Source organism: Hippichthys cyanospilos, chromosome 3, assembly GCF_059441005.1.
Source record: "Hippichthys cyanospilos isolate Australia breed blue-spotted pipefish chromosome 3, RoL_Hcya_1.0, whole genome shotgun sequence".
Lineage (NCBI taxonomy): Eukaryota > Metazoa > Chordata > Actinopteri > Syngnathiformes > Syngnathidae > Hippichthys > Hippichthys cyanospilos.
In genome coordinates, this window is record NC_142371.1 from 24,395,184 (window position 1) to 24,881,863 (window position 486,680).

At 39.3% G+C, this 486,680-nt stretch overlaps 29 protein-coding genes and 1 long non-coding RNA gene across 47 annotated transcripts; 14 read left to right on the forward strand and 16 right to left on the reverse strand.

Moving 5' to 3' along the window:
• Positions 1-6,338: 6,338 nt before the first annotated feature.
• etv1 (ETS variant transcription factor 1) lies at positions 6,339-28,975 on the reverse strand. 4 transcript variants are annotated; one of them, XM_088412007.1, is made up of 12 exons: positions 28,854-28,975; positions 28,553-28,614; positions 28,309-28,399; positions 22,205-22,258; positions 13,963-14,092; positions 13,710-13,880; positions 12,218-12,468; positions 10,412-10,483; positions 10,277-10,345; positions 10,040-10,209; positions 9,076-9,177; positions 6,339-7,808 (listed from the first exon to the last, which is right to left on the reverse strand). In XM_088412007.1, the coding sequence occupies exons 2-12, from the start codon at positions 28,598-28,600 to the stop codon at positions 7,587-7,589; spliced, it is 1,380 nt and encodes a 459-aa protein (XP_088268133.1). In that variant the 5' UTR covers positions 28,601-28,614; positions 28,854-28,975; the 3' UTR covers positions 6,339-7,586. The 4 variants fall into 4 exon arrangements, with proteins under 4 accessions (XP_088268133.1, XP_088268132.1, XP_088268131.1 ...); XM_088412006.1 differs by lacking the exons at positions 28,309-28,399; positions 28,553-28,614; positions 28,854-28,975 and adding an exon at positions 26,178-26,547 and having other exon boundaries at positions 10,412-10,480; XM_088412005.1 differs by lacking the exons at positions 28,309-28,399; positions 28,553-28,614; positions 28,854-28,975 and adding an exon at positions 26,178-26,547.
• A 4,032-nt stretch (positions 28,976-33,007) lies between these two features.
• On the reverse strand, positions 33,008-87,809 carry dgkb (diacylglycerol kinase, beta). Of its 2 annotated transcripts, XM_088411119.1 has the most exons (25): positions 87,644-87,809; positions 85,556-85,698; positions 83,898-83,974; positions 82,438-82,458; positions 82,200-82,347; positions 80,676-80,813; positions 78,839-78,888; positions 77,698-77,772; positions 77,506-77,625; positions 76,176-76,293; positions 75,411-75,499; positions 74,967-75,083; positions 72,908-73,006; positions 71,868-71,969; positions 69,191-69,264; positions 66,838-66,912; positions 64,344-64,429; positions 62,979-63,068; positions 61,494-61,654; positions 56,183-56,247; positions 43,811-43,901; positions 42,680-42,875; positions 38,923-39,043; positions 38,554-38,614; positions 33,008-35,308 (listed from the first exon to the last, which is right to left on the reverse strand). In XM_088411119.1, the coding sequence occupies exons 2-25, from the start codon at positions 85,626-85,628 to the stop codon at positions 35,201-35,203; spliced, it is 2,355 nt and encodes a 784-aa protein (XP_088267245.1). In that variant the 5' UTR covers positions 85,629-85,698; positions 87,644-87,809; the 3' UTR covers positions 33,008-35,200. The 2 variants fall into 2 exon arrangements, with proteins under 2 accessions (XP_088267245.1, XP_088267246.1); XM_088411120.1 differs by lacking the exon at positions 82,438-82,458.
• A 5,664-nt stretch (positions 87,810-93,473) lies between these two features.
• On the reverse strand, positions 93,474-133,753 carry agmo (alkylglycerol monooxygenase). Its single transcript, XM_088411974.1, has 13 exons — positions 133,451-133,753; positions 125,438-125,568; positions 124,772-124,923; positions 115,061-115,164; positions 114,887-114,982; positions 113,978-114,044; positions 113,830-113,895; positions 113,393-113,472; positions 112,507-112,641; positions 111,084-111,200; positions 108,014-108,096; positions 107,633-107,738; positions 93,474-95,153 (listed from the first exon to the last, which is right to left on the reverse strand). The coding sequence occupies exons 1-13, from the start codon at positions 133,568-133,570 to the stop codon at positions 95,073-95,075; spliced, it is 1,338 nt and encodes a 445-aa protein (XP_088268100.1). The 5' UTR covers positions 133,571-133,753; the 3' UTR covers positions 93,474-95,072.
• Positions 133,754-135,317: 1,564 nt separating this feature from the next.
• Positions 135,318-160,256, reverse strand: meox2a (mesenchyme homeobox 2a). The gene is made up of 6 exons (XM_088411968.1): positions 160,230-160,256; positions 150,365-150,528; positions 146,775-146,889; positions 144,239-145,015; positions 139,695-139,867; positions 135,318-138,238 (listed from the first exon to the last, which is right to left on the reverse strand). The coding sequence occupies exons 4-6, from the start codon at positions 144,798-144,800 to the stop codon at positions 138,020-138,022; spliced, it is 954 nt and encodes a 317-aa protein (XP_088268094.1). The 5' UTR covers positions 144,801-145,015; positions 146,775-146,889; positions 150,365-150,528; positions 160,230-160,256; the 3' UTR covers positions 135,318-138,019.
• Positions 160,257-161,049: 793 nt separating this feature from the next.
• On the forward strand, positions 161,050-164,529 carry sostdc1a (sclerostin domain containing 1a). Its single transcript, XM_088411969.1, has 2 exons — positions 161,050-161,253; positions 162,617-164,529. The coding sequence occupies exons 1-2, from the start codon at positions 161,052-161,054 to the stop codon at positions 163,069-163,071; spliced, it is 657 nt and encodes a 218-aa protein (XP_088268095.1). The 5' UTR covers positions 161,050-161,051; the 3' UTR covers positions 163,072-164,529.
• Positions 164,530-165,366: 837 nt separating this feature from the next.
• crppa (CDP-L-ribitol pyrophosphorylase A) lies at positions 165,367-185,389 on the forward strand. Its single transcript, XM_088409370.1, has 10 exons — positions 165,367-165,733; positions 166,730-166,994; positions 167,155-167,304; positions 168,519-168,623; positions 168,688-168,733; positions 169,511-169,608; positions 171,877-171,954; positions 172,088-172,180; positions 173,300-173,416; positions 185,135-185,389. The coding sequence occupies exons 1-10, from the start codon at positions 165,489-165,491 to the stop codon at positions 185,237-185,239; spliced, it is 1,302 nt and encodes a 433-aa protein (XP_088265496.1). The 5' UTR covers positions 165,367-165,488; the 3' UTR covers positions 185,240-185,389.
• Positions 185,390-185,704: 315 nt separating this feature from the next.
• Positions 185,705-190,752, reverse strand: ankmy2a (ankyrin repeat and MYND domain containing 2a). The gene is made up of 10 exons (XM_088409371.1): positions 190,554-190,752; positions 189,864-189,928; positions 189,286-189,424; positions 189,105-189,203; positions 188,057-188,217; positions 187,688-187,902; positions 187,472-187,607; positions 187,236-187,364; positions 186,531-186,645; positions 185,705-186,441 (listed from the first exon to the last, which is right to left on the reverse strand). Exons 1-10 carry the CDS (start codon positions 190,618-190,620, stop codon positions 186,353-186,355), a joined length of 1,215 nt encoding a protein of 404 aa, XP_088265497.1. The 5' UTR covers positions 190,621-190,752; the 3' UTR covers positions 185,705-186,352.
• A 656-nt stretch (positions 190,753-191,408) lies between these two features.
• On the reverse strand, positions 191,409-201,724 carry LOC148426438 (bromodomain-containing protein 2-like). Of its 3 annotated transcripts, none has more exons than XM_088409369.1 (12): positions 201,561-201,724; positions 199,159-199,447; positions 198,530-198,667; positions 198,300-198,444; positions 198,061-198,224; positions 196,874-197,377; positions 195,554-195,682; positions 194,988-195,233; positions 194,241-194,488; positions 193,841-194,157; positions 192,921-193,049; positions 191,409-192,329 (listed from the first exon to the last, which is right to left on the reverse strand). In XM_088409369.1, the coding sequence occupies exons 1-12, from the start codon at positions 201,590-201,592 to the stop codon at positions 192,193-192,195; spliced, it is 2,478 nt and encodes an 825-aa protein (XP_088265495.1). In that variant the 5' UTR covers positions 201,593-201,724; the 3' UTR covers positions 191,409-192,192. The 3 variants fall into 3 exon arrangements, with proteins under 3 accessions (XP_088265495.1, XP_088265492.1, XP_088265493.1); XM_088409366.1 differs by having other exon boundaries at positions 192,921-193,046; positions 201,561-201,700; XM_088409367.1 differs by lacking the exon at positions 199,159-199,447 and having other exon boundaries at positions 201,561-201,703.
• A 966-nt stretch (positions 201,725-202,690) lies between these two features.
• Positions 202,691-216,570, reverse strand: tap1 (transporter 1, ATP-binding cassette, sub-family B (MDR/TAP)). Its single transcript, XM_088410323.1, has 13 exons — positions 216,378-216,570; positions 208,884-209,218; positions 207,722-207,953; positions 207,528-207,642; positions 207,319-207,449; positions 206,174-206,379; positions 205,747-205,944; positions 205,126-205,254; positions 204,853-205,047; positions 204,173-204,346; positions 203,803-203,962; positions 203,359-203,495; positions 202,691-203,091 (listed from the first exon to the last, which is right to left on the reverse strand). The coding sequence occupies exons 2-13, from the start codon at positions 209,214-209,216 to the stop codon at positions 202,882-202,884; spliced, it is 2,220 nt and encodes a 739-aa protein (XP_088266449.1). The 5' UTR covers positions 209,217-209,218; positions 216,378-216,570; the 3' UTR covers positions 202,691-202,881.
• A 39-nt stretch (positions 216,571-216,609) lies between these two features.
• notchl (notch receptor, like) lies at positions 216,610-225,668 on the forward strand. 2 transcript variants are annotated; one of them, XM_088410318.1, is made up of 12 exons: positions 216,610-216,632; positions 217,175-217,431; positions 218,452-218,596; positions 218,689-219,027; positions 219,244-219,476; positions 219,848-220,181; positions 221,283-221,422; positions 221,594-221,658; positions 221,757-221,880; positions 222,863-222,960; positions 223,813-224,135; positions 224,358-225,667. In XM_088410318.1, exons 2-12 carry the CDS (start codon positions 217,377-217,379, stop codon positions 224,875-224,877), a joined length of 2,376 nt encoding a protein of 791 aa, XP_088266444.1. In that variant the 5' UTR covers positions 216,610-216,632; positions 217,175-217,376; the 3' UTR covers positions 224,878-225,667. The 2 variants fall into 2 exon arrangements, with proteins under 2 accessions (XP_088266444.1, XP_088266445.1); XM_088410319.1 differs by lacking the exon at positions 216,610-216,632 and having other exon boundaries at positions 217,377-217,431; positions 224,358-225,668.
• LOC148426441 (uncharacterized) lies at positions 225,369-227,435 on the reverse strand. Its single transcript, XM_088410330.1, has 3 exons — positions 226,989-227,435; positions 226,076-226,195; positions 225,369-225,680 (listed from the first exon to the last, which is right to left on the reverse strand). Exons 1-3 carry the CDS (start codon positions 227,038-227,040, stop codon positions 225,460-225,462), a joined length of 393 nt encoding a protein of 130 aa, XP_088266456.1. The 5' UTR covers positions 227,041-227,435; the 3' UTR covers positions 225,369-225,459.
• A 401-nt stretch (positions 227,436-227,836) lies between these two features.
• Positions 227,837-238,498, reverse strand: LOC148426442 (uncharacterized). 3 transcript variants are annotated; one of them, XM_088410322.1, is made up of 12 exons: positions 238,322-238,498; positions 237,285-237,464; positions 236,198-236,638; positions 235,478-236,016; positions 234,693-234,830; positions 233,375-233,452; positions 232,687-232,803; positions 231,279-231,428; positions 231,026-231,193; positions 229,850-230,041; positions 229,586-229,777; positions 227,837-228,323 (listed from the first exon to the last, which is right to left on the reverse strand). In XM_088410322.1, the coding sequence occupies exons 2-12, from the start codon at positions 237,454-237,456 to the stop codon at positions 228,216-228,218; spliced, it is 2,295 nt and encodes a 764-aa protein (XP_088266448.1). In that variant the 5' UTR covers positions 237,457-237,464; positions 238,322-238,498; the 3' UTR covers positions 227,837-228,215. The 3 variants fall into 3 exon arrangements, with proteins under 3 accessions (XP_088266448.1, XP_088266446.1, XP_088266447.1); XM_088410320.1 differs by having other exon boundaries at positions 237,285-237,469; XM_088410321.1 differs by lacking the exon at positions 238,322-238,498 and adding an exon at positions 237,958-238,041 and having other exon boundaries at positions 237,285-237,469.
• A 205-nt stretch (positions 238,499-238,703) lies between these two features.
• On the reverse strand, positions 238,704-243,470 carry LOC148426443 (lysosomal thioesterase PPT2-A-like). Of its 2 annotated transcripts, XM_088410324.1 has the most exons (9): positions 243,449-243,470; positions 242,157-242,331; positions 241,105-241,258; positions 240,919-241,014; positions 240,737-240,844; positions 240,418-240,501; positions 240,149-240,233; positions 239,770-239,824; positions 238,704-239,293 (listed from the first exon to the last, which is right to left on the reverse strand). In XM_088410324.1, the coding sequence occupies exons 1-9, from the start codon at positions 243,463-243,465 to the stop codon at positions 239,150-239,152; spliced, it is 918 nt and encodes a 305-aa protein (XP_088266450.1). In that variant the 5' UTR covers positions 243,466-243,470; the 3' UTR covers positions 238,704-239,149. The 2 variants fall into 2 exon arrangements, with proteins under 2 accessions (XP_088266450.1, XP_088266453.1); XM_088410327.1 differs by lacking the exon at positions 243,449-243,470 and having other exon boundaries at positions 242,157-242,357.
• dhx16 (DEAH (Asp-Glu-Ala-His) box polypeptide 16) lies at positions 242,388-254,214 on the forward strand. Its single transcript, XM_088410317.1, has 21 exons — positions 242,388-243,002; positions 243,472-243,674; positions 243,732-243,976; positions 245,002-245,182; positions 245,271-245,327; positions 245,452-245,706; positions 246,161-246,397; positions 246,467-246,655; positions 247,032-247,142; positions 247,225-247,340; positions 248,225-248,435; positions 248,569-248,667; positions 248,837-248,989; positions 249,724-249,864; positions 249,954-250,116; positions 250,211-250,329; positions 251,146-251,213; positions 251,303-251,465; positions 251,589-251,750; positions 252,507-252,680; positions 253,792-254,214. Exons 2-21 carry the CDS (start codon positions 243,477-243,479, stop codon positions 253,918-253,920), a joined length of 3,171 nt encoding a protein of 1,056 aa, XP_088266443.1. The 5' UTR covers positions 242,388-243,002; positions 243,472-243,476; the 3' UTR covers positions 253,921-254,214.
• A 1,249-nt stretch (positions 254,215-255,463) lies between these two features.
• rnf183 (ring finger protein 183) lies at positions 255,464-261,668 on the forward strand. Its single transcript, XM_088410328.1, has 2 exons — positions 255,464-255,877; positions 258,420-261,668. Exon 2 carries the CDS (start codon positions 258,452-258,454, stop codon positions 259,364-259,366), a length of 915 nt encoding a protein of 304 aa, XP_088266454.1. The 5' UTR covers positions 255,464-255,877; positions 258,420-258,451; the 3' UTR covers positions 259,367-261,668.
• A 1,817-nt stretch (positions 261,669-263,485) lies between these two features.
• On the forward strand, positions 263,486-265,452 carry LOC148426446 (uncharacterized). The gene is made up of 2 exons (XM_088410329.1): positions 263,486-264,141; positions 264,984-265,452. The coding sequence occupies exons 1-2, from the start codon at positions 263,569-263,571 to the stop codon at positions 265,032-265,034; spliced, it is 624 nt and encodes a 207-aa protein (XP_088266455.1). The 5' UTR covers positions 263,486-263,568; the 3' UTR covers positions 265,035-265,452.
• Positions 265,453-265,538: 86 nt separating this feature from the next.
• mgat1a (alpha-1,3-mannosyl-glycoprotein 2-beta-N-acetylglucosaminyltransferase a) lies at positions 265,539-270,702 on the forward strand. The gene is made up of 3 exons (XM_088410706.1): positions 265,539-267,144; positions 268,468-269,106; positions 269,536-270,702. Exons 2-3 carry the CDS (start codon positions 268,504-268,506, stop codon positions 270,232-270,234), a joined length of 1,302 nt encoding a protein of 433 aa, XP_088266832.1. The 5' UTR covers positions 265,539-267,144; positions 268,468-268,503; the 3' UTR covers positions 270,235-270,702.
• A 1,220-nt stretch (positions 270,703-271,922) lies between these two features.
• Positions 271,923-278,654, forward strand: sh3bp5la (SH3-binding domain protein 5-like, a). Its single transcript, XM_088410707.1, has 6 exons — positions 271,923-272,600; positions 273,393-273,455; positions 273,729-273,857; positions 274,966-275,130; positions 275,206-275,379; positions 276,437-278,654. The coding sequence occupies exons 1-6, from the start codon at positions 272,361-272,363 to the stop codon at positions 276,920-276,922; spliced, it is 1,257 nt and encodes a 418-aa protein (XP_088266833.1). The 5' UTR covers positions 271,923-272,360; the 3' UTR covers positions 276,923-278,654.
• Positions 278,655-279,037: 383 nt separating this feature from the next.
• Positions 279,038-335,934, forward strand: gabbr1a (gamma-aminobutyric acid (GABA) B receptor, 1a). Of its 2 annotated transcripts, none has more exons than XM_088410569.1 (24): positions 279,038-279,312; positions 284,384-284,470; positions 284,665-284,729; positions 285,954-286,092; positions 287,513-287,698; positions 288,867-288,884; positions 294,440-294,600; positions 304,602-304,736; positions 308,894-309,064; positions 310,729-310,830; positions 312,171-312,236; positions 312,403-312,594; positions 316,745-316,990; positions 317,571-317,634; positions 319,154-319,231; positions 324,126-324,276; positions 326,313-326,445; positions 328,144-328,260; positions 329,194-329,304; positions 329,708-329,801; positions 330,518-330,645; positions 330,727-330,855; positions 331,536-331,679; positions 333,221-335,934. In XM_088410569.1, exons 2-24 carry the CDS (start codon positions 284,392-284,394, stop codon positions 333,500-333,502), a joined length of 2,991 nt encoding a protein of 996 aa, XP_088266695.1. In that variant the 5' UTR covers positions 279,038-279,312; positions 284,384-284,391; the 3' UTR covers positions 333,503-335,934. The 2 variants fall into 2 exon arrangements, with proteins under 2 accessions (XP_088266695.1, XP_088266696.1); XM_088410570.1 differs by lacking the exon at positions 279,038-279,312 and adding an exon at positions 279,669-279,738.
• A 933-nt stretch (positions 335,935-336,867) lies between these two features.
• Positions 336,868-364,547, forward strand: LOC148426450 (uncharacterized). Of its 2 annotated transcripts, none has more exons than XR_015865068.1 (3): positions 336,868-337,035; positions 353,708-353,864; positions 363,345-364,547. It is a non-coding gene; the product is annotated as an uncharacterized LOC148426450 (long non-coding RNA). The 2 variants fall into 2 exon arrangements; XR_015865069.1 differs by having other exon boundaries at positions 353,708-353,814.
• Positions 340,839-344,220, reverse strand: tnfb (tumor necrosis factor b (TNF superfamily, member 2)). The gene is made up of 3 exons (XM_088410558.1): positions 343,959-344,220; positions 343,762-343,873; positions 340,839-342,290 (listed from the first exon to the last, which is right to left on the reverse strand). The coding sequence occupies exons 1-3, from the start codon at positions 344,154-344,156 to the stop codon at positions 341,806-341,808; spliced, it is 795 nt and encodes a 264-aa protein (XP_088266684.1). The 5' UTR covers positions 344,157-344,220; the 3' UTR covers positions 340,839-341,805.
• On the reverse strand, positions 358,264-360,620 carry lta (lymphotoxin alpha (TNF superfamily, member 1)). Its single transcript, XM_088411441.1, has 4 exons — positions 360,599-360,620; positions 359,379-359,567; positions 359,153-359,218; positions 358,264-358,619 (listed from the first exon to the last, which is right to left on the reverse strand). The coding sequence occupies exons 2-4, from the start codon at positions 359,560-359,562 to the stop codon at positions 358,264-358,266; spliced, it is 606 nt and encodes a 201-aa protein (XP_088267567.1). The 5' UTR covers positions 359,563-359,567; positions 360,599-360,620.
• Positions 364,548-367,420: 2,873 nt separating the features above from the next.
• Positions 367,421-369,106, reverse strand: glrx3 (glutaredoxin 3). Its single transcript, XM_088409335.1, has one exon. The coding sequence runs from the start codon at positions 368,684-368,686 to the stop codon at positions 367,661-367,663; it is 1,026 nt and encodes a 341-aa protein (XP_088265461.1). The 5' UTR covers positions 368,687-369,106; the 3' UTR covers positions 367,421-367,660.
• A 97-nt stretch (positions 369,107-369,203) lies between these two features.
• Positions 369,204-380,958, forward strand: bag6 (BAG cochaperone 6). 4 transcript variants are annotated; one of them, XM_088411617.1, is made up of 25 exons: positions 369,204-369,270; positions 370,301-370,388; positions 370,469-370,586; positions 370,934-371,151; positions 371,245-371,316; positions 371,461-371,583; positions 371,773-371,975; positions 372,080-372,212; positions 372,726-372,926; positions 373,474-373,696; positions 373,853-373,900; positions 374,275-374,624; positions 374,712-374,784; positions 375,061-375,368; positions 375,497-375,755; positions 376,006-376,175; positions 376,346-376,399; positions 377,126-377,234; positions 377,517-377,641; positions 377,726-377,860; positions 378,064-378,120; positions 378,257-378,466; positions 378,974-379,081; positions 379,155-379,301; positions 380,374-380,958. In XM_088411617.1, exons 2-25 carry the CDS (start codon positions 370,308-370,310, stop codon positions 380,467-380,469), a joined length of 3,621 nt encoding a protein of 1,206 aa, XP_088267743.1. In that variant the 5' UTR covers positions 369,204-369,270; positions 370,301-370,307; the 3' UTR covers positions 380,470-380,958. The 4 variants fall into 4 exon arrangements, with proteins under 4 accessions (XP_088267743.1, XP_088267742.1, XP_088267745.1 ...); XM_088411616.1 differs by lacking the exon at positions 369,204-369,270 and adding an exon at positions 369,472-369,578; XM_088411619.1 differs by lacking the exon at positions 369,204-369,270 and adding an exon at positions 369,472-369,578 and having other exon boundaries at positions 373,474-373,564.
• A 645-nt stretch (positions 380,959-381,603) lies between these two features.
• On the reverse strand, positions 381,604-385,536 carry LOC148426455 (tetraspanin-13-like). Its single transcript, XM_088410600.1, has 6 exons — positions 385,387-385,536; positions 383,359-383,526; positions 383,184-383,264; positions 383,007-383,120; positions 382,787-382,906; positions 381,604-382,657 (listed from the first exon to the last, which is right to left on the reverse strand). Exons 1-6 carry the CDS (start codon positions 385,447-385,449, stop codon positions 382,583-382,585), a joined length of 621 nt encoding a protein of 206 aa, XP_088266726.1. The 5' UTR covers positions 385,450-385,536; the 3' UTR covers positions 381,604-382,582.
• Positions 385,537-386,242: 706 nt separating this feature from the next.
• Positions 386,243-391,418, forward strand: LOC148426456 (C-type lectin domain family 4 member E-like). The gene is made up of 8 exons (XM_088411206.1): positions 386,243-386,406; positions 387,085-387,162; positions 387,274-387,354; positions 387,513-387,620; positions 388,999-389,193; positions 389,436-389,605; positions 390,089-390,210; positions 391,182-391,418. The coding sequence occupies exons 1-8, from the start codon at positions 386,358-386,360 to the stop codon at positions 391,351-391,353; spliced, it is 975 nt and encodes a 324-aa protein (XP_088267332.1). The 5' UTR covers positions 386,243-386,357; the 3' UTR covers positions 391,354-391,418.
• Positions 391,419-393,644: 2,226 nt separating this feature from the next.
• Positions 393,645-396,459, reverse strand: LOC148426457 (G patch domain-containing protein 4-like). The gene is given in 9 exon segments (XM_088410692.1): positions 393,645-394,016; positions 394,018-394,474; positions 394,567-394,617; positions 394,782-394,891; positions 394,952-395,068; positions 395,841-395,933; positions 396,005-396,078; positions 396,147-396,225; positions 396,408-396,459. Coding segments are annotated over 8 exon segments (1,035 nt in total). The 5' UTR covers positions 396,408-396,459; the 3' UTR covers positions 393,645-393,962.
• Positions 396,460-398,128: 1,669 nt separating this feature from the next.
• On the forward strand, positions 398,129-442,675 carry pear1 (platelet endothelial aggregation receptor 1). Its single transcript, XM_088409985.1, has 23 exons — positions 398,129-398,375; positions 422,516-422,623; positions 424,102-424,203; positions 424,357-424,457; positions 426,209-426,301; positions 430,944-431,190; positions 431,996-432,098; positions 432,325-432,461; positions 433,386-433,598; positions 434,493-434,667; positions 434,780-434,900; positions 434,980-435,143; positions 436,151-436,253; positions 436,537-436,689; positions 436,756-436,887; positions 436,987-437,118; positions 437,201-437,317; positions 438,045-438,260; positions 438,943-439,052; positions 439,132-439,261; positions 439,859-439,921; positions 440,071-440,283; positions 440,711-442,675. Exons 2-23 carry the CDS (start codon positions 422,520-422,522, stop codon positions 440,848-440,850), a joined length of 3,069 nt encoding a protein of 1,022 aa, XP_088266111.1. The 5' UTR covers positions 398,129-398,375; positions 422,516-422,519; the 3' UTR covers positions 440,851-442,675.
• LOC148426459 (lamin-A-like) lies at positions 441,690-466,813 on the reverse strand. Of its 3 annotated transcripts, none has more exons than XM_088409988.1 (13): positions 466,617-466,813; positions 459,860-460,230; positions 449,275-449,431; positions 448,681-448,806; positions 448,425-448,595; positions 446,962-447,087; positions 446,474-446,694; positions 445,197-445,503; positions 444,816-444,923; positions 444,212-444,331; positions 444,055-444,111; positions 443,807-443,974; positions 441,690-443,080 (listed from the first exon to the last, which is right to left on the reverse strand). In XM_088409988.1, exons 2-13 carry the CDS (start codon positions 460,192-460,194, stop codon positions 443,045-443,047), a joined length of 1,932 nt encoding a protein of 643 aa, XP_088266114.1. In that variant the 5' UTR covers positions 460,195-460,230; positions 466,617-466,813; the 3' UTR covers positions 441,690-443,044. The 3 variants fall into 3 exon arrangements, with proteins under 3 accessions (XP_088266114.1, XP_088266115.1, XP_088266112.1); XM_088409989.1 differs by lacking the exon at positions 466,617-466,813 and adding an exon at positions 463,401-463,520; XM_088409986.1 differs by lacking the exon at positions 466,617-466,813 and adding an exon at positions 462,308-462,476.
• Positions 466,814-474,815: 8,002 nt separating this feature from the next.
• On the forward strand, positions 474,816-482,532 carry mex3a (mex-3 RNA binding family member A). Its single transcript, XM_088409374.1, has 2 exons — positions 474,816-475,447; positions 479,857-482,532. Exons 1-2 carry the CDS (start codon positions 474,943-474,945, stop codon positions 480,990-480,992), a joined length of 1,641 nt encoding a protein of 546 aa, XP_088265500.1. The 5' UTR covers positions 474,816-474,942; the 3' UTR covers positions 480,993-482,532.
• Positions 482,533-486,680: the final 4,148 nt, after the last annotated feature.

Here is a 486,680-nt window from a genome sequence, read left to right on the forward strand (position 1 = left end):
TGTCTTCTTCTGCACCCAGTCTATTCGCTATTAAATGACTTTTTTCTTCCCTTGTAGGCTTCATTTAATTTCTGCCAGCCGCCAAATGCCTAACGCTGCCTTGGACTTGTTTAAAAGGAAAATTTAAAGTACAGTATTTATTAAAGAGAAGACATTTTCCAGTTGAAGGGATAGTACACAATTTTTGTGTTGTCGATAGTTGATTTGGTGACAAAAAATATTTTTGTTGTATTATGTAGAGATAATGACTTGGTGGTTCAGCTTGTGAACGTCACATGACCAACCACCAAAAACTGGCGAGCTGCGATTGGTTTTTACCCAAGCCTTGAGCACGTTCTATATTTTTGGTCAACAAGTGGAAAAATTGGTTTGAAAGATCTTCATTGCAACTGAAAAAATAAAAAAAAACATTTTACTGTTAAAAATGGCTAAACAAGTGTACTATCCCTTTAAGGCGGGTCAGTCGGGCCCGGTTTTATTAGTGAGGGCTAATGGGCGGGGTCCCGGGTCCGAGGTCCCCGGACCCGGCGACAGATGGTCGGCTACATTGAGGTCTGTCGCCAGGCCGGTCAGCGGCATGCCGATCGAACGACATTGCGGAAGGTGAATAGACGGGTAGCGTGCCAGGACACAGAGGGACTGGCTGTGGGTTCAAAAAAAAATGGAGCTTTGTCGTAGTTTCATTTACACTCACAAGAAAAACAAACAAACAAATAAGCTATACATTAAAAATCTCGAGACCATGCTGAATACGTGGGCTTAAAACACAGCCCTGTGGCACACCATTTATTCATCTGGCTGAAGGTGACGAGATAGCTTGTAAATGACTGATATTTTTGTAAACACGTTGAAAAAAGAAATCAAATCACAGCATTCCAAACAAAAATAGTCTATGGATGGGTTGACGAGTTAGGATACAGGAGGTATGAAAAAAATTGGAAACTAATATTTATATTGAAATGACTTGCTTCATTTTGCTGAAAAGTGTTGAAGTTGTTTTCAGAATAAATCAAACGTGGAAGCAATATCTTCCTCTGTGTCAGACGTATATTTGTGATTCTCTCATACATGTATGTTCACCGCACTTTCATATTTAATAAATTGAATCAAACGAGAAAAATGTTTGTAAAATACATGACGAGTAAATATGCCATCATTACCAGAGTGGTGGTAGGGAGTCATCTCACGCTGTGATCTCATTCCAGAGACACTTTATTAGCATATGAGCTTTGATGAAGCGTCTGATGAAACGTCAATGCAAGCAACATATGACAATCAATTTTCTTGCTTTACACAAATAAACCAACTCAAAACAGGTGACACTAACATGATGCATTCCGGGAAACTTGGAATTTGCAAAATTCAGCCCTGTCTGCGGCCTACAAATAGATGTGCATGATACATAATGTAATTTCAAAATGAGGGGATGAGGGGTTATTTATTATACTAAATTAATCAAAACTACAAATGGGAGGTCTTATATTTGAATGCGTTTTGTCAACTATGTGAACTGCTACTCATCAAAAGTAACTTTACAACAAGCACATTTTCCCCTTGTCGGATCAACAAAGATCAATTTACTGTATGTTCTCGAAGAAAACATATTTTGACGCTGAATGTGGTGGTACATATGAGGTCCCCATAAATGTGAAATGTAAAAAAAAAAAAAAAAAATGAAGAAAATAAAGCACTTCTCACTACTCTCAAAAGCTGTTAGCGTGTCCACTGAACATGTTGAACATTGCTATAGTAGGCCTACACATGACTAGATTTTAGCCTTGAAAACTTGATTTTAGCCGCGAAAAGAGGCGCTAATTAGCTGCTAGCTAACAGGGAGCTAACAGTTCCGTGGAGCGAGCGACTCTCGACATGCTTTAGGCTTGTCATCTTTTTACTTGGGAATTTTAATAGCAACAAATGGCTGCTTTATAATGTAGGTCCATGCAGGATAGATGTACAGTCATTTTGGGGTCGAGACATAGCTAGCGCTAGCTGCGCATAGTATTATTATGGTAGCAGTGTAGCCCCCTCCCAATCCCCAAATAGTGGAAAAAGAAAAGCTTATCACTAAATCTCCATAGTTCTCAGTTTTAGCACATTTTCGGTCATGGGAAATCATGTAAAATGGAGTTATAAACAAATCTCTGAATTCAACTGAAAGGGTCCTGAAGCACAGCATGTATCACTTAGCGACGAGTCCCCCGCCATGAGTTTTTAACCTGTTTTACATTCCCGCTGATGGGATTAAACCATTCCCGCAGTCTAGACGGAAATATGATCCCCAACTGCAGCTTCGGCGAGCATTTACACACGCACAGTACACTAATACACAAATTGGGAAGAATAATCATAAATAACAACAATAAATGACATTTATAGAAATGTTTCAGGGAAGACACAGTGATATAAACAACAGGACAAAGGAAGGCAAAATGAAAAAAGGCCAAATTTAAAATCAGTTTTTTAAAAAAGATATTATGGTTAAAACACATATGTATTATTCATGTTAGGTTTACCTGTAATTTTAATATTTTTAGATAACTATTTTTTGTAAATAGAGTATTTTCTTATTTATTTTATATCAACATCACAGCTACTTTGAAATATATTTTCTTTGACTATATTAGTTTGCCCCTGCTACATTGTATATACAGTACACACAACATACACACACACACACACATTTATATATATATATATATATATATATATATATATATATATATATATATATATATATATATATATATATATATATATATATATATGAATACTGTGGCTTCGACTCTATTGTGAATTTTCATTTATAATGATAACTGACCAGTTAGTAGCAGGAAAACAAGAAAACAAAATCAGACCAGACTAAAAAAAAATACCCACCCAACATAAATGAGGGAACACTGTTCTTTACATTTTTCTCATGTTTTTATTTTGTATTACTGTTTGTATTTCATTTGCATCAATAATTAAAATATACATTTTTTTATTTTATTACATTATTTTTTCCATTATTTTCCTTTGTAATTTTTTTATTTTTAATAATAGTAGTTTGTTTGGTTTAAAATGAACTATTGCATCTGATTACTTTTCCTTGTAACTTTAATTGAATTATACGTGTGTTTGTTTTTTATTTATTTGCATTTATCTTAGCTTTACTGCAACTTGGCCAAACAAACAACTAAAATCACACCTAAAATACACCTCATCAACCATTACATAAAAGAAAAACAAGTCAGGGGGGGAAATTGTGCCGTTTCAATTTTCAATTTCACTCAAAATGAGTGTTCTTTATAAAAGAAAATCCAAACCTTTATACCTGCCCCCCCACACACACACACACACACACACACACACACCTCCCCCACTGTCAATTTGTCGCACTTTGCTCATTTCTTCCCGTGTTGTTGCGCTGAATTAGTGTTGAATGATTGATGCCGTGCGATGGGCCCCGGCAACACATTTAGCATTAGACACACACATACTGGGCGAAGCTTTATGCTGTGTCAACAAACACTATCACTGTCACTATCAGCAGCCAACTTGTCGCCTCCGCACGCGCTTCTGCGGGCCAATCAATCGACCGCCAATCGGAGGCCTCGGCGGAGTCATTTCAATCGAGCAAACAGAGCGCGGCCCCGACCCGCGTCAAGAGCGCGAGCAAACACGGCCGGGCGACGGACGTCGGGCGTCAATGGGGACCGAGGGCCAACGTCTGGGCTAATGGCTTTGTGATGACTCAAGACCCCAAAGCCATCTGTTTACCCCCCCCGAGCTGGGGGCGGGGCGGTGTCCACCAAATATTAGCGGCGCAGGATGTCCGCCATATGTCGGCGTAAATGGCAAATACGCCGCTCGCCAGATAACCGGATTTGTCACATGCTCGGTAACGCCACAATATACTGGGGATGCATATTTAACGTGTGCGTCTGTAACATCATTTTTTTTTAGAGAACCATAATCATTTTAAAACATTTTAAGGATGGCGTACCATAAATTTCTTCTAACAAGAGTTCGGAAACATTGGTTCAAATTTGGGTGCAATTTGACAAAAATCTGTAGAAAAAAAAACACTTGGTGGCTGTTTCAAAGAAAAACGGCAGACGTTCTGATTCTTTTCCGCTATGTCCCGGTGCCTGTTAAATTTTACGTAGCTAAGTAAGTTGCAATAGCGGCATTTTTTTCAGGGTGCGACAAGACCAATTTGGCTCTAAAATGGCCACTACAAAGCAAAATGGCAGACTTCTTGTGTGTTTTCCCACAATGGCTTCATGGAACATTTTTGTATAGACATGCCGACCGTGCTGCTGAGTGAAGGGACTCCATTTTTAAAATGTTTCTGAACGGTGCTACAAAGCCAATTTGAACAAACACACAAATGGTCACTTCAAAGCAAAATGAAATTGAACAAGCATATATCAAAATCAGGACAAAAATAGCAAACTCCCTGTGTCTTTTGGGCATGGATTTCATTTTGCTTGAGACGAAAGTTCCAGATAAATTCCAGGATACGAACGAGCCAATAGCCATTTATTTAACCGAAGAGTAACCGCAAGAAAGCGAGAAAACAATTTGAAGAAGGCTGTCGGGGGCCCTAATGAGGAGTCGCATGTATTCATGTGACACGCCGTTGGTCAGGGAGCCAATCGGCTGTTTCAAGTGAAGGCCGCTTCCGGTGCACTGCACACAATCAATAAATAAAACAACAACGGCTCTGACAAATTAAGGCAAACGTTGCTTTTTCATTACTTACACATCCGCTTTCATTTTTCCATTGGCGGAAAGCAATTAAACGGTGCTTCCTTCAATTAGTCATTGATTTTTAGCCATAGTGACACTTTACACAAGGCAGGAATAACTTTAAAAGAGTGTGCGTGTGTGTTTTCTATTACTGCAAGCGTTGTAAAAAACACTATCTTCCAACACGTGATTTGGAGGGGGGGAGGGGGGGGTGCAGTCTTAAATTAGCCATTGATTTTTCCTCAGGTGTCACTTTAGTTAAACACTTCGTGTGCCACAGCGGGAAATTGACAAGACTAGAATCTATTTTTCCACACACACACACACACACACACACACACACACACACACACACACACACACACACACACACACACACACACACACACAGACACACAAACATGCACTCAAACAAGTAGTATGCACCAGGATGTAAATGTCTAGACTATTACTTAAAATGGCAACAAAAGAAAGCTAAATTGGTGCATACATATGAAGCAGTGGTTAGCACGTCCGCCTCACGGTTAAAGGGACGGTTTGCATGTTCTCCCCAAGCCCGCATGGGTTCTCTCCGGGAACTCCGGCTTCCTACCAGACCCCAAAAACATGCATGGCAGGTGTATTGTATATGCTGAATTGTCCTTAAGTGTGATTGGGTGTGATTAGTTGATCGCATCTGTGTGCCCTGATATTTGCTGGCAATCAGTTCAGGGTTGTCGCCCGCCTACTGCCCAAAGTCAGCTGGGATGGGCAGCAGTCACCCTAGTGAGGATAAGCGGCTCTATAAGCGAAGTAGCGTAAAATATACCTCTGCTCTTGAAGCACTGGAGAGAGTGTTTGTTTGGACTGTAAATGTATGGCTAATTCATTCATTGTCACTTGTTTGATTTCATGGACTTGCCATGTGTCTAAAAAGATTTATATATATATATATATATATATATATATATATATATATATATATATATATATATATATATATATATATATATATACACACACACACACAAACAATGCATATACATCATGTATATACACACACACATACACACACATATATACATACATGTATGTACATATATTTATATGAATAGTTACCAAAATGATAAAAGGGATTTTCTTTTAATATAGTCCCCATAAAAGGCCGAACACTTTTTCCAACAGTGCTAAAGTGCATTTATCCCACTGTAGAAGTGTTTGGGGCACATAGACGCGCCGAATACACATGCTTAAAATTTTAAATTACAAATAACAAGCTTCAAAATGGGTCATAAAGCCAGAAACATTGTTTGGATAGGTAATGAGGTTATTCATTTATTCATTTACATTATAAATGTAAATGAGGGGGGGGGGGGGGGGGGGGTCCAAATATCCTTTAGTTTAAAAAAAAATACCTATTTGAGTTGACAAGAAAATAAATATGTAAGTAAGTCTATAAACGTGGAAAAAACATGCCTTTCATCTGCCATGGCATTCCATTTTTTTTTCTTCTACATGCATTTGTTTCAATTCCAGGTGGAAGACATGAGTCACTTCATTAGGTACACTCACACCCACCGAACGGCATCTGGTCGTTTCATAAGACAACACACAGAGGAGAATTCATTGAACATTATGTTTATTATTGTGGTTGACACATATTTATAATAAGCTACACGAGAGGGTCAAAACATTAGAAACAGCAGGATGCATCTTTTGGAGGGGAGGAAAGGGGGTACCTAATCAAGTGTCCGGTCAATTTGTTGACGTTCATGGGCTCACCGGTCCACAGTTTTTTTTCTTTTCTCTTTTGTCCCAACATCCTTTGATCCTTTTGACGTCCCCGAAAAGTCACGCTGGCGCACAAGCAAAAAGTCGTCTCGCTCAAATTGCCCCCCCAAAATTAAAATTCCAGGAGTCCAGTCTCACTGAGGTATCGCATGCTGGAAAGTAGTCATCTTAATATTTTATTTTTCAAAAAACAAAACACTTAATTTACAAACATAAAAAGAGCCATCAGGGTCCATAAAGTGCACGTCAAAAAAAATAATGTTGGTAATAGCAATAATTATAAATGGGCTCCTGTACCACATTTTTATGGTGAATCCTCAAAATAATCATTCAACTTTGACCTCATGCTTAGCTTGTAGAGCATTGCCCCCCCAAAAAATAATAAGCAATATGGCTGACTCGCTGTTCAGTTTTGCAGGTGGTCTTTTCAGACGTTTTATTTTTGTCTTTTTCTGATTGGCACGTCCACCAATATACACCTGGAAAAACTAGTGCCGATTTCAACTTGTTTATCGTGGAAAACTCCCCCCAAAATGGCTGCTCTGAACTAAAGTGTTCGGGTTCTTCTTGAGACATTTTTTTTGTCCTGTCCACTCAAATCTGTCATTTGTGTAAAATGGCCGCTTCGAACCAAAACGGTGGACTTCCTGTGTGTTTTGGCGCGTGGCTTCTCGATACTTTTGTTGGGGTCTTGGCTTTGGGGGGGCTGAAAAAAAATACAGGGGACAGGAATTTACTGCCATCTATCTGTGTGAAATAGGTAGTAGCAATGAGACAAGTTTGTCTTTTGAAGGAGCCCTGATGTAAGCCGAAGATGGCCGCTTCACACCAAAAAGGTCGATTTCTTGTGTCTTTTTGGACGACTTCTTCAGACTTTTTTTGTGGGTCAACTCATGATTGACATGCCTTGCAACTTACTAAATGAAACTAGCTTTGAAAGCTGAATTCATTTAAAAAATAAACAATTTTTTTCCCCTCGTAGTTTTGCATCTTCCTTCAGTCAAATTTTGGAGCAACTGGACAAATGTTTGAGGGCAAGTTTGTCTTTGAAGGACGTTTTTCTCGGAGTCTTTGTGCCCCTAATAGACATAGGCCTCGCTGTAGGGGTGCGGCTGGCAGTAGGACGCCTCCTGGGCGTAGGGGGCGCTCTCGTCAAAGTGCGACAGGGGCACCGTGTCTTCCTCGTTGACGTGACGCTCCACGTCGCTCTTCAGGACCGGACGCTGGTTGTCGGGAAACGCCATGGAGAACAAGGCCTCCGGGTCGCACACAAACTTGTACACGTATCTCTCGCCTGCCACCTGCCGTGGATGGATGATGGATGGATGGAGGGATGATGGATGGACGGATGGATGGATGGGTTGGGACGGAGGGTGGATGGTGGGGATGAGTGTGGTGATATTAAAAACACAATTAGCGCCATTTGGGCCATTTTCTCATTGTGTTGTAAAATATTCTTACTAGGGCTGTGACAAGCTCTTGTAGGATTGTTTTTTTTTGTGGCTTGTTGGACCACAAATGCAATGGCATACACAGCAGAACGTGCTGCATGACAGTAAAACGTGCGGCCAAACGTGGTGAGAAAGCCAGCCAACACTTCAACATAAAATTTACAATATCAAGTAATGTATGGACATAACTGGAAGGAGGCTTTACTAAATGTAACTTTTTTTTGCCTGAAGTATCCTTGGATGGTATCGTGAGCCCCCATGAGTACTTGATAACTTAGAATAAAGCTCTTATTGGTACTTGTCCCTCTTAGTTTTTTGCCCGAAAAGCATCAATTTCAAGCATTCTCTCTCACTTTCTTTAATTTTGCCAGTCTAATGATTGAACCAGAGCTACTCAAACCTTTATGTTCCACCTACTCGCATAAAAAAAAAAAAAAAAAACATCAATTGGCGTCGATGGCGCTCCTCAGCAGGAGACCAGTGACCTCTTTTTACATGAACAGCACTCAGTGTTAACATTTCTGTATTAATGTTTGACACTAATATCGTGTGAACACTGAATGAGACACAGAAGAATTTGCCTGAATATTTGGAGAGGTATAAGAAGGAAAAAATGTGCTACAATGTGCAAATGGCTAAAAAAAACTTTCAACATGGGGAAAAGCAAACAGGGCAAAATATTTTTTTAAATTGCATTAATGAAAAAAAAGATAAAAAATATACTGTTAAAATAAATTTGCATAAACATAATAAATAGAACATTTCAAAAGAGATGGAAAATATACCATTATTATAAAAAGAGAAAACTATTCAGGGAAAAAATGACACTAAAACTCACAAATTTAGAAAACAAACTGACAAAAAAAAAAGCAAAATATTATTTGAAAATTGCTCAAATATTGTGAAAACACATACACTAAATGGAATGTTAATAAAATGTATTAAATGGCAATAATTAGCTGCTCCTTCTGCTGTGTACGCTTTGGCCACATGGAGGCGATAAAGAATTGCCGGGAGTATTGTATTATTGTCTGTCTACATGTGTTGCTGCGCCACTCGTATTTGAGTTTGGGTCATACCTTAATGCACCACTGTATAAACAGCGTACTCGACTCACCTTTTGCATGATTCCCTTCTCGTAGTAGTAGCGCAGCGATCGACTCAGCTTGTCGTAGTTCATGGCCGGTCGGTTCTTCTGGATGCCCCATCGGCGAGCCACCTGTGTCACCCGTACCCCCACAGGCGTACTTAGCAACGACAACAATGGCTGACACGCAGCAGCTGCGACAAAGCAAAGAGTCCACTAATGACGCTGATTAGAGCGCACTGTAGCGCAGTGACTGGCGTGGTTGGCGTTCATTACCGCGCTCCGAGGAGGAAGCAGATGTTGCGGCACCTGTCTGGCGCGGCGCCCACCTGCCCGCTCGCCAAACTCCCAAACACACAGCTAAGGTATACCGACCATTTTAGGGGCTTGTTTTTCCAGATTACGTTAAAAAATAAACACCGGGAAACACCCAAACGGTCTTTCTGGTGCATTCCTCTCAGGGAAGAGGAAAGGTTTCCTTGTGCAATGAGCCACATGCTGCTTTATCAGAGGTGTGATCACATGATCATGCAGGCTGCACTGCAAAAAGTCCATTTTCAGGAAGTGAAAAAGGTGGATGATAAAAATATGTTGAAAAGGAAAAAATGTCTTGTGTAGCAAAAACTGTATAAGAATATTTTTTTCACGATCATCTTAAGACTATGGCCATTTTTCTTCATTTAGGAAATGATAGCAAAAATAACAGAGGAAGAATACAGTTTCTTCTTCTCCAGCTACCCAATAATATGCACAGAATGCAAGTCTATTCATTTATTAGTGGTTCATTATTACTGCCCTTAGTGCTCTATTACTGTTTTTTGTTTTATTGCCTACTTTATTATTTGCTCAATTATGGATGTAGTCTGCTCCGGGAAGTGAACAGAATAAGAATTTCTTAGTGTGGTATTACGATGCATACGACAATAAAACGCTTGAATCTTGAATACCAAATCAACGGTGGTAATCTTCCACGGTTCCTAGTAGCTCTTCTTACCTCCTCAGGTTCGATGAGCTTGAACTCCATGCCGCGGCCCGTCCAGGCGATGAAGTGCGAGTTGGCCGGGTCGTCCAGCAGCGCCACCAGGAACTGCCACAGCTGAAGAGATCCTCGCCGCTGGTATGATGGACCCTCGCGGTAAATTCCAGTCTCCTGCTTGATGTCGCCTGAAAGCGGGGAACACGTTCATGGTGCTCGTCTGTCATCAGGCGGTCTCATGACTACAGTACCTACCTTCCAGTTTTTCGGGCACCACGCAGGTGTCGTCGTAAAAGTGCCTGGCCATTTTGTCAAACATGCAACCTGGACGATGAGAAGGAGGGTCAGAAATAATCTTGCTGTGAAGGCTCCGAACGTCAACGCTGGTACCTTCAGTCCGGTTGGCGTGAGCCAGGTAGCCATCTTGACGCAGGTAGACTGAATGGCAACTGGGCACCTCTGCTGAAAGCCAGGCAAGCAAGTGTTACAATAAACATTCTACAAATAAACATTAGCCGAGAAACTTGTAGCTTAAGGCTAGCTGGTAACATCACACACCTAAGATACAGTCGCGGCTAACGGTAAACTATGACACAATCTACGAGGATACAAAAACATTTTGCCACTGTAAAGTTTTAGCATGGCTACGATAAAATGACATTTTATAGTATAACATGTTAGCATTCTCTGGTATGACAAGCTAATAGTGTCATTGTGTGATAGCATGACAGAGCAAGACAAATTGACTTTTCAATCTTCATCAGGCTAATGGGCGTGTGGCGGAAATGTCGCTAATCACATTAGCTGTTAGCCGCACCCTTCCATAGCATCCTGTCCTCCTGTCAACACTTCAAATCTGTCACCACAATGTTCAATAAAAATCCCTTGTATGGTAAACCCGGAATGATTGTCTCATTCTCTCATTGAGTTTGTGGAAAATATTTACTTTTATACTTATTTATAGAGTACTGGGTTCTCTTTTGAGTAATTTAGCAATATATATATATATATATATATATATATATATATATATATATATATATATATATATATATATATATATATATATATATATATATATACACACCGGATTGTAACACCAGATATTTACTCAGAAAGATGGTATATGGAAGTTTTCATTTTCTATTTTCATTTAAAACTTTTTTTTTTAACTGCCTGCTTATGGAAACATCTTATCTTCAACAGACTGAACATGTCTGGGTGTGTAGCACCAACATATTTTCAACATAACGCCGAAAGAGTAAGTTACAAGTCAAAATCAACACTTTGATAGTGTCTTATGCTGACTCTCTTTAATTGATTATTTTATTAAACACAAACACAGTGCACATTATTCGTATACACAATCACATTTATGTTTACGTATATATAAAATACACATGTGGCAAATTTATAACAGATTATATTTGATTTATACAATTTTTTTATATTTCTAATACTGTACTATATTTTTAAAACTTTTGAGCCATTGATTAACATATTTTCACGTCTATTTCATAGTTGTTGCTTGAATTAACACCTTGAAATAATATGCACATTTGCTGGATGGTTTGCCCCCTGGTGGCTAGTGGGAAAAAAATCAGCAGATAAGCCGCAGTAAAAAATAAGCCACAGGGCTCAAATCATGAGAAAAAAGTTGCTGTTTATAGTCCAAACTTAATGGTAAGTATAATCAGTAAGTATAATCAGTTTGCTAGCTCTTGTCAGCTTTATGGCATCCTCTCAATTTTAACATCAAATTTACATGTGCCACAAAACTCTTTTGGAATCAATTTACCTCTAACATGTGCATTGCTGATATAAAATTGTAAAGATGTCAAAAACTAGCTATTAGTATGGGTGAATGGAAGTGAATGAATAGAGTTAATATCTAATTCGAAGCACCAGAATGTGAGCGTGGGATTGAGATAGTTGAGCGGTTGTAACCCCCGCCCACGCCCTTATTAGCCCGCCACAGGAAATGGCACCCACCACAGACCCCCAATCCGCCAGGCCCCTTTAGCCAAATAATGGGCAAACTCAATCATTTCCATGACATTTCTCTCCCTCCCCATTTAGGCTACAATTAAATTCCGCACTGTTTATCTTTTACTTAAGTTGAATCAATCATTCTTTTTTGGTTGTTTTTACTCAAGTATTTAATTATAGAGTGTTTTGCCACCTCGCCCTCCTCACCCGAGTCGTAGTTGAAGTCTCGAGGCTCCTGCTTGATCATCATGGCGGCGGGGTACATGTGGGGCAGCGGGGCGCCCATCATGGCGGGATGGGGTTCGAACAGCGGGTCGGCGTATTCTTGCTTGAAGCCTTGAGGGGGGAAGGGAATGCTGGGCTCGGACATCTGACGCTGGTACAGGGGCCGGGCGTCCCGGGACATGCTGGGCGGGGATGGGAACGAGTGGCACGGCTCCGAAAGTTGACGGCGGAATCTGATCCACAAAACACAAAAGAAGAAACTAAGTAAATGACAGCAATAACCGTAATCTGCAAAGTAGAGATTTTTGCTTTATCTTTTTTGTGCTGCAGGAAAAACAAAGAAAAGTAGCAAGGTAAACCTGCAATGAAGTTAGGGTCCACAAAAAAAAAAGAATCTGTTTTTGTTTTCCTTTTGTTCTAATTTTAGCTTTGTTTCTTTTGTTAAAAAAAAATAAAGAATACATAAATACAATATTTTGAGGGGAAAAAAAGAAAAAAAAAGGTGAAGTAAACCTGCAATAAAAAAGTTGCAAAATATGTAATCGAGCGAAGCCCCAATAACTGAACCATGATGTAGCAAAGGACGCTGTAAATAAAGATTTATTTGAAGTAAATTAAAATAAACACCATTTTTGCTACTGTTAAGCCATTAATCTCACCTTGGTGTGGATGTAAACATTGCCGCCATTTTGAATGCGGCACACTGGGTAAAGATATCTTTTAATTTCTGTTTGCCGATACATCAGCCATTTTATACTCCAAGTCTAACTTCCTGAAATTAAAAATAAAATGACAATGATAGTATTTAGCCATTATATCGTTGCTTTGCTAATAGAATTTGCTGGGAATGTATTATAATGTGAAAACATGGTACATATTTAGCGACCGATGTTTGCAGGTTTATGTCTGTATTTTACTCACAACTTTTCGTTATATTAAGTCAGACCAATCAATACACAACATTTTTATTCATTAAAAAAAAAAAAAAATCAACCTGTACTAAATGAATTTTTATTTATGACCATATCTATTGTAGGTTTACTATGCTATTTTTTCTTGATATTTTACGTCGGAGCAGAAAATTATTTATTTGTATTTTTTAATTTGTTGTTTTTTGTTTTTTTTTTAAAGGGAACAATCTCTGTTTTGTGGATTTAGGCTTCTGCAAGTATTGTGGGTAACACACCCCCCGCGACAAACGTGGGAACACTCTTTACAATTGTGCTCATAAGTACACATACTCCTAAGGTAATTAAAGCTCAGAGTCCAACTGTACACTTTTTTTGTTTAGGAAATTCAGTCCAAAAACCTGCGTGAAATGATGCGTCAGCGCTAACGCATTCAAGATGGTGGATGAGGCCAAATGTGGGGTTTTTTTGTACTACCTATGTGTGCTATTTGCTATTAGCCACAAAAAGCTAGCACACCATAGTTTGTATTTCCAACGAGGGGCTAGCTAGATTCCTTAGTGTACCTGTGGTCCATGGTGTAGGCGGCGTCGGGAAGGGAGGGCGGGGCGTGGGCGTAGGTCCGCTCGGGTTTGGGCGTCGGGGCGGCATGATGAAGGGGGGACACGGGGGTGCTACAGGGGGGCGTCACTGGGCTGGAGGGCTTCATGCCTGCGTGCTGTTTCTGCTCATAGGCACTGCGGCCGGCGCGCGCATATTCTTTAAAAGCATCTCCAATTGTTGCGTTGAGTTTGTGCAAGAAGATGAGGACGCACATACCTGATGTTGTACAGGCACTTCTCTCCATACTGGAGTTTGAAGGGCCGCTCTTGGCTGCAGGTGGAGCTCAGCTCGGAACACGGACTGTGCAGTTCCCTCTTGATCTTCAGCTGCAGTCCGTGGAATGCCACTACAACCAGATGTGGCGGGGAATCAGTTAAATAGAAGCGTCTTCAACGCCACGCGACACAATCAAACACAAGTACTAGAGTATTCGAACAGAAGTATGCTAAGTCTTTGAAAAATTCCTGGGAAAATGACTAATATGTCTTCTTCAAACTCAAAAATGGGAGATGTTCTGTTTTTTGGGGGTCTGGTTTCCTTTTTCTACATTACTACTTTCATGTTGCGCTTTTGCACCCAAATCCGAGTCAGAACCACCTGTTTTTGAGGTTCTGGCAATATCATAGTCCTGATTCGATAACTTGTCATTGTATGCCAAACTGTCTTTTTAATGTACTTTTCTTTTTTTTTTTTTTTAAGAAATAAACAACACCCTTTATGTGGCTAGTAGCCTAAAGGATTAAACCTTCTCCTATACTATCAATATTTACTTTGATGTGTTTTTGTTTGTTTGTTTGTTTTTTGCCTTTTGGCAATACTGTATCTGTATACCTGTCTAGCCCTTTATAATAAATGAATAAATAAATAAAATGAATTTTTTCTCTGTTGGATCCCCCACCTACGCCAATTCCAACCAACTAAAATATTTGGCCTTTCCTGATTCCTGATTACAGGATTGAGATACGGACATCCCTATTGCCAAGCTGGCTTTAGTGGCTAAATTTTCCAAAACTCCTTGTTGCGTTTCAAGTGTTGCATTTTTATGGAAATATCACTAATATTGTCCGCAATGGCAAAAAACAATCCGAAAATAATTTATTCAGAATTTAGTATTGGCCTTTTGTCGAGTATACAAGGTATAAATTTGGTAGTAATAGGACAAAATTTCTACCGATACTTTCTTTCCATGGAATTCAAACGGACAGTCTTCCTGTATTTTCAGCCATGGCTTCTTGATACTTTTTTGTGATAGACATACCAAACTAAACACAGTATCACTCTACAACGTGTACTGGTTTTGATGTGCGGATTAAAAAAAAAAAAAACTGTGGAGCGAATCTTCCAATTTAAATGTCTGCTTCAAACCAGAATGACAGACCTCGCACTGCACGTCTTTTTTGGTGCATGGATTCTTTGGATTTTTTTTGTGGGCTAACTCAGAACAGACACGCCTACCAAATTTCATGTTACCAAGTGATCCTGGATCTTTATTGTGCTGCCCTCCACGCTAACGAAAAGCAAAAATTGTAAGAGTGCACACATGACCGCCAATTTCAATGGACCCGCATTGATTCTACAAGGCAGCACGAAGGTTCTGGTAAGTCAGAAAGTGTGGGATGATATTTTGGGAGGAGCGTATTCTCACGTCTTGATTGACAGCTGCTGTAGGAGTACGAGTGCATATGCCAACACGTCATGTGATGCATGATGGTGTGTGTGTGTGGGGGGGCAGGCAGTTGGGCGTGGGGGCTGGGATGTCGAGGGATGGGGAGAGGGTGACAAAGCACGCTGGGGGAATGCCCTTTCTAGGTCATCGATCAGAGGTCAAAATGGCACTTCCTGTGGGGTGACCTTTGACGATGCGCGCACAGGGAAAAAAAAATAAAACTTAGCAACACTCATGAAAGTATTCATTTTACTAATAATACATTTTTATGTTTCAATATTCATTTTGTATGATTCGTAAGTGTTAAAGTAGCAGCTGTTTAAAGGTTTATCATTATTCTTACATCTATGCTAACTGCTGTTAGCTTCTTTATGGCGCCTGAATTATAGGCTAGCATAAAGCGAGCAGACTTTCGCTTGACAAAATTATTTGGTTAAACATTTTAGTGTTTACATACACAAAGTTGAATTCTTGTGTGTCAATTTTTACAGTAAAGTTCAACCGGATGTGATTTTTCTGACTATAAGCAATCACTTTTTTCTCATGATTTGAACCCTGTGGCTTTTAGTCTATAGCCACCAGAAGGCAGTCCAACAGAAAAACAAATATGTGTATCTGTCAATTCGTGGAACAACTATGAAATAGAGCTGAAAATATGTGAATTTATGGCTGTAAACAAAACAGTTTAAAAATATATTAAGATAAAAATTAAGTATAAAATAAATTAATAGGATCCTGTGTGTCATTACTATTCAAGAGAAACAAACATAACACACAAGTATAAATGAAGTACTGCCTTTCTTATTTTGTTTTTGAGTTTTTGACACTTTTTGACAAATATTCACACCTCCGCGTCAAATTGCCCCAGTATAAATATTGCTGTTCCTAAAACATAACATGAATCACTAGTTAAAACAAAACATTGCATTTGGACGTCACATATTTCTGACATATTTGTTGCGACTGTGCCCCTGGTCAAAATGACCCAGGGACATTATTACTTTTCTTTGGAATCAAACAACAAAAGGGTTAAAACGTTGAATCCATGTCTGTGGAGTAGAACTATATTTAGCCAAAATATGTTGACGGACTCACGAAACATTTTCACTAATTTCAAGACGTATCGATTCACTTTTGGATGTCATGGGAATGTGTACCTAATGAAGTGGCCGGTTTCGCTGGAAGACGTCACATCTTCCATACAACATCCTCGTCATTGATCACTTCATCAATAGCAGGCTTATTGTGGCCCATTCAATGTTTAAGTAGCGTCAATAAAGATATTTAATAGTGATAGCGTCACAACGGCATCCAAGTCACACATGGAAATGTCAAAATGGATTTTTAACGGCGGGGTGCCAAGGTACGCTAATCGATAGCGAGCACGACGCCAGACGCTTCCTTTTCTGGCGTAAAATGTCACGGCCATCATGGCGTGATTGCTCTCATTATCTGCACATTGATTAACAAGTAAGACGTCGGCGTCTTTTAAAAGAAGCACAGCGACCCTGGAAATAGACAGAACCATTCCAAAATGGCCACCGCAAAACGAAAAAATATCGTACCGTATCTTTTCGTGGCTCTACCCGTGATGAATGCTAAAATTGCCGCCGAAATACCCTAAGGCACATCGACTTTCATTCATAAATGAATTAAAAAAATGGAACCTGGCTAATTAACGAGTCCTTGGCTGTGACATGCTGGGCATTCTCAGGTACAAATGGTGTGTTTTTGCCGCCATATTTGGCAGAGCATTTCCCAGTTCGTTCATTTACCTAAAAATTAAAGCGAAAAAAAGGTTTTGGCAAAGGGAAAAAAAAAACCCTATTCCATTTTCACCTACTGTAGGTGCTGGCCTTCGTTGTTAAATGGCGGTGAGGCGGCGGAGACGGAACGTGTGGCCCCATTTTACACCTCCGCCATTCCCCGCTAAGTTATGCTAATGGTAAGCATCTGTGGAGACGAGACAAAGAAGAAGCTTCTTCCTTTCTCTACTCTTCCACCATGCTGCTTCTACGCCGCCGTGACATTGAAGACGACCGCCAAGTCAAAGTGCAAAATTTTAAATACAACGGTAAAAACAACTCAAAAGTCGCCGAGAGCTAGGTTTACTTCTTATGCTGTTGACTATACTTTGAAACCCCGATATCTCACTCGGTATAATGGAATTGTTTTTTTTTTGGGTGGGTTTTTTTTTTTTTTTGGTTGTTTTGTTTTTACACAATTTTATACTCGAATTGATTTCCTATAGTGTTTACAACTTTTCAATAGGCTAGCATTACGCTAATATACTTTTTATTAGATTAAATACATGGTTAGTTTGAACACTTTGATGCCTAAGTATCCGACGTTCGATTCTCCTTTGTTTTATGTGTCAGTTTTACAATGTCCGACTTAGAAGAAAAAAAGAATGAAAAACGGCAAGGTAAACCTGCAGGAGATATAACCATCATTGAAAATCCATGAAGTAGAGGTTGATTTTTTTTTTTTTTCTTTTTCATGAATAGAATTGCTCGTTTTTGACTTGTCTGACTTGAAAGGAAGAAAATTTGCAGAAAAATTGTGATGTAAACCAGCAATAGAAAATGTTCCGGTCATAATAATCAATCCAACAGAGTTGAAGCTGCAATAACTGAGGCACTATGTTGTGAGGAACACTGTATAGTTCCTTACAAGTGACTAACAAACTGAGAATTTGCCTATTTGGGGAACAGTACAAAAGAGCCTTAACTGACTGTTTCAAATATTTTGACAGACAAAAAAATGAACAGGCTTAAAAAGTCCTGTATGTGTGCAAGGGTTCTTTTGTTTGGTTTTTGCAACATGTGCGGCTCATTCTGGGCATTCACGGTCTTGCGAGGACCTCTTCTCCAGGTTGGGCCATTTTGGTGGTCCCAACTCTTCTTGAGGGTCAAGATTTAGTTTTAGAGTTTAGGTTTGAATTGGATCTTGGTTGAGGTTAGGGCAAGTGCTAGAGTTAGGTAAACTCTTTAGGCACAGATTAGGCCTAAAGACTAACAGATTAGGCACAGAAAATGCATTATGTTAATGGGGTGGCCCCACTAAGATAGTAAAACAAACCTGTGTGTGTTTTGCGAGTCTTATAAAAGCGGGTTTACTGTGCTTTCAATTCTGAAGCTCCAAACAAGATTTTCTTTCATAAAGATGTCAGTCAATGTGGTTTATTTTAAAAGAGACAGTGTTTCCACTTGTGCACTTGTATATTTTCAAGCTGTGGTTTGGGGAAATATTTACAGTAGCGGAGTGGGTTTCTGTGGTACGGTGGGGGTGGGGGGTGGGGGGTGGGGGGGGGGGGGTGGGGGGGACCACACTGAAATAATAGAATTTGGACGCTTATTTTTGGAGTGTTTTTGTGTATGTTGACATCCTATCAAGTACCATTCATCATTTTTGTCGACTCGGTCCTGCGCGGTGGTGCTAGTGGTATAGGAACCCATATGGGAGAGGTGGCGTCTGGGATGCCCAACCACGGCGCCATCTGTCTGCAGCCTGCCAGTGTGCCAACTCTGCCGCTCAGATGACCATCTGAGCACTCCTGAAGGACAACCGGACCGTCACCCTGACCTCTTGGGCGGGATATACTGTACGTTCAACGAGCAAAGTATTATGTGCCCAGGAGGATACGACCGCATAATATTCCATATTGGTCCATACTTTGTCAAGTACCGTGAATATTATGCGTTTCGGAAACATCAATATAGAAGGAACATAAATGTGAAACAATGTAGTTTTACCCACCAAAACACCATTTAAAGCTATTAAAATAAACATATTTATCACCACCTGTTCTCACACGATTGCGGTCAAGAGACGGGAGACCGTTGTATAACAATTTTGAGGAAATGAAAATGTGGTGAGCGTCACCCCCAGGTGAAGTTTGCTATAAAACTGACATATACAAGAAAACAAAGTAGATTTGAACAGCAAAATATTCAAATCATGACAAATAGTTTAATGCCCATGGAGACATGCTAACAAAACCTAGCATTGGTGTAGCTAATTAATTCAGCTTCAAACAAGAGTTAATCTTGTGAACACAATACAAAATTAAAAAATGGAGAAGCACACTGTATATTGAAATATTCAATCAAACAATATCATTTGTCTGCGAAAAGTTCACTCGCATAATGTTGATGTGAACCTCAGAATTTAGCGTTGCATAACTGTATAAATCTACAAATCTTCAAACATCTGCTCTGGACACTAACACATGAAGTAGCCATGCATACAATTTGTATAATACAATATTTTTCGTAACTAAGGTGGACCTAAGATCAAATTGCTTATTTAAGATTAAATGACAAGTTGGATCAAACCTAAAACATAATTAGTGAATTGTAAATTCTATGAAATACAATAAGATCAGTATTACTTGATAAAGGTTTTTAATCAGAAAGGCAGAACATGATTTATTTCTTGTGTTTTACAATCTACAAATGAATGTGAACGTTATGAGAATAAGTGATACATTTTTGTCGCGACTTGGGTCTCAAGCTGACAATGCGGCAAGAGCCCGATTGAAATGAAGCCTGATGGCTTTAATACGCATTTATTTAAGCTTTCTTTGGCAATCAATCAATCAAACCCAAGTAAAGAAGTCAAGATCAGAGTGTAGCCTTTCAAAAAGAGGTCAGAAATGCTAAAAGTAGTTTCAAAACACCTTGTCTGAAGTGTTTTAAAAAAACAAAAAACAAAGTATAATCAGCGTGAACCTCTTGATGTGTCATTTCAACTAAGAGGGAAAAATACTGTTTTTTTTTTTTTAAAAAAAAAAGGAAGACCACCCATTGTTTTCTGGTCCCAACGCCAACAGGAACCTGCTTCGATTTTAATTGAGTTAAACGCTCACACTTCCAGGCTAAAGTCCAATTTAAGACTTTTTTTTGAAAGTGTTTTAAGGCCACTTTGATCTAATTTAAGAATATACAACCAAATCATTTTTCATTCATATCCTTATTCTAATAAATTAACATTTTCAAACACGACCACGGCTGAGGTCGTCTCTCTTGACTACACTACTGCACTTGTAAAGTCAGAATTATAATAAAACCTTATGATATGAAAAAAAAAAAGACATCTTTGTCTGGGTGTGACAAAGTACAATCTCGGCCAAAATTACTGTTTCAAATCAAAATGGCCGACCTTTTGTTTCTTTTCAAGTATGGATTCTTTTGTCTTGTTTTGATCGACATTTTGGCAATGCCCTGTTAAACTGGTGCTGTGGATACATTTACAGTTTTTCAAATGCATGCCTTGGAAGTTCTAAAAAATAAAATGGCTACTTTGATTCAAAATGGCTGTCTTCCTGTTCAACTTTCGAAAGGGTCATTAAGAAATGTGTGTCCTGTTTTGATGGATTTTTGATCTGCAAAATTCTTATTTTCGAAAATGCTTTTTATAAGGTATTACTTAGTGTTTATCAAATTACAGAATAAAAAAAAAAAAGCTTTCCTGTACTGATATTGGAGTCAGTTTAATTTAATAAAGTTGTAGTTTGAGTTTTTGAACTTCTAAAAGCATTAGAGCTGTCAGATTAAAATATTTTTAGAATTGACTATCCTATCGATTATTCCATTTATTAAGATTTTTATTTAGCATTAAAGTTATTATACTTTTTCACAAATTACTCTCGCTTGTTCATCACTAAATAATATTAAACAAGTGAGAATAATTTGTGAATGAACTCGAAATGAGAATTTTTTATATAATTTTACTGCTGAAACTGATAAAAAAGAACAACCATTAAGAAATGTTCTAGAAGTGGAATTGATGTTGTAGCCACTAACCTTTTTGTAACTGAATAATTCACTGGTTTGCATTGTTTTGGCTTCTTTTTTTTAAGCAAAATGTCATATTTTGATTAAACACAACTAACCGCCCCTGAAAAAAAAAACTTTCATGGACAACAACAATCTGAATTACTTGAGAAGCTGAAACTGGAGCAATTGGATCATTTCAAGTTAAACAATGGCTCAACACGATTACTCGGTTATCCGATTAACTTGACAATCGATTCATTTAGTCAGCTCTAATAAGTATTTCTTCCTTTAAAATTATTTTAGTTATTTCAATACTATTGATCCACTCTTGTAAGTTTGTTGATTTTGTCCATCAAATTTAGAACCCCGTATATGCACCAAATTGCTGTTCCAAACCAAAATGGCCGACTTCCTGTCTTCCTGTTCGCCGTCTCAGACTTCATTTGGAGTCTTATTTCAACACACCCGTTTACTCCACTTCGTGTCGCCTGATCAGACTGTTGCCGATTGGCTATTTTTTTTTGCCTGACTTTTTTGACTTAAACGACATCAGGAAAAAACGGGAGTGTTCGGTGTCGTTCCGAGACACGAGCTGCCCGCCGAGCCAATCGGGTGACACAACCGCACCGACTTCAATTTCCATCCCGAGTATTCTTAGAAACACCGCGAGCAAACGCGCTTTCATTGCGCCGTAAAACGACGATACCGAGGGGCCAAAAAGAAAAAGACAAATCCTGCTTTAGAGGAAGGTGTGAACAAAAAGCACTTTGAGGGGAAAAAAAAAAAAAAAAAAAAAGGTCGAGGGGCGTCTGACGAGATGAGAACATTTCTATTCTGGATTAAAAAAACAACAACCAAACACCCTCCTCCCTTTTACTACCTCCCCCTTAAAATCAGGTGACACTCAGCCTGGCCCTCCCAATGTTAAAAATATCCTCTAAAAACAATATTCATCCCTATGCAAATAAGCGCACACACACACACACACACACAAATCAGTGGTCGCACTCACAGTTTTCAGTCTGGAAGTCTGGGACAAACTGCTCATCATTGTCGGGAACTTGAGCTGCGAGCACAAAGAAGAGACAAGACAAGACACCTTGAGATGTTTGTGATGTTGATGGCAAGTCCAAACCCCCCCCCAAGGACCCCCGAGTCAACATCAAGATGGAGCTGCTGCTTCGTTCTCTTTCTTCTTGTAAGCCACCAAGCCGCTCCACGCGCTTCAACCGGGAAGCTGGTGGGCGCCTAAAATGGCTTCTTCACAAAGAATAACCGTCAGGAGAATGTTCATTAAGATGGTAATCAATAAAAACAAGAAAAAAGGAGACTTTGTTGGTTTCTGGAATTCAATAAAAAGAAAGGAATGGAACAAACTAAGATATTTCAATTGGGTCCCTGCAGTCCTGCAGTTTGGGCCTAATAATAACCATTTTAATAGCTAAAAAATGCTTTTACATTTTTTTTTTCCAGCTAACATTTATTCAACCAGTAAACATCCAGTTTGCTAGTAAAAAAAAAAATTAACTTTTTCAAGGGAGTCCTGGCCAATAAACATCAAATATAAATATTTTAAGTACATTTAAGATTTCCTTAATTTTTTTTTAATATTAAATCTACGAATAACACAGAGCAAAAAAAATTTCTAACTTTAGAAAGCTGATTTTTTTAAGCACTGATCTGAGTCATAAGCATAATTAATTGAACAAAAATTACAGTTCACTAAATAAGGCAAAAAATAATTGTGAATTTATTTTGTTAAAAAAACATTGAAAATGTGTATCTTATTTATTCATTATACAAATATTGTAAAATTTGGATCATTTAAATTAAGAGGTATAAATAAAAAAATCCTTTAATTTTATTTGAAATTTTTTTTTAGGCGATATGTCAAAGAAGGGAGGCAAACATTTGTCCTAAAATATCACGGGAAGGCTGATACCAAATCCGCTTTTGAATGCGTAGGTGACTCTTCTGGCCGGTCCCACCGTTACCTGGAATGCCATCATGCAGCCTCCCATTGTTAGCATCTTCTAATTAGCTCTCCCCCAATTCCACCCGCTGAATGTTACCTGCTTCCTGTACACCTGCCTGCTTAGCCCCCCCCCCCCCCCCCCCCCCCAAAAAAAAAAAAAAACTGACAGAAAAATTCCCATTCCCCAACTTGAACGCTGCCTTCATCAAGCTTCAACATTGCCATTATCACATCTATTTATACACATTAGCTCCAGTTAGCATAGCACGTCTCGACATGCCAGCTTTCTTTTTTTTCTCCTTTCTTATTCTCGCTCTGGATGAGATGATGACACAATTGTTTGTCATGATTTTTTTTTTTTTTTTGAAAGCAGGGGGGTGTGCAAAGTGCAGCGTGTCGGCCTTTTCACAAGACGACAGGGAGGAGATTTCTTCTGCTTCTGCTTTACTGTAACCGTAGAAGAAGCAAAAAAAAAAAAAAAGCATAAAAGCCCCAAGACATTGAAGTAATAAACATTCCATTCGAGCATATCATATTTATGTTCTTCTTTATGGAACTAAGGGAAAGATTCTAGCCCCCTGATTTACTCTTTTAAAAGGGACAACGATAACACCACTATTATAAAAATTAATATTTCATCAAAACACCCCAAAAAAACAAAAAAACATAATTGGTGTAAGAGAAAAAATTACCCAACCTCTCGTATTTTTTTTACTTCGACTATAAGCAAATAATTGCTTAATTTTGCACATGAATGTTGATTGTAATTTTTATTTCTATACTCCGTTTACTTAGCACGTTTTAATGTGTAATCATAATCCACCCCCCACCCCCTCATATGTGTGTTTTTACAATGCGGTGAATAAAGACGATTTTAAAAAGCAATTTAAATCACTCTGACTTAATTGGTGACCATTTCTAGCTTTTTAATGCTTCTGGTTGCACAATTTTATACACTTGAATTGTTCAAGTGGGTTTTTAATGTTAAACTAAAAACATGTGCTAGCAATATAAGAGTAAAAAGTGGAGGTTTTAGCAAACTGCTTATGTTAATATAAGATCAAATAAACATTACAAGTATTTCAAAATGATCATTTTTCCAATAATTTAAGCACATTACACTTAAATAAAAAATCTACTTAAACTAAATGAAAAATAACAGAGCTTAAAAAAAAAAAAGTGTTTTGTATTTGCAAAGGAAGAAAAAAAAAATTGAGCTTGCTGTGTTGCTGGAGATGCACACGGTAACAAAATGAAACAATTTACGGTTAAAAAGAAAGATTTTTTTTTTTTTTAGAATTTGAAGCACCTGCGCAGTTGTCTGGACGCTCCCCATGCAGCACGCATGTTTTGAGGGGTGAGAAATGGACACAGGAAGGAAGGAAGTCCAGCACAAATGAGTCACCAACAACAGACTGCTGCCCCCCCAAAATGGAAAAAAAAAAAAAAGAAAAAAATGGAATGCTTCCGCCATTCATAAAAATGATATTCATTATTTCACTTAGTGAGGATGAAAGCATGATTTTGTCCTAACATTTGCATGACAGCTGACAAAGTTCCCTCAACTGGGAAATTGGCTCTGGTTCCTTCCTACCAATTACCTCTGCTAATAAATCTCCGTTTTGAACGGACAGGAAGTTAAGAGCCGCCGCCACCGCCGTCGTCGTAAGTGTCATCTTGAGCCGGGATGAAATATTCATTCCATATTCAACATTTTTTTTCTGCTGTCAAATCTCATTTTTTAACAAAAATAGAAGTACTTTGAAGAGGAGATTTTTCTTTTAAACTACAGACACTCTCAAAATAAATATATAAATCATCTTATTGTCAGTGCAATATGAAATATTGTGCTTAACATATAAAATTTTGATACATGGCCATTTGGTGAAAAATGTTGGAAAATAAAGCTGATTCATCCTTTTTTTTGGTTGTTTTTAAGACTTTAAATACATTTATAAAAAATATAAATTCTTCAACATTCATGTTTGTCGTGGACTTTTATAGTTATAAGTCAATATTCCAAAAAAATGTGGCATGTTTCAGTGACAGGAAAGAACGAGTTGAACATTTTAAATTCACTTTCAAGTTCTCAACTCATTTGTTTTTAATTTGATGTAAATTTTAAAACATAAATGTGGAATTCAGTCAATATTCACTTTATGCAGCCAATTATTGTAACAGTGGAAAAAAAAACACACCTTTTATTTATTTTAAATGACTTGAATGTTCAGTACATTAAAAAATACTTTACATGAATTTAATTTTAAAGAGTTAAAACAAAATCAACTTTGATGCAAGTAAATTTGTGGTAAAAAAAAAAAAAATTGAGCATCATCTTGAGTTTTTTTCCTTAGATTTATGCATGTGAATTAAAAAAAATAGATGTTAAAATGTACAAAAGCTACTTTAGTCCCTTATTTAAAAAAATGTGAAATATTTTTTCATGTATAATAAATCACATTTGTTTTGAGTTTAAATTCAAAATGAGTTTTTTTTTCAGATTTAGAACACAGATTTTTATATAGAATGTGTAAAATTGTGTTGTTTTTTTTTTTTTTAAAGAAATGATTTGAAAGTGTTTAAATCAATATTCCTAAAACTATTTGTGGAGGAAATGAGAATGTGATTAAATGTCCACAGGCTTTGATGTACATGCAAATACTTGCATAAAATTTCCATACATTTTGATTCCATAAATCTTTGAATTTACTTTTTACTTGTTGTAATCCAAACACATCCTTTTATAATGTAACAGATAAAAACATTTGAGGTAACACATGAAAAATGTGTTATTATATTTGACTTGCACATTCAAACTCCCACCACTCCTCATTTACTTTCACATTTCTGAACAACCACCTCAAAGCTTCGACACGTTTTAGCATCAAAATAAGACAAAGAAAAAGCAATCCAAACACGCGGAAATCGTTTTTCAACAGACCTAAACAAAAAGCGCCACTTGATCGGTAAGAGCAAACTTTGTACGAATTTTGACGAGAGTTGCACTAACCAAAAGTTGTGTGCTGCAGACACGGCGGAAAGAGGACGCTGGCGCTTAAATCCTGAAGCATCCCGTCTCACTTAGAGCGCAGTGAGCCAGTCTTGCCATGGGAAGAAAAACATTGCAAAAAAAAAAAGAAAAGAAAAAAAAAGTCTGCGAAAGAAAACTTTAAGAAGCAACAAAAGAAAAAAAAAGTCTTTTTCTGTTGAACGTGTCAGGAAAAAGCGGATAGATCCATTCTTGTCTTTTTGTGCGGGCGAGCGGGAGCAGTAGGAGGAATTGAAGCAGACAAGGTGATGATGCAGCTGGAGATGATGGAGAAGAGAGAGAGCGAGCGGGCGAGCGAGGGAGGGAGGGAGGCGGCGCAGAAGCTCCCGCCAAAAAAGCCCAGCAGACAGTGAGCGTCGCACGGCTAATTTGCGATGACACTCCCACAGCTCCGAGTGCCTCGCTCTACCACGAGACACCCCGCCCCCCCTCTTCGCCCCGCTCCCACCTCCTAATGTATGCAGGTGCCACTTCGTAATTGGACCGCCATGACAACCGTGGAAGCGCAAAAATCAGCCAAGTCCCAACCCGCCGTACAAGTTTAATGTACATGCAAATCAATCCATTTGAAAAAAGTCACAGGATATTAAGCGGTTGAGAATGTTCTAACTTTTGATTTTTCTTTTCAAAGTCAAACGAGTAAACTTTGGCGGGATTTCGTACTGCACCCCAAAACTCACCTTCGGCCAGCCACGTCTCCTGCAGTCGACTCAGGTCCTGGAAAAGTTCTGCAGAAGGGTACCAAAACGCGGACACGTAATTATGAGACACATCCAAACGAGGTTATGATCACTACGTGGGTGCTCAAACAAAAAAGCGTGTCAAGAAATAAAATTAAAAACAAAGAATACATATTAAATATTAAATAATATTTTTAAAAAAAATTGAGATTCATTAGAAACAATAACCGTGTTTTTCAGACTATAAGGCGCACTGGATTATTAGGCGCAGTCTCAATGAACAGGGATATTTTTGGATACTTTGCATATAGGGCCCACTGGGTTATAAGGCACGCCGTTATAAGGATTATATGGTACGGAAACAAGAAAAGAAAAAAAAAAACACAGAAAATCCAATAATTGTATTTTTCGTACTATAAAGCACACCGGATTATTAGGCGCAGTCTCAACTAACAGGTATAATTTTGGAAATTTTCACATATGGCGCACAGGGTTATAAGGTACATACTGTAATAGTACAGCCAATCCAAAAGCTGTATTTTTCAGACTATAAGGTCTAATGGATATTAGACGCAGCCTCAATGAACAGGTATATTTTGGGAAATTTTCATATCAGGCGTAATGGATTATAAATCACACCATTATAAGAGTTATAAGATATAAGGAGGTAAAACGCATTTCAACCCCTCAGTTTTGATGGTCATAAGTCTCTAATGTACATTTTAATATCAAATAAATCCCATTTTCAAGCATTTAGGAATGAACTCATGGGGCCGTTTTGAACCTCAAAATGTTTTGACAATCTGTCATAATTTAAAGACTCCTGTGGGGGGTTTTTTTCTGAAATGCTTTTCATTAGCTTTATCTTGCTCAATGGACAAAACCGGGTCAAAATTGACACAGAGAGGTTAAAAGTACCTTATAGTCCAAAAAAACGTGGTCATCTTTTTTTTTCTCTCAACCATTCTGAGAAAATTGCTCAGCCGTTTTTTTATTTGGATGCATTGTGTTTATAGCGTTTATCACTATGTTTGTTTGTTGTTTTTGTCAATGGCCAAATAAGTAGAAAATAACATTAGAATAAAACGTCGTCCATCCTGTCCGTTGCAGGCTTGCTCGAGTTTAGTTCAGCAAGAAAGTTTCGCTATGGCTAGCTACGTTAGCTGTGGAGGCAGTTTCAGCTGGGTGCTTTGCATTTATGTGGAAGGCTAAACTTGGCCTGCTTCTGTGGAAAGCAAACTCCCCTATACAAAGAATGTATAGCAATGATATCAATGTATATTATTCCATCGAATAATCATTTTTTTTTCTATGTCCACTAGAAAGACCAGTGAAATAGAGACGCACACACATAGACACACAGAAACTATTGGATTGTGCATGGCTAAAATGTTTAGCGGCCGTGAAATTACCTCGGGTGTCCACGGCCAGGTTGGACTTAATCAACTTTCTCCTTCTGTCGTTTGATGACCTCTCACAAATTCTCCTCTTTTCCACAGTCTTCTGCACACAAACAAATCAATTGTGGTTGCGAATAAATGAGACAGTGAGCCTCAACCAACTCCAACGTAAACTGTCTGCTGCTATTACGACTTTATTAGTACTGTAGTTACAGTAATTATTCATTAGGGGCTATTCAGATGTTTTGGGACTCACCTTTGAGCGGCTGTGAGGCACTTGCTGGTCTTGGGATTCTTCCATCATACATCTGCCGGGATCTAAGGTAGAAATAATAAGTGGTAACGGTGAGAAATAATCAAGTACAAATACTTGGATAGCTTTATGTCATTCAATCCTATTTTTCCCAGGCTTTTATTTTACTCAAGTACTTGTCACCTGTGCAAAATAACTAAGAATACGTGTTGTCATCTTACAGTGACACGTGACGCAATCTAATCAACAAAAACATATTACACTTGAAAATGAGAGTGAAAAGGGGATAAAAGTAAGTACTTACGGTTCTCCCCAGGGCACGACGTGTCGGAAAAAGGCTTGAGGGTGCGCGCACGGCGGCTTTGCTCAGAGCGCACTGCTGCTGCTGCTGCTCTCTTGGCCGCCTGGCGTCGCCTCCGCGCGGCCTCCCGACAGAGTAAAACCCCCCGCCATCGCTAGCCACAGCTCCTCCTCCTTCCCAACTGTCAAGGTCCACCATTTGAATTTAGACTGCTTTTTTTTCATAATGTGGTTTTGTCGTCTCTATTTCGTTTTGTTTCAGATTGTCATGTTTTTTTTTGTTTTTTTTTTGCTTCACGTCCTGCCTTGCTTCTTTGATTAGTGGGCGTCCACCTGTTCACGTTAGCCCGGTCCCTTGGGTAAACCAATCAGCTTCTTTCAACTACTCATCCAGGTGTTTCTCGTTGTTTCATCAAGTTGACAGTGTTTATGCTGCATTCGAGGAAGGTGGGAAGTTGGGGTACATAAACAAGAAACAGATCTGATCAAGACAAATTGTTTGGCTTTTTTTTTTTTTACAACAAATTTTGATCTCTGAGATTTTTTTTTTTTAATAAATAAAGGCGTAGCTTACCTTCAAAGAATTTCATACATTTCACAGAATAAATGCAGGGAGATAACAGCATATCTTGACGCAGTCATTTTGTACACATTTTACTTGACGTTTGCGTAGAATAGGCTGCTTTTATTGTCATTGTGCAGGTGTATGCTGCCATCCCATAGCTACATTTAACAACATTTAATTGCCCAATTAAAGAAAAAATACAAAAACAACTTCCCTTACAATAAATAATTTTATGTATAATTAGAATCTTGATTTAGTCCATCCTAATCCGATTTTCTAATTGAAATTTCTACAAAAAAACAAAAAACAAATTAAACAGGAAACTTTTTTTTTTTTTTTTTAATTGGTACCATCCAAAATAGCAGTAGCGGTGTGGTTGTTGACAAAGAAATGAGTCGGACACAACACCCCCCAATGAAAACCTTCATTGTACTATCATCTACTATCACTACCACCTAAATTAATGTTATAATGAATATATTGATATATATTTCGCGCTGTATGCCTTCAAGGGGTTTAAAATGGTCGAGCGACATCAACTTGAAACCGGTTGTCGGAGGTCAGAAAATTCCGACTTCCCACCGTCCTTGAATGCAGCATTAGCTTCCTACTTGCTTTCAGTCTTTGTTGGGTCTTTGGTGTTTTTATACCTGTCTCTTGTCATGTATTTGACGTGTGTGATTATGCAAACCAACATGAACTACTCGTTTCAAAATGAAATATTTTTTCTTGGTCACAGAACCAATGTTTGTATTGCTAATTAAACATTAGCTTAAACGTTAGCTTGGTAGTCTGTGACTTTTTTAATGACAAAAGTTAGAAACTGTTGTTGTCCACATTCTGTTGAGTTGTAAACTATCGGTATACATTTTGCAATTTTTTTATCAACGCCATCAACAAGGTAATTCACTGAATAAAACCAAAGCTGCTCGGAGGTGCTACCGTCACTGTTGGTGTTTTGGTAGCCACTTCACACTAGCAAGTGACACTGACTGGCTTTACAGGTTGGCATGAATGAAACCTTGAAAAAAATGATATTAAAGTGTTTCCTCACAATGTATTTCATAAGGTGCTTATACCTTTTTTCACTATTTTCACTATTCACAAGGCAACCGGCTACTTTGTGCAATTGACAGGAATGAACAGAAAGCATTTTCGGTTCCATTTACAGAATGCATTGCATGGTGCATTTAAGTCATAAGAATATGATTTTATGTTATTTGTAGTTGAATGTGCATCATACTTAACACATTTTTGCTGTTATGTTGCACTATGTGTATGTATTTTATGCTTTTATTTCTTTTCTTATAATACATTGGTGACTTTAGGTTGTGTGTAAAATCCAGACATCCCGTTCAATTCTTTGCACAACTTTCTTTGTTCACCTAAACATTGCGTGTAAAAATGAAGGTTTGTTTTGTATCGAATGACTGGTCCGCAGAATGCCACGATCAACAAATTTCATGAAATAAATGTAAGGATACAAGCTTTTAGCCTGCATTCATGTGTAATAAATAATGACACCTGTGTTACTTGTATACAATTGCTGTAAATGGTTAGAGTACAGAAAGGTAAAAAGTTAAAATAATGGGAAAATTAAAAATAAAAGTCACTATTTCGGCCAAAAAAATGTACTTTTCTTCTTTCCTGATGTCCCCGTTACATTCCAAGGTGACAATGCCAGATTTACTGCGATTTTAACGTAAAAATGTGGGGCTTTCTAAAAATGGCCGCTGACTTCACTGAACTGAAGTTGCAAGTGCGTATAATTGAAACGACGGAAGTCCGGAGCTTTATCTTTACATCTATCACTCCAGCTGAAAGCGCAGACATCGGAAGTGGTCAGATGCTGCCATCTTGGATTCAGGTGGGTTTGCGTTAGCGGAGGCGGGTGACGCGGATGCGACATGAAGGTTCGCCGCGCTCGCCGAAACGCCACCTGACACCGACACGGTCAATGGCTGGAGTGGCACACGATGGACCGCATAAAGGGGAAAATATTCAAATTTTGCACATGACTCTGAAATGTTTGTAAAATTTTGATTGGCGCAAAAACTATTCATACCAGAGCAGCAGGATAGTACCGTAACTGTAAATTATGATACGTTGGATAATTTGGATTATATCTCATCTCTGACCCGAATGATGACTGGATAGACATTACCAGTGGTGTCAAAATTAATTGATTGATCGACAATTAATTTATTATCAATGTAAATGACAACTATTTAAAAAAAGTCATCATTTAGAGCAGTGGTTCTCAACCTTTTTTCAGTGATGTACCCCCTGGAAAATAACCAGTGCAATGCATTTTTGGTAAAAAACAAAAGACCTAAAACATGTCATCAGCGTCTGATTTATTAACCATTAAACCCTTTCGAACTTTTTTTATTGGTCCACAAAAAAATATGATCGACCTAAAGTGTCTTCTTTTGGATCGTAGAAGAAATCTGTTGTCAAAAAGAAATAACTTATTTAATAATACATTTTTTTCCACAAAAAAGAATCAATATAATGTGTCAGACCTGTTCTAAAATAATAATCATAAATAAAAATTTGTCCACAGAAAAATATTAAACAAAGCGTCCTGTTGTGGGTTTACAGTAGAGATTTGTTTACAAAAATAAATCACGAACTGAATTAATAATACAGTAAATATTTGTCCACAATAAATAATCGACAGTGTCAGATATGTTCTAAAAAAGAAAAAAATTACAAATAAATGTTTGTCCACAGAAAATATTCAACATAATGCGTCCTGTTTTGGGATCCTGGTAGAGATCCGTTCGCACAAATAAATCATGAACATGACAGGTAACGAGAGACGACACGCATCAAGTTGGGTCGAACCATTCCAGTATCGGGGAGAATCTAGCTTTAGAACCACTGATTTAGAGCATGCGTTTCAAAGTCAAGGCTCGGGGGCCACATGATTGTGCAACGGTTGTGCACATCAAAATGCAAATTTGGATTTCAAGTTTCTGGCTAATATACCAAATTTGCAAGTAGTCTTCAATTTTTACAATTTTGGAGGAACAACAAGTATTTTGACCAAATCCCTCTCTTGAACAGATTTTCCTGCTCTTAGTTTTGATTTCAAAACTAAGTAAATGTGTGACAATAGTACTTAAAATTTATTAACGGCCCTCCAAAAAAAACAAAAACAATAAAAACAATGTGGTCCATCATAGGAATTAGTTCCTTACTCCAATTTAGAGCTATTGCTCAAGTTCATATTGATTTCACACCCTCAAAATGAATTGTTCTGATTTCTGGTCCTTCATGTAAGTAGACAATTTTGTTCAATCAAATTAATACATTTGCATACATCTGATTTTAATTCATAAATGTAAACAATGAGCAAACCAGTAACTGAATCAGTTTTAACAAGATTATGCCTATTTTTTTTCCGCGTGATACAACTTCCTTTTTTCTTGTTAGTTTCCAAATAATAATTGTTAATAAAGATTTTTTACACACTTTAATGAAAAAAATAATTTTACCCAATTATTTGATTGATCAATGGAGCAATCTATTCCAAAAATATTTGATAGTGACAGCTCTCGACATTACTGAATAACGACTACCAAAAATCATGTCAAACATTTTTCATTTTATTTTGACAATTTAATTACAGTATTACCTTCATCTCGGTTGACGTCAACAGGCATTTATTCCCCTCTTGGGCGAAATAACACGTGGCAGTATTTTCCAGAGTGAAGAAAAAAATCAAGTGTTCCAAAATACAAACAAAAGACTTGTTTTTCACATTTAAAGAGCGTAAAAACCATGCAGGAGTGCCGACATTTATCAGGCGCAGGCCATGCTGCTCAAACTGTGGCCACCGTTCCCAAATGTACATTAGATGTGGACGCACTGGACAACATAATAACAGATCATTTCCGCAATCAAGTCACATTTCATTTACTAAACTGGGAGGCCTTAAGTTGAGCGCATTTTATTTTTTTTTACCCAAAACAATATTGAAACTCATTCACTACCATTAACGGCTACAGACGTCAAAGATTTTTTTTTTTTTAACGGGCTTGGCATTGAGAGCTATGTAATTCAGAAATGTATTCTAAGTGGGCTAGCAGTGTATGAATAAAATAATGGGAGTGGATAATTACAATTTATAGTGCATACGCTTCACAGACAGCAGTTAAAGTCTAATGACTCTATAAACTGTAACAAATTATTTTTAACAGTCTACTTGAGCTGATACGTACTTTAATTTGTCCGACTCCATGTTTACATGCCTCACTAGGTGCTGCCGTTTTGGTTAGCAACAGAATATGATGGGACTTAGGTGGTCGATGCTGCAAGATAATTACGCTGGTAGTGGTTACTTTTTTTTTGATAGGGAAAAGGAGTGCATCTATTTAAGAGTGACATTCATTTTTATAAAGTGGATGACGTACCTGTCTATTAAAAGGATGTGCATTGTTTGGCGAAATGCAGAAGACTCTTAAATTAAAAGTGCTTGTGGTGCATAAAATTGAAGAAGTATTCAATTAAACAATTAAAATTGTCTGTATTGTTTGCTTTCTTAAAAAAAAGTATACGTGGAACTTTTTTAAAAACAATAGTTCAACTGGTAGTAAAATAAATATTTTTGTTATAATGTATGTATAAATATTTTATTATTTTTTTTATTCACTGGTAAACCTTAAAATGTAAAAACATTACCTCAAATTTTCTTCTTAAAGAATAGAACATCTCCACAAATAAAATACTATGTTGTATTCAATTGATTGTATTTCTTACTCTAAAATCTAGGAAGACGTAATATTAATGTGGAACCTTCCCATAAAAAAAATAAATAAATAAATAACTGCTCTAAAACAAATAAATACTAATTAAAAAAAAGTAATGTATACATTCTACTCCTTGTTATCCCAAAAAGACACCTTGTGGATATGTCTTTCCTATATATATATATATATATATATATATATATATATATATATATATATATATATATATATATATATATATATATATATATATACGCAAAAAACTAAACTGTATTTTATAGCATTTAGTCTGACACTCTTTTATTTATTTCAGTATTTACCATTAGCAGTTTCAATTTCATGGCATAAAATGTATTCCCATTTATAGAAAGAAAGCACTTTTACAATTGGCAAGTATCCAACTGTCCTATTTGGCTTACTGTTACTTACAACCCTATTCAATAGTCATTTTGTGTGAATGTGTTTTTTTTCGCGTGAGTGAACTGAAAATCACTAAGGAAAAATCAATTAAGGCATGTTACCTTCATTATGGAACGTCCACAGGGGAAAGTCATTTGGGCTGCTTTATCCACTCAAATAAAACACGAGTAACTGGTTAAAAGTCAGCCGCCCATTCCTGTAAAAGAAGTGGCATGCATGCATTTTTTTTTTTGCCCTTCTGGACAATCGGTGGCAACTGACAGGAGGAAGCCATGAACAATGAAAGGCAACACGTGCAAAGTGAACACCAAATGCCGAGAAAAATCACATCAGCGCTGTGTAAAAAATAAATAATGACAAATGATAACTATATAAGATAATACAGTGTTACCTTGACTTAGAATTTAGAACAAACAGTCTCTTGCTGATCTAAGGAGTGCTCCCAGACCCACCTTGCAGACCCTACACTTTGCTACAGCACGCTGGGCTTTCAAACAGGCGAGCCCCACGCATCTCCTAACGTGACCATGAGAGTCGGGGATCGGCCCGTGCCATAAGTTTGCTGGCATCTGACCAGGACTTTGAGGACCTGTGAAACATTTGAAGGGATCAGTCTTTGCTCTCGGCGCGCCGCCTTCTCACCAGCGAGGAGAAGAAGCTTCGACTCTGCTGGGGACCCATCAGCATGGGGGCCTGGTTCTTGTGGATGATCTCGATCTGAAAAGAAGAAGAGGTACGATGGGAGGTACTTTATTCGATCATTTCAGTATTGTTCATGGGCAATCATTACTTTTGAAATGCTATTTTTCGCAGCTAACAATTTACCTGGACTTGGTCATGTGACGTTTGAAAGCTGAGACATGATTGTTTTTCACTGAGCCCCAAGTACAGAAGGCCCGCCGACAGAAACAGAACTACAATGTGGCCCAAGATAAGAAATGGGTATCAAAAAAGAAGCCCTTGGCATTAATCATTGCCCAAAAAGTACGATAGTTGGAGTACTAGCAAAAGGGCGGTTAATAAGTCTCACGATGAAATGTACCGTATTTTTCGGATAGTGAACTCTTTCGGTGCCAAGAGTTATCAAAAAAGGATCCATCAAGGGCAACAGAATATTGTGTGCTATGTCTATGTCAATATGGGTGCTGCCATTAAAAGATTGACTTCCTTTCTTCAGTTACACTTGCATGTAGGTAACACTTGTGTTATAAGTGTGGAAACACAGCCATTTAATTGTCACAGTTACCACTACACTGCTCAATTGGCGCGAAAAAGTTGAAAGTTGATTTATATTTTTCTTTCCTTAATGATAAAAAGGATACAGGTTTAAGTATACTTCTACTATTTTTATAGCTAATAATCTTTTTTACAGTCAGCGCGTCGAGTGGGGGCACGAAAACTTTTCTCTTTCCTAGGGGGGCTTGGCCAAATATAATTGAGAAGCAATGACTTAGGTATACATTAGTCAATGGTGTCAGCTAGCCATTAAAAAACAAATCTTTAGATGACAATTTTATTATTATCGTTATTACTATTTTAAAATACGAGAATTCTCGTCCATGGCACTGAAAGAGTTAACTGCACCGGATTATAAACCACACCAACAAACGTTTGGCAGAATTTTTTTTTTTTTTTGCCACATATAGACCACACTGGACTGTAAACCACAGGTTGTAACATCAGATATTTAGATATTTGTTACAATATTGCAACAACACAACAGTAACATGCCTGATTGTGTTTACATATGGAGATAGCTTTTCAAACTCCAAATCAGTACTTTGATAGCATCGTATTCTGCCTACCTTTGTTTAATGGAAGATAACTAGCCAACTGGCGGCTAGTATTAAAAAAAAAAAAAAAAAACAGATAAGCCGCACTGCAATACAAACTGCAGGGTTCAAGGCGTGGAACAAAAAGTAGCCACATAAGGTCTGAGATTTACGGTAATTTGTTCACATCTGTCTGCATGCAACACAAGTGTTTTCTCTCTCAAAAGCCCGTTACACTTTTCCGCAATGAAGCCTTGCCTTCTTTGAGTTTGTTTTGTCTTTAATTACGACGGCCCTCTCACGCTGAAGCGCGGCGCGCATTTCCATACGCGGCGCCCGTCCGCAGCCTGACGAGGCGCAGCGTGACCAAATGAGGGCTCTTCAGCTCGCCGTAACGATTTCCACACCGGCTTCTCCTCCTTCTTTTCGTGGCGTGTGTTGTTTTAACACTCGCAGAAAACATCACAGTCCAAATGGCATGTTAACCCGCTAATTATTAACAACAAGTATGCAAATGCTGCCGCATGAATAAACATACTGACGAGTGTCTGTCAGGACATTTGCATTTCTGAGCGACGCCTGACATGTTTCTTTTTCGCTTTGATGAACAGGTTGCGAGATGTTACGCTCTTTTCACGTGAGATTGCATTAATGGAGGCTAATTATTCTTTCACTTTTCCTTCATGTGTAGCACAAATTACTCATCATCCAAATATGATGAATTTATTTCTCAAAAGTTCGACTAAAGTTTAAAGATGATGCAAAAGTTTTTTTGGTTTGTTTTTACAGTCATGTACTCAACTACATGAGCTCAACTCTTCCAAAAAACAGCACACAACTTTCATTCTTTTAAGCGCTGACCTGACCCAACATGCGATTTAATTTATTTGAGATACAAGCTGTAATTTAGGTTTGTTGTTTGTGATTGAGTTGGGAATGAAAATTTAGGCCTTGTCTATACGTATTCAGTTTTATTCATTTGTAAGCATGCCAAGCCAATAGGCAGTAGTTGTGTCTTCCATTTTTTTTCCAATCAGAAAGAACTTCCGTCTCTTAACTTCACCGTTGACACCTTTGGCGGGAAATAAAGTAGAATGATGATGAGAATCTCCAGTTTCTGATTGCTTCATGCAAACGCAGATCGGGAGGATTTGGCAAAACTTGGCTGAAGTTTTTGAGACCTTCGGTTTTGAAAAAAGTCCAGACATGTCTGCTAGCTTAATGCTATACATGTGAATTGAACTAGCATTGATGTTGTCGTAGTAATAAAGCTAAAACGTATATTTGAAAACAAGCAGTAGCAACACATGCGCACTGACCACACAATCTATATACCGTTCCGTCCTGCAGTAAGGTCACGGTGCCTTCTTTCTTCTTGAAGCTGTATGTGTCATGTACCATCACATGAGTGCTACTTTTACAGACAACTTTCATTTTCTTGGTTCAAACACGCTGCTTGAGGGCCGGTGTTCTGCATGTGTTCCAGATTTCTTTCCCCAGCACACCTGATTCAAATGATCAGCTTTTATATGGCTGACTGTGTTAAGCATGATGGCGCCCACCGTGGCTGCCGTCTTCTGTTCGCTGAGGTGAACAGAGTTAAGAATTTCACTGTGTGGTTTTGTGCTACACATGTGAAAATACCTCTCTACAATAATATTGACAGCAAGATATTCTTCAATCTCGGTAAAAAAAAAAAAAAAAAGAATATTATTGCAGATTCTATATGTATAGTATCCCTGGGTGCAGAGGGTGTCAAACACATAAATCGTGGCCCAATATGTAATTCTAGTTTCTATCAGAGGGCCGCTGCGGAGTAAAATTAATTTTAAGTGTGATTGTCACACGTTTACCTTATTTTGAAATCTGAGGCCAGTAAAAACATAAAATGATGCAGCGGGTCGGATTTGGCCCCCGGGCCTTGAGTTTGACACCTCTTAGCCACTTAGCCTCACTAAATGAGTTAAAATTGTGTGGCATTTGAGCCAAGGAAAACATTTTAATTTTTCATATGAAATATGAAACTTTATTTTCATCATTTGCTTCATGATGTGAATTGTACGCTCCACTTCAGAATCCAACATTCCATTTGTATTGTCTTAGACTAGCTTCCACGAACCAGGAAGTCATCTGCTTACTAGGGGTGGTGCATGCCAAATGCATTGACAAAAGATAAGGGCAAAAACTTACAGTGCATGGAGTCTGCATCCAAGGTTCACCATCAATCTGCATGGGAAGTGATTTACTGGTTCTGTAAGAGAGGATTCCCAAGGTATCAATTCAAGACTGAAACGCTGCAAATGTAGAAACCGAGTTCCATCATATTTCCCACAAAATCTGTTTAAGCGGTACCATAAAATATAGAAACCAGCTAGGTATTGCAATTCAAAAAAAATTGCCTAAATAGGCTACCATAGAAATTCTTTCTAAAGATTTGAACATTGAAGTTTGACATGGAACCCTCAGAAAGTAAATCGGCAGCAATAACCATGTAGATTCACGGCGAACTAGCCAGTGCCTAAACGATGAAATCAGAATCCCTTCATAACTAGCACCGACCTTATGGTGACAGAGGAGCACTGCGCCAGGCGTCTTCCGGCGCTCTTCAGGCCTGTGTAGATCTGACCCATCTCCATGGCTCCCTCCAGCCCGACCACCTCCAACAGCTGATCGGACAGGTCTGAAACAAACAAACAAACGCAGTTAAGCAGATGGATCCAGAAACGACTACTTTGTTGCCTCAGAAGGGCTGAATAAAATATGAAAAGAGGATGCGGAAGTTTGTCGTGGGAACATCGCTTCATTCAGATCTGACTAGCTTCCTCCCTAAGCGGGCTGTCATCCAGACCCGAGTTCCACACAAACGAGTAAAGGACACGTTGAAGAAAGTCAGGTGTAAAAGAACAAAAGCTGCCGCGTTCTTCACTTGCAGACTTCTGCATCAGAGACACGTAAACGGCGAGTTAAGAACAGCAGCGAGTCAATTAATTAGATTGCACCGGCAATGCCAGGCAATCTTGTGATCATATCATTATTAATTTGCACTGATGTGTATTGATTTTGGCCCTGTAGGAGGCTGGCGCTCACGCCGGGCTCCATCTGCTTCAGCCTCCGACGCTTCCCTCCTCGAATTAAGGAGCCGCTGCCTTCTCGGTCGGGAGCGCGTTCACATTAATTGAAAAGCAGCCTTGCGATTTTTTTGAAGCTCGGCTGGATGCGTGCGAGCGTGCGGACCGGCTGCTTCGAACCTGTCGCGTCCGCTTTCCCGTGGCCGCTGTTGTCGTCGCGGCCGTCACCATGGTGATGGACAGGCGTCGCTCTCTATCTGGGGCTGTGAGTGAGCTGCTTTTCAGGGTCACGCCGTGTGTACATACACGAATGACATTGGACCTCTCTCCCTCCCCCATTTTCTCACCCGAGCGCAAACGCTTTCGCGCAGGTGACGCGCACCGTGTCACCGCAGGCTGGGATCCTTTTTTCTTGCCCCGGGCAACCGAGATTCAGGATAGCGGTGTGGAAGAAGAACAAGAGATGAAGTAACAGAGTGCTGCCTAAACGGACTACCAGAGAGATGCAAAAATGATTGACAAGTGAACCTGATGTTTGACGTTTGACATTATGGGGAAAAATGTGCAGAAACCAACAGGTTGATAGTCAGGAATGATTTTGCTGCCTAAACGGGCTGCCATGGAAATGCAACAAAATATTTTGAGGGGAACCTGGTGTGGGACCATTATAAACACAAACTGGACAGAAACCAGCAGTTAAAAATATTCTGCCGTTGTTAGAATAATTATATATGTTATCCCATATCTGTTTTATGCAGTTAGTACGTTTGTTATGCTATCAGTATATTGTTAAATTAGGATAATTGTTTTCTGTTACTGTTGGTTGTGAAGAAGAGGAATTGAGGCATCTCAAGCAGCTGCAAGAAAGAGACAGGCCCGTGACTCGACCAACAGGGTCGCACTTTCGTGACCCAACCAGTCGCACTTAATGTTCCTAAAGAAGCAGATACCAGCATGGACTCTAAACTGCATTCCTCACGATCATAAACTGATTGTTTACATTGTTGCCAAATGTCTTCCCCAACCCCTCAGGGCAGCAATGACTTTTGTACCTAGGGCCAACCCCAAAGAATAAATGAGGAACTGGAAAGAGCTCTCAGAAGGAGAAGGTTCCTGTCTTAGGTTCTCCTCGTGAGTAATAGGTCCTTGTCTTTCTTCTGTTTGTTGTTTATTGAATGTTCTAGGTTGCTTGAACCTAACAGCTGCCTAAAAGCAAAATATTTGTAACGGCAAAAACTGGGATGAAACAAACAGGTTGATAGACCAAAATTATTTTGCTGCCTAAGAGGGCAGTCATGAAAATACTATGACAGAAGTAGCTGACATTTAATACAAGACCACTGTGAATTAGAAGCAGTATCAAGTAGGTTATTTTAGACCTAACTTAATGCCGCCTAAACGGGCTGTCATACAAATACTATAACCGAGGTAACTGACCTTTGGTACAGGACTTCCGTGAATTAGAACTTGGCAGCAACCAATAAGTAAATTCAAACTAGACTGACTAAATGTGACACCATTTTGAATTCAAGCTGTACAAAACAGTGAGCTTCATATCCATACCTATTTGTTGACCAAACGGGCCGCCATAGAAATACTATAACCGAATCAGCTCCGTTTTCATTCGCCGCCTATATAGGATGCTGTAAAAATACCAAATATAAAATGTTTAGTGTGGAACCACTGAGAACCAAAACCCTGAAGGAATCAGACTTTTCTTATCTGCCTAAACATGTTGCCACGAAAAGGAATCACGTAAAAGTAAATTTACAAAAAATATAATAATCAAACAAACAATGCGTGTCCTTCACTTAATATCAGCCAAAAGAAGCTCCATAAACTTCCTCCTGCTGTCCTGGCACCAGCAGGCCAGTCAAGACCCACTACAGCAAAATGTCGGGGGGTGGATTTCTAGGCGACCTGTCCTCCAATGAGTGCTTCACAAGGGGCTTGTCATGGGGCATCAGTCCCCAAACAACACACCCCACCCACAGTAGAAAAAAAAACCTCACTCCCATTGTAAATAATTCACTCCACAGCCATTCCCTTCCACCTGAGGGGCTTGTCTCCTGGCGTCACCAGCAGGATGATTTAACAGCTCCAGAAAGGTCAGCTACACACACACACAAACACACACACGCACACACTAAAACCTGCCAACAATTTGATCCATGCGTCGTGCTCGACTACGCCCCCTCTGGCTAATGCACTTGTGTGTGTTTACCGCTAAATGCACCTTTTTGAGCTGGGGGCAGGGAGGCTTGTAAGGTTCTGAATCTTATCGCTGGTGTCTTCCAAAAGGAAGTCTACGATGGTGGAAAACTTCAGATTTTTCTGATGTTTTAATTTGTAATTCTTTGTTTTGGCAGAAAAACTGAATGAACCTTTTGTTTTCTGCTTACGGACCAGCGGCAAACTTCACAGTCTGAATTTGACCTGCATGTTTCAGCTTGTCACATGATCAAACTTGAAAAATAGAAGAGCCGTGATTGGCTGAGCCCTGAGCTATTGTGATGCCGTTCTGAGTACACGGCAAGTGGAGCACAGGGGTGCTCAAAGTGTCAACTGCAGTTGACCGCCTAGGTAGCGTTGGTCGGAACTTCAAAATAAAAGTGCAAAAAGGCCATTCGTGTCATACATTACTTGTTATGGAGCAGTTTATTTTGAAGCATTAAGTGGCATTCTCGCAACGTTTGGCTGTTTTACTATAATGGAGTAGAACGTAGATTGAGAGGCAGCGCGTTTATTTCATTGCACTTCTAGTCCTAAAGGCTTAAAAAAATAAAAGAAAAAGATTTAGTCCCATTCCTAATAGTTACTCTTCGGAAAATGTTTCTATCTTGTCTAGGTCATTAATTCATTTGCTACATTGTTTTTTTCTGATTTCCCCTTTGAATGTTTTATTTTCAACTTTTAGAAAGAATTGTTTGGGAAAGTCGCAAACATTTGAGGTCTTTTTTCATTTTGAGCAGGCAACCTTTTTTGGTCATTCACACATTCCCGGCGACGCCCGCCCTTTGACGTAAATGGAGCCGGGAGAGTCCGCTCCTATTAACTGAGCCTGTCCTCCGCTGTCTTCGCAAGCCATTAATACGCAAGTGACAATTCCAAATAGTGACACTGTTTTACCTCCGTGTCGCAAACAAAAGCCGCCCGCTGTGATTCACCTTGTCACCCGTGAAATATTCATGCGCTTGAAAAAAGTTTGGGGTTCCAAGTTTGCTGTTGAACGTTTCCCCTACTCTCACCTTGAACTGCAAACATGAGCTCTTTGGGATCGGTCAAAGGCGTCCTCCTGTCCAGGCCCTTCTTGGCCGCTTTACGGTGACCCCTCCTTTTCTTGCTCTCACCCCACAGGTTGGAGCCGCCGTGCATGCTGGGAATGTTGAGGATGGCGATGCCCTCCAGGGAGACGGAGCTCAGGTCCAGGGTTACGCCGTCGCACTTTCAACAAGAAGGAAAAAAAAAAGGCAATTGAGGCTACAATTATATGAAAATGATTTTTTAGATGGAGACGAGGTTGTGACGCAGCATGGCATGTAGTATAGTATTAGCGTTGTATAGTATAGAAAATCATTGAATAGGTTCAGTAAAGTAAAGCATAGTATAGCATTAGCATACCAAAATACATTATAATACGACATGTCTTTAGTATAGTATAACATTTGCATGGCATCCCTACTCATGCACGTTACCTTGTTTGAACAGTAAAAATCATCTATTATCTTTTCTACTTTTACTCTAGTCTAGCATAGCATTGCATGGAATTGTTTTAGTATAATAAAGTATAATATAGCATTAGCATAGCAAGGTACAGTATAGTATAGCATAACTATATATAGTATAGCAGTTTAGCAATTGCGTGGCATAGTATAGCTTTAGTGCAGAGTAACATTATCCATATAGCTAAAACAAAGTAAAGTAACTAAGTAGTAGCCGAATATGGTCTTCTACACTGTGTATCATGGAAAATAAATGTGTTTTTCTCATAGATGTGTGAAAATAAAGTCCACCTGTATGAAGCGTCCATACTTTTCTAGTCCTAATTAATGGAAGGAGGTGGAAAAAGATGAACTGTATCTTCATTATCATTTGGAATCACACTCTGTGGGGTTGCGGAGGGCTAATTACCTTTGTGCGTCAAGCAAATCCAATGGGGAGCATGTGCCAAGGCTCTTCACTTACACATTTCAGAGGAGCGAAATTAGCACAATTCGGATCTATTTTTAGAAAATGAGCTGGTCAGCCGCTGGCATAAACACAGTGTTCCCCTGCTCTATTGTTCTTTTAAAGCATTTCTTTTAAATGTGCGTTGACATGATACTGAAAAAAATTATTTACTGTCCTCATCCGAACAACGAGCGACAGGCCGCACTCACCTCAACCTCCAGGAAGTCATGCAACTTCTTGCACGTGGCTGAGAATGTTTCTGACGTGCCAAACTCAAAGTACCATAGCTTGTTCTTTGTTCTAAGAGGGAAAAGAGGGGCCGAGGAGAACGCAAGACATCAATCTTATGACAAACCAAAGCATCTGTAAAGGCGTTTCTGTTATGAAAGGGGATTTCCTAAATATTAGAAAGGAAATACACCCCTGTGATCTAAGAATTATTAATCTGTAATACGTGACATCCTTCAATGCGTCACATGCTGAGGGATGATGATGAATGTGGTTAAAAAGACATTGAGAGGGATAGATGGACCATTGAGGATCTGTTAGTGGGCGAAGGAGGGTCAGCTGTGAGCGCTTCGCAATTAACGGCGGACTGGAGGGGGGGCTGCACTACCTGGCTTTTATTGCTAAGACTGATGATCAATGACCTAACCATCTGTTGATACGCTTTTCATATGTCATATCATAAGAGTGGAAAACTTGTGTGGCAGGGCCTTTTTTGCATATATGCATATGTAATGTCTAATGGCAATATGTCAATTAATTCATGTTAACATGACATCACAAAATCAAGCTATTTTTATTGTCTGAAATCTAAATGTACATCATGCACACGTGATAATGTACATTATCTTTATGGTGCGCCAAATACATAGTACAGCTTATTTGGTGTTCGAAACTGGCTTTGCAAAGCGCTTCAACTATTTTTATTTTACAATGATGCGTCAAGCAACCTTTTCAAGTAAGACTACGCAAACGTCCGCCCCTTTTCTTTGTGCTGGTGAATCATCACGGTTTGGTTACAACGGTAACAGAGTTCAGCCACAGGTAGTAAATAGAACTGCGTTGACTGAGTTCATTATATTTTTAACACATTAAAAAATGTTAAATGGATCTTCAAAGTTAAAGCATTAACTAATTGTGTTTATATATATATATATATATATATATATATATATATATATATATATATATATATATATACATATATATATATATATATATATATATATATATATATATATATATATATACATGTATGTATAAACTAGAGTACAGTAGTTTTTAAAATATTTTTAGACATAAATACTCAAAGATAGAACAGATGTGCAGCCATTTTGTTTGTTATAAAGAAAGTTTAGAAACGATTCGGCCCCTAACAAAAACAAGTTTGACACCACAAAATTGGATGTTGAAACAGCAAAGTTCCCAACAGTGGCCCTCCACTTTCCGGCATTCCGAGCTTGCAATCGATACGGGATAGTTGTGGTTGTGCTCGGAAACATGAATTCTAATTTCAAAGAATAGTTTTCCTCTTTTACGCAGAGGAATTCTAATTTCACAGAAGAGTTTTCATCTTGCCCAAAGATGACAAAGAATTAAATGCCATTTATCTTCCATTGTGAAGGACAAAACAAAAGAGAAAAAAAATTATCAACAACATTGCTGACACGCAGAAGTGAATACAGTAAAGAATGGCTGCGATGAGGAGGATGTATTAGTATAAGCAGAGGGACAATCACTGAATTATTGATTCCCTCATTAGGACTTTTGTCAGGACCATTTAGCCGCTTTATTGATGGGCTTTCATTAGGTCTACTCGCAAGGTAGAGCGACTCACGGCTGATTTATTGCGCGGTCAATGAGAAGAGAGCAAAGAATGTATACAACTGGACTGAGGGTGTTTGGACGTAAACAAATCAGGACAGTGTATTCAAAAGCGATGCTAGGTGATTTGTGGGGCAAATGAGCCACATGGCTGGCAGGTGCGAGTGAAAAATGAGCTGCTGTCAACTCCAACCTGTAGATAAAGTGGATATTAAAAAAAAGTCTGCACACCTTTGTTCAAACGCCATGTTATCGTGACATATGGTGAAATATTGCGGCCCTTGAGACACTGTTGTTTCACTTGTTTTGTTCCTTCCCAAATCCGTACCTCCTCAACCCAATTTGGTCGGCACGGTGGAAGAGTGGCCTCACCGTTCAGAGTCCCGAGTTCAATTCCCCGTGCCCATATGGGTTATCTCCGGGTGCTCTGGCTTCCTCTCACATTCCAAAAACATGCACGGCAGGTGTATTTGACACTCTAAAATTCCCATAGGTGTGATTGGGTGCGTGAATTGTTGTTAGTCCCTGTGTGCCCTGCAATTGGCTGGCAACCAGTTCAGGGTTTCTCCCGCCTACTGCCCGTAACAGCTGGAATGGGCGCCAGCAAGTCAGCGATCCGAGTGAGGATACGCGGCTATAGGAAGTGGATGGATGGATCCACAAGCAAGCGGCAAAAGACAGAGTATGACAAGAGGGCCACTCCTGGCAATCTGCACCACTTAACCTAACAAGCTAACACCATGGCAACAAATCACCTGGCGCCAGTGTTCATTAGATAATTAGCAACCGGATCAGATTGTCATTTGTTCCTTGACGACTGACGCCAAATACGGGATCCATCACAAAGACTGGCAGCGGTGGGCTTGTTCATACACTAATGACCAGGAGACTAATTATCGGAGGTAACGATGCGGCACTCTTTCGAGGGTCACAAAAGTGCAGGTCTATATTTCGAAGAGACACGTTTCAGGTAGCCACATCGGCCAATATGATGATACTTAAAAATACAAAATAAAAATGAACACAAAAAAGTCAGAATGAAAATGTCAAATTCTAGTTTCCTGAAAAAAGTACATTTTATTTTAGTTTTTTAATAGGGAAACTAGCACTCCAAATTATTGTATTTTAGAAAAACACATGACATAATTGTCATAAAGAACTAAACAATTTTTGCTGCATTTTTTGCTTCATTGCAATGAAGATTGTGCTGCTCCTTCTGATATGCCTGCGCTGGCCAGCTGGGGGCAGTGTAGTATATTAGTGGTGTCACTACTGAATATTTTCATCAATGTTTCTGTTAGTTAATTAAATAATCAGATACATTTCTATTTTGTATATAGGTGTATTAAAAATGTTCCTCAATTTTTCTCAAATGTTTACCAATTATTGGTGTTTATTCTGTTTTTGTTTAGTGATTCAGCATCAACTTGACAATTAAACAATATCAAATGAGGGGGATTGATTTTGTACTCACCAACCTTTTTGAAACTGTTTTGATTACTGGTTCGGTCACAGGGAAAGCAGATGTTTCCAAATGCCTTATTTTGATAAAACATAAAATATAATCGGTCTCATGAAGTACTCAAAAAACAAACAACAAAATCAATGTATAATTATTGTTGCGAGGCTGACAAGATATAAACTATTTTAAGGTAAACAATAGCTCTAGAATATTACTTTTTTATTAAAATAGTTGATTAATTTAATAATCAATTAGTTGTGGATTAATTGCTTAATTTTGAAAGCTATATAGTATATATAAATAAACACAGGGAGATACACAGAGCTTCACAGCAAACAACAACAAGATTGTTGGAGAATAAAGAATATACGCCTGTGACCTGCGCTATTTGGGCAAATATGTCAGTAAATGCTGTATGCAAATTTAACTATGCAAGGGTCCAATACAATTATTCCTACGTGTATTACCTGACAATTTATATTCAAACAATTCTCGAAAGCTGACGATAAAAATGAAAAGTGCCTGTGATCTCCTTATTGTTAAATATCACAACCAAACACCAAATATGATTTTGTAAAGCCGCTCCTCTTCCAAAGCTATATAACTATAAGAAACACAACATATGACAAATAAACGGCAAATAGTCTCTTAAGCGTCCATTTTGACTTTGAGATAGACAAAGACGAGGCGAAACGCGGCTTCCCTCAAAGCGGCTGCTTCTCCGCAGGACGTCATGCAAACTTAATGATGCTTCCCGTGGGAGCGATGAGGAGGCAAAAAAAACAATGCCGCTCAAATAATAACGCAGGGGCAGACCTTAAAACCGAGGACGTGTGACTGGACCTGCAGTGTATCAATGCAAAGCATATGTTGATGGCTGCTTGGGTTGCTCTCATGACATCAGCTTTTGAAGTTAAGCTGAGTTTTGCTTTTATATCAAATTTTTGATTTTACCTAACTGGAATATCAACTAATTTAATCCCAGACATTCACTACCAGTTACTACTTTATATATATATATATATATATATATATATATATATATATATATATATATATATATATATATATTTTTTTTTTTAGTCAAGAATATGGCTCAAGGCGTGCCTAAACTGGAACTAAAAGAAAAAAGTACTAGAGTAAGCAATTACTTTCGTTAATTATTCACTTAATACATTAAAGTAATTGATTATTGTAGGTACTTAAGTGATCAATTAAACCAATTGTTTTAGTGTTGAAATACCTAAAATAATTGATTAGTAGAACCTTAGTACCTTTAGTACTTTTAGTATCTAAAGGAATCAATTACTTCAAGACATTTAGTACCTAAAATAATAGATTACTTTAGTACCTAATTCTTTAAGTACTTAATTCAACCAGCTGTTTTTAGTCTCTTGTTTGGCTAAACATTTTAAAATTAAAAAAAAAAAAAAACAAACATGTATAACTTCATGAGATTGAATGACTCAATTAAAAAAAAATAATAATAATTTGGGATTGAATGAGTTGAAATCTGATAAAGACAAAAAAATAGAGAAATATCAAAGTAGATCAATAGAAAATTATAAGTGGTAAACGTGAGATCTCAAAACCGTTGATGTGACCTGAGTGTTCATTTGCATCAACCACACCTATTTGATTCCAAAAAAGGGAATCTGTTTGAGGGAGCTCCAATCCATCTAGGCGAGGTTTAAAAAAAATCGTTTCACACTTTATCCAATTTTCAAAAGTGCTGTGTAATCAAAATCTTGCTAAAAACAGAACCTGACAACCAATCACAGCTCAGCTTACAAACATCACATGACATCCTAGAAAACAAAAGTACTTAGCTACTGTGATGTCATTTTCAATCAACAGCAAGTGGCAAAATGGTCGCCCCTGAAATGGATTATGCATCTTAATTCATTTACCATAAATACAATATTAAACTGCCATGTTTAGAAAATTGGGCATCCAAAGAACGCAATGTTTAGAAAACGTTTAACTTAATAGCACGATCATCACACCTATTCGCTAGCCTGTCTGGTTAGCATTAACTTAGCAGAAAGCAAAGTTCTGTAGAGATATAGAGCAAAGTGATCAAGATTTTTTTAAATTTTTTTTTTAGTCCAGGCCTAAAACCCCAATCCCCCAATCTTCCCCTCACTACCTGGTCATCAAAAGCGCTCAAGTTGAGCGTGGCGTGGCTGCCCCGAGGCCAAAGCACCTTTCCGTGCACTTTACACAGGTCGCACTTAACACAACACAGGCTCCATTGATTTTCTCCAGCACTGACACTTAATCTAACCCGCAGTGATCTACGACCTTATTCGAGCACTAATTTCTTCTTGATCAGAGGTGATAAATATCGCATTGACATAACCAACTCTTTGCGCGCCGCTTCAACGCGCCGCCGTGGTGTTTGAGTGCGGCGCCGCCTGTAGCGCTCGCAGCTCCGCTTGGCACTTTGAGGAACGAGCAGAGTCGCATCGGGGAACAAGAAACGTGTACTTTTGCTTTAAAAGCAGGAAGACTTTTTAAAGAGCGTTCAGAAAATGTGAGCAACAGAGAATATGGGCTTGATATGATCTTGCAATATTGCATTTCAAAGCAGACAAATTGTGCTTTTGTTTACCATTTTGTCAACCACAGAATAATTGCCTAAGTTTTGTTTCAATGGTTTTGGAAAAGAAAAAAAAAGCATTTTTAGGACCTAAATTCATATTTTTTATCCGTTTTTTTCCCCCTTACTCGTTAAAACATCTAGTTTCGGATTTGGTTGCAATATCAATTAAAAATATGAATGTGCATTCTAAAAAAAGGGTTTTTTCTTGTTATCTAAAAACATTGAAATATGACTTTCCACAAACATACAAAATACAACTTATTCTAGGTGGCTCACGATTAATAACAGCTTCCGGATGTCTTAATAAAATGTCTGTATACGCTTTCATTTTTTGATCATTACTTTAAATTCAAAGTATTTGTATTAAAAATCCATCTATCCATTTTCTTAACCACTTGTCCTCCTAAAGGCTTACTGGTGCCTATCACAGCTGTATTTGGGAAGTGGGCGGAGTACACTCTCAACTGGTTGCCAGCCAATCACAGGGCACACAGAGACGAACAACCACTCAAACTCATAAACACGCCGAAGAGCAATTTGAATTGTCCGGTATCCCTACTATGCATGTCTTTAAGAATGTGGGACACCAGAATATCAAAACCCAGTTGGGCACGGGGAGAACATGCAAACTCCAAACACGAAGGCCAGAGCCGGAATCAAACCCACGATATCCACATGTGAGGCAGACATGCAAACCAAAATATTACAATATTACGGCACAGTGTATTTCCTTCAATAAGTTCGATTAGTATTTTTAAATCTAAAAAAGCATGCAGACATTTAACAAAATGTCACGTAGTAAACAATTTAACTTTTTTTTTTGCTTCAACTGAATGCAGGTTGTGCTGTATAGATAACAATTGCTCAGTAAGCCACAAAAATGATTGGATCTCCGCAGTTAAAGATTTTGAATCAGAGTGTTGATATATTGCCTGTTTACATGTGTTGCTTCACTCTTTGTGTTAACATCATTTCAGGGTTACAACAAAAACACTGATGCGACTCATTTGTCGCTCAAAAGCAACTGCATTCTTTCGTTAGCAATAAGCTAAGCACATGGTTGTTTGAAATGCATATGCAATGCTTTATGTTTTAGTTTAGATTGAAGCTAAACTTCAACTGCCTCTCAATATTGGAATTGGTACCCAACCGGGATTTGAGATTTATTTAGTTGAGGACAAGTTAAGTGGCCTCAAAAGAAGAGGTTAAATGTATTTGTGTGTGTATGTGTGTGTGTGTGTATGCGCTCCTACTGAGCTGTGGGACAGGGGCCACAGGTGAGATACCTCTAAATTACACACGAGTGGTCATTAATTATAGATGACACTTTGGTCGCATAAACGATCTCACTCTCAAATGAGGTCCGAGGGCGGCACAAGAGTGTGCGTGTGTGTGTGTAATTTAGAACACTGGTTGGTTCTCAACATGTGCGCGCACACACACACACACACACACACACACACACACACACACAATGTGGTGTAGCCCCATCCAGCACATGGCGGCGCTTTGATGAACACGGCTCATTATGCTAAAGAGCGCCGCATGCCCAGGCTTCCCTGCGCCTTCGGGAAAGGTTAACTCGGGATGGTTACACAGCACAGTCGGGGCCTGGGGGCCCGTGGGGGCCCCCGAGAGGGCAGGGCATCCCGGGAGGGGCGCGCCGGGGCCGTTAGATGTCTCAGGACCTTAAATAGAAGCCCAAATATCAAGGGAACATCAAGGCACTGGTAAAGATCCACACTTAAGCAACACAACCGAAAGAAACGAGCTGGTTTTATTAACTCAGGTTCGGTTCGGTTTTTAACAGCAAACGTGGTGAACGAGTGGTCTCGTTGGAGTACGGAATGTGAGAAGAATTGCTATTTTTGTATAGGGATAGTAAGCAAACAATAAACAAGAAGGTTCAACATCTCTTGATGTGAACTAAATATAAACAGAAATATCGGTTGCTTTTTAAACCAGAATTTCTCCTGCTGCCATAGTTGCAGCCATATGACACCTCGGAAATTCTGTCAACACCTGACATGTTGCTAAAGTGGCCAGACTGGTGCTAACCCCAAAAAAAGATTAACGATATGAGCCACAGTCACATAACAAGGGGCTGCCGGGGAGGAACCTGAAAATTGGCTGCTTCCAGTAAAGTGCTTATTGGACCAGGTTGAAGGGAAAACGCTCAATTCCAAAGCCCAACACAAAGCAGGATAAAGGATAAAGCTAAGTGTTAGTTGAAAGAGGCTCTAAATATTCACAAGGAACACCTTTGTCAGCACTTATTCAAAATCGAATACTACACCAGTAATCTTACTATAAAGTCAGACAGCTAAACTATAGATTATTTATCAAATATTTTGCCTTTTGGGGGGGGGTCATTGTACGTCTGAAAATTTTTAGGCTCTGTAAACAGTTGGAAAAATGTGCCCAAGCTATAAGCTTCCCAAATCGGGATATGAAATTCAACATCACTGTTATGATAACAGGAGGCGTACATTTTTTTTTTTTAAATCTGAGGAACCCATTCCTAGATTTGAACAGGAAGTGAGCCATTTAGGTTCCGAAGCTAACTGTAGATTTTGAGGAGAAGACAAGAGAGAAGAAAAAACAGAAAGATGATAAGAAAAGGAGAATTAAGTGGAAGACCAAGGAAAACAAAGAAAATGAAGAAGAGGAAGAAGAAAATAAAAGGATGAGGATTAGACAAGAGTAAGGAAAAAATGAAGAAAAGATGGAGAAGCAAAAGAATAAGAAGAAATAGGGGTGGATTATATAAAAGAAAAAGAAAATGAGAGGGAAGAAGAGGAAGAAATGGAAGAAGAAGAAGAAGAACAGGAGGAAAAAGAAGAAGAAAAAGTAAAAGGAGAAAAACCACAATGACCTATGCACTGAAAGTCAAAGAAGACTTTTTTTTTTTCAAGGCACTACCGCAGTCAGAAACGAAATCCATTGGACGGACGGCGGTAATAAAGTTAAACAGCGCTGCAAAAACAAAGCATTAATTAATCCATAGTGACACTAAACCGCCCCGAGGTTCAAACTTTCCAATCCTGCCTTATGTCTTTATTTTCCCGCCATCCTTCCTTTTCCCCTCCGAGTCACAGATTAAGGCCTAATTATATTAAGAATCAGCAAAAAATGTGGCACGGTGGTAGGAGGAAGCTTCCATTTTAAGGAATGCGGTCGAGGAAGAGTAGGAGGAGGAGGGGGCCCGGCCTTCGTCACGGGTCGGCTGATTGCCTGCTTTTAATCCTCGACCTCATTATCACCTCCAGGTCCGGCAGTGGCAGTAAATGAATCTATCTGCCGAGTGTCAAATCTTCACACCTTGGCCCTGGTAATCACCCCAAGGTGCAAATACACAAGATGGATAGGACGCGAGGTGCCGAGGGAAGGGGGGAGGGGCGGGGCGTCGGGGAGCAGCGCCAGAACCCCACATTCCATCAAGAAAATCTCCCCCGTTCGTAATTAAGGCAATCGTCCCATTGTTGTTTGGCGGTTAAAGATGATTAAATATTCAGTTGCTTTAAGGTCAAACCACTGACGAAATATACACGTGACACTTATGTGACAAGCATACGGATTACCGTCGTCACATTAAAATGTAAAATTGTTTTTAAATACCAATGTATGGAAATATGCTAGTCTGTCTTTTCCTGTCACTTTTGTTTGCATGATGTCTCTAAAATGTTAGTTATGACTATATTTGTATTTTATTTATGAGCTGCCCAAGAAAAAAAACATTCAAGCTGTTTTTTTTTTGTTTTTTTTTTGCTATATGATGCACCCAAGTAAAAAAATATTTACTGAAACGCTACTGATCCCTCCATTTGTATTTTTTTGCAGAATATTTTATTTCATGGTAATTCTAACTAAACTATTCACAAATTTACGCAATTTGTGGTCCAGGAGTCCACTTTATCTGAATCCTAAAACTTTTCCTCCAAAAAACAAATGCTGAGTTTGACTAACCACATAAAGTTCCGTATGCGGTATGTAAACAAATGGGAACAGGACACTTTTTTTTTTTTTTACAGCTGAATTCAAACTTTTTAATCACATGTTTGTTCAGCTTGGGTTTTTTTCTTTCCAAAGCGAATGTTTGAAAAGAAATCTGAAATATTGTAATTTTGGCAAGACGGTGGAGACAAAAAAATCAATACATTTTGAGGAGCCATAATTTTAGTGAGATTATTGATAAACTTTCCCTATGATTAAAATTATTTTTTTTAAGTCAAAAACTTTTTTTCATGTTATTGTATAATAGAATGTCTATTTGAAAGCACAGGTTTTATTTTCATAAAAAAAAGAAGTGTTTTGTCCCTCCACAAGCATAATCTATCATCTCCCAAATATGATGTTAAAAGAACAAAAAAAAACACATGGAGAGCTACACCATATGCACATTTTTGTTTTATCTTAAACACATTTCCTTTAATCTCATTTTAAAAAACACGAAAGCTTAGAATATTTTTAAAATACAGTAAAAATCGTCCTGCATGGTATTTTTCCTTCTTCCATTTAATTACTGCATATGAAACTTCAAACAAGCGCATCCCAGTTGTTTCTACACCAATTTACTAGGCTCAGTGAAAAATGATTGAGGTATTTTAAGAAAATGATTCTGTCTGTTATTTGAATCCCGTTAATAATTCACACGGGCGAATGGGTTTAGGATCTCTCTATTACACACTATCTTTGCCGTTTCAATAATGCATGCGCATAGTTTCGCAAGGTAGCAGAGATTTTTGTTAGATTTGTCCACGGAGGTCATGACCATTGGGAGTATCGCAACTTATCATGGCGGCGTGTCAAAAGTCATTGGGGTAAAAGCTACCAGAGATATACCAGAGATTGACATCAGTTCAAAATCAGTCTCATTTTAAGGTATCAAGAGCCCTTTAAGGATGCAACCAATCAGATATTGACTTGATATTGAATCTGTTGCACTATGGATGGGTCAGTATGTATACCGGAGCTTGATACCAAGTTGATAAAAGCCTCGTTTTGGATGTTGATACCAATCGCCGATACTACGGATGGGTGAGTGGCACAGATACCAGGGATTGGTATCAAGCTAATAACAGGCTCATTTTAAGATATCAAGAATCCGTTAAGGATATTGATACCGATCACCGATACTGACATTGTAGTACTAATACAAAGTACTAATACCAGGGATTAGAATCAGGCCGCTATATTAAGGTGTTGAGCCTTTGTTAAGAATGCTGTTCCCAATCACTGATACTGATATTGAATCAGTATGCACTATGGATGGGCGAGTACTGATAACGGGGATCGATATCAGGATGATACCAGCCTTGGCATTGAGTAACTCTGGTAGTTAGTGCTACACAGAGGCCATCTGACATATCGGCGAATTATTTTCTGTCAGAACGATACTTATTCAGAGTACATATTTTCTCATTGTATGCATCTTAAGTTACGGTATCAGTCACTTGGTATCGTGAGCACTCCAGAGAGAATACTTGCACTGGTATTAGTCTGGAAAAAAAAAGTGGTCTCAAACATTCCTAGCGCGCATCTCCGAAAATGAGTTTTTCTCCAAAAATCAAAATAAAACAGCGGATTACACGTGTTCCATAACCAGCTTTCACATCCGTGCAGGATGAGAGTCAGGAGGACGTCGCTTGCCTGAATGGCGCACCAGGAGCAGGCTAACATATGCTAACGAGCACAAATGGGATTATTAGGAGGCGGCGTGTCATCGCTCTGACTGATCCAGCATGTCAAAGTAGCCAAGCCAATTCAATTAGGGCCTGGATGACTCCCCGCCGCTAGTGGAGACGTATGGGCACACGTTAAATATTGATGGAAACATACTGGAGATGCCACATTTGTCCGCGTGCGAAAGGTGAACACGTCTCCTGCAGCTCAACGCAAAGGCTAAATATGAGGAGCGTCCATTCGTCATCGGTGGAGACGCTAAACGGCGGCAGGGAGGAACCACACCTGATGAGCCGCTGCCTTAATTACTAAGTACATAAAGTAACCCATTACCTTACTATTTTAATCGCTAAATTGTTTACTTTAGTCCCTGGTTACCTAAACTACTTACTTAGTACTTCATTGATTACTTCAGTACTCAATGTATTTTTAGACCATTGTTTAGTCAAACCACTTGAATAGAAAGTAAAAAGTACCTGCAATTGAATGTCTGGAGTGTCTAAAAGTGAATGGTGCTAAAATAAATTAAGTATTACCGTGATTCATTATTTAATTACCTACTTAATTACTTTTGTGTATAGGAACTGATTACCTTAGTACCTAAAGTAACTGATCATTTTAGTACCTAAAATAGCTGATTACTTTCGTGACTCAAGTATTGATTACTTCCGTAGCTAAAGTATTTGATAACCTTAATCTTTAATCCTTAACCTTTAAGTACCTAAAGTACTTAGTTATTTTAGTACTTAATTATCTAAAGTAATTGATAACTTCAATGTTGAATAAATTCTTTGACCCTGATTTAGCGAAATACTTAAAAAAAAAATTCCAAAGTACTCTTAAAAATGCCTTTGGGATAGAAAAATTAAATATGCAAATATAAATTGACAATTTACCATTAGTATTATACACCTACTTTTGCACCTTCTATTTATAAAGTAAAACGCATGTGCAAAATGATTTATTTATTCATTTGTTTGTCAAAAGAAGCATGTCGCTTACCTGCTGTTGAATTTCTCTGGGTGTTTCTCTCTCATCACATGAAAACGATGTGCGATGGAGGCGTCCTGAAAAACCACAAACACATTTCTTAAAATGCAATTTTTGAAATCAACATTTAGGTCAGGTGAAAGTGAAGTAATAGTATTCCTTTTAGGATTATTTTGTGGAACCAAAAATATAAATATATTTAGAAAAGTGGTTGAAAAAAAAAAGATAGTAAAAAATGACAGATTACAGAATGATTTGGCTTGAAAAAAAAAGATGGTTTACTACAGATCAAATAATATCAAGCTTTTGGAGAAAGTAAGCGAATGATCAACTTATTGTTGCAAATCGCGAGACTGTGCGAGGCAAGCACTTGCTCATTACCAGAACGCCGCGTGGCATGCGCTTACACCTCGGCGTGAGGAGAGGTGGAGCGCTATGGACAGGAAAGGCCCGATGACGGAGGCTGCGTCGTCTTAGCAGCTAATTAAGCAAACGCACGTCGTCGATAATCACAGCTCCAGGAGGCTCCAGAAACCGTGCAAACTGACCTGCCTTCCCTTCCTCCAACTCTACTCCTCTGTTACTCTTGACCGGCCTCTCACCCTCTTTCGCGGCTTCCCGGGCGGAAGCCGGAAACTAGCGGCCCAAAAAGTGTGAGCTTTACCAAAACTGGCTTTTTTTTTTTTCTTTTTTTTTTTTTTAGCGTACCATATGTTAGAGAATAGTTGCTGGCATAGACGCTTCAATGGTATATTAACACAGCCATGTCTGCTAGAATCATTTAAGAAATCAAACTTTTGGGGGAAAGGGGTTTCACTTTCAAGTTTCCTTGCCATAGAATTTGATCAAAAACTTTGAATCTTCTGCTTGGATGTCACGAAATCTAGTAAACAAAGTAATCGCCAGTTTAAGGAAGTCAAATCCAAGACATTGTCTGCAATTTTTACAGCTTAGTAATTGATTTACTTTACTTTTGTATAACTTTCTTTGAAAATCCATTCATTGTTTTGAGAATCGTTCAACTTGGAAAAAATTACGTTTTTTTTTAGGACAAATATTAATTTATGGTTATTTCTTTTTGAAAACATGTCTGACACTTTATGTTGATTATTTTTTGTGGGCAAATATTTATTAATAATAAGTCAATGATTTATTTTCCGAAAACATGATGATTCATGTATATATATATATATATATATATATATATATATATATATATATATATATATATATATATATATATATATATATATATATATATATATATATATATATATATACACACACACACAGTATGTAGTTGTTGTTTTTTTTATAGAACAAGTCTGACACTTTATTGATTATTTTTTGTGGACTAATATTTATTACTAATGAAATTATTTCATTTTGATAACAAATTACTTCCGTGACCCAAAAGAGGACACGTAAGGTTGATTTTTTTTTGTGGACCAATACAAATGAAGTTTGAACTGGTCAAAAGTTGACTCAATCAGACACTTATGGCATGTTTTTATATTAGCATGATGGCGCTCACCGTGGCTGTCATCTTCTGTTCGGTGAGGTGAACAGAGTAAGAATTTCTCCATGTGGTTTTGTGCTATACATATGACAATAATTCTCTACATATACAGATCGTCTCCTATTTAAACCATGTTTATCGTATAAGGCGCCTAATGCGAATAATAGAAGATGGAGTGGAGCTGGTGCGGCGAAGCTTAAAGTAATCAAGTGAGGGCGTTGACATTTCCTTTAATTCTCACTTCTAAGTGTCGTCCGCAAAATGCTGGCAAGGCCTTTGAAAAAAATGGGCTGAACTCAGCAAAGTTGTCTGGCTTGATAACAATTTGGAAGAATACGGAAAGCGAGTTACCGCAAACTTTTTTTGTTCGGGGGGGGGGGGGCTTGTTCCTCTCAACCCTCCCGTTCCTTTGCCTCCTCCCGTCCAACAATGTGTTTTGATCCACTCCCTTTTTGAGTGGCACTATTGAAACACAAGGAGGACCCCCTGCTAGTGCGCAAACTTAGCAGAAGCCAAAAGAGGAACACACCAAAAAAAAAAAAAATCAATGCTTCCTCTTTTTCTTCTTGATGTCTCCTCAAAAAGACCAAAAGAAGTGTTTTGGCTGATTCCCCGCAGACGCACCAGACGGAGAGGTGAGATGATGGATGTATCTGAGGGAACTTGATTCTCTAACAAACAGGACAAGAGCAGCGAGCCGGGAGGGAGTTAGTTATCTCGCCAGTTGTCTCCCCTTTGGCTTGAGGCGTTGACAAGCAACACCTCAAGCTTCAGTGCGGCGACTTAAGGGGGTCAAGCTGCTCGGACAAACCCGCCAAGAAAACGCCGGCCGTTACCAACGCGGGAACTTGGCAGCACGACTAGGAATCTTAAGAGTAACGTTTTCTTTGGACCACTTTCACTTATGTCACTTCGTATTTGAAGCTTGCTTCTGATTCCAATTTTGGTGTATGACTAGGACTGGGCAATAAGTCGAATTCATTTGATTAAGTCGCCATTTTAAAAGATAGAAGATTTGAAAAGGAAATAAATCGTGAAACCGAGATTTTGCAAAAGTGCCAGGATGCTGCTTTACAATAGCTACAGTCGACTTCATTGTGGCATTTTAAAGCATTGTGGTTCGTTTATTTCGGCAGTAAAAAGCTCAAATTTGGTCTATAATGAACTCTTTTAAAAGCAGCCATTTTCAAATACTCCTTTGGAAAGAAAGAAAGAAAGAAAGAAAGAAAGAAAGAAAGAAAGAAAGAAAGAAAGAAAGAAAGAAAGAAAGAAAGAAAGAAAGAAAGAAAGAAAGAAAGAAAGAAAGAAAGAAAGAAAGAAAGAAAGAAAGAAAGAAAGAAAGAAAGAAACCTGGACCAGAATGTCTGGACTCTAAAAAAACAAATTGGCATGAAATTAGTGGCAAAAAAATAAGAAAAAAGTGGCATGAAATTACATCATCATATTTGGAACTAAAGGAGTTAATTTGTGAACTTAATTTTCTTGTACAATTAGTAAAAAATACTAAATAAATAAATAATAAGTACTAAATAAAATAATAATAAAAAATACATAAAAAGTAAAAAAAAAAAAAAATAATAAAAACTAATAGTTAGGTAGAAAACAACCAATCAATCTCTGTTTAGCTTATGACTGTCACATGTTTAACAGGTGAGCACTGATTGGTTGTTACCTGAGCCTTGAACACAGGCGATTTCATTTTGGGTCAACAGCAAGTACAAAAATGTATTTTTAAAGGTTTTAGTTGCACATGAAAAATAATTTAGCTATCAAATAAGACAAAATCCTAACTTTCGAGCAAAACAAACTGACTATTTCTTTAAGCAAGTTATGCACAAACTACAAATAGCTCTGAATGTTACGTTTGTTAAAACTGATTTTTAATCGCTATTCAATATTTTTGTCTGAATATGTTCCACAGGATTTTTTTTTAAACGATCATAAGTTAAAGAACGCCATTCTACCAAAGAAGTAAAAGATCCTAACATGTTACAGTCACCTGCTACACAACCGTCAAATCATTACCAATATAAAAACGTGGCAGGCAAATTAACTCGGGACATGTGTAATGTCGTCTCATAGCTCAAAATTTAGCGCAATTAGGAGCGAGGCCCCGGCGCTTTCATGTGCCTTTCATGTGGGGAGAGTAATGTCCGCCAACAGGAACGCGGCACGGTCATTAGGTCGACTGACTGCATTATGCTAGCGAAGAGCTCCCTCTGATTAGTTCTGTCTCTCAGCTCTGATTGAAATCATTGCATGTCATGCTGAATCTGGGAAGGAAAAATGGTTCATTCTTATCATCTATATATTAAAAAAAGTCATTTTATTAGTCTCATTTGAGTTTTTGCATATATATATATATATATATATATATATATATATATATATATATATATATATATATATATATATATATATATATATATATATATATATATATATAATGCATATTGATATGCCTGATTATATGTATATTTTTACATATGTGTACATATACATGCATATGTACGTAAAAAATGCCCTTCAAATTCTCGTGATGCAACTTTTCCGCAAAGTGATGAAGCTACACAGTTAGCACCGTCGACTGCTGATCTTTTGATTTGGGCCGTGTCATTACAGAAACAATCTAGTTTCCATCAGCATAATCTCTGAGGTAATTATTAGCTTGACTTGTCGCGTAATCTTTACTGTAGCATGCCTCACACACAGCCCCCCCCCCCCCCCCCCCCCGCAAAAAATTATGAAAAATGTGTCAGAAAGTATATGACAATGAAATCTATAGAGAGCTCAAAGTCTTCTTAATCCCCACAAACAAGTTCATTTGTTATCGTCACGACCCACTGCCTGATCCTGCTTTATTTATAATGACAATAGGAGTCAAAGCTTGTACAGGCGCAGATAATTAAAATTATTCTTAGCATTATACACATTGCGTAGATACAGTAGATGCTCATTGATTTGAATCAGGGGACTATCTAATTTAGTCGCATTTGGACGAAATCTCCGTGTGTGTTTTTCAAGGAGCCCTTGCAATGGTCAAAATGGCTGCTTCAAAGTAAATTGACTGAATTCTGGTATTTTCAGGCATGTTTGAAACTTGTTTATCTGGCTCTATATTGTAAGCAAATTCTGGGATGAGAACCAAAATGTGCTTTGATCTTTTCATGCCACGTCATCAGACCAAGTCGGGTAAGTCAACTTTAATAATAGGTCAACTAAAAATATATTCCTCGAAGCTCCACGGACTTTGTTGGAGTCAATAGCAGAGTATAAAAAAAAAGAGTTTTTCATTTATTTAAAATTGAGATTTATTTAAATTTATTCAAAAAAAGAGATTTACTGATTTATTTATTGGGTCCATAATTTGATTATTTCACTGAAAAAAGGGGAGGAGTTCGGAACCCTAAAGGACCCTAAAGTTACTAACTTCCTCAGCCTTTTTGGGCATTGCGTCTTAATTGATTTTTTTTTTTTTTTTTTTTATGTGTGTGTGTGGCTACTGCTCACGTCCATCTGCACTACAATGCCACATCTAAATGTCAATGAGTTTACAATGTTTCCTTCCTGACATTAATTTGTAATGACTGACTTCATTACGTACATAGAGTATTTATGTTTTGAAGAGGTTAATCACCAGAAGCGTAATATTTTACTTTGCAAGGCAGTGGCCAAAGGTGGTGAGGATTTGCTAGTAATTTTGCTAATTGCCCTTAACAGATATAGGCCACAATTTTTTTCTGTCAGGATTTCCTTTCCCAAATTTGACATAATAAAGAAGTTGGAGTTGGGCATGCGACTCACCACGCCGATAGAGAAGTAGTTGTTAACGATGCTGTACGGCACAGGGTCGCCTCGCTCGTCCTTGTCGGTGGCCGTAACGTCAATCTTCCAGCGGTCCAGCATCACTTCACTGCTGTTCTCAATGTCTCGTAGAATCTTCAGCAGGCATTCGCCCTCGTAGCCTAGGAACGTGAAAAGGTCACGGTGTTTAACCTTAAGCCCAAGTTTGGTAAAACTCATTCACTAGTTTCTTAGTCCTGAAAAACTAAGATACTTTTCAAATAGTAGTCTTTATTGTTGTCTAAAAATTACACAAAAAATGACTAGTTATTTACCATTTCCTACTACCTTATTTATGTCCAGAATATGAAATTGAAAGAAGGTATGGAGTGGCCATTTTTCTATAAGTACTTTAGTTAATAAGGTGCTAAAGTAATCGTTTACTTTGGGTAACTAAGTACTATAGCTGTAATGTTTGATCAAGTAATTGGACTACTTCAGGTATCTAAGTACTAAAGTGATCAATTATCTTAAGTAATTACTTTATGTAAGACTTACGTACCTAATTACCTAGTAGCAGCCATTTTTAGACCCTGCTTTAATAACCGCAATGATTAATAACATTATCGATTACTTCAAGCTATCTACGTACTAAATTAATTGATTATTATAGGGCAGAGCTTCTCAAATAGTGGGGCGGGTTTTGCCACGTGAAGTATAATTGCAATAAAATAAGGATTGGCACTTAGATGCACTTGGTTATTTTTTTCCACTTTAGACTAAGCTGTAACTTATAAATGCTGCAAAAAAGTATTTAACAGTTGTTGAAAGTTGGTTTCTATTGCTTTTTCCTTCTGTCAATGTTAAAAATTATACATTTAGATATACTTATTCAATTTTTATAAATGTTTTTTTCTTTCCTGTGAGGGCTTTGCAAAATATAATTGAGAAGCACTGCTGTAGAGAATTACTTTAGGTAAGACTTAAGCACTTCATTACCTATTTCAGTACCAGATATTTTCAGGCCCTACTTTGGCTTAACAACTGAAAAAGAAAAACGGAAAAAATATAATGAAGTGCCCTGGATTTGCATGCCTGGACTCTTAAACAACATCAAAATGTGGCTTTGATATTGAAAGAGTTAATGAGTTAAAGTAGAAAAAAAAATGAACATTTTCTGTATGTGACACCGCTGAACTATAGAGCTGATTTATCAGTCAAATAAAAATAGTTTCGCAACACTACTTGGGCACTGTTAATACCTTCATTGTTTTTCATATTTACAATGGGCCAAATATTGAACCAAATGTAACTGTAATTCAACAGTTCAATGCCAAGACGAACATACATGTTAGATATAATTTTCGGTCAGTAGGCATTGAAAAGAGTCCTGCTTGAAAGCTTGCAGATTGGGAAAAAAATGACAACAGAGAGGCGACTAGATGAATATAAGGTATCAGCTGTCTAAATTTTGGATGGTTCTGTTGTTTGTATCTTTTCCAGTACCTCCTCCCCAGCGCAGACATCTAGCCAGGTCATTTCCTGTGCCGAGCGGAAGTACGCAGACGGGCGGGTTCCGGTCCAAGTTGGCTTTGTCTGGTAAACAAGAAATAAAGTTACAATACTGGCAACCAATCAAAGCAAAGTGAGAGAAAATTGAAGAAAAAAAAATCAATTTTGAGTACGGCTCTGGTGCTAGTTAACGTAAACAAGATGGTGGTCTATTTCCAGAGGCACGTTTTGTCCAACAGCCGTTCCCTCTTATTACCTCGCTCTTGTTTTGATTGATAAAAAATTGAGGCAATTTTTATTTTCGCTGGCCGTACAACTCCAGACGTAGTTGTGGCCAAATAAAGATAAGCGGGCGATTTTTATTTTTGCTTCTTTCTATATTTTCATTCCAAATGATGACTAATATGTTGTTTCATCATCCTATTTGACCACCCTTGAACACACACGCTCGGGTGTAATGAAAGTGTTTACATACACACCATCAAGTGTGTTTGTCCTAGTCAATAACAATAATGTGAGGTTGGAACACAGATAAAAAAAAAAAAAAATCTCCATGTAAAAAAATATATTGGCTTGTATACGTTGCCAAAATGGCTTGGATATACTGTTGCTGTAAGACATTAAATATTAAGTGATTAGTTTTAAACTGTTATCAACTAATTTAATTATTATCATTTTAATTGCACCTAAATACCAGAGAAAAACCATAGTTTTTTTAAAAATATATTTAGATACACTGTGTTTGTCTGCATAATGACTACAAAATTAGAAATTACATCAACAAAAAACATTGTCCATTCTATCCTCCAAAGTCTCGCTCAAACGCAGGACTGTTCTCGAGTTTAGTTTGGCATAGAGCTTGGTTAAGGCTATCTTAGAGTTTTTGTAAAAATCATCGGCAGTAGTTGCAGTCCCAGCTGGGCGCTTTACATTTATGTGGTAAACTAAACATAAGCTGCTTCTGTGGTAAGCAAACTCCTTTTTAAAAATAATTCATATCACTACACTTTACCTTCATCAAGGAGGCTCTCATAGTGTTTTATCATTTCTCGGATCGACAACGCTCATATGCTCTTCCATTTTCCTGTCTTCCTTTGCTCCTGAACTTGCCCTCCCACCCACAACAGGAGCTTATCAAGTTATGCCAAACACAATGACAGCAGATCAGTGCCCACTTCAGGGAATTATCGACCTTTGTTTTCCAACTCACAACAACAAGCACAAGAAGTCCAATGCATAAAAATAAGTGTAAAGTTAGAGATTAAAAAAAAAAAACACACTAGCAGACTATAATTAATGGAACACATTTACTTTGTTAATCTGACACCTCAATTGAATACATCATAAAAAGTGTTGTACCAATGAAGTCCAGGATCCAGCCAACTGTGCCATCACCTCCACAAGCCAGCACCCGGAAATCAGGGACGTCTCGGAAGAAATTCAACCTATAATGAATATGCAGAGCTTATAGTGTTATGCTATATCCATAGTACTGTATATAGTATGACCTCTATCAAGGCCATACAGTGAACCGCCTCTACATCACAATTTACTGTTTGCATTCCTGCTAAATTGCGGACTTTTAAGCAATCCTTTTTTTTTATAGGTTTACAGTATATAAGCAAGGGGAAATTTAGTGTAAATGAAGTACTAGTTTGTGCCACAACATGTCTGGCAGCACTGAGCTCTACTGGCTGAGATGCAGTGTAATTAATAGAATGAAGAAGTAGTAGTTTAGGTACCCAACTGCGTGCTGTGTTAAAATGACTGCTTCACAAGTATATTTTTGCATGAAGTTAAGGCACTTTATGACTAATAAAGTAAACTCATTTTTATTTAGGGACTTATATGGGCATTTTAAAGCTGATTCATAGTCAGTGATACAGATTATTTGGCCATATATCAGACCCCTTGTCGAGTCCTCACCACGCCACTGTGCCCCTTCTAATAATAATAATAATAAAATTGGCGATCACTCATCTGCTGCCTGGTGCGGACCTAATCGGATCACGACGGCCAATGTTCAGTCGGACGTCTTCCGTTCCTTCACAATAACAAAGGCCTAACTGAATGAAGGCCCGCATGGCGGCTAAATGACTCGCTCAATTACACCCCGGCCGGGACGGGCAAACCGCATTAACGAGGCAAACAGACGGCCGCGCACATGAAAGGCAACTTTGGGCCCATTTAAAGAGCAAGAAGCAAACACTTCATTTGCGCTTATTGCGTTAGCCGAAGAGCTAATTGACAGCCGCGGGGTGTGCGCGCGGCCAGCAGTGTCCACTCTGCTAATGCGGCGGAGAAAATATTAACCAGGAGGCAAAAGTGACTGGGAAATTTCTGGGTTTTGAGAGGGAACGGAAAACGGAAAATTTTGCGCGTGGCATGCGCCGTTCTTTTTTTTATATTCCGAATAAAGGCGCCGAGGCTCGGCTAATCGGAGCCAAACAAGGCGACGGCACGACAGTGACGGCGAAGCCAGATGCCCAAGGCCAAGAGGGGGAACCCGACGCATGGAAATCAAACATTCATTCATGGCCTTAATCACAGACAGCCGCCGTCTGGAAACGTCATCCCGGCCACCCGTCTAGCTGCTCATCTCAATGCAGGATCACGTGTCGTCTCATAGACACGCAAAAGCGCTGAAGGTCTCTCACGCATCCTATGCTTGTTATTATGCATCTACCATGCAAAATATCACTGCATTTGTAAACAAAAAATAATAAGCAGATGAGATTTGAACCGTGTCCTCCCTGAAACGCTTTACTGTCGCGCCTTTGAGAAGAAAAACATCCCCGTGCTTGGCTTTGAGAAAAGGAATGCGCAAAGAGAAATGTTCTTTGATCGTTCAAATTAAATTCGGGAATTCTTAACTTGGGGCGATGCCATCCTCACTTTGTGAGTGTGCTTAGGTTAACACTCAACAAATGCTAACTTTTAGCTAGTTTGTGTGTTGCGTGTCAGTTGTGCCTGTGCGGGTGAATATTTTGTTTATTTTGTTACTTTTTTTCAATTAAATATTTTAAAGGCAGCAATGCCTGTTTTCCTATACTAAGGTTACAATTAAAAATTGTGAAATATCTCGTGTTGGCACAGACATGTGCTGTTGTGTTATATTAGGTAGTTCTGATTTGCTGCACATTATTTCCATTTTTATGAATAAAATGATTTTAAACTTTGGACATTCTCTATTATACATGCAATCTTTTCTCTTGGTTTGGTACACCATAACCCTAACATATATATACAAAAGTCTCCAACAGTCTGTGAGAAAAAAATAAAGTCTAAAATTCAAGGATAATCAAAGCAGGAGATTTGGGTGTTACGGCTAGCCGAATTTTGATATTTTTCTTTTTGAATCCTTATATATCAGGAACTAGGGGTCAATATTCACAAAGCAGTTATCGTTGGAAACGGAATGCAAAAAAGATTCCAGACTATCAATCGTTTAGAACATTGCAGCATACCTTAGAAAACTGACGTTTGGGTCAATTTTAATTTGACCTAAAAATTGACCTTGCGGATCACGTGATCTTGACAAAATCAAAATTTAAGATTGCCAGATTTATTGGGTGATTTGGGATGACATTACCTTTCGAGGAGTTTCCAATTAACCCTTTAGCGGCTGCTAAAGTCTAAGCAGGCTAGCGTCTAAGAAAGAAAAACGACAGAAAGCATCCGTAACAGCTATTGCTTAAATTCTAACGTAACCTTAAATTTCTGAAAAATCCTCAAAATTATTGCCTGTTTAAAAGTAGAAAAAAAAGTGTCAATAAGGCCGTAAAACCGATAGACAGTCAGACTGTATTTAGGTTGACCTATACTGTAGTGGCTGCAGGGTTGCAGTACTTACCCAGGCATGGGCCCGTTCTTAGCCAGGTTGTACACCTGTCTTGGGTTCAGGAGGTACTGGAACTTCCTGTAGATCCTGCAGAAGTATCACATGACCATCTTTCTTTAGGTAATGTAGAAATGTTACATAACCAAATCAGGCAGCAACATCACACTGAACTTCCCACATAAATTTGATCAAAGAAGGCCACTGTGTCACAATGAACGCCCAGCAGATCCTATACAAGTGTCACATGACCAAATATGACATCAACGTCACACCGCAGCTATGATTTGTATTTGTCACGACGGGCCCTGAGGCAAGTCTCTCCTCCAAGTGTGACGTGACGAGACGGACTGGCCGGCGGCGGGGCGGGACATACCCTGAGACCCCTTTGAGGAGAAGCCATTAGAAAGACTAATTCATTTTAATTCCAATTTCATTATGTCAACTGGCTGAAGTCATATTTTGATCTCATAATTTAAACAAATGTGGGGCGGCGTAATAAGGAGCGAGTGATGATGTTTCAGTAATAACCCAATTAGCCTGGAGTTACAGAGAGGTGGTGGTGGTGGTGGGGGGAAGGGGTTGCTAGCATTGGAGCCAATAGATGACACTCTTTGATTCAGATACTTGTTACTAGAGACCATGGATGAAGTTGTCTTTAAACTGCACTGAATGGCTTTCCCACATTCAAGAAGTCACAATATTTGTAGCTGTAAAAAAATCAACTCCACGAAGCCATTTAAACTGAGACTATGAAAATACCAAAAAACATCTCAAGACGCTTGCCTCATCAGAAACAGGAAGTGTGTCATTTTGGTTTGGGGCGCCTCCTAAAGATTTTTATTCCACTACCAAATTTGAACCTCAGCAACGAGATAGATGGTCATCATTAAATTTTAAAATATTTATGTAGGCATCACTCCAAGTAAATGGGTAAAACAATGTTTGATGACTCAGCACAAAAGAAAAAACTATCATTAATTCAAGTGAGTTTAACTTAACATGAAATTTGGTGGGCAAATTGATCAGCAGACACAAAAAAAATAGAAAAAAAATCTCAAGTGGTCAAGCCCTAAAGGCACGAAAAGTCATTCACGTTGGTTAATGAACTACCATTTTAGGTTCATTTTGAACATTTTCCCGCTTCCCCAAAGGACAGGCTCAGAATTTTTGTCAGATGTGTAAAAAATTCAAATGAGGCAATTGAGTGAATTGTGAAAGCCTTGTGTGGGTGGAGCATGTATGTCACAGTAGCTAAAAAACATTTAACATCACAATCCATCTTTGCGCAATCCGAGTGGGGTCCAACCTGGGGTCCGAGGGCCTTTTGCGGCCAACCAGTCATTTTTCAGTAGCCGGTGGCATAACCTAGAGATGACATTTGGGGGCCTACAAAGCTATTTAAATAATAATAATACAATATTTTCCATACTATAAGGCGCATCTAAAAGCCTTAATTTTTTTTCAAAAGCTGATAATGCGCCTTATAAAATCAAAAATAAAATGACAATGGCCATGTAAATTCTTCCATTTTTATCAATGCATTTCAGTTCTAAATGAATTTTTTATGATTGAAATTTTTATAACACTCTATTTGAAATTTTGAAATGCTACATATGCTCTAATTTTGAACAATATTATATGGGGACAAGGTGCAAAAAAAAAAAAAAAGTGTGCTTTTGTCACAGAAGCTCAATTTTGTCCATTTTTTAAATCGACAAAACAATATGTTTGAAGGTTTTCTAATGCAATTTGATATAAATAAAAAGTTTAATATTTAATTGAATCATAATTATATTCTTTCAAACTATTGATTCATTTTGGCATTGATCTAAACTGTCTTCTAATATAATCAGGTATTTTTTCCCTATTCTTCAGATAGTACTCTCCACAAATTATTTTTATTTTTAATTTTCGAAAGAAAAGTTTAACTTATTTAATTGTTTTGTTGACATTCCTTTTAATGCAGCTCCATCTAGTGGATGCATAACACAAACCCAACTACTACTGTAGCTTCTATTCTATGTGCCTTATAATGCGGTGCGCCTTATATTTTTTTCTTTTACATGGTCATTTATTGAAGGCACGCCTTATAATCTAGTGTGCCTCAAAGTGCGGAAAATACAATAATAATAATAAACACTTGGTTATATGCTGTAACGAACTTCTAAATATGTAAAAATACAAGAAATTATAATTTTTAATCAGACTTTTAGACCAAGTTTTGCATTGTTTAGAGCAAATGAATTCAGACTGACCTATAAAATCTTTAATCTCTACAGCATCTACAGCATCACACACACACAAGTGAGGTCATCCTAGGCAGAGGAGTTTTTGCTGTTTTTTTAGAAACAAACTGTGCACTCACCTCTCTCCCTGTTTTCCGCCGCTCTTCGGATTGACAAACACCAGCAGCGGATGAGTGCCCTCTATTGTCGTGATCTGAACGGGAGATGTCAAAACAAAGCGTCAGTGTTTGGAGACCGCAGGATGCTTCGCGGGAATTCGCTTTCAAGATGCATCCCCCTCAAACCATTTGAGCACGCACATGCAGCGCCGCAACATCGCACCCACTGAAAACTGAAGAGCTCACAAGGCCAAACATATGAAAATTTGCAATTATTGAATGGGGGAAAAAAAATTGCATATCATAGAAATTTCCGATCTTATTGGTTTTGGTTTACAAAGTTTGCAAAGAGTCCTGCAAATGATGTAATAAAAATGGAATGTGTGGTTTGGCATTAACTCAAACATATGGTATATAAGACAAATTGAATATTGTAATTCGTGGATCATAACTTCCTAATTATAATTACAAAGTACTTTCTAACATCATTACATCATTCAGGCCAGGGGGATGAAACTCATTTTTGTTGCAGGCCACATAAATGGCGTACCTAAAACGAAGCCGCTATATACTGACAGGTTACAGTATATTCACGGACAACACTTTTTGTGCATTTCTTTCCTAATGTGCAAATGTTGTCTTTAATGAAAGATTGATAACGACTAAATCAAGTATTTTTAAGCATATAAACAGCATTAGCAATTCAGTGAGTGGTGGTGCATCAAGGCAAGCAATAGAGCCCTATATCAAGACGATCTTTGCATATGTGTGGATTTTTTTTTGACTGTTTTTTTTCCTGAAGTACTCTTGTGGTATGCATGCAGTGACAATACTGCATACATCTGCAGAGAAGGTCCATCTAAAAAAAAGGGTGGCATAAACAGGGCTTCAAAGGAATATTTTTAGTCAATCTATCTTTAAAGTACCCGACTTGGTCGAATTTTGTTTAGTTTTGCAGGCAGCATAAGATGATGCGGTGGGCCAGATCTAACCTCCAAGCCTCAAGTTTGACATATGTTTTGTTCTTTGGACAAAACTGTTGAGTAAAATGTCAGCTGAATTTCAATCCTTCTGCGATGGCCATTTGTGAAAAATAATGAGCAGATTTTTTTTTTTTTTGATTATGGTTTGTGAAACTTTTATTTCTGGAAGATTTCAGACATGTGCCAGTGAATCACCAGGATAAAATGGATTAAAAACCTAGTCATGGAACAAATTAAATTAATAATCAGTGTATCACCATATTGTTTTTCTTTAAATCTGATTACTGTAGATTTAAAATCAAATATTGGGGTCAAGGTTTGAATTTCAACAATTAATAGTTGCATTTTTATATTAAAAAAACAATAAATTACACATTTATGCACATTTATCGCATTATGTCTAGATCCCTAATGCCCACAACTAGCAAGATCCAACCGTACTCTGAATATTCGTTAGTCAGCACATGTTAATTGGCAGCCGCTTGGTCTTCTGTGACGCGGGGGAATCGCTTCCCAATCTCGGAGAACGCCGCGGGCCCAAGCTCACAAAGCGCCAACCCAAACAAGCTCTAATCCGCCGGCCCCTGTTTGAACGGGCCCGTGCTGCCGTTCGTGCCCCCCCCCCCCCCCCCCCTCCTTCCCTTCTTGACACAGATGAAGCGCTTAACTCTCCCTTGTCTGCTATCCCAGCAGGCCGAGAGGGGAATTAACGAGCTCCCCGTCCAGCCCTGGAGTGATCCATTACTTCCTGTAATTATAAATAATAATCTTGATTATTACGCTGGTTAGCCGGCGAGGGGCAGAGACGGATGTGGCGCGGGATGCGATTCATCATCGCCGTTGCTAGACGAGCAGTCGCCACGGACGCCGTAATGGCTGACAGATATCGCAAGAGAGGAGCGAGGACAGGACGAGGCGGGATAAGGAAGACGCTGGCGGCTGCTCACGTGCGCCTCAAAAGTCAACCGGTGACGCACATTTCATGTTTGTTGATATTTGGGGTCAGAGCAATTGCAGATTTGTCGTGTTTTGTTGTGTTTTACTTTGCACAGTGTCAAATTAATAATAGTTAGGGCTGAAAATTAAGGCATTTGAGGCAACGGAGGTTTTGCAAATTGGCAGAATGTTGGACGGGTGGTTTAAAAGACATCTTTGCAATAGGCCCTGACTACTTATTTAGCCATTTTTAACAAATTAAATCAAGTGTGCTGGAGGCTCAGTCAGGGTTCTGTTTCTAAATGTCATATGACTCACAGGTGAGCCATGATTGGCTGTTACCTGAGCCTTGAACACAGGTACATAATTACAATAATGTAGTAAGGTAGTTTAGGTATAAAATAAATTTTTACTGATAAAAATGCAAAATAAATGGAATATCTTTGTTTGCAAGTTTTGAACAAGATATGAATGTAAAGGTTACTTTAAAATATTTTAAGTATTCTGTATGTTTGTCTGAATATTTCACAGGATTTTATTTTTTCGAACTCAAGCATTTTAATATATGTTTGTGAGTATGTCTTCTATTAAAATCGATTGAAATCATAATTGTCCGGAATGACCGAAGAAAATCAAGATTTTTATTTTCTGTATATATATATATATATATATATATATATATATATATATATATATATATATATATATATATATATATATATATATATATATATATATATATATATATATATATATCAGAGAGGCTTAATGTGCATCACCTGCAGGCCTTGACCATCCACGGTGACCGAGTTGGCTCTCTGCACCTTTCCGCGGCTTGACTGGCTACATCGCGAGTCCTTCCTTAGCGTAGATTGCCTTTCCTGCAAACAAACAATGCCACGCATCCAGAAATCTGTTGCACAAACCGGAATTTGAAATGAGGATGACTCAGGTATTGTATACTAATTTTTGTATTATATTTAGGATGCCACGTTCTGAAGTGGTACTCTGAGTGTTTCTCAATTGAAAGTACGTACATGAAGGCACTTCAGGGTACATGATGTTTGATCGGGGTTTCTGCAGATTTCAGCAAATCAAAATCAATGCAGTGACAAGAGAAGTACCATTTTGTTTTCAAATTGAGAGCAAATGAACTGCAAAATGAAGCAACTTATTGCTTAATTGCGTTATAGTGACTCTTTTGTAAAACATTGCCTTTATTTTGTTTAGTTTTATACGGCTGTACATTGCCATTATTACCACAATTTTACAGCACATTATCCACACCCAAAAAAAAAAGTGATGCTATATTGTGTTACTGACATGACAACTGTAGTGAGTTTACTTAACACAGGATGACATTGAACTGAAAGTTGGCTGTAAAAAGATTTCACAGTACATCGATTAAAAAAAAAAAAATCCCAAACCACCCCGCTAATTTACAGTAAAAGTTTAATGTGTGCTCATAACTCAAAACACTTGTATCACAAACCATCTTCCCCCTTTGAAATGAATGCAACTTCCCATTCTGTTTTAGTGTCCCGAGCCATTTTAAATTTGATTTTTCATTTAAAACTAGCACTTTATGTGAAGAATGAAGAGAGTGCCGTGTCTTTTTCAAGTCTTTGTGCTTCGCAGCAGTTTATTGCCAAAATCATTATGCAAAACGGCGTCAGACATTGTGACAACTGATCGCTGATGGGCTGTCAGCGAGCAAATCAGTAAGAGGTTGCTATCGTAGGCAAACAAATATAAATTAAAGGAACAGGATCTTTCATTTTTTTGAGAGCATAGGTGTAACTAATAGGGGGGGGCTCACCAGCACAACAGGACAGATGGAACTGGGCGGGAGGATGTGATCCCTCAGAGGTCCACAGTCGCACTCGGGCTTCACGTGGGAGGCACACTTGTTGTGGAGCTACAAAAAGTCATACCATTATTGTTTTTCCTATAGAAAAAAAAAGTTTAAAAGATTGTCATATTAATTCATTGCATTTGACGTCAACGTAAAATTACAAGACAAATGCTGCTGTTCCACCCTACCATACTATTAGGGCCCGACCCGATATGGATTTTTAGAGGCCAATGCTGGTATTTAGCAGAAAAAAATACAGGTTACTGATTAGTCAGCTGATTAAAGATTTATATTAAATAAAATAGCATTTGTTTTTTCTTAACGTTTTTTCTTAACGAATTTCAATAGGCACATTTTCACTATTCATGGGCCAGCCTGGTGCCTATTCCTGATTCCAGGAAATAGTTTCAATAAATATTGACATATAAAACACACATTTATGCTGACATTTACGTTACACTATGTATTTTATGATTTTATTTTTAAGTGTTACTTTAGGTTGTGCATAGTCAATTATTTGCATAACTTCTTTGCATTGCTCACCTAATCACTACTTGTAAATATGAAGATTTGCTTTGTTTTGAATGACAGGTCAGTGGAATGGCCTCATCAACAAATTTTCTAAACTATATTTAAGGGTACAAATTATGGTATGGATTCATGTGTAATACATAATGACACCAGTGTTACTAGTACACAACTGCTGTAAAAGGTCTGAATGCCTAATAGTAAAATGTTAAAATAATCGTCAAATATCAGCCATTTAAGCTGATCATTTTTGACCAATGTTTAAAGGGCCATAATCAGCTAGCTGCTTTATCGGTCAGGCCCTAAAAACCACATAATCAAGTTGAAATGGATACCATTATTTCAATTTAAGACAGTTGAACCCTGTGATTTTTTTTCCCAATAAACTCAATCAATGCCAAAGACATATTAATACGTCTTTACAGACACCAAAAATTCAATCCCAGTCTGAAAGGCACCGTAATTCCCCAAATATAAGACACACTTTTTTTTCCCAAATATGAAGGGCAAATGTATGGGTGCGTACTATAAACGGTAACTTAAAATTACATTTTTTTCGACACCATTCGAGGAAAACTTATTACCCACATGAGCCAGAAGCAAGCAGACTGAACCAACGTCCAAGCCCATCCTTGCTGACGCACAGGAATATTACTAAAATGGAAATGATCATGTAAAAGTTATGATGTCTACATCTGATTCAATCAGGTGTGAACGAGAACACGGAAAGGTTTTTTATTTGACTTGTTTAATAATTATGGTCTTTTGGCATATACACGCAGTCATAAACTTGGTGGAACACGAATGGTGCGCAACTTCAGGTATTTTATGGCAAAATAAAATTGAGCCGCGCCGTGAGGAAAAGGAACATCAACAACTGCTGATGCGCATTCAACATTACACTGGTGAGGCATTCACTGACCACTCATAATGTGGGAAATGTGAAACACACTTAACTTATCCCGCAATAAATATATAACTTACGTATATGAGCACAAGAAAGTATGAAAAATTTACAAAGATGAGATTTATTCTGTTTTGCTATAGTTTTGACACTGTCGCCAAACTGTTTGTGTGTACTATAGACAGTAACATAGAAAGTATCACAATTTGTCCCTATAATTAAGGGTGGGTCCTAGTCACAGGTGTGTCTTATATTTGTGGAATTACGGTAAATGTATATATTGTCATGATAAATCATTTTAAGGGATTAGGGAAAAAAATCAGTTGGTGCTTTATTTTGTTGTGCTAGTCCTAAATTGTTCGTTTACATCACATTTCGATGTGGCTTGAATTTGCAGTCCTGTATTTAAACGAACACATTAAAACCCCAGTCCTAATATTACCACGCTGTAACTGTATTGTATTTTTTTTTTCACTCGTTTGCATATTGTCACCCAGCCACTGAACATGTCACATTTTATGTGTGTAAATTGGCATAGAAAGGATGAAATAATAAATACAAATACAATCGCTTTGGTGCTGTTGTCCTCACCGTGATTTGACACCACACACAATGGAGCCCAGTTAGGCCCTGGTAACACTTAATGGTTTTGTGGCACTTGTCACACTTGGTGGGGCAGTTCCCTTCCACCCAGAAGTGATGCATGACCTGGGGAGGGAGGGAAATAGTGAGTTTGGGGAAAAAAAAAAAAAGAGGTAACGAAAGTATAGTATCCTCTCAATGAAATAAAAGAACAGAAGCTCATATTAAAGGCTTAAAAAGCTCGTGAAATAGAAGTAATCTATTAGTATTCATGCTTTGTTACTTTCCACCACAAAAACAAGTGTAGAAACAATTCAAAGAAAAGCAAACAAGGCTTTGAATGAGTCGCATGCTGCCGCTAATTAGCAATGCTAAGCAGGTAAGAAGAGAGCACCCGGGTCCTCGAAGGACGCGAGCGCGCCGACGAGTGTGCCGCACTCCGATTGGACGCACCTCGGTGTTTTTCTTGGACTTGACGTAGGTTTTGATGCAGGAGAGAGGCGCGCGGGCCACGCAGCGCTCGTGGACCGTGTACTTGCAGACTGGAGGGACCACAAAGCAACGCCATACAAATAATTCAACATATTTTGCTTTGATTCATATTTTAAAAAAATTACCAAATTTTCTTAGTATTAACTCACAATTGAAGATTTTTTTTGGAGTCATGAAAATAAAATACTGCAAACTTTTGACTGCTAGTGTATAATAAATATATTCATATCCATGCTAAAGAAAAAAAGAAAGTGACTCTATTTCTTTGCTCTACTGTGGCGGTGCCCCATTGCAGGTGTGTATCCAAAAATGCTGTTTTACATATCTTATGCTCATTATGCATGTATGGAAATGTGGTGGCCGTTGCGATCCAGCTCACGCCAACACCACTAAGTGAAATGTAGACCATTCGAAAAGATGGACTGAAATTGTGGCTGGATCACATTAAAAGGGGGTTCATTTGGGTACATTTCAGCAAAACATTGATGGCCGATTATTGGGAATGCAGCAGGTAGTGCATGTGTGTGTGTGTGCATGCTCTTGGTTTTTCTTGAAAGGTGGGGACCGAATTCCAGGTTTTACTGTCTTTCTGGGGACCTCTTGTACACATGAGGACCATTTTGCTTGACCCTATAAGTTCAGGGATGTTCTCATAGGATACCTCACTGCGATAGAAAACACTCTATGTGTGCATGTGTGTGCAAGTGTGTGTGCGGTTCCACTCACACGAACAGCAAAGCCCCTGCTTGCCAAGACCGATGAGCATGTTGAGACAGAGGTTGCAGTAGGCTGGCTTGTTGAAGTGTTTCAGACGCCACACGTGCTGGCCGTCATCTTTCACATTCTGCACAGATGCATTAACAAAAGTAAAAGTGGCAGCAGATGTAGTGAGTTTATTTTTGTCTCTTTGCTATTACGATGTGATTCGGTTCACCGTTGCAGGAAATACATAGAATAAATAAACATTTCATTTTTACTTTTTCTTCATTTTGTTTCACTTGATTCAGTAGGGATTTAAAATGAAACGTATTCGTTTGGTTTTATAGAATTTTATGTTATTTTAGCCAAAGTGCACAGTTTGAACAGATATATTATTTTTAACACTATTTTTTTCCATCATTGTTTTTAGAGGATGGTTGTTTGAATGATGTTTTTACCCACTTGCCAGTTTTTGATCCATAACACAGAAACAAGGGCCAAATCGGGCAAAAATAATCAGCCAAATGGCTGTTATTTTAACTTTGTATCTTTATGCACTCAAATCATTTAAAGCAGTAGTAATCAAGTAACACTGCTGCCATAATTTACATCTTATAAATCCAAATCATAAACATGTATCCTGATAAGGAAATGTTATGAAATTGGATGAGATGGTTCTGTGGCCGTGTTATTCAAAAGAAAGCAAGTCTTAATTTTTACAAGCAATGATTGGGCAATGCAAATAGGTTATGATGTGAAATGTAAAACAGAAAAATCAAAAAATTAATCGTGCAACAGGAATTAACCATTCATGAGACCCATTTAACTACTAGTAACAAACAAGAGAACAATATGTTGACAAAAGTTATTTCCTTATTTTCCTTACTAACTTCATGATTTATTTCATTCACTCATTCATTATGAAAGTTTTTAATTATGATAATAATAATTAAATTATCGGTCATTTTTACTTTTTTCCTTCCAAAAATCGACAGTATTAACACTACGATAGGTGCTGTTGTAATGTTCCATTCATCAATCATGAAATGTCAATTGACAAGTCATCTTGAATATGGTTTCAGTTGAACTTTTGTTCGGTTTATGGAATATTTTTGCCTATTACGGAAATGGATGAATAAATGTGTATTAAAATTAATTGGAACATCCTTTGAATTATATCAGCGTATGAAACAAAAAAAATAATTATGACGAAACAGTAGAAAAAAAAAAAACTACATAATTTTGTCAAATGCCACCATCTAGTGTCAAATACTGGTACTGCACACAAGTTCTCAAAATAGTTCTCGCTTCTTTTTTTTAATGGCAAATAGTAATGTTGACGCCTTTGTGTACTCACCGTTTCCAGACCCAATAGAACTAGAAGTGGAATAGTGGTCATCCCTCCCTGGATCCACTCCTCAAGAGACACAGTTCCATCGCGGTCGTAGTCGATTTCCTGCATCATTTCCTGGAGTATCTACCCATGCAACAACTGAATTACATTTTAGCTCAAAAAAAAACCCAAAACATTACGAATTTGGCCTCTTACAGGTTTGAGCTCGGTCACGTCCCATTCTAGATACTCGGCCACATGCATCATCTGCGAGATGATGTGCTCCAGTTCCTGCACACACACATATTTAAAGACAGTATTTAGCTGGCCTTGTAAGCTGCTGTTGTAAATTGGCCGATGGGAGATGCATAATAACGGGTTGGAAATGTCAGTGGAGGTGGTGTGAAGACCTCACTGGCTTAATTACAGTGTTTGTTGTTCTCTTTTTCCAGGAGAAGCAGGGCAGCTGACATTATTACAAAGTTCAACATTGGGTCACTTGTGATAATGCTGAGGTACATCAGAACATGAAGAGAGAGATAAATGCATAGTTTAAAAGCAATATTAACACAGCGAATTTCATTGTGTGCGTTTTATTTGGTGTTATTTTGCTCTCCCAACTCGCGATAATAATGGAAGCCACAGCTAATGATGGGATACTAATAATGGGATACTAATGATGGGATAGATAAAGTCAGCTCTCCAAGCCTGCAATTTCATCCCCACAAGAGTGTGATCACACAAAATTGCCATCCTAGTTTTCAATTACTCATTCACAAATGTGCACCTCTGAATTTTTGAGTTTGAGTAATTTCAAAAGAAATTTTCAGACCCTCCTTTACCATGTGAAAACAAAATTAGAAAAATATAGATGTAACTGGGTTTGAATTTCTGTATAAAACTGGCATTTACAGTAATAGTTCATAATCTAATTATGATCCTTCCAGGCACATATACGTACATAAATAAAGCTAACATCTTAGATGACAACAAGCTAGCTTGATGGCAGTTTTCATATTTGCTCCTTGCTAGCATCATTCAAATACATAAACAGTTTTGTTTCATTATATTTTTATCATTTGAGTAATTTTAACACGTTTAGTGTCAGCCCTTTTCAGACCCTCATTTATCATGTGAATTTTTTTTACCTTATTTTTTTTACCTCTAAGTTCTAGTTTCTTAAAATGTAAAAATAAGTCATTTGCATTTGAATAAGTTAATATTCTAATCAATACGATCCAGACAAATATACAAAAAGAGAGCTGACATTTTCTACGTAAGCTTGATAGCAGTATACATATTTATTCGCTTTATTATACCAATAAATAGATGTACAAAAATGAAAGCAAATATTTACCGAGCTGTCCAAAGAGCCGTTTCCATCTGTGTCGTAGAGGCGAAACATAACTGTGTGGAGAGGAGAGAAAAAAAAAAGATGTTAAGAAGATTGTATGCTTTCATAACCTTTTAAAGTTACACAAGACTTTCACGATTATCATTGCGGTTGATGACAGAAATATCAACATGAGCAGCACATAGATGGCTTTTGTTTTATAAGGGAATTGCATAAGTTAAAACTGCTGACAGGAGGAGATAATGGCCTCTTTCTTGGCGGCGCCACGGACACACTCCTACAAGGAAGTTATTGTAGGAAGGAAAATCAAGATTTTGGGTGAGACATATTCTGTACAATCCAACTTTCGAAAATTATTTAACCCTTCCCTTATTTAAAAAGCTACATCTACAGCTACAATTATTTTACATTTTTGATTAATTTAAGTAACTTCACAAAACAATATTTAAATGCAGCACAGCAGAAATATGAAATTCAAAAGTACAATTAAATTCTAATTATCAATAATATTACAAAAACCTTCTCGTAACAAAGTTACAATAATGATAATGCAAATATAATGATTAAAAAGAGAATAAGGTTGATTAAATCCATGATGTCAGTTAAAACAGATGAACTTTCACCTCAATGAACACTCAATTTGGACTAAAAGCTGTAGAGATGTTTGTAAACCTGCAATGAGGTTAGGTAAGGCAAGAGGTGTACGCAAACAAAAAAACATACATACATAAATACCTTAACTCGACGACTCATTTCATTTGAAGCGCAAAATATTTTTTTAAAAAAGTGCAAAAGAACAAAATAACTGCAGTTCTCAATCTGACCGGCAGAGGGCAATACCCGCATGACTAAAGTACAACGCTGACTCCAGCCAGAATTGTTTGTATTATTAGTTTTCTAACTAAATTAAATTATCTGAACGCTTTACTTGCAAAATTTGAATGAACAAAATAAAATATCATATATATTCAAAAACTAGATCTGCTGTTTACTTCTATCCTTGAACGCTGAACCGTAAACAATACATGAACATTGTGCATTACACAAATTCACAGTAAATACCTTGGGGTGCAAAGGATATAAATACCAAATCAAACAAAATATGACGAAATACAACGTAAGTATAAAATAGAGTTTGTAGTAAGAATGAGAGAGACGGAGAGAGAGAGAGACAGCGAGAAAGAGAGAGAGAGAGGGAGTGAATGAAAGTTGGCTTCTTATGCATGAATTTGAATTTATGGATCAAATACATTCATGACACATTAGCATTTTGTTAAAATGATAATGAGGTTAATTCAAAAAATATATGTAGGTACTACGCATTCTCATAATATTCAAATACACCAAACATTTTCCCTATGTAAGAAGCTGCAGTAAATCTGATTTATATTAAATCCTGTCAATTTGCTCCAGGAACTATTTTGTATATAGACAAGCCCAAAATAAATGGACTAATATTTGTCTTGTTTCAACTCAAAACCTGCAAATAAAAAAAAAATAAAAAAATGACATCACTAGAATGGCATTGCACTTTCCTTCTGGGTGGCAAAGGCTCAAGATGCCCAATGGCTCACCTGTAAACAAACCCTTAACATATTATTCAATCAAGCCAGAGCCATTGAGAAAATAGTAGAACAATAGAGGACTGATTATTTTGTTTCTTTTTTTCCTTGGTATGACTTGATTTTGTGAAGCGTCAATGGCAAACAAAATTATAGCGAGATGAAGTGAAATATGTGGAATACCTGCCTGCACAAGTCCGAATACAACAACATTTTGTCAGAGCAATGTTGGTCACTCAACCGATGATGTGTCATGCATGTCAAACGTCAGCACTCACACTCCAGCTTGTCCTCGGGCCGTCCTCCTTCCAGCAACGACAGGTAGCACACGATGTCTTTGAGCTGCACCGTGCTCGGTGGCCCGGCTGGGCCGCTCATCCTCAGTGGGGTGGAGTTGCTTTTGATCAGCTTCAGCCCTGCGGCGAGGAGCGGAGGGAATTAAAGTTAAACCTGCGACTGGGAAGTCTCTGATGTTGGCGGGGAGGCCCGACATCAATAGAGCAACGGTGGCGTTCGTCGATAGCGTAGCTATGGATTTACTAAAGGCCATTTCGAAATGTATATGACTCACCAAAGTTATAATCCATCCACATTTGTTGTGGTGGCTACATTGGTGAAAATCTGCGATGTGGAAAAAACATTTGGAACTCATTTCCTGCCAGGCCAGTAAAACTGAATGTTTAAGGTCTATTTTTGCCAATGGCAGTGAATGAGTTAAATGTCAAATCAAATCACTTTTGCTTAAAACTAAAACCCTGCTCGTCAATCTACGTTAACAGAGTCATGGCACTATATAAGGACGATTTGACAGCGACTCTTTCTGAAGCAGTGCGCATGTGGCTGCGAGTGACAGAGCTGTGCAGGGACATACATGTGGGGAAGGGGGTGGGGTGAGAGCCGATGCATGAGATAATGACCGTGGCTGAGCCTGGCCCTTTAAGAAAACAAGCATTGCATTGTGGGTAGTGGGAATGGCAAGGAATTCATCACAAAGTAATAGCTTACTTTAGGTAATTAAGTATTAATCAATTGCTTTAGCTACTTTAGCACCATACTTTAGTACCATATTTTGTGCACTATAAGGCGCACCTCAAAGCCTTGATTTTTTTTAAAAGCTGATGGTGCGCCTTATAATCGGGTGCGCCTTATATATGGATCAATATTGAGATTGGGATTCGTAAGCTTTACCTGTTTCTTTTGTGTGTTTACAGTTGAACGAGGTTGGTCATATTGACATTGAGTTATGCTATTGAGAGTTTAGAGTTATTATTTGAGTTATTATTGTTATTACTTTTAGTATTACTATATTGTGATTGGATAAATTTTAAAATATGTCATTAATTGAGGATGCACCTTATAATCCGATGCGCCTTATATATGGAAAACGTTTTTAAATGTGTCATTAATTGAGGGTGCGCCTTATAATCTGGTGCGCCTTATAGTGCAGAAAATACATTACTTTTAGAACCCATAGTGACTGATTAGTACTTTTAGTACCAAAAATAATTTACTTTAGCACTTTTAGCATCAAATTACTTTCGTAATTAACTACCTACAATAACTGATTACTCTAGTACTGAATTTAGTAAAGACGTGATTTCAATCACCGTTTTTTCCAAAACAGTTAAAAAAAATGTACTCTCTGGGATTGAAGGAGTTAAAAATCTTGGTTCAACTTCACGTTTCCAGCAGGCAAACTAATGAAATCGTTTTTAATTGAACCCCATGTGGAAAATCACTTGAAGTATTTAGAATAGCTATAAAGTGAACGCAAACTATGGTATGTTAGTGTAAACTTTTACCGGGGGCTTTGGGCTTTTCGGAGGATGAGGACTGGTTGGCTTGGTCCTTGTTGCTAAAGGACATAAAAAGATGCTGGCAGAATTCTTGTGGCAGCTCGCTCTCCAGGAAGGTCTGCATGAAGACTTTGAAGCCCTCAAAGTCAATCTCCTAGGTTGACACACACAAAGTATGGCAAATAGCTTCATATACTCTTTGAAAAGAGATCTATGTCAAAAAAAAAAAGGAAGTAACACTCACCTGGCTGAGGATTTCTTGTTTCTGTCAAAAAGAGAACATACGGATTCAAACTCGTCATAACACGTACTTGCGTTGACGCATGATGAGCCACAGTAAATGTGTCGAATCAATGTTACAAAATCTAGTGAATCTTTATTTCAGCAAGCAAATTAAAAAAATAAATCAATAATTAAATGAAAAGTTTTTTTTTTAATCTTGTTTTTCATTCAGTTATATTTATTCTTAAAGCGAAAGTTACATCTGTTAAACCCTACTAAACATGGTAGTCTTATTAAAATTGTGTAATATGTTAAGTGCAATATGAATATAGCAGTAAAATCCTCTGATTTTTCTCCATCTCAATGGGTGGTAATTCTTCCCCTTGCTGTTGGTGTAAAAATGACATCATTGTTGCTTTTTGCTCAGACACTAACCAAGATCACAGCTCATTTTTGTCACCTGACCAAACTCAAACAGGTGAGCCGTGGTTGTTTGTTATCTGGGCAACAGTGAAGTTACTTCCTGCCAACAGCAAGTGGCAAAATGGCCGCCCCTTGAGATGGATAAAAATGGATTGCTTTTGATACTTCATTCATATTCCGCAAAAGCAACATTATTCTGAATGTTGTGTTTCGACAAGTGAGAGCGCATAGATGATGTTAAGCATTTTAGGGATGATTTTTCCTTTAAATAATCATTTGTAATTTTTTTAATTATTAACTCATTTAAAGGACATATTTTTCTGTGTGTGTTTATTTGTGTTTTTTTATATTTTATATAAGTACCAAAGTTATTAAACATTAAGTACTAAAAGTAATTAAAAAAAATACAATACAGGTACTTATCATACAGTAGGTGTCAAATTCCTGTCCTCAAGGGCCGGTATCATACTTGTTTTCCAGGTTTGTCTCCCCGATCAGCAAGCTCTGCAGAAGCTTGAAAATGATCCGATTCATTTGAATCAGGCATGTTTGAGGGAGAAGAGACAAAAACATGCAGAATACCGACCCTCGAGGACTGGAGTTTGACACAGATGCAAGTTTAGATACTAAAAGTACTAAAGTAATTGATTATATCAGCGGTTAAAGTAATCAATAATTTCAGGTAATGAAGTAGTCGTTGTCAATTACTTTAGGTAACAAGTACTAATCCATTGTTTTAAAAACTCAAGTATTTGATATGTCTAATGTATGAAGTAATTGGTTCTTTTACTACTTAATTATCCAAAGTAATTAATTATTTAAGTATTTTTATTCATTTAGCACCTGCCTTTTTCAGACACTCCTTAAGCAAAACATACACACACACACATTAAATTGAAAAACTTATAAAAAAGTACCTGGGATATGATGTTTAGATTCTAAATTAAAAAAAAAAACATGTCCTTGGGATTGAATGAGTTATTAATACCCTGCATGGCATATGTGACACAGTATGCATATCAATGCGTGTTGGATTGATTGGCGATGAATTGCACAAACCTCCTCTGGATTGTATTTGGCCAGCACGCCATCGCCGTGGAACTCCTGTAGCACGTCTTTCAGCTTCTTGGTCGAGTCTGAGGGCAGATCAAAGATGCACAAAAAAGCTTCAATGTGTGAGTGTGTGTGTGTGTGCTTGAATTCAATATCTCGTGTAATACGCTGGAGCATTTGTCATCATTCCTGAATGCCATGGCAACACAATCCATAATGGAGGAGTGCGTGTGTGTGTGTGTCACATTTAGCAGATCTTATTAAAACAATTGTGTAGCAGTGAAGCAGCACTTTGGCCACATGCAGTGATTGTTATGAGGCATTATTGTGTGTTATGAATGTGCACACTTGACAAGCATATAATAAGCTTGGGACCTACTCTGATGCAAATTTGCACTGCGTTATCGCTCACATTTGTGTTCATCCATCCATCAATCCTTCCATTTTCTAGAGCCACGGGCATGCTGGTGCCTATCCCAGCACCCTGAACTGGTTGCCAGCCAATTACAGAGCAGACGGAGACAAACGAGCATTCACGCACCCAATCACACCTAAGGACAATTTAGTATGTCCAATACACCTGCCATGCATGTTTTCGAAGTGTGGGAGGAAGACGATCCACGCAGGCTTGGGGAGAACATGCAAACTCCACACAAGAAGCCCGGAGCCAGGAGGATTCGAATTCGGGTCCTTTAACTGTGTGGCAGATATGCTATTCACTATTCACCTCCGAGACCATTTGTGTTCAATCTTGAGCAAAATCTACTTTTTGGATCATTTTAATACTTCATGACGTGTTCTCAAAAAGAAATAATTATAAGTAAACATTTGTCCACAGAAAAAATATTCAACTTAAAAAGTGTCCTCTTTTGGTATCATAGTAGAGATGTATTAACAACAACAAATCATTCACCTTACAGGTAACGAACGAGCGGTGGCACGTGAGTTGGGTCAAACCATTCTAGTATGGGGGACAATCTGGCTTTTAAAAATAATGAAACTGCGTAACCTACTGAACATAAAATTTGTTGTATGAACTTATATTTTCTTGAGACATTTAAATAACTCAATAATTATTTTTCAATGATTTTTGCATGTTTGTTTCATTTCAAATCTCAAGTACTCCCATTTGAGAACTACTGTTCTAGTGAAAGACTTCTATTGTGTAACACTTTGCCCCCTCACAGGCTTTTTTAGTAGTTTGTTTGGAAGGACAGTGGGCAGCGCGAGGCGCCCTGCCAGGCGCTCCCTCATATTTTCCACACTAAGTCTTACTGCACGGCAACATTTTTGGAAGGGAACGTAAACCGCGGGCACGACGTGGTGAAAGCGGCATGATGGATCACTGGCGGCGTTCGTATTAAACGCTTCAGCGTCTCCATCTCGCTGCCAAAATCATCAGCATCCTGGTGCACGTCATTAAAGGCGGAAATTGGAAAAGGGAATACATGACACAAGCGGCGTTCAGTTGAATTGTGACGCACTTGTTGCGGTTTACAGAAATGGCAAACAAACGTTTACTGGGGGGGAAAAAAAAACATCAAATAGCTTTAAACTGTCATTATGTGTAACATCAGCAAATGCTTGGGAAACATAGTGCTGGGCGATATGTCCAAAACTAAAAGGTCTAAGAATGATGGAAAGTTGGATGGCTGGATACTCACATTGGGTGTATTCTTGCAAGAGGGCGAATTCCGCGGGGGTCAGTGTGACCCAAGCGTCCTGGCCGCTCATCATCGTACTCAAGCCTCAGCGTGTAGCATCTTCGCCACACTTAATCCAAAGGAATGAGCAGTCTCAACATGGGCTGTTTAGATGGAAAAAAGAAGGTAAAAGGAGTAGACAAATATTGACATGAAAATGTGCTCCATCCACATTGCGGGACTTAGCCAAAAAAGCTAGTGGTTTCCAAATGGGGGTATGTGAAACCATTTCAGGGGGTACGTGAGTTCAACCACATTTCTGCAGATGTTAGCAAATCTAATTGAATGCTTTCTAATACTGTGCTAGAAGCTGTGCATTTCTCTTTTCAAATTAAGAGCAAATTATTTGGAACATGAAGCAACTTATTGCTGAATTGTGTTTAAGAAATCTTCTCAAATAGTGGTGCATGCGATGGGAGGGTGTGCGCAGGGAAATTGGATTTGCTTTGCGCTCTTGTGATGTGATTGCACATCTATGGCAGCAGGTGGTGCTGTGGTGCTCTCATTGACAAACTGTGTAGGGGTTAGTAAATGTTTATATTGCTGTCATTTTTTATAGTCAGCACATGCTTGTATTTCAGACACTTTGATGCAGCTATTTTTTCAGATTCAGAATAAGGTGTAACCTGGGAATTTGCCTGAGCGTCCAGATTACTCACTCTGGCATGCTTGTGTATGTGTGTTAGTGGTGTGTATCTCACATAAAAGATGTTTCAATAAACGTATCGTGGTATATTTCAAAGTGGAAGCATACATTTGGGTTTGATTCAATGCAGTCAGCTTAAAACCACAACAAAAAGCATGTTTAATTTCAATATCATGTTGGGTTTTTTTTTAGATGTTTTTCATGTGACCTGGAACTTGTGACAGACACGCCCACTAAATTTTATGCCGATTTGTCGAAGAATTTTTTGAGGGAGACAAAAAAAAAGTGAGGTTGAAACTAAAATACTGTAGTTGACTTCTGTGCAACAAAAACGAATTTGAAACTGTAAGTTGTTTTTCTTTGAATAAATGTGATTGCATTGACTCAAACCCAATTGGATGTTTCCACTTTGAAATATATGACACGTTTAGTGAAACATCTTTTATAGGTGAGATACACACCCCTAAAACACATACACAAGCATGCCAGAGTGAGTAATCTGGACGCTCTGGCAAATTCCCGCTGGGCTGCATTACGCTGTATTCCCCACCCTTTTCTTTTTCCCTGCATTTTTGAAATCAGGTAATATCTGCAACATTTGAATTAGAATAAGACAAATTCTTGATTGCAAGACTCGCAATATTTTCATCGTAATCTTCAGTTCTCAGCAGGATAAAGGTGACTGTTTCGGCATGTTTTGTACCCCCCGTAACGCGCTTTGAGACAAACTTGTAATTTGGGCACTATATAAATAAAACCGAATGGAATTAGGGCGCCGGCAAGCATATGGGGATATTACGGATAGCTGTGTGTTGGTGCAGCATCCCGGCCTGACGCAACAAGTGCAGAGTCAGTTTTGTTTTGGTTATTTTTGTGCATTCTAGGCTGCGTCCGCTGGCATCATCAGACAGAGCTGTTGCTATGATGACGGCGCCAGCAGCCCCCCGGACTCCTAATGAGACCGCCATTCACACTGGCCGCATTAATCGCTTGTTGCAGCTGTTGTGAGGCCAAATGATGCTCAATCCATCAGGGGCAGGCAACTAACCCAGTGAGTCTGCACATTGTTATGTCAGTGTCTCGGCTGTGTGTGTGCAGCCGAGCCTAAATGACTGCAAGTCGTCGCCGCGCACGCATGCAAACCGCATCAATTATTGAAATACCAACACACACAAACACGCAAAGCTTGCCGTGTGTTCACCAAATCCTAACTGGCTTATCTTGTTTTTCCGAAGCATCCTGACATGAGTGCTGCATCCCTCAGGAGATGAAGAGTGCCTTCACACACACGCACGCACTTTCACAAAAACAAATAAACACACACACACACACAGGACACACGCACACTGCGACACGCGTGCATCAATAAGACGACAAGAAGAGGTCAACATGCCGCAGCTCACCTGCTGCAGAGTCCGGCGAGAGGATGAGCTCACCTCCAGAAGATCCGCTGGCCGCTCCAGTTAGCGGACGAGGATGAGGAGGAGTGAATACGCTTGTCATTTAGAGAGTGTGGAGAAGGGGAGGCGGCGGTGATCCGCTGGGGGATCCAGTGGGTGCTGAGGCAAGAGTATTTCTATTGTAATTAGATGTTGAGTATGGAGAAGAAGAGGCGGTGCTGATCCAGCCAAGAATTCAGTGGATGCTGAGGAGTGTGTATTTTTTTAATTAGAAGAGGTGCTAATAATCCAGTGCGTGCTGGGGATTTTTTTTTGTTATTAGATTTAGGGAAGGTGGGAGTGATTCAGTAGATGATCCAGTGGTAGATCCAATGGAGAAAGGATCCAGTGGATACTATTGTTTTTGATGGTTGATCGAGTGGAAAGTAAGGGAGTGAGCCAGTGGATTGTAATGTCTATTTTCACTTGCAAGACCAGGTAGTGATTGACTGAAGAATTAAGAGTGTTTTTATTTTTTTTTCCAAAGAAGTGATTGACTCTTTGATTTAGTAGATGATTAAGTGGTTGATCCAGTGGCATCCAGAACATTCTGTTGTGTATTTTCAATGAATCATCAAATGTGGATGAGACTAGGCACTGATTCCGTGGTGTTCTGTGGTGGGTCCATGAGGTTCTGGGAGGTTTTTTGTTTTTTTTCCCAAAGTGATCAAATGAGTGATCTAGTAAAGAATCCAGGAATTGATCCAGTGGTGAAAACAGGAAGGGATCCAATATATTCTGTTGTGTATTTTGAATTCATCATTAAGTGTTGGTACGACTAGGTAATGATCCTAGGAAGTGTTTTGTGGCGGGTCTACTAGGATCTAAGGTTTTTTTCTCCAAAGTGATCTAGTAGAGGATCTAGTGGCAAAACGAGGAAGGGATCCATTGTGATCCAGTGTAATATCCATTGGTGGATCCTCAAGGTGCTGATTATTTTCTTTTTTTTAAACAAGTGATTCAATCACTGATCTTGTCGGGGATCCAGATACAATGGTGAATACAGGAAGGTATTGTATCGGATTCTGTATTCATCATCAAGTGTGTATAAGCCTATGTGAAGTCTCCAGTGGTGGATCCATTTCATGCAGACTGTTTGTTGTTGTTGTTGTTGTTGTTGAGTGATTTTGGTGATGCCGTCAACGATCCTTAAGTGATTTAATCCGTGATCCAGTGGAGTATCCAAAGAAAAGGCAGCTCTGATTCAGTGTCTCACTTAATGACCCAATGAATGCTGATGCAAGACTGTTTATGCTGTAATTAGATGACGAGTGTGCAGAAGGCGTGGCTGAGATTCAGAAGAGGAGCCAGTGGATTCTGAGGTTGAAGGGTGTATATTTTGTTTGAAGTCAGGTGTGAAGTGGAAAGGATCTAGTGGGGAATCCTGTGGAACATCCAAAGGGTGATCCAGTTGGACCTAGTCTCTAGTGGTGAATTAGGCTAATGTGTGAAGAGAGCGAGGATCAAGCTAGTGGGTGATCTTGCAGAAGATTGAGGAGTGTGTCCATTGTTTAATGTCACGTATGGAGAAGAGACAATGGTGGACCAATGAGAGATAGAGTGGGTCTTTGTTCTTGATTCATGGGATGCTCCAGTGGTTGATGTGGCGGATGGTTCTTGGAGTGATCCAGTCAAGGTTCCACGAGATTGTACAATGGATGTTGAGGCTGAGGATGGTATTTTATAATCAGGTGTCAAATATGTTCACAGGAGGCGGTGATTTAGTCAGAGCTGATCCATTAGGTGTGGAATCAGGACCTAGTCGGATCTTGACAGTATGGATTCAGCAAAATGTTTATTTCTGAATTAGATGACATGTGTGAAGACGAGAGGGTGGTGGTGGATAAGGTGAAGGATTCAACAAATGATCCAATAGTCGATCCTGTGAGTGATCCAGGGGGTGTCTGAGCAAGACTGTGCGTTTCTCGTTTAAATGTCACATGTAGAGAAGGGGTGGAGGAAATCCAGTGGAATATCCGGCGTACGCTGAAAGCAAGAGTGAGTCTTTCCGAATGTCGAGTGTGATGAAGACAGGGTGTCATTCCATTGAGTGCTCCATCGGACGCTGAGGCAAGAGTAGAGTGTATTTCTGAATTAGATGTCGAGTAAGATGCCGCGATGCTGCTGCAGCCCACTTGTCATGTCTGGGGGGGGGGGGGTGCTGTTTGTTTTCCTCCAGTGCGAGAGAGAGCGAGAAACAGAGGGTGGGGGAAGAACGACGGCACAATCATCACTTTTCCCGCCCCTCTCTCCTTTTTTTTCCCACTTTCTCTCCTGTCAGCATGAACGTAGCATCAGTTAGCATGCGGGGCGACAGCTGCTAAGTGCGCCAAGCTGTGGGGAAACCTCCCCCAGGGTGCTGAGCAGAAGGACAGGTGGAGGCGAGGGAAAGGATTTATGGATGGACGCATGCAGAATTCCAGATTCATGTATTCCAACACACTAATTTAATGGAACCTACCTGGGCCTTCTGTGGGGATTAATAACTACCTCATTGAAATTTTAGGAAGTATCTATATTGTAAAAATACATTACAGATGCTCCTCTACAAGCAAACATTCAGTGATACGAACAGAGTTGCCTGTAAATCAGATTTTGTATTTAGCGCAGTCATCGAAATAAAAAAAACCTTTCGCCCTGTAAGTCTTTCCCCCAATGATAGTGTAGTGCAGGGATGCCCAATAAAGCTCAGCTCCTTTGCAGTGATATCGCTAAACAAAGAGTGAGATGAGTCAGACAGGCACATTTACCAGGCAGTAACTAATAGCGATATGCCAGAGGTACAATAAAATACAGTACTGCACACAGGCGGAATGTACTGCTTGTCAATTCTCTCCATTTTAGTTAAGCAGGAAATGTTCTGAGTCCAGCAGGAAATGTTCTGAGAGGCTAGTCATTGCTTCAAAATAAACTGTGCCATAGTAACAAGTGTATGCTGTGACCATATTGGTGCGTTTTTATTTTGACGTTCCTCCCAGAAGCAGAGTACAGTGACATCCGTCAACTTGATCATATTTTCCTGCCAGTGTTGATATAGTAAACAACACAGGTTTTTTTCCCCCCCAATTCTTTTTTCTGCTGAATTCTATCACTAATAACACTAATGAAGAAATTCGGATAACAAAAGGACACCTGGAACATAACTCATCCGTATGTAGAGGAGCATCTGTATATGCAAAATATGCCGGATTTGTTATTGTTATTTTTTTTTTGTGCAGTTAATCTCTGATTGTGTTCTAAAACTCATCTATTCTGGGTGCAATTCTGTTCTTGACCACTTGATTGCAGGGCTAAAAAAAGCCAGGCAAAGAAACTCAGAGACTGTTTTTTCCCCAGAGCTGTGAAGGTTCTAAATAACAACAAAATAGAATACAGTGAAAAAAGCAATAAAATCACTATGTGATTCCTATTCTATAATATAATTCGATTTAGTGTTAATAGGTCAATACTGAACAGATTTATGGTGCTATAATATTAGTCATTTTTGTACGCTAAAGAATGTGTCTGTGAGTAGAGTTATATTATTTTTTTTAATGTGTTGCACCATCATTTGTGTTCCAATCAATCCACAACTATTGATGCTAACAATTAGCATGTCAATGGCTTTTTGCATTGTTTGTTAGCTTAAAGTACATATTATGGCATCCCCTTAGTGAGTCGTAATGTCACCCTGGCCACCCTGGTGAGAAATTTGTGGCTCCGCCATTGGCTTGAGACCATTTGGCTACACAATCAAATGGGAAGGGATCATTAAGTGCACCCTCATCTCATTCGCTGGAAAGCAGGCGGTCGCCATGGCAACCTTTAAGTGCACATCAACCATCTGCAGTTGATTCACATCGCTGCTTCCAGGTTTCCTCTCCAAGTAGACTCGCGTCAAAGGCTAAAAAGTGAACAGTGTTTATCTTGTGTGACCTGAAGAGTAATTGGATCTCCATTCAACCTCTGGATACATAATTCTATCACTTCACTCGTACTCCACTTGCGGGGCTAAAAATAGCAGAAAGAGGCTGCCTGAATGGGACTCGTTATGTAAGAGCCTATAAGTCTTCGGGGATGACCTGAGGCGAGGTTTTCCTACTGCTCCGTTGTCACAATGACTGTTACATAGCACCGCAACATAACATGCCGTGGTTCAAACCTGAAAAATTTGTGGGGGGGGCGCTACAAAGTATAAATAATGTTTGTTTTACCTGATTAGATTCAGAGAAGAGCTTCTACTGAGGACATTTGTGGAAAGATTGTTTCTGATGACATTACTGGAGCTGAGCTGATTCGGTCCACATTCTCGAAGCTACAAAAGGTAATTGTCAGTAAAGTGTTGGCACATTGGAAATGACTAACAATGAATGAATTGCTGTTAAGTGACACGTAGTGACTTTGTAGATATGCACTATAATCACAAATTTTGTCAGGTTGATAATTTACTCTGAATTAGTGTGCATTCAAGCAAGTCATATAAATGCTGTATATTTATAACACAAACACGCTACATTGTTTTAAAAAAGCAGCCCTTTCTTCATGTATTTTATACCTAAGAATGATTAACTTTAATACTTTTGCTTTCTCCATGTCACTTACGGGGTATGTAAGTCCAATGAAACAATAAATAAAAAAGCAATACCTCACTGTAAGTTATATAAAAAGACGAACAGGCTAATTACAATTCGCCTTCATTTTAATTAATACTACCATCTAGCATTATGAAACCAGCGGGTCTCTATGACAAAACCTATGTAAAAGATCGATCAATTAAAATTAAGATCTGCAATCCTCACTACTTTGTCCTTGACGTTTATGAACAGTTTAAATTAAACAATGAAAACGGAGAAACCAACTTACCATCAGCAGGTATGGGGACTTAACAGAAAGAGTTGCGAGTGTGTCATCTCAACGATGAGCTTGTGCCCAATTGTAAAAAAGAATATATATTTTTCAAATACTAATCACGGAATTAAAATTCAAAATAAATGTATAATTACATATTTCATACACAAAGACATAAACATCAGCAATATTGTTTGTCTTTATCTTATTTGGGAAATTTCACATTCACAAAGCCATTTTTTTTTTTATTTCACGCCATATTTTAAAATATTCAAAACTTGTTTTGATGTTTGAGTCTCTTTTTCTTGCATAAAAATAAAGAGGGGTGGGGGGCATTTTTAGCATCAGTACCAAAATATTAAAATTTCTAACAGCACACTATACAGCATTTCATAAGTTAAAAAAAATACAAATGTTTTAAAATAATAAAAAAACGAATTGATTAACATTAATAAACAACTTCAGAAGTGAAGTGTGTAACAGTAAAATACAAACTGCAATACTAACAATATGAATTGTATTGTGATGGTGAATTTCATTTTCGCGACCATTTTAGAAAAGAACAATGTTGGCATCAGTGCCAACATTATTTTTTTTAACAATATGCAGGATGTGAAATGTAAAAAAACCTAAAAGAAATGTTTTAAAATGAAAACAGATGAACTAATACACAACTAAATTATAAATGGCCTCAAATGTGAAATAAGTGAAAATGAAATACAATCAGTAATACTGCATACATAATATACAAATATTATGTTGGTAAATTTTGTTTTAGAAAAGTAAGAAAATAGTGCCCATGCACAAAAAAAGGAACACTTTTGGCATCAGTGCCAAAATATAAAATATTTCTAGCAATGTAGAGTATGTCAAAAGTAAAAAAAAATAAAATAAAATAAAAAGGTTTTGAAACAATAAAATCCTACATGAGAAGTGACGTAAGTGACAAGAAAATAGAGACAACAAGTGCAACGATAATGAGTTTTATTTCTACTGCACATAACATTTCACAGAATTCTAAAAGTGGTGCAAAGTGTTACAAAACAACAATAAAATGTTAAGGGTTATCGACGACAAAAGGTTAGGATCAAAACACACCTACTAGCTGTCCATGTAATGCAAAAAAAATAATAATAATGAGGCACATTAAGCTTTGAACTAAGTTTAAATTAAAATCAAATCAAGTAGTGTTTACATGACAAAAAATGGAGCCAACATTCACGAAAAATTGTCAACTCCAACTTTGTTTTCTTTCCCATCCTAATGTAATGAGCACCGACGGACGTTATTGATCGTGGCGACATTTCATGGAAGCTTAAGCGGGAGGCCTCGGGCGTCCATTTTATGGCTCTCTGCCGACCCAAGGGTCATCAATACGTCTGCTCTGCTCTCATTTTATTACTTGTGATCATTAAACAGAAAATAGCGTTAGAATCGATTGATGGAAGCATCTCTCGATTGCCGCCGAGGATTTGGGGTCAGGTGCATAAGGAAACTGGAAAAGCTTTACAGCGTTTCATGTTTATAGGTATGTAAATATCAATTATTTTAGAATATGAAGAGATCACATTTTATCCAAAAGTGAAGCGCTGTTAATAACTCCCAAATAAACCTTTCTTGTTGAAACCCTAATTTAAAAGCGTTTTGCTATCTTGAAACCCTACTTTCAACCCCTGTTTTGAAACCCTTACGCTGGCTTGATGCCCACATTAACACCCAAATATTTATTTAAAATCCTTAGCCTGGCGTGAAATTTTGACTTTTGAACACTAACCCAGTTTTCTAACTGTATTTTAAAACACTAGCTACGACTTCAATTTCTAAACCTATCTTAAAACTAGCTCGCTAACCCAAATGGTGTCCAAACTAAAGCCCGGGGCCCACTTGTGGCCCGCAGTCTATGTTGATGTGACCCAGGATCTTGGTTACAGTGTCTCTGACCACCAGTAAATCTTATAAAATCCTAAAATATTTTTCATATAGAATGCTTTTCAGCTTAAAAAAATAATAACATTGTAACATCAACATGCAGTTGTTTGAGTGAGTGATGTTAGAGTGTTTGATCTTGATCATTTAAGTAAAAAGGTGTGAAGGGTGATTTAATGTGTAAAGTTTAGTGTTTGGTCTTGATCATTTAAGTAAAAAGGGGTGAAGGGTGATTTTATGTGTAAAGCTAAAAAAAAAACAAGAAACAAGGCAAGAAAAAGCCCTATATGATTTTGTTAGTTGTGTACATTCGTTTTGCTAATAGGCATATACTATTTAGCAGGGAAAGAAACAGTACCATCTGCTGTGCAACATTTTACCCGCCCACCAAACTCGTCTTTTTACATGTCCCAAAATGCACCGCTCCGATCCTTCAACTCCATTTGTTCACAAATCCATTCATCCATCTAGCTATGAGAATGAGAAATAAATGAAATGGAGAAATAATAGCATTAACACTGTTTGTCTTTTTCTAATTCACAGTCCAAAAGTGGGATTTCGGGTGTGGAGTGCTAAAAGGCTAAAAAGCTAAACAATAAAAGGTCCATCAGTGTGTGGAGTCCCCAGGTGTTCCGAGACTTCAGTGTGACTTCTTTTTGATGGAGACCAGCTGCGAGAAACTCTGCAGTGCCCAGTATAGCACACTGAGGGTCACCAAGGCCTGTTCAAAACAACACGAGTGTTGGTGTATTACACAATACAGCAGACAGAGGGAGACAAAGGCCTGCACAATCCAGCGTTTAAAAAACGGGTTTGGAATTCATATTTGATACCCTGACCTTAGCTGATTTTTAAATGTATGTGTTCCTACCATCACAGACGTGTTTTACAAGTCAAAATTAGTTGTATGAAGATCTGCTCTTCACAACCAATCAGAGGACAGTAAAATGCTGATTGTGGACTGAAACACAAAACAGTCCCATCACTAATATAGTTGAAGTTGCAAGGGCCAGCACCACTTTATCTGAAGGCTTGGGCAGATTGCGTCGACATGGCAACACACAGTGACAGGAAATTAAAGCCTTACATCAACAGGTGTGCCAAACTTTATTAAATATACACGTGCATTGATGAGACAACGTGAACATCCTGCTCTTCATCCTCAACTGTTCATTTATCATCACTAACATCACGTCACGTCAAAGTCTGACACAACACACATGGACGACACATGTGAGGCACCACAACGCAACATGTCATCACGACAACGAGAACACATGCTCACAATTGTAAACTGTGAAGAACCAGACCACATTGCTACATTATGCTACACAGCCCATTCCGGGCTTTCAGTTATAAGAAATATACAGTAGACCATATGCAGTTGTGCTCATAAGCTTACATACTCAAAGGGCATGTAAACTTATAAGCTTATTCATGATCACCATTCACCACGAGCCGGCTGTAAAAAACACCATTTACCACTTATAAGCAGACATGCAGTTGTGCTCATAAGTTTACTTGCACACAATATTTCACGGGAGGGGTGTTTCAAATAGATGCTCAAGTCATTTCTTTGCTGGCGAACAAACAGTTGGGCTCAAAATATAAACTTATGAGCACAACTGTATATATCATGATTCACCTCTATTTGGCAGACATTGCATTTGTGCTCATTGTGTTACATACAGTATATGTATGCAAAATGAGCACAACTGTGTAATTCCAATTTATCTCTTTTTCGCAGTCATACAGTTGTGCTCAACATGTAAAACTATGAACACATCTGTATATTTCACAATTCACCTCTATTTGGCAGACACTGCATTTGTGCTCATAGTTTTACATGCAGTATATGTATGCAAAATAATGAGCACAATTGTATAATCCCAATTTACCTTTTTTTCGCAGTCATACAGTTGTACAATTTTGAATCAGATGTGTTAATTAAAGGGAAACGTAGAACGCAGACTGGATTATGGCTCTGGAGCACCAGATTTGGCCATCCCCGCCCTAATGCATGTAAGCGTGTAAACACAGACATTCAGTTGTACTCATACATGTACACACACTAGGGGCTTTTAAACCTATGAGCACAACATTTTACAGTATATCACCATTTACCTCTTAACTGGCAGACATTACAACTGTGCTCATAAGTTTACATACCCTACTCCCAAACAAAGTTCGGAGCACAACTGTATTAATCACAATTTAGCGCTCTTTGGCAGCCATACAGATGTGTTCTACATGAAAACTCTTGAGCACAACAGTATATATTACCCCTGATCCTATATATATACCTCTAGAGAATGTAACCTGTACAACTATCACCATTCACCACTGGATGGGACATTCACTTGTGCTCATAAATGTACTCACCTGAGGTGGATGTCAGCCAGTGAGCACACTATTAAATATGACCATTAGTTAGCAGAAATAAAACTGCTCATAAGTTTGCATACCAAGGTGTTACTGGTATGTATCACCATTTACCACCAGTCGGCAGACATTTTGCTCTCAGTATATCTCACCATTCATCATTAGTTGGCAGACCTTCAGTTGTGCTCATAGGTTTACATACACCTAGGCCTTTAGAATGTAAACTGAGCATAACTATTACCATTCACCACTAGGTGGCAGACATTCACTTGTGCTCATAAAGTTACATACCTGAAGGCGATGTCAGCTTATGAACACAACATTAAATATCACCATTCACTATCAGTTGGCAGGGATAAAATTGTGCTCATAAGTTTGCAATACCCAATGGGTATATATCATCATTTACCACCAGTCGGCAGACATTTTTTTTTTATCTCAATTTATATACCCGAGGGGTAGATAAACCTATGAGCACACTGCATTTTTTTATCATGGTTTTATCCCTCCCACATGCTTAAAGCACATTTAAACATATTAAAACAAAGACAAAACGAAACAAACCAAGGTTTCGCTGTGCATCTAGTGGTCCAAAAACACAGCGGCGCTCCAAAGGTTTCCTGCCTTGTGTTTAGTTGCACTTTCACCATACGGCAACTGCTGTTTCACATGTGTTCCGTCGGGTGTGTATGTGTGTGTATGACTGCAATATTTCTCATGGCTGCGCTCTAGTCTCTAGTGGCACGTAAAGCTGCCCAATGTATCCTTCCTGAACGCTGAGCTCTCGCAAGAGTAGACAGGAAGTCGTAGTAATGTGTGTGTGTGTGCTCGTTTTAACTACGTTTTGCTGACTCCACATTAAATACAGTGGAACTTCATTTTAAAAACAACTCCGTATTACAGTGGCATCTCAGTTTATAAATAACCCTGTTTATGCACTATTCAGTTCATGATTCAGTTCATGAAAAAAATGAGACGATTTCAAATAGATTCATGAATGACTACCCTATTTTTTTGTTTCTCTAAAATGGCCATCACATCCCAGATAGGTGGCTACAATAAATGCAAACCCAAAATGTACGGATAAAAATACAGTATTTAAAAAAAAAAGTTGGCACCTAATATTCTCACTTTTATCTTGAAATTCTCACTTTTATTTTGAAATTCTGACTTCTCACTTCTAAATTGTAATTCTCACCTCAAACTGAGAATTACAATGTTAAAGTATAAAGTCAGAATTCTCAGAGAATTCTTGCTTCATTCTCAGATTTTTTGTTGTCAGAGGTCTATATTATACTTTGACTTTTTACTTTATACTTTTGACTATTATTCTCGTAATTCTCACTTTAAAGTAGGAATTTTATTTTCAGAAATCTGAATTTATTCTCCGAATTCTCTATTTAAAGTCAGCATTGAGACTCAAGAGAATTCTGACTTTAGAAGAATTATCTTTACCACATTTACCACTTTAGTTTTTGGTGAGACAAAACCCGAACTGAATCCCATGACACGCATAGCGCTTCCTCACACAAATTCACCTTGATTGATAAGTGGCCATTCTTCACATTGATCAAAGGCCGTCAGCACACTTTCTGGATGTTTAAAGCTGTGACGTAAGGACACAGCAGCACCATTGTCTTCTGCCAAAAAGTTACGAATTTTTTTTCCAATGCGTTGTAAAGTTCCCATGGCGGTTCATATATCAGCACGCCGGAATGTTGATGTTCAGATGATTTTTCATTTGAAGACAGCCATGCAGCTGCATGGGCTTCACATTTTCACCCCACTTCCGCTTGATACAAAACAATAAAACCACAAGTTTTCGTAAAAGAAACCCAGAAACTCTTATAAATCATCAAAACAATATATTTTAAGGTTTTTGGTGGCAATTTGATGAAAAAAAAATAAATTTGATATTTTATTGAATCATAATTATATTTCTTTTAAAATCTTTTTTTTTTCCCCATTCCTCAGACAGTACTTTCCACAAATCATCTTAATTCTTAATTTCTGATTGAAAGGTTTGAATGACTTATTTGTTTTGTTTTGTTGAAATTCCCTTTAACACAGCTCCCTCTAGCGGATGCATAACGCAACCCTTGCCACTACTATAGCTTCTATTCTATGCCCCTTATAATGTGGTGCGCCCTATATATGAAAACAGTTTTAAAATAGGCCATTTCAGGTGTGCCCTATAATCCGATGCACTTTGTGCTGCGGGAAATACAGTAAAACTAAGTAGGTAAATATTTGATTGAATCAAACATGGGAAAATTTAGAAACGTCAAATATTAAAAAATGTATATATGTACAAGGAAAGTTTGTGGGGTTTAAGATTCTGACTTCCAATGTTCAATCCGAAATTTATGAACATAACTCCAAAGCTAATTTTTGTGAGCCAATCAATTAAGCGTTAGAATGGTGCGAGTAAACGGTTAAATGATTTTTTGAGGGGTTATATTCTATGTTCCAATGTTCATTCCACAATTTATTACAATAACTCCAACGCTAACTTCTGTTAGCTAGTCAATGCTGTTTTGCATTATATGTTAGTATATGGTTTGGTTAAAAAGATTTTAAGCAATAAATTAACAAAGTTAACATGTAGAATTAACACCGATATTAATTAATTATATGTGATAAGAAAATGAAGCAAAGGAAAGACGCAGTTTATTTTTAAAAGGTTTTTTAAAACACCCTTTAAATATTTTGGTCTTTCAATATACATTGATTAATCAGCTTTTGTTTTATACGTTAGATTTTCAGAAAACTTCAACAGGAAGTGAAGTAAACTAGTGCTTTTTAACAAGCTGAATACACTTTTGTCCCACTAAAACAGGTCCTTGTGTCCCAATGGTTACGAGTGCTGAAGGCGACCACAGTCGCCAGAAATCTGCAAGGCGGGACGGCAGGAACGAGTCCAGCGAGGGAGGGATGAAAGTAGAGTGGAAAAAAAAAAAAGCAATGAGGGGGTACAAATTCTGTGTTTTAGGGTTTCTCCCCTGAGGAGAATTATCATTTCAAACATTTTTTTTTACAGCTTCTTGACTTCTAAAATGTGGCGGTCGTCAATGAAACACGTTTTTACAATGTACCCCTTGAGAAAAATTTGCATTTAAAACATTTTCTTTTACACGTCGACTTCAAAGACGCAGTGGACATCAGAGCCCATTTTTTCCCGGCTTGCTGTGTCGTGTGAAAGGTGTCAAAGCGGAGGAGGGGGTCATTCGTGTCAGATATGTTTCAAGTTACATTATCGCTCTCCGAGATGCTGTTATTGATGTTACGTTTAAATATCTCAAATCCCACTTTGCAATTGACTTAGTAGTCACACAAAAATTGAAATTATGTACTGTATTATTAAACAACAAAATCAATTAAAAAATATGCACAAAAGATGCAGGTATTTTTGTCACTGGTTGCGGTAGCACCTTTGACTTTGAATGTGTGTGGATTTAGTGTGCATGCACTAGCAATCAGTGGGAAAATGATTCCTACAAAGCTTTTAAGACCGAGAATTTGTCTTTTTGGTTTCTTGGATCATCGTTGCGGCCCTGCTATCTCATTGTTTGAAGCTGCAACAACTATGCAAAGACATTTTCATGTCCAAATTTGGTGTGTATTTTCTGAAAGGAATAAGCAAATAAATGCAGAATTTATCCGTCTCTGTCTTTTGCCACAACCGTGTTTCGTCCCAGTTGGTTAAATTTGAATTGGTTATTATTTTCAGTCATAAATTGGTGAAAATGAAGGCTTTGTTTGTATTTTCACAGCTTTAAGAGAGTAAACGCGGTTGCCCTTTGCGACTCAAGTTCAAGGGGATTCCTCAGCAAAGACAAATGAGTCTCCCGGGGGTGGCAAAGAGGTTAACGGCCCCCTTGACTCCTTCCATCCGCCCACTGATATTTATAAGAGTTATGACGCCCCAGATTGTACGCTCCCGCTGCGGACTTTGCTGGAAAATACGAGGCTGAGAAAGAAGACAGCAGTAAAGGAATTATGGGTTAAAAAAAAAAAAACTTACAACAGTAGTGAACTTTGAATCCTTGGATGTGAAGAAATGGCATTAAAAGGACTGTTTCATAACAAACGCCAGACTTTTGTGATTTAATAAACACAAAAATCGAGCAACTAAGAAAAAACACTGCTACAGTAATATGATGAGTCATCCAACGTTTATATTTCTCAAAAACTACAACACGACAATGTAGCATCTACTATTGATTTAGTGTACTTTGGTTGATCTATGAAAACCCCCTATAACTTGCAAAAATGATCGCCATTCTTTATTTTTGTGATTCTATTTAAAATTAAACAAAAGACATTTGAACACAAATGGTGGAGCAACACATGCAGTCTATAAATAATATTACTAACAGGCATATCGTCTTTATATATAAGCCCATAACCATTAACTTTTTCTTTTTGTGTCTTCATGACTGCATCACACTGCCCTAAGTAGCCAAGTCATCGATTTTTATTGTATTTCTTGTCCATAAATGTTTTTTAAGTTCTCTTTGTTTAACTTTGCCATTTTTTTTCTTAATATTTTTATGTATTTGTTGCTTAGCATTTTTGTATTACTTTGTAATGTTTTTGATTGTCTGATTTTGTATTTTTTTTTTAAATTTTAATTAACATAACAAAAACAACGCTTGCTCCGGCTCTCAATGAAAGAACATCTCCTTTTTGACTGTCACTCCGATCAGCAGATCCCTGCCATTTCCTTTAGGCAAAAATAGCGGCACTTAATACATGAAACATTGACACTATAAGGAAGCATTTGTGCTTCGTTATGACCATCATGAATCTAGTCCATAGTTAAGGAACAGTACAGCGATGTAGGGAGCACACCAAAGCACCCAAACGACAAGTTTGATCAAATATGAAGGTTTTAAATCCACTCCTAAATGTTAAGAGGGTGTCTGCTCCCAAAGGAAAATATTGTCGAATCTACTCTCAAATCATTCAGAAATAATGATGGAGGGCGTTCATAGTGTTCCGCTGTAAAAATATGTCTTTTTTTTTCCATAATCGAATGGTCCAGAGTGGCGTATTATTTCCATCCCTCTCCATTTGGTTTATTAAAATCCAAAAGCCTTGCTCGTGCCTTGGCTAACAATCACACGTGGTGTTGTAAAAATCTAATTCTTCAAGTGTCCGGGCTGGAAAAGTTTCCCCGCTGCCAGTTTGGTTGAGTTTGTCCACTTTACGGCGGCGTCTAGCGTCCCCTCAGCCCGAACTGTCCTTGAGTCGTACGGGCACCAAAAAGGTTCCCGGAGATCTTTCCAAGTTGGATGCCACCGAAGCGTGAGATTGCGGAAAAACAAGGTCGGTATGAGGAAGGCTGGAAGAAGCGTCGGAAAAGCGGTCGCGTGCAAATACTTCCCGTTTTATAGAAGAGGAGAAGCATATTTTTTTTATTGGCCTACTGACATTTGAACCACAGTAATCACAGTAAGCAACCGCTCTGTTATTGATCACTTTGTTGCGGTCAAAAACACCTGGGAAGAAGGAGTCTGGACAATTTTGAAAATTCAGCCCCTGGAGCTAGTTTCACCTAACAACATAAAATTTGGTACAGCTGTCTATCATGAGTAGACTTATTAATAAAAAAAAATCAGCAAAGGGGGTCATTTTAGCAGAGGCTCTTAAAATCAAAGTTTTTCATTAGACTTTTGCAAAGTTGTATTAAATTGAAACCATGTAGAACAGAAACAGGTGAACTGATAAAGTAGCAAGATTTTGTCATTCGTATACATGGCACATGATGGTAAAATTTGACAATGAGCTATAATTTGCAGCAATTTAATTTAGACAAAGTCAATTTGGGAAATGTTTATTATTTACTGTGTTTTTTTTTAAACTCCAAGCCTCGCCAATGCCAAATTTAAATAGAAAAATAAATATATTTATATATGTCACGATTTTGAAAGTCACGGTTATTTAAAACTGTTCAAATCTGACAAAACCGGATTTTTTTTCCTCCTGCCAACGGGCAATTTGCAGCCTGCAGAGGGAGCCTCCTCTTGATTTGACACATAGTCTTTGGCTGCCGCAGCCAATCACTTCCACCTCTTGGTTTGTCATCTTCAGCACCACTGTGAGTTAGCTACTGCAGCTAACTACCTTAGCTAACGTGGCTAACATGCTTATGCTTCTTATACGGATATTGCTCGAGGTAGGACATGATCAGTCTATCGGGCGAAAGTGTGGGTCAAGAAAGTGAACCCTCGTTGACATGAAATGCCAGAATACATATTGTACTATTAATTAATACACATGGTAGTTGAATAACTGATTTGAAATAAACTATTATCACTCGACGGTAGTTGACGTCATTTAAAAAACGATATTGTGCATTTATATTTTTAATATTATCGTCCATGGTAAATATTTTTTTAATTGTAGCAAATGTATTATATATTTTGTTTAAAAATAAAATTGTTCATATAATATAGAAAAATGTGTATTTACCCCCCCAAAAATACTTTAAAATTATATGTTTCAGAGCTGTAATTTTAATAATGTGATATCATGATATTTTTGCTCAAGGTTATCATATCGTCAGATTCTGATATCGGCCCATGCCTGTGTTTGACATTAAATTGAAACTGGGAGTGGTATGAAGCAGCTTGAAGCCACCATTCTTCACATTTTTAAATTGGGATGAACCCCAAAGTAGGGGAAAACTTTAAAGAACTTTGAAGAAAAAAAAAGTAAACACGTATCTCTAAATACAAAGTTCTGACACAGAAATTATCTGAACTTATCTGTGCTGTAGTGCGGTTGGCCAGTCCTCATTTTAGGGGTGTGGATTAGTGTCATAAGGGCTAGCATGCTAAATCATTCGAAACAATCATTCCAGAGATGCTAATTCGTCATGTGTTGCAGCCACAGTTCCAATTTGTGTTTTGGCTTTCAAACATGACCTGGCAAGCACTTTGACAACGTAAACTGACTGCTTAGTGTTTGACGGATGCGCTTCCCCCTGCACGCTACGTGCTAATATTTCACACGGCGTACGCCCCAGCAGCGACCACCCTGATGTTTACACCCTCTTCCTTTTTCAAATCCCTCCATTCTCTCCCTTCCTTTTCATTCCTGGGAGCGCTGGCATGATGTCACGGTGCAGACTTTCCACAGCTTCTAACAAATCCCATTCAGAGTTTTACCGCCTCGACCTTTCGCATGCGAGGTTTTCTTTGGCGGCGAAATAATGGCGACCTCTTGCCATGGGTTGTCTTATCAGGAAAAGGAGCGGCGGCATAGACTGTTTTTGCTGATTTGTGTCGGACTTGAACTTGATAATATTGATGTGACCTGGACATTTATCTTTCCACAGACGAGCAGACAAGCACAAATGAGCTCTCAATCAACTCTGACATGCTTTGACTTATTACTTTCCTGTTTTATGGTCACTCATCAAACGTCAATGACACGCTAAGACCAAAACTAAACATCAGAGTGGGCCAAAGCTTCCACGGGAACCTAAGCAAAATGTTAGCCTACAAGTATAATTGTCCGAGTCATTTTTAGATTGCGGGTTTTTTCTGTATATCGGTGTAGATTCTTATTCCATACTAGCAGTAATCAGCACAGGTTGAATTGAGGCAATGGCAATTGGGCAATTCCCAGTTTAAGTTTGCTATATAAATAAACAAAATAAACAGCACAAATGAAATGCTTTGTAATAAAAACAACCGCCTCGCATTGATCCCATTTGTATAGTTGCAAATAAATGGTTATTTTTGCCAACAAACATTCTTCTGTCTTTTTTTGTTGCTTAATAATTTGAGGTGTCATTTCCTCTTATACAATATTAACTCGCTCCACTTTTTTGTGAAATCAACCCATTATTTTACTGCTGACTACCGAGAAAAGCAAAACTCTAGAAATATTTTTTTCTAATGAAGGAAGAAGGTGTACTCTTTTTTGGTAGGTGCATAATTTTTATCATTACAGAATACAATATTCTGAAGGTATTGAATGGAAAATGCTGTACAAGGGCAGCTAATATGGATTAACTGTTGTTTGAAAATGGCTGTTGCTAAATTAGTTAAAGATATGTCAAATTACAACATATAGCTACTAAAAATTGTTCTCGTTGATTAAAAGAAATTTGTATTATATTTTTGTTTTTTTTTGTAGTTCTAGCCTTACCCTTCAGATTTTCGTTTTCTTCTGGAAAACAGTAGTATGTTGTGTGTTTCTGTTGCATTGTTTGGAGGAAAATGTTAAAAAGCGAAACGAAATAACCTCGATCCATGTATTTAACTCAAATAAATATTGACAGTTTGGCTTTGAAAATGTTAAAAAGCGAAACAAAATAACCTCGATCCATGTATTTAACTCAAATAAATATTGACAGTTTGGCTTTGCTTCTTTCTTTTTATTTATTTCTATTTATTTCTTTGGCCACTACAGAGAGGAGCAGTTGAATGTAAGAGGATAATAATTTGCTCGTAAAAGTAGCTTTACTCCAGTGCAATTTGCCCCCCAACCTCCGCACACACTTTCGAAATGATAGTTACGACTGAGTGTGACCGAACACTTTTTAAGAGCCATTAGGCTCGTTGGTGCTGGCAGGTGCTTGAAAGCCTCAAAATGGTGGCTGACACATGGGTGCCCTTTACGTAAAAGCCGCCGTCACGCTTTTAATGACACGCCACGCCGCTCTGACGCGTTTTGAAGCGGCGGCCAATCGATGGAGTAAAAAGTGGGCGTTGGGGTGGATTGACATTTAATTGTGCTGGGGCCCCTGCTGACTGTACACTTGCACGCAAAAAAGTTGACTTGTGATATATGGCATCCTTAAAGCTCCCAGTGCTTTTAACGGCTGGCAGGCTTTGACCACAGAATCACACCGAGGCCCTGCGAGCCAGACGGGAGGCTGGAAGGCGTCTGTATGAATGAATTGGATGTGGACGGGGGGGGGGGGGGGGGCAATGGGGAATATTGATTTCAATGTACTATTGCAAGTTAAAAGAAAAGAGGGAAAAACAACATAATTGACAATTATTTGTCAGTATATACAGTAAGTATGAATACACAGAACATTTAATGTTTTGAAAGTTTCTTCTGCTGACTTGTACATTTCAACAATGAGCTAGCGGAGTTAATCAGAGACGCTTTAATTGGTGTCAAGTATGTTGACTCTGATTTGACTTGTTTTACAGTGATCGGTTCATCCTGAACGCAGGCTCTTACAAGAGGGCGTGCACACTTGTACAACCACATTGTCTAAGTTTATTTTTAATTTTCTAATTGAGTTGTCCAGACTATATGATGTTAACTTGATTGAGGTCACGCTTTTAGATCACAAAAGCCCGGTATTTCAAAAGGAGTGTGTAGACTCTTATATCAAGCGTAATTATTGTACCAAAAATAAATAAATAAATACATTAAAAAATATTGCTGCTTGTCAAGTTTCAATCTCTTACTCTCTGTCCTCTTTCTTTGTTGAAAAGACACGTATGACACTGAGATGTGAAAAAACAGTAGTCAAGGTAATTCACGTTTGAAACGGTGATACTAAATGTCCAAAAAAAACGTGTCAAGAAGGAAAAGTTTTTTTTTTTTTTTTTGCGCACACCTGAGCCCCACATATGTTGTGGTCGAGACAATAAAAGCGGCGACTCGGCGCTCACGTGCAAATCCCATCAGCCAGTTCTAGTTAGCGGCAGACGCCGCTAATTATTTCCAGAAGCGTCACTGTGCGCTAGCGAGCAGGGTGAAGACAAAGCCAAAAGGGGGCGAGGGAAGGGGGGCACCAATAATGAGAGGTCAGCAGCCATGTACAGTCTACAGCCAGAAAGGCACTCCAATTTTAGGGCCAATTGGCGCACGCATCTGGACCGAAAGATCATAGCGCCGCCGGCTGGACTTTGCACACTAAGCAGACCACACAAACACACGGGACCGTGTCGGGACAATCACACACATTCCCCCTAAATGTGACTTCATCGTTCAAGATCATTGTCACAGTTGTCTTCGGCGTTTATCCTCGCATAGCGCAGCACAGAATGTAGTATGCTAGATCATGTGATGAGCATGGTGGCGGCTGTCACGCTAATACATATAAACAAAGGGGCACAGATCAAAATGTAAGACGAAACTGTTAAATGCAAAAGTACATTAAGTAAGTTAAGTGTGCTTCAGATTTCCCACATTGTGAACGGTCAGTGAACGCACCAGTGTAATGTTGAATGTGCTCGAAGCAATTGTTTTTCCTTTTCCTTGTGATGCAGCTCGAGTTCATTTAGCCAAATACCCAAAGTTGTGCACAATCTGTGTGTTTCACCAAGTTTATGATTGTATGTACAATAATGTGTGCCAATAAATAAACAAGTCAAATCGAAAACATTTCCGTGTTCTCTAACTGGAGCACTCGGCTGCATATCTTGCAATTCTTAATTGAATCATTCATATTTTTTAGGTTTTTGTTTTCTTATAACTGCCTTGAGAAAAAGAATATCTGGAGGAAACTTGAATAGACAAAACTGCCAAATATGTATGATTTTGTTATATTCCAGTTTTGAACATAAATGTTAGATTTTTAAAGTTTAAAGTTTTTTTGCTATTTGTCTAATGTGGTATACTATTTTTTTTCATTATATTTTGTATTGCGACAGTTTTGTCTTTTTGCCTATTTGTTCTTGGCAAACGTCCCACATTTAGCTAGCTCACTCAATATGTCAGAAAAATGTCAGGTTATTTACATTTACACTTGTTTGTATATATTCAAAGAACATGTTAGATAATTTCCTAAACATATTGATATGACTGTTTAGTAAGTAAAAAGGAAGTCGGTCTTACCTGGGTGGGCACAGTAAGAGCTGAGTATGGGGGCCTCAGGTGGCTGTACTGCAGCAACAACATCATGCAAAAGCAGCGGAGCATCTCCAAAATGGACGCAGATGGCCTGAACATATACATGTATTTTAGAGTGTGTTTTGCATATGAAATTACAAGTCTTATGAGAATACTTTATAAAATAAACAATATAAATTAAATTTATAACAAATGGAGTTACAGTACTTTAATCATAAAATAAGGTTGAAGAAAATGAACACATTAAATAGCAATACATCACAATGTAAAATTTGAGAATGCGTACAAATTATCAGTTTGGTAGCACTGCCCAAATCTGGGCCAGAAAAAACACTAAATGTGACATAAAAATAGTGTGTAGGATACCTGCAGTCGACGATGAAGCCCAGTGAGGTGAGTGTGAGTAAGATATAGCCAGTCATCCCCAGGACAGTCAACTGGGTCAGCGTCTAGGGTCCAAATACAGCACATGGCGTGACTTCCAATGTAAAAGCTGTAATCAGCATCATGGCTGCTTGGCTTACAGTCTCTCACAAAGCACTGGGCTCGACCACTGTTTACTGGGCAGTGCCAAGGCAAATAGGCCTGAGTAAGCGAGCACATTAACAGCATTTCCTCTTTGGACTCTCTTACTGTACACTTGCAATGCTGTGTACAGACAAGCTAATGGACTTTGATGTGTCTTTGCATCGGATGCTCATTCCATTCACTCAGTCAGCCATTTACTATTCTGTCAATTACACACACAATTGCATAGTCACTCACTTGGTCAATCGCTCACTCAACTCAGCCATTCACTTCCTCGGTCAGTCACTTCACTCTGTCAATAAATCACTCATTCACTACATTGTTCAGTTGGTTCATCACTAACCTACGCTCACCTAAATATGTCTAAAGAAGGAAGGACTATAACAGACCAAAATATAGCAGTATGTGAACAAACACAAGTCTTTACAACTAGCAAAGCATATTGCTTTTATATTTATGGTTTCATATTTTTTCTAGTGCAGTAAAGAGATTAAAAATGGAACAAAATCGTTAAGATCTGTATATACTTGATCTAATTAATCTCTTCACCTAAAAACTTCTGAGAAAAATATTTGACTAGATTTTTTTTTTTAATTTCGATATACCGTACTGTGGTGGCAGATCAAATCAGATTAATACTCAACAACAAAAAAGTGACTTCTGATATGTATTTTCTTTGACAGACTTTAACAGATGGAGTTGAAACTTTTAACATTTTGCTTCAGCTGAGATCAGTCCCAAGAGTTGGCTACAACAATCAGAAGGAATGGTGCTGATTTCTTTCGTCAATGGCCAAATAATTAGAAAATAACATTCTAATAAAACATTGTCCATCATGTCTTTCTCTGGCGCACTCAAATATTAGGTGTTCTCCAGTTTATTTTGGAATAGAGCTTTGCTATGGCTCGCTACAATAATGTCTTTGTTGCTATCATTAAGTGTGGCTGCAGTCGCAGTTGGGTGCTTTCCATTTATGTGATAGGCCAAACTTGAGCTGTTTCTGTGGTGAGCAAACTCCTTGCAGAGAATGCATAACATATACCTGTTCCAAAGGTGCCTTTGGCTGTTTTTAATTGTTAAATTTACCATTCATTGAACAGACAACTCTCTCATGCTCTTTCATTTTAATGAAATTGCCCTCCCACCCACAACAGGAGGGCAGACATTGGCATATGCCAAAAAAAAAAATGATAATCAGAATCCACTTCAGGATTTATTTGACTTTTGTTTTGTGCACAAGAAGCCTGACAAAAAGAACCTGATCTAAACATCATACTGGAAGCATACCGTTAGAGATTAAAAATTAAATTGACACGACTAAAATAACACTTTAACTATGACTATAATGAATTGATCTATACTAATCTCTTATGTTGGCACCTGTAATAATGACCGGGTAGTTTTTTCCAGTTTGTTTTTTGTCTGTGTTTACTATGAATGTATTGTAGCAAATAAAATTCTCACACAACTAGATTTACTCATTCAACAGACGCAATTGTGATAGCAATGCTAACGTTAGCTGAAGCGCCCGATAATCAAGCTAGCTTGCTAGCTGCTGCACATGCGTACAGTATATAAACACGAAAGGGTGACATGATTTATTGCGGGAGCCGTCGGAGCTCACGTTGTTATTTTCCTTCGCAAAAATCCTGATTGCTGCATCCTGAAGGCTATTTTGCTTGGGAAAGGCTCCAGTCCACAATTAAGGCGTTTGTGTTCACTGCCGGACCACCAGCTGGTGTTTCATTTGCAGGAGAGTATGGGGAGCCCTCTCGGCCCTGGAGGTGTGTGCGTGTATGTGTGTGTGGAACCACAACTGAGGAGCAAAAAAAAAAAAAGAGGGGCAATTTTATTTGGGAGTTTTGAAGGAGTTTGGGTGTGACGGCACTTCTCGGCTAACCAAAACTATGCCTGAGGGGGGAAAAAAAACTCTTCCAAAGATAACTGCCGAGGAGACCCGATGCTTTATTTTTCTGACGGAGGAGGAAGGGAAAGGGGGTCTTTTGGCTTGGGCAAGTGGAAAATAATAGACAAAGGTTCCTCCAAAGGGGAAGGCCGATCAGTCATCCTGTCACGATGTAAGACGCAGCTCGTTTTTCTTTTTGTTTTTTAAGTAAGTTACTGGGCTCCAGCGGCCGCAACAAACTGTGTCATTAGTTCAATCATGTTGGCAGACTAGTAGTCTTCAATTAGAGAGCTCCAGACTTTCTCCCTCAGACGCTCGCATGAACCAAACATCTCGGGCCATGTCAACAGTGTCAGCTGTTTAAAAAGATTACCTTTGAATTTCATTTTAGCTGAATCACAAAGACTGACTATCAGAGTCAAAAAAGGAAAAGGTGTTTTATCTTTTGGATGACATCACAATCACAGAGGCAATCAACCATTAACACACAAACACACTCAAGGGCAATTTGGAGTCTCCAATATACCTACCACGTGTTTTTTTGGAACGTGGGAGGGAAGCGGACTAAAATACTAGTTGCATTTATTTTTTATTCATGTTGATAATTTCATCGTGTTTGTTGAGTGAAGCAGAAGAAAATGATATCTCCTGAGACCCAGTCTATTCATTTTGTCCACTGTTGGGGACATTTGTTTTGTTCTATATCTAATGACTCATTCGAACAACACTACTATTGATAGTATGTGTGCTCAATAGAGAACATCCTGGTGTTTCCAATGATGTATCGTGTGTTTGGAATGCAATGAACTTTGCCCGTCTTGATGAGACAAAACGGACACAACAGTGGACACAAATGAATAGGATGGGTCATATCAAATTTGGCGCCGGTAAGCAAAGACATTTAATCAATGTGATGTGAGAAAAAGGAGGTTGGAGGTTTGGTATTGTACTAAGTAAGTCTTTCCTGTAATTCCCATAGGTTTTCATGAGACAAACACATACCACCTGGTTTTCGAAGAGCTCGTGGTACGTGTACATCACCATCAGGAAATGTGTCACCACATAAACCTGTATGGGCAGCGAGCAGTTGGGATCGTGAGGCTTCTCCTCACCAGTCACCTGCCAGGAAAAAAAGAAAATACGTTACACGAAGAATGTCATTCAAATTTCGTCAAAATTGAAAAATGTCTCTAAGTGAGTCTTTGATGGCAACGATGAACCTAACATTGCCAAAACAAAGTAAAGTTATGGCGTTTTAGAGCAAGTCTTCCAAAGAGTTTTTTTTGTTTGTTTTCATGCAAAAATACATGACTACCAAATTTTGTGCTGAGTCAAACTGCCTCTTGGGAAATTTGGAGGAGTGGGGCTTCCGAATGACTTGAGAAAAAAAAAAGAAACAGTCAATTTGAAGTCTGAGGATAAGATAAATAAGTCTTTCTTTCAAAGTCAGGCGGCTCTCATTTGATCGACATCAAGGGTGTCAAAACCTCAGCAAAGCACATTTTCCATCTTCTAATGGAGCAAAAGCCATCACTTAGCTGGCTATATGAAAAATATACAATATGTCAACATCACTTCTGTCTTCCCCACTTAAGGGGACCTCAGTTGAGGCAATGCTGTTCTAGAGTGCTGTAATAAACATTGTGAAATGCCATAAGAGTTGTCATTCACTAAATTTGATCTATTTATCTATCGATCTATCTATCTATAGATTTTTTAGTATAAATATTTAGGGGAGGTGAGTGCAGCGTTCATGGTAAATACTTTTTTTTCTTACTAAATAGTGTTTTGTTTTTTTTTAAAAGATTCCACTGGGATGAAAATGAACTCATTAGGTCATCTGGTCTTTTTTTTTTTTTTTTTTTACTGGAAAGACGTGAGTCCATCTTTTGGAATTTGCTGAGTCATCCGACCCCTTTCTGTCATTTGGAAACGAAAAGTGCATTAAAATTGACCAATCATGGAAAACGGGGGTTTCCCTGAGAAGCGGGGCAGCTCGCTGCCACTCCTTGACACACAAGTACGTCAGGTTGTGGTAGACCTGGTGCGCCATCGCCAACCGCGGGATAACTTTAATGCCATTTGGCTTTAAAAGTTGCCTTTAAGGGGCCAACTTTTTTACTTCAAGTGTCACGCATGAGGGAGCTAAATATGCACCACCATCAACGTTATTTCAAAGTTAACCGCCTGCTCATTCTACTGGAGCCTTTCTGTAGACACACACACACACATACACACATTTGTAGAGGGGCTCCATGCGGTTTTAATCTCAGAGACGGTGAAAATGAACTTATTGTGCTCCATCTACAAAGGCTTTTCAGTTTTTATTTGATGTGGCCATTTCTTGTAAAAGTCACTTAAGACTCCCGCTGTGAGGAATTCTCCTTTTGAATGATGTCAGGTCACAACGTGGTCCCGTACCCACCTTTGGAACGTGGTTGTAGTTGCCCAACCGAGGGTTTCCAGGTGTCCAACTGGGACCCTTGACAAAAGTTGACACTTTGTCAGTGAGACTTTCGTAGGTGGTTGACCTTCTCCACAAGGACAAATAGTAGTGAAACTGAAAAAAATAGAGGACAAAACACCAAAGGTGAGCCAGAATACTAGTAAACAAGCAACGATGACAAATTGTAACAACTTAGCGACGGCTAAAACCAGCCCTAGGAATGGCCAAAACGACCCCAAATTGTCCACCTCAGACCAAAAGCCTGTTTTTGAGCAGGACATCTTGTTTTTTTCGTGGATCCACTTATGATAATAAAATGGCCGCTTTAGAAGAAAAATGTAGCCCTGTCTTTCTCGCTAGGCTTCTTAGAATTTTAGTGGGTCTACTTATGATAGACATCCATCCATCTATTCATCCATCCATTTTCGAGGGTCGCTTCTCCTCACAAGGGTTGCTGGCTTGCTTGCTGGTGCCAGCTGACTATAAGCAGTACGCACGCAGGGGACATCCTGAACTGGTGGGATAAACAACCATTCATGCACCCAATCACACCTAAGGACAATTTTGTATGTCCAAGTCACCTGCCATGCATGTCTTAGGAGTGTGTGAGGCAGCTTGAGAGCCCAGAGAGAAACCGCGCTGGCTCAGGGAGAACATGCAAACTCCACACAGGAAAGCCAGAGTGAGGTGGATTTGAACTCGGGTCCCTAAACTGTGAGGCGAACGTGCTAACCACTGTTTCACCAAGTCCCCTCATCACAGATATACATCCTAAACTTCATTTCGCTAAGTAAGACAAACAAGTTTTGTGGACTTTTTTTTTTTTAGGAGTTTTTTTGTTGTTTTTTTTTTTTGCGGTTCTCACCTGACTTGTGATGATTTCAAATGAGTTACTGGGGAAGACCAAGCCGTACACCACCTTGTCCGTCTCTGGTGCGAAAGTACCTTAAAATAAAACGAAAAAATTGGTCATGTTAGCCACACGAGCATTGTGCCTTCCTTCAAATTCTTACAAAAACAAAAACACAACTCACCTTACTTTCACACAATAAACATCGAAAAATACCATTAGCAATGTTAGCCATCAAAACAACAGTTTTCTGTGTTAGCGGCTACTGTATTAGCATGGGCCTTGTTCCTCTTTTTACAAATAATTGATGCTAAAACTATAGCTAATAGTGTAAGTACAAGCCTTCTTTAATGTTTGAACTCTGTGGTCGACGCTAACACAACACCAAAAGACTACACTGAGCAGTGTTAGCCACTATGATGTTAGCACAGGCCTTCAATGTGTTTGCATACCAAACAATCGGTCCCAGATGATCAGAATTCCTCCATAGTTCTTGTCAATGCAGTAAAGGTTTCTTCCTGTTGGAAAGATTAACAATAAGAACATATTTGGGCTAATACTAAACAAAATTACATATCCAAATAAAAAAAAGGGTTTCACCATGGTGAACTCTGTGATGCTTGGGAGTGTTGAAGATCCACTCCAGAGGTCCCATGTCTCGAATTACCTGGAAGAAAAGTCAAGGCCTTGGAGTAAGATTCTGAATTTTAGGGGGCCCTAACTCATACTCTGTTTCAAAGAGTTAAAAAAAAAAGAAAGAAAGAAAAAAGTCTCAGTTTGAAAAATCATTGGGGAATTGGGTAGATGCGTCTATTCTACATGATCTATGAAAAGTCTCAGGTCAGGTCAACCATTTTAAGAGAAGCATTGCGTCACACTTTAAGGATAATTTCAGAGATTCAAAATAAAGACTCGACATCAGTTACACTGATAGACATGAAATTAGCTTGACGTCTATCATGAATATGATCCTTGAAAAATTCTCAAAGACCCGCACCTGGAACTGAACAGACAGGCGACAAATCCAGGCCTCAAATTTTGTCACACTCTTATTAGCTCCCCAGCGCGTGCCCCTGAAGTACTTAGCTGAACAAAATTCATATTTTTCCAGTAATTGTTCATTTCTTTCCATGTAATAGCACCTCTGGCAGTTTCGTCCTCGATTAAAAAACGTTCTCCTTCACATATTCATTTTGGCTGAGCAGCAGAATGTGTGCAGCAATGACATAAAAATACGACCATAAAGGAGGCATGAATTACACGCCTAGAGAAAATAGCGCCTGTTACGAGCACTTTGGCTAATAGCGCACTAAAAAGGCTGGAAAGGGGGTGTTACAAATCCATTCATTCCCGTGAAGGATTGTAAAGGAAAAAAAGTGATAGTCGCCATTGCTTTGCTTCTGTTTGGAATATTTAACAACACTCATTCATTTTTTATTGAGTGTCTAGACAGGGACAGACAAACAAGATAAGAAAATCTATTTTTTGAAATGGTGAGGAGATGCTTACCTCTGTGTGCAACCAGAACTGGAAGAGCAGATTGAGTTGGATGTGGACAGCGAAGGCTGACGGTGGCACGGCCAAGGCCATAGGCACATAGAAAATCTGAATGTGAAGGGAAATATCATTTCAAATGTCTTTTTTTGTGAGTGTTGGAGAAGGTACTTGGGAGTAGTAACGTACCCATGACGTCAGCTGTTGGGTGAGCGGCTGTCGCAGGGCCGTGCTGAAGTTGTAGTACTCGGAGCTGTGGTGCACCTGGTGGGCCGCCCACAGAATGGCCACCTCTATGCAGAAATGACAAATGGAAACACAGGTTATGGAAGCGAATTGGGTAACTCGATTGAACAAACCTGCAAATACATGTAAATAGACTTTCAAATACATTCAAACAAATTTGAAAATATGTGTAAATGTACTTGAAAGTTAAATGTTAAAAACTAGTATTTATTCCCATAATGCTACAAGGATTTTGATGAGCATACACCATATTCTTATGGGGAAAATGCTGTTTTAAGCTTACAAGTATATTCAAATGTATTTTCAAGTACGTTCAAAAATATTTGACAAATACATTCAAATGTATTTGAAAATGTTTGAATGTACTTGTAAATATATTTGAACGTACTAGCAGGTACATTCAAACGAGTATGCCAGTCAAAATGGTGATAATGCCATGTGGCATTGACAAACAATGCTCAAAGACGTATGGGGAAAAATGTCCAAACGTATTTGAAAATACATTCAAATGTATCTAACATTATTTTTCTCCTTACGTTTGAGTACTTGTCAATACCTTCAAATGAGTTTAGCAGAAAAAATGTTACTCCTTTGAAGTATCCTTTTTTTATTTGGTAAATTGAGTAAAAAAAAAGGCCAAAACTGATATTGCTTTTATTCTGAATATTAGAAAAAACATATTCAATGAATGATATTAAGTGATGAAAGATTCTCAGAAAGTATGGTCCGGCAATGTTCTATCGCTAATCCAATTTGAAGACTCACTTTTCTTCACTTAACAATTAAAAGATTTCAAAGCTTTTAATATGGCAAATACTGCAGGGAAAATAAAAAATAAACACAAACAACCGTACTGAGATTTGTGCTTTGAGTGGTGAAAAAACATATGGACCGGTATTTGCCTCATTCACTGTCATCTTAGTAATATTCAATCTATAGCCATCAATAGCAGTGAATGAGTTAAAATTGAAAAGCTAACAGGCCCAAATGAGGCAATATTAATATCAGCTCATGCTAAGGATGACGTATGTGGTCTATTAAAACTAGTTATTACTTTTTAACTAATCCCCTGTCAGCTTAGTAAAAATGTATCTTTTGACGTATAATGGCAGTGAATGTGCTATTATAACATTATTATATATTATTATATAATAATATTATATATTATATATATATATATTATAATATTATATATATATTATATTATAACAGTTTTTAAAATGAAACTTAAAATTGAACTGGCTGTAATTCATTGCAACACAAAACCGTCTAATCAAGTCCCATATAATGTGACAACACGTCAGTATGTCATTCAAAACATCCTACAAAGTTGAAAGATATGAAGATTGTTTAATTTTGTTGTTCTGTGTCCTCTCACGCTATTTTTGGTGCTGTTTTGTGGCACATATCAGCGTCACATGCAAAGAGAACAAGCTAGTTAAGTTTCAATGAGTAAGGTAGATGACCACCGGGTAGGGTAGACTCAGAAGCGCTTTGCCACCTAAACCCTTCGAATATCATCAGGCAAAATTAAGTTACGGTCTTGCACAGAAGCGGGGATTTCTGGTTTAATTGCACTACTGAGCCCAATTTTAAAAGGTTTTACGAGGTAATTTTTAGTTCATCTCAAAATTCGACTCTGGTACGATAATGTGATTTATGGCGTTTATGATTTCATGTGCTCAATCAGGTCCAACTGACACTTGTGAACTGTAGTGAAGCCGACAGTCGTAAAGGCAATGGGTCGGGGGTCTCTCGCACCTGAACAAACACGTTGTTGAGAAGTGCGAGTGCGTTCCAAGGTCCAATCAGAGAAACTACTTCAGCGGAGGGGGGAAACCCAGGATTCCCGGGGAAAAGTAGGATATTGGCGTTATTGCTGGAGCTCGGCAGGTGTGAGAGAATGGGGGTCCCAGGGAGTGTTGGGCGTAGAACTGACACGCTCCAAATATAAATGATGGCTTTGGGATTAGGACGAAACAAGAAGGTGCAGAGCTGAGACGCGAAAAGATTTGGAGGATTCCCAAGTGCCTAACGGCTGAAAGTGTTGCTCTCTGGAATAGACAGCTGTGGACAAGGTGGACTCCAGAAACTGTTCGGACCACCAAACTAAGTTTTTTTTCTTTTTATATTCCACATGTGTGCAGTGCACTGTGATCAACAGTCACATTTGGGCCATTAAGAGAATGGAAGAACAATGTTAAAGATGTCAATGGAATGTTTTTATGACGCAAGAAAATTCACAAGAATGGTGATAGCTTTTTCTGTTGCACTCTGCATTGTGTTGACCAAAAGCCTACACTGACCTAATTGACTCCATTTTATTTTACAAGTTTACAATATACATTTGATATATGTTCAAATATAATACTTTTTCCTGCAGATATATTTTTATCACAAACATACAGCAAACCCAGCTGTTTAGGTTTGCGCTAATGTCCACAAAATAAAACCAACAGAAAGCAAACCTGCGAGGTGCTAATTTTAACAAGTCCTGAATGTGGTGTTGATCTATCGTTGCGTATTGTTTTTGAGTAAAAAGTAAAAGTGTTTATGTTCATGCTTTGTTCCAACACCGCAGTCTTTTTCCCCTTTTTCTTTTTCATGCAACAGTAATGTAGCTTGGCAAAGTCCAGCAGCGCGACCGCGTTAAGATTGATGCTCCTTGTCACCGCTAGGAAGTGGGAAGCGCTAGGCTTCGCTGAAAAAGCCCATGTCCTCATCTCTGAACTCCACGGGACGCCACATAGTTTGGCAGATGCTGTTCAGGAGGGAAGAGCTCTTAAACTGAAAAAAAAAAACAAAAAACTCAAAGCCCACCTCAACTTCAACCGCCTCCAGAAACATCCTTGGAACATTTGGTCCGTTTTATATGAGGACATTAACGGCCCGCCGCCTATTGTTGGGAGCTGGGCTCGCCCAGTATAGTTATTCTAACTTTGAATCAAAGCAAAAAGGAAATGCTAACAGAGTGCTAACAACTAGCCCACATGTCTCGATGGGCAAGTGCCACAGTGATTGAATAAAAGAGATACAGCTAATGCTAATAACATTATCAGCTAGTGAGCTAAAAGCACAGTAACAGTTTGGAGGTAAACAGAAATTCTGCCCTCTTGCTAGATACTATTTCAAATGAGAATCAAGCAAATGCGAATAGATCTTATTCTCTTGTGTGATCTGTCCGGGAATACAATTTCAAATGAGAATTGATCAAAGGCTAACATGCCAACAGATACAATGAATAAATAAAATGTGCTACGATCCCGCCAAGCCAGTGACATTCCAGTAGCATGACATCAGGCTAAGGCCCTCCTGGCACTAATAGCCAGGGCGCTTGATTTAAAGTCCTGTGAATGGAAGTTTGGCGTGTCAATCACGGTGCTAATGGGCTGTGAAGTAGATGGCCGTGTTTGGATTGGACGCCTCTCGACTAGCGAGCCAACCCAAACACGGAGCAAAGACTGGACGGGACTGGACCGCTACACCACTGTTCAGCTCTGTCACGCACACCAATGCAAACACACTCTTCTTGGTCAGGCCCACTTTGGCTCGCTCCAAACAACTCCTCTCTTATATACAATTATGAAGTGGTATGTTCCAAGTTCAAACACAATCCATTGGTCCAATGCTGACTTTCAAATTGACAAATTATTTTGGGAGCAATTAATTTTGAAATATAAATAGTTACAAATAACTATTGTATAATCACTGATGAACTCATTCACTGCCAGCTCAGTCACATGGATTTCTGACTTGCATTTCTGTCCAATTAAAATAGATCAATTGTATTGAATGAGATAATTGGCAGTTGAAACCTAGTTAGCTAGATGGATGACAGCTATCGCTAGAAGCTAGCATAGCAAAACTATGGATGATTACGTAAAAAAGTTGTAATCTTAAGAAAGTTTAAGACATGACAAAATATTCTATGTGAATGCAATCTTGTTATTTTAGCACAATACACAATCCAATACAATCATCGGAGCTGAACTTGGATTCAAAGATATAGAATAAATGGTCAAATGGCTCTCTCGGTAGCATGGTGTGACTCTGGGCTCATGAAGTCTAAAAATAGCTTAGTGACATTATGTGGCTCAAAGTAGCCATGACACCGCTGTAAAACGTACAGACCTGGTCAACATTGCTACACTGGTCAATGTCTGTACATTTTCCTCAATTAGCAGCAGGGGCCCCAAAGAAAATATCCCATCACCATTACGGCACCAGCGACAATGAATCTAGACACCACGCAGATCGGAGGACAGGTTTTGTGGTTTTCTTGACATCGGAAAAGATAATCCGCAGTGAACTTTCACGCCCATGCTGTGTAGCAGATTTGTGGCCATCATTTTGACGGGACTTTTACAGTATACAGACAAGTCCGAAATTAGCGTTGCTTACCCTCAAAGTGTACACTTTGCCACATCATGAAATGGAAAATGTGCAGAATACCGTAAACCTTTCTGAGAACTGTTGCATATGATCCGTTTGTATGTGTTGCAGCTCTGTGTATGTTAGAGACCATAGACAGGGTAATGGAAATAAGCTTTGATTTTAGGGTAATTATAAACCTTCAAATAACTGCTACTTTAACATACACAGCAGAAAGAAGGCCACTAAGCACAATAGTAAAGAAGGACTAGAAACCCTGAAAATTACACCGCATCTGCTCGCAACTTGCAGATGTGAAATGATAAAACAGAACATGTAGAAATATGTTGTTAATTGTTGTCATGACATACTCATGCATTCCAACACTCAATGTTTAACAAGCATATCTTCCCTTTTCATGGCTGTTTGCAATGATAACATTTTTCTACTTGCATAACTTGTTTTGTTTATCTCTTTGGGCATCTTCATCGAGCAAAACAGTGCCGATGGTGGTTTGAATGAACAAGCAAAAAGCTACATATATTTTAGCCGAAAAGAAAAACAAACACAGTGACAATATTAACAGTGACTTGAGTTAGTGCATTGTTTTTTTTTTTAAGTTTTGGATCGTTTCGAGTCTTTATTTCTTTTGCACTTAGGGGGCAATTAACGTGAATGACTAGAGTAATTGTACAAGGTATCGTGTGTTGGACCGAATCTGGCCCCTGGGCCTCGGGTTTAACACCCGTGCTCAAGACGGTCATAACGCACTGGTCTCGGTTCAAAGCCCCGCTGATGTTGTTGATGTTATCTGTGCCTCCCGTGAGGCCTTTCGCTCTCTTTCTGCCGCATCGCAACTCCCACATCCTGGCCTTCGAGTCGAGGGCGTGTGGGGTGGGGGCTCACTGGTCAAAGCTGCGCCGAGGCCAGGAACTCGCCGTCACCGCCAAGATTTATGAAGTGGCCCCCGGGGGCCAGGTTGAAGCTTCCCTGGCAGTTCTCTTGAAACAATAACATCCACACGGGAGGAGCGCTGAGCACACGTGTTTGTCTGCTGCTGTCTGCACAGCTGACGGGGCACACGGGAAAAGCCATGCACACGGGAAGTTCAAAAGCATCCAACAAAAAAAGTCCTGATGGTTGCTGAAAGATGCTGACTGCATCGGCGAGCTTGATTAATTCTCTGCGCTCAGTGCATTGACACACCCACCTTTTTCAATCAACACAATAGTTAAGACGGCGATTGGAGTATTGGCGTCACAGGCGAAGTGTCACATGCAAATTTGCAAACTTTTTTTCTCAAAAAACTTTAAAAAGTAGGATTTCATTTTGAAATTTGGACTTGCAGTAACATTCTCAACTTATATATTTAAGTATTATTATTATTATTTTTGGAAAATATTCTCCATTATTTGCAACGTTCTCATTTCTTGTTTTGTGGTAGGGTCTTACTTTGGTAGCATCTTGCCACAGAACTATGTTGAAATATAATGAGGCGCTTTATTCAGGCTAAAGAACGCTTAGCTGCAAGAAGGTGGCATTTTGTGCCCAAAATATGCGTTTGAGTGAGATGGTAGCTGAATTTAGACAAAAAAAAAAAGTGCTTTGATACCATCTTGTAAAATCTTGTTGCCATGGCTCTATGATGAAATGAGGAGTTTAATTTCGACAAAAGTAGGGATGTTCAATACCACTTATATCAGACTGATACCTGCACTAGTATTCTGATACCTAGTATCGGTACCACTAAAATTTTGAGACAAAAATACACAAAATGTCCAAAACAAGGACATAGCTATTCTAATCTAGCATTTGTAGTAAAAAAAAAATTAAAATTGTCGTAAAGTTTACTAGCACTGTCTGCCAACACAAGTACAATACCTTAAAATAAAGCCAGGTATCGACCTAATACCGATACCATAATGCCCAGCCCAAGACAACAGCAGTGCTTTGTCACCATCTTGTGTTATTTGAAGTGATGTTTTAGTTAGACAAAAGTAATGTATCTATAGTTAATCACAAAGCTTGTTGGGGCATCAACTAATCACAATTTCCGCTTATATGGTAACTGTTGCTGTAATGTTTTTCTGACTGATTGAAATTATCAGTTGCTCCAAAAATTAAACTAAGAACATATTTTGAGGATAAACGTAATTGCCCGTTTCCCTTAATAATACTGTAGAAGTACAGTATTTGTGTAAAATATTAGTTTTTTTTTCTAATTTCAGTATTTTGAAATGAAACATTATGTTTTCATTATTATTTAAAGAGGAAAAAAAAAATTATTGTGGCTTAAAAACTTAAAAGGTGTCAAATGGCAGTTACAAAATTGCTGTTCATGCAACAAATTGCACAAAATTACAGTGAGAGAGGCCAGCAGTGGACTCCTTGTGACTGGTCCCAAGTGAGACCTTAGGAAAAAAAATTGTTAATTTTTTGGGAGCTCTTCAATCATCTTTTTTATTTCACACATGCAAATCTTTAGTAGACCTAAATCAGTCCCTTGGGTGTTTCCCCAGTGTTTCCTCGGGTCACAACGAAAACAAAAAAAATCCGCAAGAGGCAGAGGATCTTTGCGCTGGTCGCGCCGGGTCGAGATGACAAGCCATTAAAGACGCGAGCGTGACCATTGAGCCAGACCGCTAGGCCTTTTGGGCCACTAAAAGCGGCACGGCCTGGCGAGACGACTTTATTATCTCATGTATAATCAAAGGCGGGACAGCTGAGGGTCTGATTAATGGCCTCCGCTTTGGCTGACGGAGCCACATTTAGACGCAGAGCTGCCATTAGTGGCGCTGCAGATAGACGCATAGTGTAAACAGAATCAACATGCCTGTCAACAACACGGCCGCGTCCGACCCCGGGCCGCCTTGCGCGCAACCAAAACCATCTGCTTTCACGTTCCTTTTGCTATTCTGGTGCGCTTCTCAGGTTAATTGATGGATGCGGTCGCAGCTTAACTAAAGGTCACGTCTTGCCCAGAGGTTAGATTGTTTGAGGCGGGGAGCAGCCACTGGCTTTTACGTGAGCTAAACAGCAGACAAACAATACTGGAACACAACTGCTGATATACAGTGAAGCTTCACGATGCCTACGGGACGTTCACAAGAAGCGACTTAGTGACGGTTTCAAACGATTCAGTTTCAAGTATGCTAAAAAAAAAACATGTCAGTTTCCTCAAGTTACATTTTTGAAGCCATGGACCTTTAGTAGACCTTATTTAAGCAAGCATTAATGAAGTAAAGTACCCAAACACTATAGTACCTTTGAAGAATGAAACTGAGTCCTGCTGCAAATAGCTAAAATTCAGAAATTCAAATTTATGATTGCCTAAAACTCACTGCTGGATGATTAAAATTTATCTTTGACATCTAATACTATCAACAGCAGTGAATGAAATAAATGTCACAAGAAGCACTACTTTTATCTAATTGATGCTCCTCAATTCGTTTGAGGAATTTTTGGGGGGCACCAAATTGCCACAAGAAAGCGGCAAACTGCTACTTTTGTATAAATTAAACTCCTCAACCAACTGCAACACAGTTCCTTGACATTAATATGTCACAAGATGTTTTCAAAGCATTACTTTTCATGAACGATTGTGCAGGCTGGAAAATTAACCTCCTCAACTTACTTCAACTTTGTGCCACAATGATATAAAATGACAGCAAAGCACCATTAAATGAAAATTCTCACTATGCTTCAACATGGTTCCTCAGAATCTCGATGCCACATTATGGTGAAAAAACTTGAACGGAACACAACTGAAGCTCCTCAGATTATGTCAACATAGTTCTGTATCCCCAAGTTGTGCCAACCTTACATAAAAAGGTTATCTCATAATAACATTTAAAATATTAAAAGAATAACCTTTTTTTAATCACAGTATTGAGTCTTTTTCTGGTACAATAACTCCAACTTTTCCCATCATAATATTGCAACATTAGTCTCATGAAATGAAATGATCCCTATAGTAAGGTTGATTCTGTAATCGGACCGCATGGAAGTGGAAACGGCGTCACGGAACAGCTCGCGGTGGCAAAAAGTCTGCTCCGATTTGGACTCCGGAGTTTTCCGTCTAGGCAGAATCCAAAATTTGCATGTGCGGCGAACGTGAAGCCGAGCAGAAATGTCTCTTCAGTAATGAAGACATCAGCGTGGATGTCTGACTGCCTCTCAAAACTGTTTCCGCTTAATTATGCTGCCGTCCCTCTTTCATGTGGCGACGGCCGAGGGGAAAAAGGCCATAAAAGACGAGAAGCTGAAACTTCTGTTTTACATGGAGCTAATAACAGCCTCGCATCCCCGTGCACCACGTTAATCTTTTTGCAATTTTGCAATTGGACGCTCTCCATTTCACCAAATGGGAAGATTTATGGCCCTCATGCTTCCACACAAACTGAATTTTGGGGTGTTTCAAAGTACCCTGTAGACAGCAGACTTATGCCAGAAGAACAATGTTCATTTGGATCCGCATCAAATGCTGTCTAGGCCTCCTTTTTGTGCATTATCATTGCCTTGCTCAGGATTTTTTTTAATAGGATATAGAATGTAAAAAATACCAAATACCAAATAAATTATTGTATACTGAAATCATAACTTTTAAAATTTATTGAAATCATAACTTTTAATGTACACGAATCTGCTCAAACTATTCATTAAAAATGATTGCATATATGTCATTAAAGATCTGTTGAAACATAAATCAGAAGGCCTGCGACCCCAGGAGTAGCAGCTCCAGAAAACCGATGGATGGAAATACTATAAAACTTAAGAATCAGTACATCACTAAATTACTATTTATATATAATTGAATATTTCATAAGAAAGTGACAGCACAGACATCTAGTCAGGCCTAATAATTAAAAGTTGTTTGTTTATATCATTCTTTCTTTTTTTGCATATCATTGTGCAGTATTCAGTAAAGGTTACACTTGCCAAATGTAAAGTGTATGTATTATTCAATCCCAAACACATATTTTTATGTAGCTTTAATGAGTTATTTATTTTCGAATGTTACGGTAAAAGAGAATCAAAAGTTGATGGCACTGAATGAGTTAAGTAGTTGGTAACCATTGTAAATATGTAAAGAACTTTTATAAAATATCAAAGTCACCATTTAGCTAATTTTCAATTCTTCAAAATTTAAACTGACAAATTTATCGAAATAATTGGATTCATTGCACACCCGTATCATTGGTTTTCTCAAATTATCTGGACTTCCAGTTGTGTCTCCGAAACCCCTAAAAGTGCAACAACCGATTTTGAAAGTGTGCTAAGTACCGTGTGCGAAGCGGTGGAACCAGTAGTAGCAAAAGTCCACTGCCAAGAAGCTGAGCCACCAGGTCCAGGCCGAATCCCAAGGAAGCTCCACGATGCGGAAGTGCTCCCACACATACACGTAGGCCGATAACTCAAGGCCTCGCACAAGCAGCCTGGGAGGGAGACCTCAATCAATGTGAATGAATAAAACTATGTTGTTGTTTCTTTTTGTTTGCATGCCTTTTTGTCATTTGTCTTTTTTACCGTGCAAGCCAAGTGAATTTCATTTTAATTCAATGAATGTATGACTGAATAAATCCTTTTAAGAAGTGGCAGAGCCAGACATTTTTGCAATGCAATGTCCAGTTAACCTTTACATGTTTCTATGGGGTGTTTCTATTGCCGGGGTGTCACAACACCTCAGTGGGGGGTGGCACGCACAGTCAGGGTTCCATTATATAAAAGAATTGTATTTTATTACCTCAATCGAAATATGCAGTTCATATAAATTGTAAATACAATACCAAACCAGTAAAAACAAAGGCAGAAATTTATCAAAAATCGGTGGCCACAGAATGACAATGCATGGCTATTGTCACCCCTGGCCATCTTTTAGCACTGCCCCAGATTTTAAGAAATTAATTCACATTTGTAGGACGTTTCCTGAATTTAAACTTGACCACTCACAACGGGAGTCGCGACATCATCCCTAAAGACAAGGAGATGACCCCATCGGCAACGTTATAAAGTTTGCCTCCCGAAATCAGCGATCCCAGCAGCATCTCCAGAATCACCAGGCCCAGAAAAAAAGGGTTGGCCTGCACACATACACACAGACACAATCAATCATGACTCAGCACCATTTTAGCTCGTAAAAACAGCAAGCCATGCAGTTTTGCTTTTTGCTGGACTATTTGCTTTGGAAAAAAAGGCAACTTTCAAGTGTGGTCATCCGTGATGTTTGGATCCCAGCAGCAACAGCCTGGAAGAAGCTGCCAAAGAACACACTACATGGATATGTACATTACAAAAAAATAAAAAAGCACAATAAAAATAAGTACTAAGTACGTACCATACAGTATTATATAAAGTGTATATAATGCTCTATAAATGTATATTGTATGTTATATTATCATCATATTTAATGCTAATATACATTTACATCATACTAACTCACTGATGTTGACGTTGATATTTGCCAACTAGTTTTCAACTGTTTGACTGCCACCAAAGGTAATATTAACGTAATACGTTTTTCAAGCAATGTTGCATCACTTTGAATTACAGATCAGCACAGCTTTTGAGTAGAAGATAAATATAAGGCAGTGAATGAAAAGAAATCACAACATGCTGAAAGTCAAACAACACTGGAAAGTGGCACAGAGTATCTATATGTATTAGGGGTGTGAATTTCTCCAATAAAAGATGATTTCATACATATCTCGAGCAATACATGGGGTGTGTTTATTTTGAAGCGGAGCGATTTGATTCTGTTTAACTGAATGAGATTCCAAAGTTACCTCCATTTTTATTCCATGTACAGTGCTTTGTATACACAAATGGTTGTTTTAATGGGCTCGACAAATAACGTTTAGTTTAGTTGGTTATGTTCACCAAGAATTGAATGTAGGATTATATAATGTATCCACCTCTTAAATATGAGCTGTACATCCTTATATTTTATTCATGTTTATGCACCCTTAAAGTGACACTGTGTAAGATTCAGACCGTTTTTCATTGAAAAGGAATATTACAAATGATTATAAATGTCAAAAACTTGCAAATAATTGTGTTCTTAACGACCAACAGTATGTTTAAAATATAATCATAGGTCTAATTATCATTAAATGATATTATATGTGGGGTGGCATTTCTCCGGAGGCTGCCATGTTTGTTATAGCAACGGACAATGGTAAAGGCTGCTGGTAAAAGCTATATTTCATCTACACACTTCACATGTGCCATATTTATATTACATATCTACATCTACAGCGCTATCTGTCCAATTCTGCTACACTCATATTCATTCAAATTGAGTGCTGTTTCACAATATTTTTTTTTTAAATGTATACTCTAAATTTTATACACTAAATTTGAAATATTTAAATATAATTCTGGGACCAATATCCTAAATGTTCCACTTGGAAGCAAAAGATGAAAAATTGTGTCATTTTATGCATGGTGAGTTCACCGTTTTGTTGTGTAGCTGAATAAATGCTGAGACACAACCACTTTTCTGCAAAACATGTCATAACATCTTAATGGCACTGTCAAACATGGAACTAATTACTGTTGCTCAACTTTATCTGCCCGACACTTAGCCACAGAAGCAGCACGTATGTGTGTGTGTGTGTGCCTGTGTGTGCATGTGTGAGTGCATCTGTGTAAAGCAACGCCAGGGAGTCGTCAGCAGGCGCAAAAATTCCAACATCTGGTCGCAGACTGCTACGAACACGTCCAAGTCAAAAGTCCCGTTTCCCCTTCGAGCAGTAAAGTTTAGTTAAAGAAATGTTTGGTGATTCCATTGTGGAACAAAAAAACATAGCAAAGGGTATCAAACAACAGATTTCTGCTCCGACAACTCTGCTATCTCTATTTATTTATTTATTTATCTATTTATTTATTTATGTCTGTAATTCATTATAATCGGATTGAAAAAAAAAAAAAACATACCACAAAAATTATTGAATAAGCCATTAGTTAGCCTCGTAAAAAATAAATACATTTGGATTTAATCTATTTGTTTACCAACCCTAATATTGGGAAATAGACCAATTTAAATGGATTATTCATACTTTTAAAAATCGAAGATTTGAAAATGAGCTAAATCGTGAATTGGATGTTTTGGAAAAAATGACAGAATGAGTGTTTTACAAGACATGTTTACCATAGTTTAACTCATTCAGTGCCAGTCATTTTCCTGACATCCTTTACCCTAACCATAGAAAATAAATAAATACACAAATAAATAAATTAGATTTAACATACATAAATATACATATTTGGGATTGAATGGGGTAAGTGTAAAATTTAAGCACAACCTATGAATGTTGAGTTCACTTTGAGTGTACATTATTGTTGTCTATTTTCGATAGATTCATGCTTTGATAAATCAGACTTTTAATATTAAAGTTTGTTGTGTTTATTACTTCATTTAAAATCCATTAAAATTGTAATCCGCAGAACGCCTGATGCATTTTTGGTCATTTTTTTTTTATTTTCATTTGCCAATAGATAAATCCGCAAACGCCAAACCAGGAGCATGTGCAGGTCAGCTGTACATTAAATAATTATATCAGCAATGTTATTTGTATTTGTTTACAAGTTTTAAGCATATTAGTAGGACAGCTTCATCTGTTCATTACTTGAAAGGCAAAACTGTGCACTAGTTGACAAGTGTGTGCTATTAGTTAGCTTTGTATCTAATATTCTACAAAGCTAACATCCGCTCATAATGCCAGTAGCATGCAGATAACGCTAGTGCACAGGTTTGGATTACTAGTATGCTAACGTTAATTCATATCAGTCTACTAGTAGACCAACAGTGTTACTAGTACTGAAAGAGACATGAAAAAAGTTTCTAGTGAGACACTGTCATTCTAAAAGTGCACTGAAGACAAGCATATTGACATTTAGAGAGTTAATGCTATGAAATGAATGCTCAAAGGCTATAGCTATTAGCTAGTTATTTTTGCCAACTAGCTTAAGGTCATATTAGCAAGCCAAAAATGATGCGAGCAAGTCGCTCCAGCAGTTTGCTGAATTGTCTATCTATATCAAGGGTATGGAATAAATCCATAGCCAAATCTATTCGACGGCGTCTGCACTTTTGTAGCCGCTTTTTGTTGGGGATAATTTGGTTCCTTGCATGAAACATTTGCCGACCAGATGTGGGCGCCTTCCCCTTCATTCATACGTCTCGCCGAGGTCACGCTTGACATAAAACATGGCGGCTGACAAGACACTTTTATCCCTGCTTTCACTACCACAAAAAGACTGTAAATCTAAAGACGTGCACTATTAAAAGACCTGATTTCTTTTTTGTTTTTTCCTTAAGAAATATAAAACAAGAAGACATTGTTGAGTCACTAATTGTTCTACGCCCGACAAAAGAGTTTAACAGTAGTCAAATTATAAACAGCATAATTATGAAGTTCCTTTTGGGTTTTGCCAAATGACACACAGTCACAGAGATATACGGAGGCTTTTAAGGACAGGTTGCTTACAGATATTCTGATTTTAGTTCATTTTGACTTATGTCCATCAAACTTTTATCTCAAATTATCCATCCCCATTGAAATAGTTGAAAATATTATTAGCCCACAATAGCCTCTCCCAAAAAATTTGATATTTGTTTTTTAATACAAATAAATAGCACTGTTTGACGTTGCAAATTTAATCATCATTTTATTGTATTATAATAATCATTTTATTGTATTGCATAAGAGCTGCACTTGAGATTTTAGTATTGATTGATACCAAGTAAAGAATGGCGCCTGATCGGCGATACCAGAACTATGTGCTTTTAGGTTAATAAAATATATTTTAAATAGTTTGTCATATTAATAAAACATTTTAATGTCCTGTTCAGTTCTTAGCCATTAAATACTAATATTAATATTAATATTAAATATTATTATTGAAGTTGTATAACTAGCATGAATAGGGAAAACAAATATAGGAATATAATATAATAATATATAGAATAGAATAGAATAGAATAGAATATAGATAGATAGATAGATAGATAGATAGATAGATAGATAGATAGATAGATAGATAGATAGATAGATAGATAGATAGATAGATAGATAGATAGATAGATAGATAGATAGATAGATAGATAGATAGATAGATAGATAGATAGATAGATAGATAGGTTTAATGTTTGATCCTGTTAAATAATGTTCACTGTTCACTTATTTTTGTTTTGGTTGACTTGTGTTAAATTAGAAGCTCTTGTGCTACCCTCGTGGTGCATTTTGCCTCAGGTTTTGTGATTTTTTTTCATTATTGTTATCTTCAGCACAAAGCTTGTACTGTTTCAGCACTACAGCATGTGAATTATAAGTCATTTGACGTGGTGCATAACAGCACTTTCAATCATTTTTCATGCTGAGAGAACCTTCCTATCTGTGGCGGATCACTGTAAAGGAGGACGGCATGTGGAGGGCGCGATCGATCAGGAAGATGAACTGAAAGGACCTGAGGAATGTAGGTTGGGGAAAACAAAGAAAAAGTAGAAAAAAGGAACCTTTTTGACTGCAAATGATATCACAGTTAACGAACAACTTTGGCTCAGCTTTTCGAATGACAGCTTTTGAATGTCACATGACCAAACTCAAAAAAACAGGTGAGCCATGTTGATCGATTACATCACAGGCTAACACCTAACCAGCAGCTAATTTGCTGTACCACCAAAAATAATTGGAGGGTGGATTTTTGAGGGGAAGCCAGCACAACATTTTAATAAAAAATGTTTGTTGCCAGTTTTAATTGTTTTATTAAAAAAAGAAATAAAAAATGCATTCCAATGATCGTTGTAATATCACCTTTCAGCACTAGATGGCATAGGTGCTTGTGCTGGGTCTTATAAATAGAGCTGTGAAAACTAATTGATTAATCAACAAGGAATTGATGATCAAATTATTCAAAAACTATTTTAACAATCGAGTGTTTAGAGTTAAAGTGTTTCCATTTAAAATTGCCAAAATCTTGTGGTTACAGCCTGTCAACAGTAATTATTCTCTGATTTCTATAGTTCCCTTCATGAAAGCACGCTAATGATATTTTGTCTTTAATCAGAATAAAACATTTGCAAAAATATGCTTTTACTTTGGTAAACGATTACCAAACAAGTAACAGAATCAGTTTCAAAAGCTTTGGTGAGTACAACAGCAATCCGTCACGTATCATATTTCAATTGTTGTTTTATTTGACATGAATGCAGAATTATTTTTTTAATTTGATTATTCGATTAATTGTCAAAATAATGGCTAGTATATTCGTGAAAGCCCGACCTTATAATACAACAGGAGTAGTCCTTATACCGTTTGTGGATTTGCAATGGCATACACGATGAGCATAAATTTTGTTCATATTTTGTCCATATTTAAAAGGGCATTTTTGTAATACATCTGGGTAGGAAGTTCTTTGTGGCCCCTCAGTAGTGCTGATGATAAATTGTGTCCCCCTCCACAATTTCAGTTACCCATCTCTGTCATACATCAAGTGGCCGCCGCTGAAAATCTCTAGCCAGTCGCATCAAAATGGGATGTGGCTTCGGGAAGAAAGCCGGAGCTTTTTTGGCGTCCAACGCTTGTAATTGCAGCCATTGTGTCGGCCATGTGATGCACTGCCGACTTTGAGTCCCCGTGGGCCATAATGTCTTAGTTTGCAATTGCTGTTGAGCGCCAGAGGGAAAGTCAAAGGAAACCACCAATTTCATTCTCTGCTTCCCGTTTGATGTAACTAAGATGGTATTTTGTATTGGGGCGAACTAACAGCGGCAAATCATTTGTGACCACTTTAACATAAATGTTGGAACAGTCTGATTTTACACTCTGAACTGAAATCTTGTTTTGAATCTTCACAGAGGAACACGCAAGGAGTGTGCCATTTGGATTTGAAGGTGACTTTTTTGAGTATGAGTGTTGGATTTGAAGTGTTAAAAAAACACTATTTATACTATAAAGAACACTAAATCTCGCACACTTTGATCATGGCACGATGCATGAAAAGCAATAAAGAAACTATGATTTCACATGATAAAATAGTCAACTATTTTGGTTTTAGAAGTACTTTTTTTTAAGTATTAGCATCCAATCATAAGCGGAATTTTTAGAGGATTTAGCCTGAAATCCTCACAGAGAACGCACTTATTTTAGGGCTGGTCAACATCCCAGGATCATGTATAATTATCCAAAAACTTCACAAACTATTTTTATGTAATCCTGCTAACAAACAAATCTTGTGATTGCTTTTTTCCCCCCTCAAAAACAGTAATGGTATTCTTGGGTAACTTTGCCCCGAGCTTTGCTTGTTTATTTAAAAATCTAAAAGCACCAAAACAAAACATGCATTCAAATGCTATTTTTGTGGCTATGTTGAATAGACAAAGGCAAAGCTGAGATACTAAAAAAAACTATTGAGGACCGAAATTCAATAAATAAATGCACCATTGAATAATTTTTAAAAATTGTCATTAATTAATTAAATGTTTCATTGATTAATTGAACGTGCCATTAATTAAATAAATGTTTCATTAAATAATTAAATGTTTTATTTAATTAATGAAACATTTATTTAACTAATGACACTTGTAATTAATGAATGAAACATTTATTTAATTAACAACACTAATTAATTAAACATTTTTTGAATTAATCACACTTTTAACGAATGACACACTGTGTTGCGGCGTTTCGTGAACTGATTTTATCTGTCAACTTCTCCCGTCAACGTTTTATGGGCGAGCCCTAACATCTGATTGGTTATCCTGCTCTTCAAACCAAGACAGATTAGCCAATGTGGAGACTTCTTTGGTCACTGCCGAGATCGGAAAATGTGGAAAATAACTCAACTTCAATACATTCTTCCATTTTATGTTATATAAAATGTTTTTCTGCAGGCCCTCTTTGCATTTACTCAGCAAGGTCTAAAATATCTCTACCTAACAAGCTCACGAAGGTTCTCCGTTATCGTAGCCGCCATGCTCTGTCTTGGCTTGAAGAGCATGGTAACCAATCAGGTGTTAGGACACACCTTGGTTTGAAGAGCAGGGTAACCAATCAAGAGTTGGGACTCGCTTATCAAACTTTGATGAGCAAGGTTGACAGGTAAAATAAATTCATGAAACTTTGTCGTCTTTGTTGGTGCAGCGTTTCATGAATTAATTTGATCTTTCAATATCACTCGTCAAAGTTGGGAGGTGGTTCAGAAGCCCGTTTGGCTAAAATCTTGTCCAATCCAATGCTTAGGCGTGAAGTAGTTGGAAACTACGATGACGGAGAATCTTCGTGACCTTTCAAGCAAGATAGGTAGTGGTATTTTAGACCTTGCAGAATATGTGAAAGCAGGGCCTGAAGAAAACCATTTTAAACAATGTCAAGTGGAATAATGTATTGAAGTTACTTCTATCTTTATTTAATGAATTAATCAACGACACTTTTACTTAATTACTGAATGCTACATTTATTTAATGAATTTTGGCACTTTCTCGTTTTTTTTAAAAAAATACAACATTTAATTTAATTTTCAGAAGTGCCAATTTGACGCACAACAGAACCGGAAGGTTAGATAAATTTGGCATCTCTTGGTTGATAATAATTCAAAATATTTTCAAACGGGTCCAATGAACACATTTTAAGATGCTCCAAAATAAATGTAGAAAAGTAGGCACATTAAATCAACTAAATGATAAAAATCCATGAAGCACAACTAGTAACTTCAATTTAAAAACAAACATGAAAACATTAACAAATAAATACATTCACTTAGATCATTTACACCCAATGTCAATATTGTTTTTGGAAATGAGTGTACTTAATGAAGTGTCTACAGTCAAATGTTTAGTTTCTGTTGACAACTCTGGCAAAGTGTTTATTTAGTGATGTACTACTTGTCGGTCTTGTTTCTAGACTGTAAAACATTTGAATAGTTTCTTAGGGGTGATGTTGGTTGTTCGTTCTCGGGACTCACCTGATGGACATACGGCGGGACGTCCTCCAGCCTCTCGAAGGACGACTCGTTGGGCGTGAGCAAATAAAACATGGCCCGGAACCTCGGAGCTAGCGGTCCCAGAAGACCACCGTCCGCCATTTTGTCCACCTGCTCAGGTATAAAAACTACAAGGGAGAAAGGAAGAGGCTTTCACTCCTCCGCGTCGACGCGTTGCTCTGCTCTGTTTACTTTTTTTTTTTTTTTGTGCGCCTCTCAGGAGGCAAACTAGGTCAGCTGTGAAGGAGTCACAGGCTCCTTCATAAATATCGCTATGTTAATGAATGTCGGAGTCAGCGCCAACATTATGCAAAGAGGCGGGAATCACATTGTGTTGAGGGGCGGGGGAGCGTTGCAGAAAAGAAAGTTATGTAAAAAAAACAAACAAACAAATATTTTTTTTTGCTTGGATTCGTGTTCGTGACTTTTTTTTATCTAAGTTTTCCTTTGTAGTGGCCTCCGGTTTTAAAATAATATTTTTGATTGTCTTTTGATTACGTCACACTAGACCGGGGGCGGGCAAAGCATGTCCAACGAATTTTACGTTAAACTTTTTTTTTCTTTCTTTCGTCTTTTAAAAAGACGAGATATATATATATATATATATATATATATATATATATATATATATATATATATATATATATATATATATATATATATATATATATATATATATATATATTTTTTTTTTTTTTTTTTTTTTTCCGAATTTTTTTCAGATTTCGAATGGTGTAATTTTTTTTTTGCTAGCGTCACAATTGTAACGATTGAAACTTAAAGGAGTCACTTCAGTTCCCAGAGGTATTAGAATGTATAGTCACTCAATAAATAAATAAATCCTCACATTCACTCAAAATAAGATAAAATAAAATAAAATAATCCTCACCCAAGTACTCCAACTCCACTCGGGCTTTTCATTTTGAACCAATTTTCAAAGCTAACCATCCTGAGATGTCCCTTTGTTTGCCATGAACAAAACCATTAAAGATCAACAATTTTTTTTTTTAATATGCGCTACAAAGCATGCCGGAAAGAGTGATACCTTTCTCCCTACACTATGAAAGATGATTCCAACTTTCCTCGTTGTAATTGGACACCAATGCGTGCAAACAGCATCCTTGTTATTCACGTGGTCACATTTTTCTATTGAATTAGGGTTCTATCTGCAGAAGGCATTCAGCATCTCACATGGTCGCTTGTATCGCAGAAAATAACAAAACAGAAGCAGGAAGACATTAAATAAAAATGTTAAACTGTAAGAACACATTGACACTTACACTATTTTTATATTCCTCATAGAGGGGATCCATTATTTCTTTTTAAGAAGGTGATTCTATACAAACTGAGATTTCTTCTACTTGACACAATTAATTTTCAATATTGGGGGTTCATTTCAGGAAGGTTTATTCTAAACTACTTAGCTTGATGGAACTATGTGAGAATTAAGTCTATGAAATAAGATGACAAAACTTTGTACTCATTTTTTTCCTATGTGGGTGTGGGAGTGGGAGTATCTTATGTGGTCACTTGCAGTCAAGGAAATACAGAAACAAAATCAGAAAAGAAAATCAGAAATTTCCTTTTGAGGAGATTAATTAGAGGGAGGCATTAATGGCCCTCAAAGGGAACGTCAACCCCCGAATTTTCTTTTTAATATGTACGACAGCGAGTCTAAAAATGCCATTATGATTCATATTATGTTTGTGTGATTACGAAAAAAGCATCTGTAGGGCGGCCATTTTGCCCAATTTGCTTATTGGAGCCGAACTATTTGAAGGAAGCGTTTTCTTGCGTTGAAGCGACCGTTTGAGGAAATCCCATTGTGCACAACAAAACAAATGACATGTGTAGTCGCTCAGTGTTTATTACGGCACAAGCTGACGACTGCGGGTACAAACCGATAAGAATGCAGCTCATTTATTTACACATCACTGATCATGGCGATCCGTCGTTGACTTGGTAATTGAACGTCTTTCCAAAAAAGTACAAACAGGTAAAAAATGACGCAGGCGGACACGTTAGCGTTTTGAGGTTTCACGCTAAAAACACTTAATAGGAAAACAACAACACATCCGACCGTATGTCCTTTTGGTGAGAAGAATAACTTTTGCATAATGCACACGTTCGTACAGTAGTTGACGAGTGTGACAATGCATGAATCACGCGCTGCAGTCAGCAGACGCCTCAAGATGGCTCATTTAGCAGTCCCTCCGCGATTTCACACACATTCTCCCCCGTTTTAATCGATTTCAGCAAATGTTTGTCAAACTACGTCATCCTCATCATAATCTTTTGTCTGAGTAGTTGACTCATCATACCGTATATTCAACCGATCAATTTACTTACAGAAGTAGGTAGTAGAAGTAAGTTTTATTTTTTGGGACAAAAAAGCTTCATAAAAATAGCCCCTTCGGCAAGGTAAAAAGTAAAATAAAGTTGTGTTTTTCCTTTTTTTTTTAACAACAGTTGTAACAGATAATAAAGATGTTATGGTTTGGATGAAAAAAAAAACATATGATTGTGTTGAATAATAGAAAGTTGTGATTACATAACCAAAACGTAGTCATATTTTTTTTAAAGAAAAAAAAAATATCACATTAAATTTGGTAAATGTTCCCAAAAAAGATGTCAGGTATTTTTAAATCTACAGTAGATGGTTGACTATTTTGAAGCGGAAAAAAATGGCATTAAAATGATGTTTGTTAAAAAAAAAAAATCTTCTTTGAATAATATTTTCTTTAAATTGAAAACATTTCAATTACATTTTTTTTCAGATTTGTATTGGTTTTTTTTTGACAAGTTAAAATTTCAAACAAAACATTTGTTGTTTTTATTTATTTATTTAAAATCCTGTATCTCATGAAACATAGGTCCTATTTTTTTCCCCAAAAACGTTTCGCTGATGCAATATTGACATGTTTATGTTCAGAAATGTTTCATTTTTCTTTTTTTTTACCAGTATACCATACAGTATTTTGAATACGAGAAAATACATTTTTTAAATGAATCTGAGAAGCCAGCTGTATTTCAAGCGGGCAAATGATGAGTTCGTTGTCCATAATTAATATTAACATTTTATACTGTTGATGTGTTATAATTTAACGAGAATAGTTGGTAATATCTTTATATTTTAGTAGCATTATTATAAAATTATGGCAGCAAATTAAAGCTTTTCATCCAGATTACAGTTGTACTGTAATCATTTTTTAAGAAAATCATTGTGCATGGAAATAAGTAAATTCTAGAATTTGGATACAAAAAAACTTGCCGAATGGAGAAATGGATGAAATCGCGGAGGGAATGATTTACACAGAATGGAATGACCAAATGACCAGACTATTTTAAGAAATACAAAGATGCATTTTTCATTTTGAAAAACGTATGAAAGGCAGCATCAAGTCGTATGTTTTTTTTTTTTTTTTTTTTTAACAGTAACTGCAAACCTGGGCATTATTCACTTGGAATCTCATCACTGCCCCTTGTGGTTTTCAGGTGGTACTGCAACATATCAGTCAGCCTGGAAGTCTTTCAAAACTAACTTGGAGCATAATAGTATGGGCCTTAAGAGGGGCTTTTTCCAGGACGACATGTCAATTTTTCACAAATCTGACGGCGACCAAGTCCAACAGTGCAAATCAAACATGGAATGTTTACATCAGTGTAGCCAAACGGTCACATTTCAATGTTCTCCATACAGTGAACCCCCGCTATGTTACCTTTTATCGATACTGAGAAGCACCGAGATTGACTGAAAGACGTAGTAGTTTATAAATGTCGCTGCTCAAGGTGTAGAATTCCCGTAACATTGAAGATTGTTTCTAATACATGTAAAACATTGAATTATTGTTTTTTTTTCTTTTGTCTGTTTCTTCAGCATGTAGTGCTGTGCTGAGTGTGTTCGAGTACCCGTTGTTTCAAAATTAATAATTACTGTAAAAGCCATGCTAATTCATGCTAACCCGTCAATGGAAATTCACATTAAGTTTACGCATGAAGCTGGTGGACATTCTTTATACAAAATTACGTGATCTGTTTCACATTTCGAAATGTTTTATTCCATTCTCTGTAGCTGTGGTTGCTCTGTGTTGAATTAGCAGTTGTTTGAAGGGTTATATCTAGAGCGACAGCTATGCTCATTTCTGGTTGATTGTTGAACATGTTGGTGTTCAAATATACATTGTTTGATTGTCTTGTGTTTGACTTTCAGTTTTACTTCATCTGGGAGTGATGAATACACCGCTTGAAGCAAGCCTTTTTTTTTTTACTTATTTGAAGAACTGTGCAAGCAAGAGTCTTCCAAAAAATGCTGTTATTCGTTCGTGAGAACAGGCCCCAAGGAAACTAGGAAGAAACCTATTTTTTAAATGTTGATTTTATCTGGTCTCATTATAGTATATGGTACATTTTTACCTTTTATTTTACCTGGTCTCCATACGGTATATGGTGATTTTTTTACCTATCGCAGCTGGGTGTGGAGCAAATTCCACCGTGGATAAACGGGGGTTCACTGTACTTGTTGCTTGTCATCATTTCATGATGTGGCCTTAATCATAACAGAGCGTGTTCGTCGCTCTGGTCGCTGTCGGGACTATCGTCGTTGGCCAACGAGTCCGTGGAGTGGCGTAACGCCGCCATGCCAGAGAATTCGGAAGGTAGCAACGTTCCCTTTTTTACGTTGACCAGTTCTTTCTCTCGCGCCGCCGCCCCCTGCTGGCCGCCTTTCACGCGCTTCCATTTCATTCGACGATTTTGGAACCACACTTTCACCTATGTTACACATAGACAAAAACAAAACATCAGTAAAGTCAAATTACATTTATTACAAATTAAAAAATACATACTTTTTTCCCCTAAAGATAATTTTAGAAATGCAGGAATTTGTTCTATTTTTGGCAGTTTTCAGTTGACATTTTTGAGGAATGGAGTAAAATTATTACAAGAATAAAGTTTTGCTCTTCCAAGAAAAAAAACGTCTTTACATATTTTAAAGTTTGAAAAATATTTGAGGGGGGAAAAATATTATGTTGATGTTGCTTAAATTATTCATGTACATATATATATATATGTATATATATATATATATGTATATATATATATATATATATATATATATATATATATATATATACGTATATATATATATATATATATATTTTTTTTTTTTAAATGACATCTTAATAAATTTGTATCCTTTATAGAAAGAAAGGAAAGTCATAATTAAATTATAAATGTTTGTTCCAGATTAAAAAAAAAAAAGTAAGACCACCCATTTATTTGTGTCCACTGTATGTCCATTTTGTCTCAGCTATATAAATTGTTTTCCACCCAAACACATAAAACATCATTAGAAAAGCCGAGCTCTCCTCTTTCGATCACACGAGGACCAAGTAAGGTAGGTCCAATAACTCAAAAGATATTGACCAAAAACAAATGTCCACTACAGTGGACACAAATGAATAGATTCAAAGACTCAAAGAGATTTTATCGTCACATGTATAGTAGTATACCATGCACTGAAATTCTTATCCTGTTCACATCCCAAGCAGACGAGTCACAGGAGTATATTTTCTTCCGTATTTACAGAGATAAAAAGTCATTTGTAAGTTGTTAGAGAAATAAATAAATAAACAAATAACGAATAGGGCATCAGGGATTTATTTTCTCAGTTGTCTTGGTCACACGCCTGAGTGTGTCAAGATTTGTCTTGGGTGGATAAGAATCACTGCAGATTCCTTCTGAGTCACGGGGCCTTTTCCACATGAAGCCCCAGGTGCCCTGGATACTTTCCAGACCCCTGACACCCCCGCCCCCCTCGGGATCTAGCGTCACCTAACCTGACCTCTACACAGCACTACATCCACTCAATAATCATCTCAGCTCAACACTTTTTTTTTCTAATTGTGTGATTTCACTGGAGAGGATGCAATAGTTCAAATGTGTGCTAAACAGTCCATCATTGTCTGCAATCATCTGGCGAGAAAAACCCCTTGAAAGTGCACATTTCTGGGCGGTCATTCAAAGTTATTGTGGGAGAAAAACGAAATGAATGTTAGCGAGGACACCTGACAACGATTTTCTCGATTAGTTCTACTCGTCAGTCACATTAGAGCAGGTCGAACGCCGTTTTGTCAGCAGACACGTGCGAGGATACTTTTGCATCATACCCAAAACGCCCTGTGAACTCATTCACTTTTTTTTGTATTTGGGGGTGCGGGGTACGTACTTGTCTCTCGGTGAGGTCGAGGTTGACGGCGATCTCATATCGGCGTAGCCGGGTCAGGTAGTTGTGGTGGGCGAACTCGGCCTCAAGCTCTCGGATTTGCTCCTTGGTGAAGGCCGTCCTCTCCTTGCGCGGTTTGCCGCTCAGTTCGCACTTCAGACTGCCGTCCTGAGACTCTGCCGGATTATTACATGTATTTTTAGCCTTTCTATAAGCACCACAACAGAACTGCAATCGGGACATTCTCAGAAAATTCAAGTCACGCTCCGTAAACAATACTGCAGTGTATGTGGTAATCGTCAAAAGAAGCTTGATGTGGCTTGCGTTTATTTTCATCACGACGTATGTTTTTACGTGCAGTTTAGGTCTTTGATCTGCGCACAAAAGTCATTTTCAAACGCTTGAGTCATCTTAAAGGATTTAATTTCAGATCGTTTTATTTGTTAGCCTTCTGAGTGAAAATACATGTGTCGCCTTTTCCTGGATAGGGTTTGTTTTTGTGTCTTTTTTATGGAAGTACTTGGAAGTTTTTGCTGTGCTAAAGTGCGTTAACTAGCTTGTGGATTAGCAACACAGGCTATCCGCCTGCTGGTTAGAGCACTTGGCTCCCAATTCCGGGGACAATTACCCCTGGATAGAACCAAGATTAAATAATCCCTCAATTTTTGTTTGGCATTTTTTGGGACAAATTGCGTGAACAATAAATGAAGGTTAAACTAATGGCAACAAGGCTACTACTACTACGCGTTTACAGTGCTGCTTGGATGGAAAAACCATAGAAACGCTCTCTAATTAAGTGCTCACTTTTTAGATATTTAAGTCAGAGTTATTATAAAGTAAAATAGATGGAAGTGTTTGGTGAATATCTCACTGAGCTTTATGATGATGTGGGATATATATATAAAGGTACTCGTGAATGTACAGAAATTCTTTATTTCTGCTGTGCTGGTGGGAAAAGTAATGCTTTAATGAGGGCAATGCAGTTTCTCAAGTAACACATGCTAATGCGGTGGGCCAAAGTGTAAATGGGCCCAGAGAGCTGGAAGCCAAATTCCCCCCACTGGTGCTAAGCCGGACGTCTTCACCTCGGGGACCCCCGGGAAGAGGATCTCCCTCTCTAACGACCGCGTTATGTTTTCTAAATCGAGCTTTTCTCTTTTTCTCTCTGGTGGTAAACGCTGCGTGAAAGCGCAATAAAATCATAAAAGAGCGAGTGCCTTTTTAACACAGCAATTACAGCAACTTGCAAGCCCCCACAACAAACCAGGAACAATATGAGTAAAAACACCCAGAGTCGGAAAAAAAAAGTTTTTCGTTTTCTAAGGGAAATGTTTGCCTTGTAATATCTTTTTTAGACACGCACGGAACGGTGGGATCTTTCGAAATGTTTTTCTAAAGCTTCTTCAAGATGGAAAAAAATAGCAACTACAATTGCAAGATTGCAAATAGAAATGAGCAAGTTATTTTTCCACAACTGGAATTTTTCCCTGTCACCATTGTAAAGAATCTTTGCTAACCCAACCATTCATGATTCCTTTCGCAACACAGATATGACTTTTGTGTTGTTGGTGGCATTCATACACACTCAAAAGAACACACTCAAAAAAAAACCAAGGAAGAAGGCGGAAAAAAAAATATTGAATTCTACCAAATTGTACTTTACCCTTAGTTCATCACAATCATACACAATTTATTAGTGCTAATATATCATAATTTAAAGTAATTTTACAGTTATAGTTACATAAAAATATTTAACCATATATATATATATATATATATATATATATATATATATATATATATATATATATATATATATATATATATATATATATATATGTATGTGTGTGTGTGTGTGTGTGTGTGTGTGTGTGTGTGTGTGTGTGTGTGTGTGTGTGTGTGTGTTGCATCTCTCACTTTTTTGCTGCTTTTTCAAATAGTTTTTTCCCCAGTGCCTTTTTATTGTTGGCTTTTGGGGTTTCCAGATGGTGAAACCAGAGCGGGTCTCCATCTGATATTTAGACAGCTGATTGAGTCAGCAGGTTACGTGCTAATCAGTGTGCTAACTGGAGTTATGGGGGAGCGGATTTTAGCAGGTTGGGGAGGGGGCTGGAGTCAAAGATCAACTTGCAAATCATTTAGGGAAATAGTAGGTGTATGTGTGTGCATGTGTGTGTGTGTGAATGTGTGACAGTGTGTGTTGAATGTCTAATGTTTGGAAAATGTGGGTGTGAGGTTGTGTTACTGTAAAAACCTAAACTATATACTATATACATTAGATACATCATTTACCATAAAAGAAAAAAAAACATACATCAGTTGAAAATGACATCACAGTCGCTCAGAGCTAAATTAATAGCCAATCATGGCTCAGCTTGCAAATGTCACATGACCAAACTCAGCACAGCATAGCCTGAAACCCTTTTCCTTGAAAAGCCATTGTTGTTATTAAGTCTTTGTGTTTGAATAACTTTCAGTAGGTGAGATTTTTTTTGCCCTCACACAATAAAGCATGAGCTTATCCCCCCTTTCCGAATTAACTAACTTTTTCTTTTATTGTGAGGATGAAGGAGGCATTTGTTTTTTTTGTTTGTTTTTTTATCAGCCTTACATTTGAGTCACAATGTAGTCTTTTTTTTTCTTTCATAAACCATCCTCATGCAGCGTCTATCATACTGTTTCTGGAAAAATATCATCTTTAACAACAATATAAAAAAATGACACCAATAATTATTTACTTCATGCTCAATGGAGCAAATACACTAATTGCCTGTGGTTTAGGTGAGTAAAAAAACACACACACACGCACACACTCAGGAGGAGGCTAGCGTGGCGGAACGCAGCACGGCAAGATCACGTTGCCGGCAAGGACGCCAATGAGACGACGGCGTTGGTGATGGATGGCGGCGATGAGGGCAGGTGGGAAAAGATCCCGCAGGTCAGCGGGGACGCCAGCGAGACCGCTGCGTGTGCGTACGTATATCATGCGCAGTCATGTGTTTTATATGGAATATCACGCTCAGCTCATTTGAAGGGTCACAAGTGTCCCGATACGTCCTCGCTGAAATGGTAAGATAAATACAGCCGACTGCAGGCTGGAATGGATGACACGTTTTTATAAGGCCTACGAATTCAAATGTGGAGAGTTGAACATTTCTCTGCAGTTCTCTCACGTCAAATAAAAGCATCCAAATTGGTTACCAGCTAGCAGATGGAAGATTTTAGTGATTTATATGGATAAATAATGTCATGTACTGTTTTCTCATGAATTGAAATCATCAGTGTCTTATTTTAATTGAAAAGGCTACCCACATTTTTCAGAAAAACTTCAATAATGACAGTCTATCTATACTATGTATAATTAAACTTGTAAAAACATGTTATAAAAAACACTTTTTTTCTTATCAAATATCTTATTTTGCTGGCAATTGTAATACATCAAAAAAATATCAACAATATCACATATGTAGTAGTTAAAATTAGGCCACTCCTCATGGAGACTCAAAGTTTTGATAAGGATAATTAGGTATTTATTTATTTGTTATTATATTTATTTATGTTTAATTGATTAGTCATTCTTGTTACTGTTGAAAAACAAAAAATATGATACACTCTATTTGCATTCTGTATGTATATTTACATTTATGTTTCCCAGATCTCTCATTCTTCTTTTTGTCTGACAGAGAGGGAAAAAAACTACGGTAAATTATGATTATTTTTTGTCGTGAAAGATTCCTCGGAATTTAAGATGAAACCTCTTCAATGAACAAGAATTCGCTTAATTAGCCTTCTCGTTAGTCTTTTCCAGAAAAAGTCTAAAAAGCATTTTTTTGGTTTTGTTTTTACAAAAGGAAATACTTACATATTCACAAATACACAATACATATTTTGTCATTTCTAAATTAAAGAAGGACCTTTCCTTGATAAGCCATCCCTATTGTCCTGGTGTGAACCATTTTTACTCAAAGTAAAAAATATATATATAAGTTACTTCTTTTCTATAAGCCAGGGCTAGGTCCTCCTTGATTTGTTATGACCTTTTTTGTTTTACATTTTTAAAACGTAAGACCTGCCAATTTTATGTTCAAACATCAGTGCCATTCTATGTGATTCACTAAAGCAAATAAATTGTGTCAACTTGATGTTTCTTGCTTAACTGATTTTCTCATTTTATTAGCAGAAAATCTCTTAACTATTGACATTTCTATTAACCATATCAATTTTTAGCATAAAGTAAGTAATGGCAAGGCTACATACCTAAAGAGATTGCAAAATTAAACTTAAAATTATTATACAACAAACAAATGCGGGGCTGAGCCTGATTGTGTGTGTGTTTTTTTTAATAATATATTGAGGCAATCATACATACGATAATTTATATGATTCCCACAGTCATTATTGATTTTCTGAGGGAAATCGTAACCACGTTATGGCCTTGTGCGGAAAAAAATGTTGGACGACCCTGTGTGCGAGTGTACCCACTAGATACTTTTACATTAATTTATATAAATAAAAAAATATATTATTTTCAATGTTCGGACTTGTACCTGAGCTGTCACTTTTCCTCTTCCCGTTCCTCTTTTCCGCCTCTGCAGGTGACAGCGTGGGCCTGCCAAACTCCGAGGCGACCCCAGTGGGGGTACTGCTGCCGCCCAGGCCAGGTGTAGTGGCGCCCATCGCGGGCCCGCCGGGGTGAGCCAAGTCCTGGGGGCCTGGCCCCCCATCGTGCGACAGGTGGGAGTGCGGGTGACAGAGGCTGGCTCTCGCGCTCCCGCCCCCGGGTGACATCTGCGGGATGTGCCAGGCGGCGGCCGTGTGGTGCTGACTCTGCGGGGCCGGGTGGTGCCCGCGGTGGTGGTGCGGGTGGTGCGGGTGTTGCTGCTGGTGGTGGTGGGGGTGGTACAGACCGTCTTCGGGCGCATAGCTGGAGATGATGCAAGTGGACGGCGAAGACGTGGAGGACGAGGACGAGGAGGACGCCAGGTCGGGGTAGGAGACGTGGTCCGAGCGTCCGTGCAGGGTGAGCGGGGACGGGGCGAAGGCGGCCGGGTGCAGACCCTGAGCCGGGGCGTGGGGGCTCCGCAGGCAGCCGAAAAGAGTGTGATCCATGCCAAAATCTCCTAAAGCAACCGGCAGCGCATATCCAAGAGCTCCCAAAAGTTCCAAAAGAGGAGAGGGGCGGCGTCCTTTCCTGGGGTAATCCGCTTGGTCTCCGGGCCGGAGCGGGATAAACCGAGCCAAGTCCAGCCGAGCCTCTCGGGTGTCGGGGGTAAGCGTGGAGGCTGGGAGGAGGTCCCGGGGAAGTCAGGGAGCCTGGCGAGGGGCTGTTATAAATAGGGTGTAACGTGAGAGGGAGGCTGGCTCACCGAGGGACGGCGTGCATGCGAAAGGAACGCTGCCATAAATTTGCTGGGAGCCTCAAGGAAACGACGGACGTTTTTAGGGAGCAAGGGCCCTCTTCAAACTGCTTGCTTTGGTTCACGGTTATTACTCTAAAGGCCGAATAAATCACAATGTCAACACGTTTTGCAGGTGTGTTCTGCCAAGTGAAAATCGCCGCCTATAAAAATTGGCATCTGAATTCCTTTTAAATTCAGTCCCCCAGTATGGCTTCACAACAAGAAATTTGGCGAGCTTTCAGTCAGAAAATGCACATGAATTCAGACATTTTTTGAGGCAGCCAATTTAGGATCATTTTGGTCAAATTATTTTAGAAATGTTTGCCTGCGTAGCCCAATTTACTTTACAACATGAAATTTGGTAGGCTTGCCTGTCATGAGTAACCTCACAAAAAATATCACGAAAGTCCATGCCTGATGATGAACGGGAAGTCAGCCTTTTTGGTTTGAAACAGCCATTTTAGGGTCATTTTGGTCAACCTCTAGGGACTCTGAAAATTTTTTTAAATTCAGCCTCCAAAGCTGCTTTCATTTACCAGAATGAACCTCAGAAGTCCTGTTTGTAATTCTCATTAATCCAGTTCAGACTAGATGTCAGACATTTTGTTTTGAAGAAAGCCTTTGAAGGATCAATTTGATCAATTTCCAGGGTGGCGTAAAATATTTTGAAAATATAGCCTGTTAGTAGTCTGTTTTACCTGGCAACACAAAACTAGGTAGACCTGTCTATCATGACTAGACCCACACAGATGTCTCAAGAATACATCCCAGAAAATATCCCAGAAATTTTGTGAAAATTTCTCCACTGTAGCTTGTTTTACTTAGCAACATGAAACTTGGAAGGCTTGTCAATCATGACTAGAACAAACTTAGTAGTCACAAGAATTCAGGCTGAAGAGAGGCTGAATTCAGCTATTTTGGTGTAAGAGGATGTCATTTTAGAGCCTTTTGTTTTTGAAATCAATTTCCAAGAATCCTTCAAATGTTTTCAAAGTTTCACCGCTGTCATTTTTTTTTTCTTAGCAACATGAAACTTGGTAGACTTGTCAATCATGACTGGACCGATAAAAAAGTCTCAACAATCTAGTCTGAAAAAGGAGAGGAAGTCAGACATTTTGATATGAGGCAGCCATTTTGGGATTATTTTTTTTAACAACTTCCAAGGATCCTTCAAATATTGAAGAATGTAACTCCCGTAGTCTGTTTAAATTAGCAACAATAAAGTTGGTAGACTTGTTTATATTGATTAGACCCTCAGAAAAGGCTTCAATAAGTGGTATCCAATAACATACAGGTCAGTCATTTTCGATCGAAGCAGTAGACATGTTACAAGTCTTGGTCAATTTCCAGAGATCCTTCAAATTGTTTTGAAAAATTCAGCCCATGAAGCCAGTTTAGACTTCGGAATGAAATTTGGTAGGCTTAGCTATCATAAATCGACCAACAAAAAAATGGCAAAAGAGTCATACCTGGATATGCACAGGTGTTAAATAATTTTGGTTTGACCATTGCCTAGCATCCTTCAAAGGCAAACTTGTGCTCAAGATTTTGTCCGGCTGCTATCCAAATTTGACATCACAGACTGTAAACTGGACAGATGAGTGACGTTATATAACAAAAATATTGACTTTGGCTATTTACAAGTGGGCTAGTGTGGTATGCGTGACAGGGGGCGAGGCGTCACCTGTGACCTCCACAAGGGAAGACAGTTGTTGTCGTCATCCTGGTTGCTTCCTCTGGAGCATCCCTAACACAAGTGGGCGCCACTTCCTGTTGGGCAAACGCCAACCTACGGATAACTGTTGACAAACACAGGACATCTTTGATGTTAATATTTATGATAATATTTATGATCATGTAGTAGTACTGTATATGTTAACTTGTGCAGTTATTATGCATTTGATATGATTAGTTAGTTAAAAGTGTGGATGAAAATATTAGAAAGTGCTGAATTACACAAACCACAATAATAAACAAACAATTGTGAAATTAATAGCTCAGGTTGTCATCATTATTTTTGTGAATGACAAACTAATGTGAAGTTTTGAGTTCTTTTGGTCGTCACGGTGACTGCAAATGGCTGTATGCTCAGGGCTGGACAGAAGTGGAGGGTGGGGGGGGGGGGGCAAGCGGGCGGGCCACGCAGAGAGGAAATTAATTCCTCTTTGAGAGAGAAAATTACTTTAGCAGAAGGCCATGGCTGGAACGCCGCCATGGTCCTACACCAAAGAAGAAGTAAAAGAAGGCCTCTCAGGTGGTGCCTTTTTATTGTATTTTTTGAATTATTGAAGTTATTATATTTTTTTATTTTAAGTTTTGTTTTTGCTTTATATATATATATATATATATATATATATATATATATATATATATATATATATATATATATATATATATATATATATATATATATATATATATATATATATATATATATATTCCCTTTTTTTTTTCTCTCTTTCCACTAAGATGTCAACTTATTTACTGGGAAATTATGTCATTCACTAACTTGTATCTGTGAAAGAATAAATAAATTAAAAAAAAGTAAAGTTCCACTCAAATGTTTTTTTTAAAGCGACAACTTATTTTCCAATAACATATGTACTTTTGGGATTAAATGTCAAACTCCTGCAATGTTTATCTTACAAATGGAGGCTATTAGCAGGTTAGCGGGTGCTCGACACTTGAGCAGGTTTAACATACGCACGCACACCTACACACACACACACCTACACACACACACACACACACGCACACACACACACACACGCACACACACGTGTTTTTAATGGAAGCACTACTGGCCTGTGGTGAAGACAATTCAGTTTAAACCTCTTTTTGTTCTTCTTCTTTTGTGTGTTTTTATCATGTTTGTCAGCTTTTGTAGGAGAATGAAGTTATTTTTAATGGTCACTCTATCTTGTCAATTTTAACCCTTAGTGTGTAAGGGATGTATCCTCCACGAAGTCACAGCATGCAAGCGGTAGATCTGAGTATAGACACAGTGTTTGTTCATAATTTTTAGTCTTTGAACACTTGCACCTATTTAGTGATGTCATGCTCTATAAAGGGACTAAGGCCGCATTCTGCCATGATTTTTTTTTCTTCATCCACCCAACTGCATACCCGCCTCATGGCTCAAGGCGTCGTGCAGACGTTTGGCGTGATGCTGTGCAGATGCCCTCACCGCACCTCGAGCAACCTCGGGGTCACCGCACTAAAACCTCCATTTAAATCCGGACTGGCCCGCGACCACCAAAACCACAAGGCAGCGAGTGCCCGGGACGCCATGGGTACCAGGGGCACCGGTTTAGCGCCAGGCGTGTTGCCGAGCCAGTTTCCGGCCAGACTAAATTTGTCCACGCCTTTCCGAGCTCGGGCCAGGTGGGGAAACACTTCACACGTCCCAGTATGACTGAAGTGAACCAGGACAGCTTTCATGTGGCCAAGTGGACCCACCCGACAGCGCCACACATCCTTTTGGGGCCACTTTAGTCGCCTTAATCCATCAGTACAGTGTGCTGTGTCCCTCCGGAGGTTCACTAAGCTAAACCATTTGGGGGAGTGAAGTCACCGTTTTAGGATTTAACGGCTTCATTTGCTTTTCAAGCTTCCTCTGCTTTGTGAAAGGTTCCAAAAAGCTTTGTATTCAGCCCATGCTGCGTCTGCTCGAAAAGCCTAAAAAATATAAAGTATAGCACCATTTTTTCCACTATGACATCCAGCCAGTAAGTTTAACTAGTAACCACCGAATAACAATCTAACAAAGCAAAAAATGAACTAACTAACATTAGCCTGGCAAATAAAAAAAAACAAGCACTGGCAACTAACTAAACCAACAGAACAATTAACATATTAAGGTACTAACTGAACAACAAACAACCTGACTAACTTAGTAACAAATTAACCATTTGAACCAGCAAAGTGTTAAACTAACTCAACAAGTAATGGAATAAGAAACTTATACGGTAGATGAGCTCGATGACAAATTGGCCAAATAGGAATTGATCAAACTAACTCATTATTTTGGTTAATGACTGACCAACTACGAGTTTATTCAACACACTAACTCACTAACTAACTGGCAGAGAAAGGAAGAATGGAACCACTCAAATGAATGAACTAACCAAATTCATAGCAAACTGTGATTAATTAACGCTGATAAAATTACTGACCAACTAACCAACCAACAGAACAGAAGACCAATTGATTGACTAAGCAACCAATCTAGCAAATAGCCAACTAAGAAATGTTTTAGCCATCTAACCACCCCAATAACAAAACTTATTGCTCGAACAGCCCATAAACTCATTGTCCACTGACTAACCAACCAACCAACCGGTGAACTTTCGTAACCAAGCACAGATGTCGCACAGGTGTCACGTTGACGCCCGCAGGTGGTTACACTTAGGGTCAGAGCCACTACTTCCTCCCTTCTTGTGGTAGCTGGTCTGCCTCTGATAAAGCTGGATATACATTGCATGCTTATCACTCTTATTAGCAGATTAACTGTGATGACATCATTGTCGCACACGCCGTCTGGAAAAATACAGTAACCACAAACACCTGGAATGAGGAATTTGACGCTCATTTGACCTCAAGCATTCTTCAGTAAAAATTATACAGCAAGCTGTGTCATTTCGATTAAATAAATAAAAAAAAAAAATGGATGCAACTGATCAATAAAGTGGATTACCAATAAGTAAACATTATACCTAAAGCCTATTTTAGAAGCAAGGTATTTTTTTTCCTGGCCAAGCATCATTATTTTTTCAAGGTCTACCGCTCATTCCAGTTTGCGAAGCACAAATGTTTGCTTGACATTTATCCGGCTGCAAATAAACAGTACCACACCCCAGCGGGCCGGGGGTTCAAGGGTTATTGTTGCTCGTTGTCAGTCATATTTAGCTCTCGGACGCACCCCACCCCCACTGCATATTTTTCACAGCCCCCGAGCCCCTCAAGGGACAGCTTCTTGCTCCGCAGTCTCCTGTCGTTCCCAAGCATTTCCTCCTCCCTCGTCGGGCAACGGTCCAGAACAATTCCACATCGTTGCCCAATTAGGAGAGTCTTTTAAAAAAGATGGGTTTGGAGCTGTGTGGACATGACGCATGGCCAGGACAATGGGAGGATATAGATGCATAAAAACCTGCAGTCGTCATGACAACAGGGGTTAATTAGGGCAACTAACTACAGTACACTTTGAAGTTTGAGTGACTCTCGCAGTGGCGACCATGCAAAGACGCGGGTATGTAGGATGCGTGCGTTTGTTACCGTGAAGAGGAGGCGGTTTGGACGGGAAGGGCCACGATCAGTTCCAGGGGTTTCCAGCACCTCCCGGGGGCTCCATTAAAACAAAGAAGGAGGGGCAGAGGGGCGGGTGGGTGTTGGGACTTCCTGTTGGAAACGATGCTCACCGACAGTGACCCTGAAGGAACCTGTGTAGGCAGAAAATTGCAGTCAAGCTTGGGAAAAAAAAGCATCTATGCGCTTATTATTACTGTTATTCTTATATCAGAGGTAGTCTAACGTTTCACATCAAAACGTACACTATTCCGCTCTCCAAATACCACCATCATGACCAAAATGTAAAATACAGTATAAAACAGTACTATTAGGTTATTGAAATCAAATGAAGTATATTCTATAACTATTGTAAATCACTGTCACTTCATGCACAGTTTGAAGATTAACGCTGCGTTTAAGTAAAGGGGGGGGCAGCTTTGAACAACAATACAATCAACATCAGGGGCGGAGCTAGATCGTGGCCAGCAGTGGCCAACAATCAATGCTTGTCACTCTCTGGTCACCTTTTCGGCCACCTCCACACCGCAGGAAAAGTGTTCGTACCTGTGATTTTTCTGGCATTTTTACATGCATGCAGTATTCTTAGACCTTTTAATACCTGCCACAAGTTAACTACAAATTTACATTTGAATTAAGAGAATAAATTATTGTATTTCATGAAACTTTGATTATACAAGGCCCTGGCCACCCCACAGAAAATTTTCTATTTTTTGAAATATACGACAAATAAAAGGCCAAATAAAAATTGTACCAAAATAATGTTTAAAAACAAATCTCTTAAAGATTGAATGCAAATGCATTAAAACTTGAATACAACTTAATTGTACTTAGGCACTTTCCAGATACACCGCATTACGTTGTTTTTGTCTGTTTGTTTAAAACCACCGAAAATTTAAATCAAAACATATTATTTAGAAAATCATACTGTGTAATGCTAATTGTAATATATGAGCTAACAAAAATGATCTTAGCTCCTACAGCAATTATGAATTTATAAAAAAAGCGCATCTTTAACTCTTTACTGGGCACAGCGGTTGCTTTTGGCCTTTATTAGGCATTTTTCTATTAAGTCCTAAACAGGTATGAATTTTTAGAATTTAAGCAATGGCTATTACGGACGCTTTCAGACGTTTTGCATGTTTAGACTATCGGCCGAAAGCGGCCGCTGTGCCCAGTAAAGGATTAACAAGCAGAGCAGCAATACATACTAACAAATGATAGAATAAAACATTAAACATTGAAAAGTTCAACACCAAAATATTTGAACAAACCATATTCTATATGTCTGCTATCTTGAGACTAACATATTACTGGAAATGTTCATCGATCCATCCATTATCTGCACCAATTATCCGCACTGGGGTCTGTGGCTTGCTGGTGTCTATCTCAGCATTTTTTGGCCAGTAGGTGAGAAACACCCTGGACTGGTTGTCAGCCAATCACAGGGCACACAGTGACGGACAACCATTCACCCTGGAAATGTTAAATTGCAGCTTAAGAGCTTGTTTGGTATTAAGAGAAACAAAAACAAAAAAAAACACTTCAAGAAAAAACAAAAAGCACAATTTACCACCTCACATTTCTTCTTTTTCCAGAAAAAAGTGCTCTTAGTTTGTTTGATGTGACACAAAGTCATCATAAACATTCTGTTTGTTATTACACGCGACCGCTTGGATTCAAAAGCCGCAGCGTTGTAAACAAGGTTTGGCTTTGGACAATAATACCTCTTCATTCCCACTTCTTTATTTCATTTACTTCATTCCCACTCCTTCCCGTCTCCCACAAGGTTTTACAGTCTGAGCTGCGGTCCAACTGTCATAAAAAGTGCAGCATAACAAGAACACCAGCGTGTCCTTTGTCTTTGCTTCCGAGCTGTAAATTGTCTCAGTACAAGCAACGACTTGACTTTTCCTCCATGGACAGTATTTTCCCCAATTTATTTGCTACTCAAAATGGAGAAGGAAAAGAGTACGGAAGAGGCACCTGGAGTCTGACAGGCGCATTAGAGATGTCCATCATACGGCAGGAAACAATAGAGATTCCTGAACCCCGAGTGGGAAGATCCCACACTCTTTTCCATACAAACAGCAACTGGATGTCTCAATTTGTCTCAGTCTAACATGTACTCCTGACAGAAATGACAAAGAAGCAGACAGAAAATGACACAAATGGGAGTAGGAGAATTTGAGTTATCAGGCTTTTTTGGGAGACGACTGTTAAAATCCCCCAATGTTGCTCAACTACATGACTTGGAAAATACAGTAATGAACAATTCTTTCCTCCAAAAAAATGACTTAATTCCACTCCTAGTTGAAAGTCAAACTAAACATTAAACCAAAAGAATTATGCAAATTCCTAAAAGAAAACCCCAACAAGCTTAAGACTAATACAACAATGGAAAACACCTTTGTATTAGTATCTATATTGTAGTTTTCTAACCTTTCAAAAATGTTTGAAAACAAATGGTGGTGCAGCATATGCAGACAGACAATATCACAATATTCACATTGATTTTATGTTAGTTTCATTCCAATCCCTCACAGTGAGAGTGAGGCACTTATTTATATTCTAAAAATGTGCCTTTTAATACAGAGCAATGTGTTTCATGTGTGTGAGGTTTAAAATTATATTTCCTCCTGAGACCAAGTATATTAATTTGTGTCTATTCTAGTGAACATATGTTTTGGGTCTTTATTGTTTAATTCATTTTAGCTACACAACTAAGTCCTCGTGTGCTCAGTAGAGGACGTCCTGGTCTTTCCAATGATGTCTATATGTTAGTGTATGATAAAAATTAATTTGCTCTCTTTGCGACACAAAAACGAGACGAGATAGAACAGGTCGTGTCTCAGGATGTTACATAAAGGTTTTGTGGTCTAAATTGCATATTTTCACCGAACGCAAAGAAAGAATCATTTGGAAAAAGACAAGAGGGAGTGGGATAATAATGGAATTCTCTGGCAATCATGTGCATTTTTGGTGCAGTGTAAAATCCCCCATTGTTGCTCAAACACCCTACAGGGAAATGGAAGTACAAAAAAAATCATAGTGGGAGATTTTGGCTTCATTAGCTGCAATCATCTTTTGGGCTGAATAAATAAATAACACACTTTGCGACTTAAATATCGTGTTGCTAATTTGCTTCACATTTGCACGGTTTGCACAGGTTAGAAGTTACACATACTTTCTCACACAAAAGCATGCACAGCTGCTGTTTATTTTGTATTGTCCTTCAACCAAATGCCTTTTTGGGAAAGTGGCCCAAAAAGTCTTTCATAGCTGAAGATAGTTTGTGTGAATAATATGGCCTTGTAAAGCAAATAATATTGGATTATAAAATGTAATAAGTGATATATTTTACAACTGTTTATATATATATCAAACTATAATACAGTGTTCCCTTGCTACTTGACGCTTCATCTTTGGAGCCCTCTGTGCTTCATGCCTCCCCCCCCATTCATGAGTTTTTATAAGTATAAATACTTTTCACAATTTAAATATTGTGGTACCCACAAACACATGTATAAAAATGTGGGTGGGGGGCGTCCTATTTCGCGGATTTCGTGTATTATAATTATTTGGTAAATATATTGTGTTTATTCATTTATTTCAAGCAATTACTGATCCATGGATCAATCATTGTACACAACGGCAATAAACTCCTGCAAGCCAGTCTATTCAATTTGTCTCCACGGGAGAGGGCATTTGTTTTTGGTTGCTATCATTTGAGCTGCCCTACTATGTGAGGTGCTAATGTGTTCAATAGAGGACATTCTTTCCAGTTATGTCTCTCTCATGTTTGGGTGGGATACAATTAATTTTGTTGTCTTATTGAGATCAAATGGGCACAAATGAATTGACCAGGTCTCAAGAGGATCTACAAACTTTCCTCAACTTGACAGAAACACAAACTGTATTAGCATGAGTTCCAATGGGGTCACCTCAGGAGAGATTTTGGAAAGTAAGCCCAGTCTAGAGTTCCATGAAATTCCAAATATGAGGAAAAAAGTCTAATTTAAATAAAAATATGCTTCATGTTGTGCTAAAATGTTTTCTGGGGTAATTTCCAAAAAAAAAGAATCAATGCTCCTTCACCATCTATCAGTGATAATTTCTCCATTTTCTCTGCTAATGAAGTGTTACATAAGCAGGATGTGTTTATCCTCTGAATCCTGATTACAATCACCTAATAATCACACACATCTGCACACAAAATGCACTAGAATTAACACACAAAAATGATATGCACACTGACAGACCCACACCAGCAACAAACCCACAAGTCACACATGCACACGTACAGTATACATAACATACTGGGGGATTATTGGCGGTCTGGAGCGAAGTGATCAGAGCAACAAAAGGTTGCAAGCGTAAATAAGTCGTAAATCTTTCCCACATCAGCAAAACGTTTCCCTGTAAACACAGCCGCTGATGGAAAAATGGACCGCATTCCTGTTGCTTTCCACAAGAAAGAAAGAAAGAAGCAGTCGAAGGAGGAAAAACCCCTCTCGGGATTTAAAAAAAAAGAAAAAAAAAGAACAGAAAGTAACCCGCCTTTTTTTGGCTGCTTTCCGCACCGCATCTGCTGCCTTTTTCGTGACAACAAAACGCCTTCCTTGCAAAAGGAGGAAAATGAAGATGGGGAACAATAGATTGACAGTAATTTAAATATATAATTTATTTTTTATGTCCTGGAAGAATACCTATTTGCTTTCAATGAAAGCCATAACAAGCAGCAGATAGAGAAAAGGGTAGGACTGATCACAGAGCCCTGGGGGACTCCACAGATAACAGAGTGAGGTCAGAATTTAGCGTACACCAGGCTCTGAAGTCAGTCCTAAGGATTGTGTGCCTTTATAGACACAGACTGTGGAGACAGGCCTGGCAGGGGGAGCCTTATTCAATTCCAGTCTACCAAGAAAACTCATGAAAGTGAAGAACCGAGTGCTGGCATGAGTGATAAACCACGAGATGAACTTATTACGCCTTTGAGCCTGTGAGACTCAGCAGCCCCTTCCTCACACAGATACCATGATCGGCCATGAGAAAACTTAAGACTTGAATACAGAGGGGAACATTGGCTAGCATCTTAAAGTGCCCGATACTGTAATTCGGAACTTTCTGGAACAGCATTTAAATGTAGCCTAGGAGATTCAGTTGCATTTTTCAGTATACTACAGAGCCACTGATATGTATTTTTTTGTTTGTGCGAGAGTTCACGCGGTCACGCTATAAACCTGGCGGCCAAGTTGCTGGTCAGCATCAAGCCTGTTCAGTACGAACTGGGATATGTGCGGATGTGCAAAGGGTCTGAAAAGTGATCTGCCGCCTTGTAAATGTTCCAGCACGAACGCAAGGAGGCCAAACTGAACTTTAGGCACCTATCGGGTGTGTGTGTTGCATATTTGTGTGTCTCCATGTGTGCATTTCAACGTGAATGTATTTGTATATGTGGAGGTGTGGATATGTGAGTAAGTGTGTCGTGTAAGTGTGCGTGTGTGTACATCCTTTCACGTTAGTTTATTTTATGCATGTATAAATTTATGTGTCTCTGTATGTAAGTGTATTTCACTATTATGAGTGTTAGTATATGAGCATTTGTGTATATCTATGTGTGTATGCGCGTACGTGTGCATATGTGTGAGCGTGCATTCTTTTGTGAGCGTGTGTACATATATGTGTATGTCTGTATTTGCATAGGTGTGTGTTTGTATACATCCACCCATCCATTTTCTGCATGTGTGACATCCAAGGCAGGGTCAAGTGAGGAGCAATAACCTGGCTCCCTTCTATGGCTCAAATTAGCAGAGCTTTTTTAACAGGTCGGGTGGTGGTTGGGAGGGTTAAAAGGGTGGATGGGAGGGGGGTGCCTCCCACACCACCGTCTCACCAAGAAAGAACCTCATTATCAGGTTTGCTCCGTGGCGCATACGACCACACCTCCATCTGTAGAATGGGAATCGTAAAACTACTCCATGACATGAAACAAAGCAAAGACTTTGACATTTGAGGTTAGGGTTAGTTTGTTTTTTTTTCCTTCCCTAAAAGGGAACCAGCTCGGAGTATATGCTGCTTGTTGTGCATCAGCTCGTCAGATTAGCTGAATTCCTCCAGGACTTTTACTTGTACCTAAGGACTGGAATTGATCGGTACTTCTAATTATTATCATAGCCATCCAAGTATCTCTACTTGTACATAAATTCACAGTAGTTTTACCACCTCTATTTGTAAGGTTTGTGGCCGTCTGCAGTGCAGAGCGCCGCTGGCTCCCGCTTCGGAAGAATTAGCCACTCAGACATTACCACACTGGATTTTTTGCAAGCGCCACAAACCCCATTGGGCCTCTTTCCTCCACTCTCTAATTAGATTAACTGGGTCCCCAATCTGGCAAAACGGGACTTTCAATCTGGCGGCCCGTGCCACTGACAGCTCGTCCAAGCGGGAGGAAATGACCTAAATGTGGGTCTACACCCATTGCCCAGCTGGGTAATGAAGACACGACGGATGTGGATGGAAGAGAGGGAAGAAAAAAAAAAAGAAGATCTGTGGGCCAACCGAGGGCTTGTGGTCGAGGCGGACATTTTGTGAGGGAAGCTGGACGCACAGGCCACCATCATGGCTACTAAACATCCGATGGGTAGGACAGGGGGGAGGATACCAATGGTGAGCAGTCACGGCATTACAAGCACCAACCTACAGGAAAAACTAGAAAAAACAGTCTCATATTTTTATTTGTCTATCAGATTTGAGCCATATAAATGGTACAGAATCTGTACAGGGCTTTCTCAATTAGTAGTGTTGGCTTGCGGAATTCAAACGTGGGCTGGCCTTTCAGCTGTAGTGTTGCTTCAAGGTTGTCAGTTGTATGTAGTGTAAAGAAGTTGGAGTGTGGTTATTGTTCAGAGGACCCCCCACATACTCCCGATTTGGGATTTGCGGATTTACATATGTGCAATTTATTATTAAGATTAAAACAAAATTAATCAATGTGGGGCGGTTGGCTTTTGTCCACCATTTTTCATGGAAAACACAGAATGAATGTTTGTCAGAAATTTGAAAAAATAATAATATTCACAAATTCACTTCTTTATATTTGAATTTTGGGGGGTTTAGAGGAACCTTTCATTCTTCATAATTCATGTAAAACTCAGTGATTATTTTTTTAGGATTGCATTGACATGTTTTTATTACTTCAAAAACGATTTAATATATGTTTTATATATACTGTAATAAGTTGTTTGTCAATGTTTTTGGATGATTTTTTTTTTTTTTTTCAGAGAATAGGTGTCGGACTTCAGTCCTCGTGGGCCGGTATACTGCATGTTTTCTGGTTTGCTCGGCCCGACCCATTTGATTTGAATAATTAGCACATCAGCAAGCTCTACAGGAGCTTGAAAATGATCCCCATCATTTGAATCAGGTGTGTTTGAAAGAGAAGGTTCGAAAGCATGCATGATATCGGCCCTTGACGACTGGAGTTCGACACCTGTGTTTTAGGGTTAACAATACATATTCACATTTTTTTTCTAACATTTTTATTTAATTTTTAAACATACATTTTTGGTGGTTACCTCGTCGCCAATCTTTCTTTTTTCTCCATGTCTTGAATGGAAAACACATAGCGAATGTTTGTCTTGGGGAAAAAAAAAATTGGTCTTAAAGAAAATCTGTATATTTTTTTCTTTTTCCCGCCACCCCACTGCACTGCAATGGGCATCAATTCTATGAGGATTCTCGCTATTTGGAGATTGGCCCAGTCCCAAGTTCCTAGTGAATAGTGGGGGGCCACTGTACACTCCACTACAACTTACCACACTTCACTGAGCAAGGCCTGCAGAAAGGCTGGTAAAAGTGGGATAGAAAGGGAGCAACGTTCATGGGAAAGATCATTCAGGATAGGTCTCTACGGTGTCGTTATAATGCGGATTTGGGAGAGACGCTTTGGCCTTGACTCGGTGCTCAAAAACTCCATTTGAAAATCAAACATGGGCTACAGTAACATTAACAAAATTACAGTAAGTTCATGTTTAGAAGAAATTGAATTAGGTGAGGCTAGCACTGGCCAGCAGCGAAAACTTGAAAATCTAATTTAAAATCCGCAGGGTAATAAAAGAATAAAAATCAAGTACAGAAACTGGAACATACCACAGATTAGAACAGTAGTTATCAAGACTGCAATGACTCCTGTCTACCACAGTAAAAATCTGCACACATTATAAAAGGCACCTAAAAAACAGGAAAAATAAGATACATGAAAAATGTATAAGTATCATACAGTAGGGAGTTGAATCCCATTTGGGTAACCAAATTACACACAGAACTCGGAATTAAACCTGGGTCAACTATGCCAACCACTACACCACGCGACTCGAGCCATACCGGATTTGGACCCTCTGCGGTGAAACACAACCCGACACCGCTGGCCGCCATGCACTTTGTGGACCACAACAGAACCACGCAGGACCCCAGAGGACAAGCCACATGGAGGGCAAGGCCAGGACACAAACAGGCACCAGGTACAAGTGCAACTGAAGATACCCCAGTATGTAAGAAACACAGTATGTAAGAATAGTACAATAGAAAGACTTCTAGATAAAGAAAATGGTATCTTAGAGGTAAACTGAATATTGCATATATCATAAAATTATAATTATATATATATATATATATATATATATATATATATATATATATATATATATATATATATATATATATATATATATATATATATATATAATTATTCAGTGTGTGTATATATTAGATGATACGATGCCCATACTGGGGCATATACTGTAGAACAATAAATATGAAAACTATACAGACATAAACAAAGGTGTACAGACATTAAATGTATTAAAGAATTACAGGCATAGGCAACATTAAATGTACGCATGTTAATAGGTTATGTAACAAACATGAAATATGATGTAAAAAAAAATAACTGGTACATTTAAAGCGTTTAGTACATTAAATGAAGTGCGGATGGAGCAGTGACAGCACTGGGAGTATTGGGAGTAGAGAAATGTGGAATTCGTTAGGCCATTCGAAACTCTTGGGGATGGAAGAAATATTTGAGTGGGAACAGTGAAGCCAGATTGGGCAGCAAAAATAAGAAAATATAAACAAATATATATAGTAATTCAAGTTGTTGTTGTTGTTGTTTGGGTTGAGGAAACTTACTTTATTTTTATGTGTTTCTGTGCTGCGTTCAATGCAGGTATTTATCATTTGCAATCACAAAAACACTTTATTACTCAACAACAAGTCGATCGATTTTTATATGATAGAAATTAATAAAATAAGCACATCATTTATCTGTACTGTAAGCCTTAGACTTAGGTACTGTAAGCCTTAGACTTTAATTTTGTAGTTCACCCTCTGTGATGCCAACTTAATCAAATTTGAATAGATGGGCTTTACAATGAATAAAGTTTACTTTGGTCACAACTCAAGAGTTTCTATCAGACTAAAAAAGAGAAATGGAACAAAAAAAAATTATGTATTAGTCTAATAAAATGTATGTTGAACTGATGGTTTTCCTATGATTAATGGGCCAAAGAGCTATACTGTACTTCATAAGTACAATATGGCCACCTAGTGGAGAAAAACTGCCGCAGCCGCTACAAGAAAAAAAATATGGAATTCATCAACAGGTGTCGCCCAAGTTCCAATAAAGTACAACATACTTGCCTTTGAAGAAAGGAAGGAAGGAGAATAAGAAGTAACAAGTACAATATGGCTGCCTAGTGGAGAAAAAGTTCAAGGAAAAGTAATGGAATTGATTAACAGGTGTCACAGTAGTCCAAAATAAAAATAAAAAACATACCTGCAATGAAGGAAGAGACGGAAGTACAATATTGCCACCTAGTGGAGGAAAAATGTAGCTACAAGAAAAAAATAATGGAATTGATTAACAGGTGTCACTGTAGTCCAATAAATAAATAAAACATACTTGTCATTGAAGGAGCAAAGCAAGAAAGGAAGAGAAGGAGGAAGTACAATGTGGCCACCTAGTGGAGGAAAAATGTAGCTACAGGAAAAAAGTAATGGAAATGATCAACAGGTGTCGCTGTAGTAACAAAAAAATACAACAAAGCTGCCGTTGAAGGAAGGTATGAAGGAAGAAGGAAGGAAAAAAGTAAAAAAAAAAAAAAAAAAAAAAGACTGATGGAACGCATGATGTCAGTGGTTGTGCTGCAGGAAATAATCCCAAAGAAAGGTTTACAAATACTGCAATATGAATGCTAATTGATATTAGCCTTAAGATAAATTTCCTTTGTCAGTATTTGGTTATGTTGAAGGTTTTGGGGTTTAAAGCCACAGAATTGTCTTTTTGTTTTATAAGTTAGTTTTGCAACTGTGAATGATGACTTTTCTTTTTACAGTTTGCAGGCTATTGGCTCTGCTGCGAACAAAAATAAGAATGTCAAGCGACAAATAAGCAGGAATTCATCAATGTTAAAAAAATTTTTTAAAGCATCTTTTCAAGCCTGTTCTTTTGCTTTGAAAATCAGACATAAGCAGAAGTGGGAGTACTCCCAAGTTGGTGACCCACCCAAACACAAGCACCTTGAAACCCCTCCTCTGTATAAAACCAGCTGCAGCATCCTTCTCTTCATCACTAACTCCCTACTTTTCCTCTTGCACCATGCACCCAGAGTCCTTCTCACACTCATTGCTTTTACTTTGCATCCTCCTGAGGAGCAGTCAGGCCCTCAACAACGACGCCACAGAGCATGTGGGAAGCCTCTTCCCGCACGTCGGTTCGTCGCAGGAGGACGCCAAGCCGGGAAACATGTCCCTGAACCGGGCTCGGGCCGGTGGGAGAGCAACGGGGCGGGACAGAAGCGGTAAGACGACACGAGTGAGAACCTGGAGCAGTTTGACTTTGACTTTATTGGGACTTTTTATTTAAACAGAAGTGTTATGTTTGCATTTTAATTTGGATACAATGGAAAAGTTAAAAAATGAGCTTAACTTAAAAATATTGAAAAAGTATCACTCAAGTCGATCAATTTACAAATATTTAAGTGTACAGAACGGTATGTGAGTACTTTTGCCAAATACAGTAAACTAACCAGTAAATAGTATGCAAGACATCAAATAAATCTCTAAAAGAAAACTATGGATGGGCAATATGTTGCTTCTCCTGTCATCGGGTGGCAAAAAAAAAAAAAAAAAAATACTCAGGCGATACTACAACTGAAATGAAGTTATTAAAATAGCTAAATTAATCTAACATGATACCATCAAACCATTTTTTGCTTTCTCGAAACGTAATGAATTTGGAGGTAAATGGATGTACGGTATCCATCTCATATTATTTTGACATTCTCTTGAGGCAACATTTCTGAAGTTGTAGCTTAAGTTTTGTCTGATGATAGTTTAAAGCAGGGATATGTGGAAATTAGGTCGATTTTTTTTTTTCCATATTAGAGGAATTTATAAATCCATCCATCGCATTAGACAACTAAGAACCTGCTTAAGGCCAAAAAACACTAGAGGCCGCCAAAAGCATTCAATAGTCCAAGCACAGAGTGGTACGGTATTTTATATTTTTATTTTTTTACCTGTAGCAATGTAATATATGAAATAACAAACATTATCATTAGTAGCAGTAGTGCATCAACTAACTAGTAAGTACTAGTAAATTTTGGATTAGCAGCAAATACCAGGAAAACAGACCACAAAGCATATTGCTTGACATAATGTTCATTGACAATAGAATAAAGAGTGGAAAAAATAAGAAGAAATTTGTAAAAAATTAACTCACCTGATAGGCTCGGTGATGACATCTCCTGGGGTGAAGTCATTCTCTCTATTCATCAAACGGTGTCAGGGAAAGGCAGCCATTGTCAGAGAGGTGTGTGATGTTATGAATGGATGCCGGTTTGTGTTACAGCAGGCAAAAATGTGAGCCTGCAGCAACATTTTGGAGAAAAGAGTGTAAGAATGTTTATTGTTAATAGTTTTTCATTGTGCAATTTGGTGGATGTTAATTATACAAGAATGTTGGCTATTTGTGGGCCCATTGTTTGTGATATCAATTAGTTCAAATAGATAAATTCATATATCTTCTGATCGGATTGGCAGTTGTTCATCCTTATTTTTAAATCCTATCAGAATGAGCCACCTGGAGAAATGTGTGACTTCATAATAAGTTGTCAGTTTGTGTGCAGTTTATTGACCTGAGTTTCGGTTATGTTCCCTCAGAACGAAGCCAAATGGGCTGCAGGGAGTTAAGGTCCACCAAGTACATCTCTGATGGCCACTGCACCAGCATTCACCCGATTAAGGAGCTGGTGTGCGCCGGCGAGTGTCTCCCAGCTCAGATGCTTCACAACTGGATCGGTGGGACCCACCAGTTAAAAAAGTTCTGGACTCGCCATAGTACAGCCGCAAGCGGCAGCCCAGACTGGCGCTGCGTCAACGACAAAACCCGTACTCAGCGCATCCGGCTGCAGTGCCAGGACAGCAGCACCAGAACATACAAAATCACCGTGGTCACATCCTGTAAGTGCAAGAGGTTCTCCAGGCACCACAACGAGTCAGGGCACAAGTTTGGGGGTCTGACGCCCCAGCAGACGCAGGTCCCGCACAAGTCCAAGAGCAGGAAATCACTGGGAAAGAAGCACATGAGCCAAAACTGGCACCAGACTGCACCGTGAGGACTGCAGGTTTTGAGGCCTTGCCAATAAATTATTACATCATGTTTGTTAAAAAAAAAAATAAAATAAAATAAAACAGGACTACTTCCAGGTGGCAGAATGCAAATGATCCTAACTAAAAGAAACATGACAACACATTTTTGTGTATAGCGTTACACTGCCAGAAATTCTCCCAGTTTTTTTTTTTTTTTTTACCGTTTCCTTAATTAAAAAAAAAGGTTTAGCCACGCCCCAAAATTTGAAGAACTGAAATGGTAAAAAAAGTTGAACCCAATATTGCCACCACTAAGTACTGCATAGTTTTCATACATTACAAATTTCAACGACAACCTTATTGACAAACGTGATTTTATTTTTTTATTGTCTAATTTCCTTGCCTTCATTCAAAAATGCCAACATTTCAAATCGACATGAATATATAACAACTCAGTTTGGTTCGTAACATGCCAGAAAAAAGCCCCAAAAAATGATCAGCATTTTCCAACGTGAAAGCTAAGATTTTATGTCGGTTCAAATGACTTCAAGACTGCTTTCATAAAGGGATACAGTAACTGGATAACATTAATTGGTGAGATGCTGAAATGAAGGGTATCCAAAAGATTTCTCAATTATTCTAAATAATTAGTAATTTTTAGGAACTTTATTAATACGATCGATTAATCATTGCTCCTCTGTTTAATATTAAAAAAGAAATCTTGAATTCACTTTTAAGGAGGCTTAACCGTTTAAGAATTTCTTGTATTTCATCAATTTACATTTTGAAAAGTAGTTTATGGCTGGGTTTACACCTCAAATTACCTTACATAATATCCTAATTTTGACTAGCGAGTTAAAACAACAGTGGGAGTAAGGTAAATCAGACATTCAGCCTCCCTCTGACTTTGTCAACCGATTTGAAAAGTTTGGCTTATGAGCAGTGCTGCAACAGTACGGTATGATATTGCTAAAACCTTTGCCACCTGGAAGTATACGTGACGACATGGTGAAAAGGTCCATGAGAATTATGGTGTCCCTCAGTAGGTTGGACTTGATTTGTGTCAAACTGTAGGAGCTCGATGGACTTTATTGATATTAAGATAATGTGAACAAAAATGTTGAGAAACCTATGCATTGTTCTGTGTTGCTATGTATTTTTGCTTTTTTTCTGAAACGACATCCAACACCAGTATGTGCCACCGAAGAGCTCAAAATATGGTTGCAAAATTCCAGGAATTTTCATTCCATTATAATAGTGTTACACTCTTTCATGTAACCAAGGAATGGTTAATATGATCCTCATTTCCAAGTTAACTTCCATTGCTACCCATGGCAGGTTTCCAATTTGGAATAATTCCAAAAGTATTAATTTGCATGGATATCCCCAGTTAATTTTCCAGCCTTTGGAACACCACGCTTGTGTAAATATTTGTACATGTACATAAATATCCCAGGTTTTTGCCATTTTTAAATGATGCATTTATTTCCCTCCTACAAACATGTGTACAAAAAAATGCACGATGTAATTATGTAATATATTCTCTATGTGGCTCTTTTGTGTACAAAAGCTTTGTCAATAAAGTTTTAAATTCAGAACCTACTGTAACAAATCAATCATACGAACATTCCAGCAAAAACGTAATCCATATTAAATAGTAAAGAACGAAGTTAAATGATTTATTTGTGGACCTCATAATAATGTGAAAATCTGTGTTAAATATACCAAAATTTACTTTTCACCAAATCCTGAGACTTGAGTTGCGCACAGTAATGTCAATCGTGCATAAGATTCCAAAATATAAGGAGTAAATATTATAAATAAATAAATATTTTTAAAAAAAAAAAAACCTTATGTAATTTAGCTCACGCTTTTTAGAAGCAAGCAAGACCACACAATTTTTCAAGCAGGAACGTTGAGAGCCTCTGATCTCGCGAGGTGTCTACAATGCAAAACAAAAAAACGGAATCTCGCGAGAACATTCCCAGTCCACTTGTGTACATAAAGTTGTCTGAATTCAGTCCATTTTCAGCGGAAATGAAATATTTATATTTACTAAAGCAAGTTGATAGTTCAATCAACCACAAGTCCTGCTTTAAATTACTTCTTAACCACTGACAATATTTTTGGTCGCCGTTGGTGGTTGATTTAGGTTATTCAATGTTTATTTCATGGCAAATAGTCGATTCATCTTATTGTCTTAATACATATTCCACAAAACAACTAAATATGAGATTGAAATACATTTATATAAGATAGCGAGTAGAAGGATATCAAATATTCTACTTGCATTATTTGACACAAACGCGTATTATTTTGAATGCGAATGGCGGAAGTGAGACGTAAACTGAAATACAGGCTTCAAAATTATCAAGTTAGTATTGCATACCTCTTCCAACACTAGATCGGGAATGGAATGTCGTGACATTCCAATCGGAAGGTGATGGACGTTCATCGTGTTGACGCGTTGCGGAAGGAGCCGAACAGGCCCGCACATCCTGCGACTTTCCTTTCCAGCCAAAGCGGGGAAAGCGGCCTCGCGCCCGTCAGCGTTTCCGTGGACTTCCCGGTATGTGTGGTTCTTCCTGCCGGGGGCAGCGGAGAAAGGACCGGACTGCAGACTGCCAAACAGTTCTGCTTGCTATTAGGCCGACCGCTTATAAGCTACACCATTCAGGCTTTTGAGAGGTATGGTAACACTTTTGAGTTGGGAAACTTTGTTCGTATGTCAGTGTTCTAACCAGTGTAAGTCGAGTCATTGTTTCAGTACCTGACAGTACTAGAGCTGAACTCAACAATAGAAACATTGCGAGATATTATGCATTTTAACTCTTTAGAACCGTTTCATTCGTAATAGTAGCATTGCCGTGGCATTCTTGAGTTGAAATATTCCAAAAATCAAGTACGACAGTTCAGGATTGTCTAGGGGTAATCTTATTTTGACCGAAATTTGTCTTCTTCTTTTGTTTCATACGGTTGGCAAAGTGAATTTTCGCCACCTAGTGGTTGAAAGCCAAAAGCAAATAAGATGACAAAGCACTGTCTAAATTAAAAAAAATAAAATATCTGAAATCTAAAAAAAAATCACTCTCAGCAGACGGCAAGAGAATAACAAAATTACTCCCTCTCCCCTCCTGATAGGATGGTATAAAACAGGTGGATTAATTCAACTTTTTAATTGTTATTCCACCAACACAATATTAGTCATGGCGTTTAGACTTACATACAATTTAGGCTAGGTTCACACTAGAATATTTTCAAACTTTTACATCTAAGGAATACATAAAATTGGAAAGGGCCGTGGCATTTTGTGCAGTACCAGCAACCTCTTCCTTGCTTGCTTTGAGCTAGACAATTTAAGTGAACTTTTATGCACTTTAACTTTACTTTTAATGACATGATTGGGATAGTACAGGGAAAAAATTAATGGGAGCAGTTGGGGACAAGATTATGCAGTTTTGTTTTATGTGGCTGACCTGTAAAATAGGAGCAGTATGAGAGTGGTATTCACTCTGAACAGGAGCAGGACAAATTAGGAGTCATTTTTACCATGACTATGATTTTCTGCGGGAGTGGGATGGGATTGTCGTGGAAAATCTACTCTTGTGTCACACTCAAGTGGCCATCAAGTAACATATGTTTTAGCCTTCAAAACACGCCAGTGACTAAGCCATGTCCTCGCAGGGTGTCATGGGTCCGCATCGTTGTGGTTGTCGTGGCCAAAGAAAACACGGACCTGATGGAAGAGATCATCAAGCGCTTTCAGCACACCAAGGTCCGGGTCGTGACAGGTGGTTCCACGCGTCATAGGTCCATTTGTAATGGAGTCATGTCTTTGGGTGACGAAGAAGAGAGGGAGAACATGGTTGCCATCATCCATGACGCCGTGCGGCCTTTTGTGGAGGAGGACTTCCTGTTTCAAATAACCATGGCTGCCCGAAAACACGGGGTGGGTATAGTACAGTTTTGTGATGCCAGTAATGTGTCACCACAATTTGACGATTTTTTTGTTTAGTTTTTGAGACAGCAAATTGGGGAGAGAAAAAAAAACTGTTGCGAACTTGCGTCGTGTTGCCAATTGATCTCCTCCTTATTTTTCCCTCCCCTAGGCATCAGGGGCCATCCGACCGCTCGTCTCCACGGTGATCGCCACCACATCTGAGGGCTTCCTGGACCACTCGTTAGAGCGAGCCAAGTACAGAGCCAGCGAGATGCCTCAGGCCTTCATGTACAAGATTATCCATAGAGCCTATCAGAGGGTACGTAGACTAGAAACAGGATAGGTGAGAAAACAACATTGGTAAATGGATGTTATTGATTTCTTTAAAGGGGGCGACTCGGTGGCGCAGTGGTTGATTTCATTTTTGCTCTGTATTGAGGAGGAGAGATTTTGTACTGAGTCGACCAAGTAAACAGCAACGTTTAGTTATATTTTACTGTAAAAAATGGGTAAATGTCGAAAATGTGTGTTTGGGACCACACTGCTCAATAGTCAGTCAATCACGGGGGGAACTGTTGTTATGAATATTGGGTTCCTACGGGGACCGATTTGATAGGAGGAATGGATGTTTCGTGGCCAGCAACAATGAACAATATCACAAAAATGAGCATGGCAGCTACATGATGAGACGCAAGGCCCAGTAAAGAGATGTTTTATTTCCTTATTAGAAATGTCAGTACCATAAAACTCCTAAGAAATTAAATTGGCAATGTGCCAAATGTAATTTATATGCATATGTTCAACTGTGGAAAGAGAAAAAAAATCATGAAGTCCTTTAATGAACCCATACTATAGGAAAGAATGGCTAAGTTCATGCAAAAAGTACAGCAAACAATGTGCAGCATTAAAGAATGTAGTATGCTGCATGTGGCCCTCCACAAAAGAGGCTTATGCATTTTTAGAAACATGGGAAAATATCTCAGCTGGCCAAGAGAAGTGAAGGATGCGGTGCAACCAATGATGATGTTTTCATTGTTCCTCTGATGACGACAGTGAGATGAAAGGCGCCAGATTAAGCTTTGGTGAAATATCAGCAGACGCGCAGTGTCAAAGTGTTTTCACGAGACAACAGGATGATGCATGAGCAGACATTATTTCTTTGCTTGTAAGCTGCTCCTTTGATGTGCTTTAGTCATAATTTCTTTTAATGTGACACACTGTTTTGCTTTGGAGTGGTGTGTAATTTAATGTGCATTAAGAATTTGGCCAGCTTTTTTTTTTTTTGGTCTGGGTCACTTTGTAAAACAGCAAACCCGGCGGTTTCAAACTCCAGATGAAAATGTTTGTGAGACATGCAGTTGCACGGCTGTTTGTTTTGCTTTCACTTGCAGTCAAACAAAGCAATTCGGCCTATATTGAACAATTCCTGAAAAAACAAAATACCAATCTCAAGTTTACGCTCAAAGTAAATATAAAACAAAGAGAATTACCCGCGATTGTTGTGGTTGAGATGTCATCACCTTCCCTCCTCAGTGCACCGAGGCCGACTTTGACTTTGGTACCGAATGTCTCCATCTGGTGCTCCAGTGCTGCGCCACGAATGCCAAGCTCGTCGAGGGCCCGCCCACTTTGTGGAAGGTGATTTGCTCAATTTGATTCCCATGTGATTGAGTTGATATGTAAGAAGTTTGATGTACTTCAGGTCACCTACAAACGAGATTTGGCTGCTGCGGAGTCCATCGTCAAAGGTGAGCTACGTAACCTTGATTTTAAAAAAATCCTGGATGTTTTTATTGAATTTTAGGAATCAACTTGTGAAAACTTGACATTTACTCATGTCAAAGTGATTTTCCCCACTGAAATTAAAATAATGGTTGAGTGATACTGAAAATATTCTAATTGCTTTTTCCCCCTTCTCAATTTTGCGATATAATATGGATTATTTTTTTCATTGTCTTCCATGCTTTATCCTAAACAATGTTGGATTTACTATACATAAATGATTCGATCTCTAGGGTGAGCTTACACTAAAAAAACAGCACATTAACCATTTTAATTCAAATTAATTAATCAATTACATTCTAAACACTTAAGCATTTACCATAACAACTTCACAAAATGCTATCAAACTGATTTTTTTTTTTCCCATTTTTGTCTAGCACCATAAACTGGGGAAAAAGTATAAATATATACACACACACTTATAAATATATACTGTATCTATATGACGCCAATATATTGGGAAAACTTGTGAATTGAGGCACTCCTAAGGTTAGGTGTTTTTTTTAATTCACTTAATTCCCTCGTTAATCTACAGTATGACTTCAGGATGTTATTTCTCAGCATTGTAAAAATTAACATCTATAGCCATCAGAACATTAAAACAAAGAAAAAAATGTGGCATCTATATTAGTCATTAAGCCATTAAGATTTTCTCTCCTACGGATCCCAGGACCCTAAAATTGGTGAACATATGATTTACTGTTCTCTTGTCGTCCATCTTGTTTTGCATCCTTTCCTTCCAGACACGCTATCTCGGTCAGCCTGCGTGATCACTGGCGGATGTTCGCATGCAAGGATGCTGGCCGAAACTCTCCACAAGGCCTTTCGTAGCCAAGAAATGGTAACGCAAATCGGAGCCATCACCATGTCTGTGTCACACGCACCCGTCTATTTTCCTATGTACTAAGAGCATCAATGAGCGCGTGTTCATATGAGCATCATCTGGGTGGTCCGTTGGTGAAACAACCGGCCTGTCTGTGGTCAAACAAGTAATGAAGTGTGACTGTATGCACGCAGGAGAGCAGATGGCCGTCACATTTGCTGAACCGCAGCACTTTTGTTTGATTAATTGTGGTGTGCGGCGGCCTTCGTCGCTTTGTTGCTTGCTAGCTCATGTTACGACCGAGCGGACAGAAGTGGGGGACCCCAGTCACATGACTTGACTTGAACTAAAGTCGCCCATTTTATTATTTGAGACTGAAAGACTAGACTAGGACTGCAACGATTATTTGAATAACTCGTGTAATCTAATTACAAAAGCAGTCGAAGCAATGTAATGTTGCTGCAGACTCAAGTAAGGAATAAATGTGACCTAGGAAAATATAGTAAAATATCAGTAAAAGACACTGTCCAAAATTTGGTAAGGGCTGAAACAAGCCCTCAAGTGTTTTGAGTATCGCATTTTCCACACTATAAGGCGTACCGGATTATAATGACATATTTTAAAACTTTTTCCATATATAAGGCGCACCGGATTATAAGGCGCACCCTCAATTAATGACATATTTTCAAACTTTTTCAATCACGATATAGTAATACTCAAAGTAATAACAATAATAACTCAAATAATAACTCCAAAGTCTCAAAAGCATGATAACTCAATATCAATATGACCAACCTTGTTCAACTGTAAACACACAAAAGAAACAGGTAAAGCTTATTTTATCGGTTCATTCCCCAGCTACGGATCCCAATCTCAATATTCATCCATATATAAGGTGCACCTGATTTTAAGGCGGACTATCAGCTTTTTAAAAAAAATTAAGGCTTTTCGGTGTGCCTTATAGTGCGGAAAATAAGGTACCTTGGTTTAAAAAAAACATTTAAAGGAAATATTTCTTGCCCGAGGTACCTGTTTATTAGTGTAAACAAAACAAAAAATATGTCAAGCCAGTTGCAGTAAAAGTTGTTGTTACGCTACATATCAATAAAATATGCCAAACCTTCAAAATAAACCTTAGTTTATCAAATAAAGGACATTTTGAAGTTGGAACTGTCGCGGTGCAGTAACTTGACTAAAAACAACACAACATTGTTCGAAACATTTAATCTGGATTTGTTCCGAATTTTAAAAATGAACAAATAAAAACATAGCACATTTAATGAGTGCAACGTAGCTAATGACTCGACTTGGTTGAAACTTAATAGGGATTTGACCAGCATTTCGTCTTGTCAAAGTAACTTGGAACTTCTTTGAAACTTGAGTGCCTAAGACTTGAGACTCACTTATGACTCGCACATGCGTGACTTAATTCCCACCACCGCTAGCAGATGATAGCAAGGCGCATCTGCGGATCATCCGCAGACCTTAGATGTTGATTCTGTCCCATCACCTGCTCGTGTTGAGATCTACAAATTACACGCGCGGGTTCGGATTTCCCGGACCAACTGACCACCACCGCAATTACGAGATCCAAGTCCTCCATCATCTTTTGCCAGGTGGCCTGGATGGAGTCCTCGAGGTGATTTGGGTTCAGTGGTGCCTGATTGGAGACGCTCAGGAAACGGTGTCTTCCAATGTCAATCCCTTTCGTTGTTAAAAGCAAACATTTCCGTCTGGGATTTTGTGACAAACCTGCTATAGATCTCATCCATTCGTAACCCTCCAAATCCATCATCTTAGGGCAAAATAGATTTCCTGTTCACCTTTCCGAACTAATTAGGCTTTCGACATGTGTTTTTCATTCTAGTCTAGCGCTTCTAACCGCTTGGTGTTTTTCTAAAAGTGAGAATGACAGGCCAGATGCTAAGTACTTTTGTCTGTGTTTATTTGCTGCTGGGCGTGATGTTGAAGGACCACATTTGACTGGCATATCCTCTCCTCTTTTCACGTTCCCTCCGCCAAGGCCAGACGGAACAGAAAGATGTAAACTAAAGTGGAGGGGAAGGGGGTGCCTAGGGGTTAGGATTAGAGCTAGAACTTTGGGGAAGGGGATGGCGTTAAGGTTTGCCTTGGGGTAGGGGTTAGGCATTCGATGGAGAGTTCGGATCAGGTGGTAATTGAGGTGGTGACATAAACACGAACTGGAAGGCTTTTAAGTCCTTGAAATGTTACAATTCGTAAATACCGTTAGAAGTCCTAATTGAAGGGAATGTCTCTGTCTTCCAGGAGGTTAACATTATCCCAGATGTGACTGGAGACAACGGCAGGTATCTGCTCAAGGCCTGGAACTTCATCCAATTTTTTGTATGTTTACAATTTTCACAGGAAGAAAAACATCGCTTCATTCAAACAAATTTACTATCTGGCTGCTTAACAGAAAAATATCACATCTGCTGTTGAAGAGCTTATCTTGATTTGGATTTTCTTGGTGTTTTAGACGGATGTCTCTGACTTGGCTAAGGTGAAGACCATATTTGCAGCAGTGGAGGCTAACAGTCAAACGCTTCTCAACCCGGTTGTTGTCGTTGTGGTGAGTAGTTCTACATGTTTCCTACATGGGGACAACAATCTGCTCTTATATTAATATGCTGGGGAACAAAATTAGTCAGAGGGACTGCAAAAATGACTTACGGCAACTACTGGCTGCATCCTAAATCTGACAACAATCTGCGACATTCTTCATGTGCCACGGAAGAAAACTGCGGTCTCAAAAGGGTCAATGGGATTTACTTTACGGTCTGTATTCTACTGGCTGAGTCCTACATGTGACAACAATCTGCTGTTGACTTGAAATTTCTGGGAATATAATTGGTTAGAGAGACTGCTAAGAAGGTCCCGCAGCAAGTAATGGTTGTTTCATATATTGTTGTTTTAATCAGCAGTGTCCTATAAGTGACAATCTCCCATAATCTTCATTTAAAAAAAAAAAGGAGGTTATGGGGGAAGGTGGCAAGACTGAATTCAAAGGTTTTGAAGGAAATGGCATTAAAACCACACAAAATGACCCAGCCTGACCCTTTTGAAGCATGAAGTAAGTTCAGATAGTTGTGGCTTCGAGAAATGTTCAAATGGCCTCCAAATTTCATGCTTGTAAGCGAAGCAGCCAAAACGTTTGTCTTATGTTCTGTATAGCAACACTCAGCCTGTTACTTATCACAGCTTTGGTCACATGGTAGCAATAAGAAAAAAAATGTTGGCGGTCCGTGGCCTCCGGCGCGGAAAAGCGAGCTGCTGGTAGAGATTCTAATGTTTTGTCTGAGAAAATTGGATTGAAACGAAAACGGTGACGCCGCCTCAAGCCACGGAGTCGGGGTCGCAGAGGTATGTTGCTAATGTGGCGTCATACGTCATTCTTAAGTCAGAATCTGCGACCTTCAAACCAATCAAGGAAATGTGGTGGAAACATTGATTTTTAATTTTCTTTGGTTTTAAGAAAGTCGTATGTCAAATCATACCAACTTGCTTAGTTACGACATTAAACGCTTTCCACATTTGTGACAGCACTCAATATCTGTATTTAAAGTCATGCTGGGTTATCCCTAGATTTTAACCAAGGCAAGTCATGTGACTAAGTCCCCCAACTGTAAGATAACCTTGCGGGCGCAGGTACTTGGACGACATAGCCGAGCTATCTCTTTCATTTCCATAGGTCCATTTAAGCACTCGGGACCGATGGGCCGTTGAGCCGACAGCCTTTGCTGATTTGGCTTCGGCAGCCAAGCTCCGGAATATTCTCATGTACGGCGTCCACGTGCGGCAGTCAGAGGTAAAATTCTTTGTCTTTCATGTCTGACTTTTTCCCAGCCAATGGATCGTTCCTGAGCGATGCATCTTTTTAAGAGCAGCCAAACTAAACAGGCGGCTCTTTTGTACATGATTTCTTGCTGTGTCTTTTCTTGATTGAATGCCCGTTTCTGTTTCTTATCAACCGGTGTGAAGGCCTTTCTGGAAATTGATTCGTTTCGTTGCCGTTATTTTCTCTTTTGGGAGTTTTTTTCTATCCTTATGTTTTGGTTTGAAGCAGCCATTTAAGGTTCAACGTCAATTTCCCTGGTCCTATCAAAATGAATAGATGCAATGAGTCTTCTACAAATGCTCCGATTTTCCTTTAAACTCTGTACTTGCGTCAAATCCAGCGGGATCTAACCTCTCTCTAGTACATGTTGAACCCAATGCCAAAACATTCGAGGAAGACGTCAGCCCTCTTTGCAGTTTAAAGTACTTTGACCTCCACACGTGTTGTGAGGATCATTGGAAAGCATGTGGTCCACCTCAAATCTCTAACTCATCGCTTGCTAATTATAGTGGACTTATCCGACGGAGCTAGTAAAAAAAAAATGCAAGCGTCACATCAAGTCAAATCAGGACCGTTTTTTTTGGATGGGGGATATCTTCAAGAGTGGCTTTGACAGTGGGACAAATGAGGCTGATCTGTCTTCATAAATCAAATCTGCTGCGTGTCTAGGAAGGACGTATTCTGCTCTAAAAAATGAGGAAGGACAAGATGAAGAAGTTGTCTTGCTCACATCTGCAGTTGATTTAAAAATCACATGTTGGACATTACGGTTCTCTTCTCATTTATGGAGACGAATGCTTTGGGGAATCCATGGAAATACATGTTGAAAAACACAGATTGGGATAAATCTTTATCTTTTATTATCTAAAGTAGATAAGGCTTTCCAAAAATACTGTGTCCTCCATGGGACAACAATCTCACAAATTTTCCAAAATAGGAAAGAAAACTAGTCAAGATAACTGAAAAGTTTATTGCAATGTCTAACTATGGGAACAATGTTCTTTACCTGGGAGGAAAACCGTTAAGAGACAATAAGACAAAATCTACAGCAAGGACAACGCATAGGACAACAATAGTTGTTTTTTTTTTCTTCATAAGAACACTGAGGTTAAAAAAAAACTGTTCAGAAAGGCAGTGAAGACCTTGACAAGAAGTGTGAGTTCTGTCATTTATGTGACAACAATATCCCATTTTCTTCATATACTTTGGAAGAACGTGTCAAAGGCTGTGTGCTACATGGGACAACAATCTACTTTTGTTTTTCATACGGCTGGGAGGAAGACTGAAAAAGAGACCTACAGCAAGGAGTAACAATTTTTATGCTTGATATACCTTGCAAGGACACTGTTTTGGGTGTATGTATAGAAACCTAGCATACCGGATTTCTCAGGGAAAAAATTGAGTTTTTTTTTTCCTTGTTTTCAACCCTCATATTAGGGGGGTCAACATATTACTGAATCATTCGTCAAGCGCTGCCTAATTGCCTCTTTGTTGACAACAGTAAGGCTGCGCGAATAATTTTGGCGGACTTTAACGCATTACAAAAAGACGACTTGTCTTTTTCAGCATTGTAACTTCAAATCATTTGATTGTTGCAACATTAGTTTCAGCATTTGCGCATGCACGCGTACATTGCCTCATACTTGTCTTGTTTCTGCACCATAATTTTGTCATTTTAATACCACACACCATGCGTTATAATTGGACATCCATGATCTATGTAACCACGAATGTCAGAAGTAGACTTATACTCGCGTTTTGTGAAATTCAGCCAAATTGAAGTAAAAAAAATGTGACTTATGAGTTAGATCGACTTGTACTCTGAGAAATATGTGAATTAGGGCCTATCCTACACGTGACAACAATCTCCTGCATTCATATGCCTGAGGTCTTAGAGCAAGAACTGGCTGTGTCCTACATTTGACAACAATCACCTGAACTCTTCACATGCCTGGGAAGAAAACTGCTTATAGTGACTCGTAGCAAATATAGGCTGTGTGTGACAGAAATCTCCCATATTTCAACAATTGGATGGATGCGAGGTCATTCTTTCCAGATGATGTTTCAAATGACCTTGAAGGTCCTTTATGAATCACTAGTTGCCATTTAATGCCTTTGCCATGGTGTTTTGGCCAGTGTTGTGGTTTGCAGGTCAATTTGCAGCACACTTGCGCCTCCATCCAAAAAAATTAAGACATCATTTGGCCTTGGTGGAGGTCTTCCTTTCACTCTGGCCACATATTAATAATAGGGTGACGTATGTGTTAATTTCCTGTTGAGTCTGGTTTAGTCTGAAGAAGACATTTTGAAAGAGAACACAGGCTATTTCAGCTATGCCAAGTTGATTTCAGATTTTTGGATGGATTTAAACACTTGAATGGCATTATCTAACCTCTGAAGGATTTCTGTGTAATGTTGCGCCCTCTCAAAACACCGCTAATACTTGGATGCGGGCCAAGCCGCGAAAACCTAAAACCTCATACTTTGACACCGGATCCCCGTTAAAAAGGTGACACCGTGTTGTGAAAGTGAGGGCGGTATGCGGCGCATGGTCGTGGATAGGAAGTGTCACAGGATCCCTCCCCTGCGCTCGGTCCCTCTCACTTGTGTCACCCTCTGAAAAGACACTTGTCAGTCTGATGTCAGACTGATGTATGGCTGTTGTAATCAGCGCACTGAGAGCCCTGATGTTTACCCAGGCCCGTATTTCCTCCCCGGCCCCGGAATCCTAAACCTGAAAGGAGATTAGCCTGCGCGGGGAAAGAAAAGAGCAGCCGTGAATGGAGACGAGGTCGGGTGAAAAGGACTCCGCGGGGTCTATTCTTCCGGACCTGTTCACAGCAAGGTCTGAAAGGCAGACGGGTGAAAGCCGATCCCGCCCAAAGAATCCTTGCTATGAACACCTTCTGAGTTGCACCCTGCTCTAGGTCAAGGGAGATTAGGGACAAGTGGTATCACTGTGGTTTAAGCACACTCCCCACCTTTTTCAGGCTAAATCCCAGCGGTTGTCCCCCATGTTCAACCAGTCTCTGGTGTTAAATGGTAGGAAGCGCATAGCTTGAAGGTTTATTTCCTCTGGGAAGCTGCAAAAGGGTTCTTTAAAGATCTTTTTCCCCAATGGGAAAAATGGCTTTGTAAATCACTTTAATGCCAAATAAATGGTATCAGATTATTCAATTAATCAATGGGATACAGTGTTCCCTTGTGCATAATGTTTGCCCAAATACCTGAAATGTACAAGGTAGAGATTGACCCCCCCCCCCCTTCCACGCCTCATTGTGTTTTTGTTTTTTTTAAGTTTCTTCTGTCAATAAAATAATACATAAAATCAATACTTTTTGGTCTGGCCTGAATTAAGAGGAAAAATATCTTTTTTTTAATATCTTCAAGGAAGGTAAACGTGCATTAAATATGGTGGTAAATGGAAAGCTATGTACTAGAGGTTGAATTTTTTTTTTTTTTTTTACAAATAAAATTGTTTGTTTTATGACTGACTTAAACGGAAGAAAAAATGGGTGAAAAATACCCTACACACTGAATTTCTTTGGGGCCATCAGTGAATTTTACCTGCGCTAAATAGTAGCATGACAAAGCTAGAGGCTAATGTGAGCGCTAATGTAGTGTCCCGCTTTCTGTCACCGAAGCGATAAGAATTTCTGTATATTTTTATTAGATATCGGACTAATGGGTTCGGTCCTAATCACTGATCACAAAACCATCTTGCGGGCCCGATTAAACCTCCTTGCAGGCCGGATCCGGCCTACGGACCGTACGTTTGACACACCTGATGTATACCATCTGCTACGTCTTCTTGCAGAAGAAATTTTAGCGCAAAATGAGTATAACATTTTGTATAACAGAAGAACATTTTGTGTAAAGCTGGATAAACACAACAAGGAAGCAGGACTGAGGCGCAGTACGCAAGCCCGATAACATGAAGGCGCTTTTTCACGAGATCACATCCTCCCATAAAGTTGGTGAATGCTCTATTTGATAAAGGTGATAAATGCATGACCGCAACAGTTGCATACCGGCTGATATCCCAACTAAAAAAGAATAGACAGTGAATACAATTTCATGGAATGAGAATTTCGGTTAAGAATGTCGGAAAGCGCTTTTATGCAAGAATAAAAATCGTCGATGGCCATCTGCCACTTCTGGGTGTTGTTGTTTCAAAACGGAAGCTACTAATTTGTAATTAGTAGTACAGCATTTGGTGATCAACTGAGTACAACTGCAGTACATGTGAATGGTATCAAGCTGGATCTTCTGGGCTATTCCGTGAAAGAGAGCGCTCCAGATGTGTGGAACCCGAGCGCCTGAAGTTGGCTTCGGGAATTATTCATTCCAGAGTGTGTTTGCTTAGCTTTGATTTGTCCCGATTAAAAAGATGGAACTGTCTTAGACAAGTGGGAAACTGCGTTCCAAAATTAAAAGAAGTGTAAAGTATGGGGCATGACATTTGTGTATGTAGCCACTCGTTGGGAGAAGTTTCTGACCACCCAGCTTCTTCTTCTTACTGCACCCCAGAGATCATGCACAGGCCTCATTAGCGATTGTTTTATCCAAGCTCACCTTCCGCTTCTATTTGCATTTACATCAGCCGAGAAGGGAAATAACATTTGTTCGGACAAAAGAAAGTGCAACCAGATGCCCCAAATGCCAACTTGTTGAAAAGATTTGATTGGATCTGTAGCTACATCAACGCAAAAATGCTAACACAACATCACGGTCCAGTGGGAATCCTGATGAACACTTGCCACGCAGCATGACTTTCAGGCAATCTTAAAAAAATAAAAGAAAGAAAGAAAAAAAACACTTTTTCTAATTACAATCATGTTTAAGAAGTTCTTGTTGTGAAACCCTCAGAGTTCAAATATAGCAGCAGCACATTGGCTTCATGTCTCTGATTAACTGTCACAAGATTTGGAATTGAATCTGAATGGAGTTTGCATGCTAACGCTCTTACTAGCTTTGCCCTACCACATACCCAGCACAATTCATATTAGTACAGGAACTAAATCCAGATCAAAAGGCCTAAAGCACCCTTCTGAAGCGTGTATGCATGCTTGCATTATGAATGCCGTCACTTCATCCATCACACTCACGGCCTGCATGCTTCTGAATGGCCTCCACTAAAACATCCAGCGTTCTGCTACTTGTTAAGAGGTATGTACTGTACGTCTTGTTATTGACTTCCCCTGGAAAGTATCCATTCAATTTACACCTCCCCACAGTCATGTCTAGGCTTCCCTCGAGAGACGCCGTGCGTTAGATGTGATAAACGAACTGCTACATTTTTCCATGTATTTTGGAAACAAGCGTTGAAAGGGCTTTAGTGAAAGGCTACGACGCGCGCAATTGTTCTCGGCATGAGGTCCCAAAAGCTAAGGGTTTGCTTTCTTTATGCTGGAAAACGTATTTAGTTTCCTAGATTGCAATCTCTTTCCGGCAGACGCTAATAAAATCCCATTAAAAAAAAGGGTCGCATTAAAAATATTTCTGCAGGAATCTCGTGCAACAAAATGTACAAAAATACATAAATAAAAACAGTGAAACTGTGATATACATATTAGGCATGCAACAGCTTTTTTCCTTGTAAAGATATACAAGTGAATTGAATCAAATCTAATCATTCCACCAATGTCAACATAAGTATTCTTGCTGCGATAAATCTTAGAAAGAAATGGCATGTTTGCAGTACTGACAAATAAATAAAAATAACATTCTTTGTAATCTTTTAAATAAAACAGAGAGCGTTAAAACACCAGAAGTAATTGCTCCCTTTTTGCAAAAGATTGTTTTGACTCTAGTTCTTTACCTTTTCTCTTGTTATTGATAACTTAAAGCTGGGCGTTCCGTCAGCAATGTGTCAATTTGACCACAGAAAAAAAAGAACGCAAAAGAAACCAATTAAAAAAAAAAAAAAAACAAGTGTCATACTTTCTCAACTGAGCCATATTTTACAATTAAAATAATCATCCCCTAGTGTTGAACCAAATCCAAACCACTTCCCAATTAAACTGTCCAATCGTTTTGCACCCCAAAGTAATGTATGGAAAACCGCAACAAATCGTCTTTTTGGACGGATGCGCGACTCTAATATAATCTTATAGAACAATGGTAGATTTCCTATATTAGCATTTTTTTTAAGGTATGGAAAACCGCAACAAATCGTCTTTTTGGACAGATGCACAACTATAATCTTATATATGGTCGATTTCCTATATTAGTCTTTTTTTTCTAGACGAAAACTGCAATTACAGTAAGTCGCTAAAATCCAGACTCAACTTCTTCCATCGACAGCCGAGCGTGAACAAGCCCTCGCAAACCGACATCCTGCCCGTCAATTCTCGTGCAAAACCAACATTTTATTTGCCAGTGGAAATTTCCAAGCCTCGTAAATGATGCGTTAAAGACCAATCGAACGCCTCCATCCATCACAGATTCTGCGGGTCACAGAAAATGGAAGCGGTCACCAGTCGGGGCACCAAAAGGGGGGTTACGCGTGCCTTTGACTGTTTCAATAACGCCGATAGGGATCAAACGCAGTATATATGGAAGCGTCAGAGCCAGTGGAAAGTGCTTTTCCAGACGTAAATCAACCTCGGCATTAATGCGACTGCAACTCGGGGTTTTGAATTCCTTATCTTTGTAAATCATCTCATCAAGGAATTGGCAACACGCATGAACTTGAAACCCTACTTTTCTATCTAAGCCTTCAACTGTCCGCGGCTGCTCGGGCACAAGTGGCATTGACGGCAAATGACATCCAGTGCGGATTTGACTGTACTGAATCAGCCCAAAACTGCATGACGTCTTACTCATGAGTAGAAGGTCTCCTTTAAAAGCGGTTTCTTATGCTGCCCTCAAGCGTCTGCTACTGAACTGCCCCGACTGTCCAACCAAAAGATGACATGTAAATAGGCCAAATATGAGTATAAACAGGCTGTAAATGTTTGTAAATATCATTCTTGGGCCCCTGTCTCTCCTTGGTTTACGGTTTGGGCATGTCGCCAGTGGTCATGGTGAGCTGTTATTTAATTAGGACTCTTGGCTCATCATGAAGGGGGGCTCAGGATCTTGGGAGAGTGTCACTGGTCGTCTTCCTAATTACCCAAAGGGACCTTTTGGACTTGAAAGAGTCCATTGCGTTGGTGGCATTTGAAGATAGGGGCGAACGCTCGCTGTGTGGTCGCAAAGTCCCCCCCCCCGTTCAAAGACCTGTCGCTTTGTGGCTCGCCAGAGTCCTCCATGATTGAAGTCTGGTTAAAAAGTTGCAGTGGCGGCATCAATGCTTGTGTTTATGTATACGCCACACATGGAAATGATTTTGCTTTCAGCTCGTGCCCAATCTTCCATCTACAGAATATTAAAACAATGCTGTCACCTCTCGTCAAAAATAGACCCGACTTTGTTTCGTTAACTTATGATTACTTCTATGCTATGCAAATTTATGTTAGCCGGCCTGTCCGTGTTGAAAAGGCCCCATGTCAAGAGAATGAACATAATATAAAATGTGCCAAGAAAAGATCGGATTAGTTCATAATGGACATGGCAGAGGATGAACGGAAAACGTCCTGCCGTTAAGCGTTTATCCAAACACACATCTGGTTCATGCCAATCAATGATGACACTTCTGGCTCGGGACTGCATGAAGTGAGGCTTTGCAGCGGCGGGGAGTGCAGCGGGCGCTAAGGCTCGTAAAAACAAAACCCAAACCTCGCAAAGAAAGAAAAGTGAATCTGATATGCTCTATTTTTTTTTTATTGCGAATGACCCCAGGGTAAAGGCTTTGTTTTTGTCATGTGAAGCGCAATTGTGGGAAAATAAGATTTTTTTTTTTTTCAGGCACTTTGATTCACTCTGTTATTTTTTTTTCTGTTTTGGACTAAGCTGTAACCCGTATTAATGCTTTACAAATCATTAACAGTTGTGAAAAGTTTATTTATATTGTTTTTTTTTTCTTTTGTTAATGTAGGATACAGGTTTTGGTATATTTACAGACTTTTTGTAGATGATATTATAATGCTTGTGCAGTTGGGGGGGGTTCTCTTTCCTAGGGAGGGCTTGGTAAAATATAATCAAGAAGGACTGCCTTATATTAAGGTGCGCCTAATGTATGGATGTCAAATTGAAGTTTTATCAAATGACTTATTTGCTGTATTAAATTTCTAATAATGGCCTCTTCATTGAGACTAGGTCCGAATCAATTAAGTTATGGCCCTTCAGACATCAGCCAAATGGCTGATATTTACTTGATTATTTTAACTTTTATGTACCTTTTTCTGTGAGGCGGCTGTGCTATTTACTGTGCCACCAAGATGCCCTATGTACATTATATCATGAAATTTGTTGACGAGCTCATTCTGTGGACCTGTCATTTAAAACAAAACAAATCTTTATTTTTACAAGAAATTATTAACTGAGCAATGCAGGGAAGTTGAACAAAGAATTCACCTAAGCCTTTTTTTTTGGAGGGGAGGGCTATTCGTGGGGGATACTGAAGATCCGCATATAATCGACACCAAATGAAATGCATTGGGAGGAAACCAATACTATTATATCAATTATAGTTAAAAAAAAAATAGGGTGAATAATCTGTATATTTTAAATCAGCATTGGCCAAAAAAAAAAAAAAAATCCTAATCGGTCAGTCCATTATAAAGACTGCCCTTATAGTCTAAAAAAATACGACGTAAAAAATGGTAAAACGTTGTTCCAGACTGGGGTGTTTTGCCTGGAGCGGTTTCATCACACGGATTTACACAAAACTGTTTGCCCTGTGATGAAGATGCACTAATCCCACCAAGGATCACGTACCCCCCACCTCCCACATTCTACATCAGGAATAGTCTCCACCAAGCGCTTCCAGTCCCTTTGATGCCTCATTCTCTGTTGTTGTTTAGTAATTCTACCCCGCAGATCACATTTTCTCAACGGACTGCTTAGTAATCGTGTGCCACCATGCAAACAACGACTTGATTTAATAACGCCCCACTTTGAAGCTCGATTCAAACACTGCGTGCATATCTGGAGTAAAAGGAATTGAATGCGGACAGGAGACTTTTTCCTCTGATCTTCTTTGGTGATCGCGAAATGCGTTTTTGTCTTGTTATGTGCAAATGACTGTTTAGTTCAGAGGTACCCGACCGCATTTATACCTTCATGCGTTGAAAAACTGAACCAGGAAAATTTGATTCATCATCGGTTTGAAAGAAGTTTTACTTTTCAAATCATGCGTTTCACCTGCGCATCTGGACACAAAGAACTTGCTTTGATCACGCCGCGCGGTTGGGGGAAAAAAAATGATCAAAAACATTTTAAAGAGCTTTTTTTGAGAATTGGAAGCAGCCAAAAGATTAGACGGACTAAACACCGGGAATTAAATAGATAAAATCAAAGATGGATCTTTTAAGCTTGCAGGGCTAACTGCTACTTTCAATCAAAACAAAGGAGACCAAGATTCTTTATTTATACAAATACCGTATTTTCCGCACTATAAGGCGCAACCTAAAGTACTTTCATTTTCTCAAAAACTGACCGCGTGCCTCATAATCCGGTGCACATAAACTGAAAGTTTTCCTTTTTGAGTTTTGGGGAAATTTTAACAACACCAAATTTTGATATGATATATATGCTCCAATTTTTAAGTGCCGTATTTTCCAGCAGTGAGAGTGGAATTATAAGGCACACCCTCAATCATTGACATATTTTTAAACTTTTTTCCATATATAAGGCGCACCGGATTATAAGGCGCACCCTCAATTAATGACATATTTTTAAACTTTTTCAATCATAATGCAGTAATACTCAACGTAATAACATTAACTCAAATATTAACTCTAAACTCTCAATACTATCATAAAATGTCAATATGAGCAACCTTGTTCAACTGTAAACACACAAAAGAAACATTCATTCATTCCCCATCTACGAATCCCAATCTCAATATTCATCCATATATAAACTGCACCTGATTATAAGGCGCGCCGTCAGCTTTTTAAAAAAATTAAGGTTTTTAGTGGGCCTTATAGTGCGAAAATACGGTAATGTATAAGCTGATAAGGTGCAAAAAACATTTTTTTTTAAAGAAAGCACAGTTTTATAAAATATATCCAGAAACTGTTTTTTAAATCAACAAAATTATGTTTGAAGATTTGTGTTTGCAATTTTGATTAAAAAAAAGTTAAATTGAATCATAGTTATATCCCTTAAACTCCGGATTTGTTATGGCATTGATCTAAACAGTGTTTTAATATAATCAAGAGGTATTTTCCCCCCATTCTTCAGATAGTACTTTCCACAAGTCATCTTTATTCTTAATTTCTGATTTGAATAATTTGACTGATTTATCCAATTGCCATTCCTTTTAGTGCAGCTCCATCGAGTGGATGCATTACGCAACCCCAGCCGCTACCTGTAGCTTCTATTCTATGCGCCTTATAATCTGGTGCGCCCTATATATGAAAACAATTGGCAATGCATTCAAGGTGCACCTTATAGTACGGAAAATACGGTAACCATTTTATACTTTTAGGGGATGTTCGCTAAAAAACAAACAAAAAAAAAAATGCATTTCACTTGTTTATCTGTCACAGCGTACAGTTGGAAAATCTTACAAAAATTAAAAAAACAATAGCATTTGGAAGCATTAGAAGACAAAAGATTAGACAGTAAAAAAAACGAGAAAGACGAAAGTCAAATTAAGTCGATGAAATTGACGATGGATCTTTCAAGACTATGACCTATCGTAAGAGTGGAAGCTAGCGAGACTAACTTCCACTTTCAATCAAAGCTCTTCTAGGAGACCAAGATTCTTTGCGTTCACAAGTAACCATTTATAAAAGGTTTTTGGGCTACGTTTGTCTCCTTTCAAAGGAAAAAAAAAAAAAAAAACTTAGGTAACGTGACCTCCTTCCCTGGTTGTGATTAAAGACTACTTCAAGTCATTATCCACGGTCAGGCCCGATTATACGCTTTTCGTGAACATACGTAGTCACATGCACCTGAATTGAAGCCTCATCTGTCGAGACCTTCAAAACACATAAGATATCCAGCGAAACATTGACGCTGAAGAGTTGACCAAGTCAAGTTTGTTTCACTGAGTCATCAAACTTCGTTTCGTAACTAAAACATCAGTTTTGCGTAACTTTATATATCTGGTTCAAATTTTATAGCAATCGGACAAATTCTCTTTGGAAGACCTCTAAAAATGCCCCAAAGGATAACAATGGAGAAAGAAAAAAAATCAGCATTAAAAGCTGAAGTCTGGTGAACTTTGTCAAATGGGAAGCAGGTTTACTTCTGAAGAAGAAATAAATCCAAGCAGGGAGTCGGCATCCTATAAGGAATGAAGAAGTCGCGGGGGTCAAATGACATAAAAAAGTTCAAGTAGAAAGCTGATGGAAAAAGCGAGCCTCAAGAGACTTACTCTGGTGGCCTGTTGTGTTTAGATATGACACCAAAGCGTCCTCATTTGGTTGCGTTATTCTTGGAAAATTGTTCTCACGTGTAGGAGGCATAAAAGATCACGCACATACTAAGCGGCTTATTATCATTTACCAGAACAATGAAGAGTCATCACGTTTATCAAACCAACCAATTAGGTCCACTTATCCGCTCCCGTTGCCAAGTTTCTAAATCCCAATGACGAAAAACTGGATGCGTTGTCATTTCTTTTCCCAGGATGCCGAGCGTTGGGCAGCGTCGTCGTCAAAAGCGGCTGAGCTGACGTCAGCTTTGATTCGGGAGCGGAGCGAGGTTTTGGCGGGACAACTTCTACAAGCGTGACGCCCTAGAAATCATTTTGGCTTGGCTCCGCATTCAAAAAGACTGCAATGCACAAGATGTCACTCATCTCCTAATCCCGCCTCCACATCTTGATCGGAGTGCGTTTTTTCTTTTTCACTGTGATGAATAAATTGATTTGGACATGTGGAATTGCTGGAATGTCCCTTTAATGCTCTCCAGACTGATGCTATTCTATTTGATCGGTGCCTTAAAAAAAAAAAAGTCATAATTGAGTTAATTTTTCATATCGTGAAAAGAGTGGGAGGGGTTATTTTGACTTTTTCCTCAACCGAAAATATCTTCAGTGAAGAAGATTTGTGTGTGGGACTAACTGCTATACTCGCGGGCAGGTTACATTTTCAATAGTACAAAATAACGTAATATGTATACGGTCCAAATATGTAATTTAAGTAAAACGAGTATTTTTGCACATGCATAAGACATTGAAAGAAATGAAGCAAAATGTGTATTTTTTTTATTTATTGTCAAATAATAACCTAATAAACAATGCTGATAATCAAAATTTGCTTGAATTTATAAAAACGTCTTTAGTCTCGGAACTGCTATTAGCCAATTTCTAGTGAAATGCTGCCCTCTAGCAGTACTAAAGTGTCATTGCGGCTGCAGTTGATAAGGTAACGCCTATCACTCGTTTCATGAACAGCAAATGAAAAAAAAATGTCCTCGTCAAAGTGATAATAAATCTAAATTAAAAAAAAGAAAACGACTATATCCTAAAACTTACCTCCTCCTGGAGATGTAAAGTTGAACTTTCTCATGTAGAAGTCCATGCAAATTTAGACAAGCTTTTTTTGATTTAACGCATGAATAGAAATGAAACCAGACACCACCGTTAATCACACATACAGCGCGCTACAGTGGTTCTAAATATTTCAGAACGTACAAAGTTTGTCTCATTGCGGTTCTGCCCAGTTTGTCCCTTTTTTGTCTCCGCTCCGCTTGGGACAGAATCCATGTTTCGCGCGAGACAAAATGGATGCCGCGGCCACAACCGCGTCCCCCGGAGCCTCACTTGGACTTGTTTTGGCTTGGTTGCGTCCGATGAGTGGATGTGTCGTGTTTTATTGCGTTTACATACATGCGGGGATGTCCTCAGTGTTGCTCGGACACCGCCTGGCTGTTGGCGTCCACGTCGAGCTGCTTCATGGACTCGGAGGCCTCCTCCACTGCTACGCTCTCCTCTGTCAAAGAAAAACACAACACAAGAGGTGCCCGATGATTCATTTGGAATTTGAAGGAATCGCCGAGAGTATTGAGAGACGTGACCGACCGGCGGCTTGTTTGCTTTGCGCTTGCTGCTGCTCTCGCTGCTCTTGAAGCTTCTTGCAGAATTTCTTGTGCGTGAACCAGTGCAGCTTCTGACACGATTGGCCGCAGTAGATGACCTAGCGACAAAAGAAATGTATCATGCGTTCATTCAACTCAACTTCTTTGACATGCAAATATTTAAGTCTACGGATTCTTATGGTTCCACGTTTTATTTTTTTTTATTTTTTTTTAAATGATACAGTAGGTGTGTATCATCACAATTTTTATCACCAGTATTGCATTTTTCTGTAGCTGTTCATTTGCTAATTTTTATCAAATTTAAGGCAAACAAAAATTATGGTTTTACTTTTTTCATTGTTTAAAATGTCCCCTCTAAACAGAGTTTTATGAAATAGAAAAAAAAATTTTAAATGCCAATAATAATACTTAAGAAATGACGAACAATTATCGAAGAGGAAATAAAACTCAGTCTTCAAATGTCAAAGTTCTTGTGAAATGCAAACATATCAAAAATGCTCACTTTTTTTCCAGGATTAAAACTGAGAAAAATGATCTGTATTATCCATCCATTTATACAATTCTTCTAGATAATAATCGTATTTCTTAAAGTCAGCGTCAAGTGTGCGTGTGTGTTCTCTTTCCGGAGGGGGGGGACTTGGCAAAATATAATTGAGAAGCACTGTCCTCGAGCAACGTGAGCGCGCACCATTTTGCAGATGGAGCATCTTTTCTGGGCTCCTTTCTCCCCACACGAAGTGCAGAAGTCTGCATCCATGAAGCCCACCTGACCCGTGATGGCCTGCGTCAGCACCGACAGAGCTGTGGGGTCGTTACCCTGTCGTGGTGGGCAGGTGCACGGATATAAAAAAGATAAATAAAAATAATAATAATATGCAGCGATATACTTGCTGTCATATTAGAAGTACGGGGGGGGGCACTCACGATGGAGACGGGGGCTATGCTGCGCACCAGCTGCTGCAACAACGTGGCATCGCAGTAAGGAAACTTGCGCACACACTCGCGGATGAATTTTTCCTGGTACACCGGGAAGCCGTCGCTGTCCCGGCCTTTCAGTAGACTGCGGGAAAACAACAATAACGTTACACCGTCTCTTAACTACTAGTGTGATGTCATCCGCTTCGCCCGGGGGTCAGCGACCTTTTAACGAGTCCGTCCAGCTGGTCGTCGCGCTCGTTGAGGAAGGAGGCGCACTTGGCCAGCACGCAGCCGACGTAGTGCATCTTCATGGCCAGCACTTCGTTCATGTCGCGCTGTTTCATGCACTTCTCGCAGATGAGCTCCATCACGCGACGGCACTTGTCCAGGGCCGATGCGGAGGCCAGCAGTGGGTTCTCCTTCACCAGTAGCACCAACTCACAATAGAAATTACAGAACTAAAATTTGCACTTGCACCGGAGGACCTAGGGAGCCAGTTTCTCCATTTTGTAAACGTTCATGGGTGGCGGGTGTGTCCGTAGCACTAACCCTTTATAATAACAGTGAATTATGTTGTACTTCTCTCGTTACCTTAACAGGGTTGAGGTTAGTACTCATGATGATCTTGTGTAAGGGTCCGGCCAACTTAGGAGGCAGCTTGGGTTCCTTCTCCAGACCCTGAGCTTTGGTGTAGTAGTCAAGTCGAGCGCGAGGGAAGAAGTTATTGATCACCGTAACGCAGTCGTGTTGCCCTGAAAAATAAGTTGATTGCATATATTTCCTTAAATTCAACAAACAGGAAAACTACAGTAGACTTGTTTTTTTTGTCAATAACCCTTCAAATAAGAACTGAACAAATTGTTGCTAGGCAGAATACAAATGAAAGCTTAAGCAAAATTGCTCGAAAGGTGTCAAACTCCAGTCTTTTAAGGCCGGTATCCTGCATGTTTTCTTGGTGTTTTTCCCTAATACGCCAGATTCAAATGATTTGCAAGCTAAACAGGAGTTTGAAAATCATCCTAATCATTTGAATCAGGTGTGTCTGCGCGTGAAATATCAAAAACAGGCAAGATTCAGGCCATCGAGGACCGAAGTTTGACACCTAAAGCACCTAAAATCTAACCTTCATGTATAATAAATTTGATACTGGTTATTGTAATACTTGCTTGTTTATTTTTTTAAATACATGTGAACAGCACCTTTATTAGTTGCATAATAAATCATAATAGCAAAATTTGATTTTTCCAATGCAACTCATATTTTGGTTGGCAATTCTAAGCAAAGCAATTGACAAGGTAACGCCTCTTAACTTAGAGAAATACCAAACTTTTTTCGTGCCATTTTCAGCGTTGTGTATATGTAATTTGATAACTAAATCAGTTTTCATGTACAAAGAATTCAAAACACATTTTCAGTCGTTTTTTCGGTTGGGTCACATTACATTTCTAAAGACACGTGCACGTGATGTCATTTTCAGTCAACAACTAGAGGGAAAATGTGTTTTTAGAGGTAAATATACTATTGCACATGAAAAATCATTTATTTAGCGAATAAAGTTCAGATAAAATATTACGTTTCCCTTTATCTCTGTGTCTCTTTAAAACACTTGTGTGTGTGTGTGCGTGGTGTCCACACACACCAACAAAGGCAGCCATCTGCGCTGCCGTTCTCCCCACAGAGTTGACCACGTCCGTCTCGGCCCCTGCATCCAGCATCATCCACGTGATGTCTGTCTTTCCTGCGAGCGCAAACAAAAATGACGTTTGAGTGATGCGATGCGTTTACTTTCGCTTTCATTTCTTTTTTTGCCGTTGACCTACCCGAAAGCCCGGCAAACATGAGCGCGGTGTATCCATGCTCGTGCTGATTGCAGTTGACATCAGCACCGTGCCTAAGTAGCAGCTTGCACATGTCGGCTTTGCCCTTGTAGGCGGCGTGCATCAGAGGCGTCATGCCGTACTGCGCCGAGAGACATACGTAATCGAGATGACAGATTAGGGTTCGATGTTAAAGTTGGCCTGCTGTCCAAGGTTGAAAATTTTTCCTGCAATTCTTTATTCCAGATTGTATCACTTTTCAGTGCGCCATCACAAACATCTTATGTGGGGGGGAAAAACACTGTAAGGTATAGAAATAACTGTACAAATTTATGTTTTGTCTTCGAAAAACGCATATTCAAACAAAGCTAAATATGTAGGCAGAGGCAAAGTCAACATAACAGCTTCCGACATCTGACTTTGACACTGACGTGCACACTGAAAGGAGAACAAAGACGAGAGCACTTGATAGGTATCTTCTAGTACTCATTGGGACTCCTTTTCACATATGTATGTAAAACCAAGACATGGCCTGCATGTTTTCGGCCATAAAATCAACAAGTGATTATTTTGTTTCTTACCTCATCCAAGCAATTGACTCTGACATCTTTGCAACCCAGCAGTCTTGATGCTTCTTGGACATTTCCTGCAATAGACAACAAACTTAAAACATATACGACTAACCTTCCTGTTATGATTTTACTATTTCAGCATCCTGATAAACTTCACTTTTATGGGTCAGTGGAAATTTCAATCCTGCTCCTCTCTCGTCTAACAGATACGCACAACACGACCAACATGAAGGAATAAACCTCAACCACCTATAAACTAAATACTCGCGTCAAGGGGAGTTTGTATTGTTAATGTACTTATGGGCTTTTGATTTATGTGCCGCAGTTTGTTAGTTGGGTTGTAGTTTGAGCTCAAGAACTAAAGTGAAGATGATACGAATGTACATGTGCTGCCTTTAAGTTGGCATTGTGCATTGCATATGATGTAGATCCGATATTTTAGCGTTTCATAACTTGCAAACGTCTACATCAAGGGTTAATATACACTATAAATGTTTGTGTGCGGCTGTAGCTATAGCTAATGTAGTCAAAATGTTGTCTGGAAAAAGTTATCGGTGTTACGCAATGTGGTGAGAAACCTCTACTACCATAACTATAGACACGAGATTAAAGAGAAAAAAAGACGATATTACGGTTTGAGTGTGCGTGTGGTACAAGCTAACTTTTGCTAGCTGCACTGCATTGTGGGGGATTACTTACCTGTCGTGATAACGTTAAACAATTCCTTTTCGCTGGGGGACAAGTCGCCTTTTATGGCTGCGCACATTTTGACGATGTGCAAAGGACGAGATCGATTATGCCTCTGGAAAAGACAACTAATGTTTGTTTCCTTGTTGCTTCTACAATGATAACTGCGCCTTGAGACACACTCGTGCTTAAACTGCGAGACTAGCTCAGCTGTTCCTGTCATATGGGATGTACCAACTTGGAATCACAGCCAGGGGTATATATTTATTCGAAGGGTACAATAGATATGTAACAACTTGCTTAAATATGCATCGTATATTGGTCATAAATAAAAAATAGATATCTAGCAATTATTATTATAACGTTTGGGTGAAATTCTTAGTGTGAACGGATTCTTAAATCGAGGCGTGTCCCCTGTGTTTCAATAAAGTACATACGCCCACCTGTGACGTTCCTGTGACGTTTCAGAAGTTCATTCAAGAAAGCACTAAGGCGAGACAGCCAATGAAAGAGATGATCTGCTTTTTTTTTTTTGAAAATGAAATATTTCGGGAACATCAGGAAGTTTGAATCCGTAAACAATTGACGTTCCCTTCATATATATATATATATATATATATATATATATATATATATATAAATGACTAAAAGACTTGTATTTTAGAGAATAATTGACCACCAGCAAAAAGGCTCTTTTTGAAGTCGCATCAAAGTTTTTGGAAGAGAACTTTTTCTTCTCTTCCTCACCAATGCAGTGAACGCATCTCGGATATCATGCCGATTGAAATGAAATGCTGTCACCTACTGAAAGAAATGGCAACACATCCCCTTTTGGATTTATGTTAGATGACGCCAATGCCAAGCAAATAGTTTCTACATATTATTTTAATAAACAAAGCTGTCAACTTTATGAAAGAAAAAGGTGTGCGTGAGAACAGGCCAAAGACGCTCTGTGTGAGCAAACAACGGTGATGCTGAAGTGGAATGAGAGAAGTACTGTGAGCAACACAAAAAGGACAAGAGGGAACTAGAAGGAAGGGAACAGCAGGGCAGATGCAGTAGTCTGTGCAACGGCATAAACACTTTCAAGAATATACAAGCGTTACTTCCACAAATTAGCGTGGTGTTCATTCACATTCTAAACGGGGAACGGGTTTAAAATGCACAATTCATGTTTTCCTGTTACAGTGAAGAAAATTCAAGAAGCATATGAATTAACGCTTGAACAGCTTTCCAGAGTTCAGTCCATGTGTTGAGGATGAAGCAAGGCTCCGTTAGAGAATAAAGAGATCGTGAAGAAAGCGTCAAGGTTCAAGTTTTTTAAATTAATAAATAGCTCCAAAGAAGATTTGCACTATACATTCTTCTCTGGGTGGTTGGAAATAATCATAAAACTCTTCTTTATAAAAGAAACATACAATTTTGTACATGTATTTACAAACAGAAGAAAAAAAATAAACCTGGAGGGAGAAAGCAAAGGCATTAAGTGTTTACTTTCCCTTCCTCACACATCCTTCAAGTCTAACATTCAAAAGGAGTTCGGTTCAGTCGTCCATTTTCAGGGCGCGTTGCTTCTTGGGCCAGCCCAAGTCCCTGAGTTGCTTCTTCTTTACATTTTGAATGATTGTTTTCCATTTGATCCGCCGAGCTCTCAGCCGGAGTCTGACTCGCTGGTGTCCGAGGATGAGGATGATGAGGAGGAGGAAGAAGAGGACGAGTCTGAGCTGGAGCTGCTTCCGCTGAGGCGCGAGGGCTGCGTGTGGGCCTCGGCGGGGTTGCTCTTCTCCGCTGACAACAAATCACATGACACGACAAAAAATGACTGTGTTGTTTACATCAAATGCTGTTCAATACATTACTTGATCTCCAACGTTTTATTTTGAAGCATTCTCTGGCTTCCTTACTATGTGCGGATTGACAGGCAGCCGATTCTTTCGCAAGTATTATTTAACTTCTGGGCCAACAAGCTAACAAAAAAAAACAAAAAAAAACAGATCTCATCTCGGAGTTGCTGCCCGAGAAATGTGTCCATCCTGCCTGAGAAGGAGAAGCGACACTGCAAATCTGAACGACACAGCCCAGATGTGTATTTTCATTTCTATTGTGTTTACGAAACGGTGGTATCGCTAAACATTGTTTGGTCATATCATGTGAAAGAGGAGATATTCGTTATTTTGGTGTATTTGCATCACTGGTTATTAGGATAAATAATAGTGCTTTACAAAGATTCTGAGATGTGTGTGTGTCTGTGTGTTTTTTTTTTTTTTTTAAACACTCCAGCCGCCCAGCCCCCCATATTTACCCCTTAGATAATAGTCTGTAAATGTTGCATCTTTATATCATATTTAATTATGAAACTCTCAAGCTGTTTGAACTGACCTTTGGGTTTTGTGGGCTTTTTGGCCGAATTGAGCTGCCCGCTGACATCCTGCAGCCTTCTCTCCAGCTCCAGACGCTTTTCCAAAGTCAGCTCCTCTTTGGACTTGAGCGCGCCACCTTTCTTCACTGCTAAGGAGAACACGAAAAGCTTGCCAAAATTCGATAATCTTTTAAATTATTCTTCTTTAGGTTCATATTTTCAGTCCTTTTTTGTCAGTCATTGCAAAGAGAGGTTGCAAGGTCATTTAAAAACGGATGTTTGGACTGGAGACACTTTGGATTTTATGAAGAGGCAGGAAGCCTGAACTGCATCAGTCACATGGTGTGTAAAGCTTATGGCACAAAATTACACACATCAAGAAAACCACAAACTTAAAGAATCACATTAGTTGTTTCCATCATGACTATGGAAAAGGGAAGAAAACAACTCAGACGGACTTTTTATAGCCATAATAGACAAAGCTGAGATTTGGCCCTTCCAGCAAGATTCATATTCAAAAAGCAGCGTGCAGTTTAGTTGCTTTTAGGGCTGGAATAATAAGTAATTCACACATTTTTTCTTCCCCTGGAGTATAAGTGTACACATCAGAAAAATATGTCAAGTCGATCGCAGCAACAATTGTTAATGTTCTGGATGATGGTACACCATACCGGAAAGGCTGTGAGAAAGCCAAATTTAAAAGGAACCTTACTTGACTAAATAATTGATGGACACAAAGGCCTTGGTACGCTTTTGTTTCACAGCGTGAGAGCTTGAGTAGTTTTTGTTTTTTGAACCCTATCTATAAAAAAAGATGTGTTATGTGCTACTTATCTTAATTTACTGATCACATTTACTATATTTCAAAGGTACAACGGTTATTGTATTAATCAATTAACAGAAATTGAAAACAATATTGATACAAAATTGCGAAATGTACCTAGGTCAGTGTAGGGTCTGCGCGGCTTTTTCCGCAGACACGTCATGACGTAGCGCTCCAGTTCCTTCAAGGTGGACGGCTTGAGCGTCTCAAAGTCAATCTCGATCTCCTCAGGGTTGGTGTCGCGCAGCGAGGGCTCTCGTGACTGGATGATGTGGACCACCCGGCCCAGTTTCTCGCCCGGTAACTTGTTGATGTCCAGGCTCAGCTGCCGCTTCTCGTCGTACGTCATGGGTACGATCTCCTCCTCCTCTTCAGAGTCATAGTGCGGAAGCATGGAGGAGGGAAGCGGCGGGTAGAACGATTTCTTGGCGCTCCTGGAACGAGGTTCAGTCTGGCATTAAATCATAACCGTAATATTTGGCCAACTATTGTTTCGGCATGTCCGTGTGGTACTAACTTGCTTTTGTTCTTCTTGGTCTGGCTCTTCTTGGGCTGCGATGTCCCCGCTCTAGATGCCTTGTTCTTGAGTATTTTCGTGGGCATGGTCCACTCTTCGGAGCCCGCTCGGCTCTTGGATCCACGGCTGCGCTTTTCTGGCTTCCTGCGCTTCTTTTTCTCCTTCTTGTCCTTTTTCTCACGCTTTTTCTTGGGCTTGACGATGGGGCCCTGGGAGAGGGCGGTCAGCTGCTCGTGCACAGCCCGAAGCTGCATAAAGTAAAAGTGATTAAGTCTGGGAATGTAGTGATTTCAATATAGTCGTTCATTGTCATTTACAGCTAATGAGTAAAGAACCATTTTGAGTGGCCATTTTTCTTTTCATACTAAGAGCACATCAATTAAAACTTGAAGCAACTTCCTGCTTAGTTATGTTACGGCGAGTTTCGCAATACACGGTATGCCTTTAGGTCTTAATTGGATGCTCGCTCATTGCCCTTAATAATACAACTTTCCACCAGATGAGCCAGAAATAAAACAGATTATGTAACACAATCCATTTTCTGGAAATGCTGAATAAAATACGCCTAAGTACTACTACAAATGTAGTACCAAAGGTAATTCCATAAGTTAAACATGGTTGGGACAGCACTCAGTTACATCCAAAAATGTTTTGGGCTGGGGAAAAAAAAAAACAACAACACTGACAATGGATATATGACTGGAAAAAGGTTGAGAACCACTGATTTAAGTAATTGGAGGGTCTTACCTGCGTGCACACCTGGTCCTGTAGCTCGGCCAGCCGGTGAGCCCGCTCCTCCTCGCTGTCCGAGCTGGGGCTGCTCTCACTCTCCTCACTCTCACTGCTGGGCTCACTTTCGGACGTGGACGAGGAAGAGGATGAGGAGGAGGATGAAGAGGAGGAGGAGGAAGTCGGGTGGCCGCTCAGAGACATGGTGGCATGGTCCAGCTGTGGCTCGTCAGGCATTTTGGCGAAGCTGAACTCAAATACGTCCTGCAAATGACACGCACGGACCAAAGAGTAAGAAATGCAGATTGACCCGTGACACAGTTGTGATTACATTTTTTAATTTGTCTTGTAACAAGTCATGCTACGCAATGAGTATAAAGGAACCCCCAAAAAAGAATTTGGGATGTCACAGCACCCTCAAAACAGGGGCCAGAAAGTACACTTATGGAGTCAATGAGATACTGACTGAAATGAAGCCATGCATTACAAATGGTGATGATTCAAACAAAAACTTTGTTTATTTTGTTGGGGTGTCTGATGACCCCCATTCTCTCAAAGCAGGACTCGGGAGTATCAGGGCTCACCTGCAACTTGCGGGCCATTCCCACCACATCATGGTCAGGTGGGTTGTACTTGTAGCAGTTGGAGAACATGAGGCGCACATCACCGGCGAACTGCTGCGCATCACGGTACTCACGACTGTCCATCTTCCTCTGCCAGCAGAATCGCAGTGACACAAAATTGGACATTTTCACCAAGGTTTAAAAATGAGGCAAAATGATGCATTTACCACAAACGGTGGTAAAGGAAATGAATGAAAACTGAAAAAAATGTTGCAAAATGAAAGCATGTTTGAATTTTTTTGTTCAGCTTATAAAGTTGAATGTGATAAATGGAACTTTAAGTTGCATTTTATCATTTTACACATACTATGTGGTTTTCATTTTTCTCTTGAGGTTATTTCTCCATTTAATGACAACTGTTCCTTTCATTTTGGCAGAAAATCAAATTTTACCCAAAATATTATTCTCATTTAAACAATACTACATTTTTGTTTAAATTAAATCTTTATTTTTCATCATTAAAACAGTCAAATACATTTTTTGGATTGATATTTTCCAGCCCTGACAATTTTTTTTCTAAATTTGTCATTAACAAAATACATTTTTTTAAAGTTATTGGGCTTTGGAGTTAATTTTCAGGATCAAGTTAAAGTTCAATACAGGTATAGCTTTAATTGAACTGAACTTTACCTACAGCTATTTTTTGAAGGCAGATGTCCAACTGCTGAATAGTTTAGTAATTTTTGCACAACTTCCTGTTGTTTAACATTGTGCTTAAGATCACGACAGGTGCTTGCTCCACGAATAGGTAAACACATTTCCAAGGACGTCTACTTCTGTGTCTTTAAGTGACTCTTCCGGTCTCTGTCAAGAGACACTGTACCTCTAAACCTCTGTAGATACTTTGCGAGTCTTCAAACAGGATGTTGCCACTAAGCTTATAGTGTCATCAGCAGGCTGCCACCATGATATAGCGAGACTAGAAGAGTCAGAGAAAAATGTATAAGTGGAGTTAATTGAAATTTAAGGTTTAAAAAAAATGTTCATCTTCTTGTTGTCCAACAGCAAGTTGTGCAAAAAGAACAAAAGCACTGAACAGTTGCACATGAGCAATCAATGTAAAAAAGCCAAGTTAAATTCACCTGCAAAAATTCAAGTGCATTGAAATTGACATTTTACACCAAAGCCCAACAGCCCTAAATATACGTATGTGTAACATACCAACTAAATGTGTATATGTGATAAGAGGATGATGCGACTTTACATCCAATGCATACAAACAGTTTGACATCCGTTTTATAGAATCATGGTAAACAACGAGGCAAGAATGCTAATTGTCACCTTGATGGTGCTGAGGTCCATGGGGCACTTGATGATGTCGTGATAGTCATGCAGGCCAAGCTCAGCTGCGTCCACGGGTTTGTAGAAAGGCCACGCATAGGCGGCGTGCTTCTTGGATAGCATGTCCTTGAGCAGTCCGTTGCAGTAGCGCATGGATGGGCTCAGCTTGCCCTTCCGCGAAGGCTGCAGCTGCGCACAGTCAGGTAGGTCCTTCTTGGGCGGCTTGATAGGACGCCCGCTCCCCACGCGTCGCCCCACCACGGACATCATGGGCTGCAGCAGGACTGGTCCACCGGGACTGTGGACTAGGCCCATGCCGGGCGGTGTCTCCAAGGTCATGCCGCCAATGCAGGAGATGGCGTTCAAGGAAGAGTCGTGGACCTGTCCGCCGTGGCCTCCCTTGCCCAAGCCCACCAAGTGTCCGTGTCCCTCCGCCGAAATGCCCACCGTCAAGCCCATAGTGGACGGAGTGGTAGTGTCTGCCTTGCGCTTAACGCCTTTTTTCTAAATGATAAAAAACAATAACAAAAACTCATTGAACATCATCTTGGAAACAATAGACTGCCAAAATAATCAGCAAGTGAAAATGCAGCCTAAAAGAGGAGTACAAAATCCAGACTCGGTCATCAGAGTGAGCAACCAAATGTTTCAACCGTGCTTCCATTTTCGTGATGTCATCACAGAAGAGTATCTGTCTGCTCTGTGACGAAAATAAAGTGCAGAGAAACTCGCATCCTAAAATAAGGTGAAAAGAACCATGTCAAGCATAACAGTGACTTGGACGCCAAAGAATTTCGCTTTACTGACACCTCAAACTATGAAATGAAAACAAGACGGACCAAGGACTTTTGATGGCAAGAGATTGCCCCCCCCAACACAGAACCAAGAAACGAGCCATGAGTGATGATGACTCACCACATGGCTCACGAGGGACTTATTATATGTCGTTCCTCAATCGCTCCAAGAACATCTTTGATCAATTCATGACATATATTTAACACTGATTATTGTCACCAAACCAGGACTCAATGTTACACCAAAACAAGCGGAATCTGCAACAACAGCTTCTTTGCTGTATATTTTTCTAAGTTATATTTAAGTGCCCTTTAAAGAGCCTAACCTCAACTTTGCAAAGTACCCATTTACTTCAAGTAAATATCAAATGTTCTTAAATTTTGCAACCGTACCTTGGTGGTGGGCTGTGTGGGAGGCAGACCCATGATTGTGGCCGGCGGTAGGCTTTTGGTCAGCACCGTCTGCGGCGAACTGGCCAACATGGACTCACTCGTGTCCGAGGAAGATGGCGAGTAAGCAGACTGCGATACGGCCGGCACCTGCTGCGCCCGCATGGCTGATGGGATGCAAACGGGAAGACGTTAGTCAGCGCCGCGACGGCAGCGGCGGAATGTGCTAATGAGGCACTGACGGCTCGTCTTGCGACCGCGTCCCTGGCTGCTTTTTCTGCGGGGGGCAGGCGCAGGCAGCTCAACCTCTTCCTGGGGCATCTGCGCTACCTTTTGGAGGAAAATCTTCTCCAGGGACTGAGCCATCAGCACGATGTCATCGGTTGGCTAGAAGGCAGTGTGCAACTTTACAAAAATGGCTTGTTTGTCCCATCATCCATTAAGCATGACAAGTGATTGCTGAGGTCCACACCTTGTTGTAAATGTAGCAGTTGGTGAACATGGTATTGAAGTCTTGAATGCACTCGCTGGCAGATCTGTAGTAGTTGTTCTCCAAGCGTTTCTTGATGGTGCCCATGTCCATGGGCTGCTTGATTATCTTATGGTAGTCCTGGCACATTGTGAAGAGCGGTGACTATTACGTCACATTTTTCTTGAGATGTGTAAACGAGCTTTGAAAGAGTGGCATTAATATAGCTGTCCTCAAAGGATTTGCAACAGTGAGGGCAATTCCTTGATTGAAGACATTTGGTCAAACATCAAATGATAAAAATTAGACAGAAAAACATTTGACATACACATTAATGTCTGTAAACATGCCTTGTACTTTTGAAGAAACACGCAAAATATGACAGAGCTTCTCCCATGTTTGTGTAAGAATAGAACACGCGCACCAGAGCTTGATCCAGAAGGATGGGCCAAATTGAATCAAGTTGAAGATCGGTCCTATTTTTAACCAACTGTTTTTAGAGTATCCAATATATCCAAAATACCCACAATCTCTTGTTACATATCAATCTTTTGCATCTCGAGAAAAAACTAAAGGAATTGGCCTCATTGTTCCAATACTTTTGAAGGAGAGTGAACAATCAGGATTCTCACAGGCAAGTTGAGCCTGTGCGCGTCCACCGGCTCATGGAAGGGCCACGCGAAGTGATGCTTCCAAAGGCACTTGAGCAGGGTCTTCTGGAGGTACTGCAGCTGGTTAGTGGCACGGCCCTGTCGGGACGGGTCCCTGACGGCGGGCTGCGGTGGGGCGGGCGGACCCTGGGGCATGGTGTGCGGCAGCGAGGGACTCTCAAAATCCTCATAGAGCAGTGAAGGCTTGCGGATACGCTTGCCCGTGCTCGCGTGCGGGTCCATTATGCCGCAAGGCAGCCCCACTGCAGAGCTGTGGTGGCGAGCAGTTGACAGATATGTATTGGATTGTCAGATGGAGAAACAGCAGGCACTTGGAGATATGATTTTTTTCAATAACATGATGCGTAATAATTTGCAAGGTTCATGCCAGAGCAGTGCTAAATGAACAACATCGGTAAATGGTAATTACCAAAGCATTTCGGTGTGTCGGTGTTGGTTGATGTGTCTATGTAATAAAACTTGTAGAAGCTCTGACCTAAATGATATTATAATGTTGAATAATAGAATTACTGATATGCACAATTTTTCACCTGAAAACTAAATGGACAACATCGGTAAATGGTTATTACCAAAAGCATTCCTGTGTGTCTATGTTGGTAGATGTGTCTAAGTAATAAAAATTGTATATGCACTCACCTAAATTATATTATAAATATTAAATAATACAAATACTGATATGCAAAATTTTTAACCTGAAAATAGTATGGCTCGTTTTAGTTGTGATAATATAAATGTAATATGTTTGTGACTCTTATACTGTATATACAAAAAGCTATGTGAAGTAAAATGACCACTTTAAAAGCAGAAAAACTTAAGAAATTATTCAAAATTTTTGTGCACCAAGACAATTGCCACAATAAATCCAATTTAGCGTGTCAGTTTCATTTATTAATTCTTGTAGGGTTGGGCTCTTTTCACATTTGTATGACAAAGAAAAAACAAGGCATGTCTAAAACATGAATTTTAAGCTAGATAAATTCAGAACAGAGACTTGCACATCCTATAAAAACGTGACAGATGCCTACATGAAATTGTTAAAACATCATCTGCATGATTTAATACGACGGTGACAGTTTCAGCCAAGAACATATGTCATTTTCATTTATAAAGTTTACATTTATTGAATGCCAACACAGTTTCAAATGAAATATTTCATTTGCAACCCTTCATTTGAAACCTTTCATTATAAATGACTTGCTACATAATTGCTCCAACTTACAACTAACAAGCCATACAAAGAAACAACCAATAGACTTTAAGGGACAGTCCACTTTTTTGGTCATTTTCATAAGTAAAAAGGCTATAATTAATTTTATAACTAAATTATTTTAAAAACACGTTTTGCCCTTGCTATCAACTGAAAATGACATGGGTTCACAAGCTGAGCTGTGATTGGTCGTCACCTGAGCTCTCAGCAAATCTAATGTCGTTTTCAGTCAGCAGCAAGAGACAAAAGTTGGTTATAAAAGCAAGAATTGTACAAGGAAAATAATCGACTGTAATTATGAAATAATTAGACAAAATAACGTTTCTCTACTGGAAAGAGCGAAATAAGTGGATTATACATTTTTTTTAATTAAACTATCTGCGCTTGCTCCGAATTTCAGTGACAGAGTACATGCAAACGTTTAACCTTTTGATGTGTCAACATTTTGTTCACATCACCATACATTATGATCATTATTAACGAAAACAAACTTTATACGTTAGAAATGTAAATTTAAGTGCATTTAGCACAGCGCTTGAGACGTGTTCACGTGGCGTGTCCGTCCCGCCTATCATTTGTGTTTGTAAACAGTCACTCGCAATGAAATGGCCGTATTATGGCGCACCATTAAATTATACTTTTTTAAGTATTATTTGTTATTTAGACAACAACGCGTCATCGGGTTCAAATAAACTCTGAAACTATAACAATATACACACCATGAAATGTCTAGCATCACCAGCGAACCCCGATGGCGAAAAAAAACGAATAACATGACGCCTTAAATTACATTGAAAGTAAACGGAAAAATAATACATTCAATCAGAGGGGTTGGGGGCAATTTTTAAAAGAGAAGCCACCCTGATTTGCTTCGGCAGGGCGACTTATGGTGATGAATGAAGGGTTGCTGGTTAAGGACGAGGGGGGTTAGTCAACCGTCTCCGCACCAAATCCCTCCGAGAAGGGGGAAAATAACGCCCTGGTGACTGAGACGTATTCGGACAATACCGCTGAGAGAATTAAGAAAGCCGTCGCTAAGTGACACTGACAGCCAGCTAACTGCATGAAGCTAGCTAGTAACTGTAACTAAGCAAATTTCTGTCACGCCAAAGCTAACGTTAGAGATGGAAATATGAACTAAAAATGCTTATTTTACCTTTCGTGCGGTGAACTGAGAGCCGCTTCCATGGGTTGGGAGGTTTTGCAGCAGGAAGAAAGAAAGGGGGAGAGAAAAAAAGAAAAGGCAGTTTGTCCGCTGTCGTCACAGCCGGTGTGTGAGAAATGACCACTTGCGGCTCCTCCACGAAATGGCGCCTGACCACTTCCGCTTCGGTCAATATATATGCCCGCGCGCAAGAGAACACCCACTTCCTGTCAGGTGGATGGCCATGCCGTGCGCTGATTGGTTCAAAATAGCGTCTAGTCACCGTCACACATGAGAGCATATCTGTCAGTGTTAGCCGCCTAGCTAGCTCTGGAATATCAACGAAAATGTATTTAAAACGACTACCGTTGCGTGATGCAATGAGGCATTTTGGGGCTTTCTGGGCATTCGAGCGTGAGGTTGATAGACGCGCACAGGAGCTGGATTACAAAACTAAAGAAACGTTTTGTTTTATACTCTCATTTTAGCAAACAGCATCGGGCGTAAAGGTGCAACGAAGGGCAGCTTCATTGGGAGCCTAGAAACGGGAAGGAACGAGTCGGTTTGATGATTACATGTCAAGCCTCATTTGGATTATATTCACGCATTTTATCAGGCTTTTCCTCGTTAGGGAGACTGATACAGATGAGTGTATGTATGCCAGGTCGCGGCGTGTTATTGAAATGCAGAGTATTACGGACAAGCTAGCCGCCGTAACTACCATGCATTACGGTAACACGCCATAAACAAGCTGCGTCGGCCACCTTCAAAATAAAAGCTAAGTTAGCCAACCAATACATGGACGTATGGGCTTCAGATTTCAAATGTTCTCTCTATAACTGCAACCAACCTGTAAAAAGAGTGAAAAATGTCCTACTGGTTGGGAAAGTTTTAGAAATTTGTTTTAACAAAAAATAATTATTTTACCTGTCTTGATGAAATTCCACACCCTACTTGAGATATGAATAAAAGGCAGAGAGTGAGAGGTTCTTGTCAGAACGAGTTAGAATGCACTCATCTGACCACTCTCCTCTCTGCAGAAATCCAAAAGTTCGGATTCCGGTTGTGTTTTGTCTTCTGTCTCCTTTTGCTAACTTTGACAGGCACTAACCCAAGAAAAAAAGGAAACCACCCACAAAATGTTTACATTTTCAAAGAAAAACCTGACAAATATTTTATTCATCCCGTGAATAGAATAAATGGTCACAAAAGCAGTATTCACACATACACGGTAATAGAGAGGAGAAACAATGACACTGCATATTGCATTGAGGTGAAATGAAAAAAAAATCTAAGCCGGAACAAAGAATATATTTTTGAAAAAGGGGGCCTTCTATTCATCACATCCTTCACTGCACCGCCTTTTCATGAGCTGAGCATAGATCTGGCTGTTTTCCAGCAACTGGCGGTGACGGCCCTCTGCCTCAACCTTGCCTTCGTGTAAGACGATGACGTGGTCGGCTTTCTCCACCACGCTCATTTTTGTGGAGATCAGGAGCACGGAGCGATTGCTGAGGCGTTCACTCAGCAATGCCTGGTGGACCTGGGAGACACAAATGTCAAAATACACTTTACCCAGGTCGCAGATGTCTTTGTTCTTAAAATTAGATCTGCTTAAAATGCCATGTTTTTTTGAATGTTTATGCAAAAAAATACATTTATTAAGGTCTCAAAACTGTATTCATTTTATACAAAAAAATTCTCAAAACCTTGAGGATGCCAATCCTAGTGCTCCACATTGGTACCACCCATGCTGGAACAACGAGGGGGGAAAAAAAGGCTTTGATGGCCTGCGTATGAAAGAGCTTACCTGATGTTCATTTCTGGTGTCCAAGTCACTGGTGGCATTGTCTAGTACCAAGATTGTGGGTTTCCGAATTAAGGCCCGAGCAATGGCGATACGTTGCTTCTGACCGCCAGACAGCTGTCCCCCTTTCTCACCGGCATCTTAACAACAGAACTTTAACTATTATCACTTTACTCGCAACAACATTAATCTTCACTCATTCGCTGCCCTTGACGTTTATAGACATTCAAAATACATTTTGTCTGGTCAGGCAATTCATCAATTAACTCATTGAAAGCTGTATAAGCTTCTATTAACTCATTCGCTAAAAGCTCAACTAAAATAGATTATAGACTGATACAGCTGTTAATGGGAGTCATTAACTAGTTTACTGAATTACAAAATTCTCCGTCTTAATTTACCATTGAAAATTTCTGGAAATGACCACGGCTTTGTAAGCCTGGTTACCTGTGTCATAGCCTTTGGACAGCCCCATGATGAAGTCATGAGCGCTGGCCATCCGGGCAGCCTCGTACATGTCCTCATCGCTGGCGTCCGGGCAGCCATATTTGATGTTCTCCCGCACAGACCGGGCGAACAGGGTGCAATCTTGGCTCACTACCGAGATCTGAGCATAGTGTTGGGAAGTCATCGATTTCAAGAACTTTGATTCTTCATTAAAAAAATACATAAATAAATAACATCCTAAATTAAGGATGGGTATTATACATGGGTACAAACGAAATGCATAAATTCATCACATTATACATTGTCCACTGCAAAAAATCTTTTCCATTTTTACCGCTACGCTGTGCCCTAAAAAGTTGGTTCTACTCACCTTCTGCCGAAGATAAGCATCTTTATAATTGTTCAGTGGCTCCCCATCCAGAAGTATTTCTCCGTCTTGTGGTTGATAGAACCTTTCCAGTAGTTTGACACAGGTGGACTTCCCGGATCTGTTCAGCCCCACCAGTGCAGTAATCTGGCCGGGTTTCATTTCCAGGGACACACCCTGATACAGAAAAGCCCAGAAAGGTTAGCTTGTACTCTATATAATTTAAAGAAACATTTAACTATTTGCTTTGGGTCTGTTGAAGACTATGTTGTTTTTTGTGAAACATTTAGGTACAATTTGGGCAAATACTCGTATTTAGGTTCAGTAGCCTCCTCTTTGATGTGTGTGTTAAAAAAAATGTTGAAGAGAAAACTGCCATCAATGATCACGAAAAGGAATTAGCTGGCAGGTTCGCTGATGATTAGACGTTGCTCTATGTGAAACCTTTAAAATGCATAAAGTTTGCTGGAAATTATTTTTTACCTTCACGAAACAAACCTTAATTCGGTTAGAGGATTCAAGTGTTTTCGGTTTTGTTGGACTCAAAATGTTCTATTTTTCTTGTAAGAACATACATTCGATTTGGTGATTTCATTCGAAGTTTCAAGTCTGATGTTTAAGGAGAAAAAAAAAAATTGCTGCTCTCAATCGATCTTTACAAAAACGTGTCAGTAGTAGCTAACCTTGAGAATGATGCTGTCACCATCCGTGTTGTTGGAGTAGGCAAAGGTGACGTTTTTGAACTGAACGTGTCCCTTCAAGCATTTGGGAGCCAAGGTTCCATCCGGGGGTATTAGAGGTTTCCGGTCCAAATACTCAAAGATCTCCTCGGAGCCTCCCACGGCCTTCTTCACATCAGGGTATGAATGCATTAAGGCCTGAAGAAGGACAGATGACGCGCCCATTATTTGTTGTGTACACTGTATACAAAAACCTTGCTTGACTTGATAGCTCACATCCACAATAGAAGCAAACTGAAGCTCATAGAGGACGAAAGACACCAGTTCTCCACTGGTGACCGTCCCCTGGGTCACCAGCACGCCTCCGTAGTACAGGATGCACACTTTCATGACTAGAGTGGTCAACTGGAGACAGAAAAGTTTGAAAGATTCAGTCGTCTGGTGATTATGAGGAATTTGGACCGATTTGTGGTCGAATCAAATTTTCTTTGATTTTTGATGAATACATGTTGAGTTCACCAATCGTCAAATTGCCTTACGATTTATAGAGTAGTTATGTTCAGTCATTCAGTGCCGGCTATTTTTTTTTAAACACAAGCATATTTGAGAACATGTAAACAGGCACATCGGATGAACGTATGGATTGCACATGTGTATAATTATGTCTTTGGGATTGAATGAGATAATTATAATAGATGGGCAAGTAATAAAGTTGTGAGTTTTCAATGAGCTATTTTGATAAATGTTGACGGGGTAAAGATTCCAGTATATTGATCATTGTTCTTTGTGGATTGCTCATTTCCACTTTTTTTTTAAATTAAAAAAAATGTTTGCCTGAAAATATGCACCTAAGGCCCATTGAAAAACTGGATTAAAATCTGTTTGTGTGATCCTCACGCTGTTGGCTGACGTAGAGGCGGCATATGCCATGGCCTCCATCTTGTTCAGGGCGTACAAGTCCTCCATGCAGCGCCTGTAGCGTTCCGTCTCGCCGTCCTCATTGGCGAAACTCTTCACCGTCTTAATGCAGGAAAAGGTTTCGGTAGCCACTTGATTGGCCTTAGCCAGAGCCTTTTGAACCTTTGCTGAGATTGTCTAAAAATATTGACACACAGCAAATTTAGACCCTGAAGTGTTAGCATAATTGAAGACTGAAATCAGTTTTGTGATGGTACATGAAAAGATAGTTAAAGTAATGAAACATTCTAAAATGAAGCTCTCTGTTGAAAAAAAAAACAAAAACATAAAGGTCAACATAAGTAATTTTCAGATGTAGATTCTGGGCCTAAATGTTACTTTTTTAATTGCGTTTGTTGTCGGTTACCTGGTGGAAGTGTGCGGTGAACTTTGGCACGACCCAGATGACGGGCAGCCCCATGGAGGTCAGCATGGACATTTTCCACGATTGCTTGACCATGAAGTAGAAGAGGAAGAGCACGCGACCCGTGTACCACATGAGGAGGCTCAGCTTCTCACTCAGCGCCTCGCTCATGGTGTTGGTGTCGGTTGTGATGCGCGACACCAGTTCACCTACAAAAGCACAAGACAGTGCTACCTTCACTTACAAGTTGAATTTGTTCAAGAAGCAAGATTGTAACTTAGTTTACGTGTACGTCACAGTGGTTTTCCCATTGAAATAAATTGAAATGCCACTTTCCTTTCTTAGCCAATTTATTAATCTTTTCCTTTTTTTTTACTTTTATTTGGCAGTTGGCAATTACATTCGGTGCATACCTTCTTTACCAATTTTTTATTGGTCACATAAAGCAAATCACCCTAACATCTATGCTAAATTCCGTTAACCTGTCTAATGAATTTCGTTTGAGTTACACGAATTAAATAGCATTTAGTTTGTATTCTACTGGTTTTCTGTGTCAGTTTTAAAGCAAACTTTAAACTAATTTTGCCTTTTTTCAGTAAAAGTTAATATTTTGAAAAATGTATGTGATTTTTTTTTTTTGCATACAATTAATACCATTGAACACATTTTGCACTTGCTTTTGACCGAAAACGACATCACATGGGCTAAACGCTCAAAAAAATGACCAATCACAGCTCCCCTGTTTTTTTAGGTTTGGTCACATAAGATTTACTAGCTGGGCTGTGATTGATTGTTACCTAAGCACATGTGATGTCATTTTCATTATAAATAATTTCATCAAATACATTTTATACAAAGAATTAAGATTTTATGGTTGAAGATGACTAAATAAGTCAAGTATTCTTTTAATAAGTTTGAATGATTTTTTTTTTTTTTTATAGAATGTGATCATAGGAAAAGTTTAACCTTTTCCTCTAAAAACAATTGGGTTAAAAATAACCCTAAGGATCAATTTGACTCAACTTTCTAGGTTTTCCAATAAATGGTTGTTTTGAATAAGGGAACCTAAAAAAAAATATATTTTTAAATACATATTTTTAAAGTTTTTTTTTGTTATCAAAAAAAGGTCGGGTTTAGAATGAATTAACCTGTCGGGTTGATGTCAAAGAAGGCAATTTCCTGGTTGAGTACAGCCTCGAAGACTTGTCCTTGTACCGCTGTGTGAATGTGACTCATAGTGATGTTGTACATCAGGTCCCCGATAAACTCCAGCACCGCACTGTAGCAAAACAATGGAAACGTTTCTTCGAATGTAAAGGACGGGCAAAAACGCTCTAAAAAGCCTCCTCATTTTTACCTGACAACAGTCATGATTGCAATAATTGTGATGGCCTCTGTGAAAGCATCAGGCGCCCCCTGGTTCTGGATCCAGTCCGTCACATGACCCGTATACAGTGGGACGGCCATTTCACCTGAAAACACACCCAACTGTGACCGATGAAAATCTAGTCCACAAGCAGACAGAGTGTGAGATGGAATGAAAGGACTTACAAAAGGAGGAAAGCCCCACCAAAAGTAGGACGGTCACAAAGTAACCAAGGTGAGGGCGCATGAATCCCAGCAGTCTCCTCAAAGGCGAGTTGGCGTCCTCTTTGGGTTCTTGCTTGATGCCCCCCGGCCTCCAAATAGATGACAACAAACGAGACAAAGACAGCAGCAAAGACTGGACGTTCTGAGTCCAGTAGATCCACGACACCCCTGTTATCAGATAACCCTGGAACACCTGCACAAATATTCCATTGTCAGTCACAGAAAGTAGATAGTGCCAAAATCTAAAGGTGAAAATGTTGCCCGGAATTAATTGCCAGAATTAATGCAACATTTCCACCGACATGTTTCTCAGAGTCCAAGTGAAGGTTTTTTTCCACTTAATTTTCAACCGCCATATTGGGAGGGCTCGACTTATCACCGCATAACTCAAAAAAGACCAATTTTCTCCAAATATCTGTGTTTGAAAAACATTAATGGGAATGTGAAATAAGTGATATTATGTCATTTACAAGGTTTAAAATGATAAATATACCCCTAATTCGATATAGTCTGCATCCATTTTAGAGCCTTTGCTCAGAACATCCATTTAAACTTCCAGAAACACTTACCTTTTGGTACCTGTTGAGAAGGAAATTCCAGTACCAAAAAACTTCTTCTGGGTTCCTTAATTTTATAAGTTTCAGGAACTGCATTTCTGTCCAAAGCTTGAAAAACGTTTGACTCCAGGTTTTCAACATTTCCTTTCCACTTAAACTAAGAACTTAACTTAAAGGAATAATTTACCTGTTTAACAATTTTCAGCAGTAAAAGTGTAATTGTTTGTCTATACTGTAAATAATTTGATACCTTAATCATTTTTTTATGTACAATGAATACTTTAAAAAACAAATTTTTTCCTTTCTGTTGACTGAAAATAGGTTACGACCAATCACAGCACACCTGCTTTTTAGGTTTAGACATTTGTGACATTAGCAACCTGAGCCGTGATTGGTAGTTACTTTAGTACTATTAACTGTACATAAAAAAATAATGAAGTTATCAAATTAATTCCACAAAATAAATGGCTAAATAAGCAACACGTTCCTTTAAGATTTGTGGAAGTTTAAATGAACATGTGGTATGTCTTTTGATTTTTACTTATGAAAATGTGTTTATTTCTCACCCTTTCCCAGGAGTGCCAGCCCCACATCTCCTCCTCGACAACCCAGCCGAGAGCATGGAGAAGAGTCACATATGTTGGGAGGTGAAAGCACAGGACCAGGATGCTCTGGAAAGCCCCAAAGCCTCTGGCCCAGGAGGGACTGCCAGCAGGAAGCATCAGCAGCAGCAACAGGACGGCCCTGATCAACTCACCGCCCCATAAGGCGAGGAGTGGCGGGCATGGGAAGAAACTGTGGAATTGTGGTGACAGCTGCAGGGAGCGCAGGACGCTCAGGACGCACACGTCCAAGCATGCAAACACCAACGGGAACAACAAGGCGCTCGCTTTGAACATTTCTGCACACATATGAGATCAAATTAGAGAAGTGCAAGTTGTGGAAAGGGCTCTTTAACAATTCAGCAGTATGGCATTCAAATGGTTTAGGTCAAATGAACGACATCGGTTACAGTGCATTTTAGTCTCATCTTGAAATTCACCTCAAAACAAAACATTTCGACCTTTTACCTTGAGGAGTGTATAATGTGTGGAAAGGAAGGTGTTGGAGCCAAAAAGCTTTTTGTATATTCTAATTTGTTTATATTAAGAAAGTTAAACAAATTGTCTGAAGACATGCCAATCTATGGTGGGTGGAACCATGGTTGCCATGGTTACATAAATACGTGCCAGTTGGTGATTGCACTCAGGTGCGACAGGGCAAGGGGCAAACAGTTTTCGACCGTGCGAACGTGCGAACGTGAGTGGTCTTTAAGTTTGGTTTGTAACCCGAATTATTGTTTTATCAAGATATTGAACGAAAAGGAATGTGGACGAAATAAACGGATTGGCATATCCAACGCAACACAAAGAGACTATTGAAATTATTTGATTGACGCACGCGTCAAAACAAAACTTACCCAGTTGCCCTGCTGTCCAGCCTATAGGCAAAGGCTGTACAATGTCGAAAACTGTAGTCTTAGTTTGAGACGGACTACCAGTTTAAAGTATATTGGAAACCGAGAGGAAACGCAACGTGACGGCTGCTCGGTTTGGACGGCATCCGATCGTTGCATGAAAGGACAAATAAGTGCTGTTTCGCTGTGTTGTTGCGAAACTTGGACGGACCACAAGACTACACCAGGGGAGACACGGCGTGCGGGCCATTGGCTTGGCTCAGCGGAGGCACCGCGAACGTCAGGACCAGCAAGGCAGCCAGCCAGAACATCCACGGTGAGCGGACGGCCGCGCTGCCCAGCCACCTCGCATCGCATCGCATCACACGACCAGGACAACGGCCCGGTGCTTGAACTTTGCATTGGGGCACTTTTCCAAACTTGGACAGGTACACTGTGCACATAAAGGTATGTAGCGCGCTACCAGCTGGTTAACAATATATGGCCATTTAAAATACTGTGTGCACACATAGGGGACTTTGAGGATAAAAAAGGTGTCAATACGAGCGCTCTGGTAAAATCCAATGCATTGGTGGTTTTATGGCATCATCTCCGTTACGTTTTACAAGGTCTTGATTGTAATGTGATGAATTTCTGTGGGGTTTGACTGAAATAACAAGGTACTGTTTTACATTTCACACTGCTGGTTGGGTTTTGTATTGCAAAAATGGATTCAGGTAAAGGTGTTGCTCATGTTATGCGCTCAAATGGTGATGCAATGCAAATAATGGATGAACCTTCAGAGGGTGAAAAACGGTCTAATGTGACCACCACAGGTCAAAGTGCTCGCAGTGAAATTTCACAGGTTAAATCTCAAGTTGGGTCACAGGTTGGCTCCAAACGCAAGGTGAAACTAACACCAAGGGCCTTAATGGAGAAAATTGATTCATTGCAAAAGGAGAGAAATTCTAAATTAAAAAGGGCATCCAACATGCAGAAAACAATTGGAGAATTAATGGAAAATGGAGGATGCAAACAGGAGGTTCAAAGTGCACTTGTGAAATATCTTGACCTATGCAAAGGTGCCAGAGAGGCACAGTGTGCTCTTCTACCACTAATACCTCAAGAAGAACAATACAAACATGACATTTGGTTCAAGGCCAAAATGATCAATATCGATCAATTTATTGAGGAGGTCAATGATTGGACAAAAAGGACCCAAGCTGTGCAAAGTGGCGATGATGTGGAAAATGAAATCAATTCCAACGACAGCATCTCTAATGTTGAAAGCACAAAATCCACTAAAGGTCACACCTGGAGTGAAGCGAGTAGGTCCAGCACCTCTTCGTTTCGAGCTCGCAAGCAGGTAGAGGCAGACAGAGCTGCCCTTGTAATTCGTGCAGCAGCATTAAAGGAGAAGCATGCGCTTGAGGAGATGGAGGAAATGCTGCGAAAGAAAAAGGAAACATTGGAGCTGGAGGCAGAACTGGCTGCTGCCAATGCCAAAATATCAGTGCTACAATCTCCCACTCACCAAACCCTCTCACAAGCACCATCTGATGGAATGGACTCCTACTTTAGGAAAGGTGCAAGACCAAAAGAACCTTCGGTGGCACAACACACCCTAGCCAGAAAACATGAACCAGTCACACAACCTATCCAACCGCAGCCACCCCGACAACAATCTGCACAATCCTATGTACAACAACAACCGCCTCCTATACAACAGCAGCAAGGACTTATTTCACAACCACCACAGCAGCAAACGTATATTCAAACAAAACCACCACCCCGACGTGTACAACCACCACCCTTTTCACAATCACACATGCCTATGAATGCAGCATGGGACATTGGCCATACCACCCACAGGAACCCCCCTGTGGAACAAAATGCTTCTCAATTCAATGACACTTCAACGGTGTGCAACTTGCTCCAAAAACAAAATGAAATCACAGCCATGCTAATGGAACAGCAAACCTCTCATTTACTGCCACCCAGGGAGATACCATGTTTTGATGGGGATCCTCTACAATATAGAACCTTTGTTAGAGCCTTTGTACATTGCGTTGAGAGAAACGCAAGCAACAAAGGGGATTGTCTGTACTATCTGGAGAGGTACACCAAGGGTCAGCCGAACGAGCTTGTACGGAGCTGTCAACACATGGCACCAGACAGAGGGTATGACATGGCAAAATATCTTCTTGACCAAAACTTTGGAGATGAATATAAAATCACAGCAGCATATATGGAGAAGGTGCACAACTGGCCGCTGCTGAAATCTGAGGATCCAAAATCCCTTCGAGCATATTCACTCTTCCTTCGTCAGTGTTGTAATGCCATGGAAACGGTACAGTATATGAGAGAACTTGACATGCCAGCCAACATGAAAGTCATCATTTCAAAGCTTCCATATAAGCTAAGAGAGATTTGGAGAGTCTCTGCATGCGGCATAATGGAAAGACACTACCGCAGACCCCAGTTCACAGACATAGTCACCTTTATAGAGCGCCAGGTAAAGATAATATCAGATCCAGTCTTTGGTGACATTCAGAATAACACACCGGGCACAGGAAAGCCAATGAACAAATTGAAGTCCCAAGGCAAACCCAGGTTTAAAGGAGACAGCTTTGCAACTACTATCGAAACCCCTCCGCCTGAAGAAGAGCAAGCAAGATTTCCACCTAGTCCCAAGCCAAGTAATACTGCTCACAACACCGCCTCTTGTATATGCTGTTCTAAAGACCACACTCTGGATCAGTGTCCAACAATGGAGAAGAAGTCACACAGAGACAAACTTGCTTTTATAAAACAAAATGGAGTCTGTTTTGGCTGCCTTCGCAAAGGCCATTTAAGCAAATATTGTGCTGACCGTTTGATTTGCAAGGTGTGCAATAAAAAGCATCCCAGTATTCTTCATATTTACTTTGACCAAAAGCAGAGGTCAAGCAACGCAAGTCAGCCAAATAAGCCTTCAGTGAGCAACGCACAGGTCTCCTTGCAAACTTGTGGACAAACAGGGGCCGGTGACAGTAATGGCGTTTTGTCAATCCTACCTGTGCAGGTGAAGTCCAGCAAGGGACATAAAGTAATTAAAACCTATGCATTCCTCGATCCCGGCAGCACAGATACCTTTTGTTCAGAAGCCCTCATGAGGAAGTTGAATTTGAATGGAAGAAAAGCCAAAATCAGCCTTCTAACCATGGGCCCAAAGGCATCTGTATCCAGTTACATGTTGACCGATTTAGAAATCTCAAGCCTCACTGGAGAAGAGTTCTTTGACCTGCCCAAGGTCTACACTCAAAAGAAAATGCCTGTTACAACCAGTAACATCATTAAAGAAGAGGAGCTGGCTAAGTGGCCATATTTAAATGGGGTGGTTCTTCCACGCATTCAAGCTGATGTTGAGCTATTGATTGGTACCAATGCCTCTAAACTACTTGAACCGTGGGAAGTTGTGAACAGTCGTGGTAATGGGCCATATGCCATTAAGACCCTATTGGGGTGGGTTGTTAATGGTCCCCTTTCCGGCTACAGTGAGCAGGCTGAGTGCGTTACTGTCAACAGGACCTCCATAACACATTTGGAGGAATTGCTGCACAATCAGTACAACCATGATTTTAATGAAACGACATCGGAGGACAAAGAGGAAATGTCACAGGATGATAAGAAGTTCATGAAAATCATGACTGATTCTTGTAAACTTCAAGATGGACATTACACCCTGGAACTCCCTTTCAGAAAAAAGGAAGTCTGTCTGCCAAACAATCGGTGTGTTGCTAGGCAACGCATATTTGGATTGAAGAGGAGGTTTGGGAGAGATAAGAAATTCCACAGAGATGCTGATGAAACTAAAAAATGGATTGAGAAAAAAACCCAGGCTCTCAACACCGACAACTACGGTCATGATTTGGCAAGTGTTCAGGCTTTGCAGCGCAAGCATGAGGGCTTTGAAAGAGACCTGGCACCCCTAGGTGACAATGTGAACTCTCTTGGGGAAACCGCACAACGTCTCCTACAGTCCCACCCAGAAGCAGTGGATGACATTCAAGAGAAATGTACTGAGCTCAACTCTGCCTGGAGCAGCCTTGTTAGACGTGCTGATCAGCGCAAAGACAAGCTGGGAAATTCACATGACCTGCAGCGCTTTCTATCTGATTTCAGAGACCTCGTGTCCTGGGTTAATGGTATCCGAGGACTGGTGTCCTCTGAGGAGCTAGCCAAAGATGTGACTGGAGCGGAAGCACTTCTAGAAAGACATCAGGAACATCGCACAGAAATAGATGCTCGTCTTGGTACATTCCAGGCTTTTGAGCAATTCGGGCACCAGCTTTTGGTGCAAGGACATTATGCGACTCCCGAGATCAAGCAAAGATTGGAAACTTTAGAAATGGAGCGGGCTGACCTGGAAAAGGCCTGGGTACAGCGCCGCATGATGCTGGACCAATGCTTGGGGTTCCAGCTCTTTAGCAGAGACTGTGAACAAGCTGAGAATTGGATGGCAGCTCGTGAAGCCTTTCTTGCAAGTGACGACAAGGGAGACTCCCTTGATAGTGTTGAGGCACTAATCAAAAAACATGAAGACTTTGATAAAGCCATTAATGTGCAGGAAGAGAAAATTGCTGCTCTCCAATCCTTTGCCAATCAACTCATAGGAGCGGACCATTATGCCAAATCTGAGATCTGCAGTCGACGCAATGAAGTTCTTGACAGGTGGCGTCGGCTGAAGACCCAGATGATTGAAAAGCGCTCAAAACTTGGTGAATCCCAGACCCTGCAGCAATGCAGCCGAGATGTGGATGAAATAGAAGCTTGGATCAGTGAGAAACTGCAGACTGCTTCTGATGAGTCCTACAAGGACCCTACCAACATTCAGCTATCCAAGCTTCTGAGTAAACATCAGAAGCACCAAGCATTTGAGGCGGAGCTCCATGCCAATGCTGATCGAATCCGTGGCGTCATAGATACTGGTAACACACTCATCCAGAGAGGTGCCTGTGCTGGCAGTGAAGATGCAGTTAAGGTACGCCTTGGTGCGCTGGGTGAACAGTGGCAATTTCTCGTCAACAAATCTGCTGAAAAGAGCCAAAAACTCAAAGAAGCCAATAAGCAACAGAACTTTAACACTGGCATCAAAGACTTTGATTTTTGGCTCTCTGAGGTGGAAGCACTTCTTGCTTCAGAGGACTATGGGAAAGATCTGGCCTCAGTCAACAACCTGTTGAAAAAACATCAGTTGCTGGAGGCTGATATTTCAGCCCATGAAGATCGTCTGGAAGATTTAAATGGACAGGCTGACAGTCTGATGGCAAGCAACGCCTTTGATACCTCTCAAGTGAAGGACAAGCGTGGTGCTGTTAATGGTCGTTTCAACAAAATAAAGAGCATGGCAGCCAGCCGCCACGCGAAGCTGAATGAGTCTCACCGTCTACATCAGTTCTTCAGGGACTTAGATGATGAAGAGTCTTGGATCAAAGAGAAGAAGTTGCTTGTAAGTTCAGAAGACTATGGGCGTGATTTGACTGGAGTGCAGAATCTGAGGAAGAAACGCAAGAGGCTTGAGGCTGAATTGGGAGCCCATGAGCCGGCAATTAAGTCTGTGCTTGATACTGGAAAGAAGCTGTCTGATGACAACACCATTGGCCAGCAGGGGGACATTGTATTGATCGCGGATGCAACAGCCCCACGTGGATCCTGGCTGCTGGGAAGGGTCTTAGAGATCTATGCTGACAAGAAGGGACTAGTGCGTTCTGCACGAGTTAAAACAAAAACCAGCACACTGGACAGACCAATAACTAAGCTTTGCTTGATTCAAGAAGCAGACACTTAAGCTTCTAAGAGGTTTGTTTTGTTTTCGTTTACATGACTTGTTGGCTCCATTTATGTTAATATTGGTTTGAATTGTTCACGGTCTCCTGCCGTTCTCAATTAGGGGCCGGTGTGTTGGAGCCAAAAAGCTTTTTGTATATTCTAATTTGTTTATATTAAGAAAGTTAAACAAATTGTCTGAAGACATGCCAATCTATGGTGGGTGGAACCATGGTTGCCATGGTTACATAAATACGTGCCAGTTGGTGATTGCACTCAGGTGCGACAGGGCAAGGGGCAAACAGTTTTCGACCGTGCGAACGTGCGAACGTGCGAACGTGAGTGGTCTTTAAGTTTGGTTTGTAACCCGAATTATTGTTTTATCAAGATATTGAACGAAAAGGAATGTGGACGAAATAAACGGATTGGCATATCCAACGCAACACAAAGAGACTATTGAAATTATTTGATTGACGCACGCGTCAAAACAAAACTTACCCAGTTGCCCTGCTGTCCAGCCTATAGGCAAAGGCTGTACAGAAGGCAAGACGACAGTTGAATTGGTATTTTTGTATGATTTTTAAGGCGGTTTCATTGCAGTTGCAATTTTCGATCTTTTCATTTTCACTTTCACATTCAGCACCAAGCTCAAGTTCTGACCAATGGTCTAAAAATAAACCAAAACCGCAATAACACTGTCGCACATGAGCAGTTCGTATGAAAGTGTCATTGGAATACGTGTGAGACATAAAAATAAAAAAATACAGTAAACACGGAATAGATCACCTGTCGCCCATTGCGCGTGTGTTATACTTACTTGTAGGTTAAATATCAACGACGCCGAACAATAAAAAGTATTTAAGGTTCAAACAAAATCTCCACGATACAATTTTACGTGTTGATATTGCGTTCGGAATATAAAATGACGACGCATTCTCAAAACACAGGCCGACAGTTCTTGTTCTCCGTCAAAATGAAAGCGAAAGTTTGGCACCATCGAGAAACAAAGTTGCACGCGGAAGTAAGTGTTTTCTACGGCAACCTCATTCAGACAATTTCCGTGAAACAAAAGGTATTTCACTTAAATACAATGAAAGATGTTTTTAAAAGCTCTCTTTAACCTTATTTCTGTCAGAGATGCCAGTTTTATTTGATTTTCCACGGCTGTTATAAGTTAATTCCAATAAAATGTCGTGCAGGTACTATAAAACACTCAGTTAAAAAAAAAAAAAAAAAACAGCTAACTATAGCTAGCTCGCTAGCTGTAGCATCGAGAATCTTACCTTAATTTTATTGTACAGTAATCCGATTGTAAAACTTGTATTTTGGTTGAATATCAAGATAATTATTGCATAATATATTATAATATAATAATATAATAATATAATATATTGCATAATATATATATATATATATATATATATATATATATATATATATATATATAAAACTCTACAGGATGCAAGTATAGACATTTGTTGCATCCACATGAAAGGTAAAACACATTTTTAAATAAAACAAATTCTTAAAAAAGAATTGTCTAAAAATGTGCACTTTTTTACGACAATACATTTGACATTGTGAGTCACAGACACCCTATTCTTCTGCACACAGTGGCAGGAAGTCGTCCAGATATCCGCAAGGGCCTCCGGGAAACCAAAAAAAAGAAAAGGTCGGGTGAACAAAGTGGAGCGGGCGGTGCCTTGAGAAGAAGGTGCTGCTGCCATTGCCGTTCTTGGCCACATGAGCTGTTAGAAGCATAACCCTGGATTGGTGAAAAGTTTAAAGTAGCAGTAGACAGCTGGATGTGTTGAAGATGATGCGGACTCTGTCTGTCTTTATTCTCCTGGGGCTGAGCTGCACAAAACAAGGTGAGCAGACTTACCATTTTTATCCTGTATATCATGTATAAATTAGGGTGTGATTTTAATGATTGGATTTTCGAAACAGCTGAAGTTTTGTGAGCAAAGCTCTGATTTTTGATTCAAGGTATTGTCGTAATTGATGGATGCATGGACTAACGGGTGATGATGGAAAGAGGGAGTGCAGGAGAGAGAGAGATTGATGTGGCATGACTAGTCTAGGGCAACTCTTTTCAAATTTCAAGAGGTAATTGAAAATGCTCATACAAATTTAAGCTAAAAACAATAATCTCACGCATTAGAGATAATATAAGTATACAAATTCAAAATTTTCCACGTCATTAAAGTTTTAAAATTACAGTTCAACCATGTGTTCGTGTTTATTACACAATGGAATTCGTATGAATGTTCCCTTTGGATCATTGGTGTGATTTGAAGTTCACTCTTCACCTATGACGTTGTGTGTTTTTGGTGCCACACCCACCTGCCAAGCACCATTGTCCCTCTCCATCACATGCCCGGTTACCATAGCGACCAATTGTGACCTTTATCCAGAGCCGACTCCGTTTCCCCTTTTGGTATTGGCTTCCCCTGGAAACTTCCTGTTGATGTCGTGTCCCCCTGGCTTTACTTCCTGTTCCCATTTAACATGCTAACATCAGGAAGTACTCGTCACGTCTTGAACTGCATTCATGCTGAAAAACAATGAGAGACGTTATTTGTGACGCCCATGTAGATGGTGTGATTACAAGAAAAAAAATATTTTGCGTGATCGCAGAAAATCAATTCAAACAAACCAATTAAGTCAATACATTTTAAATGTTTGTTGCGGGTGCATCAAAGTGCCTGAAATTTAAAAAAAAAAAGTGTGAACTGAGAATAAAGTCAAAATCCTGCCAACGTTTTCTGTCTTTAATCTCCTACTGTTGTGAGGAAGTCTTTAGAAAACTGCCCATAATTCTTTTATAGTAATAAACTCAACGTAAGTGACAAACTCTACATATTTATTGTGCTGTGGTGTATCTGCAGTGGTGTCCAGCGACCCATGGGGGCAGTGTCCAGCCAGCAGAAAGTGTAAAGACAAATTTGGGGATGACTCATGTGACAGGGAGTGCATGGAGCCCGAGTGTCTCCGGGATGGAATGGATTGCCTCAAGGAAAGAGGACCCTGCAAGTGAGACTGTTATGGATTTATTTTCTTGTCCCATGGTTGTTGTTCCTCAGCATGATTGTGTACTTAATAGATAGACACTTTTTGCTTCTCAGTCCAGGCCACATTCCGTATTGCCGCAACCACTACGCCAATTCTCAGTGCGACAAGGGCTGCGATAGTGCCGCCTGCGGGTGGGACGGCGGCGACTGCTCGGCTCATCAGAGCGCCCTGTGGGCCAAGGGCACCTTGGTGGTGCACGCTGCCATTCCGCACAAAGGTGGCGCCTCCACCTTCACCAACACATCGCTGCTGTGGGCGCTCAGCGTCCTTCTGCGGACCCCGCTAGCATTGAGGGGCTCTGCTCCGCTCGCCACCGACAGGAGCTTGTTTGACTTCGACCCCCAGCAGCTTGTTGATCTGCTAGCTCAGACATCACCGGGCGACGCTAATGGGTGAGCGCTCCGCAAAAACAAAAAAATAATTTCAGTAGAAATTGTGGGTCTATATGAGGAAAACCAGTATATGCAGTACGCAGTCCTGAGGTTCTCCATAAAGGCTTATGAGCTTTAATGAACAAATTACATTTGTAAGAAAAGTTTCCACAAATTTGAAAAAGGGTATGGTATGATGTCCTACTCCATGTTAAATAATCCCTTCATGTGTCCCAGCTCACTGATTTTTCTCCAAGTGGACAACCGCCCATGTTCCCGCCAGCCCTCTACCTGTTTCCCTCATGCCACCGAGGCGGCCAGCTTCTTGAGGGTGGCCACATCACGGATGACCGTCGCCTATCCAGGCCTACCAGAGCTGAAGGCCGTCATCTCCATTCGAGGCGTCCAGGATGAAATAGGGACCAGAGACGAGCGGGAAGGGGAGGGGACCAGAAAACAGGATCTCAAAGGTAGCATCAAGAACACATCACGTTAAGGAATAACTGAGCTTTTTTACGTTAGTCGTAGATTTAGTGGCTTTCATGTGAATAGGGATTTCATGGCTGTTTCCACAGTGTGTTAGCACCCTTGTCAAAGATTTCGTGCTTCTGTCAAATTAAAAAAATGTTACTTGGCATTGAGTATTCCGAGTATTCATGACAAATTGCACTTTATCTCTATTGTGGAGCCTGCATTGTAGCTACTGTAAAGTCACTCCAGTAGCCCTAGCGGTGGATAGAATCACTACAGTTGACATTTAACAGCCTTTGAAAATGTCCAAAATGAGCCTAAAATGTCAGACATAAGAGTTGACGCATTTGTCCATTCTATTGTGTTAAAGATCCAACGCCTTCGTGGCTCTGGGCTGTAGTTGCTGTAGCAACGAGCCTGCTGCTAGCACTGGCCCTGGTGGTCTTCCTGGTGGTGAGGCGGGTGAGGCGTCAGAGAGAGGGCAGCGGTCACGGAGCAGGAGGTCAGCGGGTGAGCCATCGCTCCACAACCACAGATGGCAAACCCAAGGCCTGGACGCCAATCGCCACCCAGCAGGAGACCAGGGGGAGGCTGGGCCGGGAGAAAGACAAAGACAAAATGGGCCTCAGGAAAAAAAAGAAAGCCAAGGAGGCTGAAAAGAAGAGGAGGAGGGAACCCCTGGGAGAGGATGCCATGAGGATGAGGTGAGACCAGAGGACATTCTGCAAATACATATGTACTACTTTCTACAAAGTATGAATTTGGACTTGTACTTAATCCCGTCTCAGGGGAATGCACAAGCTATGAGAAAAGGTCCTAGTGCTGAGAAAAGATGATAAACCCCAGAGCAGGTTTTCATCCCAGGAGAAAATACTATCTCTGAGAGAAAGTTCTTGAGCTCAAAGTATTATCGAGTCCCCAAAGAAGGCCATCATCACAAGCGACTTGTTCCAAGAGAGGGTCTTGTGCCAAGTAAAAAGTCCAGTCCCCAGCGGCTTTACTTCATACAATTGGCTGTATTTACAAGACAAGACAGGTCGTCTAGAATAAGTATTCTAATACCAGAAGAAGATATGACTTCTGAGAGAAGATTGCTGCTCCCAGGGATGGTTGAAACCCTAGAGAAAGTTGGAGTTGGGAAAGAAAGTTGTCATCCCAAGAGAAAGTTAACATTTTGAGAGCCAATTTTTGTCCCTACTGAAGTTACTAATTCTGTAAAAGAGCTACTTTTGTGAGGAGATTCCAGTCCACTAAAAAGGTTCTAAACTTGAGAAAATGTTCCATTACAAAGAGAGGGTACAAGTCTTGACAGTGCTTAGTAAAAGGACCAGTCCCTAAACAAGGTTTGTGTTGATAGAATTGATTGTATTCACAAGGCAAGATTGTATCCGTTCTGAGAGAAGGTTCCAGTCCCAAAAAAAGGTACGACTTCTGAAGAGATAGAACTAAATTCCAGTCCCTAGGTAAGCTTTTGATCATAAGAGTCATTTACAATGCAAAGAGAAGGCTCTAGTCCTCCAAGACAAGATTTTAGAATATTAGTTCTGAGATGGTTAATGGGTATAATGAAGTTCCTCATCCCCAGTGTGGTTTTATTCCCAAGAGACTGTAGCAGTTCTGAGAGAAGGTTTGAGTATCCAGGAAAGGTACAAGTCTCCAGAGTGTTTAGTTTTCATAAAAATCTGGTATTCAATAGACTAGATTTTATTCCCAAAGTAAGGGCGAAAAGGTTCTAGTCAAGATGTCCGAGTGCTCAAACTGTTTTGTTGTACCTCATGTTGTAATCTTGACCATGTTTTCCTCAGGCCTCTCAAAAGGGACCAGGACATGGCCAGCGACACGGACTTCACACAGAGCTCCCTGGAGGACGTGAGGACAGTTGGACGCCAGGAAGATGTCAAACACTATCGGGCGGGAGGATCACAGTCTCGTCGGCCACCGCCAGGTGAGACAAACAACACAAGACTGACTGTAAATCTGTCATCTGTTATTGCCATAAGCAGATGAACAAATTGATGTTAACGTTGCACATCAGTCTCTACAATGGACAACTAAAATGTGTTTTTAGCACATCACTGTTAAAAAGTATGTAAACAGCACTTTTTGCGTTTTTTAGCAACTTCCTCTCTAGGCTGGGACCGAAACGCTATGCCTCCACCTTTGCTAAGTCCCCCTCAGCAGGTTTGCACATGTCTTTCTATTACATTTTCTGTAATAATATATATTATATAATAATATACTCCTGCAAATGTCACATATGCTGTGCAATTGCTTGTCAGTCTGCAGAGTGGTGCGGCCCAGATGGTTCTGTTGTTCTAATCCGTGCAGTGCGCAGCGGACTAGACCGAGTGGTTCTGGAGCTGCTCAGAGCTGGAGTTTCTGTCAACAACACTGATCATACTGGTGAGATACTCAAGATTAATGATCTTCGGCAATACCCTTGAAATATAAAGATATACAAGACCGGTGGTTCTAAAATGGTACCCTGTGTACACCTGGGTTTTTCAGGATGCACTTGAGATTTTTGGGGTTCTGTAAGTACAGTATCCTCCAATGCATGTTAATGATTTTAATGCCATGACAGGAACAGTACAATGTTATTTTCAAATTTATAGCAAAGGAACTGGAATGTGCACCAATTTATTGCTGAATTCTGTTTTAGTGACTCCTTTATGGCATTATTCTGGATGCACATTGTTCTTAGTGATGCAGTTTTCAGCAAACGAGTCTGTTTTCACCCCCCCCAAAAGATGTCATTGCCGGTTTGTGTGTACTTGACAGGAGGGTACATCATTGAAACAAGTTTGAGAATCACTCTTCCAGATTTTCATAATGGAAGGATTATATTGCCGTTTTAAGTACAGAATACTGAGAGCACATGTTGAGAAAGTAGGCCGAAAAATTACAAACTATCACTTTAATGGTGGTCTTGATGGTGGTACCACCTTTTTTTTTTAACTTGTTTGAGACCCACCTGTTGAGACAAGTGCTTTTTAGAGGTAATAAAACTTTATTAATGCATAGACAAGCTTCATAGGCAATCAGTCCACTTTGACCTTGGAGAAGCGTGGTATGTGGCAACCATTAGCTGTGAAGACGGAGTAACTTACCTCCTCCTTCCTTCCATGTCTTCCCCTCTCTTTGTCCTCCAGCATCTCTGTTGCCTTCCTCTGACTCCGAACAAAGTTAATCAAGGAGCATTAACTTTGTTTCCTGGCATTGTCCTCTGTCTTCTTGTCATTTTCATCTGCGCCCACGTCAAAACACATCCCTCCATTCTCGCACTGGACTCTGTAGTGTAATGGTTGTTCATAGGCTGACTTATTCACTCCCCCTTCTTCCATCCCCATTCCCCTCCACCGGGAACGCACATTACCTCTCTCAGGGAGGTCAGCGCTGCACTGGGCGTGCTCAGTGAACCATCTCTCCCTGACCAGGACGCTCATTCGCTATGGGGCTGCTGTGGACCTGCAAGATAATAAGGTACACTCCGTTAGTCATGTCAAAACGGCACCCTAAAGACATTCATCAATATTTAAAAATATATGGTGAATACCTATTTATTGCAAGTCTTTTTTTTGTTGATATATGTACAATATCTTCGAGTTTAACCCCTCCCACACGTCATGAGTACAGTGGTCCCTTGCTATAATGCGGTCCACTTTTCGCAGATTTTTTTGGGCCCAATTTCTTCAATTTTTTTTTGAGACAGCGCATGTGTATTCCCAGATAGAAAAAAGATTTTGATTCAATTTTGAATTATAGCAGTTCTTCTCAATTATATTTTGCCAAGCCCCCTCTTGGAAAGGTAAAACTCTTTGTGGCCCTATCCTACTCGACACACTGACTATAAAATTATTATCTATAAAAATTGTATAAGTATACCAAAACCTGTATCCTTTTTAACATAAAAAAGAGAAAAGCAAGATAAATCAGCTTTCAACAACTGTTCATTATTTTTGAGTGTTTTTGTGGTTTACTATTTATACCGATTACTATTATTAATTTCTTATGTGTCCAATCTACGAAGGTTTGAACTTTGGGAGTGTTTAAATTAGACAAATATGAGAAAATGATCATTATCGTCTGAGAAACGTGTACAAAGTGTATTGTGAGGGTTTTTACAGCCTTAAAACATGTATAATAATTGTAAAAAAATAAAGATGGCAACTTTGTGATCGCGGGTTATTTTTAGTACGTAAATCCCGTGATAAACAAGGGACTACTATATTAAAAATTACGTCACATGTAAATGGAAAAAAAAACATCTTGTAATCCTTGCACTTGCACAGTTCTCCAAATACTAGTTTACGTTTCACCATATTTCCCCTCCAGGGGGAGACACCACTTTTCCTGTCTGCCTTCTACGGTTGTTACGACACCGCCAGACTCCTGCTTCTCCACGGTGCCAACTTGGAGCTCCACGACCGCAGGGGGCGCCGCCCCGTAGACGTAGCCAGGGAAGGCTTGCATCATCAAGTCTTGGAGCTCTTGCTGGCCCATCAGATCCAGAGAGGTCCTAACACCGTGGACTCAGCAAACGACATGCTGTGGGAGGAGCGCACGCTTATGTACTCTCCGTGGGTCGGGACACAGGGACGGAGTGCCTCTTTCTCCGGGATTGTGGCACATCGGGATATGACACCGCCTCCACAGTGGTAAGTGTTGAACGTGAGAATGTTTTGTGGTCAAAATTAAGGGAGAGACATGAGCTGCACAAAACATTTTCACCAGCGTAACAAGGGGAATGGAAATATTTAGTTGCTTAAGATAGAACCTTGTGGAACACCTTTAATATTTTTTTTAAAGGTGTTGTTGGAGTAATTTATGAAAGAGACTCTATATAGTTATAATATTTGACTGAAATGTTGTCTTTACAGTAACTGGTCCATGGGCGGTGTCCAATATCCATCCCCTCAAAACTGGCGACCGCAGCTCAACCAATCGGCGACTGCTCTGGTGCCCCCCAGAGTCATGGGCCGCTCCCCTCGGCCCATCAGCACCTTGCAGGAAGTCACCTCGGAGGATGAGGACCGAGACAGGCAGCAGGAAGCCCCCAGGGCGGTGACGCCTCACTTCCTATCGCCGCAGCCGGCACCCCGGCAGCGCTCCTTCTCTTGTACCCAGCATGCATTGCAGCGCCGCGCCAGCTCCCACCAGTTGGAACCCAATTATGTGATTGTGACCGAACGGACAGCCAATGAACACATAGAACGAGTCATCGTGTCACCGCCGCCGGAACCCGCGAGCCAGTCAGAGCGGCAGACGCTGCTGAATAGCGGAGGCAACGACGATGGCGGGAGAGTGGAGCAAGCTAATGTTAGCGCCCCAGGATCGGAGCCCAAATCTCGGGGAGAGAGGTCAAATAATGCAAACGACGCCACACAGACGGCCTTGTAGTAAAGAACAAGCAGCCCCATTGAACAATTTGCAAATACAGTGCAAAGTTAGCCCAGTTCCCTGCTGGGGGGGGGGTACAGTTTTGTCACCAAATCTTGCTGTCATGTTTAGCCCGATGAGGAAAACTCAAAATTTCTCAGTTTAGCATGAATGTCCTATGACACTTGGTGTCTTGAGAAAACAACTCTTGATAGAAATACCTTTTAAATTTCATTTTCATATACCATTTAAAACTAGTTTTTGGTCCTAGATTTGTTTTGGTTTTCTTTTGCATGTCTGTTCACAAAGGACAATACAGTGACCTGAAAAAGAGAACCTAGGCTAAGCCACTCCTTCTATGCAAAAAAACAAACGAAAAAACAGCAACCTAATATTGTGTATGTATATAACCTCACTTGGTGGTCTTAATTAAGTTGATCCAATATGCATCCATTGATTGTTATATTAAATATATTTGTACAAAGTCATTCTGATTTTTGTGGCTGGGCGAGATAATGTCACTTTTAATAATGTTGCACAGTAGAAATTCAGACATACTGTTTTTCCCGTCGTTTATCCACACACAAGTTGAATAGAAACAAGTCAGCTGTTCATAAAAGACAAGAGAACCACCAGTAGAGTCACCGACCAGCAGGTAATGCTGACAACTGGCGCGGCTGTAGCAGCTGCTCCATTGCACAGGTGTGTGTCACAACATTCGTTGGTGAAGGTGAAGTTGAGCCCCATGATGAATTTTTGACCCGACACACGGCACAGGGCAGGCTGGATGCAGCTTTTCTCGTAAATCACTACGCGGAATTCTCCTGGAAGGATAAAAAAAAAAAAATCGTAAAAAATATTTTGTATTATATATATATATATATATATATATATATATATATATATATATATATATATATATACATTAGATGGTTTTTTTTCACTACACTTTTTTTTTACCATGTGATTGATTAAACTTGCAATTGGATTCATGAAAACAAGTAATACAAGTAGGTTGAGGACATAACCTTGGGGAACTCCTACCGCGTTATAAAGCATTCTATTTCTTCAGTTTGTCTTTTCCCTATCATTTTTTGTTGTTTTAGTATTTCACAGTCCAAATGATATTTTTCTAATAATAGGCTGAGGACTCAACTTTGGGGAATTCCTCCTTCCTGTTTTTCATAATAAAAGTTTCCTGCATTTTTAAAGATCTCACCCTTCTGGCCAACAACTTTACTGGACAGACAGACTTCTCCGGCAGGACACATGAGAGGAAACCTAATGCAGTCCAGAGGCGAGATGGTGGGAAACACACACGTATAGCAGAAGAGGGGAACTAAAAAAAAATAAAAACACACGCACAGATAAAAATGAACCACGCTTATCAATGAATTATTTTATCACACTCATAATATAAATTGCTTATTTGATTGGTCGATGTTTTTATTTGAACATATTCTCCTGAGTCATTTGTGTCCACTTTGTGTCCAATTTGTCTCAGCAAGACAGCAAAATTAATTGCATCCTCCGAAACGCTCTACTGAGCACATAGCGAGGTGGCAATAATAAGTCAAACGATAGAGCCGAGCGTACCAAAAAGATATACACTGACAAAACTAGAGAAAATATATATAAAAATGAAGAAAATACTATCATTCAAAACCGAATGAGTAAAAGAAAATATAACCATGACTTTTCCCACCTCAAAGTCTCTAAATAACTTTAAAACACATCTCACATTATTGTATTTTAATGGGTTACTCAAATAGAATACAGTGTACTGTTGTATACTGAATGCTCAGTTTTTAAGTCAACCGGATCAAATAAATTGTTGGCATGATCAAAATGAGTGATTTTCAATTGTGAAATATATTATCAGACAAGCACCCCTTCTGTGGCTGATTTAATAAACTTTGGAACAACATTTGCAGTGGCATGTCTTGGTGTCTTTTGTCAGCAACATCATCTGTTTTGTACAATTGCATCACTGGTGACAAAGCACATTCATATAAGTCAGTATAATGTTTTGTTCAGGAGTCACTGTGGCATAATTAAGCTGGGTTCGTGCATTAATTAATTTACTCTTAATTCGAAAAAGAACATGTAAAATTAATGAAAGGTTGACTTACCCGCAGCTGGAATTGCAAAGAGAAAAAGTAAAGGGCCAAGCTGTCGCGACATCTCCGACACAGTTCACTTCAGTGTGACAATAAAACGCCACATCTTGTACTTTAGTCATAAAATGGTGAAAGTTCCTCACCCCTTTAGTACAGGCTGCACTTGGACTTTCTTGGCTTCAAAAACACCCCCTTGGCTTACTTTTAAATGACATTAAAGTCATTTGCCTGGACAGCCAAGCACACAGTATTACAAAAATAAGATCGTTGTGACGAAAACGTTTTAGTGCTTAATGGGTGAGTCGGTGAAGTCAACATGTTCTATTTTGAAGTCATGTTCTTGCTTTACTAAATCATGGCATCTTAATGAGAAGCATTCAGTGCCGTGTCAGGCGACCTGCTGTCCCATGACAGGCACTTGAATGGAAAACAGAAGCAAACTATTGTCTACTTCATTATGGCTAAAAAATTGCTTGTGAAATTCACAATTATAACCAGATCCAAAATAAAACTTAAATTATTGGTGTGATTAAGATATATGTTTTTAATGGAGAGAAAACTACTTACCACCTTTAACACTCCCAACCCCCACCCCAAAAAAGGTAGAATAAAACATATATCCTTATGATTTTGCCCAATCCATTGAAATTTACATTAAAAACGTTTCACATTAAAGACCGGATGCAGATATGTTGTTCCCACTGGAACCACACATCACGCCCACACAATCAGTACCACTGTTGTCTTTACTCTCTACATTTTCTCTAGTTCTTCCGTCATTGAACGGTTAGGAAAATGGCGTCACATTGAGAAGGTTTGAGTTCATATTTAATCTCTAAGGGACCTCAAAAACTGAGACATTTGCATCAGAGTGTTTAATTCTCTTGAACGATAACCAAGAACCCAGACAGTACATTCATACAAGAATAAAGGTGCAGCAAAACATGCCAATTATAAATGGAGAAGACAAAAGCAGCTCCTTAAAAAGATCGTTTTAGTGCATCACATTCATCCAAAAAGCTGATGACGCACAACTATCCATTGAGTAGTATCGAAAATTAAATAACAGTGATATGCTAATTTCCCAAATCAAAAGTCTCCGTATTGGCTGATTCTATTGCAACATGCCGTACCCGAACTTGGCAGGTCAAAGTGCAAACCTGTGGAGATAAATAGAAGTAAATACACACCACAACAAGTAGTACCACTCTAAAAGTGCAACATCTTTTTCCACGCCGTTCAGAGCGCGTGTTTGATGGCTGACACAAACTCGTCGCGTTTCTTCTGTAAGTTGTGCTGAAGCTCTTCCATCTGACGGTCGCGCTCTTCAGCGTCCTGGAGAATTTGCTATGAAGGCATGAAGGACTCATTGTTACACTTAAGCGGGATGCCAAAATGGCTGTGTTAAAACACCAATTGACCAGTTACTGTGCGTAATCATTTAAAAATGACCACGCACAATAATGAAAATTCAAATACTTGGCAACTAACTTATTTGATTCATGTTACGGTCAAATGAAACAAAAAATAGGAATACTTATTATGTCACAATTAGAGTATTTTGAAGACTTTTGCATTATGAGAGTCCAAAAATCGATAGGCTTGCAAATATCTTAAATTGGCTGCTAGCGCTACCCGGTGGTTTTGGGGTGTCAACACAAAAAATGTCTAATGTGCCCCATTCATAAATTGCCATTTAAATGATTAACACAAAAATTGACAGGAAATTGTCCAAAATTGACAACATTTCCAATTTTGAACGGCAGTAAATGAGCCCGACATGGGCTATATTCGACACCTATAAGGTGTCACTCTCGACCTCCCGTTTGCAAGCATTTAAAAGGGACAGCCACATGGCGTATTGAAAGCTGTCATGTTTTGACAATCTATGTATATTTTAGCCTGCTATTGTTTTTTTGGTGTGCTCTTCCTTTGACATCTCACATCAAAAACATAAAAAAATCCAGAGCTTGGTCAAAATTTCCCCTAGGTGTAAAGGACACGCATGTCCATGCATGTTTTTGGAGTGTGGGAGGAAGCCACGCGGGCTTGGGGAGAACATGCAAACTCCGCACAGAAAGGCCAGATCGAGATGGATTTGAACTTGAGTCCCTGAACTGTCAGGCGGAAGTGCTAACCACTGCTTCACCGAGCCGCCGCCAACAAAATTTGCCTATGCTAATCGCTTAGCAGCCACAATTAGCATTAGCGCGCTAGCGATTATCATTTAAGGACAGCAAATACTACCTAGTGTTCAGTTCACACATACATAACATTGTGTGTACATTACACATATAAGTGTCCTTAAAATCACTTACAAATCTTGCTTGAACATCGATTCAGAAGTAACTTGAGCCGCTAACTATGATGATGTCAAAAGTTTTCATGTTTTTGCAAATGCACAAATTATGATTATATGATAAAAGCCTGCTACCTACTAAATTAGTGTTTTTACACAAATAGCATCAGCCATTTGTCCATTATTTGGTACAAGCAATGAAGCTCTTTGTCAAGATGTTCTTTGTATACTTGTTTTTTTTTCTGAACTACTGCTTTGGTTTACTAAATAGGAACTAAGTGCACAATACGAAAATCGCCACACGGGGTACCTGTATGAGTCTGTCCCTCTTCTCCAGACTGTCTCTCAGCTTCCTCTCAGCCCTCTCTCTGTCCTCTCGTTGGCTGTGTCGCATTCTGTCTGCCTCCTTCCTGAGCCGCTCTTCATTACGCATCGCCCGCCTGGCGTCCGTCAGCTGAGCCGTCAGAGACGCTGTCGTCCGGTCGTAGCTCTCCTGCTGACTCTATTCATCACGTTCCGATTACAACTCTCACCGATGAAACCGCCGTTTTGTGAAGGAGCCAGTGATTCGCACCTGAACCACGTTCTGATACTCCTGCAGGGCGGCGGCGAGTTTGGTGACCTCCTGGCACAAGGTGGCGCTCTGTGTCTCTCGCTCCTCCAACATGGCCAGCAGGTGATTCTGCTTGTCTTGAAGCTGGGAGGCCAGGGATGCTTCGGCCCCGCCCCCCTCCAAGCCTTGGCAAATAATGGAGTCAGAGAGCGCCTGCGGGAATGGAAAGTGGTCGCCACGGTGATGGCAGTTAATGATTACAGAAGGCTCAATATTGATCACGGACTATTTTGTTTCACGAGGTATAAAAAGTATCATATACATATATATACCGGTAGAATAAAAGATTTTAAATCTTACAAAATACTGTATTCCTTTTTTATTTTAGACATAATTATCCCTATTTGTATTAGTCGACTGTGCGTGTATGGAAGATTGTCTTTAATTATCAATACATTAAAAATGCATGTGAGCACAAAAATGATTTGTAACTTGTTGAATAAAATACAAATTTAAAAAAGGTGATGTGTTATTTTGTAGTTTTGCCAGAGGCTCTTAAATATCTGTTTCTTAAATGATTACATATTGATGAAATAGAAAATAAAAAATACATAAAATATGTAAGTCTTTTTTATCTATACATTCCTTTTCATATTTTATTTTTTTTATTTAATCATTTTGCCATTATGATGGAATAATATGTTTTAAAATATATTTAATTATTTATTTAATTATTGGACATTACATGTAAATTAAATATGAATACAACAAATACATTCATATTGAAATTCCTATTTTAGCATTTGCCAGTATTTTGATAGTTTATCTAATCAATACTTGTTCATGGGAAAAAAATGAATATGAACTAATGGAGAATTGTAGTTTACATGAAAAGATATAGAGCGATTGCAAATTGTTCTTTTGTACATGAGTTAATTATTAACCATTTGAATTGGATTTTCATATATTTGAATTTAATTTTCATACATTCATCAGGATGCAGTTAAAGGAAATACACAATCATGAACTAATATTTTTACTTCTGATTTGTAGTGTTTTGGTGTTAATTCATAAAAAAGCCCAGCTATTAAATCAGTGATATCTAATAAAATTAAGCAAAATTAAAATTAAAAATCAATTGTGTGCAATTTTTACTCATACTATTTGACAATTGTTTTTTAAATTAATCTACTGTACCTGAACATCTTTCATACAGCTCTCCAGTTCCACCTTGAGGATGCGGACCATGTCGTCCTTCTCAAGCATGGTGGCAGCAAGGGCCCTCTCTCTCTGCTTCCACACTTCCCTCTCCTTCTCCATCTCCTGCAGGAGGCGCTGTTTCTCACCCAGGGACACACGCAAATCCTGGAGGGACGACACACATTTCCATTAACGTGGACAAGGCCACAGAAATGTAAATTTTACTCCAGCGTTTTAAGAATGAACTTACGCCTATGACGTCCTGATTGCACTGCAACACCATGTTGAGCATGTCCAGGTCTTTCTCGCGGTCTCCTGCCGCCTTTCTCAACGAAGCCACCTCTTCCTCAAGATGCTTTTCTTTCTCCGTCAACTCACGCAGCAAACTCTCCGTGGCAACCTGTGCGATGATGAAAGAAATTAGCCATATATGAAGTAATATTTGCCAGGAATGTGTCCTCTTAAGTAGAATTTTTTTATGACTACGAGGTCGGCGCGAATGGTTGTTCGTCTTTGTGCGCTGAGCCATTGGCTGGGATAGGCTCCAGCACACCTGTGACCCTTGTGAGGATAATGGATGGATGGAAGGATGGTGACAAAAGGATGATTTCTCCCTGCACCTTAAATTCTTTATTAGGGGTTATCCATCAAACAACTAACAGTACCTGAAATTTGCTACATACTGTTAAATATTGTAGGTTAGGTCTGAACGATTATGGCCAAAATAAGAATCATGATTATTTTGGTCAAAATTGAAATAATGATTATTAATCGCAACTATTCATTATATTTGGTCAAACGTCTATTTATTGCCTTTCTTTTACATAAATTGTATATAAACAAGGCTTCAAGGTTTGATACTTACAAATAATAACAATAACCTAAAATAAATAACTAAAGTAAGTAATAATTTAAAGAAAGTCACCTAAGACATGGCAAAAACTTCCCACGCAGGGCAACACAGCTAACTTACTTGCTGAGTGCAAATCAATGAAGAAAAATGAAGCCTACTTAGAACCAAGCACATTATTTACTTTTATGCACTTTTAATAAATTAGCAGTCAAAATGTCATTTGTGGTCATTTCAAACCGAATTTATTCCAATCTTGGGTCCCAATTGACAGCTAGCACTGTATATATTAGGAATCAGGTGAGAAACTCAAAACCATTTCATACTGGTAAATAATACATACGGGTGAGAAATGCAGAGGCTTTTTTCATGCAAACATGTGGGAAACATTGCCCCCTGGTGGTAGAAGAACAGAGTGCTTGATTTGACATGTATAGACAACTTTTTAAATGTTAATATCGCAGAGGATCAGCTTAATTAATCGTCTTAGCCAATATCTTGATCACGATTAAAATTCGATTAATTGCTCTCTCTCTCTTAGCTTTATCCTCTGACTTTGTCACTCTCACTCTCTACCTCGCTGTCTGACTCTCGCTTTAGCTTTCCAGTTCTACTCTGGCTTTCGTTCCTTCTGACTGGCTCTCTGATGGGCTCACTCTGGTTTTTGTTCTCAATTCATACGTACACACGCACAGCACATATATAAAGTATATTTATGCATATACATACATATATTCAAGAATGTTTACACATATACATATATATATATTGTATACATATGTATTTATTACCAATCAGGTACACTAACCTTGTTTTCATTGTCAATTTCTTTCAGGTTTTCGCTGAGCTTGTTGGCAATCTCGTCTGCTATCTGGCTTTTTCCTCTGCCCTCCACGCACACTTTTCTGATCACAGTCATGCACTCCTAAGGATCAGGACACACCCAAAACACAAAATTACGAAAACGATAAGCATATCCCGCTTGTCTACATGCTGGAGGAATCAGGCTATGTTGGGAGTCATTTTGGTTGTGTCTGGAATGCGAATTTCATATTTTGCATTTGAAACACCACATAACCATAACAATAAATGACCAGTCAGGAAATGGACCAGCCGCTCAGGAAACTCCTGAAATTTCCAGTGGACACCATGACCCTGTGAACTAGTTATTTATACAGTCATTTTCCATATAGGAGCAATGCATGATGCCATATATTGCTTTTCCTGTGAGCAGTTGTTCACTAGAAAGGCATTATGGGTTACATTCAGGACACCTCACACATTTCAAGTGCACATTGCAACATCACTACAAAATGGCTCACTCATTAAATAAAGCATTATAGTAGATAAAGAGAGATTCTTTTCTGCTATTTAATATATCAAATTAACTTTGCCTAAATGTTTCAGCATGTAAGAGGAGCCTGGCAGTCACACAGACAAACAACATTCCAGAGAGCTTAGCGTCTGTCTCTCCGTCTGTCCTCATCATCTCTCACCTGGATGAGCCGATCCCGACTGTGCAGGGAGCGAGCAAGGCCAGGCAGCAGAGAGGCGCCGTCCTCCTCACGCACCAGCTGAGGGAAACCACAAGGCAAATTTAGCCAATACGCTGCACGAAAGAGTGAATATTTGCATACTATTTTGACTTTTAAAACACAAGACACGTATAAATTTTCAAATGTGCAGTCAAATTATAAATGCTTAGGTAACTTGCTGATACTCGTTTCTGTCTGTTCATATGTGCTTCTTATGATTTTTTTTTTTTTTAACTGACAGGAATGTATCTTTTGTCCCAGTGATAATCAGCTTAGGGCAAACTCCACTGGTCTGCCAGGATTCCATTCAGTATGTGTGTGTATGTGTGTCTATAAATGAGAAAAAAAAAAGTGTGGCACACCTTTCAGGAGGGAAAAGACAAGTGCCCACACCTTTCATTCCTTCATATTGTGGACTTGTGTGCATGTCCCAACAACACACTAACAGGGTGGTTCTGTGTTTTGCGGTATAATAACAAACCTGCCTTTCAATTGGACACACCTGACCAATCCTAAAGCATAGAAATATGCATTGTTGTGTTTATACATAGACCGAACACTGGAACCTTTAACTTTTGAGTTTGATTTCACAACCAAAGTTAGGGGGTCTTAATAGGGTTTAAAGTCGCTAATCGTTGTTTTTATTTTTTTAACAGGTAATGATTTAAAAAAAAAGTTAATAATAATAATAAAAGGGTTTCAAGTGAATACAATTTTGAATCAGATATAGTGTTTTAAACTTAGGTGACAGTTTTACATTACCGGTAGTTTTAAATCTGGATTAGGTCGTCCAAAGTAGGGTTACAACCCATGGATGGGGTATCAAAGTTGGGACCATGGTTACAAATTACAGTGCTTCCAAATTTGAGTTACCGGTAGATTTTTTAAATCAGAATGTGAACACAGAGGAACATTTTAAAGTTGGGGGTTAGGATTTTAAATTTGGGTTTCAAGTCTGGGTTAATGTTTCATGTATTAGGATACCAAAAAATGGCTTCGCCTAAATTTGGCTTCTAAGCAAATGTTAGGACCTTAAATCAGACTTTCAAGCCAAAGTAAGAGTTTCAAAATAAGGTTTCAAGGATAAATTGGTGCTTGAAGTTAGGGTTTCAAAACTGTGATAAGGTTTAAAGTGAGGGACGCCAACATTTGGGTTTCAAGAAAATGTCTTCTAGGGCTTTCAAACACTGTTAAGAATAAACTACATATATTATGATTTCAAACCGAGGACAAGGTTTAAAGTTTGTCATCATGAAATAAAAACCTAATGGGTGCTTACGTGCATCCAGTCCTTGATACCATCATCCTGGGGTGGTCTGGGCTCCACTTGAGCCTCAAGGGTCTTAACGCGGGCCTCAGCCTGGTCTAGCTGCCCACGCAAATGCCTAATCACTTGGTGGAGCCTGCGAGAGGCGCTCTGTTGAGACAAATAATTCAATGTTTGAACAGACTAGCAATTGAGAAGTTGTCCAACTGGCACACAGCAGTTCAGCTGTTCCCGGACATACCTGTAACAAACTGTGTAAATATTTAACGTTAAGGAAGTTGTTTGTGCTGCTGCGCTCAGCTCAGCAAAAATATTTTAACTTCTACTGACGCTTTGCAGCTAACCTTTACACTGCATTTAGTTGCTTACCTTCTGGAAGAAGAATTTGTTGCATTTACTGTTTTTTTTTCCACAAAATAGTGTCAATTAAGGAACACACAAGTTTCCACAGATACAAATGTGATAATCATGAGGAAAATGTGGATATCCTGAGCAGAATGGATGAGAGGCGCGCACCGCTCGTAAACTTTTACAAGTCTTGTTATTTTAACCACTAGTATGCGCGAAATTATAAATATGGTTAAGTACTGTTGTAATGCGCATGAGAATTCTTAAATATGGTTTATTATTATCTTGTAAATGAGAAATAGATATGGCTAAGCATGGCTGTGAAGTATATGAGAAATTATAAATAAGGTTGATCACTGCTGTAAAGTACATGGGAATTATAAACATGATAAATTAGTCTTGTAAAACACAATATATATGTACATGTGTGACAAGCTGACAGGACCCACCTGATGATGCAGTGGCAGGAACTCATCCTTCATCTCCATCAGAACATCATCATCCTCCTCTTCTCCATGGTGATGATCGCCATTCTCCCCAAAGCTCAGGCTCTTTCTCACTACAGGGGATGTCATCTCACTAGAACTTCTCCTTTTGCTTTTCCCGGCCAGGACGGGAATCCGGCTCCCGGCTGGCGAGCTGACCGGCCTCCCTCCTAGACGTCGCAGCTCCTTGAGTAGTGATAAAGTGACCGATCGGTCGCCGGGCGAGTCAAAGGGTTCGGAGCCATCCAGGGAATCCAGAGACTGGACGGATTGTGTCCTCAGAGAGAAGGTGGACGCCGCCAATGAGGAGGGACTGGAGCAGGTGGAAGGTATTCTGTGCCAGTGGAGGGGCATACTCTGAGATTTGTCCCGAGACAAAGGCAGAGGTGAGAAGGCCTGGTACGGCATTCGACGAGGAAGTCCACACACAGATTCATAATCTGAGTCGGACACTCGCAAAGAATCGCAGCCTTCGCAGTTTTGACCCTTTCGGCACCTTTTACCTGTAAGGCGCACAAATGAATAAAAGGAACTTAGGCTTTCAAGACGGGTTTAGGGCTTTCATAAGTGTTTCAGGACAAGGTTATGCTTTAAAATATGGGTTAGTACTTTAATACTGAGTTATGGTTTCAAAATAAGGATGTAAAGTTTGAGGATTCAAATTAGAGCAATTTCTTCTTCTACCTGTACGTATAAAGTAAGGACAGGTGTCCCACTTGTCTGACCAGCACTCGTACTCAGCCAGAGCCATGTTGTCCTTCAACATGTCCCTGTAGTTGTCCTTGTCCTCATCGCCGCCCGCTTCCTCATCCTCCTGGCGCGGGTGCCTGTGGACGTAGTTGCTCCGCACCCAACGCCGGACGTTGCCTCGCTCCTGAATTAGCTTGTTGAGCCTCTCTGAAGACAGCGCCCTCACCCTGGCTATGACCGTGTCAAATTTGAAGACACGCTTCAGGATGCCGCTGCACTTGCCGCAGACAAACTCCCCACGGCCTCCGCCGCGATTCACCGGCCTGCCCAGGATGTGGGTCAGAACCGACAGGAGGTCCAATGATTTGGAGGGAGAGCTGAGGGATAGCTGAGACTTGGACAGGGAAGACAACGAAGCCAGGGAAGACATGCTGCCTGGGGAAAAAAAAACGTGCATCTCGATCAAACTCATATTTGTTTTCGCTCAGGGTTAAAGTTTCAAATTGAGATTTTAAGGCAACATCAGGGTTTCCATTTAGGCTTGGAAGTCAATTCAGGATTTCGAATTAGTGGTTGAACCTGCGTTGATTGAAAAAAAAAAAAAAAGTTAGGGCCTCAAGCTTGGGTGAGTGATTAAAATTAGGATTTTAAGACATTACTGTTTAAAGTAAGACAACATTAGGGTTTCAAAATAGGGTTTTAAGGCAGAAATCAGCTTTAAAATTAGTGTTAGGAGTCAGGATTCTTTAATGATTTTCAGTTAGGGTTTCGAATTAAGTTTTGAGGCTAAAAATTAGTACTGGAAAACACTGGAAATCGTGTTATGGTTTCAAATTAGGGTTGGAAAGGTCGGAAGTTTGTATTAGGCTTTCAATTCATGAATTTGTTTTAAAATTAAGATTCAAAGTTTGGTTTATAGTTTCACGTTAGATTCAAACGAGCATTCAAATTAAGATTGAATAGCAACAGAAGGGTTTAAAAATTCTATTAAGGCTGGGTTAGGGTCTCAAATCTAGCAATGGTATTAGTTGTTTGAATCTCAAATTAAATCATATCAAAAGAAAAAAAAAACTTAGGCTACCCCAGGGACTGCTTGGTGAAGACTGTGACAAGCTTCCTTTTCTCAGGGAACTTGTGGGGGTCTGCGGTTGACTAGACTTTTTGTGCTGGCCCCCAAACAGCCACCGTCTTTGGTTACCCTGAAGAGCTCCGCCACATATTATGCACAAGTCATTTGGACCTCGAGACGACATCCTGGCAGCTGCTCTAAAAAAACACACACACAAAAATTTAAACGTATTGCTTCACTGACTTGAGAGGCTTAACCAAACCCTCAAATAATTTGGTTTTACCGTTTTGATCAATGACTTAATTGCACAAACCAGAAACACTCTTGACAGATTGAATAAAACATAGTTGATGTTAGCTCAGTTTATGTCTGTCATCTTGTATACATATACTGTTTTTATGTAAAATGATGGGCCTCAAAAATGTTTTTATGTAGTTCATCAAGAAAATGAACTCAAGTGAAAGGGTTCACTGTGATGAGTGACTCATTCAAAGTTTTGTTCGAATCATTTGAAAAAATAACAAGTTGACCAGTGCAAGACCGGTCAAAGAGCGGAAGTGAGTTTATTATTTCAAAATAAAAACAGAAATGTCAAATAACGCCTTCGCTGAGGTTTTCCATTGATTGCCATCTATCGTTCTATAGTGAACTTTGGGCCGTTGTATTGTTAAGACTGACGAAACACCTTCAGAGTCACGAGTTGAAAAGTCTCAGTCGAAGTTCTCAGGCTCTTCCACAACGTGAGACGTCAACCCTTCGCCACGCAGTCACTGAAGTGTTCGCCCAGTCATCTTTGCCCGAGGATACTGTGGAAACTTGGTCGGTGGTACACTTTCACTGTCCCTCCTACATCTATAAACGTCTTTGCTTTTATCTTACGGTGCATATTTACCGCAAGTTTTAAACATATTCAGGTGGTCAGACAAACTTTGACATGTCAAGTTTCAGTCGTTTGTTTATTCCGAGGGTACCTGAAAGCACCATAGTCGTGAGAAACTAGAGCCACGTCGTTACCTTTCAAGGGGACAAGTGTCCAAATCAAACTTTACCATTAAAGCTGCTGCTCGATCCGCTTGGACGGGGAAAGCTCTGGCAGATAAGGACGCGCTTCACCTCGAGTGACTTATGAAACGAAGAGGAGCCATAATTGTAGCTGCTTCCCGGTAGAGCGGAAAAAAAAATCTCCACAAACTGCAAGTGAAGAGGCTCGACTCACAGCGCCGCGGAAAGGGGGTGGGTGTCACCTTGTGATTACGTCACCATTCCTACCTGTGTGGCGCTCGTACAAAATAAGAGGACGTTGAATGTTTCAAGTTTATTTTTAATATTTTATATCATAATCATACCTTTAAGCACGGATTTGGGATCCAAAAAATACACGTTTATCCCACCAAAATTATATCAACAAATCCTAGAAGGCCCTGAGCCCAGACGTGACGTCATTAATGGCGGCATACACTACGTTTTAAACAATAAAATAATGGTTACACAAAATTCAAAGGACAACATATAAAAAGAATTAATAAACAAAATAATTGAAGATCTTTGAGTTAAAAAGTACTTTACTAAAAGAACAAAGAAGCATAAAAAATTAAAACCCGAGAGCTTTTATCATTTTATACAAATCTAACTGTGAGAGAACTTGTAATTGCATGTCAACGTGGTTCATTTGTTGTCTGTTAAGACACATCAAGCAAAAATATTGTTCTTTTTTCACATACATGCTCAGTCAAAAATCAACGTTGAATTTGATATATACAAGGAATTAGATAATTGACTTTAAGTTTTCCGTCTCTCACTTTTTTAGTGCAGTATCATCACATAATTATTTTGAATGCTGGATACTTGTCCCCTACGGAGAGCCATAGTCTCTAAATTCAAGTTAGCCACTTTTCAATGCAGTCAGTGAACACGGTGAAGTTTGAGTGCCAGCGTGTGTGTTTGACGCCGGGGCGGAGGCACAGTGATAGGTCGCCGCGAGCACTCAGCGTCTTCAACCCGAAGGTATCATTCATGTAAAACTGTTCACAAACAAAAAAAAAATCACTTTGAGGGAGAAAGTCATAAATGAAATTGTAAAAGACACGAAACATTCAATACAATTAACAACCATTCTTCATCCTCTGAAAAAAAAAGAGATTAATATCACTGTAGTTAATGTGTGGTCAAATTCTGTTCCAACATTAAATCTATGTATATTATATTTATACTACTGCCCTCTAGTGGCCAAGACATGCACACCAGAAACATTCTAACAATTTCGCTCTCTCTCTCTCTCTCTCTCTCTCTCTCTCTCTCTCTCTCTCTCTGTATGGATTCATTTATTTACATGTTTGTTAGTAATGTGGGTGCATAATGGGGGGGTCAATTCAGTTATTTTCCAAAAACATTGATCTGTACTACTGAAATCTGAGTATTGTTATCTGCGCAAAGCCAGATGTGGTGGCTTGGAACAAGGAACAGTGAAATGAAAGTGAAAAGTCAAAGCACCGGGTACCTTTTGGTTCCTCATTTCGACAACATGCTCGTCGCTGTCATAGAATCCAAAATGACTGAAGGAATAAAAGGAAACGGGCATTAAAATTGAAACTTCCAAATGTGCGAGTTGAGCAATGCTTTGTTTTAGAAAGTGGCATCTGTTGCCTCACATCTTCTTTATTGTCATAAAGTGGTTTCATTTTGAAACATAGCAACAATGTATTGTCATGTTTTGCAATAAGTAATTTTAATGGATCTTTGTCACGGACTGTGTTTTCTTTATCCCGAGTTTGTTTTCCTATATTCTTCCTTTGATGTCAACCAAATATTTGAAGTCCATTTACAGTATTTCTGTAATTATTTCAGGATCATCCAAATGGAAGAGTCAAATGTCAAACCTGGACTGCCATGGAGTGATGACGCCATCATCCGGTCCTCCAATCAACACCAGCTTCTTGATGCGTAGGAAGTTCTCCCTCCATGCTGAGATATGTATATTAATATTGTTTGTTATTATTATTTTAAAAATATCAACAAAGAGGGGGGTTGGCAAAACCTTCTTTTCCACTGTGTACTGCAGGGAGTGAGCCATTTTGTAGTGTTGTTGGTAAGTGAGTGTAATTTACTCAAGAACGCAAGTGTGAGGCAATTGTGAGGTCGCGCTTACATTTTGTGGTGTTGTGAGGTATTTCGCCATTGAGCAGTGGAAGAAAATTGTTGTTCTCCAAGTAACTAGACCTGTGATGCGGATCTGTGGAATACAGTTCAAACATAATTATAATTCAAACTGCTAATGTCAGTGTAATTGTGAGGGTATTTAATAAATATCTCTGTGGGACGCCGTAAAAGAATTAATCCATTTTCTATAGCGTTTGTTCTTGATATGGTGCCGGAGATGCTGAGATCTATCAAAGCTGACGTTGAGCAAAAGGAAAGGCAGACACTGGCCTAATTGCCAGCCAATCAAAGCTCACTGATCTTCTCACCGTTCCAGTACTGGCAAATAGACACTTTTTGTCCCACTCTGTTGTAGCAAACATGGAAGACCTCTTCTTTTACATAGTCAGGAAACACCCGCTGCAGGTAGCTCGTGTCTGTGCCGTACAACAGCGCTGAAATGAGTTGGACATGACGGAGACACGTTGCGAGCTATACTTAGCTATCTGACCTCCATATTGGCCAGCCTGGGGTGACGACAGCGAAATGAAGGTGTGGATGTTGTGCTTGGGTGTGGTGGAGAGGAGTGCTCGACATATTAGACCCCCTGAAAATATTATGAGTAATATTTAGTATACTGAGTTCAGTGTTAATATGAAATAAAACATTTTAAAAGCACGTGTGTTTGTATTCATACCTTGCGAAAAACACAGCAGGTGCACCCCATCTGGGGCCTTCTTCATAATGGGCTCAATGGCCCATTGGAAGTCTTGCACCTGTTTCCACAATGGCTGGAGACTGGAAATGTGCTTGTGCATGTCCAACACTGTCACCTCTGTGCCAGGATGCGTCTGAAATACCCCACGTATGGTCTCACTCAAGGATCTCCCCTAAGTCCCCCTACTTTGTTTCCATTTGTTACATCACAGTCAGTTTTAGTAGTATAGCCTTTAGAGGGCTTCGCCTTTCTGACAAAACTTATTAAGTGGGACATTGCTGTTTCTGTCATGCACGTTCAGACAAAAGACTGATAAGTATACATTTGTGAAAATAAACTCGACCATATTTGGACATATGAGGCCCCGCCCACAACAATGAAATTATCCTCAAATTTCGTGTAGCACAGTTAATTTTTTGTTGCATATGATACAAATGCAAAGTATAATTTTGTGAGTATTGTTGTATGCTTTGTTTGCACTGGTGCAAACAAATGTATTTAATCACTGCAACATCGATGCCAGTTTTGTTAGCTCGAGTATGCCAATTTGCATTATGTATTAGCATTAAACTAATAGAATATCGTAAGGCATAGTGGTTCTGTTAAACTGGTTAAATTAAAGAAAAGCTGAATTATCTTTGTTTTATGTTTAGCCAACCATTATATTGAACGGGATGAAAACTTCTCTTTTTATGTCAAAGTTAGTACAAATTAAAATGTTATTTTCACATAAATTAGGTGAAAATTGTGCAAAAACAATATCTTGTACTAATAATGATCATTTCTACAATAATAATGATAAGAAAGAGAACTAACTACACCAAAAAAATGATTCCTTGTGGTGGCTTCAGTTTTGAGGCAGTTTTTTTAAAGTGTTTTTTTTTTTTTTTTTACCCAATGCAGGAAGAACCCCACCCCCCCACACCCGACACACACAAACACACACACACACACACACACACACACACACACACACACACACACACACAAAGGTTCGTGCTGATCTTAAATTTGCACATGTATAATCTGACCTTATTAATGAAGAGCACTAGGTTTTGGAACCGCTTGGGTCCACCAAAAAGGCCATGCACGATGATGACCGGCCGGTAGCTGCCGATACGGACCCAGGTGAGCAGCAAAACCAGCAGCAGGAGCAGCAGTGTAGCGGTCGTCGGAGTCCTCATCTTGAAAGTCACTGCTAAAAATCTGTGGAGTGTTTTAAATCTGATGAGTATGTGTTTCCTCTTTAATATATGGACGGGGGTGGGGTGGTGGGTGGAGGCACCAGTGCACATCTTTGTTTTGACTTAATTTTGTTGATATAAACAACAATCTACCAAATTTGTACAAATTCATTCATATTTCATCTTCTTCAGAATTGTTATTTATTACAAAGAAAAAATCTAACTGCGTGCAACACATATATTTTTAAAGGTAAATGTATATTTTTTAATTAAATGACATTTTGTCACAGTTTTCAAGTACAGTATTGTACGGTAATCGTTCCCATAATCTGCTCGAAAATTACAATGATTTCCGTTGTTATTCCACTGATGGCCGTAGTAGGGCAGTAATGTGTAGCTTTGGTTGTTGTACTGCTCTTAATTCTAAGCGATGCAGCGCTTTCACCGTGAGGCATGCGATCGAAGTTACCATCATTAAAAATGGAATATTTATCTGGTTATTTTTGCTATTTCTTGTTACTTGTAGCTTAAGATGCGTGTTTGTAATATCGGGAACGTTTAAAACTCACGCATTCCGTCACCGTATCTGTCGTTTATTAATTTATGGCTTATGGTCAGTCGGTAACAACTACGCTAGCTTTTAGCCATCGACTTCTGGAGTATAAACAAGGTTGACTTGAGATTTTCAAAGTGGTAGGTTGGAGATTCATTTTGATTATTCTGCATCTGATGAAGTGTAGATATTTTTAATACTGTATAGACTACAAGCAGTGTGCGAAATTATAAAGTTGTGGCTTCTTGGCTGTCAAGACAATTTGTAAACAGTTGTATATGACCTCAGGAAGATTTAAATGCATAGGTAATTTTTCACATTGTCAATTTATACGATATGATGGTGATTCCCATACTGATGAGTGCAGCATTAAAAAATATATCGATACTAACAGTTTTTTATTTTATTTTTTTTAACTTATGTAAACTCGACTACAAAACAATTTCATTTACGTCAAGAGGTCACGGGACAGAAACAAAACACAGAAATAATAATTTCTCAATGGCTGTTAGTGGTTTAGTGGCTGTTGTTAGTAACTTGATATCTTCAACTATAAATCAAAGGCTGTTTGTTGGTAAATACTCACCTATCCCATGTTTTCATGAACAGTAACCATGGCCAACCTTGAGCAGTGGGTCAACGACCGACTGCATGACATTTTGGGCTTGAGTGACAGATATGTTGCTCAATTCATGATTGGCATTGCCCGCAAGGCGACCAGCTCCCAGGACTTTGTGAGCAGGCTCCAGGAGACGGGCACCATTGACATCGACCATAGCGTCACTGCCTTTGCACATGAGCTGTTTGACAAGGTGTGTGGACTCATCTTTAAATACTAGTATACTCCCTCTAACAGATATGTCTTTTAGCTTCCCCGCAAGGCGGTAGTGGAAAAACCCTCACGGGTGATGGAGCGCCAGGCCATTGAGATGGATAAGAAGAATCGCACTTACACTTTGCTGGAAGACAGCGACAGTGCCGAGGACACTGTTGTGGAGAAGCAACGTGGGAATAAGAAGAAGGGCAAAGAGAAAGACAGAGGAGCAAACAAAAAGAAGAACATCCGGCGGAAGAAGGAGAGTGAATCGTCCAGTGAAGAAGATGTGCCCGTTAGGTAATCCTCAAGTGTGTTGCTGTGATGTGTGATGCATTACTGTCTGATGAAAATTGTAGTTTTCTTTATCATTTCATAAGTACTTTCAGCTGTCTGTATTATTATGTATATAACAATGAATCCTGTATTGGCAACTAATGAAAATCCATGAGTAACTGCACCCCTCTATAGATATATTAGATAGTCTATAATGTAGACAACAAACAACTTTTTTTTCCCTCTAGCTGAATGCACTTATTGCACGCACAAATATGTCACATGGTGATGGCAAAGCACTAGTTTTGTCAGAATGAAGCTCCTCAACTTATGTCAACATAGATTTCAGGTACCAAGATGCTCATTCCTTGGCCTCCAAAGTAAAGCACAATTTTCTCTTGTGAAGCTCCTCAATTTGCTTCAACAGTTTTCTTTTACCAAGATGCTCTGCTATTTCATTTAAGATTTAGTTTATTTTACCTAAATCCACTTGTCAAATCCATTAATGAGAAATTTTAAATTTGTGAAAGACTATCAGAAACAAATCATTGCATAATCAAAAATGACTACAATAAAACTAATTTATTATCTTGTTAAAAATATATTTCACAATATATTTAATAGTTTCACAGACCATGTATTTTTTTTTTTTATTAAATAGTGAATTAGTTCATTACAGCAACAGTAATTTTATATTAGACCACAAAATCATAGTCTGTGGCTTTACGTGAATTAACAACAGTAATATTTTCTAACACCAATGGCCTTAATTACGAATATAATTAATCAATGACATTGAAATAATTATTATGTAGTAATTTATAGTTTTGACACTTTTTTCCTCCTATTTAAATTGGTCTTTTTAAGCCGTTAAAATCCTTAAATTAAGCTTAAAAGTCATGAATACACATATAAATACATTGCCTTTTATATTTCAGACTTATCGAATTATCTTTGCCGGGAATTGAATGCCGAGTGAGAGATTTTCAACATTGAATGCAGGTTCCCTATATTTTGTTGCTCCAAATGCGCATTTCATTCTACATCAGGGCTAAACCAACCCAGGACAACAGCACTGCCATTAAGAAAGAGGATGAAGAAGAAGAGGAGTGGGAAAAGGAGGAGCGAGAGCGACTGCATGACATTGAGGAGCGTGATGCCTTTGCCGAGCGTGTCAAGCTAAGAGACAAGGATAAGACGAGAAACATTGCGGAGAGGACAGACAAAAAGGTGACAGCAGAAGGATAGGATGAGGTTACCCACAAGTGATCTAAATAAATACATTTTCTGCTGTTTTGTGGGGGGCGCGGGGATTCAGGCCTACGAGGAGGCTCAGAAGAGACTGAAGTTGGCCGAAGATGATCAGAGAAACATGGTGGGTGAAAAGCATCATAATTCGCTTCATGAAACTGAAGCTCCTCACTACGACATAGCATATTGCCACCAAGATGCGCTCGTGCAAAAATTTCTGACCCGTCGCTGTTTGTCTCCCTTGCCAGTTGCCTGAGCTGAGGAAGCATTCCCGCCGCGAGTACCTGAAGAAGCGCGAGGAGGAAAAGCTGGAGGACCTGGAGGCAGAAATCATAGATGAAGAGTACCTTTTTGGCATGGATGACCTGACAGAGCGTGAGAAAAAGGAGCTTGAGTACAAGCGCACACTACGAGACCTGGCCAAGGACTACAAGAAAGCTGGAGCCAAGGAGTTGGAGGAAAGGAAAAACAGATACTACATGCCGGAGGAGATCAGAAGAAAGGTAATATTCTTACTATACAGTAGATCCTCTGTTAAATCGCTTTTTTGGCATAAAGTTGATGGGCATGAGATTGGGTGGACATTTATCATCAATAAGATACATGAAAAAGTCTCAAGGAGCCATGTGTGAAATGGGAGAGCCCATTGAAATGACCATTTCAGGGAGTTCTGGAGTTCATATTTTCAGAAACTGATGTAAATTTGCAGTAAAATTTCCATACATAAGTTAAAATCGGTAATTTTCCACCTATTCCAAATTTGACATTTTCCATGAGAATTATCAGATATACCCCAGAATGTAAGGTGATGTCATGCTGGTTCCCTACTTTAGAAGTTCACAGAAATTTTCGACACTTTGCCAAACTAAAAAGACATATTCAGTTAAATCTGTTTTTAGTGTACAGAAAGAGACTAATAGCTCATACATCCCATCAACCTTGATTCTGTCCATCAAGGAGGTACCCCAGAAGGAGTTGGAGCTGGAGGAGGAGCCACCCATGGAGCTGGGCGGGGAGCAGGGCCGCTGGGAGGAGGAGCGCCTCAAGACGGCATCGCTTAGCTTCGGTGCCAAGAAGGAGCGCGAGCAGGGAGTGAAGCGCCAACAGGAGAAGTACCAGCTCATCCTGGAAGAGGATGAGATGATCGACTTTGTCAGCAGCGCAATTACCATGAAGGGGACGATGACTGAGAAGGTGAGAAGGTTGATACATCTTTGTTTTGGTATTTAGTTTTTGAATCCTATATCATGAATTTCGTTTCAGGACGAGACTCCGGCCTTGTCCCAGTCGGAGCTGAAGAAGCAGTCCATGCAGGAGGTCCGCCGCAGCCTCCCCATATTCCCGTACCGAGATGACCTGCTGGCAGCCATCCACGAGCACCAGGTTTTGGTCATCGAGGGTGAGACGGGCTCGGGCAAGACCACCCAGATACCGCAGTACCTCCTAGAGGACGTGAGTGTCGTGTTATATTTGTCGTGTTGTATTTAGTGGTAGCTTGATCAACAGGGTTCTCTGTTTTTGATTTGTTTTTAATTTGTTTGTTTGTTTTATCTACTGTCTGTTGCCAGGATTTTTTGTTTTTATGCACTCGCTTCAAGTAAAAGAAAAAAAATGGAGCAATTAAGATTCTGTAAGCTTCTGCTTGTGTCTACTGCTTTTTGGGCTTTATTTTTTGCCACTGGATGTGCAAATAGAAACAGACAGCGAAGTTAGTCTGGCACAGAGCATCTATATTCTTGAGTTTAATATTTCAGTACTTTGTATCTTACACGTATGCCAAAGAACTCAACTCAGAAGCATTCCTTAACACTTGCATCTCATCTCTCAGGGTTTCACCAAAGGAGGAATGAAGATTGGTTGTACGCAGCCTCGCAGGGTAGCCGCCATGTCGGTGGCTGCCCGGGTATCACAGGAAATGAGTGTTAAGCTTGGTAACGAGGTACATTAAAAAAAATGGTCAGGGGGCTTAAAGTTTGGTGATCATTTTCTTCACTTTTTTGTTGACATTTTCATTGGTCCAGGTGGGCTACAGTATCCGCTTTGAGGACTGCACATCAGAGAGGACTGTCATCAAGTACATGACAGACGGCATGCTGTTGCGAGAGTTTCTCACCGAGCCTGACCTCGCCAGCTACAGGTAAGGTTTTGAGTGTCATCAGTCAGAGGTTCAACTTCACTATATACAGTGGGAGGAGTAGCCAATGTATCGCTTGCCTAGTTTTTTTTTTTTTTTTTTTTTAATCTGTTCCACTGAGCATTTACTTGACCAAGAGTCCTGTAATACTTATTACAGGATTATTACATTACATTAGATGGTTATACTGATTTATTGTTCCTTCAAAGTGGTTAAAATCTGTGTAGAAATGTTTTCACTGATTTGTCTCATAAGATAAGCTGTTAACTTATTTATGGTAAATGAAATAAAACATCAATGAAATGAAGATTTATTTCCCTTGAACAACATGTTTATCATCATTATAACATGTATTATATTGTAAATATGATTTTATTTTATATGTACCAGAATATAGAATTGATGTTGCACTAATTAGAAGTCAAAAACAAATTCAGAACAATATGTTCACTCTGACTCTATTAATTCTTCTGAATATTACATATGTGGAATATAAATTAGGCAGCAAAATCCGCTTGTCTTTGTCCATCTCATTGGATGGCCATTTTGCTACTTGCTGTCAACTTGGAATGACATCAGAGTTGCTCAGGTCACAACCAATTGCAGCTCATCTTGCAAATGTCACGTGACCAAACTCAGAAAAGAGGTGTTTGGTTATTAACTGAACCCTGAGCAATAGTCATCAGAATTTTGTGCTTGTATTTTGGCATTTGAACAATTCCAGGAGAATGAATATTACTCTGGTTCCATTAGATTCTCTATTTTCAATGCCCAACCCTCAATGGCGCAAATGTTGAACACAATGGAAGTTCTTCATAATCTCCATATTTTCCACTGGCAACAATTTCAAAGCAGCTTTCTCCCTCTTCTGTCTTCAAATTTTTTAGTGTGATCATCATCGACGAGGCTCACGAACGAACCCTCCACACAGACATCCTGTTTGGCCTGATCAAAGACATCGCCAGGTTCCGACCTGATTTGAAGGTCCTGGTGGCCAGCGCCACCCTGGACACGGAACGATTCTCCACCTTTTTTGATGACGCGCCTGTCTTCAGAATCCCCGGCAGAAGATTCCCCGTGGACATTTTTTACACTAAAGTGAGATGAGAGGAATGCAATGGTGCTTCTGATACTGGAAGGATTTTGTCAAAAGTGTCTTAAAACAAAATGTGACTTTGACATTTTGTGCAGGGAAAGGCATAATACGTCTTCCTTGAATTTTTCCATCTAGGCTCCAGAGGCTGACTACATGGAAGCATGTGTGGTGTCGGTACTGCAGATCCACGTCACACAACCGCCAGGAGACATTCTGGTCTTCCTCACCGGACAGGTTCTCTGTGACAACTGGATTAAAAAAAAAAAATGAAATGAATCATATCACTTAAGCAAATGTGTGATGAATCTTGGTTCAATTTGAATGATGAATGAATTCCTATGCAAATAGGTTTTGTGCCCAACACGTATAAATAAAATAATGCGTTTGTACTTTCTTCACTTAGGAGGATATCGAGACGTGTTGCGAGCAACTCCAGGACAGATGTCGGCGACTCGGGTCCAAGATTGCTGAGTTGCTCGTTCTGCCCATCTACGCCAATCTGCCATCTGACATGCAGGCCAAGATCTTCAGCCCCACACCACCAGGCGCACGCAAAGTAGGCCTATGCTCATGTTTATGTCTAAATGTTTGCGCGGGAATTGAATGTGTATTGAACTCTCATTTGTGTTTGATTTTTTTTTTCATGTTGTATTAATCCATTTGTCAATATTGTTTATCCTCATTAGTGTCATGCATGACATGAGGTCCTTGTATTTTTTTGAGGGGGCTTCTTAAATTGACCAAAATGTGATTGGTTTCTTACAGAATTGATTTAGCAAGTAGCCCCTGAAACTGATTAGATGGTAGTTGCTTTCATTTTTAATTTTTGGTTGGATCTTTCTCGGCACGCATGATGGCGCGAGAATGGGTTTATTTTAAAAATAGCTCACCAATGAACGGACGTTGACTTGAAGAAAAGTTCGAACACAAGAAGTTTGCTCACATTTATTTATTCAAATTTAACATGGTGCACGTTTCTTAATGTATTTGAGGTGTAATTTTTTTTTATCACAATATAATTTTCTTTGCTTCGGTTATACCATCGGGATATAATATCAGCCCATGCCTAGTTTGATGATGTATTTTATTGAAATGATATATGTTCTTGTCTTGTGTCAGTTTTGATAAATATTGATTGTAAAAAAAAATCCAAAGGATGCGCGTGAGACTTTTTTTGTGCTGTCATATTGCATTTTTGTGTAGTGTTTATATAATTGTGATCTGATATTCTGATGGCTTAAGCCCCCCAAGCCACTGTGTCATTTTGAGCATTCTCTGTTGTTTTTTCAGGTGGTGGTTGCGACCAACATTGCGGAAACCTCGTTGACCATTGACGGCATCATCTATGTCATTGACCCAGGCTTCTGCAAACAGAAGAATTACATCGCCCGTACTGGCATGGAGTCGCTCATCGTCATGCCCTGTTCTCGGGTGCTGAGTTTATTCAGGAAATTTGATTTGCTATAAGACTTTAATAACTGTTCCTTTTACTGAAGTCACACCGGGTGCGTAATTTCCAGGCATCAGCCAATCAGAGAGCCGGCCGCGCCGGCAGAGTGGCCGCCGGCAAATGCTTCAGACTCTACACGGCGTGGGCCTTCAAACATGAGATGGAAGAGATGACTGTACCCGAGATTCAGAGGACCAACCTGGGAAATGTAGTCCTGCTGCTTAAGAGTTTAGGTGGGAATATTCCTCAAAAAGATTGGCTAAAATATGAAATGTGGAATCTTCCATTCTGATCATGGAACATATCGCTCTATCCATACTTTTCCAGGTATCAATGACCTCCTCCACTTTGACTTCATGGACCCACCGCCGCACGAGACGCTTCTGATGGCTCTGGAGCAGCTTTATGCCCTTGGAGCGCTCAATCATCTAGGAGAGCTCACCACGGTACTTCACAAGTGGATACGCATACATTGGACAAGTTGATTTTCTCACATTGTCCTTCAAAATTCAAAACATTTGCATACAGTGAAATACTAATGCCAGACCTGACCACAATATGAAATCCAAAATATAGACAAACATTATAGTTGTTTTGTATAGTTGTTTTAGTTTTAATCCTCCCAGGCACTTAAGGCTCACGATACTGCAACACTGTTTATGTTTTTCAAGACTTACAGTAAATAATAGTCCTGTGCCATTGATGTCTGATTAAGATTTGGAACTACATTTGTAGTGGTTTCTCTAGACGTATTTTATACAACAACTCCAGAACATCGATCGTGTAACATTTACTGTTTTATTTCTGTCTCATCTGCTGGAAAATTCAGTCTCTAATTTGTATTAATATAAACCAAAATATAGGCAAAAAACATTTTGCAAATAAGTCACTATAATAACATAATTTAGCACTGACATGTTCCACGGTCCAATTAAATTGCTCTTAATTTGAAAAGAAAAACTTATTGTTTCAGTCACAGCATTATGGAGCATTACCGTATTTCTCTGAGTATAAGTTTTTTTTTTTTTTTTTTTACTTCAATTTGGGTGAATTCTACAAAAACGCAAGTATAAGACTACTCTTGACTTTAGTGGTTACATGGCTCATGGCTCTCCAACTATAACATGTACATGAGAAATAAGTTAGATTAGATTTGATGACACCTGACTTTGCCTTTACGTACCCCCTATTTCAGAACCGCAGCAAGCACTGAAGCTATTTGAAACTAACTTATTGCTTCCTTTCCCATTTTTGGACCTCAGCTGGGTCGCAGGATGGCCGAACTGCCTGTGGACCCCATGCTCAGCAAGATGATCCTCGCCTCTGAGCAGTGAGTCTTCTCACACCCTAACATTTTTGTTTTTTTTTCTAAACGTCCTCCCCACTCACTTCAGAGCTGGCTTGCCTCCACCCTTCCAGGTACAAGTGTTCTGAGGAGGTTCTCTCAATCGCTGCCATGCTCTCAGTCAACAACTCAATCTTTTACCGGCCTAAGGACAAGGCTGTACATGCTGACAACGCCAGAATGAACTTTGTGGTGCCCGGCGGAGATCACCTGGTGCTTCTGAACGTATACACGCAAGTATGGACACACGCACAAACCATTCTTATTTGCAAATGTATTCATGGAAATTTTAATAGATTTACATGTTGGATACCGGAAGACATTTTTTTTTTTTTTTCCAAATGCGGTTGTTTGCCTTAGTGGGTGGAGAGCGGCTACTCAACGCAGTGGTGCTACGAGAACTTTATCCAGTTCCGCTCAATGAGGCGAGCGCGAGACGTGCGAGACCAGCTGGAGGGCCTAATGGAGCGTATTGAGGTGGAGATGGTCAGCTCCCAGGGTGACTCCATGCCTATCCGCAAGGTCAGTGCGATGTAGAGACATCACACAAAACGTTTTCAAAATATGTTATACCCGCAATATGCATTTAAGCTTTTAAAAACACACACAAAGCCCTCGGCTTTTTTGGTAACGAAATTCATAATCTGAGTTGACCCCTCTGTGGAGGGTGTGGAGTGTAGTGTGTTGATTGTTGGGGTACTTTGATGAAAGTCGCACATTAGGACGACTTGAAACCGTTTTAAAAATAGAATAAACATGTCACCTTAAATCTGAGTTGCTTGTTCTGCCTTTGTGTACATTTTTTGTGTGACACACATCAGTCGGTTTGCGTTGAGCAAACACATCCACGCTGAAGCGATCACGGGTTACCGGCTTTTTCGCAGGTGATGAAAGGACAAATAACAAGTCCGGCCATTTGTTTAGAGTGTGCCTCTGAGGCATTTTGAGTTCTAAACCTTCAGGTCATCCCATGCATGAAAAAATATAACTTTTGTGGAATTTTAATTAGTCAGTGTACAATATTTAGTTATAAGAGACTACATTTACCGATCCCTGAAAATAACTTGCCCATTAACCACTTGCAACGAAACTGAATACATCCTCCATCAGATTTTGTTGTTGATTTAAGTATCGGTGGATGGTATCGACAGCATCCAAGAACACCCGCTACCTTAAATTAAACCTGGAATTAGGATTTTACCGATACCCACTATCAATACTCGTCCATCACTAATTTAAATCCTACTGAAATTATTACTTTCAATGGGCTCTTTGCAGGCGGTAACGGCGGGCTATTTCTACCACACGGCACGGCTCAGCAAAGGAGGCTACAGGACGGTGAAGCATCAGCAGACCGTCTACATACACCCTAGCAGTTCGTTGTTTGAGGAGCAGCCGCGATGGCTCATTTACCACGAGCTGGTCATGACCACCAAGGAGTTCATGAGACAGGTCTGTACCGTGCTTCAGTGCATGTACATCCATTTTTGTTGATGCTTAGTTGGGTTGCTTTAGAAGTACAGCTCGTCGTTGAAACATGCTTCAAGGAGTAGTCCAACTAAAATCCATGTAATGTAGAAAATAGATTACCAACAAATAATATAGTAAAAAAAAAAAACAAACAACTAAAAAAATATACACTTGACAGATACACGCATATTTGAAATAGTACAACAAAAATATAACCAAATAAAACACAATTTTAGGTAATGAATGAAAAATAAAAGTTTGAAAAACAAGAAAGGAAATTCATTTTAAAAAATCACAATATGAATTGAAACATGCAGTAAAAATAATAAGTACTCATATATATACTTAAATCTTAAATTATTAAACCTTATACAGTAACTGTACTATTATCCCTTCCAATTTCCATCCCTTGGCTGTAGTCTCACGGAGAGCCATGGTTGGCCTCATATTACTGGCGCCCGGAAGTCAAATTAGAGGAAAGCCTGAATCTGACCAAACATGTTAACAAGCAGAGTTTACATTTGAACTTCCAATTTATTACAAAAGAAATCTAGGTAAGAGATTTACAATGCTTTGTTGCTACACTGCTCTTCCTTTGTGTCTGCCTAGCAGCGTGTGTGAGTTTCATGAGGAAGACGGGCACTCCAGCAAGACACGTGATTATATCTCAGCATGACCATGTCGTGTCTTATAGGAGTAGAAATCTTATGAATCAGTTGATAATATCATTAGACTGAAAAAAATGTCGTCTTGAAATATTTTTAAGAAAGCAATCTGCGAAAATAACACAAAAATATTAACATTTTCAGAAATTGTCAAAATAAAAAAAGATACATTACTGCATCAATCTATGAGGCAAAATTGCTCATGAATGAATCAGGAGTCATCTCATACAAGGATGTTTCAAACTCCAAATCAATTTCAAGTCACACCTACCTATTTAAACATGACAAACTCCCACGTCTAGAACAAAGAGGTAGAGTTTTTCCTCCCATGACTATATATATTTTCTAGTCACACTGACAAGGCACAAAAGGAGGAAACGTGGGCGGCAATTATGGAGCTAAATGCTGGTGCCTTTGCCTCCCTACAGGTGGTGGAGATAGAGAGCGGCTGGCTTCTGGAAGTGGCTCCTCACTACTACAAGAGCAAGGACGTGGAGGACAGCAGCAGCAAGAAGATGCCCCGCAAGCAGGGCAAGGCCAAGGAGGAGTTGGGATGAAAATCAGGGACCCAAGTACATTGGCACACAGGCAGCCACCAATTGAAGGCATTACAGACGTTAGAAAAATGCTTCCAATTAAGAGTGGAAACGCATGGGAGCCTGATCGCAGTCCTGCGATAAAGACAGATTCCACAGAAAGTAGGGTGAAACCGGTTTAATGATAAACCCGATTGCCTGCCGCGATAACACACATCTCACAGAGTTCATTAGTTCCGCTTGGTCACACATACTTGAATTGTTACAATAATGCTGTGATTGCTGAAAAGCAATAAATTTTTACTTCTGTTTGTATTTCCTCTGCACGTTCAAGTGCTTTCCTCTTTCCGGCATCGACATTACCGTACTCAAAATGTATATGGTGAACCACTGATTATAGTTGATTATAAGTTCCAGTCCCACCCGCTAATGGTAAGAGACAACTTTTTCTTGTGCACCTAAAGTGAAGCATCATTTTTTTTCCATATTGATTTAATTCCAACTGTGTAACAGTGCGGTTTTGATGTTTGTCCACAGTGTTCTGAGCAAATTGGGCGTCGGTAAACCACCAAACCATGCAAAAGCCTCTGTTATGACAGGTATGAAACGTCGTGTCCTTGATTTGTATCGCGCATGGCGTCGCCTGTGCAAATATGCGGCGCTATGACATCCATCACACTTGTCACTCGCCAATGCAGGTCAAGGACCTTTTTCTATAATAAAAAGTTTTTCTATAATAACTTAGTGACTCTATGCTCAATGATATTTGTATATGTACTGTGTATATGTGTGTAGATAAATATACTCTATATATACTGTACTGTATATGTTTGCATACTATATATAGGTCTAAATGTATATATACAGGTTTATAGCTTTATATATGTATATATACAGTACTGTACAGGCAAACATGTGTACATATGTATAACTATAATTGCACTATATAACTTTTTCCTTTTTGATATGAAATGATCAACTGATACAATTCAAACCAAGAAAAATAGTCAGAAACAAAAGGTATAGCAGTGCTTCTCAATTTTATGGAAAGAGAAAACGTTTCATGCCCCCCCCACTCGACGCATTGACTATAAGATTATTGTTTATAAAAATGGTATAAATGTGCCTAAATCTGTGTCCTTTTTAACAGTGACAAAAGAAAAAAGCAATATAAAATAACGTTTAACAACTTTAAAAAAAATATTTTTTACATCTTTTATATGTGTTACACAGCTTAGTATAAAACAGAAAAATAATCAAGTGCATCAAAGTGCCTAAAATAGAAAAGATGAACGTTCTTATTTTGTTGCAAACTCATAACCAAACTTTGAAATTTTTACTGCACTTCAATTAAAAATTAATTAAAAATGAATTAAACATTATGAATGAATAAAATGTAGTAAACTAGGTGCAAAAAAAATAAAAATTTCTTTAAAAACAGCATTTTTGTTCCATTTTCCCCAAATTTATATGCACATTTTGAAATGACACCATTGCCAGTTTTAATGCAAAATATAATTAAAACTATAGATGTTTAATTTAAAAATGGCCGTGAAGGTGTTTTTTGTTTTTTTTTAATGGCGTGCTCCCTAAAATAAAATGAATATTTTGTAATTGAAAAAAACTTACAAAGATTTAAAGAGGTGTTCCCCAAAAGGCCTTGCCTGATTTGATATCCTTGGAAAGTCATTTGTGGGTCGTGTGCACGTCGTAATATGTTGGGCAAGGCCGGACTGACATATCCCTCAGCAGAAACATACGCGCGCGGCCGAGCAGGTCCGACTGGTCCGACCGGAGGCGGCTGCCAGGCGGGCAGGAGGTGGGGGCGTGCCCCTCCCCAGAAGGCGGTGCTGCGTCACAGTGAGAAAACAAGACACAAGCGCCAGACTTGGAATGTGAGAGGAAGGCCAGCGCTGCCCACTTGCACTACTTCAGGTGCACCCATGGAGCTGCTGGTGATGTGAGATTTACTCAACAGGTGTGTTTTGATTCCGTTCTTAATATTTTATAGTGCTGGCGAGTACAAATACTTTGTTAGCTTATTTTTGACTTTTATTCTTGTTTGCATGTGTCTGCATCAGCTTCTTACGTTCACATATTTTTCTTTGAAAAAGCCATGTTTTCACTTTCCAGTATGTTATGTAGAATTTTTGTTACTGAGCTAACAGTAACAGTTTTGATCGCTTATTTTTCCATTTTCTTTTTGGTAATTATGGGAATTATTTTTCCCCAGAAGTACCAAGTTATGAAAGAATTAATTAGATGTAACTGCCCATCAAAGTTGTACTTTTAAGTCCTTTTTTTCCACACTTGTATTTATAATTCTGCTTAATTACTTTGTGTGGATGCTGTTGCCATCCCTGTTTTTTTTTTGTTTGTTTTTTTTTTACGCTTTATTACTTTGTTCCTTGAAGTACTTCTGACCTGCTGATCCATTTTGAAGTTTAGTCCAACCCACATTTCCAATTCCCCAAAATAGAGTTTACAGCTGCGCTAGGTGAATTCTCATTTGGCTTTTTACCCACACATCAGAATGAAGACACTGATTGGAAATACCATTAAACTAGATAACTTCCAAGATGTTATCATTTCCCCAATAGGAAGTGAATTAATTCAGGCTGAAGTATGACAGCCATACAATAAAACAAAATGACCTACTTGCAGGAAAACTTTATATCAAGTTTATAGCGAGACAAATGATCAATTCGCTCACGGGAGTGACTCATATCTAAATATGAGGCGTACTTGTCTAATCGGAGACAAAACACTCAGGGCTGAATAAAAAAAATAAAGTGATATTTGAAAAATAATTGGACAAAATGTACCATTTATAACATATGGAAACACAAATTATAATAAACTATTATGGTGGTGAAAACTACACAAAGATCAGATAAAAATACAAAACTTGTACTATAAATGCTTTCTATCATTTAGCGGCACATACAATTAAGGTTGTTCTGTAATCTGAAGGACTTCCACCGCAGGCATGCACGCTGACGTCTGTGTCGTAAAGCCCGAAAAACAAATATAACCCAAGCTCACTAAAAAGTCAACGTTGAAACAATGATGGCTGTCATTGGGCTGGATACCTCCGATCCATTTCCTGTTTTGCAAGTTGTTGGCAGGCGACAGGTTGGGTGCAGAAACACTCGACTGGCTCATTGCAAACCAAAGAAACATTTAATTTGGAAATAATTGCATGGAAAACACACAAATATAACACTACACACTTAAAATATTAGGTCAAATATTTGGTAAAAAAAAAAAAAAAATATATATATATATATATATATATATATAAGATAATAATGCACCAGACATGGTTGACAATAATGAAAACAATACAAAAATACCTAGTTTTATCTTTATTTATTTGATAAATAAAATATATAGAATCATACAAAAATTGAAGAAAGAAACTCAAAATATGAGGCAATTTGCGTAATACAAATACGTCATATCATCAAATAATACGAAGAACTCAAACCCCAAAATATTATATGAAAATAAAGACAGAAAAGATAGCAAAATATGTTGACAAAAGAATCCAACAATACTTGGCCCTAAACATTAAACTTGAGTCAAATATTTTGAAAATTATTCATAGACAGTAATGAACAAAAATCAACATAAATATTATTTATTCAAGTAATATTGTGCCCAGAATTTATAAGAAAAGCAAAAAGCAAACTCAACCCAACTTTCTCTGTTGTTTTCCTCAAAACAACCCTAAAAAGGTTCGTTATGTACTAAACAACCTCAAAAGTGTGTTGTTTTGTTAAAAAAAAATAATAATAAATTGAGTGTTTTTTTTAAACCCACTCATGGCTTAATCTTGACCCAACTTTTTTTAGACATATGAAACAAAAAATACCAAAATATGAGATAAACATAATTAACATTACAAGCAAACAACATTATTAGGCCCAACATATTAGATAAAAGAATTGAAATAATGACAAAATAATACACACAATTATTGAACATTTTAATTTAAAAAAATATTAAAAAATGATTAAAAAACAGTCAATGAAAAGAAAAAAAAAGAAATACTAAAGTCTGAATTGCTGTAATAATTGAAAACGTATCAGACATAATGATTGATAATAAAAGCCAATAATGCATTTTTTTTTTTTTTTGCCAGCCACTAGAGTAATCAATCAGTCAAAGAAAATATCCATACACTTTCTACAAATATGTTCGTTCTAAATATGCAGGCATGTTCAGTTCAAAAAAGAGAGAAAAAAAACCTAACTTCCATTAACCATCTTTCCGTGAATATCTGATGTTATGACCTGCAGCTTACATTCCGTGCAGCTTTTTCATGACAAAAAAAAAAAATATATATATATATATATAATTTTTTTTTTTTTTTTTTTATTCAATTTTTTCTGCTACAGTATATACCGGTGCGGCTTATAGTGTGGAAAATACGGTAAATCTAGAAAATAAGAATATATGAGTGATATATTTTCCAATCATTAAAAAATGACATTTTGTTGCATCGTCATCTGCAGAAACCCTCGACTGGCAAACACCGACGGCCGACATGAGCGACGAGCGGGAAAGGCGGCGGCCTCGTCGTAGCCGCAGCCACGACGCCCGGCCGCCCGCCAACGTCAAGCCTCGGATGGACAACCGGCGCCCGCAAAACGTCCACAGGTCCAGGAGCAGCGACTCTGAGCGAGGGCGGCGGCGAGAGCGCCGCTCGGGGGAGCCCAACCAACACCGGCATCGGCGCCAGCGCCAGCGCGGCAGGAGCGCCGACGCCGGCCGGCACCTCCGTCCGCCCGAGGAGAGCGACGACGAGGAGCTGGAGTGCGCCATCTGCTTCTGCTCCTACGACAACACCTTCAAGACGCCCAAGCTGCTGGCCTGCGGGCACACCTTCTGCCTGGAGTGCCTGGCGCGCATCAACGTGAGCGCGCCCGAGCTCAAGACGCTATCGTGCCCCGTGTGCCGCGAGATCACGGACATTCCTCACGGCCAGGACCTGCCCCGCCTGGGCAACAACCAGGACATCATCGGCAAGCTCCCGCCCGAGATGCGGCGCGCCAAGTCCATCCGCTTCAAACGCAGCAAAGGCAAACTCTTCCTGAAGAACCCGCCGTCCAACGGCCCCGCCGACCCGGGCGTCATCACCCTGCCGCACAAGAGCCACGAGGCCCGGCCCGCGCCCGCCGACGCTTTGCGGCTGGACGCCATGGAGGGCGGCGTGGCGCCCGCCACCATGGTGGACGTGGGTCGCCCGCCCAACCGGGTGCGCGGGCGCATCCGCCGCTTTTTCCGCTCGGACCGCTGCTACTACATCACGGTGGCCAGTGTCATCACCGTCACCGTGGCGCTCTTGCTGGCGGGCATCCTGGCCTTCGTCATCATACCCAACGTGACCAGTCCGAGGCCCCCGCCCGGGAACCAGACGGCGCCTCGCCCGCCGCCGCGCAAGGCCTTCTCGGGACCGTGACCGCAGTTGGGAATTAATGGCAATAAACCAGAGATTTGCGACAACTGAAAGCTCAATCGCTCACTATAGACATTAAAGATCTGGTTTTTCTGCGCGGGCTGTGGACTCGGGCATAAACGACAGCCTTCAACTTTTTCAAAAATCGACAGGGCGACCAAACACCTCGTGTGTGGGAATCCCAAAACCTGTCAAAATATTCTTGTGCGACTTTGGTAAACCCTCCGCTTAACTGACAGTCGGACCGTTTCCGCTGATGCGGGGACGTACGCTAGCAGTGATGAACCAACCGATCAGAGAACATTTTCTACGTTCCCTTTTAGTGCAGATTGTATGTTTGTCCATACTCTTTTAATGCCAGCCACTTTAAAAAAAAAAAACAAAAAAAACTGCAAGCCAGTTTCGAGCATTTTGACTGATGATAGTTTTTTTAAATTTCCCTATCCATTTTTCCACCCGTACCGATTATTAAAAAAAAACATAAAAAGTGTAGTTGACATCAATTAACGTCGATGGAGCCTCACTAGGGGGTTTTGACGACATCCTCTCACATCAACGGCACACAAAGTACCGTATATTGTTGTTTAAAAAAAAAACAACTTTTTTTAATCTCCCAAGCATTCCATCATGAGCTGGTTTCTATTTTTTTCTTGTCATTTTTCAGTGTTTCAGTATTTTTTGCACAACTTGCTGTTTGACAATATGAACTGTCAAATGTTTGGAAATACTCTCTTGTTCAGATTGTTTAAGAAATATATTTAATTGCTGAATTGTAGATTAATATCTAAGACAATGGAAAATTTTGGAATTATTTGGTGGGGAAAAAAAGGTCATCCAAACAGAATATTTTACAATTTTTAGATACTTCCAACTAAGTAGCCTAAGTACATTTTTTCCCCTTAGTCGGCTTTATGAGCTGGATGATGCTTTATGATGTGGAATGACACTCAGTTCACAGTTGTACCTTTTCAAGAGTTAATAACTTGAATGTAAAGGTGTTTCTAAACATTTGACCAGAACTGTAATATTGTTGGGAGTGAGGTGAGCCTTTGTGATACAGGTGATGCTTTATGTGCCGGAATGAGGATTATCTCACAGCTGTGTATTTTCCAAGAGTCGAGTATTGCGATTCGTTGGGAGTCCACGTGAATCTGAAGGTGTTTCCAAACTTTTGACTGGTACTGCAAATGCCTTCTAAATGGCTCGTGGACTCTTGATTACATTTGTTGCGAGAAAGAAAAGGAAGTATAGACTTTTCAATACATTACATCTTCATTCCCGTGGAAATTTACCGGAATGTCCAAACACATAATGTGACTGTTTTTTTTTTTTTTTTTTTTTTTTTTATCTAAGCACTACTGCGTCACATGTTTCGCGAGGTGAAGAAATGAAGCCAAACGAGGAAGGTGGCATTTTTCGAACGAAGGGAGCGCAGACCTCAAATTGCACGCACAGTGGAGTCAAACTGTGAACAAAGCTAAAGATGTGGGAATAGATTATAGACCAACTACAAAGTGTTGTTTATAGAACAGCTAGCTGCATGTACTCACATGAACACTTGTGATTTTATTGGAAATACACCATCTGTAAATAATAAATCATAGACACACATAGGAATGAATTTGCACTCACTGGTATATGGTGTTTGAGAGGCCACAAAAAGATATTTTTTTAAACACATGCCTCATATAAGCTTTTTAAAACATTAAAATATGTAAACTTTTGAAAACGTAACTGTTTTTTATGTCTTATTTGATATTCAAGAACATATAAAAACACAAACAAGTAATACTCAGGCAAAAATAATTGTATGACATCATTTTGACAGAATCCATAGACGGAGCTAAACACCAAAATGTTCAACTGAAACATATCGCTGAAGAAAGTCGGTTTGCAAAATGCTAATATAAAGAAAAACATCATAGACAGGCTAGCAAAAATTAGTGCTCGGTGCTGCTTAACAAAAACAAGGAAACAAGGAAGTGATATATCACAAGTAATACACATTACACAAAAAACAGTACACACTGAATCTTAGCTACAAATACAAAAATACTACTTACAAATAAAATACAATACAAAAAAGTGAGTTTTAATTTACATCCCTAGCATGTTAACTAGCTAGCTACAGTGCTAGTTTTGAGCCCGTTTTCAGATCTCATTTGCTCAAAGCAGGCAATAATGTAAAAACAAAAATAACATGGTGTTTATACTTGTGTGTCATCAAATAAACCTATTGTATAGTCAGGATTATGATTGCAAAGATGTACATAGTATTTTTCATTAAAACAATGACGAAAAACTACCCGGCTAACTTTTGTTGAATGCCTTTTGTGTGATCTGTACACTACTGTACTGCGTTTCCTTTTTGGACGCCAGCCCGTATGCCGCTTCATCATCTTGTTGTTCTTCTTGAGACATGTGAGCATGGCCTCTAGTCTTGTAAACACGACACAATCCACAAGACTGTTTCAAGTGCGTTTCTCTCTGTTGGTTCGCTAGCGGGCGGCCAAACCAGTCCGACGCTTTGTGACGGACACCTTTATCTGGATTCTTCAGCATTAGATACCAAGGAGATGGAAAGGTGGATGAGACATTTTCAAAACTTCAAAAATATTCGAAAAAAAAACGTTTTTTGGTTTACTGTCGAGCTCGAAATATAACAGGATCACGCCCAAAACATCCAAATAACCTTTTGAGTATGCTAGCTTCATTTGAACACATAATGGAACATTTATTATAATTCCAAACTGAGCCTTTTAAGAGTCCCGAGTTCAATTCTAGCTCGCTCCATCCTTCCGGTGTAGGGTTTGCATGTTCTCCCCGTGCCCATGAGGAATCTATGGGCACTCCGGTTTGCGCTCACACTCCCAAAAAAATTGCATGGCAGGCGTATTGGACACGCTAAATAGTCCTTAGTTGTGATTAGGTGCGTGAATGGTTGTTCGTCTTTGCGTGCCCTGCAATTGGCTGGCAACCAGTTCAGGGTGTCCCCCATCTACTGCCCATAGACAGCTGGGATAGGCACCAGCAGGCCTGCAACCCTCATAAGGATAAGCGGCTACAGAAAATGGATGGAAAAAAACATTATGATTTGGAGAAGCGTTACAGTACACAAATGGTGGCGCAAAACCCACAGACAACTAATGCAACAATGTATACACTTTATCCTCTGTGAAGAATAACTAAAATTACAGTAGCTCTCGTGCTGTATATTTTTGTTGATATGATTCTATTCCTATGTGGATGCCTGAATTAGGAACAATGTATGTGAAACTGAAGCAAAAGTGGTGCCAAATTCAATTCAGTTTTGAGTGACTATTGATTTTGAATATAGCACGATAGTATATTTTTAACGGACTCTTTAGTATACATTTATTTATCGTTGGAATTTGATTGCATTTAAAATTGATAATACAATACGGGGTGAATGTTATGGTTATAGTGTTAAATTTAACAAGTTAATTACTTTGTAGTGACATTGAATTATTTTATATTCATTTTGTTGCGTTTGAAAAACAGGTTCATGTTTGAAATAATATTCTATTTTGAGTGACTAATTATTTCGAATCACGCGAGTGTGCAGAACATTTTAACTGAATTATTTGTACAGCATTCATTTATTAAACTATTTTGATTGCATTAAAGTTGATACAATTAAGTTTTGGGGTGAACATTAAGCTAACGCTGTAGTATTTTTAATATTTTGTACTCAAAGGTGCATTTGTTAAGGGGAATTACATGAATTATGAATTTAACTTGAATAATTTATTTTAATTTAGTTCCATTAAAATATCAAGATCCTATTTTAACAATTTGTCAATAGGTTTATGTAACCTTTGTATTAATGAATGTTATTGAATTAATTTATATTAATTTAGTTACTTAAAAAAAACAAAGTCGTATTTTAGATTCAATTCCCTGTTGAGTGAATTTGAATTTTGAATCGTTATTCTTTTCGACAATCTAGTTTAGTATGCCTTCCATTTGGGAATGAATTATAGCTGGATATTTATAGTCTCCGAATTCAAATGACACCGTCACCCTTCCCGGACTTTGGCGACAACCAGGTCAGTCTTTCCAAGGGGACCCCCCCTCCCCACCCCCTGCCTGGCCTCCTCCCCTCCTCCTCCCCCACTGGAGCCACCACCGGGGGGACAGAGGTTGAACGAGTCAGCCGAGTCTTGTGGACGCCGTCGACCGCCATGGCTTCGACTCCCTCCGCCTCGGCCCTCACTTCAGTGCTCCGATGTCGCGGTACGCTGTGGACCAGGAACCCGCCGAGCAAACGAAGCTCCCCCTCGGTTTACGGCCCCGCGCTGGCCGGACCTCGGCGCGACTCGCTCGGCCGCGGAGAGAGCCTTTTGCCGGCGTGTCGACTCTCGGTGCGGTATGATTCGCCACAGCGAGAAGGCAGCGGAGCCCGCCGTTTGAGGGATCCGAGGAAAGGCGTCCCCGAGGCGGACGCCCACCCCGCGACGTCCCGCGGCCTAGATGCGAGCACCGATGGAGCTCGACTACTCCCCGCTGGTCGAGTCGTCGTCGTCAACCGGCTCGTTCGACCGTGTCAAATCAAAGTGTTCGTACGGGACGCGTGTGAGCACCAGTGTGGGCTTTGGGGAGCGTGCCGTGACGGCGGAGAAGCGACGCCGTCTTTCGTGGAGGCCCGATGGGAGACTTTGAGGAGCACCTGCCGCTCTCTACAACTTCTGCTGACACACGTTGTGTTACGGAGACTGGCCATGCTCTGCGGATGCGGCAGGGGGCGCCACCGCAAGGTGACGCACAAGAACTACTATATTATGTAATACTAATGCAAAAATATTGAAGCAAAAATCCAAGTACAGTATATTAGAAAAGTAATGCAAAACATTAGACAGAAAACACATTAGATTTATCAAGAAGATAACGATTGGAAAATTTCAAATAAAAATTACTCCAGTATTAATTAAAAAAATGATGCAAAAATAAACTGATAGATTTTAAAATCCTTAAATATAATTGCAAGAAAAAAAAAATAGATGTAAAATCATGCCTATTAACATACTAGAAATATGAATTTAAAAAGCACAATACTAAAAACAGCTGGAATGATCAAATGTAAATAAACAATACATTAAATACTACAATATTACATTAAAATTTAATAAAGTAAAATATTGAACATACGTTAACTTAAAATAAAAAAGACATCAATATGGCTGAAATTTCACAACGAATGCAGAAATATTTAACTGATAAATATAAGAACTACACAAAATTACAAATATAAATTATTTCCAAACAAAAACAAATCGACGGGAAAATACTTGACTTAAAATATTGACAAGATATTTTAAAAACACAAAACAGACTGAAAACAAATAAGAAGTATGAAATTTGAAGGAACTAGATGATTAGGGATTAGACAAATACTGTATTAGAGAAAAAATAAAATATCGGAAAACACAAACAATATTCTCTTAATAGCATTTTACTAGGTAGAATGTGCACAAATAACAAAATATGTGGTACAGTCAAAAGTGGATTTTCCCAGTACCGGTAAAAGAAAAGTTTGTAATATTTGCATGGAATCTATATCCACTAATATTCATCTTTTCTTGTTTGTTTTTTCTGACAGATTAAGAGAGATGATTCCAGACAGAAGATCCTCAAAAGCGGACCCGACTGAAAGTCCAAGGCCTTGAACTTGACACAGCATGACCCCTGTCTTATTTATTGACCTTTTGTGTGTGTGTGCGTGTGTGTGTGTGTGTGCGCGCGTGTTTGTGTGTGTGTTTGTGGGGAAATTTTCAGTAAACCCCCAGAACGTTTTGGCTATCTTCTGTCCATGAGGGTAACACGTGTCAGAAAGGCCTAAAGTTGCGGCCTACGTGTGTACTTTACACATTTGGACTTCAGTCTATTGACAAAAAAAACTTTGTGTGCACTTTCCGTTGGTGGACAGAAAGAAATACTCACACCGAAAGGTAAAAAAAATCAACTTGAAAAATGTTTTTCATTGACTGCTATGATGCTGCTGGTGACGATATACATGAAAAAAAAAAGTGCCTTTGCTAGCCCAACCCATTTCTATATATATATATATATATATATATATATATATATATATATATATATATATATATATATATATATATATATATATATATATATATATATATATATATATATATATATATATATGTTTATGTACACAACCTAATGGATTTAACCCATTGTATTCTTGCAATGTTGAGCAAACTGGGTTATGTTGCAGGATACCGGCATTACAGTATTTTAAGATAGCCTATCGGGTACTTGCGGATCTGCTGATACCTGCCATTGATACTTAAAGTGTAAGTCAAGTCAAGCATTTCCTTTACAATAATACGTTCTAATATGTGCTCTCACTAGTCCAAATATGTCATATGTGGGCTATAAATGACGAATGAAAATCATCACTTTTTCTTAGCAAGCTGCCATTTTGTGTGACGACTTATTGTCCGTCAAATGAAATAATTGTTGCCATCATGGTTCACATTCTTTCTGTTTTTGTCATGTCCCCTTCACAAGTGAATGGTCGTTAACTGATCCCCAAGCCGATGTGATGTCATTTGCACGTGACAGCAAGTGGCAAAATGTGCCGGAAATAGATGAAAATCAACAATTCACCTAGCAGATTGGATTGAAGAGCTGATATTGGTCGCCGTGTTTAATACGTTTGTGTACTGAAATTGGAGTGAATTTAATATTACCTTCTAAGAAAATGCATGTTAAATGTAAATGCTTCAATCATGATCAAATTCTGGCAACCCATTTCCTTGTAACTTTATTAACATGGAACAATATGGAAACAGTTTAGCATTCGGGCAGAACCCAGTAATCACTTATTCAGATGTCCCAGTGCACTTTTAGCTCATTACTGTTTCTTAGTACATAGCGGATGCGACACTTACAGAATTAAAAATGTAATGAACTTTTTATGTGCCAAAAAGAAGAGAGTGCAGGGATGCGTGTGTGGTGTGTTTTTTTTCTTCTTTTTTCTTAATAACAGCCTTCAATTTATTGAGTAATATGCACACTCAAAGATTGTCTTTGGAGGATAAAGAGCCATCATTGGTGTTCAGACATCAGTCCGAATCTTCCACGGTCCTTTCAATCTTTACATAAGTATTGGGAATGCAGCGTCTCGCGCGTGACGTGTTCCAGACACTTTTCGTAAACGGGAAGGAAATAATGTACAGAACTTGTACTTCTTTGGGAGCGGAACAGCCAACACCTGTTATCTCACACTCGCTCCCTCGCGTCGCCCCACTATTACGTCATCAGTCCGGGACACACTCCCTTCAGTCCAGCGTTTACAAACTGAGGGCAAATTAATACAAATACGTGTATTGTTTACATACCATGGCACCAGAGGGGATTCGTACGTTTTGGTTTGGTGTTTGTGTGTTTAATTTTTTTAAACATTATTATATTACCATTTTCCTCAAAATGTGTTGTTTTTTGTTCGGTTTCGCCACTCGTTTTCGAGGCGGAAGCATTTCGCAAACTTGAAACTGCGAAGAGGCGTGGCGAAAAGGACTACTTTGCCAAGCAGAAGTTTGTTTAACTTCACTTCGTCTCCCTCCGGCTGCTTCACAAGTACTGCGGTCTGTAAGATCAAATTTAACGTTTAGAGCCAATAACAAGTTACTTCCTCTCGCTGTGTAAAGTTGCCCGAGGATGGCGTCCAATCCAAGACGAAGCACCTCAACGCAATGGCCAAAATAATAGGAGAAAACAGCAGTGTTTTCCGGGTAAGAGCTCATTCATTCACGCGAAATTGTTTTGTCTTCTATAACACAAGCAAATGAAAGCACGATATTGAGGAAAGTTTTTTATTTTATTTTATATTTTAAAGGGGTATTCTTTTGTGTGTGTGAAAAGAGCGCTTGATTCGCATGCAGTAGCCACTTGTGAATTGTTGAGTCAACTTATCAGGAGGGTGGGACGTGAGGTTAGATGAGGTGTAAAAACGCAGGCTGCCATCTAGTGGAAGAGAATGGAAGTATTCTGCCTCGTGTGACGTTTTTGTCAGGAGGTAAATCATTTATTACATAAAAAATAATACGTTACTCCCGACAAACCCAATGGCGAAATAGTATTTATTTTAAATAAATAAATTGCTTCGCCATTTATAAATCAATTGTCATGATATGTTACATATAATTTACAAAATTTGTCATTCTCCCTTGAAAAATACCATCCCAATAAAGGTACATAAGCATATAACAAAAACCCATACCAGAATGCATCAACACCAACGTTCTTTCTAACCGGGTGCAAAACATTATGTGAATACAGTCGTCCAAATAAAAAATGCTTTTATCTTTCATTACATTTATGACAAACAAGATATGAAAATAAACTTTTTCAAGTGAGCAGCTCAATTGAAAGCATGGGCAAAGCATGAGCTGTGTTTCTGAGCCTGTTGGGAGCATTTGCAGTCACAGTTGTAACTTTTATTTGATACAGTATAGACGGTATTTTCATTCAGCGCCTGCTGAGTAATGTGTTTGTGAATTGAATTGGGGTTTGTATACATTGTTTATTATTTTATCTTCTTTCATTTTTGAATATGCTGAAGTTTTGTGTTGTGTTGATTATGGACCATTTGCTTTCTGTTCTGCACTGTTTGAATATTTGTTCCCCGTTAGCTCATTTAATTCATGTTTGCAAGAGCGAGGATGGTCGTGGTGTCATTGAAAATGTATTAAATTGATCACCAACGACATTCGCCTCCTTACTAAATAGATTCTATTTTCTACTAAATAAATTATATTTAGATGGAGGTTGGCAGAAATATTTATCACGGCTTCAGCATGATTGGGACCCGCGATAGAGAAAAGCCATTACACGATCAGGGAGTGGATCGATTTCATTTTTTTACATATGTACTATTGATTTAGGGACATGTTATATGGATTTAAATCGTAGTAAATGAGAATCACGATTTTTGTGAGAATCTTTTTTCTTTTCTTTTTTTGCACACCCCTGTTGTTTATGCATTTGCTGTTTATGCTAAAAAAGTTCATTAGGAATCCGGGAGTAAAAAAAAAACTGTTCTTCCCTCTTCGCAGCCCCTTTTTTAGTGTGGGATTTGATCAGTGTGGGCCATGCGCTGCCAGCGAAGTTCTGTAATCCTATTTGGCACCTTGCTGTTCCTCACCTGGAATGCCATGCTGGTTCTATTCCTGCGGCCCAGACTACCGAACCAAGAAGAGAAGCCTGCAGCCAAAGATGACTACGACAATGAGGTGGTTGGGGAAATGCAGCGCATGGTCAGCATGTTGGAGAAAGAGCTGGAGATCCAGAACAATATCCTGATGCAGGTCCAAAGCATCCAGGCTTCACAGGCGGCCTGGCAGAAGAGGACACTAGAAAGGACCCCAGCCCCGGTTATCCCTGTTCTGGTGATGGCCTGCAACAGGGTGACCGTGCGGCGCTGCTTGGACAAGCTTATCCAATACCGCTTCTCGGCTGAGCTCTTTCCCATCATTGTGAGCCAGGACTGCGGCCACCTCGAGACGGCCGACGTCATCCGCTCGTATGGAAACGCCGTCACGCATATGATGCAGCCCGACCTGTTCGATGTGGACGTGCCGCCGGAACACATCAGGTTTCAGGGCTACTACAAGATCTCCAGGCACTATCGTTGGGCCCTCAAGCAAGTCTTCCAAAATTACTCGGCCGTCATCATCGTGGAAGACGACCTGGAGGTATTCTTGTAGACAATAGTACAAAATCTGACTTGATTCTTGTTAGATTGAGGATTTTGTCTAAAAATATATACTTTTCATGTGCAAGATTACAGATTTTTCTCAGACAACTTTCTTTAGCAAGATGAATGTTATCGTGAAGAAATGCTGCTGCTGGCTGCTTTAAAAACCACATCATCCTTCTCAATATGTATGTAATATCAACAGCGGCCAGAAGTGGCGCCAAAAAACAAAGATCAAGCATAACCGTACGAACTGTTAAACTAAATAACAAGTGCACCGACACTTTATTCAAACGATATGAATTCCCATAATAAATGTTGTTGCAAATAATGAAATATTGGTTGCAAAAAAAACAAAAACAACAAAACACCGCTAAGAAGCCAATTTGGGCTCTGTTCAGTAAGCGACACTGATATTCTCTTTCAGGTGGCACCAGACTTCTTCGAGTACTTCCGCGCCACTCTGCCGCTGCTCCAGTCGGACCCGAGCCTGTGGTGCGTGTCAGCCTGGAACGACAATGGTAGGGACAGCCTCGTGGACCTGGCGGACTCTCGCCGACTCTACCGTACTGACTTTTTCCCGGGCCTGGGTTGGATGCTCCTCCGGGAACTCTGGGAGGAGCTGGAGCCCACGTGGCCTTCCGCCTTTTGGGACGACTGGATGCGCAAACCGGAGCAGCGGCGCGGACGCTCTTGCATCCGACCCGAGATCTCGCGCACGCTGACGTTTGGTGAAAAGGGAGTCAGCGTTGGACAGTACTATGAAAAATACCTGCGGCACATTAAACTGAACTCGGAATATGTGCCTTTCACCAGGCTGAATCTGACTTACTTGAAGGAGGACGTGTACAGGAAGCGTTTCCAAGAAGAGGTTTATAATGCCTCCACTGTCACTTTTGACGTCATCCAGCAGGGGACGCTGGAGTGTGACGGGCCTTTACGTTTGCAGTATTCCAGCAAGGAAAGCTTCAAAAGACTTGCAGAAAAATTGGGTTTCATGGCCGATTTCAAGTCTGGAGTGCCAAGGACGGGCTACAGAGGCGTGGTCACAATTTTCTTAAGAGGATGCAGGATCTACATAGCTCCGCCCCAGGGGTGGACCCAGTACGATCCCACTTGGGACTGACTTATTGCTGTGCCAAATCAAATCAATAAATAATATATAAAAACAAATATATATATTATTTGGCATAAACGTGGTCCGGGGTCTAATTCCTTTTTCTTATGCGACTTTGTTAGTAGATAATTATTGAATTAGTTTCCTTGACCAGTATGAGCTGGCATACGTGGTTCAACAAAGATACATTATTTGTGATATTGTATAAACTTTTCTGGTTTGGAATCATTGGTCTAATCACTGATTTTGCTCATAATGGCTTCATGCTACTTCCACTTAAGTAATGTCTTCATAAAATGTTGCCTTTGCTCAACTGTTGTAATTTCTTAAAGGGACAATTTGTAAGATTTTGACAGTATTTCATTAAAAAGTAAGTAAAAAAAAACTATTATAAATTTCAGACTTTAATCAATTATAAATTTCAAAAACTTGCAAATATATGTGTTCTTACCAACTAACAGTATGTTTTTAAAGAAACCTGTTAAGAAGTTTCAGATTATACTTAACGATTTCGTGTTTATATTGTTCTGTTATTACTATTTACGCCTGGACATGTTTCTCCTGTGGTCATGTGATCTTCGTAGCAACCGCCTAGCAACCAATCACAAACAATCACACATAGAACACACACAGAACACACGAACACATACAAACACACACACACCAACCCAGATAAATAAATAGAACATTATATACAAATAAAGAGTGGCATGAGAGTGTGCATCTTTATGTTCTGGCCGGACAACCTGATAAGATTGAGGATCCTCTGAATCAATCAAATACAGTCCTTTCAAGGAGGTCACAAGTTTGGGCGCTATTCCGACACCTCCATTACAAAACCGTTGTAGGTGGGGGTGGCTGCCATGTCTGTTATAGCTATGGACAATAGTAAATGCAGCATATCCTGCTGTCCGTAATGAAAATCGGTCTAAATCTTACACATTGTCCCTTTAAGAGACCAGTTCTTGTTTACATTTTCAAACTGTGCCGTTTTAAATTATTTGTAAAACTCTGGTCTGGGCTTGTTTGTGTGTGGTACAATTGTTCTTTTACGTTTTCGTGGGAAAGGTTTCTGTTGTTTTGATGCCTCTGTGACAATCATTAAGTGTGTTGTTTAGAATGCCTTGTTAATTGAATATTTTTGTTCGTATATTTCGTTGTAAAGAAAATAAAAACATCACCCTGTTCGTTTTTCAACTTTACTGTTGTGATTTCCAAGTTAAGCATAACTGGATATTTTCTAATTCGCTTTCGTTTTGAGTGTCTACGGAACACGCGGCAGCCCGACTTCATATGTCTGTAGAATCAAATCATAGTTGCCTCTCTTTTACTTCGGGGCGAATCAAAAACTGCTGCCGTCAATGCATTGCAACTACGCAATAAATGAGACGGAGGTGCAGTAAAAGTCATCCAGGTTTATTTAGATTGGCATTTTCATTGAAAATAAACGCTGCTACTACAGCTACTTCCGCGTGTATCCGGATCTTTGATTGGGCCATACAGTAATTGTAACTTTTGTGAATGCATCCGCTGTTTTTATGTATTTGAGTGGTACTGTGAGGCAGGAAATTATTTTATTCTCAGCATAATGTAGAGCGAATTCGAGAAAAAAAAAAACATGAATGAAAAACAGTAATATACACTTTTATCATTGACTTGTATCTACGGAAGGCGCGTCAGTCCAAATTTTACCTGTCTTCACTCATACAGCTCTGCGCCTTCGTTATACTGTACTCAGTGACGGTGTCGATCGACAACCTTCGACTAGCTAGTTAGCTACCCCGGACAAATTCAAATTGTGGAAAATTAGGGGAAAAGACACAACGGCCACAATGGGCGGCCTCGCAACGCCGTGTTCTTTACGCCACTTAGAAGAGCGTGGACGCGTTAGTGACGTGCCATTCCCGCAATGGCGTGTGAGTGTGCGGGTTAGCTTAGCTCCGGTTGCTAAGTGACTTGGTGTGATTTGATATGGCAGCTCATGAGCCAGTTTGCTCCATCACAATTCGACGCCTTTCCTCGTTTACTCACATTTTAATCAAAACAAACCTTTTGAAATTTTACCCGGTATATGACTGAAAGTAACCGCGTCAACCCTTTCGGTATTTGTTTTAACCGTAACCGCCTAGCCTGGCATGGAACCAGGCGACTTGCGGGAGAGCCCCGCCGGTTCCGGGGAGTCGGACGCCGGGGACTGGAGGGAGGTTCGGCCCGGCGGGGACGACGATGGGAAAGCCGCCCAAAGTGAGCCGACTGCGGCGACAGAGATGTCACCGAGGGACACCTGCCGCCATGACGTCGGCGGCGATAAAGCGGCCAAAGTGGGCGACCAGCGCCACAGCCCTTATGACGACGAGTTGGACCCACGAATACAGGTATCTATAACACAAACCGCCATTGCACATTTTAAAAGGAGTTCTGGTGCTTACAGTGGTGAGTAGCAACGAAGTTAAGTATACTTTATCCAAGTACCGATTATGTGTATTTTTCTGACCTCTGTTTATGGGACACTTTTTTTGTGTACATCCGCACTATTCTATTCAACTTAAATTCTTTTTTTTTTTTTTTAATTTAACAAGGACTGCAACGCTCAGTTTTGAAAGCAAACATCCAAATTTCTCGTAGTACACCCGATACTAGCCATCTGTTTGAAGTACTTTAAAGACACTTTTAATATTTGTTATCTCTCTAATGCAACTTTTTGTCTCAGAATTATTACAATTACCTAGTAATATTTATAGTATTTTTTTTTTACCCCAAACAAAATGCCTTCTTTTGCAAAGAAGAACACTTTTTCTTAAAAGATTTAAAAAAGGAAAAATCTGTCTTGTGTTCTTGTAACATTCATTTCGTTGTCAGATATATTCGAGTCTAGTGTATGGGGTTTCACATAAAGAGAATACAGTGAAAAAAAAACACTTTTTTGAAGGAAATACAGTATAACTTGAATACTTTATACCTTATCTCTACACATTTTTTTCACAAAACATTGAAAGAAAGTACTTCACTCATATGAGATTTTACTGATTTTTCTAATTTCTTCAGCTATGTCTTAATATATGGACAATCTACTAACTTTTTTTCTGTTAAAATAATTTCTATAATTTTAGGATATGTTTTTTAAAATAAATAACGGCTTGACTCAAATGTGTTTTTCCCCCTTGTAGGAGGAGTTGGAGCACCTAAATGAAGCCAGTGCAGAAATAAACAAGCTAGAGCTGGAATTAGATGTAAGTTGACAACAGCATCAGTTTTGAGTTCCTTTTTTAAATTTTCCTCGGATTCCTCCTAAAACAAAAACACTTGCTCCATCTTCCCAGATGCGGCTAATCAATATGAGCATTCCATTTATCGCAACAGTGAAACCGGAGAGCTTTGCGTTGGATGCTAATAGTTCAGACGTGCTTGAGTTCTTCCCGTCGCACTCCAGCGCAGAATATAATCACGGGGTCCGCTTCAGAAGATTCTAATCTTCGTTGTCTGGTGCTGCTTCTCCCATCCAGGATGCTCGGTCAGGGTACCGCAAGATTCTCACAGAGTCTGCTCGGAAGCTCAACGCGCACAGCTCCCAATTGGGCAGCTGCATTGAGAAGGCCAGGCCCTACTACGAGGCCCGGCGCCTGGCCAAGGAGGTCTGCTCAAAAAACAAACACATTTATTCCTCATTTTTTAGTGTTAGGGGTTGCATCCGTGGGTCACGTGGTGTTCAGTTTTCAAAGTATTAATTAGACACGAAAAATGATGAAGATATCAAATTATAGACAACATTTTATTTATTCAGTAAAATAAGTGGACTATGCTTTAAAATACAAATAACTAATAATACAATAAAAAAATCATAAAATTTGGAAATTATGTGATTGTGCTTGATTTCCAATCACGTCATCAGAATCAGGACTTTCCCCAGATTAAATTGTATGTAAAATGTATTACTGTGGCAGGCTGGTCTCATTAGCGGGAGTTGTGGGTTTCTTTCTGTACCTCTGTGGGTTTTCCTTGGGTACTGAATTTCCCCCCAATCTTCCAAATACATGCAGAGTGGGAATATTGGACACTCGAAATTGCCCTTTGATGTGTTTGTGAGTGCAAATGGTTGTTGGCATTTTTGTGGTGTCCTGCTGTTGACTGATAATCTGTTCCGGGTATACCCTGCCTGCTGCCCCAAGATAGCCCGGATGGCATCCCTTCAGCAGCCCTTGTGAGAAGTGACTAAGATAATGGATAGAAAAGAAAGCATTAACCGTGTCCACAAAATATAGACATAGAATAGAATATATAAAATTTAGAATGTTAACGCGAAATGGATCGCGCCGTAGCCGTACTCTATTTAGCTAGGCTGAAATGCAAACAACATTTTGATTTACAAAAAAAGTAACTCCAAAGGTAGTCACTTGCATTCTGTCATCTGAAAGTATCGCCTTTGCCAATTTTCAAAATAATCTGCTTACAGAAATAGTTTTTTATTATATGTGGTGTTCCTTGTGTGTCAGGCCTGATAACAAGTGTGTGTGTGTCTGTAGTGGTGCTGGTGGAGGTTACTGGTTGTCAAGCCTGACGATGTGTGATTGGAGTGGTCCCCTTGACGAGTCTGATTAATAACGTGGTCCCTTTGTGATGAGTCTGATAACGTGTGTGCATGTCACTGTGGTGGTCCCCATGTATCAGCTTTCATCACGTGCATGGTGATCCCCTGTGGGGTTTGATAACATGTCTAATATGTATGTGCCGGTCCCCGTGCAGGCTCAGCAGGAGACGCAAAAGGCGGCGCTGAGCTACGAGCGTGCCGTCTCCATGCATACAGCGGCTAGGGAGATGGTCTATGTGGCGGAACAGGGCCTCATGGCAGACGGCAAGAACACCCTGGACCCAACCTGGCAGGAGATGCTCAACCATGCAACCTCTAAGGTGACAACATAAGTCAACGCCAGAAGTTTTATCTTGCATGGATGTGTTCCTGAGTACCTTGTGTGTGTGTCGCAGGTGAACGAAGCCGAGGAGGAGCGTCTCCGCAGCGAGCGCGAGCACATGCGTGTCACTCACGCCTGCCAAGAGGCCGAGGCCCGTGTGCAGACTCTGCAGAAGTCACTGAGGAGAGCCATCCTCAAGTCCAAGCCTTACTTTGAGCTCAAGGCACAATTCAACCACATACTCGAGGTGAGGCGCTTAGCTTAAATTGGGGGAGGTTAAGAAATTCCTACAAAAATGGACCTCATTACCTCATGATAAGTGATATTTTTGGATTGAAATAGTGTAAAATCTTAAAACACATTCACAATCTTATAAAAAAAAAAAATGTGGTGACTCAGCTTGATTGTAATGTCCCCAAAGCTGCCACAGGCGCATGCTAAAAATTACACGTATTCCTTTAAAACAAATGAGTCAGCTGCTTGAAAAAAATTCCATACTCGTCACTTCCCAGTCCACGCATAATGTGATTTAAGTCATCAATCATTGTCAATCCCAAATACATTTTTATACATATTTTCAGAATCCAGACAATGATTGCAGGTGCTTATTTATATTTTTTCATTTTGAGAAAAGTCAATTCAAACATTTTTTTATCCGACCACAATAGTCTAAAAGCATGTTCTGATGTTTTATTCATCTCAGGATGTGGCCATTTTGCCACTTGCACTGACAAATCACAGCTCAGCTTGAGAACGTCACATGATCAATCTCAAAAAACGGCATGGCCGTGATTGGTCATTGCCTGAGTCCCTAGCAACGGTGCATGTCATTTTCAGTTGTCAGCAAGTGACAAAATGGCCGCCCACAGAGATGGATAAAAATGAATGTATTTTGATGCTTCATTCATATAACACAAACACAACAGAATTTCGGGTTTAGACTAACGGAGACACAGCAAAGGAAACCAAATGTGTGTGTGTGTGTGTTTTTTTTAACTTACACTTTGGAAGTCTTGGGTGGCTGTGCTAGCTACTTACAGTATATGCTAGTGGTGGCTTGTGTGTGTGTGTGTGTGTGTCTATCGCGCGTCCTATGTGTATTTTTCCAGTGTCTGTTGATCCTGAGTGCATATGTATGTCCAGTGTGTGTGATTTTGTGTTAGTATATGTGCATGTGCGTGTCCTGGTTGTCCTTGGGTGTGTTCTGCTCAGGTATTTTTATTTTTTTGGTAGTGTCGTTTTTCTTTTTTTATGAGTTTTGTCAGTGTCTGACTAATGTGTGTGTGTTGAAACACGTTCCCCAGGAGCACAAGACCAAAGTCGTGGAGCTGGAGCAGCACGTGTCCAAAGTAAAGACCCGCTACTCCATCGCTCTGAGGAACCTGGAGCAAATCAGCGAGCAGATCCACGCTCAGAGGGGCCGTGACACCCCCGTGCCCAGAGGCCGCAGCCCCCCCGTGGGGGCAGAATCTGACGCTTACAAAGAGGGCAGAGCCTGCGGGGTGGCCGGCCCGCCACCCGGCAACCAGCTTGACCCGGACAAGGAGCGGGAGCGAGCCGGCTCGGACTCCGTGTCGGTCTTTAGCCTGCAGACCATCGCCTCGGACCTGGAAAAGTATGATTCGGTGGAACACTTGGGCGACCTTAGCGACGGCAGCAGCGTGACAGGCGAGGAGGCTGAACGGGACCACAACCAGGCGGTAGAGAGGCGGGACAAGCTGAATCACGTTAGCGCCCGTCAACGGCAGCAAGAATTCTCAAAGCAGCACCATCGCAGCTTCAGCTTGTAGGACAACCTCTTGAAGGAAAACTACAAACATGGCTGTTAAAGTGTCAACAAGCACACTTGCGTTCTCCGAGGCTGTGTTGAGTCTCTCTCCCTAGCCAAGGCATTGTAGTGAGTTCAGTTGGCCATTTTGCAGCCCATCAAAAGTAGTCAACACTAAACAAGGGGTTTATACGGGACTTTTTTTTTTTTTAAACTACATAATCCACTACGTGAAAAGCCCAGTAGGCCTATTGTGATGATGGCATAGTAGACTATGTTTGCAGTCATTCCATAATCACTATCCTTTTGGACTTTTTGTCAGCCAGAACTCCTCTGAGTTAAAAAAAAAAAAAAAACAGGCATTGTAAGCTAGTTGAAATGTTCTAGCTTGCTTTCAGTCACTGCTGCTGGATAAACTTGCAGGAATTCTTGAGCGTCTTACTACCTACTACATAAACTCCTTTGAGTGAAAATGCAGGAATCTGCTAGCATCATAAGCTAGTCTGAATGTTGACATGCACTCCTTTAAGGGAATCCATTAGCATTGCACGCAAATTATAATAATGGTTGGTTAAAAGCATGAAGGGGAGGGGGGTTGATTAATGCGTGGATATTGGTGTAATGCAGTGAGATGTGTTATGTATGGTGTGCTCCCTACCCCACCCCTTTCACATTTTACATATTTATGACATTTGTTAACGTTGCACACTTTTAAGGGATTTTTTTTTTAAAATTAATCCAGACGTGAGCACTGATAATGTTAAAAGCTACGTGACTAGCTCTCTCGTCTTTGTTCAACAAAATCACCCAAATGCACAGTGTTTCCAATGTTTACAAAAAAAAAATCCTTGAGAGATTTGGTTTTGCCCGTTATCAGTTATAATTTTTTTAAGTGCCTTGCCGCAGAACAAATACCGGTTTCACTGCTAGCCTAGCTATGTAGTACTGTATTAGCTTGTGTGTAGAAAAGAACAGATTCTTGCACCCTGGATGATTACTTTTATTGCTCAGTAAAATGTGATGACTTGTGTCTGAAATTGACATGAAAATTAAAAATAAACAGAATTTTTTAATTTAGGCTATGAAGACAGAATAGTTTTAGATTTTTTTAATCAAATTTTAAGCAGTTGTTGTACATTAGTCAATTATGGACATCAAATTCAGAATTAGAATCCAGAAATTCAGAAACGTGTTAATTCTTTAAAATGTTTTAGGCAATATGGAAAATTCTGGTTATGTTGGAGATTTTATTTTATTTTTTACCTCACGTGAAAACTGCAAAAAATGATTACAAGAGATTTTACAAAATTCTGGAATCATGATTTTACATGGCAAAGTGGATGGTTTGGACTTTAGAAATTCAAAAAATGTTTTTTGTTCCCTGCTTTTAGCTAAAATCGATGTAAAAAAAAAATGAGTTCATCTCAATTTTCCTGACTGAGCCCAACAATGAGTCACAATTCTGTTGTCAAAAATGTAAGTTAAAAATGTAAATTAATAGACTTGTTTTCGTTTCAAGACTCAACTCCAATTTTGCATTTTTTCTCATTTTTAACTGCTGTTTTCTTCTGTGTGACACTGCTGGACTGATGTGGCTTGTACATGTAATAATTATGTATATGATGAACACAAAGTTGGTAAATATTGACGGACATTTTGACTTTGTGAGTTGTACAGAAAATCCTCACCACACCTTATCTTCAAGGACTTTTCATCATCTTCAAATAACTAAAATAAAGTTGTGCATATCGAGATGTTTGGACTTGTGCAGGTTACTCTCGAATGGGGATCAAACCGGATGACAGTATTTTTTTAGCGTAAAAATATGGATAACACATCAAAATTTTAGATCTCTGAGCACATTTTCATCCAGTCAGTTTCATTAAAAAAACTTTAAAAACACTTTAGTAATGTAACATTATGCAGTTTGAACATTTACCCAGCAAAATTATACCAAATGTAGAAAATTCAAATGTTCCTCGATATTAATGCTCCATAACCACCAGAACCTCAGCTCCAAACGCCTCCGAACAGTCGGACTTGTGCCAAGATGGAGTCTAGACCTGACTTGTGCGCATGCGTGCGTCATCTTGATGACGTCGACGGGGAATTAGCTCCAGATTGTATGGGAGGGAGGAGGAGGAGGAGGAGAGAAGAGGAAGAGGAGGCTTGTATCGCTTCGTCGTTGTATATAGTGCATGTCTGTCTCGTTTATTTTGTAGCAATCCATCTTTTTGTATCGTTTTGCTTGTACGTGCGTGCCAAGGTCCAGTGTATGCACACAGTCACGCGCACGTAAATGTCAGCGTGACGCTCCAGCCCCAAAAAAGCCATAGAAGAAGCGGAACAAAAATGCATATTTGGACTGTATAGTTTCATTTTTGTATTCTAATTTTGCATTTCAAAGTCAAGGTAAGTGCACTTTATATTACGAGCGCCTGTCATTACGTGTGTACGCTGTTTGTTATTTGACACGGTCCGGTTCGACTGATCCGCAGAAGAATGATGCGTTTACGTACCATCTTCAGTACATAGCTTGGCCCACCATCAATATTTGGTTCAAGATACAATGATACGCTTAATCACAGTTTACGTTTAGTACAAGGGGGAATAGCTGAGCTCGATTCGACTCAGTTCCTGACCGGTCCAAGAGATTTTCTTTGGCGACACCCTCCCGGTGACCCCTCGCGCGCACACACGCGAGGCATCTCCGAGCTTACATGAAAGCGCCTTTTCGTGGCTCGCGCTTCTTCTGCTTCCGGCAGGTGGATGCTAGGCCGAACCGAACCGAAGGGAGCCTTTTCCCACATAGCTTCCGACGATATTCCAAGTGTGATTGTAAGATTTACTTTTCTCAAAAAGTCAAAGGTTGCTGTTTCTGCTTCTATTTTTTTTTTTAGTTTGGTGTCCAGTATATTGACGCTGTGCAGTTACTGTTACCGATATGATACATCTCAATTTTAGTAGTATTACGATACTGTGTGTGCATTATAATCAATGACGATATCAATGCTCGTATTTCCTGTGTGCTGTTGATGCGGTAAACTATGTGCTAACGGAATGAAACTCGGTGATATAAATAAGTTGACATAGATTGTCAATTGTGAGTGTGATAGCGGCAGTATCGATATTTGACTTTTTTTTTCTGGTGTCATATATACATATTTGCTATCCAGAGAAGATTGACTGTATCAGTATTTGATATTGTACTGTCAGTGATAGCGATGGGATACAGTAAGGTATCAGTATCATGATACTGTGTTTGTCTGTCATCATTCTACTGTGAGGAACTAGCAATGTTTTATACAGGATAATTGACAGCAAAACTCTCAAGACAATATTTACATGATTGTCAACGTACTGAAAGATTGAGGAGCAATATTATCAATATTTGATCATGGCTTATTGATATTGAACCATGATGCACAAACTAAAATCTTCATTAAGTATGCAGACTACTTCATGGTTTGAGGATGATAACGGACAGTACCAGGGGGCGCGGGTTAAAAATGAGAGTTGAAGGTTTGCATAAGAGTTTGAATATTTCAACAAGGAGGCGGAAAAGCTGGTAGCACGCATGTACGCGTCCTGCAGTATTGTGGACAACGCCCCCGCTTCTCAAGCTTTAATTGCATTTCAAGCTTGAGGCCAGTTGACACACACACACACACGCACACACACACACACACACACACACACGCGCACGTGCACTTGGCTTTCATCTGGCCCAGTGTGTGATGTGCTGCTATTAATGACTCCCGGTGGGCCGACCCGTTCTCTACTTCTTGCTCTCCATCCCGTCCTCCCGTCACGAGTGGGGTAGTTTCTACTTCCTGCACGCCTCCCTGTCAGCGCAAGTCTAAAAATATTGTCGGCTTCCAGCAGAGTTTGTCTGTCTTCCACCGGCCGGCAAACCTTGCCACCATCTGTCTCCGGCACGGAGGTGTTCACTTTTTAGGCAGGCGCACGTACTGTATACACGTATATTTCCATAAACAATATATGTAAACAGTGCTCCTACACTATTGCAGGCATCATGGAACTGGATACACTTTCTTTTAGTTAAAGAGATACAACATTTTTTTTTGCCATTTATAAGTCAATATTTTCTCTCAAATTCATTTTGTTAAAAAAAAAATCATACATTTTTCTCACTGGCTGTTGACTGAAAATCACATAACTTATGCTCAAAGCTCAGGTAAGAGTAATAACCATTTTTGGCCCAGCTTGCTAACATCACATGACCATACCCAGAAAACAGGTGAGCTGTGATTGGTGTTTACCCTTGAGCTAGGGCTGCACAATTTTAATCGCGATTACAATATTGACTGTCATGATTAATTAAGCTGATCCTCTGCGAAATTAATATTTAAAAAGACTTCTAATGTATATGTCAAATCAAGCTCTTTGTGATCCTTCCACCAGGGGGCAACGTTTCTCACATGTTTGCATGACTAAAGTCTCTGCTTTTCTCACCCTAATGTATTATTTAACAGTGTGAAATGACATTGTGTTTCCCATCTGATTCCTTATATAGTGCCTTTCTTATTGAGACACATTTTGAACAATAGGATAAAACATTTTGGAATAAATTTGGCTTGAAATCAACAAAAATGACATTTTGGCTGCTAATTGATTAACATTTGCTTAAAAGTAAATAATCTGCTTGGTTCTAAGTCGGCTTCATTTTTTTTTCATTGGTTTGCACTCAGCAAGTATGTTAGCTGTGTTTCCCTGTGTGCCAAGTGTTTGCCATGTCTTGGGTGAAATTGTTTTCATTAGTGTTTACTTTATTTTAGTTTACTATCATTATTATTATTATTTGTCAGTATCAAACCTTGAAGCCTTTACCATATATACTGCTTGTTCAAAAAGGACAATAAATAGACATGTTTGACCAAACATAATGAATAATCGTGATTAATAGTTGTGATTTCAATATTGACCAAAATAATGATTTAATATTTATTATTATTTTTGCCATAATCATGCAGCCCTACCTTTAACAATTGGAAAATGTTTTGTAAATATTCACTGCATGAGAAAAAATATTTTGTTATCAAATTGATTATAGATAAAACTGTTTTCTTCACTGCTGGAAACTATTAAATACGTTTGATTTCCCTTTATGTGTTGATATATTACATGGGTTAGCAGTAGACTGAATCGAGTGATTAAAGTACAAATATTGCTGAAATCTTCTGACATTTTGCAAAGGCGTCACTCTTAATACTATTGGCGCTATTATTTGTGTATACAAATGTGGGCTTGGTTTAATTTTTCATTTGTAGTTTCACAAAGATCGACGGTTATTATTCGAAAGTGCAAATGAGCAGCTATATTTAGTGTCTTTGTTGTTTGTGCGCGCGTGTGTTTAAGTATCCTCGTGGGACTACTGTGCCGATTCAAGTCTTTGGACTTTTTACTGTAACTGGTTAACATAGAGTAGGGTTTGGACTCTTTGGTTCCTATGAATGCAGGGAAATCTCGGAGCCCTGAAAGCACTGACGATTAGAAATATTAGACGTAGTGGGAAGTCAGGTATTGAAGCTCATGTTACTGTAGGAACACTAGCAGCACTTCTTAAGTGGGGTGTTTGTGAAGGCACTTAAGGGGGTATGTTTTTAACAGGATTTGTGCAGGTATCTGCACTCTAATTGGATGCGTTTTAATGAAGTGACAAGAAGTGTGCATTTTCAAATTGAGAGTAAATTGATTGGAACATGATGCAACTTATTGCTAAAGTCTGTCATGACTGTTGTGACTCATTTGCAAGATTTTGCATGTCTTTATTTTGTTGTTTCATACTTTTGTCATTAGCGACAACATTTTCCAACGGACAAGCCAGAAGTCAAACAGATTATATTTCTATTTCTCTAATGAAGTTACAAATGATTTTCCAAAGTTTAATGACTCATATACGGATGCTGCAGTTCTTTGTTGTAAGTCCCATCCAAAAGAGTTTTGTGAGGCTCATGGCTGAAAAGATTTTCACAGGGGGTTACGCGGTTGAAAAAAAAAAAAGCTTGAGAACCATTGATTTTTAAAGATCTATAGAGCCACTGGGACTGGTGCTGCATCATCAGACCACTGGACTCCGAAATACTAGTCACACTGGAAGATTAGGAGTACTCGGACCACTAGCGACACTGAAATGGCATCGCTTGTGGAACAGTGAAAAAGACTCATCGCTCACATGCTCAAGAGCAAGAAACAATATGACAGGGAATGCAACTCCTAAAGAAAGAGCAGGTGAAGTTAGAAAGGCTGAATGCCATCCATACATCCATCCATCCATTTTCTATAGCCGCTAGCTGTATGTGTTGAGGTTGGAATGGTTTGAATCTGTTGAAGAGTCGAAATACATCGGACAACCCCTAAAATACTGTTATTTAGCTGGGTATTGAAATGTTTAAATTTTGGTCAATGTGAATTTTTTGGCACCATAAGATGAACAAATTGAAGTCAGAATTGTTTGTTTCTGTGAAAAAAAAATATATTTATATATATATATATATATATATATATATATATATATATATATATATATATATATATATATATATATATATATATATATATATATTTTTTTTTTTTTTTTTTTTTTTTTAATTTTTTTTTTTTACATGTTTATGTGTATTTTAAATAGTGAAAATTATAAGGTGTATGAATGTGAAGAATGTGATTTAATATTTAAATAGGAACTGAATCTGTTATCCTGAGTGTGTCCCTTGAACAAATATTGAATCTTTGGTGGGGACATTTTGAATTTTGTGAGGAATTACATTTTTGGAGATATAAGCAAAATAGTAGTCTTGAATAACATGACTTTTTGGAGCATGATGGAATTGGAATCATGTGAATGAGTGAATAAATGAATAAATAGTGGTGAATGGCAGCCAATATATGAATTTGTGACTATATTTGCTGAAAAATAGTCAAAATTCCGTTGAAATATGTGAATTTTTTGGAGTTTTCTGAATGTTGAAATGAAATGAAGATTTTGCCTTTCTAAAGGGGAATGAAATCATTCTGTTTTGATGAATATCTCATTGAAAATGAATGGGTTGTTTGTGGGTGAAAAATATGATCAATTTGAACATTTGTGAAACAAGAAAAACATGCTGGCCCGAATGTCATAATTTTTCCGAATATGCTGAAATGTGAATGAAATTAGTTTGATGAAAAATGTTGGCAATCGGATTAAGAGAAATATATCAAATAATAAGAATAACATAATTATGGGTAAATCCCTTCAGCCTTCACACAACTAAGAACATTTTGGGAAACAGCCCTGACTTTGGAACATTGAGACACTACAAGTATAAGATGCCTTTAGGAAAGAACGAGATGAATTTGTATTTTTTTTAACACGAAATTCTGTCCCCCATAAGGGACACAGCATGGTTTTACAACTGTGTGCAAATTATTTTAATAAAACGTCAATTGTATATTGCCTTTCATCCTCGGTTTTGTCTTTTAGGTGGAGTCATGGCGGCGCTTTTGTTTCTGCTGGTTCTCCACATTCTACCATCTCTTGTTGTGCCCATACATAATTCATCAACTGGAGGTAATTTGTGCATGCGTGTGTGTGTGTGTGCGTGACTGTGTGTGGGATGATGGAAAGTCCATCGAGAGTGCTATTTGTCAGATAAATTGAGCATGCATCATGTGTCGTGTTTGCTGTGATATATCAACATCATCCAATGAAGCGCTTTTTCTCCTGTTGTTCTTTTTTTTTCTCCCCCCCCCCCCCTTTCGCAGGCTGTGCCATCATCCGGCCTCCGAGGGATGGAGGCATCCGGTACAGAGGCCTGACACAGGAGCAGGTGCTGATCAATACAATCAAAAATACAGAATATGCTTGTTTTATACTAGACAAAATAACATTGAAAAAGTTTTTTTTTTTTTTTTTTTTTTACCCTGAACAAGGGGTAGGGTATTCAATGTCAGGATAAAAATATAGATGCAAGAATCTCTGGTTAACATTGCATTCTTCACTCTTATGTATTACAAAAAAAAAAAAAAAAATGTCGGAGTACCTCAAGGCTCTTTACTAGACACTCTGACATTTGGATGACAGTCATCATTTTGGTGGTTTAGACATTTATTTTTCTTTTATCTTTTATTTATATATTCTTTTTATTATCTAAAGCCCATTAATACTTTAATATGATGTAAACACAAGGGCAGTGCAGTACACTAACTGCCAATTATTTCTCCCTTATTTAACGTTATATGTACATTACACAATTGAGTAGATATTACTATTCATTCTTTGTTTGTTATTGCAAGTAAATAAAACTATATTTTTATCAGTAGATCCTTTGTAGTGACAGGTTATATTTTCAAATCGTACAGCCCTGGTGCTTTTTGGCAATTTCTTGTCTTTATTTTGGGAAGCTATTTGCTAATGTTGTCCTTAATGAAAGCCTGCTAACTATAAAATTAGTAAGTGTAATTAAGCACCCAAACAGCATCATCAATTTTGCCACTAGGTGGTGCACCAAGACAGACAAGTCCAATTTCTTCCTACCCACCATTGCGGCACAGCATACATTTGCACAATAGGCCCAAATAGAAAATGGAAGTGCAAACATGGTTCCAGTGGAACTTTGATTTTAGATTTTTAGTCGACCTATTTTTAAAGTCGACATACCTAACTTGGTCGACTTTTTCCTCTAGCCCCATACAATATGTTCAAGGAAAACAAAATAGGTTGACTGCCCTTTTATTAAAGTAAAAACAAATCAACCCAAAGTGTCCTTCAATTGTCCGGCGACCAGTCCTGTCAATTCACCCGTAACCTTAATGAGGTATAGAAAATGGATAGATGAGGAGGCGGCAGAGGTTCTTTTTTAAATCAGGCAGGAGGCCTATTAAAAAAAAAGATCTCTTCAGTCTATTGACTTTTATTGCCATTGAAATTCCGGTCACACAAAAACCCCTCTGCAATGTTCTTTTTCGTCTTGTCACCGCCATATGGCACTGTCTCGAGAGGACTTGAACGCATGAGGGATCGCCATGTAATTTGCAACACCTCGCCCGTACAGATCCGGAGTGTTCAGATCTTGCCCGTGGATTATGAGATCGAGTACATCTGCCGCGGGAACCGCGTGATCGTCGGGCCTAAAGTCCGGAAGTGTTTGCCCAACGGCACGTGGACGGACATGACGCAGCACAGCAGCTGTCGTGAGTACTCCAGTTGGAATTTGTATTTGGGTTGCGAGGATGTGAAGGCCCTCTTGAAATTGCAGTGCTTTTCTTCCAGTTTCAAATTTAACCGATTGACGCAAAATTCTAATTCTAGGTCTCGTTGACAAACACAATGCGAATTTGAGGGGACATGTAAAAGTCTCGGAATTTTATACTGGAAATTGGACAGAAATTAAAGGATGTCCCCCTTCTAAACCCCCCAAAAGTCATATATTACATAGTGCTTGCAGGAGCTAGAAAAAATAGTATAAAAACCCTGGATCAAAAACATTCCTTCAGCCGGTAAAAAAAAGACAGCCTTCCGCTTAGTTTTATGAGAAAACAAAAGCCAGTGTGAAATTTCTATTCAGGTCATGTTTTGGGTGCAGCGATGCAATGGAATCCTCCTTTGATTTTTATCCTTTTTCGTCCCAAATAAGAATTCTCCCTCGAGTCAATTACATTCAAGTAATGCTTAGATGACTTTATTAGACAATGCGTTTACATGCTGGAGGGAAACATTCTCCACCACACGCGCACATATGCACACACAACACATATACACACAGAGCAAAACAATTGTTTTAAAAATAATAACCACCCCTGCTGCCACATTTGTTTGGAATATATAAAGACAAAAGTACAGCGACAAAAATGTTCCTAATACAGTAAGCTTATAACTTTTGCTCACTGAAGACATTTTCTTTATAATTAAATGTTTATTCTGTTGTGTGCCAGGGATGTTAGCCTTTTAGCTTTGCATGCTAACCCAATTACCAGTATGTAGTGTCAACTCTGCATCAGGATTCACTTTTTTTTTTTTTAAAAAGAGGATGTTATAATCTGAGCGGTATAAGTGATTTTAAAAAGTCCAAGACAAAACCAATAAAAAGCAAATGTGCGTCTCTGTTAAAGGTGTTAATTTGTGGAATAATTATGGAATACAAATCTGAAAAAATGTGAATCATATACTGTCTTCAAAGAAATGTTTCAAACAGTCTTACTTAAATATGTGAATCATGTATAAAACTTGATATTCTGTAGAAAATTGTGAATCAAAAAGTGTGTATTTCTGTTTTGTTTTATTTATGACATAGTATATTACATCACTTTATACTATATAACTTACCTAGTATTTATAAATTATATAACAACTTAGCGAAAACGAGGGGACCCGACAAGTTCTTGAATTTTTTCCAACTCCTTTTGAACATGTGAACTACTAAACTGCTTTATCTGTTGTTTATTTTTTTGTTTCTTTAATTTCCATTATTTTATTTCATTTTATTCCTTTTTCATATTCGTATTGTGTTTATATGTTCAATAAATCAAGTCAAATAAAAAAAAAAAATCAACGTAGCTTGACTCGTTAGCCTCTTTAGCTGTGCGATGCTAACACATGAGTTTGCTTTGCCAGTTTTGCTCTGTCCTCGCGTGTGGACGTCTCTGGAGAACGGCCAGGTGACGGTGAGACCCCCGGGTCCACCGGTGGAGGGCTCGGTTCTGCACTACCGCTGCCACAGTGGCTTCATCCTGGAGGGACGCAACGTCAGCCACTGCACCAAACTGGGAAAATGGGACGCTCCTAAGCCCATCTGCCTATGTGAGTAACACCATGACAGCACCAAAGTATGTAAAAATAAAAAAGAGAGCATCGGGAATGAATTCACAGCAGCTTTCACACCTTTTCGCGTTACTACCTCGATTCATAATGGAATAAATTATCTTTTTCACAGTGAATAGTGAAGGTAGAAAAGATTATCTGATCGGTTGTTTCCGGCAGTGAAGCAGAACTCTGCTGCTGCAGAGCGTCGTGAAGAGGATGTTAATGATTATCCAAGATGGAAGGTTTTTTTTTTCCCCAATCTTCAGTCCCATGATGTCACCGTCCTTCTTAATTAGTTTATGAATACATTTTTGCAAATAATGACAAAATGAATGGCACTCTCACAGACTGTAAAAACATCTCTATCGCCGTCATTCCTCACATCTTGCTTCACACATTGGAGGAGCTGAATTTATTCAGGATATATATAATGTCTGCTTATTCACTTCTTGTAAAGAGCATCCATGTCCAAAATTCTTTACATAGATATATGTAATTGTTATGCAACTGTCACAAATGAACACGAAGCATACAATCCCACTTGCCACAGCGAAGTGTCAATATTTGCTCACAAGAGTACAAATGAATGAGAATTTGGCGAAAGGAAGACAGTTTGCCAGCTGGTTATCAGTGTCGCCATGGCAACCTATAAAGTTGCTATGGGAATTTTAGGATTAAAAAAAAAAAAGCTCTGACAATGTGAAAGTAGGTTGCGTAATCCCTAACAATTTGGAAACATTGTGCAAGTGTTGATTCTTTATGTGGGACTTTTGAAAGCTTCGGGTGAAATTTTCAAGGCTTTTGAGTCAACTGTCTGATGTGTGGTGAGCGTCATCAATCATAAAGATGATATAAAATAAAATGTGCAATAGGGAATTTGACATTGGGATATTTTACTGTGTGGATGTGATGAGATTACATAAGAGCAGCCGCTTGCAAGTTAGTTCTGCTCAGCATGGACGCAATCACTCCTTTGCTGACATCTAGTGGACTCAAATCACATTGCACTTGAATTTTGCAATACGTATACAGTACTGTATACAATATTATTTTTGTTAGTTTCATCTGAAAATGATCATGACATTAGATAATTACATCTCTTTTTGTCTTTGCCGTTTCGCCTAACATTTCTTTTTTTCTTTTTTTTTGGCTCTGCATTCCGAAGATGACAAAAACAGCACAGGTAAGACATAAATACGTAATTAATATTATGCATGACAATTGCTTTGTTAACAGAACGAATAAAAATAATCCACAGTCCCCAAAAAGGTCTGCTCAATAAAGTATATTTGAGCACCTAATGTACATTTTATGAGTAAACATTCAAGTAGTGCCTACCCTCTTTATGCCAATGAAGGAAAACCATCACCTTGCGTCATAAATATAAAAAACAAAGATTTGACTTATTTAATTATGCACGACTGTAAGATAGTTTGTTGGCCGCAAGAGGGCGGCAGAGTGCTTTCAGAAGGTCTGCTAAGTCGTCCACTAGAGAGCAGTGTGAGCCTAAAAACAATCTTAAGTGACAAGGAAGGACGCAAGTGGAAATTCTATTTAAAGCAATTTTATGAAAAATAAAAAAGCGTAATAAAAAAGACAATGACGACAATCTGTATTTTTGATTCAATGTATTCTTTTGATGGTTGTAATTGTTGCAGTTGTTTTCATTTCAATCAATGACATTTTAAGTCGTGTTATTTTTATCCACTGAACTTATTTTTAATGCCTGTATATATTTGCCACCTCAAATACTTACAATTTTTAATAAATAAATACATTTTTAATAAATTAATAAATAAAGAAAAAACTGTTAAATAACAGTTCTATAATATATTCTGCAACATGTACACTTTTTTACTTATATTGAATACAAATGAAAAAAAGAAATTCTCATAAATTTATGATGACATTTTTATGAAGACTGATAGTGCTTCCAAATCCTTACAGTACAGTAGTTTCATTGGGTCATACTTCAATGTATACATGACAATGTAGACATTAAGGCTATTGAGTACCTCCCCCAGGGAGTGTTGTAAAATGGTGTTTAAGTGCAGCAAGGATGAGGACCATTGAGTTTGCTCATTACTAAGCTAATTGTCATTCCCCAGCTCCATGAAGATTGGCTGCCCTCATGAGATTGCCGCTAATTGCCTTGCGGAGGCTGACGATGGCGAGCGGGGGTTGTCGTCATTTTAGATGGGACAGACTCGGGAGCAATTTCTCATTATTTGTGGATTATTTCGTATGGTTGTTTTATATTTCTATTGTGCAAGGTGGCATTTGTTATGATAAATTGGCAAAGAGTGATTGAATGAAAAGTGGAGCGTACTTTGCACTTGCAAGCGTATGACCAAGTGTTTTTGACCATGTGGATTATTTCTTCCTCTGCGGTTTGTTGCGCAAGGTGCCGGTTATTATGAACAGCTGGCATAATATTATTAATTGCACAAACAAACATGTGACAAAACATGTCGTGGAATGTTTTTGTGGATATTTTCAAGTTGAGGTGTTTATTTCTCTCGAGCAAGTTGGTGGTTATGAAAAACTAGAAAAAAAATAACTGTGTATTGTGTTATGCCTTCGTTGTGTAAATAAGCAAATGACTGAGTAGCTACGGACTGGTTTTTGACACTGGATTGTATCAAGTGTTTATTCCTATTTTGCAAGATGGATTTATTATTATGAACTTGAGCGATTGCAATTATTACGTGAATGAAAACCTGACAATGTGTCAAAAAATGTGCGTGACCACGTAAGGATAAGCGGCTGTAGAAAATGGATGGATGGATTATTTCTCGTTGTTGTGTCTATTCATATTGAGTCAAGCAAGAGGATTATTTCTAGTTGTTGTGTCTATTCATGTTGAATCAAGCGGGAGTTATGAAAATGTAGAAATAGATTAATGATAAATTGTCTTACGCTATACATGTGAGAATAAGCATGTGATTGATCATGGCGTGGACTAAATTGGCTAATTATGGGCTTTCAAACATTGGACAATTATTTATTTATTCATTATTTATTCTCATTATTTTTTTATATTTATTGCATAATCGCCAGTTGGAGCAGCACTCCCAACTTTTTTGTTTACCAGCTATACAATGAAAAAAAAGCATTCTATTCTATTCTGTTCTATTCTCAGGGAATAGGTGAAACTATGCCTATAATTGACACCTATTGCATTAACAGGAAACAAATGCTATTTTATGTTTTGTGTGTAATCTGTATTTATTTTCTGACAAAACTTGGCATCATCCTAAAAAAAATCCATGAAGTGAGGCCCCAAAGGAGAATGTTAATCACGTTAGTTAAATCAAGTTTAGAGCTGCAATGATTAATCAAATACGTGACAACTAATCATTTATCAAATTAATTGGTAACTATTATTGGTAATCAATTGCTCGTTTGGACACCTAAAATAATCCAAATGCTCAGATTTCCACTCTCTTGACCAGAAATGTCCTTTATGAAAGCATATCTGTGTTGAATTAAGATAAAACATTTGCAAACATCTGTATTTATTTTAGAAATAAAATTAAACATTTTGCCCAATTCTTTAAAAAAATATTGCATCAATTTGAAGAAAATATTGAAAATATACTTAATTGTGTTTTTTATTTTTTTTTAATATTTTTTTTACTGTGACCATTTTTAGTCATTGTTATTGTTTCTATTTCCCAAGGCAAGAAAAAATAGCAACGGTAGCAATAATAAGTGTTCTTTTTTTTTCTTTTTTTTTGGGGGGGGGGGGGGGGGGGGGGTCGTCAGATAGCGCCTCGTTTTTGGCCCGGTGTAAAGACAACAGACAGGAGCGGGGGTACAGTATTAACCTTTCTCCCGCTGAGGTGGCAGGAAGTGGGCGGAGGTGGCGCACTCGGGGGTGGGACGCGGCGTCCAGACGATGGACACTTTCTATTTGCGGATACGCACTTCTACCGTGTATGAACAATTCTGCTCGTTAGTTAGCAGGTTGATGCAAAAACAGCATGGATTTTTTTTTTTTTCTGGCAGCACAGGGTCAGTACACACAGATGGCTAGTGGGAGATTTTGTTTTTGTATACCAGTCAATTTTCCAAACTGCCTCCAGGGGCTTTTTGGTCAGGATTTCAACCTGCAGCTATGCCAGACACAACAGGCCAGCCGGCTGGCTTAGTTTCATCTTGGGCTAGGAAATAAATGAAATGCAAACATTTTTTTGGCCATTAATATTGCAATATCCATGTAATATGCAATCAGTTTCTCTTCCCAGTTTCTCTGCCTCTTGAGAGACAAATTTGAGAATTCGGACAATTTCAGGTATCTTAACAAGTAACCGACTTTTGTCAAAAGTAATTAAGGATGAATCTGTTCATCGAGTCGCTGTCGATTGATCGAATAGTTGTTGTACTTTGAGTTTGGCCGATACTGAATTTTTCACTGCTATTAATCGACTACATTTACTGTACTTGGTTGCTTAATTTTACACTTTAACAGGCACTCCATGAACTGAACTATTGTGTTAGTAGGGACTACATGTAAATCAAAAGTATAAAATGAAAATGTGCCACCTGGCGAGGGTCATTTACTCGCGTACTTGCTGAAATAATCAATCGAACCATCGATTCTAAGTAGGTTTGTCACTATAATGACCTCATAAGACATAGGATAAAACATTGAAAAAAAATCCCCTTTACAGATACAAGGTATGAAGCTCTCGATCTTTTCAACCTTTAAAACAAAGTCCTGGCTCCCATACGCCTCAGCGGGGGTCTTAAAAACACACACACACACACACACACACACATAGAGCGAGCTCCAGTCGAGCCGCACATAAAGTTCAGCGCTGAATAATTGATGGAGCGTCGGACGGGTCGCACGAGGAGGTGGAAGGCAAATGCCAGACGATGACAACCGCGTCTGTGGCGCAGACACTCGGATAATGGCACTCGGATCACCCAGGATCCTCGTATCGCACTCACTTGGTGCGCTAAGCCATTTTCAACAATTTTGAAATGGGGCAATCGTGTCGGAGTCGGAGTGGCGGTGGACTGCGTCCCAAAAATCACACCTTGCTGTAAAAGTGTTGTTCGAATTCACTTTGGGTGAACTTTTAAAATGAAACTAAGACTTCAGGTAGTCTAATCTCTTATATATAAAAAAAAAAAATCTGTTTTCTTATTGGGATGAAAAGTGCTGAAAACCTAAAAATTGGAGTGATGAGATGTGTTGTGGCATTCCACAGGGATTACTGCTAGAGACCCTGACATTAGGATAACTATCATCAATTAAGGGTTAAAGATGTTTGATGCGTCAACTTGAAAAACGCTGAAATATGCTGCATGATGGGCTGAAGTCAAGATTTCAAATCTCATCTCTTTGCATTTTGTCCCCGCGCTTTTTCGTGTCTTTGAAAATTTGTCCACACGCTGCCGATCACTACTCAGTCGCTTATCCAAAGTCAATTAGGTTGTTGAGAATATCTTTTATTAATTGGTGAATTTCATTAGGGGTGTTTGCATTTTATTTGAACGAAACCTAATCAAATTTGTTTCCTTTTCCATAAAAGAAAATCAGCTTATTCTCTTACCTTACCCAATGTGAATTTAAAAATATCTGTCACTTTTGCCGTACTGTTATTTACCCTTGTTTATTTAAAAGTCTGCATATTACTAACAGTTGTTACGAGCAATTTGGTTACACCAAAAACATCAGCTTCTGATCAACAGAAGCAAAACAGGCTGTGTGAATGTTTGTTCGTCTTTATGTGAACTGCAATTGGCTAGCAACTGGTTCAGGGTGTCCCCCGCCTATACCTGGGATAGGCATCGGCAAGCCCTCTACCCTACTGAGGATAAGCAGCTCTAGAAAATGGGTTGGATGTATTTCAAGATTCCCAGATTTGCTTCCTAATCTTTATCTTCTACATAAAAGCTGTGCTCAGTCTATAATTCAGTGATTCATTGGCGCTATCAATATGGGTCATGTAGTCATCACAGTGGTTTACAAACCAGAATTTCATAGCTAATTTGGGCGAGACCCTCTTCCACGCCTGACTAAAAAAAAACCTTTAATTCTTCGATGGCAGTAGATTGTTGGATTCCAGTTGGTTTCACGGGGCAAAAGATGCAAAATGGGATAAAATGAAGTTAGACGCTGCGTGTGACTCATTAGTTAATCTTTCAGCAGATATTGCACACACGCGCACACTCACACACAGGGGAGCCATGCAGTGTGGATCAGACGCCGCTTCCTTCTTCCGCTGCAAATCTTTTCATCTGTTTTCAAAACGACAGTCTTACAGGAGGGGGAGATGTTGCCTGCCTGCCTTCTGCTGCTATTTCCACTCCTTCTCACATCACACACACTGTGACTACACTCTCTCTCTTTTGTGTGTGTGGGGGGGGGCTCCAGCTTCTCCCAATCAACACTCTGCTCCTGGTATCTCATTTGCGCCTTCTTTTTTTTTTTTTGCTTTTGCCTAAAAGTGGAGAAGCTCAGATTCGTCTCCACACTTCCAGATTGATACACAGCAGAAAGGAGGCGACGCCGAGCGAGTATTTGTTTCGGATTTGGAGTTTTATCCCACGCGGAAAGCGTCTTAGCCACTAAGTGACTCGAGCATGTAATTGTTGACGTTTGGTTCTCCAGCCGTTGTCGTCCACGTGGTGTCCGAGTGATGTCGGCGAGCGGCGCGTCCCCCCGTCTGACCGTCTTCTTCTTTTTGTGGCTTCTGCTGCTGGCCGCGCGGCCGTGCGCAGGCAAGAAGAAGCTGTACATCGGCGCGCTGTTCCCCATGAGCGGCGGCTGGCCCGGCGGCCAGGCGTGCATGCCTTCCGCCCAGATGGCGCTGGACCTGGTCAACAACCGCAGCGACATCCTGCCCGACTACGAGCTGGAGCTCATCCACTACGACAGCATGGTGAGTCTCGCTCGCCCTCTGTGCGGCGTGGTGAACATTCTTCAAGTGTTTTCTTGCATGTTCAAAAAAAATGTTTGAGGGAGTTACACAGTCCAGTGAGGGATAACGACACTTCTGTTTGTTTTTGAGGATTTTAGCTGCAGTTGGCGTTGTTGTTGCTATTGTGGTTGTTGTTGGCAGATGTTTACTGCGTTATTTTTTTTTATTACGTAAATAAATTGCTGTTAAAACCACTTAGTTATAAAATATTTAGGTTTGCTAAAGTTTTTTTGAATTTGTAGAGGCACAACAACAAATAACTTAACATCAACAATGAATTGATTACTCAATTAATCGATACTTACAGTATTTTTAATGGTTTAAGGATCTAAAATTGAACAAATGCTCAGAATTTCAGCCTCCCGACATTGAATATTTGAAGTTTTTTTTTCAATTCGGATGATCATTTTGTTGAATCAAAAAAGGATGTTTACAAACATCTGCTCTTGCTTTGGAAAACATGCATTATCAATTTATTAAAGTAATGGAAATGAAAATGTTTTTTAAAAAATGTGAAAATAATTAACAGGTCAATTAATAAAAACACATAATCTTGAGTTGCATTCCTACATTTGTTATTGTTCATTGAGTTTGATCTATTGCGTTTATTTATTAATTTATTTAATTGGAAACCGTTGTTTGGATTTTTTTTTTTTTTTGGGACCAAAATGTCAGTTTGTCTTTGTGGAGTATGGCTGAAAATTTTTAGAAAGAATCATATATTTTTTTTCATGTATTCCAGCTTTCTTAAAAATACTAAAAGTTTATATTTTATGTATTTGTATGCCTTACTTTTTTGGAGTTTGCTCTAAACACATTTTTATTGCTATTATCATCAAAACTAGACAATAAGAGTTTTACAACTGTTGCATTTTTGTTGGTATATATTTTTTTCTTTCCTTTTACATTTAATACTGCATTCACTACACATAGTTTTATCAATGTAAATATGTGATTACAGTATTGTGATTTCCATTGCTGAACTAGATTGTTAAAATATTGAAAACCATTTTCAAACCACAACAGAGCCAGACAGAGTATTAGTATTGGACCTGTACCTAATGATGTGGCCAACCATGCTTGTTTTGAGACGCTGTGTGACCATTTATATGAACAATCGCACACTGACATGCAATATGTTTCATAATCAGATTGGTACCATATGTACAGCTGACTGGACATGTTTACTCAACTCTATTCATAATAAATAAATAAATAAAAGGGGTTAGCAAATTTGTGCAAAGAATGAACATTTGTCCAGTGGTCATAGATTGTGTTGGTCTCTCTAGGAGTATTTTATTCAGCAATTTCAGAAGATAGATTGTGTAACGTCATCTGTTTTATTTCTGGCTCTTATGATGGGAAATTACATAACAAAGGGGAATGCGCATCTCCAAAGGTATACAATGTTTTGTAAAGGAATCACTATAACATAATGTAACAAGATGCCTCATTTTTCAACCAATTTGCTCTTAATTTGAAAAGATAAATGTACTGTTCCTGTTATAACATTACAAAGCATCAAATTGGATTTGCTGTTACCTTCAAAAACTTAGTTAAAGTCTCATGTACCCCTCAAGTGCCTTTGTGTACCCCAGGGGTATATATCAATCTTTCCAAAAAATGGAAGCAAAAGTTCAACTTGTAAAATCCTCTAGTATATTCATTTTGATGGTGATCAGCGTGAACTTTGGCGTCCCATAACTGTCCATATATTGTAATGATATTAGTCTCATTTCTCCATGATATGATGGATCGATGGCCCCCCGAAGCCCCTCATTAGTCGCGCCAAAAGAGCAAACGCACCTCCCACGCCCGTCAATCACTACTTGAAAATGTCACATGAAGAACCAGAGAGGAATGGTCGCTTTAAGTGGGATTGGTCGTTGCCCTGGGTTGCATCTGTCAACAGCACTTGAAGTGGGACAGACGCTCTCTGTAGCTTTATTCTAATGGGCAAGGAGATCTCTGCATTGGAATTGCAATAGGAGTGTGTGTGTTCGTGTGAGTGTAGTTGTGTGTGTGTGTGTGTGTGTGTGTGTGTGTTGGCATGGCAACAGAGTCGCTCTTGAAGCAAAGCACATAAGGATTCAAAATGTGTGTGTGCAAATCAAGATGTATGCGGCACGTGTGTGAGAGTGTGTTCCTTTTTTGCTCAATGCTAAGTGTGTGTGTGTGCTTAAGTGTTTATGTTGAGATGGTGTTTTTGTGTTTATGCATGTTTATGAAGGTGTAAGTGTGTATGGTCAAGTACAGTACATCTGTTTAAGTTTGTCTTCAAGTGTTCTTCTGTATGTGTTGAAGTATGTTTAAGTATGTGTGTGAGTGAGTGTGTTTGTGTTGTGTGTCTAAATGTGTGCGCGTCTCCAACCGCAGGCGACAGCCATTCTGCCATCCCATTGCCGTGGAAACTGCACATGGAAATGCTTAATCTTTATATTGGCGTTAGCGGCATCCGGCGCACTCACACATACACACAGTCTCACTCTCACACACACATACACACACAGGTTTGTCTTCCTAGCCTAGTGGGAACATCCAATTGACGTCATTTGTTTCCTGGGATCTAACCCAAAACTTAACTCATGCAGTATTTTGGCCAATCCTTTTGTTTTTATCATATCAAAGGGAAAGCATCGAAAGAACACACCAGAGAGCTGAAAATTCACCCAGATGGTGACAAATTTTAACATGCCATGACCACTTACTTCTCACACTTTCAGGAGTTTGCCATCCCATCCATGATAAAATACTGATGTGGGAGAAAAAAAAACAAACCCTAAAAATGACGAAAATACTGGACTAGGGTTAACCCTAACAAATGATGACCTAACCCTTAACTCTCACTCTAATCTCAATCAAAATTAAATTCAAACCGAAACTCTAAAACCAAATTTGGACCCTCAAAATGAGGTCTGGGGTTGAGGGGCCCATCAAAATGGCTCCACAAGGATAAGTGGTCTCCACAAAGATAGTCAAAAGAAAATCTTGACCCTAAAAATATGTCTTGACTAGTGGGGCCCATCAAAATAACTTAGCAAGAACAAGAGTTTCCCACAAAAACAGTAAAAATCTGGAATATGAGCACCACCATTAGGCAACATAAAAAAAACACTCTCATCCATTTGAACACACATACACTTGCGCATTCACTTTGCGCTTAAAAACACACACTGAAACACAAAATCACACAAACGTAAACAAATACACTTTCACACACGCGCTTAAACACACTCTCACCCACGAGTGTTGTCTCTGCCTGGCCACGTAGTAATTTTTGTAAGGAAGTGTGTGTAGGAGAGTACAGGGGATTTGTGTGTTTTCCACCTTTGTAATTGCCAAAGTGAAGTTGAGATGTCTGGCATGACAATGAGCGCCTTAGCCAGGATTCATTAGCCGCAATATTTCCCTTCCGGCTTATCATTATTGTCGCTCACGACCGGGCAAATATTCATCGAGTGGGCTGAGGACGTTCCCGTGTCGGCGTCAAATTGAACTTGAAATTAAGTCATTAAGTAAAATTGGTGCTTCTGAAGCATCAACAGAAGAATTGAAATCGAATGGTGTATTTCAGCATGACCTTTCCTGCCTTGGACACAACTTTGATCTACGGACAAATAACATCAGATGAAATGCTCTTCATTCAGCATTTGTGTTTTTTTTTCTTCAAATTAGCAGCTGTGTAAAGGCTTGAATGTCACATTCATTTTTAGTCTGAAGTATTGTTTTCAGCATTAATGCAAATCCACCAATCATGACATATAACACCAGTCATGTGAATGCTTGTTTCTCAGCATTTAAGGCCAACATTTTTTGAATGCTTGATTCTTCCTTCAATATTCTGATAAAATATTTGGTTGGTGTTAAAAAGTATTCTCATCCCTCAGCATTCATGCAGGTGTGTGTGTGTGTGTGTGTGTGTGTGTGTGTGTGTATATATATATATATATATATATATATATATATATATATATATATATATATATATATATATATATATATATATATATATATATATATATATATATGTATATATATATATATATATATATGTATATATATATATATATATATATATATATATATATATGTATGTAGTTGAAAGACAAATGTAATCTTATTTTAATCCAATATAAAATGATTGATTAAAGATTTTACATAAAAAATTACATTAATCTTTGAAAAACGTTACTCCACAAAAAACAGCAATAACAACAAAAAAAAACAGTAAATAAATGTAATTATAAGTCCCATACGGTTAATTCCCAACGGTTTTCATTGAAAATTATAGCCTCTCATATTTGTTATATTATATATTGACTAGTGTTGAAAATGTAAGATTTTTTTGTCATTTAAAAACTACAACTTGTTTTAATCAATATATCCAGAAAGAAAAATTAAAAAATAATTCCACAAAAACTGTGGTTTAACATCATGAAAAAACATGGCTTTTTACAGAAAGCCTTCCACAAAAAAAAAAAACACTCGTGTATAAAAGGAGGACTACTAAGTGAAAAATTAACAGGATGGAGGAGGAGCCAGATCCTTTCAATCATGAAGCACCACCCCGGATTTAACCCTTAATCACTTGCGGCGTCCCACCTGGCAGACCATCGACCACTTGGGGAAAAGTACGTCGTGGCTGCCAATTAAAACAAAGCTTCGGAAGCACCTCGTCTCAGCGCATCCACTCATGGCATCTGCACTGTCTCGCTGCGTCGCTGTTAATAATTCATCAAAGATGGCATTCTGGGCTATGATGTTGTCGTGGCAACGGCCAGCGTGCGGATGCGTGCGCGCGTCTTGGCACGCGCGGACGCTCAAGTACATCGTGAGGTTCCGCTTCCTTGATAGCCGGGGAAACGGTACACTGAACTATTGCGTCGCGCGTGGATTATACGGCGGGCTTCATGAATATTGCATGCGTGACACATGGCCTAATGCTTCACACTCCCAACGTTGCGTCTCTGTTTCTATGTGTTGCCGCTCGGTTGTTAAGTAGCAGTAGTTGAAAAGAAAAACAAAACAAAACAAAACTACAATGCTGGTCTGCTATTAGTCGACGCCCTAAGATACTGGTCTACTATTGGTCAGCGTGACGGTGTCACGAAGATGCTGGTCTGCTATTGGTCGGCGCACGGGGTCACAAAGATGGCTGCCTAAAGACTTAATCTTGTGTGAGAGTGCTTTCAATATCGTATTTATTATGCATTTTAGGGTTAGGGGTTAATTCAAACTTGAATTGGTTATCCATGGCTCCCAAGATTGCCAGTGATGTTAAAGAGAGAAGTAAGAAGATGAGTTATATGAAAACGAAGCTGGAGATAATCAAGAAATAAGCTAAGATAGCCTATGCTAGGCTACCCTTACTAGGGGATATGGCCATAACAAGCATCACTTTAAGGTAATTAACCCCTTTTTATATTTTTTCAATTATGATCTTATTTATGCATGTATATTATATATAAATAAAACTTACTATACTATTATGATACCAATTTTTAATATGTATATACAATTTTGATGTTTTTACCTGGGGTTTTACACCTAATAGCTAATTAAGATACGTTTGGATTGCTTGCCGTACGTTACGAATGGATTAATCTCATCAACCGAAGGCCCACTGTATATACATGAAATATATATATATATATATATATATATATATATATATATATATATATATATATATATATATATATATATATATATATATATATATATATATATATATATATATATATATATATATATGTATATATATATATATATATATATATATGTATATATATATGTATATATATATATATATATATATATATATATATATATATGTATCCTCATGAATACATTTATAGTACATTTATTTGTCATTTTTGTATGGAAAAAGTAATATTTGTAAAAGTTGTAAAAAGCAACAGAATTGTTTTGTTTTGTTTTTTAGTATTTTCTTGATTAAAAAGACAGTATGTTTTGCAATTAGAAGTCATGTTTTTTTGACCAAAAAGAATTGAATGGAAAAAAGTTGTATTATATCGTTCTTCGCCCCTGTGCCCTTTGTTTTAATTGATAGGGGCGGCACTATTTCTCGCTTGGTTGCTGGTCAGCCAGGCAGGACTTTGCAAGTAATTAAGGGTTAAATCGAGAGTAGAGCACTATGATTGAAAGGCATTCACTCTCCCCTTAGGCCCTTATCTTACCACCTAGTGTTTCATATGTAATATCATTAGAGCCTATTAGTGGTGGCTTAGCCACTTTTTTTTTGCAAAGGGCTATGTTGGAAACACAGCTCAGAGAATTGTGTGATCGCTATACAAATGTGTGAGAATACTAAGACGCATGTGGTGATGATGACATCCAAGATTTGAATATTAGCAGTTGTGGCGTATTCAGGTTGAAGGATTGTGACTTATTGTAAGTACAGTTGATTCCCGTATATCACGGACAGATTGTTTTTTTCCAAACACACCCGCAGCAGGTGAAAATCTAGTAGATGTAGAAGGACCGCTTTAGGTCTTTATACAGACACTTCACATACACTGACATCCATATTTTCAAATGAACTATCATCTATCCCAGCTGCGATTCGTCAGCTTTATTGACATGATGAAGTCTGCACAGGCTGATTGCGCCCTCCAACCCTCAAAACCACCCGTGGGGAGGAAGTGATTGTTGCCGCTGATTGATTGTGGGGGGAAAAAAAACAACCAAAAAAAGAACGCCCCCACTGCCTTGTGGAAATTGCCGCCTCTGGTTGGATGTCAAAACTGCAAAGTCAATGCTAATTTTGTTAGCACCGGAGGACTGTAGCGCTGACGTGAAATGCTAAAATGATTAGTTTACACTATAAATGGCTGTGTTGGCCTTTTTGTGGCTTCTGCATTTCCGATAACATGTTTCCGATGCACGTTTGTAGCCCGGTTTGATGGTCTGCATGATAAACTAAAAAATTCCCAAGACTGCACACTATAGCAAAAATGTTTTTTGTTTTTGACTTTGTCAGTATCATACGTGTGTTTTCTAAAGTACCGTACATTATTTACTTTGGTGTAACTGTCTGAGAGTTGTAGTTTACTCTATGACAATACTCTGAGACCTATTTTTTTTTCAAATATTGGGCTTGACAAATACGCCATACTAAAACTGATAAAAATGTAACTTTAAATACATAAATTTGCCCTAAACAACTTATGAATGCAAAATTAATTCAAGAAACACAATTCCAAACAAAACAGAAAACTAACGATAATGAAAAACCCAAATATATTATCACAATGGATTGGCGACAGCAAACAGCGGACATTTTGACCACACCGTCCAATGTGGGCAGGGCATGACATCAAAATTTGACAATATTTTGATGATTCTCAGTATAAAAAAGCTTCATCACCTATGAGCAAAACAAAATTGGGTGAACGTCGATATTAACAAGACACATGAAAAAGTCCTGAAGACACATAAATTAGCAACATTTTCTTTTGAAGTTCAATATGTAAGGCAGTGCTTCTCAAATACTAGTCCTGCTGGGGGTACTTGAAGGAACTCCAGGGCGTACTTGAGATTTTAAATAAAACAAACATGCAAAAAATCCTCTAAAAAGAATTATTGAATTACTTAATTATATCAGGAAAATATAGGTTCGTAAAACACATTTTATGTTCAGTAGGTTATTCAGTTTCATTATTGCTAAAAGCCAGATTGTCCCCCATACTAGAATAGGTACTTGTCATGTGCCACCGCTCGTTACCTGTCTTTTTAATGATTTGTGTGTGTGTGTGTGTGTGTGTGTGTGTGTGTGTGTGAACACATCTCTACTATGTTCCCAAAAGAGGAAACTTTAAGTTGAATATTTTTCTGTGGACAAATATTTGTTATTTTTTGTGGAAGAATATTAATTACTAATTATTAATATATTTAATAAGTCATCTGGATTGGCGACACCAAACAGCGGAAATATTTTAGCCCCGCTGTCAAAATATGATGCACCTTTAAATGATTCTCAGAAAATAACAAAACTAGCTTCATCGCCAATAAGACAAAATTAGATGAACATGTTCATAAGACGACCCACAAAAACGTCTCCTATTTAATAATCATTTTGATTTCAAGCTGCCATTTTGTGTGAATCTCAGCACTTTTTTTTTTTATCCCTTTAGACGAAATATATTTTTCCCACTACATCATCTAATTCGGACCGACGATGAATTATTTGACGATCAATTCAAGGCTCCGCAATGAAAAACGGGGTGCGAATCCCCGTTCATCACTTTAATGATGAAGCTCCTTTCAGTTTTTTTCAGCGATCAATGTCAATCAAACGTGAGCATTAATATGTTGTTTCCTGAGCTCATTAGATGGTGCAGGTGCTTCCTTTTGGCCACGATCAACCCCAGCATGCATAATGCCACTATTTGCACTTTCATTTGCTTTCCTGCCTCGGGTGCTGTCGACGCTGCGGCAAAAGTAAGAATATTACAAGCCGGGCCTGGCTTTTTTTGCCGTCGTCTCTCTCCCGTCGCCATGCGAGGACCTTGAGTGTTTTCACTCGTTAGCTCAAACAAGACAATTGGCGGCGGCGGCGAGACAAACGTCTTGAATTAGGAGCACCGTCACGGCCCGTTGATTGTTTGTGACACCCGTCAGGAGAGTTTCTATTGTGTTTGCGAGGCCTCCGCGGGGCTGAATCATCATACGTGTCAGGACAGTTTAGGCGTGACGGCGGCAGGCGGCGGGCGACCCATCGCTCCTGCCAGCCTGTCACTTACGTTGAAAGCACATCAAAGAAAAATACAGTCAACCCCCGTGAGTAATTGACGCAGCCAGTAAGAATTTCTATAATTGCCTGTATTATTATCATAAGCCGTACGTATACCCAAAACTAGGGTCCCAAACACTGTAAAATCATTTCAACGTCAACTTGCATCTTTAACATTCGAAACAATCGCAGAACATTTGGTTTGGAAACAGAAGTGCACATGCAAGCTGAACATTTTAAAATCGGAATGGTTTGAATCGGTCAAAAGATGTGGAAATTACAAGTGGAAGCGCAAAATATGAAATCGAACATTTAGATATTAGTTTTGGCTTTTCTTTTGAATGATGTAAGGATAAACTGAAAAGTTTAAAGTTGGAAAAATTTGTATGATTCAAAAAATAGTAATGGAGATTTTTTTTTGAAGGCTTTTATTTTGAAAATTTGATGAAAGCGATTTGGGATAGGAATAAGTTGAGCAGTTTAAAGTCAGCATTAGAATCAGTGAAAAAATCTGGATATTAAATGTAAAAATCCCAAATTAAATTTTTTGGGAAACAACAGGAAGAAGCAAAGCAGTTGGAAGATAAATTGGAATGGTTTCATAGAAGGAAGAAAAAGGAAAAAAGATGTAGAAAAAAAACTCATTTTTGGCTTTGAAATAAAAAAATAAGACTGAGCTCAACAGCGTAATGTTGAAATGTTTCAAGGGAGGGGGAAAATAAGAGTTAAGGAAAAACATAAACATTAAAATGTAGCTGTTATTTTGAAATTTGGATTGAAAAAAATGGGATAAGGTGAACAGTTTAAAGTTGGAAAAGTTTGAATCTTTCAACATTTATTAGAGAGGGCTAAAATAATCTTAATTTTGACTTTTATTTTGAAATTTGGAAAGAATGGGAGTACAAACTGAACAGTTTCAAGTTGGTATGGTTTGAATGAGACAAAAAATATAGCAATTTAAAGGAAGAAAAGCATCTACGTTTTTGGCTTTTATATAGAAATTTGATTAAACAAAACAATTAGGGATCGATATAAGATGAAGAGTTTAAAGCTTCCGAAAAATTGCAATGCGGGAAAAAAATGGGGGCACTCAATGTATAAATCCCAAATTTGTAATTCCGTGACTTTATTTTGAAGCTAAGACGAATGATAAAAATAAGTTAGAGCCACTCTTGTCCTTACGATTTGTCTTGTGACGTTCTTCCAGTGCGACCCGGGCGAGTCCACCAAGCTGCTGTACGACCTGTTGTACACGGAGCCCATCAAGATCGTGCTGATGCCTGGCTGCAGCGGCGTTTCCACCATCGTGGCCGAGGCGGCTCGCATGTGGAACCTCATCGTGGTGAGTTTGCCGCTTCCGGGAAATTCGATGGAATTGGACTGACGGTCCAGAGGGTGGAGGAAATAAATCGCATTGATGTAACTCCCGAGTGACATCGTCACAAATTTGATGATTAACTTTTTGACTCTCAGCCATTTTGAAAGCACAATTGTTTATTGTCAGCTGTTTGAGTGCGTTTTGACTGATTTTGCGAGACCCACGGGATATTGTTCTGTTCCATGATGAAATCGAAACCAAACCTACCAAACACAAGTAATAACTGACCTCACACCAGAAAAAGTTTGATTCTAGTTTTTGTTTCCATTCTTTAGTAATCAGTATGACCTCATGGTTGTTTTCACTAAAAACACATGTTTTTGAGCAAAAAGTGAGAGAATATATTTTTTGTGAAAATGAGCTTATTAAGAACAGTGACTTGGACACTGATACGTTCAGTGTTTGTGACACTTTAAAGAATGGAGAATGAGCTTTCGGAGAATGAATTCAAGTCAATTCCGTCATGTTCTCAATGTATCTGCCTTTCTCAAATGACAAAAGGATTTGTTTACTTTGGTGCCTTGTGAACAGCTTGATCTTTTGCCAAAATGTCCCACAAAAATGTAATAAAAGGAACTGTAGATGTCAGTTGGCCAACAGCGTTTTATAACTCAAATTCCGTGGTTGTTTATTGATTTTTAAAAATGCCAACACTTGAACGTGGCAGCTCCACAAAAGACCCAGACGAGGACATAATAGCGCAAAACAAAAAGTATTGTCCTATCTTGAATACAGCTTGTCAACATGTGTTTTTTTTTCTAGGTTTGTCACCAAGTTCTATTTCCCATCTTCTGTGTGTCGCCCCGCCTCTCACTTGGCTCCTTATTACTTTTGTCTGATTGGCTTCGACGTTTTTGACGTTAGTCACAAAGAATAACGGCTTCTAGTGGTTGGCATCTGTCCCTCTTGTCCTACTTGTCCTTTTTGAAGATGGCCTCTGCGATATTTTCTTTCTGCCCGCAGGCGGTTGTGGGAAGTAAAAAAAAGCACGATTTTGTCCAAACATGAAAAGAAAATTAAGACTAATAAAATAAAATGAAAAGGAAAAGTGGAATCATGCTCACCATTGGACACATCGAAGAGAAAACATACTTGTGTTGGAGGATCACGTCATGGTGTTTTCCATTTTTATCCTTCGCCATGTTCGTTTATATATCGCATTTGTGAATGAAATTTGAGGCGAGGATTTCTGGCTTATTTGTTGACAGCTTTACAGAGCTAGCTAGCTACAGTAGCTCTTCATTTGCGTCCAATGTGGATAACATTTGGTTTTGGTCTATATCTCTTTACTTGTTCAAGCTACCTACAAACTCTTAGTGAATTTGATTGATTTATCTATTGAACATGTAAACACAAATTTCATCAAAATAAACACAGCCTAAAAAAAGGATTAATAGATATTAATTACTTTCAGTCAGTACTTCTCAATTAGATTTTGCCAAGCCCCACAGAGAAAACTTTTCACGCTCCCCCACCCCTCTCGACACGCTGACTACAAATAATATTGCCATGTATAAAAAATGCATTAGTATTTCTGAGCCTGTGTCCTTATTAACAAAAGAAAAAAGCAATATATATCGACTTTAAACAATTGTTTATTCTTCATTACAGCATTTACTGTATATGAGTCACAGGTTAGTCTGAAGCTGAAAAAATATCCTAAAATAAAAGTGCCTGAAACTTTAAAAAAAAAAAAAAAAAAAAGGAAATTCTTATTTTATCACAATTACATTTCTCATGACAAAAATAAAGTCTTTTCCCCGGGGTCATCTGCCCCACTATTTGAGAACTAAGAAGCACTGCTATAAGTTTAGTTATATGTTCAAAGGAGTAGGACGAAGTTCACAAATTGTGTAGTCCTACCCTCTTGTTTTCTATAAATAAAATTATATATAGAATTATAAAAATCATACATATATATATACAAAGTAAAAAAGTAAAAGAAATATCTGATATTGATGGAAATGAAGATGAAGCATGCATGACGGACGGTACTGGACAACAAATTATTTGACTCAGTCTCAGAAGAATATTGAAAGGTTATTTATGATTGTATGTGTTCTGGTAGTTTGTCGAAAATGTGTGTGGTGACAAAAGTTTTTTTTTTCATGTTTGAGCGCTGATTACTACAAATGAAACAAAGCTTGAAACATTTTCTTTCTGGTGAGGATCTGTGCTTATACTGTTTTGTGACAGAACGCAATATTCTGTGAGTGCTCTAAAACAGCCGATAATATGCGGAACTCTGCTTTGAAAATGACTCATATAGTTCGTATTTTTTCTTTATTGCTTGAGTTGAATCAGTGCTTTTGCCAGATATCTTTTTTTCCAATATCCGTTTTTCTACATTAGCTAAGAGTGTGTGTGTACTTTTGCTACCTCTGCCTGCAGGTGCCTCTTTGTAGCTCAGGCAAAGAAAAACCTCTGGTTCCTGGATCAAAAAGAGGGTATTAATCAGCTCCTCTCTTCACTCTTTTATATGGTCCTGTGTATCCGTTTCTAAAAGCCCTGTTGAGCATTGATTGCTGCTAGAAGGCTGAAGGAGACCCGATGGGTTGGAATTAAAAGATATTGTTTGAGGTTTTACTGGGGAAAAGTGGGATCATGCTCACCAATGGTGGATAGCTGCGGCTTTAGTCTAATTCTTCTGTTGGGGAACGCCTCAAGCTTTCCAGTGAGTGACATTTTGGGTTATTAAAGTTTCCTTTCGCTTGGCTTCAAAACAGGTTGTGTTTTAGTTCTGGCATTGATCAGATGTAAAATACTCAAATGTGTCAAACTCCAGCAATATTTCATTTCACGTCTTCTAAATCAATATGAGGCAACTTCTTTTTTAAGCTTTGTAGCCTTGTTTCGAAATCATATCAAATATAAAAGACATCTAATCAAAATAATATTGGCTTGTTATTATTGTTATATTGTAATTATTATTCAGATTATTCCATGAGATTCAATCAAAAACACAGGCCATATCGATTTTGTTTTTTCCTTTCGCCAATCGAGAAGGTGTAGGATGAAGCGAAAGGTTACCAGCCCAGTGCACGTTTTACTTAAAAAATAAAAAAAACATATTTCAGCAAAGAAAAATACCCCAATAGAATGCTAATCTCAAGAAAGAAAATTAAATCTATAATCAAATGAATAGAAAATATTATTTGGTCAGTACTTTGACGTTGTGATATTCTTTTCAATGCATTGATTGAACCACATATTTTCAAATAATTTTCATAACCATGCCATGTATTTACACCTATAACAGAAGCCCACCTTTGCTTTAGATTATTATTATTATTATTACATATTATCATTATTCCTCATTTGAAATTGTGATTGTTTTTCATTTTACATTTTATTTACCATAGCTTTCATTATTCTAAATTCGCACCTAATGGCTAGCTAGTAGCTAACCAGCAACACCAGTGACTTTTACCGTATCATATAATGACGGTATAATAGATTAGCGGTTTCTCAGCGTCCTTAATAGAATATGATTTCAGATTGGCCTTAAATTGACGTTGGCAGCAACTAAGTGACGGCAATAAAATCAAGGATAAACAAACGTCCACTATAGTGGACACCAATGAACAGGCTCGGTCTTATAATATGGATGTATGAAAATTGTATGGCAAATTTCATAGTGAATCTAAATCATGTCAGATCAATCCCATACCAGATTGGACAGGATAAAAATCATACCTCACCAGCATTTTAATGTCATGTCACCAGAACCTCCTGGATGGAGATCTTAGTTCTTATTGTTATTGAATTGCTGTACTTGCGCCTTCAAATCGTCTGACAGCGTCTTTGTTCTGATTGGACGTCACTTATATGCCATGTGAACAACATTATCTCCCTGCTGCACTCTCAGGAATGCGTTATTACTATTATTGTGAAGAGCACACATTGTCCGACGTGTCTGACATCCATCACAGAGGGGAGAGGGAACGTCCGTAATGGTTTCCTAAATGCCACCTTTCTCATTTTTAAAGAGATCTGTTGAAGGTTTTTCCTTTTACTTGTCATCGTGAGACTAATTGTTTGAAACGTCGGACATTTGGCATTTAGCGCTGCCCCGCCTTCCCGACCTCTTCGAAGTTTATGTCCAGTGTTCTTCTTCACAGCTTTCGTATGGCTCCAGTTCGCCGGCCTTGTCCAACCGCCAGCGTTTCCCTACTTTCTTCCGCACGCACCCGTCAGCCACGCTGCATAACCCCACCCGGGTTCAACTCTTCCAGAAGTGGAAATGGACCCGCATCGCTACCATCCAGCAGACCACTGAAGTCTTCACCTCGGTCGGTACCGCGCATCGCCGGCCATATGGAATCTGACAGGCAAATGAAACAAACAGGCCTGAAATTCATCGAAAATTATTTGATCATTGTGACACGTTTGACCAAGGAGTGTCGTACAGTTTGCATCACGATTGTCTTCTTAACTCTTTCGGTGCCACAGACGAGAAATCTCGTCTTCGAAAATACCAGTTGTGTGCCAATGACGAGACTTCTCGTCAAATGTTAGTGTGATTATGTCGTTTGTTAGCAACACGAATTGGTGATTGATTATGATTTCGGAACAGCAGTTGCTGTAGAAAGCAGTAGAAGCCATTCATGTCCATATTTGGTAAATTAAGGCTTATTTTCTAGTTGTTCTTACCATTCTGGTATGTTTTTCTGTCATGCGGATCATTAACAATTGTCGTTGCGATTGGCTTGGCATATTTTTTCTTAAACCGATAAGTGGGTTTCTGGGGCAAGAAAAAAAAATGCAAGCATTATTTTTAACCAAGGTATTCAAATAACTTGAGGACCCTTTTCAGCCTTAGATTGCTTCAGCTATTGTGTGTGTCAAAGTGGAATTAATGGGAGACGAACAAGAAGGACACCACTGTTGAAAAAAAAAGATGGCCAAACCACATGTGACAAGCCACACGGCTTCTGGGAGAATGCAACATTGGAACAAAAGTGGATTTTTGTTTTTTTCTTTGGCATGGCCCATCATACTCCATATTTCCTACTGTGAAATATGGAGGAGACTGTTATGTCCTAGGTTTGCCTGTCTTTAATCTTTGCTGGAAACAATGAAATCCCTCGAGAGAAATTTGCTACCTTGTGTCATAAAGCTTGGTCTCGGTCACATGTCAAGGACGGCTGAGCCAAAACATCGCTAAAAGCTTCTAAGAATGGCTAAGAGCAGAACATATGACTCTTCTGAAATGGCCTTCTCCGAGCTTTGATCTTTTTCAGGTCTATTTTTTCTGTGTATTCATCAGCGTCTGACTCCGAATCTGGAAAGCTGCTCTTGATGAATTTCATGATGGAAATTGCTTCCTCTCTTATTTAACAAGCTAACGTTATCCCGTGAATGTAAGTCGATGTAAAGCGCGTCGAGCACCATATGGTGTAGAAAACGCGATATAAGTCCACTCCGCTCAAGTCCCATGACTGTATTTAGAAGAAGTGGTGTCATTTTTTACAATAAGAGGAAAATAACAAGCAGGAAAGCTAGTCTCGTTAAAGCGCAAATGGATGCTTGATTTTGTTCATGTTTTAATCACTTTTTTCACACGGTCGCATTGATGTTGTTCGCTTCACATCGGATTGTTTTAATTGGCCATGGAGCGTATTCTTGGTGTTTGTTTATGGCCTTGTTGCTCTTTCCAGCAATCACTCTTGGTAATTATTGGACTCCCTTTCAACATATTTGTTGGAATATTGGTGGCGAAAGAGCATCGATCGTTCCGTGCTTCTCTCCCAGACGTGGCGGTCAATACAGAGACGTTTAATGTGCGCCACTTTAATGGAGGTTAATGATCCGCTTTTTCCTTTTTTGTTTTGTTTTTTACCACCACTGCTAGCGGCTTTTTACTTGTGTCCCCTTATCTGGCGTCTTCTCGGGCGCGAGCTCCCGTTCCGCTTTTGATGTTTTCCCTATGCCTTTGTTTCCATCTGTCCGTCAGACTCTGGACGATCTGGAGCAGCGAGTCAAAGAGGCCGGCATCGAGATCAGCGTTCGCCAGAGCTTCCTAACCGACCCGGCTGTGGCTGTCAAAAACCTGAAGGTGCTTTGATTAAAAATTCACCTCAGCTGTCAGCCAACCCGCGTCAACACCCCACCGCTGCCCCCCAACATCCTCTCTTCCAGGCACTCTCACATCACAGCTGCAAATATCATTAGCATGGACGCCAGTTGGCAGAAATTAATGTGCAGTGTTAATGAGATACTCCTGAGCTTTTGGCACTCTGAAGGTCAAAAGCGCGTATTTGCTCTCTGTATTCATTTCACATATTTCTCTATGTCCAATGTGGTATGAAGACTGACCTGCTTTGACGGATCTAGACTGACAAAAAAAAAAAATAGAATGGCGATGCTAGGCTAGTTTTAGGAGTGATTAAGATGCTAGCGGTTAATGTCCGCCCAACCGAAAATCTGTCGTAATCGAATTTAACATGATGTAGTACCTGGAGTGAGCTGTAAGAGGCAGCATTGTGCTCCCGGGGATTTTGACCAACAGAAAAAAAGAGCTAGTCTAAGAGTGAGACTAACTGATCGTCTACTGAGCAATAATAGCACGTATTTTGGCAAAGAATGTAAACAAATGATTATGGTAAAATGTAATTTCAATGTTAATTCATTGACTTTGGTAAGAATGTTTTCCCTCCTAATCACATAAACATGTCGGTTAGCTAAGCTGCTACAGCGTACCGCTATAATGAACATATTAAGAGTTCCCTTGTTTTGAATGCAATGCTATAAATGGTTAGAGTAGATAAAGGTAAAATGTTAAAGTAATTGGCAAATTTTGGCCGATTTTTATGGGAGGCTGATTTTTGAAGTGCCGTAATCATCCGGCTGATTAAGCAATCAGGCTCGACTAAAAGAGGAAACTAGCCAAGGAAGAAAAAAAGAATAGGGTAACATTTAAATTTTAATGATTGACTAGTTTATCATTTATTTTTAATAATAAAATACCAAAAAAATATATATCGGTAATGCGTTTTTACAAAACCAAGTTTATGTTGGGGTGATTAGTTTTGCGTCATAGATGAGAATCAGAATTTTTGACAGAAGTCCATTTGGGGATAGCTACAAAAACAACCTCAAGGTCTTGACTTTAATTTCTCAGCAGCCAAAAGTTTCAAATTGCAATCAAAGTGTATAAAAATAAGTGATTAGTAGACAATGCGCACGGTTGCAAGATAAGTGTGCCGCACGTGTTTTAAACATGGCAACATGAAATTTGCTGCAACATTGTCAAATGGTCTTGTGGTACTGTATACTTTTTTAAAAGGAATTAGGTCTAGAATTTGAATATATCATCATCTCCATTTTCATGTTTGGAGACATAAGCCTGTTAACATTTTATAAGCAAGCATTTTTTGTTCCTTATCTTGTTCTCAGCGTCAGGACGCCAGGATCATCGTGGGTCTGTTTTATGAGACTGAAGCCAGGAAGGTATTTTGTGAAGTGAGTGCCTAATTTTCTCCTTAATTATTCATTCCAATGGATAAACTAGTAGAATTTCTGCATTTATTCAAATACTAGAATTTAGGTTGTTAATGTAGCTTAGTGCTTTGACCCAGCTTTACAACGCTTGACCAGAACCAATGACGGAGCTTGACCTCCCCCGCAGGTGTACAAGGAGAAACTCTACGGGAAGAAGTACGTGTGGTTCCTGATCGGCTGGTACGCCGACAACTGGTTCAAGATCAAGGACCCGGCTATCAACTGTACGGTGGAGAACATGGCAGAGGCTGTGGAAGGTCATGTGACCACCGAGATCGTCATGCTTAATCCCGAGACCGTACGCGGCGTATCCAACATGGTGGGTGCAAAAAATACTATTTTGGTTAGCTTCATTTATATGAATTTTGCCTCAATTTGTTAAGGCTCACAAGTGTTCCGGAGCCAATTCAGCTGGTGGGCTACACACTTTCAACATGTCCTTAAATTATGGCTACATAATAGAAAAATACTCAATTTGGGACAGCCGGGTCTGCAAAGTCCATTATCACCTTTAGGTTATTTTATAACCGATAAGCACCACGATGTTAATGCTGCGTTGTTAACACAGTTTATTAAGGTTGCAGTCAGGTCCGGCCCCGGGAAGTATTGCCACTTTAATTGGATGGTTTGTCGTAAAATGTATGACATTATCGTTATCATTATGACACTCAGACAGAATTTTAATGACTCTGCTCTGACTTTGTCCTCCAGTAACAGTTTGGATAATTTGTGACATTTAAGGCGGCCAAACGAACGCAGATAGTCTTTTGAGCAGCGCAGCCGAGAAGATGCTCTACAGTTAGCATTAGCGGTGGGCGACGCGAGCTATTGGTCTTAGAAAATAAGACTTAATTCAGATGAATATCATGTTTTTCATTTGCCGGTTAACATTTGCGTTAAGTGTTAGTGGACATTAGCCTTTTGTTGACAAAAAGACTTCATTCAGATGTGAAATATCACATTTTTACTTGCCAACTAGCATTAGCTATAAAAAATAACAAACGATAATACACACAATATTGATTTTGCACGGTGATTTGTTAGCTGCTGATTACTATATTAGCCATCCCTTCTCTTTGAAATTTAGATGATGGCATGTGTTAGATCTCTATGGGTAGAGGTTTGCCAAGTAATATTTCCTTTGAGTACTGCCTCATGTTTTGACCAACAAAAGCAACACATTGAACAAATTCGTGTGCTGTGAGACAGAAAAAACACGCATCCTAAAACTTAAATATCGTTTTTACATTGTGACTGCTAGCTCTAGGTTTTCTTATGTTTTCTTGGAAAATACAACTAAATTGAGATCATGAATATTCTATTTTTATTTGGTGGTCCCTAAGCTAGCTGTAGGTGCCGCAATCCAGCGTCCCTTTTTTGCTCAGAATAAGACTGATGTGAAGATTATCGCTGTGTATTTTTCCCTTGATATTTTGCACTGTTGGCAATAGTTTAGCAGCACGCTTGCCAATGTGAAATTTATTCAAGTAATTCATTGTCATGTAAAAGTGTTTGCTGCACAGTCACTGTGCCTCAGCGTTTAGCCACCGATAAATATTCTGAGCTGTTTATCAACAATATGTTTGCTAAATCTCCCCAACAGAAGGAGGTATTCTCCTCGAGGGGAAAAAATAAATGCTCGCCTTTTCTTTTTTTTTTTTTTTTTTTTTTTGGTGGGTTTTTTTTTTTTTTTTTTGGTCAGCATTTTCCTTTTGCTCATCTCAGCAGTGATGTAATCTAAAGCCTCTTAAGTGGGGTGACCATATTTAGCTTTTCTAAGAAAAAAGGACATCATCATCCTCAAACTTACCACTACTCTTTGGACACTTTTGTGGCCAAAAAATGTACACATTTATGTCAAACTATTGACATGTCATTTCTTTTTTTTTTTTATTCCTAACTTTCATTCAAATATTTGACCATTTTCAGGATTTCAGCACTTTAAATGTGGGGTTAATTGCCTGCATTATTTGCCGCTTAACCACCAGGCTGTCTTCAATTTTATTTTTACCAATCTTTTAGTTAGTTACTTAGTTCGTTAGTGAGTTAGTCACCAATGTGATTTAAAAAAATTCCCAGGCTCTTGTTCAAAGGCCTTAGAGCCATGACTTTTCCTGACCCGCTGTGCTTTTGTGAAATTCATCACATCCAATTTCAGATGTTTTGTTTTGGTTTGAAAAAAAAAAAAGGAATTTTTTTTGCATTTTGCATTTTTGTACGAAATTTTTCAGAGACTGAAAATGTGGTTGCTCTCAACCATATATTTACTCTTTATTGCCCCAAAACAATCCAGGCTTTCAATCTTAAGGTGACGTAATGCTGCACAGCTCCCACAAAGTCAAGGAAGAAGCAGAATTTTACACACTCCTTAGACAGTTGCGTGTTGAAGAGAGTAAATTGATTTGTTCTCAAACTATTTTTTTCTCTTTAAACGGGTTACTTATTTGTGAAAATAACATCAAGTGGGAACAGACCAATTTTATTGATTTGTGAACAAATATAAAATTGAGCACATTTGGACACAAAAGGCTCTCACACTCGAGAGCGACATTACGGAAAATAATATTTTTTGGAGTCTTTGAAGGTTCAAATCTTCTCATTGACCTTTTCTGACTGCCGCTGCGTTGACTTTTATTCTTCATGTTTACCCGCCTCGCCTCGTCCTTGCAATTTTTTTTCTCCCTCGGCATCTGTTGTTTGTATTAAAAAGCGCACCTGCCGCTACCTTCTGCTACCTGCTGCTTTATCGTTGATGCACTCCTCCACAGGGCGTCCCGGATAGATGCGTACTCGCAATCACTGGATTTTCCAATTCAATTTGCAAGTTTGAAATTGGCACATTTCTTGGCCGGCGCAGCAAGCACTGGAGGCGGTGGGATCGCACGTCACATTTAAATGCCAAGGTGGAATTTTTTAATGAATTGGACTTGTCAGAGAGCCGAATTGGACTTGCGCGTGGGCCTCCGGGGGAATCCTCGGGGACATCTTGGTGATTGCGAGCAATAATCTGCCGTCACACATGAGCGCTCGCAGATTAGCTTAATTGCTCGCTGCCGAGAGGACCGAGCTGACAAATCACCCGGGGGCTCATTTATGCCCCAAAACAGGTGGCGAGGTGTTTTGATGGAATCCTATCAGACTTAATGCGGTTGTTTTGTGGCCATCATTACATCTTGGGTCTGCGTTAAAGTGACATTTTGCAGACAAATGCTGCTTGATTGACACATTGTTTTTTTTTCACCGCTTTTTTTCTTTTAATTTTTTTCGCTTCTTGCTTCTGAATCACTGTATGCTGGAAGGTGAACATTTTACAAAACTTGCAACTTTGTGACATTGGCTATGTTTTTACCTTTCGAAGCAATCGACCATATGGCGGAGGAGACCCCCAAAGTGACCTAATTCAAATGCGCTGTACAAAACGTAAATGGTGGCACATTTAAATAATCGCCCTTGAACCACCGAATTAAAGATTTGACACCTTTTGGTACATTTCTAATTTGATCACATGCTGGCGCTGTAATAGGACGCCAAATTTATTTGAGCCTTGTCAGTAGGGTCCAAAGTTCTCTGAGTCAAAAACTCACAGTAGCACTTTTGAAAATTCTGCTGCTTAACTACAACTGAGAGAAATGTAAAAATTGGCTAAAATGTGAAGCATTGGCTGTGCTATTAGCTCAATACTCCTGACAAAACTTAAATTATGGAAATTGAAATCAATTTGAAATATTTTGTGCTGTTCTGCTCCTGAAGTACCTCATGCAGAAATATGGAGATTTGGCACAACAGCCACTTCAGTGTTATGAACTGTGCTATTACTTTTCTATTGTAAATGCATCATTGAGTTAAAAGTAATTTCATTATCAAATGAATTTTAGACTATTGAAAATGGATAAATGAATGTAGCATCCCTTTAAAGAGAGCGTTTGCGATGTTAAAACTATGAGCTAGATTTGCCATCATAAAGGCACACGTTTATGAACGTATGTAGTCGTGATAAACTGTCCAGGACAGACACACCCGGCTTCAACAAATTAGCAGTGTTACCAATCCGAAGATAGCATCAGCACTGTAAACAAACTCTCAACTCTTAGCTACGGCTGCTACATTGGTGGTACGGCTGCTACATTGGTGCTTATGTTTAAGGGACTATTACTGTCACTAAATGTTAGTGTTTTCTGATTTATTTATTTATTTATTTTTTTCGAATGTGCAGTCAAAAAGAAGTGATACATTTACTCTACTTGTGAATGAGAATTGTTGCTAATTCTGCGCCACTTCTGAAAAGCACTTCACATGTTTACCCTTGTTTTGAATTCTTCCGTTTTCCGTTTGCTGTGTGATTTAGCTTGTTCTGTATCTTCATATTCAGTTTACATATCTAGTATATATTTTATGTAAAAGAAAACAAAAGCTTCAGAAGGGCGGTTTCCTCATCTAATTCCTTTCTGTGCTGTATTTTCTTCATTCAGACATCCCAAGAGTTTCTGGCTGCTTTGATATCTCGCCTGGGCGTCAAAAATCCTGAGGAAACAGGCGGCTTCCAGGAGGCCCCGTTGGCCTACGATGCCATCTGGGCCCTGGCGCTGGCCCTTAATAAGACGGTGGCGCCTCTCAAGGCCAAGGGCAGACGGCTCGAAGACTTCAACTACAACAACAAAGACATTACATCTGAAATCTACCGTGCACTAAACACCAGCTCTTTTGAAGGCGTTTCGGTAGGTCTGCAAATTCATTTTCAAAGTTGAAAGTTGTCCATGTCGGTTATTGGATTGGGCGGCTCGTGGGGCAGTGGTTTGCATGTCCGCCTCACAGTTCAGGGACATGAGTTCAAATCCACCTAGCTCTTGCCCTCTGGCCGTGGGTTCTCTATGGGCACTCCAGCTTGGTGTATTGGACATATATAATTGTCCTTAGGTGTGATTGGGTGCATGAATTTTTGTTTGTCTCTGTTTGCCCTGCAATTGGCTGGGAACCAGTTTAGCCAACAAGCCTGCGAACCTTGTGATGATAAGTGACTATGAATGGATGGATGGATGGAGTTATCAGAATAAACTAGGAATGTACTCAGGTAAACACTGGTGTCCAAACGCTATAATGCCCGCATATATAGGCAAGAAGAGCTATCTCTCTGTATTGTCAGTTTGTAATATTTTCTTTAGTTTAACTTCTATCTGAGTTTTACCATAAACTTCATAGAAAATGACGGAAAATTCCGAATGCCACGAGAACTAAGATGAAATAGCATGAAATTGAGATTTCTGCATTTGTCCTTAAATATGTGCGCTTGTCTTATAGGGCCAGGTGGTTTTCGATGCACAAGGTTCCAGGATGGCCATGACCCTCATTGAACAGCTCCAAGGTAATGATCATTTGAATGGAAAAACAATGCTGATGAGCTAAAACAAAACTGAAATGCTGTGAAATTGAGTTGAATTGCTGCAATGCATCAAGAAATGTGAAAGGGTCAATGAAAATTACTATACTCTGAAAATCAAGTATGGATCCCCATTCGTGTTTGGGTAAAATCCTTATTTGGGAAACAAGTTCTCAACATCCTTCGCCTGCTTGTTTATCTTGTATAATTGCGCTGAGGGGAAAAAAAAACGTGCTTGATGCAGTTTGATGCCGGATTAGCGCGACAGGCCACCAGGCTGCAGTTTGTCACCTAACGTCTTTTAGTGATGATTATTATTCACGCTCTCTCATGCTTCCTTAAAAGATGAGCCCCCTTCACACTCCAGCCTCACGTCGGCTGTGTGGAGGTGTCAAAGGTAATTTTGCCCGCACAGTAAAATGACCTGACATGAATCCGCGGGGGAAAAAAAAAAAACGTCTTTGCGAGGGAGCTCATCAGTATTCCTGGTCAAGGCCGCCACATAAGCTCCTTTTTTCTCCCCTTCTCCTTTGTGTTTGTCCTTCTCCTTTTTTCCGCCTTTTTCATCCCTCTTTTCTTCATGCACATTTTCATTCTTAACATGAAAAGCACTGGAGTGAAGAGACTTATTGAAGTGCACTTCATTGGTGACACCTACTACACCATCCAATAAGGTGTAAAACGAGGGAATTTTACTGAGCAGCCAGTTCGCAGGACGAGGGGATATGTGACAAATATGCGATATAAAGAGACCCTGTGAGATATCATTTATTTTGATTTATAGTTTTACTCTTCTTTCAACACAAAACAAGTTGGTTTCCAGCCTAAATTCCTCACCGGTAGTAGAACATTGGTTTATTTCACAAAAAGTCCAGTTTCTGACTAAAAAGCTGAGAAAATTAAATTTGCAACAAAACAGTACAATATTTTTATTTTGGTATGCGTCCCAAACTATGAAACAACAAAATAAATCAGAAGGAGATTTCAACGACAAAATTATTTATTTACAGATGTACACATGGAACCTATAAAAAGCGCTTTTACCAACGCAGACATTTTACACTTTCGCCAGTCACTCCATAACCTGCATCGTTTTTTCCTGCATGATTGCAACACACACTTCAAACAATAAATAAATAAAAAAGGAAGACCTTACTTTAATAAAAATACCATTAAGTAAATGAGATTTTGATTAAATTAATTTAAAAGAAATTAAAAAGCATGACATTTAAGTGAGTAAAATTGAGATTATTTCATTGCATAAATAAAATAATCATGGCATAAAATGATTGAAAATGTAATCAAGCAAATAGATAAGCCATTAAATAAATACGTCATAAAATAAATACAAATGCAATTAGACGATTAAATAGAATTCACATAATTAATGACTGGTGGTGTTCTACTTTTGAGGTTCCACTTTAATTGTTCAAAAACAGAATCAACTGCTCGTTGTTGTTTTTGTTTTTTTTAATGCTGTGGAAAATTCTTCTTCCTCCTCCAGAGGGCAGCTACAAGAAAATCGGCTATTACGACAGCTCTCAGAAGAACCTTTCGTGGTTTGGCAAGGACGTCTGGATTGGTGAGTGGAGGAATTCTGCCCGCTTCCTTTTCTTAAAACTTCCACTCTTCCCTTGGTACTAAATTGCACCAATCCTCTTGTTGTGCATCAGGCACTAGCAAGAACACAATTTGTTTAACTTTTAAAGAAAAATCATTTAAATGCACACTGCATAGATGCTGACTATCAAATGTCAAAAGACCTAGGCATTTTTTTTACTTTTTTTTTTTTTCTCAACAGTCCAGCCATTCAATCCCAGGTCCTTTTTTTTAATATACCAGTACATATATTTAACCTAGGATAGATTGTCTAGAGTAGATGCTTAAAAAATATAAAAATGTGTGTCTGGGATTCAATAAGTTAAAGTGTGTAGAATGACGCATTATGCTTGTCAAACCTTGCTCGGTCTGGCCAACCAACCAGAGAGCAGAAAAATGCCGATCATTAGAATTGTAATTGGTTAAAGAAACGGATATCAATATCGTTTTCAACGTTTGTGCCCCAATACTTTTGTCCAGTGACAGTTGTGTTGTTTTTGGGGTCAGCCAGACCATTTTGGGCCTCCTTGGTGAGCTGACACATTTGGACTGTAGTGTGCCACGGGTCTTTGTAGTTGTAATCCATGAAGAGCTGACCTTTTTTCAGAAACACTTGAAGGAAATGATCTGTTACTGTTGAAGGCAGAAGCAAAAGAGGACGACTTTCATGCTCATTCAGTGAGCTGCGGATCGCTATTTCTCTTTCAGCGCTACTTGTATCTAGGGACGGGGCCAATATTAGATTCTAACGATGTGGTAACCATGTGCAAAAATATCACGGCGTCATGGTAAAATACAGCTCTAATTTTTTTTCATTGAACACAAACTTAGTCTTAAACTAAATCTTGAATATTTCGTACATTATGAATTGTGTATGTTCTTGTTTTTTATAATTGTTCTTAGCGAGTCACAGTGCTCTATCATTGGTGAGTTTTTTTTAAGATGCAAGCAAAGAAGGTAAAAGAAAAAAAAAACAAAGATTGTCCTCAACTCTGCAAGCACTATTGATACCATGTCCCCCGCCCCACCGCACTTCCATGAATGTCCACTATAGGGCACAATCCTCATGTGATACATTTTCAAAATAACGTGGGATGTTATCTATTGTACCCCTTAAAAGTACAAAGTTTGTTTGACTAGCATGGGCATAAATAATGTGCATCTTAAGAGCCATCTTGTAAGATCTAAAAAAGGCACGAAGCGTCATAGCTTAATTTCGATTGGTTAAACTTTTTACAAACATCTCCCAGAAGTGAGCAACATCATCACAATTGAGCGTATTTATTGCTTTAGATACGCAAACGTGTCATGTCCTCCAGCTCGCTGCTTAGGTCCGAACGGTTTGATACCAAAACCTCCTCCTTATCCTCCATGCATTCCAAGAAGGTTTAAAAAAAAACAACAACAAAAAAACAGCAATTTCCATCCAATTATTTTCAAAGAGGTGGCTCTGCAAGCAGCCTATCATATTCTGCTCCGTTTCAGCGTCCTCTTTGTAAGATTAAGCAAAAAGGAAAAGAGCTCATTGCCTATTGTAGTCGGTATTAGTGGTTATTGAAACCTTGACTTTTTAACACCACGATAAACCGTCGACTTTTGTCCTAATTTTCTTCCTTCCCTACTTTCTTACCCCACCTTCTCCCTTTGTCATGACTTATTTCATGACTTTCACTCCCTCATATCTGCTTCCATCATTCCTCCCTCCATCAATACATGCCTTCCTGCCCACTTTATCCATCATCTCCTTCATTACCACCTCCTTCAGTCCCACCGTTCTTTCTGCCTTCACTCCTTCATCTCTGTATCCCCCTGTCCACGATAAAAATCCTTCACCAACTACTGCTCACCCTCTGTCACTCCCTCCCTGCTTCTCTCCTTCCTTCCTTGCTTCCATTCCTTTCTCTAGCTCTCCACAGTCGCCCCTAACAACCACTTCAGCTCGCCTCTCTCTTCTAATCGCTGTGGCAACTGTTACCGAGCTGCGTCTCCATGGCAACACTCTGTTCTCATGTTTTTCCCCTTTTTCTCTCCACCTTTCTCTTAAATCAAGGACACCGCATTGTTAACACGCATGCACATGCACACGTGTGCATTATGCATCCAGTTATTGTTGTGTACGCGTCAAACTTGGTACAAGTACATCACTATTAGAAATGCTGCTCAAAAGTTGTGGTGGGTAGTGTTGTGCCATCAATCAGGGGTCCCCAATCAGCATAGGGTATTCGATCAATCACAAATGTCAGAAAGAAGTTTTATTTTTAAAATCTGGTGCATCCGCCCTTGCCTCAGTCAGAACGCTCTTCTCAGTCACACGATAAAACAGGGGAAAGAGTCAATTCACAAGCTAGTAGGAAAGTGTAAAAAATGTGCTGGAAAAGCTTCTTTGAAAATGCGTACAAGCTCCTACATAGTATGTATGCACTGCATAGTATGTATACATTTTTATTTGAAAATGAATGTTCTCTATAGGGCGGCTCGGTATGAGTGGTTAGCACGTCTGCCTTACAGTTAATTGACCCGAGTTCAATTCTAGCTAGCTCCATCATTCCTGTGTGGAGTTTGCATGTTCTCCCCAAGCCTGCGTGGGTTCTCTCCAGGCACTCCGGCTTCCTCCCACTTTCTAAAAACATCCGTGGCAGGTGTATCATGCACGCTAAACTGTCCTTAGGTGTGATTGGGTGCATAAATGGTTGACCCTGTGCCCCATGCGGGTGTCCCCCTAAGCAAGGCTGTGACCTTTGCAAGGATAAGCGACTATAGAAAATCAATGGATGGATGGCTCTTATCAATAATAAAACAGAATTATCCCACAATTAAATTAAGTCCAGTTAAGTCAAGCAGCTTTTACCATTTTATTTTTGTTTCACTTTAATAGTCATTGTGTCGCTCCATGTGTGGATTCCCATAAGTTGCCTCAGTGTTGTTAATTGTTTTTTTTTGCATAGGATAGAGACTATATTCCTGTTAGGGTTTTTATACTGTCTGCATGTGTTGCTCCAACATTTGTGTTCAAGATAGATACTATTTTTTAGCTTGTCGTTGACACTTTGCATCATTTGTTACCATTAAACTAAGTGGACCCTTCTAAGGCAAAGATATGTGATGTTTTGAATTACACAACATAAACAGTATAAATTTCTAAATATCTACAATTTGACAGAAATTTGAAGAATCGATCACTGTTTGCAAAATTCTTCGTTTTGAAGCAAGTTTAGTTCCCTACCTTCATACAGAGCTCCCGAGTCGAAGCTTGTGTCTTGTCTAAAAAGGAAATTGTAAATCAGATCTCTGTATAATGGATAGAAAGTGATTCAACACAACCAGTAAAAAGATTGCTCTAACTTGACTATTTGTCTCACATGTCACACGCTGGGCAGGCGTCATGTGGGAAGTAGATATTGTCAGCCGTCAGACAGATGGCGCCGCTGAGACATCGGCTGCGTTACCGCGGTGACGAGCCCATGGGGGTGACACTCTGACACCCGATGCTGACATCTGACACATCAGCTTCACGTGGCGCTCACACTCGAGCGCACGCACACACATCGTCGCACCCAATTTCTCTCTTACATAGACACAAAAATCTATATTTGACATCAAATGGGAACTGTATCATAACATGATTTTTCTCTTTCACAAACAGAGAGATGCTTGCGCATCAATACCGTTCACCAACATACACACGCGCGCACAAACACACATTTGAGCATAGTGAGGCTTGAGAAGAAAGAAGAAGCAAGACAAGCTTTTCTTGGTCCATCTGGCCCTTGTTGAACTTCATTAGTGAGCGATGAAGTTGGTTTGAAGCTCGAGCACGTCGGGATCATTTGCTGTTAACTCCGCGCTACACGTTCTTAATTAGCACACAACATGCCCACTCACACTCACTTGGTATATATGCTGTGTATATCGATTTTGCGTGTGCGCGGATATTAATAAAAGATTTACTCGGGAGAGTTCAATGACAAGGGTGCTGAATGAAAATATGAACTCATTTTAGGATTTACATCATCGGAGTTTTGGAGCCGATCATAGATGGACGGGTCTTGAAAAAATGAGAAATGATCACAGAGCCGATCAGTAGAATATTTCTCATTCGCTGTCAGCCTAGGTAATAAGGAGCTTATCCAGTGAAAATGAATCTTAGATGTCCACTGATGTCAATGAATGAGCCAAATATATATATATATATATATTTTTTTTTTTTACTATCCTATACAGTAAAATCCTAATAACAATTGGAAAAGAAACCTTGAATTATTAACAAATCTACCTGGAGTGAACAAGTGTTTGCTTTTTGATATTTAATCTCACCAAGTCGATAAGTATCATTCGTGATTGATAAACAAATGATGACATAACAGAGTTCAGTGACTTTGAATTAAACACAGAATATCTGTCAATCTGATGCATCTGATCTGTGCAAAATTGAATTATTTTTTATTTATACTTAGCTAGCATAATTACAATATTTACCTATGTTGTATTGCACTTGCATTAATGTTCATTATAAATTCATTCAGTATCAACTATTTTCATTCCTGTCTTCATCCTAATGTTTGAAAAAACAAAATACTGCAAATAAGTGCCTGGGATTGAATGTTTGGAGGCTGTAAAGGTATTAATAGGTCTTTGGTATTGAAAGAGCTTTTATTTTGTTTGCAGCGCACTAGTTTTCATTCAACGTTCAGGGCACTATAATGAATAAATGTTCCAACAGCTTTAGATCATTTAGGGCATTTATTCAATATCCTACTAACGTTCTGAATTGGATTTGTTTTAGAAAAAAAAAAAAAGAAAGGCCAATCTACATAGTCCATGGATTAGGAAAAATGCACAAACGCTTGATAGGTTTGTTCTCAATTTCCCCATTGAAGGGGCGGGGCCTCCAGCGGATCGCACGGTGGTGGAGAAAGAATACAGATTCCTTTCGCAGAAGTTGTTCGCGGCCGTGTCCGTGTTCGCCGGCCTCGGCATCCTACTGGGCATTGTGTGTCTCACCTTTAACATCTACAATGGAAACGTGCGGTAAGAGTACACGCATATTTTCACCGGTGGAGCTTTTGCGATTGCGAATATCCACGACCGGTTTTTCATTCGGCAAAGCAGGACGAAACACTATTACATAATTTCACCACAGTCACCCTGAAAAAAAATCACTTTGTTACTTGACTGATTGAGTTTAAAAGGCACTGAGCGAAGTTACCTTTTACCAAATTTAAAAAGTGAAAATTGAAGCCATTTTTTCTTTCTTTCATTGAAACTACGCAGTTTTTTTCACTTCGCTCCCATGCTTGAGTTTATCGACGACCGCCTTTTATTTCCTGTGTGATCGGCTTTGGGATTCTCATCACACTCAAACGGGAACATCACTTTAATCCTTTGTAGCGCGTATCCATTATGTCCTTGGCAGCGGTATGGATAGGTTCATCGATGGGTTTATACATTAGGGCCTAAAGGGCGCCAGGTGGGAAATAAGTGATGCTGAGCTGAATTCCGACCCTCTTTGCGGTGTTCCCACAACCGGGTGGGCGGCGAGGTATTCGCCGATGCCGGGAGCGAGCTTAAAAAACGATTGCACCAAATTCCTTTCAAACTCCTTTTGATCCAAGAGTCCTCTGCGGTCTATCCAACACGCTAAATTTATGTTTGACCTGGACGCGCTCATCTCAAGTCCAATATGTCGGTGAGCTCATCAGGAATTTTCAGCAGTTTCTTCCCTCCGGGGTGTCGGGGGTGGTGGGATGCCCTCCGGCTTTGATTAGATTTCACACGCGATTTGGCTGAGGGAAGAGTGTCGGATCACATCAAATGTTTTCATTAAGTCGCTCTCAGTCGAAAGGCTCACTCTGATGAGCTACTTCACGTCCAATTGGAGCGTTTGGGCTTGTCACAAGTCATTACCTGGACAAACCAGTATGAAATGTTTACTCAAGTGATTATACGCTGTTTGAATGGAGTGAACGCCATCGTTGAGAATACGTTCCAGACCACACGTGTTACGTACAAATCCACAATATAGAAAAGCCATATAATTAAAAATATATATATTTGGGTATGAAAAAAAAATCCACCCAAGAGGCTATTACCAGTTTTAGAGCAGCAAAATCCGCCCATTTTTATCCACTGGAGGGCGGCCATTTTGCCATTTGCTGTTGAGTGAAATTTAAATAATTAAATCAAATAACGACCGATCACAGCTCAGCTAGCAAATGTGACATGACCAAACAAAGAAAAAACAGGCGAGCCACTATTGGTCCCTTACCCCCGAGCAATTATGATGTAATTTTCAAGTGACTAAATTTATAAAAATGCATGGATTTTGATGCTTAATTCATATTCCACAAACATAATATTAACTCATTCAGTACCAGCCATTTTCTAACACTTTTTCCACTAACACCTTCCAAATTACCGTATTTTCCGCACTATAAGGCGCACGTAAAAGCTTTAATTTTTTTTAAAAGCTGATGGTGCGCCTTATAATCAGGTGCGCCTTATATATGGATCAATATTGAGCTTGGGATTTGTAGATGGCGAATGAATTGATAAATTAAGCCTTACCTGTTTCTTTTGTGTGTTTACAGTTGAACAAGGTTGAGTTATTATGCTATTGAGATTTTAGAGTTATTATTTGAGTTATTATTGTTATTACTTTGAGTATTACTATATTGTGATTGAAAACGTTTTGAAATGTGTCATTAATTGAGGGTGCGCCTTATAATCCGATGCGCCTTATGTATGGAAAAGGTTTTAAGATATGTCATTAATTGAGGATGCACCTTATAATCCGGTGCGCCTTATAGTGCGGAAAATACGGTACTCAATGAATAAAAAAGAAACATGGGATTTATTGCCTATCGACTTGAATGATGTGTAAAAATAACGTCTCTGGGATTGAATTAGTTAATCGGCACGCCGTCTTACAATGTGTAGTTCGAATTTTTTTTTTACGTGACTTGCCTTCAAATGCGCTATCAAGGCTCACAAAAAATGTTTTGTTTATCTAAGCTCTGCCAAAATCGAGCCAGACAGTGATGTTCAGGGTACGTGTGCTGTTGCAGTTACATCCAGAACTCTCAGCCGTACCTGAACAACATGACAGCGGCGGGCTGCATGATGGCTCTGGCCGCCGTTTTCCCACTCGGCATCGACGGACATCACGTACATCGATCTCAGTTTCCTGTCGTCTGCCAGGTAAGCAAAGCGCCGTAACCAAAATGGCCTGAAGCTTATTCATTTCCAAGCGTGAGACTTTTGGGGGCATTTGGTTAGAAGCGCAGTTTTTCCTATTGGGGTTTTTGGTTGGTTATACCGCACAGGATTTGGTCGCATACTTTTTCGGGGAGATAGAACGTGACCGTATTTGCTTATCTACAGTCGTCTCAATTCGCAGACCTTAATTTCATTTTACGAAGAGATGACAGTGACTCAAGGTCTGATATTTGGAAAATATGTTACTGTAACAACTGTGTGCACAAAGCATTAGGTGGCAAAACAGGTCAATTATTCTATGTCACTTTAAAAGGAAATAGTCTGCTTTTATGTTCACATTTTTTTAGATACAACGTAGAGGGGTCAGCTCTTAAAATCCGATGAGGTCCTCCAATGTGGTGTTTCCCAACCATGTGTAAGTGAGCACTTTGCTGGGGATATGTGAAACCTCACTGAAGCTCAGATGACTGATGAAAATGAAATATAACTGCAAACAGCTCTGAATATTCAGTGTTTTAACACCTGTTTAAAAAGGATGAATTTAAAAGCGCTCCGGTATTTTTTTGTGGTAAATGTGATAAGAATTATAAATACCAAGGGCGGGCTTATTCTTTATTTTGATTCATTGCCATACCAACCACTAGAATGGAAGCCGGAAACGTAATTATTGTTTATGTATTGTGAACATATGTGACTAGATGGACAATACATTGTAATTATGTAAAATATAAAAAACTTCAATCTCTTGTTTTATCGCATGTTTTTTAGATTGTCAAAAAGCCAGCATTTGCAGTTAACATTAAATGCATCGATGGACTTTTTGAATTTGAAAATGTTCGACTGGATTTGAATGCACCACGTTGGTGGCTAGCGCTAACGCTGGAGACGTGTGCAGTATCATTCATTGATAACGTAATTCACTAGCAGCTTCTTAGCGTCCTTCATTTGAATAACCTACTGAACGTAACATCCGTTTAATGAACTTATATTTTCCTGAAACAATGAATTTATTCAATAATTATCTTTAAAGGATTTTCGCATGTTTGTTTGTTTTATTTCAAATCTGGAGTACCCCTGAAGTACCTTTTAAGTCCCCTCAGGGGTACTAGTACCCCCATTTGAGAACCACTGGTTTAAATGACATATTATGAAAAAGGTTCGTTTAATTTCACATCTTTTGGGTGAAAACCCAGAACTGAGCCAAATGCTGCCTAAAACAAAAAATGTCCTCGGCACTTTGTGTGCATCCTTTTACGATCGACCTCTCTACACGATTTCGTGTTGATCAGTTAAATTAGTCTCAAGGGCTTATTTATTTATTTTCCTAACTTCACGGAGGTCACTAATGAGTAAGTTTTACTGATGTAAAATAAAACTTTTTATTGAGTTTAATCCAGATGGATTTGGTCTATAGCGGGTATGTTATTGGAACATTAATTTCCCTCTTTTTGCCCTTTAGAACTTGCAAATAAAATAAAAAAGTAGAAATGGCTAAATTGCTTTTTTCTAAGTATCTTGGGGATCTGAGCAAGTTCTGCGCTGGTAATTACCAGTCCACCTTTTGGGTCAATGACAGATGAAGCTTAATATTCCAAAGTATAATGCTCACGCTCAGGCTGTACCCGAAGGACTCTTCTTTGCTCTCAAATTAACATTTTTTTTTTTTCTTCCCACTTGCAGTTCCGTCTGTGGCTGCTGGGTTTGGGCTTCAGCCTGGCGTATGGCAGCATGTTCACCAAAATCTGGTGGGTCCACACCCTCTTCACCAAGAAGGATGAAAAGAAGGAGAGGAAGAAGGTAAGGTTTTGGAACGGAAGTTTCAAGCCAGAGTTTTGAAATTATGGCTTCAATCCAGAGTTTCGGGTTCAAATCAGGAATGGACTGTAGTTTAAATCATGTTGGGCTTTAAAACAAAATTGTGGGGTTTCAATTCAGGTTTCAAGCAAATATTTTATGGAATCCTAAAAGAAGGGATTGCGCTTCAAAATTAATCTAGGACTAGGGTTTTAGATCAGTCAGTTCAGGGTTTAAGTCATTGATAGGGTTTTACCGTAATTCAGGATTAGACGTTCAAATTTGGTTTGAGTTTCAAAAAACGATGAGGATTTCAAAATCTGAAACAAGTTTTGATTCAAATAAATCAGGGTCAGGGTTTCAGATTAGATTTCAAATCCATGCCAGGTTGTTTATATCCGAACGGACACCTTCTTTCCCAGCCACCCTGAACGCAGCACACTTATGCCGAGTCATTTTAGCCGAGGTCGTCCTCAATGTTTTTTTTTTTTTTTTCTTAAACCAAATCTGCATTTGTTTTTGCGGACATAATTCAACCTGAAGGTCCCGCAAGATACACTTAACTCTTCTTCTTAATCTAAAGATGGTGAGTGCAAGAAATGCAGAAATGCAGAAAACAACATGGTGGGAAATAGCTTTGTGCATATACTTTGTAGCTGAATTTAATTTATTTTTTGGTTGGTATGTACTTATACATTAGATTTATTGTATACTTAGTTAAAATACAATTTTCCATTAGATAAACAATATTATAATATATAGTTTTAATATAGGAAGCAGTTTACATCTTTTATTTGACTAAAAAACTTAATATGTGATTAATAAATATGTAAAAGGTAGTTAAATGAAGGACATGAATATTTGAAGCTATTCTACATGACATACAAGAACAAACCATGAATTAGTTTTGCCCATTGTTTTTTTTCTGCTTCATAGCAACAGCTGGAGCCGTGGAAACTGTACGCCACAGTGGGCGTGCTGCTGGGCGTAGACTTCCTGTCGCTGGTCATCTGGCAGATCGTGGACCCGCTGCATATCACCATAGAGGTAAAATTGTAGTCCAAAACGAGAGTAGAGAAATTTTAAACAAATGAATAGGAGTGCTTGCATGTGTTTCCCTTCGTTTGTGATGAAGTAGCAGGCGTTTGAAGCTTTATAATTACAATTAGCCCATCTATGGCATTTCCCATTAACATTAAGCTCACACATTGTCTGACTTCCATTGTGTTTAAGTTAATTGTGTTTGAGTTTAACCACCTAGCCTTTATCCGCTACTCAAAAGCTGTGCTGATCAAATTTAGTGATGCAATGCCACCACCTACAGGTGTCTGTTATCATTACAACGGTTCACGAGTCGCGCGAGAACCTTTTCCGCACTGACTGATTAAAAACATACACGCTCCTTTCATTCCACCGTCCTCTCGATTGTCCACCATCTTATGTGGAGCAGGAGTTCACCAGGGAGGCCCCCAAAGTGGACTTGGACGTCCTTATCCAGCCTCTGCTGGAGCACTGCAGCTCCGAAAAGATGAACACATGGCTCGGTGAGTTTTCTTTGTCTTCTTTTGCGACTAATGACAGAACAATGGTGCTCACGTTGAACTTCTATGTGGGTCACAAAGTAGGTCAGGGCCTCGTAGCGTTTTCACAGACGTCGCCGTAGCGCAGCAGATGAGACAATGGACAGCGGCAAGACGCCTTCTTATTTTCTCCCTCCCGCTGCTTTTATTCTTTTTTCTCTGTCAGTCAGCATGATGCCGAGTGACTTCTTGCACTTTCAACTTCCAAATAAGGCACAGCTAAGAAGAAAAATCTAACACTTTCATACTGTATCGCCAGAGCGAGGGGGACACACACAGATGGTTTCTTATCTTGTTAAAGCTCAACACATTTTTGTGTTGCAAGGACTGGATTATTCATTCATGTTGTTTTAATGAGTTGAGCAGACAGCAATGATGTTTCCGTCGAGATTTCAACTAAGATCGCTGGATTCAAAGTCCAGTGCTGTCAATTACACCATCAAACCTACAAAAACATTCACATGAGGACTGTTTGCCAGCCAATCGCAGGGCGCGCACAGACAAGCATTCACACTCACACAGTTATATAGTTAAGGCCAATTTGACTTCCAATACACATACCGTGTATGTTTTTGAAAAGTGCAAACTACTTTTTTTCAAATGAAAAACCTAACCCATCCAGCATGTAAGTCAAATTTTTGGTCAAACATGGTTTATTTGTCTCACGCCGCCCCCTGCAGGTGTGGTTTACGGCTACAAGGGTCTGCTGCTGCTCCTCGGCATCTTCCTGGCCTACGAGACCAAGTCCGTCTCCACGGAGAAGATCAACGACCACCGGGCGGTGGGCATGGCCATTTACAACGTAGCGGTGAGTCACCCGCCGCTGACAGCGCGTTTGGGTCTGGCATAGCGCCGCGCCCAAACTGAGTCGCTATGTGCCCTCTTGCAGGTGCTGTGTCTGATTACGGCGCCGGTGACGATGATCCTGTCCTCTCAGCAGGACGCCTCTTTCGCCTTCGCGGCCCTCGCCATCGTCTTCTCGGCCTACATCACCCTGGTGGTGCTCTTTGTGCCAAAGGTGCGTTGAGCTCAATTTCGCTAGAATTAGAATTCTTGTGGAAATGCTGCGTCAGAGAGAATTCTCAGCACTTTTATGTGCCCTATTTAACAAAATATAAAAACACTGAATACAAGCTACAGCTTTACTTAATATTTGATACTTAATATATCACTACAGATGGTTTTCTGCTCAACTTAGAATAAAATAAAGTATTTGAACATAAATAAATAGATGAATTGAAAGAAAACTGCTGATGGCATGATTATATTTTGCAGATTATATTTTACAATTAAAAGGCATTTTCATAAATTATTTTATTTAATTCATATAAACTAGCATTTTGTGCCAATATAATTAAAATAAAAGAAAACGAGAAATTGAATATATGTTATGGAAGTGTTACTTAAGTGTTAGGGTTAATAATTCACTTTACACTTTAACAGCAAACGAACGCAATGTGTTTTAATTTAATTTAATGAAAAAATGTTATGAAAATAAAGACTCCATATTTGTTTTCTTGTTATGTTTCACCAATTGTTGACATCAAATCAACTAAGTGCACCACCGAGATGCCCATTTGTGACCCGCCATCCATTTTTAGACGTTTCCCAACATGTATCAAAAATGACATGATGTAGATTTATATCCTGCATAGAAGTTGATTCAACATTTTCCTTGATTTTTCACTTCCTGTGCAGATGCGTCGTCTGATCACGCGCGGCGAGTGGCAATCGGAGCAGCAAGACACGCTCAAGACGGGCTCGTCCACCAACAACAACGATGAGGAGAAGTCGCGGCAGCTGGAGAGAGAAAACAGGGAGCTGCAGAAGATCATACAGGAGGTCCACGCAACGCAACAACACAACATAACGCAACAACACAACATAACGCAACAACACAACGCTCTGTGGGCCTCATCAGAAAGTCACACCTCCTAAAGTGCTTTCTTTCCAACACACACATATATACATATATATATATATATATATATATATATATATATATATATATATATATATATATATATATATATATATATATATATATATATATATATATATATATATATATATATATATATATATATGTGTGTGTGTGTACATACTGTATACATATGTATATTTACATACATAGATATATATACACACACATATACATACATATATACATATTTGTATATACAATATACATATTAATCATTGCTTTTTGTACAGATATTTTTCTGAAACTCATAATCAAAAACCTTTCATTTTATTATTTTTTTAAATAAATATTTTTTGACAAGAATTCCATTGGTTGTTTTCATTTTTCCGTTTATTTTTCTCTCACTTAAAATTATTTTGGTTTTTTTTATTCCATCTTTTTTTCCTGTATTGATATGATTGTTAGTCTTATGGAAGAAGCTTTTTTTTTTTTTTTTTTGCTATTCGTCAATTTGATTTGAGTTTTTCATATTTTTTTTATAAATCTGTACTTTTTTAAAATACAGTATATTAAAAAAATAAGTTTACAATTTTTGTCACCCAATATTTTATCACCTTGTTTGTTTTTGATTTCACTATATCTTTTTGTTTACAGTTGTTTTTTTTTCTCTCTGTATGGATAGTAATATTAATCTTAAAATAATATAGGCGGCTTTTTTGGTGCTACTGTCCACTATACTGTATTCTTTAAGTACATTTGTTTAATATACTGTACTTATACATGAATGTAAAAAATTATTTTTAAAGTCTTGAGCTTGAAACTCGAGCATCTTTTTTGCGTATGTTGTTGCTTTTTTACTGCCATTTTCAGCTGTAAAAAGTTACTATTTTGTCTGTAATTCATTGAGTAATTTCATTATTTTTCATGTTCAATTAATACCTTTAAAAAGTAATTATTCTACTTGGTGTTGACTGAAAATGGCATGCCAGTTGTTCAGTGCTCAGGTAACAGCCAATCACGGCTCACCTGTTTTCTGGGTGATGTCATGTGACATTCGCAAGGTGAGCTGTGATTGGTCAATACCTGTGCACGTTTGATGTCCTTATCATTGAAGAAGTGACAAAATGTGTTTTTAGGTATTGATTTTTCATCAGAAATTATGTCAAATTAATTAAAGACAAAATATGAACTTCTTACCTCTGAAAGGGGTTAGATAAAATATCCCTTTAAATATTGAATAAGCGTTCTTAGAAGTACTTCCGGGTCATCTCGCTCGATACGCCCGGAAAGGGAATTTCCAAGGCAAAAAAAATTCCGAAGGGGCTCAGTGTGTTGTGTTTGCATGCAGTTTTATGTCCTGTGTGAATGTGAGATTGTGTTTTGCACGAGTGTTTCCCATGCGTCACCTTTGCGCACGCCCAAAAGAAAAAAAACTTTTGTGTCTCCATTTGCGGTTTAGAAAGAGGAGCGCGTATCCGCGCTGCGCAACCAGCTGGCCGAGAGACAAGCCCTGCGCAGCCGCCGCCGCCCGTCCGCCGGCCAGAACCACAACGCCCCGCTGCCGCCGCCGCCCTCGTCCCAAACGGACCCCAAGTCCCTGCTGCCCCCGCCCGGCTACCCGAGCTCCGACAATCACCCGCTTCCGCCGTCCTTCTCCAACTCGTCCAACTTGTACCCGGCCGAGAGCAAGATGAGCCGCAACCACTGTCACAACAGCCAGATTCCGCTGCTCTACAAGTAGGCCGGACCGCGGGACCGTGGAACTCCGCGAGGGGAGCGCACGGCGAATCCAAACCACCTGACAGAGCCGGCCCAAGGCATAAGCGAGCTAAGTACCCTCCGAAGACCACCAGAGGGCCCCAAACGCAACGTAAGGTCAACCGAGTTTCACTTCTATTTTGTTTTTTGACCTCCGCGCTACTGAGAAATAACATTTTTCGGATGGAGCTTTAGTTTCATCGTTTCTTAAGGTTTTGCACATTTTTACTAATTTTTAGCAGCTACTTATTCAACTTTGTGTTGTTTTTTTCAATCATTTTGTGTCTTTGTTTCCCATATTTGTGTGTTTACAGGAGTGTTTGCTCCAGGCTCTGTGATTTAAATCATGTCTTGCGTTTATGTCTCCTATATGAGTGTGTCACAGGTCATCTGTCTTTGTTCTAAGTTTGCTCCAGGTTCAAAGTTTACCCACCTGATTAAATGTGTGTATTTGTGTCCTTTTTGACTTTGATCCGTTTGTGTGTATCATGTAATTCACATTATGTCTTGTATATGATTGCATCTGTTCTGTATTTGTTTGTTTGTTTCCTTCCTTTAGAAGGTGACACAGGAGTGAAGTGTCCCATTCCAATCCCACAAAAGAAATTCTGTCGGAGACCAAAGTCAAAATAATTGCATGAAAAAATACTATCCTGTCCCGTTCTGATGAAAATTACTCCCGTTACATCAGGCTCTGGTTACAAATGATTCCCATATTAAAATCAGTCCAACTTTGTTCTTTTCTTCGTCTTAATGTATAATCTTCCTCCTGTCTGCTCCTGTCACCTTTTTCTCCTGTTCTGTCCCATTATTAAAAGTAAAGTTGACTCCCATGTCATGAGAATCCCCCCCAAGAATGCCACCCTGAATTGTGTGTCCCAATGAGAGAGAGTGTTCATTTTCTGTGTTTTTTTTGTGTGTATCTGTGTATGTGTATGTCCCATGCATATGTTTAACTTTTTTTTTAAACCTGTTTGGAGACCCCGTTTAAGGTATCTTTTTTGAAAATCAACAGTGAATTATTAATCGAAATTGGTGGAATATAAAAAGAGCACATCGGAAAACATTTGAGCATTATTTTTTTCAATATCTTGATATCATAGCCTTATTAGTAAAATTAAAACCTAATATATTTGTTTTGCTAGTGTGCTGAATTGTCTAATATGCGCAAACTGCATTTTATTACTCCTTCAATTCTAATGTTAGCCCATGCAGGCTTGGGCCGGCTCTGCCCCTGACACTGTGACTTGTTGTTATGGGTGCTTGGTCGCCGTAGCAACAGCAAGCACATCTCCAGAAGTCAAACATCTATTCCCTCCATCCCCAATTTTTGGGGGGGGACATTACGGAAACTTTGTATCTTTACTGTACCCACCAATACGCACACTCTTGTTCTCTGTGGTCCTGTTGTCATGTTTTTGTCACGTGTCAAGCGGTTTTTAGCCATAAACACTGGAGAGAGGGTGAGGATGCCCCCCCACCAAAAAAAAAAAAAAAAAACATCAAAGACACTTATCAGCTGTTATGGTAAAGCTGTAACCTAAGCTGAAATTTACTAGCATGGGCAAAAGCCAACTTTCTACTTGTGTACATAAAAACAACAAGCACAGCTGAGGTTTTTTTTTTTTTTTAACCTTATAACACTGGGTTTATTTTGTTGATGTAAAGCGGTCACATGACACTATCGTTTTGTGCTGTTCACACAAACTTGGTGACACTTTTCAAAGCTCTTGTGTTGTTTTTGTTTTGATGAAGTGAAGCAGTCACATGACAATGATGTTGTTAGTCCGCATGAAAAGTGCGCATCCCCACCAATCTAATTTCGAAAGAATGGTGTTTCACTTACATGATTTTTTTTAACTTAATTTTTGTGTTGTTTCCTGCTCCAATGCCAGTTTTTTTTTTTTTTGTAAAATGACAGTCCATATGACAAGCACAGCTTAGATGGCACAACAGTATTTTTTTTCATTTACATGCCCTAATTTAAAACAATATATACATTTTTAATTTGGTGAAGGGAGGTAGTCACATGACTTGAGGATGAATACAAATTCAAAGATGCTGACTTTATTTGTAAGCGCTATTTCCTGTAGATTATTTGAGCAGGCACTTTAAGAATTTTTGTTTGTTATAATCCGCTTTAGCTCAGGGTGTGGAGTTGGGTAAGCAAATCAGATAAATAGGCCATATTTATATATATGAAGTGTGCAGTTATATCACAGTTTATCATATAAAGAACATCATATGAATGCCGAACTACGCTGATAAATCTTGCACATGTACGAAAATGTTTGTGGAAGAAGTCATATTTGTATTCACGGTATTTAAGATCATATTGTAAATGTTAATATATTTCAAAGTATGTGTATGTAAATATGTGAGTTCCATCAATAAAAATCATTGTTTTTTCTTTTCCTCAGTGGCTTTTGTTTTTGTTATTTTCACCATAAGAAAGTTAGAGGAATAATTCCAAAGTGCAAAAAAAAGATCTTCGGATTTTTACAACCATATTCCAGATTCCAATTTTATGCTATTTAACTTTGGACTCTCTCTATCTCTCTCTCACTCGCTTCCTCTCACACATGTTTACTAGATGCCACATTGAAGAGGCAGTAACATGAAAAGTCAACTTATTTGAGCTTTTAACCATCATTTTCAAATGTTGATTTCTCACACTAAAGACTCCTGAAGTGTCATTATCTTTCACTGATGCATTTCGCAAGAGTGGAAGAGAAAATACATGCTGTGGCGGACACTAGGACCATGTCTCTCACCCAGTAGGCATGTTGTTATGATCCTTTGATGCTTTGAACCTGTTGGCTTTGTATTTGCGTTTTGGACTTTGTTGTATCAGTTTTGTGATGGCATCCGAAGAGTAAAGATCTCCACTAGCACAGCAACGTGTGGTTTCTTCGCCTCGCCACAATGCTGACTTTATCCATCCAAAATGAAACTAAAAGTTTCAAAAGTAGCCGAGGAGAAGAGATTTTGCACAGAGTCGGCCAAGTAAACAGCAACGTTTCATTTATTAGCTACAATGTTTTACTGTAGAAATGATAAGATGGCCAAAATGTGTGTTTGCTGACTTTATCCCTCCAAAATGAAACTCAAAGTTTCAAAAGGAGCCGAGGAGGAGAGATTTTGCACTGAGTCGGCCAAGTAAACAGCAACGTTTCATTTATTAGCAACAACGTTTTATTGTAGGAATGCTGAGCTGGCCAAAATGTATGTTTGGGAGCGCACAGCTGATAATTAGTGTCAGTAAGTAGATGATTCACCTGCGGGCGGAACTATTGTTATGAATACTAGGTTCCTACGGGGACTGATTTGACAAAAGGAATGCTTGTTAAGAGTGGTATATCGACGTCGCTTTGCATTTTAAGTATTATCAGTAAAATGCCTGTTTATTCATGCTTAATCAGCCGTGAGCCTCGTGAGGACGAGCGGTCAGGCTGATGAATGGATGCGTGTTGCGCGGCTGGCCAGCATGCGGCAAGGGGGCGCGACAGCTACACGGTAAGAGCAAACCAACGGTTTTACTTCCTGGTTGGAAAGATGGGTACCATAAAACTCTAATGAGAAATTAAATCATCAATGTGCCAAACGTAATATATGTGCACATTTTGCATTTTTGAAGTACTTAAATATCACGTTGAGGCTCCTTTAAGTAGCGATTTTTCAGCTACTTAATTAGTGAAACTCAAATTTTTATTATACTGTACATTGCTATTGTGGGCTTCACCCTGTTGGCAGTAAGTTCACACAGCCGAGTTGAGAAGTCCTTTGCCAATGAGTTACTCACGTTCAACTATTAGTCTTATTACATATACCAGTACCACAAAATATGCATTCCAAACATATCATGTGTAAATGTTCCTCAATTATGTTGCTAGTTCCGGCTAGCTGACAAAGCAACTTTAGCAAATGGTAGTTCCTGACTACGGAAGCTTGTGAGAGCCAAAAAAAAAGAGCATAACAAAGCACTGTTATTAAAAATTAAATAAATAAACATGTTTTAAATTATCCTCAAATGATAATTGTCTTGTTAGTTCCGGAATAACGATTACTTTAATTGTCGTGTAATCAAAGCATTGTTTTGTTGCAGATTGGTCTACAAAGTTATAGCAACAGTGTCGTGGGCACTATTTGGATTTTAATACTCACCCAAATCCAAATAAATTCAATGGAATTGAAATGCAGCATAATGAAATAATAAAGCCGGCTTCCCTTGGCCAAAAACCAACAACCAGGATGAAGCCTCAAGGAAGAGGAAATCAAAAGGCAGAGCTGGGAGGAAAAAAATGTAGAAAGAACAATGAGTAGCAGACATCACACACAATGATTATAGATGAAACCTATTTATAGAGCGTTTCGCAATGTTTGTAAACAATAGCCACCGAGCTATTTATGGTTTACTATCGCTGACTGAAAACAATGCTAACAAAAACTTGTTGTGTTTGGGATTGCACTGCCAAATTTTCCCCCCAAGTTTTTTTTTTTTTTTTTTCCATTTCCTTCACAGAAATTAAAACGAATCCAGTGGAACCTGTAGTCTATCTTATATCAGCTCCGTAACGATCTCTGGCATGCATGAATACAACATTAAAGACGTATGATTCGTAAGTTATCTAATGAAGCTATTATTTACAGTGTTTCTGAATTTCCACCGTCTTATTTTTTAACCAAGCTACCTGTTAAAATTTAACATGGTGTCACAGTACGTCTCCCTTCAAAGCAATTCCCTGCACGTCACATAACTTATTTTCACTTGACAGAAGTAGGGAAGCAGCTGAATTATTTGCCCAAGCAACTTCCCCCTTTTTTCGCCGCAATGACTGCCTTGGTCAAATAATGTGGTAGACTGCTTCCTATTGGTCTTATCTGACCTTTTTGTCACCAGAGTATTCATGTTACGTTGTGGTGAAATGTCCTGACGACCTATATTCACCCCCTTTCAAAATATCTGTGCATGACGTTCAGTAAATGTTAACAAGCAATTACATGCTCAAAGTCAGTTAATATTGTTCAAGAGGTTTTGATGTTTATTTTTATTGTATTCATTTCAGTAGGTCCACAGAATGGTCGTTTTATTTGAAATTGCAGTTAATTTCACTTTTTAACACAAAACTTGGTGATGTTTGTTGTTTAGTGTTGTATGTCTTGTATTAAAAATAACAACTAAAGCTGTCAAAGTTAGTGTTAACTTTGGAAATTAATTGGTTAAAATTTTATCAAGTTAAAAGTTAAATTCTCTCAGTTTAAAGCTGGTTAATGAACAGAATTAATTTGATGAATTGAGTTTACAATAGTTATTACCTACTTAATTGTGGCATTCAAGCAAGTTATGCGAAAGCTATGAATATGTTTACATTAAAACTGATTTTAAATCATATACCGTACTGTTGTGTCATCATTTCACATGTGATTTAAAAACTATTTTCTGCACTCTAAATCTATCTGCCCTTTACAAAGCGAAGTTGAAACACCATATTCATTGTAATTGTCAGTGCAAAACATCCTGCTCAAATTACAAGTTCTATGAGAAGACTAAAAAAAAATGCTTGTTGACAATGATTGAGTCAGATTTAGCTGTTTTGTTCAACAGTTTTTTTTTTTACATGAAAATAATCATATTTATGGACCCAAGAAAGGTACTACAACAGTCTTAGAAATTGACTACTTTTTTTTAAATTTGATTTTACATTCTCCCAATATATTACTCATGTATGTGTTGCAGGCATCCTAGAAAATTATTGTCACAAAATTAATTTATATATATATATATATATATATATATATATATGTGTATGTGTGTGTGTGTATATGTGTGTGTGTGTGGTCCTGTTAGCCAGAACCACAGGAAAAGGCAACTGCAATATTCCATTTAGGCACGCCATTTTTGCCGAAATGGTCTTGTCAGTCATCAGTGGCAAATTCTGGAATATTTTACCAACTCAAGTCAGGGACTGCCCAACACTGAGCAATCCTAAAAGTGCCTGATAGAAAGGCTGGATTCCACCCACTGTATTTTTCTGGCTATAATAAAGCCACAACATACAAGCCGCAACAGCAATAATTGAGGGGAAAAAAAAGCAAAAAACACATCAGACTATAAACCGCATGGATTAACATCAGATATTTACAGAAAGATGGCATACGAAAACCTTTATTTTAAAAAAAATAAATTTTCATTTTTTAATTGCCTGCTTACAGCACCATCCTTTCTTCAAGACTGAACATGCCTGCATGTTTGGCACCAACATATTTACAGAAAATAGATGGATATTTTTAGCAATACTGACAGAATACTGCAGAGTTAAAAAGCAGTTCAAACTCCAAATCAATACTTCCATAGATTCTTCTTTCCTCTCCCTTATTATTATAGTAAACATATGAACACATAGCACATAATTCATATATATATATATATATATATATATATATATATATATATATATATATATATATATATATAATTTACATGTCTCAAACTTTCATACACAATCTTGTTCAATTTATACATAATTCTTATATTTTTAATACTATATTTATAAGACTCTTTTTGAGCACAACCGTCTTTTCAGTTCGATTTCATAGTCGCTCCATAATTTGACACCTTGAACAGAAACACACATTTGCTTTACTGATGAATTGTCTCCTTGTGAGAAACAAAGAAACAAATAAAACACTGCACCGGACTAATGGCTGCAGGGTTCAAGTCATGAGAAAAAAAATGCTGCTTATAGTTCGAAAAATACGGTAAATCTACATACACCAAAAATATATCAGACCTTTGTTCCTTCAATTTCCTAGACATTTGGATTTTTCAAATGAGGAAATATGGAGTGTACAAAGTTTAGTCCTTTCATGTCATTTTTGATGAATTATCATAGCGTTATGTCGAAGCTATGTATAATGTTAAGCTAATATATAAAACCTCTGCTTCTTTCCTGATTAAACCTTAACCCTAAGTATGAAGTATTCCTGGCCTATATACACACACTCTGTCTCACACACACACACACAGTTACAGACACACACACACACACACACACAGAGCTGACTACAGTGGTGGTATGTGTGGTAGGCGTGTGGGTAGATGAGATCGGGGTGGGAAAGCCCACTGTGGACTGAGGCTTCCGCGGGCCTTCACCTGACACTGCACTCTTGAAGATAGAGGAAATTCCCAATTTTGACCAGACAAAGGGAATGTTTGCCATCCGCGTAGGGATTTGTAGCTGGTGTGCGTGCGTGCATGCGTGCGTGCATGCGTGCGTGCGCGCGGGTCCGGCCGGCTGGAGCAGTTTGACAACTTCCCCTCTGGTGAATGAGTGCGTTTTTATTTGTACCAGACAAGACACACAAGTTCACATTGTAAACGTGACTCTACATAAATAACACCACGTTCCCAGGCGGCTTAAATAGAACATAAATACAAATAAATAGTGGAAATGAAGTCGTAAACTGTTACAGTTCATATAAAGATGGCGTGTGATCGAGGTCATCTCCATTGAGATTGAAGCAGTTGTCAGTCACCGTTGTACGATGAATAAAGGCGGGGGCTGTGTTCGGAATCATTCAACTTATTCTTTTCTCCGTTGTTACGCTTTGGGATTTATATTTATTATTCCTCTAAAAATCCCTGCACAGGCAGCAAAGGACGAGTGAATAATTCATTCATTTACTTCTCCCACGTCGAGATTTTTACGTAGCAGATTATGTCGTGAACTCCGGCGCCGAAACGATTAATTGAATACTCCCAAATCACCGATCGGGGATTTTTTTATAGTAGACTATAAAGTTGGCTAGAGGGATGAGATGATTTATTAAACATCCCTGAATCTCCATCTTGGACTATGCAGTTGACTCCAAGGCAGAAAAAAAATAATGGAATGCTCCCTTATCATTATCTAACACCCGGACTATCTAGTTGAGTCTAGAACTGAAACAGTTAACAGTAATCGAATAGTCCCTCATCATGACCTTTGGATATCGGACTCTGAAGTCGAGTCCGGGCTCTCGAACGCTCCCAATAACTCGTAGGATTTTTTTATGTCGCAGAATACATTTTTAGGGCGAAACGACCAATCCGGCTCAGCCTATTACAAGTTAGGGGTTTTCACACATCGCGGGACGTGTTTGATAGCGGCCACGGGTTGCTCGTTAATTCCCGAGACGCGTTTCGAGATCCGTACCTTGCGGCTACGGCAAACTCACGACGGGGGCGCGCACGATATCGTGGCTAGGGAGTGGTTCCGAACACAGCCACCGCAAGTCGGGCGGCGCTCAGAGGGCGAAGACGCCGAAGAAGGTCTTGCCGCCGTCCGTCTCCAGCTCGGACAGCTGGTTGGTCTCGGTCCACAGCCGGTCGCCCTTGTTGAGCTGGAAGACGGCCCCCAGGTACAGGGCGTTGTACCAGCCTTGCTTGCTGCGCGGCTCGTCCTCGGCCGAACCGCCGTGCTGGCACGCCGAGCGCACGGCGCTCATCAGCGAGGCCTTGCGGCCCACCGAGTCGGAGTAGCGCCACACGCGGTGGCTGAGGGGCGCCAGGCGCTTGCCCGAAGACGCCGCCGCGGGATCCGGGGTCTCTTCGGCGTTGCTGTCGCTGCAGGACACGCGGAAGGACGCCTGGCTGTAGACGAAGTAGAGGCCCGTGTGAGGCACCTCGATCTGGTTGTTGAGAAGGGTCAGGCCGCCCTGAGCAAAGGCCTGACCCTGGCCGTTACGCCACTGCAGCTGCTCTTTCGCGCTGTCGCCGTCCTCGTAAATACCTGGAAACATCGTGCGGAAAAACGCATGTTGAAGCTTGACGGGATGCATCATTAAAACTCACTCACTGCCATTGACGGCTATAGACGTCAAAGAGACATTTTTACTAGTCTAGCAATGGGTCGAGCGTACTTGCACGCAGTGATTTTTGAATTCATAGTTCTGATCGTTCAGTCAATTAGGAATGACCGCTACATACTAAATAATTTTAAAAAAACAACCCAATATCATTTGATTAAACATCCAAAACTATCTTTCCAACTGAGGATTTATTGTTTTTCAAAATTGAAAACTAAATGCATTTTGCACAGACACACGTTTTTCTTTTTTGAATAATTATTTTTGTGTGTGGTTTTTTTTTCATACAAATGACTGAGAAGAACCCAGGCATAACATTTTTCTTTTCAATTTATTGCTCCAAATCCCTTTTTAATTTTTTCTTGAGAAATGAAATATGCCATAAACACTTTTTGGAATTTAACTATTTTTTTCAAAAACCTAAACTTAAAAAAAAGAACTGTGTTTTCCCAGAATAATTGTGTCCTATTTATGAACAAAATTGGTGATTGCAAATACCAAATGATTAGTTTCCCTATGCAAGCAGGTCAAAGAACCATTTGAGTACTCTGTGGAAGCTTCATTTTTTTGGGGGGGTGTATTTATATTTTTTACTGCAAAAATCTTCAGGTTATTTTTCAACTTTTCAAAATTTCTAATTAAATTGCATTTACCGATAGTCTGTTAAAGGGATAGTGCACTTATGTAGCTATTTTTATTGGTAAAAGACTAGTTTATAATTCATTGAATAACTCCTGCGCTGCCAGCTCAGTTATGGATTTTTGATGTATATCTGTCTAGTTAAAAAGCATCTTTGATTTCTATCGTCGTCAATGATTTAAAAAAAAGAAAAGAAAACCTGAATTATTTTATGAATTAAGAGTGTGTCATTCTTACAAACTTTTCATCAATATTAAATCGAATACTCAAATATATTTAGTCGATTGCGAATGGCTCATAAACAACCTCGTTTTGTAGAATTTTGCTTTGGTCCCTTCGAAATGGGATACACTCTCTTTCAGTTAAGAGGTTGCAGATTACATGGTGTAATGATTAGCAATCAGTCCTTTAAATCCTCATCTGAAACCTTCACTGTTGCTGGGGAAATTAAGCGACATTTTGGAAAAGCATGATTTTATAGTCCATGTCCATATTATATATGAAAGGTCGTGTTTGTTTCGGTCATCTCAGTTGAAATGGCGGTAAAACCTTTGTTATTGTTGACAAAAAAAAAATGAAGCCTCAGTTTTGGAGCTCACTGAAGTTCTGCAGCTTAGAAACGTTGGAGAGACATTACATGAATTGTTTTTTTTTTAGCAATATGAATGCTCAAGTTTTGAAAGAACTAAAAATGTGCAGGATTATCACGACGCCAGGCACAAAATCAGCCGCACCTGCACGCTCTAACGGTCTCACCTTCGAGATGAATGGCCGCCTTTGCTTTGCTGCTGATGGTCTTCAGCGTGTTGTGAGGATCCGATTTCTCGGGTTCGGCCACCAGCGCCTGCGTCGGCCCGGCCGAAGGCATCTAAACAGGAGCGAGAAGTGTAAGGAGAGAGGTCGCCCGGAACTTTTTCGCTTCTTCTTTTTCTGCCGGAGAAGCCTCTTCATACCGTGCTCTCGGGACGGCCGTGCCAGTACCAGGCGAAGAGCAGCACCAGACCCAAAGACAGAGCGGCCACCAGGAGGCCCGCGGACAGCCGCCACATCCAAGCCGTGTACGAGCGCTTCTCCACCACCACCACCGTCTTCCCCGCCCGGAGGCCCTCGGCCGCCTCCACGTCGGCCGGCGTCGAAGTGTAAGCCACCATGATGCTTTGAGTTGATTGGCTGCTGAGCGCCGCTCCTGTTCCTGCAGCTGAGAGTGAAGTGTCTGCCACAAGGCCTGTTCTTTTATTGTGTGCGCGCCATGGGGAAACTCCCATGATGTCACGACGGAGCTGAGAGGCGAGTTCTTGGATCGTGTACAGAATGGATTATAATCAAGAAAAAAAAAAAAAAAAACAACCTCAAACCAAGAATCCATGCACACCAACCACAGCTTTGAGGTTGTTTTTACTGTTAGTAGTGGTTAGACATTTTTTCGGGATGAGCCCAAGCAATCCACCTGAGTCCACTAAGAATGAGCACAAGGAAAACCTTTTTTGAAAACTCATTTCCCATCAGAAATAAATGAAATAAAAATTACCCGTGACCAAAAAAAATGCAAAAAACTCATTCTCAGGCTCCCAAATTGCCAGCTATTTTGCAGCATTTTGAATCATCTTTCAAGATGTATAAATACTGTTTTGTAACATTATATTATATATATGTATATGTATTATATTATGTAATTATAATCACCAAATCCAGCAAAATGTGCACTTTTATTCACATTTGTTTTCTTCTGTATTTTCCATTCACTGCCATTCATGGCTTTAGATGTCAAAATACATGAAAATAGTGTGGACAGTGAATGCGTTAGGACGGTGGCTCTCAAATGGGAGTTCTAGTACCCCTGGGGGTGATTAATTGTTTCAGAAAAATATAAGTTCATAAAACACATTTTATGTTCAATAGGTTATTTGGTTTCATTATTGTAAAAAGCCAGATTCTCCCCCACGCTAGAATGGTTGGACCCAACTTGTTACGTGCCACCTCTCGTTACCTGTCAAGTTAATAATTTATTCTCGTGATCACATCTCTACTGTTATCCCAAAGAGGAGACTTTAAGTTGAATATTTTTCTATGGACAAATATTTATTTATAAGGATTTATTTTTTAGAACACTTTTTTTGTGGACAAATATTTATTAATAATTAAGTTAATGATTTGTTTTTGTGAACAGATCTCTACTATAACCCATAAACAGGACGCTTTATGTTCAATATTTTTCTGAGGACAAATATTTACGTATAATTATTTCTTTTTGAGATTCTATATTTTCTTCTCTATCAAACACATCTGATTCAAGCTAATCATTTGAATTAGGTGTGTTGGAGAAAGAAAACTGGAAAACATGCAGGATACCGACCCTCAAGGTTTGGAGTTTGACTATGCAATCAGCAGTACGAAACATGGGTTAAATTTTCAAAAACATTACTTTCTGTCCAAAACATGGCAAAAACATGCTTTTTGTGGAACACAAGCAGAATAGTTGACGAAAGCAGCAAATGCACGTTCACATCAGGGATTCATTAATGTTCATTCAAGGTTTCAATTTGAGATGTTCTTAAAGGGACAGTGTGTGTAAATTAGCAGCATCACATGGCGGACAAAAAAAAAATAATGTGTTTGAAAAATCCATAATTAAGTTCCATTACATGCAAATAATGATCCTATTTTTTCAATATAATCGTAAGTCTAGTCTATTTATATTCTATAGGTCACGCCTGCCGAAAGAGGTCATGTTTCGCAATGTTTCGGCAATTGTTCTTCAGTCATTCTTTTCTAGTTTTTCGTGTCGTAAGGTAATTTTGAACATGTTCAAATGCGACACGAAATCCGACTAAGTTAGAACAATTAAGACAGCTTTAGAATATTTTAAAAACAATATTAACCCTTAGGTGTCTGCGGATTCAGTCACCTACCTTTATTATCACCCAACTTGGGCTGACTTTGAAAGGGTCATGACATCGTCAAATATAAATATACTTTTACTTTCAACCCCTCAAAATGTTCAATGGCACCGGCCCTACCCATATATATATATATATATATATATATATATATATATAATTTCATTTTGTGAGAAAAAAACAAACATTTACAGCTATTCGATGCTGCAGATTTCACAGATGAGTATGCAGACGTAATATAATGTGTTCCATGAAATAAAATCCTTTCCTGCAGCACAATAAAAGCTTTCCTGCAACATTTAGTTCTTGGATCAAAGCGTTTTGCCAACTACAAGTCCCACAATGCATAGCAAGACCTTGACACGATGGAAGTCAGGCTAAGCCACTCAATGAAGTCATTGAAAGGCTTGCAAATGTCAAAGATGTCCAGAAGTGGCCCCCGATGGTTTTGGGGTTGCGGTTGAATGGAAAATTGAGGGGAATACTTACGGGTTTTCAAAATGGCTAAAATTGACAATATTTCCAATATTTCATGTTCAAAATGACCATTCTTTGCAATAAGAAAACCAATCTAAAGAAATGTCTCACAAGCGTCTTTTACGATGGCACCAAATACACATTTGCATGTTTGAGGTTGCAATTGTTCTTCGGACATTCTAAAAACAGTTTGAATTGTTTTTGGTGTCACAGGGATCATTTTGCAACACAAAAAACAATTCAAGCCCCTTCCCCACAAGGCGCGGAGATTTACGAGTTTTGATGAAGGCAACAAATTCGCGTTCGAATTATTGTTCTTAAGACATTCTTGACACGTTCTGATTTAGTCCTAATTGTTTTTTGTTTTTCTGAAGGAAATGTTGAACGATGATGAATGATGATTAATGATTAATTTTTCACTCGAGGCCTTGTGACGACCATACACACCCCCCGGGGTGACCAGATGGTTTTCTGGGGGAAAGCCTGTATGTACATTTGCAGTGCAATTTTTCCAATTATTTTTCCGCATTCTTTGCTGGGAACTGGTAAAATATGGGAGCCGTTATTATTATTAAACCAACAAAAGGCGTAATGTCACATTTTGGCAGATTTTGTACCAGTCTGAATTGCAAATAAAATGGTCATTTTAAAGGTAAAACATTTTGTGTTTCATGGTCATCATTAAAAAAAATGAACATTCCTTGGATAGAAAAAAAATCAAAGATTTTAATTGCATTCTAGTTCTCCTCAAACACATTAAGAGATCAAGAATTTCAAGTTATAAATTTTTGAGAATGCGCGACTCTAACAAAGCAATGACTTTCCATTGAAACCACAGTGATCAAAGTCTCTGATTGTCCCATTTCTCAACCTGTGAAGCACGTGAGACAAAGAGTAGGAAAAGCGACGAGTTATTTTCAGAGCTTTCATTTCATGTCAAAACATGCTGACAATCTTATGTTCCTGAGGCAGTTAGTTTGGTGCAATTCTAAGCATGATAGAATATTATTAAAAGCATTTTCCGATTACTGTAGACTTCTTATCTTTTTTTTTTTTTTTTTTGCTGTGTGTTGCTTTCTTTCAAAATCATGCTGTCTGATTTTTTTTCATTCATGGTATTTGTCCACTTGGTATTTTTTTTTTATTGTTCACACTGAATTAGAGTTGCAATGTAACAAGTGGCACATTAGGATTTTTAATACAGTACTTCTAAAATACACAGTAAATACATTTACAAAAAAAAAAATTATTCAGTTCAAACATGACCCACATTGCTTTCTTCAATAGTTGTCTTCCTCTGTGCTTGTTAAATCAAGTTTTCCAGTCAAATGTCGGCATTTGAAACATGACGTCAATTTTGACCCATTGACCCCTGGGAATTCAGACTTGCCTGAAAAATTAGTGGCTATTTTTAACTAAAACTTGCCAGCCAATCGGAGAAAAAGCTTCCCTGAGTCAAAGACTAAATGGAAAAAGTGAGGAAAATGTTGAGAAATGATGAGGTTTTACCGGTTTACTTTCATTTGAAGGTGTGTTTTTCTTTATACAGATTTTCTAAAAACGATATAATATACAGTATATACAAACATTCCACAATAAAGTCATTTTTTTCCAACACAAAAAGTTCAATTTCTATAGAACGCTTCATCCGATTTTCATAATATTTTCTGCATTGGACTCAGGTTCAGACCTTCAGAAAAGCACTTTGGTAGGAATTAGAGGCTGTTTCCAAACTTTTGACTGCTACTCTATGTGTTTTATAAATGAATAGTGGAAAGATAAAAGAAAATTCTCATTCATTTCATGTCATTTAAAAAAAATGCTGAGAAGATAATCAAGTAATGAAGGGGATATAAAATTGTTTTCATATCTCATAAGTTGAATTTTAAAAGGAGTCGTCAGCCAAAAAGGTTTATTTTCCATTCTGTCTTTTTTACGTTAAAGTAAAATCACGATTACTATTCATCAATATATAGTTACACCGTTAACCTGGACATTCTTTTACATTTTATAAAGCGTTAAAACATATTTTCAACGTTAGTCAGTTCTATTTACCTCCTGTAGCAGCGAAAATCTGCTCACGATGCAACCAAACTTCAATAAAAGTTGCTTGATGGCTCATTTAAAGCAAAAAATGTCCACACTTTTTTAAAATGGATTTCACGTTAATTCCAACATTTTATTTCATATTTACTTAACATTTTTCATAACATTTTACTTAGTAAATATCTTACATGCTGCACAGAAAATAGCTGTTAAAAGGTGCAATAAATCCATCAGTCTATTTTCTAGAGCCACTTATCCTCACAAGGGTCGCAGGCTTGCTGGTACCTATCCCAGCTGGTTTCTGGGTGTAGGCGGGGGACACCCTGAACTGCTTGGCAGCCAATTGCAGGGCAGACAGAGACACATAAGCATTCATGCACCCAATCACACCTAAGGACAATGTAGTAGGCCCAATACACTTGCCATGCATGTTTTGGGAGTGTGCTAGTGCCTGTAGAGAACCCATGCAGGCTCGGGGACAACATGCAAACTCCAGACAGGAAGGCAGGAGCAAGCTGGATTTGAACTCGGGTTCAATAAATTATGACTGCATCATTTAGTGATTAATTAAAAAAAATAATAGCACTATTTTACTTATTTTTAAAGGGAAGTCAACCCCAAAATAATCAAATAATTTCAAAGAATATGTTCTTCCCAGCCCCACCAAACACTATTTTCTGATCAATATTGCATTTGTGGTTTAAGAAACCCGTGTATTTCCATCTCAGGGGCGGCCGTTTTGCCATTTACCGTCGACTGAAAATGACATCATAGTTGCTCAGGCAACGACCAATCACGGCTGAGCTTACGAATGTCACATGACCAAACTCAGAAAAGCCCTGAGCAAATGCGATGCCATATTTTTTTGACGGCTAGAGGCAAAATGGCCGCCTGCAGATATGGTTAAAAACCATTGGATTTTGCCAATTCCATAAACACGATATGACTCATCATACTATGTTTCGACTAGTGGGGTTGCATAAAGCATATTATTGTAAAATATAATTTTTGACTTCCCCATGAATAAGTATTTAATATGTGAAGGGTAAAAGACTCAATGTTTTTTGTATGGTGTGTATATTGTGAATTTTCCCCATATGCCGGTCGGTTCACCGTATGGGAAATCCTGTCAAGTTGTGATTTGTTTCCCCCGAATTTAATAATCCGACTGAAATGAAGAAGCCAAATAATTTGCAATGTTGAGTTTCGGTACACTTTAGACTTGCCAGCAGAACCGGGGGCGATCTATGGCCCACGCACACTACCCCAATTTTCTTTACAGAGTCGTGGAAAGTGTGGGCAACAATGAATTTCATTCTTAGTCAAACAGGTTTGCCCGCTTCCTGTTGCTCAACTCTTTTCCCGGCGCGCCGTATTTTGTGACGGCCCGACCAGTTAAGACGCGTCAAATGTGTACTTCCTCACCTTGGAATATTTGCTTTCGCCGTATCTTGCGGGACTTGTGTAACTACAAACTCTCCCGGGGAGACAAAAGCTGGCTTTGCATCCAGCTTGATCCCGGTGACCTTTTTTTTTTTTTTTCTCCCCTGCGCCACCAGATTCTTTCTCGGCGGTCCTTGTGACCCGTGCACCCATTTAGAATTCATCCCTTAAATGCCCCGGCTTCTCGTTTGGGGAGAAGCCAAAATTCCAAAGATTCATCGAGCTAACCTAAGAGCTAACACATAAAATTCCCAATTTGAAGGATAGAGATACATCAAATATTTTAGCCACGTCGGAAGAAAGCGAATTCTCTTCTTGCATGTGATGTCATCAAGCATGTGCAACGGAAGAGGAATTAATAAATAAGCGGAATCATCAGGGAAGTAGACAAATGATTCCTAAGATTTGAGTTATCAGGGACCGGTTTTCAGAAAGAACTGGTTTTCGATTCCCATTCCAAAGTGTGAGGAATTGTTGTGGCTACGGTGTGTTACTGGAAACATGTTTTGGGCCGGTTATGGGTTTTCAGATCAATATGTAATCTGTGCTTCCAGTTATGTTACGTTGATACAGTGCTTCTCAATTATGTTTTGCCAACCCCCCCCCGAAAAGAGAAGACTTTCGCCCCCCCCCAACTCAACGAGACGACTATTAATAAGATTATTATCTATAAGAATTGTATAAGTATCTAAATCTGTATCCTTTTAACATCAACAACAGAAAAAAAAAACAATATAAATCAACTGTTAATCATTTTTAACAGTGTTTATACAGGTTACAGCTTAGTCTTAAACAACAAAAAAAACAGTGCATCAAAAGTGCCTGAAACTTAATAAATAAAAGATGAAAAATCTTATTTTATTGCAATTACATTTCACATGACAAAAACAAAACCTGGATTTTTATTTTTCTGCTTAGTTAAACCTTTAACCTGTAACCTTTAAATGCTGTAAAACAGTAGTTAACTGTTGTTGAAAGTGTGTTTATATTGATTTTTCCTTTTGCCAGTGGTAAAAATGATAGGTATAATTATACAATTATTATTGATAATAATCGTATTTATGGTTGGCGTGGCAAGTAGGGTGGAGCAAAATCTGTTCTCTTTCCTGGAGGGGAGGGGGGCTTTGCTATAATTGAGAAGCACTGTGTTAATGTAAGTTTTAAAGGATAGAATTGAAAGAATAGAAGTTTAAGATGTAGTTTAAGGGTTAAACTAAATTTGATTTGGTAAAGAAATGACCTCAGTGATGGTTATGAGTTTAGTTATGATTTGAAGTCAGATATATGCGGGGGAATTGGATTGTGAGATTACATTAGATTTAGAGAAAAAAATAAAAACCTACAGTTTAAGGGTTAATGTAAGCGTTAGGTCTAGGGATTATGCTATTCATGGGTTAGGGTTGAGAGAGAATTTTAACAGGCTTGCAGAATCCAGGTGTTATCTGGTAACACTGATTTTTGGGAGAATATTAATGAAACTGTCTGTTTTGATTTTTACTCCACACCTTTTGTTAAAAATGTTAGTTAGTTAGTTATGCTGTTTGACCAGACAGCTAGAATGCTAAATTAGCTTGTTATGCTAACTGCCTGTTGCCTAATTGCTAGCAGTTTTCGACTTGTGATTTTAAGGCAGTGTTTTACATTTATTGATTAGTCATATTTATGCACATTTAAGTCATTTACTGTGTAAATATGTATACTGTACTGTATATGTGTTTTCTATAATGATAGTGAATGAACAAATAATAATACCTAACTGAGTTAACATGACTGTTTTCTGTTTAATGGGGACACAAAAGAATCCGGTGCCTTTTTTTTTTTTTGAGTGATCATTTCCAAAACGTGACTGAAAATTAAAAGTAACACATTCATGAATGCCAAGATTCCACGGCGCTGTATGTCTGCGCATTATGGGAAGAACCTGACAGTCTACCTATTGTTATTCCCTTTAACTTGCGATAAAGAGGTCAAATTGTTGGTGTTCACAATAATAAGAACAATAACTGTAGTAATAGTTTATATAACTTCCTTGAAATGGACCCAAGTATGCTTACGCTTGTGGGCAGAGTAATTTAGGCTGTTATTGTTCAGGTGTGATACATTTTTCACAGTTTCCTGCAACCCTCAGTGAATAATGCATTTCAAAATCCATGAGAAGTTTCACTATGATGTGATTCAAATATATTGTAGGTGGTTATATTGCTATTTTTACATGCTGACAATGCATCTTCCCTTCAGCTAGTGTGCTAGCGCAGCCTGTGTTGCAAAAAGTGAGAACTGGGAGATTTATTTTATTTTGTTTACTCAATTTAAAAAAAATAAATGTAAAAATGTCCCCCCCCTCCTTGACAGTCATTTTACAGAGAGGGGCTTCATGCTGGTGTAGACGATTTAGAGCAAATTTGTTGTCAAGGCACCAGAGATGGAAAAACCAGGTCCAGAAAGTAAAAACACTGCCACATTTGGCTGAAATAGTTAAAGAACAGTTGTCATTTTTTAACAATTTAAATTTGGCAGGAAACACCTTTATTCTCTTCTCATTCTGTGTCAAATTTACGAAACATGTTTTCACTTTATAGCGACGGGGATCTGCGATTGGCGATTGGCGTTTTTTTTTTTTTTTAATTTGATGGCCAGCAATATCCATCCATCCATTTTCTACAATCGCAGGGATGAATAAGCATTCACGCATCCAATCACACCTAAGGATAATTTAGTATATGCAATTCACCTGCCTTGCATGTTTTTGGAGAGTGGGAGGAAGCCGGAGTGCCCGGAGAGAACCTACACGGGCTCGGGGAGAACATGCAAACTCCACACAGGAAGGCTGAAGCCAGATGGATTTGATTGGAGTTGAGTCTCTTTAACTGTGAAGCGGATGTGCTATTCAGTGCGCCACCAAGGCACCCTGGCCGGCAATAATACAATATCAAACTGTGTAAATTTCAGGGAACTATTCATTTAAATTTGCTCTTCAAAAAACCCTCCACTAATTTAGCCATTTATAGTAGCCATTTTCACGGTAAAAAGTTCATATTTTTTTTTTTATAAATGAATTGATAGCCACATTTTTGTATGTGTAATAACTAGCTTTAAAAGTTATTTTTTTCCACTCTGTGCCTGAAAATGGTAATTGTTGGTCATGTGACATTGACAAGCTGAGCTGTGATTGGTTGTCACCTGAACCTTCAGTACATGACATCAGACAGCAAGGTGCAAAATGTGTTTTTAACCCTTCAAACGCCAAAGTAGCAAAACTGAACCAAGCAGCGTTCACACATGTAATGCCTTTATCTATTACCATGATCAAACTACAACCTTTCCAAATAGTGATTTAAAAACATCATTAAAAAAAACCTGGCACCTAAAGGGCTAAAAATATCGATTGTGCATCGAAAATAAAAGACAATTATTGTTACTGCTGAAAATGGCTGCATAAGAGGACTATCCCTTTTAATCAGCTTTGACCACAGCTGCCAGTGATGAGTTAAACAGGTGCTCGTCAGGACCAATAATCAGAAGCTGACTTTAATCTCAGCAAGACACACCTCATCACCACATCACAGCAATCGTGTGGCTTCTTTAATTCTAGAAGTATGTATGGTTGAGTATCGTCAACATGCAATAAAAAAAATCATGGCATCTTTATGTAAGTGGCAGCGAATTAATGATGAGCAATCATTAAAGACCAAGCGCAATCAAGCGCATGCTTGGAAAATCAAATGAACAGGATTTCATCATCTTTGCAGGCCAATAGAATTGCGTCAAAATGTGTTTTATTTGTGAAATATCCTCCGAATTGATGATGCGTTTCTTTTTCACCTTGTGATGGATTTCAGAAGACTCGGCGCCTTGCGTAAACGTGTGCCGACGTCATCACGCCTCCTTTGCTGCCCGTGGGCCGACAGGACGTAAAGCAGGAACTCGTGACGGCCGCCCGAAGAAGGTGACGACAATCATGCTTTGTTGAGACAAGAGCGCGGGGAAAGTTTAGCGGTGAGCAGCATGTCAATCATTTCTGAGGACCTGGGAAAACTTTTCATTATCAGCGACCTGGGAATGAACATATGATCTCACTATTGAGGAACCCAAGCAAAAGAAGAATTCAGTGAAAGCCCGCTTTACGTTATGCTTCAGAGCCACTCTGTAAAAAATAAATAAAGGATGTAATTATATATTAAAAAACAAACAAACACGAAATGCTCCCCTAAACATATGCACAATAACGGCAAAAATGATGAACCACGATGGAGAGAGGATTTTCTGTAACTGCAAATTTAATCAATTCAGTCATTATCATTATGATTATTATTCATTAAATGCGATTTATTGTACAGTGAGTGTCTAATTGTCAAAGACATTAACTGTAAAAAAAATTGACGTTTTGTTAAAAAAAAACGATCGTAAACGTTCATGTTCATATTACGTATTTGTAGTTATTTTACAATCTTTTCATTGCAAAACAAATATGTATTAATATTATAAATAGTTTTACCCGTTCCTCATTCACAAATTTAAACTAAATAAAATACACCAAATGTTCTCGTAAATACGTCCAAAATGCAGGGGTGAAAATGATTGTTGACGATGTTTGTACTGTTGTTATGGGTAAAATGAAATTATAAAATCGATGTATCCATTGTTAAAATATACATTTTGATTATAAGATAATTCGACAGATAATGGTTGGATGGATAATAATTTTATAATTGTGTTTATGAATTGAAATAGATCTATTTTTTAAAAGTGTTATTTTTGTAAAAAAAAAACAAAATAAAAAAAGCAATTTGTAAAACACATTTCTCCAGAGATATACTGAGTGTAAACATTTTCTTACAATTTAAAAAAAAAAATCCAGTTTTTCTAATGATAACGTGAGTTGCGGTGTTGTGATGATATAGCGCACCGGTGGCCGGGCACCGAGCCAGCTGCGTGTCATTGAAAGTGCTAAAAGTTCTGGAAGGACCTGTTCTCATGATGACATCGCGCGGGGGTTGGCCAATGGGAGGGCAGATTTCCATGACGTGTCAGAGGCCTGAGAAAAAAGCGATTTGAGGCAATTCGAGAAGTTGCTGCAAGTGTAATGCTTGGAGGAAGAAAAAGATTTTCATATCAGGAAATAAAGGAAGTCCAAGAAGGAAAAACAAAAAACCCAACACATTTCTTTTGGGTCGTCATTTTCTTTTTCTTTGTTTATAATGAAGAATGAAATCGGCTGAAAACAATAATGTTTTTGAGGGAACAACACTGATATTTTATTGATTGTATAAATAAGCAATGAATAATTAAGCATATACTTTAAGACCTGATATAATTTGTACATTTGTAAAAATAGGTACATTTCATGTCTGATTTGTTTTTATAAGAATATACAATAAATCAATGAGGATTTGCAGTTCGACTCAAAATGTTAGGTATAAATTGCTATTTTAAAAATAATCATATTTTACAAATGGGTGTGCATTTATTATTAGAATCCTATGAGGACTCAGATTTTTTTCTTGCATGCTGTACGTTATGTATTTCAAGTAAATTAAAATATTGTTGCATTATCTTATGCCAGTGTTAAATTTTGACAATTAAAAATGGTACGCATCTACATTTACAGATAACTTTTCACAAACAACCCCATATATTTTTGCTTGCTCTATAAATCATCAAGCGATTGCATTTAACCAACAAATTGTTCAAATTATTATCTTACTACGCGCATGGAATTATTTATATTTAACGTAGACACACAAACTCATACACAAAATTTTAAACATCTAATAAGGATATTATTATGATTTCTATTGAAGACACAACAACACGATGTCATTTACTTTCGCTGGAGTCTAATAATAGGATCCTTTGGGTATTTTTAACTCTGGTGCGTATTGACTCAGGTATGCTATTGTAAACACTCGTTTGTGCGTGCGTGTGTTTATTATGATGCCATTATGGCGAGCTGTTTAATGATACTGATACTAAATATTGCCCTCACAGCCATGAGGTGATTTGTGTCGTCAGTGTGACGTCACACGAAGTGAACGCGCGCGTGTGTGTGCGTGTGCGTGTGTGTGTGTGTGTGTGTGTGAAACTCGAGTAGGAAACAGCTCTACCTTGTGGCCAATTGAAATACTGCAGTGTAAATCAAGCCTCTCCGCGGCTCTAGAAAAAATAATATTAGGAGATTCTTTAAGTATTATACTGTGCGGAACTACTTTTCTACATCCACCATTTTCGTTAGGAAAGATTGATTTGAAATACAGCACTGTGGTGTCCTGCGATATAAGTTCAGTTCGTTCCATGGCCTCACTCGTAACTCAAACCACTCATATCTCAAATAAAAGAAAATGAATCTAATTGAATGCTCCTTGCTAAATTTCAGCCTCCCTAAAAAATGAAATGTGTTTTTGATAAGGAATTAACAGGATATTCACTTTATAAAGCATAGAGGAAGCACAATCGAATACAATGTTAAAAATGACATTGCATTTCTATCCGTTGCGCTTAATTTCATAGGCTGTATGATATAGTCATGCAGACAAAAAAGACTTTTACAGCTACTTCAAGCTGACTTTTGTCGGTTTGCTTTGTAGAGGATAAATGAACACATGTCTGTGAGAAAGAAAATATATGCCTGTGAGAATTGTTTTCTTGTCAGTGTGTATGTATTGTTGCAACATTTGTGTTCAGTGTTATTTTTATGTGTTAGGCTTAAAGGCAAAGTTATGTCATTTTTAACTGAAAATCCAACCTCTTTTTTATGAAATGTTTGCCATCTGACAAAATGTTGCTTATTGTGAAGCTGTTTGGGTTGAGTTCACTGACTACTTGTCTGGAATTGTTTCCGATTCATCACAAAAATCCCCCAGATGATGGGTCGCATCTTGAAAAACGTTGTTTTGGGCACTTAACTGCACAGTGAAACACTTTGTATTGAAGAAGGAATGACACAAAAATTGCAAGTAATAAGCGCACCAAAAATATATATATATTTTTTTTTTACCCGTAACTCCCTATAGATGCCACAAGATGGCAGTAAGCTATTTTTTTTTTCTGGTAGACAACGCTAGTGAAACTCCTCAACTCATTTCAGCATGATTGCTCGGTTCTAAAGTGCCAAAGCAATGTTTATAATAACAAGTGGGTTTTTTCATTAAAAAAAGCCATATCCAAAAATAGTCATCGATTCACTATCAGTTGTTTTCAAATCAGTTTCTAGTCATTGCCAGCCGTTTTGACTGACTTTTTTAAAAACTGCAAAATACTGTGTTCATTGAAAATATAAGGACAGTTCTTTAGTAATTGGCAACAGAACATGGCTTGGTTTCAATTTAAACACCGGTTTCACCTCAAACTAAAGAACCCCCGCCCAAAAAAAGGACGAAGAAATGGCTTTGATGGCAAAATAATTTATTTATAGATATACAACTGATAAATGTACTGTGAGCAACGCTAACACACCACATGGACTAACTGAACGTCCTTTTTTTTTTGCCATTTAATTCATAAACCGTATTATCTTTTCCCACAATCACCACGCACACTTTCCGCAATCTGAGACTTAATATGTATCTCCTACTCAAAAACTGCTGATCTCATGCCTGATTTTCACAGGCAAGCTAGATCAAACACTCTTCTAAAAGTTGAAAACATTACCTGGCGAATAAATACTTTGAAGGCTTTTTCGGCTCGATTTTGAGCATTTTTGACTCATATTTCAAGGCTGACAGAATATTGTATCGTATGCCTATGTACAGTAAACATTGGTGGGAATATATGAAAGATTTGATTCCATTCTTTACCTGGAAAAACACCCAAGATGCAACCTTATTCCATTCTTTAGTAATCACTGTTTGAATGACACCGAGGTTATATGGCCAAAAGGAGAAAATTCCTCGCATTTATGCACTTTGGCCCAAACATTTTTTTTAGTAAAAACATCTCAACAGTCCTTCCCTTCAATAAAACATGAACAAAAACAGTGAACGTGTTTTTGACAGCAAAATAACAGTTTGCATATGTATATAACTACATTACAACAGTTCTTGATTGGTATATAATTAAGAGGAGCGTTGGCCACCAGTGTCATCTATCCATTCATTGAAAAAAAAAATACGTAGTTGAACGTACGTAAAATGCATAGTTGAATTGGCAAATGTTTAATGGCATTGCAATCCCTTTAAATGGGGAGTAATGTTTTGAACATATGTAAATAAATTCACTTACAAGCCTTGCCACAAAGTAAACTTGTAATTCGGTGTACCGCTTTGTCTTTCAAAATACGTATTTTTAAAAGTAAGCAGCAAGTCAAAGTGAAGTTGAATCTTCGCAAAGATTCAGTATTAAAATCGGCGACTTACGCTAGGCTGGAGTCAAATGGAGTAACTCGAGTTCAGCACCTCCGCTAATGGATCTGAAAAGCGCCCCAAAATGTGTCCTCAGTCAGGAAGTCTCCGCTGATATTGACTCTGACGCTGTCCCCCTCCTGGAGACGCACCATCTTGGCCACCCACACGGTCCCGTGGGTCGCGGCCGGGTACGAGCCCTCGATCAGCTTCTTGATGCTCTTTCCGGATGTGGCGTTTCTGGTCACGATCACGCTTTTGTCTTTGCCGCCTCTGCTTGATTGTTCTGTGAAGGTGACTTGGGCGTACAGGAAGTAGATACCATCCTTGCCAAACTGGATGCAGTCTTCACGCAGTTCCAGGGTGCAGCGCTCACACGTGGGGGAGCTGGACTCCCAAGGTTGTGTGTTGGAAGCTGCGGGGAGATGACAGTTTGAGAGTGACTCATGTCCCTCTGTACTTTGCTTGGACACAATTTGGACATTTTTAATTCTTTTTCATTTATATCTATCTCCGGGGTGAACATTTTACCACTGTGGACTGAAAATGACATCAAAGTTTCTCACAGCTCAGGTAACAACCAATCGCGGCTCACCTCATGGACATCACGTGACCAAAAGTTGGAAAACAGCTGAGCAGTGATGTCATTTTCAGTTGACAGCAGGTAGCAAAATGGATGTCGTCTAAGATGGATAAAAACTAGATTTTGAATTGAAATATTATTCACAAAATGTCATGTTTTACTAGATAGGCTGGATTGAACATTTGATTGTTTTTTGGAGTTGACTTCCTCTTTAAAGGGAATGAATAGTTTTTATGGTATTCCTCAGGGCTCTCTTGCAAATCCCCTCATTTTATGTCACCATGCTATCCTTGTTTAAGCAAGTACTTGTCTATATGTTGCTGCATTGTTACATGTAAGAAGATAAATAATATTTTTTTGCTTACATTTCATGATTTGTATGTATGAATGAGAGAAACCAGGAAAATCTTCCACAGACATCAATGGGGCTCCTGTAAAAAGGGACACGTCCAATTAATTTATGACAATAGACAAATAGACCAGTCAACAATGGTGTCTTCTTTTCATTGTCTCCTTCTCCGTGCAGGGTCAATAAATATGAAATATAATTCATTACGTCACAGCACTGTAGATAAATGAAGATGGACGTACGTGTCGGATTGAAATGATGTTGACTGCTCAGCGTTGGTACTCTGTGAAGTTTCGCCAAAGCCACTTGGTTAGCTTTATTGTTGACATAGGCGAGTAGTGCGCCCAGGACCAGCGTGGCCACAGTGAGGAAAGTGAGCCACATCTGTAGCAGGACCTTCTTCGCAGATGATGGCTGAGAATCCATTCTGGCTTATGACCACCAAAATACAATTCAGTGATACATGAGCAGAAAACCCACAGATTTGTTTTTTTTTTTTTTCAGAAGTGTACAGATAAGTCTGAATTTAGTTGCAGAACTTTGGTCAAGTACCTTAATATCCACCTCTGCTCACTAACATGAAATTGTCCCACTTATAAGAACTGAACCCTTATGAAAAATAAACAAATAGCATTTTTTTTCTTTCACTATTATGGTTGCAAATTAATTTGTGATTATTTTGACAAGAGTCTATTTCTATTGTTTTTCTTTCAACAAACATTTGTATATTAAAACATTAAAATAATTTTCATGCCAAAGATTTACTACCCATAAATGTTTGAGGGTTTTAAGATAGCCTTACACAAAAAAAGGCAAACATAAATTTTATCACTTTCAATTAGTTTTTTGAGTCTTAAAACATTTTGACACTCAAACATTCGCCATGACAAATTTACAAAATCCTACCAAACAAGTATAAAAGTATATATATATATATATATATATATATATATATATGAATTCTGCTAACTTAGCAAGAAAACTTAGAGGCCAGATTGGCACAAAAACAGACTCTCCACAAGCGGTTGTTAGAAAATAGTTTCTAAACGAAAGCTATTAGAAAAAAATGCTTATATTAAGTCATATTTGATTGTGAAAAATCAAAAATGTGATTATTTTAATTTGGGTTAATTAGTTTTTTTAGTTAGTTTTTTAAAGTTGCTCCACTTGACTGCACTAATATACATACATACAGACATACATATATATATATATATATATATATATATATATATATATATATATATATATATTTTTTTTTTTTTTTTTTTTTTTTCAATTAATAATAGTCAAAATAGGTAAAATAAATTCAAATAAAAATGTAGATGCATATAACAACAACAATGTGATCACATTAAAATAATCTCCAAGCTAAATAAGATAAATAAATGTTTGTGATCTCACAAAATGGGAAGATATAGGATGAAATAGTAAATTGATATTTCATAGAGCGTACACTCACCTGGTGTGTTGCTCCCGCTGGCCAAATTCAAGTGATGTCTCTCATCAAAATTCTGAACCAGATTTCCTTCATTGTGGTCATGAAGGGAGGAAGAGGGAGGCTGTGATGAGTGAACGTGTAGGTGGCTCCGATTCACAACCCGTCGTGCCGTTTTGGCTGAAACTGAAAAACGCGAAACATCTTGTGCGGATAAAAGTGTTGTTGAGTAAAAGAAAACCAAATTTGATCATTGAATCGAATATGTGTGTCTTTTTTTATAAAAATTAAACTATTAAAGAAGAGAAAAGGAAGTGTAAGAGATAAGCAGGAGTTCGCTGACATATAAGAGTCGCTTGTGTGTCACTTACCCTTCACATTAATGTGGGTGGTATGTGAAATTCCCATGTTTATAGGTCACCCTCTTATTTTACCACTGAAACAGTTGACTCTTTTCTCTCGCATTGAAAGACTGAAAAAAACAGAAACGACAACAAAAACAATACTTTGAAGCTCAACTCTAGGAGCCATCTTCACGTCATCTCATCTCGAATCAATTAATTTTAATTCTATATTTTTGAACAAAACCTCATTTTTTGGTGTGAAAACATTTCCTGATTATAAAACATACTTTTATGAGACTAAAATTGTGTTGTTTTTTTTTAATTCAGTCGAAATAGGACTTTTTTCTCCTTGATAGCAATCAAATGTCTTAAATGTCATAATATTGACTCTAAAAACAAAACAAACAAAAAAAAATCTGACTTTTGAGATTAGGGGTGTTATTCATCATAAGATATAACTATGTTCTTGTAATTCTTACGCCTATTTTTTTTTTGGGGGGGGGCATTTAGTCTCATAACATTATCTAATGACTAACTTAATGTTTTTTCAACTTTTTGGGGGGGTCCATTAAGGCTGCAAAGTTTAGACATGTTTACAAGAAGCTCCCTGTCTACTTATGAAAGCAAAGTCCGCCTACAATCTAGAGTATTTTTTCTAACTCTATTTTGAGGGAAAAACGTTGGAAAGAAAATATGTTATTTGTTGCTTTTGTCTCATAACATTAAAAATAACAACTGACACGAATTTGAAAACAATAATTTGGCAGATTCAAAGATGCACTTAGATTATTCTGGTTATGAGGGCCCTCAGAGTTTGAGTCCAGGTCCCGCTTATTTGTAAACAGTTTCAGAAAAATTGATCATCATATTAGTTCTCTGACACAAAAATGATGACTGACAAAAATTTGAATGTCATATTCAAAGTCGAAGATCCAATTGGAGTCTTTACTTTGTGAAGGTCCCTGAGAGCTCTGTTTGGGGTCGTCTTATTAGTGACATCATCATTATTATCTAACATTTATTTATTGATTGGTCAGATGTAGATATATTGTAATTGGAGCATTTGGGTTGTGGGGGTCCCTCAGGGATCTTTTCTGTGTCCCTTCTACTTTGTGCTTAGTTGTCATAAACGGGTGATTGTTTTAGTTCTCTAACACAATATGTAATACCTTAATTGACTGAATTTTGATCATCAAAAATGAGTCTTGATTACAATATTTAGTTTTGTGGTTGCTCCAGGGCTTTATTCAGGGTGTTACTTGTTTTGTGATCAGTTGTGGTTGATGAATGGTTGTTGTAGGTCTCTCACAATAAGTAGGACAACTGACACAATTGTTTTCTGTCTTGTGCAATAGTGTGGTTAAAAGGTTGAAATTTGTGTTGTGCACCCTCAAGGGTTTAATTTCAGGTCCCTCATGTGTGCTTGTTTGAGGCACTGGATGGTTGTTTATGTCTAAATAAATGATGGTGGACACGTTCTGCTCTGCTCCTCTCCCAACCTTATTTCCATGTTTTGTTGACTTTGTTTCTTTGCTGTCTTCTAAATCTAACCACAGAATTGGTCAAATGGGCTCCTGACTTTTTCACCGGGACATCCACCAATGAATATACCATCATAGTGGAGGGCGGTGTGTCTATTTATCTTGTTCGTGGAGGATGCGGAGAACATCCACATTGTTATTTTTGATAAGAGACTCTTTTTATTGGAGTTGGTGGGTTTCTGTCTCATTGTAAAGTTACCCAGACAGGCACCACTGGATTTGAAAAAAAGCCACTGGTCTTCTTTGAAGGTTTTTTGGGTGAGAAAAAGGCACTCAGACTCAGAGTGGTCTCCATTGCCCGTGTCCCAGCGTTCTAGACGCATACATTTCAACAGCAAAACTTGACCACTTACCAACATTTTTGACTGCCATGTTTGTTTTGATTGTTTAGATCTCGTGGGTCACGTTGTCTCGTTTTACCCAAGATCTCGTGACATTTGCAGGAATGTCTGAAAAAAAAAAGCCTTCTGAAAAAGTGCTATATTTAGGCCTGAAACAACATCATTTTTACTATCAGTGACAAGTCAAATAATACACTATCAGGTTGCAATGAGCCGGTAAGTAAAAAGCGAAAATAAGATGCTTCGGAAGATTGAGAAGAGGAACAAAACAGATGTTGAAGCTAAACAAATGATCACTCAAAGCAAAAAGTGGATTTTTCTTCCAAAATGTACTGTTATATCAGTCGTTGCGATATGAAGAAGAGGATGACAGATGCTGCATGTAAATTCATTCAATTAATTTGATAAATTTGACATTTGTTAATATCTGTTGTTTTTTCCTCACGTCTTGTAAATGCAGGTTGAACCTTAGGCTTAATTTGTCCTTTTTATTGTGGAATTTTTGTGACTCCAATCATTTCTGTTGGGACACTTAACCTTTTAGTATTGCGAGTCCCGGGGACCCAACAGCTTCCAGAGATAAAATGAGCAATGGAACTCATGAGGCAAGTGAACTCAACTGCAACGAAGCTACGACTCTTAAATCCTCGTGCAGAACGGTCGTCATTGTGGAGAAGAGGTTGACATCTGGCATCGGAGAACTTGATCGCTAATTTGAATCTCATGCGACGTACTCAAGGTCAATCACATTGTCGACCTGCTCCCAAAACAACTCTTTTCTGGACTTTTTTTCCCTGGATGGAATCTCACTAGAAACTACAACCCCCAACTCCACACTACCGTGCCATTTCAGACTGCTCAACAAGGATGCTCCCACTTTTTTCCAATTGGGACAGTATGCTTGGCAAATCAGCTGAAGGACACTCTTGCACACACATACGCAGACACCACACCAACCAACACAACTTCAACACCTCTGTCGTTCCTGAATTTCTGACCATGTGACCTGCTGGTAATGCCCCCCCCCCCCCCCCCCAGACACACACAAACCTTCTCTCCCTACTTACATGTCTTGAGATTTTGTGGTGATGTTTCTTTGTTTACACTGTTTAGCTGTGTATACTACTGTTTCAGTGATCGTTGTTGCCTTGTAATTGTTACTTGTGTAATGGCAATAGTTTCTCTCGCTCTCTCGCTTAAGAATTGGAGCAATTGGGGTCAGTTCTAAATACAACTTATTTGTGATCACTTGTGGTTAACGGACAGTATATTTTGAATTCTCTAACAGTGGTTCACAACCTTTTTTAATGTGAAATATGTGCTCGGACAAATACCATTTATAGCTTTTTTTATTACAAAAAAAGCTGTCTTATTGTCTTGTCTTATTTATTCTTTATTAAAGTAAAGTGAAAGTCAATTTCACAGAATTGATAACTGCATAAACCATGTTAAAATCTAACCTAAGCTCCTTCATGTTATCCCTATTTGAGAACTACTGCTCCAATACACAATATGACTGACTGATTTTAAAACGTTCACCATATTAAATATGAAATATCCAATCCTACCAATATGTTTGTGAGGTCTCTCAATGATATTCAGGTATTTTGGTTTGATTATGATAAAGTTGTGGTTGTTTTTAGTAATTGGAGATTAAATTTGATGACTAACAGGTGAAATTTGACATGTCCAAATAGTTAAGATTGAAACATTTAGTTCGGAACATTAAGTTTGTTAGATGCTTTGTAAAAAAAAAAAAAAAAAAAAAGGCTCAACTTTAGGTCCACCATCACATACAAAAAAATCCTGCGAATAAACGACTTATGAGTTATTCATTTGCTCTTTGCCACATTATTTACTCTTTCAATCCTGCAGTATAAGTTGCTTGTGAAATGTCAGCATCCTATTCCAAATCTATTTGTGCAGGCAACTTGCTCTCACCCAAGAGATGAGTCAAAAGTTTCACTTCACTTTAAGGTCGCGTCAACGGGGAATTCCCTCGCATCCAGGCAGCGTTCTCCTGGATTATGTAAATGTCACCAACTTTCTCCTTACTCATCTGTGTCGAGTGCACACGCTCACACAATTCAACACAACAGACGCCTACATTGTTCACAGTAGCGGGCTTTCTGTATTTCACCGGGTGCTGTCCCTGCTTAAATGAAAAAAAAAAATAAAAAAATCACATGGCACACTGGTTTTACCACATACTTCCCCTGCTCACAAAATATTAGCAGAACTTCAAATACCTGTACGAATAAATATGTATCAATATCACACTGTATGTAAATATTAATAGCAATTTGTATTACTTTTTCCCCAATATGCTCTAAATTTGGTCTTTTCTGCTTTCATTTGATTGTCATTTGTTTTTAAAGCATCGTCAAATTATCAGGCAGTGCGGAATGTGTAGGATGATCTGTTCTTATCTTGTTTTGGGTCTCCATGTACGTCTGTGCAGGTGTGTGTGTGTGTGTGTGTGTGTGTGTAAGGGGGGGGCTTGTTATCAGTTGTTGGAAATATCCAAATACAACAAGCAAGCATTTTTTGATACCTTTGAGATAGGAAAAAAAAACAACAATCCGATGAGGGATTTCTTTTAAAATCTTAAAATTTAAGAGGTTAGAAATTTGAAGATTTTAAAGTTTTTATTTTTTTAAGTCTCTCACTGTCTGATCAAAAGGAAAACAGTTGACAATCTCTCTAGTTCTGGTTTCTAATTAATATATGCCCCTCAACCAAAGATTCCTCTGTAATCATTTTTTAAAGCCAAACTCAAAGTTGAGGATGGTATATACTGTAGCATAGGTGACAAAGTCCAGTCCTCGAGGCCTGCTAGCTTCCATGTTTTCAATGCTTCTCTCTCAAACACAACTGATTCTAATGATAAAAAAACGTTTTCAAGCTCCTGCAGATTTAATGACGAGCTCATCGTTTGAATCAGGTGTGTTGGGAGAGAAACCTGGAAAACATGGAAGGTTACCCGCCCTCAATGACTGGATTTTGACACCAACAGTATATTGGCTTGGCCCTTGCCAAAATAAATACATAAATAAATATATACATACTTAAAATTGACATTATATGTTGGATTAATTGTAAATATAGTGAGTGATTATACATTTGCTACAATCAACATAACTGCTTCAATATAAGTATAAAATAAGTTCAATATAAATGCTTGCAATAAAGAAATGCTTTGCTGCGAGGTTGCCGAGACCAGTTTGGCCGAGCTCAAACCGCAGACGCCTGTCACTTGACTTGTGATTAAAAATATCTTGCATAAAATGTTGTGCCGTACATGTCCTAATCCTCCACCTACTGTACACATGCACACACATAGATGAACAAATACACTGGGTTTCGACCGTGCTTCTCCCCTCAGCTGCACTTTTGCCCTTTTAGGGCTAGAACCTTCATGTAACCTAGGAACCAAATCAAAAGAGTGTTCTGAGAGACTATTTCCGAATGGAGCAGAATTGTATTTGTGCAGTCCTTCTCCGTTCTCCTCATGCATTGAACTGAAATGAATGGCTTTTCTCCTCCTTTGTTTATAGTTTTTCACAAATGTCTATGAGGTGAACCTGACACTATACATAGAGGAAATACTTAACTTTTTTGTTACAATTTTTCATTTTTATGGTTACAATTTGAGACATAGCACTAACCCCAAATGAATGAAACAATCATTGAAAACAGCTTGCAAGCATTTTACTTTTGCAATTATTAAATGAACTGTTCCTATTTCTACATATTTAGATGCGGATGTGGTGTACAGTATGAAACACACATTTCCAGCCTATTTCACCGAGATTTAAAACGCAAAGTGTGGGTAAGTGTTAAGTATAATACCGTTTACTAATGCATCCAGGGCCAAACAAAGCTGTTCCATCCCACAGAAAACGAAGGTGACTAAATGTGAAACTGATCGAGTGAAGAAGCTGACAGTATGAGTCAAGCCTATAAGGAGGCTTTGGTTGGCAATAAAATACATAACTCACATTTTTATGAGAGCTCAGTTCCCCTGTGATTCACATCTCGTGGTTTAAATTTTTTGGGGTTGTCACTTTCACAACATTATTTGGTCATTGTCGACGTGAAGGACACAACACGTGACTTGCTCGGGAGGCTACTAAAAATGTGGTGGGATGAGTATCGCAGGTTGAACCAGCCTCTAAGTCTCGAGCCACTGTTTTGAGGTCATTAAAAATATTAATAACAGCGCAACGTTCCGTGATTGATTGCCCATCAAATGCACAGAAGCTGACATTAAATTATATTTTTGGGTTTAAGCAAGACACACATAGGCACCTACCGCCAAGACTTGCAGTAGAAAAACTGGTATTTACAACACAACCATATTTACTATTTTTCTATGTGCAGACGGAAGAAATAAGTGAATCTTGTGATGGATCATTTGAGAGCCTTGCGGACAGTATTCAATCGATTCAAATAAATACAAGTAACTCACGCTCGTACATATTAAATTGTAAATATGGTTAAATATTGCTGTCAAATACAACGTACGGTACACACTGTGCTCTTATGACTTGGTGGTGAGTGGCTCTGTAACTACTTTGCTTGCAATAGAATCATTTATTAAAAGTGGAGAAACTGCAATTTGGGTACAGCTTTTATTGTTTGTGACTGTGAGATGATATTTTGGAAATATACAATTCATGTGTAAATTTGGTGTGAATCTGAGCATAAACAAGAAGTTTGCAATATCTCAACGTTATTGAAACCGAAGACACTTGGCACGTTTGGTACAGCTTCTACTAACAAACGTAATACCGATCTAGTTGGTTTGCTCTAGCGAACTGAATGCGGCCCCCAAGTATAGGGTTTGGACTATATGCCCTAAGAGTCCCCCTTGAGCACGCCCAGCAGCTCGCCATTCTCCTGAAGCTCTTTGACAATGTCCAGACCCCCGATAAGCTCTCCCTTCACGTATAACTGTGGGTAGGTGGGCCAGTTGGAGTAAGTCTTGAGCCCCTGGCGCACTTCTTCATCTTGCAGGATGTCGAAGGTGTCATATTCCGCGCCGGTGCCGTTCAGGATCTCCAGGATCTGCCGGCTGAAGCCACAACGTGCCGCCTCCTTGTTTCCCTTCATGAACAACATCACCGGGCTCCGGTTGATGGCCTCCTTGAGTCGGTGCTCCAGGGTGACTGCCTTAGGGCAGGCGCTCTCCAGCTCGCCGGACTCAGCCAGCTCCTTTACGATGTCCAGGCCGCCTAGGAGCTCGCCATTGGCGTACAGTTGAGGGTAGGTGGGCCAGTTGGAGTAGGCTTTCAGACCTTGACGCACGTCTTCGTCGGAGAGAATGTCAAAGGTGCTGAACTGGATGTTTCTCTCCTTGAGGATGGCCACGATCTGCCGGCTGAAGCCGCAGCGGGGTTCCTGCACGGTGCCCTTCATGAACAGCATGCAAGGCGCCGCATTGACCAGCTTCTTCAGCCGCTCGTTTAAGTCCGCCGGTTTACGTTCGGGTTCCGAGTCCCCGCTGACAACCAGGCGCTGGACTTTCTTTGTGAGCTCAGGAGCGTGGGCCCCATCCAACCGGTCTACTTGCACGCCGCCTTTAAAGAGGACGAACGTGGGTACGGAAGCGATGTTGTACTTCTCCGATACCTCCGGCACCGCTTCAGCCTCCAACTTGACGAACGTGGCGGAAGCGTACTCCTTGGCCAGCTCGGCCATTACTTCGTTCATCTGGTCGCACTGAGGAGCCCATGACGCCTGGAAGTGCACCACAGTGGGCCGAGAACCAGCCTTAGCCAGGAAATCCTCAAACTCGGTTCGAGTTTTTGCCTCCACAAAGTTCGCCATGTTGCTCTGTGCACCGCTTCCGGTCTTCTGCTGGGTGACGCAACTATGACGCATCTTTTTGACCGTTTGTTGAAATGAAGTAAATTAATTGTTTTAAAAAGGGGAGAATTTACGCATTACCGCGACCGTACAATTTCTACGAACGTATTTTTTCGGATTGCGATTCGTTCAAAATTAGTTGCTTTAAGCACGACTTCCGGTCTTTGATAAAACATGCAAGATGACGTAACTGATACGCAATTTGCAACGTTGTTCACATCAAATAAAAAGGAAAAACAAACATTTTGTGCCTATCTCTTCAACGTTAATTTTGTTCTTTTAAAATTAATTAAAATATTTAATTGTGATTGGTTCGCCGTTTCTGTAAGGACTACCTCCGGCTAACTTCGACGCAACTATGATGCAATGCTGCTTCCCAAAGTCTTTTTGCTGTATTGCAACTCGTTTTGCTCCTCTTTGTTCATCTGCCCAACGTTCACTTCACACGGAAAAGCAAATATGCCCCCACCAGCAATTGCCGGAATACAGACGAGAAGCATACCGGAAGTGACGTACGTGATACTAGTAGTAACACAAACAGCCGTTGAGACATGACACCTGACGCTGCCACAAATCCAGCTACTTGTTACTGTGATTCTGTACGTCTGATCCTTTTTAATGAAGCGATTTTCATTACTCAGATGACTAATATAAAAAACTGGATAGTAAACAATAGTTGAATCAAGCATTTTCTCATCGTGATTTTATTTGTTGTCCGTTTTTTCACAACACGCAATATGAAATTGTATCAGTTACAAACAACAGTTTCCCGTCTCGGTTTTGCGTCATTTCCGCACACCCGGCAAGTGCTAGCAAGCTAGTGACACTAGCCGTAAAGCGTTAGGGATTTGGTGATAAGAAACAGAAGTGTACGACAGATTGGTGAAATCGAAGAACCGCTGATAAGGTAGTACTGTACTTGTCTTTTTCTTAAGCTACGCCACTACGGCCACTGCGGTCATAGTTTGTATCTTGACACAAAGATACATTGTTGCTTAACATTAGCTCGGGTTCACTCTTGTTAGCTTTGCTGCTAACTTTTTCGACACAAGAGGAGCGGTCGTTAACCCCCATCGGCAAGGTGAAGAGGGAGCAGTGTTGTTTTTGTTTTGAGTACCCTTTTAACGTGTGTCTTTCTGGCAACGTTCGAGAGACATTAGCGTTATTTATTTTTATATTCTAAAGTTGACCTTCTTAGCTAAACTAGATGAAACCAGAACGTTATCCGAGGTGTACACAACGGCGCCGATGAAAGTGGCAGATAGCGTTTTAGAAGGACCGTTTGTTTACATTTTAGTGATGTTTTTTAAGCAACACAGTAGCTATGATCATACTAATACGGCACTAAAATACGTATGTGCGGTGGTTATGTACGAATACGTACTATTTTTCTAAGTTTATATCTGATTCTTTATTCAACCGCGTGCACACGTGTTGAAATTTAATGCTGCCGTCACTCTGTTATTCATATTTAGTTCCTAATTGTATTATATATTTATAGATTCGTCAAGTTATATATGCACAACTGTCTAATCTTTTGGCGGCTTCAAAAGTCAATGGGCAGCCCTTACATCCTAAATATCGGTAATGACGAGGTGAAAGCGTATGTTGATCATTTTTGGTTTACAGGAACACCATGGAAGAACAAAATGCAGACATAGAAGTGACGGTGAAAACATTAGACTCACAAAGCAGAACCTACACTGTTGGCGCTCAGGTAAATAGGAATAAAACTACAAAAACAGGATTTTCAGTTTGTGAATGGCTGGATTTGACACCCTTCCACCACCACTATAGTTGACCGTAAAGGAGTTCAAGGAACACATTGCATCTTCTGTTGGGATTCCCATCGACAAACAGAGGCTTATTTACCAGGGCCGAGTCCTGCAAGATGAAAGGACCTTGGCAGACTACAGTGAGTAATACATACATGTCACTTAAAAAACACAACAGGGAAAACATATGCAATACATAGATGGTGTTGGACGCTAATTCAGTAAGTCACATGATTTACTTTGTTTTGTTTCATGAATACAAGCGAATTCAAACATTCCTTTCAATAAACAAAATTTGATCACTAGAAATAATTGCTATAGCTCTCCCCTAATTGTAGTGTAAACATTGTCAAATTTAAAACATAGGTTCTGTAGTTATCAACTTGTGGTGGACTGAAAACAGCTAAGATGTTAAAAAAAAAAAAGGTTAAAAAATTACAACTTTAACTAACACCCCTCCTCCCCAACGTTTCTGCTGTGTCTTAAGATGTTGGCGGCAAGGTGATTCACCTGGTGGAGCGCGCACCCCCTCCACCCTCTCAACCCGGCTCGACTTCGGGTGGCACTTCGGCCGACGGTGGCGGTGGCTCATCATCATCGCAGGATGGGCCCCAGGTGCCTCCGCATGACCGCAACGCCAACAGCTACGTCATGCTGGGCACCTTCAACCTCCCTGTTAATATCTTGGATCCACAACAAATACAGGTATATCCGGGGAACCTTTTCAGTTCTTGTAGTTGTTTGTTTTTTTTTCTCCTTTCCAGTTTTCCAGATTGACATTGCTTCCCCCTCGTTTAGATGACAGTGCAGCAGATGGTGTCTGGCATGGGGGACAATGCAAGGAACGCCAGAGTGACAACTAGCACTGGAGTAAGTTAAAATTCATACCATCAGAATGGCATATGAAATACAAAATGTTACCTTTTTTGCCCTGTGCTTTTCCACCAAAGGGACCATCAAGTCTGGTTTATAATCCTTATGCTTGAATAGTCTTTTTCTCCCTCTCTTTTTCAGAGCAACGGGTCTGTGAATGTGCACATTGACATGGATCAGCCAGTGCAGAGCGAACCTCGACTGAGGCTGGTGCTCGCTGAGAATATGCTGAGGGACATTAATGATCTCATTGAAAGGATGGAGGTGAGACCCCCGTCCCACCCTCCTTTAATGTCCCATTAATCGTCCTCATTTGAAAAGTCAAGTTAGCTTTAGATTTATAAACAGTATTACTTTTTGTATGTTTTGACTTTTTAGACATTGGGTATTTCTATTCACATCATATGTTAAGATCCAACCATAAATCTATTAATTTCTTTATGGATCTGTCAGGGTCGGACAGCCGACCCATCCGTTCATGCCCAAAGAGAGACTCCATCCACCGCCGTACCGCCACCTCCCTCGTCCTCGTCCACCACCTCCACTCCATCTCCCTCTGCTCAACCCATGGACACCTCTCCTCCTCCGGTGACACCACCGCCGCCCTCTGCCTCCTCGGTGCCACCTGAAGGACCGACACCTCAGCCTGGACCACAGTGAGACTCTCACGTCCTTGTGTTGTTGTTCATAATTTGCTAATTGTTTTATTCGAAGTCTATTTAGTTTATTAGAATGATCTGTCTTTGTGTCCTTTCCTTAGCCACCCCAGCCCGATTGAGCTGGCCGAGATGTTGTCGGAGCTGCGGCGAGTGGAGGAGAGGCTGCAGCCTTTCATCCAGAGATCTCATACCATACTGGAGACGGCTGCCACTGCAGAATACAACAACAACACTGTAGGACTCAACACACCTTTTTTTTATTATATAGAAAACGTGAAAATGATATCACTCATGTTGTTGGTCCATCAGTGTGAATATAAGCTCGGCATATTACCTCTGATGCTCTATGAAGTCTAGCGCGGGAGTGTCAAACAAATTTTTATTGTGGGCCACATTGTAGTTATAGTTTCTGTTTGAGGGCTGGTATAACAGTGAAGTCAAATAAATTTTAAGTATGTTGATCAAACACTTTGCTAGTTTTGAAATCTCAGTCCGGCAATAACTGTTCAAAAGAGAGACTGGGAATACATAAAATAAAAAAGAAAAGCCTTGTTTCCCCAAAAAAATTCTTGTGAAATTTGTAGACAACTTGCAACAAGTTTGGTATTTTAGCCACTTTAAGTCAAATCTGCTTTCTGAGGGCCACAGTAAATGATGTGGTGGGCTGAATACAAAAACTAAATCATGAGACAAATAAATGATTTAATCACCCAGTCTTACCCTAATGTCTTCTTGTGGTTTCCGCAGGAAAGAGAGGACGACCAGCAGACGCTGGTCCTCACATGGGAATGTCTGCGACTCCTGGGCAATGCCCTGGTGGCCCTTAGCGATCTGCGGCTGAATCTCCTAAGCCCGATACCACGGCATCTCCATGTGGTGCGACCCATCTCCCATTACGCAGTTCCCGTCACCATGCCTGGCGCCGTGCACCACAACATTCCCGTGCAAGTAAGTTTGAGAGCAGGCTGTTGTGGCAAGTAACCAAGCACAAATATTTTCTTTTCCTCCTGTATACTTTAGTTTAATAGTGCTTTTTAGTAATTTATTGTTTTTGTAAATACTTCATTTTCATTTCATTAGTAATTTTAGTAAATGTATTGTCGATGGGTGGGTGGAACGTAGGACAAAAGAAAGGAAGGGCGACGAGAACAAATCCCACTCTTTCTGAGTTTCTTCCCTGGGTAAGACCCTTCCCTCATCTTGCCTCCGGTGGTTGGTCTGAGGGACCGTAGGTGCAAAAATGGCAGACCTGCCACCGTCAACCTGCCCCATGGCAGCTGTGGCTAAATAATGTAGTTTACCATAACTGGTGTATGAATGTTTGAGTGCATGAAAAAAAACATTCATAAATATTTCCTGAATTGTAGTCACTGATACTATGAAGACATTGATGGAATTATTTGGTATGCCAAAAAAATGTTAAGTAGAACCAGAAAAGGCTTTCAAATACACATTCCTTCCTTTCTGACTGAAGGCTGTGCCCATCATCCCACAGATGAACCTAGGTGCCACCCTGTCTACAGCAGCCAACGGCACCGAGGGACAGGCCCCGCCCGCCCCGCCGACCAGCCAGTCAGAGCAGACAGGTCAGGGACAGACCTCACCCCCACAGACTTCCCCGTCCAATCAGCAGGCTGGACAGGGACAGGCCGGCCCCCGCGTCATCAGGATCAGCCACCAGGCAGGCCCGGTGGTCATGATGCAGATGAACACGGACGGTGTGTTGTCCCCTACCGTGCCACTGATTGAGTGTTTCTTAAATGTCACGACTGCCATTATGGCATTGCAAGGATCAGCTTAGTGGTCATTCCAGTGTTTGTGTTTCCTGCACAAAAATTAGTTGTTTTGTGATATCTGTGCGTGTGTGTGTGTAGGCACAGGTCCAAATCCGACTCCTGGGCGCCTGATGCCAGGACAGCAAGGTAGAAACATATTTCCCTAAGCACCATTTTCATTTTGGCTGGTCAAAGCCAGCCTTTTTGCAGCTTGATGTTTGTGAAGTACCAATGCGTGATGAGGAATTTTCTTGCTTTTGATGTAGTATAAGCGGAAAGAGAAGCAGATTGCTTGTAGTTGTCGTTTGGTTTTTGTTGTTGTTGTTTTTTTTCCCCCAGCCAAACAACTATTAGCATTGTCAAGTGTGTATCATGTTAATATGTTTTGGCCATTTAAAAACATAAGCTATTTCATGTATTTTATACATCTTTAATTCTATCTGCAATGAATAAGGCCCATTAGGTGAGACGTGGATCAGAATTGTCCGTTATTTGATTTTACTTTCCTGATTTGATTTCAGCTATTCCTCCGGACTTTGTACGTAATTTCATGCAACACATTGCTCCGTATGCAACGGCGGTGGCGACTAGCGCTGCCACTGCTGCAGCAACTGCCGCCGCCACCGGCCAAGTTGTCCCGCCACAGCCCGCCCCTCCTGGCTACAACTCCACGGCCACAACCACAGGTCCCAACACCCCGACCACCACGCCCACTGCGCCGCCGCCACCCCCTCACACCGGCCCCCAGCCACAGGCTAGAGTGGTGTTCACACGGCCTCCCTTCGCTCCCAACATCCCTCTGCCGGCATTCGGTACGCGGGGGACCACCATTAACGTTAGGGCGGCCATGCCGGGCCAGCAGCCAGGGCAGGTATGAAGTGTTCTTTAGTCATTGCTGACTGGCAATTTTACTAATACTGTATTTTTTGTAATAATTAAATGGTCTTTTTTTTTACAGGCTTTCAACGCTGCTGCTGTAAACCAGATGATTAGTGCAGTGGTTGGTCAACTTCTGATGCCAGGACAAATAGGCAAGTATATCCATTAGATTCATCTGTGAAAATACCTTAAAGAGGACCGATCATATATATATTTTTTCCCAAAATGTTCAACAGTTTCCAGGTGTTTTGGTAACGTGTGCCCCAAGGTAGCCATGAAGAAGCAGCACAATGTCCATCGAATTTTGGTTCTTTGCATGCTACCTATGTCGTTACTGTATGTTTAATAAAATACAGTAATATAAAATGCTGCTTTTCTTGTTTAATTTACTTTGGGGGTTGGTCATGTCAACTTTTTTCTTTTCACAGCTGGTCAGGCGGCTAACACCTCCTCCACCTCAACATCCTCCTCCTCTTCAATCTCCTCCCAAACATCCTCCACCTCCTCGTCTTCCCCCTTCTCCGGCTTGAGCACCGACGCCAACGCCTCCAGCCAGCCAAATCAGTCCGAGGGCAACGGTGGTGAGCAGGCCCCACCATCTGAGATGCCCCCTGACCTGGGCCAAATGCTCGGCTCGTTGCTCGGTGCCACCGGCCAGGCGGGGGCACCCTCCATCACAGTCACCACCTCCAGCATTCCCAACCTCATGAGAGGAGTGGCTGACTTGATGCAGCAGGTCTGTGTTTTTTGTGTGTGTGTGTGTGTTTTGCAGTTATGTCCTGTTGTTTGGATGTCAAAAAATGAAAAAAGTGTTTACTCTAAGACGTGCTCAAATTTTCCACTTTCCCTTCCAACTCCATCCAGCCCATATTCTCCCAGCCACCCCCGCCACCCCCCACAGGTACCACTGGCGCTTCCAACGCGAGCTCCAATCAAACGTCCAACCCCGGGCTGGCATCTGACGCCCTCAACCCGGAGCCGTTTATTGGCATCGTCCGTGGCGTCCTGACCAGCATGATGGGCTCCCTGGGCCAGGCGCAGAACGACACGGAAAGCATCGCACAGTTCATGCAAAGGCTCTCGCAGAGCACCAACATCTTCATCATCCCAGAAGAACCATCTGGTAGGGGAGACAATCAAGTACAGGAGCAGTCAAAAGTTTCGAAACACCTTCAAATCCAAATAATATTAAGCACATTTAAAGGGGATGACAAAGAATGAGTTAAAAATGTGAAGTACTAATGTATTTTTTTCCTAGTTTTCTATTTTAAATAACCTGACCAATCTTTTCCATTCCTCCTTTAGCAAATGCTTTTGTAAACATTTGAAATAGCACAATCCCATGGTTCACTCATTCCGTATGTTGCCATCAGGGTTTTTTGGCGAGCTGCTGATGTTGGTTTGCCAGACTTTCACCATGTCAGACCTGGTCATGCTGCTGCATGGCCAGCACCAGCCTCTGGGCCGCATCCAAACCGAGCTAGCCCAGTTCTTCCGTCAGAACTACCTCAACGGCCGAGATGCCACCGATGCAAACATTGCTGTCAGTAAAGTTTGTTCTTAGCTCGCATTCCATTTTGGTTACATTTAAATTGTGTTTTCTAATCAAGCATGCATTCATTACAATCAGATAAATCAACTGTTTACATTTTTTTTTTTAGGATTTTTTTTTTTTTTTGCGACGTAATAACCCCCCACCCCACCTTTTCACAGGCCGCTGCTGAAACCGTTGTGCAAGAACTCGAAGAAGACATCAATGAAAGCTTTGTGAGTATGATTATTATAATTATTGCTTTTTGTTTTGCACTACCGTCTTTCTCAAATAGATGTAATGGGGGTTGGGGGTGTAGTGCGTTGCGTGGTGTATTTGCGCATCTACGGCACCAGGTGGTGCAGTGGAGTTGTGTGTGATCATTAAACTTTTTCAATCTCTAAATAGCATTAATTATTAATGTGATTTTAAAAAAAATGAGCACAACAACAGATACCTTTTTCTTCAGGTTAAAATGTTTAAGATATTGGTGTTAAAGATTATTTCAAGATTAAGCTTTGTTCAAGATTAAGATCAATTTACATTTATTATGATGTATTCATTTTTTTGCATCAAATGGTTCAGTTGTTCAAAAATGTTTATAGCTTGGATAAGGATTGACACTTATTACTTCAGGCACTTTGCTGTATTTTTAGCTGTTGTTTTTTCCAGATTCAGAATAAGCTTTAACCTATATGAAGTTTAAGTTAACATTTACTGAAAGTTACTTTACATTGATTTTTGTCTTTTGTTAATATTCAAAAGAATATAATTTTGGATATTCTTTTACAATTTTCAGAGATAGTGAACTCATTTATAGTCACCACTGCGAGTAACGGGGGGTATATGTTTTCTCTTTCCTTGTAAGGGCTTTGCAAAGTATAATTGAGAAACACCGTACTAAGATATCCATTTCATGTGCTCTAGTGGTAATTTCTTTTTCGTTTATGATGGCCTCACAGAGGGAATCCTCGGTCAGCGTGCTAGAGGGCGTGGACGTCACCCAGACCAACATGGCCTTCTTTAGACAGCAGCTGACGCACATCGCCACACACATCCTTCGCTGTACAGGTGAACGTCATTTATGTGGATGTTGTCACCTATTTGCTACATCTCATTAAATCACTTCTTGCAGATATTGCATTCTTTTCTATTCTTTAAAATTGTGTTTGTGTTTTTTTTTTGGGGGGGGGGGGTATCAAAAGTATTAGTGCTATCGGCACTTGGTATCGGTATCAGTGACTACTCAAGCTTTGAGCACATGGTATTGGTGTGGGTGAAAAAGTTGTGTTGACATCTAATTAAAATATACGTCTTTATTGAATGTATTTGCATGCATTTGTTGTCCACCAGATGATTCTTTCGGGATTCGTCTGCTGCAGTTGTGCAACCAAGCTCTGTTTGAGTGTCTCGCACTCAACCTGCACTGCCTGAGAGGAGACCAACGCGCTTTGACCGCCGTCATTAACCACCGAATCGTATGTCAACAATCACAGCTTCTTCCACTCGCATTTTCTCAGTGAAGTATAATTTGGCCTATTTTATGCGTGTGCACTTTTCAGCGGCGCATGTCGAGCGACGTCAGCCCTAGCCTCCTCAACTGGATGACCAGCATGATGACCATGAGGCTTCAGTTCATTCTGGAGCATCTTCCCGTCAGCACGGAGCAGATCCAGAGTTACATTGTTTACACGCAGGTAAATGGCCAGTCTTTCAATCGAGGCTCATTTCCTGTCGGGTCTGCTGATAGCCCCTCATTCTGCAAATTTGACTAGGTAGAAAGTTAAGTACTCCACAAGTCACATGTTGTATGTCGAGGAAGCTCTTCCCGCTATATCTCGTTACACTGGCCATCTTAAATGCTCTTTAATAATATATAACGTTTTCTTTTTTTTCACAGAGGGATCAGTCCACCGCGACTGATACACAGGAACCAGAGCAGACACAAAATGCGACGGTAAACCAATCTGTCTCTTTCTGCTCCTTTCTAATTTATTACTAATGTGTGACCTTTAAACCCCTTCCTTAACTTTGGCTTGCTTTGCTCATGTTTTTTTTTTTCCCCCCACATTTTTTCTTTCCCCTCCCTGAAGATGAGTGACACTCTGTCGCCGGCCGCCGCAACCACAGCAGAGGAGGCCATGTCGGTGTCATCGTCACGGGAGACCAGAGCACCGCCAGCTGACCTGGGCACCGCGGGCGGGGCCGCGCCATTGGGGGGCGACAAGGCGGCGGCGGGAGCCGAAGCCTCCAGCGAGGTCTCGGCTGGAGAGTCGGAAGCCTGGGCAGCCACTGTTCCTCCTGTAAGAACTTTTTCTTTTATTGAAACATGGGGCTTGTTCTTTATTATGGATTTTGTAGAGTGGTTGGATGTCCTTAGAACTTCACGTATTGCGTGATGAAAAGCATCCTGTGAATTGAAAAGGAACGGATTTTTGTTTTAACAATATATTTACCGTCTACACTTGATATGCTGAGATTAGGTACCAGGCCCCAACAGGCCTTTCAAAAACTGATCCTCACAAAAATAGAATAGCTGAGGGTCCCATTTATAAAAGTGTTGCTTTTGTGCAGCTTGTGGCATCTCGGTGCCAAGGAAGTGTTTTGAAGTGAGGGGAGGTGCCTCTTATAAGTTGGTGCCCTGTCTAATAGGAAAATAGTGCTTCGCCGCCATTTTATGGAATCAGTGGGGAATTATAAAGATGCATATGCACTTCAGACAATGGATGGCTTATTGACCACAGTTTGAAAATTCCAACACAAAATAAATTGAAATGATTGATGATTTTGGTTTTGGTATGTTAATGCAGGAGTGGGTCCCCATCATCCGTTGCGACATGATGACTCAGAGGAAGATGAAGGCGCAGCCGCCCCTGTCAGACGCCTACTTGCACGGCATGCCGGCCAAGCGCAGGAAGGTGAGCGGCCGCACTTCCGTCGTAAATAAATAACTTCCTCGGTCACCGCACTTATGTGTTTGTCTCCTTCCAGACGGGACTGGGCAGCGGCAGTCTGGTGTCGCTGTCGGACGCCGTCAGTCAAGCGGCCAGGACGGCCGGCGTCAAGCCCATCACCTCCGGCGAGCGTCTGCAGGAAGAGCTGGATGCCCCCGAGTTGAGGGAAGCTTATTCGGAGCAGGTAAATGCTGCACAAATGATTATCATTTTGCTAAAGCTCATGAGAAATTACGCTCATCAGTTGTCAGACAAAAATGGCTACTACAGTGAGCGACTTGAGAAACCTCTCTTGACAGATTTCAATATGTTATGCTTCCTGTGCTATTGTTTTCCATCCATCCCTCCATTTTCTGTAGCTGCTTATACTCACAAGGGTCGCAGGCTTGCTGATGCCTATCCCGACTGGCTTCGGGCAGTAGGCGGGAACACCTTGAACTGTTTTCCGGCCAATTTCAGGGCACACAGAGACAAACAATCATTCACGCACCCGATCACACCTAAAGGACAATTTAGTTTGTCCAATACACCTGCCATGCATTTGGAGTGTGGGAGGAATGCCTGGAGAACAATATCAGCCCCAAATTCTCTCCCAACATTTAAAAGTTGTTTTTTTTTTTTTTTTATTTGAAATTCTCAATGTTTGGCTCATCATCTTTACCCTTACATTTTTTTTCAAAACTAAAAGCCTCAGATGTTTTTGTCCTTTATCTACTACAATATTTGACCAATTCCACTGTTCCAACTTTAAATTGTTGAGCTTATCCCACCACATTTTTTTTTTCAAAATGTTGTTCTTTGTTTTTCCTCTAATTTACACACTTCTTGACAGATTCAAAAGTTCCGACATTAAATTGTTCATCACTTCTACAAATGTTTGTCCCATGTTTCCAAATAGAAAAAAAAGTCTAGATTTGCTTTCATTTCATAGTGTTCAACATCTCAAGTCTTCGCCCTTTCCCCAAACAAAGGGAAAACAAAATGGCTCAAGTCTGGAAAAAAAAAATCTCCGCACATGCGCCATTAGAAAGACATGACAACATAACTCACACAACCTGTAGATGGCTCGGGGAGGGACATTGGGGGAGAGCATTACAATTTATCGCCCATAAGAGTAGAAGAAGAAAAAAGTCGAGACTGATATGCACCAATGTGGCGAATATCGGCCCGGATAGTCAGCATAAAACTTATCAGTGCGTATCAAACTGGTCGCCCTTTGCTATAATCCTTGACTTAACTTCTGTATTTCTAAACAGGTGAAAGCAGACATCAAAAAGCGAGTGCGAGACGATGCCGACTTCAGCGCTCAGCAGTTCCCAGACGCGCATCGAGCTTTCTTGTCAGACTTGTAGTAAGCTTGCCGGAGTCATCGCGTACCCGCCGTACTCCTCTTTCTCCCTACCCATTTTTTTTCCCCACTGTCCAGTGCTCGCGACAGGATGCTAATAGTGCCTATTTATTATTGCTGTGTGTCTTTTGCTCCAAACTCTTGTCATTGTTTTCATTTGATGACTGAGGCCGATTTAGTCGCTTTTTGTTTTTTTTTAGTGCGTCCTGGCTTTTTTTTTTCTTTTTCTTTTTAACCACGAGCAGTCTCCCCCTCCACGAGACTCTTGTTTGAAACACCAATGTACAGTAACCAAATCATCGTTCTTAACGACAAAGGCAACAAGAAAAATTAGGACATTGCTTGTGTTAAATATGTTGCATTTGTCCGCCAGAAGGCGCTATACTATTCCAGTTGTGCGCTCCAGTGCTTGTGTGTCAACTTTCATGGAACGAACATTGCTTTTCGTTCATGAATGTACAGTAATGCTTAATAAAACAATCTTGGTTTAATATATGTTTTTTGTCATGCTGTTGGCTTAATGTCTGCATTTATTACATAATACATTGTTTTTTTTTTCTTTACCTCAATATTGCACTTTTGAATTGAAATTACACTTTTACAATTCTGTCATCTAAGTAATATGCAGTCAAGCTGAGTGAACAAAAATAATTTCCATGCGAGTAGAATTATAAAATGAGATGTTTAAATCAAAAGCATTTCCGTGTTTAAAGCGTTGCTTTAATTTCTTTTTTTTAACATTTGTTTATATTTTCCGTAGTTATGTAAATGATCTATTATTGTCTCCACCTTATTAAATGAGATTTCCATAGTTGCTAGTTTACTGCGCAGCTGACGTGGAAGTGCAAAACGGGTCAAACCACCTGCTCCACTTCCTGCTTGTCATCCTGTTGAGTCAGGTGAGCTCGTCCGCTTTCTTCACCAATCAGAAACAGACCGGTTGGATCAACAGATGCCTAACACACGCGCGTCTTTGTCAAAGTTGTGTAACACCGCTGCTCTTTCACACAGTATAATATTGAGGTAAGAAGGTTAAATCCAAATTTTAATGAGCCTTCACGAGTGACACACAAAAACGTTTGACTTTAGCGCTGTTTGTACAAGGTGTGTGTGCATGTAAAGAAGTAACCACACAGACTCCTTGTGGGAAACATTTATTGCTGAACATTCGACAACATAGAAATAAGCATTAAGTTTCAACATTCAATATAATCTATAAAATACTGAACAAATTGTCAATTTTGTTCAATTTGCCTTAGTGTTGTGAACTGCTGGCATAGTTAATTGAGTGTGACAAATTCAAAGTGCTGTATACAAATTTCAGTGTAGCATTTGGCCATTTGTATGTGTAAAGTGAACTATTTTGACACGAGCTAGCATGGTTACTTTTAACATGGCAGATCCATGGTCAACTGAGCTGTTCGAATTATCACCCCCCCCCCCAAAAAAAAAGGACAAACAAAACAACTGTTTACATTCAAGCCTACATGTGAGGCGAAGCAGCTTTTTGTGATGACTTTCATAGAATGAATCATTTAGCATGTCTTAAAGCGAACTTGTCTCCAATGTATGGTTTGTCCAGTAATCCCCCCTCCCTACCATAACCAACAAAAAAGTAAACGTGCCATTCATTCATACATACTGCGTAGCATCTTAGCCAGTCAACTGTTAAGCCACATTAAGAAGCAAATTGTATCATTACAAAGGCAAGAAAATTGATCATTCATGCATTGCCATGTTTATTCTTGAAGGAGAATTCAAGTTAAAAAAAATAATTCCAATAATGCACTACTACAAGTATAATCGTGGTATTCTGTCATTTCAGGTTGAAAACGACATCCAATATACTCAGGTTAAAACCAATCATGATTTCCACCCGTTTCCTCAGTTTGGTCATGTGACATCTGCAAGCTGAGCTATGATTGGTGGTTACCTGAGCAATCGGAAATGTCATTTTCAGTTGACAGCTCATTTCAAGCAGTCTGACCTGAAGTGGGAAATAACAATTGGGTTTTGATGGTTCACTCATTTTCCAAATATTGATAGGAAGACCACATTTATTGGGAGTGTAAATAGCAATGATTTGTTTTTTTGACTTCTTAAAAAAAAAAAAAAAACTAAATAAAGGCTCTGGGATTTGATTGGGGGTCTTTTATGTTCCTGTAGCGATGAGCCAGCCAAACTCCAAGCATCTGTCATAGATAGCAAACATCACGTTAAAAAAAAAAAAAAAAAAGTCATCCTAAAACGTATGCAAAGCAGTGGGGATGAAAGAAGGCAGATGGAAATAAATACAAAAATGAGTAAACACTCATATTGACCTCAGTGAAGCTGAAGAATAGTCCAATACCGCCCACGAAGCGCAGCACTTCACCGGCGTACTTCTCAATGATATCAGAGCATGTGGCGCATGTCAATGGCAGCTGCTGCTGAAAACAGCTCTTTAAAACAGATAGACATTTTACCTTTTTTATTTGCTTACATTTCTGAGGGGAAAAAAACATTCAAGTTAATCATGACACCATGCTAAAATGATCTTACGGCGGCGCAGCTTTTGTTGTAGTCCACGTGGGAGAACCCGCAACAGTTGAGCGTCTTCTCCACGTCCCCTTGCGTCGACTCGGACTTGTTCCAGCCCGCCTCCAGGAGGTGATTCTACAAGGACAACGGGAGGTCCGTCAAGGCCATCGGACTGTGGGGCGAGGGGTCTTAACTTACCCTCTGATCTTCATTGAGGGCCAGACAGGCACACGACACGGACAGCTGCACCACGAACACCAGCGACAGAATGATCATGTACTGCTATGTTGAGGAACCCGGCAACAATCTGGGGACCGCTGCATGAACTGTAATCACTCAATCCTTTGCTCTGCTTGAAAATACGCAAGGATACGAAGAAGAGCAACACCTGGTGATGTCGCAGGGCGCCACATAGCCCCACAAAGGCCACCAGGAGTAGGAAGATGCCCACGCAGATCACGCCTGCCACCACCTGGATGCTGGACACCAGGTTGAACCATTTGCCCCATGCTGCCACGCCCACCAGCAGCAAACTCACCAGCTGAGGTAACGACACATGATGCCATCAGAATACATTTGAAATTGTATAGGATGTTTGGAGGCGGCTCAGTGGAGCAGCGGTTAGGTTCAAATCCACATGGCGCCGGCCTTCCTGTGTGTTTGCATGTTCTCCCCAAGCCCGCGTGGGTTGTCTCCGGGCACTCCGGCTTCCTCCCGCCCTCCAAAAACATGCATGGCAGGTGTAGTGGACATCCTAAATTGTCCTCATGGTAATTGGGTGCGTGTATTGTTCGTCTCAGTGTGCCCTGCTATTGGCTGGCAACTAATTCCGGGTTTTACTGACTTTGTGGGGACCTCTTGTGCTTTGGTGGACCCTACAAGTTCAGTCCTCTTTTTGTGGGTTAGGCTTGGGTTGGTGGTTTTTCATAAGAATATGCTACTGAGAGTACTGTTATTGTCTGTCTACATGTGTTGCTTTATCATTTGTTCTCAATTTGTGGTTCAATTAAAGTAAATACAATTTTTTAGACTTAATTTAAAAAAAAAAATGGCACTTTTATACAATTTAGTGAATGCATTTTTGGTACAGTTCCATCAAAACCTGACAGAAATGTTATTGCCAGTTCAAGATTTGTTAGTAAACAGCAGTAAACACACACACACACAAAAAACACACGAAAAACATTTCTGAAACTTTGACAATCACACAATGACTCCAACCCTAAGCCAAATTGACCCAGTATGTTATCGGCAAGCCAAAGAAATGAGTATTATTTTTGTTACTTTGTGAGTGGTTTTCCACACAAAATATAGAATTATTGACACTGATAATTAAACACCCTGACCTCGGGACATTATTAAATCAATGTAATACACTTGTTAAAATGAATACTGGCTTTGGATTACACATATTTTAACACTTTTGGATGACAAAATATACCCCGGGTCAGCCAGTTTGTTACTGGCTGGAAATGACATTGCAGTTGCTCAGAACTCTGGTAATAACCAATCACGACTCAGCTTGCGAATGCCATATGACTTCACTCACCAAACAAGTGAGCTATGATTGGTTGTTCCTGACGCAACTGATGTCATTTTCACCTGACAGCCAACGACAAAATGGCCACACCCTGCGATGGATAAAAACAGATGGATTTTTGCTACATTATTGATATACCATGAACACAATTTTAATCAGAATTCTGTGTTTAAAGTAGTGGGGCGCATAGAACATACTATTGTAAAGAAAAATTCAGATTTGGCTTGCCCTTTAAAGTAGCAGATTAAAAGACGAAAAGGTTGCTTTATGATTGGTTGGCCACTTCAACAGGAAGTGGTAATAAACAGCTTTAAGCATTTCTTTTTTTTTGCTAGAACTGTTAACTATTTGCCAAAGTTCTGCTTTGTAAAGTTGACTTCCCTGAAAACCACCTGCACTAGCAAGTAAAAAAAAAAGCCAAGTTATAGCTCGTGTATTAAGAAACGTGTCGATTTACTCATATCTCACGGCACACCTAAATAAGACGATTGTGTTCTAATGAATACGTAAAGACTTGAAAATAAATTTCGAACCTTATTTCCACATTTATATATGTTTAACATTGAAATTTTGTATTTTACTTGTGAATAATGTAAATTTGTTATTTTAGGGACGCTTAGTTTAAATCGCTTTAGAGATACATTGCAACATGATTAAAAGTTATTTATGTGGGTAAATGCCACAATGTTTGACAATCAACACAATAAACTCAATAAATTACTTTCAAGATTTTTTACGTGAACAAAATCGGAAGTCAGACACCGTGTCAAATACGACGTTAGAAAAGCTCATTTGAAAAAGTCCAACTATGAAATTGAATCTAATCGCATCGAAAAGCGTAAAATACAGCACCGTACTCACCACATAAAGTACATTGAGTGCGCAAAGGGAGTTTTTAGTGCAAAGAAATCCTCCGCAAACCATCTCTGCCACACAGCAATTCGAGACAACCTGAATTCTCCAATATCAACTCTCCACCTGGACCTTGTTTTTTTTTAATTCCTGTAATCGTGTTCAGGTGTTTGCCACGTGACGCACTTCCTCGTTGACGTATGGTAGAATTATTTTTTTCGTTATTTTATTTATTTATTTTGTAAAAGTCAGGTTTTGAGATATGAAATCATTTTCTGTCACGATTTTAGCTCATTTTTGTTGTTGAATTCGTGAATTTATTCAATTTTTCAAAATTTTGTGAATACAATCGTTTGTAAACGTTTGTCTGTGTGACGTCGATCGATGTTTCTGTCAATGGAACTTGAGCGACGGCGACATCTCGTGTTCGAAACTGCTCACTGCGTGCACAAATATAATAATAATAATAATAAAATAAAATAAAATAAAAAAAAAAAAATATATATATATATACATATATATATATATATATATATATATATATATATATATATATATATATATATATATATATATATATATATATATATATATATATATATATATATATATATATATATATATATATATATGCGTTTTCGTTTATTTTATCCGTTAATATAGTGTGTAGACACGTTTAAATGATTTCAAATGATATTTACCGGTCTATTATTGCAGTTATTCCCTGAATTAAATGAATTAGAAGATCATGATGACCCCACCCCGCCGTCACACTGCCCCACAACCTCAAATCAAACTTTTGCATCACATCGTCCAAAAAGAAGAAGCAAAGAAAAGAAGAACTTCTTACTCACTCGAGTTTCATTTGTGTGCCTCAAAGCAGCTCATTTCTTCTCACTTTTTTCTAGCTGGTATCAAACCAAACCTTTTGCGGGATTAGAAGTACTTTTGCTTTATTTATTTATGTTTTCTATTGAATCATGGCGGAGGAAGAACTCAATTACGTGGCGGTCAAATTCAATTCTCACCGTGAGTCATTTTTTCACGATTTCTATTCATAATGTTTGGGGCTGTAGAAATTGCAATAATAGAATGTTTTTCCAAGTATACTGTACACACAAACCTAACAGTATATGATGGTTATTCTGTGTGTTCTTTACCTGTTCAGAGGTTATTTTTCTTAAAGTAGTAGCAGGATGCCCGAATTTAATGGTTATAGTATTTTTGAGCCAAAAACAACAACAAAACAACAATATTTGATGGGTTTATGAAAGACTGGTAGAACAATACTACTTCGAGATACATGTCCAATCCGTCCCACATCTGCGAATAAATGTAATAAAATAAAATATTTGGATGGAAAAGGGAAAAGAGCGCTTTTCCTGTGTTTTCTAAAACTTTCCTGGTTCAAGCGTCTGCTTTAACTGCTGGTGTGCATGGTTTGCCACTAGAAGGAAGCATATTACAAACGAATGGCCATATCGTCCGCAATAACGTTCACAGCTTTTTTTTAACTGTAGTAATATTAGTTGTTTTTCACAAATTAATTTTTTTAATACATGTTATATTTCGTCCGTCTAGATCTGTTGATCTACTGCTTGTGGTCAATATTTTTTTTTTGCGTGGGATCAATGCTATTGGTTACTTCATCTGAAGGGAAGATGACACTCAGCACATAATGAAAGCGAAATGTGCCTCTCTTTCCAGACGTTCCAAATGATAGCGTCATCTATGAAGATGTGAGGAACGAGCTGGAAATATGCCCCCCGCAACATCGCACCCAAGGTTTCGGGAATTTGAACCCCTTCTTCATTGCTGCAGTTCACACACCCGTCCGCCTGATGACAATACATTTTCTTCTTCAAAATTGACCAAAGTGTCTTTCTTTGTGTGCAGAGAAGTGTAGCGATATGGAGGAGATCTACGATGACGTTCGGTCCAAGGAATTACCTTGCAGTTTGCCTCACATCTTACAAGGTTGCTGACTTTTTTCAAGATTACCTCAAGTTACTAAACATTGATCATTGTTTGTTATATGTGCATTGGCTTCATGAAGTTTCAAAATGATGCACATAAAGTTTTTGGACTTTAGAGGTTAAACTGTCAATGACAAATTGTGTTTGCTTTGCTGCTAGAAAACGTGGCCAAATTATCAGTCCACACGCCCGCCACCCTGGCGGCGGCAGCTCTCGGTGTCCTTTGCGTCGTCCTCATGTCTGCCATCATCGCTCTCACCCTGCACTGTAAGTACACTTTTGTTTTCTCCTGAGAGTTTATCATTCCTCTTATTTAATTTTCAGTAAGGAATCAATAATCATATGAAAACATGACAGATTTGTTATGTTGTTGCTTGTTTTGCCATCTAGTAGAAAACAGTAAAAAAAAAAAAAACTGCTAAAACATGCTAAATAATCATAAATCAAAGTGAAAAAAACAGGCCAAGTTAGTTTTCAATGAGTAACTAGTCGGGTTTATCTGACACAGAAAAAAAAGTATCAAAGTATTTATTATAGTCACTAAGCAGTTCTCAAAATTTATATATAGGGCTGCAGTTAACAATTATTTAAACAATCGATTAATTTGTTGATTATTCAATAAATAATCTATTAACTGAAGTAAAAGATGTTTTAATTACTTTATTTAAAAAATAACAGGGCATTATGTCAAACTGAATATGCGGGATATACACAAATATAAATTAATTATGGTTTAGTCTTTGGTTTGGTCCACAACATGTCTGAACGTCGCTCAACGTTTTTCAAGGCAAACGTTTTATTTTGATTCAGCACATGGACAACTGGCTTTTTCCATGAAGGACGACAGAAATTGAAGAATATTTATTGTTGATACATGAAATTTTGAGCAATTTGACAATTCTACACCCCCAAAAAAAAACATCTAAAATTGATTTATGATTAAAAAAAATGATTAATTTGATAATTTAGTAGTTCTTGAACAGTTGCAAAAAATCAGCTCTAATTAAATGCAAGTACAGTTGCAGAGCTAGGCCACTATTTCCAACAGCATTTTTGGCTATAGCTAATTAGATAACTAGATTATTTTCATGTACAGTTAATAGCTTTAAAACACTTTTCCACTTTCTTTCAATTGAAAATGACAACATGTGCTCAAGGCTTTGGCAACAACCAACCAGGGCTCTCCTGTTGGTCATGTGATTTTCACGCGCTGAGCGGTTATTGATCATTGCCCGATCCTGCAGCATGTGATATCATTTTCAGTTGACAGCAAGCGACACAATGTTTTTCTAAAAACATTAATTGTACATGAAAAGTAATTTTGTCATCAAAATAGATATAGACCAAATCACTTTTTTTTTTTTAAGTTTAAATACAACTGAACTGTACGTAAAACAACCGGATTAAGAAGAGTGTGAGCCACTGAAAATGTATGCAATTTTCATTTAATTCAGTGATTCTCTTATGTGCTGCTAGGGGGAAACAATTGGAAACTTGTTTTCATAATGTGGCTGCTAGACTGGACTATTTCTTCTGCAAACATCAAAGCTTATTTAGTCTTTTTTTTCTGATTGATGGTAAATTAAAAATGCGAAAAAGGAAATACTAGCATGATTGTGACAAAAAGTATTTTTTCATACTCCAGTGAACGGCATCATGGCAGAGCAGCGCCGACAGAACGTCAACCTGACGGCTCAGAACGAGCAAATGCGGGCCGAGATGGAACAGCTGCGGGAACGAGCTCGGGAGCTGAGCAGGGAACGGGACCAGCTCAACTGGACCATGGGACAGGTCTTCCAGTATGACACATTCCCTGTCAGCGACCACTGTCCGCACAAAGGTCAACACACATGCCAAGTCCATAGCGCGACATTTGCTTGCAAACAGGTTTCATTGTCCTTTAATTAATTATTTAGGACAATTATTAGCATGAAATATGACAATGGTTGCAATCATGAATTTTTTGAAGATGTAAAATCGGCAAAACCTTTAGCATACTATACTTTTTTTAACCTCAGTCAATCCCAAAGACATGAGCAGATGGAAAGAACAATCATAGAAAGTTGCGTTTGTGTTTTGTAGTTATAAACCTGTGCAAGCCGTGCCTGGACAACTGGCTGCAATTCGGCTCCAAGTGTTACCTGATTCTGCACTTTCTTTACTCATTCGAATGGCAGACCTGGCAGGGAAGCCTTGACTATTGCAAGCAGAGGAATGCGCACCTGCTCGTCATCGAAAGCCGAGAAGAACAGGTGAACGTTTCATTACTAATACTGCAAAATTCCCTTCAATAGTAGAGCTTCTATTAATCATAAGTAATAAGGTAAATTTCAAGCTAAGTAGCATAACTAAGTAGCATAGTAGGTAGCAGAAGTGGCAAACTGTCCACTGCTAAGATTATAGTTGCAGGGTTTAGATCATTGGCTTTTGTAAATATTTCTCAATTGTGGGCTAGTAAAGTCACCTGAAACTAGTGATGAAGGGCTGTAAGTATAAATTTGAATAAAAATAGAAATTGTTGTACACATTCTAACTCATTTGCTGCTCAGCTCATCAGCTTATTAGCTATCTGGTTAGCTCAGAAGCTATGTTGAGCTAAGTAGCGCGCGAGAAAGCTATCAAGCTAATCCTAGCTCAGCTAGCTGACTCATTTTAGCTAAATTGCATCGCGTTGACTTAATAAATATCCTGCTAGCTGTTGAGTATATTAAGTCTTATTTTCCTACTTGTTTCAGGAATTCGTAACAAAGTCTATAAGGTACTACAATGATATCAAGCACGGCTATTGGATGGGGCTGACCAAGAACGTACTCTCTAACAAGTGGACGTGGAACAATGGACGCAACCTTACTCTGGCGTGAGTAAGCAAACACCAACAACGCAACAAAGATAACAACAGGCAGGATCAATTCTGCATTGCAGATCGCTGGTTATCATGTAAACTAAGTAGCACATGGGAACCCTTTTAAACTAAATCTGAGTCAGTCGATAGGTTAGTTTGAACACTAAGTTGAGCAAAGTACAAGCTCCCAACTAATTCTAACACAGGTAGCTCGCTGGTAACTTCAGCTAGTTGCTAACTTGTTAGGTAGTACAGTAAGTAGTTTACCATATTTTCCGCACTATAAGGTGCACCGGATTATAAGGCGCGCCCTCAAATAATGACATATTTTAAAACTTTTTTCCATATATAAGCCTCACCGGATTATAAGGCGCACCCTCAATTAATGACATATTTGAAAACTTTTTCAATGACAATATAGTAATACTCAAAGTAATAACAATAATAACTCAAATAATAGCTCTAAACTCTCAATAGCATAATAACTCAATGTGAATATGACCAACCTTGTTCAACTGTAAACACACAAAAGAAACAGGTAAAGCTTACTTCATCACTTCATTCCCCATCTAATCTCAATATTGATCCATATATATATATATATATAAGGCACACCTGATTATAAGGCGCACCATCAGCTATTTAAAAAAAAATTAAGGCTTTTAGGTGCGCCTTATAGTGCGGAAAATACAGTAATTTATGTTTATCTCAAGTGCTAGATCAGGGGTGTCAAATGTACTGCCTGTGGGGCGGATTCGGCCCGCAAGAGGATTTTTTGAAGCATTAAAAAAAAAATGAATAGGACCAAACCTATATAAATGTCTCAAACCAATTGAAATCTAAAATGTGTTTGGAACCCCTGTTCTAGATCGTTAGCTGTTGCACAAAAGTTAGCCAAGCTGCAAGCTAGTTCATTAGTTGGCAAGCTAAATTGATCCAACTGTGAAAGCCAAATCTTTCATGAGTCCGTTTTATGTTGCGTTCAGATTCTGGAGAGAAGAAATCCAATATGACAAAAGCAGCTGCGCTCTGCTGTCAAAGTCACTGACGTCAAAATCCCTGGACAACTGGAGCAAAGTCAGCTGCAACATGAAGAACAGATTCATTTGCCAAACCCATGCCTTTACCCAATTAAACACATCACTTCCATACAAATAAAGTACAAACTAGATTTACGCTAACACATCACTTTCATACCAACCAATTACCAAATCTGGCTAGGAATATCGTCACAAAAAGCTACTTGAGCTTACTAGAACGCTCACAAGCAAACCCTGGGAAGCTTATGATGAGGTTCTTCCAGAAAATGTAAGTAGCTGTTTAGCTAACTTGCCAAAGCTATTGTAATAGCTAGCAAGTTAGCTTCTAAAATAAATTGAGATAAGTAGCTTATAAGCGCGCTTTCATGTTAATCTTAGCACAAATTAATGCTACTGTGGTAAGTACCCAAATAGACAATTTGGACAACCAAATCTGGTTTTGCAGTTCCCGCACAAAGGTTGATGTCAGAGATACGCTGCACAGCTCCACTCCGATTGTTTGAAAACTTAGAACATCATACAAATGTGCAGTTTGGTTTCTTCGGACTGCCCCCAAAAAAGGAGACACTCAAAATGTGGACACCGTGCGTCCTGTGCATTAGGGAGTACAGGTGCTAGGTTTAGAACATGGCCTGCATTTGGAAATTAATTGGAGCGCTAGCTCTGCGATTCCAAACTCAGCAGTCATCAGAACACTTTCCGATTGAATTTCCGAACGTGTCTCAGGAAGCTAACTAGAACACTCTAGTTCAATAGCTAGCTGCTTTGGTCTTGGCCAGCTGTGGCTGTTGTGGAAGATCTAATTACAATAGTTGAATTGTCTGAAGTAGCTTGTTGGCTAGTGCACGAGCTAAGTAGAAAGCTTGCCAAGTTGTAGCTAGCTGACCAAATATATCACGAGCTAAGAAAAACAAAAACAAATGGCATACCAAATCAAGCTTATTCATTTGCTTGCTAAGTAGCTAACTAGAAAGCTAGAACCATAAAGCAACACAGAAAGCTGGGCAACCTAAATATATCTCAGTAGCTAGCTAGTTGGAGCTAAATCCCTAAGCAACCTGTTAGCACCAATGCTAATCACACTACTTTAATGGACAGCTAAAAACTGACAAAGTAGGATGCTAATTATTTATTTTGCAAAGAATCAGCCGCCAATGACTCACAATGATACATTTCTGGTCAGCGGTGTGACGTAAAAGCAGGTAGGCCTATTTAGTAACGACGAGTTGTGAAACCATGGAAAATGTTTGTCGCTTTCGTGACTCCATAGCATCCAGTGTCATCATTGTTGAAAAATGTTTAAAAAAAAGGGTTGCTAGCTTTACTCTTTAATAGCAAATACAAACACAAAAGTGAGAATAAGATTGAACAAAGCCTGTGTGTGTGTGTGTGAGTGTGTGTGTGTGTGTGTGCGTGGAGGTGACGCTTTAGTGGGGACAAAATTCCAGGTTTTACTTTCTTTTTGCGGACCTATTTGACTTGTGGGGACCATTTTGGCTGACCTCACAAGTTCAAACCGCTTTTTGAGGGTCAAGATTTGCATTTAGAGTATAAGTTTGATTTTTTTTTTTTCTTTTGGGGAGTTAAGGTGTTAGGCAAACTGTTGTTAAGGTTAAGGGCCTAGAAATGCATCATATCACTGTGCTGTCCCTACTATGATAGAAAAAAAACCTTTGAAAGTGTGCATGTGTTTAATATTTTCCAACACAAGTTTTTAACTTCCTCTATTTCAAATTCGTTTTCAAATGATATTTTCCGAGAAGTTGAGTTGCGCAATCCACCTTTGCGCCATGTCCTCATTCATTTAAAAAATCCAAACTAAAAATACCCTCAAGGTATTGGTAACAATAAAACATCAAGCATCCTATTCTGTCCTTTTTCAAGTTTTGGAGTCTACTTTGGAATAGACAGGAAATATATAAGTAAGTTATTTAAACGTGCAAGATTCCCATTTAGTTTTCATATTTGGCAGTTTGGAAAAATAAATCACACTATAGGTAAAGCCTGGAATTTTCAGGACTAATGTTGTGTTAATGCACAAAGATGCAACTTGCATTTTCTAAAACACTGTAATATGCCTTCTAAAACTTTTTTTTTTTTTCTTTCAAAAATCCATGTAGTAAAGGGTGATTTTTTTTTTTTCCTTTCGGAAGCAAAAAAATGTCATAAACCGGCAATAGAATAAGTTATGGTGATAAATAAAAACTTACAAACTACTATCAAGAAACAAACCACAATGTACTGTAGAGGGAACTACATTTTGCTAGTTTTTTTTTTTTTTTTTTAAACCTTACCTAAAACTAACATAGCTAATTTATAAGTTTAATTAAAAAAAAAAAAGCCATATGAGCCCTAATTTCAATTGTAACAACCTCGATTTTGGGTCCAGTAAATAAGCACCAACAAATATGATGGCAATAAACATTTGAAAATTTATTCAGGGTTCTGAGTTTAAAAAATTAATGGAGAATAAATTTTAAATTGGATTCGGCACAATCAGTCTGCATTTTCGTGCTCGTCGTTAGCTGGCATCCATCCTGCGACAAGTTAAATACATTACTATATGTGAGGTAAATCATTTGCGGATGAAATTGATATTTGAATAATTCATATGGTCATCTGGTCCGTTTCTAGTCTCAAAATGAGGTCTAAGATGATTGGATGGATTTTTGCCCATCACATGAATCAGTCATGAGTTCATTGGCAGAGACCTCAGTCACTAAAAAGTTACATGTTAGACTTCTTCTTCTTTAGTGGAGGTGATGGTTGCGGCTCCTCACTCCATATTTAAGTTCTTTTTGCTCTTTTTCTTTTCTTTCTTGATCCGATGCTCGGAAACAAGCGGCTCTGACTCTTTGTGGTTACTCTGTTTTTCTTCTTCTACTGGAGGCTGCTTCCCTTTCTCCTTCTTTCCCAGCAGCGGAGTGATGTCCATCTCTGGATTTGTACACTCTCCATTTTTCTTCTTTCGCTTCCTCTTGTGGATTTCCACGCACGCCATTTCCTCCTCATCGCTCCTTTTCTTTTTCTTCTTTTTTATTTTGAGGTCGGAAGGTTGAGAACGTGAAACCTCGCGGACGTTTATTTCTTCAGTCTTCTCCTTGGATGTCTTCTCATTTCCAAGCTTATTTTTTTCTCTGCTGTCTCCGGTCTTCTTACCATATTTGGCCATGAAGTCTGCTTCCTGCTGCTCCAGTCGGGCTAGTTTAGCACTCATGTTCAAGCCGTGCCTGGCTCCTCTATGAAAACAAAACAATCGAAAATGTGTCAAATATTTTCAGTGATAAATATGCAACCCCCCCCCCCCCCCCCCCCCCCCCCATGGACTGACTTGTGGGCTGTGCGTCCTCCGCAAGCCTTCATCAGGTCACAATCGGACAGTCTGCAAAGAATCAGCAAATGTGGATGAGTCTCCCCATGCTCTAATTCTGCACGTTTGAATGAGGATTAAAGATGATTTCAGAAGGAATGTTTTCAAAACACGAGGCTCAATGTGTGTTGACAGATTTGGTTTTTCAATGATTTAAGGAAAAAACAAGTACTCACTTGGTCGCAGATGACAGGTCTAGTTTGGGATCTTCCTCTTGGTCCGAGCTGCTACTGTCGCTGTCTTTGGTTTGTTCTGGCTGTTCCTGACCAGACAGCAGAGTGGCTGACTGAAGGGAAAAGAAAACATTATTTCGCAAATCCTGGTGGAAAACCTTCAAGTATGTCACCTTGACGAAGCACCCGTAGATTTTGCTTTTAGCCAGCAAGGCCTTCCGAGGCTTCTTGTTTGAAATCCCGCCGCTGTCTTCGCCATCTTCAGCCATCTTCTTTAAAGAAATGCCATCCTAGATACAAAATGAATACTATCAAATTTATTGATAGAACGTTTAATATTGCTAACAGCTAGCGTGCCAACAATCCAAACTATTGAGTTGGAATCATCTCCTGGACAGGCACCATTGTGCTAACGCTAACTGAGGTAAGTTGGATGCTACCATGCTAAACTGAGGTAAGTTGAATGCTACCATGCTAAAGGTTAGCACACTAACTTTTTCCCAACTGAGAGGCTGTGGGTTCAATCCCCCGACCAGCAAGACCACGTCGAAGAGTCCCTGAGCAAGACACTGAACCCCCAATTGCTCCTGATGCTGCGTCATCAGTAGGTAAATGACTAGTGAGTGTAAAACGCTTTGAGTACCCAAGGTAGAAAAGCGCTATATAAGTGAGAGTCTGTTTACCATTTACTAACGAATGATGAGATAACCTGAATAGAAAAAAATCAATTTTACATCTTGTCCCAAATACAGATAATGTTCAAATTCATTAAGCCTTAACATAGTTGCCCAAAATTTCAGCTGAGAATCAATAGTGATAACACGTTAACAATTGGATGCAACATTGCCCGCAGGCAACGTTGCATATCTGACTTGTTTATTGATAAATATGCTGTCGGGTATCTTTTTAGTTAAATATGTTACTGAATCCTTAATAGCATTTACTACAATAACAGTGTTACACTATGAAAAAATTGAAGTTATACACCAGCAGTCTGTGACAGTTTCTCTGTGAGGGACTTTTTGGTTAAGTTTAATTCTTTGCTTTGTATTAAATACCAACCTGATGGGATTCCACCTTTAGGCTGGACGAAGCCTTATTGAAGACGTGATCCCACCAGTGGAAAGTGAACTGCTCTCCTTCCTTGTGGCCCACCTGAAACAACACACATGACTTTAGTTTTCAGCGTGTACACACACGCACCCACACAAAACAAAACAACTCACCCCGCCTTTGTCGCATTTCACTTTGACCTTGATGGCTTCAGATATGCCGTTCTCATCCCGACCCAATCCCTTACCTGAGGATTATTAATAGTAGACGTGTCAATTGCGAAGTGAAGCAAAAGTCAATAATACAACGTCTGACCATGTGTCCAGCCGTGACGCTTCAGCTGCTGCTCGGCAAATCTCAGTCCGTGCCCCTTCTCTTGCACAACGTCAGTCATCTACACGAAGAAAAGGTTTGTTCACATTTCCATGTTACACAAAACACGAGACTACTTGTACAATACATTGGTGACATTTTTACAGCGATCGTAAAATAAAAGAGAACGATCGCATCGACGCGTAGCCACGAACTTATTGCCAGTGTAAGACATCCAATAGGGTTTAAAACAAAATAAGAAACCTTTAGAGAAGTTTCACACGCGGCTTCAGTCGGAGGCTGACATGACACAGGAAATACGACACGCAGTACTTCCGTTTTGCGCGCTCGCCCTTTTTGTAAAACGATTATAAAGATCTGTTTTTTTGTTCATTCAAACAATAAACGCGTAAACAAGCTCAGGTTGGACGATTGCATGAAAGGAACGTTTATTTCTTATGTGTCATTTAAAAATTAATAAGAAAAAAGCATCACATATTTGGCTATTTTAAACAGGGTTAGTTCATACAAAGTAGATAGATGATGTGTGTTTTATTGATTTTCTTCATTAGACATTTACCCTGATGTTTTTATTTAGCAACGTCAGCACTTTCGTCAAATGTCACACATTGCGTTCGTGTAGTGTAAAAAGAAATATCTTTGTTATAATTGAAAGTGCATAGTGCATCCATGGAAAGTGCATAGTGCATCTACACAGTTTCTATTTTACAAAAATTCCCCAAAACGTTATGCTGTATTAATTGCTTCAAAACCGCAAATGCAGTTTAGATATACAAACGAACGCTAGGTGACAGCATTGGTCTTCAAACTCATTATTTTTCTTTTTATGTTGCGTAATAATGCAATAGCATCTTTTGTTCAAATCAATGAGTTATGATAATGTGATCATGAGTCCTTTAAATACGAACAAACAAAACTAACTAACTAACTAACTAACTAACTAACTAACTAACTAACTAACTAACTAACTAACTAACTAACTAACTGGAACCAGTGCCACAATGAGAAATGAATACATTTTTGGGACTAAATGAGTGCAATTTCATGGAACAAATACACTAATATTGTTCTGGGATGTGGCCCTCCTTGCATATGCATGCCTGCATGCGGTCTTAATCCGCAAAGGAGGAGAAGACAAGCAGAGAAGCAGCTGCTTATCAAGGCCAGCCTCTTGTTTTAGGGAGGAAAGATGTCCAGCTGTTGTCGGGAAGCTCTCTGACAAGCTGACTGGTGGTCTCGCAGGAGCGCCTCAACACACAGCTGACAGTCACATGAGTTTGTCACACAAACACACGCATGCACAAACACACACCCACTTTACAATCACATCATTCTTTGTATTGTTCGTACCTCTTTTTTTTTCTCTGCTACAATTCAGTGGACATTGTGCTGGTCCTTCAGCCATACTTGGCGTCGGTTAAAATTCAGTAAGTTACAATAGTATTACTCTTCCTCAGCAGAGCATAAATAATACATGCCTATGGGAATTGTTATATTATCTGTCTTCATGTGTTGCTCCACCACTTGTGCTCAAAGACCTGTTGCTTAAAGATTTATACCACTGCGACATGTTTTCTTTCTATCTATCTGTTGCTTAAAGATTTATACCACTGCAACACGTTATCTATCTATCTATCTATCTATCTATCTATCTATCTATCTATCTATCTATCTATCTATCTATCTATCTATCTATCTATCTATCTATCTATCTATCTATCTATCTATCTATCTATCTATCTATCTATCTATCTATCTATCTATCTATCTATATATCTATCTCTCTCTCTCTCTCTCTCTCTCTCTCTCTCTCTCTCTTCTCTCTCTCTCTCTCTCTCTCTCTCTCTCTCTGTCTGTTTGTTTTCATATACAGTATCTCAAAAGAGTTAAAACAGCCATCATCCCTCCTCTCTCACTTTGTCCTAGTTTTTCCACTTCGCATGGTCTTGACGACCCTCCCCCCTTTTTCCTTTTTCCTTTTTTCTTTTTGGATGCCACACGACTCTTTCCTCCGTGGCTGTGCTTTCTTATTTTCTTCCCCTCACAAAGTCCACCGGACCCTCTTTGTGCAAAAGGAGCTTGATGCAACCTGTGGATCCGTTTTTTGTTATTACCCAAAAGTAATATTTTCGGTTGTGTTTCTCTGGTCATTGGCGACTTTGGAGTGCAGTTGTACCAAGACAGGACCACCAGGCAACAAGCATCAGGAAGGTGAGTACACGAAAGACTTTTTATGACTTAGTGGGATGGCACTGGCTGTCAAAAATATAATAACATTTGATTGATACTGTCAGAGAGGTACTGGTTTATCAGTGTTTGTTATTATTATTGTGCTTGTTTCTTATAGATTGCATCGCATTGAGTGCTCTCATTGATATTTTGGTTGTTTAATTTCATTAGAAGAATCATTTGTTTTGCCTGTCGTATTATGCAGTTGTGCCTAATTTTGTGACTGTTGTATGTAACAAAACGTTATACAGCAGAACCACTATAGTATTATTACATTAGTCTTATACAACCATACTTGTTATTACGATTTTGGAGGGGTTCTAATGAAGATCCTGTTGCAGATCAAATCAACCCATTGAACAATGGGAAAAAAATAGTTTAATATTTACGAAAAAGAAATCATGATGAAGCTTTTCAGTCATATTTTAATTATTATGATTATGATTTTTCTACAGCTCTAACAAACATGCAGTTTGCACTTAAAAATCTTTTTTTTGTTTTACAAATATATATATATATATATATATATATATATATATATATATATATATATATATATATATATATATATATATATATATATATATATATATATATATATATATATATATATATTTTTTTTTTTTTCTGAAAATATTATTTTGTACAAACAATGGGATAAAATTCCTTCTGTTGGCCTTACTGTTTTATTTTATAATTTTATACAATATACAAGCTTCCCAAATATTTTTTAGATTTAATGATTAAACATGTTGTGCAGCGGATTAATTACCTTATGTGCAGTTCATCCAATACAGACCGCAAAACGGCAGACTTTTTAATCCAGATTTTTTTTTTAGCTTTACAAGACTAACTCATGACACTAACTCATGACGATTGCAGTTGTTGTCCTATTCTTTTTAAATTCAAGCCAAATGCACAGAGAAAACATAGAGCAAAGTTGTGATGTTAGAGGCCAGTATGTGTGTGTGTCTGTGCATGTTTGTTGATTTGACATGTTTTGGGCGGAGGCCATTGCAAGTGTAATGATTCACATAGCTGGTATTCACACATCTGGCCTGTATCAATTTCCATTCGACATCACTTCGATTGACAGCTGATAACTGTTCACCCTCAGTCAGATGGCCATAGGATAAGCAGCATAGAAGTCAGCGGGATAAAGCCGAGATACAGTATGTCTGCGTTATGTGCCAGGTTGTTCATCATCTCTTGTTGACGACCTGACGGAATCTTGAGCTTATGGAAGTTCACATCGGTAATTCATTTGTACAGTTTGAAAGAGTCGTAGAACCAGGCCAGCCTGTTAGGTTTTTTGTTTTTTTTACATTTTTAAACTATTTTTATAAAGATTAAACATCAGAGGTTTGACATGCAAGATTAAAGTAACTTTTAAACTTTCTGAACTGTCATATAGGTATGAAGGCTTTCAAATCTGTGAAATTGAAATGGCAGAATGCAAGACAAGTGCTTTACTAGCCATATTTACAATAGTTGTTTACTACTTAACTCATTCAGTGCCCTCCATTTTCTACCCTCCTTTACCCTAATAAATACAGACAAAATACAAATAAACACATAAACAAACTAACAAATAAATAAAAGATACTAAAAAATATGTCATTGGTATTAAACGAGTTAAAGTTGACGTTCAAGCAAGTTATAAACAAGCAATGAATTTTAAGTTCACATTAAAACTTGATCATTCAACATTATCATTGCCCAAAAAACAAACCAAAACCTTTAACTAAACGTTTGTTGGGTTTCTTACTTCAATTAAATTTGATTAAATATTGTTTAGAGGATTGGTGAAAATCAAGATCCTTTTTTTTTTTTTGCCATATCGCCCAACCTTAATTTTAAGTAAACTAAATCTGGGGAACATTTATAAATTTTTCAAACTGCAAGTAGGTGTGAGGGTGGTTGACCGTCCACCTCCTTTAAAATCTATAATTCTTGAATGCACCTTCATTCACATTCTTTTGTCAAAGTTACATAAATGATTACTCATGATTTAGTTATTGGTCTGGTCTGTAACATGTCAGAAAATAGCCAAAAATGTTGGCTATTGTGTCAGGGGACGGCATGGGTGTTGAGATTATGGACACAAGTGCAGGGAAATTCAGAGGCATTGAGTACAGTAGCTGCGAAAAGCCGTATTTAATTAAACATAAAGATAAGCAGAACCAGGACATCAAATAAGCACAATCACAGACAGGTGGGTAAACACGACAATGAACTCAGGAATAACAAGGAATACCTGACAAGAAACAATTGGAGCAGGGAGCTGATTGGCAGACACAAGGGAAGCAGGATGAGGAGGACAGGTGGATGCAATCTGACTAACAAAAGAGTGACACATGAGGACCAAAAACACAAACAACTAAGAACACAAACTCGACCCAAAAATGCATTGTTTTCCAAAGTAAAAGCAAATCTTTTATTTTGAATTACAGTAAGGCAAAGACACTTGCACACATTTTTATCCAACATTGCAATTATTATTTCAAGAGCAAGGACAACCACACAGAAACAAAGTTAAAAAAAAAAAAAGAAAAGAAAGAAAGTCTTGCTCCACGCTTTGAATGTTGAGAAGTAGCGTCACCTGCTGGAAACGTCAAACAAAGTGCATTAGTTCCTGTTTGGATAATAGAAGTAGTAGCGTTTGAGAATAGCATCTCCAATGCCTTTCAGTTTTTTTTCCAGACACTAGGAACAAATGTACGTGCAGATTTTTTGTTTTCAACTTTTTAAAGAGAATCAGGGGGCCTTACATAAGCGGGCCCCTCACTCTGCTCCATGTGTGCATGTCATAAACGTGAAAGAGGAGCCAGCAAAAGGCACACACCACAGACTACTTGTACTGTGGTGAGGGTCTTTCCTGGACTTGCTTATGTTGGCGTGTGTGTGTGCGTGCGTGTGTGTGTGTGTGTGTAGCCACACTGCAGACCTTGCTCATTAAGCTAGAACCCAGCTGAAACCCAACACGTAAAATAATTGAGAAGTGATTTGGCCCCAAAAGAACGGCAACGCCGAAATGCAAAACTGACTGTGTTTTTGTTGTGGATTATTTGCATAAATCATACGACTTACTGCCCTTTGTGTGTGTGTGTGTGTGTGTGTGTGGGGGGGGGCTGCTGACTCGCCTTTTTTGCATTGCAAAAACAAATCAATCCCAAGTCTATGCGATGTCATGCTTGGCAGCGCGCACACGTGAACCGAGGGAACTTTTGCTGTTTTTCTTGAGCTTTTCCTCTCCCTCTTCTTCTCCTTTTTCTTCTTTATCTTCATTGGTCCCACCAGCTGTTTTCTGCTCCCTGTCGTCCATCTCGCGCTTGTGAGAGCGCTAATGTTTCGAGTCCGTCTTCCAAGATAAATTTTTGCAGCGTGACTGATTATGGCCATTTGTTTTGCGGAGAAAGCAAAATGTAAAAAAAGTAATTCGTAAAACACATTGAATACGTCAAAAAAGCATTTTGACGTCTTAGTTGAATATACACGTAAGGTGTATTTTTAATCCTCCTCAGTGAGTTAGAATGTAGTGAAAGAAGACAATGCGATAGGAAAAATGTGAAATTGTTTTTTTTTTAATCAAGAGGCTAATAAAAAGGGTGATTATAAACACCCTACACATCTAATGACATGCAATACATGAACAATTGGATGGTTTTTTTTTTAGATGGATTTATTGTGAAACATGGTTTTAAGTTATTTCGATTTAATTGGATGTATGTTCATGTATTGCTTGTCAATATTCGTCACTGCGTCCAGGACACATCATTTTTGTATGGGGAATGCGTACTTTCACATCAACGTGCGTCCCTCTGACGCATAGTTCTTTAACATCAAAATATTAATCATCGTCCATCTACTCTTTATTCATCAAAACTTGAGGATTTACGAACATTTTTGACAACTTCGTCCGCCATGTTTGTTTTGATCTCTCGGAAAAAAGAACGATGCTTGATTTTGAGAACATTAAGTTAGTTGAAAGATATAGTGACTGGATCAGGGGTGACAAACGGTTCTGGTCCCACTTGGGAATAGATTTTCTTCCATGCTGCCCGCAAGTTTGACACCCCTGCTCTGGATCATGCAGTGGTTATTAAGTGGTCTACTTTCATGAGGAAAAACATTTTTCCCTATCGTCAAGCTGTAGGCTAAATTTTTAAACCATTCAAATTTATTTCACAGAAAAATTGCACAGTGGACTTGTTTATCCTTACAAAGATTCTGGGATCTTTTTTTTTTTGAAAGACAACAAATCGAGGACAACAGAGGCATGTGCGATTGACAGAAATTTAGACCCAAAACAAAGTAAACTGCAATTTAGTGACAAACTAAAAAAACACTAAAAAATGGCAGTTCCATTCATCTCAATGAGGAAAGATATTTGAAATGACTTTTGAGTTACAAATGTGGAGCAAATTGAATTTGTGTCTCAAGCAGCATTGTAATATGAAGGAATTAAACTACTGACACTTCTCAGTACTAGTGTAATGGCCGCTGTCCTCTTTAAGTCATTCACTGCCAATGATGGCTAGGGACGTCAAATGATCATTTTTACTGGGATAGCAGTGAATGACTTGTCAAATTAATTGTCTGAAAATTCCTGTCAATCGCACATGCCTCTGTTGTCCCTCGATTTGTTGTCTTTGTCGTAAAGATTAGGCCCCCCGCCCTAACCCAAACCCCCCCAAACTGTGTCATTGTACCAGGATGTCCTGCATGTGTGACTCTCTTAACCCCCCACCCGACCTCTCTCTTTCCTGTTGTGCGCTCCTAATCACAGATGACCACACCAATGGTGTCCATTAACTGCAGAGGACTCTAAGTCCTTTCATCTTTGAAATGAGACTAAGTTTACCGTTTTTTTTCATCCCACAATTTTAACAGTTCCCAGGTGTCTTAATAACAAGTCTGTGACACAGAGCAGACCCACGTCTTCGGGGGCCTCAAGAAGAAAGTGATTTGGGGGCATTCTTTATTGATTATTTTACACCAGGTTCTATGCAATTATTAGGAAGCGGCAATTCCATTACGAGCAAAGTGTAAGTCAGGTCACTTGTATCTCAAGGCAACAAGGTACCACTTTACATCATGTGTCCCCATTAAAGTCAGTTGCAGTGCCTCCTGTTGGCGATAGAAACTACAGCAGCCTTGTGACAAAGGGGTTCACCTTGGGGGTAGCACACGTGGCTCTTTGCAGTTTGAAGAGGAGAAAATGAGATTTTTGGCTTCCAGATGCTTACTCAATGGGCCCCATCTGGAGAGAGAGGGGAAAAAAATTCAGCTTTTCGGGACTCTGGAGTGATCAACGTAATAGGTTTCAGGTTCTCCACACACGGGCCGCGTATCACATGCCTGAGGTGGCCTGCTAAGTCAACGGGCCTCAACGTTGAGCTATTTTACTGGCCTAGGCTGGACTTCCTGTAAATGGTGTTAAAAAGGAAGCGAAGGTGAGCTCATAAGACGACCTGCTCCTGATGAGCGTGTAGTTGTTTCTTCTCCGTTGAGACGAATGGAAACGCCATTCAACCGTTCCAGTTCACCCACGAAACCAACAACGTGTTTTCCGTAGCATGTTTTTAAACTGCTATTGAAGAGTATACCTGTCAATTACGGCTTTTCGATGGGGATAGGACAGGGCGTGTCTAGTAGTTTCTTTTGATGGATTTGGTGTGTGTCTATTGAACAAAACAGTCTTTCTGGCATGGCTTGGTGGCAGAGTGGTCATGTCCCAGTCCAGAGGCAGCGGGTTCTATCCCCCGACCATCGTAACCATGTCCTTGAGTAAGACGCTGAACCCCTAGTTGCTCCTGAAGCTGCGTCATCAGTAGTTAAATGACTAGTTAGTGTAAAGCACTTTGAGTACCAGAGGTAGAAAAGCGCTATATAAGTTCAAGTCCATTTACCATTTGATTTGGGCTTGGGAAAATGTTGACCAAGTTGGGTAGTCGACTTTGAAAATAGATATGTGCTCCGAAGCTCCGCCATGTTTTCTACACAGACCTTTCTTGCAGATGCGTTGTTGCACCGGTGGGGAGAGGTATAAGCAATACAAGCCCCCAACCTCCCCCCAAAAGTGATTGTTTAGTTAAGCGTTACTATCTTCTCCTTTGTGGATATTTTCTCTTTGCGTTTTTGTGATTCGACTATGTATCGTTCAAAAAAATCTACAACCCGTACTGTTATTTTTCTTACTACTACTACTACTACTGTTACTAATAATCAGTCAGGTTAGGTGACACCATTTTCAATAATATTAATGCTAGCTTTGCTTAAGTCAGCAGTTTTACCGTAATCCCCACAATAGAACGCCGATGGAAAGTAAACGCTTCAACAGCCAGCATGAGTGTAAAATTTTCCAGCGCAGTGTACGCTAGGTAGCAGCTGCCATACACTCACTTCACAAGTGTCGTCCTAATCCAAAGCAGATGTGCGGCGGTTTTCTCTAAATTGCTCGCTGCGTCGTTTGGCCGTGACTTGAAGACTCGTATTGTAAAAGCTGTCGCATGGGAACCTTCGTCTCTTCGTGAATTATGGTCGCGCTTCTTAACCCCCACGCGTGTCCCCATAAAGCATCGGCCTGTCACAGGCGCGAAAGATCGGCAAAAGGCTTGGTCACCACAAGGACACCCAAGACGGTGGGCAGGCCTCATCGTTTTTATAACATGCTTTCCCAATACATTCAGTTCATCCACGATGCAAGAACTGTTTTTGATGTCTGGTGTAAGCCATTATTATTATGTACAGTGGCACTAACTTATCTTTGATGTTTACTTAAAAAACATAGCGTTTTTCCATTCATTTTTAAAAAGAAAATTTCTTGGTAATTAAGCTGTTTTTGATGATAAAAAAACAGAAGTTGGTTCACCAAAAAACTTACCTACCTGCTGTTTTTTTGTTTCAAAGTGTGGTTCAGAGCCATCATGTGGAATCTACAGGTCATTAAAAACTTTCTCATAGATTTTCAGAGCCCAGGCAAAATTCATGTCAAGGTCAGATGATGTAGTTTTTTTTGTCTGATATGTGAAAACTCAACAATCTCCTTAAATGTTGAATGCCTGTTGTTGTGGTTTGATTTCACACCTCAAGCACGCGTTGGACAGCAGCCGACTCGCTCGTCCTCCCACCCTCAGTGAGGGTCAAGTGTTAGCAAACTGCGGCGGTCTCCTGCCAAGACCAAGGCCGCATCTAGCCTTGAGTGCGCTCGATAAAGTCAAGCGAGCGTCTTCTTTGTGTGTGTGTGTGTGTGAGAGCACATCTGTGTTTATGTCAATATGACATTTGTGATGACTCAGCAATCCTCTCGCTTCCCCTCAAATGAGTTGTTGTAGCAGTGTAAAGAGGCTGTAAAGAGCTATGATGCATCCATCACTGTACTGTATGTGTCTTTGATGTTTAACAAAACATGTATAAAACAACCATTGAAATCTCTGAGCTGGTCCACGATAGTTTTGCTGTGTTTTGTTCAGGGACAAATGTCTTCAGTTCTCGCAAACACACAACATTGCGTATGTTGGGTTTATGAAAAACTATTTGATGTTTGCAGAAAGGCATGTTAGGCACAGCAGAAGTTAACAAAAAGACATGCATTAAATTGTGTCACCATTGTCTTTGATATTTACCAAAACATGTATGTTAGACATGTTTGTAATGTTTGCCAAAAGACTAGCTTCATCGAACATTGTAGTTAGTCTTTGATATTTTCCGTAACATGCTTGAGAGGCTCATTGAAGATAAACTGTCTTAGGTGTTAGCAACAAGTCAAGTCAAATATATTTGTATAGCACTGAATCACCACAGTCTCAAAGGGCTCTGTGTCTTTGATATTTACCAAACGTGTGAGACGTGTCTTTATTTGCCAGAAGACTTTAGAGTAGTCATCATTTATCATAGATGTGTGTAGATGACATTTACCTCAACCTGTATTAGATGTTCACCGAAGAGTCAAATATCCTTGATGTTAGCAAAGATTCTCACTGAAGGACACATCTGCCTTTGATGTTAGCAAAAAGACGCATGTTCATGTGTCTATCTGAATTGTTTTTGATATTTACCAAAACATAGATGAGATGTGTCTTTGATGTTTGAAATAAGCCTGAATGTATTGATTGTAGATGGTATTTGATATTTTCTGTAAATTATCCTTATACTTTGCAGAGGCTTTGATGACTAAATTGTCTTTGATAGTTACCAAAACCCGCATTTTTCTGATTCTGTTCACAGAAAGTACAGTCCACACAAAGAATGCTTTCAAAGTCCACCAGATTTCTAACTGTCTTTGATGTTGATAAAAAAGTAACCTTTTATTACCGCCACTAAATCAATTGCTCTAATTTGTCTTTGATCTTCCCCACAACATAAAATCCTTTTCTGACAAAACTATTGGCACTTTTTTTGAACTAGGATTTGATTTTTGAATCAGGTTGGCACTGTAAGATTCAGAACGTAGATCAGATGAAGAGAAGCTTGCCGAAATGAACATTTTTGTGTTTTTCTTTCTTTCTTTTCTTCTGAACATTTCTAAAAACCACTATCGGAAAATCATCACGCTTGAGAGATGTTAGCAGAGGTTACGAGTGTTTTTCTAACCTCTACTCAACATTTCAAAAGCTCTTGACCCTCTCGGCCTCGCTTGTGTTTGTGTTTTGGGAACTCTAGCAATGACTATAAAACGAATGACTTGATGTTGTGTTGCTTTTGCATCGCTCTCGTGTTTCCCACAACTTATGTGACCTCCAAAACAAGAAAACGCACATCGTTTTGGATTTGACCATCAGTGTCAAATTCCGTGGACAAATAGGGAAATAATGCCAATTTCTGTCCAAAAAGTCAAGGTTCAAAAACGGCCATTTTGTTGGCTACTAGCGAGGAGTCTCCATGATGGTTTGTTTTGAAAATGTAATGCGAGACACATGTAGTTTCCTGGCAGGCTGGCGGACACGCGGCCAAATAATAAAGACCAGATAGAGACAACGTATGTCTGAATCAACAAGTCATCTGTGATTCACGCCGAAACAACGCAGAAGAGAGTATTCCAATTTTTCATCAGGCATCACTGACATTAAAAAAAAAAAAACAGCATTAGAAATGGATGGATGGTTTTAGCGTGATGCGTCAAGGCCAGGACATTTTTCCGCAGAACGTCACGGTACCTTCAGATTGTATCTTACATCGTAAAGTATGGTCCCCGTATGAATGAAAATTTAGCAGATGTGTGTAAATGTTGGAAACAAAATTGTCCTTGATATTCACATTCATTCACTCCAATCTCAGCATGCTAGGTTCACTGGAGATTAAAAATGTTCCTCGTTAACGTGCATTGGGTTCAACGCGCTGAATTGTCTCTGATTACCACGAAAAATACTGAAGTTTGATTCATTGAAGACCCCCAATATATGTTGGTGTTTACCTAAATGTGTCACGAAGGATGAACGTTGTGTGTGGCGTTATTTACCCAGGCGGCAGGAAGCAAGGGGGCTTTTACACAACAGGATAACAATGAACAACAAGGTCATAAATCCCAGTTGGAAACGGACACCAAGAATGTCCTACGAGGCTCAGGAAGTGTCTTAAAAACAGCCGTGTCTTTACAGATGATACACTTTGTCTCTACCGGAAGTCATGAATGTTTGTGGAGGTCCTCAGGCTAACGCCCAATAAACTATACCTAGGCTCTATGAAGATTTTGTTGATTATTTTGCACTGTTGATAATTTAGGTCCTGTTGGGTCAGGTTTTTTCAGACCGCTATTTTTTTGGTAATCTTTTGACCATGGTCCCAATGTTGGAGAACACACAGAGATTCCACCAAATAGCCTCATCAGATGGTTTCAGTGAACCCACGAAGATGAAATACTCCAGAAACTGTAGGCTGGCTTGTTCCTGTTGGTACTAAAATTATACGGCTTCCAAGGTGGTATCAAAGGTCTGTAAAAGGGTATAGTGGAAAGTCTGATACTAACTTCACAATAATGACAGGGCGATTCCTCCTCCATTCCCTGTTCAGAATGGGTTGTTGAACTCAAATTTTCCGGTTTCTGAGGTGCTATCAGCAGGATAAAAAAGAGGAATGGTGAATCAACAACTGTGTGAAAGGGGATAATAGCAAACATTAGGTGTCTTCATAGCTTAGTTACACAGTAAAGATGGGAAGGAAACTTAACTATTTCAATCCTGCTGTATTTGACACTGATCCCAAATGTTGGTTGCAACCGTTAGTTTCGACCAGCAAGAAGAATTATGCTGTTTTCCTTTGTCAATCACCAAATAATCAGTAATCAACTTAAATGATAGTTTATCCTCAAACACGGGGTGTTCTTGGGTTTAGAGTTTCCTTTGTCTCACTACATTAGAGCCTTTGTTGCTATCACTTGCTGCACCTGCAGTCGCAGCTGAGTGCTTTGCATTGATGCGGTAAACTAATACGAATGCATATCGAATGCATATCGCTCTATCTTTATCAAAGGTGTCTATGGGGCATTTTTTAAGCTAAATTTGACCATTCGTCTGACTCTGAACTCTCGCATCTGCTCCGTTTTCACCTCTTCCTTCTGTTTCTGAACCTTTGCTCCCACTCATTACAAGAGCCCATCAGGTTATGCCAAACACAATGACAGTCAATTAGTGTCCACTTCATGGTGTGATTGACATTTGTTTTCCGATAAAATATCCACAGTTTTTCATGAAGCTTCATTTTCCCCATCACTACTGTGCAGTTCATACATTTCTTTTTAAAAGGTCTGTGTTATTTGTGAAAGCTACCACCCATAGGGAATGTGATGTTCAGTCAATCCATACATGATCTTGCTTCTGATGTCCTAATAGAGGTGGGAGTGTGGCTGGGTGAAAAGTGGAAGCTGAAAACTGCGACTTTGGTCTTTGCAGTGTATCGTTGGGATAATATTTACAAAACAACTTCACACCTCCATTCTTTGTGCGTGCGCTTTCTACAATACAAGAATATAAGGTGGAAGCATTGTTTTGTGCTTGTGTATGTGTGTCTGCCCTTGATTTTTTCCACAAGGTGGGGAGTAAACCCCGCTGGGGTTCCACTGTCTTTGTGGGGACCTCTTGGACTTGTGGCGACCATTTGGTGGAGCCCACAAGTTCAGACCTTTTTTTGAGGCTCATGACATGCTTTTAGAAATGGATTTTGGTCGGGGGAGGCAATCTGTTGTAATGGATAAGTTCAGGGTTACGAATTTGGAAATGCATTATGTTAATGAGATACCCCTACTACAATATAGCCCCTCCCAAAAAAAAAACCTGAAAAAAGGTGGAAAATTCCTGGTTGTGTCAAAGGGGCTAGTTTATTTTTCATATGTGTTGCCCCATTTTGTTGAACAGAATGCCTGCCTCCAATCCTTGTGACAGTTCTTCCCAGTCCGCATTTGGTGTGACATTGCGGACGTCGAGGGTTTGTCGCTGGCGTTGGTAATGCGGATGTTTATACAGCTAAGCTGTGTTTTCTGGTTTTGGGTTTCTTGCAGTCAAAGTGTCTCTGCATAGATTATGATCCACAGTGAATTACGCCACGTATAATTACAACCCAGTATGGTCGTGTCCTCTTATAAGTCATCCATTTTGGGTTTTCCGCCATTTCGTTGGCTGGATGTTGGCGCAGGGATGGTTGGGTCCAAAGGGTTGTGAATGAAGCCCGTGTGTTTCCCAGCCTTTCCGTTTTTTAGTTTGTCTCCCTGACCAGCGGAGCCACAAGTCATGCCGCCTGTGGTTTGGGTCGGCCCATGTGCAGGCGCAGGCTCTATGCGCCCTTTTCGCCTCCAACTGGCAAGACGCTGGGAATTTAATGGCCGGCCACATGTGACAGCACACATCTGCAAAATGTAAAGATTGTATGGCCGCATGTGGGTTACTTATTTGCTTTGTCATCTTCTAGTTTCATTTCCTTTTTGTGAGAGATGAATTTATGGCATGTGCGGTCGTCAGCGTAATTACGGCCAGGAAACGAGATATTTTCGCATTAGGATCTTACCGTATCATTTAGTAATTAAAACAGTTTGCAATAAAAATGCTTGTTGTTGAATCTCGGAATTAAGTTATAAAAGCCAAGAAGAAAAGTGTCTTACAATAATACAAGGTTTGGCTCAGAATTTTCCCCTTCTCGTGGATTATTGAAAAACAATTGCCTCTATTTCATCTTTAAGTATTTTGGGTTACGGAATTGTACCAAATTTGGGAAAGAAAGCCCGCTGAGCAGAAAACACTTCATGAAAGATTTCTCATTATCTTTGATGTTTACAAAAACATGTTGGATTCATGAAATTAGTGGCACATGTGATCAGCATAATTAAGGCAAGGATTTTTTTTCTTATATTAGCGAGTCAAACCTATTAATTATGTACTAAAAGTGTTTGCGGAAATAGCACTCAGTTAAGATATAAAACGACATAATAAATTGTGGATTCTTAGGTTTGGCTTATAATTTGTCCTTTCATGTCTTAAAATCATATTTTCTCATTTAAACAGAAATAATAGATTCTTTATTTATTTAAAATGTTGTGATTTGTGGTGTTATAAGCGTCAATACAGTCTATACAGACCGATAAAGCTTTACCTGTAAAAATAAGCGGTAAAACGTCAGGCAAAGGGTTCTCAATTTTCAAAGCCGGCAGCTTTGCCACAAGGGCAAAATTTCCCTGGCTTTTCATCAGTGGTGCTAGCATCTCAAACTGTCATTTCAAAGCATACCTGAAACAAATTTGGAAAAAAAAAAAAAGGACTGTTGAATGACGTTAACATTTAACATATACAGCCATTTGTCGGTCATTTGAATCCGCCGTTGTAAACATCAGCACCTGTGTCGCTCTTGTGGTTGGGAGTCATGGTTTCATTCATTAAAATGCATACTGTGCACAGTCTTGCTCAACACATTCATTATGCAGGCCTAAAGTAACAAGCAATGAATAGAATTAAATATAAAGACATTTTGTGTTGATTTGCTTTTTAAATATGATTTTAGTTGAGCAAAGTATTCTGGGATGCCTAGGAGGTGACTGCAAAATCTCACTCTGATTGGCTCTTAGCCAGGAAATGCAAGATAGAAGTTTTACAATTCCCCGCAAAGTATTGCTTTTTACTTGTAGTGCATGTGGTCAAATATAAATTTTGTTTTGTTTAACCGTCTCTGAAAAAGTTTTTTCAAAAAGGGAGTCATACGTCGAAAGCTATATGAGGTACAATGATGCTACCTAGTGGATTAAATTGCTTATTGCAGTCTAGTGCCAGCGGAATACATTAAATCGATGTTTATCTCACATGTTGATCCATACACGCTAAGCATTGTGGAGTGAGTTTAGTGTGTTTTTGTGTTATTAAGATTCTAAATTGTTTTTGAGCTACACAAAATCATTTTACGTACGGGTTCAAAAACCTGACTCTCCAACTTTTGAAATATTTCATCTGAGACATTTATGAACCTGATGATTTCTTTTGATGTGATTGTGAAAGTTCTTTTCACCCTTACTACTCTCTGCTGAACTTTTGTTGTTGATATCCTCAAGTGGTCCACAACATGAGCGTTGCCAGGGCGACGCTATCATTCCAACACTGTTACCCGAGAGCTCTGTTCTCCATCACAACGGTGGGAAAGAGGAGGCACTGACCTCATACTCGTAAAATTCAGCTTGAGGAAAGGCGGGAAAAAATCTGGACAGTCCAATCAGGAGGTAGATTTTATGAAAGTGCTTAAATTATGGAATATAAATTATTATACGGATGTTTGGTGCTTGAATTCGTTCTTAAGCGATTACATTGCATGGATAGGATCACTGGTTATGTTATATGTGTTTCTTTTAGTGTTATCCATGAACAATAGGTTGTGATACTCCTAGGGGGCTAGATGTTAGTTGAGCATTTTTCCCAAAACCCAAATATCAGCAACTGCAGTATAACCCCAATATTTAATGTATACCATTATACAGCCGATTTTGCACTGCTCATCAAAGACAGCTTTTCCCTATTGTTGTCAGTTCTATGTGCAAGGTAGCGATTTCTAGAGTGTTTAATCATCTTGCTTGCTGAAAACCAACAAAACTGTGGAAACTTGAGCATGAATGAAGCGAAGAAGCCAGGAAGCGAGAACTCACTTGCCATTTCCTGTTTTTTTGTGAAATATTCCAGCCAGCCAGTAGAGTACCTGATTTCAGTTTTAGTTTTTCATAGAAGCTCAGCTAATTCACAAACTTCGGTCACTCGTAACAGACTGCCCCACAGGCTTATCAACAACAACAAAAAAGAGGACAGTATTTGCATTTCCTGACACAGTGGTTCTCAACCTTTTTTCAGTGAAGTATTCCCCGTGAAATATATTTTCAGGCAAGTACCCCTCAACTAATGCAAAGCATTGTTGGTTAAAAAAAAAAAAAAGACTTAAAACATGTCATCAGTGTTTGATTCATCAAACTTTAGAACTTTTCAAACTCCATTTGTGATGGCCCACAAAACAAGAATTAAAATAAAGTGTCCTTTTTTGAATCATAGAAGTGATGTGTTATCAAAAAGAATTGAACACCATTAAATATTCTTCCACAAAAATAATACAAAAATAATAATAAAAAAATACAGTGTCCTCTTTTGGGATTATGATAGAGATTTGTTCACAAAAATAAATCATGAACTTAATTATTGATTAGAAAAAAAATTGAAGAAAAAAGAATCATCGCAAACCCACATTGAAGAAAGTCACGCACGGCTGATCATAAAATGGAGAATGGCGCATGAAAAAAAAAAAAAAAAAAAAAAAAAAAAAAAATATATATATATATATATATATATATATATATATATATATATATATATATATATATATATATATATATATATATATATATATATGTTTTTGGCATTTTAGGGTCCCCACTTGACAGTGTCATTAACAACACGCTTCTTTATGGTGTGTGAAACTGAAAACATTTTTATTATACTAATACTACTATGTACTTTATTTTCTTCAATGTAATATTTCTTGCTTTTGAATTTGTTCAGATATTTCTTTCTGGATTTGGCGGGGCAATACCCCTGTCCCGTTAGTTCCGTGCCATCATCAAAATTTCAGCCTCAGCTGCCATCTTTCTGTCTCTGGATCATCTTTTATCCCGAAAGCACGTCCAGAAGCATCCAGCCTTTTTCCTCTTACCATCATTTTCCAGCGCGGGGGTTCGGCTCCAGCGGCGCGAGGCTTTTTCGGGCCCTTTACCGTAAACACAGTTTGATCTGTGGGTGTGTTTATTTCGCGCTCGCATTTCAGGGTGTGGCGCGATGATTGTTTCTCCACCGGCGTGTTGCTAAGGGTCTCAGAAGCCCCCTCACCCAACATAAGGCAACATTTGCCAGTCCTATCGCGGTCTCAAAGGGGCCCTTGAATCCAGATGACAAGGATTATGGCTTTACGGTAACTGTGCTTTTTAATGGCGGGGGAGGGGGCTGCGGTTGTGGATGTGTCACATGGAAGGTGTGCTGCTCAAGGGGAGTTGTTAGTCCAACAGCAGTATTGAGTCACCGAGGGGAATGTTATGTGGATTTGAGCTATTTTTCATGCATGTATTATCGTAGGTTAGTCACTTAGGCGTTTGGGATTTTGACAGAAAACATGTGGAAATGGTTAATGCTTTCATTAATATTATTATTTATGTATTCTTAATATTATTATTTATGTAGTCATAATTAGCTTTGCCCCAATTCACCTCTTTCCACATATTTGGTAAAGCCTGTCCCCAGCCAGTGTAAATCCGCAAATATAAGACACTTTTAATGCTTTCATTAATATTATTATTTATGTATTCTTAATATTATTATTTATGTAGTCATAATTAGCTTTGCCCCAATTCACCTCTTTCCACATATTTGGTAAAGCCTGTCCCCAGCCAGTGTAAATCTCCAAACATAAGACACTTTTTTTCCCCCAAAATGAAGGTCAAAAGTAAGGGTGCATCCTATAAATGGTAACTTGAAACTTTTTTTTTAATTGATATCATTCAAGGAAGATTGATTTATTTAAAATCTGATTAAATCCCACAATTTTTTTAGAGAGTAAAAAAATTCTCCTACTAGAGCTAGACACAGTTTAAATTAAAAATTTAAAAAAATAAAAATTAAAAAGGTGATTTTAATATAAAGCTGAAATGTGTTTTATTGTCATCCGTTTTCATAACTGGTCTTTAGGAAAGCAAAAAAAAAATAATCCATTTTTTTTCATATACCTTATTATTCAAAAGAATTTTCAGTACACTATCTGAATCCCAAAATATTCGATAGCTGCAGCTCTAATGTTCTGATCTGATCTCTAATATGACTTCCAAACATTTATTCTTATTCACACCCTCATCTTTATCTTCTACTAAAAAGCTGTGCTTTGCAGGGCCATTTTAGTCATTACAGTTGTTTACAAATATCAGAATTTCATAGACATACTTGTCATTGGCAGTTATTGGCAACTACCTGCTGTTTTTTAATTTATTTACTTATTTATTTATTTCTCTTGATCCCTCACAATCCCTCTCCCCTTTACAAAAAACAACAATCTAATGGGAAGCCCCAATATTTGCCAGTCAACTTCCACAACCCCGATTCTACTGTGCAGCTCAGAAGCTATTGCGGCTCTGTGATCTGATTGATTTATGTGACAAGATGACATCCAAAGTTAACGTGCTGTGTTTCGCACCTGCAACACATTTCAAGAGCAATGTTTTCTTCGTTGTCTTCACGGTTGCCACGGGGACAAGGCTGTGAAGCACATAGATCAAATGAATTTTTATGTTATAGATTCTGCAACAGCACGACCATGAAACAGCTTTGAATATGAAGAAAGCAATATTTTACTTGTCAGAGCCTTGACCTCGGCGTGATCAGAGTTTTTTGGGTTTGAGCAAAGAGAGTTGGTCTATGAACGATAACAGATAACGTTACTCTTCCTGTTTGATCAATTAATCCAATCTCAATTGTATATAGGACCAAAAGTGCCAAAATAAAAAATAAGTAAAAGTCCAAATAAAAACGAATTTAAATGAATGTAAATTGGAATATATATTGTAAAAAAACTACAATATATTTACAGATAAATAATGGTAAAACTAATTGAAATAAAAAAAGAAAATTTAAAATAAATAATATAATTAATGTGGAAATAAATGCACGAATAAAAGTACAATTCACAAACACAAATCAACAACACAAATCATGAAATAAAAATGCTCTACTCTCATTTATTTTATTACATGCTGACATTGTACATTTAATTCTTATATATTTAGTTTTGCATTTATTTTATTTCATTAACATTTGTTTATTTCTATTTATTTTTGAATGCATTGTATATTTCTGAATTTCCAGTGGGTTTTTTTTTTGTGTTTTTTTTTTCTTTCTTTTTATGTTCATAAATGTGCGAGGTTTTGCCAGGAGCACTGCGGATGACTTGAGGGAAAAGGCTTTGTTTTTGTCATGTGAAGTGTAATTGCAATAAAATAAGAATCTTCATCTATTTTTTTTTTCGGGCACTTTGATGCATGTGGTTTGACGCTGTAACCCGTATAAACGCTATAAAAAATAATTAACTGTTGTTAAAAGTTGATTTATATTGCTTTTTTTTCCTTTGTTAATGTTAAAAAGGATACAGGTTTAGGTATACTGAGACAATTTTTATAGATAATAATCGTATTTATAGTCAGCGCCTTGATTAGGGGGTGGGAGGTTGGGGGGGGTAAGCGAAAAGTTTTCTCTTTCCTGGGGGGTGCTTGGTAAAACGTCATTGAGAAGCATTGATTTAGGCAGTTTTGGCCCTCCATACAATTGGGGTGTTTTCTGAAATTGAGTCAGTGTTAAAATTTATTGCATAAAATTATACAGTACTTGCTCATTTGGTGGGATCGTTCATAAAGTCAGAATACATCAGCAAAGTGTCCATGCCCGAAAATGAAGAGGAAGTCGTCCATTTTACTTCAAAGCGGCCCGGGTGTATAGCTGCACTCAGTCCCCTTCAAATTATTCCTGTTTTTATTTCCATCTAGTTTGGAACGATGTCACTTTGAATATGCAGCTGCATCACATTTAAAAACAGACAAATTAAAAGTGTCAGCATTGCTCCAAACAAAAGACTCTTTTCACAACTGCGTGAGCTACTACTTGCTCGTCATTTTTATTTAACTGCTGCCCATTAATTCCCTGACTTGATTTACTGGTCGGCTTAGCCGTGTGTGTCGCAGCCAGGAGGTCCATTAGAGCAAATAATTCTTCAACTGCTCGATTCATTTGGGCAAAGTCCATCCTGCCAGTAAACATTTGTTGCGCTCGAGATGGGAAAGAATGGAAAGGAGTGCTGTCAGCGGTGATGGAAGCAAACATCATGGCTACAAGTGTCTTTAGAGACCAACATAAAAACCAGCACATGTTTATATTTGGCCTTTATTGTGGCTCCACTCCCACATGTACATCTGCAAAGAGTATTGCAGCGCTTGCAAACAGCTCCTTCGATATCGGCGTGGATGTGTGTGCGTATTTTGTGACTTGGCAAAAATATGCTCAGATAGTAAATACTTTTTTTTTTCTTCTTTTATGAACTCATCTAAGGCGTTTGTAATGACTGTGTTGTTTTGTCACAGCCTGAAATAGCAACGGTAGTCCCGTGGGAGGGAGTGTATTGTATTTGTCTGTTGTTTACTACACATTATTACATAGTTACAAAGCAGATCAACTTCATATTTCAATCAGTTTGCAGTTTATTGCACAATGATTGTGTAAATGTGGATCACAGTCTTTTAAACAGGGAATTGTACCTGTAATGAATGAAGCTAAATGAAAATGTCAGGGGACCTAATGGTGATGCCTGTGGAATGCCACTCGGGCATAGGCTGCACTCCCAATCTGAAACGTTATATCATGCGAGCGTAAACATTCTATTGGCTGGTTTCGAAGTAAATTTGATTGATGTAAATAAGATTTTGATTGACATGATCATTTCTTTGCGATTTGAAGAACAAGATTTAGTATTCTAAGAGCATCTGGCTTGGATTAAATCGGTCTTGATTCAATATAAAAGGATTCATTTTTTTCATTCAAAAACATTTATTGTTGAATTTATTGTTTATTAGGTTCCAGATTCTGGTTTTGGAAATGGTCTTTAAACATTCGCCAGGCTGTCATTTTGCTGCGTTAGCGTATGACTTTTTCATGCTTATTATTACAGTAACGTTATTCTGAGTATAAAATAGGGATGGCTTGATAGCACTTTTTCACATCCAATAGTAGAGCCTTGAGGATTAGTCAGGTTTGAGTATATACCAAACCAACTTTTTTTCAATTAAAAAAATGTTAATATTGCATGGATATAATTTTCGTGACATTCAAACAGTTGGATCAAAAATAACTCAATTATGGTTCAAACCGAATGGACCGACAAAATTTGGGTCAGTTTGACCAACTTTGAGGTTATTTTGCGTAAAACAGCCTGAAAACGGGGTCATTTTGGACAAGACAACCTAAAAACAAGCTAAATATGGGGTCTTAAATGACTAATATCCAAAAGGACCCAAATATTGAATCAGTCTTTTTTTTTTTCCTAGAATTGGAAGGATCCCTGGCGACAGCTTGTCTAGGCTGTGGCATCTTTTGCAAACTGAAATTTGAGGATATTTAATTGCTCTTCCATTTTCACGTCTTCCTTCTGTTCCTGAATCTGCACCCACAGCATGAGCTTATCAGGTTATGCCAATTACAATGACAGCCAATCAGAGTTTACTCCAGGGTATGACTGACCTTTTTTTTCCAACCTCCAACAACTCAAGGACCCAATGCAGGAAAAACGGATCCAATCAGCAGACAGAAGACACTAAATTAGAGATTAAAAAAACAAGAAATAATTGCGAATATTTTGTCAATCTGACCCCCCATGTTCTAATAAAAACAATCAGATACCGATCCAATCATTTTGGTCTGCATCAAACACCGATACCGATCCATTGGGTCAGACTGGACCACCCCTGATGTATCAATGCGAGACGATTGCGATAGACGTGGACCTGTGAATATAGAAGTTGTTGCTGTTGCATTTACATTGACATTTATCATTATCGGAATAAGTACATTTGTGAACCCTGTCCAAAGAAAGCTCTTTATATGTGAATTTCGACTTTATCATCGTGCCTCTTATGTCCCATGTGAAAATCACATCTGTTAGCGCCTGTTAGCCTCTAGCCTGAAAAATGATTGGAAAAACGGTCGCCGTTCGTCGCCGGCCAAGAGGAAAAAAAACATATTTTCCAAGAAGAATCAAGGTTGTCTCCTCCTAGAGCGCTTTTTCTTCCACATAATGACAACACCACCTGGAGCTCAGCTTGTCTACCTGCAACCCCCCCTGAATTCTTCCAAAACTCCAAAATAACAAGTCGTTTAAGTGTTCTTTGTCAGCTTTCAAGAATCTCCCGTGCGGTTTGGAGCCTTTCTCTAATGAAGCTCAATTAAGAAGAAGTTAAGCTAATGAAAAATATAAACCCGCCGAGTTGATGACTCCCCCCTAATAGGAGCCATATGCCTCCCCTAGTAAAAGTCTCTCTTTGTTGACACGGAGTAAATTAGCTCCTCGGCGAGTGTGAGATTCTGGCAGCCGTGATACGCGTCAATCACGTTTGCGTAAATCAGCGCAACGAGGTGCTGAGCGGTCGCCAATGTGTTTATTGCGAACCGACACATCAAATAGACCACATTACACATTGTGTTGCGCTCTTCGGGGACAAACATCTAAACAATGGTGGCGAATCACAACAAAAAAAGGCAAGTAAATAATGGTGAGTGCCAGAAGAGATTGGAATCACGAACCCCTTTTACACTGCGCTCCTGTACTGATATGGAATGGCGATACCAAGATCCCGACAATGAACATGGTCAGCTTTTTCACTGCCAACCCAAAAATGCATCTTTGACGTCAAAAGACGTCGTTGGCACTGGATGAGATGTTGTGGTCCTGCCTCTCATGCTGGTTTATTGATCAACATCAAATTTGGTTGAAATGCATAAAAAAGTCTCAAGAAACAATGTCTGAACTTGAACAGCAAGGCGGCCATTTTGGTTGGAAGCATGTTGGTCGTACTCAAGATTGCTAAAGTAAAAAAAAAAAATTAAAAAATAACCCTGAGCTCAGTTTCTGTGATTGACATGAAATTGGACGGATAGGTCTGTCATAACAGGATACACTAAAATGTATCAAGGACCCATGTCTGGAATTGAACAGGAAGTCTGCTACTTTGGTTAGAAGCAGCCATTTTGCACTCAGAAATACCTCTTGGAAATTTCGTGTAAAAAAAGGAGCTTAGCTTCATTAATCAACACAAAAGTGAGCCCACATCTTTCATAACACAAAAAAGGCTTAAAGACCCATGCCTCAAATTGAACAGGAAGTCTTTTTTTTTTTTTTTTTTTAAACACGTTTGTGGTGGTTCATACCTTGGCAATCACCTAAATGAGCCCCAATCAGAAGTAGGCATGGAGATTGCCAAGTTCAATTTGGAACTGAATGTAAACCAGCAGAGTTGGGGTTCAAGATTTCGGCTGCTTTTAGAGGGTGACATTTACAGCACTACTTTCTTTTTTTTTTTTAAGAGAAAGTCAAGTGAGAAACGTTCTTTCTATGTAATATTGGCACTTCGGCACTGTGATGTCATTTTCAGTCCACAACGAGAGACAAAATTAATTCATGTCCCACAAATGCAAGATTAATCAGAATGCAATGTTCAGACAAATGGAGGTGCATAGAACAAAAAATGGACTTTCAATTATTCAATTCCGAAGACCTATTTGTATTTTTTATTTTTTTTAAACAGTCCAGACAATCAATTCCAGGTAATTTTAAAGATGTCTTAATTAATTTTTCCCAGGTGTTTGGCAAAAAGGAGGGTCTAAAAATGGCTGTTACTAAATTAATTAAGTACCAAAGTAATCTGTTATGTAATTAAGTACCAAAGTAGTTGATTCTCTTAAGTAGTAAGTACTGGAGTGATTGCTTTATGTACTAAAGTACTGAAGTAAGTGATTACTTTAGGTAATCAAGTGATAAAGAGATCACTTTAGATACTAAAGTACAGCAGTAATTAATTACTTTAGAAGTGTTTAGGAATTGATTACTTAAAGTTCTGAAAGTAATCAATTACTTTGGGACTTTATTATTACTAAAATAGCAATATCTATCCATTCATTTTCTAGAGCCGCTTATCCTCACAAGGGTCGCAGGCTTGCTGGTGCCTATCCCAGCTGGCTTCGGGCAGTTGGCGGGGGACACCCTGAACTGGTTGCCAGCCAATCGCAGGGCACACGGAGACAAACAACCATTCGCGCACCCAATCACACCTGAGGACATTGTAGTAGGCCCAATGAACCTGCCATGCATGTTTTGGGAGTGTGGGAGTGCCTGGAGAGAACCCATGCAGGCTCGGGGAGAACATACAAACTCCACACAGGAAGGCATGAGCAGGCTGGATTTGAACTCGGGTCCCTTTAACTGTGAGGTGGACGTGCTATTCACTGCGCCACCGAGCCATACTTCATTAATAACAATGTAAACAATTACTTTAGCACCTAATAACATGAAGTAATTGATTACTTTCAATGCCTAGGGTAATCAATTACTTTAGCTAAGCACAAAAGTAATCAATTAACTTTAGTGCTTAAATCATTTCGTAAGAGCAATTTTTATAACTTCCTTCACAAAAACGTGAGAAATAAATAAACAAATAAATCAATTACTGGGATTGAATGTCTGGACTCTTATAAAAAAAAAAAAAACGTAAAAAAATCTGTTTTTGGGATTGAATGAGTTAAGAGTGTTTTGGGATGAATTATGCTCAATATATCATCAATCAGTAGACAATTGGGCCCACAAATCTGACGTATTGTGACATTCCCACATGTTTTTTACCAGAAGTCTTAGCGCCTCGCTTAAGCGCTTTTTCTGCGGTTGGAATGAAGATAGGTGTGGGGGGTGGGAAAAAAAGTCTCCCTCTCGTTCCCTGAGAGCCTAACTGGGTCCCCGTGCCGCTCCGGCTCTCTCGGGTTGACGGCGTGTGATGAAATCCAGATGGTGTTGCTGGAGCCAGCACCGGGACAGCGAGACCAAAAATGAGGAGAGCGAGGAGATGGGCTTCTGATGAATTGAGGTCAGGATGGAGTTGGGAGCCGCGTTTCCTGACCTCGCCTCCCTCTTCCTCTTTGACTCGTCTTCATCTGCGGCGTCGGGCCGCCCGCAGGCGTTTATTGCCGCCAATCAGTCACTCGATTCCTGAAAATTTGCTGTATTTGACAACTAACACCTCTGTTTTGTCACAGGTCAAATTGATCCATTTTAAAGTAAAAAAAAAAAAGGGGGGGCTGTAAGTAAAAAAAAAAACCCTGAGGTATCTATTTATCTTTCTTTCTATCTATCTATACAGACTACACACATATATATATATATATATATATATATATATATATATATATATATATATATATATATATATATATATATATATATATATATATATATATATATATATATATATATATATATATATATATTTATTTATTTATTAAAAAATTAGCTTTATTTCTTTGAAAAAAAATTTCAAGGAAATAAAGCCAAGTTTTTTTCTATTTTTCGTCTTTTTAATTTGTTAGATTTATTTATTTATTGTACTGTATTAATCCTGAATTTATGTTTCATCCAATAGAATTGTTTTTAAATGTGCTTTGTAATTTCTTTTTATTGTTTAATGTAAAAATAGAAGGGTGTTTATGTTTTTTTCTCGTTATTATTTTGTTATTCTTATTGTCTTATTTGATCAACTAACGAATCAGTTAAAAAAAAAAATCCATCCTGTTATACCAATACCACAGGACAATATTTGAAATCATAAGTGCAGAAAACATAAATAAACTAAAATGTTGTTGCTGATCTCACCCGTAACATGTTGAAAAATACTCTGCGAAAATATAATCATTGGTTTCCAAAGCAAAAGCGAATGTTTTGGATTGATTTTGAGTCAACACAAAGATAATCTGCTATTTCACAATATTAGAACCTGAAACATGTTTTATATAAAAAAAAAAATTTTTTTTTTGCTTTGTCCCTGACACACGCAGGACCATGCGGCCCGCGCACAGCGTGGTCTTCCTTCTCCTCTACTTCCTGTTCACCCTGGTCGACTCGCTAAACCCGAGAGACCCCAACGTATGCAGCCTGTGGGAGAGGTGAGGCCCGCTAGCTGAAAACAAACCAACGCGCCATTGCTGCTGTTACTTGCCGTCATGACATGAAGGCATACTTTCTCATACGGCGGGTGACATGATGAAGAGGACGGAGGATCAAGGATCAACACTTCAAATGTTAAATCGCTCTCTCTGGCCTTTTAGCTCCTTCTTTGGTGAATTCCAAGCCAAGAAATCAAGAGGCGTTACAGTGAACCGATAAAACCTTTATGCTGTGAGCTAGGTTCTGCAATAAAGAGGAAATATTAAAGCTTTTTTTAAATTTGTCTCCCCCAGTTGAAATGTACTGAAAGTGACATTAAGCAAAAGCAAATTGAACATTGCATCAATCTGTTCATGTTAGCGTAATGCTAACCTAAACTGAAAAACTTCATAGTTGGGCTAACAAATGTGAGCATAAAAGTCATGGTAACTCTCAATATTCAAACAACTGGCACTTAACACACATAGAGCAGCAACAAATACAAACGACATAACGCAGCAACTTGAAATTAAGTTTTTGATCCACGTTATTCTTGCTTGTTAATGAAGATAATTCACTAGGGTTCAACATTTGTTATTAAGGAGGTTAGCTACAGTGTATGGCTTAGCCAAGAAATATATTACCTGTAAAATAATGCTAAGCTGCTGTTAGCTTATTAAGTTAAATGCTAACAAGAGGACTGGTTACTAATTGTGGCTCTGGGAGAAGCTGTAAGATTTCCACAGTCATTCAAATCTGTCCAAAAAAACAGACACCGTTTGTCTAACCAAGGTATATATTACCTGTTAAATAATGTTATACTGTTAGATGGTTAAATGAAATGTAACAGGAGAATAAATGACTAATTGTGACTCTTGATGAAGCATGGAGATTGTCAACAGTCATTCAAAGCAGCCCCCCAAAAAATAAGGCATGCCTTTTGTCTGTTCTCAAACAAGAAATATATTACCTGTAAAAAAAAAAAAAAAAAAAATCAACACACAGCTTGTCTCTTCCAAGTTACCTGTTAAATAATGTTATACTGTTAGATGGTTAAATGAAATGTAACAGGAGAATAAATGACTAATTTTGACTCTTGATGAAGCATGGAGATTGTCAACAGTCATTCAAAGCAGCCCCCCAAAAAATAAGGCATGCCTTTTGTCTGTTCTCAAACAAGAAATATATTACCTGTAAAAAAAAAAAAAAAAAAAAATCAACACACAGCTTGTCTCTTCGAAGTTAACACATTTATTTTTGTGAAACAATGCCATGCAATGGTTATCTCAAAACGGTAATTTCATGCAAAATGAGGCATTGTTACTCTCTGTGGCACTAAACCACTTTGAATGTTTATATTTATAAAAGAATTGCTCTGCGGGCTTTGTCTTTTGTTAGCTTAGCATCTTGCTCATTTTAGCTCATTTCCCTGTGTCCTTTATTGTAGATTTAACTTCTGTTCACTTTACCAAACCTGATTAATTTTATGATTGTTCAGCTTCACCACCTCCGTCAAAGAGTCCTACTCGCATCCCTACGACCATGTGACCGAGGAATCTTGCTCGGACCCTCGGAGCAACTACAGATGCCCCCGACACAGGTGACAATGACGTATAATGATGGTGGTGGTTGAAATTTTGGAAATTTGTAAATTGAGCTCAAGGCGTCTGATAAATTTTCAGTAAAAATAGAAGTCCTTCCTGGTGAACTGGACATCATTCAAGCGCTTTTTTTCTTTCTTTTTTTTCCCCAGGATCACCTACAAGACAGCCTACAGGCAGGCCGTGAAAACGGATTATCGCAAACGCTACCAGTGCTGCCCGGGCTACTACGAGAGTCGTGACAAATGTGTCCGTAAGTTAAAATGATTTTCTGTCATTTTGTTGTATCAGAAAAGAATATAATACGGTCATCCCTCACCATATCACGGTTCACCTTTCACTGTCTCGTTGTAGCACAATTTTCTAAATCATATGGGATATACCTATTTTTATAGCAAATAATTTTTAAAATGTCAATTTTTCCAATTTTTTAAATAGGTAAAAAAGAGCAATATGTCTCTCATAAGTAGTTTAGTTAAGTTTTTAAAAGATTTTTTTCGTATGGGACCAACGATACAGTCAGTCTCAATAGGGGTAGACAAAACTGTTATTGGAGAATCCAAAGGTGAAGGTTTTTTTTTTAAATAAGACTTCCTGACACATGAAGCTCAGTTAGCTTTTCTTCTGCACCGTCAACATAAAGGACTTTCCCCAAAATTGAGGGTTTGGGTTGCATGTGGCTGGTGCCTGTTTGTACTGGCTGCAGCCGTGTCGCAGTAAAGCCCCAATAACGTTCCCGTCAAGGAAATTTCGATTCAGGTTTCTGTTGACTTGAGGGATTTCTCCAGATATTCCACCCTTTCACCTCAATTAAGCAACTTTATATGAAGATAAGGCAAGAAAATGACCGGGTTCACACCTTTAACCACGGTGAAATGCAATGTTCTAATGCAGTGGTTTTCAGCTTTTTTTTTTTCAACAAAGTACCCGCTAATCAACGTAAAGCATTTTAAAATGAAAAAAAGAAAAGGAAACAGAATGATGTGGGTTCCATGTGACATTCTTTAAGCATCAGAACAACATTTGTGTTCTTACCAATCATTGTTTCTATTTAGGAACTCCAAAAGCTACATTATTATTATTATGCAACATTATTTGTTGTATTTCTGGCCCGTCTCCTGGAAAACGGTGTCATTAATTTTTACGCCTCTTCATAGAAAACATAACAGAATATAAAGCGTGTATCGTTTTGCAACACAACACAATGACAAATCCAGCACTAACTTGCTTCAGGTTCCAATACATTTCCTCTTAATTTGAAAAGAAAAAAATACTGTTCCCGTCATGACTTTTAGAAGCATTAAGTCCGGCTTGCTGAAACCTGCAGAAACCTTGTTAAAATTAGGCTCTGTGACTGATTCATCGACCACATAAAGTCATAGGTGGAACAATAAAATGCTATATACTGTATCCACTTTTGTGATACATTTGTGTTTTGTTGTCCCTACAGATTCAGTAGTTATCCTAGTTGTTCTTACAACACAATTGCGTCATTGTCATTGAGTCTTCAGAGTAGACTGGACTCTTCTTGGCAAATTTTGTCTTTTTTTTTCTGAAAACATTAATAATGGACTAAATAAAATGAACAATAGTCAAGCCAAAATAATCAAGGCATAGTATGAGGGGATATTATAGTTTCTTTTCCCAGTTTCTATTTGTATCTCCTCGGGTGATTATGCTATACATTGCCTTACGCCGACTCCCTCTGTGACCTCTAAATAGAGCGCTACACACCATCAATCAAACATGGGCTAAGAAAATAGTACCTTGAGCCACAGGAACCCTCTCATACAACATCTCACATAGCGCAACTTGCGGAATTGAAACATCTCTGGTCTTGACATCTAAAGGCACCTTCTTTCCAAACAAGGGCTTTCTTTCTTTGACCAGCCAATAAACATATCATTACGCATAACGACATGTTGTGCTCATGTGATGACATGTTCTGATACATTTGCTCGCACGTTGTCATTATTTGCCTCCGTCTGTCTTTCATCTCCCCAGCTCGCTGCACCAAGGAGTGCGTTCACGGCCGCTGCCTCGCTCCGGACCGCTGTCAGTGCGAGGGTGGCTGGCGAGGCGACGACTGCTCCAGCGGTATGGAAATTTAAAAACAAAAAACTCCTCTTTAATCCCAGATTTGTATATGTGTGACACCATAGGCAAACATTCAACGTTAATAAACAGCACAGACACAACAAGGAACGACATCACCGCCTCAGTCATAGCGGCTCGGGGCCATGACAAACACCAGGCTTTTCTCCAGTGGAAACAGCAAAATGCTTATGTATTTCAGCCCAGGAAGAAACTTTAGAAGTCCTTTTACTATTAATGATAGTTAATGATTATAAATATGAATTATTAATCACTCGCCTGTGTTTTCATCTTCCACTAGGGGACCTAACAGTGATCTCTGGGGGACACCGTTTTGGAATAATTTACTTACGTTAACAACACATGAGTAGCAAATGCTAACATTATTGTTTGACTACCGGATTTTAGGGGCCAATCACAAATGCCTATCAGCAAGTTTAAAAACAACCAATAACAGATGACTGATCTGATCACATGAATCTTTTGGGTTTTTTTTTCACCTACTCACACACACACACACAAACACACACACTTTTACTTCAAATTTTCATTTCTTTTTTAATGGCAACCCAAACAAGAATCAGTTATTTGTAGATTTTTTTTTTCATGGTCTGGATTGTTTCCCTATCCATTTTGAATAGCAGGGTCCACTGAATAATAATCCTTTTTTAAGAGAGTGTTTTTTATTCTTGTTTGCTTGTTTTTTAATATTGTGAGCCTATTTGTTGGACTTGGCTAAAACTGGCATTAAATACAGCTGCCTCATTATATGAATATATATTGTCCCACCTTTTCATAATTCACAATGTAATTTCAAAAGTGGAGCAATAAGTCATTCATAAATTAGCAATAGCTTCCGTTACCTGTGTTTTCTTTTTAAGTAGTTGATGATTTACATATTTTCATCATTTTGCGGTATAATCTCAAATACACTTCACCTTTAAAATACCAAATTCATGGCTATTATTGAAATATCAGGGGTTCTTATAGTGATCCCTGGGGGACGCCGCTCAAGAAGCCTTTATGTAAATTGTGATTTTTAGCAGTGCAACGCTCTTGCACTCATGCTATCGTAACAATCAATAACAAGTTGTTATAAGTGCTTCTCTATTTTTTTTTCTCATGCGTGAATGCGATACGCACATTTTTTGTTCTGGACGTCACCAAAACACGACTGAGTTGTTTTTCTTTAATCAAGAGTGAAAGCAGAGCTTCCTATGATTGGCCTGTGTGGCTTTTTTCCACAGCCTGCTTCATTTGGGTCAAACGTACGCTGCTTTATTATTGTTTTTCCCTGTGCAGCAGAGAGAAGGAATTAGCTTCAATGGGTAGCAGTTGCTGTCTTGACGCTGAGGAAATGGAAAAAATGAGCCCTCATTTTCACAGTTTCTCCATCTTGCCTTTTGCTCCCTCTGTACCCTTTCCCCTTCATTTTTGAAATCTCTTTTTTTTTGTTTGCCCTTCTTTTTTCTATTTTGGAGAACGGGCTGTGTGTGAAATTGGAGGAGAGGGCTGTTTGAGGTTTGCAAGTAAGCTAAATTGCATGAAGGGGGACGGAAAAGGATGGGGGACGGTGGTGCTGCAAAAAAAAATCGTATTGGACGGCCTCACGCATAAAATGATATGATCAAATGTTCGGAAGCGACTAATGGTTTTGTACCCGGTGATCATCTCTCCAGTGCGCATTTGCACACACGTGTAGCAATTAAAATTTCATCAGGAAGGACTTTGAAAAGTTAGCGTAGCGCAGCAGCTAGTTTGAAGCCGATTCCAAAAAGCGCTCCTGTGGTTTGGATGTTTAAGCTGCAGAGATATTACAGGAAAATGTGTATCAGGGCAGCAACGTCAGTGGAAAAATGATGAATCCTGTGTGAAATATTAATACTGGGATTTTTTGGTTGTTTTCATTTTGGGGTTTAAGAATCAATAAAATTTGTCAAGCTCCTAAAGCTTCTGACGTCGTCAAAACCAGAAAAAAATGACTCATCAGCTTAAATGCTTTGCAGATGGTCGATAGATAGATAGATAAATGAACTCTCCTGTAAAACTCATTTTAGTTTTATTGAGGATATAAATTGTTTATCTTCTTGTCTGTACATTGTAATGGACTTAAGAGTGATCCCTTGTGGGCCAGCATTATTTGGCAAATACAACTTAATGTAACGCGCACTTTTCTGTAAAACCTCTAGTTATTTTAGATTTTATTGAGTATATTATTTTCTTATCTTCTTGTTAAGTCTCTGTATTTCTAATAGTGATCAATTTGGGACATCAAATGATGCAGTAGCACATGTAGACAGATCATTTAAAAAAAATACTCAGACATATTCACTTTGTTCATTCGTCATGATGCACTGACTTCTTAATTCAAATGAGGTCAACACTTGACATTTTTTTAAAGTGACAATATGTCATATACGAACCATTTTTCATTAAAAATGAATGAATTAAATTATTGTAAATTTCAAAAATTTAATTAAAATTAATGTGTTCTTAACAACCAACGGTATGTTTTAAATATAATCTTAGGTCTAGTTATCAATAAATTATGTTACATGGGGGGTGGCACTCCTCCGGAGGCTTCATGTCTGTTAGTGTATAGCTACGGACAGCAGGAGGAGGAGTGTGTATTGCTGCATTTACCGTAATGCCCCTAAAGCTCCCATGGGCCCTTTAAAGTAGTGTGCGTATGTCAGATTGCTATTTGCCTTGAAGAAGATTATTTTTCTGTGCTGTGAGTTACAAGCAAGGCCACAGAACGAATTAAACTTGTATCTCAAGTAGAGCTGTTCAAGCATTTGAATTTATTTGTGTAATTAGTCCTGGATGGGTCCTTTACAAGACATGTTAAAAACCACTGAATTGTGCTATTTTTACTTCATAAAGTACAAAAAACTGATTCCTGTGGAAAGGCATTTTACCATCTGCGCTCCTGTTTTTAGTTGGTTTGTTGATATTTAAGACCTCATGAAGGTGGGAATTATTATTGGAATGACTGCACAAATACCATCTCTACTTTTTTTTTTTTTCAACCGAGTCACATCAGTAAATCTGCATGAGAAACTCTGTGTAAACACAATGGTCTACTCCAGCTGAATTTCTCATTACTCAACATGACAGAGCTGAGCCAAAGCCCCCTCTGCCGATCCGCTGAGATGAGAAGAGGCAATAACGTTGGCCGCATAAACACTGGCAGCGCAGCTCGCTCCGAGCCAAATTTGGATCTACTAGAACCTATTTTCGGAGCCGTAGCCCTACAAAAACAAAAAGAACTTCAAGGAGTAACTCGGGCCTCACTCCCTGTTACCAAGTGATTTAAAAATAACACGCACAGAGGTCATGACATTTTTGGCCCCGTTTTCCATGTGACTGACGCCCATCCATCAGTGACATCATCGGACGGACAGAATGCCCTCGGAAACTCAAACCCTGTGTGAAAGTTCACTGCCGGATAAAATGAAGTCCAGCTTTTGTGAGCCGCATGCAAATCTCCTTGATAATTTCAATCTCCAGGGCGGTAAAATGACACCCCAGATTTTGGATGACAAGAGTTAGAGTTGAAGGCGGGGGTGGGGGGGCATTGGGGTGCAAAACCGCAATTGGTGCAAGAGTGTTCTGTTCTTCATTTATATGTGGCTAAACTTGCTCCGTGTTTTTTGAAAGTCAGTCAATCTTTTTTTTTCTTTTTTCTTTTCTCGATGACATCATCATCAAGTTTTACCACACAGGACTAAATAGACAACATTACTGTAAGTTATGCTAAAGGCTCTCTAACGGGAAGGTGACTGTTTCTCCAAATGGTCGGAAAATGGATCGCGTGCCAGAATCGAGGGAGGCCTCTAAAATAATTTCCCCATTATTTTCCCCCCATACATTCAGTGGCATGCTACAAATTTCTACTGTTTGATTGTAATTGGACCATATGACCAGGGTCGTAGCAAGACATTTTCCAGTGGGGTTGCCAGTGACTGAACACGTCCGTTATTAACATACTATCCACAACAAATACGATTATTTTAAACTTTTCATTCGAATCAAGTGTTCATTTATTCCTTAAATATGTACTTGACTCATCCAAAGATGTATTTATATGTCCTTACACAGTCCAGACCTTTGATCCCAGGAATTTATTTATTTATTTGGCTTCCAAATAGCAGGTTAAAAAAAAAATTGAAAACAACTGGCATGGAATCTCAAAACACAAAGACGCATATTTACGTCTTTACACAGTCCAGACGTTTTAAAAATAAACTGAAAAATTTCCCCTTGGAATAGGTGTGGCCATCTTGTAGCTCCGCCCCCGCATATGACAAGTTTTACTGGATAAAAAACGTGGAAAATTGCAAACGAAAGTGTTAAAACGATCCCCAAACTTTTCCCATCACGTTGTGAGCGTACTATAATCTGGCATGTCATGATAAAATGAAGAATTCCTACTTAGGGACTCTCAAAGTGCTTTCTGATGGATGATGTGTTACAAAGGGCAGAGGGCCCTGTTGCAAGCCTTGTGGGACACCTCAAGAATGTGAATTTGATGAGTCTTGATCTTGCTTGTTGAACTGGGTTGATTGGAGCCTTACATGATACCCATCATCTCGCACGTCAGAAATCAACCAAATAATCCTCTATGTCCTTCTCACCTCAGCCTGTGAGGACAATCGCTGGGGTCCAGGCTGCGGGCAGCAGTGCAAATGCGAGAACGGCGCTCTGTGCGATCCGGTCAAGGGGACGTGTCAGTGCCCGCCGGGTTTCATTGGTCGGCACTGCGAGGAGGCGTGTCCCGCTGGAACCTTTGGGAAGGGCTGCCTGCAGAGGTGCAAGTGCGGGACCGGAGGATCCTGCCATAAAGCCAGCGGCGAGTGCACGTGTCGGGATGGCTTTACCGGCACTTTGTAAGTACTTTAGGCCTGCGCTGCAGGAAATGATCCAATTTTACTCATTTGAAATCATGTGCAGTAAAGCTCTTTCGCGATATTTTTTTACACCTCTAGATGCTGCTCTTGGTTTAAAGATGAAGGCTAATGCATTGGAAAGCTATAAAAATTCGATTGCATCTGCAAAAAAACAAAGCCCTCTTAGAGGAGCAAAAATCTAGCAAAAGTATTTCAAGCATTTAAGATGCCAAAATAATGGCGCAAATTCCTTGAGTGCTAAGACAGTAGTTATTGGTGTCAAGGAAGCGTTATTAAACATCATTTCAGACTATTGCCTGTCAAATAGATAAGTTTAGTCTGGGTAGTTAATGGAAGTGGATGCTTGGCGCATGTCCATGTTTTTCTAGTGCATTTTATTCTCCATCAATTCAACAGTAAGCCTTTTATTTTCAGTGGTAATATTGTAAGATACATTTGAAATGCTGTAGTGTTTTAAGATCATAATTTGTGCTATATTAATCATTGAGACGTAACATAGGCATACGGTATATAAATTATTTGACGTGGGTGATTGCAGTACTCGTTTTTATGTCAAGCATGTGCCTTGGCTTATTTAATGCAGGGTGTTTTCACACCCTTCTTTACCCTAATATTTGAAGAACCCAAAGTAAATATATAGATGGGATAGAACATCTGGACTGTGCAAAGACATATAATTACGTCTTTTCTTTAGGGATTGAATGGGTTAATATTTAAAACACGGAATTGCACTTGCACAATGGACAGAGAGCTAATAAATATTATCGGATGCATATTGTCTTAGCTGTGAGAAGCCGTGCTCCAGGAAGTGTCCTGCACGTTGCCCCTGTCAAAATGGCGGCATCTGTCGAGGCAAAGGGATCTGCGCCTGCCCTCCCGGATGGACTGTAAGTAAAATGTCAAATTCTGTAAACTTTCACTGACCGAAAATAAAATGCAACGCTTTCTGAATTTAAAAAAATAAACTCAAAAGAGATTTTGCTCAATCAAAACATAAGGACTATTTCTCTGAATGATTGTTTTGTACTTTAAACAATCCATCCACCTCACAGGTATGAAAATCTTTGGATCATATTCAACTGACCTTTTATTTTTAAACTGCTTGCCTTGTAGGGTTCTGTCTGCACGGAGCGCTGCCCCGAAGGACGTTACGGACCCAACTGTGCCGAGGAGTGCATTTGCCACAATCGCGGCAAATGCGACCCCGAGACGGGACAGTGCAAGTGCGTCAAAGGGTTCACCGGAAGCAGGTGTGTACTTGTCAAGGTCCTTGATGAAGTCGAAATGCTTGGAGAGGTTTCAGCCAATCGCACTGCAATTCAGAGATGAATTGTGTTTGTGAGCCTTTTTTTATGGCATTGACATCACTTGTTACTAGGCAGAACTTATTACAATCATTAAAACCGTTCTTGCATATGCTGTTTCCTTGGCAAAGAAAACTATATTTCTAAAACTAGAAAATTATGTAAAAAAAGGCAACATATAGAGTACAAAAAAATGAAATGAAAAATAAGGTTTAAAAATACTATAGTTATTTTCGAGTCGACAGTAAAAAAATGTATGATTTAAATTACTATTGGGACAATGTAATCAAAATATTTATTTATGCTGAATTCTTTTTTGATTGGTGATTACTTTCTCTTCACACATTTTGCTTGGCTTCGGGTTTTATTCTGACTAACCAATCAAAGGACAAACAATTCTGACATAATTGATGAAGACAAAGTTTAAAAGAGACAATAATTGAATGATATAAAATACACCTCCAGACTCGTGTAATTTTGAATGTATTTATAGTGTTTAATTTTTTTTAAAAATAGCAGTGTCGTCATCTGCTGGATTCACGTATCCATTTTCTTAGTCAGTTAGAGTCGCTGGCATGCTGGAGCCTATTTCAGCTGCCTTCAACGCAAACGACCATTCACACTCCCAAACACACGTATGCATGTTTTTTGGAATGTGGGAGATAACTGGAGCACCTGGAGAAAACCCACACAGGCATGGGGAGAACATGCAAACTCTCAGCAGCAAGACCAAACTGAGGTGGATGTACTGGCAACTCCTCAACTATGACACCCGCCTCACATGACCTTTACTAAAAATGCAGACCTATCAAAAAAAAAATAATAATAATAATCTCTGGGCGTGTGTGTTTGTAATGTCGCCTTGCTTAGGTGCAACGAGGAGTGCGCGGTGGGCTCTTACGGTCAGGACTGCCAAGGAGTATGCGACTGCGCCAACGGCGCTCGCTGCTACAACATCGACGGCGGCTGCCTGTGCGAACCGGGCTTCAGCGGGCCCAGCTGCAAAGACAGAATGTGCCCGCTGGGAAAATATGGCATGCACTGTGAGCGCTCGTGCCTCTGCCAGGACAAAAACACCCTCAGGTGGGAGCATATGAAGAAAGTTAACTTGGGTAAACAACAAACCAAACAACATGACAAGCTGCATATGCTTTGCTAAACACAACAAGTCGTTGTTCAGTTCTTATGAAGCTGCATCTGGTATATTAGCATCCATGCTAAATCCAATGAGTCTACTCTACATAAAACACATTGTTATTTTTTTTTAGGCAAATAGCACCTCCTGGCTACCAAAATAAAAATGGAACTTGGTCAACTTGTTTACATATGGCATACCGAAATGCAAGCTATTCATGTTCTTATTCATGATTTTAAAGCTTGTGTTGATTAGAGCAGTGTGGATAGAAATAATAAATGTTATGTGCATGTTTGGTTTACAATTAACTCACTCAATCCTCAAGAAATATTTAGTAGACGTTTTTTAGAGCCCAACACAATTGTTTGAGTGTCCAGAAAATCACGTCAATGCAATATAAAACATTTGAAAATCACACATTTGAGGGATTTTTAATTACTGTTTTAAAAAAAAAAAAAAACACACAATTTTCATAATTGTTTTGTGGAGTATGCAAAACGTTTGGAATTTTAAGGTAAGATTTAAATATGTATATGTGAGAGAAAAAGAGAGGGTTTTTTTAATTAAAAGCAAAAAATATATATCTACTATACATTTTTACATTTTATCTTAAAACTCAAAAAGTTTTGTTTACTCCACAAAACAATTACTAAAACTGTTTTTATTTTTTTAAGCTGAAAAACAATTTATGAAGATACTTTTCTGAAAAGCGGGAACGTTTTCAATGAAGAAACAACCATTTAAAATCCCTTGGACAGTATGTGCGATTTTTAAAATGTTTGAGTGAAACGAAGCTAACATATGTAACATACGCCGTGCTCCTCCTGCCGGATTTTTCTCAGCTGTCACCCGATGAAAGGCGAGTGCACGTGCCAGGCGGGCTGGGCCGGTCTGCACTGCAACGAAACCTGCTCCCACGGTTTCTACGGCGACGGCTGCCTGGAGCCTTGCTTGTGCGTCAACGGCGGCGTGTGCCACGGCGCCACCGGACTGTGCCAGTGCCCGCCCGGATACACGGTAAGCAACCGTACTTTGTCCAAACGAGAGTGCTCTCCGATTTCACTTTATTTGCCCGAAAATGATGATTTGCTTGATTGGGAAGTCTTCTTTTTCCGCTTTCCCCCCCAAGGGTGTTCACTGCGAGAATCCCTGCAAAAGCGGCACCTACGGCAAGAACTGCTCCCTGGAATGTTCCTGCAAGAACTTTGTGGACTGCTCGCCCATCGACGGCGTCTGTTTCTGCAAAGAAGGTGAAGGTCCCTCACACACGGCTGATGAATCGGTAAATCTCACAAACTAACTCTCTTTTTCTTCTTTTCATGCCTCCAGGCTGGCGAGGGCCCGAGTGCTCGCTTCAGTGCCTGGAGGGAACCTGGGGCCGCGGGTGCAATGGCACCTGCCAGTGCGCCAACGGAGCGAAATGTAACCCGGCCGACGGATCCTGCACCTGCGCGGCCGGCTGGCAGGGGGCGCACTGCGACCAGTCTTGCCCGGTCAGTCTTCACGCATACACTAAATGCTCTTAAGAAAGAAAAAAAAAATGCTACCAAGTTTCTAATAAACAACAGATTTTTTCTTTCTCAGGAAAGTCAAAAAAGTTCAAATGTAAATCAATGCAAAAACAATTTTCTTAACCTAAAACATACCACAAAATACACAGCAAAGTATCCCCCGAGAAAATAATATAAAAAAACTACTTATATCTAGAAAATAAACAACTTTACTTATTTTCTTTGTATAGAAAATGCAAACGTGCTTTTTCCTGAAATAATATTTTTTAATGATGCAGAGCCGAAGCCTCAGGAAGCACTTTTCAACATTTTGAAGCATGATTTTTTTTTGTATCCATAAAAAAGTGTGTTTGAATCTTTAACATCAAACTGTTTTTTTCCCCCAAAATATTCAGAAAACACATTAATAAGCTTAAAAATTGCATTTTGAATCCGCAAAACATCAGTAGTGTTTGTTTTGCAAATTTTGAAAATACTCAAAGCCCCTAATGTTAAACTCAGGGGGAAAAAAAAAACAAATGAAGCAGTTTTTTTCAAGTTTTATTCACACAAACATAACAAATCCATCCTTCTTTTTTAAAGTACAATAAATGTGTTTGGGGATTAAAAGAAAAGATTACAAAAAATAAAAGTACCTATTTTGCCCAGTTTATATTTTACATATAGTACAGAGGATTATTTAATTTGATTTGATGTTTTGAACAGTTTAGTTGCCACGGCTACCGCATGTCGCTTTTGACACTGACCGATGGGAACATTGATAAAATCTATCGAGCAGCAAGAGACCAAGCTGACGTCTCTCTTGGTCAAGTAACCGTTTCCCATCGATCTACCTTGTTATGTAGAAAATGTTTCTACGATTTCCTTGTAAGTCTGTAGTGTTGTCGTTGCCGTGGCAACAACCCCCCCACCCCATCGTTTGCTCGGCGCGGGTGCAGCCGAAAGCCTGGCGAGAGACTCCCCTGACTGTCTTTGGTTCCGACTCACAGATGGGCTCCTTCGGGCCAGGCTGCCTGAAAAGATGCGACTGCGTCCACGCTGACGGTTGCCAGGCAACCACGGGGGAGTGCCACTGTCTGCCAGGATGGTGGGGTGAGTGCCCGTGCTTTTAAACAATTATAGCTGCGTTGATAATATAATACACTTACTTTTGAGAGATTTTGGTGAAAGAATATTGTATGTTTCATTTTTTTGATTATAGCTTGCAATGCTGTGTAATTGGACTAGGTTTCATTGACAAAAACTAAATACAGACAGTTTTAGCCCTATTCCTGTTATTGAATGTATTTAATACAATACAGTAAGGTTTTAAATGAAACAAACAAAAATGACACTTGAGGTTGATTATATTTTTGTGCACTTTGGTCGGTCTCAGGCCCACGTTGCAGCGACGCCTGCTCGGAAGGCCTGTGGGGGCGCCATTGCAACCAGACCTGCTTCAAGCACTGCCCTAATAGCGACACCTGCCTGCGAGAAACGGGGGCGTGCGTGTGCCGCCCGGGCTTCTGGGGGGTCACCTGCCAGAACAGTGAGTGCGGGCGCCCACGCGGCATGGCGGCAACGCCCGGCGGCTGACGCCGCTCCGCCTCCCCAGAATGCAGATCGGGTACGTACGGCGACCAGTGCGGCCAGTCCTGCCCGTCCTGCGGCCAGTCTTATCGCTGCCACCATGTGACCGGCGAGTGCGACTGCCTTCCGGGCTACACCGGAGATGACTGCCAGCAAGGTGGGGCCGATATTGCATATTGTTCATTTTTACAAGCAATTTTTCACCCACAGACCGATGCAATATAGAGCCGACATTTTTGATGATTATGTGTTGCAGTTTGCCCGTCCGGCTACTACGGCAAAGGTTGTTCCCAAGTGTGCGTCAGCTGCGCTAACAACGCCACGTGCAACCCCCGGGACGGACAATGCCAGTGTCTTCCCGGCTGGACCGCCACAGACTGCTCCATACGTCAGCGCCAACTCATCCTATTCATCTTTTTTTATCATCTTACTCCTTTGATTTCACGTTGAAAGTGTATTTTGGTCTCCAGCTTGCAGCGCGGGACGCTTCGGCTCCTTTTGCTCCCAAACCTGTTCCTGTCCGGCCAACGTCTTGTGCGACCGCGTCACGGGAGAATGTGTGTGCGACGGTGCTGAATGTCAACAAGGTACACGCACATATGCGCAAACGTAAACATTTGGAACATAAACGTACGTTATACTTTTGCAAAGAGGGAGTTGAGACACAGGAGGCCACCACTAAAGAAAAAGGCAAGGATTTTTTTTTTATTTATTTATTTTTTAATCCTTAAGTTTAATTTGTTGGTTTAATAAAAACAAAAACAAATCTGAGTTTGGGGGGCTTTTTTGTCAGATTTTTTTTTTCCCGGTTATTAAATTACTAAAAATGCACGGTATATTTATAGGTCAATTTTAAATTTGGATAAACTAACTTGTTTGTGTGTTTGTTTGTTTTTAGTCAAAGATGGTTTTAAAGTCCTGAAGTTAAAAAAAATATGTCTTTTGTTTCTCTTGCTTTCGTGTATCTCAATGTATTTGCACCAATTACAGGTACCTCCTAAAAAAATCACTCTCCGAGTACCGAGATTTATTATTGAAAAATGTATTTAATTTTACTGTAAACCACCATAACATAATACACAGTTTGAATGTTGATACTGCCCTTCAAAAAAGGAAAGAGAAAATAATGTTGTATTTGAAATATATTCCATGATCCTAAACAATACGTGTACCTAAATAAACTATTCTTGAAGATGAACTCTACTGAATATATTGTGCTTATGTTGAATACAACTGAACTGTACTTTGGTTGGGATTCCCTTTTTTTTTTTTTTTTAAAAAATAAGTCTGACTTGATCCCATTTTTGTGTACAGAGGCGTCGGAGCCCGGCAGCGTGATGGTGCCGCTGCCCCCGGGCGAAAAGGAGTCGTGGGCGGCCATCAGCGGCGTGGTGGCGCTGGTCATCCTGGTGGTCCTGATGCTGGTTCTTCTTCTGCTCTACCGACGCCAGCAGAAGCTCAAGCACAATAACGCCCCCACCGTGTCCTTCTCCGCCAGCCGCACCGTCAACTCGGAGTACGCCGTACCTGGTAGGCCACGCCCCCTGCGCCTTGCCATTTACATTGGTGCTTTTAAACAGAGAACAAACCTCATTTAAATTTATATACATATATATTTCAAAATATATTCAAAGAACAACTAAAAATGTGCTTTTATCTACATGACTTAAAAAACATATTTTTATAAAATCCAGGAAGCAAACGGCATCTTCTGATTTTCAATAAAAACTGTTTTTTCAAAGAATTTGATCTAGAAAATTAACCAAAAAATGAAAAACATACCTTTTTTATATCTAGAAAAGAACATAAATGTTTGATCTTTAAAAATAAATCCATTCGGAACTCAAGAAAGAGAGGAAATTAGTTGAAGTTATATAGAATTTTTACACAAAATAAAATTTCAGATTTTTAAAAATGTGTATTCTGTTTGTAAATTAAAAAAATACATTTACAAAAATTGCTTTTAGTTTTCTTTCATTTATCAAAACTCACAAAAAACTACTCTATAGTTCAAAAATTTGCACAAAATACAAACAAGAAAATAATATGAATGCATTATTTATTATTAGTAGTAATCCATTATTTAAAAAAAATCCAAACCCTATTTTTGTATTCTTTTAAAATATTTTTACTAGGAAAAATGATTTCTTTTTTTTTAAATAATTGATGAATGAGTATATGTGTGTGCGTGTGTTTTTGTGTGTGCGTATAGATGTGGCTCCCAACTACCACCATTACTACTCCAATCCCAGCTACCACACGATTCGGGACAACCGTCCGCCGCTGCCTCACCTTCCCAACAACCACGACCGCACCATCAAGGTGACCTTGACCACTTCACTCCACTCCGCCCCTCCAAGGTCACATTTCCTCATGACCTTTTGCTGCTGTTTTTGTTCAGAACACCAACAAGCAGTTATTCTGCAGCATGAAGAACACGGATCGAGAGCGGCGCGGCCTTTTTGGCGTGGAGAGCAACGCGACGCTACCCGCTGACTGGAAGCATCACGAAGGTCGCAAAAAGGAGCCAGGTCAGACCGGACCTCAATACGTGCTCAAATATCTGAGCTAAGGAGGGAACGGCTTTCAGAATTATAAAGAACTTTTTTTTCTTATTTCACCCCAGATTACAGTAAAAGTCCAGAAAACAAAAATGACTCAAGTAAAAGTCGAATTAGGGTTCCCTTGCATATTTACTACTTGCTAAGTTGTTTTAGAGCCTTTCCTATCATTTTTGGGAAAAAAAAAGACTTGAGCTACTGCTGTAAAAAAAAAAATAGCCAGCGTATTTTGACAAAGAAAGGAGTAAGTTTCTATTCTGGAAAGGAAAAGTCAGACAGTTAAGAAATCCAAATATATGTCGGGAAATACAGCCTACACCTTCACTTATACATTCCAAGCCAGCAGAACAGAATAAAAAAAAACGATTATTGCGGTGGTCTGTTGGGTGCAAATCAATCATCATCTTATTTTCTGGCCAAGACTTCTTTTATTGGCTATAAAACAACTTTGACAGTATTTGCTCTTTGCGCTGTCAAAAAGACTTGTTGAACATGGAAATACTGTAAAAAAAAAAACGCTTTTATACGATCTTTTTCCCTAATAAAATGACTTGTTGGTGTTCACAGGAGCGTTCGGGATCGATCGGAGTTACAGCTACAGCGCCAGTCTCGGAAAATATTTTAACAAAGGTTGGTCTGGTGTTCTCCAGAGCATTTTACACTCGCTTACGCACTCTAGAGGCACAAAGTGGTACTGCAAGACAAACGTTTAACAAGAATATTTCCTGTACACTCGGAGTTAACTCCTGAAGTGTTTTGTCTGTCAACTGTTGGTCCAGAACTGACGGAGGCTGCGGGGATGGCGAGCAGCGGTTCCCTGAATAGCGAGAACCCTTACGCCACCATCAAGGATCTGCCGGGACCCCCCTTCTGCCTCCCCGAAAGCAGCTACATGGAGATGAAGGCGGCCGTGCCCCGAGAGCGAGCTTACACCCAAAGCGGACCTCCGCCGCCCCCGCCCCCGCCCTTCAGCGCCGCCTCTCTGCGAAGAAGTGAGCGACGGACACGACAAATAATACAGCTGCTATTAAAATGTCAAAAGACCAAAAAAAAACATAACGTCCATTTAAAATATATAAATATGTTGTAAATGTATGGCAACGTGTTTTGTCTAAATTAATTTTAGGGTATGGACAATTTTTTTCTTTGAAGGATTTTTTTCACCTCGAACGATAAGAAGGCAGTTTTTTTTTTTAAGTAATAAAAAAATAATTTTGTGGGGGGGGGCACATGTAAATCTATGTATGTTATTTCTTTAAATGACCATGGATAATAACGGTTTGATTTATATATATATATATATATATATATATATATATATATATATATATATATATATATATATATATAAAATGATTTTTGTGCCTTATAATTCAATATTTAACAATTGAGCTAACAGTTTGCTTCCTTCACACGCAGAGCGTCAGCATTCAGTGGGCCACGCCCCCCAGGAAGACCTGCAGGGCCACTACGACCTCCCGGTCAACAGCCACATCCCGGGCCACTACGACCTGCCGCCCCTCCGCCGGCCGCCCTCCCCAGAGAGAACGCCACGCTGAGCCCGTCTGCCCACGAAGCTCCCGAAACAGTGTGAGAGACGTCGTACGGCACTCCGGGGGGGGGGACGCTGGTTTGGAACAACTGGTGAGGAGACGCCATTTTCGGGCATGGATGCCGCCCAAGTGGAGAGACTCTGAGAAAGGAGGGACTTGCTGAGAGGATGTCAGGACGGTTTGAACCCTCTTCATTTTTTTTTTTTTTTTTAAATACAACTTTGGCTGGTTTCCTAGAGTTATTCGCTATGCATTGATGCACTTTAGCACACAAAAAAAATTGAATTTGCTCACTTTTTTACAGGGTTGTTTTTCCAAAGACTGCATGTCAAGGGACGCCAATAATAAATGAGTTAAAAAGTGTAACATGAAAGAGAATGCCAACATTTAAAAAGGCATTCATAAGATGTGAGAAGCTGCATTTTTTTTAAATAATTGTATTAACATGAAAGCAACACACCAAACTTCTAAAATTGCTCTCAAACTTTCATGAAGCTTCTTAAAAGCACCTGTCTTGTTTTACTCCTCTTGGTTTCAAAATAAACACTAGTGCATAGGAAATGTATTAAATTTCCTCTGCTTATTTGACCCAATAAATTAGATGGCACAATAAGATGAGCCAAAAAATAGCCCAAGTGCTTCATGAAGCTTTGTTTACCTATTGCTACTTTCAACCAATCACATGAAAAAAAAATGGATAAGCAAAAATAATGACTTTCGGATAAAACTGAGAACAGAGTGATTTAGCTTCAGAGAACAATCACGAGATATAGTTGCAATTTTTACAAGAAATTTACCATAAATTGCACGAGTTTCTCAATGAAAGCAATCGCGAACGACAAGGATTCTAGTTTATGTTTTTATTTGGAAAAGAAGCACAAAAATAATCCCAAATTGGCGAAAATGGCTTTGATCAAGACAGACGCAATATCTCAAACGAGCAGAAGCATTTCTTTTGGCAGATTTCCAAACATCCAAAATGTTAACAGTATCAATGTCACACATCAATTCTGTTAACGAGACATTTTTTGGCGAGGACTGGAAGGCACTTTTCGGTAACACCCCCCCAAAAAAAGAAATAACAGCATAAAAAAAAAAGCCGTCAAGTATTTTCCAATAAGCGCTTGGCTTTGCTTTCTTTGGCTGACAAGCTGCTTGACTACAGTACAAATGTTCCATCAATGCAAATATTGCAAGCAATAATATCAAGACATGCCAAAATGATCAATGATTGCGCAAATAAATGCTCATGTGGCACCGGGCACATGCAAGGAGGGCACACAATACAACAGTTACCGGTCTTTGGCATAAAGCAAAAAACGAAAAAAAAAAAAGACATTTGTGACGTTGTATTTTTTCAAATGATGACTACGACTTGTTTGTATAAAAAAAAGAACGTTTGCCCTGAGATTACTTTTTTTATTTTTCATCCGGGCGCAATTACAAATAGAGAAAAGGGAAAAAAAAAACCTGTGTTTTGTTTGAATTGACAAATGGGTTGTCGTCGTCGGCGTCGCCGTATGTTTATGTCCGCACATATATATAGTTAGCCACATGGCAAAGTCGACACAAGTCCTACTTGAAAGTTTTCAAAAAACAAGAGAAAACCGTTTTCGCAAGTACAAATACCATGACAGTAAATTGAAAAAAATACTGTCAATTACACTACGAGGCTATCAATAAAAATGCTAAAAATGGCATTTTTTTCCTTGTTTTCCGAAAGCATTCGAACATGACGTTTACGCTGATGGGCTAACAATATGTACACATGTATAGGTCTGTATATTTTGACTATTTTTCAATTCCTGCAAATAAACGCTTTGAATGACAACTTGGAATACCAAAATGATTGTATTTTTGAGATTGATTTATGATTGAATAAGTGGCAACTTTGGAGACACGCATTCTTTTGCAGTCTCTTTTACTGTACGTGTGCGTATGCATCATTGTGCGGGTCCACCACCTGTGCGTGTTCACTTGACAGCATTACACGTGAACCCCAATGGATGCATGGCAAGCGTGTGTGCGTTAGAGTTAGAACAAGCATTAGCGCACATGCGACAACTTACAATAGTTTGATAATACACAAGCAAGCTCCTGCGACCTTCAAGCGGCAGAGAAGTTGATAGGTAATTTTAAAAAAGTTGGTCATGGAAAAGAAACATTCCAGCGGTGGCACTCGGGATTGCGCGGTCCGCTTTTACATGACCGCGCAGTTCTCAGGTTTGACACGACTCTGCAAGGAAAAGGGGCAAACGGCCTCAGTGCAAAATCCCAACAGAATAAACAATTGTACGTGAGGACAATTAGTCAATTGTCAGAGACGCAGAGAAAAAAAATCCTTGGAAATGTAATTGATGTTATTAAAAGGTAAAAATGTAAAAAAAAAAAAGCAACATAAAATATACATTTATGAAACACAATCTTCAGAAGATGTAAAACTCATTTGACATGACTATAAAATATTTGAAAAGCTATTTTGAGGAAAGCCATGAGAAAAAAAGATGTAGAATTAGACTTAATATTTAAGATAACATTAAAAAATGAAGGGTAAACTGTCAAAACAAAAGATATTTGTAACAGTTCATAGAAAAATTACTCAAGGAAAATGACTAATCAACAATTATAGAGGAGAAAAATGGTGGAATTTTATAGTCATAAAAATTCTGAGAACATTCAAATTTTCGGAGGAATTCTGTTCAACCAAATAAGTCAGTCACAAGAAGGATTTTTTTTTCAAAATGGAAAAATGTCCTTTTTTAAAATTTAGTTAGAACATTTAATACTTACACTATTTAGTTATAAAATTGTATGCTAGAATTTTCGATAAATATTTTGGAACTAACTAAACTATGAAAAATGGCAATTTTTTATAGCAAATAAAATGTTACCACCATGCGAAAAATGAAAATATGAAATGATCAACTGTTCTGTGAATGTAGCAAAAGTAAAATCCCGTTACCTGTCTGGGCATGTTGTCAGCCATGAAAAAGGAATGTCCCACAAGGCCCTCGGGCCCGCCGCCGCCGTGGCCCGTGTGTCCACGGTCCGACGTCTGGCCGCACGAGTCGCAGATGACGGTGCGGCTGCGCAGGTTGTACTCGTTCTCGCCGCTGGTGCTGTGAGCTCCCTGCGGGGGGCGGCAGAGAGCGCTCGCAACCGCACCCTGAACTCGGCCGTGGCGACGAGGACGGCGGGGCGCGGGTTTACCATGTCGTCGTCATCCTCCTGGAAGAGGGTGCGGGTGACTTTCCTGCTGGCCATTTCCTAGTGGAGCGACACCAAAGTTTTGTTTGATTTTTTTCCAAAATGAGCACGAAGGATGAGGTCGGTTCGAGTTTGCAGAGGTGGCCCGCGTGACATTCACCTCGCCGGCGGCGCTGATGAGGACGGTCTGCAGGACGTCGCCGGTGCCCCACGAGTCCTGACTCTTCCACACCAGATCTGAAGGGGGGTTGTGGCTTCCGCCGCCCGACGCGGCCCAGATCTAAGCAAAGGTCAAAGGTCACACTTGGAACAACAGCTAACGGCAAATATTGGCAAAAAAAAAGAGAATACTAGGGATCAAGACTATTTACTCAAAAATGTATAAAAATATTGAAAAAAATTGAGCATAAAGACATGGATTCAACAACAAACTTGCAAGACAGGAAATACTTCTAGCGTAGTTTCGTAGTTTTGTTTTAATTTTGCAAAAAAATGTATTCAATGTATTCCCTATGTATGATTTATTCTTTAAAATGGCTGCTTTATTCTGGCTTTACATTTCTTTTCCCCTCAAGTGCCACATTTATGTTCATAACAAACAATGGGCGAGTATCTGTCCTTATTTCATGGTATCGGTACTTGCAATGAAAGTTGATACTAACAATTTGCCGCAATACTAACAGCAGCATTTTATTTCTTCTTTTCTTTTTTGTACATTGTCGAAAGAGTCAAGAAAGAATGGTCGGTAAATAAATACATCTTACAGTGACAGTGGTTCCAGCCTTCAGGGTGTACTTGTGGGGAAACTTGTAAATGATGGCGGCGCCTCCCCCGACTTGTCGCTTCAGCTGCCAGCCAGACAGCGATTGGTCCTGCGGGGGAGGGCAAATTGTCGTTACAGTGGCGATTGCTCAAAGACGCCAATAGAGCTCAGCTTCCCCTTGAAGATAAATATTGATCTACAATATCTACACTGAAGTTCCCAAACATGACTAATAACGTTTATTTAACCAAGTTTAAAATGATACGTTTTTCGTCTTTAAATTGAATGGAGTGAAGATAAATCAACAAATAAAGTCATACATTGGCCGAGCGACATTCCAGCCGAGCTTTTTCGCGAGCCGCCGGCCGGCCGGAACGCTCACCTCGTCGCTCTTGTTGCCGAGCTTGACAAACTTTCCGTCCTGGTCCACTTCGTCCACGGTGACGCGTCCGCTGGCGGCGGCGTGCTGGAGGATGCGCGCCTTGGTGACGGTGCCGCCGCCGGCCGTCACGCTGGACGTGTCGCTGTCGTTGTCGTTGAGCCGCCGCTTCTTGGACACGCCGGAGGACGTGCGGCTGCTGGAGGCCACGGCGGGCGTGGCGTGAAGCAGGCGGCTGTGGCTGTGGGACGAGCCCGAGGTGCGCGTCACCGTCATTCGGCTGGGCGGGGGGCTGGGCGACAGCTTCAATCTGAGGGAGGGGGCGGAGTTTGAAAAATAGTTTGAGAGATTATCTCATATATAAGAGCGAGAGAGCTCATGTCTTGCTTTCAGGTTTAGGGGAAAAATATTTTAAAAGTACAAACTGTAGTAGTGAGGTCGAGTAATGAAGAAAACAAGCTATTCATTTTAAAAACAATTGTAAATGTGCAAATAATTACGTTTTATCGAATAAACAATTTTATTTACACAGTATAAAACAGTAAGTGCGTAGCTGAGTCCCGGTTTGCATGCCAATGGCAAACAAAACAAGAAGGAAGCAAAAAAAGAAGAGAAAGCAGGAAGAAGAAAATGGAAAAGAGAATGGAAGGAGGAAGCGAAGGAAGAAGAGAAGGAAGCAAAGAAATCAAGGAAGAAGGAAAAAGAGGAATGAAAAAGAGAAGAGAAAGGAAGGAAAAAGAAAGAGCAGAAAGAGAAAATGAGAAATAGGAAAAAGCAAGAGGCAGAAGGAGGAAGAATAGAGGGAACAGAAAAGCAAGAGGAGGAAGAAAAAGAAGAGTGAAGAAGAAAGAAAGAGAAGAAGAGGAAGGAAGAGAAAAAGAGAAGAAGGAAAAAGCAAGAAGAAGCAGGAGGAAGCAGAGAGAGAAGAGAAAAGGAAGAGAAGGAAGAAAAAGAAGAGAAGAGAAAGGCTAGGAAGAAGGGAGAAAGAAGAAAAGGAAGGGATGGAAGAAAAAGAAGGGAGAAGAGAAAGAGAAAGGAAGAAGGATGAGAAGAAAAAGTCGAGAAGGAAGAAGCAAAAAGAATAAGGAAGAAGCAGAAGAAGAAATGCAGCGGAAGCAACAGAAGAAGAAGCAAAAGAAGAAGAAGAAGAAGAAGGCAATGGAGAAAAAAAATAAGGATGGGAAGTGTGGTCTTTTTGTAGTGCACCTGCTAGAAATTTCTATTATAATATTTTGCGGGCCAACTTTTTGGGTTTCGGGTTGATTTTGCAGTATCCTGACCTCTCCTCCTCGCCCTCCAACAGCTTCCTGTAGGCGTTGATCTCCATGTCCAGGGTGAGCTTGATGTCCAGGAGCTCCTGGTACTCGTCCAGCTGCTGCTGCAGGCGCGCTTGCATGTTGGCCATTTCGCGATCCTTGTCCTCCATCCTGCGCCGCATCACGTCGCGCTCCCGGCTCAGCATCTCCTCCAGCTCGCGGACCTTCGCTTCGCTCGCCGACAGCTGCCGAGGGACGGGGAAGCTTTTGCTCAAAAAAAAAAAAAATCGTACGCCGTGCTGTTTTAAGATACCAGTGACCCAATTGAGAGGAGAACCACTTTTGAGAATCTTTACGACTTTTTCTAGGTCAAGGTTGTACATTTTAAGCCACTTTACAGTATTTATCTCAATTGTAAAAGGTAGCAAGTAAAGGGGCGGAGCTACATGGTGGCCAGGGCTGACCCCCGATTTTGAGAGTGCGTGTGTGTGTATGTGTGTGCGTGCGCGCACCTGTTTTTGCAGCTGGCTGAGCTGAGCGGACAAGCCCTCCATTCGAATGCGCGTCTGCTGCAGCTCTTCGTGCGCGGCGCCCACCAAGTGGCTGTTCCTGTCGGCCGACTGCCGGGCATTCTCCAACTGATGAAGACAAATAAATAAATGCAAGAATGAAGGAGGTTGGCGACTGCTGCTAAATTTGATGTGCGAACCAAAGAACTAATGTTAGCGTTAATGTTAGTGCTAGGGCTGGACTGAAGCAAATCTGATGATGGCGTGGATCACGTGGTTTCATTCTTAGGGTTTGTGGTGCACAATACGAAGGTGTAGATCTTCCTGAGATTAAGGTTAAGTGTCAGTGGCTCGGGTTAGCTAGCACCACTAGTTAGCATCTAATGGTCTGGGTTAGAATTAAGTGAGGGTTGATGGTTAAGGCTAACGTTACATAATTCTAAATGTTAAGCATTAGCAATTTCCCTTAGTTTTTGTGGTTAGCATTAGGTGTTAGAGTTAGTGAGCGCAGTTGGTTCAGTGCTAAGGTTAGAAGTTAAAGATTGTGATTAGCTGCAGTGATTAGGTCTAAACTTGGCGTTTGGGGGTCATATTTGTGCTTGGTGTCAGGATTATCGTTGAATGCAAGGCTAATGTCTATGCTACTTTTTAGTGGCATAGCATTATGTGGTTGTGGCTAACATTAGCGTCATGGCAAGGGCTAAGGATATTTGTCATAGGTCCAAGGAGTTGCACAGGCAGCGGGGTTAGAGGTCTGTAATTATAGTTTAGAGCCAAGCCAAGAGTTGGCAGTTAATATTAGTGTTCAGGTTTAAAGTTTGAATGACTATTTAGCAAGTGGATTTCATTGAAACGCTTCATTATTAACATTTGCATGAGCGCAAGGTTTAGGTCTAGGTTTAGGATTTTTTTTCCTAAGATGGCGTTGCACATAGTGCAGCAGCTCTTGGCTTTCTAAATCAGAGTTTTCTCCATCATCATGGTTAAAATGGTGGCTATAGCCAGCACAGCTTTTCTCCAGAGCTATTAATGCTCCGAATAACAAAAAACAAAAACACACTGACAAACAATAGCACTTTGTGAAGCCATGATTTTTAATCTACATTTATTCTACTTATTCATATTTACTTAATATGCAACAATCAGAGCAGCGCTCCTAATTTTTTTGTATACCTGCAGTACAATGACAATAAGGGCATCTATTCTACAAGGCTAAGATTTGTGGTTAGCATTAGCACTAGGCCAGGGCAAGGGTTAGGCTAAGGATACGAGTAAAACTTTAAAGTTAGTCTTAACGATTTGGATTAGCGTAAGGGCTATTTAATGAGAAGACATTGAAGTTAGCTTCATCTTAAGCCATAAACCAGACAAATGCGTGTGGATCATTCGTACATGAGCACATTTTGCATGAAAGGCCTAAAAATGTCCCAGCCCGAACAGCAGGTGGCGCCAAAAAGGCACTTTACCTTGGCGTTGTATGTCTTCTCCAGCTCAGCCTTGTAAAGTCCAACCTGCTCCTCATGGTGAGCCCTCAGCTCAGCCAAAGCCTCTGCCAATTTACTCTCAAACTCCAGCTGCCGACCGCTGTCGATCTCCACCATGCGAGACTCGTGACGACGCTTGGACTCGCGGATTTCCTGCCACAAGGAATGTGCATTGGTCATAAATATTGGCAAAAAAACAAAACAATTAGCTGGCAGCCAATTGTCCAGAAGCTAACACCTCGTTGTAAAGGTTCTTCTGGAACTCCAGCTCCTCTTTCACTGTCTGCAGACGGTTCTCAGCATCCACCCGACGAAGCATCTCGTCTTGAAGCTGACGACGGGCGTCTGCTAGGGCGCCGTCCAACTGGCGTGAAAAAGATATTTTAAAACTTTTTCAAGTACACTGCATTTGTAAAACATTTAAACATGAACCACAAAGGTTACGACCTGTTCAAGCCAAAAGACCCAACACAAAAAGTGAAATCCCTCACAGAATTGGTTGTGAAACCAATCATAATTTTAAGTTAAAAAAAAAAAAAACAACTTTCTCCATCTGAAAATACAAATATAATATAGAGGACAAGCCAATATCAAAAAAGTGTCTGCCATGTAAAATGATTTAGTTTTATTGCAGCATTTGAAAAATGTGTATTTATATCTGAACCCAATTCTTTCTATTTTTAATATTCTTAAGTGAAAATTTACAGAACCGTGAAAAATCAAGTGATTATGAAAAATGGCCAGTAGGTGGAGTAACTGGGCAACTTTAAGCTTCATTCATAATCTCAACGGCTCACATACCAGCTTTATTTATTTATTTATTTTTTTTTACCTTGGCCAACTGAGCCTTGAGTTCCTTGATCTCAAGCTCCAGTGTGCGCTTCTCTCCCAGGGCCGTAGTGAGGGCGGCATCCTTGGAGTTGAGCAGCGCTTCCAGGTCCCGGAGGCGGGCCAGAGCTGCGTCCAGGTCAGACTCCTTCTTGCTGTTTCTGAACAACACAACAAAATGATCATGTCACACATGGATGTTAACCTATGACATTACGCGTTTTAGTATGGAAAACAGCACTCTATAGTGTTGTACTTATTTTAAAACCAAACTAGAACATTAGGAATCAAACAGCTTTTGCATCATGAATATTCACTGCTAAAAATTTTGCTCGAAGCAATCCAAAACTTAACTTGTGATTTATAAATGTACAAAAAAAAAGAAAAATCCCATTCACTCAATCAAAGAGACAGCAGATTACAACCAATATTATGAATAAGATGATAATTAAGTGAAACATTGATAATTATCCATTTAATGAGTAAGTTTGAATGGAAAACTAAAGAGAATAACACCTAAAAAAATATTGAGTTGATAATTCCCCGTCGTTTAATATTCTAAGCTGTTCATATTAAGCATCCATCCATTTTCTAGAGCCGCTTAGCCTAATTACCTCAATTAATATTTACTCAATACCAAGCACTGACATTTTAGTGATAAAATTGCTTGTGATCTGCTGCTTCATTTTAATTGAGTACTGTAAATGTGATTTTTGTTTTTTTTTAGCAGTGTAGGTTGCCAAATGGTAATTTTTTTTCCCCGATTCCAAATGATGTGCTTCCTCTACACCACATGACCCTAAACGGCTGACAGAGCTTTTTAAACACATGTTCCACATGTCGCCTTCAAGACACTGCAATTAGCCATAAATTAGGCACTAAGTGCCCATTAAGCTCCAGCTCCTCGCTGAGCAGAATTCATGTTTACCGCATGTGTGCAGATGAAGAGTAGTCTGTTAGCAGGAAGAAGACGGAAACAAGCTCTCTGTAATTCCGTTTGCTCTGAGGGGAAGCTCTTCATTGTATCTTATTACCGTGACCGTTAGGCTTTTATGAACAGTGCAGACAAGGCCGGCTAAAGAAGCCAAACCATCAAACGATAGGCTAACGTAGCTGTTGCTAATTGAACGATTTGGTCATCGCGTTTAGCGATTTTTCAAAGCGACAAAGCAACTGGTGGACTAATTCCCGCTTCTAAACTGTAAACATGAGCGGAGTGATTTACACATCGGTTTTGGTATAACGAAAATGCAATATCGCTAAACATCGACAAAGACCGGGTGCACGGTTACATATTTCACAAAAGCCACCATTCATCCGCATGGTTGGAAAAACTGCTCTTTTCCAAGAATTCCTGACCCCACCAGTAAAACTATATGTGGAAATGTGTGATTAAATTGGAGGAGGTGTCATATTATCTAGGGGAATAAGACCTATGGGCCAAAAGCACTAGTGGAAAAAAATGTGGAAGAGTGCGTAAAAGGGAGGGGCTTGCCATTGCTCTAAAGCGCTGCTTCTCAACCTTTTTTCACACCCTGTTTTAGCCAAGTACCCCTTAACCAATGCAAAGCAGTTTTACGTTAAAAAAAAAAAAAAAAAGACTTCAAACATGCCATCAGTGTATGTAGTAATAACAAGAATAATCAAAATCAACTGTCCTCTTTTGGATCATGGAAGAGCTCAGTTATCAAAAAGAAAGAAAAGTTATAAATAAATAATTGTCCACAAAATATAATCAACGTGGCAGACCTGTTCTGAAAAAGAAATAATTATAAACAAATATTTATCCAAAGAAAAATATTTAACATAAAGTGTCCTCTGGGGATTACATTAGATATCTGTTCATAAAAAAAGAATTAATTTAATGGTTAATAAATATTCCTCCACAAAAATTCAAAACCTGTTCTCAAAAAGAAATAATTATAAATAAATCTTTCTCCACGGAAAAACTATCAACTTAAAGTGTCGTCTTTTGGGATCATAGTAGAGAGGTGTTCACAAAAATAAATCATAACTTGACAGGTAACGAGAGGTGGCACATGAAAAATCGGATCAAACCATTCTAGTATAGGGAAAGAGTCTGGGTTTTTAAAATAAGGAAACTGAACAACCTACTGACATAAAATTTGTTTTATGAACTTACATTTTTCTGAAACATTTCATTAATTCAATAATAATTTTAAAGGATTTTTCCCTCATGTTTGTTTTATTTAAACTCGAGTATCCTTTGGAGTCCCTGCAAGTACCCCCATTTGAGAACCACTGCTCTAAAGGCCAGTCAAGACGAAGAACCCTCTAGTTCAATGGTTTTTCATCATTTAAAAAAAAAAAAAAAGTCCCGATGTTTCACATTAATCCTCAAGTCATACATTTAGAAATATTAATAGAATTATTTGGTAAACAAAGTATTAAGGCCCAATCGATATGGATTCTTTTGGGCTGATTCCGTTTTTTTTTTTTTTGGGTTAAAAAAAAAAGATTCTGATTAATCGGGCGATTAATTTGAAAAATCTGAATAAATAGCAATTGTTTCCTCCTAATGCATTTCAAATGGTGTCAATTATATGCATTTTTTTTTTACTATTCACTGGCTGCCCTGGTACGTATTCCCCACAAGTTACAGGGGTTAACCATAAATATATTGTGAAACAAAACTCCACAAGATGGAATGTGGGGCAAAATTAATGCTATTAAAATGACATATAATGACATAAAAATAATGAAAACAGAATATTTTATCATTTAGACTCTTCAAAGTAAGTTTTGCACATCTTTTTCTCAATCAGATATATGAGGATGATGCATTTGTGCATTTTTGAGGGTTAATAGTTTGAATTTCTTGACCTGGTAACTGGATTACTGCTAGCCCAGTAAAAATGGATCTTTGACGTCATCATTGGCAGCGAATCAGTCAATAGTTCTGCAAAAATGCAGATTAAATCAGTTATTTTCTTCAAGTCATGTGTTTTTATTCTTAAATATGTGAGTGACGTATAGTGACACGCATAATTAGTTGATTCACTGCCAAGCCAGTAAAAATTGATCTGTGACATCTATAGCAGTCAATGGCACGGAATGACTTCATGTTTGAGACCATTTAAATTAGAAGGTGTCTCCAAACTTTTGATGGAACAAAACAAAGGCATTTTGTGTGCTTTTAGCCACTTGCAACCATGTCACAGTTGCAAGTAAGCCAGTAAAAAAAGTGCAAGAATGCACACAAATGCAAACAAACCACTCACAAAAAATGCAAATGTGTGGTTGTATCGCTCTTCCATGTTCACTGGTAACACAACAAATGTTTTCTGCTTTTTCTTCGCCTTTATTTAGGTGACGTCGTTACAGAACGACACAAGAGACGACAAACATTGGAGGAAAATGGATGGAAGGTATATGGTCTGCTCAAGGCAATTTAGCTGTAAAAAGTCAAGAACGCCTATCTTAAGTTGTAAGCGAGTTTTAGTCTTTTATTGCACTTATGGTCGCCGAGGATGTTTGATTGTTATTGAAAACATACCCAGCGCAGATGCTAGCTCATTTCCTGCGGGGAAAATCTGATTGAGAAATCAGCAGCTTGCCCTTGTTAGATGTAATGTTAATAGATGTGTCACCGACAGAATGAACTAGCATATGCCATTGTGTGTGTGTGTGTGTGTGTCCTTTGATGTCATGTACTATTTAGATCTTGAATAGTGTTTGTGTGTGTGAGAGAGAGCTTTTCCCCAAGGCAGGACAGCCTGTTTATATCATCTAAGTCTGATTTGTGGAACAAGAGGGCCTCTGAATAAATAGCTTTGGAATGTCTCACTCAGGAGCCCCCCCTGGAAAGTTACAAGAAATTAGCCCCCAAAAGCTGTTTAACCTATCAACATGAAATTAGGTGAACATGTCTAACATTGCAGGACAAACTGCGCAAAACTTAAAAAGGAAGTCAGTCCTTCTGACCTGAGGCAACCATCTTGGAAAATTGATCTCTTTTCTAACTAGAATTTGGATAGAAATCGGATAGAAAGATTGACAATGTTTTTGTGTGTGTACAGCTTTCAATGTGGGCGGAGCACCACGTGAATTTTTACCAATCATTTTGAGGTTTGCCAATGAAACGTGTGTATGGGGTCTCCTTTACTTGCGGTTAATGATCGTAACCCAAGAGCTGTGTGACACCGTGAGGAGGAGAGAAGAGGTGCATTGTGGGAGAGTGTGAACAGAAAGAGGGGGAAAGAATAAAGGAGGGAGAAATGTGAGAAGAAGGAGGAGGAATGTGTTGGCTTGCCTCCCGGCTTGAGCGATGACTCATAGGCAGCTATCTTTGTCCACTGTGCAAGCCACGTTTAAAAAAAAAAAAAAAAAAAAAAAGCTGCTTCCCCCTCTGCCTGCCCGCATGCTTCCACCAGGTTTGGTTTGTTGTTGTCAGGGCAACAGAATATTTCTTTAAACAGACAGATAATACTGAATCTTAATTGAAAGATTATAATAAAAAAAAATAGATTTTAAAAAGTACACAAAGAAAATATTTAAAACAGACATTTAATATTAAATTTTTATTAAAATGGTCAAAAAGTACAATACGTGAAATATTTAAATGAGAAATTATGTTTACTGTATATCTTTTCAATTTGACTATCATTGGCTAATGCTAATTTGCTAATGGTAATTTCTCTATTGCTATTTGCTAACACTATTTTTGCTATTGCTAATTTGCTAAAAACAATCATAACTCCAATAATTACTGCAGTTGTTTTGCTGGCAAATTTACGAAGCCAGTGTAATTTGTAATATTGGAAAGTGTGCGTTGTACCGCACCCCACCTGTCATAACATGACGCCCTCTAGAGGTCATGCCTACCTACCAGTTTGAAAACCACTGTACTACTCAATCGGTCCCACTATGAAGTAGGTGTGCTACGCTCATGACGGATGCAAATTTTGCTGTCATTTTTCCTAATGCTAATTTTCCTCATGCTAACTTTGATTCAGGTCCAGCAAAATGGAAAACAGGAAGTAACCTTTGGACACATGCTAGTCCGGCACCATCTGTACTCTCCCGGCTCAAGTGGTGCGGCACTGTTTGCAATTCACACCTTTCACTTCTCTCCGCGCATGCCTGCACGTGTGGCATTTACTTCGACGCGTGTGGCGTACGTCACAAAGTGTACACGGCAGAGTATGAATTCAAATCAATCAGCGTTCAACTACGCTACAATTGCAGTGCTTGTTAGCACTAAGCCAACTAACACGGACGCTCCTGCGCTCACAACTGTTTGTTTTTTTATGGACGAGACCATTTGTCAGACCGGGGCCCGCGTACCAGCCGTCACCTCATGCTTGGACAGCTGGCCGAGGCCGCCACAGAGCCGTCTTTTTTCTTTGCGCCATTTAGGTAGTGAGCAGCTGCCCACCAAGACACTGCAATTGAGTGGAAGGTAGGCAGCTATGCATCTCTCTCACACGTGCACATCTGGTGAGCGTGTGTGTGTGTGTATATATATATATATATATATATATATATATATATATACACATACATACACACATACATACACACATACACACACTGTATGTGTGATTTTCCGATCAGTCACAATCCAAAAATTAAGGGTTTCCCCAAATTTCTATCGAATCTTTGGTCCAATCACAAAAGAGTGTCTAGGTAGGCCTAAGTAGCAAAATGAAAGCAGCCACATGGTTATATGTGGAGGACAATGTGCAGCATTGTGTGCGCGGCAAGCAAAATGTGCTCATAATGAGAACAAACGGCATGACTGTTTGCAGTTTCAAACAAGCGCCACACATCTAGAGCGTCGCAGGCCGTGACGGAGTTTGTGACGGGGCAGCAGACTGGGAAGAGGGTGTTGGTAGAGGGGGGCAGGAGCGCTGAGTGTTGCGACGCCTTTTGTTTAGCTGGTCACCATGAGGAAATCAGTCAACTTCAGCATTTGTATGCAAACACTGTAGCTTGGCAAACACACACTCACTCAACTATGTGTGTGTGTGCGCAATACGAGGTGCCATTGTGCCATTCCCGCGTGGTTTTGCAAGGATTTGCAGGAGTAGGAGTCACAAGTCCTGACTAGTTCACTTTCATTATGAGCGTGATCTCCTTTCACTTTTCTTATGATTATCATACCACAAAAAAAAAGAAGCATCAATTTTTTGATACGGGCATCCGATCAGTTTGCTTGTCGTTAGCACCTTAGCTTTAATATTAACATAGGGTATGCTAGCGTCTCCAATTACGATTAAAACGTAGGAGAGATGTGCCGTCTGTAAGCATCTGGAATGTTTCCGAGCGAGGAAAACAAGAATGAGCCAGCCCCAAACAATGAGCTAAAATTAAATTATGCCACAACGAGGACTGGTGATGAGAATAGAGTACTGAGCAATAAAAAAAAAAAAAAATAATAATAATAATAATAATAAAATGCTCGCCGAAAGGAAACTACTTACGTACACCAAAACTACTATCTGTATGGTTGGAAAATGAAAAACATTTTGGGGGGTGTGAGGGTGCTGCTGTATTGTAAAGGGGGGGGGGGGTTTGACCACTCCCCAAAATGGGCTATAAACACCCAAAGCTAAGCACATTTTTAATAAATAATAAATAAATAAGTAGAGGACTTTACATGCCGTGGAAAACTATATGGAGCTATTCTTTGAGGTTTAGGTTTTTGTTTTGTTTTTTTTACAAGGATCTATGTTACCTATTTTAAAAAACAAATACATAGCTCATTAATGTGCAAATCTGAAAACTGTTGTTCAATAAAGACATGCTAAAACATTACGTTTTTTTTCATGATCATTTTAATGACAAAATTTTCCTTTTTGGCTCGAAATCTAACCGATCAGCCTCCTTGAAAACTAATATTTAGTATTGGCCTTGTAAAATAAAAGAATAAAAATGGGTCTATCTGTAGTGCACACAAATGCCTAGATGTGACCCCTCAAAAGACAACAAAGCTAAGCAATTAGTCGAGTAAATTCCAGTGGATAATCGTGCAAAAAGTATGTGTTCTTTGTCAGTTCTTAGTTCTGCGAAAATAGCTGTCGTCCAAACACGAACGCCTTCAGATGGTTCAAATCAAAACGCTATATTGTATGTTACATAAGAAGCCACGCTGAATGGAAAGGCACCAGCTTTTTACCCACGGCCCACTGGGAACATTCATCCGCCATCTTACAATGATTTACGGTGAGTCACGGAGGGCTGAGCTGGCTCCAAACTTCCATGGAAACTTCTATAAACTCACGCACACACAGTATCGACCATCCTGCCAAGAACTTCACTCGTCACCAAGTTGTGGAAACTGAATCTCCTCATTTATACTACATCCAAAAAAAAAAAAACCTACAAAGAGAGCAGCTATTGGAAACATCTGCTATACATTTCCACAGCAGTCAACAATCCTTTATTGTTAGCTTTCACAAAAAAAAGACAATTAGCTCCTCGCATACACTTTTTCAGGGGCAAGCCTTGAAATGATCAAACTAACATCACGCTCCAACCACACTGGTTTGCGTACACAAAGGCTGCTTCAAAGAAAAATGGCTGACTTCCTATTTCATTTGATACATGAGTCATTCAGACTTTTTCTTCCAAACTGTTCTGATAGACAAAAACTATGTTTCTGTCAAATGGTAAAACTGATACTGGGGCTAGTTTTTCTTAACTTTCTGACGAACAAGCCGAAAATTTATTCAAGATGGCTGCCCAAACAAAAAAACAGCTGACTTCCTGTTAAATTTCGGACGTAGGTGCTGGAGCCTTTTTTTGATGTGCATCCAATTTTTTATGGCAAAATGATTGTAAATGTGTCACCATGCTCATCCCAAATTAAACGGTGAGTCCAAAAAAAACCCATCACAATCTTCAGCTTCACAGACTATTTCGTGCATATCATTATGACCAACACTTTAGTTATTGTGGTTTCACTGTTGCAGATTTTCATATATGTTTTTAGCTCTTTCAGTTGTAGGTTTACCTCACTATTTTTATTACTGTATTTTTTTTTCCTTTTAAGTTGGACCAGTCAAAAAAAGTATCTATATTTTGACAAAAGATACAAACTAAAAAAGTGAACATGCATAAAAAAAAGGACATTCAAACTTTTAGAATTTTTATTTACAGTTATAAGTTTATCCATCTATTTTACCTCCTAAGTTAAAAATAAGAATTAATTGTATGTTGTTGGGTTTTTTTTTAAACAAAAGAAACAAAAGCCAAATCTCTTCTTAGCAGATTTTGGTTACTGTAGGAATCTTTAGGAACATAACCGCCACGAAAAACAGGGGAACACCATCTCATCATTATTATCATTACTATTTTGTGACATGTCCACCCAATTTAGTGTACATTGAGGAAAATAATAATTTGGCTCCAATTCTTGTCGACGTGAGCGACATGAAAAACATGCAAAACGTTCACGGAACAATCCCTTTGTATTCAGTTGACACTGCCACATTCAAGCTTGTGCAACCATGTCATGTTCACAGCGCTCCTTCACGCCCTTCAGTCTGTGGCCGCGCCCTAAAACCGCCGCCCGTCCGACCGGCAGGTAACAGAGCAGGTAAATCCTTCTTGGTGAATGGGCAACTGATAACCCACTGAGAGGCTGACAGGAGGTTTACTTTGACTCAAATGCACATAGTTACAAGCAGGGTTGTGTTCTGCAGAGCAATCAATCAATGTTATGGCCCACTAGAATAACAAAATCAACTTAAAGCAGTGACAATGAGGAAAACGTAAAAATGAAAACACAGTACAAAAACGGCTACAACTAAAAAAAATTCAACAATTCAAAAAAAGAATATTCTTTCTGCGATAAATTAGAAATTCAAAGTACTTAAACAAATAGTATTTTAGTATTTAGTATCTAGTATTTTTCCAAACAGAAAACAACTGACCATAAACTGAAATAAAAACAGGCTTTACAAAAGATACAATATTAAAAAAAAAAACATTTTGTACCTTGAAATCATGAATAACAGCAGCCAGAGGCGGCACCAAAAAAAAAAACAAAGACCAAGCACAAACGTATGAACTGTTAAAGTAAATCATCTCCAAAACATTATTTCGGGTGCAGCCCACGCAGCCCGGTACCAGTTGATTCACAGACCGGTACCGGTCTGCGGACCGGTCGTTGGGGACCACTGTTTTAAACAATAGATGACATTTATTTGGAGGTACATGCGTACCAATTATTTTAAACCAGATACAGTACTGGTATGAGAACTTCACTTGAGTAGAGACACCAATACCAAGTACTGACACCACTTGTACCTTTGATACATAAAACATCCCACCGCAAAACCAACTATTTAAAAAAGAGGCCTAACATAATTTAGCATTTCTCCTTATAATTTCATGAAAAGAAGGGCAATTTCCTTCATTCTAATTTCTCATTTAAAAGCCCCACAAGACGGTGACTGATACCCGCACTGGCTGCTGTTGCCTGGCAGCAACTCAGTATTGATACCTAGTATCGATGCTCGCTCACCTATATGATTGACAAAGAGTAAAAAAAAAAAAAAAAAGGATAAAAAACACCTGTAATAATTGTAAAATTAAAGCAAAATGAACTGACTGCAGAAAAATGATAATTAAAATTGTGTCCAATAGTGATCACAATCAGCACTCCTGCCGTTCCTCATTTGCATGTTAAACAACATTCAAGGAGGAAGCGTTAGCACCCACAGCGTGAGCTTCTGCATGGGGGTGGGGCCATGTTGCATGTGTTCTCTGTAGTACTGAAGTTCGACATGAACACGGGAACACACACTTTACAATTTGCTCACAGAGTCACTCGTTCCAAATTGGGCCAATCATATCAGCCCTGGTGAGTCACCGCTCAATCACGAGGGACTTGCCGAGGCTCCCCGGTTGCCGTGGCAACCAAACACAAAGCGGCCCAAGGCTTTACTGGCTGTACAGACGGGGTGATTCCCGGCCACAACCGTCACAAGACACAAGCTGATAATCTTGGAGTTTTGAAAGATCACCACTAGAAAAACAACACTTCTGAGGGTCCGCCGTACTATATTTAGCAGCAGTTTCCCTTTCGGACCTCCACCCTCTTTCCGCCCGTGCTTGAACTGCTCCGAGACATTCCTGGGATGCCAGCTCTACCTGAAGTATCCCGCACAACAATCCGGCACAATGTCACCCAGAGGAGACATTCATTCAAAGACATCCTGCACGCTGCTGGCAAGCGACCTATCAGACGCCCATCACCCCCACAGATTACTACATACGCACATGACTAGTAGGCCTAAAGGCGTCCATTTGTTTGGCAAATTTGTGTGGCTTGTCTATCATGAAGAGAGCCCTCAGAAAAAAGACAAAAGAACGTGTCTCAAAGCTAGAAGCTTAATGTGTTTAAAATATCTGCTTAAAAACAAAATGGCCGACGTGACGCAAATTATCCAACAATGTCCTCTTCAAACCAAAATGGCAACCAAAATTTCATACTGCCAAGTCAAACTGTAAAAAAAGCAACAGCAAAAAATGAACACTTCATTTTAGGGCCGCATTAAAAAGAAACAAACAAACAACCAATTCCATAGGAACGGTCCCGGCCGGCCTCCTTTCCTTACCTGGCTTTGAGGTCCTTGTACTCCTCCCTGACCTTGCCCAGCTCCAGCTGCAGACGGGCCCGCTCCCTGGCCACCTGGTCCAGGGTCTTGCGGGCGTCGGCCAGCTCGGCCTCGTACGCCGCCTTGATGCCGCTGAGGTCTCGGCTGACGTGCGACTCGGACTCGGTGATGCGCAGGCGCAGGCCCGCGTTCTCCGCCTCCAGCGAGCGCACCTTGTCGATGTAGACGGCCAGCCGGTCGTTGAGGTTGCACAGCTCCTCTTTCTCCTGCAGGCGGGTGATTCGGGCCGGCGAGTTGGCGCTGCGCCCGCTGCGTCTCTGGCTCGACGTTTCCATGGCGATGGCGGCGAGGGCTTCGGATCGGGCCGGTCACTGCGGGGCAACGACAACGGACATCGTGAGACACTTTGGTGGAGGCACTGACTACTATACAATGGGGGGGGGGGGGGGGGGGGGGGGGGTTGGAGGGGGGGGGGGGTACTGTGCTCTGTTAAATTAAACATACAGTACAAAGAGAATTACACAGAATTTTTTGGCAGAAGTCTGCTAACTTAAGACCAACATATAATGTAAAAGGCCATAGACAGGCTAACAAAACTAGCATAAAAAAACAGTAGAACCACTAAGCCACTAATATTTGAACACGAAGTGTTTAGCATTACATGAAAAGAGAGAATGAATCTATTAGAGCCCAACTATTTTTTTTTTCTTTTTAACATGAAAAAATGGCTGTTTTTTTTGGCCAATAATACATGCTTATCAAGAACAAATTACATAACGAATGTTTGATTGTTCGACTGCTAATTGGCCAATGGAACCAGTCAGTCCCTAGTAACAATACTCATGTATATTTTTAGAACTAGTGAAAAACAACTATTTCTTTCCCTACTCCAAAATGACCGTCAGGATTTTTTGTGAAATTTTTAGAGAACAGTCTATGTCTTCTATATAAAACCCCCAAAAGAATGAGGGAACAAATCGTTACATGGCCAGTACAAACCATGTTTTTTTTTGTCGTAATAAAAAAACTTTCCACAGGCCTCGAGGTCCTATTCAATTCAACGTCAGTGCCTGTTTTTCTTACTTTTTACAACCTCTATTATTCTACTGAGGAAGGCTGGACACATTTCCTGGCCAATTTGCACCAGCCCAAATGGCCATCTCCAAAAGTCTGAAACAGATATTCAATATGAACCTAAACAAAGAAAAAATATATAATAATTTGAATATTCAAAATATATATTATATATCTAAAATATTTTAAAAAATTGGACAAAATTGATTAATTAAATGTAAATGCTCAATGGGTCATACTTTTCCAACCCATGTTCAACCCTTGCAGGCATCCTCATTGTGCAAGAAGACAATTTTTATGATATCCGCAAACACTAAACTGTAATCAAGAACACAAACCCCACCTTTGCTATAACCACGTTGCCACGGTAATGCCGGCTCCTATGTAAACAGACCTAACAACCAAATAAAGACTTCCTCAGAGGTTCCTTGACAACGCCAAATCTTTGATAGTAAAGGCAAATGATGCCAAGTGTTGAAGGGCTGAAATCAGAGGATATTTAAAGTAACCCTTGGCTCTAAATGATTACTTCAATATTACTTATTGATTAAATACTTATTGATTAATAGTTTGACATCCCTAGGTAGAATAATTACACAATTCACCGCCGGGTCAGTAAAAATGATTTTAGACACGTGTAGAGAGATCGACGGGGTAGAATGAGTTAAATTGCTGACACCCAAGTCACTCAAGGCCAAGCCCCGTCTTTTAAAGCAGCACGTTCAAGTCACAGATACTACATGAAAATGGCAACCTGAAGTAGACATGTGCATTTACTGCAAAGTCCAATAATCCGATTACTCCAGTAATTGATCAAATACTTCATTCTAAAAATATTTGACACCATAGCTGCAGGCTTAAAGATAAATGATGAAACAAACTTTTTTTTACTACCATTAAACAAAACATCCCCGATGCCAAATATTAATCATCGTTCACTTCAGTCCGCGGTGCTAGCCGGGCAAAACGATGCCTTCAGGCGCACCATCATCAGAGCTATCACCATTACACAGCAGGACGCCCACTGCCGGGAAAAGTCCACTTGGAGGGGGCTCCTAAGTGGGCGGCCAAACTTTTTTGCCACCCACCGGCCTCGCTGACATGTGCACGCACACGCCCACATGAGCAGCAAAGTCATGAGCTCGCTCCGCACGCACTCAACATGTACAAGTGCTCATTAATACAAAAAACGACTCATTTCATAAAACAAAGTGCTCATTCATACTCTTCATGTACATGTGGAGCTTTTAACCAGCAGCCACTTTACAAATGATCCCTTTTCTCGCCACATAAAAGTTATTCTAAGCCTGTCCCGGGCCACATGGAACACTCCAAACCAAAAAGAAGAAAACGAGTGACAAGTTAAGACCTTACCTCTTCAGGGCTGCAAATGGAGGCAGAAGCTTGTTCGACGTGTGCGTGTGTGTATCGAGGAGGAGGAGAAAAAGAAGAAGGAGAGTGCTCGCTTACTGGTTATGCCAGTGTGTGCGTGTGTGTGTGTATGTGTGTGTGTGCATGGGTGTCTACGCCTGGAAAACTGGACTGCTTTCCGGCTTGGAGGAAGGCAGGGAGGGACGGAGGCAACTAGGAGGAGTCAGGCTAGGCCTTTGTGTGTGTGTGCGTGTGTGTGTCTGTAGTGCAGCTGTTAAGCTTTATCTGCGCTCACCCAGAGACCGCATTCACAGACAGGCAGACAGGCAGACAGACAGATAGACAGACAAACAGACACAGACAGACGATGACATCGCTGGCGCCCTCCTACTAAAAGTATGCAAATGACAATGACGGTAAAACCCCATTTACAATTCAGGATTTTCATTTCGTCTTTTTGAGGACTATTGTTCTTTGTTTGACTGGTACAACTCGATCATGTCTTTTTCTGACATTCCATACAAAAAAAACCCCCGAATCATTGCTGTTGATATCGTATGGGATCGATAATCAGTATCGGACAGTATGCGATACCAGTGGTTCTCAACCTTTTTTCAGTGATATGTGAGGTTCCTGCAAGTACCCCCAGAGGCACTAGTACCCCCGTTTGAGAAACACTGCTCTATACCGCAATATCGGTATCGTATCAGAAGTGAAAAATTTGTATTGGGAATCAGGACGCCCCTGACACATGAGGTGTCAACCCACCAATTATCAATATTGTTTCTCACTGCGTGTCTACTAATGCAAAATATTTTGATTTATGGTTTAAGTTTTTCTGGTTTGGGGTGAAAGAGTTTTGATACAAAATTATAAAAATTGTAGTGTTTCACCCGGTGATTAACTTTTCGCAGCACTACTGTAAATAATCATGAAATAATAATCTTCTTGTATCAAACACTGAACACATATTTCTGCGTGACATGCCGAAAATGAATGCATGCAATATACGATTCTATGAACAAACACTGGCCAATACATTAGGCACACATGCACTAGCTTACTTTGTAAAATAAATAAATAAGGAAATCCTCACTTCATTAAGGACATCCTTCCTCCACAATCCCCTATATCCTTTTGAAGAAGCTTCTGGTGGTCCATTGAATCCAGAATTAAAAACGGGAAAAAAAAAATCCAGCAATGTATGATATTCCAATCATGGATCCAATAATTCACAAGAGAGATGTTCAAATGTCTCAATGAGAAGATTTGATTTTGCTTTTGTATGTGTTCTCTCTCTGGGTGGAGTTAATGGAACCATGGAGATGGAGAGGAAACAAGGACAAGCATATAGTGTATGTGTGTGTAGTTAAATATGGACCAAGACAGTGTGTCCTGGTTTGGTTTGGTTTGGTGGTGGTGGTGGTGGCAGGCCCAGTGGAAAGCAACAGTCACAGTTTTAAACAACGTCCTTCCTATTTCTTTCCCCTAAGTTTACTTTCCATGGAAGGTTTACTGATTCAAATAACAACCAAGTGAACATTTGCGGCAAGCCTGAAATGGCCGTGTCAGACCAAAACGATCGACTTCCTCTCCAATTTCTGGCAAGGATCTTTGAGACATTTTCATGTGTCTTGTTCATGATAGACACCCACAGTTTTCTGATGATCAAAGATTGTGTCAAAAGCGATATTTTTTGCTGCAACCAGAGTGACTAAAATGGCCGACTTCCTGTTCAGTTTCAGCCATGGCTTCTTGAGACTCTCGGTGTGTCCTTTCATGATGGACATATCCACTCTTTGTCATGTAAACTGAGGTCAAGGGGCTCTCTTTATATCCCAACAATCAGATGTGACTTTACCCAAGCTAGCAGGCGGGCTAGCGAAGTTAGCATGCTAACGTATTTGCATTACTTCAACTACAGCCCATATCATAGCGAAATGATAAAGGTTGCCCGCCCCTGATCCATTCCTAGCTTAAACCATCAGAAAGTAATCACAATCTAGCTTTCCTGACAGTTTCTCGATGAATGACGGCTAGTGTCGAGTGACTGTGACGCAACACGTCGGACGAGACAAGAGGCAAAGACAAGTCGGGCGTGCAACATTCCAAGCAGGCACACACACACACGAAAAGGTGTGTCTGTCGTATTTGACTCACTAAACACTCACACACAGAGGAATGTTAGCTTCACATGTAAATGTTTGGAGAAGGAGAAAGGGCAAAAAAAGGGATCATGAGCTCAGGCCTCCCGCTACAGATTGAAAACCTGAATTTCCACTTTTTTTTTTTTTTTTTTTTTTTTTTAAGGCAATGGAAACAAAAGTGCAATGTAATTGCCCAATATGTAGAGTACAAATGATGGATTGGAATGGCTACAGGTTTGCACATGTCAATGATTTACTTCAGTAATTGCTATTTTGTGATTTTTAAAAATGACTATCATATTAAATCTGATGTGGAAGTGGTATTTGCGTGCAATGTCTTACTATGTAGGAACATAGGAACACTGTATATATATATATATATATATATATATATATATATAAATAAAATTCTGTATTTAAATAAAGATTTGTTTTACATAGCTGAGTGAAGTGAGACTGCAATTAAATCTTGCTATCAGTATTTACTACTTTTTTGTGTGTGTACTGGTCTCCTAAGTACGAAGCATGAACATTAGGCGGATTTCCCAGCATGCAAATGTGCAACACAAAGCTAGCTGCTCACATGTTAATGATTCAAAAGAGGCGCATCTTTTCTGAGTGAAGTCTTGTTACGATAGCAATGGCGAACAAAACGCACACACAACAGTTAACGCACACAGTGACATGTTATCATTGCACCCCTTCCTGGGTGGGGCCCTTGAGGACCAGGGCGCGGCCCTTCAGTCACACACACACAGCAAGGCTCCTATCCTATAGGCTGATCTCAATAGGGATGGGTATGGTACAGGGAGGAAGTTTTTAGACGCACACATCATAGTTGTTTGACCCGAGGGAGGAAGGTTCAACATGCAGTGCAAACATGTGTACATTGGGCTTTACTGCTAATGTCTTGATGATGATCGTGATGACGACGACGACACTACGACCTTGGAGACGGTTTTTACGTTACAAATTAGCTTGTGAAATAGAATACATTTTATTGGAAAGCACAGCTCTCAAATACAGAACTGTTTTGAGTAAATGTTATTTGAGATTTGTTTTAGTGTTGATATTGGACAGTTGTCTGCCTTTTTCATTTAATTGTTTGTTAGTTCATTTTTTCTGTTTGTTTTAGTTTGTTGATGTTTTTCATGTAACGTTGGTCCCGGGAGGCTCATTTACTTTTAAAGAATCTATTTGTATTTATTCGGTTATTTTTGTGCAGCTTAGATTAGCAGTTAAATGTGCTTATACTTCTTTTTTTTTTTTCGATTTGGAGTTTTTGTGGTTGAAGTTAATTTAAGCAGTTCTTTGCTTATAAAATGTGTTTTATTTTACAAAATGTGTTTTTTTTTTGTTTGTTTTAAAATTGTGTTTATTAATTCCAAGTAGTAGTAGTAAATCTCAATTAATCAGATTCACCCCCCCTTTTTTTCCCCAACAAAATGTGAATGACTTGCTGATGCTGCTACTTTGTCGTTTTCTGTCGAGCTTGAAAACAGCCATCAGACATTTTAAGAAGTGCTTTGGCGTCACCTAGCGACAAAGGAGCCCCAATACAATAATCCAACGCAAACGTCCCTTTTTAGTCAGAAAAAAAAAACATACCTGCACATATGGTTTATTAAAAAAAAATACCAGATCCAAAAGCGTTTTTGTTACATTGATTATATTAAACTGAATTTATATTATTGTCGAAACGCCATGATAGTGTATTCGCCGAGGTACTTTTTCGGTGGGAAAAAAAGTGTTTTTGAAACTACGGCTTATTATGCTCACCTATTGAGAGATGAGAGATTTTTTTTTTTTTTTTTTTTTTTTACTGTAGGGTACATGCAAAGGCTAACTATGGTGGGTGCAAGGGACGGCCCAGTCAACGCCCTGACGTCACATCCGTTCCTAACATGGTGCCTTGCAATAAAATTAACCAAATGAATTGTTGGGGGGCCAAAACAAGAGTGGATGCAAAAAAAAAGAAATGACAGATGTTCATCTAGCTTTTGCTTCGTTTCCAAGTGAAAACTTGCCGTGTACTCTGGCGCATACTGAGGTCGCAGAGTTCATGACGTCACATCAACCAACCCAAACCAAACTAAACCATCACCTCAAACAAGCCAAATGACAAATCCAGAAAGCCCCTCCCCGTCCCAAACAGAAAATCTTACCAATGTTTTCTCGAATCTTCCTCTGGTGTCGCTTTTGCAACCCGACGTCCTGGTCGCGCGAGCGTTTTTGGCGTCCACGCGTCCAACAGTACTTAACGCCGCAATGGGACAGCTGTCACATCACAAGAAAAAGGAGACACGTTAATTAAAAAAAAAAAAAAAAAAAATCCATGAGTTGAATCCAGACAAGAAGCCGCCTCTGTGGTGCACACCGGCTGCAAAAACTGAACACACATACACACACACAATAAAGTGTGTGTGCGAATGAGCGTGTGTGGTGGGAGTGGGCCTGCTAGTATGCTTTGCTAAATTGAACAGTGCCACCTGGCGGTTGTAATTGGCAATCAGGGTGTTTATTTGGGGGGCGGGGAAAAGGTGCTTATTTAAAAGAAGACGTGTCCATATTTATCTAGTTATTTATTTAAATTTCGTATTATTTCATTCATGTTTTTTAACTTGAAGAGTATTGTTCTTATCGTATTCCAATGTGATTTTTTTTTAAATACAATTAGTGCGGGGGATAGGGACTGGATCAACCAGCGGATAGTGAAAATACTTGAATGATCGACGCTCATTGTTATATATAGGAAATTTCCTTTGTTAACGCAACTTCTTTCAACTTTATTGACACAATATTGACAGCTGCAACTATAACAAGGCGTTCTACAGAACGTTATACATAATGTAAAAACCACAAAAAGTTTGATACATTTGCAATGTGCATTTTCTATTAAAATTTGGGTTTGCGCCACCAAAAAACAAACGAAATAGGAACTTTAAAAAGAAAACATAAATATTGGGGTGAAAGGACTGTGGGTTGGTCAGTCCGCAATATGTAGGTATTAAATGTATTTAAAGATATTAAATCTTCATTTTAAAGTATTTTAGAACGGTATGTTTTTTAATGAGCTGTATTATTTTTACTGTAAGTCTGTGGGACATTCTGTACAGCGGTGCCTTGGAATAATTGTGACAATGCTCACAACTTAGAAGGAAGAAAACAAACCAAAACCCTCAAATTCGATGTTCCCATTGTAAATGCCAGTAATCCATTCCTGCCCCCTCCAGAAAAGGAAAAATAGTACTCCAAGTATGTGCTGGATAAAAAAACAACATTTAAATCAAATAAAACATTTTTGTCACACTGCATCAAATGAGAGACATTGTTTTCTTTGTTTTAATTTGTGTTATTATCTGACTGTTTTCACTGTGTTTGTTATGACATGTATGCAACAGCAGCTGTTTTTAAAAGCTTGATAAATAAAGCTCAGTAGAGTTTCCTACAGCTCAACTATGCTCAGTTCATCAATAAGACACTATTGATAGTCATCAATCCCAGAGCATAAAAGTATTATGACAATACTGTTGCATCATTTGTCTACATGTGTTGCTGCACCATTTCTGTTACAACTGTTTCGTAAATTTTTATAGCACCAGAACTTACACGCTACTTAGCACTAGATTTAAGATAGCAGACATTATCAATTGTTCTAGATTTTTTTTTATTTTTATGTTTAATCTTTGTAATGAACAAACATACTCACAGAAACACATTGTTTGTACTCTGTCACTTCCGTGAGGACATCAACACTGTATTTAATTACGACATCACATCCAAATATATTACAGTGTGAGTGTTTGTGTGTGTGTGTGTGTGTGTGTGTGTGCAAGCATGCGTGCGTGTTCCCTACCAGGTTGTCAGTGATGTCATCCGCATGAGATCATCAGCATCCAGGAAGCATGAATTGATGTGAGGAGTCTTCTTCATCATCTTCATTTTGATTGGAGGCAATGGAAGGATGGGAGAGGATTGGGTGGGGGGGAGGTGCTGGGTGAGGGAGGGAGGGAGGGAGGGTGTGTGTGGTGGCGGGGTTGTCAGGGTGGCAGTGACCTAATAGCCGCAATAAGCAATGAAGTCATCCACGCTGACTCATATTCCCACATGACAGCAACATCAGCTCCAGTGTGATACCAGCTCATGTGGGTAAACAACATGTTTTTATTGTGGGGGGCTTTTTCCTTGTGTTCATTTGAAGTATGAATCGTTTTCTTGTATTTATTTCTATAGTCTTTTATGCATAATCATATTAAAATGGACTCTTAAGTTGTCATGGTTTGTAATGTTGAGTTATAATTTCAGTTCAGTATACTGTACGTATATGGATAAAAAAATGTGTATTATGAAAGTGGCGTTCAAAGCAATAAAGTATAACATCTTGTCTATTTATAGCAACTTGATTCTCACACATACTGTGTAACTTAGAAGAAAAAAAATGATGTTGACGGAATATATTGAATTATATTGAATCATAGGTTTTTCAATGGTGTGTTGTCTATGTTGTTCCTGTGCTTTTGTCAATTTATAAAAACATACTCATACTTATTGGCTCGGTGGAAGAGTTCTTAGCGCGTCTGCCTCACAGTCGAGGGACCCGAGTTTAATTCCAGCTTGCTCTGGCCTTCCTGTGTGGAGTTTGCATGCTCTCCCCGAGCCCGCGTGGGTTCTCTCCGGGAACTCCGGCTTCCTCCCACACTCTAAAAACATGCATGGCAGGGAATATTGGACATACTGAATTCTCCTTAGGTGTGATTGGGTGCGTGAATTTTTGTTGGTCCCTCAGTGCCCTGCAATTAGTTGGCAACCAATTTAGGGTGCCCCCCGCCTACTACCTGAAGTCAGCTGAAATAAGCACCAGCACGCCAGCAACCCTATTAAGGACAAGCGGCTATAGAAAATGGATGGATTTTTCCTGATATTATGTCATTTCAACTGATTTTGAAGTTTTTATAAATGTGAATGATAAGGTCCCAAAAGGTCATATTAGAAAAGAAATACTGTACGTATAAATTATTGATTTATATATTTATTTGTGTGTGGTATTAAATTGAAAATATTGGGAAAATTATTTGCAGTTTTTTATTATAATAATAGAAATAAGAACATAAAAATATAATACAAAATAAATATTATTACCAAAAAATAATACAATTTAATAAAAATTATGATAAAATAATGATTATTATAAGAAAAATAATAAAACAAAATAAAAAAAATCACACATGACTATTATTATATTATTATAAAAATAATGCCAATAATAATAATAAAAATAATGATAATGATAATGATAATAATAATCGGTATCACCATCATAATACAACATGAGCATGATTTGAATATGAAAGTGAATGATAAAGTCAGCAAAGATCACCTTAGAGAAAAATAACCATAAATGATTTGATTTTCATTCTTTTTTTCGTGTAAAATTAAATAAAGAATGTTGGATAAAAATGATGATAATGATGATACTTATCATCACTACACAAAATGATTTGAATATGAACGTGAATTATAAGGTCACCAAAGGTCAACTGAGAGGAAAAAATAAGCATGATTTATTTAATTTTACTTAAACTCATTGTTGTGAAATTAATTTAAAAATAATGAACAACAATTTACTGTATTTTTGTTAAAAATCAACAACAAAATATAATAATTATAATAATAATAGTAAAAACAATAATAACCCAAAGTGAGAATGATTTGATATTTCATTTACATGTTATTTTGTGGTCGTACTTAACCAAGAGTCCCATGAGCGTCTACCTCATGACCCCCCCCCCCCCCCCCCCCCCCCCCCCCCACCAGCCCCCACCCACCCACCACAACCAATCGGTCCGGGGTACTTAGCGTAACTGCATTTCATCACCATCCAGCAAATAAACATCTGCATGAGGGGAACTGACAAAAATGTTGCAAACACCCAGCCTGTCTTTACTATCAGCAACCTTGAGTTTTTTATTGCAGGGAGTCTGACATGACATCATCGGCCTGTTGAGCACGTGCCGCTGGCCTGGTGAGTCCCTTTGTGCGGCATGCATCATTTTACAAGAAAATTCCGAAAAGAAAAAGGGACATCTGCTGCCGGACATTCAAACTACTGTTCTGCGTGGATGGACGTGATAGTCTTCAATAGCGGACAAAGAAAAGCCTCGCGTGTGTGTGTGTGTGTGTGTTTGCAAATGTGGGGAGGCACAGTAACCCAAAGATGCCTTTCATCATCAGAGAGGGGGGAGGAAAGGACAGTGGGGACCACTCTGACGGCCAGATGGTCCCAATCAGTAACATGACCTCACTTGTACTTTCACAAGTATCCTGTAACTCACACACACAAAAGCCTTTGAGCATTTATTCCCTTTGCTTGATATAGATAGACGTACGTACTCGTACAACAACTGGGGCTCACTAAGAGACTCTATCGTCATAACGTTTTTCCATCACTAATTTCACTTTTGATGTGCTAGTATTGCTGCTTGTCCTAAACCAGGGAGCATGTTTCACATTGTAGTTGCTTATGAGTATGCTAGTGGGACAAATGTTGGCAAATAGGTAGAACATTTTAATGAGCTGATTGAGTATAGTATGATATTTTCAGGAAGAAAATGAGCTGCAACTGTTACGAAACCCAACTAGTAGCCTCCTGTAGCTTACAAGTGGTATTGGAGCACTCTCTTTTTGGATATAGCGAATCTGGAGCTGCGCCTGGCAGAGTGACAATTTGGTGGCGGCAGAAAGTCGATCAAAAGCTTGAGCCCACTCAGACCACTTCTAAAGGCGTGTGACATACCGTACTTGTATTTCATTCCTAAATACGAGCTCTAGAACTTGACCATCTGAATGATTGTATCTTTTTTTTTTTTTAATACAATTCATGGCACCGCATTGCACAGCTATGGGAGGGGCACATGAACAAGCGGGGTCACCATGTTAAAGCAGTTAAAGAACATGAAAAACGTCAGATTGAATTTGGTTATGACAACTCCCACATCGGCGCAGACCTCCCTGCACTCATTTGAGATATGCCATATGCTGGGCAGGACTAACGCCTGTTATGAAAATAGAGGCTGTAATGTTACTAGTATTACAAAGCTGTTATAGTTGTCTGCAGAAATTACACAGAAGTGGGGAAAACTACGAGCGTTTCCCACTTGCTTTACTAATGTGCTGAATGTCTTACTGGTGAGCACAAAGTGTACTAGAAAATGGAATTTGAGATGAACGTTAATATGAGGGAAAACCTAATCCAACATCTTTCCGTCGCTATACTTGTAAGTACCACTTGTAATAAAAAAAAGGTTACTATTAAAAACAGTGGTTATAGTCAAGGCAGAAACTTGATCATGGATCTCCATATTGATTGGGTCTGTCCCAATAGACTCCCCTTTTCATTCTAATGGAGTCACGCGACCTCTCGGACAAACGACACACCGCTCGCTCCCTGTCCAATTCCACAGTTTGAGGATTGGGGGCAGAAGGGTGGGATTCCCTCCCCCTCTGTGACCACGACCGCACGTATCACGCCATCGTGGCCTTTGCCTGCTTGCTGTTTTTTTTTTCCCCTCCCTTTGGTGGGGTGGAGGGTTATAAGGGGGAGCTTTTAATCCCGGCCTTACACCAACACACACACACTCCTTCCAAGAGAAGCCGTTCCCTGATTGGCTCCACCCACCTGCCCCCTCTAGACTGTGATTAAACACCTGCTCTATATTTACATTCACATTCACATTTTCTTTTTCTCGCCACAATGGAATCTCGGAGAAACATGAGCTTCCAATCTGAGATTGGCCGCCATTTATTTCCAGTCCCCGTTTGACATTGTTTACGTCTCAGCTCGCTACAAGCTAAACCTTTCTAACCTGTTTTCCATTCAATTTTGCTGTAAGTACGGTGGCCCTAAACAGGAAAAGAGACAAAATTTTTTGGACGGGTTTCGTCAGTGTCACAACACCTCAGGGGTGGCGTGCATTGTCGGAGTTTAATGAAAATTTTTTTTTATAATATTTTAAATGTAAACATGTCGTAAGAATAATCCTAAAAAGATGCCACAAATGTGAAAATGACAGAAAAGATGGCAGAAAACTACTTACATCATTTTTTTTTTCTGGAAGTCGGACCTGAGAGTTTACCATGTAGCTCCGCCCTTGGCTGGAAAGGGTTAAAAAAGGATGTTTTTTTAATCAATTCATTATTTTTACCACACGAGAGTAAAAAGTCATTGTTGTAACATTTTTTTATTTACCTGTTTTCTGAGTTTGGTCATTTGACCTTAGCAAGCTCAGCTGTGGTTTGTTGGCACTTGAGCTACTGTGAGGTCATTTTTAACTTACAGAAAGTGCCAAAATGGCAGCCCCAAAAACATGTAGCTTTTGCCGCTTACAATATTTCAGATTACATAGAACATATTACTGTACTGTGAAGATTTTTGATCTTGTCATCACCAAGCCTGCAAAAAGACTTTTTTTTAACATTTTCTTAATTTTTATACGTATATATATATATATATATATATATATATATATATATTTTTTTTTTTTAAATGAGACCATATTATTTGTGATGCCTGTTCTGAATTTTTCCCAAGTTATTTTCCTTTGAAATTTAAATGACTACCCCAATTTTACATTTTTTTTCAGTCGTTAAAGCATGGGTCAAATGAAAGCTTGTTTTGACTGCAAAAGTTCAAATCAATCAGCGCGTGGCAAAATACTTTAAATGCCACAAGAGAATTACCAAGTGAAAATTAATGACCGTGTAAAAACAAACAAAACAAAAAAAACTCTCCTGCCGAGATTTTCTCTCAACATGGTAACGAATCATCGCACATTTCTGCCCTGGAGAATTGTTCATCATTTTTCATTTTATTATTACATTTTAACAGCATCCTGCGCTAAGAGGAAAACCTTTTTTTAAGCGCGTGGAGATGGAAAACATTTTAGGGAAGAGAAGGAGGAGGAGGAAGAGGAGGAGGAGAGAGGGTGGTAGCAGGGCTTGTGAGTGTCATATTCCTCATGCAGAGTTTGCCTTGTCATTCACATCCTTGTGCACACACATGGCCAACCTTGACTTTGAGGAATACAAAAAAAGGCGAGGGACCAAAAAAAAGCACATGTGCAGTTACTTTTGGGGGGGAAAAAAAAACTGGACGTGCAAAGTCTTTTGTGTGTGCTTGTGTAAGGGAGTTGGTTGGGGGGGTGTCTTTTGTGTGCTCCCACTAACATGCCGTCAGGCGTGGCTTGTGTGCGAGGACATCTTGTTGGGGAGTCTGGAGCAACGGGTGCGCTTCTTTTGTTCACCGGCGCGGCTGCTGCTTCTGCTGCTGCTGCAAAGCGCTTTTTTTTTTCTTTTTGGGAACTGGATGTACGGATGGCCGTATACGACCCCCCTACTCGCCCCCGCCTCCTACATAGGGTCTGCAGTCTGCCAACTCCCTTCCCCCTCGTATATATTATATAAATATATATACAGACGCCGCCCACCCCCATCCTCACCCCCCCCCCCCCCCCCCCACCCCCTCCGTGCCAGACACCCTCTAGTCTATACATAACATCCTCATGCGGAGACGACAACGTGGTGCCGCAAAGCGTGGCTACACGAGGTGGGCGTACACCCCCTCCCCATCTCCTCAATAAACCCACCATATATCCTCACTAATTATTACTATTCATTTTTGAAAAATGATCAATTTGAGAGGGGGCTAAAGTTGACGTCATTCTTTCACATGAGCAACGAAGCCGATTGCGGTTCTTATCTAGTATTTTATAAAAGAAAAAAAAACACTGCATGGTTATGTTTGGGGTGTACACACCCCCTTTCATCCTCACTAATTATATGTTTATATTTCCATTTGAAAAAGTCCCCAAATAAGGGGGATTTAAGTAGGGGGGGTTCCAAATGATAACACATGGTTTTTGCACGTACAGTCCCAATTCTTTCTTATTAAATGTTGCTATTATTAATGACCAAAAAAATAGTCCCAACATGTACCCGGCACCTTTGTTCTCTTATTTTAGAGAACAAAATGCTGATTATCCGTATACTAGTAATACAGTACACGGTTCTTTTGAAGCATGAGGATGAGGAGAGGCGGGGAGCGGCTTGGAGGAGCCAGACTGGGTGGAGCGTCCCCCCCCCCCTCCCCCTCCGCCCCCTCCCGCCTCCTCCCCCTTCCAGCCATCCACCGGCAAGTGGAGCCCGGGAAGAGCGCGCAGACGCCGGCCTCGTTCTCCCGGCGCGTCCCGGCCGCCCCCGGAGCTCCTCGGCGAGCGTACTGGAAGTAGTAGCGAGGGGTCCAGCAGGCGAGGAAAGAGGGGGGAGGAAGAAGGGGAGGGGGGGGGGGGGGGGTCGGCTGGTGGGTCGGTCCATGGGCGGGACTAGCGCAGAAAAAGAGGAGGGGGGGCCGGTGGAAGGAGGCGGCTGCGAGGAGGCTGTTTCTCTCTCCAGTCTCTTTCCCGTCGTCTTTGTCTCGCGCCACTCTTTTGTTTAGCCATGCCGAGCCTGCTGGTGCTCGCAGGGATCATGGAGAAAAACGGCGGCTACGGCGCCGATCTGGCCGGCTCCGGCTTCGGGGGCGAGGCGGGTCTGCTGGGGCCCCCCGACGACGACGAGGACGACTCCCGCGCCCTGAGGGTCGCGCTCGGCCAGCTGTCGCTCCTGGGGCTCGGCGAGGGCGAGGACGGCGGCGGAGGAGGTGGAGGTGGAGGAGGTGGCGGAGGTAGTGTTGTTATCGGCGGCGGCGGAGGAGCTCCGACGAGCGGAGTGCAAGACCGGAGCAACAACAACAACAACAACCACCACAATAGTGGAGGAGGAGGAATCGGGGGGATCGGCGGAATCGGGGGCGGAGGGGACGCGTCGATCCTCCAAGGCAAGAGCAAGTTGTGCGCCCTGTACGAGAGCTCGTCCGGGGAGCCCAAAGGACGCGGCTGCAACATCACCGAATGCGTCCCGGTGCCCAGCTCCGAGCATGTGGCCGAGATTGTGGGCAGGCAAGGTAAACCACCCCCCCACCCCGAAAAAAAAATGCATCAAAAAGAAGCATGCTTTTCTCGCAAACTTTTTGTTTTGTTTTGTTCCAATGTTACCTTTAACAAAGAAAAGGGAGTGGTGGTGCTGTTTTTTTTTTTTTTTGGAACCCCCCTCCCCTTATTCCTCCTTTTCCATGAGGCATCAGCCTCCCACTTTTCCTGCCTCACAAGTTCCATCATCACCCAGGAGCCCCCCTCCCCTTTTTTTCTCCTCAATATACGATAATTTGATGTAATTCTTTTCGTCTAAGCACTCGGGTGGTAAAACCGGCGCACAATTTGCCAATCCAACGCCATCAATGTCACTGGAGCGTTGGCTTCCTTTGTCGTCTGGGACGCGCCAGACTGTTCAAAAGGCAACGTGCTGTTGTGAGCAAGGCGGTGGGGAGGGATAGATGGATGGAGGGAGGGCGGCTGGCTGAGTGGGTGAAGGTTGGGGGGTGGTCTGGGGTGAGGGATGCTAGTGTAGAGAAAGCAGGTATGCGGGCTTCCACCGGATTCTGATGTTTTGGGAGGTTTGTTTTTGTGGCCCACTGACACATTTGGACAATAGAGGCCAGTTTGCCAACGGAGCACACCAACCTCACCCTTTTCCCATATTGCACTCGATAAAGTTCAGATTCTCATCACATGACATGTCATTGCTATTTTACAGGAATATTTTGGTCATTTTCTGAATCGTACAAGGTTTGTAATTTTTGAATTTGCAGTCATAAGTAGGGAGGATCAATGTGATTAATTGAAAGCATTGAAATGTGCAACTTTAATATTAGGACAATGAAAAATAACAAACAAACTGAAATTAATCAATGCTAGCGAATTTAATCAACTGTATACCCTACCACATGCACAAATTTGAAAAATCGATGCATATCTGAGAATTGATTCCTGCATCCTTAAAAGGCTTAAAAATATGTCCATGGCATTGAATGATCTTACCTTACAACACCAACAAACTTAAAAATGTAACTACATATCTGGGAAGAAATGTTTGGATTCGGAAAAGACTTAAAAATACGTCATCGGCACTGAATGTGTTTCACGAGGACAGCTTTTGACTAAATCTTTGAAGTACGGCGGTGCAAAAGAGTAAATAATATTCCTAAAAAAATGCCTTGCACCTTTTTCACACCCCTTTTACACTTTGATACTGTTGTCCAAAAGGTGGGATTAAAAAAGTGTGAATTTTGGTCATGTACTCATTTGTTTGTGGATGTGGTTTGAATTTTAAAAAAATTCAGCAAAATGACTTATGAACTACAGTGGCCCAAAAAGTGAAAAACAATAGAGGGACACATGCCATGAACAAATGTTGCGATGGACTAATTGCTTGAATTACTGTGACCTAAAATGTTACTTAGGTGTAGTTTTTTTTCCCCCCCAAAGCATTCAGCATGCGTGGTTGAAAGTTGAATTTCTAATGTTTTGTACAATATGATTTGAGGCTTTGTACACATTTTGGTGAACTGACCTTGAACTAAGCTCTAGTCCCCCTAACTGACTTTGTATTCTTCTTCATATAGTAAACTAGCTGTGACTCAACAGTGCCTCTGCTGGTCACAGCATAGAATTGCACAATGTGATTAATTAATATTTCAATTGACACAATAACATTTGACCATTTCAAAATGCCTATGCCAACTATTTTTATTCCCTTTGAGCTGCCATACATCAAAAAATTATTCAAAAGAACTCCTAGTTGGTGTACGTAACACTACGTATTTTCACATTCCTGTCCAAATAAAAGTAACAAAAACTCCTCAAGAGAACTCTACTCCATATTTGCATTCACCCAACTGCTAGCACACAAAAAACATTTTACCATTTTTTTCCCCTATAACAAACCAAAATAATCATGCTAATGGTTATTATCAGCTTCTTGAGCTACTGTACTTCTTGAAATTATCCTCCTTTTGTGGAACCAAAAAGATTTTTAGAAGAAAGCATTCCTAAAAATGATTCCAACTGCGACTTCACACAAGACGTTGGCATATGGCGCTCTTTGGCGTCATACAATTTGAGAAGTAAGCAGAGTTGCACAAATGCAACGCCATATGCTAACATCTTGTGTGCTATGGCTGTCAGAATCATATTTAGAAATATATATATTTTTTAAATAGCTAAAGACATAGCTAAATATTGTAAAAAATGAGACAATAAGGGCAGAACTGATGCAAGTTTTTCTTTACACTGCCAACTAGTGGCTGAACATGTGCATTACCCATTACGACGTTTTGTTTTAAGGTGAAAAATTTAAATCATCTTATTGATTTACGAAGCCAAAGAGATAATGGAACATACGTTTTTCATTTTTACTTAAAAAATTTACGCTGATGCATGCATTTATTTACATGCCCATCCAGGGGTCTGGCATGCATATTACAGCATTCTTTTTTTTTTTTTTTAACAACTTTGCTACAGTATTTGTTATCAAATCACTTTATGTTTATTTAGTTCCCTATTAAGTGACAGCCTTCAAAGTCGGGAATGTCATTTACCTCAAACCATTCCTGCAACTCCTAAGAAAATTCTCCAGCATTTTTCAACCGTCATTTTTACGAGTTTGCTGTTTTCAACGAACGCATCGGGCGTTTTTGGTTTTGGTGTTTCTCATGTCAGAAAAATGAGCCCGGCTTCCTCCCAGTTGCACGGTTTGGGATGGTCCCACCGTTCCCAATGAAGCATCTCGGGCGACTGTAAATTCTTGTTGTGTGTTTGATTAATCTCTGCCCCTGTAATTGTCTAATTGGGACACTCATTTGTACTGATTAAAAGGCGGCGCGCAGGAATGTGTTGCTCCCTGATCCTCTGCGACACCGCCGCATCTATTAGCCTCGTTAAACCACCAGCGCAACCGGCTGGGCTGCCTTCACGGGTGTTTGCAGACGTCGGTTCAAATGGGGGGGGGGGACAACCCCCCCAAAGCGTCTCTTTTCTTCTAGGAGTATGAAAAGAGGTGCCGATCCGTGCGCAGGTCCCTTTAAGAAAGGCCTGAGCGACTGGTCAATAACCTGGGCGCTGGCTCTCTCTGTTTCTCAATGGCCAGCTGAGTGCATGCATAAAAACATCCGGCCGGCCTCACCACAGCTTTACTAAATAGGTGTGATTACCCCCCCGAAAAAAGGAAGGAAAAAAAAAAAAGGAGCAAACATAAAGCAACAATTGGGCCAAAAAAACAAGCTGCAAGTGGCCCGGTCCCAAGTTCAAGGAGAGGTCAAAACTCGGAAGGATAAATGTGCTTCTGCAAATAGATCTGCGGTGGTTCCCCCAGCCCACCACATCAGCACTTAAGGAAGTGCAGAAATAAACAGCGTACTTCTTTATAATCATAAAGTTGCCTTTTTTGTTATCAGTTAACAGTGTTTTTATTTTTCATATATATATTTATCGTAACCTGGAACCTACTAACTTTAGTGTGACGGTACTGTTCATCGCAGGGTGATACGTACATTCTAGACTACCCCATAATAGGTAAAAATCCACAATAAATTAAAAATCATATTTAAAAATGACTAACTATTGTTTTACTCTACACATTTGCTGCAATCAGGCAGACGATGCAGGACAATTATATGGAGAACAAGTAGATTTAAGAATAGTTTCTATCCAACGGCAATAACATCCCTCAATCCCATAAAGAACGATCATTAACATATCATAGCTGTACAGTAACACCACAGAATCTTGCTATGATGATAAGCAGAATGTATGAATGAGTGTTTTTGTTCATTACATTTTATTACTATGAATTTTGTCTTTTTATTATAGCTCCGACCGACACATTTAAATGTGGTTATACACAGTTAGAGTGACAATAAAGAACTATTCTAAGTATGTTCGAACATAATTCACAAGTACGCTCGCTTGTCCAAACGTACTTGCAAAAACGTTCAAATGTACTTGCAAATAAATTCAAACCTATTTGCAAATGTCTCCGAACAGACTTGTAAATATGCCCGATTGAATTCTCAAACACATTTGAATGTATTCTCAAACACATTCGAATGCATTTTCAAATACATTCTTGCTAATGTGGCCGAACGTATTTTGCAGGCTAAATGCTAAAAACGTAGCATCTGTTTGCAAAAGTCAAAAATGTTTCACGCCATAGATGATCACTCCCGGTTAATGACGTTTCCTCGGGTGAGATTAGCATAGTTGAAAAATTAATTGTAGACCTCCAAGCAAGTGCTTCTTTACCACACACAGTGCAGCAATTTACGGAGCACGCAATAAAACCGCTCAGCCCCAAAAGCACAAAAAGGAGGCGAAACATCTTCTAAGTCCGGATTGATTGGCTACCCCGAGAGAAACGATCCGGATACACGAGAACATCCGCAAGCAGTTTTGAACGCGTTTGATGGTGTCTCCGCAGGTTGCAAGATAAAAGCCTTGCGGGCCAAGACCAACACCTACATCAAGACCCCCGTGCGAGGCGAGGAGCCCGTATTCCTGATCACGGGCCGCAAGGAGGACGTGGCCCTGGCCCGCCGCGAGATCATCTCGGCCGCCGAGCACTTCTCCATGCTCAGGGCGTCCCGCAACAAACTGGGCGTGTCCTTCAGCGGCTCCCCGCCCACCCCGCTCCCGGGCCAGACCACCATCCAGGTGAGGGTGCCGTACCGAGTGGTGGGCCTGGTGGTAGGCCCCAAAGGCTCCACCATCAAGCGCATCCAGCAGCAGACCTGCACCTACATCGTCACCCCCAGCCGGGACCGGGACCCCGTCTTCGAGATCACGGGCTCGCCCGGCAACGCCGAGCGCGCCCGGGAGGAGATCGAGGCGCACATCGCCTTCCGGACGGGGGGCCTGCACGACCACAACAACGAAAACGACTGCATGGGCCCCAACGGCGGCGGCAGTCCGGCCGGGAGCAGCGGCAGCGGCGGCGGCGGCCTGGAGAGTCGACTCCAGCAAGTGTGGGGCCTCCAGGGGGGCCAGCGGAAACCCCTCACCAGCAGCTACCGGCAGAACTTCTCCGACGCCCTCGGGGGAGGAGTGAGCGGCGAGGGAGCCGGGATCTACAATAAGGGCAACTTCTCCGGCTCCGGGGAGAAACCCTGCTCCTTTTTCGGTTCCGAGGGCACCCAGAGTTGGGGCGACCCCGACTACCCCAAGCAGATGGCGTTCTACGCCCAGCAGCGATCCAAGAGCTTCGGAGGGCTCCCGCTGCCCCTCACCAGACTCTCGCCGGGGCTCCCCGATCCGCCCGCCAACTCGTCCGTGGGCGGCTTGGCGTCCGGGTCGCCCCACGCGCAGGCTCGCCGCGCCCACAGCGAGCCCACCTCTGCCGGGGAGGGCGGCTTCCCCGGGCGGCTCCCCGTGCCGGACTCGCCGCCGGCCGTGCGGGACTGCATGACCTGCTTTGAGAGCAAGGTGACGGCCGCCCTGGTGCCCTGCGGCCACAACCTCTTCTGCATGGAATGCGCCATCCGAATCTGTGAGCTCAACCACCCCGAGTGTCCCGTGTGCCACACGCAGGTCTCGCAGGCCATCCGAATATTCTCCTAAGGAACCGCGTCCCTTTTTAGCCCGTCCGTTCTTTTTTTTTTTTTTTTCCCGTCTCTCGTTTTATCGGTTGGCTAATTAGTTGCTCTTATTACGGTTGTTATTATTCTTATTCCTATGATTGCGATACATTTTTCATTTTTCAGATAAAAACAAAAATGTAAACAAATCAAGCAGCTATTTTAGAAGGCACTGCTTGCTTTACTAAAAAGTATAAGAAATATTTTTCAGTTTTTCTTTTATATACATATATATGCATATATATTTTATAAAAGTTTTGTTTATAAGAGAAGTATAGTACCTTTTCAGGTTTTGATTTTTTCTTTTCTCTTTTGATTTTTTTTCTTAATGATGGGACTGCTGCTGTTATTCCTTAACGCAGAATCACAGTGAAGGCTGACATAATGTGAACATTTTATTATTATTCCAATTTGTTTTTAATTTTGTATTTTCATGTTATCATGAAGTGGGTGGATATGGAAGGAGGATGATTCAATTCACACCGCACCATACAATCATCTCGGGTCTAAAAGAGGGTTGTCAATCACACTTTTGGAGGCTAAATGAATCCTTTTATTATGCTTTGACAATAGAAAATGTGAATGGGGTTCGGTCAAAGCACCTCTTCCGTAGTTATAGTGTTGATCCTGTGTTTTTTGAGAAGGTGGGGGTTTACGTTATTGAGTCGCCATTTTATCAGTGCCGTTGTTCAAAGTAGTAGCTCCCAAAATGTGCAAATCTCATTTGGGGCGGCAATTGATTCCGCGTGGCTCGCCTTCCCCTCGTAGCTTAAAGGCCTGATTTTATTTGTCCACCCCCCCCGCCCCCAATAAGAAAATCCCTTCAAATCGGGAATCAGAATTTGATCGTTACTATTGTATTCGCCGCTAGACGTGTGAGCAAACCTCATGCAAATAGGACGAGATTTTTTTGTATCGGGCGTCTGACTGGAGCAGGTGTGATATCTTGTCTGGCTTCCCCCCTGTACCCCCACCCACCCCATGGCCCCCTTCTCTGGGCTGCCCGCAGACCCTCCCTCGGATCGTGGAGAGCGTGCGCTGGAACAGGAGGCCTGGCAGGCGCTCTTTTGATAATTAGGCAAACGGGATGGTCCAGGTGCGGACCGGAGAAGAGAATTGAAGGCCGAGCCATCTTTTGCACCCAGCTCCCTACCGCGTTCGAAAAAAAAAAAGGTCTTCTCGCACGAGGTGTGGCGTGATCCCCTCCCCTTCCTCCCCTCCTTACACGCACACACCAACTGTGAAATTCAAACAGGGTTTACGTGACTGATCCAAATAGGCCTCGCCGCTGACCCCCTTCCCGGCTACTGTAAGGGACATCCAGCAGCTGCCCCTTCACTATGGACACTGGGGCCCCGAGCCACTGCAAAACTCCCCCCGCCCCCATCCCCCAACATCCCTACTCCCCGCACTAGCTTGAATGAAATCAGACAATTGTAATTGACAGGAAAGCGGAGGAAACGCCCCATTTAAGCAGCACTCCCTCTGAATCAAATTATGCTCAGGCCCGAGCTCGGGGAGGGGGGACGCTTAAGAAGGTGGGGCTTTAAGCTTTTGAATAAAAGGGGGGAGAGGGTGGCTTGTCAAATGTGGGGGAGGGACATCCAGGGGCGGGAATCCTTACCTCCGTATTATGCCCAGCAGTGCTGTTCCAATTATATGATAAGGGATGGCTTGATACCTACCATACTCTATGATGTTTACTGCACAACAATGCTAGTCAACTTGTTCAATCTCAAAGACGGATTTTTACTTGGTTTTTTTTCTTTCTTTCTCTTTAAGAGTCCAGACATTCAATACCTGGTACTTACAGATATTTTTCTTTTTTCTCCAAAGGCTTAGCTAAAGGATGATCTATAAATGGGTGTTTAAGAAATAAGTTCGCACAGGTGTCAAACTCAAGGCCCGGGGGCCAGATCCGGCCCGCCACGTCATTTCGCGTGGGCCGCGAAGTGCTGATTTGAGTTCAAGTTTCTAGGTAAAATTGCAAACTTGCAAGTTGTCTTTAACTTTGAAAAAGTTTTTCGGGGGGAAAAAAAAAACAATTTTTTGTTCCCGATATCTTTGATTTCAAAACTAGCTAAGAGTGCGACCAACTCGAATATTTATTTGACTTTACAATCATTTCGGCCCCTTGACAGAAACTATGACTACAATGTGGCCCACAATAAAAATGAGTTTGACATCCTGTTTTATAGTAAACAACACATGTTGGTACTTGAGTACTAATTGATTACCTTAGTATTGAAAACATTAATTTAGTACCTAAATGAATTTCATCAGTAATGTAATCAATTAATACCTTTTGTGTCTAAAGTAAACAATTTCATAATTAATGACTAAAGTAATGGATTATTTTAGGCAATAAATACTAATAAAGTACTTCAGATACTAAAGTATTAAAGTAATCTATTGATTAACATAAAAAGTAGTTGATTACTTCAGTACTTAATCGCATAAAATAATTCATCACTTTAGTAAAATAATCAAAGACATAACTGGGTACAAAGGTAATCTTTTTATGGAGTGAGCACTAAAGTAATTGATTATTTTAGGTACTGATTAATGTGTAGTTGATCAATTTAGTAATTCATTCAATTAGTACCAGCCATTTTCAGACACCCCTTATGTGAAAAATTCAAAGATAAAAATAAATCACAAAGCTATAAACAAGTATCCGGAATTGAATGTATGGGCAATTAAGAAACATAAATACGTCTTTGGGATTGAATGAGTTAATAACACATGCAACTTTTGTGGTCATAGCATTGCCAAAAGAATTTAATACTCTCAGCATCCAATCAGATTGCTCGCCTAGCTATGCTGCTTTCAGAGGGGCATATTTATGTGATATTGGGGGCAGTAGCACTTCAATGGGTGAAAGTATCGATAATTGCTGTTCCGGTATTGTGAGAATAGCAAAATGTATCGCGATATCCATATATTTTCCTATCCCAAGAGAGCATGTATGGCCTCGCCTTGAGGATTCAAACTGTCTTAACGGTATCAACTATCAAAATTGGGATAGTGATAAAATGCATTGTGATATTGATACTGTGGCTTATAACTAAAGAATATCGACTGCCTCGAGCCTTTAACTCATTTCTATTCTGTTTTTAAGGGATCGGGTATCGACGGTAAAACAAGAGTTATAATGACGCGACGTATTACACGATCAATAACTTAGCCACCCGGACGACATCTGACTCGTTGAAATGATGCCCCCTCGGCCTCCTCTTGAGAGCCAAACACAAAAACAAAGCACGTGGAAAAATAAAAAGTACCTTACATTCTATGAAGAGTAGAAATAAAGAGTATGATTCTATGGAAAAATTGCACAGCACAGTCAAAAAAAATAATTCTTAGTATTTTGGTTTGATGCCTTAATGTTACATTTTTTTATTCCAATAATGCCATTTAGGCTGACATGTTGGCCTTCCATTGCACCACCCCCTTAACAGAACTTTTCAAAGTTAAAGAATGTGAATCACACTTGGCTTAGGGACGGGTTGAGAAATTTACACTCTTAACCCGCCTGTTACGTCGAGGGTCAAGTTGATTCGTTTTAACGTGAAACAAAAACAAAAGTCGTTTTTTGGGTTATGAACAGTCGCATATTGGCTATGAAATGTTCGCAACGGAGCTAATAGAGACTATTTTGTTGTCGTTTTTTTTTTTTTTTTACTTTGTTTCCGATCCTTTTGTCTAACTTATATCTCACGAATCAAACTGACCCAAGAAAATGATCGCTCTTACAAACAAACTTACAAAAACCACATATAAAAAGCACCTTACTAACCATGAAAAAAAGCGCATTTGATGAATACCAAACCGACCACTGATGGTGAAATATTTGCTAGAATTTAAGACATGCACATAAGGATTCCCTATCATTTTTTTTATTTTGTTGGTTGTATTTCTAGTTGCTATCACGACGAGAGAGGGCTGCCTCTTTATATACGAGTATTCAAAGACTCTTTGTAAATAAATACACATTTACTTACGCATCAGACGTCCTGCTTCCACAAAGCTTTTGGATTACTACGCCAATTTAGCACAGAAAAAAAAAAGAGAAAATCTTTTATCGCTATTAATATATGTGTTACCCATCACTTTTTTGACTCAAAAAGTAGTTTATATAAAATAGATCCATACATTTAACAAATATTATTTCAAGGGATTAACTTAGTATTTGATCTAAATATAGAAATAATCAGACGCTACTATGATATCCTTTATGAAGCCTCTACTGTATAAATCCCAGCGAAATACGTAAAAGTTCCGATGAATTGTATGTGTAATAATAATAATAATAATAATAACCCCTGAATGAAGACACAAGTTTCTATGTACATTAAGATGAAGCAATAAACAGTAATATTCTATTCAGACTACTTTGACTATTAGCATATTAGCATTTGGTAGCTGGTGACAGCTCTTTGATTAGTAAAAAATGAAAAAAAAAAAAAAAACTTTCAGGATAATTGCTGTGCTCTTCAGGGTCTTTTTTTGCGTGATATGTTGAATATTAAGCACTCGTTTCAGGATTTCTGAGCGGCACTGAGAAGACGAAAGTGGATGCTAACAATGCTAAGCCGCTAACGGGCGTCTTAGCTATTAGCGTAGCATCCAGACTTCGCCTCTGCTTTGTATTACGGTCACATGTAGCCAAAGACCAACGTACGACCAGAGCCAACCTAGTAGTGTTATAAATGCGATATTCGTACATTGTGAAAGCAAATCTGTGAAACATATCAGGTTTGGGACGCCCCCCCCAATCGGGTCATGGGTGGGTCACAATCCCCAAAATAGGGGTGACGAGGACAATTGACTTTGGAGTTTTCCACTGCATGCGAGCAAGATATCGTAACGTATAGCTAAGAGTTATCCGCGTACAAAAAGCTTTACGACCTAAAGGCGAACGTGTTGTTTTTTTTTTTTTCTTCCCCCAAATGGTATACAGTATTGCAGCGTAGTTTAATCCATACACAAAAATAGGATCGTTAAGAAGCGTATGTAAGTTTCATTTGTGCAGCTCGGGTCGGTATGAAATACTCTGGATGGAGACACGGGCGACCCTAAAGGGGCGGCGGAGGCGACTCGCGGCGGCGCTCGGGTCGTTAATTTCTTCTTAGTATTATTTTTTACGATTATTGTATTACGATTTTTCTGTTGTAGTCAAAATAGAAGCTGTTGATGTTTTTTCTTGCTATGGAAATGGACTTATGCATTTATGTAGAATCCCTTTGAAGGAGTGATAGGAAATCCTTATTCTCAATGGATGCACTTAAGCAATTGTAACCAACTTTTTACGAAAATCGCGCGAGTAATGCATTTGAATGTACGAAGAAAACACTCAACCTAATGCACTCCTTATTTTTATTTTTTCTCTTTTTGATTGCAAGCTTTAAGTTTTTGTTGGTTTTTGCGGGGGGGAGTTTAGGGGAAAGAATTTGTGACAAGTTTTCAATATATTTGAGTTCTTCCACATGCATTTATAGAAAGTAACTTAAAATGACGAAGAAAAAAACATTACAGTTTTGTCAGATCTATTTTGCTAACATTGGTTTTTATTTCTTAGAACACAGAGAGTAGCGAGGTAAGGAAAAAAAAAAGTCAGTATCCGGATGTTATTTAAGAAAACAAACCTATTTAAAGTACCTTTTGTTTT

Bases quoted from the DNA above. Each gene is read 5' to 3' on its own strand.
- LOC148426455 (XM_088410600.1), bottom strand. From the start codon at position 385,449: ATGGTTTGCGGAGGATTTCTTTGCACTAAAAACTCCCTTTGCGCACTC. The intron at 382,907-383,006 runs GTAAGATCATTT...TCTGTTTTAAAG, and splicing joins ACAACAAAAGCTGCGCCGCC to AGCTGTTTTCAGCAGCAGCT. The intron at 382,658-382,786 runs GTCAATATGAGT...TATCTATGACAG, and splicing joins TATTCTTCAGCTTCACTGAG to ATGCTTGGAGTTTGGCTGGC.
- notchl (XM_088410318.1), top strand. From the start codon at position 217,377: ATGATGCGGACTCTGTCTGTCTTTATTCTCCTGGGGCTGAGCTGCACA. The intron at 219,477-219,847 runs GTAGCATCAAGA...ATTGTGTTAAAG, and splicing joins CAGAAAACAGGATCTCAAAG to ATCCAACGCCTTCGTGGCTC. The intron at 220,182-221,282 runs GTGAGACCAGAG...TGTTTTCCTCAG, and splicing joins GAGGATGCCATGAGGATGAG to GCCTCTCAAAAGGGACCAGG.
- bag6 (XM_088411617.1), top strand. From the start codon at position 370,308: ATGGAAGAACAAAATGCAGACATAGAAGTGACGGTGAAAACATTAGAC. The intron at 371,152-371,244 runs GTATATCCGGGG...CCCCTCGTTTAG, and splicing joins TGGATCCACAACAAATACAG to ATGACAGTGCAGCAGATGGT. The intron at 372,213-372,725 runs GTAGGACTCAAC...TGGTTTCCGCAG, and splicing joins CAGAATACAACAACAACACT to GAAAGAGAGGACGACCAGCA.
- mex3a (XM_088409374.1), top strand. From the start codon at position 474,943: ATGCCGAGCCTGCTGGTGCTCGCAGGGATCATGGAGAAAAACGGCGGC. The intron at 475,448-479,856 runs GTAAACCACCCC...GTGTCTCCGCAG, and splicing joins CGAGATTGTGGGCAGGCAAG to GTTGCAAGATAAAAGCCTTG.
- ankmy2a (XM_088409371.1), bottom strand. From the start codon at position 190,620: ATGTGCGCAGCCATAAAAGGCGACTTGTCCCCCAGCGAAAAGGAATTG. The intron at 189,929-190,553 runs GTAAGTAATCCC...TGTCTATTGCAG, and splicing joins GTTTAACGTTATCACGACAG to GAAATGTCCAAGAAGCATCA. The intron at 186,442-186,530 runs GTCGGTCACGTC...TTTCTTTGACAG, and splicing joins GCAAAGCAAACAAGCCGCCG to AGGAGAGCGTAGCAGTGGAG.
- rnf183 (XM_088410328.1), top strand. From the start codon at position 258,452: ATGAGCGACGAGCGGGAAAGGCGGCGGCCTCGTCGTAGCCGCAGCCAC.
- glrx3 (XM_088409335.1), bottom strand. From the start codon at position 368,686: ATGCGTCATAGTTGCGTCACCCAGCAGAAGACCGGAAGCGGTGCACAG.
- gabbr1a (XM_088410569.1), top strand. From the start codon at position 284,392: ATGGCGGCGCTTTTGTTTCTGCTGGTTCTCCACATTCTACCATCTCTT. The intron at 316,991-317,570 runs GTAGGTCTGCAA...CTTGTCTTATAG, and splicing joins GCTCTTTTGAAGGCGTTTCG to GGCCAGGTGGTTTTCGATGC. The intron at 330,856-331,535 runs GTGCGTTGAGCT...CTTCCTGTGCAG, and splicing joins TGGTGCTCTTTGTGCCAAAG to ATGCGTCGTCTGATCACGCG.
- LOC148426443 (XM_088410324.1), bottom strand. The intron at 241,259-242,156 runs GTCAGATTATAC...GGGGTATTTCAG, and splicing joins TAGTGCTCTTCATTAATAAG to ACGCATCCTGGCACAGAGGT. The intron at 239,294-239,769 runs GTACCCGGTGCT...GTTTGTGAACAG, and splicing joins TCGAAATGAGGAACCAAAAG to TTTTACATGAATGATACCTT.
- lta (XM_088411441.1), bottom strand. From the start codon at position 359,562: ATGGATTCTCAGCCATCATCTGCGAAGAAGGTCCTGCTACAGATGTGG. The intron at 359,219-359,378 runs GTACGTCCATCT...CCCTTTTTACAG, and splicing joins ACATCATTTCAATCCGACAC to GAGCCCCATTGATGTCTGTG. The intron at 358,620-359,152 runs GTAAGCAAAAAA...ATCTCCCCGCAG, and splicing joins ATACATACAAATCATGAAAT to CTTCCAACACACAACCTTGG.
- dhx16 (XM_088410317.1), top strand. From the start codon at position 243,477: ATGGCCAACCTTGAGCAGTGGGTCAACGACCGACTGCATGACATTTTG. The intron at 249,865-249,953 runs GTGCTGAGTTTA...CGTAATTTCCAG, and splicing joins TCGTCATGCCCTGTTCTCGG to GCATCAGCCAATCAGAGAGC. The intron at 252,681-253,791 runs GTCTGTACCGTG...GCCTCCCTACAG, and splicing joins CCAAGGAGTTCATGAGACAG to GTGGTGGAGATAGAGAGCGG.
- LOC148426442 (XM_088410322.1), bottom strand. From the start codon at position 237,456: ATGTCGTCTCGAGGTCCAAATGACTTGTGCATAATATGTGGCGGAGCT. The intron at 231,194-231,278 runs GTAAGTTCATTC...TCGTCCCTCCAG, and splicing joins GCAATCAGGACGTCATAGGC to GATTTGCGTGTGTCCCTGGG. The intron at 228,324-229,585 runs GTACCCCGTGTG...ATGCCTTCATAG, and splicing joins AGAGGGACAGACTCATACAG to CAAATTCTCCAGGACGCTGA.
- etv1 (XM_088412007.1), bottom strand. From the start codon at position 28,600: ATGATGGAAGAATCCCAAGACCAGCAAGTGCCTCACAGCCGCTCAAAG. The intron at 14,093-22,204 runs GTGAGTGCGACC...ATCTGGTTGTAG, and splicing joins AGACTTCCAGACTGAAAACT to TGGCATTCCACGGACTGCAG. The intron at 7,809-9,075 runs GTGAGTCGAGTA...CATCCACGGCAG, and splicing joins AGAAGGGAATCATGCAAAAG to GTGGCAGGCGAGAGATACGT.
- agmo (XM_088411974.1), bottom strand. From the start codon at position 133,570: ATGGCGGACGGTGGTCTTCTGGGACCGCTAGCTCCGAGGTTCCGGGCC. The intron at 113,473-113,829 runs GTATGCAAACAC...TTTTATTTTAAG, and splicing joins CATCTGGGACCGATTGTTTG to GTACTTTCGCACCAGAGACG. The intron at 112,642-113,392 runs GTGAGAACCGCA...TATTTTTTTCAG, and splicing joins TTGAAATCATCACAAGTCAG to TTTCACTACTATTTGTCCTT.
- LOC148426438 (XM_088409369.1), bottom strand. From the start codon at position 201,592: ATGGAAGCGGCTCTCAGTTCACCGCACGAAAG. The intron at 198,668-199,158 runs GTGAGAATCCTG...ACAATGTGCCAG, and splicing joins CGCACAGGCTCAACTTGCCT to GACTACCATAAGATAATCAA. The intron at 195,683-196,873 runs GTGACAATTAGC...TTCTGCTGGCAG, and splicing joins TGGACCTCAGCACCATCAAG to AGGAAGATGGACAGTCGTGA.
- meox2a (XM_088411968.1), bottom strand. From the start codon at position 144,800: ATGGATCACACTCTTTTCGGCTGCCTGCGGAGCCCCCACGCCCCGGCT. The intron at 139,868-144,238 runs GTACAAGTCCGA...ATAATCCGGCAG, and splicing joins GAGGAAAAGTGACAGCTCAG to AGTCTCAGGACGGCAGTCTG. The intron at 138,239-139,694 runs GTACGTACCCCG...TGTGTAACATAG, and splicing joins TCGACCTCACCGAGAGACAA to GTGAAAGTGTGGTTCCAAAA.
- dgkb (XM_088411119.1), bottom strand. From the start codon at position 85,628: ATGATGAGCGGCCAGGACGCTTGGGTCACACTGACCCCCGCGGAATTC. The intron at 83,975-85,555 runs GTGAGTATCCAG...ATCTGCCCTCAG, and splicing joins CTTGCAAGAATACACCCAAT to ACTCGACCAAGAAGCTGAAA. The intron at 66,913-69,190 runs GTGAGTGCACAG...ATACTTCTGCAG, and splicing joins GGCGGAAAACAGGGAGAGAG to GATCTACAGGAAGTTCCAGT.
- sh3bp5la (XM_088410707.1), top strand. From the start codon at position 272,361: ATGGAACCAGGCGACTTGCGGGAGAGCCCCGCCGGTTCCGGGGAGTCG. The intron at 272,601-273,392 runs GTATCTATAACA...TCCCCCTTGTAG, and splicing joins AGTTGGACCCACGAATACAG to GAGGAGTTGGAGCACCTAAA. The intron at 273,858-274,965 runs GTCTGCTCAAAA...GTCCCCGTGCAG, and splicing joins CCCGGCGCCTGGCCAAGGAG to GCTCAGCAGGAGACGCAAAA.
- LOC148426459 (XM_088409988.1), bottom strand. From the start codon at position 460,194: ATGGAAACGTCGAGCCAGAGACGCAGCGGGCGCAGCGCCAACTCGCCG. The intron at 444,332-444,815 runs GTAAGATGTATT...ACCTTTGCTTAG, and splicing joins AGGCTGGAACCACTGTCACT to ATCTGGGCCGCGTCGGGCGG. The intron at 443,081-443,806 runs GTAACGGGATTT...TTTTCCTTGCAG, and splicing joins CTGACAACATGCCCAGACAG to AGTCGTGTCAAACCTGAGAA.
- LOC148426456 (XM_088411206.1), top strand. From the start codon at position 386,358: ATGGCGGAGGAAGAACTCAATTACGTGGCGGTCAAATTCAATTCTCAC. The intron at 389,194-389,435 runs GTCAACACACAT...TGTGTTTTGTAG, and splicing joins CGACCACTGTCCGCACAAAG to TTATAAACCTGTGCAAGCCG. The intron at 390,211-391,181 runs GTGAGTAAGCAA...TGTTGCGTTCAG, and splicing joins GGACGCAACCTTACTCTGGC to ATTCTGGAGAGAAGAAATCC.
- pear1 (XM_088409985.1), top strand. From the start codon at position 422,520: ATGCGGCCCGCGCACAGCGTGGTCTTCCTTCTCCTCTACTTCCTGTTC. The intron at 433,599-434,492 runs GTGGGAGCATAT...GATTTTTCTCAG, and splicing joins CAGGACAAAAACACCCTCAG to CTGTCACCCGATGAAAGGCG. The intron at 436,254-436,536 runs GTGAGTGCCCGT...GGTCGGTCTCAG, and splicing joins CTGTCTGCCAGGATGGTGGG to GCCCACGTTGCAGCGACGCC.
- LOC148426446 (XM_088410329.1), top strand. From the start codon at position 263,569: ATGGCTTCGACTCCCTCCGCCTCGGCCCTCACTTCAGTGCTCCGATGT. The intron at 264,142-264,983 runs GTGACGCACAAG...TTTTTCTGACAG, and splicing joins GCAGGGGGCGCCACCGCAAG to ATTAAGAGAGATGATTCCAG.
- crppa (XM_088409370.1), top strand. From the start codon at position 165,489: ATGGACGTTCATCGTGTTGACGCGTTGCGGAAGGAGCCGAACAGGCCC. The intron at 168,624-168,687 runs GTGATTTGCTCA...GATGTACTTCAG, and splicing joins GCCCGCCCACTTTGTGGAAG to GTCACCTACAAACGAGATTT. The intron at 168,734-169,510 runs GTGAGCTACGTA...CTTTCCTTCCAG, and splicing joins TGCGGAGTCCATCGTCAAAG to ACACGCTATCTCGGTCAGCC.
- sostdc1a (XM_088411969.1), top strand. From the start codon at position 161,052: ATGCACCCAGAGTCCTTCTCACACTCATTGCTTTTACTTTGCATCCTC. The intron at 161,254-162,616 runs GTAAGACGACAC...ATGTTCCCTCAG, and splicing joins AACGGGGCGGGACAGAAGCG to AACGAAGCCAAATGGGCTGC.
- tnfb (XM_088410558.1), bottom strand. From the start codon at position 344,156: ATGGTGGCTTACACTTCGACGCCGGCCGACGTGGAGGCGGCCGAGGGC. The intron at 343,874-343,958 runs GTATGAAGAGGC...GCTCCTGTTTAG, and splicing joins ACGGCCGTCCCGAGAGCACG to ATGCCTTCGGCCGGGCCGAC. The intron at 342,291-343,761 runs GTGAGACCGTTA...CGATGTTTCCAG, and splicing joins GGCGGCCATTCATCTCGAAG to GTATTTACGAGGACGGCGAC.
- tap1 (XM_088410323.1), bottom strand. From the start codon at position 209,216: ATGTTCAAAGCGAGCGCCTTGTTGTTCCCGTTGGTGTTTGCATGCTTG. The intron at 203,496-203,802 runs GTAACCAGGCTT...TCTGTTGTTAAG, and splicing joins GTCCAAAGGCTATGACACAG to ATGCCGGTGAGAAAGGGGGA. The intron at 203,092-203,358 runs GTAAGCTCTTTC...TGTGTCTCCCAG, and splicing joins ACACCAGAAATGAACATCAG to GTCCACCAGGCATTGCTGAG.
- mgat1a (XM_088410706.1), top strand. From the start codon at position 268,504: ATGCGCTGCCAGCGAAGTTCTGTAATCCTATTTGGCACCTTGCTGTTC. The intron at 269,107-269,535 runs GTATTCTTGTAG...ATTCTCTTTCAG, and splicing joins TCGTGGAAGACGACCTGGAG to GTGGCACCAGACTTCTTCGA.
- LOC148426441 (XM_088410330.1), bottom strand. From the start codon at position 227,040: ATGTCGCGACAGCTTGGCCCTTTACTTTTTCTCTTTGCAATTCCAGCT. The intron at 226,196-226,988 runs GTAAGTCAACCT...ATTTTTTTTTAG, and splicing joins CTTTGCAATTCCAGCTGCGG to TTCCCCTCTTCTGCTATACG. The intron at 225,681-226,075 runs GTGAGATCTTTA...TTATCCTTCCAG, and splicing joins TAAAGTTGTTGGCCAGAAGG to GAGAATTCCGCGTAGTGATT.